Genomic DNA, 473192 nt, shown 5'->3' with positions numbered 1-473192 from the left:
AGAAAAAAAGAAAAGATGGCATGTAGCTGTGGGTTGTGTGGCGTGGGGACAGGACTGGGGGGTGAGAAAGCCTGGGGAAGTGCTGGCCATGCTTTCTGGTAGCTTGGCTGTGGAGGGAAGAGGGGGTGGTGACATGGTCATGGCTTCAGGAGAGGCCCGTGCGGTGGACACCTGTTGGAGGGAAGGGTAGTTGTCTTTTGAGGAGGGGAGAGGGCATGAGATCCAGAGGATAAACCAAAGGAAGACCTTGAGGCAGGTGGAAACGGTTGGGGGTGGGGAGGAAGCTGAGGACCATCCACCTGTTCTCCAGGGAAGCAGAAAACATTGGCATCTGCAGAGAGTGACCGAGGACAGGGAAGAGCCAGGCTTGAGGGTAGAAGAGCAGATAGGATGGTAGCTGGCGGGGATGGGGTGGGGGGGTGGGATGGGGGTGGGGTCTCTGGTGGGCTCCTGGGGGCCCAGTGCAGGGTGAGGTGGAAATGAATTTTATTCCAGCATTTCCTAAGAATCCAAATGTAAATTTTCTCGCTGCATTTCTGTGTGTCCCCCCTCCACCCCACCCCCCCGAACGCCTTGGCTATTTATGCCCTTTTATCTCTTCAAATGCCACTCTGCAAAATGCAATGATGAAAATGATCCGTTGCCTTCCTTTGTAAACCTTGGACAGGGAAGGAGGCATTCTTTAGCTCAGTTTTCACCTTTGCTATGAACTCCTGACATTATTTTGGACAAGAAGGGGAGAGACGTGAAAGCTCTCCTCAAATATTTGAAGGGCTGTCACACACAAGGAATGGTAGTTTGAATAATCTCTGCTGGAGGGCCTGGCGGGGGCCTGACGGACACACACAGGGGCAGATGGTTTGGAAGCAGGGGCAGCAGAGCCCTGGCCCTCCTGGGCCGGCTTCCAGGGAGTGCTTTGGCTTGGGAATGGGAGAGTGAGCAGAGGAATCCAGTCCTCACGCTGGTTGGGAAATGAAAAGGCAATTCCTTCAGACTCTGAGATTCTCTGGTTTTTGTTTTTTTTTTTTTTGCTTTTGTTTCTTTTGTCTTTTTTTGAGGAGTTGGGGGGCGCCTGCGGCACATGGAAGTTCCCAGGCTGAGGAGGGGCAATTGGAGGTGCAGCTGCTGGCCTACACGACAGCCACAGCAACGCCAGATCCGAGCCATGTCTGTGACCTACAGCACAGCTCAGCGAAATGCCGGATCCTTCACCCACTGAGCGGGGCCAGGGATCGAACCCGATTCTTTATGGATACTAGTCAGGTTCATTACCGCTGAGCCACGATGGGAACTCCGTTCATCTATATGTTAATCCGGGTGGTGTTACCCGGGTGTGTAGCTGTGCAAAGATACATGGAGTCATATGTTTTGTCTTTGTACACCTTCCTCAATGTAACTACTTTAATTATACTTTTTAAATTTTTATTATTTTTTTCTTTTTAGGGTCTCACCCGTGGCATATGGAATTTCTCAGGCTAAGAGTTGAATGCAATTTACACCTACACTTTGTAGCAACGCTTGATCCTTAACCCACTGAGTGGGACCAGGGATCAAACTCACATCATCATGGATACTAGTCGGGTTTGTAACCCGCTGAACTCCCTGAGATTCTCTGGTTTTCGCATTCCACTCACTACATTCACGCCTGGTGGTTTGAGCCTTTCCTGTCGCTCACCTGCAGGGGGCGACACTAGTGGGTGGTTGGGCCCCACACAGCCTCTGCCCCCAGAGGGCTCGGCTGCTGCTAGATGCTTCTTGGTTCTGGTGTTCCTAAAGGGGGTTCAGTGCGCAAGCACCCCCAAACCCACCCTGCACCTAGGTTGTTAACACTAGCATCGCAGTAAAAGCCCAGACTCTAAAGAGTGAACTTTTGTTCAAACCCTAGGTCCCAGGACTTACCAGCCATTGGCCTTGAACAAGTGATTTATTCTCTGTGCCTCAGTTTCCTCACTTGTAAGATGAGGGGTGGTAGTGATAATGACACCTACCTCATGGAGTTGTTATCAGGGTCAAATACGCTCAGAAGAACGCCTGGTGCACTCGGTATATTTTAGCTATTTATATTATTTGGTGCAGGAGGCAGCTTTTATCTTGGGAAGCCTCATTAATTATTAATAATGTTTCTTTTAAGAACACACATCGGTTGAATTGCATAAACTCATAATAACAGAATGGGGTTGGGGGAGCTGGTTGGAAATCTTAGGGAAGAAAGCGAAAAGCTAAAAATGGATTCCCTTCCCTGCACTTAACAGCAAAATAAAAAGGCTCCACGGAAACACAGGATTTACTTGAGTGATAATTGTCTCTGGGGAGAGAAGAAAAAAGGAGCTTTTTGCAGCTGAACCTTGAGCTGGGGTTTCAACCTGCTTCAACGGGCCATTTTCCTATACCTCTGGGCAAACCTGTGCTGACTGTGGGTGCTCACAGGACCCCAGAGAGCAAGAAGAAAATGCAGGAAGAGGAGTTTCTGCTGTGGCTCAGCAGGTTATGAAACCAACTAGTCTCCATGAGGTTGCGGGTTCCATCCTTGGCCTCGCTCGGGCCAGTGGGTTAAGGATCCCCTGTTGCCACAGGTTTTGGCAACAGAACAAGCAACTTGTAGGTCGCAGCTGTGGCTCCAATTCGACCCCTAGCCTGGGAACTTCCACATGCCTTGGCTGTGCCCCCACCAAAAAAAAAAAAAAAAAAAAAAAAAAAAAAAAAAAAAGAAAAGGAAAGAAAAGACAGAAAGAGGAGGGGGATCACAGCTTGACACTACACCTGGTCAGGAGAGGCAGGATGTGGGCCCTGGCGAGGCTGTGCAGATCTGGGGGGGTTTGTTTCTACAGCTTCAGAGGGATAGCTTGGCCCTTTGTGGGCTGCCTGGAGATTTCACTGTGAGTGCCCAACTTGAGTCATTACTATTACTTCCACACGTCGTCGGCAGGGCCTGCTGAATCCCCGGCCAGCCCAGCCCCCTGCTGGTTTCCTTCAGGTCCTACTTGGGGCTGATTCTGACTCTGCCTCTTAGATGCATGACCTCGGGGAACTTAGGTAAACACAGCCTCCGCTTCCTCAGGTGGGAAACAGGGAGAACAAGCCTCGTGTGATGAGAAATAAATGTTGCACAAGTGATCATCAGGGCCTCAGGTGTAGCAAACTATTAATAAATGGTGACTATCATCTGTTGATGTGGGGAGTGTCTAGAAGGGTTATCATCTTTTTTCTTCTTTTTTTCCTTTCTAGGGCTGCACCCACAGCCTATGGAAGTTCCCAGGCTAGGGGCTGAATTGGAGCTACAGCAGCCGGCCTATGCCAGAGCCACAGCAATGCCAGATCTGAGCCTTGTCTGCGACCTACCCCAGAGCTCACGGCAACGCTGGATCCTTCACCTGCTGAGCGAGGCCAGGGATCAAACCCGCATCCTCGTGGACAACATGTTGGGTTCTTAACCCACGGAGCCACAGTAGGAACTCCTAAAAGGGTTATCATTGGAACCCCATAGATGGCCCATATTGTCTGTTCTCTGACCCGGAGGGGGAAACGCCCTCCCGTGGCCCGGAGGGCTAATGTCACCATTTCCTCTGGTCTCTTTGTCAGCTGGAGGAACTCAGCCAGTGCTGCAGCCCTCACCACCCCGTCCGCCCTCGACCCGATCGGCCTGTTGGAGCAAATGTCTTCAGACGGCACCATCCCATTTTCTTTTTCTCAGTTTGCAATCTCCTCAATATATAAGAAGATCCAATTGACCCCTGCAAATGGACTAGACTTTCATTTTGCCCCCACTAGGTTTTGAAAATCCAGGACTATTATTCGTGGTGATTTTGGGGAACCGAGGCAAGACCTTTGTACCCACCTCCCATTGTTGGTCAGTGATGCAAATATTTCCCCTTTGCATCTCAGAGATTTCTTTTTTCTTAGGGACACACGCATCTGGAAGTTCCCAGAGTAGGGGTTGAATTGGAGCTGTGGCTGCCAGCCACAGCCACAGCAACTCTGGATCCGAGGCCCATCTGCGACCTACCCCATAGCTCACGGCAACACAGGATCCTTAACCCACTGATTGAGGCCAGGGATCGAACCCACATCCTCATGGATGCTAGTCAGGTTTGTTTCAGCTGAGCCACAACAGGAACTCCCTCAAAAGAGACTTCTTTGTTTGTTGCCCTTCAAAAGCTCTCATAAGGAAATTTTTTTTTGGTCTTTTTGTCTTTTCTGGGGCCGGTCCTTCAGCATATGGAGGTTCCCAGGCTAAGGGTCTAATCAGAGCTGTAGCTGCCGGCCTACGCCAGAGCCACAGCAACGTGGGATCTGAGCCTCATCTGTGACCTACACCACAGCTCATAGCAACACCGGATCCTTAACCCACTGAGCGAGGCCAGGCATCGAACCCACAACCTCATGGTTCCTAGTCGGATTCGTTAACAATTGTGCCACGACGGGAACTCCAAGGATTTAGAGATATAAGAGAAATCAGGGTTCTGGAGCTGAAAGTGGCCTTAGACACCGTGTCCGACTCATTGCCTTAAGAAACAAGCTCAGTCTAAGCACTTTCTGTTTTACTGAATGGCCCTCCTCTAGTCCTCCTGACCATCCTTTAAGGGAAGCATTAGCAGTACCTTAGTTTATAGATAAGCAAATCGAGGATTTAGTGAGGTGTGATGGTAGACAGTATGCACTCTGAAGCCAGACAGCTAGGGTTCAAATTCTAGCTCCACCTTGACTTGCCGGGTGACCTTGAACGAGTTACTTAACCTCCTGGTGTGATGTTGTTCCCCCATCTGTGAAATGACGGTAACACCTGGGGCAGTGGAGATGCTGCAGGAAGGTCTGCTGGTTTTACAGTTGCAGGCAGACTTCAGAGATACTGTGGGTTCAGGTCCAGACAATATAGCAATAAAGTGAGTCATCTGAATTTTTTGGTTTCCCATATGTTTCAAAATGTACACCTGAATTAAAAATACTTTTTTTTTGCTTTTCAGGGCTGCACCCAGGGCATATGGAGGTTCCCAGGCTAGGGGTGGAATCAGAGCTGTATAGCTGCTGGCCTACACCACAGCCTCAGCAACTCAGGATCCGAGCCGCGTCTGCAACCTACACCAGAGCTTGCAGCAATGCCGGATCCTTAACCCACTGAGCGAGGCCAAGGATCAAACCTGCATCGTCATGGATGCTAGTCAGATTCGCTAACCACTGAGCCACAACGGGAACTCCATGAATTAAAAATACTTTATTGTTAGCCATCATCCGACCATGTAGGATTGTCACAACCCTTCAATGTGCATAAAACATAGTATCTGGAAAGTGCAATAAAGCAAAATGCAATAAAAGGAGATAGTCTGTATTCCTTGAGCCAGTACACAGGAGACTTGTTAGTTTCTTCAACACATGTTTATTGAGCCCCTACTATGTGCCAGATACCATGCAAGGTACTGATGACACAGGGGGAGCAAAACCAGACACCCGTTCCTTCCCTTGTCAAGCTTAACGTCTAGTTAAGCATCAATCAAAAGAGTCACACTGAGGAGTTCCCATCGTGGCTCAGTGGTTAACGAATCTGAGTAGGAACCATGAGGTTACGGGTTCAATCCTTGGCCTCGCTCAGTGGGTTAAGGATCTGGCGTTGCCGTGAGCTGTGGTGTAGGTTGCAGACGCAGTGGCTCGGATCCTGCGTTGCTGTGGCTCTGGCGTAGGCTGGCGGCTACAGCACCGATTCGACCCCTAGTCTGGGAACCTCCATATGCCGAGGGAGCTGCCCCAGAAAAGGCAAAAAAGAGTCCCACTGATGTACTAGGGCAGGTGCAGTGGCAGAGGCACAGTGGGGTTCAAGTGGGAAAGTAGAGTTGGTCTGGGGTTCCAGAAGGGGCTCTCTGAGGAAGTGAAGACCACTTTGATGTCTGATGAGGGATCTGGAATTAGCCAGCCTGGGGATGGTGGGGTAGAGTGGGGGCGGGGGGGGAGATTGGACGGAGCAGTCTGAGCCAAGGGCAGCAGGGACAAAGGTCCTGTGGAGGGACAGCCACTCAAAGGCCGCTGAGGCTAGAGCCCTGGCACCAGGGCGGACCTGGGGTGAGACCAGCCAGGGGAGGACCAGTCTGATCAGCTAGGGCCTTGGGGGCCATACACAAGATTTGCATCTTCAGCCTAGGAGCAAAAGAAGGATGGTGATCTAAGACATGACAACATCTGATTTGTGTTTCGAAAAGATCCTTGTGACTGCGGTGGGGGCTGGGAGATGGATGGTGGGTGACCAGAGGGGATGCAGGGACAGGTAGGAGGTTGGGGGCACAGGCGCATGGGCCTGGCACTCAGAGGAGAGGTCTGTGCCTTGTTAGCAGGCCGATTACAGCCAGGGGCACAGGATGGCTGCCATGGAGGGACCAGAGCCATGCTGTCCAATACAATAGACTTGTCACCTGCAGTTCTTCAGCGACTAATATGTGCCTCCTCTGAATTTTGATGTGCTCTAAGAGTAAAATACACACTGAATACTGAAGTCTTAGTATAAAAGAATGTGAAACTGGAGTTCCCTGGTGGCTCAGTGGGTTAAGGATATGGCCTTGTCATTGCTGTGATTCTGGTTACTGCTTTGGCATGGATTCGCTCCCTGGCCCTGGAGGGACTTCTGCATGTCACAGCCATGGCCAAAAATAAAATGAAATAAAAGAATGTGAAATATCTCACTGATATTTTTATATTGGTTGCATGTTGAAATGACAGTATTTTAGATACGCTGAATTGAATAAAATATATTATTAAAATTAATTTTACCAGAGTTCCTGCTGTGGCTCAGTGACTTCAGGACCTGACCTTGTCTCTGTGAGAAGGCCTGTTGGATCTCTGGCCTCACTCAGTGGGTTAAGGAACCAGCATTGCCATGAGCTGTGGTGCAGGTCAAGGACGTGGCTCGGATCCCGAGTTGCTGTGGCTGTGGCATATGCCTCAGCTGCAGCTCTGAGTCCACCCCTGGTCCTGGGAACTTCCATAGGCTGCAGGTGTGGCTGTAAGAAGGAAAAAAAAATTAATTTTACCAGTTTCTTTAAAAATGTGGATACTTGAACATAAAATTATATGTGAGATTGGGATTACCTTCCAGTTGGATAAAGCTGACCCAGAGGGAGAAGAGCAGAGGGTCCAGGACCCAGGCTTGGGAAAGAACCATGTTCAGTGCAAGATTTCAGCCAGTACCTTAATCACTGGCAAGCATCTAGGTGGAGAGGGTTGTGTGGGACAGGGAGAAGAGAGGGGAGTGGGGTGGGAAGGTTTCAGTAAGGGAAAGCCTGAGGGCTGGAGGGGAGGTGGCCATTCAGCCACTGCCCAAGATTGTGCTGCTGGGAGGGAGGTGCCCAGCTTGGAACCCTTTGAGCGTCGCCACCATGACTCCTCTTCCCAGGCCCTCGCGTGGCTGCTTGGTCTTCATCACGTCCTCAGCTTAGGAGGGCCAAAAGAAGCAGACGATTTCATAAGAACTTTTCACCGATTCCTAAATATTGTCTGCCACAGATCCCTCTTTAGACCTCCGTGGACGAAGAGTTCTGTCCCACGGGAAGGGCCGAGAGTGGGTTGTGAATGGCACCAGACTTTGGGACAGTGGTTCCCAAGCCAGGGGCCTGGGTCACGCGAGGCGGGGCGTAGATGAGCATATAGCACCCTTCCCCCTGGATGTGTGGCCAGTGACCCAAAGAGCCAGATGTGTGGCTCTTTACAGCGGCACTGGGGCGCAGGCGGCGTTGTGGAGCACGAGGTGGGAGCGCGGGGAAGGTGCGGGGTGGGGGGGGCGGTCCCCGGTGCAGAGACCTAGTTCCGCTTCTGTCAAAAGACAACTGAAACAAAACTCATGTTGGACACGTTTTCTATCTGTAATTGGTAAATATGCAAATGAAAGGCCCACATGGTCTGACCGGGCAAATCAAACACTAGGCAAACGACTAGGGGAACAGGCGCTTCCCGGGGAGCTTGGGCACCGCGCCCCTCGGCCGGCAGACTGCGGGGCGGGCTGGGGTCTGCGTCCTGGGCCCCAGAGGCCACCGCCCTGCAGCGCCCCAGGCCCGTCCCCCGCCCGCCCCGCCCCCGCCCCGGCTGGGCTGGCCCGGCCTCTGCTCCCCGCGATGCGGTCTCGCTTCCGCCGCCGCCTCCAGGCGCGCTGGTCCGCGGGGCGGCTTCGGCGCGGGGCCCGTCGCCCGCCGCAGCACCCCCGCCCCGGCCCCCGGTGCGGCGCTGTCGGCCGCAGCCGGGCTCTCCTCGGCGCCCCGGCAGCTTCGGGTAGAGCGGCGGCTTTGTTCCCGCGACCCGACGGCGCGGGGGCCCGTGCGTCTGGCGGCGGCGGCGGCACTGCAGTGGCGGAGCCCGGCCGGCCCGCGCGCCTGCAGCCGGGCGCTCGCAATGCGCCAGCGCGGGCGCCGAGCGCACCGAGCCTCGTCGGGCCGGCCGGGCCCCCTGGTCGCCAGCTGCCCCCGCGCCCTCCTGCGTTAACTGCTGGAGTCCGCCTCCTCCCCGCCGCTCGCCGCAGTACGAGCCGCCTCCCCGCCCCCGCCCCCCGCGCCGCCGCCGCCGCCGCCGCCGCCGCTGCAGGAGAGGGAGGGGGACCGAGGGAGGGAGGCGGCGGGGCCGAGCCCAGAGCCCGTCCCGGGCGCCGGCGAGGAGCTCCGGCCGCGGCGGGAGGCGCCATCCGGGGGCCGCTGGGCAGCCGCCGCGCGCCTCGCCCTCCGCGCGTCTCGCGGCTGCGTCCCCCGCCGACCCGGCCGCAGCCTTCCCGCGGCAGGGAGAGCAGCTCCCCCCTCCGCGGAGCGCAGACTCCTATTTTCCTCCTCGGGAGGGTGTCGCCACCTGGATCGCCAAGTGTGAAGGGTCCGGGAGGCGGGGACCGGAGCACCGTGACCGACCATGGCTCAAGCGGCCAAACAGCTAAAGAAAATCAAAGACATCGAGGCGCAGGCCCTCCAGGAGCAGAAGGAGAAGGAGGAATCCAACAGGAAGCGGAGGAACCGCTCCCGTGACCGAAAGAAGAAGGTAAGGGGGGCGGCGGCGACAGCCCAGCGGCAGAGGCGCCTGGAGGTGGCCGCTGGGGGAAGGGGCTCCGCAGACCCGGAAACGAGGAGGGGGAGCGGGGCCCCGGGGGTCGGCCGAGTTGATGCCGCCGAGCGAAGGGCGCGGAGCGGGAGGGGAGGAGGGAAGAGGCTTCAGTGCAGCCAGAGGAGGACAGAGCAAAAGGCTGGAAGGGCAGACCGGGCGGCCAGGAGGCTGAGGGCGCGCAGAAGCCCGCCGGTGGCCCGCGGAGACCTTTCAGCACCTTGGACAGGCACCGGCGGGCCGGGGCCGCGCGGGGAGGAACTTTTCCGGCCTCCCCGGCGACCTGCGGGGCGGTGGGCTGCTCCGCTCCGGCTCGCCGCCTCTTGGGCATTCCAAGGAAGCCGGGGTGGGTAAACGCGGCTCTGAGCTCCGGAGGCAGCTCTTCCCGGCGCCTCCCTGGTGACCCACTCTCAGGGGCGCACAGAGCCTCCTTCCCAGATCTCTGAACGAGCGGGGTTCCTGCCCTTCCCCGACCCTCCCAGGATGCCCAGGAAAGCGCCTTTCCTAACGCTGTGGGCCCGGCGGCAGAACGGCTTGCCCCCGGGGCATTTGGCAGCGTCTTCCGCTCAGGTCACTCAAGATGAACCGCCCAGGGCCAGAAGGGGAAGTTCCTTGGGAAGCCAGACGCGGTGCTGTCCAGCCTGGCCCAGGGCCTGATCAGAGAACAGGTCCCTTTGCGGAGGAGCAGGGGGGACAAGACACCCCCTCAAAGACCCAGACTCCTCAGGGCCACTGATGTTGGGTTTAGCCCCCTCCCTTCTGAGCCTGGGGCCTTACTCCACTCCTGACTCAAAGCACCTTTGGTGAGAAGCACTTGGGACTGTGAAGAGAGGGGGTCAGTTGAGGGGAGAGGGCTCCAGCAGAGGTGTTTTAGAGCCCCCACCCCATGGAGGAAGCGGCGGAGTCCATGGGTGCAGTTCTTTGAATTGGAGCTGGGGCTGAACTTGAGCTCCAGGAGAGCCATTTTAACCTGAAGACATTGCGGTGGGGCAAGGCCTCGGGGCTCCAGAACTGAGACACTGGCCTTGGTTGAGAAAGGAAAAAAAATTTTTTTTTTTTTCCTCTTGAAATCGTCTCTCTCTGAGAAAGAAATCTGGAGCCTGAGGTTGAGAGCAGAGTGGGGCCAGGCTGCCTGCGGGTCATGCTCCTGGCACCAGCTGGTCAGCAGGACCCAGATCCAGCCCTTTCCTAGAGATGAGACACAGGGCCTGAGACGCTCTGATTTGTCCCCAGTAGTAACCAGCATGGGCTGGGCTTTCCTGTACCCCTTCCAAAGGCAGCCCTCCTTCCTCCAGGGATTGCCGGCTCCAGTGTAAATAGTAGTTTCACAAAGGAACCACCCCTTTAGCAGGACCTAAAAAGAAACCTTCCTCCAGACTGATGGGGAATCGAGAGTTTGGGCTGGTGCCACTTGGAGAGAGAGTTCCCCATCAGGTCCTTCTGCTGGGTCTGAAACACCAGAGCCCATCCTGTGAGTCGGGGGAGGGGGAGGTGAACACATTTGGTTCTATCTGACGGCGCTCACCCACTTTCTTGGCATGAATGTAAACTTCTTTCTTAGGAAGGCGTGTTCTCTATTTCCATCCCCGCCTAGTGCTTTAGGAGCCAAGCCCATCCTCTCCCGAACTGCTCACTCAATGTTTTTATCCTACTTCTTTCTCCCCAGCTTCTTCCTTGAGGCTCCCGAGACTGTCAATGATTTTTTTTTTTTTTTTTTTTTTGAGCCACAGCAAAAACCAAACTCACCCTTTCTTCTGTGAATTCTTTCCATTCTCTTCAGTAGAACTCCCAATCCTGATCGTACGTAATACACACACAGAAAAGGGGCAAGTTCAATATTGTTTTTGTTTCTTGGTCTTAGTCTCTGCATTCTCGGTAAACTTTATCTCCATGTGGAGTGTGCCAGGGGAGAACGCATTCTCCTCCCATCCCCCGAGTTGTGTAATTTTCTTTTACTAGCTGGTCACCGCATACTGCGTCAGTAAGCATCTGAAAATCTTCCGTACAGATTGTCATTATTGTATGCAGTATCCTGGGTGCTAGGATGGATACAAGAGTAATGAGGAGGTCTTAATCCAAAGCGATGGCGAATTCGTATACTCTCACCTGGGTTCTTTGGGTGAGGGGCGGTATGGTGGGGGTGAAGTGTGGGGGTGTTTCGCTTGTGTTTTTGAAGGATGGTGAGTTCTTTTTGCCACTGGCGGGGGTCTTGAGAGCCAGCTCAGAGAGGAGAGTTAACATTTAGAGCAAAATACAGACTCCCAAGAAGGTGGCAGGCCCTTGAGGGACAGGGACAGGAGGCAGAGTGATGCAGAAAGCATCTTTAGAGAGGGCAGCAGGGGCTCGTGTAGGAGCTGGTTGAGCAGATGGCCGAGGTGGGGGTGGGGCAAACTGAAGGTTCATATAAGGTGAGGTCTCACAAAAACCCATTTTTTTTTTTTCACAAATGAAGTCATTTTTTGCAGGCCGAGTATATTAAGATCAGGCAGCTGAGGACTCCCCCTCTGGTCACCACAGGCTTGGGGTTACTGTGGAACCACCATCAGTCACTTCAGCGAGAAGAAGAAAGAACTTCACACATGCAAATAACCATTTTATGCCAGTGAAGCGTTAATTCGGGGCGTGGGGGGAGATGTGTAGCGGAACAAGGGCATTCTGAATTTACTGACAGGAAAGGTGTTGGTCCCATGGGTAACCTACTTAACGGGGACTATCTGAGCCGAACCGCATCCCTCCCCGTTTGTAGAAATCACGGTTGTAACTTCCACGGTGGCTGCAGTTTTACAGTTGATGGTATTGTGTGGGAAGGCGCTGGCGGAGGGGTGCCGTGCGGCGGGGCTGGAGGCTGATGTTGTGACGCACTGACACAGATAGAAACCACCTCGACCCAGGGAGCGAACACTCTGGAGATCTAAAAAGGCCTGCATTCTGCTGGGGCTTCATTCAGTTTCTGTGTGTGTGGCTCACGCTCTCATCAGATGCTCGCTGCGGGAGCTGCAGGTTTTTTTGGGGAAAAAAAAAAAAAAAAAAAGATCCAGGATTTCTGACGTTTACTGATAAGTCCCCTGCTTCTGAAGACTGGGATGGAAAAAAATAAACAGCACAGCATGTGTCAAGCAGGCGTTTGCATTAAGGACCATGGCTTTCTAGGGCTGAGGAAGCCCTGGGCGTGAGGACGTGTGTGCTTTTCCTGTTTATCCAGAGCTTGAGGTCGGGAGAGCAGGACAGGGAGATTGGAGAGAAAGTGAGGCTGGGGGCGGGGGGACTAAAGAAAGGAGGAGGGGGGAGGGGTGAAGGAGGTCAGCGGGGAGAGAAGGGGCTGGCATCTTAGCCCAACTTTAAGCGGTTACACCCAGCCTGCTACCTGCAACCCCATACACACGCCCTGGGGTAGCGTTGACCAAGCCCCCTCTTTGTCCCTCGTCCTGTCCACCCACTTCACTCTCTGATGCTGGTGAAGAAGGGGACCAGGACCTGGTCATAGCTGTCTGCCCCAAACCTAGCTCAGCATCTGACACATAGCAGGTATGCAATGAATGTGGGGGTGGGGCGGTGAGGGATTGAATGAGTGGGCTCCTGTGTCTGTTTCTGCTGGCCTAGATGTTTCTTGGTCACAGGCTTGTATTCAGGTGACCACTGCACTCTTTGACAGACTGTCTTTTGGGGGCATCTGAAGAGAGCCCGACATTTCTTTCTTTTCTAATCATTTGCAAACCAACAGAGATTTGAAGCAGGCAGTGGAACCATCTAATTTTTTTTGGTGCAGTGAACGCTCCCACCGAGCGTATAGTTCGTTTCTGGCAGGGTCCCTGCTGCACTCAATGTCAAGTGGTTTTTAGCCATTTGAAGCAGCAGTGTTTGCACAGGGCCCCCGAGGAGCCAAGCAGAGGAGGGTGCAGGAAGACAAAAAGCAAACCTGGGAGCGGAAAGTCACCACCAAGCTGTGTCGGCAGCGGCGTCAGCCCTTCCAATCTCTGCAGCATCCCCAGGGGCCCCAAGCCTTCCTCACACAGCTGGACTCGGCCCTGCTCCTGGACTGCGGGGTGGCTTTGGCTGATCAGGTGCCTGGAATCACAGGAGATATTCAGAGGGACCAGCCTGAGACTGTAGGAGCCGTGGCTGTGGCCGGTGCTTCTCCCCAGGAGGGGTTGGGATGGGAGGGGAGGCAGTGAGGAGGAGTGGGAGGAAGGCCAGGAAGTTAGGCAGGAGGGTCACATGGGCCCATGTCTCCCCTTTGTAAAGGGTCTCACATGTGAACATCTGCTATTTTTTTTTCCCCAAATGAATCTATGTGTTTGATCCGTGAGAGAACTTACAGGATTAAAAAGAATCACATCACACACATCTCTAAACCCGGGTCCTGCCCCAAAAGCCACATCACTAGTGTATGTTGCAGTAGGAATTGACATTTGTCTTTGAAGTCCCCATTTGGCTTTTGAAGAGCATGATGATGCTGCCCAGCCTGTTAATGATTACACGTGTTAATTTCTTTAGCCTTTGAAATGGACCACAACTCCCTTTGGCATCTTTTCTTACTTTAGTATCTGGGGAGCTTCCGTAATGGAAGTGCTGCTGCTCTTCTCTGGAGCTGCTGAGAGGCGCAGGCAATGGCTGAAAATGTGGGAACCATCCCAGCCCCACCCATCTGTCCATCTTCCAACCCAGCACCTCCCTCCCTGCTGCAGAGGCCATGGTGGGGGGGGATGATCTGCTGGGAGCTCCCATTGCCGCTAGCCATCCCTAGACCAGGAGAGCAGGAGGGGCAGAGAAGCTGTCACGCCCTCAGTTGTGTCCAGCCCCGTGTGGTAGGCATATCACTTGCTCCTCAAAGTAGGTGGGGTGGCAGCTGAACTTCAGAACCTGAGTTCTGAATGCCCATCCTGTGAAGGGGACCACGGGCCAGCCCAGGGACCCTTCTCTTGCTCACCTGTCCTGCTCAGCTCTTCTCAACATGGCAGAGCTTTTCTTTCAGCCTCAGTCTAAGACCCCTTCTCCCTTCTGATAAGAACAAGCAAGCTGGAGCGAGTGGGTACATGCGCCAGGCACTTTTCACGTATGTAGGCTCATTCCCAGGCTTTGCATCTATAAGTGGATCCATCGGCCATTTCTTCCTCTGTCATTGTTAAAGCCCATCACTCTCTTCTTCAAGAAAACGTTCCTGAATGTCCTCATCACTCTTTCTCTGCACTCTGGGTTGTTCCAGCTTTTGTTCTGGTGTGTGCCTTTGTGTCTGTGTGTGTGTGTGTGTGTGTGAGAGAGAGAGAGAGATGTGTTCTTGTTTTATCCCTTTTATTAAACTGTAAGCTTCTTGAAGCCAAAGCCGTTGTCTTTACATATAATCACTCCATACATATTTATGGCTTCAAAGGATTCAGAGACTTCATTTAACTGGTTCCGATTTTTTTTTTCTTGGTCTTTCTATAGGATGTTGAAAGAGTTGGCCTTATAGAAGGGGAACCCAGGAAATCTGTGTTGTTTTTTTTCCCCTGAATTATTCCGGCCAATGCAAAGTCTGCTGTCATCAGTGTTTGGTTTTTGGAAAAGGCAGATAAGCGTTGCTTGGCTCCATCTCTCTGTCCCTGGTTCTTGAAAAGGCGCTTAGACCTCTACCTCGTACTGAGCACCGGGCTGGGAATCAGACACCTGGATTCCAGTTTCTGCTCTTGTACTTAGTAGCAGAACAAGCCACTCAATTTCTCTGAATCTCAGTTTGCTCATCTGTAAAGTTGGGGTGCGGGTCAAAAGTGAGGGTGCTTTGTAAAATTTAAAACGCCCATCTATCTCAGAGGTTATAGTTCATAGCATAATAATGATTGTTAATGAAATTATTTCTGATTGATGTATTAGAAATCTCTCTGATAAATCTTTCCGATAAATCCAGTGCCAGAGTTTCCACTTAGCCTCTGGGGGGGTGGGGGGCAGCGTGAAATCCTGACGTTGCCTGGGAAGACCAGCCCATGGTTATTTCCGTGCTGGTAAATGAGAAAAGGATCTTTGAAATCATCTTCTTCATTTCATTTCAGGAAAGAGATGAATTTCCCATTTTGACAAGATTGATTATTGCAGAGTTAGGTCTCAACATGGGTCACTTTGGGTTGTCACGTGGCATCCCAGAGCATGGCAATCATAGCTGTGTATTCCAAGGGGGATGTACAAGTGGTTCCTGAACTTCCTGAGCACACTATCCCTGCCCAGGCCCTGGCTGCTCAGTCTGGGGTGTGGCATAGCCCAGATACTGGAACATTCGGTGTTGTGCGCAGACCAGACTCCTCTGGGGAAACTCTGTGCATTCTAGGAGAGCAAACACAACACACACATACGCACACACACACACACACACACACACACACACACACACACATACACACCCCGCTCCCAAGCCCTCCCAACGCACCCAAGAAAGGAGAACTTGCATTAGGGACCCTCAAAGCTAAAGCCGAGAAGATTGAATGGCCAGCCAATTTTGGAAGGAAAAAAACCTCCAGCCTTTCTTTTCTCCTTTGCTTCCATTGTGACTGGATGGTTCCCCTGGAGGAAATCTTTCGGGGTATTGGCTAAGGTGTTAATGCTTTCTCAGTTCTGACCATTTCAGAGAATCATTGACCAGTGATGGCTACAAACAACCACCTCGGCTTCTCAAAGGAGGGCCTGTTTTTACTGAGGGGCTGGATGTCCTACGGACATTGTCTCACTGGATCCTCCAACAGGAGTTGATCCCTGGAGCCAGGGCCTGGCCAAAGCTTGTCCACAGGCCTCTGTACTGGGCCGCCTTCCTCCGCGTTTGCTACATCCTCTCGATGTTCAAGGCTACGCCGGGCACTGGGAACTGACGGTCTTTGTCCTGCCTTCACGTGAAGGTCTTGCAAATGAATGGGAAAGCTGCCAGAGCAGGCAGACAGTGGAGGCAGGTGATCTGGGCTCAGGACAGAAGGGCTGGTGTCTGGATTCCAGGTGGCAGGTGATGTCCGAAGGCGCCTCTGAGCATCTCTGGAGGACCCTCTTCAGGCCCTGGGTTCAGACAAGAGGCCAGATGAAAGGCCAGATGAAAACGAGGGTTCTCTGCTCTGTTTCTGTCTCGTCTGCTTCAGAAAATGGTTATGTCCCCCCTTGGCTTTCTGTTCTGGAGATTTCTCTTCCCACCACAGCGCTGGCATCTTCTCCATATAGTCATTTAGTAATGTGCTTATAGACGGAGTTCCCGAGTGACGGCATCTGCCGTTATCATCTTTCTTTCAACTCTCTGGGACTTTTGCTTTTGGTGTGGATGGTCGGGGACCTCACTGGTTCCAGGCTTGGACAGGAAACAATTGCCAGGAGCTGGACCTGGACAGGTGGGAACAGAAATGAGCCCTGCTCGGCTCTTGCCTGGAGCTCTCACTTCTCTCTCTTGAATTTCTGTGGTTTCATTTCCTGCCCTAAGAAGTCAGGTGGGCTAAGTAATGCCCACCAAGAGGAGAGTTCTCAGGAAGAAAACAGGCTAGGGAGATTAGAAGGCACTGAATAGCATTAAAGAATAATTGGAGAGTTTCCGTTGCGGCTCAGTGGGTTAAGGATCCAGCTAGTATCCAGAGGATGCAGGTTCTATCCCTGCCCTCTCTCAGTGGGTTAAGGATCTGGTGTTGCCCTGAGCTGTGCTGTAGGCCGGCAGCTATAGCTCTGATTCCACCCCTAGCCTGGGAGCTTCCATATGCCACGTGTGCAGCCCTAAAAAGCCAAAACAAACAAACAAACAAAAAAAAGTAGAGTTGAGAGAGGTCAGGATGGAGGGAGAGGAAGTGTTTAGGAAAATGCAAGGAGGTACTTTGTCATGGACCGGCCAGATTCCCAGCTTGAAGGGACAGCCCCAGACTCTTATGGAAAGACCCACAGGGAAGGAGGGAGGGGAGACACAGTCCCGGTGGCCTTTCCACTTTGCTAATATCTGAACCACCTTGGGGAGAGGGCTTGTTACAGGCAGATCTGCCCCACCTCCCACCTGCAGAATCAGACGCTGGGCGAGGCAGGGCCAGGCACCTGCTCATCCAGCAAGGTCCCCGTAGGTGAAGCTTGCACAGAGCAAAGCGGGGAGCGTCTGTTATAGCAGATGGACGGGAACAGGTTGATGGACAGTGGCAAAACCAAGGGAGAAGCAAACTGGGAGATGAAGGAAAGATGGGGGAGGGGATTTGTCTTTACTTCTTATTTATTCTGTATCCACTTTCCCAAAGGAAGTGGGCAGGAGTTCCCTGGCAGCTCAGTAGGTTAGGGATCTGGCGTTATCACTGCTGTGGCTTTGTTGCTGTTATGGTTCGGGTTTGCTCCCTGGCCTAGGAACCTGCACATGCCATGGGGCAAGGCGAAAAAAACCAAAAAACAAAAAAAAAAGGGAAGTGGGCAAGGAGAGTTGACTTGAGCACTGCAGCCAGTCCTATGGGACAAGTAAACCTGGCCAGCGCCCTGGACCGGGCCCTGGGGAGGCTCCCTGGGGGAGATGCTCAGTCTTCGTGAACTGTTAGGGGCTCGCTTTGTGAACAGGAGGCAGGACGTTCAGCTGGGCAATGGTCCGCGTGGAGGGGGAGGGAGTAGGGTCTGGAGGAGGAGGTGGTCCAGGAACTCGGGTCCAGTAGCAGGAGTCAAAATAGCCGGGTGGGGGAGTTCCCGTCGTGGCTCAGTGGTTAAAGAATCTGACTAGTATCCATGAAGATGTGGATTCTGTCCCTGGCCTTGCTCAGTGGGTTAAGGATCCGGCATTGCCGTGAGCGGTGGTGTAGGTCGCAGACGCGGCTCCGATCCTGCGTTGCTGTGGCTCTGGCTTAGGCTGGCAGCTACAGCTCCGATTAGACCCCTAGCCTGGGAACCTCCATATGCCGCGGGAGCAGCCCCAGAAAAGGCAAAAAGACAAAAAAAAAAAAAAAAAAAAAAAAAAAAAGTTCTGGTGGGGAGGGCAGAGGGGCTTTGGAGAGGAAGCTGAGCCCAGGCCAGGCCAAGTCCAAAGCACAGAGGAGACCCCAGACACTCCAGCCAGAAGTCTGAGAGGCTGCTGTGCCTGGTGGGATGGGCGGCTTCGAGGTAAGCAGAGCATCCGGAAATTGAGCATTGAGAAATTGAGCGATGATCCAGCAGAGGGAGGGATGGGGTGGCTTGTGGGGATGGAGCATGTGACAGACTGGAGACATTCGGGTGGTAGAGAAAGTTGGTCTTTGTGAGTAATAAAGTGGGTGTGAATAAGTAATCCGGGTTGCTGCCGTGGGTTTCTGGCTGACATATGCCAACATATTTGCGCGTGTGTCTGTGATATTAAATGTCGCAGGGCCTCGGATCTGACTTGGGGTGGGGCTCGTGAGCTGATGGTGCCTTTCATTGAGCCGGGAACAGGTTAGGAAGAAAACGACGAGTGCTTTTAATGGACTGTACTGGGAGGCAGCATCCTGGGAATCCCGTTTGATGAGAAGTCTGTTCTTAAAAGTCAGGGAAGCTGTCAGGCTCCCTGGACAGGCGAGGCCGGCCGCTCAAGGCCGAGCTCGCCAGCAAAGCCCGGGTGTGCAGTGCTTTGGAGCAGTCGCCTTAAATAGGGCACATGCATGTGACAAAGCTGACAAGGCCTGCAGGAACGAAGGGATCTGACTGGTGGACGCTCACACCTGCAGGGAAAGCAAGGCCCCGCAGCCAGGGGAGGGCTGTAGCGGAAGCAGGACGCGCTACCTTAAAGACGTGACTTTGGTCCAAAGAACTGTACTCAGTATTTTGTAATAACCTATAAGGGAAAAGAATCTGAAAAAGAAAAAGAAATGTGTATGTATAACTGACTCACTGTGCTGTACATCTGGAACTAACACGATATTGGAAATTAACTATATTTCAGTTTCTAAAAAAATGTGACTTTGTGGTGTCATCACCCAAATGGTGACATGCTATGCTTGCATTCAAAATGATGCTTCAAAGAATATATTTTTAAGGAGTTCCCATGTTGGCTCAGCGGGTTAAGAACTGCCATTAGTATCCATGAGAATGCAGGCTATCCCTGGCCTTGCTAGCTGGGTTAAGGATCTGGTATTGCCACAGGCTGTGGAGTAGGTTACAGATGTGGCTTGGATCCCACATTGCTCTGGCGGTGGTGTAGCCTGGCAACTGTAGCTCCAGGTTGACCTCTGACCCGGGAACTTCCATATGCCATAGATGTGGCTTTAAAAAGAAAAAAATAGAATATATTTTTAAGAATATGCTTCTAATAAAAAAGTAAGAATATGCTTTAGATGTAATGTCATTAAATAAATGTAATGTGGGAGTTCCCACTGTGGCACAACGGAATCTGCAGTGTCTCTGGAGCACTGGGACGCAGGTTTGAACCCTGGCTGACACCATGGATTAAAGGATCTGGTGTGGTGGCAACTGCATCTCGGATCTGATCCCTGGCCTGGGAACTCCACATGCCACGGAGTGGCCAAAAAAAGAAAAAAAAAAGTAATGTAATTAAAAGAAAAGGCAGACGATGCCCTGATTGTCGCAGAGGGTAGCCAGGCCTTCTCTGTGACCTCCTGTGTCTTCTGGAGGTGGAAGCTGGACTGGATGGGTGACCTCACACCCCAGTAAGGAATTCCCAGGTGACATGGACTAGAGCCCAGTAGGTAACAGAATGTTCTGGCTCCAAGTAAAGCTGGAGTGTGGTCCCAAGAGGCTGGGCAGCTGGGTCTTGGCATGGGAAGCCGTCCTTGTAAACCAGCTTGAAAATGTGTGTGTGTTGGGTCGAAGGCGCCACTCAGCAGCCAGAGCGCTCTTCCAAAAATGCAAATCAGATCCCAATACTCCTGCCTTGAAATCCTTCAGTGGCTTCCTAATCGTCCTTAGAATAAAATCCTGGAGGGTTACTCCAGCTCCCGAGTCCCCCAGTCTAGCCTATGGCTGCCTTTCCCTTCTCACCTTTCCCTCCCGCAGGCTGCCCTCCACAGTCCTCCAAACTCCCTTCTAGGACTCAGAGTATGTGTGTGTTCCCTGCCTTTGGAACTTCCGTCGGCTGAATCGTCGGCCTCAAACACTACCGCCAGTTCCTCTGTCAGAATTCAGTTTAACCATGGCCTCTGGGGCGCTCGATGAGGTTAGGCTACGCTGCCCAGACTGTTCTTGGAATTGCAGGCACTTTCCTGTGTGCCGGGAGGGCATCTTTGTGATGCTGGAGCAGCGGAGGAGAGATGAGGGCTGTGGATCTGGATGGAGTCCGATGGTCCAGGGCTGGCGTCCTGGGTGTTTTCTAACAGGGAAACTCTGGGCCAGTTGCTCGGGTTTCCCTTTTGCATCTCAGTTTTGCCAGTTGTGGGGGGGGGGGACGGAGTAATATCTATCAGACCACTATGCAGGGTTGTTGGAAGAAGTGAATGAGTTAATATATGTAAAGCACTGGGTATACAGTATGCACTCAGTACATGCTGCGTCTAATGCCTCTGTTTGCCCTCACATCTGTCTTCCACCTGAGAGCCTGAAGCCCAAGTTCTGACTGTGAACAGGCTGTGTGGTCCTTTCCGGAGACAGCCATTAAGGGTTCATCTCACAGTTAGTAATCATCTAGCATCACTGGCAGTTTCTTTTCTTTCTTTCTTTTTTTTCTTTGCCTTTTTAGGGCCATACCTGAGGCATATGAAAGTTTCCAGGCTAGGGGTCGAGTTGAAGCTATAGCTGCTGGCCTACAGCACAGCCACAGCAAAGCCAGATCTGAGCCAAGTCTGAAACCTACACCACAGCTCACAGCAATGCCGGATCCTTCACCCACTGAGCAAGGCTGGGGATCGAACCTGCATCCTCATGGATGCTAGTGAGATTCGTTAACCCCTCAGCCACAACAGGAACTTCGCTGCCAGTTTCTTAAAGGAATTAGGAAGGCTGTGGAGGAATGTGAGCCTGATCAAAAAGGCCAATGAAAGGGGAGAATCGGAAACAGCCCAAGTCGGAAAAATTTCAAAGTCTGAAACGTCGGTTATTGAACCTATGGAGACGTGACATCCTCCTCTGGCACGGAGATTTGGCAAATTCATTGTAAGAGAGAGCTGCTTTGGTCTCTGCCCCCCCAGGACACAAGAAGGCTGCCATGCTGAGCCCCAGTTAGGTGGTACACACGATGCAACATCTAATAGGTGTTGGTCAGTGTCTTGGGAGCCACAGGGGTGTTGCAGCTGGGCCTTATTCTCTGCTGGGGGTAGAACAAACCAGAGTCAGGCAGCTTATCTTTCTGCTAACATTGTCTTCTGGCGTGTCACTTGGGTCATAGCCTTTGGACCTCATTCTTGAGCATGTCGGCATTGAAGGACATCTGGTCTACCAGCCGCATGGTTGAAGCTTAGCACATTTACCCACATGTCAGTGTTGCCACACACACACAGACACAGACACAGAAACATACACACACAAGCGTGTGTGCGCGCTCAATAGGACTTAAAAGAGGCAGATGGAAAGAACATCCTTCATGATTCCGTACCAAGACAAATGCTACAGCATCACGAGATTCTTCAGGAAGAATGTATGAGGACTTCTCTCTTGAGCTTGGCTTCCTCCACCCTGCCTCCACCTCCATGGCTCCTGCCATGACCTCCTCTGGTTGCCCTTCCAATCCAGCCTTCATCCCGTGGTAACCATCACAGTGTCACCTCCCCTCATAAGATGCTCCGGTTCCCTCCCGTTGCTTTTAGGTTAAAGTCAGACTCTTTCCCACAGCTTCCAAGGCCCCTGGGGTCTTACCCCAGCCTCCCATCGTGGTCCTCAGGTTGATGGAGCTGCCTTATCTCCCCACTTCCAACACTGTCCCCTCTTCTGAGCAGCTCCTCTGAGTCTGGATCAGAGATGCCCTAGAAGAGGTGCCTGCCCTGAAGGGTGGGCGGTGACGAGATATCCAGGATCCTTCCCACTGTATGTGGCCCAGGGAGCTTCTCAGGTCTTTCACAGCTAATGGCGCTTTCAACCCAGTCCTAGGACAGCACAGGAGTAGGGACCGGTCAGGAAAGGACACTAAAGCCTTACTTTGCACGTCTCAACTAATGAAGCCTGTGCATGATCGGATCACAGGGGGCTCCTTTCCTCTCCTGCCACCCCCAGATGTGCAAGCATTAGCTACAGGTGGCTGTGGATGAAAAGAGCCTACTTGTGGGGTCAGGAGAGCTGGGCCTGTGTTCTAGTTCTTCCCACTCTCTCTCTCAGCTTTGGGTACTTCTCCATTTCCCTCCCTCTAAAATAAAGGGATTGGTTTAGAGGGCTTCTAGGACCCTTCCGGGGGGTAATTCCCTGATTCTGTGAACTCACAAGGGCAGAATGCTTCCCGGAGGCCAGCTAGCTCTCCTGGCCTGAGGTATGCTGGGCGGGAAGTTTGGATGGAGGAGGCGGTCCTGGGTCGCGGTCCAGCTCGGTCGGATACCAGACCACAGGGCATAGGGATGTTGGCAAAAGTGTGAGAGACCGTGTAGCCTGGGGTGCTGGCTCAGTGACTTGACACTCATCCCTTCTGATGTGTCGTTTCCACGAGGCTGGTGCTGTCAAGGGCAGACCAACGAGAGGAGGGCGTGCTGACAAGGGATGGGGCCACACGGGCTGCTGGAAGGCTGCCATGCTCAAGGTTAATAGATCCTGTCCCCTAGGTACATAATATGCACCAGGCAACCCCATGGCTCTTCAGATGTCTTCACTGGGCCTCCTTCTGCATTTGTCACAAAGAGCAGCCACTGGGAGGGCAGAGAACACCTGCACAGGTGAAGAATGCAAGAGGCAGGTGGCTTCAATTTTTAGTGCATGGCCACTGGGTCTGTCACCTGCTTTCAAGGTCATGAGCGAAGCCAGCCGCCTTCGTGAGCTTGGAGGAGGGCAGGGGGCCCTGACCCTGGCGGGGGAGGGGGCTCAAGCTGCCCTCACTGCCGCCCGAGTTTTCCTGGAAAGCCCACAGCCTGAACAACAGGGGGTATGCTGTGGATCTGCCATGTGGTTTGTCTGGTGATCCCGGCTTTTTAGAGTCGGCTTTGGGGGATGAATTGCATATTTGGGGAAAATCTCTGCTTTGTCACTCACTGAGTTTCCAAAGAGCCAGTACTTTCAGGAAAGGTCAGTCCCCTGATTCCATCCCAGTGGAAACTCTTTTTCTATTTCAGTCTCTGTTCCCCATCCCCCCACCACCCTGGCCCTTTCCTTCTCCTTCTCCTGGAATGTAGTGTCCCAAGTGCCCCAAACCTGTCCCATTTTCTCCAGGGGCTGCTGGGCTGGGAGAGGAAAGGGAGACACCCCAGCAAGGGGGCGGCCAAGTCCGGACTCTTGTTGGTCTACAACCTTCTCCAGGGGTTGCATCTCCTAGGAGGTGAGCACTGGGGTCTCGGCCTCAAAGAGCCCCGTGGACAGAGACCACTGTCACATATAGCTAGATGGATGGCCAGCGCGGCCCATGCATTACTTTGCTGTGCTCTCACCATCTCGGTGGAGAAGCGGGTACCAGATCCACCTCACGTGAGGGGACAGTAAGGCTGGGAAGACCTAGTGGGGCTCACATCATCAGGACCCACGGCTGAAACCTTGGACTCTCCTTCTCTGAAGTTCTGTTTTTCGGTAACAAGGAGGCGGTAGCAGCAGTAGGGTGTAGTGGATTGAAATCTGAGTCATTTTTTTTTGTTTTTCACATCTATTAGCATCTGCCCAGCCACCCTTAGGAAGACAGCAAAGTCACTGGCCATCGGTGCCGAAGTTCTCTCTGCTGGAGGACAGAAAGGATGACAAGGGACCCCCTGAGCCCAAGGGGCCAGCTGAATGACCCATTTTATAGGCGAGGACCTTGGAGAGCTTGGGAAGGTTAAGTAACCTGCCCAAGGTCACACACCTGGTCAGACCAGGGCTGGGGTTCACACCAGCTGCCTGATGGGAAAATCTTCACCTTACTGCCTCTTGGGTTGTGATAAGGATTAAAGAGAATGAACTAAAGTCCTAAGGGCAGAAAGACGAGGGGCCAAAACTGGAGAACATTTTATTTTTATTTACATATTATTTTTTTAGGGCCACACTCGAGGCATATGGAAGTTCTCAGACTAGGGGTCAAATCAGAGCCTCAGCTGCTGGCCTACACCACAGCCACAGCCACGAGAGATTCGAGCCGTGTCTGTGACCTACATCCCAGCTCATGGCAATGCTGGGTCCTTAATCCACTGAGCAAGAGCAGGGATCAAACCTGCATCCTCATGGTTACTAGTCTGGCTCGTTACCGCTGAGCCACAGCGGGAACTCCCCACACATGGCTATAAGTTGGGTTCATTACTGCCGAGCCATCACAGGAATTCTGGAGAACATTTTAAAAGCACTTAGCACAGACCCTGGAGATTGGTGAGAACTCCCTAATCAGGTCAGCTCCCTGATTCTGCAAAATGAAATACATCCCACCCTGTGTGGGCCTCCTAACTACCTGGGGAGAGAATGTGTGTGTTCCCCACAAAGAGCCAAGCTAGATGGGTGCAGACGGGTGCAGAGAGACATCTGCAGCTAAGCCTTGCAACGGGAGCATTAGGAACTAAAGATGCTGGTCCTGACTCTGCCCCTCAGGAAGTGGCTGGATGACCCTGGGAACATCATCTCTCTAGGCCTGTGTTTTCTCACCTGTAGCCTGGAGGGCCTGGAGGAGGCTGAGCATCTTGGAAGGGACCTTGGACAGCTCACACCCCCGCCCCTTGCTGGGAAAACTGTGGCCCAGAGAAAGGAAATGACTTGTCCAGATCACACAGCTATTCTTATTTTCTGAAATTTTTAAATCATTTTAGGGCCACACCCATGGCATATGGAAGTTCCCAGGCTAGGGGTCAAATCAGAGCTGCAGCTGCCAGCCACAGTCATAGCAGCTCGGGATCCAAGCCACGTCTGTGACCTGTGCCACAGCTCATGGCAATGCTGGATCTTCAACCCACTGAACAAGGCCAGGGATCAAACATGCATCTCGTGGTTACTAGTCTGATTCGTTGCTGCTAAGCCACAATGGGAACTCCCCACACAGCTATTCTTAGAGGCCGAGCAAATACTAGGACCAGGTGCCTGGGCTCAGCTCTTGCTCTGGTGAGAAATCCCAGCCCTTACAAGCTGTGATTCACTGTAGGATGAGGGACTCTGGTCCTTTGGTTCTACGGGGAAGCAGCCCCTCCAGGTACAGGTGGCAGAGGGAGGAACCTGTGGAAATGGGGTGTTTCCCTCTGCACTGCAGGGGGTGGGATTGGGGTGAGGGCTCAATTCCTGGGGCCTACCGGGCACCCCTGGCAGGGAGGAGGCTGCCAGGGAGCTGGGTTTGAGTGCAGAAGCCCGAGCCCTCTCTGGGCCTGGTGGAAGGAGATTGCCCTGGATAGACTGTTCCAATGGGCCCTCGTCCCACTGCCCTAATTAGTGCTCTTCCACGCCGCGTTCGGGGCCTGAGGCGCTGCCAGCCGCAGCCTGCTCTGGACACTGAGTTCGTTCTGTGCGTCTGTGGCCTCAGGGGCCTCTTCATCTAGTACAACTTCCTCATTCTAGACGTGGGAACTGAGGCCCGGGCAGGGGTCGGGGGTCACCTCCCGTAGGAGCGCGGCCAAACGGGGCTTGAACCTGGGCCTTCTGAGTGCTGTTTCTGAGTGCTGGGCCTTCTGGTTGCTCCTGGAGTTACCAAGTCTGTCTGTATATATTTGTCTACCTATCTGTATATCTATGTTTATCTATCTATCATCTGTCGGGATACCTATGTTTATTTGTCTGTCTGTATATCTATCTGTTTATCTATATTTATCTATCATCTACCTATATGTCTATCTGTATGTTTATTTGCCTGCCTGTCTATCATCCATCTCTCTGTATATCTATATGTTTATCTATCTATTTATCTATCTGTATATTTATGTTCACCTGTCTATTTATCATCTACCTATCTGAATATCTACACGTTTGTCTACCTATCTATATATATATCTATATATGTTTATATCATCTATCTGTATATCTGTATGTTTTTCTGTCTATTTATTTGTTTGTCTGTCTATATTTGCCTGTCTGTCTATATGTTTATCTATCTGTCATCTATCTATATATCTATATGTTTATCTATTATCTATCTGTACATCTGTATTTATCTATCATCTACCTATATGTATGTCTGTATGTTTATTTGCCTGCCTATCTATCTATCTCTATCATCCATCTGTATATCTATATGTTTATCTATTTATCTATCTGTATATCTCTGTTTACCTACCTATCTGAATATCTGTATGTTTACTTGCCTATCTGTATGTTTATCTGTCTATTTATTTATCTGTTTGTCTATCTGTCTATATATATTTACCTCTCTATCTGTCTATCTAATCTATCTGTTACCTGATATTTTATTGCGCTCTTTCTTGGGGAAAGAGGGAATAAGCACAGCTCCTTTGCAGACACATGTTCTTCATATGTAGCCTAAGCCCATCTCTCCAGCCTGATCTTCCCGTGTTTCCCTCTCCTCATCTCTAAGTGTGTGCTGGGTCATTGTCTATGCACGGCCTACCCCCCCCACCCCTGCCCCCAGCCCTTATTCACGCAGGCGAAGCTGCACACAGCAGCTGAAGCCCCTCTCCCCTTGGCTGCCCATCGAACTCCTATGCATCTTTCAACACCCAAATAACTATTACCTCTTCCAGAGGGCCCTCCCTGACTATTTAGCTGAAATAATTGCCCCCTTGTTTGTGTTCCATTAGCTCTGCTCATCTCACTATCACAGCAGTCATCGTTTTGTTTGTTTAAACCAGAGGGGGGCAAACTTTGAAAAGGCCAGATAGTAAATATTTTTTAGTTTCTGTTGGAAGCATTCAACTCTGCCATCCTGGCACAAAAGCAGCCGTAGACAGTGCCCAAATGAATGAGTGTGGGCTGGGTTCCAATAAAACTTTATTTATGGACATTGAAATTTGGATTTCAGCTCATTTTCACGTGTTACAAAATGTTATTCTTTTTTTTTCCCCTACCATTTAAAAATATGAAAGCTGTTCTTAGCTCGTGGGCTGTACAAACAACTGACGACAGGCTGGATCTAGCTCTTAAGTACAGCTTGCCAAGGCCCAGGTTAAGTGCTATTTCCTTGTGAGACTTTGCACAGAGGCTGCGCCTTGGTCATCTCAGTGTCCCTAGAACCTACTAATGGAACGAATGAATCTGGTGATTTACATTCAGCACACGCACAGAGAATAATCATCATTAACCTCCTAAAAGATCATTTGAGGTGGAGTCCCTGTGAGGCTCAGCTGGTTACATACTCGACTGGTATCCACCAGGTCGCAGGTTCGATCCCTGGCCTTGCTCAGTGGGTTAAGGATCTGGCGTTGCCTTGAGCTGTGGTGTACGTTGCAGAGGTGGCTCGAATCTGGTGTTGCTGTGGCTGTGGTGTAGGCCGGCAGCTGCAGCTCTGATTCCACCCCTAGCCCAGGAACTTCCATATGCTGCATATATGGCCCTAAAAAAGAAAAAAAAATATATATACACACACATACACATATACATATATATGTCCTTTGAGGGATGGAGGCTGGATTAACATGATTGCTCCTATTCTTCTTTTTTTTTTTTTTTTTCCTTTTTAAGGGCTGCATCTGCAACATATAGAAGTTCCCAGGCTAGGAGTCAAATCAGAGCTACAGCTGCCAGCCTACATCACAGCCACAGTGAAGCAGGATCCCAGCCACATCTGCAACCTACACCACAGCTCACGGCAATGCCGGATCCTTAACCCACTGAGCAAGGCCAGGGATCGAACCTGCATCCTCATGGCTACTAGTCTGGTTCTTAACCCGCTGAGCCACAACGGGAATTCTGACTGTTCCTTTTTACAGACAGGAAAACTGAGGCTGTGGGATGGGTCCCTGGAAGAGCCTCAGGGCCTCACCTCCAGCAGGGGTGCTGCTGTGTCTTTTCCCCAGGGGGGCTGCTCTGGACGCTGAACACTCCTTGGTCCCTGGGGAAGCTCTGAGGCACTGGGCCAGCAGGACGCCTGGGTGTCAGGATGTGAGAGCAGCCGGCCAGGCGCACGCATGTCTTTCGACTGTGAAAATAGAAACAGTCTGGTGGCTGCCTGGTTGGGGGGTGGGGACGGCCTGTGTCCCAACGCCTCGGTTTCCTTCCTGCGTCTCTGGCACAGCACCGCTCGGATGAGAGGCAGCAGTGTCTGTTCTGCTGAGGGGGAATTGTTACACATGGCTAAAATTAGATGTTTTGTTGGAATTATGTTAATTTGACTTAATTGCTGGGGGTTGTCAAAGTTCTTTAGCAATCCAAGCGTTCTGCCGGTCTGGATGAATAATAGTAATCCCTTCTGTTGGTGGGGCCTCGCCACCCCAGCCCTCCCACCTTCATTATCTCATCTGCTCTCTCACAACAAACTCAGGAGGCCAGCGGCCCAAAGAATGCAATTCCCAGTGAGGTGGGGCAGGGGGCAGGCGGCGGGGCAGTTCTGTTACCAGGTCACGTGGTCTGAGTCCTCGGTGGCTTGTGTCGCACTACTGCTGGAGTTTGAAAACTCTGTGCCTCTTTTGTGGGTTGTGGGCAAGACTGGGAACCCCTGACGCCGCATATGTGTGTTCTGCTAAGGTCATTTTGAATTATTCCTCTTTTTTTTTTGTTTTTTTCCTTCCATTTTTACAGCTGCAACTGCAGCACTTGGAAGTTCCCAGGCTAGGGGTTGAATTGGAGCTGCAGCTGCTGGCCTACCCCACAGCTACAGCAACGCCAGATCTGAGCCACATCTGCGACCTATGCTGCAGCTTGATGTAGCACTGGATCCTTAACCCACTGAGCGAGGCCGGGAATGGAACCTGCTGAGTCCCAGCGGAAACTTCCTATTCCTCATCTTTTAACACCGATTTTTCATTTTGCACTGGGCCGCCTAAAGTATGCAGCTGGCTCTGGCCATGAGCTTGCCTTCCTGGGCCGGTCCTTGTATATTTCTATCCATTTAACCTTGGGTGTGATTTGGTCTTGGCTGTGGCAGCTGGGATGCCCAGAGGAGCATCTTTGCATCAACAAATCCCCTGAATCTGGCTAAAGGTGAGAGTCCCTCGTGGCTTCTGGTGAGAAGACCGGCTGGTCAGCCCCTGGCTCCTCCTCTTCCTCCTCCCTTTGCCTCTGGACTGCAGGGCAGGTGTGTGTGCAGGTGCGTGCAAGGACGATTCTCCTGTCAGACTCCTGTGAGTCTAAAGTTGGAGGTTGAAGTCTGAGGTTGAAGATGCAAAGTGGCCTCTGCCGTCTGCGGCTGCAGCTGCGGCTGCGGCCCTGGGCTGGAGGCACAGTAAATCTTCCGGTGGTGCCGTCTTCCCAGCAGGGTTGAATATTCAGAGCCACCCCTGCTCTCCAGGTCTGGTGTGGACTAAGCTCTCTGTTAGTTTTTGTCATTGTTGCAGATGGCGTTTGGGATGATTTCGTAAGTCTTGGGATGGGTGAGGGGAGTGGGTGTCTGGTCCTTCTGTTGTACCTGCCACCTTCCAGGATATTGATGTATATGCTTCTAGTGGACTGTGCCCCTCCCGGAGTGACAATAGCCACAGGGCACTGACCACTGGCCAGGTGCCAGGTGTGACAGCCAAGCCCCAGCCTCTCCCCCCTACGGCTGGCCTGTGTTCTGCTCCTCAGTGCACCCTGCTCCAGGCCTTGGCACTTGATGTTGTCTTTCTTCCTGTCTTCCCGGAGTTCCCTGGCTCCTTTCTGTCCCTCTCTACTCAAATGTCACTTTTGCAGAAAAGGCCGCTCTGAAGTCCCCACTCAACCCCTACCTGCTACCACATCACTCTGTGTAATTTTCTTCATTATCTAGGATTACATCTAGAATTATCCTATCTCTCATTTTTTAGATGTCTCCACCTTCTTGCTTTAAAAAATAAATTCTCGGAGTTCCTGTGGTGGCTCGGCAGGTTAAGAACCCAACATAGTGTCCATGAGGATTCGGGTTGGACCCCTGGCCTCCACTCAGTGGGTTAAGGATCTGGTGTTGCCACAAGCTGCAGCATAGGTCCCAGATGTGGCTCAGATCCTGCGTCGCTGTGGCTGTAGTGTAGGCTGGTAGCTGCAGCTCTGATTCCACCCCTAACTGGGGAACTTCCATATGCTGCAGGTGCAGTCCTAAAAAGAAAAAAAATTTTGTTTTAAATTCTCTAAGACCAGGGACCTTTGTCTTTTTTGTTCATTACTCTATTTTCAGAGTCTTAAAGAGCGTGGCACAGTAGGCACTTAATAAGTATTTAGTGAACAAGTACTAAACCTCCCTACCCTCTTGTAAATTAGGTGCCCTTAGCCTCAACTTATAGATGGCGAGATGGAGACCCTGGAGCAATTCAGAAACAAGCCCAAGGTCCCACACCTTGGAAAGGAGGGCTTTGCTGGCTTGGTGGCCCAGGTGTGCCACTGGGGGTGCCGGTGTGCCGCCAGGACCAAGATCTCCCTCCTCCCCAATGCCCCTACCTCCAGCCTAGCCTGGAGTTCATGTCAGGAGGGTGCGTATGCCTCTGTAACTGGGGTCTTGCTTTCCTGTGTTTGTTTCTTTTTTTTCTTTCTTTTTTTTTTTTTTTTGGTTTTTAGCACCACACCCATGGCATATGAAAGTTCCCAGGCTAGGGGTTGAATGGGAGCTGCAGGCCACAGCCGCAGCCACAGCCCCGCCAGATCTGAGCCACATCTGCAACCTGTGCAGCAGCTCACGGCGATGCCAGATCCTTAACCCAATGAGCAAGGACAGAGATCGAACCCAAATCCTCATGGATACTAGTCAGGTTTGTAACCCACTGAGCCACAATGGGAACTCCAGGGTCTTGCTTTTCTGACCTGTGCCTTGCCTGGTTATTCCCTTTGTGGGGTCCTTCCTGTGAAAGTTCTAGAAAATCTGTTTTTTTCTAAGATATTAGATAATGATTTTGGAGTTACAAATTTTTAAATATGAGTCTTTCCACTAAGTCACCTTTGGTTTTCCATCTGACATTTGTTTCATATTGATCGAGTGGCCTTTATCAAAATGCAACAATTCTGGAGTTCCCGTTGTGGCTCAGTGGGTTAAGAATCCGACTAGTATCCATGAGGACTCGGGTTCGATCTCTGGCCTCCCTCAGTGGGTCAAGGATCCCGAGTTGCTGTGGCTGTGGTATACACTGCCATCTGTAGTTCCAATTCGACCCCTAGACTGGGAACTTCCATTTGCCTTGACCGCAGCCCTAAAAAAAAAAAAAAGAAATAATTCTGTGAAACCTGCCTGAACCCGGTAATCGTGAGCTAATGTATGCAAAACTGCCAGACAAGTTAGAAATGGTACAGAAATGTGAGGGATGCCCAACCAATCTTGATTTCTTAGTAAAAATCGCTCAGTCCAGTGAGAATCAGGTAAAGGGATCCTGAAGTTTTCCTTTTGCTTCTTCAGCATTCAAGTTGGAAGTCAAACCTTTCAGTGTGTGTGTGTGTGTGTGTGTGTGTGTGTGTGTGTGTGTTCATTTTTTCCTTTTTCAGCCGACCTTGTGGCATATGGAAGTTCCCAGGCCAGGGATGGCATCCGAGCCAGAGCTACGACCTACACCACAGCTCAGCCACGCCTGATCCTTAACCCACTGGTAGAGCTCAGGAATCTCCTTTGATAAACAATTCTTTTTTTTTTTTTTTTTTTTTTTTTTTTTTTGGTCTTGGGCCACTTTCTTGGGCCGCTGCCGCGGCATATGGAGGTTCCCAGGCTAGGGGTCAAATCGGAGCTGTAGCCACCAGCCTACGCCAGAGCCACAGCAACGCGGGATCCAAGCCGCATCTGCAACCTACACCACAGCTCACGGCAATGCCGGATCCTTAACCCACTGAGCAAGTGCAGGGATCAAACCCACAACCTCATGGTTCGTTAACCACTGCGCCACAACGGGAACTCCTGATAAACAATTCTTACCCTAACTCCTGGTTCTTTTCCTGGGCCCAGGGCAACCTTTCACATTAAATTTGATTCAGTAGAGGGAGTTCCCATCGTGGCACAGCGGAAACGAATCCAACTAGGAACCATGAGGATACGGGTTTGATCCCTGGCCTCGCCCAGTGGGTTAAGGATCCGGCATTGCCGTGAGCTGTGGTGTAGGTCACAGACGCAGCACAGATCCCTTGTGGCTGTGGCGGTGGCTGTGGTGCAGGCTGGCAGCTGTAGTTCCGACTGGACTCCTAGCCTGGGAACCTCCATGTGCCGCACATGCGGCCCTAAAAATCAAAAAGAAAAAAAAAATTGTGATTCAGTAGAAAGAAATTCTGAGGGATATGAGGAAAAAACAAGGTCTGAAAGACAGAGGCATTTCAAAGTTTCTATGAATCCTCGGCCATTGGCGGTGGGTCATCCTCTGAAGGCAGCCCCAGCAGTGGAGTCCAACGAGGGCGCCCCCTAGAGGGCATAGGTTATGGTTTGTGCTCTGTCTACTCCAGGGTGCCCCACATCTGGACCCCACCCCTCTGCTGTGTGTTCAAGGGTCTCTTAGTACCTATAAGCCTGTGACTATGTGGTGAGCGAGGTGAGTGTGTGTGTATGGTGTGTGTGTGGTGTGTGAGTGTGTGGTATGTGTGTGGTGAATGTGGTGTGTGTAGTATACGTGTGGTGTGTGGTATGCGTCTGAGTGTATGTGGTGTGTATGTGTGTGGTAAGTGTGTGGGTGTGTGGGGTGTGTTGCATGTGTGGTGTGTGGATGGTGTATGTGTGTGTGGTGTGTGTGGTGTGAATGTGGTGTGTATGGTGAGTGTTACGTGTATGGTGAGTGGTGTGCGGATTATAGGTGTGGTGTGTGGGTGGTGAGTGTTGTGGTGTGTGTGGAGTATGTGCATGTGATGTATGTGTGTGTGGGGTGTGTGATGTGTGTTGTGTGTATGGTGAGTGTGTGTGTGTGTATGTGTGTGCCTGCAAGTGTGAAGGGGCAGGTGTCAGTGTTGACTCATCGGGATCTGTTGGCTCCGAGAGTCCCTTATCCAACCGAGGCCCCCGGGCCATGCTCGGTCCCCAAGAGAGCCTTGAGCTGCTCAGGGGTGGGCGTCCACAGTGTCCCTGAGGCCCCACTCCAGAGCCACCCCATCTGGCAGGAGCCCTCCCCACCCTGGGACTGTCAGGGACCCAGACACGTCTACAGTCTCTGACTTAAGGTTGCCCTTGGGGGGGGAGCAGGGGCCTGGGTTCTGGAGTGGGGCTCAGATCCAAATCCAGGCTCCACCACTTGGCACCACGGGCCAGTTGGACTCTTTAAGCCTCAGTTTCTAATCTGCAGAGTGGGGATGAGACTAACCAGCTATATCGGTCTCGGAAGATTATCCAGAGGACTCATGCGGTCACAACTGTGCTGGGCCTGAGTCACGGTCAGTGCTCAGTTTGCTTCACCACTGATCACATTGCTGTGCCCTCTCGACTTTACCAAGGAGGAGAAAGAGCCTGGAGAGGAGGCGTCCCAAAGAGACAGTGGTTCTGTCAGGATGAGACAGATCTAATATGATTTAAAAAAAAAAAAAAAAAAAGAGGAGTTCCCATTGTGGCTCAGCAGGTTAAGGACCCAACATAGTCTCTTCAAGGATGCAGGTTCAATCCCTGGCCTTGTTCAGTCGGTTAAGCATCCAGCGCTGCTGCAAGCTGCAGTGTAGGCTGCAGATGTGGCTCGGATCCTGCGTTGCTGTGGCTGTGGTGTAGACCAGCAGCTGCAGCTCTGATTCGACCCCTAGCCGGACAACTTTCATATGCCACAGGTGCAGCCCTAAAAAGAAAAAAAGAACAAAAACAAATATGACTTACATATGACTTAAAACAAATACGATTTGTTCTCTTGAGGAGGTGCTCAAAACACCACGAGGGATAATTTTACATGAAACTTTGAAGCAATGGAGAAAACAACTTAGCCACTTGTTTCTTTACAGACTAAAGCAATCCACTCCTGTAAATAGCAGAGTGATTTTTTTTTTCAAAGAAAATGACAGGGAGTTCCCTGGTGGCTCAATGAGTTAAGGATCTGGCATTGTCCTGCTTTGGCTCAGGTTGCTATGGTGGCTCAGGTTGGATCCCCAGCCTTGGAACTTTTGCATGTCATGGGAATGGCCAAAAAGGAAGGATGGGAGAAAAAAAAGAAGAAAATAAACTGTAACTGAGGGGACAGCGTTCAGGAGGAGCGGCACTCAGGTAGACAGTCTCAGAAAACAAAACCCTATTTCCCATCCATGGCCTCAGCCTTCCTCTGTGGGGCCAGCTCTGGAGCTGTTTCTCCAGTGGAAAAGGATTGAGCCTTTAATTCTGTGTTTCCACGAACCACTTTTTGGGGGTGGTTCTGCCCCAAATCCCCTGCCTTTGTCTCCAGGGATGTGTGCTGCTGGGGTGGATGGTGGGGTAGGTGGGCTCTGAGACCTGGGGTTGGTGTTTTCCAGGGCAGGGCAGTGGCAGCCCTGTGGAGGGGACGGGGCCCAATAAAATCTCTTAAAGATCATTCCAGGGATGGACCTGGGCAAACTTCCCCTCTTTCCGAGGCTTTAGGAGGGCTTTCTGTAGGTATTTCCCCTTTTCAAAAAAAAAAAAAAAAAATCTTAAATCCATTTACACTTCAGGTTGAGGACCAGGAAGCGAATGAGTGCCCAACCCTGCTTGGCGTGTGCCCCAGCTGCGCTCATCTGGCACCCACAGCTGGATGTGTCCCCACGGCCCTCAGGATCTGACCCTGGTCTATACCCTTGCTCTCACCTTCACCCAGAATGACCTTCTAGAAGTATGGCTCCCTTAGAAGAATCTGCAGGCTTAGAGCTATATTAGGATCTTAGCTTCAGACCATCACCAGGGGGCTTTCGGCACGTTATTAAACTTCTTTGGACCCAAGTTTCTTTTTCTCTGAAATGGGGAGGGGGAGCAGCATTGGAGGGGTCAGTGCCTGGCACAGGGAGGCAGATGGGTTGGAGCAGTGGCAGGCAGGGCAGTGGGGGACGGACAGAGGGGTGATCTGACATCCGTGTGGCCAGGCTCTCCTGATGGCTGTGTTCCAACTCTGTCGGGGGACTTTAAAGCCCCTGGGGGCAGGGGGTAGCTTCTTCCCTCTGCACAACCTTGGAAATGTTTAACTTGAAGTCATTTTTGCTGCATCCCTTTGCAGGAAGTGAGCTGTGTGACTAAGAGTACGAATCAGCCTGGGCAAAGCCAGGCGCATCTGTTTCTGAAATATTAAAAACTCTCTGAAGTGAGTTAGCTCAGAGCGATGACAGAGGCTTATAAATAATAAACCAGCCAGGGCTGCTGAGGCCCTGGCCTCTGCAGTGTGTGTGCCCCTCCCGGGCCCTCCCCTCCACCAGGGGGGCTCCCCTCCCAAGCCAGGGTCCTTGGGAAGGACTTTCCAAGGTGCATGGATCCATGGCAAGCACAGCCCCCAAATTCTGCTCCAAGGCAGCTCCTGTGCAGCTTCACAGGCTCTAAATGCACTCTATCAGGGCTCTTAGATGCAGGGTGTATTCTTTTGCTGGGGCAGCAGCAGTAACAAAGTATCACAAACTGGCAGCTTATCCACAAGAAATGTACAGTCCCAAGGTTCTGGAGGCTGAAAATCCAAGATCAAGGTGTCAGCAGGGTTGGTTCCTTCTGAGGCTATGATGGGAAAATTGTCCCAGGCCTCTTTCCTGGCTGCTGGTGATTTGCTGCCAACTTTTCATTCCTTGGCTTGTAGGCATAGACACAGCACTCATCTCCGTCTTCATGTTCATGTGTCATTCTCCCTGTGTGTGTGTCTCTGTGCTCACATTTCCCTTTTCACAGGACACCAGTCATATCGACCTCATTTTAACTTGATTAGTTCTGTAAAGACCCCGTTTCCAAATAAGGACACATTCCAAGATACTGGAGGTTAGGGCTGCAATGTAACCTTGTTTTTTTAATGTGTGTCAGCCCATAACACATGGGTGGGCATATGCTGAACTTGTGTGCCCAGAGTCACAAGCTGTGGGCAGTGTTACTCAGAAACCCTTGACTGTCCTTAGGGAGGGGCTGTAGGCCCTGGAATCTCTGGGCTCTCAGAGCTTGTAGACACCCCCCATTTACTAACAAGGATTAAGCTCTGAAAGGAGGAGCCCTTGAGGCAGAACCCTGGCTGCCTGGACCCCACACCAGTGGGCTTGCTGCCACACTCCACACATCCACACCCCTCCCCACCTCTCCCCCTCCCCCTCACCCCCTAGTTGAACTGTTGGGTGAAGGGCATATATTTCCATGACCAAAGGGGAGGGGGAGGGGAGGAAACATGTAGTGTGTGCCAGATACTTCCATATCTCATTTAACTTTTCAGAGAACATCTATGCTGGATATGACCATCCCCATTTTTTCCCTTTCTTTTGTTATGGTCAAATACCTAATAACATGAAACTTGCCATCTTAACCATTTTTAAGTCTGCTGGCCTTAAGTCCATCACATTGTTGTACCACTGTCACCACCATCCATCCACAGAAGTCTTCATCTTACAAATCTGAAGTCCTGGCCCCATTAAACAGTAACTCACCATTCTCCCTTGCCCCAGCCCCTGGCAACCACCATTCAACTGTCAGTTTCCATGACTCTGACCCCTCTAAGTACCTCATGTAAACAGCCTTGTACAGTGTTTGCCTTTTGTGACTGGATTATGTCATTTAGCATCATGTCCTCAAGGTTAGTCCATGCTGTCACATATTGCAGAACAGTCCCACCTATTTAAGGCTGACTAATACTCCATTATTTATATATAATATACACCACATCTTGCTCATGCATTTATTGGTTGATGGACATTTGAGTTGCTTCCATGTTTTGGTTATTGTGAGTGGGGCTGTTAGGAACATGGTATAGAAACATCTGTTTGGGAGTGCCAGTCTCCACATCCTTACCAACACTTGCTATTTTCTGCCTTTTTTTTTTTTTTGGTCTTTTTGCCTTTTCTAGAGCCGCTCCCACAGCACATGGAGGTTCCCGGCTAGGGGTCCAATTGGAGCCGTAGCCACCAGCTTACACCAGAGCCACAGCAATGTGGGATCTGAGCCAAGTCTGCAACCTACACCACAGCTCATGGCAACACCGGATCCTCAATGCACTGAGCAAGGCCAGGGATCGAACCCACAACCTCATGGTTCCTAGTCGGATTCGTTAACCACTGAGCCACGACAGCAACTCCATTTTCTGCTTTTTTTGATGGTAGGCATCCTAATGGGTATAGGTGGTATCTCATTGTGGGTCACATTTGCATTTCCCTAATGATCAGTGAGGTTGAACATCTTCTCATGTGTTTATTGGCCATATTTGTGTGTCTTCTTTGGAGAAATGTCTGTTCTAGTCCTTTGCCCATTTTTGAATCAGGTTGTTTGTTTTGGTGTTGATGAGCTTCCCCATTTTATGGATGAGAAAATCAAGGCTCTGAGACGTTAGATAACTGACCAAAGACAGCACTGCGTGGGTAGGGGTAGAGCTGGAATTAGGACCCATTTGGCAAATTTCCTCCCATTTCTACTTCCCACTCTGTTCTGCGTTCGAAGTGATGCTTGAATCTAATGATTGGCAGGAAAGAGGGGAAGGGGAGCAAGGCAAGTACAGACAGACTTGGAGTTCCCTGGTTGCCTAGTGGTTAGGGATCTGGTGTTGTCACTGCTGTGGCTCGGGTCACTGCTGTGCCACAGGTTTGGTTCCCAGCCTGGGACAATTTGCACGCTGTGGGTGCAGCCAAAAAAATTCAATACAGATTTGTTGAACCATCTACTGTGGGTCCAGGCCCTGCCTGGAGCTGTGGGGAAGTTAGGAGGACACATCCACAGCCCTGTCTTCCAGTGGCTCCCAGTCCAGTTGCGGAGAGAGGATCCAGACTCAGAAATGAATCAGAGACAATACAAGAGCTGTGTTACGGTCCACACCGGTCTGAGCAGACAAGTCATGGTCATGACTGAAGAGCCTGGGGTCACAGGCCTGCCCAGTGGGAGGGTTGGCCTGGGTGGGGCTGTGGTCTGGGAGGAGACAGGTGGATTTGCTCCAGATGTGGAGGCTCCAGAGGGGACATTTCTTTTTTTTTTTTGGTCTTTTTGCCTTTTCTGGGACTGCTCCCTCGGCATATGGAGGTTCCCAGGATAGGGGTCTAATTGGAGCTGTTGCTGCCGGCCTGCACCAGAGCCACAGCAACGCGGGATCTGAGCCTCGTCTGTGACCTACCCCACAGCTTATGGCAACGCCAGATCCTTAACCCACTGAGCAGGGCCAGGGATCGAACCCGCAACCTCATGTTTCCTAGTTGGATTCATTAACATCTGAGCCATGATGGGAACTCCATTTCTTGAGGACACCGGCTGCCGGAGGTGAGTTTTGGAGGACGACCAGAGAAAAGGCTGGGAAGGGACAGACAGGCCACGTGATTGTGGCAGAGCCAGGAGGTGGAGGGCAGGTTTTCCTGGATTCTGGATGGAGTTTTCCCAAGTGGAGGCAGCCAACCACTGCCCCCAGCTGTGCCCCTTACCCTGTGCACTGGGACGGGTCACAGAATCCAGGTGCCCAGCTGGTGTGTGCTGGGCCTGCCCCTCCCCTGCCTCTCCCAGCTCAGTTCGTAATGGGTTCAGCATTAACTTCATTTACTTTCTCTAGAACCCATGTCTGCTCAGCATCCCAAGAACTGGGCATCTTAGCGACGGTCTCGTCCAAGACTGTTTATTTCCTGGGCCTCTGGTGCTGATCTGTGATCTCGCTGATCTGTGGCCTTTGGTGCCAGGGGTTAACAAGAGGGCCCTGACAGCTGTATTTGGGTTCCTTGTGGTGTGGTCTTGTCACCACCTGAATCCCATGTGTCCACTGCACTTGCTAAAATCGCAGGGCCCTGCCCTTCTCAATCTCCTGAATTGAATTCTACAGGGGAAGAGCTCCAGAATCTGTATTTTGGGTTGTTTCTTCTTAGCTAAGTCTCTGTACATTAAAGTTGGAGAGATCGGAGTTCCTGTTGTGGCTTAGCGGTAATGAATCCACTTGGTATCCATGAGGATGCTGGTTCAATCGCTGGCCCCACTCAGTGGGTTAAGGATCCGGTGTTGCCATGAGCTGTGGTGTAGGTCGCAGATGCGACTCAGATTTGGCGTTGCTGTGGCTGCAGTGTAAGCCAGTAACTCCAACTCCGATTAAACCCCTAGCCTGGGAACATCCATATGCCACAGGTGTGGCCCTAAAAAGACAAAAATAGTAATAATAAAGTTGGCGAGAATAACATTATTACCAAACAATCGAACATTTGGATCTGGGGACATTACTGAAAATACACATCACTCCTAGTTACCGTTTGACTAACATCCGCTTTCACTGTTTATAGTGTCACCGGATTATAATCTTACATCAGTGGACCATACTCCAGAGTGTCCAGGTGTTGGAAGGATGTCCCCAGGTCCCCCAGGGTGCAGTGTCTGCAAGTTTTCAGGCTGCTCTCTTCCTCAGGGTGGCATTTCTCAGCACAAGTCCTTGTCTCACTCACAACAGGGTGCAGAGCTCTGTCGTAAAAAACTGTCACATCTGGGTCCTGCATCAGAATGACTGAATAAGGACCTCCAAGGGTGTGGACCCCGTGCCTGCATTTTCAGCCAGGTCCCTGATGGCTCTTCTGCTGGGGGACATTCAAGAACCACAGCCTTCCTCTCCCTGCCTGATACCTTAAAGTTGGCATGGGGGTGAGGTTGGGGGGTCCTGCTAGTCCTAAGAGATGAAAGGGACAGGGGACCAGTCCAGCCACATGGACTTTGAGATGCACAGTTATTCATTTTCTTTCTTCCTCTTTTTTTTGGGGGGGGGGGGGCGGGGGCATGCGCAGGTGCAGCATATGGAAGTTCCCAGGCTAGGGGTTGAATTGAAGCTGCAGCTCCAGCCTGCACCACAGCCATAGCAACTCAGGATCTGAGCCACGTCTGCAACCTATACCACAGCTCACGGCAATGCGGATCCTTAACCCACTGAGTGAGGCCAGGGATTGAACCCAGGTCCTCATGGATACTAGTCAGGTTCATTTCTGTTGAGCCACAACAGGAACTCCAGTTATTCATTTTCTGACCTCTCCTTGCTCTGGGGTTGTAACTTTTTTCCCTCTTGGCACGGACAGTTTCCCAAAGGATGGAGTTCCCGTCATGGCTCAGTGGTTAACGAATCCGACTAGGAACCATGAGGTTGAGGGTTTGATCCCTGGCCTTGCTCAGTGGGTTGAGGATCCAGCATTGCCATGAGCTGTGGTGTAGTTCGCAGATGAGGCTCGGACCCTGCGTTGCTGTGGCTCTGGTGTAGGCCGGTGGCTACAGCTCCAATTAGACCCCTGGCCTAGGAACCTCCATATGCTGTGGGAGCAGCCCTAGAAAGAGCAAAAAGACCAAAAAAAGAAAAGGAAAAGAAAGTTTCCCAAAGGAAACCAGTGCATGGAGCTAAAGAATAGCAATGTTTTCGGCAAATATTCCATTTGTGCCTCTCTGATCAGGACATACTTCACCTGGTGCTAAGGCGTCCCTACTCTTCCTCCTTGTCCAAGCTTCACCTTCTCTTTCCTTTGCTTTGGGCAAAATTTCCTCACCTGAAAGTTGGGGGGATGCTCTATAAACTTTTCTTCCTCCCCCCAGTCTTCTAAGCTCTTTTTAAAAGTATTTGGAAGGGAAGCGCTTTGACGCAGCATTCTCTCAGCCTGGGCTTTAGTGAGGTTTGTAAATTATGAATCAGACCAGGGTCAATATCTTATGGCAAATGATTTAAGATGCCTACCAGACGATCTGTTGGATGAGGTTCCCGGGGCCCATTTCTTCATTATTCACAAGATGTACAAAGTTATAAATCATTTACAGGGTCATAATAAATGGGGTGAATATTTCTGATGAGGTTTCATGCGTTGTCTGGAATCTGCATTCAGGCCATGCGCTTCCACACGGTCTCTGAGGGGGACTCTGCCTGACTCATCATTTGGAGGGGGTGGTTCTGAACTGGGAGTCCTTTTGCCTAGCCACCCCCTGTCTCCTCTGGGACATTGGGCAAAATCTAGAAACATTCAAGTGTTGCAAGTGGGCAGACGGGTACTGTTAGGTCGAGGCCAGGGATGCTGCTAAATATCCCACAATGCATAGAGCAGCCCACCCCACTCCCACCCCCATCAATTCTCCAGCCCCCATGTCAATAGTTCCAAAGTCAAGAGGCCCTGTCTCAGTACCTTACCAATGCTCTTGGCCTTAAAACCTGCTTGAGAGGAGTTCCCCGGTGGCCTAGCAGTTAAGGACCCAGCGTTGTCCCTGCGGTGGCTTGGGTTTGGTCCCTGGCCCAGGAACTTCTGTATGCCATAGGCACAGCCAAAAAAACAAAAACAAAAACAAAAACAAAAACAAAACCTGCTTGAAAAAGATCATTTACTGTCCAAATATATGTGCAGAGCTTTAGCTGTGCTAAGGCTGGGGGATTCAGAGATGTCACTTCCACAAGGAATGGTTTTGTGGGAGTAATGAATAGAAACCCAGCAGCCTGGAGACTGAGACAGCACTATGGCTTGGAGCCCAGAGGAGGGCCTTCCTGGGGGATGGGGGTGGCGTGGGTCCCTTGAGCAGGCGATGCTTGAATGGAATCTTGGAGCATAAATAAGAGAGGCAGATCCTGCTGTGGCCCAGAGGGTTAAGGACCCAACATAGTCTTCAGGAGGATGCGAGTTTGATCCCTGGCCTCACTCAGTGGTTTGAGAGTCCAGCATTGCCTCAGGCTGCAGGGTAGTTCACAGATGTGGCTTGGAACCGGTGTTGGGAAGTGAGGAAAGCGGTGGAGAGGGACTGTTTCTGAGGCCCTCCACGGGGAGGGGGTGGATGGGGGGAAAGTTGATGAGTTCCCTTTCGGACGCGTCCATCCAGAGGTGTCCCCGAGTCATCTGCTCAGGTAGCCACGGGGTGCGGGGTGTAGATTCAGCATTGAAGAGGAAGGGCTGGGCTGGAGGTACAGGCCTGGGGGAAAGCGAAGCTGAGGTCCTGCTGGAGCAGGAAACTGTTCCCTCGCGCATCCAACTAGTGTCCACTGAGCCCAACTCGGAACAAACACCATGCTGGGCCCGGCAGGGGCGCCGCTGCTTCTTGGTCATGTGTCCAGTGAAATGGGCCGGGTATCCGGTATGGACCCTCGCTAGGAATCCAGAAGGGGGAGGCCCAGCTTGGCGCAGTACCTGCCCAGTTATGGGCCCTGGGTGGTCAAGGAGAATCATCCTCTTTGGCTGGGGGTTTTGTTTTTAATTTTTAAAGTTATAGTTGACTTCCATTTTTCTGTCAATTTCTGCTATACAGAAAATGACCTAGTCTTACATATACATACATTCTTTTTCTCACATTATCCTCCATCGTGTTCTGTCCCAAGAGATTGGATATAGTTCCCTGTGCTGTACAGCAGGACCTCATTGCTTTCCCATTCTGAATGCAATAGTTTGCATCTATTACTCTGCCCACTCCCAGCCTCTCCCCTCCCTCCCCCTCCCTCTTGGTGCCTCAGACTCTCTGGAACCGGGGGCCTGGGGCACTAGCCGGAGTTAGGAGCCCCGGAAAGTGTGGGGTTTATAGCAACTCACACAGCCACTCCCACCTAATAGGCGATGTTGTTTCCATAAAAATAGCAAAATCCTATGGAGCACCATGGCCAGGTTTTTAGCGCATCCCTCCGGAGGAGTGAAATTCACTAGCCCTCAGCGATGCAGTGTTCAGCTGCCTCATGAGTCTTGTTTTCTTGCCAAGTCTCAAACAGAAAGATTGATCCCAGGCCCTGCACAGTGGGTTGGGGATCCAGCATTGCCACGGCTGCAGCTTGGGTCACAACTGCAGTTAGGTTCTGATCCCCCACCCGGGAACTCCATATGCCTGGGCGGCGGGAGGGGGGAGAGAAAGTCACCCTGGATTCCTGGCTTGTCATCTTGGGGTCAGGCTGGTCAATATTCCAGCCAGAGACGCCTTTCCTGAGGAGATAATTGAGTAGCTTGGGCAGCGGAATGTTAGGGAAACGCTTTATGCCAACCCACATGTGTGGTTTCGCGTGGACACAGCTCGGATCTGGGAGCCTGGGAGATGTGGGAAGAGGGGAGATGAGGTCAGCTGGGGTCCTGGACTGCTCAGCACACACACCACCATCCGCAGGTTCAAGGACACCCTCCGCCCTGTGGTGATGGTGATGGGAAGGCCTGAGTGAGCATTTCCCCCTTCTGCTTCACCCTCTCCATCCTAACCTCCCAGAGAAGCTTCATCTTCTTTAAACTCCTCCGCTCGTTTTATGGATGCTCCCCTGGTGGTTGTGGTTTGCTGTTGTTTACGACGCAGACAGCCAGTTCTGCACTTTGATGCGAGTCCGGTTCACAGTAAGGAGGCGCCTGGGAGGGGAGGGCCCTGGGGGCTTAAGGGGTTCCTTCGCAGACTGGCTCCAACTGCCTTAAGGCGCAGATGCCAGCACCTCGCCTCTGCAGGGAGAGTTTCCACAGCCCTTGTGGCCACTGGCAATTATTCTGGGGGTTCCAATAAGGAAACCTTTACGTTGGCTTTTTCATATATAATCTAGTGGGAGAAATAATATTCCATTTTGGCCTTTAGAGGAAATGGTATCTTACATTTCAAGAACGCACTTAACATGAGACCGACTCATTCTTTTTGCCTAATGTTATGTAATAAAAACCAATATGAACTGAACCCTGGTGCTTTTTTCAGTCCCAAGACTCTTAGGATCAGCCTGAAAGAAAGATGATTTTCTGTTCCAGGAGGCAGGAGGCCTCAGCTCTGAGCTTACAACTTGACCTTCCCAAAGCACCATTTTGGGTTTCCGTTGCTTCAGCCACGAAATGGGGTTAATAACACCTCGCTGACAAGGATGCTGTTCAGAAGATTTTTCAACTCCTCCAGCCAGGGCTCTCTGGCCAGCTGTTAAGATTGTGTGAACCTCATCAACAGCAACCAATGCTAATGATGGTTATGTGTCCAGATGCGTAATACAATGCATGTATTAATGCATGTTAATGAAACAAAAGCAAAGTACCCAGCAGTCCATGTTGTGTGATGTCATTCTGGTCAGAAAATCAGTATTTGCATACCCACAGTGTCTTGGTAAGACAGTCACCAAGTGGTACATAGTTTTTTGTTTTGTTTTGTTTTTTGTCTTTTTGCTATTTCTTTGGGCCGCTCCACGGCATATGGAGGTTCCCAGGCTAGGGGTCGAATCGGAGCTGTAGCCACCAGCCTACGCCAGAGCCACAGCAACGCAGGATCCGAGCCTCGTCTGCAACCTATACCACAGCTCACGGCAACGCCGGATCATTAACCCACTGAGCAAGGGCAGGGACCGAACCCGCAACCTCATGGTACCTAGTCGGATTCGTTAACCACTGAGCCACGACGGGAACTCCTGTGGTACACAGTTTTGAAATGACCTTTTAGCCTGTGAGGTTATAATGATTTTTCCAAGAAGGCATGCTAATAAAGTAAAACGCCAGTCTCCCTTAGCAAGGGATGAGTTCCCTGGTGGCTCAGTGGGTTAAGGATCTGGTGTTGTCACTGCAGTGGCTTGGGTTGCTGTCGTGGCACAGGTTTGATCCCTTGACCAGGAGTTTCTACATGCTGCAGATGTGGCCAAAAAAAAGCAGGGACGCAGGAACCCAGAGCGTGGCTGCGAAGCTCTCTGCTCCCTCCCTCCCCCTCCCGCACAACCCCACCCCCGTCTCTGAGAAGCAGCTGTGTGACCTCCTGTGTTCAGGGCTTAGGCACCCCTTGTGACCATTTCTGCCACATGCCACAGTGTCACTAGGCCTGGCTGTCCCCCGTGGGCTCACCGGCGGCTGGTGGATCCTTCAGTGTGGGTCTCTGGAGACGGGACGTGACAGCTCCGAGTGGGAGCTGTCTGCTGACTTAGCAGCAGCGTGGGGACCCCCAGCTGGGCTTTTCTTCATGGTAGAACTCCACTGTGCCCCCACCCCCCCAAAGCATGTTCCATTCGGTTCTTCATCAAAAGCAAACACGCCTCCACCCTCGGACGAAGCACCGGGCTCTCAGTGCCTTTGCCCTGCATTTCAAGTGTACCTCTGAGGGTACAGTGTCCCCAAACCCTTCTGACCACAGACCCCTTTAAACCTGGAGCGCTTCTAGGATGTTTTCCACAGAATACTCTGGGGAGTGAGGTAAAAGACCCTCAAAAGTCTGCACCCCGAGACACCCATCAGCTCGCACCTCACCGGAAGGGGCACTCTCCTTTATCCAGTGTAGGTCATTTTTGTGCTTCTCGAGGGTCACTTCCACCCAGAGTTGGTGTCTGTCAGTCTGTCTCTTCCGAGAACATCTCGCCCAGAATCCCTGTTCCTCGGCTGCCCTTGGAAACCTGGGCTCCTGTTAATTTTCCAGTAAAGCTGTGGTTCTGGGGACCTGGCTAGTATTTCAACCCCTCACCCCAGTGGTTCTTGGCTGGAGCATTTCTGAGGTTGTTAAAACGACAGAGGAGGAGTTCCCATCCTGGCTCAGTGGTTAATGAATCCAACTAAGAACCATGAGGTTGCGGGTTCAATCCCTGGCCTTGCTCAGGGGGTTAAGGATTCAGTGTTGCCATGAGCTGTGGTGTAGGTTGCAGACAAGGCTCAGATCTGGTGTTGCTGTGGCTGTGGCATAGGCCAGCAGCTACACCTCCGATTAGACCAACATATACCGCGAGTGCGGCCCTAGAAAAGGCAAAAAGACACACACACAAAAAAAAGACAGAGGAGTTTTCTGTCCGTGAACTTCTTGAGGCTACATGACCTGTCTCCTTCACTTCTGCTGGCAGCTCTGCATCCGGTGGTGGAAATCTGTTTATTGGACCTTGGGTGTTGTTTTGGGGATGCTCCAAGGACCTGCCTCACTCCATTCAGTTTCCCACTTGGCCCCCACAGCACCTGAGGAGGGCCGCCTCCTGGAGAATATTCTTATTTACCTGGACACTCCTTCACTTATTTATTTTCCCCAAATTTGGGAAAGAGACCTAATTTAAAAACCACAATTCCAGGAGTTCCCATCGTGGCTCAGCTGTAACAAACCCAACTAGTTTCCATGAGGACTCCTGGCTCTGCTCAGTGTGTTGGGGAGCTGGTGTAGGTTGCAGATGTGGCTTGGATCTGGCACTGCTGTGGCTGTGGTATAGGCTGGCAGGTGCAGCTCCGATTCAACCCTTATATTGAGAACTTCCATATGCCGCAGGTACAGCCCTATAAAGCAAAAAAAAAAAAAAAAAAAAAAAAAAAGCAACAATTCTGAGTTCCCATTGTGATGCAATGGGATCAATGACGTCTAGGGAGCCCTGGGACACAGGTTTGATCCCCGGCCCAGCACAGTGGGTTAAGGATCCAGAGTTGCCATGGCTGCAGCTTGGGTTTTGACTATGGCTCCGATCTGATGCCTGGGCTGGGAACTCCTTATGCCAAGTGGGAGATCAAAAAACAAAACCAAAAAAAAAAAAACCCCAAAAACCACAATTCCCGTTGAGTGCTTCCTTGGTTCCAGGTGCTGTCCCAGAAGCATTCCCTGGACTGAACCTTATAACAGTGCCATGAAGTGGGGCCTTTATCTCTCCCATCTTGCCGATGAAGAACCTGGGGTTCAGAGAGGTTAAGTGTCTGGTTCACATCACACAGCAAGCATTTCCACCATGGCTCACAGCCCTGAGTGCCTCCTCTGGGGTGTCTGTCTTGTCCAGGCCATATTTTCACAAAGGGTGTTACGTTTGGCCTTGACCGTGCGGACTACCCCCATTCCTTGGCCAGGGAGGCCCTGGCCCCTTTATAGCTTGGGGCGCCTGGCCTGGACATCTCAACCTTGGAGCTGGTCAGAGCCTCAGCGAGATTCTTCCTCTTACTCAGGGGCCACATCCAGGCTCAGAGGACACTCCAGCATGGGACATAAATCTCGAGATATTCTTGGCCTGGAGAGACAAGTTTTGAATCATCTGGCTCCTCCGGGGCTTTGGAGACTACGCAGAATTAAAAAAAAAAAAATCCGTCTAGAACAAAGGGCCCCTGCTCCCACTTGGCTCCACCCTCTCTTGTGTCATAAATGTTTCAGCAGGTTCTGCCTTCGTCTGTCTGATTTGCTGGTTTAGGCATCAAGAGGTGTCCTTGCCCCAGACCCTCTCTCTGACCATGTCTGCTTCCTTATTGAGGTCAGTTGGAACGACGGCAGTTTTTTTTTAAGGGACTCTGGGCCCTGGGTGCCTCGATTCTGCCAGTTGATGGGGGCCACCCTGGCCCATCGAGCTTCCCTTTGCCGCTGCAGCCCCACGGACGCCTTCTTGGACTTGTTACCCTCCAGTTCCTCGGAGCTCATGAGACAGCAGTTCCTAACCCTGTGCTTGAAACACTGCACGAAGAGTTTCATTCCTGGGACTTCCTGTTGTGGCGCAGTGGAAACAAATCTGACTAGAAGCCATGAGGTTGCGGGTTTGATCCCTGGCCTTGCTCGGTGGGTTAAGGATCCGGTGTTGCCGTGAGCTGTGGTGTAGGTCGCAGATGTGGCTCAGATCTGGCATTGCTGTGGCTGTGGCGTAGGCCAGCAGCAACAACTCTGATTAGACCCCTAGCCTGGGAACCTCCATATGCTGCGGGTGCAGCCCTAAAAGGACAAAAGACAGAAAAAAAAAAAAAAAAAAAAAAAAAAAAAGAGCTTCATTCCTGGCAACATTTGCCATGGAGGAAATCAATAAATCCATAAGTGGTTATTGAGCCCATCGTCTGTAACTGTCAAAAAAAAGCAGCCACTGAAGCAATCTGGATTTAGGAAACTCAGCTCTTGTCAGAGGGCCGAGCCCTGGGAATGTTCTAGTAGCTGTTTTCCTGCCTCCCAGACAGGAGCTGCCTGCCTCTCGCCTCACCCCACACCTGTGCCCTGGCCCTCTCGGCCCTTGTGGAATACCTCAGGGCCTCAGAGGTGGGACCCCCTAAGGCCTGCCCTCTTTGGGTCAGGTCACACCCAGGATCTGACTCCACTGGTACCCTGTTCCCCCAAGGATGCCGCCTCTGACAAGGGCGGTGAGGTTTCTGGCTGACCCTCTGCGCCAATCTCTGTTCTCCCTGCCCAGCTCCCTTCCCCCACCGGCATTCTCCCCACTCTTCAATGCCCCCTTGTCCACCCCCGGAAGCCTCTTCCATCATCCACACCCCACACCAGCATGAGAGCGACCTTGACCTGTTAAGTGTCCTCCGTGGCCTCCCAGGCTCAACCTTGACATAAGCAAGTCATTTCATCCATGCCTAGCCCTGTAAAATAGGTCTTCTGGTTGCCCTTCTTTGTTTTTTTTCCAAAAAGGAGACTAAGATGGGGAGTTCCCGTTGTGCCTCAGTGGTTTAAGAACCTGACTAGTATCCGTGAGGATTTGGGTTCAATCCCTGTTCTCACTCAGTGAGTTAAGGATCTAGTGTTGCCGTGAGCTGCAGTGTAGGTTGCAGACATGGCTTGGATCCTGCTTTGCTGTGGCTGTGGTGTAGGCTGGCAGCTGCGGCTCTGATTTGACTCATGGCCTGGGAATTTGCTTATGCCGCAAGTGAGGCCCTTTAAGGAAAAAAAAAAAAAAAAAAAAAAAAGGGAAGCTAAGATGTCCTGGCCCGGTATGTTACAGGTGGTACGTAGAAGGACCGGCCTTTACATAGAGATCTGCCTGCCATCTGAGCCCAGGCTCTGATGGCCAGGCCCTCAGGTACCCTGACTCAGCATCCTCAATCACTGAATGGCTCACCTGGCACTTGGTAGCCATGACCTGTGTCCTGTTGTCTTTTCTGTGGGATTGTGCTCATTGCAACGGGACATAAAACCACCTGAGGACCATCCCACAGTACTGCCCCACCAGTGACTCACACATGGAGAGACGTGTTAAACATTTCTGGACAGACTTGGCCTATGTGGATTGTTTAACAGAGCCCATCATTGTCTTGGCACAAAGGGATGAGTCAAAGAGGGAATTCAATATATTTGAGGGTAAGGAGTTTCCGCTGAGGCTGAGCAGTAATGAACCTGACTAGTATCCCTGAGGACTCAGGTTCAATCCCTGTCCAGTGGGTTAAAGATCTGGTGTTGCCGTGAGCCGCGGTGAAGTTTGCAGACTTGGTTCAGATCTGGCATTGCAGTGACTGTGGTGTAGGCCGGCATCTGTAGCTCCGATTTGACCTTTAGCCTGGAAACTTCCATATGCTGCGAAGTTTTCCTAAAAACCAAATAAATAAACAAATAAATAAATAAAAATCCCTTAAAATTAAAGGCAAGGAGTTCCCACTTGGCACAGTGGATTAAGAATCAGACTGCAGTGGCTTAGGTTGCTGCAGAGGTGAGGTTCAATCCCCAGCCTGGTGCAGTGGGTTAAAGGATCTGGTGTTGTCACAGCTGTAGTTCGGATTCAGTTCCTGGCCTGGGAGCTGCCATGTGCTATGTGTGAGGGCATAGATTGAATAATAAAATTAAAAGCAAAACGTGTATTTATGTGCATTTTCCCTGGGAGAGGAAGAGGGGACCATGCTTTTATCAGGTTCTCACAGGTATCCATGACTCACAATAAGGTTAAGGATTTCCAATTTAGAGGGGCAGAAAACAGATTCCCAAGGGCATGTCACCCATGGACTCCTGATGAGGGTGATGTGGGTGGGTCATTGGCAGAATTTCACATGCATTCAGGGGGGTGTCAGAATCGGAAGATCTCACAAATCCCCCTTGAAGCTCTGGATTCAGAATCTTCTGGCTCTAAATCCGTGGAGACTGCAGCCTCCAGGCCCATCCCGGGGGGAGGGGGTGGTGATGAATCGGGTGTGACACAAGGTGGATGGCAGGGCGCCAGGAGCTGTAGATATTCCACTGGGCGAGGGCAGGTTCTGACGGAGGCTCTGCCCTCTGGGGTTAATGGTTCCAGTGATCTTGCTCATGCCAGGGGAATGGAGGGAAGAAAGTGTCGGGGTTTCAAGATGTGCTCAGGACAACATCCAGATCCAGATAATCCAGCGAGGTTCTGTTCAAAGAGTCGGTGATCTCTGCAGAGCCCTTACTCAGAACGATTTGATTTCCAAAGTGGCTGAGAAACAAACACTTTCCAGTGAATCTGTCACTTCTTTCAGTGAATTGGAGTGTGGGAAATACTCTCTCACCTTGACTCAGTGATCTGCAGTGTAGACCGAAGGAGGGTGGATGGCCTCAGTGCAGTATGCTTTGTCATCTGTCTCCCTCCACCCAAGTATGTGAAAAAGGGGTGGGGGGCTCCTGTCAGGCCTTGGAGTCCACTTTCTTCACCTTGAAATAAACAATAGAAAGAGATACATTTAGAATGGGAGTTCCGTGGAAACAACCTAAATGTCCATCAACAGATGAATGGATTAAGAAGATGTGGTCCATATACACAATGGAATACTACTCAGCCATAAAAAAGAACAAAATGATGCCATTTGCAGCAACATGGATGGAACTAGTGATTCTCATACTAAGTGAAATAAGTCAGAAAGAGAAAGACAAATACCACACAATTTCACTTATATCTGGAATCTAATATAAGGCACAAATGAACCTTTCCACAGAAAACAAAATCATAGACTTGGAGAACAGATTTGTGGTTGCCCAGGGAGAGGGGGAGGGTGTGGGATTCACTGGGAATTTGGGGTTAATAGATGCAAACTGTTGACTTTGAAGTGGATAAGGAATGAGATCCTGCTGTATAGCACTGGGAACTATATCTAGTCACTTATGATGGAGCATGATGGAGGATAATGTGAGAAAAAGAATGTATATGTGTGTGTGTGACTGGGTCACCTGGCCATACAGTAGAAAATTGACAGAACACTGTAAACCAGCTGTAATGGAGAAAAATAAAAATTATTCAAACCAAAAAATAGAATGGGAGTGCTCATCGCGGCTCAGTGTTAACGAATCTGACTAATATCCATGAGGGTGCAGGTTCAATCCCTGGCCTTGCTCAGTGGGCTTAGAATTCGGGTTGTTATGAGCTGCGGTGTAGGTCACAGATTTGGCTTGGATCTGGCATGGCTGTGGCTGTGGTGTATGCTGGCAGCTGCAGCTACGATTTGACCCCTAGCCTGGGAGCCTCCATATGCCAAAGGCACGGCCCTAAAAAGAAAAAAAAAAGTAGGATGGTTAAGCAATGAGGTCCTACTGTACAGCACAGGGAACTATATCCAATCTGTTGGGATATACCATGATGGGAGACAATATGAGAAAAATAATGTGTGAAAAATAATATATATGTATGACTGGGTCACTATGCTGTACAGCTCAAATTGGCACAACATCGTAAATCAACTATATTGTCTTTTTTTTTTTTTTTGGCTTTTTAGGGCCACACTTGTAGCATATGGAGGTTCCCAGACTAAGGGCCTAATCAGAGCTACAGCTGCCAGCCTACACCCACAGCCACAGCAATGCCAGATCTGAGCCATATCTGAGACCTACATCATAGCTCACAGCAACACCGGGTCCTTAACCCACTGAGTGAGGCTAGGGATCAAGCCCGTAAACTCATGGTTCCTAGTTGGATTCATTTCTGCTGTGCCACAATAGGAACTCCTAATTTTTTTTAAAAGGAGAAAAAGTGGAAAGAGAATGAGTCAGGCGATGACCCGGATTCCAGTTGGTTCACAACTTTGTAACTTTGATCATGTCACATTTTTGTGTCTCATTACAGTGTATCTTGTTTATTGATGCAGTTGCTAGGCACTTGTTTATCTGTCTGGCTGTCTGTCAGTCAATCTATCATTTGTCATCTGTTTGGTCAGCATTTCTTAGGTCTCAGCTATTAGCAGACACTGCAGTGGAGAACAGGAGATGAATAAAACATAGTCTCTAAGCTCTTATATGAGAGCAGCACTTCTCAACGTTAAGTGCAGACAGATACCCAGGAATCCTGCTAAAAGGCAGATTCTGATGCAGTTCCCTGGTGGCGCAGTGGGTTAAGAGTCCGGTATTGTCACTGCTGTGGCTTGGATCACTGCGGTGGCATGGGTTCAATCCCTGGCCTGGGAACTTGCACATACCAAAAGCTCGGCCAAATAAATAAATGAAAATTTTACAATAGCTTAAAAAAAAACCCAACACCCAAAAAACAACAAACAAAAATTTTGTAAAAAGGCAGATTCTGAATAGTAGGTTGGACCCAGAATTCTGTGTTTTTAAAACACTCATAGGCGGTGATGACGCCGTTGGACTGGGAGCAAGTAGCCCCAAAGTCCTTATTCTGTGCCCCCCATCTTCCAGCCTTGTGGTGAGGACCCAGGGGGGTTCAAGTACATATAGGTACTTTTGAAAAAGAGAAGGTACTTGTCCAATAGAATCTCTGTTCCTGCCAGTGTCCTTTCTGGCACTAGGTACTGTGCTCCAGAACATAGTTAGGTGCCATGTACTGTTCTGTTGGAGGTGTCATCAGCCTCCTGGTTGACTCGCTGGAATCGGGGGTCAAGCTGAGTTACATGAATGCCACTTTCTTGACTGAAAGTTGGACTGGGAGTTCCCATCGTGGTGCAATGGTTAACAAATCCGACTAGGAACCATGAGGTTGCGGGTTCAATCCCTGGCCTTGCTCAGTGGGTTAAAGATCCGGTGTTGCTATGAGCTGTGGTGCAGGTCTCAGACGCGGCTTGGATCCCACATTGCTGTGGCCCTGGCGTAGGCTGGCGGCTACAGCTCCGATTCAACCTCTAGCCTGGGAACTCCCATATGCCATGGGAAGCAGCCCTAGAAAAGGCAAAAAGACAAAAAAAAAAAAAAAAAAAAAAAAAAAGTTGGATTGGGTTCGTTTTCAGATTCTTTTCCCTTCTAGGTTATTACAAAATATTGAGTAGCGTTCCCTGTGCTATACCATAGGTCCTTGTTGGTTATCTCTTTTGTACATAGTAGTATTAATATGTATCTGTTAATCACAAAGAATCTGAAAAAGAATAGACTTACATTGCTATAAAACCAAAGCAGGAGCTCCCGTGGTGGCTCAGCCATAACGAAACTGACCAGTATCCATGAGGATGAAGGTTTGGTCCCCGGCCTTGCTCAGTGGGTTAAGGATCTGGCATTGCTGTGCTGCGGTGCAGGCCAGCAGCTACAGCTCCAATTTGACCCCTAGTCTGGGAACTTCCATATGCCACTGGTGCAGCTCTAAAAAGACCAAACCAAACCAAACAAAACAGAATCACTTTGCTCTACACCAGAAACTATCACAACATGGTAAATCAACTGTACTTCAGTAAGAAGCGAGATGAGGCAGTCACACACGCTAAGTCCGTTTTCCTGCTTCCCCTCCCTCCATTCCACGTGAGCTTTTCTATGAAGGATGTTCTCTTTCTCCTGCGTTGACCCAGGACCTGGTACCACCCAGTGGGGAGCAGGGACCCTCTGCAGGAGATGTGGTTTTGCCATTACTCATCGGTAAGATTAGAAGCCACGATAAATAGCCAAATATTTAACCCGGGGTTGGTAGATGCAAACTATTGCGTTTGAACTTGCTAAGCAATGAGATCTTGCCATGCAGAACTACATCTAGTCACTGTGATAGAACATGATGGAGGATAATGTGGGAAAAAGAATATGTGTGTGTGTGTGTGTGTGTGTGTGTGTGTGTGTGTGTGTGTGTGTGTGTGTGTGTGTTTGAGACCGGGTCACTTTGCTGTACAGCAGAAATCATCAGAACATTGTAAATCAACTATAATAGAAAAAATAAAAATCTTAAAAAAAAAGAATATTGGAGTTCCCATCGTGGTGCAGCGCAAACAAATCCAAATAGGAACCATGAGGTTGTGGGTTCGATCCCTGACCTTGCTCAGTGGGTTAAGGATCCGGCATTGCCGTGAGCTGTGGTGTAGGTCACAGACACAGCTTGGATCCTGCAATGCTGTACTGTGGTGTAGGCTGTCAGTTATAGCTCCGATTGGACCCCTAGCCTGGGAAACTCCATATGTTGCAGGTGTGGCCCTAAAAAAGAAAAAAAAAACCCAAATATTTAACCCAAGATGAATTAGTAAATAAATACTGTGCTAGACTAAGCATAAGGGGAAATTAAGTCTGGCCCTTACGGGAAAATGGGCATGTTATACATTACACCTGGGATGAACCTATAAGCCCTTCTTTAACCAACACAATATTAACCCAAGGGAAGGTGATCTTGTGTTTTTTGTGTTTTTTGTTGTTTGCTTTTTGCTTTTCAGGGCCACACCTGCAGCATATCGAAGTTCCCAGGCTAGGGGTCGAATCGGAGCTGTCGCTGCTGGTCTGTACCACAGCCACAGCAACTCAGGGTCCTTAACCCACTGAAGCGAGGCCAGGGATCACACCCGCATCTGCATGGATACTAGTCAGGTTCTTAACCCACTGAGCCACACTGGGAACTCCTGACCTTGTGTTTTGAGAATATCCATCCTCTGCGTGTATTACAAGGCAGTCGAGGTGGAAGGAAACTGAACTCGGAGAAGACAAAAAGCAGTTTATTCTAGTCTCATCCATTTAACGTGTTAGAGATACAAAAATTAAAATAAATCTGATTTCTAACAGGAGCGGTACACCAATAGAGCCTAGAGCAAAATCAATGATAAAATTTCAAGTTGAGAAATGATCCAGAGGAGGAAACACATGAAGAGTTCAAGACCCCAGAAGAAGGAAATATCTAAAATATATTTCATTGATCTCATCAGACTATTTCTGAGTTGGCTGTTTTCTGCCCACTGTTTTGCCTTTGCCAGGCAGATATTCCCAAAGTTTATTTGAACGGTGCACTAAAGAGACATCGCAAGCAAAGTTGCCAGAACATTTCTATAGCGTAAATCATTTTTCAGCAAACCCTGACTCTCTTTGGCATGTCAGGAGCAGGAGGAAGGCCAGGAAAGAGAACGGCTTTGTTCTCTTGTAAATTGATGATCGTTCTTTTCCTGAAAAGTTCAGTGTCAAATGAATTTTTTTTCACTTTTGTCTTTTTAGGGCCACACTCTTGGCATATGGAAGTTCCCAGGCTAGGAGGTGAATCAGAGCTGCAGCTGCCAGCCTACACCACAGTCACAGCAATGCCAGATCCAAGCCATGTCTTTGACCTACACCACAGCTCACGGCAACACTGGATCCTTAACCCACTGAGTGAGGCCAGGGATCGAACCCACGTCCTCATGGATGCTAGTCAGGTTCACTATCACTGAGCCGAGACCGGAACTCCTCAAATGCATTTATAAATTGAGTCTAACTGTTGAACACACTGGAGGAAATCCCACAAAAACAAGCCTTTTTGTTAAATGAATACATTCCCTTTCTCTTGTTTTGCAACTCAATTCTTTTTTTCCTAAATGTGGATTTGTGTACATGTCATCTGCTCAAAGCAGGGGCCCTGTGTGGATTCAGAGAAGCACAGGAAAGATAATTTGTTCCCATCACAGTCCCCAGGGGTTCAGGCTGGAAGAACCTTGTGCATCGTCAGGCCAGATGCAGTGATGCCTTAGCATGGACGTGCTTTGTGGACTCAGCGGTGGGGGTTGGCAGAGGGGGCCAGGGCCACCCCCATCCTGGTTCCATCACCCACTAGCAGTGTGCTAAAAAACTCACCCAACCCTGATGCCTGCAGGTCCTCCACTCTCTGGCAAGGCTGTTTCTCTTCAAAAGTTCTGGAGAATGAACCAGGATGGTGCCAGGAAAATAACAGAATCTCCATAAGCCACGGTCTCATGGAGTGAGGGCACCCGGGGTATTTTGGCGCAGAGCCTCTCGAGTGAATTGGGGATTGCCTGTGTTTTCCCTTCTTCTCCCTTTCATGATCCTGCTTTGGCTCTTCTTACAGTCTCCCAAAGGTGCTACTTCTCCCGGGATCAATCAACAGGGTTTCTCACAAGGGCAGAGAGGCAAGTGGGGACACCAGAATGTCACAGTCACCATGTAGCTTTAATGTATTCATGCATGTATGTATTTTTAATTTTGTCTTTTTAGGGCCACACCTGCAGCATATGGAAGTCCCAGGCTAAGGGTCAAATCGGAGCTGCAGCTGCTGGCCTACCGCACAGCCACATTCATGTCACGCCTGCGACCTACACCACAGCTCATGGCAACGCCAGTTGAGCAAGGCCAGGGATCGAACCTGCATCCTCATGGATATTGATCAGGTTTCTTACTGCCGAGCTACAATGGGAACTCCCGCCATGTAGTTTTTATACCAAGCTGCTGCCCCACGTCCCCTGCCCCCCTCCCTGGCCCCAAGGACTCAGGGCAGAATCTGAGGTCTTACTGACCCACTGGCAGCTTCCTGGCTATGACTTAGAACAGGTCCGACTCTGTATGCTGGCTTCCCCCCTCCCACCCTAGACACCCTCGTGCCCTCCAGCCTCCCCTTCAAGGCTCAGCGCCCCACCTCTGCTCTTTCCCCCACTCGAATTTCCCATCCCAGGTAGGTGTCCGGGGTTCAACCATCTATCCGGTTGTGCACGCTTGGTCCTCTGCTCTGCAGCCTGAAACGCCCGTTCCCTTAGCCTTTAATGGGGGTGATGGTATCTGACCAATCAGGTCTGAAGATGAGGAATCAGGTGCCAAGAGTCCCCATCCATCCTGGTCATTGTTCTGAGCTACTGGAGCTGAGGTCTGGGGCCAGCTGAGGGGGAGGTAATGGCCGAGCCAGTAAACACATTTGCACCTGGCAGCTTTCAGTCCTGGGAGGCAGAAGAGCCATTCCCAGCAGCAGAGCATCCAGAGGAAAGAGAACCCCAGGCAGGAGGGAGGGAGCGGATGGATGTGATGAGGGGTCTGCTCTGTGCCAGGCCCTCCGTGTGGCTTTAGCCTTGCGGGAACCTTCTCAGTCCCCCAGCTGTAGTTCGAAGAGACTCTTTTCTTATTTGGCTGCACCTGCGGTATATGGAAGTTCCTAGGCCAGGGATCAAATCTGAGCCACAGCTGTGGCAATGCCAGCTCCTTAACCCGCTGTGCCCCAGTGGGAACTCCTAGTCCTCGGAGACTTAGGTGCAATCGGTGGCAGGCTGGGCCCTAGCCGTCCAGCGGACCCTGTGACAGCCTTTGCTCCATCGCCCCCAAGTTGTCTGCCGTTCTTGGACCTGGTGAAATTTTTGAGAGAGAAAGAAGAGAGGGGGAGAAGGAGCCAGAGAGAGGAGCAGCTGAATAAGCTGGTGATCATGCCGTGCTGTTAATATTGATCCAGACCCAGTCGATATCCTTCTGTGAACTCTGTGGCCCCTCTATTGATCCCCAAGCACTACAATCGAATGGGAAGGCCTCCTACTGAAGAAGGCAGGGGTGCCGGCGCCAATGCCAGAGCACGTTCTGGGTGAGAGCACACAGGCGCGATTGCTGTGGAGAGGCCTTCCTTTCCCCAGGACCCTGGCATCTCTTTGAAGGACTTCCTCGTGGTGACCATTCATGACGGGATGCACAAGTGGGCTTGGGGGTGAAGCGCTGGGGCTTGGCTCCGGCTCAGCCCCTTATTTCACTCGCACATTGCACACGTTTCCCATTCATTTGTTTTCCATTCAACAACTACGTATTGAACACCTACTGTATACTGGGTATTTGGGATACACCGGTGAAGGCATTAGGCTCAATAACTTTTTTTCCTTCTTGCTTAGAGAAGTGACTTTTTTTTTTTTTTTTTTTTTTTTTTTGGTCTTTTGTCATTTTAGAGCCGAGCTCGCAGCACATGGAGGTTCCCAGGCTAGGGGTCCAATCAGAGGTACAACTGCCAGCCACAGCCACAGCCACAGCCAATGCCAGATCCGAGCTGCGTCTGTGACCTACACCACAACTCACAGGAACACCGGATCCTTAACCCACTGAGCGAGGCCAGGGATCAAACCTGAAACCTCATGGTTCCTAGTCGGATTAGTTTCTGATGCACCATGATGGGAACTCCATTGACAATTTAAAAACAATTTAGGGAGTTCTCATCATGGCGCAGTGGTTAACGAATCCGACTAGGAACCATGAGGTTGCGGGTTCGGTCCCTGCCCTTGCTCAGTGGGTTAACGATCCGGCGTTGCCGTGAACTGTGGTGTAGGTTGCAGCCGCGGCTCGGATCCCGCGTTGCTGTGGCTCTGGTGTAGGCCAGTGGCTGCAGCTCCGATTCGACCCCTAGCCTGGGAACCTCCATATGCCGCAGGAGTGGCCCAAGAAATAGCAAAAAAGACAATAAATAAATAAATAAATAATAAAAACAATTTAGGATTTCCCATTGTGGCTCAGTGGTGAGTGAGCCCAGCTAGCATCCATGGGGATGTGGGTTCAATCCCTGGCCTCGCTCAGTGGGTTAAGGATCTGGCATTGCAGTGAACTGTGGTTTAGGTCGCAGTCGAGGCTTGGATCCTGAGTTTCTGTGGTGTAGACTGGCGGCTACAGCTCCAATTGGACCCCTGGCCTGGGAAGCTCCATATGCCTGGGGTGTGGCCCTAAAAAGACAAAAATAAGTAAATAAAAATAAAAACAACTTTATTTAGATACAACTTGCACACTTTTAGGTATACAATTTAATGACAGCTAGTAAATTTACCAAGTTGTACAACCATGACCACAATCCAGGTTCCAAACATTTCACTGTCATTTCCATAAGGCCCCAGGCCCATTAACCATTGATTCCCAGTCCCAGGCCAGCCAGGCGACTATTAATCTACTGTCTCTGCAATGATTTTTATTACACAGGTCTCTTTGTGCGCCTGTGCAAGAGAGCTTCTAGAGAGGTAATTTTTCTTTATTCAAAAAATTTTTTATTATGAAGAATACCAAATTCAAGTATCAAATATCAAGAAGAAGAGTTTCCCGGAGTTCCCATCGTGGCTCAGTGGTTAACGAATCCGACCAGGAGCCATGACGTTGCCGGTTCGATCCCTGGCCTTGCTCAGTGGGTTAAGGATCTGGCATTGCCATGATCTGTGGTGTAGGTCAAGACGCGGCTCAGATCCTGTGTTGCTGTGGCTCTGGCGTAGGCCAGCATCTACAGCTCTGATTAGACCCCTAGCCTAGGAACCTCCATGTGCTGCGGGAAGTGGCCCTAGAAAAGGCAAAAAAAAAAAAAAAAAAAAAAAGAAGAAGAGTTTCCCTTAAATCTGCAATCATTACAGGGCACCGTAACATGCACTAAAGAAGTTGCTGTGAGACCTGAAGTGAATTACTGAACCTCTCTAAGCCTCAGTTTCTTCATCTGCCAAATGGGAAAAATGTACTTACCTTCAAGGGCAGTACAGAGGAGTAAATGCAGTGCTTCATGTACTGTGCCCAGGGCCCTGCGTGCAAGATGGAGAGGCCCCTATACACAAGCAAGTGTAGGGCTGCTGGCAGGATTCCGTGAAAGGACGTCTGAATGATGGTGGTGGGATAATAGTAGCAGGACAAGGGAACATGGGTCTGGGTTGTGATGCTGGCTGCTTAAAGTAAGTGCCTGACCAAGAGCAAGCTCTCAATAGATGAGGATAATGATGAAGAGGATGATGGTGGTGATAATGATGGTAGAGATATTGATGGTGGTGGTGGAGTTGATGATGACAGTGGAATGATGGTGGTGATGACAGTGGTGATGATGGTGGTGAGATGGTGATGGTGGTGGTAGTTATGATGATAGTGATGGTGGTGGTGGTGGTGGTGATGATGATGGTGGTGATGATAGCGATGACCGAGGTGATGTTGGTAGTGATGATAGTGATGGGCGTGATGATGTTGATGGTGATGATGATGGTGGTAGAGATGTTGATGTTGGTGGTGGTGTTGATGATGATAGTGGAATGATGGTGGTGGTGGCGGTGGTGATGATGGTGGTGAGATGATGATGATGGTGAGATGATGATGGTGGTGGTGAGATGGTGATGACGGTGGTAGTTATGATGATAGTGATGGTGGTGGTGGTGGTGGAGATGGTGGTGGTGGTAGTGAGATACATTTTTTCAAATTTACACATAGTTGGTAAAAAAAGAGCTAAGAGAGGGAGTTCCCTTCATGGCTCAGTGGTTAACACACCTGACTAGGATCCATGAGGATTCGGGTTCCATCCCTAGTCTTGCTAGGTGGGTTAAGGATCCAGTGTTGCCGTGAGGTGTGGTGTAGGTTGCAGACACAGCTCGGATCCTGTGTTGCTGTGGCTGTGGTGTAGGCCAACAGCTGTAGCTCCCACTTGACCCCTAGCCTGGGAACCTCCATATGCTGAAGGTGGGGCCCTAAAAATCCAAAAAAAAAAAAAAAGGAACAGAAGAGAGAAAATATTGATTGACATGTGCTAATGAAAGGAGCTGAAGAGATCGTTTAGAAAAGCCATTATCCTTGAGTTCCTGTTGTGGCTCAGTGGTTAGTGAATCCGACTAGGAACCATGAGGCTACCGGTTCGATCCCTGGCCTTGCTTAGTGGGTTAAGGATCCGGTGTTGCTGTGGCTGTGGTGTAGGCCAGTGGCTACAGCTCTGATTAGACTCCTAGCCTGGGAACCTCCATATGCCGCGGGAGCGGCCCTACAAAAGGCAAAAAGACAAAAAAAAAAAAAAAAAAAGAAAGAAAAAAAAAGAAAAGAAAAGGTATTATCCTATTTGGTGAAAATAACATGATGTATTAAGTATGAAAGTATTAATATGCTGAAATGTTGTGAAACCTCTAGCATCAGGCTAGGTTTTGGGGACTCATGGCTCACGGTCAAGGTCAGGAGTCTGTCTTTGCCTTCAAGGAGATTATCCTCTATTTGGGGAGACACAGCAGAAGCTCCTGATAAATTATGACAACAAACTATTTAAATAGCAGCCCAACACCAAAGAAGAGCTGACCCAAGGTGAAGCTGATTAATTGGCCCATGACTTGTGCAGACATTAAGTGCCCCTGAGTTCAGAGGAGAACATCTCCCTCCATGCGGAGCCATCAGGACAACCTGATCTGGAAGACGGGGCTTCCGTTAGGTCTTCAAGGATGGGTGGGAGATAAAAAAGCAAATCCCTCCAAGAATGGTTCAGGGGGTCAATGAAATCAAGTGGAAGCTTGGTTCAGAGTCCACAGTTTAGTGATTTTAAAATCATTTTTAGGTTTGGTTCAAACCCCTGGGGCCCTGTGTGGAGAGGAAAAGAAGCCCATTAAATGAAGCTTCAGCAGGGACCTCACTCAGGCTGCAGACCCCAGCCTGGGGAGGCAGGTGGCGTATAGATGGGGACGCTCTGCAGCCAGCCTTGGGCAGCCCACCTCCCACCTTGGACTGGAGGGTTCCAGTCGTAAAATGGGGGTCACCAAACCCTCTGCACAGCAGGGATTTTTGTGAGGATTGTGAGCTAATTTGAGGGTAGAGAACATTCAGCTAATAGACTATCCTCTATTTAATAGATTGGCCTCTACTCAGGCTGTTTTCAAGTTGGTTTTGTCTAATCCCACTTTCAGGAAGGGTGAGTTTTTCCTTCAGCCTCAGGGACCCATTTCTCCCCAACCCCCAATATCCTGGGTGGTTTGATGAGAGATAGTCCACACAGGACAGAGTCTCAAGGTATAGACGTGAGTGTCCCCAAACCAGGCAATGGGCCAAAGACTGGTTGCTGGAGAGAGAAGATGCTGGCCCTGTCCTTCTGAGTCAGGATCTACAGGGAATTTTTAGCCAAGACCTTATGGAGATTATAGTTTATACTTAGAGAATTATGCCTTGATGGAAATCTGGGAAGTTGGGCGATCTGGTGGTAAAGCATTGTATATTTATTTATTTATTTATTTATTTTTTACAGCCACACCTGTAGCATATGGAAGTTCCCAGGCTAGGGGTTGAATCAGAGCTGCAGCTGCCAGCCTACACCACAGCCTACACTGGATCCAAGTCACATATGTGACTTAAGCCATGGCTTGTGGCAATGTCGGATCATTAACCCACTGAACGAGGCCAGGGATTGAACCTGCAACCTCATGGAGACTATGCTGGGTTCTTAACCTGCTGAGCCACAGTGGGAACTACAACATTGGATATTTATAAGGAGGTGCATGTTAGATTTTGTTGTAGAATAATTTGTATAGTGCAGTTCTATTTTTAAGAAAATGACAAATCAATTGGATAACTACTGTGAGTACATTCATGCATATAAATGCGTGCATGCAGAGATCCATAGAGATATACAATCAAACTGGTAACAATGGTGAATTTATTTATTTATTTATTTATTTATTTTATTTTATTTTATTTTATTTTATTTTTTTGTCTTTTTGCTATTTCTTGGGCCGCTCCTGCAGCATATGGAGGTTCCCAGGCTAGGGGTCGAATCGAAGCTGTAGCCACCGGCCTATGCCAGAGCCACAGTAACTCAAGATCCGAGCCGCGTCTGCAACCTACACCACAGCTCACGGCAATGCCAGATCCTTAACCCACTGAGCAAGGCCAGGGATCGAACCCGCGACCTCATGGTTCCTAGTTGGATTTGTTAACCACTGAGCCACGACGGGAACTCCCAACAATGGTGAATTTAGAAGGAACCTGGGACAGAAGGTAGGATAGCCAAAAGCAATTCTCATCTCTACAGTGTTTCAGTTTTGTCTCTGGAGAATGTATTCATGTGTCAGGGCAGGGGATTTGGAGTCAGAGCACTGGATTCTCTCAGACTCCTCATGTGTAAAGGAAAATAAATCTTCATTGAGCTGTCACGGGGATTCAACGAGATAATGTTTATGTAGCCACCAGCGCAATGTGTGGCCCATAGAAAAAAGTCAGTGACATCATCCCTTCTGTAGCAGACAGTGATGGGATGCTTACTTGTCCATTTCCTCTTCCTAGTCCCACAGAAAGACTACACTTCCCAGCTTCCCTTGCAGTCAGCAGTCACATGATGAGCTCTGGCCAATGAAATGTGTGCAGAAATGCTGTCTACCTGTTGTCACCAAGCCATCCTTCTCACGTTTACCTTCCTAGGTGAATGTTAGGGATAGAGGTGTCCAAGAGGACAGCCACTCAGAAAGCCACCCAGCTCACATTGGACGGTGACAGGGGCAAGGAGTGAACATGTTTTAGGGAGCCACTGACATTTGGGGGTTGTTTGTGGTCAATGCTGGCTGTGTCAATTGCCCTAATATAGCTTTTCCTAAATCCTCAGAGGGTTGGGTGCAAAAACCCAGTAAGAGAAGATTGTGAAACAGCTCTGTGGTTGTGAGGGGGCCAGGTGGTACCCACCAGGCTAAGTGATGAGGATCCTGAGAGGGAAGGCCTGGCCTCAGAGCATCTAAAATGCCAGGCGGTGGAGGGGGGGGAGTGAGAGGAACGAGAGGAACTAGGAAAGAAGCCTTCAGGCGGGCATCCTCCAGCTGCAGAGAGGAGCCCGTGGCTGGAAATAGTTGCTGCAGCTTCTCCGGGGACACTAGAATCCAGGGACCAGGCAGGGATCAATTCCCAGGATCAATTCACCACAGGCTGATGAGAGATTCAGTACGTTGTGGGGGATTGGCCATGGCCCAGGCCAAAGCGAAAACTTGCAGTGTAAGCAGTAATTAAGAAGCGATTTGCCCTTGGCCCCTGTTCCTGGGACGAATGCCAGCTGCCGCAAGCCCTCAGAGCTGGCGGCCTCCGCAGCCGGCTCAGATGGGGACAGGTGACCCGTGCCTGCATGTGCTGTGGCCCATGTGGGCCTCGGCGGGACCCTATCCTAGTTGCAGACCTGGCTCATATGGCGCTCTCTTGGGGGGGGGGGTGGCAGGGGAGGGAGGAGGACACTGCTGGAAAGAAAGGGGATTTTAGGGCACAAAGGCAAGTCAGCCCCATCTGGCAACTAGCCAGGAGGATGGAGGTGTCAATGGCAGGGTGCGTGAGCCCCGCCACACCACAGCTGTGCTCTGGGCTCGTTTTCCCCTCTCTACAATGGTCAAGGGGGTCTTGCTTGTTCAGTTGTAGACCCAGGGAGAGAGACAGCACCCCTACCCTCCTGGGGCATCCATTCAGCTTCATCCCCCATGTGCCCCATCACTCGAGAATTGACCATGAACATGAAATCAGAAATATCCCGTTTTGCAGAGAAGATCGTGGACAGGAGTCTGGGGATGAGGTTGCGGTGGGGGACGATGAAAGAACGCAGGGCTTGCTGGCGACTCCGGTACCTAAACATTCCGCGTATCTCCGTGCAACATATGCAGTGCTATGTACTTTCTGCATGTGCCAGCTGAAAATCGCTTTGGTATGTTTAAGTTGTGGGAGGGGAAGCAGAAAGACAGATTGTGGGGGTGGGGGAGGTACGAAAAGGCTTGTTCCCTTCTGCCTTTACTTCATAGGCAGGCACTGTTTATGTTTGACTGGCCAATGAGCCACTTTCCTAGAGTTAATCGTTCCCACCTCGGGGCCCGGGCATCCTGGCCCATGAGAGTGACGCACCTTGTTTCGCAATGGCTCCCCTCCCCCACCTCCTACTCGGAGTCTCAAACCCCTCTCCCCAAGGTCCACACCTTCCCACTGGGGGCCCCTTAAGCCACCTGGGAGCAGCTCTAGTGGCAGCAAATCCCCAGCCAGGAGGCTGCTGTGGGATGAGAACTGAAGGAGGAAATCGCCAATCCATGGGCTCAGAAGTTCCCATCTTTGGGTAATGAGATGGGTTGCCCTGCTGTTTGGGGGGTGGAGTGTCTCTTTCAGAATCAAGATGGACTGGTGGATTTGCTCAGAAAGGACACCTTTTTCCTTCTCTGCGACTCTGGCCCGTGGAGGTGCAGGCGGGTCCAGGAAACTGGCCCCCCGAGGGCACCTTCCAGCCTTCTTTTTTTTCTTTTCTTTTCTTTTTTTTTTTTTCTGTCTTTTGTCTTTTTTTTTTAGGGCCAAACTTGCACCTTGTCTTGGGTTAACAAGCTCCTTACATTTACAGGCTGCTGTAGATTTGTTCCAAAATCACTGCCTTCAAACTTCAAGAGATCAGCTTGCTGTGTGTTCTGGGATTTGGTAAACAAGCCACAGGCCCCTTCCCCGGAGATTTCCTAGCTGTCCACCAAAGTCAGCCTTCGGCCTCCCCAGGAAGCCCCCAGGATTGCCTCATGTGTGACAGAACAAATCTTTGGACCCTAGTTACCCGGTCTGCACCATTGCCAAGCCCTGGCCTCATGTGCTGACACAGGGATAGCTTTACGGGCACAGCCTCACTTTCCAAATAATGTTATCCAATGGATGCGCGTGGTTAGACGAAAGCAGCAGTCCTGCCCCCATCCATGCCCACCCGCCCCAGGAACCACCAAGCAGCTTTAATTGCTTCTCCACTTAGGTCTTTGGGCGGCTGCCCCTTATCTAAATATTAACAAGGTCTCTCCCGTTAATCTCCACCGCAGCCACGAGAGGTAGCTGCTCTTAGCATCTCAGCTTTACAAACGAGACTGAGTCCTAAAGGAGACCCATGGGGAGTTCCAATGGGATCAGGTAGTCTCTGCAGCGCCAGGATGCTGGTTTGATCCCCGGCCCGGTGCGGTGCGTTAAAGGATCCAGTATTGCCACAGCTGCAGTGTAGGTCACAGCTGAGGCTCAGATCTGATCCCTGGCCAGGGAACTCTGTATGTCCCGTGGGGTGGCCAAAAAAGAACAAAATAAAGGGGGCATGTTTTCCCCTTTACTGAGCTGGGACATGGCCAAGCCAAGGTCCGCCTCCACACCTTTATCTGAAAGTCACAATGCCTACCAAGAGGCGACACTGTGCTTCCCCTCTTTCTGTCCCCACCCCACCCCAGCCCTGGCTCCCTCACTACCCCCAGTGTCCTTCTCAGGTTCCAGGGCGGCCAGGCTGGTGGTGGGTACAGCGCCCTCTAGCTTCCACCCAGGTCAAAGCATGTCTGTCACCCCAGCTCTAGGACCCTCAGGCTGTTCCTGGAAGTTATGCTTCCAGTAGACAGAGCTGGACTGGCTGAGAGATGTGTGCTGCTCCCATCCCCCAGGATGCCCACTGGAAGGAGGGTGCCCTAACCTGTGTCGGGAAGCATCACTTTCCTCCCTCCTTCCCTTCTTCCTCCTCCCCTCTCCTCCCCCTCTTTCCTTCCTTCCTTTGTTCTTTCTTTCTTTCTTTCTTTCTTTCTTTCTTTCTTTCTTTCTTTCTTTCTTTCCTTCTTTCCTTCTTTCCTTCTTTCTTTCTTTCTTTCTCTTCTTTCTTCTCTCCCTGTTTCTTTCCTTCCTCCCTCCATGCCTCCCTCCCCCATCTCTTTCTTTCTTCTCTCTCTCTTCCTTCCTTCCTTCTTCCTCCCTCCTCCTCCCCCTTCTTCCTTCCCTCCCTTCCTTCTTTCAGCCTTCTCGAGGTATAATTCCTATGTTAAAACCCACACAGTTTTAATGTATGCACTCTGATGAATTTGGGCATATCCTACACCCTTGATGCCATCAATACAATCGTGGTAATAAACATGTCCCATCCCTCGGAACCATTTCCTTGTGTCCCCTAGGGGTTTTTGTTGTTGTTTTTATTATTTCTGTTTGTGGCAAGAGCACTTAGCATGAGATCTACCCTCTTAATACAGTTTTAAGTGCACACAGATCTGTATTGTTAACTATAGGCACAAAGAGGTACAGCAGATTTCTAGAACTTACTCATCTTGTGTAATCGTAACATTGTACCCACTGAACAACACCGGCATCCCACCCCCCACCCCGAAACCACCATCCTATTGTCTAGGTCTGTAAGTTTCACCATTTCAGATGCCTTATGTTGGTGGAGTTGGACTTATTTGTCCTGTGGCTGATTTATTTCATTCAACCTAATGTCCTCCAGGTCCATCCTTGTTGTCTCAAATGGCAGGATATCCTTCTTTTTTAAAGGCTGAATAATATTCATTTTGTGCGTATGCACCACATTTTCTTTATCCATTTATCTGTCGGTGGATGTGAGTTGTTTCCATGCTATTTTGAATAACATGGCAATGAACATGCTAATATCTGTTTGAAATCCTGACTTCACTTCTTTCAGATATTCACCCAGAAGTGGGCTTGCTGGATTATAAGGTAGCCCTATTTTTTTTTTAGGGCCACACCCATGGCACATGGAAGTTCCCAGGCCAGGAGTTAAATTGGAGCTGCAGCCTCCAGCCTACACCACAGCCACAGCAACTTGGGGTCGAAGCTTTGTATGTGACCTACACCACAGCTCCCAGCAATGCTGGATTCTTAACCCACTGAGCAGGATCAGGGATTGAACCTGTATCCTCTTGGATACAAGTTGGGTTCTTAACCCACTAAGCCATGACAGAACTCCAAGGTAATTCTACTTTTAATTTTTTTGGGAAACCACCATACTGCTTTAAAAAAAATTTATTGGACAACTGTAGTTGATTTACAATGTTGTATTAATTTCTGCCATACAGCAAAGTGATTCAGTTGTATATATGTGTGTGTGTGTGTGTATTCTTTTTCATATTATTTTCCATTATCAATGCTATTTTTGAAAGCAGCTGCACCATTTTACATGTCCACCCACAAGGCCCAAGGGTTCCAGTTTTTCCACATCCTCACGCACCATTATCTTCTTTGATACCAGCCATCCTGACCGATGTGAAGCGATAGGAAGGATCACTTTCATTTTGAATGGACCACGTTCTTTGTCCTGAATGGACCACATTCCCATCCTGTGATGGAGGTCAGCTGTGCTATGGACGGAAGGCTTGCATCCTCCCAGAGTGACCACAATGAAGCCCTAGCCCCCAGCACGATGCTGTTGGGAAGTGAGGCCTTTGAGAGGTGGCTAGGGTTGCACGAGGCCATGAGGGTGGAGCCCTCATGATGGGATTGGTGCCCTTGTAAGAAGAGACACCGGAGCGTCAGCCATGCGAGGAGACGGCTAGAAGGGAGCAGTCAGCCAGCCAGGATGAGGGGCCTCACCAAGAACCGAGGCTGCCAGCACCTTGATCTCGGATTTCCAGTCTCCAGAACTGTGAGAAATTACTGTCTGTTTTTAAGGCACCCAGGCTATTGTATTTTTTTAGAGCCGGAGCCACCCAACTTGACTAAGACAAACTGAAATGGGAAGAAGTGGACATACCTGTAAATTTAAGTAGTGTCATTAATGAGTGCATTTTTTTAATAATACTCTTACTTTTAGAAAAATTTTAGATTTATAGAAAATTGAAAATACAGCACAGAGACTTCCCATATGTACCATGCCTAGTTTCCCCTATTTTTTTTTTTTCCATTGTCTTTTGCCTTTCCCACGGCGTACGGAGGTTCCCAGGCTAGGGGTCGAATTGGAGCTCTAGCCACTGACCTACGCTAGAGCCACAGCAATGTGGGGTCTGAGCCGCGTCTGTGACCTACACCACAGCTCACAGCAACGCCAGATCCTTAACCCACTGAGCAAAGCCAGGGATCGAACCAGCAATGTCATGGCTCCTGGTCGGATTCGTTAACCACTGAGCCATGATGGGAACTCCCCTATTCTTTTTTAGTTTGTTTGTTTGGTTTTGTTTTGGGGGCCACACCCATGGCATATGGAAGTTCCTGAGCTAGGAATTGAATCTGAGCTGCAGCTGCAACCTACGCCACAGCTACAGCAACACCAGATCCTTAACCCACTATGCCGGGTCAGAAATAGAACCCATGTTGCCACAGAGACCACACAGGGTTACCTGCTGTGCCACAGCAGGAACTCCCAGTTTCCCCTGTTCTTAGCATCATATGTCATGTGGCACATTTGTTACAATGAGTAACCCTAAGTTGGTCCAGTTTTATTCACTCAAAGTCTACTTTATTCAGATTTCCTTAGTCCTTTTCTGTTTTGGGATGCCCCCTCCCCACCCCATCCCGATGTCATGGTTTGGGCATGCGGGTTGGAAAAAGAATTTTCCAGGGCATTCCCATCATGGCTCAGCGGAAACAAAGCTGACTAGTATTTATGAGAGTGCATGTCTGATCCCTGGCCTCACTCAGTGGGTTAAGGATCCAGCATTGCTGTGAGCTGTGGTGTAGGTCGCAGACACGACTCAGATCCCATGTTGCTGTGGCTGTGGTGTAGGCTGGCAGCTGCAGCTCCAATTCAAGCCCTAGCCTGGGAACTTCTACATGCTGTGGGTGTGGCCCTAAAAAGACAAAAAAAAAAAAAAAAAAAAAAAAAAAAGATTTTCCAGACTCATAGTTCAGCGAAAAGAAAGATAAGTTTATTGAGATAAGAGGTGCTGCTGGAGCAGCAGGGCTTCCTGATGATCAGGGAGAGCAGATCCCAGTGGGTGGTCCTGTCTGTTTCCGTAGCCCAGGGAGAGGAGAGATCTTGCAATACACCTGCTGACCTGCTGATTGGTTGGTAAAAGAGGGGTCTTACAATGTACTTGCTGGTTGGTTGCGGGTGTACAAGGCCTCTGTAGGGGTGGGATAAGGAGTGGGCCACATACCTTTCCTAGTAGGGGCAGGAAGGAGCAGGCCAGGTTGCTCAAGGTCGGGGAGGGGGCATTTCATGGAGATGGGCGGGGCGATGATACGGGTCTGGTCATTCTCGTCTTGGCCAAAGGCTTTGAGTTCTATCTCCTTGAAGGGGGCTTGAAGTCCCACACCCGACACCGCTACACTTGCCATCATGTGTCCTGGGGCTGCTTTTGGTTGTGATGGTGTCTCAGTCTGTCCTTGTTTTTGATGTCATTGACCATTTGGGGAGCACTGGTGGCCACTGGTTTTCTAGGATGAAGTTTGGCTGATTGGTTGTTTTCCGTTGTTGGTGAAGGTGAGACCCTGAGTGAGGTTTTCCAGGCCTTAAGTTGGGGGGTTCCTACAGCGGGTGAGGATTTGGAGCCAAACACACCCATTTCCCGGGCAAAATTTCAATCAAAGGAATTTTCATCCCACTCATCTTGTGCCAGCTGGAGATGGAAGCCACATTCAGGGCCAGGGGCGGCCAAGCCTGTCATGTGCCCTGCGCACAGCTCGGGAAGAGATGCTGGGTGGCTGGGAGCCCCACAGCCAGGGTCTGAAGCCCATACTTCTGCCATGTGACTCAGTGTCCTCATCTCGTCAACAGGAGGGGGATAGCGGTACCCACCTTGGTTTGTGCAGGGTGCTTGGACCGTGCCTGGCCCTGCGGCAACACTGTTGTTCTGGTATAAAAGCATCAGTTATAATGGAAACCATGGCCACCTGGAGAAGCCAGGTGAATTTCCCGTCCTCAGCACCGTTCCTAACTGATGCAGGTGGCTTGGCTCTTTTTACACTTTTAGGATCTCTTTCCGACACAGCTCAGGAATGTGTGGCATATAGTAAATTTCTCACAAATGTCCTCTGTCATTAGGATATTACCTTTCACGAGCACCTGGGCTCAGCACCTCCCCCTGATCCTCCCAGGTGATTCTCATCCTATACCCCCTGGTTGACCCGTGGGCTCTGTGGTCAGATGGACGAGGGTTCACATCCTGGCTGCTCTAACCTCCAGCTATGTGATCTCAAGTAATTGACCAAAGCTTTCTGTGCCTCACTTTCCCGATCTGTAAAATGGGGATACCAGTAGCACCTCCGTCTAGGATTGTTGTGAGGGTTAGATGAGACAACAGGTGTGGCACAGAGTAGGTGCTCAATAAATGGGAGCGACGACTGTCATTAACATGTCTGTGGGCACCGCCTTTGTGGAGGGCATAGTTCGGGGTCTCAGGGAGCCATCACCAATGGCAAGGTCGTGGACGTGTGCAGGAGGTAACATCTGAGGTCCAGTTCCCCCACTGCTGGGGGCTTGGGTTACCCAAATTTTCTCTACTGCCTCAGTCTTTAAGGTGATGTTGCTTTATATTGACACCCTTATGTGGCTTATTGGGGTGTGATCTGATTAAGGTAACAGACCATGCTCCATGCTTTCATGCTTGGTATTGTACTTGACTATCCCATTTTACAGGTGTGTTTAAGGCTCACATATTGACAATGGACTTGGGAGCCCATGCGTCTGGGTGTTTATCCCCAACACTTGACCACAAAGCTCATGTGCTCAAGTAATTAAAAACACATCACTTTGATTATGAAACATAGACTTAATCTCTGCCAGGGCAAGAGCTATTTCTGTCTTATTCACCTTCATCCCAGGCCTTTGTCCAGGAAGTGGCACACCTAGTAAGTGTTCAGTAAGTGTTTGCTGAGTGAATACACAACTGTAGAGATTTATCACTCATGGCTCTATTATGTCCTTTATCTCATCTGAGCCCCTAAACCACCTGTGGGAAAGGGGTTGGTGAGGTGATCTCCAACTTGGGAGGCGGGGTCAAAGAAATGTACAGGAAATTAACACTCACTGAGGGGCCTCTGCAGGGGGCATTTCTTGGGTGTAATCTTGTTTAATCCATGCATGTGGTCCCTGAGGAGGTGTCTAGCAGCTGCAGATGGCAGAGCCAGGACAACAGTCTCCATGTCCAGACCCCCAGGCCCACGTGCCACCCCTGCTACTCCAGGCCTTCCTCTCCAGGGGTCCCTGCCCTCACAGCCCTTCACCCAGGCTGAGCTGTTGCCTTTAGGAGCCTAGGTGCTGAGATAATTGAACTTGGCCTAGGACCCCATGATACTCAGGCCCCCAAGACCACCCCAGCCATAGGAAAGACAGGAGCCCTGCCAGCCCTGCTGGGACAGCACGTGGGCTCTGCTCACAGCATCAGGACAGGTCATCAGATGTTCATGTGCTTTAATCACCTGGAACCTGGCATTTGCAGATGGGGTTCGGAGCAAGAGATTACTTCGAGGTGAAAACCTTGCCTCATTTATTTATGTTACGAGTGACTTCTTCTCCCCTCCAAAAGAGCAAGAATAGGGCTTTTTTCCCCCCTTCTTTTTTTGTAAAAAACCTGGTGTGGTTAACAAAAGAACTGAACCGTCAGCAGGTTTTCCTCGTTGAGAAGGGATTTGCAGCCTGAAAAGAGGTCATTTTGACAAGTCCTGTGAGCTGTGCTGGGCACGGGGGAACTTTCTGGCAAATCTGGGCCTTCTAGAACTGCTGAAGTGTTTCTTCTGAGGCCTTGGAGAGCTGTGTCATCGCTGACAGAGTCTAAGGGGGGAGCATCACCCTCCCCCCTCCCCCACTGGAAGAGCTGTGCTGGGCACAGGCCCAGAGGGCCCTGGGAGGCAGCCCATGGACTCAAACTGGCCCCCTCCAGCTCCTTCCTGCTCCCCGACCCTCGGTAGACAGGGAATCCTCTCCCTTTTCCCTGGTGGGGGCTCTCAGGAGACTGGCCAGGCTGGACACTGCGTGCTCTGGGGTGGGGGTCAGGGGGAAGGGTTGGGGTGTGCGGGGCGCCATCTGCTGGAGGAGCTGGGACCTCTGGGTAACCGGGTCCCAGGGCAGTCTGGTTCCCCCCACCCCCACCCTGTCAGCATCACAGATGGGAGAGACCTCAGCTGCCTCTTAGTCCAGGAGTCGGCAAACTTCTGTGAAAGGCCAGAGGGCAAATATCTCAGATTTTGCAGACTGTACAGTTTCCATCACAGCTGTTATTCCTGATTGATATTTTCCCCCCCGAATCATTTAAAAATGTAAAAGCCGGAGTTCCTGCTGTGGCACAACAGGATTGGCCCATCTTGGGGATGCAGGTTCCATCCCCGGCCCAGCACAGTGTGCTAAGGATCGGACGTTGCCGCAGCTGCTGCAGAGGTCACAACTGCTGCTTGGATCTGATCCCTGGCTGGGAAACTCCATATGCCCAGGGGCAGCCAAAAAATAAAAATAAAATAAATAAAATACAATTTCATTTTTAAAAATGTAAAAGCCATTCTTAGCTTGTGAGCTGTACCACAATAGCCAGGGGCTGGATTTGGCCTGTGGGCCACAGGTTGCCCACCCTGATCTAGTCCAAGCACCTCCTCCTGCCTCCTGAAGTCCCCCATGGCCAGGTGTTTGTCCAGTCCCTGCCCGGCATCTCTCTAGCAGTTATCACCATCACTCCTGCAAATGGATGTGAAAAGGGACACTAGCGGTGGCCCTCCGTCTCTAGGACACTTCCCCCCTTCTAGCCACGCCCTCCTTCTTGCTGCCTCCAGTTCAGCAGTTCCTTGGAACATTCCAGGAATGAGCCCGGACCTGGGCTCGGTGACCATCCCAATCCGAAGCCCTGCCCTGGGGAGCGCATCTGGGGACCAGATGTTCTGTGAGGTGGAGGGCGTGCAGTGGCAGGAGGAGAGCAGTAGGCGGCAGCACTGAGCCACATTTATTCATCTTCACCCTCAACAGGATCCTTAGACCCATCAGGACTGTCGCCTTTGAATACTTGTCACTGGAGAGAGGGCCAGAGATGGGGTGGGGGGAAGACAAGGATGCTGAGCTCCTGAGTGGGGGCAGGTGCTCCGGAATCCCTACCTGGGGCTCCATCCGCCACATTGCTTCCACCCGGATGGGGCCACATACTTGTACTTTGTGTGACCTCTTCGATGCCTTTAAGACATTCCCGTGGTGACCACTAAAAGTATGCACAGACGCACGTGCAGACAACAGGGCTGCAAGGGTGGGGGCGGGGCTGGGCCGGGCTGGAGACCGCCGAGCAGACTGTTGCTGGCCTAGGGATGGGTTTGCTTGGCCAGGCAGGTGCTTGGGTGTATATTTGGACTTGGTGAGAATGAAACCCCAGTACTGCCCCCTGACGTCCTAGCCACTTCAGTTACATCATCCTCGTTAGCTGACTGGTGTTCAACACCAGAGGAGCCACAGCTTCTAGAAAGCTGGGGTTCCCCTCCTTCCACCTCTGCCCTCACCCCCCACATCCAGTGCATCTGCCAGTCAGACCTCTTAAGTGCTTTTCTTTTCTTTTCTTTTTTTTTCCTTTGGCTGCCCTGCAGCATATGGAATTCCAGCCCATCTGAGCCATAGCTGCAACCCACACCACAGCTGCAGTAACAACAGATCCTAAACCCACTGAGGGAGGCTGGGAATCGAACCTGCATCCCAGCTCTGAAGAGACTTGGGTGACCCCATTGCAGGAAATCCCCAAGTGTTTTTCTAACCTGTCTGGCACTCTACCCTGCTATGTGGCTTGCTCAAGACCTCAGCCCTCCAACCCTGGACCAGCACCAAGTGCCCTTCCTGATTTGCACCTAGACTTGGCACTCTGACCTGTTAAAAACCCTTTTGCTCCCAGGATTGAGCAAGACCTTCCACTTGTCACACCAGGCCCACCAGGCCCTCCACTGCCATGTCCTGCCACGCTCCAGCTTTATGCTCCAGCTGCACTGTTCCTTGCACACTCTCAGCTTTTCTTGCCTCCAAGCCTTTGGCCATGCAGAGTCCGCTCCTGGAGCACCATCCCTCTCCTGCCTCCCCCCCACCCAGGCTCACCTCTGCCTGGCCTTTAAGACTCAGCTCAGACATGGCCTCCAGAAACCCAGCCAACACCAGCTCCAGCCTCCCTGTGATCCCTTCATCCAGGACCCAGCTGTTCTTCGCATGACCCCTAGTGGGCTTGTTGTCCCCCACAGGTGACCTCCTTGAGGTCCAGCACTGTTTGGATGTGGCTTTGTTTTTTTGTTTTTGTTTTTTTATTATTTTTAAGCCACATCAGACATGGCTTTATAACCATAGCACTGATACAGCATCAAGAACACAGAGGGGCCCAGGAGATGTTTGGCCACAGTAGCACAGTCAATGGTAGGACAGGATGAGATGGAGACACCATCCGGGTTTGGAAACCCAGGAACAGGAGAGGACCCAATTGTGGAGTTCCCCCTATGGCCCAACGGGATCAGCAGTGTCTCTGCAGCACCAGGATGCAGGTTCGATCCCTGGTTGGCACAGTGGGTTAAAGGATCCAGCTGGCATAGGTTGCAGATGCGCCTGGGATTCAATCCCTGGACTGGGAACTTCCATATGACACGGGGTAGCCAAAAAAGAAAAGGAAAAGAAAAGAAAAATTTGACCCAATCATAAGCAGTGACCATCCCCACTTTTGACCACTATTCTTTTTTTCTTTTTTTTTTTTTTTTTGCCATTTCTTGGGCCACTCTCAAGGCATATGGAGGTTCCAAGGCTAGGGGTCTAATTGGAGCTGTAGCCGCCGGCCCACGCCAGAGCCACAGCAACTCAGGATCCAAGCCATGTCTGCAACCTACACCACAGCTCATGGCAACGCCGGATCCTTAACCCACTGAGCAAGGCCAGGGATTGAACCCGAAACCTCGTGGTTCCTAGTCGGATTCGTTAACCACTGCACCATGATGGGAACTCCTTGACCACCATTCTTTTCATACCCCTTTCCCAATGTCTCATTGACCCCCAGTCCCAGGCACTTTAATTTAACCCATTCCATCAGTCTCACAGATGGAGAGCAACTGCTTCGAGTCTGCTGGAGCTTTTAGTATAAATTCTGGACAGATTTTTCCCTTCATTAATGGCAAAACAAAAAGTCCCAGAAAGGAAGCGGCACACCCTTAATGGTTGGGGTCTGTGGGTGGCACCTGCCCCAGACACCTGTTACTATCACAGGGCCTCGGAAAGCCTAGGGACCACAGTGAGTCCCCGGAGGGCCTGGGGCAGGCCTACGAGGAGGTGGGCTGGTGGCCGCGCCCAGCAAAGTGGGGGTCTCTAGACTGAGCCTTGATACCCTCTGAGAGGGTCCGATGCATCCTGGAAGGAGGCCTGGGGGTGGGGTGGGGTGCCCTCACCCTAGCACACAGCTGAACAGAGTCTCAGGCTAGATTTTCCTCGTCCACTCACCTGCTCACACTTGGCCTTGGAGTCCAGCTTCTGGTGGGGAGTAGAAGTTGGGGAGGGTATGCCCTTTGCCTGGCCTTTTCTCCTCCTTCCCTAGCTCCGCAGTCTGCTCTGGGGCCAGGATTGCACAGATCTTTGCCTGACAGACCCAGAAGTCTAATTCCCAGGGGCTGCGCCAGGAGGAAGGGAGTTTGTGTGTGTGGGTCTAGACTGATAGAGCGGTCACAGATTACCTCTGGTGTGTGGTCACAGGGGCTGCACTGAGGGGGGCGGTGGGAAGATCGAGTTGACAAATCGAGCAAATAAAAATACATGCAGGAGTTCCCGTGGTGGCTCAGCAGTAATGAACCCAACTAACATGAGGACGCAGGTTCGATCCCTGGTCTCATTCAGTGGGTTAAGGATCCAGCCTTGCGGTGAGCTGTGGTGTAGGTTGCAGACACGGCTCAAATCTGGCATGGCTGTGGCTGTGGCACAGGTCAGCAGCTACAGCTCCCATTCCACTCCTAGCCTGGGAACTTCCACATGGCACAGTGCAGCCCTAAAAAGGCCAAAAAAAAAAGGGGAAACATGCAAATATTTCAAAGGATGTACTTACCCAACACGTCCTTGTTATTTACCTGAAATTCAAATGAATGGGGGGCTTCCTGCATTTGCTCCAGCAACGCTAGTGGAAGAGGCTCCAGGGAAGGGGGTGGGCCTTCTGATATCAACCAATCAGAAGAGGGGGGCTGGGAAGCGGGGCCCAGGTACCAAGGTGGCCCCTCTTGGCTTTGTGCTCTCCAGATCTTTGGCCAGCCTGGTGGGAGAAGCCACCGCTGCCCGGTTCTACTGAGCAGGACTAGGCAGGGAGCCCTTGAGGCTGGGCGTTCATCTCTGGGTTTACTTCCCCGGGTTGACCCTGAGCCTTTAGTCAAGTCCCGTGACATGTTCCAGCCTGTGTCTGACGGCTGAGAGCACTGGGCGTGGGGGGGGGGGGCGCCTACACAGTTCAGCAGGCAGGTGTGGCCTTGGGTCCCAGCGACCAGAGTCCACTCAGCGACCACTTCTCTGTCCTTCCACTGAGGAATCTTCCTCTCTCTTCCGTCCTGGAGGATCTGAACTGGAGTTTTAAAATAACTTTTAAGGCTTCTTCTTCTTCTTTTTTTTTTTTTTTTTTTTTTTTTTTTGTCTTTTTGCCATTTCTTGGGCCGCTCCTGCGGCATATGGAGGTTCCCAGGCTACGGGTCTAATCGGAGCTGTAGGCATCGGCCTACGCCGCAGCCACAGCAACGGCAGGATCCGAGCCGCGTCTGCAACCTACACCACAGCTCACAGCAACAGGGGATCCTTAACCCACTGAGCAAGGGCCAAGGATCGAACCCACAACCTCATGGTTCCTAGTCGGATTCGTTAACCACTGAGCCACGATGGGAACTCCACTTTTAAGGCTTCTTGTTTAAAATCCAGTAACAGTAGACTTTTCCTCTCCTTTTGTTTGGTTCTCAGAGTTGTGACAAATGCACTGGCTCTTGTGGCATCACGGAGAAGATCAGGACAGTTCCATCACTCCCAGAAATTCTTTCTAGTCAAATCCTCCCCCCCCTGGGGGGGGGGAGTGGGTTGGATGGGGAGTTTGGGGTTGGTAGATGCAAACTATTCCATATAGAATGGATGAGCAACGAGGTCCTGCTATACAGCACAGGGAGCTATATTCAGTCTCTTGGGATAGATCACGATGGAAGATAACATAAGAAGAGGGTCGCTTTGCTGTACAGTGGAAATTGGCACACACAATATCATAGATCAACTATACTATAAAAACTGTAAAAAAAAAATTCCTCCATGCCCCATCCCCGGTAACCACAGTCTGTTCTCCACGCCTAAGGTTTTGCCTCTTCTGGAAGGTCCTACAAGCGGGATGATGCCTGATACATCTGAGAGCCATCCGCGTGGTAAGAGCAGTTGGTGTCTGACTAATGACCCGCTGTACGGATGTACCAGTGTTCATTGCACTTACCTGCCAAGGACGTGGGGGTTGAGTTCAGTTTGGGGGGATCATCAATCAAGCCTTCCGTTGTGGTGCAGCAGGTTCAGGCTCAGCAGTGTCTCTGTGAGGATGCGCGCTCCATCTCTGGCCTCGCTCGGTGGATTCTGGATCTGGTGTTGCCGCAAGCTGCAGCACAGGTGGGAGACGCGGCTTGGATCTGGTGTGGCTGTGCCTCAGCCGAAGTGCTGATTCGACCCCTGGCCCGGGAACTTCCATATGCTACAAGTGTAGCTATAAAAAGAAAAAAAATTAAAGCCTCCATAAACGATCCTGTACAGGTTTTTGTGTGAACATAGGTTTTTTCCACTTATCTCAGATATACACCCCCCAGCGGGGCTGCCAGCTCATGCTGAAGGTGTGTGTGGTGTTGTAAGATGCTCTCGGGGCTTGATTGTTATGGGGAAACTGGTGGGTCCCTAGAGCCTTGCACACTTTTCAGACGACAGCGCCTTATTGCTGCTTGGCTTTTTCACAGATGGGGAGATGGAGACCCAGGAGGTTAATCGACTAGTGCAGAGTTTTAGAGGAAGCCGGCGTCAGGGGCCAGGCTGGAATCTGGGGGTCCCACCTCCCGGTTACCTTTCTGCTCTGTCTCACTCCTGCCTCGGTCAGCTTCTACTGCAACTTCACTCTCACGGGAGCACTTTTGGGCACACGCTGGGCCACCAGAATGGAGCTTCTCCACCCACTGATGAGGAATGTCACCAAAAGGATTAATCCATTTGGTGAAGAAAGCCAAGTGGCTGGGTAAATGCAGCCATGTGGAGGCCCTGAATTGCTCTTCGAGTGTTATGGAAGCACCACAGACATAGCCCTCGCCCTGGTTGTCTGGTAGGATGGAGTCACCTAGAGAAATATAGGCACAGTGGGTTGAGGATCCCGTGTTGTCACTGCCGTGGCTCAGGTTCGAGTCCTGGCCCCGGAACTTCCTGTAAGTACAGCCAAAAACAACTAAACCAAACCAAAACAAAACCAAAAAACCCACTCTTCTATGATTCATCTATAAAATGATTCTTCTCAAGCAGAACCAAGACAGAACCGGTTTTCCATGGTTTTCCTTGGGCACTGGCTGCTGTTTGCTTTGTCCGGACTACATGGCCAGCGAAGCCCTTGGCTCTCATTTTTGGGTCCTGTCCTTGAAAGTGCCAATCCCAGACAGCCCTTCCTTTCTCTGCTCCAAGTTTAGAATGAAGACAGCAAGTCCTGATACTCCTGGGAATCTTGCCTGGACCACAATTCCAGCTTTTGAGCCTTTCCATAGAGGATTAATTGCTATGCACGCTGTCATTGTTATGTGGGTCACTTTTTTCTTTGAAGCACAATGATGGGATTTTATTATCTGTGGAAAGCAGCCATGCCAGAATGGAGACTACGTTTGATTGATGATTTCGCTTAAAAATAGTCTGCTATTTTAATAACCCTCATCAGGTCCAGATGACCCCAGAGAACAACCGCTTGCCGATCTGGTTTGTGGAAATGTGTGTATTTTTAAGAAAAGGGGAGATGCAAAAAAAAAAAAAAAAGAAAGAAAAGAAAAGGGGAGATGCTCTGGCTGTTTGGATCTTGGAGACTGGGCCTGGAAGCCTTGCATGGGGACAGATGCTGGCTGTCCCAGCTTGACACACCTCCTTATGCCCAAGGACCCGAGGTGACCCTCAAGCCGAAAAGTCAGGTGATGGCTGAGTGGATGTTTCTAGTTGCAGTCATGCAGGCAACAAATTACAGTCAGCAGATATTTCGTACTCACTGTGGGCCAGGCAAAAGATGCTAGGTACTTTTATTTGTATTATCTGGGGAATAACTAGGAAGAGGTAGGGGAAACCTCCCTTATGAAAACGACATAACTTAGGGAGTTCCCTGGTGGCTCAGCAGGTTAAGGATCTGGGCGTTGTCACTGCTATGGGAATGTTGATCCCTGGCCCAGGAACTTCCACAGGCCACAGGCAAAGCCAAAAATAACCCCTCTCCCCAAACAAACAAATAAAATAAACCGAAATAATTGGCCAAGTCAGGTTTCGTTGTAAAAGACCAGTCAGGGGATGGCAGTCCTTTAAACAGTGAGGTCCCTTAGCAGACTTCAAAGAGAAAATCAAAAAGAGAATCTGAATTTTGGGAGACAATTTACTCTATCCTAGGGAACTATAACTGCCGAATCTTAGAGGGTTAGCCGAGGAGAAAGCAGGGCTTAGAGTGAGGATTGGGACTCTGGAGTCAGATCACCTGGATTCAGATCTGTTTCCCTTCACTGCCTGTGTAGCCTTGAGCACTTAGCCTTTTCAGAGCTTCCACTTCCGCATCCTCAGACTGGGGATAGTGAGGGCCCCACCTCATAAACGTCAAAATGAGGATTAAGTGACAGACCTGCAACCCTTCAGAAGCAGCTCAGGCCATGAAGCCACAAGGAGAAACCTCAGATGTTTTTTCTAGGAAATGCCACATTTGAGGTTTTCCCTTGAAGTCTTGTGGAGGCAACGTCTGAAAACCAGCTCTCAGGTGTTTCCCCAAAGGCCCCCAGAGGAGGACGGGAGGGGACATCAGCGAGGTGGAGGCAGGCTGTGCGGTGAGCAGGGGACTCGCCCCTTAGAACCGCTTCCTAACGGGTCCGAATAAGATTTATTTTATTTGATCTTAAGCAGTGAGTCTGTCCTGAGGCTGGTGGGGCCAGACTCCAAGCGGCCACCAGGGGGCGCTGCGGGGAGGCCGGGCGCTGGGTCTGAGCAGGAACGCGGGGCCTGGGTCTCCCCTGGCGGCGAAGTGAAGGGGCATCCGTGGAACCGCTCCTCGCCCTCCCCCTCCCTTTTTCAGGGTTCTCCAAAGGGAGGGACAGCCCGCCAGCACCGTCCCCCTCCCTACTTGTTTTGCAAAACGCCCGTCCCCAAAGTGTCCAGCCTTGCATGGAACATTTAAAAGGAAATGAAAAGTTCACTCCACCAAAATGTCGAGGACTGCGGAGCATGCGTGAGAAACAACGCCTATTTTTGTTACAAGCACCCTCCTCCCAGCCCTGTCACTGTGGTGTGAGCAGGAATAATCCAACTAACAGTTGCACCCAAGGGCATTCAGTGCCCTCGTTTCAAGGACAAAGAGCGTGGGTATAGGACTGGCCACAGAGGAGCAAACAGAATGCACTTAGAGCACAGAGAACATTCGTTCCAGCCGGCGCTGGGGGCGGTGGCGGGGGGGGGGGGGGCACGGGGAGGATGATAATTATAAGAAAGGTTTCATGGAGGCGGGAACATCTGGGTGTCCCTGGGCCGCCGTTTCTGGGAAGGGGAGTCCAGCAGGACATGGAGGCTGGTGGCCTCAGATGGAACCTTCACCTCTCTCCCCACCCTCCACGCTCTGATGGTGCTTTGAAATTTGGATTATAAGATGGGGAAGGGGGAGAAGGTAATTCGTAGAATGTTGGGCCAGAGGCAGAAAGGAGACCACGATGCATGGACGAAAAAGAAAAAGGAGCTCAGAGAAGTCAAGTGATTTGTCCAAGTCACACAGCTAAGCAAGTGCAGGGTCAGGGTGGGAGAAATGGAGGGGGAGGGAGTCTGGCAGGAAGCCTGGAGCTCCCGGACTTCCTGTTTCTGTCTCACCGGCACACAGCCTGTAATGTGAAATTGAACATTAAGCATCAGGTGATGATGGATTGATAGCTCCGAGTGGGTGCTGAGGGCCGGCAATTTAAATGCCAACTCCCCCCCCCCCCACACGGTAAGCTGCGGGGGTTGGGGGGAATTGTCCTTTTTAGTTTCTGTAGTCCTGGGAGCGCACAGGACTCCGTTTGTTATTACTGATAGTGAGTTGCAGAAAGTGGGGCACTGGCTCTGTGTGGCTCCAGCTGGGGGCGGGGTGTGTCTGTGTGTCTGTGTGTGGATCCTTCTGTGGTACTGCAGGGCATAGCCTTTGCAAAATAGGGTCAGAAACCGTTGCAAATAACTCTTGCTAATTTGCAATGCCAACAAACCTAAATTTTCTTTCAAAGGCCTTTTAATTTTATTCATTTTTAAGTGTTGAAGAGAGTATGAGAAGGGTCCTTTGCATCTCATTATTTCTTTGCTCAAGGCTTGAATCTTTCTGGCTCTAGGAGGGTCCGCCCTTGGCAAACTCCAGCACAGAAAGTCCAGGATGGTTCTAGCCCTGGATCAGTTATTCTTAGAGAACCACACTATGCCTCCTCTACCAGCAAAGGGAAGGGCTGAATTACGAAAATACAAGATGTGAGCCCAATACTTTTCTAGGATAAACTTGATAAAAAGTGTTTTGCCCATGAGATTGGTATTGTATTTACTTATTTACTTGTTTGTTGTTGTTGTTTTTTTTAATCTTTGCTTTTTTTTTCTCTTTTTCTTAATGGCCACACCCGAGGCATATTCAAGTGCCTGGGCCAGGGATCGAATCCTGACCTCTGTTCCAGCTGCAGCAATCCTGCCTTTAACTTACTGCACCAGGCTGGGGATCAGCCCTGCACCTCTGCTACAACCCCAGCTGCTGCAGCTGGATTCTCCACTGTGACACAGAGGGAACTCATGTTTTTTTGTTTTGTTTTATTCTTGTCTTTTTGTGTGTTTTGGTTGTGGGTGTGCAGTGGCTTGATGTGGGATCTCAGTTCCCAGAGCAGGGATTGAACTCTGGCCGAGATGGTGAAAACACCATGTCCTAACTACTAGACCACCAGGGAACTCCCGAGATTGGTGTTTATTCCCGGCTTCTGGTGGCTTTCCCTGAGAATGTCCACTTTTGCGCTGAAACAACTGCAGGCTGGGGAAGGAACAGAATTCACAAAATACGAAGCCACCTGAAAATCAGCAAGCATTTCTTGAGCACCTGCTACACATGAGACATGGTTGCTGACCTTTAGGGGATTATATTCATTCCAAAAACATAAGGCCAATTCAACCAGAAAAGACAATTCATTAGACGAAGCCCTAAATTAAGCAATCTGTATAACAAAGGCGAAACACCGACAGGAATGAAATTAATACAGACTGGGGTTATCAGGCAGGGCTTTGCAGAACCGGGAGCTAAAGGTGGGGGGACATTCAGATGGATGGAGGGGAGGGGAGGGGAGGGGAACTTGAGAACAGCCACGGCTGAGATGCAGAGGCAGGAGGAAAAGTGATGTGTCTACTGTTGGAGGGAGGCTTGCAAAAAATCTCAGGACCTGAAGGATTATGCATGGTATAAACCCAATTCTGAGAAAATATGTTTTATTCATATGCAAGAGAAAACTGGGAGTGAATGTATCAAAATATAAACAATGCTTGTTGTATAATGATGGGAGATTTTCAGTTTCCGCCTTTTTGCTTCTTGGTGTTTGGAGTTTATAATGAAATGATTTATTCTATTTTTTTTGTCTTTTTTTTTAGGGGTGCACCTGGGGCATCTAGAAGTTCCTGGATTAGGGGTCAAATTGGAGCGGCAGCTGCTGGCCTATACCACAGCCATGGCAATGCAGGATCCAAGCCATGTCTGCAACCTACACCTCAGCTCATGGCCAGATCCTTAACCCAGTGAGCGAGGCCAGGGACTGAACCCATGTCTTCATGGATACTAGTCAGATTTGTTACTGCTGAGCCACAATGGGAACACCTGAAATGATTTATTCTTATATATTAAAAAAACATTGTTTGTTATAGAGAAATGTACTCATGTACCCGTGGCCAACCACCCAGATGCCTCGGGAGGAGGTGCCTGGGTTCACGTGGCATTGAGTGCCCGGTCCCAGTGGAGGGAGCTGAGGGCCAGTGAATGGTGTGGGGCGGGCAGTGCCCTTCAGGCTGCCTTTACACATCCAGCCGTGGTGGTGGCGGGGATGGGGAAGAAGGGACGGGTTCAAACGCTCTTAGAGTGAATGATTCAGACCCAAGCAAACAAGAGCCTCGGTCCCCATGGACAGTGAGATAACGGGCTGGGCCAGAGAAACCTTTTCTTGAAAAATAGGGCAATTGCACAAGCAAGAAAGGAAGGATAAAGCATTTCACAGTGGGGCTGTCAGGAGCACCGAGATGCCCAGAAATGACCTTTTCCATCCCTAGGATTGGATGCCCCGTGTCGGGGAGGGAAAACCCTAGCACTCCCCATCTTGAGTTCTTGTGGCTGGACTAATAATAAAATTGAGGCAATATAGATTCACAGGAGAAAAAGAAACAGATCAAAACTCGTGCCGATGGCGGTCTCGTAGAAATGGGGCTTACGATGTGGCCAAAGCAGGCAGCTTCTATGGCTTTTAGACAAAGAAACAATAAAATTGTGAGGAATGGCCAGAACAGAGGAACTTAGCCTGGATGCTCAATTAGTGAAGAATCAAAAGCGGGTTTGAGCTTGGGGGAGTCACATAAAGTAGTCACAAGGTGGAGTTCCCATTGTGGCTCAGCAAGTTAAGAACCAGACATAGTGTCCATGAGGATTCTGGTTTGATCCCTGGCCTCGCTCAGTGGGTTAAGGATCTGGAAGTGAGGGGAACACAGGTCCCAGGTCAGACAGCTGGTCTGCAGGCAGCCCTCTGCACTCACACCCCCGCATGGATGGAATGGAAGGGTCAGGGTTTCCTTAGCATCAACTCCACGCAGATGCCTCTGTAACTAAACTCCCTGGGATGGGCTCCAGGAGAGCCTTGCTCTGTTCTGAACTCTGTGTTAGAACAAAAGCCTCTTGGAGGCGGGTTTCAAGGTGGAACGCCAGCCCTTCCTGGACACCCAGCCTGCTGCTATCTGGGGGGGAACCTGTTTAGGCTTCTGTGACTTGTTTTTATACCCCGATTCTCAAATCACAGCATCCAGCATTATTCTGCCTAATAACAGAGCCGTGGGCTTTCTCTAGAGATCATGAAATAGAGGGAACCAGAATTTGCAAAGTCTGCAGAGTTCCTCTTGTGGCTCAGCGGTAACGAGCCCGACTAGCATCTGTAAGGACTTGGGTTCGATCCCTCGCCTCCCTCAGTGGGTTAAGGATCCAGTGTTGCCAGGAGCTGTGGTGTGGGTTGCAGATGCAGCTCAGATCCCATGTTGCTGTGACTGGCTGTGGCGTAGGCCAGCAGTTGTAGCTCTGATTTGACCCCCAACCTGGGAACTTCTGTAGGCTGCACGTGTGGCCCTAAAAAAAAAGCAAAAAAAAAAAAAAATCGCGAAGTCTGAAAATGATTTTGCAAAGGAATCATTTTTCTTGTAGTTTTGTCTAGGGAAGGGAAGTGATTTCCCATTATGTTATGATTCATCATGGCACAAAGCACACAGTAGGTGTGTTATAAGTATCTGTTGCATAAATAAGTTAATGAACCAACTTGATCATAATGTAAAAATAAGACATTTTGGGGAGTTCCCTGGTGGCTCGGAGTTAAGGATCTGGCATTGTCTCTGCAGCAGCTTGGGTAGCTGCTATGGCACATGTTTGATCCTGGGCCTGGGAAGTCCCACATACTGTGGGTGCAGCCAAAAAAAAAGCATTTTTTCTTTTAAATTTTCTTTTTTGGCTGCCCAAGGCATATGGAGGTCCTGGACCAGGGATCAAATCCGAACCACAGTTGCAACCTACGCTGCAGCTGTGGCAACACTGGATCATTTAACCCACTGCTACCTGTGGGCCAGGGATCGAACCTGCATCCTAGCAGTCCAGAGACAACATCCCCCCCATCCCGTTGCACCACAGTGGGAACTCCAATAACATATACTTTAAGTTTAAAAATACTTCAAATGATACTAGACACAGCTCATGGATACGTACGTATGTTCTGAGGTGGATAGGCGTGTGTGGCATGATAAATACCAAATTAATATTATCTCGTTGGGAGGAAGATGCAGAAGGTGGGTTTAACTGTTTCCAGGGTTTTATTTCTTGAGCTGAGCATTGTATACATAAGTCTATATTTTTCTTTATCCTTTGTATCTGTGTGTCTGAACTGTTGTAGGGTAGATTTTAAATATAAATATAACTACATTTACAAGATAGCTCTCATATAAAGCCTGCTTCCCTGGAGGAGAAGTGGAGGGCGGGAAAGTTGAGTAAATATGTCTGTTTCTCCCTGAAACCGGGTGCTCTTTTTCTCGAGTTGCTCCTTCCCTCCCACTCCCTTCCTTATCTCCGCCAACCACTCTCCCTCCCTAGATCATCTCTTGCAGCGTTTCTAAGTAATTATATCGTCAACCTACCAGCTAGAAGAGAAATACTTCTATGCATCAAGAAGGTGGGGGGGGGGGCGCCTGTGGCATTCTCGTCGTGGCTCGGCAGTAACAAACCCAACTAGTGTCCATGAAGACTCAGAGTCGATCCTTGGCCCTGGTCAGCAGGTTAAAGATCTGGCGTTGCCGTGAGCTGCAATGTAGGTTGAAGACATGGCTGATACCTGTTGCTGTGGCTGTGGTGTAAGCTGGCAGCTGCAGCTCCGATGTGACCCCTAGCCTGGGAACTTCCATGTGCCTCAGGTGTGACTGTAAAAAGAAAAAAAGGGGATCCAGCATTGCCACATCTGTGGTGTAGGCTCAGATTCAGTCCCTGGCCGGGGAACTTCTTTACACAGCAGGTTTGGACATAAAATTAAAAAATATAAATGAAGGAGTTCCCATCGTGGCGCAGCAGAAACGAATCCGACTAGGAACCACGAGGTTGCGGACTCGATCCCTGGCCTCACTCAGTGGGTTAAGGGTCTGGCGTTGCCATGAGCTGTGGTGTAGGTCGCAGATGCGGCTCAGATCTGGTGTTGCTGTGGCTCTGGCATAGGCGGACAACTACAGCTCCAAGTAGACCCCTAGCCTGGGAACCTCCATATGCTGCAGGTGTGGCCCTAAAAGGACAAAAAAGACTATATAATGTATATAAATTAAAAAACCCCTTCCATCTCATCATTTTACACTGTGCATAATGTATTGACACCATAGTACATGTGTATGATTTATATCAGATCCTGGAGGTATGTGCTCAAACATATTTGTATTGATAGGTGTGTGCAATTGACAATGTTTGGAGGCTTCGCAAAGTCGGCTCCACTGGCTGTTCTGATCCATCTCGTTTCCGATCAGCTGCCATGTTAGCACACGAGAGTTAAAAGAGCCCAGGTCTAGTCCAGACACACCCTCGCCAATGCCGAGTACCCTGCACAAGGGGTCTCAGAGACACTCTTGGGAATCTTGGTGAAAACCCTGAAGAGTTGGAGAGAAAATCTGAAGACAGGTAGATGTCTTACTTTTCAAGAAGGCAGATTTCACAATGCCAGATTCCTAGGGGAAAAAAATGTAGCGTGGCTTATTAAGCAGATGGTTTATGAGAGTGAGAGGAGAATCATGGTCTCTGGGAGCCTGCGTGGGTTCGGGAAACAGGCTGCCCGAATGAACTCCCTTCCTTCATGATACTGGACCATGGTTGGGAGAAATCATTCATTCTTTCATTTTTTCACGCATACATACAATTTGTGGTCCACTTGACAGGCACTTACTGAGCATCGGTTTTGCTTAAAACCCCATGCTTGGATGGCATTTAAGGAGGAATGTTGTGGAACCTCTTCCCCCAAAGAGCTTTCCTTTTAATAAAGGAGACCCACACAGAGACGCAAATGTCTACAACAAAATAGAGTATTTCTAAAGCACCGTATAGTGGTTCCATCATAAGGAAAGTGGTTCTATTATAAACAAATGAGACCAGGACTCAGCGATAGGAGAACATTATAGGGGCAGTAAATTTGATCATAGGGACCACTCTTCTGCCAGGAAGGAAAACACTAGAGCCTCCTTCTCCTCCTCCTCCTCCTCTTCTTCGTCTTCTTTTTCTTCTTCCTCTTCTTCTTCTTCCTCTTCTCCTCCTCCTCCCCCTTCATCTCCTTCTCCTTCTCTTTCTTCTTCTTCCAGAACTTCTAAAAATATTTATCTATAAGGATCATATTCTAATGTTCTATTTTGTATATGTTTTATCTTGGCAGAGTCACTCTTGATGTCTTTGCGGACAAAATCAAGAGACACTTGGGTTGGATGATAATAGTTTGGTAACTTGTAACTAGTGGGACAACCAGATCCAAAATGGGTGACTTAGTGGACCTTTCCCAGTCCCGAGAGGGAACTTTGTGATAGGCACTGGGCTCTGTCCTCGGTGGGTGCTAGTGAACCTCCCAGTTTGCAATTTGCCTACAGACATAGCAAACCTATTCACCTAACTCTGCGGGAGGGGAGCATTCACCCATTCAGATGAGCGGAGCCCTGGATGGCCCTCCGCCCTGTCATAGAACATGTCTGGAATATTTCAGGGCAGAGGAAATGAACATAATAATAATATTAGGGTTCCCATTGTGGGTCAGCAGTAATGAACCCAACTAGTATCCATGAGGATTCACCTGCAGCATATGGAAGTTCCAAGCTTAGGGGTCGAATCTGAGCTGTAGCCACTGGCCTACACCACAGCCACAGCAATGCCAGATCCGAGCCACGTCCGCGACCTATACCACAGGCTGGGGGTCAAATCGGAGCCATAGCTGCTGGCCTACACCACAGCTCAGAGCAATGCCGGATCCTTAACCCACTGAGCGAGGCCAGGGATCGAACCCAAGACCTCATGGATACTAGTCAGGTTTGTGACTGTTGAGCCATGATGGGAACTTCAAGGACATGCTGGGGTTGAGGGACAGTACCCCAGCATTCCCGACTGCCCAGGACTGGGGGAAGGACCTGGATTTGTGACCTGGCGGGGAGGTAGCCTGGAGGGGAGGAGGTGGAACGGCTGCCCTGTGTGGGGTTAACTGGGGCCAGAGGGAGGGAGGAAGAGGGTGACAGTGCCTGTGTGTGAGGAAGGACCTCCTGAACCCCTGGAAGGGTCATCCTGGAAGGTCAAAGGAAGCCAGACTCATTTCCTGTCGGAAGAGGGATGCTGGCACTAGCCGACCTTTAAGTTCTATGATGTATGGGAAGCAATGGAACTGCAGTGCCTGTGCAGACATGTTTAAGACTTGCCGGCCTTAAAAGGCATGTTGATCTGGCTCCGGGCAGCCTCCGTGCAGGGGCCGCAGATGGCTTCACGGTGGAAATCCAGCTCCTTTCCAAAAAGGCCAGATCCAGGGCACGAGGGGTGGAGGAAACCAGTGGGAGCTGCTAATACCTGAGATTTGCCTTTGGGGGGAGGAATAAAAACCAAGCTTTAACCTTCAGACCTTCCAACAGGAGACTTCAGACCCACCACTTCTTCAGCTGAATTCTCAACAGTCAGCATTTGTCAGTGGGACTGATTCCCCCTGCCCCACCCGCAAACACTGCCTTGGCTTAGGAAACTCCAGACTATAAATAATCACGCCATAGTGGAAAGTGTGAGCTCAAAATTGAGGCGTCTAAATGTCCTCCAGGTTTGGAAAATGACCCGGAGACAGAATAGTCCACTTTAAACGTTATGTTCCTTAGATCAAGGGTGGAGCTAGAATTGGAGGGAACTCCAAATGAAATTCTCTCCATCTCCATCTTTCTTCTCTCCCCCGCCTCACCCCTAATATCCAGCCGCTCCCCTCTCCCCCGCCTCCCCCCCGCCCCGGGCCCATCAGATACCCATGGTCCACCGTAAAATGATGCAAAGAGAACATCTGTGATCAATTAACCCCCAAGAACATGATGGATTGACTCTCACAAAGTAGGAGACGCAGCGCGATGTGAGAGAGTCTGGGGCTGAGTCAGGAGAATGGATTCCAGCCTCAGTCGCTAATTAGCGGTAGGAGCGAGGTGTCTCAGTTTGATTTTCTGCGTTTCTGTTCCCTTCTGGGTCAGAAGGAAATAATACTCATAATTTTTAATGATAATAAAAACTCTAGGTGGGAGTTCCCGTCATGGCTCAGTGCTTAACAAATCTGACTAGGAACCGTGAGGTTGCGGGTTCGATCCCTGGCCTTGCTCAGTGGGTTGGGGATCCGGCGTTGCCGTGAGCTGTGGTGAAGGTTGCAGACACGGCTCGGATCCTGAGTTGCTGTGGCTCTGGTGTAGGCCGGCGGCTACAGTTCCAAGTAGACCCCTAGCCTGGGAACCTCCATGTGCCATGGGAAGCATCCCTAGAAATGGCAAAAAGACAAAAAAACCAAAAACAAACAAACAAAAAAAACCCTCTAGGGTTGTCCTATTGCAGATGGCATCGCGTGCTGACATGTTTTCGAACTGCGGACCCTCCTACAAAGGTACCTTGTGACCATGACTGTTATAAGATGGAAACTTCACGCTGGTCTGGAGGTTTTCTACAGAGATGCCTATTTGCTGTAAATGCAGGGTTTCTTTTATGTCTCCTCCAAGGATTAGGATAATTAGGTAAATAAATCTCTGCTAAGACAGCGTGTGTAACTACTCAATCAGGTGGGCATGCCCTTAACTTGCAAGGTGTATGCAGAAAAGCTGTAAGGAATAGGAGCACAGTGAGGATTCAGCCCCAGCCCCCTGATAAGGACAGTTCTTGAAACCTGTCACCAAAGGCACGCAGGCCCTGGGCGGAGCCCCGCCGGGATAGCGGGTCTGGCTGTCCCCATTGGGTCCCCAGGTAAGACCACTCCACGCAGCTAGGTGAGTGCTGTAGGGTGATAACCCCACCGTGAGAACTTTACTTTTCGGCGAGTTCTAAAAGGATAATAGCCAATCCCTCTTGCCAGCTGGGTGCAGGATAACAGTCACACCCATTTGCTGGAGGAAAATGTAAATATCCAGAGAAGTCCAGAAATGTGTATCACCTTTGCCTCCAGCAGCCTAAAAAAACATTTGGAAAAGATCTTAAGGAAATAGTCACATGCAAGAACAAAGATAGGAGTTCCCGTTATGGCACAGCGGAAACGAATCCAACTAGGAACCATGAGGTTGCGGGTTCGATCCCTGGCCTTGCTCAGTGGGTTAAGGATCCGGCATTGCTGTGACCTGTGGTGTAGGTCACAGACTCCATTCAGATCCTGCATTGCTGTGGTTCTGGCGTAGGCCGGCAGCTGTAGCTCTGATTCGACCCCTAGCCTGGGAACCTCCATATGCTGCAGGTGCGCCACTAAAAAGCAAAGCAAAACAAAGCAAAACAAAGAAAGCAGATGTCCCTGGTGGCCTAATGGTTGAGGATTTGGTGTTGTCACTGCTACGGCATGGGTTCGATCCCTGGTCTGGGTAACTTCCACATGCTGCAGGTACAGCACAACCCGCCCCCCCCCATACACACACACAAAAAGAACACACAGATTTTTTTTTTTTTTGGTCTTTTTGCCATTTCTTGGGCTGCTCCTGCGGCATATGGAGGTTCCCAGGCTAGGGGTCTAATCAGAGCTGTAGCCACTGGCCTACGCCAGAGCCACAGCAACACGGGATCCGAGCCGCATCTGCAACCTACACCATAGCTCACGGCAATGCCAGATCCTTAACCCACTGACCAAGGCCAGGGACCGAACCCGCAACCTCATGGTTCCTAGTCGGATTCATTAACCACTGCGCCACGACGGGGAACTCCAAAACACACAGATATTAATGGTAACACTCTTTAAATTAGCAAAATATTTTAGGAAAAACCTAAGTATTCAGCAATAGGGGATAAGTTCAATGAAATGGCAAACCATCTCAGGAACGCTTACTCTGCAGCCAATAAAAGATGAGCAGATGTGTATTTTTCTCACATCTGAATATTTCCATCTGAAGTGGTATTTCATGTTGAAAAGTATATTTTAATATGTTGTTAACAAAACCAGATTATAAAGCACCATGAATCCTATTTGGGGACCACATATGTATGTTCATAGTGTTATGCGTGCATTTTTAGAGGAGTGCAGGCACGGTCACTCGAATAATAGGAGCATTGGCTGTGGGGCAGGCTCCACACATTGTTATCCTCTCTATACCCCTCATCAGCCTCTAAATCAAGCATCTGCATCCTTAACTCACAGCGCAGGTAATTTAGAGACTGAGAGAAATTAGTAAGGAGCCCAAGATTCTGCTAGGGGACAGAATTCAGCTCCATCTGACTCCAAATCTGGGGTTGAGAGCCTTGTTTATTTGTCTTTTTAGGGCCGTACCTGTGGCATATGGAAGTTCCCAGGCTAGGGGTTGAATCGGAGCTGCAGCTGCCAGCCTTCACCACAGCCACAGCAACACCAGATCTGAGTCACATCTGCGAACTACACCATAGCTCACAGCAACACCAGATCCTTAACCCACTGAGTGAGGCCAGGGATTGAACCTGCATCCTCATGGATACTAATCAGATTCATTTCCACTGTGCCACAACGGGAAGTCCCCAAAAAAATTTTTCTGATGGTAAATTCTCATCGTATGTGTATTTAAAGAAATAAGTGTGTTCCTCCCAATTGGTTTGGATGGGGAGTCAATGTGGGAAATCTACAGATGCCCAAAGGAGGTGAGTGGGCACCAGAGGCCACTGGCATTTTGATATGATCCCAAATCCCCAGCTCATTGAATTGTAGGGACAGAGGAATCTATAACCCCGGCCATTACTAGAAGCATGATATCAGTCAGTAAATAATAATAAAGTGCTTTTAGATCAAGCACTTGTACTCATAACAATCCCATGAAGCAGGCAGAGATGGTATTTACACCCATTTTATAGATGAGGAAAACTGAGTCATGGAAATGGGCAGTGACCTATCCCTGGTTCCACAGCCCGAAGTTACAAAGGAGCCATTAAAACTGAGAGCATCTGACTCCTAGTCCAGGGCTTTGTTTTGTTTTTTTATAACTAGGGGTTTTCAGGAAAAGTTGTTCTGGCATTGCGACAGTCCCATAGGAATGTGGGTGGGACTGACGTTGGGTGGTAGCAAGGATGTCTGAGTCGGCACGCCAGCAAGCAAGATTTTTACGTATGGCCCTACCCCGTCACTGTCATTGCCATCATCACCAACATCCCCATCACCGTGCATCGCGCGACCGTCTCTTCAACTCCGCGTCCCGTCAAGTTGCTGCAGCAATGTCGTCCTCTTGAATAGAAGGTCACAGTGTTGGTTACACACTCAGCGAAAGAAGGTGAGAGGGTCAAAGGGGGTGGGGCCATAGTGACTTGATTGTCCCTACTGGACTTCAAGGGAGCATCAATCCAGATAAAGAAACCACAAGGGACATCACAGCTCACAGCAACGCCGGATCCTTAACCCGCTGCCCAAGGCCAGGGGTTTTGCATGTTTTCTAACTTTGAATAAGTTGAATTCTGCTGTAAGGATTCTTCTACCATTTGCATTTTTGTTGTTGTTGTTGTTGTTGTCTTTTTGCCATTTCTTGGGCCACTCTCTCAGCATATGGAGGTTCCCAGGCTAGGGGTTGAATCAGAGCTGTAGCCACTGGCCTACAACAGAGCCACAACAACAATGTGTCTGCAACCTGCACCACAGCTCACGGCAATGCCGGATCCTTAACCCACTGAGCAAGGCCAGGGATCGAACCTGTAACCTCATGGTTCCTAGTCGGATTCGTTAACCACTGCGCCACAACGGGAACTCCCCATTTGCATTTTTTGTGCAACAAGGCATTCCTGAGATGTTGTTGGGAGTAGTTCATTTTCACAGCTATAAGTTGCACCTACAGCATGCGAAAGTTCCCAGGCCAGGGATCAAACCCACACCACAGCAGTGACCCTGGAGCTACAGCAGTGACCACAGCAGATACTTTAACTGCTAGGCCACCAGGGAACTTCTTAACTAAATGATATATTGTTAAGGGATACAGCCAGGGATGGTAAAACGACAGGAGGCAAAGGAATGATAAACACAAAATTCAGGACAGTATTTGCATCTGGGGGTGGGGTGAGGGCATGAGGTAGAATGAACCAGATGGAAGATGGGGGCGGGAGCACCCATAACCCTCATTTCATTCATTGGGTCACCGGTACTTGGTGTGCCTTCCATTATCTTTCTTTTTTTTTCTTTCTTTTTTTTTCCTTTTTACAGCCACACCTATGACATATGGAAGTTCCTGGGCTAGGGGTCAAATCAGAGCTTCAGCTGCTGGCCTATGCCACAGCCACAGCAATGCTGCTTCCGAAATGAGTCTTCGACCTACACCACAGCTCACGGCAATGCCAGATCCTTAACCCATTGAGCGAGGCCAGGGATCGAACCCCATCTTCACCAGACACTATGTTGGATTCTTAACCCACTGAGCCACAATGGGAACTCCTCACTATGTTTCTTTATACTTTACAGATGAATCTAAATTTTTTTGTGTGTTGAAGGTTCATGGGACTGATAAACACCACATTCTGGTTAGCTGTTACCTCTAGGCTAGGAGGGGATGGGATTGAGGCTCATGGCACTGGGCCTTCAACAGTACTGATCAAGTTTTATTTCTTTAAAACTGGGAGATGAGCACAGGAGTATGCGTAAGATAGTCTCTGTAATTTTCATTTCATTCGAAATATTTCACAATAAAATTTGGGAGTTCCTGTTGTGGCTCACTGGTAACGAACCCGACTAGTATCCATGAGGACACAGGTTTGATCCCTGGTGTCACTCAGTGGGTCAGGGATCTGGCGCTGCCATGAGCTGTGATGTCGGTCGCAGATGTGGCTCGGATTCTGCATTGCTGTGGCTGTGGTATAGGCCGGCAGCTGCAGCTCCGATTCGACCCCTGGCTTGGGAACTTCCACATGCCACAGGTGTGGCCCTTAAAAGACAAACAAATGAAGAAACACAAAAGTTTGAAGGGAAAAGAAAACACCCATAGAAAGAGGGCAATACATCACAATGCTGTGTGTGGTCAGGCGGGGGACTGAGCCAGGGGCTGAGATTATTGAAGATACCCTCTATTTTTCAAAAACTGTTCGATGAGGTTGTCCTTACTTTTATAATTAAAAATCTATTAAAAATCTCTTCTAGGAGTTCCCATCATGGCACAGTGATTAATGAATCTGACTAGGAACCATGAGGTTGTAGGTTCAATCCCTGGCCTTGCTCAGTGGGTTAAGGATGTGGCATTGCCATGAGCTGTGGTGTAGGTCGCAGGCATGGCTCAGATCCTGCATTGTTGTTGCTCTGGCTGTGGTGTAGGCCAGCGGCTACAGCTCCGATTCGACCCCTAGCCTGGGAACCTCCATATGCTGCGGGAGAGGCCCAAGAAATGGCTTCAGCCTCCAGGCCTTTGGTGCAGGCTCCTGGGGCTGGAAACTGTTTCTTGGAAGTAGGTCTCTTAGTCTTTCTGTGCCTCAGTGTCCTCATCTGTAAACTGGGCATAATGCTATGAATACCCTACGGGTAATCACAAGGAGTGCATGGGGGAATGTCACGGGCTTAGAACAGCCTGGCACATGGAAAGCCCTGGATATAAGCTTGTACATTAATAAGTAAATGGAACAAAGAGAGGAGGGGTTGGGGGAAGGGGCAGTGCTGAATTTTGAAGGGCTCCTTGCCATCCTGAAATGGTGGGTTGCATTTCAGGGGTTGTATTTCACAGGTTGGGACAACTTCGTGGCTCCCTTTCAGAGATTAAGGGAAAAAAGAAGTTATAGGCTTTCTCTGGTGGGTCAGTGGGTTCAGAGCTGGCACTGTCACTGCTGTCGCATGGGTTTGATCCCTAGCCCGAGAACTTCCACATGCCCCAGCCCCCACCCTGCATGACCTATATATATATATGGCAGAAAACTTGTGAAAGTTCTTGGGGGCAGTCTGCAGATAAGGGGGTGACAATGTCACTTCATCGTGTCACACAGGGAAGAATCAGGTGCATCATGAGGCCAGCTCTTTGGAACCTGATTATTGGGTTTGCCCTGCATGCACCTGGATTTTCCTCCTTGATGGACCCATGGGAGACGAGCCTTGTGTTGCCTGCAAGGCTGGTTCTCGGGAAACGTCCAAGGCACCCAGGAGCCCAGCTGCTGGGTTTTCAAGGCTCAGGGGCCTGTGAGGGGCTGTCTTGTTCCCAGAGCCCCACCCGAGGACCTCAAAGAATCCAGCCTGCCTGACAGTCCCCTTGCTGAGGATTTGAAGTCACAGCTTCTGCTATAGGCGTTTTCTCAGTCCTTGTTAAGCTCTGTTTAGGTGCTGACAAGTTCTCCTCAGAGCCTGGGGAATCCTGAGAGGAAGCGTTTCTCCTCTTCCCTGGATGGTGAAAGGTTTTTCACTGCCATCACCCTGCTGGGGACAACCATGGGTCCATCCGGAACGGCCACTGAGCACTTCTGTGCCAGTTCCTACCATTGCAAACTCCTTCCCATGCCCTGCCATCCTGAACTGGCCTGGCCTAACCATCATCACCCAGTTAGACAGTCTGTCCTGTGGTTGAGCTGCTTAAAGTCAAGTCTCAGGTGACCTGCTTCTTTTACACTTTTTTACTTCTCTGGCCCCTCCACACACACACACACACACACACACACACACACACAAAGCCATTGTTGGAGTTCCCACTGTGGCTCATCCGGTTAAGAACGTGACTAGTATCCATGAGGTTGCGGGTTCGATCCCTGGCCTCATTCAGTGGGTTAAGGATCCGGCATTGCTGTGAGCTGTGGTGTAGGTCGGAGATGCGGCTCTGATCCCATGTTGTTGTGGCTCTGGTGGAGGCTGGCAGCTGCAGCTCAATTTGACTCCTAGCCTGGGAACTCCCATATGCCGTGAGTGCAGCCCTAAAGAAAAAAAAAAAAAAAAAAAAAAAAAAAAAAAAAGCTGTTGTGTTGAATTCTGTGCCAAGGACTTGTGCTATATTGATTGTGGTGGGTATTTTTAGTCTACGTGTGGCCTAGAACCCGCTTTGCCCTCACCAACCACGTCAGCTGCTGGTCTGTTGGGGGATGGCCAGGCCTCCACTGGGGGCTTTCTAGCTTCTGTGGAAACAGAGGGTCATGGGGCGGCCCTGGGTGGCGTTTTTTTCATGGCAGCTTTGGTCTGACAGCAGGGCCTGCTTGGATCTGCAGAACAGCTCTGAAGCCAGATGGCTGCCCATCGGGGACCTGAACTGGCCTCCATCCAGCGGGAGGTCGAGAGGCACAGGAGGGAGGTCAGAGCCCAGTCTCAGGCAGGACTGAGCCCAGCGGTGTTGACACACCTGGAGAAATGAAAGAGGGATGAGTTAGACCTAAGGGCAGCTCCCCCTCTGGGGAGGCCACCACCAGACCTCAAGTTTCACCTGCTCCCTTTGCCACTGACTGGGATTCCAGGTCACAGAGTTGTCACCCCATAAAGTCACTCTGGGCAGGTGTGCCCCACCCCATGTATGATGGATGGATGTTGCAAAGGAAGCTTTGCAAGCCAAGCCCTCCTGGGCGGCCCCGACTCCTGGCCCCCTTCCCCGCCAGCCACTGCTTGTGGTGACTCACCTCAAAGTCCCAGGAACGTGGTCATTTGGGGCCCCACTGTGACTAGGATTGTGTCAGACCCCCTGCAATCAACAGTGGAGGGAGACAGCCCCCAGCCCACAGTGAGCGCATGTAAAAACGTCGACTCTGGAGCCCTCATCGTGGCTCAGCGGTAACGATCCCGACTAGTATACATGAAGATGCGTGTTCAGTCCCTGACCTTGCTCAGTGGGTTAAGGAATCCACGTTGCCTTGAGCTGCAGTGTAGGGCACAGATGCCACTCAGATCCAGTGTTGCCATGGCTGTGGCCTTGGCGGGCAGCTCCGATTGAAACCCTAGCCTGGGAATTTCCATGTGCCCCAGGTGCCACCATAAAAAACAAAAACAAAGACAAAAACAGCGACCCTGTGTTCTTGCTCCCCAGGGCTAGTGAAGCGGAGAAGGCCAGAGGCTTCCAGGAGAGGCCTCTGTCCCTGGAAAGGGTGCTACCCTCCCCTGAGGGCCTTGTCCCCACCAGGTGCCTCCTCCAGGCAGCCCTGCCTCTGCAGGATTCTGACACCCAAGCTTAGCAGCCAGTGAAGGGGAGGAGGGCCCCGGCTCCCCTTTGCTCCCTGCTCTCAGAGGGGCTGCCGGCCCTGTTCCCAGCCCCAGGGACCCCGGCAGGGAGTGGGGCCAGGCCTCCGAGTGAGCGCATGCCCGGGGCTGAGGGCACCTCTGCAATCTACATGCCGCAGATGGGAGCCTCCCCTCTGCTCAGCTTCTGGGCCCAGATAACACCTCTGCAGCTGATGTACCGCCCAGGGGCCCCAGCTTCCCGGGCCCTACAGAGGTGAAGTGCCTCTGGCAGCCCCAGCTGTCCCCACAGCCAACAGCGACTGACCGGCCTTGGGAATCCTGGTCAGGGACGGCATGCCCTCCCCCAGGAGCTTATTCAAAGTGAGTTTTGGAGCGCTGCTCCCAGGGGCGGGGGTGCTGGTGGGGCCGGGTGGATGAGGAGGCAGGGGTTGGAGGGAGCCAGGCAGTGTGTTCTCCCAGGGTCCGCACCCCCGGCCTCTGAGCTTGGTAATCACATCTGCATTCGTTCTCTTTGTCGCCCAAGGTAGCAGGTGGCCTCTGCTTGACTCAATCCAGTTCATATTTTTTACAGCCTGAGATTTGCTGTCAAATGGAGTTCCACCTACCTGGGTCTCTGAATGATGTTCTTTCGCTTTCGGGGTTGGGAAGAAGAATTTTTAGATTCTATCTCTTCCATCTGTCTATGGAGATTCTAGAAGCTTTCCTTTGACGCTACCGAGCAATGTATTTTCCAGCTGTGTTGTCGCAGGCCCATGGCCCTGGGGGAGCAGAAGATCACCTGAGGGGGCTGCTCTGCCAGGGGCCCAGGTCACCCCTATCTGGGAGGGGCTTGTTTTCTCAGAGATCCATAAGTGTCCATTACCTCCTTGTCAGGCCTGCTCTGTTCTTAAAAATTGAATTTTGGATTCATGTTACTGACATGATTAGTGAAAAGTCTAGGAGTTCCCAGTGGGTTAAGAACCTGACATAGTGTTGGTGAGGATGCAGGTTCGATCTCTGGTCTCGTTCAGTGGGTTAAGGATCTGGCATTGCCGTGAGCTGTGGTGTAGGTCGCAGATGCGGCTTGGATCTGGTGTTGCTGTGCCTGTGATGTTGGCCTCAGCTACAGCTCCAATTTGACCCTTAGCCTGGGAACTTCTATATTCTGCAGATTCGGCTCTAAAAAGAAAAAGGAAAAAAGTCTAGAGAGAAAGGCAGAGGGTGGCTCTGGAAGATGGGGTCTGAGGGTTTTCTTAAGGTGACTGTGGAGCACGACCCTACCCCTGGGCAAGAAAAGAGGGATCACCCATCTAGCAGCACCTCCGGCTGTGCTGTTTTTAAGGTGTCCTATGTAGCAGTGAGGTTTTAGTGGTGGATTAGCTAGGTTTTAGTGGTGGATTCAAGCCAGAGATGTACCCCAGGCCACAGGTTCAGGGGGACCCTAGCACAGCCTCCTGGAAGGACATCTGTCTGCCCTTTAGCGGTTGGAAAGCCTTTGGGTGCGGGGGAAATGATATTAGTGGGAATTTCCTTTTGGTGGCTTGGCTTCTTCCCGGTTTACTTTTCCGATGATTGATTTTTTTTTTTTCAACCCCCAGGAAGGGGGAGGGTCTGTGGAAGAGGCTGGGGATCTAGTGTCCCCAGGGGCATGAGCAAGTTAAGTTCATCTGAATTCTTTCCTCTCGGTCACCCGGGCCTGAGGTTCACAGGGAGTCTCGGAGGCCTGCTCACAACCTCAGGACACAGGGAAGTGGCTATAGGTGACACTTGGGGCACAGGCATGGTCCCCTGCCCCAAATATAAGCCTGACAGTGTGTTAGAGTAAAGAACAACTGAGGAACCAAATGTTTAAAATTAGCATCATTGCTTTCACCAACCACATAGCCTTGGGAGAGCCACTTTTGTGTGTGTGTGTGTGTTTCTTTATCTCTCTGGAAACTGGGTCTGCTCTGAGGCTGAATGCGAAAACCTTAGGGGAATTCCCTTTATGGCTCAACTGGTTAAGAACCCGACCAGTATCCATAAGGATGCAGGTTCTATCCCAGGCCTCATTCAGTAGGTTAAGAATCCAGCGTTACCACAAGCTGCAGCATCGGTCACAGATTCGGCTTGGATCTGGTGTGGCTGTGGCTGTGGCTGTGGCATAGGCTGGCATCTGCAGCTCCTATTCAGCCCCTAGCCTGGGAATCTCCACATGCCGTGGGTGCGGCCCTAAGAAAGAAAAAAGTGAAAGAAAGAGAGGAAGGAAGGAAGAAAGAGGGAAAGAAATTTTTCAGAAACAAAAGCCTTTAGGGTTGTTTTTAGAAGCTGAGTCATCTAAACTCAGCTGACCCTTGACTTCAGGGATTATAAGGAAGGTGGGTTTTTTAATATATATATATTAATTGAAGTATGGTTGATTTACAAGGTTGTACTAATTTCTGCTGTACAATAATGAGTTTCTAAACTCAGGTTGCCACCCTTACCCCCCCTGATGATTTGGTTGTGTCTTTGCAAAATCAGCTTATTTTGAGGTTCAGCTAAGCGAATCGCATTGAGACAGGCAGTTTTTTCATTGCTGCCGTTGCCAAAAAAAAAAAAAAAAAAAAAAAAATTAAAGAAAGAAGGAATGATAGCGGTTGCTTAGTAAAGACAAAGTAACTGAAAGCCTGTCTTCAGGGTCTGTTCCACATTTAACCAGAGTTCCTCACGTACCGCTGTCAGTTCCTGGTATGACATCGGGGACATAGCCGTGAGCAACACACACACATCCCTGCCCTGAGGAGCTGACGTCCCAGCAGGGCAAGGAGACAGACTAAAAACAAAATCGATGAGTATTTATTAAAAGATGAGCGGTGCTATGAGGCGGGAAGTAGGCAGGGGTTAAGATGCATGGAGTTTCCGAGCTCAGCAAGCCTCAGGGAGGTTTACTTGCGCTGTTGTATTTCAACGTGAGATTCCACAGGACCATTAATAAAGGACTACAATTTGCTGTTCAAAACCATAAATGTTAGATTTGGTGGTGGTCAGAAGCTACAGATTTCTCAGGGATGTCACGGCCATGGAGATGGGTTACCTTTGCCTTTAGAATCCGGCAGAATTCATGATGCTTGCCTATGGCGCCCTGTCGGAATCCTGTAGTCCTGGGCTGGATGCTTGGCTTTTGGGTTGGCCCCGTGGATGATGACATTTTAGGCCTCTCCTCTCTGGGTCACTGGGATTGCTTCTATCAGAAAGCTGACTATTGTATTTCCCACTAGGATCTGAGGGGAGATTTGCATAAGATGGCTTGTTAAGTGTGTTGTAGCCACTGACACATGTGATGGTCCCAGTTAGGAATAGAATATTTTGAAGAATAAAGAATATTGGAACAAGAACAAATTTCTTGGAGTTCCCGTCGTGGCACAGTGGTTAACGAATCTGACTAGGAACCATGAGGTTGCGGGTTTGATCCCTGGCCTTGCTCAGTGGGTTAAGGATCTGGCGTTGCAGACGCACCTCAGATCCTGCATTGCTGTGGCTCTGGTGCAGGCCGGCAGCTACAGCTCCAATTAGACCCCTAGCCTGGGAACCTCCATATGCTGCGGGAGCAGCCCTAGAAAAGGCAAAAAGACCGAAGGAAAAAAAAAAAAAAAGAATATTGGTGTTCCCAGTGTGTCTCAGTGGTTAAAAGCCTAACTAGTATCCATGAGGATGCCAGCTCGACCCCTGGCCTCACTCAGTGGGCTAAGGATCCAGTATTGCTGCAGGCTGCAGCATGGGTCACAGATACGGCTTGGATCTGGCATGGCTGTGGCTGTAGCGTAGGCTGGCAGCTGCAGCTCGATTCATTATCTCCTAAAACAATAGCAACAACAACACTGAGCCCAGACATGAAGGGGGTGAGAGAGAGCCTGCAGAGCTCTGGAGGAAACGGCAGATGCTGAAGTCCTGAAGCTATTGAGGTCCTGAAGTTCCTGTCCCGGGGCTCTTGGCCTTCTTAATCAATGGAAATTGATAAGAGGCCAGAAGGGAGAATTCAGGCAAGTCTTTATTGAGGTCTCTGCTGCAGCCTGGGGCTTGCACAGTACCCTGCTTTGGCTCTCTACTCTTCAAAAGTTGCAGTTGGGTTTTTAGATTTGCTGTCTCTTCTTGCCCATAATTTGCCCCATCTGCATGAACGCAGGTATCTTTAGTCCATTACAGTTTCTTTGTATTTTATTGTTCCAGATGATGGTCCAGGTGCAAGCATTGCGGCCACTGCGGCAAAGGGCCCCAGGTCCCAGGACCTGGCCTGTCAGGCTGGAGCAGCAGGAAGAGGGCCAAGTGGGGTCAGAGCAGTGGCCCAGGGAGAGATTGGGGAGGGGCGGGGGGGGGGGGGGGCAGAACATTCCGGGCCTTGGGCACCACCCTAAGGACGTTACTTCTATTGAGAAGGAGACAAGAAGCATTGGACAGTGTTGGTACTGGACAGATAACCTATTTGGTTTGATTTATGCCTATACGCTCCGCACGCCTCTGAAAGCCAACTCCCAGGAATGAGTTACCGCTGACCCGTCCTGTGGTTGTTCTCAGCCTTCTCCCCCATCCCTCTGGCTGTCTGGGGTGCACAAGGCTGGCTGCTGACATAGTCACAAATGATAGATTTCACCGCTGCATCCGGGTACGGATAACCCCCCCTCCCTTACATTCGCCAATTTAATGAGAAAAGAAATAGTGCCACAGATGCTCTTTACAAAAACTTAACCATGGGTAAAGTTAAAAAGGAAACGGAAGCCACTGCAGAAATCACGATTTATATGCAGTACAGCAATTTGCAATCACAGCTGCGGCTGTTGCTGCTGCTGGTCCTTCATTGCTGCCTTTGGATCCCAGTGTGGAGGTACACACCGAAGTTCTGGAAGCGCAGAAAGCTTCCCATGGAAGCCGGAGGAAGCCAAGCTGCCAGAGGGGAAAGCTTGAATTTGGTCTAAGTTTTGAAAGTTAGTGGTGGTCTTCCTCTGGGAGACTTTGCTCCCTGGGATCTATTCTTTCCGCACAACCAAGGTGATTTTGTAGGAAGCATATCCCGCTAGGTCGCTCCATTCTTCTAAATCTTCAGGGGCTTCACATTGTTCTCAGGAAGGAGTCCAGACTCCTTTCTGGGGCCCCTCCCGCACCCCCTCTTTCCCCTCCCCGCTTCCTAAGCCTCTTGCTCTCGCGAGAACTGCCAGCTCCTTCAATAGGCGGAGCTTGGGTAGGTTGATATTGCATTTGTAAGATTCCCACGCGCGCTTGGTTGCATCCTCTGGGCACAGCAGTGTCCGGCGCATAGCAAGTGCTCATGAAATATCGGTTTCATTCATGAATGAACAACAAATTACTTGCAAGAAACACCCGGCGATTGATTGCTGCTCACTAGTTTGGTCACAAACCTGCAGAGTTCTGGCGGTTTGTGTGGATGGCTTTTCAGATGCTCTGCTCCGGGGATTTTTTTTTTTTTTAATCCACGAGATGGTTTCTCCTTCCTCTGAACTCTTCTTGCATTTTATTGGAACCTCCCTTAAAGCCCTTCTTTTCTACATCTTTCCACTTATTTACGTGTGTGTCATCTCTCCCAGGCTGGGGCCAGGGCTGGGGGTGTGTGTGGGAGGGGGTAGCAGGGCGCAGCCGGGCTGACTCATCTTTGAGTCATTTCATTCTTGCCCAGGCACCGACCCAGGTCTTGAACGTGGGCTGGGGAAAGAAAAAAAAAAAAAAAAAACTTTTTGTTAAATGAAGTCGTTTAAAACCAATGAATGGATCTGAGCTCTGGCTTCTCCTGCACTTACGCACACTGTGAGCATTGATTGAGTGTTAGGAATATAGTGAGGCGTCGATTTGGAAAATCAGTCTCCCACAGGCCTGGTACAGAGGTCTGCAGCCACAATCCCATGGCCCTCCAGCCCCTCGGCCTGGTTTTTCTGAGATGCCAGGTGTGGACAGAGGCCCGTCTGCCCAGGGCAGGCTCTGAGTTTGTCATCATTTTCCAACAGGAGGTAACAACCAATTAGAGATCTACTGAAAAATAGAATTGTTTTCTCCCTGCCTTCTGCTCACCCCTGACTGCCACGGCCCTCTGCAGCTTGCTCTTGGCATTCAGGCTGATTTATCTCCTGAATTGCCTGTCGCAGCCCAAGAAGGAAGGTGCACTAAGGGAAGAAGCTTTCCCGCTATTGATGGGCCTGAATAGCCAGCTGCTGAAATCTATGAGCCTGCAGTGGAGGGTGGATGGAACAGAGGCCTGAAGGGAAATTTGATTTTGGGCAGAATAGTAAAAACCGAAATGAGCTAGCATTCCCTGGTGGCTCCGTGGGTTAAGGATCCAGCGTTGTCATTGCAGTGGCATAGGTTGGATCCTTGGCCTGATTCTTCCGATGGCCAAAAAAAAAAAAAAATTAAAACCCCAAGCAAATGACCCCTCTCTCCTGCCTGGGGGCTGGAACGTGGATCATCTCCTGAGGAAGCTACGGGCCCCAGAGTCTCCAGGAGAGGGAGGAGGTTGTGAAAAGCCTGTCTTGCCCTCTCCAAGGCCATCTTGGGCAGACTATGCTCTGCCTTTCCAGGATGCAAGGTGAAGTTGTAGTTTGTAAAGAAGATTGCCTGATTTCCAGTTCCTTTGGAAAACAAGTGCCTATAAAGCTGTGAAGGAGCTGGCTTTGGTCCAGCCATTGATGGAGGGTGATGATGGTTTGCAAGCATTGGAACAGATCCCAGGGGCTCTGAAAACCCATTCTGGGCCCTGCTCCCTTTCCCACCCTGGCAACCTGTCCTCCCAGTGTGTGTGTGGGGGGGGGGGAGGGGGGTCACATTGTGTACCTGAGGTTTTCTTTTTCTCCAAAGGAAGGGAATGGCTAGGGGTGTGTCACCTGTAAGTTGTCACTGGGGCTGGCTAACATTTCTGTCTGTGTGGCATGATGCAAATGTACCCACCACTATGAAGCTCATGTTCCACCATTAGAAAGTGTTCCTTAGGTTCTCAAAGGAGTTTTGCTCTCTCAAAGTCTGCTATTAATTACCAGCACTTAAGCCTTTCTGATAGGATCCTTTTTTTTCTTTTCTTTTTAGGGCCACACCCATGGCATATGCAAGTTCCAGGCTAGGGGTCGAACTGGAGCTGTAGCTGCTGGCCTACGCCACACCAACAGCAGCACCAGATCCGAGCTGCATCTGTGACCTGCATCTCAGCTCACAGCAATGCCAGGTCCTTAACCCACTGAGCAAGGCCAGGGATCGAACTTGCATCCTCGTGGATATTAGGCAAGTTAGTTATCACTGAGCCACAATAAGAACTCCCTAATAGGGTCTTGAGGCATACAATGCAAGGATCTTATTCTTATCTTGTGGGATTCCCCGAGGTGAAAGCAAAGTGTGGAATTTGGGGCAGGTTCAGGAAACAGGACAGAGCAGAGATGTGGGGGTAGTGGGGGGAAGGGCCGGAAGAGGAAGCACGGTCACACCCATGGTGAGTGCAGAGGTGTGCCTGGGAAAGGGGGAGGAGCCAGGTGGTCAGGGTCCGACAGGAGTGGGGCGCGGGGAAAAAGGGGGTGGCGGGGTCTGGAGTGTGAGGGTTCTGAACTTCAACCTCAGACTCTTCTCCTCCTCCAGCTGCTGGGGAGTCAGCAGAGGGCTTTGGGTAAGAAAGTGGCTTGATCCTGACACTCGCTCTGGCAGGGTGAGGAAGAGGCATCATTAAAGTGGCAGGGATTGAAAACGGATTTGGAGAATGTTGCCCTTTCCCAGAGAGAAGGGGTAAAGTCCTAACTAAGGGGACACTCAGTATTATTGAGGAGCAACTGGGTACCTGCCACCACGCTGGGCGATTCACATACCTCGGCTCATTCAGTGATCGAAGCAGCCCCGGGAGGAATCATCACCCACATTCCCAAAGAGGAAACTGGGTCCTGTGGCGGCCAGGAAGGGCGAAGCAAGAAGGCTGCTGTCTGGGACATGGTCGTGATCTCGGAGAGTGAGGGCTTGAAGCGAGATCTTAAGTCTCTGCTCAGGACTTGAACCTGGGAAGCCCGGGTGAAAACCAGGGCTCCGAACCACTAGACCAGCTAGAGGCTGAAAGCAGAATTGCCCTGATTTGGAGTTCCCGTCATGGCTCAGTGGTTAACGAATCTGACTAGGAACCATGAAGTTTCGGATTCGATCCCCGGCCTCGCTCAGTGGGTTAAGGATCCGGCATTGCCGTGAGCTGTGGTGTAGGTCGCAGATGCAGTTTGGACCCCGTGTTGCTGTGGCTGCAGCTCCAATTCAACCCCTAGCCTGGGAACTTCCATGTGCCTCAGGTGCAGCCCTCAAAAGGCAAAAAAGAAAAAACTTACTGTGGCCTGGCGCCCCCTCTAGGAGTCTTTCTGCGCATGTGTGGTTGGGGAGGTCTCCTTGACCCCAGGAGTGATTGATGTGGTCATCTTATCTTTTCCTTCAGCAGAGCTCAGCTCCTGCCATGAACTTTCTCCTTGACATCTCAGAGGCCCGGTGTCCTCAGCCTGACAAGTCCTAGCTATTCCCAGTCCAGGGGCCCATCTACCTCCTACCTCAGGTCTGAGATCTAGTCCTTAGTTTATAGACCCAGCAACTTGACGTTGAGGCACAACCAGAGGACAGCAGGTTTGGGAAGTGACTTAATGCTAATCCATGTCCATGATGTGGACATCGGCCTGCCAATTTCACAATGAGAAGTATGGTTCTCAGAGTTCCCTGGTGGCTCAACATGTTAAGGATCTGGCATTGTCACTGCCATGGCTCTGGTTACTGCTGTGGGTCGGGTTCGATCCCTGGTTTGGGAACTTCTGCATGCCTTGGGCAGGGCTAAAAAAAAAAAAATATATATATATATATGGCTTCTCTGGGCCCCTGGAGTCCTGTGTTCTTGTTCACTTGTGTTCTCTATAGTCAGTGAACTTGTCGCTTTAAGAGAATTTAAACGGCCAATCAGTTATAGCAGCGCCTGGTGAGTGTGCAATCAGAGAAATAGGGCGAAATCCTCTTGAAGCCTAGGTCATCAAGACCGTGGGGAGGCCCAGTGAACTCTTCATGCTCCACAGCCGAGAGCATCCAGTTCGTTACAAATTGCTGGTTAAACAACCCCGGAACAGGAAATGAAGCTCGTGGCTGCTGTCGACACCCGTCCCATTGAGAAGCAGCTCTGAGAAAGATTCCGGGGCCACTTTCGGGGTCGTGGGAAAGTGTGTGGTCAGTTGGCAAGCACTTCCAAGGTGCCAGGTGGGGGAAGGTTGGAGTGTTAGCAAGAGCCTCTATAGCAGCTATTTCTGGGTCGTCGTTGTTTTTCTTCTTTCTGCCTCTTTCTCCTTTGGCCGAGTGATCAGATGAGCCACTTTCTGATGACTGTTCATTTGAGAGACAGCCGTCTGTCAAGGAGACTTCTCAAGCAGACTCGTGTTGTGCCTGGTATTGTTGGCTTTGCAGGTTACCTCTCAGAAGGTAACGTCATATCACACGTCCATGGTCCTAATTTCTCCTGGCTGCCACTCTCAGGTGTGGGGTTCCATTCAGGTGAGAGAGCCAGGAAGTGGCAGGGTCCACACTCAGACCTAGGCCTGGGGGGATGGGGCACGGAGCCCACTGCTCCCCAGCACTGAAGCGATGGGGTGGAGGCCACCTCCTTGTCACACGTGCATGGGTTGCCTGTTAAAATGGAGCTTTCCAACCCAACTTTGCCAACCAAGCTTTTGAGAGAATCACCAAAAGACCTGGACCATTGGCCCCCAGGCTGGGCTTGACTCCCACCCCCACCTCTCCAAGTCCATCCACACAACACCCTCCTCTGGGCTGGAGAGGATCCCACTGCCCCCTCCAGCTTCCCTGGCCTCCCATCCTTCCGTGCCTCCAGGCCCTGGCCAGCTCTGGTCTGGGGTGGCTTTGACACCAAATAAATACCTATGGAGTCAAAAGGATGCATGACCATGGAACACCAATTCTGGATGTGTGTGTGTGTGTGTATGTGTGTGTGTTTCGAGAAACATGATAGTGTGTCGTTTGTTGTATTGAGTGGTGACTTTATTCTTCTCCTTTTGAACCCCTCCCCTGTAGAAGCAGCCTCTTAAGAGAATTGCAGTCTTTCTCAGACTTGGTTGAAAATCGTTTGTGGACAGAGTGATGAAATGACAAGTGGGGAGGTTTGGATTTTTCAGCCTCCGTCTAAAGTGGTCTTCCTGAGGGCTTTTGAAAAATGACTTCATTTGGGAAGTTCAGGTTTCTCCAGCTGAAAAACGCACTTGGCACCCAGGACCATGGAGGCTTTGGGTGTCAAGCGCTGAGTTAGTGCTCGAGGGTTGGTCTGCGTGTCTCAGGCACAGAGTGATGCTTAAATAGATGCTCCAGGACTAGGACCGCTGTCTGAGCCCTTTCTCTGCACCCCATTCACTCCCAACGTGGTCATGGCCATTAGGAACTTCGTTTCTAGTCTTTGAGTAAATGGGATACCCTTGGAGGAAGTAATGGATGGGGCAGCCTTAAGTGGTTGCCTGAGGACCCTTGCTCTTTGCTTGGTGGGATCTATAGTTTTGTTTGTATAACAATGCAGGTGTGCCCTGCTTAGAGCAATTGCTGATGGCTAAACTAGGGAGTCTGTCTCTGGGGTCCCGCCTCCCTCCCCGATCCAGTGGGTCCCTCCTTTTATTTTTGGCCATGCCCATGGCATGAAGAAGTTCCCAGGCCACACCTGCACCAGAGCAGTGACCAGAGCCACAGCAGTGACCAACTTAACAGCAGTGATCCTTAACCACTGAGCCATCAGGGAACTCCCCAGTGGGTCCCTTCTTGAAGCAGCTCTTCCAGGACCCAGGGTGACAGGCAGGGCAGCCTGGAAATTCCCTTCCATCATCCTTTTCACACATGGAGATATTCCTCTGAAATGTCCTACCTCCCACATCCCTAGCACGCCTTGCCCTTGCTCCTGTTCTTTTAGAGTCTTACCCTGGAGCATTTCCCAAGCAGGCGAGTGACTCTCAAGCTCCTGAGCCCAGCAAGGTCCTGCGGGGCTGCAGACCTGAAGCCTGGGGTGGCCGCTTATAAACCACTTGCAGCCTGGAAGGGAGAGATCCCAAAGGGAGAGCTCTGCCGCAAGGGATGAAGGGAAACTCTGAAGGGAGAGCGAGCGAATAGTGCAAGCAGAGGAAATCAAGGCAGCTCTATGGAGAGACTGCCGTTGGCTTTAAGGGGTGGATTTGGTGCACACAGTGGAGGATGGAGGGGAAGGAGAGCAGGGAAGGGCACCCCAGAGAGAGGGAACAGCGTGAGGACACCCCTGAGCACTCAGTGCATCTTCAGATTGGCTCAGGGTAGGAGAATAAAAGAGGTGTGAGGTCAGGTTGGAAACTTAGCTGGAAAGGGGACCAGGAAGAGCCTGGGAGTGACCTGCCAAGGTGTTCAAAGGACCTGGACAGCAGTGAGGAGCGATGGAGGGGTTCTGAACCAGGAATGAGCAGGATCCTGGCTGAGGTTCACTGGCATGGAAGGTTCAAGAGAGGAAGCCGGGAGGTGGTGGAGCCTGGAAGGTGGCTGCCGAGTGGTCCAGGAGGGGAGTGATGGAGCCTCAAACGGGGGTGTGAAATGGAAAGCAGTGGATGCATGTGACGATGGAGCTGAGAAAGGGGACTGTCACGGACAGTCCCTGAGCTCTGTGCTGGCCCTGTTCTTGGGATTAGACTGGATCTAGGCTGTGGGCCATGAGGTCATGATATGTTATGCTGAGGCCACTGAGCAGAGGCCAAGATGACTGTGCTCGAGGCTCCATAGAAAGTATGCGATGGAACCAGGCTGGGATGCCAAGAGAGGTGCCCAGAGACTGGCTTCTGGACCAGTTGTTTTTGTTTGTTTGTTTGTTTGTTTTTTTGCCACACCTGTGGAATGTGGACGTTCCGGGGCCAGGGACTGAAAGTGCACTGCAGTTGTGGCCTGCGCCACATAGCTCCTTAGGAAATTCCTGGGTCCGATTTCTTCTGCTTTCACAGAAGCAGCAAAGGCAGGAGGCCCAGGAGGAGAGGCAGGGGCTGGTGAGGGCTGGCATCCTTCTGCTAGGTCCTGCGGTGGCATTTCTCCTTGAACTTCCAGAGCCTACTGGCTGAATGCCTGACCCCAGGGTACCAGTATCTGGCTCTGTGGCGGAAGCATGCAGGTCCGTTTTTGGACCCTCTGGATCACCCCCTCTGCCCATTCCTTCAATGGAGCCTTATAGGGCCCCCTGTGCTCTCTGTAAACCAAAGCAAAACCACCTCAGCAAGCGCCATCGTCGTCGTCGTGTCCCCATCTGAACTCAAAAAAACAGATGCAAGGCAGGATGTTTACTTAATTTGCAAAAGCTTCACCATGGGGTTTCTTTAAGGAGCTAGCTCCCAAGTGCAGAGGAAAATTATCTACAAAAATTTTCGCGGAAGGCAAAAAAACTGCTTTAGCTGAATAGATTCAGATATACTGTACATGCTCAAAATATCTAAAAATGGTTCCAATTTTTTCCTGGCCTTCCATATTTGTCAGTGAACTTAATGGCAAGCATCAATCACCCAAAAAAGTAGCCGTGTGGTAGATGGTGGCATTGAATGGTTTTGCGGGTCTTGCTGAAGAAATGAAAATGTAATCAAGTTCACACATCCCAAGGACGAAAATTGGGGCATTGATTAATTATATCCCCAAAAGATGTTTTGCTTTAGGAAGGAATCCACTAAATAGAGTTTGTTACTGCCTGAAAGTTCTGGGTTTTATGTTATTCATTCTTGAGAGCCAAGGAGAATGGGGGAGGAGAGTTGGGAGGAGCAGAGAAATGAGCTTAGCTAGCTGGCGGAGTTCTCCTTTTGGCTCTGAGGCTTTAGAACCTTACACCGTGTCCGTGAGGATGCGGGTTCCATCCCTGGCCCCGCTCAGTGGGTTAAGGATCCGGCCTTGCTGCAAGCTGAGTTGAAGGTCGCAAATGTGGCTCTGATCCGGTGTTGCTGTGGCTGTGGGTCAGGCCAGCTGCAGTTCGGATTTGACCCCAAGCCTGGGAACTTCCATATGCCACTGATGCGGCCCTAAAAAAGAGAAAAGAAGAAAAAAGAAAAAGCTTAGCTACCTGGAGATGAGTCAGAATGAAGTGCCTAAACTTTCCTGACGTAGGGAAATGAAGACTTTAATTTTTTTTAATTTTTATTTTTTCCCACTGTGCAGCATGGGGACCAAGTTACACATACATGTATATACATTCTTTTTCCTCCCATTGTTCTGTTGCAATGTAAGTATCTAGACATAGTTCTCAATGCTCCACAGCAGGATCTCATTGTAAATCCATTCCAAGAGCAATAGTTTGCATCCATTAACCCCAAACTCCCAATCCCTCCCACTCCCTCCCTCTCCCCCCCGGGCAGCCGCAAGTCTATTCTCCAAGTCCATGATGTTCTTTCTGTGGAAAGGTTCATTTGTGCTGACTTTTAGATTCAAATGCTATTGGGGGTGCACTGGCTTTTTAAACACCCTTGATCAGGTTTCCCCCAAGACTGCTCAGAGCCTGAACATGCTTCCTTGCTTTGTGAATCTCTAAGGAGAAAGTTTGCATTTGCAAAGTTTATTTGCCCAGTGCATGGGACTGGTGTTCCTGGGAACACACTTTGGGAAAAAGAGTATCAGTTCCATGGGGAACAGTGTTTGGATGTTCATTTCAGCAACGACACTGGACACCGATCAGTGGAGCACGTCGGCAGGCAGGCAAACCCAAGGAGAGGCAAGTGGAAGCGTAGCTGGGGGAACCTTGATGAAACAGAGGAGAGAATAGACTCAAGAGTCTTGAAGGAGCGTTCCCAGTTGTCACCAGGTTATCACTGGCAAGAGCGGAGCCTGACCCAGGATGTTCCCAGGGTCAGGACCAGGTAAAGGGTGGGACAAAAGTCCCAGGAAAGCAGGTGCCAGTTGTGTATGAGAAGGAATATTTCACCAGTTAGAACTCTCCAAAGAGGGGAAGGCTTTGATCAGAGGTCTGTCAAGATTGTCAGGAAGAGGAACCGAATGGACCAGGAGGAAGACTTAGATGTTAGATGACCTTGGAGAAGATGACCTTGAACGAAACGTGCAGATAACTTTTACAGCTCAGACCGAAGGCAGGGTTCAGTTCCGTTCACAAAACTCAGCATGTGTTCCATTCATTTCTGTGCAATTACTTTGTTAAGGGTTGACTTACCTAAATATCCCCTAATTTCTTTCTCCTCCTAGGTCTTGCGGGGGCCTAGATAGCTTGCTTGCATGGCTGGTTTCACAGCTCTTGGTGGAAATGAGAAAATCATTCAATCAGGGGAAATAGATTTGGGATGAGCAAAGGAGCTTTTTCCGCCGCGGCTATTTTAGGACTGCCTCTACCATTTCTTATATACGGCAGTTAGAAACCTTGGGACTTTCTGATCAGCTGGAGTCTAATGATCAAGTTAGTGAAATACTTGAAATTTGATCAGCTGAATAGGATAGAATTCTTTCATCTAATTTGGGACCCGGATTTACATCTTATTTACTTAGATTTGCATAGGTGATTAGAGACAGAGAGGTCCTAACTCCAAACATGGAAGATAAAATAAAAATTAATGTATGCAATGCGCTATCTTTTGATTAAAATAAAATGCTTAGAGTTTAATTCACTAAGGATTCAAGATCACCTTCCTCCTCACAGATGTTAAAAATACCTGGGGGGTGGGGAGGGCCCTACAGATGTTTAGAGACAGGCCTACAGGATGCAGAACTGACTCACTCAGTACCATGCCCTGGCTGGGAACTAAGATCTTACCTTGTGGAACTGAAGCCTGAGGAGCAGAATGGTTGGGTGACTGGCTTACGGGCAAACAGATCAAGGGAGACATGTGGGGGCCGGGGTAGGGGAGGGGGCGTGGGCGGGGTGGGGGGTGGGGGGGACATTAGGAAGCCCCAAGGATGGCAGCTTTTCTCTCCCAGTTTGAAATACCCACCAAAAAAAAAAAAAGCGGAGTTCCCATTGTGGCTCGGTGGTTAATGAATCTGACTAGGAACCATGAGGTTGTGGGTTTGATCCCTCCCATGCTCAGTGGGTTAAGGATCCGGCGTTGCCGTGAGCTATGGTGTAGGTTGGAGACGCAACTCAGATCCCACATTGCTGTGGCTCTGGTGTAGGCCAGCGGTTACAGCTCTGATTAGACCCCTAGCCTGGGGACCTCCGTGTGCTGCAGGTGCAGCCCCAGAAAAGACAAAAAAAAAAAAAAAAAGGAATACCCACCCAGGGAATACTAGGCACATCCTCATCAGGCACAGACTCACCAACACAGATGGGCATTTCTGCAACATACTCTTTTTTTTTTTTTTTTTTTTTTGGCTCTGTGTTTTGGCCTTGAGAGTATGCGTGTTTAGTTTAACAGCCTTCAAGGAAATGTTCCTTCTTCCATCAGGCAGCCCCTAGCAGGGGTAGAGGTTTTCAGAACTGGGGTGGGCTGGGGTCTTACTTCCTGTCTGGGCTGAGGGCATGGCAGGCACATCCCTGAGCTCAAGGGTTCCTGGCGCCCAGGCTAGGGCCAGGGTGCAAGAAGCTTGGTGTCAGGCATCTCAACGGTCTTCTCTCTCTAGACCAAGGACTCAGCAAGGAGTGGCTGAGCTTCTGTTTTGAACCTTGCCATTTAAAACCCCAGGGAATTACACTGTGGGGTTTACTTAGCTCCATCTCCCGTCTGGCGAGAGTTGTGTCTGACTGCTCTGTCCTTGGCCTTCATTTAGCGGGAGCCAGCCCCAGCTGCCTCATGCCAGGATGATGGGGACAGCCATGGGTCCCTCAGCTCCTGCCCGACTTGCTCCTTATCCCCAGCTGGGGCTCTCACTTCCCAAGCACTGGACCCTGGGATTGGACCTGAACTTGACCCCCTGGGCCTTGGAGACTTTGTGCCTCCCCTCCCCCGCTCCTCTCTCCTTGTCCCATTGTTTCTAGCTCTGTGTCCTCAGCATGCTCTCCACCCAGAAGGGGCAGGGAGAAGGGGCCATCTGAGCCGACCCCAGCTGTGTGGACACCTTGGTTTCCGGTCCTACATCCGCCATGACCTGTAACTTTGAACTGGTCACGTTGCCTTTCCCGACCTTTGGAGATGAAGGGTGGTTCCCGGGTCCTGAGATCTCTGCCTTTCCAGCCGCATCCAGAGCGTGCAGCTCTGAGCTCAATTTTTGAGCCGCACTCTTGTTGGGTTTGGGAATGGTGACTTGCTGGTTCCTCCGCTGAAGGCCACTTGGCGTGTGAGGTGGCCATAAAGAGAGTGGGAAAGTCACATGGTAAGAGCCGAGTCTGAGCGCCCAGGGCCAGGGGGCCTGGGAAGACAGTCCTGTAGAGTCTCCAAGCAGAGATCCTAGGGGTGCGGTCCCCGAAGAGAAGGCAGGTGGCACTCCTGGGGTACGTCCAGTGGTTTCCTGTCAGGACGGTGTCTCTCTGATGGCACAACAATTAGGGAAGGGCCCCAAACAGGGGGTCCTGGCTTCAGGTTCGGGATGGTCCCAAGCTTGCCGACTCTTCACTGCAGGGAAGAAGGAGGCGGCTGAGGAGACTCAGGGACGAGGGGCAAAGCAGCAGATGAGCCCCCCTCTCCGTCAGAGCCTCCAACTGGCTTCTACTCGAATGAGCTTTTCAGATTCCCCAGTTAAGACAGAACAGGATGACATTTTTTTTTCCCTCCCAGAGAGGGAGACTTCCCATAAATGCTGAAGCACAGGGCAGAGAGGTTTCTGTTTAGCATTTCTGCTGTGGGATGTCACTCGTTTTCTAAGTGAGAGACGGTTTGATGCTAAAGGCCAAAACGTCTCCTGATTTTTTTGTGCGTAGGCGATGTAGCCTCTCCCCACCCCTCCTGCCTATTATTATTATTATTACTTGGCTTCTTAGGGCTGCACTCGCGGCATATGGAAGTTCCCAGGCTAGGGGTTGAATCCGAGCTGTAGCTGCCAGCCTACACCACAGCCACAGCAACGCAGGATCTGAGCTGCACCTGCGACCTATACCACAGCTCATGGCAACACAGGATCCTTAACCCACGGAGCAAGGCCAGGGATCGAACCCGCATTCTCATGGATACTAGCTGGATTCGTTACCACCGAGTGGCAATGGGGAACTCCCCCACCTGCCTTTTAAAGTACCCTCTCTAGGAAACCCATATGACATCTTCGCACAGCAAAGACGCGAACTCGGTGGTCTTTTGCCCTCTTCAGCCTCCTCCCCCGCTCAGCCTCCAGTCTCAGAGTCTAAGGCCCTCTGACCCACTGTGTGTCTACATGTCTGAGGTGGCTCTGAGAGTGACAGTCCCCCCCATACACTCTCTCTTTTGCACGCACACGCATGCACACATTCCCTGGGCAAGCACGAGAGCCACCTGGACCTGGGACTCCAGGAAAACCATCTCCATTTGATCCAAGAAACATCAGCCACTTACGGGGGAAGAATCTAGTCAAAGAGAGAAAGAGGAGGCTGCTTCCCCCCCCCAGCTCCGCCCCCTGCCGCGCCCTGCACCCCGTGGTTGGGGGACGTAGGAGGATGTGTCATCCAGTCCCCGGAGAAGAAAACGCTGGATGCTAGCCTAATGAGTCACCCAGGTTCACTCAACAAACTCCTACAGGTCCTGGAAAAACGGTGATGCTATTTATGAATTCAGAGTCCAAGAGGAAAGCAGGGGACGATAGTGTTGCAGAACTGAGAGGAGGTGAACTCAGGTCTTCCCCCACCCCGCCCCAACTCCCCACCCTGGTCTGAAGAACCAGCTCTGTTCCAGGTGAGGCCCTGGGAAGGTCTGTGACTTCAGCCTCCTGGATTGGACCTGTGACAGGGTAGGCACTTAGCAAATGCCAGATAATAATTAAGAGTAAGTGCCCAGAACCAGCACAGCCTTAGAACACACCAAGCTGCTATTAGAAAATGGAGAGCTTCCCAGGCTTTCTCTCCTCTCTTTTCCCAGCCAGACCTGTCCTCTCTTTTATTTATCACTTCCTCCAAGTTCCTGAGCTTTCTGTTTTTCTAGGCTCATTGTCCCCCAGAGTGCAATGCCCACAATCATAGGCTTGGCTCCAGACTGTGGAGTTCAAATCCTGACTCTACCATTTATGTGCTGTGTGACCTTGGGCAAGGTTCTTGACCTCTCTGTGCCTCTGTTTTCCACTCATAAAATAAGGACAGAGCATCTACTTTTTTTTTTTTTTTTTTTGTCTTTTGTCTTTTGTCTTTTTAGGGCCTCGCCTGCAACATATGGAAGTTCCTAGCTAGGGGTCAAATTGGAGCTATAGCTGCTGGCGTACACCATAGCCACAGCAACGCCAGATCCCAGCCGTGTCTTTGACCTACACCACAGCTCACGGCAACACTGGATCCTTAACCAAACTGAGCAAGGCTAGGATTGAACCCTCATCCTCATGGATACTAGTCGGGTTCGTTAACCACTGAGCCACGATGGGAACTCCGAGAGCATCTACCTTCTGGTGTTGCTGGAAGGATTGAATGAGTTCACACTTGTAAATGCTTAGAACAGTGCCTAGCACGTGATAAGCATCCCCCAAATATTACCTATTTTGTCTTTCTTTTGGTCCCTCCACCAGTGCCTCTTCTTGTCCAATGGGCATCGAAAGATGCATAGAGGAGTTCTCAGTGTGGTGCAATTGGTCAAGAATTGGACTGCAGTTCCTGGGGTGAACTGCAGAGAGGCAGGTTCAGTCCCCCGCCCAACATATGCATAGTGGGTTAAACGATTAAAAGGCATGAGAGTTCCTATTGTGGCTCAGCAGCTTAAGGACCTGATGTTGTCTCTTTGAGGATACAGGTTTGATCCTGGCCTCGATCAGTGGCTTAAGGATCCAGTATTGCTATGGCTGTGGTGTAGGCTGGCAGCTGCAGCTCTGATTTGAGCCCTGGCCCGGAAACTTCCATATGCCACAGCTGCGGCCCTGAAAAGACAAAAAAAAAAAAAAAAGAAAAAAAAAGACATGAAGCCAAGGTTTCAGAAAAGGATCATCTAGACCTGCTCCATCATTGTGCAGGTCAGAAATGTCCAAATGAGGAGTTCCTGTGTGGCTCAGTGGTTAACAAATCCGACTAAGAACCATGAGGTTGCGGGTTCAATCCCTGCTCTTGCTCAGTGGGTTAAGGATCCGGCGTTGCCGTGAGCTGTGGTGTAGGTCGCAGACGCGGCTCGGATCCCAAATTGCTGTGGCTCTGGCGTAGGCCAGCAGCTACAGCTCCAATTAGACCCCCAGCCTGGGAACCTCCATATGCCGTGGGAGTGGCTCTAGAAAAAGGCAAGAAGACAACGAAAAAAAAAAGAAAGAAAGAAATGTCCAAATGAGTAACACACCCGGGCTTCCCCCAGGTAGGGTTCTCTAAGATAAAGCAGGATGGAGAGATATAGAGAGGGTTGAAGATGTATAGCTTATTTCCTCACCTTTTGGATTTAAAGAATTCTAAAAGTGGTGCCATAAATACTGTATGAAAAGATATTCCAAAGAGAAGCCAGCGGAATTCACAAGAGGATTAAATAGAGAGATAATGGTCTCTATTCCGTTATTAAGAATCCTGTGATGAGCCTGTGTGAAATATCACGCATGGTATCTGCCCTTTTTACCTTGGGATAAAGAGAAAAGAAGACCAGAAAGTAGAAGACAGATGCCAAGGTTTCTTTTTTTCTTTCCTTCTTTTTTCCTTCCCTTCTTTCTCTTTCTCTCCTTCCTTCCTTCATTTCTTTTTTTTCAGAGCCACATCTGTGGCATATAGAAGTTCCCAGGCTAGGAGTCGAGTCACAGCAACACCACAGCAACGCCAGATCCTTAACCCGATGAGCGAGGCCAGGGATCAAACCCGCATCGTCATGGATACTAGATGGCTTCTTAACCTGCTGAGCCACAACGGGAACTCCACCAAGGTGTTTTTCAGTGGTAGCTGCTAAGTACCCCGCTGGAAGGAGCTTAAGTGGATCTTAAAGGGAAGAACCCTTGCCTTCCTGTTGCCAAGTGGTACAAAATAGCAAACTTCAGGGGACAACAGGTAGGCTGGGTAGTAGTTTGATTGAACTGCCTTGAAATGTCTTGGCCCCAGAGAGGGGAAACCTCATCAGTTAGCATTTGGTCAACTGGGTCTGCCCCTGATCTTCTGGCCGAATCATGGGAAGAGAAGTTGGTTCCACTACCTCAGGGCTGGGCACCTGGGCAGCAGGGGAGGCTTAGCATCAGCTTCCCAGAACTTCATTAACCTGGCTGGGATGGGGGTGTTACTGTTCAAAGGGTGTAGCCAGGGGATTCAAATCAACCTTATTGTTTCAAGAGTCTCCATCTCCCTGGAGTTCCTCTCGTGGCTCAGTGGTTAACGAATCTGACTAGGAACCATGAGGTTGCGGGTTCGATTCCTGGCCTTGCTCGGTGGGTTAAGGATCTTGTGTTGCCGTGAGCTGTGGTGTAGGTCACAAATGCGGCTTGGATCCCGAGTTGCTGTGGCTCTGGTGTAGGCCGGCAGCTACAGCTCAGATTAGACCCGTAGCCTGGGAACCTCCATATGCCGTGGGAAGCGGCCCTAGAAAAGGCAAAAAGACAAAAAAAAAAAAAAAAAAGTCTCCTTCTCCCCAACCCTCCCGGAAAGACAGTTTCAGTCACCTCTCATTAAACCTTTAATATAACAAAAGAGAAATTGACTCACAGATAACAGAAAATAAACTAGTGGTTACTCGTGGGAAGAGGAAAGAGGGGAGGGGCAAGATAGGGGTAGGGGATTAAGAGGTACAGACACTATGTATAAAATGAATGAGGAGTTCCCAGTTGTGGCTCAGGGGTAACAAACCGAACTAGTATCCATGAGAACGTGGGTTCGATCCCTGGCCTCGCTCAGTGGCTTAAAGATCTGGTGTTGCCGAGAGCTGTGGTGTAGGTTGCAGACACAGCTCTGATTCAAGCAACCCCTAGCCTGGGAACCTCCAGAGGCTGAGAGTGCAGCCCTAAAAAGACAATCAGTCCATCCATCCATCCATCCATCAATCAAATAAGCTACAAGGATATATTGTACTGCACAGAGACTATGGCCAATGTTTCATCATAACTCTAAATGGAGTCTAGTCTGTACAAATACTGAAACACATTGTACACCCGAAACTAATATAATATCGTAAATCAACTATACTTTAATTAAAAGAAAAAACAAATAAAAAAACCTGTGAGGCCTGGCTTCATGTAAATAATGGCCTAGTAATTCTGCTCTGAACCTGCCTTGGGTCGGAGGCTGGGGTCTTTTCTGACTAGAGAGAAAGGCCAACTTAATAGAGAGGCCCTAGGTGCACTCAAATTGCTCAAGACTGAGCAATTCTTTCTGGAGAATATTGAATTTCACCTTTCTCACCTACCCTAAGAAACCTTAAGCCCAGGAGTTCCCTGGTGGCTCAGTAGGTTAGGGACCTGGCATTGTCACTTCTGTGGCAGTTTCGATACCTTGCCAAGGAACTTCTGCATGCCTTGGGCAAGGCCAAAAACAAGCCCCCCTACCCCCCTCCAAAAAAAACCTCTTAGGCTCATATTATCAAGCAAAACCCAGAACAGCTGCCTTCACTCTGTTCTACACACTAACTCAAAGCATCATATTACTCTTCAGTAACTTTGGGTGAATTACTTAATGTTTTCATGCCTCAGCTTTGTCTTCTGTAAAACGAGACTAATAATGGTAGTTACCTCACAGAGTGGTTGTTGGGAATTAAAAGTGTTAAGATATCTGCAATGCTTAGAATGTGCCTGGCTTGCACATTTCAGCTTTTATTATTTGCAAATCCTTCTCCTGCCCTTTCCTCTGTGTCTTGCTGTCACTACGCTGACAAATCGTGGACGAGAGGTCACAGAAAGGTCGCACAGCACTATCTTCCCAGGCCCCGTTCCTAGTGGATGTCCTGGGGCCACCTCTGCCGAGCTGGGAAGACTCGGGGGCATAGACCCTTCCGGTATTCTTCAGGCAGGTCTGCACGTGGCTGCTCATGTGCCACCACCCAGCCTGGCTCTGCACCCTTCGAATAAAGCATCCGCTGGGCAGCCACCCTGGGCTGCCTGAACTGACACCTGAGCATCTTTCTGGAACCTTGGGTTTCACTGCTGAGAGCAAGCTCATGTGGCAGTGTGAAAGAAAAAAAAAAAAAAAAAAAAAAAAGGTTTTCCATGCCAGCATGTGTAAGGGAGAAGTGAGTTGTGCAGTCTCTCCAGGGTCTCCTTCTCTTCTTCCCATCTCAGCAGCCTGCAGGGGAAGGCTCCCCAGACATGTGGAAGCCCTGGACATAGTTCAGTAGACGGGGCCATTCTGACAGTGTATCGCGCGCATACACGTTTTACCCAAATGTGGGTGGTTTCCAGCCTGAGTCTGGGCTCCACCACCAGCAGGCAGGCAGCACGGTCTGAAGGGTTTGTTGCAAATGCAGCCAGCGCCTCCCAGCGTGGGGAAAGCCAAGTGTGATGGTAGAACATGAGCCATGCACTTGACCATGGGGGATGCTTTCATTTTTTAAATTTTATTTTTTTCTTTCTAGGGCCGCACCTGCAGCATATGGAAGTTCCCAGGCTAAGGGTTGAATCAGAGCTGCAGCTGCTGCCCAACACCACAGCCACAGCCACGCCAGATCCGAATGACATCTGCGACCTACACCACAAATCCTTAACCCACTGAGCGAGGCCAGGGATCGAACCTACATCCTCATGGATGCTAGTCAGGTTCTTAGTTGCCGAGCCACAACAGGAGCTCCCATGGGGGATGCTTTTAGAACAGTGCTGGAGTTCCTGTTGTGGCTCAGTGGTTACCGAATCCAACTAGGAACCATGAGGTTGGGGTTCGATCCCTGGCCTTGCTCAGTGGGTTAAGGATCTGGCATTGTCGTGAGCTGTGGTGTAGGTCACAGACGCGGCTCAGATCCCACATTGCTGTGGCTGTGGTGTAGGCCGGTGGCTACAGCTCCGATTCGACCCCTAGCCTGGGAACCTCCATTTGCCGCGGGAGCGGCCCTAGAAATGGCCAAAAGACCAAAAAAAAAAAAAAAAAGAACAATGCTGTCACCCCTCATGACATCTCCCTCTTCTTTCTGGCCTCAGCAGAGGGTTGTGAATCTTTGAAGAACTGTCTGCCTGGGGGACCTGGAGGGAGGAGGCAGCATGGCTCTGCTGGGCCTGGCTGGGCAATTGTCATTTCATTTAGATGGTGATTATGGGGAGGGGCTGGGAGGTGAGGACGGAGGGGTGAGATCCTTTCCTGAAGCAGAGCCCAGGCCTCCGGGGGAGAGGCCGCGCCTGTGACACTCCCCCCCCACCGGCCCCCGCTGCCCCCCCGCCCCGCCACCCCAGAATCGACTGTGGTTCCAAGGCTGTTCCCGCAGGGACCACATAATGGTTGGTGGGGAAATGAATGGTTTGGCCAACCAGCCCTGGACCCATGATTTGTTTTCTTCGACCGATGTGCCGTTTTACAATCTGAATGGATCAATTCAGATTCCAACTGGGCTACTGTTGATGGAGCCTCTGGTGTGTAGCCAGGGTCATGTCAACACGCGTGTCTTATTTTGACCTGGCCTGGCAGAATCCCATTCCATGAGTTGGGAACTTAATCCTGTTCATCAGGTATGGAGAGTAGCTTCCGTGCTGGGCACAGGAGTTTGGAGATGAATAGAAGATGCTTGTCCCATCCTTACCTCCCTGCCCGGTTACCCCCCCCCCGGGGGGGTGGTCCTGGAACTGCTCAGCGGAAACCCTTGCTTGTTCTCAAGGCAGTTTTTTCTTTCGGGATTCTGGGTCTGTTTCTTATTCAAAAAGAGAAGCGGATACCAAAGCTGAAACTTGTTAGCGTACATGAAACACTCTGTTCTCGTCATCTGGTTGTTTGACGGAAAACAGTGGCGTCTGGTGCCTGTTGGCTTCTCACTACTGGGAAGATAATCCTGTCCCCTGCGGACTAGCCCCTCGAGCCCACTCCCCACGCTTCTCTCCAGCACAGGGCAGGATTTCCCAGGTGGTGGGCACAGAGACCCCTGTGGGAGTCAGGCTTTGCTTGCCCCCTTCTCCACAGCAAATTCTTGGCTATGGGCTCTCCAGGGCTGGGGCCAGGGGGCTGGGGTTTCTAGGTCTGCTTTGAAAATCAGAGGAGAGGCGTTCCCATGGTGACCCAGAAGGCTAAGAATCCAACTGGTATCCATGAGGATGCAGGTTCCATCCCTGGCCTCGCTTAGTGGGTTAAGGATCCTGTGTCGCTGAAAACTACTGCATAGGTCTCCCGTGGTGGCTTGGATCCCATGTTGCTGTGGCTACGGCTGTGGCTGTGGCCTCAGCTCCAGCTCTGATTTGACCCCTGGCCTGGAAAATTCCATATGCTGCAGGTCCGGCTGTCAAAAGAAAAAAAAAAAAAATCAGAGGAAAGGGAGAGGCTAGATATACAAAAAGGCACATGATTTTTCACCCTGAGTGTGGGGGTCTAGTTTCAAAATCTCAATACTGAAACACAGACCCAGCATGTCACTCAAGGGTTCAGTGTGAGAAGTCAAATTCCACTGAGGTCATGTCCCAGAGGGACCTCCAATTAGAGAGACCCCTTTGATGGACGGTCAGTGTCTGGTCTCAGGACTAAGGGGAACCCCTGTGTGTAAGCGAAGAGAAGATCCTAGATCCAGCCTCGCTCTCCCTGCCTCCCCCGTGCGATCTTGGCTTTGACGTTGGCCTGCCCTGGAATGCACGGAGTACCTTCTCATAGGTTTAAAAATAGACCCCAGGCCTGCCAACCCTCTTAAAAGGAACATGATAGACACCAGTGCCAGCACCGTGGGACTTGATACCCAGCTCCAATCACCTCCCTAAATAGACCCTGCACTCACTCGGGATCCTTGCTCCAGGGAGGCGGGGCCCAGGGCCACTGAACTGGCCACCGGGGAGCTCACCTCACAGTGAAATAGAAAAATAACCAAGGCTCTCAGCTCTCATCACTCAAGGTCTGAAGGAGTCACCCTGGATTTCCGGGGCCATCTGACTCAAGAGCTGAAGCATCTATTCTGCCAAGTTCCTCCCTAATTAACTGGGGAAGGGGCTAGGGCAGGAAGGGCCCAGCAGTGTCCCCAAGGGGAAAAATACCCCCCACACACACACACCAAGTAGGATGTTTTAGAGGGTTCACAGACTCCCCCAGGGTGGGGTGGGAGTGTAGCGCAGCTCCGGGGGGCGGGGGGGGGGGGTGATAAGCCCGCCTGCCTTTCTCAGTAAAAGGTGGAGCTCCTGCAACCCACCCGTATCAGCCTCCCACAGAGACTCCAGCTGGGGCAACTCCCTGGGTGGGTGCGGGGCTGGGCAGATAGAAGAATGGTTCAGGGCAAAGCTATCCTGTAGGCAGGGATGCAGCAGGGAGGAGTGGTGGGCCCGGGCGGGGCTCAGGAGCAGGGCTTCAGCTGGACTTGTGCCCTGAGAATTCTTTCTCCACAGCAGAGAAAATGGAAATTAAAAATGATGCAGGGGAAAAAAAAATAAACGTACATCAAGAATTTGAAGCTTGGGGAGTTCCCAGTGTGGTGCAACGGGATCAGTGGCATCTTGGGAGCACTGGGCTGCAGGTTCAATCCCCGGCCTGGCACAGTGGGTTAAAGGTTGGGCATCGCCACAGCCGTGGCTTAGGTCAAAACTGTGGCTCCCATCTGATCTGTGGCCTGGGAATTCCATATGCCTCAGGGCGTCCAAAAAAGAAAAGAAAAAGGAAATGACGCAGTGAAAGTCTGAGAGGTCTAGTGGCTACAGCAGCTGGGCTGGCTGGGGTCTTATTCTTGGCCAAGGGTGCTCCGACCTTGCACAGGCAATAACCAGCCTCTAAGTTCCAGGGTCAAAGCGAAAGCAGTCACACCCCCTACCTCGAGGTGTGTGTGTGTTGGGGGGGGTGGCACGTCCACCTTTGACAAAAGCTTTCGTGATGCGAGGAAAGAAGGGGGAAAGAACATTGTTGTCATTCACTGAAGACCTACTATGTGCCTGCAGTGGTGCTGGGCATTTTTACGTTATTCTCACAATACCCAGGAAGGGGCCAGGAAGAGGAGAGCTTATTTTCATTTCACTGATGAGGAAAACGATGCTCAGAAAAGTTATTTCCCTTTTTTTAGGTTTGCCAAGGGAGGAACGGGCAAGGCCAAGTTGTAAAGCAAGAGAGAGGTATTAAGGCATCAGAGGGGCACGGGCTGAGCTCCAGATGGCACCAGCCCTGACTGTGAGGAGGGCGAGGCTTATAAAGTCTCTGTGGCGGGAACTTGTGGCAGGAACGACGAAGGAGGAGGAGGGGAAGGTCAAGGGATGGGTAGGGGGTCAAGTCCCATGACAGAGGGCAGTCAGTCCTTGTAGGAGGTTAATCTATGCAGGCAGTCTTTTTCCACAGGCCATTGTTTCTTGCTGCCCAACTTGAGCATCCATATTCTGGGAGGGGGTGTCCATAGCAGGTCTCCAGGTGAACAGCCACATTTGGGGGGGTGTGGGGGGTCTATCTCTGTCCTCCAGGGAACATATCACTTTCATCAAAAGTTACAGTTTGGGTGTTCCCATTGTGGCGCAGCGGAAACGAACCCGACTAGTATCCATGAGGACTTGGGTTCAATCCCTGGCGTCACTCAGTGGGTTAAGGATCCGGCGTTGCCGTGAGTTGTGCAGGTTGAAGGTGAGGCTTGGATCTGGCATCGCTGTGGCTGTGGTGTAGGCAGCTGCAGCTCCCATTTGCCCCCTAGCCTGGGAACTTCTTTATGCTGCAAGTGCAGCCCTAAAAAGCAAAAAAAAAAAAAAAAAAAAAAAAAAAAAAGGTTACACAGTTTGACTGTCAGCCTGTTAACTTCAAATTTTTTGTATTGTTTTGTTTTTATGGCCACACCTTCAGCACATGGAAGTTTCCAGGCTAGGGGTTGAATCTGAGCTGCACCTTAAGCCTACAGCACAGCCTCAATAATGCAGGATCCAAGCCACGTCTGTGACCTACACCATAGCTCACGGCAACACGGGATCCTTAACACACTGAGGAGGCCAGGGATCGAACCCACATCCTCACAGAGACAATGTTGGTTCTTAACTCACTGAGCCACAATGGGAACTCTGACTTTGCATATTCTAAGGCTGCCGGGAAAAGCAAATGGTGATGCTGGTGCCTTTCAGTGCTGCGTCAAATTTTATTTCAGAGTAGGATTAAAACAGCCCTCTGTCCTCTGGGGACATGGGGGCGGGTGGGGGAGAGTGGTCGTTGACCAGGGCGTGAGGTGCCAGGAAGCCCAACTCTGGACTCCCCGGTCTGCTCTGAATCTCAGCTCCATCCCTTTACAGAGGAGCCAGCTTGGGTCCAGTCTGAAGCTGCCTGTTCCCATCTCCCAAAGCTTCCTGTGAAGGCAGTCGCCTGAGAATCCCATGCACTTGGGATGCTTTGCTTTATGCTTTTGAGCAAAAAGGAGCAGGCTCCCCGTTTCTGGAAGATTCAGGGAGAGTTGGTGGCAGAGGGGCCTGGAGCTGTGCCAGGCTCCCCCTCCATCCAGGTCCACTGTGTGCTGGGTCCCGTTCTTCCCCCCTGCACCATCTCCTCCTGGCACGGCTGAATGTGTTCTGGGGGACAGAACTCCTCCAGCCCTTCCTTACGCTTGTCTGCGAGGAACTGTAGAGAGAGCTGGTAAAATATTTGGCACAACTGGGAAAAAACAGCAGATGCCATGAACCTGTAGGCTAGAACAAGTGGTCTTGCATCCTTACCAAGAACCCTTCGGCTTTTTCTTTTTAGCCCAACAGTTCCTCTCCGGTCCTTTGCTTTGGTCGCTTTGCTTTGGTTTCAGTATCTCTCACTGGCTGGTTTCCTGGGCATTCTCAATCCTAGAAGTAAAAGTGCAGCCTTGAGGTATGAAAAGAGCCAGGAAACAGGCAGGGAGGCAGGATGATTATTTGCTGTCTAAGGGCGTGGATGGAAGGTTAAGGAGGGACAGTCAATGGGGAGAGAAACGAAGGGCTTATCTTTCTGAATCCCTGGAGCCCAAAGCACCCCTTACAAGTGGGCTCCTTATCCTGGGCTTCTACACAACCCATGGGATGGTGACATATGTTTCTTTACCATCCCAGAGGATCTCCAGCAAAGATTCAGCCCTTTCTGAGCAATGAGTTCTATTCAGCCACATCCCTTACAGCTGAAAGAATTCTTTCTGTCTGATCAAAGACTTCTTCACGTCAATTTAACCCCGTGACTTACGGTTTCCTCATGACTGTGGAAACAGATGCGCACGTCATGTTCATACATCAGTCAGCAAGTGTTTCTGTGTCACCTCTGCCCACCTTTGTGCTGGTCATACAGGGAAGCAGGAGGGAAGGTGAGGGAGAGGGACGGGGGAATACAGAACAGGTGAACCAAGCTGTCTCGCCTTTGAGGAGCTTATAATTGAATCATGGTACCCAGGCTGCTGCACCTGGGAAAGGGCGCCATGTTGGTCCCACTTGGAGACCCAGGCTCTGGAGTGGAGGAGTTTCTCCCTGAGCCCTCACTTCTTTCGTGTTGATTGTCCCAGGTCTTTTAACCTCTGTTCTTATTAAATAATGTCCCTGGAATTGTTCCCTTCTTCTCCGCTTGGGCTTTGGCCAACTCTGCACATCTAGGTTGCAAAGCCTCAACCCTACCGAGGTCACAACCAATGGCAAGAATCCTTGGCAGTCCTGAGTCCTCGAGTCCTCTGATGATACCTCAGCACCTTGCCCCTCCTCTCAACAGTACCGTGCGTTGTGTTCAGCTTTCAGACCACTATGACTAGTTCATCTTTTTTCTTTAGGATGTATATAACCCATAGCATTCATGGTATAAAGGACCCAGGGCTTAGGAGTTACACTATCTGGGTATTAGAATTGGATTGGGAATTTTTTGCTATTTAACTTTGAACTTTTCACTTGACTTGTAAGATCATAGTTTATCTCACCTTGAGAACAGATATGCTGGGAGTTCCCATTGTGGCTCAGCAGTAAAGAACCTGACTAGTATCCATAAGGGTGCAGGTTCAATCCCTGGCTTTGCTCAGTGGGTTAAGGATCTGGCATTGCTGTGAGCTATTGAATAGGTTGCAGACGCGGCTTGGATCCCTACTTGCTGTGGCTGTGGTGTAGGCTGGCAGCTATAGCTTTGATTAGACCGCTAGCCTGGGAACTTCCATTTGCTGTGGGTGTGGCGCCCTAAAAAGACAAAAAGAAAAAAAGAAAAAAAAGAAAGGAAATAGATATGCTGTGTATAAAGAAGTCTCAAAACTCAATAATAAGTAAATAAGCAACCCAGTTTAAAAAATGGGCAAAAGGGAGTTTCCTGATGGCCCAGCAGTTTAAGGATCTGGCATTGTCGCTGCTGTGGCTTGGGTTGCTGCTATGGCGCAGGTTCTTTCTCTGGCCTGGGACCTTACACATGCTGCGGGCATGTCCAAAACAAAACAAAACAAACAACGACATAATAATAAAACCTTTAAAGCAGTAAAAAATAAAAAACGGGCACAAGATTTGAACAGACACGTCACCAAAGAAGATATATGGATTGCAAGGAAGCCCCTGAAAAGGTGTTTAGCATCATTAGTTATTAGGGGAATAGAAACTAAAACCACAATACTACCACACGCCTATCAGAATATCTAAATTGGCTGGTCATACCAAGTGCTGGCAAGAAAATGGACCAATGGGAGGGACTATAGAGGGGCAGGAGGAAACTTTTGGAGGTTCATTGTCTTGATAGTAGTGGTGGTTTTATAGGGTTATGTCATATATAAAAGGTTACGTATATTTTATACTTATATATATAGGTTATAGAGTTATGTATATATAAAAACTTACCAAATTGTGCGTTTTAAATGTGCAGTTTATAGTACATTGTTCATACTCTTCAGTACAGCTGTTGAAAACAGTCTCTTTTCAGTTCATGGTTTGAGTGCATTGCATCAGTGTTTTTGAAACTATGATACGTATTATTCATCTTCCATTTGGGCAGGGCATTTCTCTCTCTCAATATTAATGTTGGAACAGTGCTTTAGAATCCCTTGAGATATTCCACTGGGCTATGGATCGGGGCTGTTCCAGTAACCATAATTTATTAATTGACGCTCTCTATGTAGAGGCTCTTAGCAAATCTGAGAGGCGGTTTTTAAGAGGCTCAGAGCTAGAGACATGCAGGGTAACCCGTGCTTTTAAAATGTGTGCCCTTTTGCGCGTAGAGAAGGGGGTGTGGTGACTTCCTGTCCTTTGGTCCAGAGGTGTGGCGTTTTCTGCCTTTCAGGGGTTGCCCGTCCTCTGTGTGCATTGAGGGTCTTGGGCCTAGAGAATTCTGCTGTTGCTATCTTTTTTTTTTTTTTTTTTGCTTTTTAGGGCCGAACATGAGGCATATGGAAGTTCCCCCAGGCTAAAGGTCACCACCGCCATAGCAACACAGGATCCAAGCCGTGTCTGCGACATACACCACAGCTCACAGCAACACCAGATGCTTAACCCACTGAGCAAGGCCAGGGATCGAACCCACATCCTCATGGATACCAGTGGGGTTCGTTACAGCTGAGCCACAATGGTAACTCCCCTGCTATCTTTAAATACCAGCAGTTTCACCCCAATGGGGAGGGGCATGCTGCCTTATACACTTCACTCTTTTTTTTGGCAATAACCTGTTCCTCTCTCCTGATCTTGTTTATCCCATTTATTTGGGACTTTCCCCTAATTGTCAAATGGCTTTGAAAAGCACTTTCCTTTATTTTTTAGGGCCACATCCAAGGCATATGGTGGTTCCTGGGCTAGGGGTCTAATTGGAGCTGTAGCCGCTGGCCTACACCACAGCCACAGCAACTCCAGATCCGAGCTGCGTCTGCGACCTACACCAACGCCAAATCCTTAACCCACCGAACAAGGCAGGGATTGAATCTGAGTCCTCATGGATGCTAGTCAGATTCGTTTCCGCAAGCCACGACGGGAACTCCCATTTTGCTTTTAATTGACGTATAGTTAATTCACAATATTGTATTAATTTTTAGTTTTAGGTGTACAACATAGTGATTCAAATATCTTTATTGATTATACTCCATTTGAAGTTATTACAAAATATTGGCTATATTCCCTGTGCCAAATGTCACATCCTTGTATCTTGTTTATTTTATACCAAGTAGCTTGTACTTCTTAATCCCCTTCCCCTTTGTTGCCCTCCTCGCTGCTCTTCTCTCTACTAGTAAATAGTTTGTTTTCTATCTGTGAATCTGTTTCTGTTTTGTTATATTCATTTGTTTGTTTCATTATTTATACTAGACATGTAAGACATATACATGAAAACAGTATTAGTCTCTCTCTGTCTGCTTAATTAATCAGTCTCTTTCTCTGTCTGGCTAAATTTCAGCAAGTATAGTACCCTCCAGGTCCATCCCTGTTGCTGCAAATGGCACTATTTTGTTTTTTGTATGGCTGAGTAGTATCCTACATATACAGGTTGGTTGTCTCTCTCTCTCTCCTCTCTCTCTCTCTCTCTATATATATACACACACATACCATATCTTTATCCATTCCTCTGCTAATGGATGCTTAGGTTGCTTCCACATCTTAGCCATTGTAAATAATGCTGCTGTGAACACTGGGATGCAGATATCTTTTCGAATTAGTGTTTTCACTTTCTTCAGATAATATCCAGGAGTGGGACTGCTGGATCATAATGGTAGTTCTATTTTTAGTTTTTGGAGGAACCTCCATACTGTTTTCCACAGCGGCTGCACCAATTTACAAGAGCGCCTTACTTTGGCAAACACTCGGGTTTTTTTTCTAACCTCAGAGCAGCCTGCTGGTTGTCCCCCCTGGCACCGGGTGCACTTGGGCTGGGGATCTTGCCACTGCTGCTAATGGAAGGGCTTTGGGTCAGTGGGACCCTGTGTTACCTAATAGCAACCTTGGGTCCTGACCTTCATCTCTCTGGGCTCAGCTTCCGTGTCTGTACAGCTCCAACAGCATCTTCTACCTTTAGAGGCGGCTGTGAGTGTTAATGAGATAAAGCAATATGTCCATCACCTAATAGGTACTCAGTTACCTCCCAACACACAGCTCTCCCGTGCCCATGTGTCAGGGCAGAAGAATTGGGAAAACAGCATTTGGTATTGTGTCTAGACTGCTAACTGAAGAGAGCATGAGTTGGGCTCATGATCCAAAACATCCAAGTGGGAACAAACAGCATCGCCAGCAGCCCTGCCAGTTTCCATCACCCTTTCTGCTGGCCATTTCTCAAGGCTCAGCGTAATCCCGTGTTGTATCCAACCCCCGACACGCTTTCGACATCTGCCCCCGAAACGACCTCACCAAAAGGTGAGGATGGTCCCGGGCAGAAAGCTGGGAGCTTCCTCCCGCCTTGGGTGACAATCCCTGAACATCGTCAGACTGGAGGCAGGAGAGAGAGAGAACGTAGTAACAGATCTGAGTCCTGCCTCTCAGCTTCACTCCGCGGCTCGGCTCTCCAGCAGGAGCTGGAAGAGGCTGATTAGCTGGTGTCTCAGGACACGATGTAAACGCTGTAAACACGCAGATTGGCGATGGGGCATAAATAGACTCTGCTGAGCTCACCCTGGCCGTCTCCGCCGGCTCCGGGGCCCATTCACCCGGGCGCTCGGGGAGGCAGGAGGCAGGGCGGGGAGCGCCATGCAGCTTGGAGCTCCTCACCTCCATTGGACGCGTGTGCCTCCTCTCTGCAGCCGCAGGACGCTGCCCTCCGCCGGCCGGCCGCCCCTGCAGCTCGGCCCGCACCCCCGCCGCACCCTCCACGCGCCCGCACCGCGGGGTTCGGCCGCAGGTGCTTCGTCTCCGGAGATCGCTTCACATTAACTTTCCCATCAGACACGAGGATGGGGAGAAAATGAAGAGACCCCACTAGCGGCTGGCTGACGGGCCGGAGCCAGGGTCCGCGCGCCGGAGCCGAGCCCAGGCGAGCGGCGGGCGCCTGTATTTTTAGCCAGATGCCGCGTAACTTGCTGGCGCTCCCCGCGCCTCCGAGCAGATAACGGGGGAGGGGAGCCGGGCGCGGGCTCAGATTTCCGCGCGGGCGCCGGACGATGGCAGCGCGACAGGGCAGGTCGGGTCCAGACGCCGCGGTGAGTGCACGGCCAGCCCGCGCCACGCGGGGTCCCCGCCGCCGCGCCCCTCGCCGCGGGCTCGCCGGGCGCCGGGCGCCAACTTTCCGGGCGAGGGCGCGGGCGGGGGCGGGGACGTGCGCCGGCCGCCCTTCTGCTGCCTCATGCCCGCGGGCGGCGAGGCTTCTAGCAGGATCCAGAGGAAAATTCCTTTGGCCTGGAGGCCGCCGCCGCGGAGGGGCTGGTGCCGGGAGGCGGCGGGACCTGTGGCCGGGGCGGGCGCGTGGAGGTGCCCGGAGGAGAGTCCGGCCGGGACGATTCGGTTGGGGCGGCGGGGGAGGCGGGGGAGCAGGACGCCCGGCCGTTCCTCGCTGGGACCCACTCGGACCCGCGGGGATGCCACGGCTTTCGCCAGAGGAGGGCTGCCTCGCGCGCCCGCGGGATTCTGCCCCTGGACCTTAGAAACACTAGCGCCTGGAGGTCCAGAGGCAGCGGGAAAAGCCTGCGGGGCGGGGCTCCTTTTCCCCGTCATCCTCAAAGCCTCCTGGCGAACTGTGTATTGTCCCCATTTTAGCAATGGGGACGTCGAGGTTTGGGAACTTGTACGAGGCACAGACAGCATCAAGTGGCAGAACAGGGCTTCACGCCAGGTCTTCCCAAAGTCAGGGTCCACTGTGGCTTTTCTCACATCCCTGCATCACCCAGTCTCTAAGCAGGATGCCCGGAGAGCGCAGGAATGGAGCGGGTTTATAGCAAAGCTTCTCGGTTGTGCGGAGAGGTTATCGGAGAAGCTGGGGCTCCTGCTTACACACCTTGTTTCCTCAGTGACACCTTTAAGTGGTTCATGACATCTTTGTCAGTGGGAGTCGGGGCGGGGGTGGGGGGCCCGCACCTGGAGACAGTTTGTGAAGCTTCAATAGTACAACTTGACAGGAAAAAAAAAAAAAAAAAAAAAGGTGAAAGTAAGCTAATGAAAATGCACACTGGGGCCCAGGGCTCACGTCTCTATGGTGGGTGGGCTAAGGCTGGGCCCACACAGGTGCATACTGCCTGGCACTGGCTGTTCTTTCCCCCAGGCCCCCTCCAAGAACACCCCCCACCCCGCGGCTCTGAGTTTGAAGGAAATCTCAGAGGTCGAGGGCCTCTCTCCTATGTAGCTGCCTGCTGTACTTGGTCTCCTGGATGTACTGAGGCGCCTCAGGAAAAGATCTAGAACCTCTCCTGGGAGTTCTGACCGTGACCCTGTCAAAGAAACTTTCCAGTGCCCAAATAAGACTCTTTGGGAGAGAGAGACTGCCTTATCGCTGTTTACAAAAATTGATGAGAGCTCAGTTTCCATTGATCTTTTTAAAGAAGTTCCGCACTAAAAGGCCTTGAAAAAGTCCGTTGGGATTGTCCAGGGAAAGCTCAGGGCATCTCAAGCCCCAGAGGAGGTGTGAAGAGGCCCTGGGTTCTCCCACCAGGTCTAAACCTAGCCTTTGCCCGCGGGCTGCCTCCCAGCTCCCGCGCACAGGCTTGCTGACCTTGAGGCACCTGCTCCACTCCACCCCACCCCAGCCCGACACTGGAGCCCCCTGGGCTACTTACCTCTTACTATATTCGTATGGCCCCGCTCAGGAAGTGCAAGTTTAATAATAGTCTGGGTGTCTCAGGTAACCAAGGGTTCACCTCCCTTTTCCGATGAGCAGCCCTGATGAGAATTTGAGTCCCTGGAGGAATTCCATTCGCTTCCTTTCTCCTCCACTTACTTCCTCCCAAAGTGAGGGCTGGAGTGGGTACAGCCTCTGAGCGCAGGCAGTAGGCTCCCTCCAGCCAGAGCGGACCTGGAGAGACATCTCTGGGCCCTTGAATGAGACTCGTGAGGCAGCACAGCTGAAGGGCTGAAGGGCAAGACCCTGGAGACAGGCTGCTTAGAGCCAAATCCTGACTAAGCTGTGTGACCTTGGACAAGAAGCTTAACCTCTCTGTGCCGCATTTACTTCATCTGTGAAGAGAGGATAAGGTACTTGCCCCAGGAGATTATTGGGAGGAGCAAATGAAATCTTGGATGTTGAGTGCTTAAGAAGTTCCCTGGTGGCCTAGTGGTTAAGAATCCCGGCGTGGTCACTGCTGTATCTCTGTTTACTGCTGTGGCTTGGGTTCAGTCTCTGGTCTGGGAACATTCCACATGCTATGGTCACGGGGGGAAAAAAAGGAAAGGCTTTATAAAGGTAACTTATTTTGTTAGGAAAGGCCGTTCAGGGACTCCTGGAAATGTGTGCACCCCTCCCCCGCTCAGGGGTGGCACTAGCAATTTTCTCACGGGTCAAATTAGATTACAGTGAAGCTCAGGCTGAGGCAAGGGGCAAAGGCACCAGTGAGCAGCCTTGGTGGGGAGGGAGCTCAGAGGGGCGACGGCTCTCAGCAGCGATGCAGGGTTTAGAGCCACCCTAGACTGATTTTCCAGACGTGATGGCCAGCCTTCCTGAGCCTGGTCTCTCACAGAGGGGCCTCTCTGAGGCTGCCCCACAGGGACGGGGGCACTTGGGGTTGGGGGGCTGGCCCGGACCCTGCTCCCATTTATCCTAGTGCAGAGCTAGTCCCGTTTGTATTTAGTCATTAGTATTTTCTGGTGGGTATTGACTCAGGTAAATAACCTACATGGAACATATTGGCTTCTTCTGACTCTCTTTCTGCCCTGCTGGATTCCAAACTGTTCAAGATGCACCAGGAAACAGACACCTAGGACAGGTCATTGAGCGAGAGGTACTTGAACTAGAGGCTTGGCCAGAACGAGGTGGCAGGAATGGGTCTCAGATTCCAAAGAGGGCCATTTGTTTTGCCGTCTAAATATTCCCCGAGACCTAGGATGTGCTGGGTACGTGCTTGTGGCATGGCTCGCCTAGGAAGTCTGTCACTTTTTCAAATCCTGAGGGCAGGGACCTGTATTCAGAATCTTTATTCTGTCTTTGCTCTAGCATGATCCTGGGCTTGAAACAGAGCCTCAGGAAATAGGAGGTAGAATTAAACTGGAGAAAGAACAGATTTGTGGTTGCCACAGGTGGGGGGAGGGGGAGGAAGTGAGATGCACGGGGAGTTTGGGGTTAGTAGCTGCAAACTATTATATTACACTTAGAATGGATAAGCAGTGAGGTCCTGCTGTACAGCACAGGGAATATATCCAATCACTTGTGATAGAACACGATGGAAAATACTAGGAGAAAAAGAATGTACAGGGAGTTCCCGTCGTGGCGCAGTGGTTAATGAATCTGACTAGGAACCATGAGGTTGCTGGTTCAATCCCTGCCCTTGCTCAATGGGTTAAGGATCTGGCGTGGCCATGAGCTGTGGCGTAGGTTGCAGACGTGGTTCGGATCCCGTGTTGCTGTGGCTCTGGTGTAGGCCGGCAGCTACAGCTCTGATTGGACCCCTAGCCTGGGAACCCCCATATGCCGCCGGAGTGGCCCTAGAAAAGACAAAAAAAAAAAAAAAAGTGTACATATATGTATGACTGGGTCACTTTGCTGTACAGCAGAAATTGACAGAATCTTGTACATCAACTATACTTTAATAAAAAGTGATTTTAAAAAAGAATTCAATTGGGGGATGCACAGTGTCATGACACATTAATACAACCCACCTGTCAGATACCCCAATGGTCCTGCTTTGGTCCTGGCTACTCCATGCTTGGAGAGACGAAAGAGAAAATGAAAAAGCCTTCGCAATTGAACTTCACCTTTAACTAGCCACGTGACCTTCACAGGTCACTTTATTATTACTTTTATTTTTTGGCCACAGACACAGAAGCTTCCGGGCCAGGGATCAAACCTGAGCCACAGCAGTGACCATGCCGAATCCTTAATGGCTAGGCCACCAGGGAACTCCTAGTCACTTTATTTTTCCCAGTAGTTTTTGTCATCAGGGAGATAAGGACTTGGACTAGCTGATTCCTTTCTAGAGGCCTGTCTTGGCCTCAGTGCAGTGCTCGGGGTCAGAGCTGGGACCTGCCAAGGACTCTTTCTCTGCTGTGGAGTCACTGTTTCATTGGAAGAGGCCTGGGACCTCTTCCAGCCCCTACTTCTGTCAGGGCTTCCTGGGCACCCTCAAGATTGGAATTGCTGAGAATGCACCTCAGGGTCAAGGGCAGTAGAAAGGTATCAGCTTGAATCAGGAAGTCATGGGCTGACTCTCTGAGTGTTAACTAAGGAAGAACTTGGGGCAAGTTGTTAATCTCTCCAAAGCTCAGTTTTGTCATCTCTAAAATGGGCCTAATATGGAGTTCTCGTCATGGCACAGTGGTTAACAAATTCGACTAGGAGCCATGAGGTTGTGGGTTCAATCCCTGGCCTTGCTGAGTGGGTTAAGGATCCGGTGTTGCTGTGAGCTGCAGTGTAGTTCGCAGACATGGCTCAGATCTGGCATCACTGTAGCTCTGGCGTAGGCCGGTGGCTACAGCTCCTATTGGACCCTAGCCTGGGACCCTCCATATGCCACCAAAGCGGCCCAAGAAATGGCAAAAAGACAAAAAATAAATAAATAAAATAAAATAAAATAAAATGGGCCTAATAATTGTACCTACCTTGCAGGTTGTGATCAGGATTAAAAGATAGATGTTGCTGGAGGTTCCTGTGGTGGCTCAGTGGTAACAAACCCAACTAGTATCCATGAGGACTCGGATTCAGTCCCTGTCCCTGCTCAGTGGGTTAAGGATCCAGAGTTGCTGTGGATGTAGTGTAGGCCAGCAGCTGCAACTCTGATTCATCCCATAGCCTGGGAACTTCCATATGCCAAGGGTGCAGCCCTAGAAAAACAAAAATATATATATATATATATATATATATATATATGGATGTTGGTGATATACTTTCTAATGATTGGGATTAGTATTAATATTTTCATGATTCTTTTATACACACGGCGGAAACTAGTTATCATTCCTCAGCCTCATCTGGAGTTTATCAGCCTGTCTGTCTGTCATCAATATCCTCCTTTGCTTCCTAGATTCAGTGCTTTGAATGGTCTGACAGGATCACTAGTTGGCCTTGCAGCTGTCTTTTACCCACCATCCTTAGGTTTTTATCCCAAATGGGATGATCCTGCTGCAGAAATCAGTTTGAATAGATGGAAGATGTATTTTGCCCTAATGCTTTCATTTTGGAGGGTAATATCCCATTTCTCCCAACAGCTGAATCCAGACAGGCTTTCTGAATCAGCAGGGACGAACACTTATTTCTGGAGAGACTAAACCTTGAGTCTGATTCCTCTGGAAGTTCAGCTCCTGCGGAACTAACAGACTGATCCTCATTTCTGATATATTTCCTCCACTGCAGGTGCCTCACCAAGGAGCCGAGGGATATTAAGTGCTGTGTGTTTTAGACCAAGGGGGGTCATGACCTAGCAGACACTTCGTGCTTTGAAGGACTCAAAAGAGATAGAAGAGGGAGTTCCCTGGTGGCTCAGCGGGTTAGGATCTGGCATTGTCACTGCTGTGATTTGGGTCGTGGCTGTGGTGCAGCTTCTGTCCCTGGCCAGGGAACTTCCGTATGCCATAGGCCAAACAAACAAACACAAAAACCAAAAGAGAAGATTTAATCCTTACCTCACAATGCAGTCAGTTTGGCTAGGGAAGGATAAAATTGGCATCCATCAAATAGTTAGAAAAATATGTACTTAGGAGTTCCGAAGAACCTGACATAGTGTCCATGAGGATGCAGGTTGGATCCCTGGCCTGCCTCAGTGGGTAAAGTATCTGGTATTGTGGCCAGCTGTGGTGTAGGTCTCAGATGCAGCTCAGATCCAGTGTGGCTGTGGCTATGGTGTAGGTCTGCAGCTGGAGCTCTGATTTGACCCTTAGCCAGGGGACTTCCACATGCAGCAGGTGTAGCTGTAAAAAGAAAAAAGATGTATATTTAAAGTGCATTTTAAAAATCAGACTCTTGTTCCTAAATATTAAGTGTCCAGGAATTCCCGTCGTGGCTCAGCAGTAACAAATCTGACATCCACGTGTGTCGTGAACCTGCAGACTCCGAGACTCAGAGCTTGCGTGTGAGCTTATAGAGCAGGACCCACTCAGGCCTGGAGTTGAGGAGGGCTGGCAGGACGTCAGGCTTTTGGGAAGATCAGCAAGGCCAGGTCTGAGTGAGCTTGGCTGGGATCTAGAGCACCAGAGGCCTGAGGAGTGAGGGGACAGGGATGGGGCAGCCCTCCCGTATGGAGGTCCATAGAGCTGGAAAATCTTTTCCGCCCTGGATTAACTGGGTTAATGTGGAAGTTCCTAGGCCGGAGATGGAACCCATGCCACAGCAGGGACCCAGGCTGCTGCAGTAACAACACCAGATCATTAATTCTCTGAGCCACCAGGAAACTCCTGGATTAACTGTTTCATTGGCAAAGGCCTGCAGCCCCACTTTGGTTTCATTGTGGAGCATTGTTTGAGATTGTTGGCTGTAGATTTAGAGTCTTCCGCATTTCCGTCATGTTTATTTGTTCCCTGTGTGGCTGCCGTAACAAAGTACCGTGAACTTGGTGGCTTAAAACAAGAGAAATGTTCTTGGAGTTCCCATTGTGGCTCAGTGGTCAACGAATCCAATTAGGAACCATGAGGTTGCGGGTTCGATCCCTGCCCTTGCTCAGTGGGTTAAGGATCCAGCATTGCCGTGAGCTGTGGTGTAGGTTGCAGACATGGCTCTGATCCCGCGTTGCTGTGGCTCTGGCATAGGCCGGCAGCTACAGCTCCAATTTGACCCCTAGCCTGGGAACCTCCACATACCATGGGAGCAGCCCAAGAAATGGCAAAAAGACAATAAATAAATAAATAAATAAAATAAAATAAAACAAGACAAATGTTCTCTCCTGTAGTCTGGAGGCCAGAGGTCTGAAGTCAAGGTGTGAGCAGAACACTGTGGGCTGGAATCTTTGCCTCTTCCAGCTTTAGCTGGTTGCCAGCTTCCTTGGCTTGTAGCCACATCACTCTGATCTATGCTGATGTCTTGTGTGCATGTGTGTGTGTGTTGTGTATGTATGTCTTTTTTTTTTTTTTTTTTTTTTTTTTTTTAGGGCCATACCTGCAACATATGGATGTTCCCAGGCTAAGGATCGAATTAGAGCTACAGCTACCAGCCTACGCCAGAGCCACAGCAACACCAGATCTGAGCCACATCTGCGACCTACACCTCAGCTCTCGGCAACACCAGATCCTTAACCCCCTGAGCCAGGACAGGGATTGAACCCGCATCCTCATGGACACCATGTCAGGTTCTTAACCCACTGAGCCACAACAGGAACGGGAACTCCCTGTGTGTGTCTTCCCCTCTGTCTTATAAGGACTCTTGTCATTGGGTTTCGGGCCAATGTAGGTGATCTAGGACCATCTCAAACCCATGACATAATTACATCTGCAAAGTCTCTCCAAATAAGATCCCATCCACAGGCCCCAGAGATCAGGGTGCAGACCAATCTTAGAAGGGGGCCACCGTTCAGCCCCCTGCAGCATGAAGGAGGGAGACGACGCCCCCAGATGAACCTTGGGGGTCATGGCCTGCCCTCCCCTCTTAAACTCACCCTGAGGGTGTTCCTCACGCAAGTCCCATGCTCAGCACTTGTGCTGATGCAATAATTATAATAATATGTAATATTGCCTTTCAGCTTCATAGCCAGGTATGATGGGAAAGGCCTTACCCTCCCCTGCTTACACAGGAGCGAAGGTGCCTGGGGACCGTGCCACCTCCCAGCCCCAGGCGCAGAGGAGCTGCTTGGAGCCTCCCACACTTGTCCGCCTTAATAGACCTTCTTCCCCCCACCCCCAGCTCTCACTCTGTAATGCAAAGCAGGGCCTGGATGCACCTGTAGGTGACTGGGCCACAGCCTATGGACCCAAGTGCTTTACCCTCACTCATGAAAGCTGGCAGGGTCACCTGCCAGCTAAAGCAGCAGAGCAGGGAGGCCACGCTCAGGATTTTAGAGCCAGGCAGCCTGCCATGCCTGTTCCCTGTCAGGTGACCCTGTGCAAGCCCCTTGGGCTCTCTGTGCCTCGGTTCCCTCATCTGTAGAATGGGAACAGCAGCAGCACTGACTTGGGGAGTTTTGAAAGGAGGACGAAATGCCTCTGTGTGTGTTCATACGTATTGCGTGTTAAGTGCTGGTAACAGTTCTCAGCTCATAGTCAGTGCCATGTGCTGTTTACTTAGAAATAAAGTAGCATCAGGGAACACACGAGTTTGGCCCCTATGGCGCCTCCATCTGTGACTCACCGGGGCTGGCTCTGTGATGTGGGTTCCTCAGGAGGAGGCAGAGCTGCTGGAAGCATCGAGGCAACGAGAGATGCCAGGCCTGCTGAGCGCCTAGAGGTGGAATGGGGTCCCTCTGGAAGGCTGGTCCCTCCCTGTCCTAGCCGAGAGGCTTGCTCATAAAAGCCCCAAAAGGCAGGGAGGCTGGCCTCTGGAGGCAGCCCCAGCCATGGGCCAAGAGCCATCAAGAGGGGCTCTGGACCCATCTGTGCCTGGGTACCAGGGTGGGCACTTTTGCGGGATGGTGTTCTGGCTGCCACCGTGACCTTGGCCCTTTATCGCAGCCCTGGGCTTGAATGTGCCCTGAGGTCGTCGCCACGCAGACCCGCTCACAGCTGCTCTCTCTCCCCACAGGCAGATGCTGCTACCAGCTTCCTGAGGGCAGCACGATCAGGTAACTTGGACAAAGCTTTGGATCACCTGCGGAATGGGGTAGACATTAACACCTGTAACCAGGTAAGTGGAACGCGGCCGGGCCTGTGGTCTCCAAGGAGCTGCTCCTGGTACCGTTTCCTGCAGGCTTTAATCGGCCCCTCGTAACCTTTTCCCAGAGGCCTCCAAACCCCCCAGGGCTTCTGAACCCTGGTGTTTGCGGCCCTGTGGTAGCCCAAGACCCCGCCGAGAAGGGCTGGTGCCCAAACAGTGTGGGCCATGCGCCTGCCCTGTCCCCCACGGCCTCTCCACTTAGAAGTCGGCTGATCCCCACTGTGGGCTTAGGATGTGTGGCCTTTGAAATGGGCAGGAAGAAGGGCCTTTGAAGGATGCTCTGTCAGTGGTGACAGGCATCTCCTTTGTCTGACAGCGGCCTTTGTGGTGTGCTGCTGGGCTGAGAAGGAAGTGGTGCCTAGGGCTCACTCTGTTGGGGTGTTGACAAAAGCTGAGAACCTAGACGGCTGAACTGGCTTCTCTGAATGTTTCTGGTGCCAAGTGACAGGCTTGGTTAGGGGAGGGGAAGGAAACTGAAGGTGTGCAGGATGGATTGGAGGACAGAGTCAGATTCGGGGCCAGAGATCTAGGAAGTGACTGAATGGAGAGGATCTCACTCCCTAGAAAGAGGCCAGGGGTGTCGCTGGGGCTGTGGATTCGATGACTTCTGTTTTGTTTGTGTCTGCCCGTCAGTAAAGTTGTTCAGGGACATAGCAGATTCTGTTTCTAATTTAGAATAAATTTACCCATTGTGACTTTTTAAAAAATCGTTTAAGGGGAGTTCCCGTCGTGGCGCAGGGGAAATGAATCCAGCTAGGAACATGAGGTTGTGTGTTCGATCCCCGGCCTTGCTCAGTGGGTTAAGGATCTGGCATGGCCATGAGCTGTGGTGTAGGTCACAGACGTGGCTTGGATCTGGCGTTGTTGTGGCTGTGATGTAAGCCGGCAGCTGTAGCTCCGACTGGACCCCTGTTGGAACCTCCATATGCCTCGGATGTGGCCCTACAAAGCAAAAAATAAAAATAAATAAGAAATAACATTAATAAAATAAAAAGCCATTTAGGGAGTTCCTGGATCAGTGGTAACGACCTCGACTGGTATACATGAAGCCTTGGGTTCAATCCCCAGCCTTGATCAGTGGGTTAAGGAACCGGCTCTGATCCCCCATTGCTGTGGCTACGACATAGGCCAGCAGCTGCAGCTCCAATTCAACCCTGAGCATGGGAACTTCCATTTGCCTAGAGTAAGGCCCTAAAAAGAAAAAAAAACAAAAAAAAAAAAAAGGAAAAAAACATGTTGAGGAGTTCCCTGGTGGCCTAGTGGTTAAGGATCTGGCATTGTCACTGCTGTGGCCCGGGTCACTGCTATGGCTCAGCTTCCATCCCTGGCCTGGGAATGCTGTGGGCCCAGCCAAAAAAAAAAAAAAAAAAAATTAAAAAATAAGTTTCTCCTTGTAAAAAATATGTAATGTAGAATTTACCATCTTAAGCATTTTATTTTGCTTATTTAGATAATTTTTTGGCTTGTTAGGGCTGCACCTGCTGCATGTAGTTTCCCAGGCTAGGGGTCTAATCAGAGCTACCGCTGCCGGCCTACACCACAGCCACAGCCACTCGGGATCTGAGCCACATCTCCTACACCACAGCTACACCACAGCCCACAGCAACGCTGGATCCTTAACTCACTGAGCGAGACCAGGGATTGAGCCCACAACCTCATGGTTCCTAGTTGGGTTCGTTTTTGCTGCGCCATGATGGGAACTCATCTTAAGCATTTTAAAGTGTGCGGTATACACATTAGGCACATCCATGTGCATCATCACCATCCATCCACAAAGTGCTTTTCCTCTTGCAGAACTGAAACTCTGCACCCATTAAACACTGACTTCCCATCCTCTCCTCCCCAGCCCCTGGCAGCCACTATTCACCCTTCCGTCTCTAGGTATCTGACTCCTCCGGGTATCTCACTCATCAGTGGACTCATGCAGTGCTTGCCTTTTGTCACTGCCTTATTTCACGTAGCACAGTGTCCTCATGGTCCATCCGTGTGGTGCTGGACTAGATGGCTTTTATTTTATTTTTAATTTTTTTATTTTTAACATTTTATTTAAAAGTATCAGAATGATAGTAATGAATTACCTAGTATCTCTACCACTAGTCACTACACGTTCTGGACTAGGTGGCTTTTGCAAGTCAGCAGGGGAAATACCTAGAATGCAGCTTCACTTTCCCACTGACGGCGCGCTCTCCCCGCCCCCCACCCCCTGCATCCCCACCCCCCGCATCCCCTCAACCTCTCTGCCCCTGCCCTTCCACTTGGCCTAAGCCCCCAGTTCCGCTTGCCAAGACTTCTTTCAGATCCAGTGGGTCTAAATCCACAGCTGAAAGATCAGAGGATGGGGTGGGTGGTCCCATAGGAAACAGAGACTCTGACAGTGAACTTCAGAAGGGAGTTCAGAAGGGAGAAAGCATGAGGCTGGACTTGGGAGTGCAGACTAGATGGGAAATGGCAAGCTCTGCCCCCTTCTTTGTGTGTGTGTGTGTCCGAAGACCGCAGGACGTTCTGGATGATTTTAAGCACACCTGCAAAGCTAAAGGTTGCCTTTGGAGGGATGGAAACTCTGAAGCCCTTTCTTTGCTGGGAAGGGACTGTAGGAGCAGAGCCGGGGGGCCGAGCGGGAGTCCTGGGGTCAGAGGGCTCAGTAAGGAGGCTTGGTTTTAATACCACCCCAGCCCAGTGGTTCACACTGAGGGCACCTTCCGCGGCTTCCCTGAACGGGAGGGAGGAGAGGTCTGGTTTCTTCTGCGGCCGAAACACAGCCAAGGGATGCACCAGCCCCTTAGAGACCTTCCAAGAGTTAAGCTCTCAAAGGAATCCATTTAGCAGAAATGGGGGCCGCTGCCTGTTCATAAGCCCTAAGCCAGAGGCTGTTTTCCGTGCACGGTTGGGAGATTCTGATGACACAGGGAAGGCTCCATCCTGATGGGGCTGTGGCTGGCGTGTCCTTGTGCTATCTCTCCTCAGGGCAGCTCCTTGGGTCAGCTCAGGGCCCTCTAAGCACCGAGGTAATGTTTGCACTTTATAGACACCATTTCTGCTGGGCTTCTAGCCAGAGGAAGCTGCTAACTGCTGTAGGTGAGGAAATGATGTGCGCGGGGGTGGCGTCAAAGGAAGAGGGTCCCCACGGAGCAAAGCTCCTCCTGCTGATTTAGTCCCATGGCTCCTTCACACACACCCCTTCTGTCCCTTTCCCGCATCTGGACCCTGCTAGTCTTGTGTTCTGTGCCTGCTGCAAGGGCAGGGCTGCAGACCTGCACCACTTTGCAGGAGCCTCCTTCCAGTTCCATGGGATCTTTGGCTTTTGCTCTAAGTCGAGAACATTGGGCCGGGGAGGGGAAAGGGAAGTCTACATAGCCGGGGAGTGGCAGAACTCAAACCTTGGTTAACCTGAGCGCATCATGGGGCAGTGCCCTGGGGACAGAGTGCTCCTTCCTTCTCTTTAAAACATGCCTTTGCTGTTTTGAGATGGTAAAAACAGGCTCGTGTCCAGGGTCTGGCTTTTGCTTGAATCGTTTTGAGCCGTAATCCAGCCAGTGCTGATCCTTACGTAAGTAACACACTTTCACATAGTAAGGTTTGCAGAAAAGACGATGAGTCGCCTGCCATTAGGGGAAGTAATTACTCTAAGTAGAGTGGAAAGAGGCTTACGTAAGAGACACCTGCATATTCAGGGCAACTCCTTTGGTGCACAGATGAGGTCTCCCGATTTTTATCATCATCATTCTTATATTTATAGCGGAGAACAAATCCACATCAGGACATGCATATGCATGTGCCAATGCCACGATCTTTAACGGGAGTGCCCGCTTTCATTTAGCCAAGCATTGTTCAAGCTGCAGACCTGTATAGCCTGTGTCTTCCTGTTCCACCTCCGCAAGGTGTAGAGCTGGGCTTTAGGGATTTAATGGTTCCAAAAAAATAAAGAGTCACCATCCTTATTCTCCCTGAACTGTAGTCTCCTGGTTGTGAGAGCGGTTGGTGAAATAGGCAAACAGTCACACACATGGGTGTGCAGATGAAAGTATGTTAGGACCCCTGGAGGAAATGCAGAATGTTTTAGGAGAATATGTGAAAGAGGCTTGGAATTCCCATAGTGGCTCAGCAGAATCTGATTAGTGTCCATGAGGATGCAGGTTTGATCCCTGGCCCTGCTCAGTGGATTAAGGATCCGGCATTGCCGAGCTATGGTGTAGGTCGCAGATATGGCTCAGATCCCAAGTTGCTAGGGTTGTGGGTGGTGTAGGTCAGCAGCTACAGCTCCCATTCGACCCCTGGCCTGGGAATTTCCATATGCCGCAAGCGCGGCCCTAAAAAGCCAAAAAAAAAAAAAAGACAGAAAGAAACTTGGCATAAGGTTGGAGGTCAGAGAAGGCTCCTGAAAGGAAGAGATAGTGAGTTCTTGGAAGGGGCGGGTGGGGGTTCCTGAGGGCAGGGAAGAGCATTCCAGAAGCAGAGAAAAGCCTGGAGAGTTTGGGGGGTGGAGGGCAGCGAGGCAACTGGCAGAGACAAGAGGGACAGGATGAGGCTAGGGAGGTGACCTTGGGGCTGTGCTGGACCTCAGAGGCAGAGGCAATGGTTACAACAGTCAACAGCTGGGTCAATGAGCCCCAGGGCTAAGCGCTGCATGTGCATCACGCGCGTGGGCACGTGTGTGCCAGCGTGTGTTTCCTGAAGCAAGGCACGTTAACCCCATGACTGCCGAGAAAGGAGAGGGGTCTGGGGGAGGAGCCAGAGGGTCCACATGGGCGGGGTTGGGGGATGGAGGTATTTCGGGATTGGACAACCCACCTGGCTGTATCCAAGTGTCCTGATAACGCATCGTCATGCTTGTAGAAGCTGGTCAGGGATTCTGATCTTTACCCTGAGAGCCAAGGGGAGCTGACCACAGATGCAAGCACGGGCATGATGTGACTGCAGATGTGCTTTAAAGGGTCCCGCTGCCCACCATGGGCTTGACAGGTGGACGTGGGGAGACCAGTTATGAGGCCATAGCAGTAGTTCAGGAGGGACCCAGGGGTGGCTTGGAGGAGGGTCATGGCTGTGAGATGGATGGGTACTGGGAAGGAGAATGGGGTGGGGGGGACCATCAGACGTTTGGCTCCTGTAGGGGAAAGGGCAGCACCACTCACTGACACAAGAGCTGGGAGTGGGCTCAGCATGTGGCAAGGGGGTGCAGAGGTCGAGCAGGCTCTCTCAGGGTGTCCCTGGGAGGAACCCGGTGACATATAGAGTGAGCAATTGGATATTTGAGCCTGGAAGTCAGATAAGAGGCCCAACCCAAAGATAGATATTTGGAAGCCATTCAGCATTCGAGGAAGTCAAACGCTGGCATTGGCCCATGAGAACAGGGCCCTGAGACACATTGAACCTAATCCCCCAGTGTCTTTGGGGGAGGGGGGGTGTCATTTCACACGTATGTTTTAAATGTTCGTGCCAAGTACTATTTTTTTTCTTCATTTTAGGGCTGCACCTGCGGCATATGGAAGTTCCCAGGCTAGGGGTCGAATCAGAGCTGCAGCTGAGGTCTACACCACAGTCAGGGCAACAATGGATCTCAGCTGCATCTGCAACCTACACCGTAGCTCATGGCAACGCCGGATCCTTAACCCACTGAGCAAGGCCAGGGATCCGATCCGTATCCTCATGAATAATAGTCAGGTTTTTAACCTGCTGAGCCACCATGGGAATTCCCAGACTTCGGTTTTTAAGTGAACACCCTGGCTGCTGTGCGGAGAATTGACTCGGGGCTCAGGGTGGGTAGCAGGGAGCTGGGTGGGGAGGCTGAGGACCAGGTAGAACCCCGAAGGGACTTGGATAATAGGGAGGAGGTGGGGGTGGGTGGTGAAGCCAGAGGACTTGCCTCCCCAGGGCAGTGTTGTTGCCCTGGCCATGGTGGTCTCCGCCCCCATGACACAGGGCCTGTGGGACCCAGGGTCCTCACTCAGCCTAGGACTGTGTCATTCTCACCACTGCGGCAAACACATAGCAATGGGCCGGGGGTGGGGAGGCGGGAACAGGTCCTGTCTTGGCTCAAAAGCCACTGCAAAGACACAGGAGTCCCTGGAGTTTGAAGTACCATCACCTGTAGGCACCCTTCACCTGTCTCATAGCTCAGCCGGGTCGTATGGTACAGCACGGTGGTCATGTCATCTTACCTGTCCTGGGGTCAAAGTTCATGGCTGCTTCTGCCCCACAGCACCCAGTATACGAGGTGTCATAGAATTGATGGTCAATCCTGATTTGAATCAATGGCTCCGTCATTATGCACCTATGACTATCAGCTTCATATGTCCAGTTTCCAGAATCCTTGCTAGATCACTCACATCAAATTAAAATATTTCATTCTGGAGGCTATAGCAATAAAAAATAAATTAAAAAAAGGACTTTCTGGGATGAATTAGTTGACTTTAGCTTTTTACAGTTAGCCAAATACAGAGGTCAGGAGGGGAGTTCCTGCTGTGGTGCAATGGGATCTTTGGCATCTTGAGAGCGTTGGGACAAAGGTTTGATCCCCTTTGTTCCGCACAGTGTGCTTAAAGGATCTGGTGTTGCTGCAGTTGTGGCTTAGATAGCAACTACGGCTCCAATCTGATCCCTGGCCCTGGAATGCCATATGCAGCAGGGCGGCCAAAAAAAAAAAAAAAAGAAAGAAATCAGGAGGGAGTTCCCGCTGTGGCACACTGGGAGGGTCAGCGTCTTAGGAGCGTTGGACACAGGTTCAATCCCCGGCCCCGAGCAGTGAGTTAAGGATCTGGCATTGCTGCAGCTGTGGCTATAGCCAAAAATGTGGCCTCTGTACAATGGCACCAATTAAGTCTCAGAGACAGTTTTGAGGAAGAGAAAGAACAGCTTTATTGCTCTGCCAGGAAAAGGAGAACACAAAACTATGCCCTGACTTGAGAGGAGACAGCAAGGGGTTTTCTAGCTTTGGCTCCAAAAGACAGGCTTATTGATCCAGGTGTCTATATTATTCTTCATCCATAGGTCATTTCAGAGTCATCAAGGCCGGTGGCAGTGGGTCCGGTGATGGTTTCTGGTTGTCTTCGGAATTATCATTCCTTGACTTTCTCTCTGGAATGAAGATGGCTTACAGGGTGAATTAGGAGAGGTGCAATACAGGTGCAATATAACTCTAACTGGAAAGTAACCATTAGCAAAAGAAAACAGTTACGCAAGGAAGGGATCGTTTGTGAAAAGCCAGACACTAGGTGCAATAGATCTCTAACTAGAAAGTAAACATTAGTAATAAATTAGGGGGCCAAGGCAGGGCATAACATAATGGAGACTGTTTCAGCTAGTTTTTAGCTGTAACAATATTTTTCTCATCAACTCTTTTTTTTTTTTTTAAAGTGGCCACACCTGCAGCATATGAAAGTTTCCAGGCTAGGGGTCGAGCCACAGCCACTGTAGAAGCAACACTGAGTAGTTCTGTTGTGAGCCACACGGGAAGTCCTCATCATTAACTCTTGAGTCAGCCTTTGAGACTGAGGGAGGCCTCGGAGGCCAAAGGAAAGGTCCTTGACTTCAAATCACAAAGATTTAGGTCTGGTACCTGGTTACATGGCTTAGGTCGCAACTGTGGTTCAGATCTGATCCCTGGCTGGGGTGGCCGGAAAGAAAAAAAAGAAAAAGCAGAGAGAGAGAAAGAAAAAAAGAGATCAGGAGGAGAGCAAGTCAGAGCCTCTGGTCTCCCGATTCCTAGACTTGCCAGGTTAACATGGGTCAACCATGGGGAACTGCCTCACTGAGGTTTCTGTCCTGTTCTTAGGATGCAAACAAGCCCTGGCTCCCTGGCTTTGCTGATGGCAACAAAGTTACTTGAGATCCTCCGAGGAAATTTGGTTCCCAAAAGAAAAGCCTTGTTATCTGCAGCTGGCATAAGACAGAGTTAGAAGAGGGGTCTTCTGGGGCACCCCAAGTGTTGCCGAAATTTGGCATCTGTCTGCCAGTGCCGAATTGAAACCGCACGGACAGAGGTTTTGGGTAAAGGAGGAAAAGATAGCTTTATTGCTTTGTCAGACAAAGGGAGCCACAGCAGGCTAATGCCTTAAAGATTGTGCCCTCCTTGGAAGGGGTTGGGAAGTGGTTTTATAGTTTGGGGCGGAGAATAAGGATCAGGGCTGCAGATAAGCATCAGGGTAGAGGCAAGCTTGCATTGCCTTTCAGAGCTGGTGTTTAGTGGCCCCAGGCTGGTTCTGGTGGTCCTCCTTCCCAGAATGAAGAAGGTATCATCATTTTAGAACCCCCTTCCATTTGTTGGGGGTTTTAGTTCTGCAGAAAGGCTCAAAGATATTATGTAATATTCCTTGAAGAGGAAGCAGGACCCTGCCCCAAGGCTGCACTGCTCCTCCCTGGTCTCTGCATCCCCTCCCTTCCTTGTTGAGCAACTGCCCTTTGGAATTTAGGGAAAGTCATGAAGGCTGTGGCTTCATCCCTAAAAACAAGGAATGGAGGACACAGAAAGGCTTGTGTGCCTGGGAGCCCCACAGGGCACTAGCTCAGTTACACAAGTATCCTGAATCCCCTTTGTCTTTTTTTTTTTTTTTTTTTTTTTTTTTTTTTTTTTAAGGCTGCACCTGCAGCATATGGAAGTTTCCAGGCCAGGGGATGAATCAGAAGTACAGCTGCCGGCCTACACCACAGCCACAGCAACACCAGATTTGAGCCATGTCTGCGACCTACACCACAGCTCATGGCAATGCTGGATCCACTGAGCGAGGCCAGGGAAAGGGACCTGCATCCTCATGAATACTAATCGGTTTCTTAACCCATTGAGCTACGATGGGAACTCTCCCCTTTGGTCTCTTATTTTTCTCTGTGATACTTCCAACCTGACTGTAATTATGCATTTCTGTGTCTCTTCAATATCTCTGTCTTCTCTGCTGAAATCGACACATCTCAAAGGGAGAGGACTTGGCTTCCTTCAGGGCTCTTCCCTGGGATTTTTCCCAGCACATAGTAGGTCCTCATAAATTCAGTCAGTAGCTTTTCAGTCTGCTGTAACCACTGATGATGAAAGCTTAGGTATTTGATGCTTGGCCCAGGTAGAGAGTACATCTTAGCACTGCCACTTTTTTTTTTTTTTTAAATGGCTATACCCTTGGCATGTGGAAGTTCCTGGGCCAGGGATTGACCTGAACTGCAGCTGTGACCTATGCTGGATCCTTTAACCCACTGTGCCGGGCCAGGGGTTGAGCCCGAGTCTCCACAGCAACCTGATCGGCTACAGTTGGATTTTTAACTCACTGCACTGAGTGGGAACTCCAGCACTGCCACTTTTTTTTTTTTTTTTTTTTTGATCTTTTTGCCATTTCTTGGGCCGCTCCTGTGGCATATGGAAGTTCCCAGCCTAGGGGTCGAATCGGAGCTGTAGCTGCTGGCCTACACCAGAGCCACAGCAACGCGGGATCGGAGCCACATCTGCGACCTACACCAAAGCTCACAGCAATGCCAGATCCTTAACCCACTGAGCAAGGCCAGGGATCGAGCCTGCATCCTCATGGTTCCTAGTCAGATTCATTAACCACTGAGCCACGACAGGAACTCCCCAGCACTGCCACTTTTAAGAGCATGGTGAACTGGTTCCTCTTAGGATAAATGATTCTTGTGCGGGATGATGGTTCAGAGTCTGACATCAGCCGCACTTGTCAAATACGTGGCGATATTTGCTGCCGTCTCCAGAAGCTCGGCCGTCTGAAGGGTCACAAAAGCATAAACAAAGGCCAGCACTGAAACACAGCCCAAGGGAGCAGGTGAAATCATACATGTTAGGATCATCGATGTCCCCTAAATTTCCACACATGCCTTGTACGTGTACCCCACCACTGCTACGTACTCATCTTGAAGGTGTAGGGTTTTCAGCCTTTCCAAGAGATGGAGCCCCTGAAATGAGAGCTACAGAATCAACTTTTCTACAGCAGCCAAAGGCCAAGTCTTTTGATCAGGATTTGTTGGGCTACCTTTCCAAATTATAGCCATAGAGCTTAGAAGAGATTGTGGTATTCAACTCTCTCACTCGAGAGCTCAGAAAGCTGAGGTCTGGAGGTTCCTTCTGAGCTTTACGACTTTGGATTTGGAGAGGTGGGCTTCCAAAACCCACCTGAAGCTTCTCTGCTCATTCATGTATTCCACAAATGTGTATTTTAAAATTTTTCTTGGAGTTCCAGTCATGGCACAGTGGTTAACGTCGACTAGGAACCATGAGGTTGAGGGTTCAATCCCTGGCCATGCTCACTGGGTTAAGGATCTGGTGTTGCCATGAGCTGTGGTGTAGGTTGCAGATGTGGCTTGGATCCTGAGTTGCTATGGCTCTGGTGTAGCCCAGTGACTGCAGCTCCAATTCAACCTGGGAACCTCCATATGCTGCGAGAGCGGCCTTAGAAAAGGCAAAAAGACAAAAAAAAATTTTTTTTTCTTTATTTTATTGACGTATAGTTGCTGTACAATATGTTGATTTCTGCCGTACAGTGAAGCGACTCAATTATACATATATACACATGCTTTTTCATATTTTCCATTATGGTTTATCACAGGATATTGAATAGAGTTCCCTGTGCTATCTAGTAGGTCCTTGTTGTTTATCCTGTCTATATATAATAATTCTATAACCATGTATTGAATGCACCATGGTAGACATGAAATTCATGCAACCCCTGCTCTCGAAGAACTTGGAGGGCAGTAAAAAAGGCCAGCTTGTGAAGAGAGGGTCACAAATCCAGCACCTTCCAGAATGAGCACAGAGGCTGTTTTCATTTTTTTATTCATTCACTCAATGAGCATTATCTGAGCCACTCTCCTGTGCCTCGTGCTGGCTGCTCAGAATGAGCCCAGTCCCGGCTCCCATGTGGCCCCTGGTCTAGGGGGTGCTGCTGGAAGGCCTGTGAGTCAGAGAAAGGCTCTGAAGGATGTGTGGGAGTTTGCCAAGTAGAGAATTGCAGCAGGAAGGAGCAGGCTGCGCCGAGGCAGGGGTGGCAACGGACACCGGCAGCGGGAGGCCAGTGAGGATGGGGTAAATGAAATATCAGAGGGGAGGACGGTGGCACTTAGGCGAAGGAGGCGACATTGGGACCCCAGGGTAGAGATGGAGCCTGGTACTCGTCCGTGGCTGGACAGGGAGAGAGAGGGTGTCCAACCGCATCGTCGTTCTACCTAATTCCACCTGCACCCCTCCCGCACAGAAAGCCTCTCTGTCGGATAAGACGGTAATAGTAAGCCTTCTTGAATCAAGGTGCTGCCTCGTCGCAGCCCTGGGATAGCGACGATGGAGAGGAAAGACTGTTTGGCTGCAGCCCCACCCGGGAGGGCGGTGCTCTGCAACCGACGTGCAGGTGAACCAGGGGAGCACCAGACACCCCTCCCCCTCCGCCCGCACCGGGGACTCTGCTGGAGCCCCAGTTCCCGCTGGAAAAAGGATTCGAGTAAAAGACAGAACCTGAAAACCTCCTTCCCCTGAATTAGTTTAAAATAGGCAAATTGCTTCTGCATCGAGGCAGAAATGAGCTGTTTGATGTTCATCTGGCTAATTAGGGTGACCAATTTATAGGCAGAAAGGAAGTCAATTGCTTGACAGGAGTCAGAGTGACCCACGGTGTTTCGAAAGCACGGATTTCAGTTCTGCAGTGTCCCTGCTTTTCCAAGCCTTTCCAGGCACAGCCGCTACGAAGGCTCACCTGACCCTTGTGGGGTGGATAGAGCAGGCGCTTGACTGGTGAGGTGGACAGAGAAGCAGATTCTTCCAGAACTGGAGCCTGGGACTCTAGACCACCCCACCCCTGGCCTCCGTGCGCTAAACTCCACAGACCCCTGCAGGGCAGTGGGGGCCCCCTCCTCTGGGCGGCCTCCCCTATAGTGGTTTTATTTTATTTTTTAAGCTTTATTAAAGTTGAGTTGGTTTACAAGGTTGGGATCATTTCTGCTGTGCAACAAAGTGATTCAGTTATACGTGTACACACATCCATTCTCTTTCAGATTCTTTTCCCACATAGATGATCACAGAATATTGGGTAGAGTTTTCTGCGCTGTACAGCAGGTCCCCATTGGCCAGTCATTCCATGTTCCTTTATTTTTATTTCCTTTGCCTCTTGGTGAACAAGAGTTAACTGACCACTTCAGGTCTATGAAGATGTGTACTTGTAGCAACAGCAGGGACACCTCTGGGCTCCTGGGGAACGAGGAAAGGGTGACAGCATCGTCAGGAATGATCTGGAACATATTGCAAAGAATGCACACCCTCCAAAGTCCACTCTATGTTTTGTTTTTGTTTTTTTTTTTTTTTTTTTTTTTTGGCAGGGGGGAGGTTGTTGGCTGTGCACATGGCATGGAAAAGTTTCCAAGCCAGGGATCAAGCCTACAGCAGTGATCCCAGCAGCTACAGTGACAATGTCGAAACCTTAACCCACTGCACCACCAGGGAACTCCTTTGTGGTTTTATTGCCGTGAATTTTCAGTATCTTGATGTGACATTCTTGGTCTGGAGAGACACTGTGTGGGGGCGGGGGGGGGGGGCAGGCATGTGGATTCAATCCCAACAGCTCTTAGGGGATACAGAGTGTGTGCCAGGCCCTGTGCCCGGGACCAGAAGTATGGGGAGGCGGGTGCCAGGCCACAAAGAGTCCTCCTTGGAGAGACACAGACTCAATACGGGATAGATGCAGTGACAAGGCCTTGGTAGTGTCATTGAATGCCGTGGGGGTACAGTGGGGGAGTGATTCCCTTGGGGGTGCTGGGAATAGGCCACGGAGTGGTGACGAGAGAGGGACAGGGAAAGTCATCGAGAAAAATGACTTTTGAGCTGGGCCTGGGGAGATTTGCCTCTCTGGTTAAGAGAGGACATGTAAATGCAATCCCTTTCCTTTCTGATTAGAATAGACTCTGCATGTGAAGTTGCCTGGGATTATTGAGGTTTCAGTTGTGAATTTTTTGATAGGAATATTTTTGTCATTTTTATCAACCATGTCCCTGAGTTTAATTGTTTTGAGATTTTTAATTTGACAACAAAATTAATACAGAGTAGTTGTTCAAAAATTCACACTTTAGGAGTTCCCCTTGTGGCTCAGCAGGTTAAGGACTCGACATTGTCTTCATTAGAATGCAGGTTAAATCCCTGGCCTTACACAGTGGGTTAAGGATCTGGTGTTGGCATGTGCTGTGGTGTAGGTCACAGACGTGGCTTGGATCTGGCATTGCTGTGACTGTGGTGTAGCCTGGCAGCTGAAGCTCCGACTCGACCCCTTGCCTGGGAACTCCATTATGCCTGGGGTGCAGCCATTTAAAAAAAATTTTTTTTAAAGGAGTTCCCTTTGTGGCTCAGTGGTTAACGAGCCCAACTAGCATCCATGAGGATGTGGGCTCGATCCCTGGCCTTGCTCAGTGGGTTGAGGATCCGGTGTTGCCTTGAGCTGTGGTGTAGGTCTCAGACTTGGCTCAGATCCTGCATTGCTGTGGCTGTGATGTAAGCTGGTGGCTACAGCTCCAATTGGACCCGTAGCCTGGGAACCTCCATGTGCTGCAGTGTGGCCCTAAAAAGACAAAAAATAAAAACAAAAATAAATCACACGACAGAAATATAGAAAGTCAGTCTTCTGTAAGTTTCCCCCGGGCTCCCCAGTCCCCAGAAAGTCACTGTGAACAATTTGGCATGTGTCATGCAAAAACGCAGATCTTAATTGTTTTCTGAGCATGCTTATGCTGTCTGATGCTGCAGTTAAGGGGAAGCAGAGAGATGGGCACAGTCCTGTCATTGTGAAAATTCACAAATTGAAGCCTGGGCGGTGAAGTGACATATCGGGGGGACAGTCTAGGAGCTTCTGTCCTGTATCTGGTGTTCTTCTTTCTAACCCCCACGGCCCTGCTTCTGAAGGGCTGGCTCTTTTTCTCCTTTTAAAGGAATGCCAAGATCTGGAGTTCCCGTCGTGGCTCAGTGGTTAATGAATCTGACTAGGAACCATGAGGTTGTGGGTTTGATCCCTGGCCTTGCTCGGTGGGTTAAGGATCTGGCGTTGCTGCGGTGTAGGTCGCAGATGCGGCTCAGATCCTGCATTGCTGTGGCTGTGGTGTAGGCCAGCAGCTAGAGCTCGGATTAGACCTCTCGCCTGGGAACCTCCATATGCCATAGGAGCAGCCCAAGAAATGGCAAAAAGACAAAAGTAAATAAATAAATAAAAGAATGCCAAGATCTTGGGCGTGGAAACCCTTTCTAGTGCATAGGAGATATTCTTGGCTGCTGAGCTGAATGTCAGTGTTCCCGGCTCTCGTAGACTTGAGCTCACAGTTTCTCCTCTAAGGGCCTGCAGCCCCTGCTGCTGAGCTGCTGGGCCTGGGAGGCTGCACAGGTGCATACGGAGAGTAGAGAGAAGGCGACCGTGATATGTGATCTGGTTGACTCATCCCTACCCAGAGCTCCCAAAGGGGCGTAGGTTGGGGTTTTTTTTCTTTCTCCGGCTAACGAACAGCATTCGGGTGTTTCCCTCCCCATGAATATCTATCTTAAGAATCACCCAGGCAAGGCGCTAAGTTGAGGTTGTGACAGAGCAGAGGAGGGACCTGCTCAGAGCTGGTCCTGTCCCTTTCTCTCTGCCTGCGCACCTCCCCCTTGGTTTCTGGCTTCTTCCACCTTCCCTGGTCCTGGGGAGACAGGCTGATGTACAGCCATCACTCCAGCTTTCAGTGGCTTCTGATGCATTCAATTCCAAGATCATATATATGTATCTATTTGTCTTTTTTTTTTTAGGGCCGCACTCATGGCATATGGACGTTCCCAGGCTAGGGGTTGAATCGGAGCTGCAGCTGCCGGCCTACACCACAGCCACAGCAATGCCAGATCCTTAACCCACTGAGCAGGGCCAGGGATCCAACCTGAATCCTCATGGATACTAGTCGGGTTCGTTATCACTGAGCCACAACAGGAACTCCCAGGATCATACATTTCTAGCAGACTTTTCCCACCAAGAGGTCTCTTGGGAACCACATGCTTTCTGGGTCAGGGGAGGCGGCTCGTGGGTGGTCCCGCCCTCCCATCAGCGGGTTCCCACGCAGGGCTTTGGCTGCAATCCTTTCGTGGTTTGATGGGCACTCCGGGACGGCCGGCCTGGGGTAACCTCTCACCTCTGCTAAGGGCCGCGCCTCTCGGGGCCTGTCAAGATGGAAGGTGGGTGTGTGCTCTGATCCTCACCTGCCTCTGATCCTTAGATGTGCAGGGACCCCCAGCAGGCCACCCGTCCTCCCCCAACCAGAGCCCAGAGCAGCCCATGTTGGTGCCACTGCCTCTCCAACGGCCCTGCTGCCCCTCTCCCGCTGCTCTTTCTTACCCCCACTTTCTTTTAGAAAGTTTTAAGCAGGAGTTCCCATTGTGGCTCAGCAGGTTAAGAACCTGACTAGTATCCAAGAGGACGAGGGTTCAATCCCTGGCCCTTCTCAGTGCGTTAAGGATCTGGCGTTGCCCTGAGCTGTGATGCAGGTCACAGACACGGCTCAGATCCAGACGCTGCTGCAGTTCCCACTCAACCCCTAGCCCGGGAACTTCCGTATGTAGCAGGTGCAGCCGTAAAGAGAAGGAAAAAAAAGGGAGCAGGATTTTTATGGGATTCTGCCAAGAGCTTTTCACTCCCATCATGTTAACCTTGATCACCTGCTGAAGTTGGTATCGGCCCAGTTTTTCTACTGTAAAATCATCCATTTCTCCCTTTAGTTGATCAGTAATTCCTTGGGGAGGAATATTCCGATATAATCCCAATATCCTGTTCCTCATCAAACTTCCAGCCACTGTTCCTGATACACACTGATGGTTTCTACCTGCATCGACCACCACTGCGAAGGTTCCAAGGAGGGATTCTCTCCATTGCCATCACTTCTTCTATATTTATTAGGTGACAGTCCACAGAAGGATAAGCTTTTCCTCTCCCCTCACTGATTTTTTTTCCATTATTTATTTATACCTGTTCAGATTCATGGTTCCTGTTCGATTTGATGGGCTGTAATCTGACACTCTCATGACTTATTTTGATGTTCAAATCTAAATCAGGCCACTAGGAGCACTTTCAATGAACTGGCTTATGTGTTCTTTGATGTGCCTACTTTAGTCTTTGATTTTCTTTTTCTTATTCTTTTTTTTTTTTCGGGCCACACCTGAGGCATGTGGAAGTTCCCAGGCTAGCCGTCAAATTGGGGCTGCAGCTGCCAGCCTACACCACAGCCACAGCAACACAGGATCTGAACCACACCTGCTCATGGCAACTCCAGATCCTTAACCCACTGAGCAAGGCCAGGGATCAAGTCTGCATCCTCACAGAGACTGTCAGGTTCCCACTGAGCCGCAACAAGAACTCCACTCTTTGATTTCCTTGTTTTCCTGCACAAGCTGTCCCAGGCTCATTGTGTGCTTTCTCTGCCCCAGCCCAGATCACCACTTTTCACAGTTCCCGTCAGTGGAGGATGGTATGTAGACACCAAAATCTGGTCACTCGATGTGCTCATGGCTGCTGCTCATCCTGTGTGTATATACACATCTGTAACTATTTCTGTGTCTACCCACATGTGTATCTTACAAATCCATGAGATCAGGCCAGTGCTTCCAATCATAGTCCAACACCTCCCGGTTCTTCTAGTCTTACCTCTTTCCAGGCTTTAAATCCCTTCAGACAGAGAGAAGCCCGTCTCCCACTGATGGAATCGTCCTCAAGGTATTTGTTTATTGGCTTGATGCATCTCTGGAGCACTCCAGAGTGGCCCCGTCCTCTCTTTCAGATGCCTCTGCAGGGCACCCCTCTCTAATTCACTATCCTGCTTCCTCATTTGTCAGCCTCTTCCAGCTGGGAGGGAAGGGAAGGGAAGAGGAAGAGAAGGGAGAGTTGGAAGACCCTAATTCCCCCCACTTTTTTTTGTGTCTTTTTAGGGCAGCACCTGTGGCATATGGAGGTTCCCTGGCTAGGGGTTGAATTGGAGCTGTAGCCGCTGGCCTATACCACAGCATCACTGGATCCTTAACCCACTGAGCAAGGCCAGGGATCGAACCCATGTCCTCACGGATCCTAGTCAGGTTCGTTATCATTGAGTCACGATGGGAACTCCTTTGACCCCCATTCTCTTTTGATTTTGTTTCTGTTGGGGCTGAAAATTTAACAGAGGCCATTTGAGAAGAGGACTCAAGATATATATTGTTGTAGGGATTTCTTTGCTAGTCCCTTAATTCATGCACATCTCATGAGCCCATGGTGACAATCACGTTGTCTTTCCTTTCCCATGGACTCTTGCTGCTCATTGCCCCCTTTGCTTTGGTTTCCGTGATCTCTGCCTTTCCTCTTTCCCTGATGCTTTCTATCTTTCCTGTCAATTTCAGGGTTCTGAGTAGGGTTGGCGACCATTTTAGTCTTTTTTTTTTTTTTTTTTTTTTTGGCCATGCCCGCTTCATGTGAAAGTTCCCTAGCTAGGGCTCGAACTCACACCACAGCAGCAACTCAAGCCGCTGTGTAACCATAACAGATCCATAACCTGCTGCACCACAAGGGAACTCCTATTTCAGTCCTTTTTTCCCCTCCATAGCCCTGTTTCAGTTTTTGTTTCCTCCTCTGTTTCATGGCTGCAGACCCACAAATATATAATGTCCCTGCGGACTTCACCCCACAAGTAGGCACCAATAATAGAGCAAAACTGGAGGTCACAAATTACCAGAGGGTTGTAATTCGGGAAATTAAGCTTCTGTAACATAGAGTATAATTATTTATCTTCTCTGGACAGATATAACAAGCAAGTAGAGTTTCGGGCTGAATGGGAAAGCAGGATGTAAAATCTTAAGAGCAAGGTGCGTGTGTGAACATCCTTGTCTTTTATGGCCAAGATCTTAACTCTGTGCGAACATCCTTGTCCTTTATGGGCGAGACCTTCACTCCTTGCCGAATGCCTGGGTGAAGTGGCAGGAAGGCAAATTCCCTGGAAGCCCCGCCCCCGCCTCTTCTTGTTTCCTCTGGGGTCCTCGACTCCTAGGCCTTCTCTGCCACTGCTTTGGTCTGCTCTTCCCAGAACTCCACTCTTAGCTTACTGGGTCAAATCTTCCCCTGGCCAGGACTCCCTTGCCTCTGGCAATACCTCCACCACTTCATCTGCAGAGCAGAGCCAAGAATATGGGGGTAGGTGCTCATGAGTAAAAAGGCCATGCTTCTTGGCTACTGCAGAAGCACATGCTGCTTAGCTCAGACGAAGGGGGCGGGGCTGAAATCGTGAGACTGGGGGGCTGGGGGGGATGGGAGGGGCAGGTGGGCACCAGGTCCTCAGGACACAGCTTGAGGCCGCCAGCTCCATGGGGGCAGGGCCTGCAGTCTGTATAGGAAATCACCCCCTTGTGGATCAGGGGGTTAAGAACCCGACTAGGATCCATGAAGATGCGGGTTCGATCCCTGGCCTCGCTCAATGGGTTAAGGATCCGGTGTTGCTGTGAGCTGTGGTGTAGGTCACAGATGTGGCTCGGATCCTGCATTGCTGTGAGCTGTGGTGTAGGTCACAGATGTGGCTCGGATCCTGCATTGCTGTAGCTGTGGTGTAGGCTGGCAGCTGTAGCTCCTATTTGACCCCTAGCCTGGGAACCTCCATATGCTGTCGGTGAAGCCCTAAAAAAGGAAAGGAAGGAAGGAAGAAGAAGAAAGGAAGGAAGGAAGGGGAGAGAAAAAACAGGAAGGAAGAAAGAGAAAGAGAGAGAGGAAGAAAAGAAAGAGAGAGAGAAGGAAGGAAGGAAGAAAGGAAGGAAGGAAGGAAGGAGAGAGAGAAAGAAAGGGAAGAACGGAGTATTCCGGCATCAACCTTGGAGCTTTTCTAGCAGTTTTCATGGAGGCAGAGGATCTCCAGAACCAAGGCCTCTCTTTGAAATCACCCTCTGCTCTGAATAGGAAGAGAGTTAAGTTTCTTGTGACACATCTACTGTATTTGTACATCTAGAAACCAATTAGTGTAATTGGGGCGATCGGAGATGCTAAACAGAGGAGCAGCTTACTGAGAACAAATGTCTGGGATTGTCTGTTTTGCCAATGGAATTTCTCACAGTTGGTACCAGAAAATACTCCAAATGAAATCATTCCGGCTGAATGTGACTTTTCTTCTTCAAAATGTCAAAAGAAACACAGCCTGGCTGAGATCTCTTCCCCTCCTGTTGGACAGATTGCATCTGCGAAGAGTCCTCTAAGTTGACATTTTACCTGACAAAAAAGAGCAAAGACAGGGAGTTCCCACTGTGGCTAAGCAGTAAAAAAAAAACCTGACTAGTATCCATGAGGACACAGGTTCGATCCCTGGCCTCGCGCAATGGGTTACGGATCCAGCATTGCTGTGAGCTGCAGTGTAGGTCGCAAACATAGCACGGATCTGACATTACTGTGGCTGTGGTATAGGCCAGTAGCTGCAGCTCCCATTCAACCCCTAGCCTGGGAACCTCCATATGCCACAGTGTGGCCCTAAAAAGAAAAAAGACAAAAAAAAAAAAAAAAAAAAGGAGCAAAGAGTGATGAAAAGCTCCAAGTGTGTGCTCCTGACATGAATATTTTTTCCTCAAAGATCCTAAAATGGTTGTCTGCTGTGTTAAGACTACCTGGGACTGGATGATAATGGGGCCAGGTGGCCTCAGAGTCTAAGGAGATGGAGTTTCTAGATGTAAAAAGCTTAGAAGAACGTGGTTCCCACTCTCACAGTGAGAAAAGCCTGGATAATTTACAGGATTACAGTTTTCCCTGAGCCCATCAGAAACCTGCAAGGCAGCAGAACTAAGTGAATTCTAAAAAAGGAGGAGCCCGGGAAGTTCTGGCTGTGGCTCAGCGGAAACAAATCTGACTAGCATCCACGAAGACGCAGGTTCCATCCCTGGCCTTGCTCCGTGGGTTAAGGATCCAGCATTACCATGAGCCATGGTGTAGGTTGCAGACGCGGCTTGAATCCCACTTTGCTGTGGCTGTGGTGTAGGCCGGCAGCTACAGGTCCAATTGGACCCCTAGCCTGGGACCCTCCATATGCCAAGGGTGTGGCCCTAAAAAGACAAAAAAATAAATAAGTAAATAAAATAAAGTAAAATAAAATGAAATAAAAGAGAAGGAGTCCTCCACAGAGAGGGCCACAGTTTGCACTTTAGCAGATGCAGCAGAGAGGAGCAGTTGCCACACAAGCCAAAAAAAATCTCAGCTGAGTCTTCCTGACCAGCATGGCTGCAGTGTGTCTACAACCCCAGGCCTCCACCAGGTGCTCATGAGAAATATTGGGGTAAATTAGGAGACCAGAGAACATCCCCAGGCAGCCCAGGAGAGAAGGAGTCACTGTAGCTGTGGAGGCAGGGGCAGAGGCGTGGAGAACAAAGCCTTGCCTGCCTCTGCCTAACTCTCCCCTCGCCTGAAGCAAAAATACACCCTCTGGAAGTTCCTGTTGTGGCTCAGTGGTAATGAGCCTGACTAGTACCCATGAGGATGAGGGTTCCATCCCCGGCCCCACTCAGTGGGTTAAGGATCCAGCATTGCTGTGAGCTGTGGTGTAGATCCATATGCCACAGGTGCAGTCCTATAAAGCAAAAATAAAACAAAACAACAACAACAACAAAATACCGTTTCCCCTTCAGATGATAGGCAGAATCCATTCTCCACAGTAGGAATAGAGGCAGATTTCCTCTGCCCCCGGGAAAGTGTAGGAAACCTTGCAGCCCCAGGATGCAGGCAGAGACCAGCACTGCTGCAGGAAAAGGGGGAGGCACAACCCCTGTATTCTTGGCCAGGACGGGAAACTGTCTTAGGCCAGTAACTGACTTATTCCAACAAAAAGCAGAGATCTGCAACTCCTGGAGGAGGGGCAAGGAAATCTCACCCAAGAGCAACTCTAGAGGTAAGGTTTTGTTGCTGCAGAGAAGAAAGGGAAGAAAATATCCCATCGTGGCTCAGAGGTTAACAAACCTGACTAGCATCCAGGCGGGTTCCATCTCTGGCCTCGCTCAGTGGGTTAGAGATCTGGTGTTGCTGTGAGCTGTGGTGTAGGTCACAGACACAACTTGGCCCACGTTGCAGTGGCTGTGGTGTAGGCTCGTAGCTACAGCTCCAATTCGACCCCTAGCCTGGAAACTTTCATATTGCCACAGATGCGGCCCTAAAAAATAAAATAAAATAAAAAACCTGGAGTTCCTGTTATGGCCAAGCAGGTTAAGAACCTGACTAATATCCATAAGGATATGGATTTAATCCCTGGCCTTACTCAGTGGATTAAAGATCCAGCATTGCTGCGAGCTATGGCAAAGGTTGCAGATGCAGCTCAGATCTGGCATTGTCGTGGCTGTGGTATAGGCCAGCAGCTGCAGCTCCAACTCAATCCCTAGCCTGGTAACTCCCCATGCCACGGTGTGGCCCGAAAAAGATAAAAAACAAGCAAAAAACCCCTACCTTTGAGGTCCAGGAGCACAGTCTGCTTAAGACTAAAGCGGGACCAGGAGAAAAAAGAACCTATGTGCTCCTATTTTGTAACAAGGAAGAGCATGTGACAACTGAGAGAGGGGCAAGATCATGGAGATAGATGCCAGTTGAGGCACAGGCATTCAGGGATGACTAGAAGGTGAGGAGGATCAGGAGCACAGAATGACCTTCCAGCTCCCACTCTGACTTCAAGGGCATAGCAGCCTACCTCTAGGATAACTTGAAGGCTGTCATGCACTGGTGGTAACAACAAAACCCAGACCCAGGTCAACTCCTGCCAAGATGACTCACCTTCCTCCACCCTCATGCTAACAGCTTCGCAGAAGAAGAGGAATGTCCATTTCCAGGCACCCGTGCTGTTCATTTCAGTCCCTTCTACACATAAAGTGTGGCGCTCAGTTAAAAATTACAAGACACACACACAAAAGTAAGAAAAAAACAAAACGCTGTCAATAGACAAAGTAATCAACAGAACCAGACACAGAGATGACCTGGATGTTGAAACTATCAGATGGACTTTAAAGCAACTACGCTTCAATAGGTTAAAGGATCTAGTAGGAAAAGTGGACAACATTCATGAATGGATAGAGTCCAATGAATGCCACACATTTTTAACAGCTTTCTTGGCAATAAGGAATTTTTGCAATAGGCTCACCTTTAGACTGGGCACAGCTGGGGAAAGAATCAAAGAACTTGAAGATAAGTCCATAGAGATAATAAAAATTGAAACAAAAGAGAAAAGAGGGTGGTGAAAGAAAAACAACAGTGCAGTCAAGAGCTGTGGAACAATATCAGCTAGTCTAATGTGCATGTAACTGGAGACCCAGAAGGAGGTGTCTGTTTTATTTTATTTTATTTTTTATGTTTATTTATTTATTTATTTTATTTTTGGTCTTTTCCATCTTTTTAGGGCCATACCCACAGCACATGGAGGTTCCCAGGCTAGGGGTCTAATCAGAGCTGTAGCCACCGGCCTATGCCAGAGCCACACCAATGCCAAAATCTGAGCCAAATCTGCGACCTACACCACAGCTCATGGCAATGCCGGATCCTTAACCCATTGAGCAAGGCCAGGGATTGAACCCTCAACCTTATGGTTCCTATTCGGATTAATTTCTGTTGAACCACAACGGGAACTCCTATTTTATTTTATTTTATTTATCTTGCTGTCTTTTAGGGCTGCACTGAAGGCATATAGAAGTTCCCAGGCTAGGGATCAACTCAGAGCTGCAGCTGCTGCCCTGCACCTGAGCCACAGCAATGCCAAATTTGAGCCGCATCTGTAACCTACACCACAGCTCACAGCAATGTCAGATCCTTAATCCACTGATCGGGGCCAGGAATCAAACCCTTGTCCTTATGGGTACTAGTTGGGTTCATTACCACTGAGCCACAGTGGGAACTCTGGATCCTTGTTTTAAAGAGGTGGGAGATAAAAGTTTGTCTCTGTCCATAATTATAGCTAAGAACACGTAGCTCCCAGAATTTGCCCCCCTCCTCCCTTCAGGTTTGAGCAGTAACAAATCAGCTTCTGGAAAAGGAAAGTATTAAATGTAATATTTATCTGTGAGACAGACACTCTTTTGAAATATCAGAAGTAGTCTGCATAGACAGTTATGCCTCTAATAAAACAATGGTACAAGCTCTGTTTATATTTGCAGTAAACTCGTTTTTTCAGGCTTTCAACGACTTTCAGCTGCTAGATGTGACCAGCCATCCTGCTGAGGCCAATTGCCAGAGAAAATTTGCTCCATGGGTCTGGATGTTTGTACATTCCTTGAATTCAGATGCTTCATGAAAGGAAGAGGAGGGCACTTGATGAGAATGGCTGGGAGCTGGAGTTTATAAAATTTTAGCTCATGGATTTAGAATGCAAACTCAGGCACGTTTAAACTCACATTGCCGGGAGTTCCCTTCCTGGCTCAGTGGTTAACTATCCAACTAGGATCCATGATGACGTGGGTTGGATCCCTGGCCTTGCTCAGTGGGTTAAGGATCCTATATTTCCATGAGCTGTGGTGTAGGTCGCAGACGTGGCTAGGATCCAGCGTTACTGTGGCTGTGGCTGTGGCTGGCAGCTGCAGCTCCGATTTGACCCCTAGCCTGGGGACTTCCATATGCTGCAGGTTCGGCCCTAAAAAAAAAAAAAAATCCTCACATTGCCACTGTCGATGAATTTACATCCCAGCTCTGTTCAGGCTGCCTTGAAAGGCTTCCCTGAAGCTTTCCTGACCCCCTGGACCAAGCAGCTCCTTCTTCCTCTGCACTACTTCTAGTCTTGTATATGCCATTTGAGGCATTTTTCTCTTAATGGTGCATGTACTTTTATGCATCTGTTGTCTCTGCTGAGTTCTTCAGGGGTCAGTGTTTGTGTTTTATTCATCCCTTGCCTGATGCCAGGCACAGGATGGATTCTCCATAAATGTTGGCTGAATCAGATTAGGTGCACGCTCTGCGTGAGTTAACTGTAGTCGGCATGAGAATTTGTCATAGCTGTGCCCCTGTGTGTTTTGCTCTGCACTAAATTCCTGGGACTTCTGGCACACCTATCATCACTGTGCCACGCGGGGCTTGTTCTGTGGCTCTGCTGAGGGTATTGGATTCAGATCATCACAATCATGGATTTGGAAGTAACTTATGGGGACTATGCTAGAAACAAACACATTAAAAATAAAGTGAGACTCCTGCGCATATATTTGGAAAAACTTTAATTCAAAAAGATACATGCACCCCAATGTTCATAGCAGTGCTATTCGCAATAGCCAAGACATGGATGCATCCTAAATGTCCATTGACAGAGGAATGGATAAAGAGAATGTGACATATATATACAAGGGAATATTACTCAGCCATAAAAAGGAATGAAATAATGCCATTTGCAGCAACATGGATGGACCTAGAGGTGACTATACTAAGTGAAGTAGTCTGACAGAGAAAGACAAATATCATATGATATCACTTGTACAGATGAACTTATTTGCAAAACAGAAACAGACCGACAGCAAGCTCATGGTTATCAAAGGGGAAAGGTGGGGCGGATAAACTAGGAGTTGGGATTAACATACACACTTCTGTATATAAAATAACCAACAAGGACCTACTATATAACTCAGGGAACTATACTCAATATTTTATGATAACCTATAAGGGAAAATAATCTGAGATAGACTATATATTCTAATATATATATATATTAGAAAATATATATGTAATACATATACTATGTAATATATTTAGTGTAACTGAATCACACATACATACATACAGTAGAACTGAATCACTTTGCTATACACCTGAAACTAACACAGCATGGTAAATCAACTATACTTTAATTAAAAAAATAAAGTGAGGAAAGTTAAAAGTCATAAAGAAGAAAGAGATTACTGAACCAGGATCCAGGATGGGAGCCGAGTAAAACTGTTGGAGATGCAGATCTATTCAGACGGTCCCTTTTCTGTTGAAGAGCATCATCTTCTGCCAGGGTGCAGCTTTGGGAGGGAAGCAGAGGAACTTGCTAAGGACCAGGGTGGTGAATAAAATCCAGGAGACCTCCCACAGTGGACCAGACCCACATGGATGGCTGTTGTGACAGAGCGTTTGCTCTAAGCTGCTTCATAATCACAAAGGGAAACTGCTTTCATCATCTGATGAAAAGAATCATACTAGTTCTTGGAGTTCCCGTCACAGCACAACGGTTAACGAATCCGACTAGGAACCATGAGGTTGCAGGTTCGATCCCTGGCCTCGCTCAGTGGGTTAAGGATCTGGCATTGCCGTGAGCTGTGGTGTGGGTTGCAGCAGCGGCTAGGATCTGGCGTTGCTGCGGCTGTGGTGTAGGCTGGCGGCTACAGCTCTGATTAGACCCCTAGCCTGGGAACCTCCATATGCTGCAGGAGCTGCCCCAGTGGGGAAAAAAAAGAATCATACTAGTTCTTAGGGTTACCACGGAGGAGGGACTGGGATGGACGGGGAGTTTACGGTTGGTAGATGCAAACTATTACATTTAGAACTGATAAGCCGGTGTTCCTGTGGTGGGCTCAGCAGTAACGAACCCGACGAGTATCCGTGAGGACTTGAGTTCAATCCCTGGCCTTGCTCAAGGGGTTAAGGATCCAGCATTGCCGTGTGGTATGGTGTGGGTTGCAGACGCAGCTTGGATCTGGCATTGCTGCGGCTATGGTATAGGTCCGCAGCTCCAGCTCCAGTTTGCCCCCTAGCTTGAGAACTTCCATATGTCGCACTGTGGCCCTAAAAAGACAGGAAACAAAAACAAAAACAAAAAAAACAAGAAAAGAATGGATAAGCAGTGAGGTCCTGCTGGATGGCACAGGGAACTACATCCAATCTCTTGGGATAGAACATGATGGAAAGTAATATTAAAAAAAGAATGTATATGTGTGTATGACTGGGACGCTTTGCTGTGCAGCGGAAATTGACACAACATTGTAAATCAACTATACAGTAATAAAAATTAAAAAAAAAAATACCCCTTTCCTCCTGGGGAATCCGGGTTGGTTCTATATGTTCCTGTGCCCTAGGAAGGCTTGGGACCTGAGCCAATGTGATTGCTTTGTTTTGTTTGGTTTTGTTTTGCTTTTTAGGACCACCCCTGCAGCATATATGGAAGTTCCCAGGCTAGGGATCTAACTGGAGCTGCAGCCGCTGGCCACAGCCACAGCCACAGCAACAACCTGAGCTGGTCATGTGACTTCTCTGGGCCTCTGTTTCCTCAGTGTATGGGGATCTCTAATATCCTATTGGACTCCAGCATTCTCTGGGCAGACAGTGTGTCTAGAATCCTTCCAGAGATCAGGGATAGCCACCCTGGGGCATTAGCAGCAAATGTTAGATGCTTTGCTAGCGGACTTGACAATTCCCCAGCTTAGAGGCCTTCAGGGACAGCAAAGGCTCATGGGAAGTGACTGCCTCTCAAGTCAGCACTCACCCCCCAGCAGTCAGCGCACCTCCAAGTCTCCCGGGGTGAGCAGACTGTGACTCCCTCAGCTGCATGCACCACCCCAAGTTCCCATGTAACTACAGGGGGCCTGCGATCAGCACCCAGAACCTTCCAAGCAAGGCTGCAGTGGATGTGAAGATGAAATTGGAGATGGCAGGACTGGGGCCAAGGGGTGGCAAGGCACACATCCGGTGCTGGCCAGTCCCATGTAGAGTCAGGACCCAAAGCTGGAGGGAGAGGGCCCAGGCACCCAGAGCACTTTGTTGTCACTGTTGCTGAGACTGTGCTTGGCAAATTGATTTGAGGGAAACCGGTTTACTTTAGCCCCTTGCTCTAGCAATTAAGACTGCTATCTTGGAGTTCCCGTTGTGGCTCAGCAGTAATGAACCCAACTAGTATCTGTGAAGATGAGGATTCGATCCCTGGCCTCACTCAGTGGGTTAAGGATCTAGAATTGCCATGAGCTGTGGTGTAGGTCGCAGACGTAGCCCAGATCCCAAGTTGCTGTGGCTGTGGCTGTGGCTATGATGTAAGCTGGCAGCTGCAGCTCCCATTCGACCCCTAACCTGGGAGCCTCTATATGCCACAGGTGCGGCCCTAAAGAGACAAAAAAAAAAAAAAAAAAAAAAAAGACTGCTGTCTTGCTTTCAGTAACTTTCCCCCTTTCTCTTCTCAAAACTGGCTCTGATGTAGCCTTTATCTGATAAACTCATTACACTGCAGTGCAGATAATTCACACTGCTTTGGACCATGGGGTCCAGAATCTGCAAGAGGAAGAAATCTAATGGAGATTTTCAGGCATTTGCAAGGGACAATAGTGCACCAGACTCTCCCATCCCCCACCTCCCAGCCCCTCCACACATAAGCACCCTAACAGGCTGCCTGGTGTTGATGCGCCAAGATTTGGCCAAGTACATTCTGCGTGTTTGGGGGTGCAGGGTGAGTTTGATATAGACAGGAACTAGGTAAAGTTCCCTTCAAGTCTACTCTTGGCTATTCTCTGACCCCCAAGGCACTTGTTGTATTTGCCCCATTCAAGGCACTGACCTAAAGAGGGCCTTATAAACCTTCCATTCTCCTGTCATGAGGCTCCTGTCCTGAGTCCCATTACTGCAATAGTCACTCATTGCTTTCCTCTGCTGATTGTAGCAAAGCAATAGGACTAGTCTGTTGATGGGTTAATGCACAACCACTCCCAGGTTGAATGTTTGTGTTTTTATTAGAATCTCCAGAAATTGATGCCCTGACACAAAGGGAAAGTGGAAATTTCAGGACCCCCATGGTGGGGCTGCAGAAATTTTTTTTAAATTTGTTTAATTTATTTTTTATTGAAGTGTAGTTGATTTACAGTGTTGTGTTCATTTCTGGTGTACAGCAACGTGATTCATTTATACATATATTCTTGTTCATATTCGTTTCCATTATGGTTTATTACAGGATATCATAATTATATTTATTACATTTATATTTATTATAGGATATTGTAATATTTGTTGTTTATCCATTCTATATATAATAGTTTATATCTGCTAATCCCAAACTCCCAATCCACCCCTCCGCACACACCCTCCCCCCCACCCCACCCCCCTGCAACCACAAGTCTTTTCTCTATGTCTGTAAGTCTCTTTCTGTTCCTTGGATAAGTTCATTTGTTTCGTATTTTAGATTCCAGATCTAAGTGCTGTCCTATGGTGTTTGGCTTTCTCTGTCTTCACTCAGTATGACCATCTCTAGGTCCATCCGTGTTGCAAATACGCGGAGATGTTTGCAGATGGGTGAGCCAGGGACCCCTCTGTTCATCCCATCAGGAGCCAAGCCCCACCCCCCATCTTGGTGGTGAGGCTATTTCTTATCAGTCAGAGTTTGCAGTGGCCCTGGTGCACCCCCGAAAGGGGACAGGCTGGAACAGAGTTGACCAGTAGAGGAGACTAGAAGGAGGAGGTGGGAAGAGGGGAGAGTTGCTGGTGGGAAAGAGGAGGTGCCGACCGAAGAAAATTATTCTCTATATGGAGCTGAGACTGACTCTTCTGCTAGAACCAAAAGTTAGTTCCATTGTATTGTCAGTTCTCTTAGCCCTCTTAGGAGGTGCTTTTTCCAGAAAGTTTGAAGACATCTAGTACAAGGGTCAGAAGGCCAGGAAGCAAGAGGGGACAAGAGAAGCTTGTGCTGTCTACTTTCTCTAGAGCATGGTCAGAGCTCCACCAGGTGTGGCTGGAACCTGACTGCTCATTGAGAGTTCTGCTTTTGTGGAGTGATGGTTGGGCTTGTCACTTTATTGCTCTGTTTCTTTCCCCCTGGCATTTAACTCTCAGACAAGCTTTGCTCGCATTTCCCATTGTGGCTCAGCAGTAACGAACCGACTAATATCTATGACGATGTGGGTTTGATCCCCGGCCTCGGTCAGTGGGTCAAGGCATTGCTGTGAGCTGCGGCATAGATGCAGCTCAGATCCATTGTTGCTGTGGCTGTGGTGTAAGCAGGCAGCTGCAGCTCTGATTGGACCATTAGGGCTGGGAACTTCCATAGGCCATGGGTGTGGCCCTAAAAAAAAGACAAAAAAAAAAAAAAAAAAAAGTGAAATGCCAAGGTGGCCAAGAAGCTGTTTTATTTTTAATTTAATTCTATTCTATTCTATTCTGTTTTATGCCACACCTGTGGCATGTGGAAATTCCCTGGCCAAGGATGGAACCCTCTCCATAGCAGTGACTGAGCAGCTGCAGTGACAACTCCGAATCCTTAAATCATTGTTCCACGAGACAACTTGTTTTTTTTCATTGAAGTACAGTTGATTTATGATATTGTGTTAGTTTCGGTTGTACAGCAAAGTGATTCAATTATATATACTTAGATTTTTTTCAGATTCTTTTCCATCATAAGTTATGACAAAATATTGACTATTCCCTGTGTTATATAATACATTCTTTTTTTTTTTTTTTTTGCTTTTTAGGGCCACACTTGCAGCGCATGGAGGTTCCCAAGCTAGGGATTGAATTGACACTGTAGCTGCCAGCCTACACCACAGCCACAGCGACACAGGATCCAAGCTGCGTCTTTGACCTACACCACAGCTCACGGCAGTGCCGGATCCTAAACCCACTGAGTGAGGCCAGGGATCGAACCTGTGTCCTCATGGATCCTAGTCAGGATCATTAACCACTGAGCCAGGAAGGGAATTCCCCCACATTCTTTTTTTTTTTTTTTTTTTTTTTGTCTTTTTGCCATTTCTTGGGCCGCTCCTGCGGCATATGGAGGTTCCCAGGCTAGGGGCCCAATTGGAGCTGTAGCTGCCAGCCTACACCAGAACCACAGCAACGTGGGATCCGAGCTGCGTCTGCAACCTACACCACAGCTCATGGCAACGCCGGATCGTTAACCCACTGAGCAAGGGCAGGGACCGAACCCGCAACCTCATGGTTCCTAGTCGGATTCGTTAACCACTGTGCCACAACAGGAACTCCTCCCCCGCATTCTTGTTGTTTATCTCTTTTATATATAGTGGTGTGTATCTGTTAACCCCACACTCCTAGTTCATCCCTCTCCCCCCCTTACCCCTTTGGTAACCATAAGTTTGTTTTCTATGTCTGTGAGTCTGTTTCTGTTTTGTAAATAAATTCATTTGTATTAGTTTTTGGATTCCACACATAAATTATATAATATTTGTTTTTCTCTGACTTACTTCACCTAGTGTGATATCCTCTAGGTCCAACAGGCCGTTGTAATACTGACTCTTCTGATGAGAAAATCTTACAGCTGGGTGGTTGGTGGCATTGAATTCGCCGATGGCTTTCTTTCAGAATTTATTTGTACATATACGTCTGTGTCTACAAATGTTTAGGATACGCTGGTGCTGCCCCTTTGCTTTTGATGGTTGCTGCTGTGAAAATTCACCAGGGGGTTGGAACCAGAGCATTTCAATTAAGTGGTGCCTGAAGCCAGGGCTGAGATCTGAATTTCAAGGTCACCCGTTGGTTTTGTGGGAGCTTCCCACACTCCATTCACATCTAGTGGGGGCTTGTCACCTTGTCACACCCTCCTTCTTCCCCTGCTCTCCTGGGATCTGATGCTCCTACAGAAACACCGATCCACAGCCCGGCTGGCCCTGCCCTGTGCCTGCACGGACACCATACAGGACCCCCCACACACAATCGCCCCACCCCCAGGGGTCTCCCCTTCAGGCCCTTTGCTCATCCCCTCCCAGGCAGGGGCCTCAGTCCAGCCGCTGGAGCAGCAGGACCCATAGTCCCTCTAACCCACTCTCCCTGCCTCTCTGCTCTTCACAGAATGGGTTGAACGGCTTGCATCTGGCCTCCAAGGAAGGCCACGTGAAGATGGTGGTTGAACTTCTGCACAAAGAGATCATCTTGGAAACAACAACCAAGGTACGTGACTCAGGGAGCAGGCGCTTTCCATCAAAAGTTCTCAAAAGGTCCCAAACCCTAAAGGGGCACAGGGACCAGCCTTTCGTGACAGTAACCCTCAGCGTGTTTTGGAATTTCTCTCGTCCTTCCAATCACTTCCTACTTCGGTGAGTCTACTGAAGTCACTTGCAAAATTCAACCCTCTTTCCACAAGGATTCAGGGGGACTTTATCCTCATCACCAGACCATAAGTCTGAAAATAAAACCCTTTGCCTGGAGGCGTCAGGCTTTCCCCAACCAAGAGTACCAGCAGGTCCACAGACAGGTCCCTTGGGTCCAAATTCTTGCTGAGATGCCTCCTACTCCATGACCTTGAACAAGTTACTCAGCCAGTGAGAAGCCTCAGTTTACTCATCTTTACAATGGAGATTATAATAGTTGCAGGGTTGGTATGGAAATTAAACATGGTAGTATATTTAAAATGTCTATGTAGAAGGAGTTCCCATCATGGCTCCGCGGATGGGAATCCAACCAGGAACCATGAGGTTGTGGGTTTGATCCCTGGCCTTGCTCAGTGGGTTAAGGATCCAGCATTGCCGTGAGCTGTGGTGTAGGTCCCAGATGCAGCTCGGATCTGGCATTGCTGTGGCTGTGGCGTAGGCCAGCAGCAACAGCTCCCATTAGACCCCCAGCCTGGGAACCTCCATATGCCGTGGGTTCGGCCCTAAAAAGACAAAAGTCAAATAAATAAATAAATAAATACAATGTCTATATAGGAAGAAACCAATAAATATGGGTGACCGCGTCGTTCCTGAGGGATTCAGAAGAGTCCAGATCCTTCTCATTGATTCTCCTCCAGCGTGTCTTCTTTGGTCAGCCCCGAACCCATTTCCTCTCCTTGCTGGCTCCCTTGAACAGCTTCCTCTCTTCCTCCAGGCATTTGGCATAGGCTGACATCCTGTTTCTCAAACAGCAGGGCGCTTCTCCCTAAAGCAAAAGATGATAAACACCAACGACTTAAGTCCATAACCTGCAGTTGTGAAATTGGGGCATCTACACGTCGCACAAATCAGTGTTCTTTCTTATGCGTCTTCTTGGTTTCTTAAGCAATGCACAGCCAGCATTTAACCACAAGCAAAACTAAACCCCCACAGAAGTCCCCATTGTGGCTCAGCAAAAATGAATCTGACTGGTATCCCTGAGGATGCAGGTTCGATCTCCCTGGCCTCGCTCAGTACGTCGGGGATCCGGCCTTGCCCTGAGCTATGGTGTAGGTCACAGACACGGCTGGCATCCCGCGTTGCGTTGCTGGGGCTGTGGTGTAAGCTGGCAGCTGTAGTTCTGATTTGACCCCGAGCCTGGGAACTTCCACATGCCTCTGGTGCAGCCTTAAAAAGATTAAAAAAAAGAAAAAAAAAAAAAACTAAACCTCCATATCCCTGGTTTCCTCTTTGAGTCCATCCTTCCAGCCTCTTATTACCCATTTGCAATTTATTCAATGTGGTCTCACACACAGCCTCAACTTCAGTCCCACGCAGGAATCTTCAGCTCCGCCCCGAGAGCAGTGAACCAGAGGAACAGTGTGTAGCGAACAGGTAGAATCTATGGTTACGGAGGGAACTACCAAAATATTGTGAAGGTAGAATCATCTCTTGACGTAAAAATTCTGTAATTTTCCTGTCATTTCCCGAAGGTGAAAAGATCTCATGACTGAAACAGCCTGATCTGCTCTTGCTGAATGTGTGCGGGGCATTTGTTTTTTCTAACCTCAGGACAAATACCAATTGCCTCCCCCCTCCCCGGGCTCCCGCTGTGGACCAGAGGCAGGCTGTTATTTCTCTTCTGATGATCTCGCCTACCTGGCCGTGATCAGGATGCCATCTGATGGGCCGTGGGGCCAGAGCGGCTGTCCTCCTCCTGGCACCTCTCCAAGAGCTGCAGAACCATTACTCTTCAGCACGTTTACTGCCTCCGAATTTCCCCCTTTGATTGTTATTTTGCAAGCGAACACTCAGTGTGTCTCTGTTATTTATAGAAATTTTATAAGCCAGCGTGGTTGCCGAGTGCCATACAGAGGGAGGAGGAAAAAAAAAAAAAGGGTGAAGCTGAAACCGTGGGCCAAGCAAGAGTCAACAGATTGGAGAATTGTAATGAGTCTCGCAAGCAGGAGGGAGATTAAAAAAAGAAAAGGAGAAAAAAAGCCCAAACCGATATAGATCCCTAAACTGTGCTGAGAAATTTGAAAAAGCGTGAAGCCAATGAATTCCTTGCCCAGCCTCCCACCTCCACCCCCAGAGGCCAGCTCAGCATCCAAGCTGGCTGGGATCAGAACTGCATTACCCACCCCCCTCCCACCCCACCCAGCCCCGCCTTGGGTGCTTACTCAGCACCCGCTGTAGCCACCCTCGCTTCCCTGAGCTCTGAGACTCCCTGGAAATGGAGAAATTGGGTCTTCGTGGATCCAAATATAGCGAAGTAAATGTTCTTGCTTCTTTGAGGGCATGTGCCTTGTGCTGGGGGAGGGGCGGAGAAAACAGGCTTATGACAGGTCTCCAGTGACTTCCAACCCCAGGCCCAGCAATGCGGGTGGGGAGGGGGGTCTTCTTGAGCCTCGCAGTATGTGCGCGTGTGCGTGTGCGTGCACGCGTGTGTGTGTGTGCGTGTGTGTGTGTATGTGTGTGTGTGTATAGGGGGGTCCATTCCTCACCACTGCTGTCCCGGGCCCAGGTCCCAAAGATGTCATGGGCTGAGACCCACAGCTGGGCCCCACATCCCTCCCTGACCCGCTTCCCTCCACACGGGTTTCTATGGGGCGTGCACTGTAGTGGGTTTCAGACAGGAGGAGAAGGATGGAAAGAAACATTCGATGTAGCCAAAGTCGTCTCTTTTTTTTTGGTTTTAAGTATAGTTGATTTACAGCGTGCCAATTTCTGCTGAACCACAAAGTAACTCCGTGATACATATATAGCCGTTCTTTTTTTATATTCTTTTCCGACTCCTGAGCTGGCCCAGTGCCTGACACACACATGCTCAGCGTGTGGCGAATGGATGGACGGACACAGCACACGCCTCCTTCTGGGTGGGGAGGTGTGGAGGTCCGAGTCCTGATTCGTATAGAAGATCCTGGTGCCAACAGCCCTATTCTTCTCAGTACAGCAAGTGAGTCGGACTCAGGTACCGGGGCCTCTACTTGTAAGCTCTTTGGACTTCTAGGCGAAATGATCAATTCACATTTATAGGCTCATTTCTGGCACTACTCTCTGATGGATATTTGAGGATGAGCCCTCTTGTTTATTATGTAGGATTTACAGAGAAATCAGACAAGTTCAGGAGATAACCAGAGGACACTTCTACCTGAATCAGGTCACACTTCAGAGACAAAAACCTGAGCCCCAGAGCCCATCCTTGCTCAGCCGTAATGAACCCAACTAGTATCCATCCCTGGCCTCACTCAGTGGGCTAAGGATCCAGCGTTGCCATGAGCTGTGGTGTAGGTCACAGATGCAGCTGGGATCCTGCATTGCCATGGCTGTGGTGCAGGCCAGCAGCTGCAGCTCCGATTTGACCCCTAACCTGGGAACTTCCATGTGCCACGGGTGTGGCCCTGAGAAGCAAGACAAAACAAAACAAAAAACAAAAGCCTGAGCTCCAGGGCACTGGGACAGTGGTGGCCAGGTGGCCCTGGAACTCAGACCCCCTACTGCTCAGACCACCCCTACGCTACGGGAGGTGCTTTGCTCCCAGTGACGAGGATCCCAGCTTGTGGACTGGATTTGAAGTCCCTGCTGTTTGGGTCTTGGGTTTCCAGATGGATTAGCGAGAGTGCACTTGGTTTTAGTTATAAACTAGGTGCTGTCTGAACTAGATAAAGGGAGATGGTGCAAGATCTCTGCTCCTCCCATTGCTGATGGGTCCAGCTGCTGTCCCTGCTTGATGGGTGCCATCAAGTGGGCTGGTCCTGCCTGCCCCTCCTGGAGCAGGGGTCACGTGGGGTCACATGGGTGCATGGGAGGACATCCGGGAGGCAGAAAGGAGCCAGGCAGGCATCCCGGAAACAGAAGCAGCCCACTGGACTCCAGCCGTCCAGGAAGTGCTATTGGATTCCCAGGATGAACCCAGACAAGAAACCTTGTGGTTCCCCTCACCCTCTCAGAACCTGCCTGGCTTAGTCTCTGTGACCGGCTCTCAGCTTTTCAAAAGCTTCCCTCTGGGAGTTCCCGTCGTGGCTCAGTGGTTAACGAATCCGACTAGGAACCATGAGGTTGCAGATTCGATCCCTGCCCTTGCTCAGTGGGTTAACAATCCGGCGTTGCCATGAGCTGTGGTGTAGGTCGCAGACGCGGCTCGGATCCCGCGTTGCTGTGGCTCTGGCGTAGGCTGGCAGCTACAGCTCCGATTGGACCCCTAGCCTGGGAACCTCCATATGCCGTGGGAGCAGCCCAAGAAATGGCAAAAACACAGAAAAAAAAAAAAAAAAAAAGCTTCCTTCCAGAGTTCCTGTTGTGGCTCACTGGTAACGAACCTGACTGGTATCCATGAGGACTGGGGTTCGATCCCTGTCCTCACTCAGTGGGTTAAGGATCTGGCATTGCCGTGAACTGTGGTGCAGGTCATAGACACAGCTAGGATCTGTCATTGCTGTGGCTGTGGCGTAGGCTGGCAGCTGCAGCCCCAATTCGACCCCTAGCCTGGGAACTTCCATATACCACCATTGAAGCTCTAAAAAGAAAAAAAAAAAAAAAAAAAAAAAGTTTCCTTCCGAACAGGGGTGAATCTCCTTTTTTTCCTGATGTTTATTCTCTCTAGCTCTTCTCTCCTCTCTTCCTTGCCTCAACTCTGACTGACCCTATTTGACTTTTAATTAATATCCTTTCTTTGTATTTCCCCTTGCCAGATTTTAGGCTCTTTATTTTCCCCCACTTACTTTCAGATTTTTCTTCTCTTCCCTGCATGCATCGTATAGTTCATTTTATTACCCCCTCAACACCTCTGCCTATTTCTGCCCTCCCTCTTCTCTCTGATAAGTAACTTGCCCCTCATCCCGCCTCCCTTGGTCCAGCCTTTGGTCAGTGAATGTTACAGTCGCAGAACAAGGATGCTGGGTCCCTGGAATCCGATGCAGCCTCCTTTCCTCCGGAGCTCGGGCTTGCAGAACCACAGCCTGGGAAGAGCTGAACGTCTGTGCGAGGGCCAGCTTGCTTGGCAGCCCTTTGGCATGTGTCCTGAGGGATTCCGACTGTCTGTTGGCCAATGACGGGTCGCTGAGACAGAGACTAGTGTTGAAAAGTTGGCTTTCTTATTCCAGAGCATTATTGTTTCAGGAGAACAGGAAGGCTTTCCCTCCCTGGGCTTCCAGAGCTGTTCATGATACCTGCTGGCTCAGGCAGAAGACATGTGTGTGGTCCGTCCCTAGGGGCCATAAAGGAGGTGTGCTGCCTCCCCGTGGCCAGCACCCCTGTCCCCACACCTAGGATGGCCCCTGGGAACCTCCCCTCTTCCCTTCCCCTGTGTTTCAGAAGGGGAACACAGCGCTGCACATCGCCGCCCTCGCAGGGCAGGACGAGGTGGTGCGGGAGCTCGTCAACTATGGCGCCAATGTCAACGCCCAGTCGCAGGTGATGCTCTTGGCCAGGCAGGTGGGGTGGCCGTCCCCATCACCGGGTGCACACACTGTGTAGCTGACAATTTGCAGTGTCATCAAGCATATTTCTACTTTCTCACGCTTCAGCGGCCATCCTAAGCATGAGGGGGCAGGTCTCCATGGACCCCGCCCTATTCAGCAAACTAGCTGAATAATACATTTAGTTGTGGCTCATCTGTGTAGGGAGGATGTGGGTGGAGGGGTTTATGAAGAAGGGAGCGAGATAGGGTGTGTGTGTCTGCGTGTCAGAGAGGCTGACCATGTGGGGAGAGGGGGAGGGGCGCCCCACCTGGTGGCCTTTGCAGTAACCCCAGGGCACCACTGCCAAAGGTGGTGAGTTTTTTTTATAAGCTGCAGATACAAGTGGGGGTGTTGCACCGAGGGCTGGGTGGAAGCAGGATGAAGGGAGAGCAGTCCTGGAGTTTAAAGGATTTTGCACCCGTTTGAGCATCTCTCGCTAATGCGGGTGGATTTTAGTGGTTTTCTCCTCTTGGGTTACAGAAAGGCTTCACACCTCTGTACATGGCAGCACAAGAGAATCACTTGGAGGTGGTTAAGTTCTTACTGGAAAATGGAGCTAATCAGAATGTGGCCACAGAAGTAAGTGCCTGGGGATCACGGCTGAAGGTCTTGTGGGAGAGGACATGGTGGGGGTGGGCATGCATCCTCTGTCATGACCGGTGTCCTGGGTACTCTTGAACCCTGCATGGGTTCGAGAGACAGTTGTGGCTGTTGAGGACAGACAAACAACAGAGAAGTGACAGTAGGGGCTATCATGTCATTCCCACTGGAGGCCAGGCAGGGATGGGAGTGTGCATGCTTTGCTTGGATGACAGGTCTGCCTTGGACCTTAAAGAAAAATGCTTTTGCTATGAACCCACTGTACACCCTTGGACAAAGCACATTACCCTGAGTTTTGTCACTGGTGAAATGATGAAATCAGATTTCTTTTGAAAAGCTTCTTAACATTGGAAGACTCAGTGATTAGATGATTCTGTTTTGATTCTGCTTTGCTAGTTCAGAGGGCCCCGGTGTCACTCAGTACATACTCAAGAGATCAGTAACAGTCGCTCACATTTGAAACCTGGTGTGGTTTCTGGCATTTGGTGGGTGTTCAGTAATGTTTGTGAAATGAATAAAGGAGGGACTCCCACCATTAGTTCACGGCACTGTTCTGGCACCAGGTGATGGGGTGAGAGGGTGAAGGGCCAAAGAGACAGGGCAGTAAAAAGCCCCTGTAGCATGCAGACTGGGAACAAGTCATATAGGGAAATTAAATATGTGCTAAAGGAAAATTAAATAGGTGCTAAAGGAAAATTCAGTTATTTAGTGAATTTAGGCATTGTGAGATGGCAGAGAAAGAAGATGAGACCAAATAAGGCCTGGGGGAGGAGGTGGCATCTAAGCTGAGCTTGGGGGATGAAGAGGTCCTTGAATTGGACGGTCATCCCAACCAAAGGGCCCGCAACCAGGAAGAGCCTTGAGCTTGAAGGCACATGTCCTGCTCTGAGGACTAGAGCTGTCAGAACATTCAGAGCAAATGGATCTCTCTCTCTCCCTGGCCAGGACGGCTTCACCCCTCTGGCCGTGGCCTTGCAGCAGGGCCACGAGAACGTGGTGGCCCACCTCATCAATTACGGGACGAAGGGGAAGGTACGCCTCCCGGCCCTGCACATCGCAGCCCGCAATGACGACACGAGGACGGCCGCGGTGCTGCTGCAGAATGACCCCAACCCTGATGTGCTTTCCAAGGTTAGGCAGCTAGAGGCTGGGAGCATCCTGGGGCCGCAACCAGGGAACCTCAGGGTCTCCACCGATTCCCAGCAGTTCCCCAGTACTAGCCCAGACCAGAGATGCACCAGCCCCACCAGCAACACAGGGACACCCTGCTCTAAATCCCCGGGGAACACAGAGAAGCATGTGCCTAGCATGGAGCACAGAAAGTTCCCCTTGCTCCTAGTCATCCAGAAAAGTGTCCAGGCAGAGCAGGAGAGTGGTCTCTAGCCAGAGGAGTGTCCTAGAATGTTATTCCAAATCTCCGGTCGGCTGCCCCCTGGTGGTGGGAGGGAAGGCAGTCTCCCCAAGTGGAGATGGGACCTCGGAAGGGCTGGGGTTGGGGGTGCCTGCACAGTCTGCTGACTGAGCATGCTGTTCCGCATTTTGAGGCACTGCTGGTCCACTGTCTGTAAATTCAGACTGTCTTCCCTCACACGGGGCACGGATCTGCCCTGTCTGTTCCCCCACCCACCCTAAAGCCAAGGGGGTTTTGTCTGGAAAACTGCTGTTAGGCGTGGTGGGAGGTTAGGACCAGAATGATGACAAGGGACCCACCTTGGGCCAAAGGACTGCCTCCGCCACCCAGCGGAGTCATGGCACCTCTTTACGGGCTGAACCATCCGGAAGATTAAGGTCATGGACACCCCCCCCAACACTTTTAACTCATTGATTAAAATCTTATATAAGCGACCATTCAGAGGAATGACCCTAGTCCAGAGTTTGTCCATGTGAACCACAGACAGACTGGGCGACCCCAGAGGTCACACCTCGCTTTTGGATCTAACTCGCCACAGGGTGTCTCTTGCCCCCTTCAGTCCAAATCCATCTTCTGTGTGGGGTCCTCTGGCCTGCCAGCCTTTTCAGAGACCCCGAGCTGATTCTGAGGTAGAAGGGACAGTCCCCCCAGTGACACGTTGTCCCCCTCTGCTGTGCCTCAGACGGGATTCACCCCCCTCCACATCGCAGCTCATTACGAGAACCTCAATGTGGCCCAGCTTCTCCTCAACCGGGGAGCCAGCGTCAACTTCACGCCCCAGGTGAGGCTCTGGCACAGCGCCCCGGCCCCGCACACCCCGCCGGTCTAGAACCGGCGCCCCCGCTTCCCAGTGGCACTGAGAACATCCTCGTAGAGCAGGCATGCCTACGGGGGAGACAGCCCTGGCGTCGGCTCAGGCTCCAGGACGGTGGGTTTCTAATCACCCGGCACCTTCCGCCTGCCCTTTCTGGAGGTGGAAAGCCTGGAGGGCTGGACTCGGGGACCAGGGTTTGGCCAGATTGCCGCGATGAAGCACGATGCTGGCCCGCCGTTAGGAGCTTTCAAACCTTTCTTAGGCGAGAAACATCCCAGTCCCAACGATGGCCTTCAACAGGCTGCCTGTACTGCGGCAGGCCAGGGCGGGGGCACAGGGCAGCGGGCAGAGGCGGAGGGGGCGGGGCATGGGCACAGGGGGCGGGGCGGGTGCTTCCTGGAGGAGGAGGCTGCGCCCTGACCCTAACCATCCGGTTCCTCCCCACCAGAACGGCATCACGCCGCTGCACATCGCCTCCCGCAGGGGGAACGTGATTATGGTGCGGCTCCTGCTGGACCGCGGGGCCCAGATAGAAACAAGGACCAAGGTGGGTGCCGGCAAGCTCCACGGCAAGGCCGAGGGTGGGGAGAGCGCCACCTTCCAGAGCCCCACCTGGGGTGGGGGGTAGGAGGTGGGCTCTCCTTGACCAGCTAGGGATGGGCATCCAGCCCCAGAACAGCCCGCTGGAGCGGCTGCTGGCAAGGACTACTTGGGTTGAGCTGGTCCTTAAGAAAGCCTTGTGCATGGAATGATGCCCTGGGGCTGTCTCCTCTCCAGCAGCCTCTGATGTGCAGGGCTTTCTCTTTTTGACTGTCTTTTAAAGGATGAATTGACACCTCTCCACTGTGCAGCTCGGAATGGGCACCTGCGAATCTCAGAGATCCTACTGGACCACGGGGCACCCATCCAAGCCAAAACCAAGGTTTGGGCATCTTTTCCTAGGGGAGCATTTGGTAGACAGGCCTCCAGGTCCAGCCAACCCAGGGTGGAGTCCTGTTTCTGAGAAACAGAGATGCTGCTACTACTAACTCAGCTAGTGTATGATGTTGACCCTAACGCCTGTCACACAGAAGACACTCAGCTCTAATTATTATCTAGCTCAAGGTCGGCAAACTTTCTCTCTAACAAGCCAGATATTAAATATTTTTAGGCTTTGCAGGCCATGGTCAGTGTCACAGTGATTCAGATCTGCCACTGTAGTGAGAAAGCAGGCTTGGATAATGTGCAGACTACTAGCCCTGTCCTAATAAAACTTTATTGACAAGCACAGGCAGAGGGCCGGATTTGACCTTTGGGCTGTGATCCGTCTATACGGCTCTAGATAAGGCCTTGTCTCTTTTACCCTGGCTCCAGAAAGGACAGGAACGAAGCACTCAGGGAGTCTTCGGAGCTGGGGCCGGACTGGATGCAGTTAAAAAGAAAACAAAACTGTTCTTCTCAAGGTCCTTTGGGGTCAGGGCAAAAGGTTGTCCCTCAGTTCTAATGGAAGGACCTGAATCTTCCTGGAGGTGAAGCCGTCAGACCACCCGGTGCTGCCTACACAGACTCCAAACCCTCTGGCTCCTTCTTCAGGGTGACTTTAGAAGGTGGTCAAAACCTCGAGGCAGAAACCAGACCCCTCACAGCCACTCCTGGGGTTTTCTGTGAGCAGCTCCCTGTCATAAGATTCCACAGCATGGCAGCCAGTTTATTCCCTGACCCATGATCATGTGATTGTTCTACAGAGCTCTCTGAAACCTGGGTCATGTTCATGGCCCAGGGGTGTGTGTGTGTGTGTGTGTGTGTGTGTGTGTGTGTGTGTGTGTGTGTGTGTGTGATGGGTAGAGGTATCCTCTGCTAAGCCAGTTTATTTCTTGTTCAATCCTTCATCCAGGGCTGAGATGATCCCATGAGAGAGTGTCTTTGAAAGTATATATAAAAGTGAAAATCCTCAGATAAGAGTAGGTGGGAAGTTCCTGTCGTGGCGCAGTGGTTAACAGATCTGACTAGGAACCATGAGGTTGCGGGTTCGATCCCTGGACTGGCTCAGTGGGTTAAGGATCCGGCACTGCCGTGAGCTGTGGTGTAGGTTGCAGACGCGGCTTGGATCCCGCGTTGCTGTGGCTCTGGCCTAGGCCGGTGGCTACAGCTCTGATTGGACCCCTAGCCTGGGAACCTCCATATGCCGCGGGAGCGGCCCAAGAAAATGGCAAAAAGACAAAAAAAAAAGAGTAGGTGGAATTCTGCTCCCAATTATACCATTAGGTCAGGAAATCCTCAACATTTTCCCACAGAGGCCTTGGGTTTAAACTTATATACATGTTCCTAAGTTATTAAAAATTTCATATTATCCTGATTATCAGGAAGAGCTAAGAAGAATGGTTATGAAAATTCTCTATGGAGAACTTCCAAGTTTTCAATTGAGAAATATGGTCTGACCTTTCTAAAATGCAGTAAGCAATGACTGTGTTAGACAAAGTGCCACACTCCAGGTGGCTTGAACAACAGAAACTTCTCATCTAGCAGCTCTGGAGGCTGGAGCCCTAGATCCATGTGGGCAGAGCTGGTTCCTGCTGAGACCAGGAGAGAGAACTGTCGCACGCCTTTCCCCTGGCTTCTGATGGTTTGTTGGCAATCTTTGGAGTTCTCTGGCTTATAGAACCATCACTCTAATCTCTGCCTTCATCATCACATGGCATTTGTGTGTGTCCACAATCCCCCCCCTTTTTATATTTTTAGGGCCACACCAGTGGCATGTGGAAGTTCTCAGGCTAGGGGTCCAATTGGAGCTGCAGCTACTGGCCTAGGCCACAGCCGCAGCAACACTGGATCTGACCTCATCAACCTACTCTATAGATCATGACAATGCCGGATCCTTAACTCACTGAGCAAGACCAGGGATTGAACCCACGTCCTCATGGATACTAGTTGGGTTCGTTACTGCTGAGCCATGATAGGGAACTCCCCACATTTCCCCTTATTATAAGGACAGCAGTCATGTTGGATTAAAGTCTACACTAGCGACCTCAACTTAACTAACCTACATCCAATTTCCAAATAAGGCCATCTCCCAAGGTCCAGGGCATTGGGACTTCATCTTGTGAATTTCCGGGGGACACAATTTAATCCAAACACTCATGGTAGCCATCGTGCAGCCTGATCATGTTTCTCCTTGCTAAAAATACTTCTTTCAATTGTTATTTCCTAAAAGCTGCCATCCCAGTTTCCTCTTGCATGGGTTTTCCTGATGCAGCTCCCACCTGCCTCCCAAGCCCAGCTCCATGCCCCATCAGCCATGGCCTCCCATGTTTGCCTTCATGGAGCCCCGTTGGGTCCCGGGTAGCTGCCTCTGCAGCACTGCACATGCTGTTCCCTTCAAGGAGATACTCTTCCTCTTTTCTTCCTGGTGAGGTCCTAGCTCAGGAATCACCTCCCAGAAAACCTTCTCTCCACATATTCCCCTTCCCCATTTTGACTCCACTCTCTCTTGCTCTTCTGTGCTTTGATCATGCTTTCCAGGCATCACTACACAGTGAGAACAATGTAGCTCTTTTCAGGACTTTAAGCTACTGGTCTACCAGCTTCCTTGGCCCCAGATTCTGTCTGTTCTGTTTCCCCAGAGCTGATCGCATAGCTGGTGCACTTTGATCACTTCATATTTGCTGAATTAATGTGTGAATGAATGGGTGAATAAGTCTCCTCTTGTCTTTAATTTTTTTTTTAATAAATTACTGTCTAAGGAACAGAGAGGATCCTTAACAGAGGTTTTTGTTTTTGTTTGTTTAAGTGCACTTGTTAGAGGCAAACAGGGATTTAGGTATAAACTCCATTTTATCATTATCCATTCACATTGATTAAAGGCCACTGTGTGTGTTACATGTGGGGGGGGGGCACTGCAGGGTGTGTAGGAGATACTGGGACAGTCACTGATCTTAAGCTTGTAAGGAAGGAGAAGAAGATACACATCTAAGAGGTCAAATACTAAAACAATTCAGCAAATATATGAATAAGGTCTGTATGAGGGCTGCAGATGAGGAAAGCCCACGGAGGTCGGGGTGGTGGGCTTCCTGGAAGAGGTGGGCCTGGCTGGAGCTGGCCTGAAGGTGAAAAGGAGATCTGCAGTCAGAGACCAGCAGAAGCGCCAGGCTGAACCCAGCTTACTCGGGAGACATGCAGAGGCCCAGTGTAATAAAGAGGCCGGAAGTGAGTTTGGAATCATTGCCCTGAATTTCCGAGCTCATTTCCTTTGCCATCGCTCGTTTTCCTTCTTCACCAGAACGGCTTGTCCCCAATCCACATGGCGGCTCAGGGAGACCACCTCGACTGTGTCCGACTCCTATTGCAATACAACGCAGAGATAGATGATATCACGCTGGACCACCTGACCCCACTCCACGTGGCAGCCCACTGCGGCCACCACAGGGTGGCCAAGGTCCTCTTGGATAAAGGGGCCAAACCAAACTCCAGAGCCCTGGTGAGTGAGGGGCTGGAGGGGCCAGGGCCAGAGCTGCAGGGCTGAGCACCCCGCCGCTGGGCGCCAGGAGTTGCTCAGGAGATTGGGGCGGAGTGGGTGGGGCTGCTGAGGTGGGGGCGTGGCAGCGCGCAGGCAGGCGTGACGTCACTCTCCTTGCCGCATCCTACTGGCGCAAGTTGACCACGCCCCTGGCAATGAGCTGGGGCCCGGAGACATGACTCACAGGCAGTGCCCATGGCGTGTGTCTGGGTTGGTGGTGCCACTCCAGTCCCAGCCCAGGGCAGAGCTAAGGAACCTGATTTCTAGAGACTGCCTGGCTTTTTGATCTGCTGTGGGGATGCGTGAAAGGGGCTCAGCTCAGCATACCTCCTCTGCAGAGGGTTCACAGGGGTCGTGGTGCTCCAGCAGAGCTGAGTTCAGGCCTAAAGCAAATTCCTCTCCCGAGCCCCAGGCCGGGCCCTCTGAGGAAAGTTTCTGAACCTGCCACGACCCCCACCCTTCTGTCCATTCCCGGAAGAGATGAATTTAGAGGGTAGGAGGCCTCCAAGGTGTAAGGATGGCTGTTTCATTCATTCGTTCAGAAAGCTCTCATGGAGCACTGGCCTCACACTGTCTGGGGTGGTTGGGGTTCCTCAGCCTCAACACTGCTGACATGTGGGCCCTGATATTCTTGGTCACGAGGGGCCAGCTTGTGCATAGTAGGACATTTAGCAGCATCCCTGGCCTCCACCTGCTAGGCGCTAATAACTTCTCCCTTAGTTGTGACAATCAACAATGTCAACAATCAACAAGAGCTCCCTGGTGGCTCAGCAGATTAAAGATCCAGCATTGTCACTGCTGTGGTTCAGGTTGCTGCTGTGGCTCAGTTTCAATCCCTGGCCTAGGAACTTCTGCATGCCTCAGGCATGGCCTAAAAAATAAAAATGTCTTTAGACTTTGCCAAATATCCCTAGAGTGGGGGGAGGGTGGGACAAAGTCCCCTCCCCCCTCCTTTGAGGACCACTGCCCTAGAGGATAAAGCACTGAAAAAACAAGCAGACAGACAAAACACAGGAAGAAAAAAAAAATCCCTGCCCTCATGGAGCTTATCACTTTAGAGCAGGGCTGAGGTACAGAAAACCGTCTGATTAAAAACGATCTGTGGTTTCAGGGCAGAGAAAACGTGATTTCCTTCACACAAGGACTCTCTACTGTAAATTTCCCCTTAAGGAAATTTTCAACAGCAGGCTCTTTCGGTGCATCCCAAAATATGACTAAATTCTATTCTTTTACTTTTTTCTTTCTAGGACAGCTCAGGCGGCATATGGAAGTTCTCAGGCTAGGGGTCCAATTGGAGCTGTAGCCTCCAGCCTATGCCACAGCCACTGCAACAACAGATTTGAGCCATATCCACGACCCATGCCACAATTTGTGGCAACTCGGGGTTCTTAATCCACTGAGCGGCAACAGGAATGCCTAAATTCTTTTTAAAAAAGGTTTACAGGAGTTCCCGTCATGGCTCAGTGGTTAACGAATCCAACTAGGAACCATGAGGTTACAGCTTCGATCCCTGGCCTTGCTCAGGATCCAGCATTGCTGTAAGCTGTGGTGTAGGTCGAAGTCGCGGCTCGGATCCCGCGTTGCTGTGGCTCTGGCGTAGGCCAGTGGCTACAGCTCCGATTCAACCCCTAGCCTGGGAACCTCCATATACTGCGAGAGAGGCCCAAGAAATGGCAAAAAGACAAAAAAAAAAAAAAAAAAGAAAGAAAGAAAGAAAAAGGTTTACAGACAACAGGTTCAGGACCATGCCTAGTACATAGTGAGAGGCAACTCCCTCTTCCGTGAATTGCAGTAATTGACGTTTTGATCTGCCGAACCACTGATAGACTGGGACAGAGACTGCCTTTTAATCAGCAAGGTGGTCTGGGCGTTGCTTGGGGTGGCGTGTAAGCTCCCGCTTGCCTTTCTCCCTTTGTGTGGGGCTGCAGAATGGCTTTACCCCCCTACACATCGCCTGCAAGAAGAACCACATTCGAGTCATGGAGCTGCTGCTGAAGACGGGCGCCTCCATCGACGCTGTCACTGAGGTAGGAAAAACTCTGAGGGTGAGCCGTCTTCACAGCCATCTCGAGTGGCTGTGTGCGTGCGTGTGTGTGTGTGTGTGTGTGTGTGTGTGTGTTAGTCGCAAACACTCAAAGGAATAAATCAGGGGTGAATAAGGCCGGGAGGATCATTGTACAACTATAAATATAATAAAATTCATAGAGTTAAAAGCCAATAAATTAAATAAACAAACAGATAAATAAGACCAGGGGCTTATGTTGGCTCTCAGGGAGCTGTCCAAGGTCCGATGCAATTTTTCGAGTTGTCAGTGTGGGCAGAATCACCCTGCAGTGGTGTGTGTTTTTGTTTTTGTTTTCCTCTCCTGCTATTTTCCTGGAAACAGACCCATTTTGTTGAACTCCCTTTTCTTGCAAAACCATTCTGGAGCACCCTAGAGGCAAGAGAGCCTGAGATCCATCTGGCTGTGTGTTTGAAGGAGCAGGACAGGCACCCTTCTCTCACTCCTCTCTGGTCTGTTCCAGTCTGGCCTGACGCCTCTCCATGTGGCCTCCTTCATGGGGCACCTGCCCATCGTGAAGAACCTGCTGCAGCGGGATGCTTCGCCCAATGTCTCCAACGTGGTAAGTCAATGGGGAAGGCAGGGCTCTTCCTGTGCACCAAGAGCTCAGAGGCAAACTTCGCAGAATAGCAGAGGCTTCAGACCTGGGTTGGGGGGGGATGGGGAGAATGTCTGTAGGTACTGATACTTCCCCAGTTGAACTTGTCACACTCCTGTAAGTCTTGAGGGCTTTATTTTGGACAATCGTGTGGGAACTTCTCTAGGTGCTATTAGGGAATATATTTACATTTTTAAACATTCCTTATCTCTGAGGTTTACTTTTTTTTCTTTTTCTTTTTAGGGCCACACCCGACGCATACGGAAGTTCCCAGGCTAGGGGTTGAATCGGAGCTGCAGCTACAGGCCTACACCACAGCCACAGCAATGCCAGATCTGAGCCGCAATCTGCAACCTACACTGCAGTTTGTGGCAACGCCAGATCCTTTAACCTATGAGCGAGGCCAGGGATTGAACTCACATCCTCATGAACGCTGGAGGGTTCTTAACCCACTGATCCACAACAGGAAGTCCCGGGGTTTACTTATTTATTTATTTATTTTGTCTTTTTGCCTTTTCTAGGGCTGCTCCCAGGGCATGTGGAGGTTCCCAGGCTAGCCACCAGCCTACACCAGAGCCACAGCAACGCGGGATCCGAGCTGTGTCTGTGACCTACACCACAGCTCACAACAATGCTGGATCCAAAACCCACTGAGCAAGGCCAGGGACTGAACCCACAACCTCATGGTTCCTAGTCGGATTGTTAACCACTGCGCCATGATGGGAACTCCGTCCTGGGGTTTATTTTTAAGTGGATCTCTTCCCCCTATCTCCCTCTCTCTCTCTCTGTCTTTCTCTCTGTCTCTCTCTCTGTCTCTCTCTCTCTCTCTCTCTCACACACACACACACACACACACACACACACCAGGCATCAGCAGACTAAAGGCTGAAGTTGCTCCCTGGGGCAACTTCACCTCTTGGACAAAAACCCCACTCTGGGCCGGCACTGTGGAGCTCTGCATGTGCTCTTTTGGAAACCCAACATGTGTTAATGCTTCTGTGATTGTGTTATTTTTACAGAAAGTGGAGACCCCGCTACACATGGCAGCCCGAGCAGGGCACACAGAAGTGGCCAAATATTTGCTCCAGAACAAAGCCAAAGTCAATGCCAAGGCCAAGGTGAGTTCTGGAGGCGAAAGGGATCCCAGAATAGAAGGAATGCAAATGCAGGGGGAGCAGTCTGTCTCGAGCAGAGGCACCGAGACTGCCTGTCATGGCATTTGAGCCAAGGGCCCCAGGGTGGGCTCAGTGACCCAGAGACACCACACACACACACACACACACACACACACACACACACACACTGACCGCCTCCAGCTTCAGGAGGAAACAGGAAGGGGGAGGGGTGGGATGAAAAGTCATCTTTCTGCTTCTGCGCTCTGACCCTCTCACCACCTCCGGCGTAAAGAAAAGCAGAGTAGCCTGCAGACAGAAAGACCAGCGGACACTCAGGACTTGGGGGACAGTGCAGGTCACCTTGCTTTATTGCACACGGCCAGCAATGTGTTTGAAGATTCGTGGCAACCCTGTGTTACCAGATGGTTAGCGTTCTCTAACAATTAAGTGGTGTTTCAAATAAGGTATGTATGTTTTTTAGACATAATGCAGCACATGATAAGAATGGCATTTTTTTTTTTTTTGGCCGCCCTCGGGGCATGTGAGGTTCCCCACTGGGCATCAGATACGAGCTGCAGTTGTCACCTACACCATAGCTAGGGCAACGCCAGATCCTTTAACCCGATTGCCAGGCCAGGAATCGAACCTGCGTCCTGGCCCTTCAGAGACACTGCTGATCCCATTGTGCGCACTGCACCATAGTGGGAACTCCACGTGATATGGTGTGAACAGGACTTTTTTCTTTTCTTTTTTTTGTCTTTTCTAGGGCCGCACCTGCAGCACATGGAAGTTCCCAGGCTAAGGGTCTAATTGGAGCAGTAGCCGCCGGCCTTTGCCAAAGCCACAGCAACTTGGGATCCGAGCCGCTTCTGCAACCTACATCACAGCTCACGGCAACGCCCGATCCTTAACCCACTGAGCGAGGCCAGGGATGGAACCGGCAAACTCATGGTTCCTAGTCGGATTCCCTAACCACTGAGCCACGATGGAAACTCCTGAACAGGACTTTTATACACACTGGGAAGCCAAAAAATTCCTGTGACTCACTTTTTTTGTGATACCCAGTTTATCACAATGATTTGGAACTGAATCTGCAGTGTCCCCAAGGTCTGCCCATAGTAGTAGCCATAACACATAGTTTGTGCCAGACTCGGTGTGGAACATACACACTATCTGCTTGATCCTACCCGTAGCCCTATGAGTCAGTGTCATTATTCCCATTTTATTGATGGGAAGGCTGAGCCTTCAGGCAGTTAAGTAGGAATAACAACTAGCCTGAAGGGTCGTTTTCAGGATTAGAGTAGAACGCATTGGTTTCCGTAACTCAGAGACCTGACTGGCATCGCAGCTCTTTCTCATACTAGCTCTGTGGCCTGGAGAAAGTCACTTAACCTCTCTGGGCCCCACCTTCCTTCTTTGTGAAATGAAGAGCCCAGTAACCTTGGTGTGTCCTGTTCTTTGTTATCGCTTCGGCTTCCAGGATGACCAGACCCCACTTCACTGTGCAGCTCGCATTGGCCACACGAACATGGTGAAGCTCCTGCTGGAAAATAACGCCAACCCCAACCTGGCCACCACTGCTGGGCACACCCCCCTGCACATCGCGGCCCGAGAGGGCCATGTGGAAACAGCGCTGGCCCTTCTGGAAAAGGGGGCATCCCAGGCGTGCATGACCAAGGTACAGCCTCCCACCTCCGGTTCTCTAGAAGCAGCAGGCTGGTCCCCGCCGGGCCTGGGGCAGGGCAAGGAGGTTCCCGCCTGGTCCTGTGTAGCCTAGATGGTGCTGCAGGCAGCTGGGAGGGAGGGACCCAAGGGAATGGCCAACACCTGTGAGCCAGGTGTGTCCTGTCCTTCCCAGAAAGGTGAGGTATAGCTGGTCATCCACCCATCCAGCCTCCATCCGTTTATCATGGAGCAGCTGTTTGCGCAGCACCTGCTCAAGATGAACCTGAACCAGCTGGCTGTCACAGAGCCACACAGGGTGGTTTTGCCTGCATTCCCGCAAGGGGTGGGTGGCAAATGGTAGAAGCTGGCTGATCCCGGAAGTCTGCGCCTCTGGGGGCATCAGCCATCCTGCCCCAGCGTCTTCATGCCCATTGGGGTGGGGACCTCCTTTGTCACAGCCCTTTGTCTGGGGAGGACGGCTGGGGCCCCCCCATGGTTCTGACAGCCTGTGTTTCTCCTCAGAAAGGATTTACCCCTCTCCATGTGGCGGCCAAGTATGGGAAGGTGCGGGTGGCCGAGCTGCTGCTGGAGCACGACGCACACCCGAATGCTGCAGGGAAGGTGAGCCTGACTCCCTCTCAGGTCAGAGGCCAGGAGAGAGGATCCGCTTCATGCAGGTGGTGGCATCTCTGCCTGAGCCTGCCTGCCATGTCCATCTTTTGAATGGGCAGCCGTCCAATGAGAGTGGCCTTGGGGAAGACTGATCTTTCTGGCAGAGACGTTCCCCTTTGAGAAAGACCCGGTGACCCCCAGGAGTGAGGAGGTGACCCCCCCAGGACTGAGGGGGTGATCCCCCAGGGATGAGGAGGTGACCCCGGTCCCAGCTGGCCGTGGTCTTTAATGACTTCAGATCAAGTCTGACTGTACAGCAGATCTGAGCTGTACAGGAAGTGACAGCACCCCCCCGCCCCGGCTTGGTGCTGCTTGGAGCCAGGGCTGGCCTGTTGGACCGGCCCTGAGTGTGGCTCTGTCCCTCCCCCTGCAGAATGGCTTGACGCCCCTGCATGTGGCCGTTCATCACAACCACCTGGACATCGTCAAGCTGCTGCTGCCCCGGGGCGGCTCTCCGCACAGCCCAGCCTGGGTAAGTCCCTTTTGAGTCCGCATCCCAGGATGACACCCCTCGAGGAGGGTTTGTGTTTTCGTTTTATTTTCGCTTGGGAAGCCTCCCCTCCCATCCTGCAATGCGATGGCTGCTCTCTGGGGGCTGGGGGAGGGGCGGGAAGTGGGAGACACTTCTTAGCCCAGGGTCACCTGGTGGAAGGGAAACTCATTCTACATAACTCATGGTCCCCCAGACTGATGTCAGAGGTCACGTACGGCACGTTCTCCAATTCCGGGACCAGGGCCAGGCTTGGCGCATCTTCAGGGCTGAGGGTGAGCTTGCCAGAACCTGAAAGCAAGGAACCGAGCTCGAATGTGAATAGTCTCCCCCAGATCTGTCTCCCTGTGGAGTTCAGGCTCTGAGATGACGCTATTTCTGACGTAAAATGTGACACAGTGATGCTGGCCGCTGAGATGCTCAGAGCTGTGGGTGCATCGCCCCTGAGGAACCCAGGGGTGTAGGGAGCAGATGGGCTTATGCAGGAGCGGACTGGGGAGGCAGGGGATACAAGGCACAGGGATAAAGCTGGACTCGAGGGTCACTTTGGGGGACAGGCTGCCCCTCTCTGGGGGGACAGGGTGTACAGGGTCTGTGAGGGGTAGGGGCTGCACAGAGAAGGGTGGAGGAGAGGGAGCAGGGCTCAGATGCCAAGGACACACGTGGCCCCTGAGCTCACCATTACATGGGTAGCCAAGACGCAGAAGAAATGGAGATAATTTCTGGATTTGTGAGAGAACAAACCCCAGTGCCCAACCCTGCAGCAGGAGGGAGCCACCTGGTGGTTCCCTGTGTGGTTCCAGCCACACCTGCCGACTTAAGTGGGGACTCTGGGAAAATCAGTGCCAGCCTTTAGTTTACCCTCCCTCCTTGGGATGGGCGCTCATCTGAATTTCTGAATTTTTGTTTTCTTTCTTTTTAGGGCTACACTCGCGGCATATGGACATTGCCAGGTTAGGGGTCGAATTGGAGCTGCAGCTGCCAGCCTGCACCACAGCCACAGCCACGTGGGATCCGAGCTGCATCTTCAACCTACACAGCAGCTCACGGCAACGCCAGATCCTTAACCCACAGAGCAAGGCCGGGGATTGAACAAGCTTCTTCATGGATACCAGTTGGGTTTTTAACCCACTGAGCCGCAGGGGGAATTCAGGATGCTCATCTGAATGGTAGAGCATCACTCTGCAGCAGACACAGCGTCTCCCAGACACCCACTCTCCTTGGACTTCGCTCCCCGTGCGCCCACATCACTGTGTAGACAGCCCACAGCCCTGCTAGGACGTGACTTACTCCTGCCTCTAAAAATAAAAGGCTGGACTCCCCTCCTGTTCACCCGCCTCCTTATAGAAAAGAGATCGGAGCCAGGCTCATGATATTTAAAGAGAGCTTTATCCAAGCACAAACCCTGTACAGATGGGTTTTGTTTCCATGGCAAAAAATAGTTTCCAAAGTAGTCTGGCAATTTTGTGGAATTTCACATGCAAATCTCTCTGCACCCAAACCAAACCCGCCCCCTTTTAATTTCGATGCTAATGTTGTTTGAACATTTAGGCAGATCTCCCTCCAGAGTGCGCATTCCTGTGGATGAGCTCATTTCCTTAGGAAAGAGGAGCCTTTTGCTGGCTCACGTCCCTCCCAGACCGAGTCTCCCTGACTCGCCTGCCTGGCTGCCCCCTGTCCTTGTCACCTATGGAAGGTCATTCGTTCCTTGTAGTCCTTCCTCTTGTGGCAGAAGCTCAGAGGGGCTGGCCATTGATCTGAGGTGGGCAGTAGCTCTCATGTCTCAGTTTTAACTGGGGCCACGTGGTAGCCTAAGCCTAAGATTCTGTTCTTGCCAGCAGCGTGGACCTTCTCAGCTACCCAGTGGCCTGGACTCCCGGTTGTACTAACATGAATAACTGCTCTAGTTGAAGTCCTTTGTACCATGAAAGAAATCCTGATAGGAGTCCTTGGTGGCTCATCGGGTTAAGAATCTGGCAAAATCACTGCTGTGGCCCGGGTTCAATCCCTGGCCTGGGAACTTCACAGGCTACAGGAGCAGAAAAAAAAAAAAAAAGAGAGAGAGAGAGAGAGAGAGAGAAAGAAACAAATCCTGGAGTTCCCGTTGTGGTGCAGTAGTTAACGAATCCGACTAGGAACCATGAGGTTGCGGGTTCGGTCCCTGCCCTTGCTCAGTGGGTTAAGGATCCGGCATTGCCATGAGCTGTGGTGTAGGTTGCAGACACGGCTCGGATCCCGCGTTGCTGTGGTTCTGGCGTAGGCCGGTGGCTGCAGCTCCGATTCGACCCCTAGCCTGAGAACCTCCATATGCTACGGGAGCGGCCCAAGAAGTAGCAAAAAAAAACCCTAATAATCCTTGTTTCCATGAAGGGAATGGAAGGCAGTCTAGGGCCAGGTACCAGGCATCTTAGATGTTTAGCTGCCTCAGCCCATGTCATCCTGACTTGGGAGCTTGTTAGAAATGAGGAATCTGGGAGTTTCCACTGTGGCTTAGCAGGTTAAGAACCCGACATAGTGTCCATAAGGATGCAGGTTCAGTCCCTGGCCTTGCTCAGTGAGTTAAGGATCCAGCATTGCCACAAGCTGTGGTGTAGGTCGCAGAGGTGGCTCGGATCCCGTGTTGCTGTGGCTGTGGCCTAGGCTGGCAGCTGCAGCTCTGATTCGACCCTAGCCTGGGAACCTCCATATGCCTCAGGAGCAGCCCTAAAAAACAACAACAACAACAAAAAAAAAACAAAACAAAACAAAAAAAGGGGGGGACACTAGAATTATCTTACATAATTACTCAACGAGTTTGATATTTATTATTCCATTTCATTCTTCGGATAAATGACAGCTTTTCATTTCCTCACGAAAACCACTTTGCAGGAGAATCTTACCCTGTCCCCCAGTGCTGTAAAACTGGGATTTTACTATATTGGCGGCCCCCCTTTTTTCCTGCTTCCTTTTGCTGATCAGTGGACCTGGCAGAATCAGAAATGTCGGTTTCCACAGTGAGACCGTGGCTGGCAGCGGGGATTCAGGTCTCCGGCAAGGCCAGGAGAAAGCTGGCCGTGGTGGGGAGACCATATGCCTTATCCATCTGCTCTGGGGCTGGGTGGGCATAGGCTTCGAAAGTCCTGGGTCCTGCTCAAAGTGTGGCCGCTGGTAGAACCATTACCTGGACACATGTTAGAAATGATGCAGCATCCCAGAGTCCTCTGGTAGCCTAGTGGTTAAGGATCCAGCATTGTCACTGCTGTGGCATAGGTTCGATTCCTGGCCTGGGAACTTCCACATGCCGTAGGCGCAGCCAAAAAAAGAGAGAGAAAGAAAAATGCAGAGTCCTGGGCCTCCCTAGAGCTTCTGAGTCAGAATCTGCATTTTAACAAGATTCCAAGAGGAATCACACTCCAGCCAAAAGAACCTGGAATCTGGAGTCACAAGGCCAAATTTGGCTTCTCTGTTGTTTTACTTCCCATGGGACATTAGATAAGGCACTTAGCCTCTCAGTGAATTGGCTTCCTTATCCACAAAGTGGGGATAGTAATAAAAACGCCTGCCTTGGAGTTCCTGCTGTGGCTCAGTGGATGAATTCGACTAGTATCCATCAGGATGCGGGTTCGATCCCTGGCCTTATTCAGTGGGTTAAGGATCTGGCGTTGCTGTGAGCTATGGCTCTGGCCAGCAGCTGCAGCTCCGATTGCACCCCTAGCCTGGAACTTCCACATGCAGAGGGAATGGCCCTAAAAAGGGGGGGGGGCAAAAAACCTCCACAAAACACATGCCTTACTTGCTATAGGTGGTTGCGGTAAAGCTCAGAAAGAGTAATGCGGGGAAAAGTGGTTTCCAGCAGTGCTGACCACAGTGGGCTGTCACCTGTCCGGAGTGGGACACAGAGTTTGCTCCTGAGGAGAAACCACATGCTGCTTCCTTCACTGAGAAAGTCTTCCTCTCCCTACAAAGCGGGGAAGGAAAGCAACCAAACAGACAGTACACGTGACATTGCTGATTTACTGTGGGCTGGTTTCCTTCATCTCGTCGTGGACTTAACACGTTTATTACTTTTATATCTTAATTTTCTAAAGCACCTTGATGATTATTATCATGTTTGATCCATTCAGCAACTTTAGGAACAAGTAAGATGTCACTATCCACTTTTTTGTTCTTTTTAGAGCCGCACCTGCAGCCTATGGAAGTTCCCAGGCTAGGAGTTGAATCAGAGCTGCAGCTACCAGCCTACACCGTAGCCACAGCAACTCGGGATCCGAGCCGCATCTGTGACCAACACCGCAGCTCATGACAACGCCGGATCCTTAAGCCACTGAGCAAGGCCAGGGATCGAACCAGCAACCTCATGGCTCCTGGTCAGATTCGTTGACCACTGAGCCACAATGGGAACTCCGGGGTTCTTATTTCAAAACAGAAGATATGGGAGCTTTTTGTTTACTTAGGTACCCAGCCACTAGTTGTTCCCTAGGCTGCCTGGCTGAATCCTAGCATCTGCTGTGGACGGGGTGCCTAGCGGTCAGCAGTTTGTCAGAGCGAGATAACAGAACAGAGATGGACAAGACGGGGACAGGGCCCTTGCTGGCTCTAGGGGGTTCTCCCCATCAAATGGATTCAGTTGGTTTGTTTGTTTACTGAAGGAGCGCTCCCGGGTGACACCAGCCCTGCTCAGTGTCCAGTAAGCCAAGAACCCGTCCTCCTTCCCCCACCCCCTTCCTCTGAAGGGAGGCTCTGAAACGTTCAGCGTGTGCTCAGCTGGTCAGCTCAGCACTCCTGTGACCCAGGCTCTGGTGGCTCTTCTCTTTCAGAATGGCTACACTCCCCTGCACATCGCCGCCAAGCAGAACCAGATGGAGGTGGCCCGCAGCCTGCTGCAGTACGGGGGCTCGGCCAATGCTGAGTCGGTGCAGGGCGTGACACCTCTCCACCTGGCAGCCCAGGAGGGTCACGCCGAGATGGTGGCCCTGCTGCTGTCTAAACAGGCCAACGGCAACCTGGGCAACAAGGTAAACATGCATCTGCACATGTGCCGTGGACTCCGTCATGGTGCGGGTCAGTGGACTACACACTGCATCTCAGTACTATGCACCTGCTGTGAGGCCGGGTTGTGAATCAGGTGATGTGCACACACGTGTGTGCGTGCATGTGTGCGTGCGTGTGAGAGAGAGAGAGGGAGAGAAAGAGATAGGGAAAGAGAGAGACAGAGAGATCCTTACAACAGCCCTGAGGAGGTTTTATCTCAGTTTTATAAATAAACAGGTTCAGAAAGGTTGCTTATACCAAGACTGCAGGACTCGGAGCCTACCTGATGCCAAAGCATTGGCTGGGCCTTTTCTAATTAGCATCTCAATCTACAAAAAAGATTGATATTGTGCTAGTGTGCATATACCCACAAGATCCCTGGAGCATGGCCATCCTCATGAGAAAGCTGTGACAAGGACTCCAAGAATCTGGTGCTTTCCTGCCCAGCTGGATCCTCTATCCTTTTTACAGCACCCAGCACTGGCTGGGACGCGCCGAAGGCAGGCAGCGTTTAAATGGCACACTCTGCCTCACAATGTGTTTTCATCTGTTTTCTCAAATGAGCATTCCTCTGGCCTTGAGATAAGTCCGTGATGGCCCCTATTTTCTTGAGAAGCAAACGGAGGCTTTGAAGCTCATCTCGCGCCTTGGAAATAGGGAATATTACCATTGGAAAGGACCACCAAGCTCATCTAGTTCAGAGATCAGCCAACTACCGCCTGGGAGCCAGATCTGGCCCACTGCTTGTTTGTGTCAATAAAGTTTTATTGGCACACAGTCACACCCATTCATTTACATGTGGGCATGGCTGCTCTCTCCCCATACCTGGCAGAGCTGGATAGTTACAACAGAAACAGAAGCCTAAAATATTGATGATCTGGGCCTTAACAGAAACTGTTACTGACTTCTGGTTTAGTCTGACCACCTCATATTTTGGTTAAGGATGTGGAGGCCCAGAGCAAGGAGAGTTTGGCCAAGGTCAAACAAGGAGGGTCAAACAAGATCACACAGCTGGTGGTGGGGGCTGCAGAGCCAAGTTCAGTTCCCACACCTCGGTGCCCTTTCAGGCTGGCCTGGAATTGTTTCCTGACTCTAAGCTGATACAGTTCCTTTCCTTTCCAGAGTGGACTCACTCCCCTCCATCTGGTCGCACAGGAAGGCCACGTTCCAGTGGCCGACGTGCTGATCAAACATGGTGTCACGGTGGATGCCACCACCCGGGTAAGGCTGGCAGCCCGCACTCTGTCTGCGTGGCTCCCCCTGTGCCCCCGGCCCCACGCCCACAGCTCTGCCCACTCTGGTCTCCCCTAATCGTCAAGAAGCTTTGAAGCCCAAGCACCCAGAGGCCCTTCTCTGCCACTTCCTAGGGCAGCAGTGGCATTAGAGGGCACTAGTCCAGTGCTTTCCAGTGGGGAGCTTAAAAAGGGGGCTAAACTTTGAGCCTGTGTAGTGAGGTGAGAGAGTCCTCTCCATGTTTCACCATGATTCCCAGACCTTTCTTCTACAAGCAAAGTGTCAAAATGCCAGGCTTCCCCAAATGCACTCGAAAAGTCAACCCCCGTGTATTCAGGCACTTGGCTAAATGCAGGTCAGCATTCTTTGAGCCTGGGCGGGCGGGCGGGGAGGGGCGGGGGTGGTTTGAGGACACCCCAGTGCCCAGCACACAGTGGAATCTGCCTCGGGCATCTGCAGATGCTGTAAGAGGCAGGAAGGGAGAGCGGGGGTGAGCTGCAGTGTGAGGGGACATATGTGAACCACACAGAGCACAGACTAGGGAGGGGGTGTTCCCATCAGGTGGAAAAGCGGAGGCTTCCTGGAGGAAGTGGCATTCTCTTCCTTTTCACCCCACGGTAACTGTATTTTTTTTTTTTGGTCTTTTTGCCATTTCTTGGGCCGCTCCCACGGCATATGGAGATTCCCAGGCTAGGGGTCGAATCAGAGCTATAGCTGCCGGCCTGCACCAGAGCCACAGCAACTCGGGATCTGAGCTGTGTCTGCAACCTACACCACAGCTCACGGCAATGCCAGATCCTTAACCCACTGAGCAAGGGCAGGGACCGAACCCGCAACCTCATCATTCCTAGTCGGATTCGTTAACCACTGTGCCACGACGGGAACTCCTCCCACGGAAACTATATTTAAAGGAAGGGACGAAGCGACAACCCCTCCAGCCCTCCAGAGTTCCACGGGAACAGCTGTCCAAGAGTGACCTTGAAGTCTCGCTGTGAAAAACGTAGAGACCTATTTTATCCTCAACTGCCTGCCGCTTCAATGGAAATCTGCTTAAAACCCAAGAATGTTCTAGATCTTTGAGGCTTCTCTGGCAGGGTCTGGTTTAGTCTTTCAGGGCACAGCCCTGAGAAATCCTCTCCTGTGGGTTAGAACTGGGGGGTCCAGAAGACACCCCATCACTTCAGCCTGCAGGGTCTGGGCCACGAGGGTGTCTGCGAAATTCCCGTTGTGGCTCAGCGAGTTAAGAACCCAGCTAGTATCCATAAGGATGTGGGTTCCATCCCGGCCTCATTCAGTGGGTTACGGATCTGGCATTGCCACAAGCTGCGTGTAGGTCACAGTTGCGGCTTAGATCTGGCATTGCTGTGGCTGTGGTGTAGGCCGGCAGCTGCAGCTCCAATTCAATCCCTAGCCTGGGAATTTCCATATGCCCCAGGTGTGGCCCTGAAAAGAAAAAAAAAAAAAAAAACATGGTGTCTGTTGGGGAGCACTAGCTCCCTGGGAGCGCTCAGGAGCCCCAAGAGCCTTGGTTTTGTCGCCCTTTGGAGGGAGCATGAAAACATTTTGCAGAATAGCTGCCTTGACAATTCGCTCCCACGCAGCCAAATCTCAAATGAATGAATGGCCAAAGCCCACTCATGGCAGGCAACGGCCACTTCCTATAAATTTTATTACATTGCAGCCCAGGGACCCAGGCCACCACTTGGGGACTTTCTCAGTGGGACTTCACCTCTCTAGAGGAAATACGCCTGCAAATCCGCTCTTGTCCGTGTGGGCAGTGAGCTCCACACCACTGTCCCTCCTCACCTGAGTCCCCTGCCCTCGCAGGGCCTGCTGGCGGGTCCCTCCTTCTGGGACTCACCCCTCCTGGCTTCCGTCACAGGGATCTCTCCTGATTCCCCCCACTTCTTTGCTGTTCCCTCTTTTCGGATGTCCCTCTCACAACGGCCTCTGTCCCTGAGCCCCACTTTTTTCTCTCCACACTTATCCTGGGTGACCTCGCTCCCCTCCCAGACTTTAAACGCCCCCCAGTCATACATATATATATATTTTTTTATATATATAAAATTTGAAAAGTAAAGAATAGGTATATATATATATATACTTTTTTAATTTTTAAAATTTTACTTTATTAAAGTCTAGTGATTTACAGTGTTATGTCCATTTCTGCTGTACAGCAAAGTGACCTAGTCATACGTGTATACATTCTTTACTTTTTTATTTGTTTTATTGAAGTCTGGTTGACTTTCAGTGTCCATTTCTGCTGTACAGCATATTGACCAGTCGTATATATATATATATATATATATATATATATACACACACACACACATTCTTTTTCTCCCCTCTCTTCCATTGGGTCTACCCCAAGATACATTCTTTTTCTCATGTTGTCCTCCATCATGTTCAAGGTGCCTCGTTAGCGCGGTAGGGAAGGGGGTGCATCCATCTTCTCTTAACTTCTCTTATTGTGAGGATTTCATGACCACTCACCCACCCTGCTGGTCACCCTCTCCCATCTCTCACTTTTCAGATGGGTTACACTCCACTCCACGTGGCCAGTCACTATGGGAATATCAAGCTGGTGAAGTTCCTGCTACAGCACCAGGCAGACGTCAATGCCAAGACTAAGGTACAGGGTCACCCGAGACCAGTGCCAGATTCCGAGGCAGCCAGGGTCACTCTGGGTGCACTTGGGGCTCTGCCACCAATCTTGGCTTTGACGCCTGAGGAAGGATGGTGGGGGTGGGTAGGGCTGCATTTTTTATGTTGCTCATAAAAGATATACGGGCCCTGTGGCGGGCGGACAGTGCTTTCCCTGGCAGCTGCCTAATCCTGCCACATGCTTCTCTGTTTCCAGCTTGGATATAGCCCTTTGCATCAGGCAGCTCAACAAGGCCATACGGACATTGTGACACTGCTTCTCAAAAACGGTGCTTCCCCAAACGAGGTCAGCTCGGTGAGTACCCGATTTCAGAGAACTGCTCTCACAGGGCAGCCCCTTGAGCAGAAGCACTTGGCGTGTCCTGCTGCACGCCTGGAGCCTAGACGGGCTGCAGCCCCAGCTACCCCCCCTCCCCGCCCCCGACATGGCATGTTAGGATTCATTCCTCCTTCTGGAAGACTGAAGGTTGTCCTTGTAACCCTGTTTACCCTCCCTCTGTTATTTTTGTTTCAAGATTGTCGAAACCAGAGTTCCCTCTGTGGCTCAGGGGTTAAGAACCCAACCAGTATCCATGAGGAGGCAGGTTCGATCCCTGGCCTCACTCAGTGGGTTAAGGATCCAGCACTGCTGTGAGCTATGGTGTAGGTCACAGGTGCAGCTCAGATCCAGTGTTGCTGTGGCTGCAGCGTAGGCCTCAGCTGAAGCTCTGATTTGACCCCTAGCCTGGGGACTTCCATATGCTGCAGGTGCAGCAGTAAAAAGAAAGAGGAGAAAAAAAGATTGTCAAAACCCTTTCTAAAATCTGTGAAGCTGCTTTCAGTGTGGTGCGAGTGAAGAAAACCAATGTCTTGAGGTGGGGTGGGTCCGTGATGTTTGGGGGCCCAGGGTCTTCAGCCGGTGTCCCTGTTGAGTGTGAACCAGACCAAGTGATTTTCAGGTGCATAGATGACCTTCATGCTGCTTCTGGCTTGGAGAGGGTATGGACCTTGGAGTGTAGGTGCAGTTGCTGCAGCTGTAGGTGAGGATGAGTCTGCCCAGGGCACATCCTGGGACTAGAGAACTTCAAGGAAAATTTATGCCTCATTATCCATTTAGTTTCCCTCCTTTCTTCCTTTTAAAATCACAGTAGAGAGAGGAGTTCTCTTGTGCTCAAGGATTTGGCGTTGTCACTGCTGTGGCTCTGGTCACTGCTGTGGCTCAGGTTCCATCCTTGGCCCTGGAACTTCCACGTGCCCTGGACACAGCTAAAAAAAAAAAAAAGTGGAATTGTATGCTGTGAAGAGCCACTTCCCACAGCCACATCTGGTGCCTCCCTGACCCTGACCTTCCCGCTGGCTCCCGTTGGCTACTCTTGACTTTGGCGTCCAGATCTCCCCTGGTTTCATTAAAGCTCCTGCACCCACAGTTGAAGATTTTTTTTTTTTTTTTAAAGTTCCCAGGCCAGGGATTGAACCTGCGCCACAGCAGCGACCCGAGCCATGGCAATGACAATGCCGAATCCCTAACCTATTGCACCACCAGGAAACCCCCAGAGCTGCAAATTTAAGCAGCCTCCTCTCAGACCCACCCCTCTGTGGGCAGCCTTGGCGACACACGTCAGGGCTCACACGTTACCGGGGTCTTGGTCTCTGTCCAGGGGGCGGGTCTGATCTCACCCTCGCTCTGCTGTCCTTCCCAGAATGGAACCACGCCTCTGGCCATAGCCAAGCGCCTGGGCTACATTTCTGTAACAGACGTGCTCAAGGTTGTGACCGACGAAACCAGTGTTGTGGTACGTCTGCTCCTGCCCTGCACCCCCACCCCCAGACACACACAGCCTGACGGCAGGGCCCTCGTGGGGCACCCCGGGAAGTGAGCGTGTTCTGGGGTCCCAGGATTCGCAGGAAACTCAAAACCTAAGGAGCTGGAGGGGAGTGGGGGGGGATGTTCTCCATCAGGCGGAGCTGTGCTGCCACCTAGTGGCCAGAGGAGGTGCGGCCGAGACCAGACCTAGGGGATGGGGGGCAGGGGTAGATGGGGTTGGGGCAGGGACCGGGCATGGGGAGAGGCTGGTGATTCTAGACCCCAGAACGCCTCTTAGCTCATTTTCTTCCTTTGGAACCATCCTTCCTTTGGGCGGATGGCTGTGTTTGGGTTGAATTCTTTGCTTTTTCTCATCTTAGTTGATCAGTGACAAGCACCGGATGAGCTTCCCTGAGACGGTGGATGAGATCCTGGATGTCTCTGAAGATGAAGGTACTGTCTGGGATTAACACCAAGTGAGGTCAGAGGGGCTGCGTGGGGCTCTGAACACCCCTGGGTCCTCCCAGGACACTCACATTCTACTTTCTGACTGAAGCCAGACAGAGCTGCTTTCTAGAGATGTTGTCCATTATTGAAAATACTCCTTTAAGGTAATTTTAGAAGGAACTCTACATCTCAGAAACTAAAATTAGAAAAAAAAAAGAAAGTTCCCAATGTGGTTCAGTGGGTTAAGAACCCGACTAATATCCATGAGGATTCGGGTTCGATCCCTGGGCTTACTCAGTGGGTTAAGGATCAAGCTGTGGTATAGGTTGTGGATTCAGCTCGGATCTGGCCTTGCTGTGGCTGTGGTGTAGGCTGGCAGCTGCAGCTTCAATTCGACCCCTAGCCTGGGCACTTCCATGTGGGGCAGACATGGTCCTAAAAAGAAAAAAAATTAAAATATAAAAAATCCCAGGCAGTTTCATAAATATATGTTGCTGCATATACCATACACAGAGTATGATCTACTCAGATCAACTCTCAGAGCCATAAGAACTGTAATAAAATTCTACCTGGTGTGTTTCCTGTACTTTGGTTTGATAACAAGTTGTTTTATTTAAAATCTCAGAATTCCTTTTCATAAGCTGTTCTTCTGACCACTTCATGGGTCAGTCAGCTTGGGGCTGTATTCACTATGAAATTACTATAGTCTGGAGTTCCCTGGTGGCTCAATGAGTTAAGGACCTGGCGAAGTCCCTGCAGCAGCTCCCGTCACTGCTGTGACACAGGTTCTATCCCTGGCCCAGGAAATTCCACCTGTGGCAGGCACGGTCAAATAAATAAATAAATGACTGTAGTTTCAACTCCTGTGAGTGGCGGGGTCCTTGTAGCATTTTCTGCCCCGAGTAAGCCTGTGTCCTCACTTAACTTGGAAGAGAACCCTCTGGATATAAGAAGGTGGGGCTGGACTGCATTACCTCTCTGGCCCCTTTCCTCTCGGTAATCCATTGATGGTGTAGCTTCTTCAATGAGATGGTGAGAGTATCGCCTTTGATAATGTGCCTCTCGCTTGAACTGACTTCAATCCTGTCCTTCCTTAAACTTGGCTCTTCTTTGCTTTCCAGGAACTGCTCATATATCTATAATGGGTATGAACCACTTTCTGTTCCCCGTGGTCTTTTCTCACCAGTGCATTCCACCCTAAGCAGTCCAAGCTCTCACTAATCCATCCCTGCTTTCCACCCTCCTCTGGCGGCTAGCAATCAGAGCTTGACTAAAGCAGGACATTTCCACCCGTAAGATCACGCCCCGGGCGGGTGGCTCCCTCCCGCCATGTCTGTGTTTGTGCCCACGCCACTGTGTCTGTGATCATAACTGCATGAGCTGTTGTGACTCCATCCCCGTCGGCTCCAGATCACAACGCCAGGACACTCACAGCTGGGGGACAGCCGATGACCCTGCAAGGTCAAGGGCTCCAACTCCAGTTCGAGGAGGAGACGAGAAACAAAGAGGCGGTCTGGGTTACAGGCAGAGTTTGAACTGCCCAGTGATAGTCTTAGGAAATGATGAGGTTTCAGCCACTGTGGTTACAAAAATCCCCTTGAACCTTTCAAGATGGATGGTTTTGGTTCCATGGTGGTTATTCGCCTCCTGTGTGTGGTGTGGAAAAGGACAGAAATGCCTCTTTCTTTGGTGTCACTGCACACCCACAGGGCTATTTTGAGGTAGAACTTGGCCAGGCAAAAAAAAAGTTCTTTCCATAGTTCCCATCGCGGCTTAGCGGTAACAAACCATGGGGATGTGGGTTTGATCCCTGGCCTCGCTCAGTGGGTTAAGGATCCGACCTTGCTCTGAGCTGTGGTGTAACAGGTCTCAGACGCGGCTCGGATCTCTCGTTGTTGTGGCTATGGTGTAGACCGGCAGCTGCAGCTCCGATTTGACCCCAAGCCTGGGAACTTGCATATGCCACAGGCATAGTCCTAAAAAGAAAAAAGAAAGAGTTCTTTCCCATTGTATTGTTCTCCTCCTCCAAAGCCTGGTGCAGACTGATGTCAGGGGTGGCTGCTGTGCACCAGGGCTGGAGGATATTGCTCATGGTCCCCTTCCAACATCACAGACCTTGGGAGCAAGCATTGAAAGGAGGAGCAGGAAAAGCACTTTTAAAAAACAAAGCGGGACTCTCCATCCTGTCACTCACTTAAACTTGTGTGGTTTCAGGGGAAGAACTTGTGGGCCTCAAGGCCGAGAAGGACTCCAGAGATGTAGACGAAGAGAAGGAGCTGCTGGACTTTGTGCCGAAGCTGGACCAAGTGTAAGAAACCCTCGGGGGCGAGGGTTCGATCCCTGGCCGGCACAGTGGATTAAGGATCCGGCGTTGGTGCCGTTGTGGCATAGGTCGAAGCTGAAGCTTGGATGCAACCCCTGGCCTAAGAACTTCCATATGCCATGATAGGGCCATAAAAAAAGAAAACTGCTCACACCCGGGGAGGCCAAGGCCCACTTCTGGAACCCAGATAGGATTCTGGAGCAAGGAAGGTCCCAGGAGGGCCGGGCCTGGGTGTTCCAGGACAAGCACAGAACGGTGGTCCAGCATCGTAAGATAAGCCAGCCCCGTGCTGGGAGCACCGGCGGGGGGCGGGGGAGGGGAGGGGCAGAGACCTCCCCTAAAGCCTGAATCCTCCCCAGTGTTCCTGCCTCCTCCTCTCACTCAGCCTCCTAGCCACATCACCCCCCACCCCCATGCTCTCAGCTTCTCACCAAAAATTCCACTGACAGAGATTCCCCTTAAAAATGGCTGCCATGGAGTTCAGCAGGCTGCCATTGTGGCTCAGCAGGTTAAGACCCCGACATAGTGTCTGTGAGGATGCGAGTTCGATTCCTGGCCTCGCCCAGTGGGCTAAGGATCTGGTGTGGCCATGAGCTGCAGTGTAGGTTGCAGACGTGGTTCGGATCCCATGTTGCTGTGGCTGTGGTGTAGGCTGGCAGCTGCAGCTCCGATTCCACCCCTAGCGTGGGAACTTCCATATGCCACAGGTGCGGCTCTAAAAAGAAAAGGAAGGGAGTTCCCATCGTGGCACAGTGGTTAATGAATCTGACTAGGAACTATGAGGTTTCGGGTTCGATCCCTGGTCTTGCTCAGTGGGTTAAGGATCTTGTGTTGCCATGAGCTGTGATGTAGGTCGCAGAGGCGGCTCGGATCCCGAGTTGCTGTGGCTCTGGAGTAGGCTGGCAGCTACAGCTCTGATTAGACCCCTAGCCTGGGAACCTCCATATGCTGCAGGAGCACCCCAAGAAATGGCAAAAAGACCAAAAATAAAAAATTAAAAAAATTGCCAAAAAAAAGAGGGGGTTATTATGGAATTATATGAAATCATGTGTGTGAAACTTTTGAAAATCATAAAGCATTTAAAGAAACTTTCATCCAATTTTTAAAAATTTTTAATAATAATAATAATAAAAACTGTTACCAAGTTTGCCCACCAAGTTCTCAGATGCCCACCGCTTTCCTCCATGAGCTGATCAATTAGGAAAAATCCACAGAGGGTGTGTGTCTGCCTGAGGTGTGTTTCTCATCCCTCCCTGTGATGCTGTGAGACATTCCGATGTACATCTTTTGTCAATGAACCTAAAAGTGACAACTTTGGGAGTTTCCCGCTGTAGCACAGCGGGTCAGTGATCCGCCTTGTCTTTGTGGAGGCACCCCTAGGCCAGCTCAGTGGGTTAAGGATCTGGCATTGCTTTGACTATGGCATAAGTCACAGCTCTGGCTCGGATTCAATCCCTGGTCTAGGAACATCTATATATACTGCAGGTTTGGCCGTAAAAGAATTTTAAAAATCTTTTTAAAAAGTGACAACTTTGTAGAAACACTGAGCCCTCAGTGTTTGTCTGAAAAGACAGACACGAGCCAGCTTGGTCCCAGGGCTTGTACAAAACAGGGCAGTGGAACAAGGAGAAGGGAAACACAATTGGTATTTACTGAACATCAGTCAGAAACACAGGACTCAGCCCCTGACTGTGGAGAACCTACAGATATATTTAGTAGGACCAAAACTCACACCCAGTAGTCATACCATGATGCAGAATAAGATGACACAGCCAGAGTGAGGGCTCCCTTGATAAGGGCTCTAAGGGGTGGTGAGTGCTGGAAGACTTCCTGGAGGAGGCAAATCCTCTGGCTCAGCCAAGTCAGGAAGGACAAGTCAGGCTCTGGGGAAACGAGACAGGGGATGGATCCTGGTCAGTGTCTGGAGCCTGGGATGAACAGCAGTGGCCAGTGGGGGTTCGGGCAGAGGTGGGGAGGTTGGATTGGATAGGTGATGTCTGGGGGTGCGGAAGTGTTTCCCTTAGGCCTCCTGTGGAAGATGGGGCAGAGGGCACTGCTCAAAAGGCTCATCCCTTTGACGCCCCAATGTTCTCTCATACAGGGTGGAATCCCCGGCCATCCCACGGATTCCTTGTGTCACACCTGAGACAGTGGTGATCAGATCTGAAGAGCCAGAACAGGTAAGAGGCAGCCTTTCTCTTCCCCTTTGCAGCAAGCAGGTCCCCCGGGAACAGGTCACTGTTTTGAGATGATCTGTGGAACAACAGGGACTCATAGAGGAAAGCGCCTGGCATTTCCCAAACCCTGCAGATCCCAGATTCCGAGTGTTCTTTGTAGCATCTATACTGCGGACACGCTCACGATCCCAGCTATGAATGACCTGAGCCTCAGAGAGCCTAAGGGCCAGTGAAACATCCTCCTGCCGGTCTCACTGAGGCTGAGAACTGACCCAGAACTTCTGGCTCCAGAGCCTGTGTTCTCACCACTACGCCCCCTGAGGACACACTGTCTGTACCCATCCCGGTGCTGTAGTTCAGCCACAACGGCATGAAGCCATAGAGGAGTCGGAACGCTGCACTTTTTCTTTCACATCTATAAAAAAGGGGACAGTTTCTGCCTCACCTTCCTCAAGGGATTATGGGAGCTTAAAACACCGATACAGATGGAAAGGGCATGTCAGGGGGGAGCTGTTCCCAGCATGGGTTGTTACTCTTTAAAATACCCTATTTTGGGGAGTTCCCATCGTGGCTCAGTGGCTAACAAATCTGACTAGGAACCATGAGGTTGCAGGTTCAATCCTTGGCCTTGCTCAGTGGGTTAAGGATCTAGCGTTGCAGATGCGGCTCAGATCCTGAGTTGCTGTGGCTCTGGCGTAGGCCGGTGGCTAGAGTTCTGATGAGACCCCTAGCCTGGGAACCTCCATATGCCTCGGTTGTGGCCCTGGAAAAAGACCAAAAAATAATAATAAAATAAAATACCTGTATTGTGGCTTCCTTGAAAGCCACCTGAATTTGTCCCCAAAATGAGTGGGATGGTTTATTTTAAAAAGTTAATTCTTCTTGGTTTAATTTTATACCATTTGGCCCTTTTTTTTTTTTTTTTTTGCCCAGGGCAAAGAGGTTTTCTAGGATAAAAAAGATAGCAGTGTGGTGTTTGGAGGTTGAGACTGGCCACCCTGAGGCCTGATCACTGAGCCAGGCTTATCAGTTTTCCAGCCAAGGCTGGTCCTTTCTCTGCCACTGAAGGGATGCGTGGCAACAGCAGCAATCCTGGTCCTGGACCTAAAGTCCATTGGGTGCCGTCCAATTAGCCATTCCACCCTAAGGCACATCACAGTGTCATCATGTTGGTGCTGCACCCAGGTTATATTTGGGAGGTGTGGTCATTCCCCAGCGCTGCAGTGACGGCCATGGGACTGGTCCATGTGGACCCATGTCCAGCGGTCCCCTGGCCAGCGGTGCTCTCTGACTCCTTGCTTGAGTCATGAACCAAAGTCAGTGGGTGTCTCCTGGAGTTCCGCTGTGTGCCCTGTAGGGGCCCATTTGGGGAGGATGTGGGAGCAGGTGGTCCAGCTGGAGAGGAACTCAGAACGCAAGGAGGGCTCAGCTGAGTGGCAGAAGCTCTTCCAGATCAGGATCAACCGGAAGGGTTCACAGAGGAGGTGAGATGTGAAACATGAACCAGGTGGTCCAGCAGAGGAGAGGGACGCGGGCATCTGGACGAGTTGGGAGGCAGAGTGGAGAACCTGGAGAGGGTGGGACGGATGCAGACCTGCTGGCTCCGTGAGTCCCAGCGATATATCAGGCAGGGGGTGAGGCAGCCCTGTGGCTCCTAAGTTACAGCATCACTGAGGAGAAGGAGGATGCTGTCCCATTTGCAGACGAGTGATGGGAAGCCCTCAGGACGAGGGTCCATTCTGCCTCCCCATGCCCCTCGATGCCCCAGAACACGTGGCTTGCCCAGAGCTGAAGAGCTGGTAGATGATGGTGTGGAGTCTGTTGCCAACTCTGTGAAACCAAGCTGCGTAGGGCAGGGGTCTCACGTGGGGGGAGGGGAGGATGGGGACCAGCCTGGGCAGGAGCTACGGCTGAAGCCGGACCGGAGCGAGGACCTGCTCCATTGTCCGAAGCCCTGGCGCCAGGTCTTGATTCAAGGAGAGGCCATTGGAAGAAGGAAGCGGGGCTTCTTTCTGTACTCCAGGCGGGCCTGGTCCCAAAGGGTCAGTGGGTGGTGGGGTATGGGGAGCGCCTCCTACACTGCGCCCCTTGGTTCCCGGCCGAGAGCCTCCCCAGCCTCCCGGACCTTGGCTGAGATCGGCCGCTGTGACGAGAGTGATGGCACCGCTGGCCTTTCTCCCCCACCCCAGGCATTAAAAGAGTACGATGAAGACTCTCTCATCCCCAGCAGCCCGGCCACAGAGACCTCAGACAATATCAGCCCGGTGGCCAGCCCCGTGCACACAGGGTGAGTGGCCTGGGATGGGCTGGGGGCTCGGGTCCCGTGCATGTCCGTCTGGGAGAGGCCCACACGGACCCTCTGTGCCCTAGGTTCCTGGTGAGCTTCATGGTGGATGCTCGCGGGGGCTCCATGCGCGGCAGCCGGCACAACGGCCTGAGGGTGGTGGTCCCACCCCGGACGTGCGCAGCGCCCACCCGCATCACCTGCCGCCTGGTGAAGCCTCAGAAGCTGACCACGCCGCCCCCACTGGCCGAGGAGGAGGGCCTGGCCAGCAGGGTCATCGCCCTGGGACCCACGGGAGTCCAGTTCTTGAGGTGAGAAGTCGCCCCATGCCCCTGACTGTCCCTGCCCAGCTACGACCACCCAGCCCCTCCCAGCTCAGGCGTGGGGGTGGGATGAGCTGCAGTCCCACCAGTGCTCTGACGGCAATGGAATTGGAGCCTCTGTGATCCTTCCGCGGTCTTTTCTAGATACGCAAAGGAGTCCATTGCCCAGGTGGAGCTTAAGTCTCAGCTCCTGTGTGACCTTAGAGGTGGAGACAGAGAAGACGGCTGCTTTGGGGGCTCCGGGTTTAATCATTTCACCTCTGAAACGGTCTTAATATTAGGCAGCCCTGCAGCATTGCCACCAAGGTCAAGATCGATGGTTTCAGGGACCGCGTCTTACCTTTCCTGCAGCAAACTGGGCTTCTTGGGGGCTCTGAAGCCTTCAGGCACCACGGAATCTAAGCTGGAACCGGTCCTGCCCGCCCATTTCTGTCCCTGGTCTGTTCCCAGCCGGTCCCCCATCTCCAAGCTTTCATCCACCGATTGTAAAGCTGCTCTAAAATGATTTCACATGGATTCCCCACCCCCGCCCCCCTTTTTTTCTTTTTTGGCTGCCCTGCGGCATATGGAGTTTCCAGGCCACGGATCAGATCCAAGCCACAGTTGCGGCTATGCTATAACAGCAGCAATGCCAGATCCTTAACCCGCTGTGCCTGGCCAAGAGTCAAACCCAGGTCCCTGCACTCCAGAAACGCAGCTGATCTTGTTGTACCACAGCAGGAATTCCTGGATTCCCCCTTTAAAAGTGGTGTTCAAAGCCTTTGACCCGGAGTTCCCCCTGTGGCTCAGTGGGTTAAGGACCCAACATGGACTCTGTGAGGATGCACTTTCAATCCTGGCCTTGCTTGGTGGGTTAAGGATCTAGCACTGCTGCAAGCTATGGTGTGTAGGTGGTGGATGCATCTCAGATCCGATGTTGCTGTGACTGTGGCGCAGGCCTCAGCTGCAACTCTGATTCGACCCCTAGCCAGGGAACTTCCATATGCCGCAGGTGCAGCCCTAAAAAGAAGGGGGGGGAGCCTTCCCCCCTAGAAACTGCCACTGTGCAATTGACAGAGGAGGAAGCTGAGGCCAAGAGGGGCTTGGTCCCCTGTCTAGGACATCAAGTCCAAGGGCAGGGTTATTCCCTGTGGCTGCGACAGGAGAGGCCCCTGTGAAGTGGAGTGGGGGCCTGGTGGAGAGTGAGAGGGGTCTGAGGCATCTCAGGAAGCCGAGACAAGTCTGTCCAGTCATCAGGGCCAACCTCCAGACAGGGACCTGCTGCCCCCTCCCACCTGCTCTTCCTGAGCCCCACATCTGCGTCCCCACACCTGCGTCCCCACACCTGCCTACCATCCCCTCTATCCCCTCAGCCCTGTGATTGTGGAGATCCCCCACTTTGCCTCCTATGGCCGCGGGGACCGAGAGCTTGTGGTGCTTCGGAGTGAAAACGGCTCTGTGTGGAAGGAACATAAGAGCCGCTATGGAGAAAGCTACCTGGATCAGATCCTCAATGGGCTGGATGAAGGTGAGGGAGCCCCAGGGATCTCGGAGCAGGGGTCTCCTCCTGGAGGGTGAGGTTTGAGGGTGCACTTGGGGCTGGGCTGTCCAGACCTCCTGGGGGGTGGGGAGCCCTGAGAGGCTAGAGATGGTCCGGCTTCTGCACTTGGGTCCCCTGCAGCCTGATTTCCTTGTGCTGGACTCTCCGGGCTTGGAACTTTGTCCTTCCAGGTGGCTTGGCCATGGCCTGGGGAGGGGAGGTGCTGGCACTCGTGGTGGTGATGGGCACACATGCATGTGGTTGCAGAGCTGGGGAGCCTGGAGGAACTGGAGAAGAAGCGGGTCTGTCGCATCATCACCACCGACTTCCCCTTGTACTTCGTGATCATGTCGCGGCTCTGCCAGGACTATGACACCATCGGCCCGGAGGGGGGCTTTCTGAAGAGCAAGCTGGTCCCCTTGGTGCAAGCCACCTTCCCAGAAAATGCTGTCACCAAGAGAGTGAAGCTGGCGCTGCAGGTGATGCATCCTCCCCCCCCCCACCGCTGGACCCCATCCCTCCTTGGACCAGGTCAGGGGTGTGAGGTGTAAAGGCCTTCGAAGATGGTCCTCCTCCCCAGGGCCTCCCCACACACTGGTCTGGTGCCCAGAAAGTCCAGTTAGAGCTCTGATCTTAAAGCTCCGGAGAAAGCTGTGTGGGTGGGATAAGGCTGGCGCTCTGTTAAGTTGCAAATAACCGTAGATAAACCACAAGCCGCTGCTCTGCATGAGCCAGAGCCACGTGGCTTCTTGGAGACACCCTAGCCTGCTGGAGTGGGGAGCAGCAGGGCAAGGGGGCGGGGCTCAGAGGGGCGAGTTGGGCAGGACCCCGCCCCCAGGGCCTTTGCACCTGCGTCTCCTTCTCCATCTACGACCCCCTCTGCGCTCCGGGGCTGAGTGTCCCCCTTGGCACTTCACAGGCCCAGCCTGTACCAGATGATCTGGTCACCAAACTCCTGGGCAATCAGGCCACGTTCAGCCCCATTGTCACCGTGGAGCCTCGGCGCCGCAAGTTCCACCGTCCCATTGGGCTCCGGATCCCACTCCCTCCCTCCTGGACAGACAACCCGAGGGACAGTGGGGAGGGAGACACCACCAGCCTGAGGTTGCTGTGCAGTGTCATTGGTGAGGGGGTCCCCCTGCCCTGAACTGTGTCCTGGAAGGAGCTAGCAAGTGATGTGCTCTTCAGAGAGATGAGGGGGTTGGAGAGATGAGGGGGGAATGGAGAGATTGGGGGATGGAGAGATTGGGGGATGGACAGATGAGGGGGATGGAGAGATATGGGGGGATGGAGAGATGGGGGGGAATGGAGAGATTGGGGGATGGAGAGATTGGGGGATGGAGAAATGGGGGATGGACAGATGGGGGGATGGAGAGATTGGGGGATGGAGAGATATGGGGGGATGGACAGATGAGGGGGATGGAGAGATATGGGGGGATGGAGAGATGAGGGGGTTGGAGAGATGAGGGGGATGGAGAGATGGGGGGATGGAGAGATTGGGGGATGGACAGATGAGGGGGATGGAGAGATATGGGGGGATGGAGAGATGAGGGGGTTGGAGAGATGGGGGGATGGAGAGATGGGGGATGGACAGATGAGGGGGATGGAGAGATGGGGGATGGAGAGATATGGGGGGATGGAGAGATGAGGGGGGATGGAGAGATAAGGTGAGCCTCCTGCCCCTGGAGGAGGGGGTGCTAGGTGCGTAGCTGTGTTCGCACAGCCAGGTGTGCACAGCCCCTGCTGGCCTCTGGAGACTGTTCCCCAGCCCGTTTCTGCTCCTGTCACAGGAGGGACAGACCAGGCCCAGTGGGAGGACATCACAGGAACCACCAAGCTTGTGTACGCCAACGAGTGTGCCACCTTCACCACCAATGTCTCTGCCAGGTGAGGCTTGGCCCAGCAGAGGACAGTGCTGTCCCTACGGGTGCCACCCTACGGCCACCACCTGCTTGCACCCCTGCCTCCTCTCTGCACCTAGAAGCTCTACTCATCCCCCACTCAGCTGGGGGAGCCAGGGCAGCTGTTTCCTGCCTCACAGGTTGTCCTGCTGAATGGAGAGGACTTCTAGGGTCAGGTTCACACCTGCCGTCTCTTCAGGTTCTGGCTGTCGGACTGCCCTCGGACGGCCGAAGCCGTGAACTTCGCCACCCTGCTGTACAAGGAGCTCACCGCTGTGCCCTACATGGCCAAGTTTGTCATTTTTGCCAAGATGAACGACCCCCGCGAAGGGCGTCTGCGCTGCTACTGCATGACGGATGACAAGGTGGACAAGACTCTGGAGCAGCATGAGAACTTCGTGGAGGTGGCCCGGAGCCGGGACATAGAGGTAGGACCCGGCCCTGCCCCCAGACTCCCGGTGGGACAGCGCCTCTGGGGCTGCTGCGACGCAGGACCCAGAGCCTTCAGAAGGGCTGCCCCTGCAGCAGGGCTCCTGGGCTGTGTCCCTTTGACACCGCACTTGAGAAGCATCTTCTGAAAGCGCCCCCACAGCCAAGGAACACCATCCCGTGTCTTAGGGTGGCATCAGGCTGTCAGCCCAGTGGTTCGGGGTAACAAGAGAAAGTTCTTAGGTCCCAGGTGCTATGAAAAGGCCTTGACTGGCATCACCTCCCCTGAGCCTCATCACTGTGTGCACTTTTCTTATTCCCAGTTTACAGATGAGGAAACTGAGGCTGAGAGAGGTTAGGGAATCTGCCCAAGATTGCACAGCCACATAAACAGTAGAGAAAGGAGTTGTCCCAGGAGTCGGACCCCAGAGCCCACTTTGCCTGGCACTCCAGGGTTTTGGCAGTGCCTGGATGAGGGAGCAGGGGGGAGGGCGAGGCAGTGCGGGGAGGGGTAAAGAATGGGGATTAGATTTGAACCTGTTACCCATCCCAAGGTCCTCACTCAGGGTCAGACGTGTAACAAGCCAGGACCTTTTCAAGGCTCTGGCCTCAGAGTCTGTGCTGAGGGCCCAGAAGAAAGAACAGAGGGCTGGGACCGGGCATCTGGGCGCTGCTCCTGACCAGGTGTGTTTGCTTGTCCTTCCCTGCAGGTTCTGGAAGGGATGCCCCTCTTTGCAGAGCTCTCGGGAAACCTGGTGCCCGTCAAAAAGGCTGCACAGCAGCGGAGCTTCCTCTTCCAGTCGTTCCGGGAGAACCGGCTGGCCATCCCTGTCAAGGTGCGGGGGCTTCTCTGGCCCACCCCTCGCCTGGGTCTAGACGTTCAGGAGGCAAAGCACTCTGAGCCCGCTGGGCTGGCGGCCAGGGAGGTGGCCCCTGACTCTCCCTTTTGTGTGACCGAATCCAGGTCAGGGACAGCAGTCGAGAACCGGGAGGGTCCTTGTTGTTCCTGCGCAAGGCGATGAAGTACGAGGACACGCAGCATATCCTCTGTCACCTGAACATCACCATGCCACCCTGCACCAAGGTGAGCACCTTGCCCAGACTCTCAGCCACCCCAGACCCCTTCATCCCATTGGAAAACTGCCTGTGGCTCTCCCGAGGTGGAGAAGGGCCCTTCCTGCAAAGCTTGGGAACAAACGTCAGGGTGCGAGGGCCACACACGTGTTCACCCTGAGGCCCTGAGGTTGAAGGGAGCCTAGAGGTTTCCACCCAGCACCCCTCACCAAGCCCTCCAAGGCTGAGGACGGGGCAGCCGGTGGCTCAAGGTGTCCTAGCCACCTCATGACTTTTTTTGTTTTTCTTTCTTGGCCGCCCCATGGCACATGGAGTTCCTGGGCCAGGGATCAGATCCCAGCCACCATCACAACCTGAGCCGAAGCTGCAGCAGCTTCAGATCCTTAACCCGCTGTGCCAGGCCAGGGATTGAACCCGTGTCCCAGCACTCCCAAGATTCCGTTGCACCACAGCGGGATCACCTCATGACGTTTTGTTTTGTTTTGTTTTGTTTTGTTTTTGGCCACAGCATGTGGCATGTGGAAGTTCCCTGACCAGGGGTCAAGCCTGCACCACAGCAGTGACAATGCCAGAACTTTAACCCACTGTGGAACTCCCCTCATGGCTTTTTTTTTTTTTCTTTTTTGGCCACCCCTAGGCATATGGAGTGGGGTGTCAGGAGTGGGATTGCTGCATCCTATGGTAGTTCTATATTTAGTTTTTTGTTTTTGTTTTTCCCCACATCCCGATTCACTTTATTTTATAGATGAAAAAGCCAAGGTACATAGAGTTTAAATACCTTTTTCAAATATCACACAGCTTATATTTAGTTTTTTAAGGAACCTCCCTACTGCTCTGCATAGTATCTGTACCAGTGTACATTTCCACCCACAGTGGAGGAGAGTTCTCTTCTCTCCACACCATCTCCATCATGAGCTTGTTGTTGTTGTTGTTGTTGTTGTTATTACCAAAGTGTGTGCGCCTGGTCAGCACCCTCTGGCCCTCCTCCTCCCTCACCCCACCCTGTGCTGAGGTTCCAAGCAGCTGCATCTCTCCCCCCGCCCACTACCACCTGCCCCTACAGCACCGCTCTGGTCTTCTTCCTACAGGGCAGTGGAGCCGAGGACCGGAGGAGGACCCTGACGCCACTGGCCCTGAGATACAGCATCCTCAGCGAGTCCACGCTGGGTACGGACCTCCCTGGGGTGCTCTGGGCCCACACCCTTCCCAGGGGCAGCAGTGGGCTGTCTCCTGTCCCCTCCACCTACCCAGATAGGAACTCCATGGGGACACAATGGATTCAGGCCAGTGTGAATGCGCCTCAGTGATTGGTCTGGTGGACACGGAGCATGGGGAGAGGGCTCTGATGTCACCTGCCCATGTCTGGGGGGCCTGTGTCCATTAGGGCCACTGAGTGAAATGCACTGCTTCCCCCCACAGGCTCCCTGAGCGGCACAGAGGGGCCAGACAAGATGGCTGTTATAGCAGAGCACCTGGGCCTCAGCTGGGCCGGTGAGTTGGGAATTGGGGCAGAAAAGCCCTTTACCTGTCTACACCCGCCCTGTACCATCTCCCTTCCAAAGAGGTGAAAGCATTTCTAGCCCGCTTCCCATCATCCATTGTGCCCCTGCTGCAGGGTTGTCGCCTATGGGGCGTTGCCCCAGCCATACCTTTGGGCACCAGTAGGGGGCGTCTAGGGGGCTCCCTCACTCCTCCACTTTCGTCGTGTTTGCCTTTTCGGACCCTCAACTTCTGACGTTACAAGAGACCTTAGAATGGACCCAGTCACCCCTTTTACAGATGGGGAAGCTGAGATCCAGCTAAACAGGGTGACTTGAGTTATGTAGTGAGTTAGTGACAGAGCTCTGAGAACCCAGCAAACCACGAACAAACACACAAGCAAACAAAAAATGTATGTCCTGGCTGTTCACCCATGGCTCCCTGTACACACCGTGCCTTTGCTCCAGCTGAGGGAAAGAGGGAAGAAAAGGGCAAGGCTCGGCATTCTTCATTGATTATCTGGGCTGTGGTGGAGTCTTCCAGAAGTCCCGTCAGTGGTCAGGGGAGCTCTTACTGAAGTGAGGCAGTGAAGGCTCCAGCTGCGTTTTACTCAGTTGCAGGCCCTATAAGACCATCCGCCCTTTTCTGTGGGCTTCGCTCAGCCACCTGCAGAGCGGGCCTCAGACAAGCTCAGAAACCTTCGCAGGACGTGCTGAAAGCTCACAACAGCAGTTCAGAGACTGTTCATTCTTTAAGCCAATAAAGCATGTCGGCTCGGCTGCTGCTACTTGGAGGGTGTGTGTGTGGCGTGTGCATGGTATGAGTGTGTGGTTATGTGGTGTGTGTGTGGCGTGTTCAAGGTATGAATGTGTGGTTATGTGGTGTGTGTGTGGCATGTGCATGGTATGAGTGTGTGGTTGTGTGGTGTGTGTGTGTATGGTATGTGTGTGGGTGGTGTGTGTGTGGTAAGAGTGTGGTGGGTGTGGTATGTTTATGTGGGGGAGTGGTGTGAGTGTGTGGTTTGTATGCATGTGGGGAGGTGTGGTGTGAATGTGTGTGTATTGTGTGCCGCGTGTATGTGTGATGTGTTTATTGTGTGGTGTGACTATTGTGTGGTGGGAGTTGTGTGGTGTATGTGTAGTGTGTGCGTGGAGGGGGGAGTGTGTGGTGTGAGTACGTGCAATGTGTGTATGTGAGCGCTGTGTGTGTGTGTGTGTGTGGTATGTGTGTGTGGCGTGTGTGTGATATGTGCACATTCTGCTTCTCGCCATCACTGTCCCCTCTTCTCTCCCGCATCCTCGAAGTTAGACTCGGATGCTGTTTTCCCATCTAAAGCACCAGTGAGAAATAATAGCAGGAACCAGAGGGAAGCGCTAACATCCTGTGTCATTACCTTGCATTTAGATGGGAACTTGTGTTTTTAGCTTAAATGTAAATAACCGTTCCCTGAAGACACACAAATGCAGAGGTGGCATTTCCATTATAACTGCTGAAAGGACGTGGTGTCTGACGTGGTATCAACAGCACCGCAGGCATCAGCGGGCTCAGCTCCTGTCCTGGCTGTGGTGCCCCCTTGTTCTGTGGTCTTGGCTGAGGGGCTCAGTCCCATCACCTTATGAAAGAAAGAAAGGGCGTCTGATCATTCATTCATTGATTCACTCAATACCTATTAACCTATTTACTCCTCTGTTCACACTCCTACTCCTGGCCTGTTTTCTGGGGATACACAGGTGTCGATGTCAGCATTTTACTAGGTATGTCTCAGGAAGGAGGAATACCATATTCAAAGGCAGACTGTTCTCTATTTCCTGGTACCCGGCCCAATGCTCCCTCCATGCCCGGGCTTAGAGGCGCTGCCAGGGCTCCGGCTAGGCTCACACCATGTCCTGGTTCTTTGCGTGCAGAGCTGGCCCGGGAGCTGCAGTTCAGTGTGGAAGACATCAACAGGATCCGCGTGGAGAACCCCAACTCCTTGCTGGAGCAGAGTGCAGCCTTGTTGAATTTGTGGCTCACCCGTGAAGGCAAAGATGCAAAAAGTCAGTACCGATAAGCTGGGGCCCTTCCCCCTCCAAAGCCCGTACAGGACCTGCTCTCACCCAGGAGTTCTTCCTCCAGATTCTGGGGGGGGGGGGGTGCAGGGGGAGGGTGTTGACCTTTGAAGCCAATCTCTTCTGCATGCTCTGTCTCACACACATGCACACGCATGCGCCCACCTCTGGGCGTCCCTGGTCTTCTGGGCAGTCCTGCCAGAAGGGACTCTCAGAGAATGTGTGCCTTCCAGTTGAATTTTTCAAAAAAATGAGGACTCAGGACAGAGCCAGGAGAAGAGCGCCTCTGATGGAGTATTTGTGCTTTCAGGATTTTCTGGAGGATTTTCCAGAGGACAGATTTGTCTGGAGGACAGATTTGTCTCACTCTTTTCAACCACGTTCCTGAACACAAAACACAAAGAGGAAATTAGCACCAAGATGCATCTGTGTCTCAGATCCACTGGCAGGGACCAAGGATTTCCAAAAGACAGAATCCGATCATTACTCGCATTTTCTTGCAGTATTCCTCTTAGATTACAAAACTCAGTCCTTCAGTGTCTTGAAATTAGCCACTGGGTAGGGCATGGAATAGAACTGGTAAGGCCAACAAAGAGGCATGTCTCGATTTATTGTGATTTTTGCAGATTTTGTTTTCATACCAATCAAATCCAGCAATCTGTTGGCACCAGTTTGCAACAGCATTTGCTCACTTCATGTCTGTCACATTTTGGTAATTCTTTCAGTATTTCAAATTTTCTCTTTATGATTGTAGTTGTTGTGGTGACGTGATCGGTGATCCTTTTGTTACAATTAAGACTCACTGAAGCCTCAGAGGAGAGCGGTTTTTTGTAATAAAATACTTTAATATTAAGGTATAGGCATCGTTTCTCCAGACAAAATACTATTGCACACTTAACAGATGAGTAGCGTAATCGTAACTTTATATGCGCTGGGAAACCAAAAAAATTCGTGGTCTCGCTTTATTGCGATTTTCTCTCTTTATGGGGTGGTGTGGAACCCGCAGCATTTCCATGTCTGTGGGTATTTTCAAAGAGGTAGAAGGTTTGGGGTCTGAGGAAAGAGGGGGCCTGCCCGTGGAGACATCAGCCGAACCCCTCCTCCCAGGCTCCGCCCCCTCCCCGAGTCCAGAGCCCGGTAGCATCCTGCGCTGGTGCCCCCCGACGCCCTCCCCACCCCCCATAGCGCGCTCTCCACTTTCCCCGCAGTGGACAACCTGTACGCAGCCCTGCGCAACATCGAACGCGGTGAGATCGTGAACATGCTGGAGAACTCCGGCAGACAGAGCCGCAGCCTGAAACCCTACTCATCGTCCCCCTCCCAGATGAATGGTGAGTGTCTCCGCGACCGCGGGGGGCCCAGCCGCCGGCCTGACTCTCCCTGGGGGTGGCCGGAGGTCAGTCTCTACGGCTCCCTCCTGGAGGGGCGGCGTTGAGATCAGAGGTGATGGGGGGGCGGTGTCCTGGCGCCCCCACTGTGGCCCCACCGCATGTCGGACGCCCCCCAGCTCTGCGCCTGCGCGCGCCCGTCTGTGACACAGCCCCTGGAGGAGAAGCACGGAGGTTCTGGCACAGGGTCTGGCTGGGGACCAGTGGATGGTGTCAGGTCCTATTGCCACCCCTTCTCTGAGGCTCAGCGGCTTCTTGGAGCCAGTCTCTCTTTTACTCTCTTCTCTCCCTTTTTTCTTTCTCCATCTCTTTCCCCCTCACTCTTTGGTGTGGTTCTGAACGGCCAGGAGTCCCTGGGATGAGACCAGGATCTGGGGGGGGGGGGAGGATGATCTTTGCCCCCATGACCCCCTCTCTGGCCTTTGAGCACACCTTCCTGGCAGCAGAGGAAACAGCCATGGGAAGAGCAGACCTGGGACCCCCACCCCACCCCCTCCATCTCTGTCTCTAACCAGAGGGACACAGGCAGCCAGGGGCACTACCCTATGGTGGGAGTTGGGACGAGGGAGGCAGGGTTCTAGTCCCTTCTCTTCTCCAGACTCCAGGTTGGGCTGAGCCATTGCCTCTTCTTTACAATCAGGTTAAGTTAGAGACCTAAGGTTCCTTACAGACCTTGAAAGCCAATTTGGTTCTGTGAATCCGGGACCCTGGGGTTCGGTTCTCCCCTCCCACCCCCATCCCCAACAGCTATATCTGCCATCCTCCCCCAGCTCCTAGGTCACCAGCATCCTGGCCACTCGCACCTATGCTGGCCATGCGGACCCCTGTGGCTGGGGCCATGACTGGGGTGGTGAGTGGAGGCTGGGGGCACGTCCCCCCTTTGCCCACCCCCACCCCAATGGATGTTGCTGCCCTCACACGGTTCCCTCTCCTTTGTCCTGTCCTGTGTCTGAAACCCGCTGTCCAGTGCCCCTGGGCCCAGGGCTCATGTGTTGACTGCGTTCTGTGGCTTTTCTCTTCTCCCTCTGACCTCACCTGGAGCGCAAGTCCGCTCTCTCCCTCCCACAACCTGTCTCCACTGTCTCACCTCGGCTGGGCGCTCAGGAGCCGGCTGGTCAGCCCCTGCAGATGCATGGCACCAAGAACCCCCACCTTCCCCTGGAGCGTCCACGTTGCGGCGGGGGCATGTGTGCTTGCTCAGCGCTGTGCCTATGGAGGAGGCTGGCGCCTCAGACCTGACTCGGGGGCTCCCAGACTGACCCTCTCCCACCCCTGGGGGGACTGGCTGGACATGGCAGGGACTGCTAAGTGACAGATTCCCAGTCACAGGACAGAGGGAGGGTGCAAACTGCAGGAAATCAAGTGACACACTCCTCCCTTTTCTGTGTGATTATTGGTCACTTAGTTGGGTTTCTCCCCAGAGCTGGTTCATTAAAGTCAAATCAGAGGTTTTTTGGGGGGCAGAGGCTTGTGTGCAAATTCTGTGGACACCAGGCCCATAGAATTACATGAGTAGAAACAAGGCAGTTACGACAATTAAAGTCTGTCAAGAGAAGAGTTCCCACTGTGGCTCAGCAGGTTAAGGACCCAGTGTTGTCTCTGTGAGGATTCGGATTTGATCCCTGGCCTCGCTCAGTGGATTAAACACCTGGTGTTGCCTTGACTGTGGCATCCTCAGCTGCAGCTCTGATTGGAACTTCCATTCGCCACAGGTATGGCCCTAAAAAGAAAAAAATCTGTCAAGAGGATAGCTCCCATGTCGGGTGTTCTTATCGGGTGTTTTGTTTGTTTGTTTGTTTGTTGCTTTTTTAGGGCCATAGCCACAGCATATGTAAGTTCCAAGGCTACGGGTCAAATCGAAGTTGCAGCTGCCAGCTTACACCACAGCCACAGCAATGCCACATCCAAGCCACTTCTGTGACCTATAGCTCACGGCAACACTGAATTCTTAACCCGCTGAGTAAGACCCGGGATCGAACACGCATCCTTGTGGATACCTGTCAGGTTCTTAACCTGCTGAGCTGTAACGGGAACTCCACACTAATTTTTTTTAATGGCAGTTATAGACCCAGGTATTTATGGATGTCTCCACTGGCCGCAGGACTCCAGTTAAGCCTAGAGACTCTACTCTAAGGCCTGAGCAGAGTTCTAACCCATGTGGGCCTGAGTCCTGTGCTCTGTGACTGCAAAAAGCCTGTCCAGTTGGTCAGCTCATTTGGCAGTTATTTTTTGACCACCTGCCATGTGCCAGGGACTATTCTAAGCAGGACAGATAAGTCAGTTCTGAAACAGATCAAACAAAAGAGAGCCACAAACACTGCCTTCATGGAGTTTACCTTCTGTTTGGAGAGGCAAAAAAATATAACATGTAAATGGATTATATAATGTGCTAGCAGGTGTATGGTGGGAATAAATAGACTCCAGCAAGGAGAAATTGTAGTTCTGGGTTGGGAAAATTAAATAGTGTTGTGGGGAGTTCCCGCTGTGGCACGACAGGATTGGCAGCATCTCTGGAACGATGTGCAGGTTTGATCCCCCAGCCTGGCACAGTGGGTTAGGGAATCCAGCATTGCCACAGCTGCAGCGTGGGTTGCAGCTGCAGCATAGATCTGATCCCTGACCCAGGAACTCCATATGCCACGGAGAGCCAAAAAGAAAAAATAAATAGTGGGGTGGGAGTAAGCAGCGTTTGAACAAAGGCTGGAAGGAGATGAGGGGTGGGCATGTAAGCTGGGGAGCACGCCCAGTCAAGCATTCCAGGCCGGATCCTTGAGCAGGTGTGCATGTGCAGAACAACGAGGGGCCAGAGGTCCAGAGGGGAGAAAGTAAGGGCAGGGGCAATGGGAGGCCAGCTCTCCCAGGCCATCCTGAGGACACTGGTTTTACTGGGAGGAGGATGGAGAGCTGCTGTAGGCTTGAAACAAAGAATAACAACATCTAACGAGAGCAGCTCCCGTCAAAGCTCAGCGTAACAAACCCAATGAGTATCCATGAGGATGAGGGTTCAATCCCTGGCCTCCCTCAGTGGGTTAAGGATCCAGCATTGCTGTAAATAAAGGTAGAGGTTGCAGACACGGCTCAGATCTGGCATTGCTGTGGCTGTGGCTGTGGCTGTGGTTGTGGCATAGGCTGGCAGCTCCAGCTCCGATTGGACCCCTAGCCTGGGAACTTCCATATGCCACCAGGGCAACCCTAAAAAAAAAAAGAAAGAAAGAAAAAGTTGGATATATTTTATTCAAAAGAAAGCTCAATTCAAAATGGAAATAATATAATACTTTCAAAAAGAAAAGTAATTATGTGGCTCTTACATGTTCTGCTCTCGTAGGTCTGGAGAGATTTCCATGGTGATTGCCCTGGGTTCCCAGTTAGGTCACAGTTTCACATACGGCGACCTGGTGTTGCTGTCATGGGAAGCTCTGATGCATCATTTCCCCCAGCCTCTCTGTCCCTCCTAGTCTGGCCAGAGCTGCAGGGCTCCCTTGGTCCCTACCCCGGAACAGCCCTATCCCCAGCCACCCCTTCCCATGGTCTCTTCCTCCTTCTCTTAACTCCTGGGACCTGGAACCACATGGCCTTGTAGAGACCAGTCTGCAGAAAAGCTCTCCTGGAAGATTACAGGGGAGGATGAGCGGGGAGCCTGGTTCCCGGCACCCTGAACACCTGTAATCCTTAGTGGTGGCGGTTTTACCAAGTTTGGGTATGGTCACCTGTTCATCCTGTGCCCCCCCTTGCATCTGAAAGCTCCGCACTGGGGGCCAGGGGGTTCCCTGTCTTGTTCTAGGCAGGTAGGAAGAAAAAGTAGACAGGTCCCCTGTCCTTGGAGTTGTAGCACATGACCTGGCCAGGACAGAATGTGAGGCAGGCTCGAAGAGAAGGGTCCAGGTGAGCTGGAGTTGTTGGGAAATTGTCATGAGAGAGGATAAAGAGAACCTGTCATGCGTGTGTGTCTATGTGTGTTTACGTGTCTGTATTTGTGTGTGTTTGTATGTGTGTCTGAGTGTGTGTTTATCTGAGTTTGTGTATTTATGTGGATGTATGTGTATCTGTGTGTTTGTGTGTCTGTGTGTGTCTGTGTATGTATGTATGTTTGTGTGTGTGTCTAAGTGTCTGTTTATCTGAGTTTGTGTGTTTATGTGTATGTATGTGTATCTGTGTGTGTAGTTGTGTGTGTGTGTAGGTATATGTGTATTTGTGTGTCTGCGTATGTATGTATGTGTGTGTATGTGTGTGTCTAAGTGTCTGTGTGTGTGTCTGTGGATTTGTCTATGTTTGTATGTCTGTGTATTTGTGTGTGTCTGTGTTTTCGAGTCTATGTGAGTGTGTGTCTAAGTGTCTGTATGTTTGTGTGCATGTGTGTTTGTGTCTTTGTTTAGAATCCCCAGATCTTTAGCACATAGGTACTTGGCCTGGACCCAGACCTCAGTTAATATTTCTGGTTGAAGGTGAGAGAATGAGGCTAGCCAAGCTCCGTAGGAAGTAGAAGAAATGGGGGGCAGCTGGGAGAGCAGGGCACCCCACCCTGGCCTCGCTGGATCTCTAGAGGTTGTGAGCACACTCCCGTGCCCGGTCCCCCGCAACTGGCCTGAGGGCAGGAACTTGCCTCCCAGCCCTTCCTCTGCCCGCAGGTTGGCACCTGTTCAGAGGGGGAGGCAGAAGCCCTCTTCCCTGATGCAGGGGAGCCTCCTCCACAGCTGGTGGAGAGCTGAGGCATCACCTGCGGGAGCCCCGCCCACGACACAAAAAGGGACCTCGCGCTTACACCTGCTCCCTCAGCGTCCTCCTCACCTCTGCACATCACAGCCATCAGGAAACTATCAGGGACTCGTGTCGGAGCTTGGCCACAAGGAACAGATGTGGGACAGGCTGTGCAGACCACAGGGCTATGCCTTAGGGTCCTATGCCCATGGGTTCACAGCTGCCCTGACAAGGAGCTGGGGGCAGAGTGTGAGGCAGCAGCAAGTGTGCCTGGGACCCCGAGCGCCCTGAGAACACACCCTTGTGCCACCTTAGATCATTCACAGTTCCTGGAACCCCTTATACCCCTGTGGACATGTGACTTCATCCCAAACCTAGGGGTCTCCTGTTGGACCACAGTGCCAAGGTCTGCAGATGCTCAGTGTGCTGGCCACACTGAGCTGGGGGCACCAACCTTGGTCCTTGGAGGTGCATACCTAACGTAGCCCCCGGGGTTGTGCCCAAGGGACGCTGGGGTAAAGACCTAGCACTAACTCCTGCCGGCCTGGGAGCCATGGGTCTTTCACCTGATCCGGGCGGGTTGAGCTCAAGGCCTTGGATCAAGGCGTCTTGATCCCCGCTCTGGACTGGAAGAGAAAGCATTCCAGCGTCTTCTCTTGGCGTCCAGCAGAGGAGCCCCCTCCCGGCCCCCACCCCTGGCTGCCCCCCCCATCCCCACCCCCACTCCCAACCCCCACCCCAGAGCCTTGTTCTCTTGCCCAGCGGCCTGGGCAGCAGCCACAAGGCTTGGGGAGCCCCTCCCCGCAATGCGCATGCCCGTCCGTGGCCTTAGCTGTGTGCGCGCGTGCACGCGCGTGGCCCCGCTCGTGAACGCGGGATGGAAATCGCTGCTGGAGCATGTCGCCCTCTGTCTGCCCATCCAGGTTACTCCTCGCTGCAGGACGAGCTGCTGTCCCCCGCCTCCCTGCACTACGCGCTTCCCTCTCCGCTGCGCGCAGACCAGTACTGGAACGAGGTGGCCGTCATAGACGCCATCCCCTTGGCGGGCACGGAGCATGACGCCATGCTGGAGATGTCTGACATGCAGGTGTGGTCCGCGGGCCTCACGCCCTCCCTGGTCACTGCTGAGGACTCCTCTCTGGAGTGCAGCAAGGCCGAGGACTCGGACGCCACCGGCCACGAGTGGAAGCTGGAGGGGGCGCTCTCCGAGGGACCCCAGGGCCCCACGCTGGGCTCTCTGGACCTCGTGGAGGACGACACAGTGGATTCAGATGCCACAAATGGCCTTATCGATTTGCTTGACCAGGAGGAAGGTCAGAGGTCAGAAGAGAAGCTGCCAGGTCATGAGAGGCAGGAGGACTCGCCAGGTGCAGGGCAGGACTCAGAGAATGAAGTGTCTCTTGTTTCAGGCCAGCAGAGGGTACAAGCCCGCATCACAGAATCCTCCAGCGTGAGTCGGGTGACGGAGTCCAGCCGGGACAGGTAAGGACTGGGCTGCTGTGCAGGATGCCTTCCACTGTCCTGGGCTTTCGGTTGTTGCCGTACCTGGCGGTGAGTACGGAGGTGACTCTTAGGTGCTGCCACACCCTGTGTTCTGCACCCTGGAGCAAACAAACTCAGTAAGACGCCCAGCCCACACTGCACTCAGACCTCTGTTGTGTGATGGTGGAGCTGAGTCTGCAAAGGCCAGTCCCTTCTCCAAGAAGAGGGATAGGGCACAGGGCCGGGGGGGAGGGGGTTGTTGGCCAGCAGAAGAGAGGCCGAGGGTGTGGACCTGGGGATTGTGTCCTCAGGAGAGAGATTTTAAGGCCTGGAGAACCCACGTCTCGGCCCCCATCGCTCTTGTGTGTGTTGAAGACCATACTTGGAAACCTAGCAGCACCGGAGCCCTGGGAAGCTCTTTGTGCGGTCACAGGGCCTGCGTGTGACAGAGCTGATAAGGGTGCCCTTTGTGACAGAGTGAGGCCAGTGGGCTTATCTGGGGCAGGGCAGAGCTGCAGTTGTTAGAGAGAGTTCTTTTCCCCAGCAGCTCCTCACTCCCCTCCCGCCATGGGAGGGCCCAGGCCTGGTCCAGTAGCAGGGGCGCACGTTGGCAGTGAGGCAGAAGGGCCTTTTGCCCCTTGTCCCCAGGCCGTGGGCCCAACACACATCCATGCAGTGGACACCTGCCACACCCCAGTGCTCTGCTGAGTGCAGAGGGGGCTTGGTGCGAGAAAGACAGACAGACGGTGACAGGTCTGGCTTTGGTTTCCAGGACTGGCACAGGAAGAGGGTGTCAGAGGCCCTGTCCTCTAAAGTTTCCCTGAAGCAAGGAGATAGCTCCTGGGCTCCCGGAGGGCTGTAGCCATCCATGGAGCTCAGGGCTGGCCATTTCCTCTTCCCACCTGCATCCTCCTCCCAGAAGCCCAGGCAGATGGGCCCCTCCCCTGGCTCCAGCCAACACAGCCTGAATCCCATCATAGGCAGAAAGAGGAAAGCTGTTTAGGGAATGAGACGACAGCAAGAGTTCATGTAGTGTCTCAAAGGCATTGTTTGATTCAGGGGAAGAATTAGGCAGAGTGAGGTGTGAGGATTCAGAGCGAAGTCCCTGCCCTGCTACCACCTGTGATGGCTGTTCACTTAGCAGGCACTGACTGGGCCATTCCTGTTGTGGCTCAGCGGGTCAAGAACCTGACTGCTATCCATGAGGATGCGGGTGCGAGCCCCGGCCTCAGCCAGTGGGTTAAGGATCCGGTGTTGCCACAAGCTTCTGCACCAACTGTCTGGGTAGAATCATTAGATGGTGGGGTCACTAGACGGGGTGCTGGGCCCCAGAATGTCACAGGCTGGCCCTGGGACCTGGGTCAGCCCTCCAGGGGGGGACAGACACATTTCACGCACTCACTCAGCAGTATGTGCGGGGTGCTGACTGTGTGCCAGGCCCCAATACAGATGTCTCGGAGCTGGGGATGTGGATAGAGCAAACACGCGAAAGTCTCTGCCTGCAAGACACTGATGTGCCAGAGGGGAAGCTGACAATAGACATGTAAAGTAAAGGGACTTAAAAGTAACTAAGAGAGGAGTTCCCGTTGGGGCTCAGCATGTCAAGAATCGGACATAGTGTCGGTGAGGAAGCAGGTTCAATCTCCGGCCTCACTCAGTGGGTTAAGGATCCAGCGTTACCTCAAGCTGCTGCGTAGGTGGCAGATGTGGCTTGGATCTAATGTTGCCTTGGCTGTGGCTATGGTGTAGGCCTGCAGCTGCAGCTCCAATTCAACCCCTAGCCTGGGAACTTCCATATGCCATGGTGCGACCATAGAAAGAGAAAATGATAATTGAGACTGCTAATTAATTATAATGTGAATTAATGTTAATGCTAAAAAGAAAAATAAAGCCCAGAAGGAGGTGGTTGAAACTGTAAAGAGGGTAGCCAGTGACACCTGAGAGTGACATTGGGAGAAAGACTTAAAGGAATTAAGGCCAGCAGCAGGCCCAGCTGGTGCAGTGGCCCTGGGGTGGAGCTCGCCTGGCATATGCAAGAAACAACAAGATGGTCGACGTGCCAAGAGCAGGGTAGTCACAGGAAACGAGGTCAGAGAGGAGATGGGGCCAGATACGTGAGGCCTTGGGATCCTGGAAAGACTTTGGCTTTTTTTTTTTTTTTTTTGTCTTTTTGCCATTTATTGGGCCACTCTCGAGCATATGGAGGTTCCCAGGCTAGGGGTCGAATCGGAGCTGTAGCCTCCGGCCTACGCCAGAGCCACAGCCACGCGGGATCCGAGCCACATCTGCAACCTACACCACAGCTCACAGCAACACCGGATCCTTAACCTACTGAGTGAGGCCAGGGATCGAACCCGCAACCTCATGGTTCCTAGTCGGATTCGTTAACCACTGCGCCACGACGGGAACTCCAAGAGTTTGGCTTTGACTGGTTTGGAGAACCACGGGGGTTTCAAGCAGAGGAGCGAGATGGTCTGACCACTGCCAGACACAGCTGGGGGGGGCGGGGTGGAGGCAAGAGTTAATGGTGACGTGGACCAAGATGGTGGCAATTTGGTGGCCAGGGGTGGTCGTGTTCAGGGTGTCTTTGAAAGTTGAACCAAAAGAGTTTGCTAACAAGTGAGATGTAGAGTGTGAGAGAAAGGGGTGCGGGTGGGGGGTCCAAGAGGACACAGGTGTCCTTGACCTGCTACCTGAAGGGATGAGGATGTAGCGGGAGGACGGATGGGACGGGTCTGGGGAGAAGACCTCGAGTGCGGGCTTGTGTGCTGCCCCTGAGATGCCTGTCAGGAATCGCAGGTACAGATGTCCAAGAGGCAGCTAGACACACACACCTGCAATTCAGGGAGGAGGTGGTGCAGATTAAAGCCATGGATTGAATGGGCTCACAGAGAAAGTGGGGACAGACAGAGCATGGTCTGAGCCCTGAGCCTGGAGCCTTCCAGGGGCAGGAGTCAGGGGAATTAGGAGGAGCCCACAAAGGCCACTGAGAAGGGGTGGCCAGAGAAGGAGGGGAAACCAGGCATATGTGTCCCAGAGGCTGCAAAACAGCCTGCTTCAAGGGGCGGGGGGACCGTCTTGCCAGCTGAGCCCTGGGATGAGGACTGAGGGGTCGGGGTGCCAGGGTGGGGGCGCAGGAGGGAAGCAGGTGGGATACCCGCTGATTGGACCGGCAGTGTGAGAGCTACGTGCCTGGGGAGCCATGAGTGCCCACCTGGCCACACAGAGGGTGGGGCCCAGCAGCACTGGCATCCATGCCCTCTCCACTGGTACAGCAGGATGGCCCACACCTACCTGTCTGGACAGGGTGCTCCACCGTGTCATTGCTCACACTGTCCCGTCCCTCAGGTGGGCGGTGCAGGCTGCACCTTGGGCGGGCCAGGGCTCTGGAGGGGTAGGGTCTCTGAGAGCAGAGGCTGGGGGCAACTGGTGACCTGTGTCTCTCCCTGGGCCCCAGGCTGCAGGCGTGGGATGCAGAAGGCTCCATCGTCTCCTACCTGCAAGAGGTGACTCAGGGTTCCTGGCCAGAGGAGAGAACGGTCCACACCATCAGAGACCTGGAGCCCAGCGGGTCCCGGGAATCCGAGGAGGTCCTGGGGTCTGCGGCCGAGCACTTGGAGGCCGGCAGGGAACAGAGACTTCGAGGCTCACAAGAATGGATGCCAGAGGCTGACAGCACCTTCTCCTTCCAGGTAAAGGTGAGCTCCCCCGGGGGAGGCATCTCAGACGCCGCCCCCAGTGGGAGGGGCCAGGCCTGGGGCCAACGCTCATTGGCTCGAGCTCCCAGCCGGTGTGTCCTCCTTGAAAACTGTGGCCGTGGCTTCTCTTTCTGTCTACCTGTCTGCCTCCTGGATCCCTGTGAGGGCGGGGAGGGGCTTACCTTGGTGGAGTTCCAGAACCTTCTAGACACTTGTGCTCCCAACCCCCACTGCCGCACTCAGCTGTTGCTCCCACTCGCCCAGGGTCACAGGGCCAGAGGTGGGCTTTGCAGGAGCCGTGGTTTTGTTTTTATTCTTCTGTCCTGTTTTAGGAAGACAGGCTTAGAACCCAGAGACCTGGGTGCTAGGCTAAAAGGGTCCTGTGTGTCCTAGTGTCCTACTGGCCCCTGAGTTTCCTCGTATAAATGAGGTAGAAGATGGATGATCGCCAGGGTTCACTCAGGAATTCCACACCTGTGTGGGTGGGCTCTCCTCCTGGGACAGGCTGGGGCAGAGAGCATGGCCCTACCACAGGCTCCCAGAACCTCCCAACCTCCCCATTTCATTTTATTTATTCTCTTTTATCTTCACTCCCTGTTCCCACAGTTACCCATTTTAATGTGGGTTTTGAAACATTTTTATTATGAAAAATTACAAATAGATACAAAAACAGACAAAACAGGGAATCCCTTTGTGGCCTACCTGATAAGGATCTGGCATTCTCACTGCTGTGGCTCGGGTCAGGTCCCCGCCCCAGGCACGTCCATGTGCCTTGGGTTGGCCAAAAACAAAAAACACCATCAAAAGAAACAGAACAGCCTATTGCCTCTGCTGGCACGCAGCCCCCAGGCTCCACCACTGTTCACTCATGGCCAGTCTGGTTTCATCAACTACCCGCCTCTTCCCTCCATATCATCTTGAAGCTAATCCCAGACATTTTATGAACGTGTGTGTGTGTGTGTGTGTGTGTGTGTGTGTGTGCGTGTGTTTTATGGCTGCATCCACAGCCTATGGAAGTTCCTGGGCCAGGGATTGAATCCAAGCTGCAGCTGCGGTAGCACCATATCCTTTAATCCACTGCATGGGGCCGGGGATCAAACCTGCACCTCTTCAGCGGCCGGAGCTGCTGCAATCAGATCCTTAACCCACTGCCCCACTGCGGGAACTCCCATAAATGTCTTTTTAATTTGTGCATCTTTATGAAGTTCGCATCGCTGTTCCGTGCATGGGTGATTTTAACCTGTCTATAAGGATGGGCTCCGTGTCTCCCCAGTTCCTCCTCCTCCATCAGTGCTGTCTCTTCCTCCTCCTCCCCTCTCCTCTGCATCCTTCTTCTCCGCAGCACCCCCACTCCTGTCCGAGTCTGAGCCTCACAGGCACCTCTGAGGACCCCAGCACCAGGCCGGCTCCACAACAGCCTGGGCTGCTGGCTCCCAAGAGTTGCCAGGAATTAAACAGCGTTTTATTTAGAATGCTTCCCTGCCAAGGATGTTCCACGGATGAGACAGGCGGCTACACCCATTTTTAACCCCAGGCCACCCAGTGCATTCTTGGCCTTGGCCATGGGGCTGTTCCGCGGCACCACTTCTGCTCCTCCCAGGAGTGAATATTTATCCCAAAGCACACATGCCCTCCCCTGGGTCTGCATCCGGGTTTGGAGACGGAGGAGGATGCCAGGAGGGTGGGGGCGGACTGGAGAGGGAGCAGGACCGCCCCCAGGGGACCGAGAGAGAAACCCTCTAGGTCGTCTGGTCCACCCGCCTCGTTTACAGCTGAGGAAACTGAGGCCCAGGGAGGCCAGCCTCAGGGCCAGGAGAGTCTGGGACCTCCTGGTTCCCAGTCTGCATGCGGGTGCAGAGCCCAGCACCTCCCTGGTCTAGGAGTGGATGGGAGGGTAGGTGAGCTGTTTTCTTCGAGGCACCAGGGGATGATAATGCGGTGACCGTGCCAAAAGCATCTGTTCACTAGTGTTTCCCGTGAGTCTCAGAAAACAACAGAGAGGGGGCGGGGCCTGTGACTGGGGATCTGGGACGCCCACCTGAACCTGCAAGGCAGCCGGTGCCTCTCTGCGGCCCCGGGGGCAGTGTCTGCGCCTGGACTCCTCCAGGACTGGCTCAGACCCAGGTCTCGAGTTACCCCTCGCGTGTTCCAGGTGCTTCCTCGTTGAGATGAGGCAGGTTGTACAGTGATTGGAGTTGGAGATCTGTCTCTCCTTTCCTTCCTCTTTGACCTAGGCAGGTTACTTAACCTCTCTGCGCTTCGTTTCCTTTGTGTGAAAGGGGAAAACCTTAGCCACGATGGGGGGTGGGGGGCGGCCCCAAGTGTCACGGAGTTAGTACATGCACAGAGCCCCACCCAGGGAGCAGCCAGCATGGGAGCTTTGCTGCCACCATCCCTATCGACGGGGTCCCAAACCCTGCGACCTCACGGCACTCTGGGGACAGGAGGAGAGCCCCTGGCTCCCGTTTGACAGCTAGGGAAATGGAGGCCCTGAGAAGGCGCCCCACCTCCTCAGCCCTGCAGCGAGCGCGCGAGCGAGCGAGCGGGCCCAGATCCTTGTTCTTTCCACCACGCCGGGCTGCTGCCCAAAGAGGAACAGGCTGATCTGAAAGCGGCATCCCTTTCAGCCACAGCTGCTGCGCCTGCATTATCCAGTTCGCTGTTTAAGGGCGAGTTTAATGCGAGTGGTTCCTGCCCCTGGTGTTGACAGCTCAGCACGGGAAGAGCCTTTAAGGACAGGCCTTAAATAGACATCCCAGTGACACGCTTACGTGTCGGGCGGCTGTGCCGGGTAAGGGGTGGGGGATGCAGAGCTGAGGGGCTAATGCAACTGCATGGGCTTCCAAGGGCCCCAGTGCCCATGCGTGCGGCACGCGCTACACCCATTTGGCTGGGCCTGAGCAGATCCCTCGCCCAGAGCTGTTTTTGAAGCAGACCCTGAACCTTTCAGGGTGTTGGCCCCCACGAGTGGGGTGACATCATTCTGACTGTGGCAGCAGCAGCCTGGGAACACACACAAGTAGCCACATTCCCCAGATGTCTTATTTTCCCAAGTCCTGAACGAGACCATTTTCCTGGGCAGAACCGCCTCTCGTTGGCACAGGGGCACGTGGGCCCCCCTGCTAGCTCCCGGGGTGGGTGTCACACACGTGGTGACTTGTACACGGCTTCCAGTCCCCAGGACAGGCACACCTGCCGACTTCCTTCTAGCCCCGACCGACAGCCTGGCAGCTGGTTTGGGAGCTAAAATTACCGGAGCCTGACGTCATCCGGGTGCAAGGGCAGATGCCAGGCTCCCGGCAGGAGGGCAGCAGATCCAGAGGGGGACCTGCAGCTTCCCGCCCCGGGGAGAGGATGGAAGGGGTGCTGGGGGGCCTGTGGAGTCCCAGAGCAGAATGAGCGGCCGGACCCCCGCCTCTCGGCCCCCTGGCTCCGCTGGCCCTGGAGGGCGGGGCTGGTGAGGAGGCGAGAATGTGGACGTTCGTCACCCAGCTCCTGGTCACCCTGGTGCTGCTGGGCTTCTTCCTGGTCAGCTGCCAGAACGTGATGCACATTGTCCGGGGCTCTCTGTGCTTCGTGCTGAAGCACATCCACCAGGAGCTGGACAAGGAGCTGGGGGAGAACGAGGGCCTGAGCGACGACGAGGAGGCCATCTCCACCAGGGTGGTGCGGCGCCGGGTCCTTCGGAAGGTAACCCGGGCGCAGGGGCGGGCGGGCGGGCGAGGGCCCAGCGGCGCAGGGATATGCGTGCAGGGACATGGGGCAGGACCTCTGCTGGTAGGAAGGCTGGGACGTGCAGGGGGCCAGAGCTGTGTGGCGCTCCCCCGGACCCCCTTTGGTGATGACAGAGAAGTCTCAGCTATGGGACCAGCCGGCCCTCCTCCTGCTCTGTCCCCAACCTGCTGGGTGAAACATAAAGTCACCCTCGAGGCGAAAGCACCTGTGGCCAGGTGTTCTCCCCTGTAAAGTGCCCTAGAAATGATTGATCGGGTGCCTCACCCGCTCTCCCAGGACCTCCTCCGTAAAACCTGTGTAATCGCCCCAATTTTGCCCACTGCAGAGCCATGGCAGGGATCAAGCACACAGCGCTCCTGTGAGCCCTGCCCCCCCCCCTCAGGCACAGGGCCCCACGGGTTCCAACCTGGGACCGATGGTTCCAAGCTGCTTGCTGAGTTGCAGTTTCTGGCCATGGAGGGAATTTGTCTGGACTGTGGCTGTTGCTGCCGTAACGTTATTTCCTCATCCTCCGCCCTGATTCCCACATGCACGTAGCAATCTTGAGTTTTCTCCCTTTCTCTAATTCCAGGGGAATGAGTTTCTTCAGAATATTCCAGGGGAGCAGGTGTCAGAGGAGCATTACACGGATGAGCAGGGCAATGTCGTCACCAGGAAGGTGGGTGCAGAGTCCCCAGAGGTGGCTGGGCTAGAAGCTAAAAGAGGTGGAAGGCGCACCCGCAGCTCCTCGATGCTGCCCTCTCAGAGGCATAATGGGCTCCGACGGGGCAGTTCGGGTATCTGCCTCAGTCCCCGCAGGCCATTTCTCACGGCCACTGTGCCCGATTCCGCCTGAATTCAGCTCCTGCTACTGTGTTCCAGAAGGAATGGGTCCCAGGGCACAGCCCAAACCTAGTCCTGTGATGCCTGGCCCTGAAAACAGCTGTATGACAGCAGTACAGGGTGTAGGGTGGGGGGGTCCTTGCAGGCCTCCTAAGATGAAAAGGAGGTGGGCAGGCATGGGGTGGACGGCAGGTTTACATCAGAGGGCGTGATTCTGCCTGACAAGCGGTGGGCACTGTGCTGGGTGTGGGCAGAAGGGAGGTGGAAGAGTTCTCGTTGTGGCTCAGCAGGTTAAGAACCCGACATACCTGCTGTACAGCACAGGGGTTCTATCCAATCACTTGTGATAGAACATGATGGAAGATAATATGAGAAAAAGAGCTGTGTATATATGTATAACTGGGTCCTTTTGCTGTATAGCAGAAATTGATAGAGCATTGTGAATCATCTATAATTTTAAAAAAATTTTTAAAGAAATTAATAAACTTCTACAAATGCCTACCAAAAAAAAAAAAAAAAAGAACCTGACACGGTCTCTGAGAGGATGTGGGTTCCATCCCTGGCTTTGCTCAGTGGGTTAAGGATCCAGCATTCCTGCAAGCTGCGGCATAGGTCACAGATGCAGCTCTGATTAGATCCCTAGCTTGGGAACTTCCATGTACCTGAGGTGTGGCCCTAAAAAGACAAAAAAGGGGGCGAGGAGGAAGAGAAGGAAAACCTCATGTTGCCCCCATGTTCCCAGAGGTCAGGGCAGGCGCTGGCTTCCCTCTGCCCCAGCAGCGAGCGTCCTCGTTCCTGTTCTCACCTCCTACTCCTTGGGTGGCAGGTGCAGAGCAAAAAATCCTTGGAATGTTTGGGTTCATGAATCCGGGAGCGGGTGGTCCAGTGGAAGAGAAACACCCTGGCCGTCAGGGAAGACCAACGGCGCAACCTCCCCTCACACCAGGAGGCAGGGTGGAGCACTGTGAGCTCTGTCTTGACAGCTCTGTCTTGACAGCGTCTCCAGCCCCTTCTCCCTCTCTTTTCCAGGTCATCCGCAAAGTTGTTCGCCAGATAGACCCGTCCGGAGCCGATGACACCCAGGAGCACGAGGAGGTGATTTCTGAGGGGCCCCTGGAGGACCCTCATGAGCTGGAGGCTGATATTGATTACTTTGTCACACCTGCCAAGGTACCACCCGGACCGGGACCTTCCCCAGGCCCTTGCTCTGCCGAGGGGCTGGTCTATAACTCTGCTGCCCTCTGTGCAGCCCGCCCGGGGTTCAGGCTGCACCTGCTGGCCTCCTGGCTCCCCCTTGAGCCTCCTCTGCAGGCTGTCTGGTTTTCTCTTGCAATTTCCGCCCGTCTCTCTGTGTGATCTGTCCTGCCTTCTGTCTGTCCTGCTGTCCCTAGGTGGAGCTGAGAGGGAACAGCCTTCACCCAGACCTGATAGAGGGCAGGAAGGGGGCACAGATAGTGAAGCGGGCCAGCCTCAAAAGGGGGAAGCAGTGATCTCAAGCCCCTCCCTGTCGAATGGCCTCTCTGGAGGTAACACCATGGTTCTCCAGCCTCCCTGCATGGCCTGGTCCCCCCAGTGGCTGCCACCTCCCAGAACGTGCGCCTCTCCTGGCCCCTCCCCACCCCCGCGTGATGGGCAGGCACTGCCGGGGTCTCCAAGCATAGACTGCCAACCTGCCTCTGAGCTCTATCTCCTCCTCAAGAACAGGGTCAGCAGGAGTTCCCGCTGTGGCTCAGTGGTCATGAATTCGATTAGTATCCATGAGGATGCAGGTTCAATCCCTGGCCTCCCTGTGGATTAAGGATCCAGCTGCGGCACAGGTCACCAATGCAGCTCCGATCTGGCAATGCCGTGGCTGTGGTGTAGGCCACCGTGGCTGTGGTGTAGGCCTCAGCTGCAGCTCCTATTCCACCCCACGCCTGGGAACGTCCACATGCCACCAGTGTGGCCACTTAAAAACAAACAAACAAACAAAAGACAGAAAACAAAACCAGATTTTAAAAAGCGAGTGAGAAGCCCTTGGCACACCTCAGTAGTGCCGTTGTCCTAGAAGCCCAGCATGGGGGTCTGGAGGGTGAGGAGCAGGGCCTTGGGTGTGCCGTCCAGTCTGCCAGGCTGTGCTCTTTCAATGCACGTGTCCAGGAAGACCGTGAGAGGCCTGGCACCCGGCTGTGCCTCGAATCTGGAACCCGAGGCCCCCCTCCACCTTGGTATTTCCTGAAGCATGTCACTCCCTTGCTTTCTAGGAAGAGGTGATGCTCACCGGAGGCTGTGGGGGCAGCATGGCTGAGGGGCGGGGGCTGCAATGTGTGGGGAGCGGGCGGGGGAGGCCATCAAGGCTCTTGGGTGCGGGGAGCAGCGCTGGGGCTTCAGGGCCAGCTCGGACCTCTGACCTCCCTGACGGGTCCTGTACTGAGCTGCCCCGAGGCCCTCACTGTGCCCAGCTCGGGCCAGCTCAGTACCCGGTGCGTCGGGGTGGGAGTCGGCCGGAAGCAGAATGCATGTGGCCCCTGCACCCTGCACACACTGGGTTGTTGTCACTTAGACCCCCAGGGCCTGGCCCCGGACCCGGAGGCCAGCAGGCTTGCTTTCTGCAGTCGGCCAAAAGCAGGGCTGCTGCCTCCCAAACCCCCATAAGTGCTGACTCTGGGCTTCCCAACAGCCCTCAGCGCTTGGGCAGAAAAGAGGTCCAGGCGATCCAGTTGTACGACAAAATTAGACCTGACTCCTCAGCAGCTTAAGGAGGTCACAGTGTTAACCCTGACGCTGCTGGAGGCCACCAGGCTGCTGCTGTTAGGGCATCACCTATGATCGGTTCTGGAGATACACCAAAGGTGCAAGTAAATTGAAAAAGCGGAGAGGAAGAAAAAAGACCCTCTTGGGCAGCAGCAGAAGCTTTAAATTCCAGATTCTTTTTGGCTTCCATTCTGCTGTTGTTTCTGAACAGAAGAGGGGCAGCCAGACGAGGGGAAGGGAGGAATCCAGATATTTTTTTAAAACATTTCTGTTTGGCGTTCCCATTGTGGCTCAGTGCTAACGAACCCAACTAGCATCTGTGAGGACGCAGGTTCAATCCCTGGCCCCGTCTGTGGGTTAAGGATCCAGTGTTAGGTATAGGTCGCAGATGTGGCTCAAGTCCTGCGTTGAGCTGTGGTGCAGGCCGGCAGCTGTAGCTCCAACTGGACCCCTAGCCTGGGAACTTCCATATGCCATGGGTTCAGCCCTAAAAAAGCAAAAAAAAAAAAGTTTCTATAGATGATCTGCAAGGTGGCTGAACCCCCACAAGGGGCGTGTGGTGCAGACCACCTGGCGTGGGTGTCAGGAACATGGGCCAGAGCAACCTGGCTGCAGCACAAGGATGGGACCTCTGCCAGGAAGTGACCAGAAATGTACACGGTGGCAAGGGAACCAGCGTAGAGGAGGCTCTTGCCTGGTCCCAAGAGCCCAGGGAAGGGGGGAGCGGGGGGACATAGCCTACGATGCTGTAGCCTCCAAGCAAGACAGAGGCCGCAACAACACGGGCAAAGGGCCGAGGGCTCTCTGATCCTTCACACTTGGTACCTGCCGCTCGCAAACGTGGACCGTCCCCAGTGTTGGTGGATTCCAGATAATTGCACACTTGCAGATTCACCTACTAGCTAAAAGGTATTGTAACCCCAAAGCGACAGTGACAGCGCTGCCTTTTCCTGGCCTTTCAGGGATGGTGGTGAAGCATTGGAGTGGCCCTTTTTGCCTGTTCCCAGCTGAGGTCAAACAAGGCCCCCTGTTTCAGCTCACGCTCTCAACAAGTGTCCTTTTGTGCTTTTTGTTGGCAATTCGGCTGTTTGAAATGGCCCCTCCACCCATGGTCCCTAAGAGCAGCAACGCCGTGATGGGCTGCGTGGAGAATACGTGCACTGGATGAGCTTTGTCCAGGCATGCGTGACAGGAGAAACGAGTTCAGGGTTAATAAAGCAACCGTATGCAGTGGACCCTTGAACTCCTTGGGGGTTGGGGTGCTGAACTCCCCTCCCCCACAGGCAGTTGAAAATCCCAGTGCTTCTTTCTTGGAAAAAAAAAGGTCTTCATGAATGACTCAGCCCAGGGCAGGAAGCTGAAACTGTGTAGAGAGAATCAGGGCTCAAACCCTTGTGCTTTTGATTCTACATGTTGCGATCTGTAATCGGGTATAAACTTTTCCCACCCTTAGTTAATGTAAAGATCTGTAAAATGAGGAGCTCCCATTGTGGCTCAGTGGGTCAAGGACCCGACGCTGTCTCTCTGAGGATTCGGGTTCGATCTCTAGCCTCACTCAGTGAGTTAAGGATCCAGCATTGGCACAAGCTGCAGTGTAGGTCACAGCGAGGCCTGGCTCCCCCTGTTTCCAGGTTGCGTTACCTGCACATCGTTTAACTCCCCAAGCTCGGGTCAGAGGGATGAAATTGGTCACACTGGCGCAAAAGGCTTAAAAATAACCATGGTAAGAGTTCCCGTTGTGGCTGGGCAGGTTAAGAACCAGACTAGTATCCATGAGGATGTAGGTTCGATTCCTGGACTCGCTCAGTGTGTTAAGGATCTGGCATTGCCTTGAGCTGTGGTGTAGGTCACAGATGCAGCTTGGATCCGGTGTTGCTGTGGCTGTGGCGCAGGCCTCAGCTGTAGCTCCTATTTGACTCCTAGCCAGGGAACTTCCATGTGCTGCAGGTGTGGCCCTAAAAAGAAAAAATAATAATAACCATGGCAACTATGAGGATGGTTGTAAAGACGAAGAAGAAGAGGTGTATTCTGGCGCCCCATCAATTGCAGGTCTGGAAGCATGACGGGGGGCGGGTCTGCTGACTCTCTAAGCCTCAGGTGCCCTGGCTGTGAAATGGCAGCAATGCCGATATTCCCTCTATAGGGCAGTTATGTTTGTGAAAGGGGTGTCTTTTCTTTTTTATCCTGTCAAGTCCTAATCCACTGTTTCTCGTCATGTCTCACAGCCATCCGAGGGTCTGCTTAAAACAAAGATTCTTGGTCCTTGCCCCAGACCTTCTACACTAAAATTCTGGAACTCAGCAGAAAAAAAAAAAAAATAAAAAATAAGGAGTTCCCATCATGGCCCAGTGGTTAATGAATCCAACTAGGAACCATGAGGTTGCAGGTTTGATCCCTGGCCTCGCTCAGTGGGTTAAGGATCCGGTGTTGCCGTGAGCCGTGGTGTTGGTCCCAGACTCGGCTCGGATCCTGCGTTGCTGTGGCTGTGGTGTAGGCTGGCAGCTACAGCTCTGATTAGACCCCTAGCCTGGGAATCTCCATATGCCGCGGGTGCAGCCCTAGGAAAAAAAAGACAAAAAAAATTCTGTTACTCAGGATTCTGCAGCAAGCTTGAGGGATCTTGATACATTTTGAGGACTAGGTTATCAGGACCAACTCTGGTGTTCCTTCCCAAACCTCCCTGAGGTGCTGTGGCTTAGACGTTACACCTAAAAGATGAGATAAGTGATGGCCGCAGTTTGTTCAGAACCGTGGAACCCCCACCCCCAAAAGAGCAGAATACCCCTATCCTCGTCTCCTGTCCCAATTCCCCCTGCCCCAACAATCATTGCTGACCTTGGGGAGGATTTTGCATGAGGCCTGGCAGGTGGGGGAGGGGTGCTTTCTGGTCGTATCTAAGAAGCTGGAAAATTGCTGGTTAGTCAGGCCTAATCCTGTGCAGCCGACAGTAGCAGCTGGTGGGTTTTGCTCTGTGCCCAGGTACGTAGGTCCAAGAATCAGGGTGTCAGCGCTGCTACAGGATAGGGCAGCTGGGCACTGGATGGCAGCCCTGCCTCCTGGGACTCGGGAAGCTGTGGCCTGAGATGGCTGTTGCTTTTTTTAATTTTCCTTTTTAAGAGATACTTTCCATTCATACACTGTGGTTGTCAGACCTGTGTTAACTCTGACTAAATAGAGAAGTTTAGTGAATTTGAAAATGTATCTCTGGGAGTTCCCATGTGGCTCACTGGGTTAAGGACCCAGTGTTATCTCTGTGGGGATTTAGGTTCCATCCCTGGCCTCACTCAGGGGGTTAAGGATCCAGCGTTGCCACAAGCTGTGATGTGACGTAGGTCACAGATGTGGCTCGGATCCCGCATTGCCGGGGCTGTGGCGTAGACTGGCAGCTGCAGCTCCAATTCAACCCCTAGCCCAGGAATTTCCAAATGCTGCAGGAACAACCTAAAAAAAAAGAAAAGAAAAGAAAAAGAAAATAAATCTCTTAGTAACATTAGTAGGAGGAGGTGGGAAGGCCAGGGGTCATGTTTTACTTTGCTCTTTTGTTTTGGCTTTGCAGCACGTGGAAGTTCCTGGGTCAGGGATGGAATCCAAGTCGTAGCTGCCTCTGTGGCAGTGCCAGATCCTTTAACCCCCTGCACCCAGCCGGGGATCAAACCTGTACCTCCGCAGTGACTGAAGCCACTGCAGTCAGACACTTAATCCACTGCACCACAGCGGGAACTCCTTATTCTGCTCTTTTGTTTTCCATTACAGTCCACCCTCACTCCCCAGCCCCTGCAGAGTCTGGGCTTCAGGAAAGAGGAGAGAGAATCAGGCCCTGGGCAGGGGTGAGGACTGAGGGCCCAGCTCCAAGAGGTACCACAAGGAAAAAAGAACCCGGCCAAACAGCCCCTGGGAGCTGCTGGAGGCTATCTTCTAAGCATTTTTAAGGGGGGATCCTTTCTTGGGGGGCACCCAGGATGGCGGCAGAGGACTGGATGCAGCCAGAGACCCGCACTCTATTCCCACAACCCTGCCTTCAGTCTGTCCGTCCTCCTCCCGGAGTCTCGGCTCACCCAGAGACTGAAAGAGCAATTACCCAGAATGATGAACTTGAACTTTCTCCTCCGCTGTGTGTCCAGGCAGAAGAGTGGGAGGGAGATCGTAGCCGGTCTTCCCCAGGCTCAAGGTTTTATAAGGGTGCTTGTGTGAGGCGTGCTTAGTACTGGGGTCAGCACGGGGGGAACCCATCAGAAAGGTAAGGGTGTTTGTGCTCCAGGCGGGAAAATAAGCAGACAAGAAAAAGGACCCCCTGACAGAGCCTTTCCAGAGCTGATCTGGCAGTGTTTGATACCCCTCACTGTCCTGAGCGCGTGAGAGACCCCCTAGCTCTCACCCATCACAACAGTCTAACAGGTGCGTCCCACTAGGGCCCTCGTTTCCCAGCGGAGGAAACCGAGTCACAGAGAGGGTCAGAAACGGGACCCAGGCCTGCCCAGCAGGAAACGGGCAGACAGGAAACGAACTTGGGCAATCCGGCAGCTTCAGAGTTCATGCTGCCAACCACACTGTGATGGCAAGAAACGCAAGGCAGTGACAGGAGGGAGAGACAGAGGGAGCCGAGTTTTCAGGAAGGCCTCGTGCAGGAGAGGTCTGGAGGGTGGTGGGTCGAACTTCAGCCGAGAGGAGACTGGATGGCGTCCTTGGTGGGGCAGTGGGGGGTCGGAGGGGGGACACAGGCAAGCAGCAGCGGGCAGGGCATGTGGCTTCAGGGGACCCAGAGGAGGCTGCTTGGCTGACAGGGATCAGGCAGGGATGGAAGAGTCCTCTACAGGGTGGCAGCTCCTTCCAGACACAGCAGTCAAGGACCTGGCTTTGTACTCTGATGAGGAACTTGGCGCCACCCTCCATCCCTGGAGACCCACTCAGGGTCGCATTCACTGGGTCACTTCCAGTTTCCTCCCCAAGCCTGGCACCTGTAGGGGTGCAGGACAAGCTCCCTGTCTGGGGACAGCTATGCTTCCATGAGCTACTTCCTGCCCCACCCAGGAGACTGTCAGCCCCTCTGAGTGCAAGTCCTGGCAGACAGTCCCGGGCGGCTGGTCTTGAAAGTGGTGTTTTCACCCCAGGTTGGACCACGAGGCCCCACTGGGGAGGCGGGAGCACTGTCTTGCTGGAATCCCAGGCTGCAGAATTGAACTTCACTTTGCAGGCAGAGCTGCTGCCTTCCAGGCTAAGAGACACACTCTCTTGAGAAGAGGCAGCTGGTTTTCAAAGAGCCCTTTGCCCCAACAGAGGTGGTCCATCTCTGGGGCACAGGGCAAGGAGTCAGAGGCCTCTGACAGTAGGAGCCTGTGGACCAGATCCGAAGAGGCACCGAGGTCCCCTGAGTCTGTGAGCTCCACATCTGCTCTGTCCTCGTCCCCCCCCCCACCCCCCCGCCAGGCTGGCTCACAGCTGACAGCCACACATGTTGGCTGAACTGAACAAGCCAGGGCACTGCCGCCTAGCCTGGTGCCTCTCCTGGCACGCACCTAGGTACTAGCATCTGCTGATGGGAGCCCCCTCCCCACCAGGTGGTTGTGCAAATACCCACCGTCTTCCAGGGAACTTATCCACTGGGTGAGAAGCTAGCAGCAGCCTCTGGGTCAGGGAGCCAGACAGCTGGTATTTCTGGAAGGTCAGGGGCCTGAGCTCAGCGCCTTTCAGCTCCCGCCTTGCCTGGGGAAGCTGCTTCTCCTGACGCACCCCCCCCCCACCCCACCCCCCGCCCCCGGCCAACCGAGAAGCCAGCACAAAACCCAGGATCCTGGGCTTTTGCTGGGAGTTGCACCTTCCCGCGCTAAGTGATGCCTTCTCTCTCTGTGTGTCCCTCAGGATCACACGTCGACACCCAACCCTTGAACTCCACACACTCTGCCACGCACCCAGGAGGAGAGCTGGCCCGGAGGCCCCGGAAGCAGCACACACGTCCCCCCGGAGGCTGACGGCATGACCTCTGTAAGGGACTTCCTTTAGTCACCTACTCGCATGAAGGACTGACTGTAGACGCATGACCTGCAGTCCTCAATCCTGCCTCTAGGACTGTGGAGCTCTGTTGGGAATCAGGACAGGATGAAGCCGCCCGAGCAGAGAGAGAGAGAGAGGGACGCGAGGGCGCAGGAGAGCGCTGAGCGCAACAGCAAACAAGGGCTCTTTTGTGGCTGGGATGAGATATTTTTTTAAATCATTTCAATTTCGACGTGTTACAGGGTACTTTTTTTTCAACCTCATCTGTAGGAAATCCATGTGAGCTTCCTGGAAAGGAAAAACAAAAAAAAAACAAACAAAAAAAAGAACAAGAACCAATTCAGCCCCTTAATCCCTTGTCCTCGTCTGCCAGCCTTCCCCACCCGTACGCCCCACCCACCATTTATGACCGTCCCTTCCGATCCCCAGTGGACTGAACCTTCCAGGACGCTCTACATGGCATCAGGACACACACACACGCGCACAGGCACATACACCCTCTCCCCTCTACTTAGTATACACACACAGATTTTACTGTGACGTCTGAAGCTGTGTAGACTCTCCTGTGGATAAACTGGAATTTTTTTTATGTTGTCTCTCTCTCTCTCCGCCAGTTTCAGTATCAATCATCTTCCAATGGAAAATCATCACCTTTAGAGTGCATTCGGGGTTCCTTGTGTTAGGGACATAAGAATTGAGGCGAGGACCCCCCCAGGCTTAGCTGTAGGGCTCCAAGGGAGCCGGCGCCCCCATCTGAAAGGGTCTTGCAGCTGGGGGAGGGCCGGTGGCTGTCCCAGGATTGCACCAGCATGTTCAATAGAGAAGAGGTTTTCTATATCTTCAAGCACTTATATCATAGTCCGTGTTCAAAGTGTAAACTCTGCAGTAATCAGCCTTGTGTATATGACAAACAATAAATACTATGCAAACCAATAGAAACACTTTAGCAGTATGTACAAAGCACTAACAGCTCAGCTCTGGAGGACTTCTCCAGGCTGCGGGAGAAGGACCTACTTAGCCCGTCTGTCGGTGAAAAGAGGAAGGGAGAACTAGTGAGGTTCCTGCCCCATCGGATCGCAGGTCAGTGGCCACCCCGAGGTCTCTCAGAGCGAACTTGGTGCTCTAAGCCCAGGCAGCCTCCAGCATGGGGGAGGGGGGGCTGGGCTGCACAGCCTCAGTGCCCCCAGCAGGCCAAGCCCCTCTGACCCCCCCCCCACGCACACCCCGCGGAGAGGCGGCGGAGGGGCCCCCTCCTGACCACGCGCCCAGGAGCGGAGAGCGCAGGAGGAGAGACAGCGGCGGACCACCGGGAGGCCTCCCCTGGCCAGGACTGAGATCCTCCCGGGCCAGGGGCCCCGTCAGGGCAGGAAGGAGACAGAACGGCCGGCTGTTCCTCGCCTCGGTGCCATCAGGGAAGAGCCTTAAAGTTCCACCAGAGGCCCCCCCCCCTCCCCGCCCCAGCAGAGGGAGGCCCGAATCAGCACAACGCGCCCCGCGCGGCGCCGCCCAGGCCAGGAGAGGACTGGCAGGCTCTTCTCGCCCTCCCGAGGGCCACTGTTTTGTGGATGTGCAGTCACCTTCCTCCCTGCCGCTCTTCCGAGGTGTCCTCAGAACACATCCGAACCTTCCGAGTAGCACAGAAGCTCCCTCGATGTCACAGCCCCCGAGGCCGGCACCAGCGCACAGGGGATCCCCCCCACCCCGTCCCGCCCCGCCACCTGTTCCGGCTGGGGTGGGCGGGGCGGGCCCAGCTCCCCGAGGGGCGCGCGGGGGAGAGGGTGCCCCGCCCCGAGGGGGCTGCGCGCAGAGCATCTCCGCCGGCCGGTCCCTCCGCCCAGCCCCGGCTGCCAGACTCGGTCAAGGCCAAGGAAGACAGGCGCAGGGCCGCCTCCCGCCGCGATCTGTCCCTGCCTCGCCCGGCGCCGCCGCTGCCGCCGCCGCCGCCACCGCCGCCGACCCAGTAGCCCCTGTAGAGCCGCGGCCCCGGCCCCGCTGCGCTTTGGCCCCCGCTCTGCCTGGCATGGCTGCTTGGCCCGCCGGCCCCCTCGGCCCCGGGCGGCATGCTGCGTCCGCTGCTAGTAGGGGCTGTTACGGGAGGGGTTTGGGGTCTCCACACGTTGCCTAGAGAATGCTGCAGTCTGCACCTTAGACGCTTTTTAGAAGTTTTGGAATTACCCTGATTTTTTAAATTGTTATGGAAAATGATTCTTTTTTTGACTGACTCCCACCTGCTCTGTTCTCGGGAGGGAACCCCCCACCCCACTCTGATGTATAGACCATTCTCCCTACACCAGCTGAACAAATGTCAAAATTAATAAAGAAACCGACTTATGGCACAGGCCTCCATCTCGCCTTCCAGGCTCATCTTTAGGAAGTGGGTTGGGGGGAAGGGCGGGCTGGAGGAGTCGGGGGGTGGGGGGCGGTGATCCGTCTACAGGGAGGTCTGCACCCCGGGAAGGCCTGCACCGTCTCCCAACCTGGACGGCGGCCTTAGTCAGGACCGTCCACTCCTCAGACAGTAGAGCGGATTTCCGTCCCATCTAATGACTACCACGCAATGGAGGCAAGTCCAAGGTGGGCTGAGGAGGCACCACAAACACCAGGATAGTGGCTGAGCACACAGCGGGCATACTTAGGGGGACCTGCCCCCGGCCCCACCCAGCACTTCCTGTAAAGGCATCTGGCCCCTGAACTCAGTGCCACTCAGAGTTCAAGAACCTCCAAGAAAATCACTTTGTTCCCAAAGAGCTCCTAACACCATGCAACACTGGTCACCAAGTGGGCCTCAGTTTCTCCATCTGTCAAACAGGAGAAGGGATTAAGTGATGGCTAATGTCTCTCCAGATTGTCATCTCGGGGTTCCTGAACATAAATGCCTTTGTTGTGCTTGGTATGAAATAAGAACCAAATCATTTACTGAAGTTTTTGCTCCTCTTATGTCCACATGGTTGGTGGGGGCTGGGGGGAGGGGCAAATCTTAGTCACAGAGTCCTAGCAGCTCTTCCAGTCCTCACTCTGATTCTGAAGTTTCTCAGTATCAGAAAAGACACACAGGAGTTCCCTGGTGGCCTAGCAGTTAAGGATCTGGTGTTGTCACTGCTGTGGCTCAGGTTCAATCACTGGCCCGGGAACTTCCACATGCTGCATGGTGCAAAAAAAAAAAAAAAAGACACCCAGGCCAAGGGACCAGCCATGGCTGTGCACCAGTATCACCCAGAAAGTCACACCTGCCTGGATGGACTCCACTGACAACACTGGGAACTGGAATTCAGTTTCCCGAATGGTTGCGATGGACAGCTTTGCAGCACAGCCAGTTGAGACAGATGAAAACTTTTTTTTTTTTTTTTTTTTGGTCTTTTTGCCATTTCTTGGGCTGCTCTTGTGGCATATGGAGGTTCCCAGGCTAGGGGTTGAATCGGAGCTATAGCCACCGGCCTACACCAGAGCCACAGCAACGCGGGATCCAAGCTGCGTCTGCGACCTACACCACAGCTCATGGCAACGCCGGACCCTTAACCCACTGAGAAAGGCCAGGGATTGAACCTGCAACCTCATGGTTCCTAGTCAGATTCGTTAACCACTGAGCAATGACAGGAACTCTGAGACCGATGAAAACGTTTAATCCAAACTTATCCAGTTTTTAATCCAAATTTCCAGAAAAAGCATCAGCACAACCTTTTGTGAGGCCCTTCTTGAATTAACCTATATCATCTGTGCCATGGGAGCATGGCCAATTCCACCCCAAGCTGATAACAGTTGTGTGGCTCTCTGTGAAAGGGAAGCCCTTCCTTAGGCCCAGGCCCTTGGCCTCCTGCTGGAAACCCAGGAGCAGGCTTGTCTCCATCTGCCTAAGTGTGACCACAGGCTGGTCAGAAAGGGCTTTGGGATTGCCAGGCGGAGGAGGGACAAAAGTCCATCAGTCTGGCAGCCACGGTTTTTCCTGCCATTTGGCATAACGAGAGCAGTATCAAGCTGATTGCCATTAAAAAAAAAAGAAGAAGAAGAAGAAGCAAAAGAAAAAAGAAACTGTGGGAAGGAGGCTGCTCCATGTAGAAACAACCCAAATTATTTACGTTTTTTTTCCTGTTTATAAAATGGGAGAGAGCTCCCCCCACCCTGTAGAGCCTTTATGTTGTAAAAATTCATTAGGAAAAAAAAAAAAAGGCACATGGGTGTTCTAAAATTCAACTAGTCTCATCCATGCAATATTTACCGAGCGCCAACCACCGGACTGTCACAGGCACCCGCTGCTGAATCAACGGCCAGCTCAGCCATCAGAGATTTCCAACCCAGGTGCCAAGCAAGGCAGAACTTGGCAGAGGCACAGATGAGTCCTCAGAGGAGGAGGAGGAGGAAGGGAGGACAGAGGGGACCGGGAAAGGCTGCCCAGAGGCAGAGGCAGAGCTAGGAAGCACCCACAGCCAGCACACCTAGAGACGCCCCACTCCCACCACCTGCCCCAATCTGCCTGGCAGGCTCCCACCCCAGGCCTCGGGCCCCAAAGCCCAGCCTCCCCACTTACCCGGCCAAGCACGGAAATTGGGAAGGAAGCATCCGTGTTCAGATTGCACATTCCCCCAGAGGCTGGGGCATCTGCTCAGAAAGGGGTGCCTCAGCACAGCACCCACCCCCAAGCCCGGCCCCTTGCCTGAGGGGCAGCAGCTGCAGGAACTGTGACCTCCAGCTGCCCCAGTGTCTCCCACTTTTTCCTAGATGCTCACTGAGGGGTACCAAGAGCAGGTGGACCCTCTGAGAATGAACAGAGCCTCCAGAGCTTGCTCCTCCTCTCTCTCTCTCTCTCTCTCTCTCTCTCTCTCTCTCTTTCTCTCTCTCTCTCTCTCTCTCTCTCTCTCACACACACACACACACACACACACACACTGGCCGACTTTACAGTCAATCTTTTCAAAGTGCAATTTGTCTAGCAAAAGCCAATGTGAAGCCCGCGAGGCTTTCCACCAATGGCAACACGCCTCGGGCCGCTCAGCCAGTGTGGGGTCTGTATTCTAATGGGCCCCATCTTTATCAGGGAATGTTGCTTCTCTGAACTTGAAACTTCTCATGGAGGGTCCCCAGATTCCGTGGCAGAGCAGGGGCCTGAGCTGAGACCTGTGGGGAGAGCCCTGTGTCCCCGGGGCTGGGGACAGGGACAGAGGGCAGGGGCACTGGGAGTGCTCTCACCTGCCCCTGGAGCACCTGACTTCCCCAGGGCTGGGCTGACGTGTGTGCCGGCCCGGTGAGGGCTGGGCCGGATGCCGGGAAGGGAGGGCGGCCCGAAGCTGGGGCCGCTCTGACCCTCTGAAGCTGCCATGGGATTCTGGGCCAGGGCTTGGGGTCTCAGGCTCTAGGGGCCTGAAGTTGGGCTTCCGGCCTCCCCCCGCCCGGGCCCCATCAGAGGGGGGGCCATGGAGTCGAACCTGCAGGGCCCGTTCCTGCTGAACAACGCGCCGCTGGCTCAGTTCTCGGAGATGAAGGCCCCCGTGTGCCAGTACTCGGTGCAGAACTCTTTCTACAAGCTCAGCCCCCCGGGGCTGGGCCCCCAGCTGCCGGCGGGGACCCCTCACGGGATCACAGACATCCTGAGCAGACCCGTGGCCACGCCGAACAGCAGCCTCCTCTCCGGCTACCCCCACGTGGCCGGCTTTGGTGGTCTCGGCTCCCAGGGGGTCTACTACAGCCCCCAGGTGGGGAATTTCTCCAAGGCGGCCACGGAGTACCCCACCCGGACCCGGAACTGCTGGGCGGATGCGGGCCCCGACTGGCGAGGCGGGCGGCAGTGCGGCAACGGTGAGTATGCAGAGGAGGGGGCAGGAGTGGTGGGGTCCTTGGCCACCATCGGACAGCCCCCCGGGGGGCTGTCCCTTCACCTGGGGCAGCACTGGGTTCTCCCCTCCCTGTCCCACCCCGGCTTCGCTTGGATGGGTGTCTCGATCCCCACTCCCCGGCCCTTACCAGCTGCCCTTCTGGAGAGCCTGGGTAAGACCCCACGGCCCACCCTCACCCTATGTAAGGTCCCATCACCCTACTTGTCCCACCCAGAGCCCGTGTCACCACTTCATCCAAGAGGGCAAATGCTGTCCCCAGTGAGGAGAACTTACCACTGCATCACCTTCCCTAAAGAGCCTCCTCGTGCGCTGGCAGCACTCGGGGACACCAGAAAGTACCCTGGCCCCATTGCAACCCCACACAATCAAGGGGGTCTCTTTCCTCTCTTGGTGGTTTACATCAACAGCAGTGGCCACACCGCCCAATCCCCAGGAGCACCCCACCCATCCCTGAGCTGTGATTGTCAGAGAGTTGGTCCGACTCTCCCCAGGATGCCAGTCAGGGGCTGGAGGAGGTGGCAGGACATCCATGGGCAGGTGACGCTTACCTGGGAGGCAGGGAGCATGTCAGTGGCTGCAGGAGCCATACCTGTACCCAGATCAGGGGACGGGGCAGAGGGAGCCTTGATTTCTCTCCCACCTCAGGGCTCCCCGCCCCATAATGGGGGCTTGGGGCAGCCAAGGAAAGCCTGCAGGCACCCCTGCCTCCCACCCACTGCTCTGAAGCCTCACACCCCTCATCAACCCCAAACACGGCCAGTCCCATGGGGGCCAAAGCCTCATCTCCCAGCACCTATTTTATAACCTGGTTTGGGGGTGCTTTAGGCTCTAAGCTGTCCCTCTCGCTCATCCCCATGTCCCCTACCCCCTACACACACACACAACACCCTCTTCACACCCCTGCACCTCCACACGCAGGAAAATGTCTTGAGTCAGTGGCTAAATTAATGCAAGGGGACGGGGCTGAAGGTGACAGACACTCGGGAGGTCTCCTCCCCTTTCTGTGCTCGGGTTTCCTCACCTGCAATGTGAGGACACAGGACAGGGACTGTCAGGCTGCCCTGAACAAGGCCCGGCACGTGGGCCTTCTGCTTCCCCCGCCCCGCCCCCCAGCCCCAGCTCCTTTCTGAGAGGCTGCCCTGGCCTGGGGGTGGGGAGTGGTCAGTTCTTGAGCTTCCGTGTCCAGACTCTCCAGTGGGGTTGAAGCCACATGACTCCCAGGCCTGGGGACAGGGAGAAGCAGCAACTTGAAGCCTGGGGTTCTGGTTTGCCTGGAACACCTGGAACATGGGATCCCAGAGCAAGAAGTGGGAGGGGAGGAATCCCCAGCCCCTAGGGCCTCGATTGTTGGTAGAAGGTGCCAAATCTGTGTCTTGGTGACTCTGAGACCCAGAGGAAAGTCCCCTTGCCCCTCAGGGCACAGTGACATCATTAAGTCATGGGGACAACCAGTTCTAAGCACCTCCGGCCCTAATTAGCTAAAAATCTGGGGCAGGCACCCTTGGGGGGGCCCGGGCCCCCCAGACAAGGCAGAGGTATGCTGCTTAAGTGAGAGGTCCCACGATACCCCAGCAACTCCAGTGGCTCCTCTGTACGTGAGCCTTCCCCGGGGTGGGGGGGAGGCAGGGCAGGGCTGGCACCCCTCCGCCATCACCCCCCCATTACCGCACACTTTCTTCCTCCCACCAGCCCCAGACCCCCTGAGCGACAGCATCCACAAGAAAAAGCACACCCGGCCCACCTTCACAGGACACCAGATCTTTGCCCTGGAGAAGACATTCGAGCAGACCAAGTACTTGGCTGGCCCTGAGCGGGCACGGCTGGCATACTCACTGGGGATGACTGAGTCCCAGGTCAAGGTGAGTCTGTGCGGGAGGAGAAGGGGGTCTACCTGGCAGGATGAGAAGCTGCTTCCTGGGACAGAGGCAGCCTGGTTCTCCTGGCAGCTGCCAGCTCAGTGGGAGGCCGTCCTGGTGCTTGGGTACCACTTGCCCACCTAACCCAGCAGATGGTAGTAATTACCATGCTGAGAGCCCACTGAAACCCTCACAGCCACCTTGAGGTGGGTCTTATTACCCATCGCACAGGTGAAGAAACAGTCTCAGCTGAGCCTCTTGCTTGAGGTCACCGGCTGGTAAAGGCACATTGGGAGACTGACCTGGATTATAAGTTTCTGACCTCATATCTTTCCTGCCTCTTCATGTTGAGGCTAGGAATTTCAAGAGCTGACACTTTAATTTCAAGAGCCTCTGGGCCGGATCAGAACTGGCTTCAGGCTGGTTCCGTTAACCAGCAAAACAAGTCTCGGTTCACCAGACTTTCAAGTGAATATCACCCTTCCTCTGGTGCCTGCCAGTGATGTCACGATGTAGGAGCCTCTGTCTGTGCCCAGCTCTGGGCCAAGCTTAGGAGAGGGCGGCCCCTCTCAAACTGCAGAACTCCGGCCTGAGCTGGATGGATACACCGGCTTCTGCCCCCAGGGTCCTGGGTGCCGCCTTGGCAACTTTGAGGCTCACTGTTCCCCTGTGGGGGCCTTTGGGTGGGAGGCGCAAAAGCAAGTTCTGAGCTATGCTGGAACTGCCCATCTCTGCCACAAGGTGGCAGGCTTGAGGGAAGAGGGCAGCAAAGGGGCGGCTAGGACCGGGGGTCTGGACTCTCAGGGAGCCGTGCACCTGCAGCCAACCAACCACCTCTGCAGCCCCCTTTGCCCTAAACTGGAGAGGAAAGGCTTTCCCACATTGCTTTGCTTCCTGGGGTACTTTCTGTCCTCAGCAATGAGCATATGTGATTTTTTGAAGTTGGGGGGAAATTATTCGTGAAGTTCAGTCAAGGTCTATGAGGTTAAAAGCATTTCAGCCCCTTTCACCCAAGTACCCAGATGGCAAAGGGGAGGAAGATACAGGCAGAGAGGGTCACAGCTAAGCGAAAGGGCTCTGCTGCCCTCACATTTAGTTGTTTTTTGTTGCCTCCTTAAAAAAAAAAAAAAAAAAAAAAAAAAAAAAAAAAAAAAAAAAGTAGTGTGAATAAGACAACTCCATTGCTGAGCCACTTATTCTATTATAAAAGTGAGGATGACGGGTCCTTGCCACCGAGAAGAGCCACCCTCCCCAAAGGGGCCCGGTGTGCGCCGCGTGCGCGATGCTCAGAATCCTTCTCTTCCCAGGTGTGGTTCCAGAACCGGAGGACCAAGTGGCGGAAGAAGAGCGCCCTGGAGCCCTCGTCCTCCACGCCCCGGGCCCCGGGCGGCGCAGGCGGGGACCGCCCCGCCTCGGAGAATGAGGACGACGAGTACAACAAGCCGCTGGACCCTGACTCCGACGACGAGAAGATCCGGCTGCTGCTCCGCAAGCACCGCGCCGCCTTCTCGGTGCTCAGCCTGGGCGCGCACGGTGTCTGACCCCGCCGGGCGGCCTCGGCGTCCCCGCAAGGCGCTAACTGGGGGCAGTGGCGGCGGAGGAGGGAGGGGGGCGGGGGAGGGGCGGGGCAGGAGGACTGAAGGGGAGGCTGGAGGACCGAGCGGGAGGACGGAGGACGGAGCGGGAGGATGGATGGAGGACAGAGGGAGGATGGATGAAGGATGGAGGGGACGAAGAGGAGGGAGACCTGGAGGAGGATGCAGGGAGGAGGAGGAGAGGGCGGGGCAGAGGGGGAGAAGGAGGCCGGACTCCTAAGGGAGGAGGCGCAAAGACGCAGATGTGCACCTGTCCTGAGATCAGGCGCCCCCTCTGCCCTCCTGCATCCCGGTGGACCCAGGCCCGGCCCTGCCAGCTCAACAGATTCTAGGTGCACATGTAGATGGAAACGACCAGGGGTCTGCAGCCAGCATACGGGCCGTGGGGTCCCAGAAACACCACAGTGATAGCTAAGGGGGTGCGGGGCTTCCCCCAGGGAAGCTGTTAGCTCAGCAGGGGTCTCCTGCCTCTCTGCTGCTCCGGGAGACAGGAACCAGGGTGCTGGGGCCAGATCAGTTGCGAGCTGACTGCAGAAGCAGGGCTGGCCTGACCAGGGGCCCCCCTCGGCCTTTGGCACAGGAAGGATCCCACTTGAGGGGTGGGAGCCAAAAACCTAACCCAGGAGTTCCCGTTGTGGCTCAGTGGGTTAGGAATCTGACTAGTATCCATGAGGTTTCGGGTTCCATCCCTGACCCCGCTCAGCGGGTTAAGGATCCCGCATTGCCCTGAGCTGTGGTGTAGGTCGCAGACTTGCTGGCAGCTCCAATTCAGCCCCTAGCCTGGGAACTTCCATGTGTGCAGATGCGGCCCTAAAAGGAAAAAAAAAAAATCCATTCAAAAACTTAACCCAGGCTGGAGGAAACCCTTCCCAGGGAGGGGACGTGGGTCCCAGCAAAGAAGGAACACCCCTGACAACCCCAACTCAAGGACTAAGTTCCTGGAGGGAGCTGCCGGCCTGTGATCCTTTCTCCTTTGCCCTCAGAGGGATTCCCTCCTTCCCCCCCACCCCAACCTCCCCCCACTCCTCCCTGACTCCACCGGACAGGAAGAGATTAGAAGTCCCCAAAGAGCAGAGTTGTAGCCAGAAGGCTGGGTGCAAGGACAGGACACGGGGGCAGAAGAGAGTATCCACGGGGGAGGGACTCGGGGCAGGAAGGGCCCTCAGAAACCCCTGCCCCTCCCATGTGGTCACCACACAGAGAAGGAGAGGACCTGCCGGTAGGGGCTGCACCCCAGGCTTGCATGGAACCCACGGCCCTCCTGGGTTTCCTGGGCTTCCTGGAGGCCTGGCTGCAGAGCCGGTTTTGCCCAGGATGCTGCCCAGCAGGGGGGAGGGGCTGGGGGAAGCGGGAGGGGGGCAAGGCCCTAGAGGAATGCGGCACCAAAGGGCCCAGGCGTTTGCGTATCTTCACTGGTTTTTAAAAAAATCAAGAGTGAAAATAAAAGCCCTAGAAGCCTCCCCTGGCTCATGTGCTTCCATGAAATTGGCCTTGGGATGTGCCAGCTGCGGTGGTGGTGGGGCTCCTGGAGGGCAGCACTTCTGCCCGGGGTGGAGGGGAGGTCAGGGCTCTGGGAGTCAGGAAACCTCAGGCATAGGCCAAGCTGAAGTCTCGCTGGGACATGCCAGGCAACATCGTAGTAGAGAAACTAGAGTTTAGCCGGGTCCCTGACCTCCAGGAGTTTGTAGCCTTGCATGGGAAATTATCTGCTGGGAATTAGACACCAGAAGGAAAAACTCCCGGGACAGAGAATAGCCACACCCACACTGACCAGACACCTACTAGCCCCACCCACGTGGAAGGCTGGAGGTACGGATTGACTCCCTTGCATGGATGAGAAAACAGAGACCCAGAAAGGACCTAAATCAAGTCTCAGAAGTAGGACGAGGCCTCCTGAGCTGATGCCCAGGCCCTCATGTCTACAGGGAGGGGAGACCCTCAGTGCCTTTGCAGTAAAACCAGAGGCTAGAAGGTCAGGTGCTTTCAGGAACCATCTCTTCGAACACCTACAAGGCCTCCGAGCTGGAAGCAGCAGCCCCAAGTCCTTGTCTGAGCCCTTGGGCCCTCAAGATGTGAGAATCTGGCTGGTGGAGTCAGCCTGAGGTGGGAAGGAGGGTGTGAGGGCCTCTCAGAAATGGAGGCATCCACTCTTCATCACAACCCTGCTGGACCCAGAGAAAGGGCGGGGGCGGGGGGGGGAGGCATAACACGATGAAGGATGCTTTTGAACTCTAACCCTCCCTCTGCCATGAGCCGCGCCCTGGAGGTCTCTCCGTCTAAGGTGGGGAGGAAATAAACAAGACCTCCTCTGTGTGCTCCTGGCCACAAGCTGACTCGGGTGTCCTGGGCCAGGCCCCACAGCTGTGCTGCAGCAGGTGGAACAACTACCTGGGGGGACCCAGGACCTGCTGATCACAGCCACAGAGACAAAACACAAGGTCAAGGATTTGCTGAGCGATTTGAGGAGAGTCTTGAGGCCTGCCGGCTGGAGGAGCTGTCAACATAATCCAGGTGCCAAGTCACAAGGCAGATGTGGAAGAGGAAGCCAGGGACCAGAAAACCCATGCTCCTTTGCTTTCTTTTTAAGCCTATTACAGTCCTAACGGCGCTATCATCCCTATAATTCTTGCCTATTGATTCACATTGTTTGGGGTTTGTATTAAATCAAGCCTAGGGCAAGTTATTCCCCCCCCCCCGCCCCAGGAAACATCTGCTGAGCTAAACAAAACTTCCTCCAATCTCCAAGTTCTGGGACACCTGCCACCGGAAACTCTGGGTCAAGAATTCCAACCTTCCCTGTGTCCCCCTACCTCACCCCTACCCTCAAGCACACGTGTGTTAGCGTGTGAGCACAGATGGGTAAGTGCTTGTGTGTAGCTGGGGAGAACTCAGGGTTATTTCATTTCATCCATTGTAAAGAAACCACACACACACACACACACACACACACACACACACACACCACGCCTTTTGTTTTTTGCTTTTTTAAAAAAATTTTGGCCATGCCCGGAGCATGCAGAAGTTTCCAGGTCAGGGATCAAACCCAAGCTACAGCAGTGACAACGCTGGATCCTTAACTAATAGGCCACCAGGGAACCACTCCCCCCCACCAACCTTCCCTTTTTTATTTCTGGTCACAAGGGGCCTTCTGGTATATGCTGAGTTAAAAAAGAAATGAGTTCCCTTCGTGATGTAGCGGAAATGAATCCAGCTAGGAACCATGAGATTGTGGGTTTGATTACTGGCCTCACTCAGTGGGTTAAGGATCCAGCTTTGCCGTGAGCTGTGGTGTAGGTCGCAGACACGGCTCAGATCCAGCATTTCTGTGGCTGTAGTGTAAGCCGGCAGCTGTAGCTCCGATTCGATCCTCAGCCTGGGAACTTCCATGTGCCGCAGGTGCGGCCCTAAAAAGACAAAAGACAAAAAAAAAAAAAAGAAAAGAAAAGAAAAGAAATAAGCTACATTACTTTTAGGCTATTCATGCTTCTTGCAACTTCCCTCCTACCCCATCACAAACTTTTCAAGGATGAGCAAGGGGCAAGAAATTCAGTCCTGGGCACGGAGCTTTGCCCTGACGGCAGCCCAGGAGTCTCCAAGAGGCAGGCACAGGTTCTGCCTCATCAGACTTCATGTTTGTGGCTCTCAGTGTAGGAAGGACCAAGGACATGTCCCCAGCAGAGGTGGGCAGGGGGTGAAGGTAGGGATGGCAGTGTGTTAGCAGGTTCTGAATGACCATGCCCTAATGGCAACAAAGAGGAGGTTGGGGAGTTCCCACTGTGCCTCAGTGGGGCTAAGAATCTGACACGGTGTCCGTGAAGATGTGGGTTTGACCCCTGGCCTGGCTCAGTGGGTTAAGGATCCAGTTTTGTTGTTATTATTGCTATTGTTTTCTTTGTCTTTTTCTTTTCTTTTTCTTTTTAGGGCCACACAACATATGGAAGTTCCCAGGCTAGGGACTGTTCCAGAGCTGCAGCTGCTGGCCTACACACCACAGCCACAGCAATGCGGGATCTGAGCCACGTCTGTGACCTACACCACAGCTCATGGCAACGCCAGATCCTTAGAGCTGGGCTCAAATGCTGGCCCCACCACCCTGGGTGCTTGTGCATGTGATTTAACCTCCAGGCCTTGGTTTATCCATCTGTAAGATGGGAATAATAGACATACCTTGCGGGGTCTCTGTAAGATCAGAACTCACAAGCATGTCTGGCGTATACAGACACTCAACAGTATCTGCTGTGTTATTCCGAGAGGGCTACGGAGGCAAAGAGTCCCGAATTCAAGTCTCCATGTCACCAAGTAGCTGCTGGGTCATTGTGACAAAGTTGTCTGAAATGCAGTTCCATCATCTGTAGAGTGAGGCTGATAACCAGCTCTGTAAGGCCCAGCAGAAGATGAAACGGAATCACACACAAAGTGTAAAAACGGTGTGAGTAGTCACACATCAGTGTGTTCACACTCCCTCCTTCCTCCTCAAATTCACTAGGAAGCAGCAGAGCCAGAGTGGACAGTGGGACCAGCAAGTCCAAAAGTCACAATCACCCATTCCTGTGAAAACCTGAGCCTTGGCAATTCAGCCCCTACCTGCAGATTACGGGAGGACTTGCTGGTGAGCAGGTGCATTTACCTGCTAAACACCTGAGGTTCTGGACTCTTGAGCGGGGAGGCAACCCAGATGCTGAGGGCTGAAGTCAGATTGCAGATGTGGTTCTTTTTCTCTTCTTTCCTTCTTTTTTTTTTTTTTTTTTTTTTCCTTTTAGAGCTGCGTCTGTGGCAGAGGGGTGGAATCGGTGTTGCAACTGAGGGCTAAGCCACAGCCACAGCAACACCAGATCTAAGCCACATCTGTGACCTACCCTCAGCTTGGCTCAAAACTGCACCCTTGGAGTTCCCATTGTGGCTCAGCAGGTTATAGAACCCAAAGAGCCTCTGTGAGGATATGGGTTCGATCCCTGGCCTTGCTCAGCGGGTTAAGGATCCTGCGTTGCTGGGAGCTGTGATGTAGGTTATAGATATTATGTGGCTTGGATCCTGTGTGGCTGTGGCTGTGGTGTAGGCCAGCAGCTGCAGCTCTGATTCGACCCCTAGCCTGGGAACTTCCATGTACCGCAGGTTCGGCCCTAAAAAGCAAAAAACAAAAGCTGGACGCTTTAGCCCACTGAGTGAGGCGAGGGACCGAACCCACATCCTCACAGAGACAACATCGGGTCCTTAACCCACTGAGCCACGACCCTGCAGATGTGTTCCTTTGGAACAGAACAGTGCTTTCCTGGAAACTTTAGCTGGTCTGTAGGCTGGGCAAGCATGGTCTCGTGGGGGAGCCCCACTACCTACAGCACTTCTGCCATCCTGTGCTCTGTGCTATGCACCCCCTTCCTGTCCCCTGAGGGTATTTGGGTCTCTACATCCTGCTCTGGACACTTGATACCCTTATACATGGTCCATGTTCCAGCCTCACCTGGGAACTTGCTGGAAATGCAGATTCTCAGGCCCCACCTCGGCCCTCCTAACTCCAACTCTGCATTTTAACAAGATCCCCAGTTTTAGTTTATTACACACTCCGCAGTGTGAACAGATGGAGGGTGGGTATGACGATGTGACCGTGTGGAAAACCCTCCTTTTCTCAGAGCTCAGAGCCTGGCCCAAATTAAGTGCTCAATACAAAAATTAAAAAAAAAAAAAAATCTTTGGGAATTCCTGTTTTGGCTCAGCAGGTTACGAACCTGACTAGTATTCAATTCAAGAGGATGTGGGTTCGATCCTTGGCCCGGTGGGAATGCCCCAATCTCCTCTGGGTTGCCATTAGGGTGTAGGCATACACTAATGCTTTCGGCAACTGCTAGCAGAGGAGAAAGAGGAATTGCAGAAGCATCGCCCTGCCAGGGGCAGTTGGTGATGGGACAGAAAAGCCAGCTTAGGTCTTGGAGGCCGTCACTGTGGTTCGTGCTCGTGACTATATCCCCAAGCTGTCAGGAGGTTACTCCATGTCCGTGGTCTTCAGCTAAATGATGTGCACTGGGAAATTGGGTCACTTAGAACAGTTCATTCCCTGACTGTCGAGGTCTGTGCACTGGGGTCGGAAAAAAGCATTTTCCAGCCTAGTGAGGTGAAAAGTAAGATAACTCTATTGAGAAAGGAATCTGACTAGGAACCATGAGGTTGCAGGTTCGATCCCTGGCCTCGCTCAGTGGGTTAAGGATCCGATGTTGCCATGAGCTGTGGTATAGTTTGCAGATGTGGCTCAAATCCGGCATTGCTGTCACTCTGGTGTAGGCTGGCAACAACGGCTCTGATTAGACCCCTAGCCTGGGAACTTCCATATGCCATGGGTGCGGCCCTAAAAGGACAAAAGACAAAAACAAAAAAAAAAAAAAGAGAGAGAGAGAGAGAGAAAATTAGGATCCTATGTGCTATAGATGAAACTCCATGCACTCAATAGCTGGTGCCGTGCTGGTTGCTGGGAGCACAAGCACAAGACGAGCCCTCTAGCCTCCTGATGCTCGGTGTCTAGAAGAAGAAGATGGGCTGCCTGGGAGGAAAGGGAAGGCTGTGCTCTCTGTGCTCTGAGGAATGGCTTCACCAAGAACAGAGGGACGCACAAGAGCAGTGGTTCAGAATAAGAGAGAACTGAATAAAGGCAACAGACATGAATGCAAGTGCAATTCACAATTGACCCACACACAGCAACATAGCTCATCAAAAGCATCACATCCTTTAACATAGAAGAAGGAACAGGCTCCACTTCCATCCGTCAGAACCACTGTGTCTCCCACCTAAAAATTCAGAGTTGATAGTTTGAATGAAAAGCAGTTCCTGCCGGGGCGTGACAGGATTGGCGGCATCTTGGGAGCTCTGGAACACAGGTTCGATCCCCAGCCTGGCACAGTGTGTTAAGGATCCAGCGTTACCGCAGTTGTGGCTTAGGTCATAAGTTCGGCTCAGATCTGACGCCTGGCCCTGGAAATCCACTGCCGCGGGGCAGTCAAAAAAGAAAAGCAGTGACCAGATCCCCATTTTCAACACTAATATTGTGGCCTTCTAGACACTTCCTTTTATATTTTTTCATTTGACTCATTATTTCAATTTGATAGACTGGCCATCGGGTTTTATCCCCAATTTGCATATAGGGAAAATGAGACCTACTCAAGGTCAAAACTTCTTATCTTCCCACTCTAAGTCCAGGGCTATGTCAACTCCCAAGTATATGAGGACTTGAAAGCCACCTGAAAGAGGACACAGAAGGACTGGGTGAGGTCCCCTCATGGAGGGGGACTGATTGGGTGCATTCCAAGGCAGAACACAGCAAACGTCATTTTTCTTGGTGTGGGTTCTGCTGCTTCACAATCCACGGCCACTGTTCCTGGACGGAGCAGTTATCCCACAGCCAGAGAAGAAGTTCATTTCGTCAGTTTCCCAAGATCTCCCAACAATAAGGCTTGTCAGACATGCAGATTCCCAGGGCCCTTCTGGGATACTCCAACTCACTTGGGCAGGTGTGTTCCTGCAATGTGTCTGATTAACAAGTGCCCAGGGCACTGGGAGTGGATGAATTTGGCAAATCTCAGAAGCCCAACTTAAAACCACTTGGGTTGGCTCTCCTGCTTGCTTTGGGTCCCTGTTCAGGGAGCCACCTTGAGTCCCACAGCTTGTCCTTCCTGCCCTGGTGAGAAAGAGTCCCACAATCAGGGAAGGTAGCAAGGGTGCAAGCCGAGGTGCAAAGGGTCTGGGTTTTCTTCCCCAAGAGTTCCGGCAGAGGAAGCAGTGGCGGCCTTGAAGTTCCGGTGTGGCTTTCCTGGGTCAGTCAGATGCACGGTGGAAACAGCCAAGGCGGAGGACTCGTTAGTCTGACTGCAGGAAAACTGTGGACTATAGTGCGCTGCCTAGTGAATGGCAGCTTCCGCCCCGTGAAGGAGGAGGAAAGGGGTGCAGTGCGCTTGTGTGGTTTGGGCTCCCGGGGTGCTGATCCTTGCTGTCTCGGATAAAACATCCCTGACTTTCCAGGCAGAAAAACCCTCCGGTCACCTTTGATTAACTAGTGTGGGTGGGCCGACTCCACCCCCATCTCTGGGTGTGGATGAGTGACACCATCCTAAGCCAATCAGCGAATGCCACCTTCTTCGTCATCTGACGGATTGGTCCAGGGCTGGGCCCTTTTCTCAATCCCAGCCAATGAGCGAAGGGCCACGTTGCTGGGTGAGTGCCTGTTTCCCTCTCTACCTGGAGTGCCTTGTGGCCTCAGTGCTGGTCCATCCCGCCCGGGGAAGGGAGCCAGCCCACGAGATCTGGGGGAGGGTGAGAGCGGGACAAAACTGGTGATGTTGTTTCAGCCAGGCCTCAACTGCCTCTAGAATTTTCAGAAGACAAGACCCCCCCTTTTGTCTTGAGTCTGGTTGAGTTGGGTTTGTATAATGTATAGCTGAAAGAACATTAATAAAACATTTTTTTCTTTCTTTTAATCCTGTTGTTTGCTTATAGGTTGGCTCGGCCGGGGAGCCTGTGGGGCTATGAGGACAGATGGACAGGTGGAGCTGCCCTGGGTTTGAATGTCCCAGGCTTCCTTCTCTGAGAGCTGGCCCCCTACACTTCCTCTCTCTCTCTGTCTTTTTTCTTTTTAGAGCCACACCCACGGCATATGGAAGTTTCCAGACTAGGGGTCAAATCAGAGTTACAGCTGCCGGCCTACACCACAGTCACAGGAGTGAGGGATCCAAGCCACGTCTGATTCCCAACCCACTGAGTGAGGCCTGAACCCGCCTCCTCGTGGACACTAGTTGGATTCCTTTCCACGGTATCACAGTGGGAACTCCCACACTTCTGCTCTTTACTCCCCAGCTCTCCTCTCTCAGCTCAACGGCTCCATGGGAATGGACCATCCTTAGTGACCTAGAGTGACGGGATCAGACCATTCCTCTCATCCCCAGTGTTTATTAGTTTCGAGCCGTGGTCACATTCCTGATGAGAACGGCGCCTGGTTTTTTTTTGGGGGGGTGACACTTGAGTTCCCTGGTGGGGTTCTGCCGACTCCGGCCGGCCTGGAGGAGATAGCCTCGTCTCTGTGCCCCACCCCAGCCACCTCCACTGTCATCTGCCGTGGGCTGTTCTGCTGAGAAGTGTCTAGCTATAGGCTGCCTGAGCTGTGCTGACCCCACAAAGTGAAAAAACAGAAGCTGTTACAATCCAATCTTGCTACTAGTTCATTCACAGGCCTGGGAACATCCTGCCCTAAGGCCTTGGGGCATCCTGGGCAGTTGTGTGTGTGTGCGTGTGTCCTTTTTATATGCATAACAAATGCCATGACTTATTTTCTTTTGAGTTGACCTATATGAAATTGGTGGTATTCCTTTTTTTTTTTTTTTTTTTTTTTCTTTTCTTTTTGGCTACCCTGTGGCACATGGAGTTCCCAGGCCAGGGATCAGATTCGAGCCGCAGCTGTGACCTAAGCCGTAACCGCTGCAATGTTAAGATCCTTAACCCACTGTGCCAGAGCCAGGGATCAAATCTGCATCCTAGCGCTCCCAAGACGCCATGGATCCCATTTCGCCACAACGGGAACTCCCATCCTAGGGGGTCTTGATGCTTCTCTTCCTGTCCCACCTCAGACCCTGGCCTCTCCCCTCCAATACTCTGTCACTCTCGGGAGCACGGAACCAGAGACTGACCCCACTTTTGAGCAGCCTTGGGGGCAGATAGGGAGTAACCTAGTTCGCACAGGTGGGCAGAGAGCTTACAGGGACGGGCTCTTCCAGAGGGGTGGGGGCTGACTTCCAGACCCCAGGGTGCAGGTCTGGTGAGAACATCTCCTTGTCAGTCATAAAGCCCCTTCAGCAAGACACATTCTTTAACCAATAATTCCCTCGTCCGGCTTCTTCCCGGGGGAGGGGAGGAAGCCCCTGGTGTGGAAAGCGGTGAAGGGGGAGCTGATTTTTCCCCCACGTTGCTGCGCAGCTCCCCAGCCTCTCTTCCCACAGCCAACCCAGAAGGCTAGGCTTCAGAGCACCTCGTTAGGCCACCTTTTGTGGGCAAACACACATCATTAATCTTGCTAAAGTGAGTGAAAGCACACTCACCTGTCTAAACAGGAGAATTAATGCTGTGTCAATAGGAAATTTGTGTTTGCCTCTGGCCTTTCTGTCTTCTCTTTCTATGAAAAGCCCGGGGCAGACTAGTCCAGAGGCAGGACCGTGGTCAAAAGTCCGAGGTGCAGCCTCAGACAAGGGGTTAGTGATCTCTATACCCTGTGGCAGAGACCCTCCCTGAGCTGTCAGCCTTGGGGGATGCACCTCCCACCCTGAGTGGGCATGGTAGCTGCAGGAGACTCCCTTTTGCTTCCTTGCACACAGGACTGCAATCTCTCACACCAGGCAGCAGACGGGGGTTGGGGGGGGGACTGTTTCCTGAGCACCTGCTAAGTGCCAGCAGGCACTGTGTGTGATAGCTGATGCGTATTTCCTAAGAATGCTGCGTTTTTCTGTTACAGACAGTACTGCAGGAGTTCCCGGCTGGCTCAGTGGGTTAAGGACCTGGTGTTGTCACTGCTGTGGCTCGGCTTTGATCCCTGGCCTAGGAATCTGACGAACAACCATGAGGTCGCAGGTTCGATCCCTGGCCTCGCTCAGTTGGTTGAGGATCCAGTGTTGCGGTGAGCTGCAGACACAGCTCAGATCCTGCGTTGCTGCAGTGCAGAAAAATGCAATATGTTAGCCTCAAGGCCACACACGAGGAGCAGGTGGATTGGAACCCAGGTCTGACTCCAGTGGGAGTATTTCCCCAGTAAGCCTTACACACACACACACACACACACACACACACACACACACAGGCTCAACCACAGCACAGGAGGTCAAGTGTAAAGACAGGAAGTCTGGGAGAAGGCCCTTCTGGGTCATTCTCCACAGCCCTTCCCCGCCCCAAGTAACACCTCGAGGGAGGGTCAGGGAGAGGCCGGGCTGGGTTAGCTAACTTGAGCATGTGAGGGTGTGTGCATGCCTGTGTGCCCCAGGAAAAGAAACCAAACAGGCCGATAAGATCACTGGTTTCCAGAGCAAAGCACCAATTAAACACAAGGCAGATGTGAGCAAATAAAGCTGTGGCGTCCGGAGAGAAAATCAATATGAGATTGTATGCTGCAGCCCAATCATATATCAATTAATAAGGGCGGGTGGGGCAGATAAGTCCATGGCCAACAGGCTCAGGTGGGGGCTGCCGGCCCTGGTTCCAGAGGGCTGTGCCTGAGGTCTGGGGGTGGAGGGTCCTATGCGAACGGAGAAGCCTGGGGATGGGAGGAGAACTGAAAAGGGAGTCAGCCGGGAGCAGAGGGAAGAGGCCGTGGTGAGCGAGGGATGCTTGAGAGGGTGGTACCCACTGGAAGGCAATGGACAGTTCAGACCAGGCAGACAGACTGTCTGATACTTAATTTGCCACCAAAAAGATAAGACGCTCACTTTTGGAAAGTGAGGAGAAAAAATGCCCAGAATGGCAGAAATCCGAAAACAAATGTCTACCCCCAAGAACTAATACTGAAGCCTCTGGTTATTGTGTCCAGGTTTTATTTAATTCAGAAAGTACAGCCAAGCAGTTAATAATTTTCAAGAGAGGTGATAAAAGACAAGTGGCAAGGGTTGGCCGTTCAGGACAGGGTGACTGGGGGTGGGGGGGGCTGTCCAGAACATTCCATGGACGGACTTCAGGCTCATCACCTGGGTGCCAGGGACCAGGCAGTGTGACACACAGCCACCTGCCAACAGTTTACCAAGTTTAGCAGTCCCCCTACCCCCAGACAGGCGGCTTTGGCATCATCAGGACAAGTTAAAAAGTGCCGACGTCCCGGGGAAAGGAAATCTGGCTGAGGGCCTGGTGCCTGGCTGGTCACAAGGGCAGTTACAGAGGGTGAAGTCCTGCCCTTGTGGGGGTTGGGACACGTGGTCCAGAGCAAGCGTCCCTTTCTGGAAAATTCACACTTTTGGGGAAAGGAGACCTGATGAGCGGGAAGCTATGAACAAAAGTGGAAGGAAAGATGCAAATTGGTGACGAAAAGGGTACCGGCTTCCATTTTTCCTATGGGCAGCTCCCCTGCACCCCCAAACTCCCGGACGCAAGCCCCAGAGTCAGGGGACCCTTGCAAGTGGGAGTTCTTCGGGGCAAAGGACTGTTGCATGCCAAAGAAAAACGAAATTTGCTAGCCGAATATTTTTTAGACATTTTGCAAGATGCACGGCCTCCTTGACAATTTTTAATGTACTAACTGCCTGGTCCAGTGAGCTGATTAATTGGTGCTGGAGAGATCAATAAAAAACAGAAAATTAAAACAATTTTAAAGTGATTAAGTAGTTTAACACCTGTCTCCCGTCACGTCAGCGCAGGAAGAAAAATAAAGCAGGTGTCGAAGGGGCTCCCGAAGCAAGAGAAAACAGCGCCTGCCGAGGAGAAATGACAGATCACGGCTGGGGGATCAATCCCAGGACTGGCAGCCGTGCCTGAGCGCTGGCTGCAGCCGCTGCAACCAGGCGCCCCAAGAGCTGCGCAGCCTCGGCCCCTCTGCAGAGCCCTGCTCCTCTGCTAGGGGGGCAGTGTCTGTCTGGACCCAGAAAATAGGGAGGGGGGCGGCCAAGGGAGCAGAAGAACATCCTGGCCGAGGGCTCTGAATGGCATCAGATGGGAGGCTTACCTTCCGGCTACCACTCCCCACCCCCACTCAGCGCTAAGTCAGCACCAGGTGGAGGGCCACCTGCAATCAAGTGCGGTTTGGGAGCCCTGGGGTCACACCTCTGCTGGGATCACTGGGTCCTCCATTCTAGAAACTTCAGATCGCCACCCTTAATTCCCAAGGGAAACAAAGTCTCCCATGGTCCATCAACCACCACCCCCTGCCTCCCCCTGCTTAGCTGTGTCTACTGGTGCCTGCTGGGTGCTGGCTCAGATGGCTCGGATGCCCCTCTGGGTCCTGGCGCTGACCTCACCCTCCCCACCCCCACCCCCACCCCCACCCACTGCAGCCATAACAGAAGCCACACAGCAGGAGTCACTCTTTCCCCAGTTAATGAACTTGACTCAGAATCCGGAAGTAAACTCACCAGGGTGCAAGAAATCCCAAAATGATCCCTCTCCAGTTTCTCCACCAAGGTCCGCAGAGTAGGATGAACAAGAACAGGGGAAAGGAAGTGAGGGACCATTAAAAAAGGCTAGAGGTGAACCCCATGTCCATGTCTGCTGTTTCACCTTGAAAGTGGACCTGACTTGAGCACGTGTAAAATGCAGAATATACTTGCTGCTACTCGTGTTCTAGGAAGAAATGCTGTCCTGTGGTTTCCCTGCCTGGGTTCACCTCTGTGCCCCCCTGGGGGTGCCTCAGGCACAGGCCCCAGACATCTCGGGAGAGAAGCTAGGTGCCTTGGCAGCTCCCTGCCCCCGTGCATGGGGCAGAACGGGCCATGCTCCTGGACAGCTGTGTTACTATTCACCTGCCCGGCAGGGCGGCCACGTTGCTTCTTCCCTGCGTGCTCACGTCCTGTCCACTTCCAGGGTTCCAGCTTGCACCCCTAAGACCAGGACAGAAAAGTAACTCAAGCACTGCAGAGAACTCCAGCAGCAGGTTTAAAATTTTAAGATAGTTTGGAGTTGGAGTTCCTGCTGTGGCTCAATGGGATTGGCAGCGTCTTGGGTGCCCTGGGATGTAGGAGGTTCGATCCCCAGCCGGGCACGGTGGGTTAAGGATCCAGCATTGCTACAGCTGCAGCTTAGGTCACAACTGTGGCTTAGATCTGATCCCTGGACTAGGAACTCCATATCCTGCAGGGTGGCCAAAACAACCAAACAAGACACCCCAAAACATATTGGAGTTTCGGTTGTGGCCCCGTGGATTAAGCACCCAACTAGCATCCAGGAGGACATGGGTTCCATCCCTGGCCTCGGTCAGTGGTGCTGCAGCAAATGGATGAGGCTTGGATCCCGAGTTGCTGTGGCTGTGGTGTAGGCTAGCTGCCACAGCTCTGATTCGACCCCTAGCCTGGAAACCTCTATATGCTTCGGGTGTGGCCCTAAAAAGACAAAAAATTTTAAAAGCATTTAAAATGTGATTTAAACATCTGATAACATCAAATATTTAAAAACATTAAAGCCCTCTGCTGAACTTACTAGCTATCTGAGCTTCAGAAGTCAGCACCTGTCACACTGGATGTAGGTAGAACAGAAGGTGCGGCAGCAGCCTGGATGGGGATGGGGTGGGGCGGGGTTGAGGCGGCGGAGAGCCAGGCATCAGTTTTCTTTTTCTCCTCCCTATTTTTTTGCTTTTTAGGGCCACACCTGCAGCATATGGAAGCTCCCAGGCTAAGGGTCGAATCGAAGCTACAGCCAGTGGCCTATACCACAGCCACAGCAACTTGGGACCCGAGCCACATCTGCAACCTACACCACAGCTCACGGCAGCGCTGGATCCTTAACCCACTGAGTGAGGCCAGGGATCAAACCCGCATCCTCATGGATCCTAGTTGGTTGGGTTTGTTAACTGCTGGGCCATGAAGGGAACTCCTAGGCATCAGTTTTCATAAGAACATTTCCTGGTTCTCGGACTTCTCTGTGGGCTAGGACTTCTGGTTCTGTACTGTGGTTGGTGGTTGGGCCTCTCTAGAAACAGGGCTGTTTGGGGCCTTGATGAGAACTTGCCAAACCCTTTACAGCCAATTTCAGGCCAATGGCAAATCTCACACATACACAAGGAAAGGAGACCCTAATCTTCAGCTATTGGCTCACTTTCGAAAATAATCCTGTACAGCGCAAATGCCACAAGAAAATATGAACCATCTCTTGGCATTTCCTGCCTCAAGATGTGACTTTGGTGATTTGAGCAGAAAGGAAGCTAAGAGGCCCAGCTGTGCAAATTTTCTCATGGATCCCAAACATCTGCTTGTCGAAGGGGCCCAGACAGGGCGCACCTCTCATCCAGAGAGGTTGTCTGGGGTGCGAGGGTCTGTGCTACCGAGAAGGCAACCTCCGGCGCCCGGCCTCCAGCCCCTCTCCAACTCGGAAAGCAAACACAAAGTTCTTGACTCTGAGCCCCCAGGCCTGCGGCTGCTCCCTGCAGGAATAAGCCTCAGGCTGACGGAGATAAAGTTTCCCTGGGCCCAAGTTCCAAACTCGGCTGTTTTGTTTCTGTTAAAATGCAATTGTTTTTCTCTGGAGTGTGCCGTGACTGCTCGGCGTCAGGAAGATGTATGAAAACCTCCACTTCAATTCAGCATCCCTTTTCTCCCAGACAAACACGGTCGGATTTTAATAAATCAAAGAGCCACACTGTTTAATAAAAATTTATTGACTTACAAGTGATTATTTATCAAAAGACCATTAATAGCAGGTACTGAAATGATGTGTTACTGGGTGGTGCTGGGAGACTAATAGGAAATCAATGCAGCTGGCCGGCTGGAATGCATATAAGAGGCCCGCCCCCCACCCCGACGGCCGGCGCAATTTCACCCGCAAAACACACCAGACGCTACCCCGGGTGCGATGAAAAGTTCCCCCTTTTTATTTATCGTTTACAAATGAAATGATCAATACTTTTAATCTAGAGCAAAATTTATTAACTTTCCCATCGGAGAGAGACATATTGACTGGGGGGAGAGGGGGTTCGCACAGCAGAAGATGGATGGCTGGCCGGTTGTCTCCGAACCCACCCGGAGGTGGCGTGTGTACAGCTGCCCTCCCAGCCCGAGCGGCAGGCCCCACAGGGCAGGTGCGACTGGAGAGGCCAAGTCCGGTTGCCTGGGATGCATAGCAGGTGGACAGGACCTGCCACGCCATGGACCCTCCTCATCCAGGACCAAGGGACGTGCCGTCCCACAGACCACCGAGGTTTGGTCAATTCTAGGAAGGAGACGGTGGGGTTTATAGACCCAGAAGACTTCTACAGGGCAGGAGGGACCAAGCCCACCACTGGTAAGGTGCTACCATGAAGGGCTGGGCTCTGTCACTGCCTGGTCCTGGCACTCAGGCCCCACCTCCCATCAAGTGGAAGGGCAGCGGCTGGGAGTGGGTTCTGACCTGGGGAAAATCAAGTTCCATACGTGGATGTCATTTCCAACTGCTCAGACAAGCTGAGCTCGCTGAGCCCCAGCCTGGAGACAGCTTTCTACGGAGCTGCCCCATCAGGGGGATTTTACCGGCTTATTCAGAAAATACCCTCTCCGGCTGGCTGGAGAGAAAACATCTCATGTTTCAGTGAAAAAAAGTCTTTCCAAGATCCTCAGTCAAATCCACTTAACCCCACAATCTCCTGGAACCCTGGGGGGTGGGCTGAGGTGGCTTTCCTCTGCACGTGCGACACCCTCCAAGGAGCTGCTTTACCAGCCCAGTGTTCTGCAGGAAGCAAGTGATTCAAACTCATTTACTTCTGAGCCCAGATGACTTCAGAGCTCAAAGCCTAAGTATGAACTGTGGGTTTAAACACGACAGAAATGTTGGCGCTCCTGCCGTGGCACAACAGGGTCAGTGACGTCTTGGGAGCGCTGGGACAAGGGTTTGATCCCTGAACCTGGCACAGTGGGTAAAGTATCTGGTGTTACTGCAGCTGAGCTGTGGTTTAGGTAGCAACTATGGCTCAGATCCGATCCCTGTCCCAGGAACTCCACACACCAAGGGGTAGCCCAAAAAAAAAAAAAAAAAAAAAAAAAAAAAGCCAAATTTTGAAGAAAGAGAGCTCCCTGGTGGCTCAGAGAGTTAAGGACTTGGCATTGTCACTGCTATGGCTCAGGTCACTGTTGGGGCTTGGGTTTGATCCCTGGCAAGGGAACTTCCACATGCTGTGGGTAAGCACCCCCCCCAAAAAAAAAATTTACAGAAATTCCAGACAAGGTAAGGGCCTTAGAGGTCACCCAGCCCAAGTCCTTAGTTATGGATCAGGAAATAGACACAGAGAAATAAATCCCAAATAGCAAACAAGTAGCAGGATTGGAAGTGGGAGTAGAAGGTGGCCAGTGCTCACCCCACTAATGCCACCTGGTTTAATCCACAGCTGTCCTTGTGGCAGCTGGGGTCCCAAGAGCAAGCGTAGTACATACATTACATTGCTTTACAGGCTTCTCTGCTGTTAGTCATTCCTAAGGGCCGAAAGGTTTTATGAGACCAGGTCAGTTATACCAAACCAATCATCAATGGCTTAATAACTCCAGGCCTGCAGAGTTTCTCACTCAAAAGGCTGAGCAATCTGAGGCTGAACAATTTTACCACATAAAAATTTTAGAGGAGTTCCCCTCGTGGCACAGTGGTTAACGAATCTGACTAGGAACCATGAGGTTGCGGGTTCAATCCCTGGCCTTGCTCAGTGGGTTAAGGATCCGGCGTTGCCATGAGCTGTGGTGTAGGTTGCAGACATGGCTCAGAACCCGCGATGCTGTGACTGTGGTGTAGGCCGGCGACTACAGCTCCGATTAGACCCCCAGCCTGGGAAGCTTCATATGCTGCTGGAGTGGCCCTAGAAAAGGCAAAAAAAAGACCAAAAAAAAGAAGCTTTTTAAAAAGGGAATTTTTAAAAGGGAGCCTGATCTTCAAGACCAATTTTTAAAGACCATTCCAGAGAGCTTTCACACGCTGTAAATGGCACTGCCTACCAAAGGTTAAAATAAAAAGTCACCGCCACTCAGGGCAGGAGGGGGCTATTGGTTCAGGGGCCTCCGAGCTGGGGACCTCCCCCAGGCCCCAGGTAGAGGCCAGAGGGTAGCGTGGAGAGGTGACACTTACCCATTCCATGCATAACCCTGAAGGGTGCGGTGGCTGCTCTGCCTGAGCAGGGAGGGGATGGGAGGGACCGACAGATTAAGCCATTGATGACTGGTTTGGTATAACTGACCTGGAAAAGTGGTAGGAGACTTGGCTCTCTTTCCCGAGGGATTGGAAATCAGCCAGGCCTGGAAGCAGGCACCAGTGAAGGGGGCCTGGCTTTGAACCTGCCTTCAGGCAACAGCAAGCAGGTACAGGAGGCTGGCAGCTGCCTTCCCAGCTGCATGGGGCCTGCAATGCACCAAATGCCCGCCTGCCACCCTCCCCTCCTCTCCACCCTCCAGAGCCCTGCTCCCGCCTGGTGGCTTCATCCTGACCCCCACCCCTGCCCCTCCTCCCACTCCCCCCACCCAACAAACAAGGCCGTGCGCCTCCTGCTGGCAATTCCAAATCAACCAGAGCCACACAGACGTGCACCTCCCGCTGGCAATTCCAAATCAACCAGAGCCACACAGACGTCAGTGGGAGGGGAGCCGTACCTTCTTCCAACAAGGCTGGTCCTTGTTCCAGGGGCCAGGTGGGTTTCCGGCGGACGGTTCAAGTCAGAGAATCTTATCTCTGCTAAGAACACTGCCCTGGGCCACATCCAGGGGGAGGGAGTGATGGGAAAAATCCCTTGATTCAGTCACCATCAAAGACAATTTTATTTACCCACAAAAACAAATCTGAAGCCCCGTGAGTGGCTTCGAGCTCAGCCCTCCTCCCGCCGCACTCACGGATCCATACGGTGACACTGAGCTGAACCGTCCTTGCCCCGCGGTAGCACTTGAACCCCCACAACAACCCTGTGAGGTAGGTTTCACCACCCTCCCCTCCCGACCCAGGTGACAGACAGGAAGCCGAGGCACGAGCGACAGAGAGCGGGTCCAGGTGCTCTGGGCGAGGGAGTCCACGGGTTCCCATAGTCCACATGGCCCGCCTGCCCCTGTCCCCTTATCCCCTTGAGTGGCTGCCGGGCAGGGGCTCAGGATCACAGAGCTTCGTTCTGCCGAGAGCTCCTGCATACGACAGTTTTGTTTTTTTTTTATGGAGTCTGCAGGGCCCCTCAGGGCCGCCCTTCCCCAGCCAGGTCCCCACACACGCAGGCCTCGGGGACAGACACAGCGAGTCCTGAGCGCAGCATGCAGGTGCACTGCGCGGTGCAGAGGGCTTTAATGGCATTCCTCCAACGGGCTTAGCAGAAAAGAAACAAGGAGGTGTCTCGTCCCCCTCAGAAGGCAGCCCCGGGAGCCCAGGAAGCTCTGAAGACGCTGGAGCCCCCAATGCAGAGCAGCCCGAGGAGCCCGCAACTGGGGAGGCGGCGGCAGCGAGGCAGCTGCCGCCGGCGGGGCGCAGGCTCAGGACCGGCTCCTGTCCTCGTGGTTGCCGACGATCATCTTGCTGTACAGCTTCTGCTGCTCCTCCTTGAATGTGTCCTTCACCTTTTCCCGCTTCAGACCACCATCCCTGAAGAGAGAAAGAGAAGGGCTGGGCGCCAGAGCAGAGGCCTTGCTGCTGCCCCGCCTGGGGGCCAGGTGCACAGGACACTCCCGCCAGAGACCGAGCACCACGCGGGTCCCTCATCAGATGACCTTGGAACCGGCCCTGGGCCCTGGGACCCACACTCTTCATTTACACATCTCATTCCTGCACCCTGTGCAGGGTGCTTTTTTTTTGGTCTTTTTAGCCTTTTAGGGCCGCACCCAAGGCACATGGAGGTTCCCAGGCTAGGGGTCCAATCGGAGCTGTAGCCGCCGGCCTACGCCAGAGCCACAGCAACGTGGGATCCGAGCCACATCTGCAACCTACACCACAGCTCACGGCAACGCCGGATCCTTAACCCACTGAGTGAAGCCAGGGATTGAACCCGAGTCCTGGTGGATGCCAGTTGGGTTCGCTAACCACTGAGCCACGACGGAAACTCCCAGGGTGCTTTCTAACCGCTTACGCTTTCCAAGGAGTTTGTAGAGTTCTTTCTGCTTGAACATTCATCCTCAATTTCCAGAAGGTATCTATCTGGCTTAATGGAAAGTGAGCCAAGCTTTAAGAAAAAGTGAGACTTATAAAGAATCTGAAAAACTGATCTGTACGATAAGATCTGTAAAACTCAGACCCACAGAATGCTCCAGATTCATGCCAAAGAGCCAAAGGGAAAAATACAAGTTCTTACCCTTTGAGCTCAAGGGACAGTCCCGTAAGGGGACTGAAGTAACGCAGAGTTTGGGCTTCAACCCCGGCACCGCCACAAACAGCGCCAAAGAAATGCTCTGCAAAGCCCCAACCCCTACACCTGTCACCCTAACGCCTGGCCCACACCCTGGAACATCATCCCCTCGGTGCCAGACGCAAACTCAAGCCTGCCCAGGCAGTCTGTCCCTTACACCTGGAGGTGGAGGCGGCGGGAAAAGGCTCTGGCGAGGCCCTCCCCTCTGGACACACCTCACGCTGGGAGCTCTCACACCTGCCGCATCCTCTAAAATCCCCAGCAGAGGCTGCCTTCGAAAGCAGCCCCCTTGTCGTCCCTGGGTCTCAGCGACGGGAACGTGGGGCAGTGGCTAAACATGCAGCTCTAGAAGCCCGTCAGCCCTGAGCTCAAGGTGCAGCTCCAGGGCTTATTCTATGACTTCGCAAAATAGTTACTTAACCTCTCCGAGTTTCTGTTTTTCATCTGAAAAATGGGAATAATGGTTACTTTCCTACTCATGGAGTCACTCTGAGGAGATAAGATTAGCAGAGCAGTGCAGCTCCATGCCTGGCACATGTGCACATGTCTAGAAACGGCACCATCTGCGGGCCAAGGCACTGCCCAAGAGTTCACGGGCCAGTTTACGTGCCCACTCAGTTCAAGTGTGCTCCAGGGCAACCCCTGCACTTAAACCTAAGGGGCCCGGGGGTGGGGTGTGTGTGTGTCAGGTCCTCTGATCCAGTGTTCATCTCTGCTGGCCTCCTATTACCTGGACTAGAACGAGCTCAAACCCCAGTAGAAGAATCTGCAAACTGCGGCCCATGGACCAGATATACCAACACGAGGGCGTGTTCTCCGCGCCCGTGCTCGTGGACCGTCTCAGGCTGCTCTTGAGCCACAAGGGCAGAGTCCACAAGGCCCACAGAGCCGGAAATACGTACTCTTTTTCAGAAAAAGTCTGCCAGCTCCTGCTCTAGCAGGTAACACGCTAATGCCAAAACCAAACAGGTCTTTTTAAAGTCGGCCCAGGAGTTCCCGTCGTGGCTCAGCGGTAAACGAATCCAACTAGGAACCATAAGGTTGCAGGTTCGATCCCTGGCCTTGCTCAGTGGGTTAAGGATCCAGCGTTGCCGTGAGCTGTGGTGTAGGTTGCAGACGTGGCTCTGATCCCGCGTTGCTGTGGCTCTGGTGTAGGCCGGCGGCTACAGCTCCGATTAGACCCCTAGCCTGGGAACCTCCATATGCCGCGGGAGCGGCCCCAGAAATGGCAAAAAAAAGACAAAAAAAAAAAAAAAAAAAATTAAAGTCGGCCCAAGGCTGCCAGACACACACACCGTCAGACAGCCCAGTGCTCCCGTGAGGCTCCCTGGCCACCAGGGTCCCCTGCCTAGAGACGGGCTGTCTGGGTGCTCTGGAAAGGACAGCCAAGCTTGATGCTTCGCCCAAGCATCCTGGGCCCCACCAGCACGTCAGATGCCGCCTCTGCAGGGGGTGAGCGTGACCCTCCACCCCAGGGAGAGGAGGACCCTTGGTAGGGGGCGGTGCATGCAGCACCCACTTCAGAGATCTGAAGTCCTCCCAGATGCTCCCGACTCACCACAGCAGGTCCACGAGCCCTCCCTGTCTGGCAATGGCAGACTTCACTCTGTTGGCGAACTGGACAGCATCTTCCTCTGCCTGTGAGAAAGAGGGCAGGGCGGTGCTCAGCGCAGGCTCTGGGCACAGAGGGAGGGCAGGCCTCGCGCGGGGGGGCACCCACCTCTCTGGTCATGGGGGGCAGGTACCAGACGCTGCAGACGATGGCCCAGCTGGTCATCATCCTCAGCAGGTACGTCACCATCCCATACTTGCTGCTGTTCCAGAAGGCGTCCCCGAACTGAGGGTCGTACTGCAAGACAGTGGGAAGCTGGGCCCTGAGCGCTCGGTTGCTGCCACGGCGGGCGGGCGGCCGCAGCAGGGGCTCTGAGCACGCCGCCCAGGGCCGCGTCGTGTCCGGACACTGCTCCTGGACCCCGGCAAGAACACTCCCCAAGTACCCCCCTCCTGGGTGCTTCGGACCAGGCTCCGCTGTAGACCCTCAGGGAGCACGCGTGGTCTTCCTCCCACCCCCTGCTCTGATCGGACTCATGCTTTACTCACAGGCGCCTACGATCGAGAGCTGAGGTTTTCAGGCATCGCCCCACACAAAACGGGCGAATGCCCTCCCCGCATCCACTCCCCAGAGCCAACGACCACTAGCCTCCCAGCCCACCTGCCCCTCCCATCGAGGCCGGGGCTAATCAGCACATCCACACCGCGGGGCCTCCGCGAAGAGAGGTTTTCTCACACGACTGCCGACTTTCAGGTATCGTGTCAGACAGAGGAGCAAACGATGAAAAAGCTCTGCTTCTGTAATGACACTTTTTTGAGGCCACGCCTGCAGCATTCTGAAGCTCCCGGGCCAAGAATCAAACCCGTACCACAGCAGCAACCACACTACATCTTTAATCCACTTGGCCACCAGGAGACTCCTGTGATTACCCTCCTAACGGAGTTGAATCTGTGTGAGGGGAGGCTAAGCTCTGGTGAGCAAAGTCATCAGTGTCCCTTAGCGGCAGGCACACGTCCACGGCCCACGGGGCTGCCACACTTCCCACCGAGAAGGGGCTCATCAGATACGTTCATCTGCGAGCAGCTCTGACAGAGGCAAGGGCTGAGCTTCACTGGCATTTTGTGGGCCATGAGGCTGCAGCTGTGACCCTCATTCTCACTGAACAGCAAAGTGGCGCCGGAGAGCGGGGCGGGAGGGGCTGGAGGAAGTCATGAGAGGCAGCACGAGCAGCTGGAGGAGAGGGGGCCTGCGCAAACGGCCACCGAGCGTCTGAGGGGTCTCGCAGACAGGACGTCAGACTGTGTGACCGCAAAGCAAAGGCCCAGGACCAGAGCAGAGAAACAAAAGGAAACCGAATCTCAGGAGCTATCACGCAGGACCAAGCTGCCACTAGTGTCGGATGTCCTGTCCCCAGAGGCCTCAGGGAGGACACCGGCCAAGATGCCCGAGCAGAGGGGATGGTGGGACTGGGTTTGAACCACAGGATTTATTTACTCTCGGGCCTTTCAAACCTGAATTTTATGACTCTCAGAATAAAAATGAGATAATCATGCCTAACTGTACACCTGACTACAGAAATGAAGACATTCAGACTTAATCATAGAAACTAAACATCTCAGAGGTAACTACAGAAGTCTAATGGGTTCCTGTTCCAACACCAAGAGGAAACAAGGGAGAAGACGGAGTTTTAAACAGGAGCCCGTGTGTGACGAGAAGAGAGTGCCGCGACCTTTTGGCCAGCGTGGCTGCGGGCAACCCTGAGCCTATGTGTGAGAGCCCCCTGTGGGGGTCAGATCCTCTAGTCCATGCTGGGCAGACGCCGTAGAGAAAAAACCAGGCGGAAGTTCAAAACAGCAATAAAGCCCTCAAAATAAGTCAACAACTTAATTTCAGTGGAAAGGTAATAAGAGCTTTGAAGCCGCTGAGGTTATGCAAGTTTGGTTACCCATGCCGGCTTCCCAAAACCAGGAAAGCATCTGGGAAGCAGAAATTCTCACTCATAGGTGAGCTTTAATAAAGCTGCCGGTGGAAGGGAACTTTCTGGGAGGGGGCAGGACCCAGGGTCCCTGTTCCCAAACTGGCTAACAAGGGCAGGGCTCTCAGTGCAGTTCCAGGGAAGGTTAGAAATTCAGGCTCAGAAATCCTGGGCCTAGGGCTCAGCAAGCTGCATTTTCACAAGGCACCAGGTGGTGCCGATGCAGCTCAAAGAACCGGTGCTCTGGAGCGAGCAGCCAGGGCTTTGGTGCGGCGGGCTCGTTCATAAACGCGCAGGGGCGGCGGCGGCGAGCTCCCAGGACGTTAACGTGGGACGGCAGGCATGTGATGCCAACACCATTCCCTGTTCCCACAGCTGTGGCAGACCCTAACAGAACATTCTCTGTTGTTCCAGACAGTTGTCCTCGACAAATTACAGGGGCAGCCCTGCTCCAGGGACCAATTACCCTGCAGCCACCAGTTACCCACCGTCCCAGCACTGGCACCCACTTGTCTGGTAAAAATGGGGCAGCTGGGAAGCAGTGGCTTAACCAAGAGGAGCATCCCCAATGCACTGGCAAGGTGAGAGTCAGACTTTCTGCGGGAGACTCTGCAGGCAACAGACGCTCCAAAAGAATGGAGACCAATTCCAAGCACAGCTCTGACTCGAATCTCTGCGCTGAGACTTCAACCCAAACACTTCAACACAGTTGACAACTGCCTGTGTTTTTCCTCACATTATCATGGGAGTAACAGCATTCTTTTGGAAACTGTAATGCATATTCCTTATGAAGTCAGGAGGATATGAGAGAGGAGAGAGAGGAAGGAGGAAAAAAGAAACTAGCTAAATGCTTCCCAGCCTCCTGGGTGAGTGTGAGCGGTCAGAGGCTCAAGTTCCTGAAAGGGGGGCGGGGGGCAGATGAGACAGGCTCTTAAGGCCCCTTTGTTTTCACAGGCACCTCAGGTACGTCAGGTGCCGCAGAAGCCAAGGCAGTGGAGCAGCAAGGCCACAACTGCGCCCGCCCACCCTCACCTCCACCAAACACACAGCCCAGCACGCCCTCCCTGAAGGGCCCCCTCTTCCTGCGGCAGGCCTGCTCCCCGGGCGGGGTTTATGAAAGAGGAGGAGTGAGTGGGGGAGACAGGCCAAGCTGAGGCAGGAGGTGAGGCGAGGCTGGAGGCGGCCGTCCCAGCCCCAGATGCTCCACCCAGAGGGCCACTCGGGGGCCCAGGCCCCAGCACCTCCCTCCCGTCTCTGGCCGAGGCCCCTTCACAGCAGCAATGACCACGGGACCCTAAGAAGGCTCCTACCTTGATCGCAACAGGGTAAACGGTGGCTCCAATCTCAAAACTTCCCTTTTTGAACATCATCACTGATGTATTATTGATGCAGGTTCCTAAAATGCAGGAGAGTACAATGCTTTTTCTTTTCTCCGTCTTCTTTTGGGCCACACTCACAGCATGTGGAAGTTCCCTGGGCCAGGGATCAAACCCGCACCACAGCAGTGACCTGAGCCACCGCAGTGACAATACTGGACCCTTAACCTCTAGGCCACCGGGGAACTCCTCTTTTGATCCTATACCCCAAGGACTTTAAGGGTTAAATATAATAATAAAAAATTCTTCTAATGGCTATTCCATTAGGGGATAGATCAGTCACCTCCCTAAACTCTCGAATGAGCACTTAAAAGAGATGAGCGTAATGCTGTCCTTTCTTATCACGGGGCCACTTCCCCGGGTCAACAGAGCAGCCTGGATGAGAGGCCAGATACCCGGCAGATATGGGAGGGCTGGGAGAGGACCCCACAGGAAGCTGGACAAGTCTGTCGGCAACACTCTGAAAGGAACCCCCACACTGGGGACTCCTGGCCCAAATTCTGAATCTGAGTTTTCGGTACCACTGGGGACCTCACATTATTCAGCGACTCCTCCCCCCATCCCATGCCCCACAACAAGGGTGAGGCGGGGGCTCCAACGCCACCGTGTAGTCAGCCCCCGTGCGTGGCCTCCCCACGGAGCAGCTCACCCTCTGGGAAGATCAGGATGGGCAGCTTGCTTTTATCCTGCACGTGCTCCGTCAGCCTTGAGAAAAGTAAAAGGAAGGGTCAGCCGGCCTCATGTCTCGTCATCATCCGAGCGCGTCTATCCATAACCTGGCTGGACGTGACGCCAGCTGCTGCACAAGAGCAGGGTAACAAACGCCAGCCTCTGGTATAAACCCGTGGCCTGAATCTCATAAAGACAAAACCTACAACTGGACGACTTCCATTCAATGCACACAGCTGGTCAACAAAGCGCAGACCTGGGACTGTCTAAAGGAGGCGACCGCCGTGGGGTCTGGCAAGAAGCTGCCTGGATAAACACTTGCCCCGACTCCCCACAGCCGTGCCGGTGGGACCTCAGCCCTGAGACACGGTGCAGGAATCCAGTGGCAGCTCACTGCCCCCGGGAGGCACGGCCTCTGCCGAACCTTCATTCTTCTCGATTTACCGCAGAGCGCTCGCCATCACCTATGTGGGGATTTACCTATTTTTTTTCAAGCTTGAACACCAAGCAGCACTTTGTTCTATTGCTTTAAGTGTGTTTTCTTTTTTGATAGTAAATTGATTTTGAGATTTTCAAATCACATTAAAAGTGCCTATGTTGCTCATTACAAAGGTTAAACACATGACTAACTTGGGAAATAATGCTAGGGCTTCAATACTTTTATACTCCATGTTCCAGAAAAACACTGTACACGGAAGCAGTCTGGGCTCAGCGGATGGAGACTGGGCCGAGACTGGGGCCATAACTTCCCGTCCACAGGTTGTGCCACTTGGTTACCTTTTGGCCACCAGGTGGCGATCCTTCACCTCCGAGCGTTCGAACCAGACGTGGGGACAGGCCTTGACCATGGCCCTCTGAATCACGCCCATGAGCCCGCCGTGCACCTGCCCCACCTGCTCTCAGACAAAAGGACAAAGGGACAGTGGGAGCGAGGCCATCCTTGCCCAAAGGCCCCAGACCCCATGAGACACAGACTCCAACCTTTCATCCCTAATGGTTTGTCAGGAACCACAGGTTTCTCACTATTAAGAGACCATTATGAGACCCTCTGCTTCTCATCAGTGATAGCAGAGATGCATCATTTAAAACAACAATGAAAAACCGGAGTTCCCGTTGTGGCACAGTGGAAAAGAATCCGACTAGGAACCATGAGGTTTCTGGTTCGATCCCTGGTCTCGCTCACTGGGTTAAGGATTCAGCATTGCCGTGAGCTGTGGTGCAGGTTGCAGACGTGACTGAGATCTGGCGTTGCTGTGGCTCTGGCGTAGGCCGGCAGCTATAGCTCCAATTAGACCCCTGGCCTGGGAACCTCCATATGCCTTGGGTCAGGCCCTAAAAACCAAAAACAAACAAAAACAACGCTGAAAACCTTAACATGAGACAATGAAGCAGAGCATACCTGTCCCCAGATGGGCTCCCCAATGCCCAAACCCAGTCCTTCCAGCCCCTTTCCCATGGCCCCTACACTTCCCCCAACTCTCAGCCACTCTGTGCAGAACACCCGCGTCCCAAGGCATCCCCTACCTGTGCGCACCCCTAAGAAAGAGCCCCCACCCCAGACCAGTCTAAAGGAAGAGTCCCGCCCCGAGCAGACCACAGAGACAGGCCTTACCATGGCGTAATAGCCATCGCTGGCCAAGATGATGACGTCGATGGGAGAAGTGTGGTTGGCCACGCAGATGCCGCCGTTTCTCGGCCTGTTCTTCCTGCGTTTAAGATGTACCCAGAGCAACAGAAATGAGTGTGAAACCATCCACCTGGACTCAGGCCTGGCCGCAGCCCCATCCCCCCACCCCAGCCTGAGCCCCCTCACCTGTCGTGGTAGGTGATGATGGCCGTCAGGGCTCGCACGCAGATCCGATAGCACATCAGGTGAACATGTTTACTCAGGAACTCCTTGAACCTGCAACAAGAGGACCCAGGCTTTTGTTTTTATTACACACCGGAAAACGGGAACCATCTCAGCACCACTGCCTACCTCCTTGATGACTGCAGTGTTTCTATACATGTCAGCATGTACGGTAAACCCCTGCATGAGCATGTGCACGTACAGAGAGAAATGACGAGGACGGCTTAAATTCACCGAAGCTGATGCACTTAGAACTCACAGTCTGGAGCCTTCAGCCCAGGTGGGTCTCCTGACTCCCCTCTGCTGGTCAACACTGAGGCCAGAGAGTCACCCCTCCCCACCAGCCTGGGCGGAAGAGAGATTTGCCAGCCCCAGAACTTCCCAGAAGGAGCCAGTTTCTCTTCAAAAAACAGCAAACAAGGGAGTTTCCGTTGTGGCTCAGTGGTTAATGAACCTGACTAGGAACCATGATGTTGTGGATTCGATCCCTGGCCTTGCTCAGTGGGTTAAGGATCCAGCGTTGCCATGAGCTGTGATGTAGGTTGCAGATGTGGCTCGGATCCCGTGTTGCTGTGGCGTAGGCTGGCAACTACAGCTCCGATTGGACCCCTAGCCTGGGAACCTCCATATGCCACAGGTGCGGCCTTAGAAAAGACAAAAAAAAAAAGCAAGCAAACAAGGAGTTCTCTTGTGGCGCAGCAGGTTAAAGTTCCGGTTTTGTCCTTGCTTGGCTGGGGCTGCTGCTGTGACATGGATTCAATCCCTGGCCCGGGAACGTCTACATGCTGCCAGTGTGGCCAAAAGAGAAAAAGAAGAAGAAAAAAACGACCTAACTACACTTCCTGTTCTCTCACCAGTCCATCAACACAGTGGAAGGCCCAAAACTAAGCAACGCTCTGTAAAACCCCGCTAGCCCTTGGACACTATGGTTTGTGGTTTCTCCCTTTTGTTTATCAAGTGGGAAGAGTGTGAGGGCTGGAGAGCAAAGAGAACAAGGTCACAGATCAGGCTAGGTCAAAAAACAAACAAAAAAGGAAGATAGTAAGACTTTAGTGCCGGTGCACGTTATCCGTGGGTTATTCTTCTAAAGATTCAGTGGTTTGGGCTGAACCCAAAGGGGTGGCCTGGCCTTCAAGATTGGAGCCCCGCCCCCAGGACCCCCAGCCTCAGACCTCCACGCTCCACTTACCTCCCATTCGGCAGGTACCCCACCACGGTTGTGCCCACCACCAGGAGGCTAATCCCCGTGAAAGCAAGCGCTATCCTGAAAGGAGAAGACAGGTTAAACCCCGCGGGTAAATCCCTGTACCAAGTGTAGAGCTCAATGTGTGCAAACCAAAGTGGGCATCGCGGAAACCACCCCCAGATCCCACCACCTGGGCCCAGACAAGAGCTCCAGCCAGAAATGTGAGCAGGCCTGGCCAAGCCGGGGCCATTCTGCTTCCAAACTGACAGGCCACCACGGACATAGCCCTGGGCAAACACTCTCCTCAGGCACCAGGTGGCCAGGACGATGGGAGGGAGACCCGAAGGCTGGCTGAGCCACCCTCAGGCACCCGCTGTCCTTTGCTTCCCTTTGGCTTTAAACCCTGGCAGCAGCACAGCTTCTCTGTGAAGCAAGAGGAAGTAAAGCCTGAAGGACCAGCAGCCAGCAAGACATACTCAGAATAGCACGCGGTACAGAAAGGCCGGGAGGTCAATGCTGCCTCTGTCCCAGAGGGGAGCTGCAGGAAGAGGGGTGGCCAGGAGGAACACCGTGTCCCCTGTTCCTGCGTGGAGTCTGTCCGGACCAGCAACCTGTCTTTGAGAAACCCAGCTACGTCTGCCTGCCACGCAATCGCCAGTGTACCCTTCCGAGAGCCAGGTGGCCCGGCCAGAGCAGATTGCAGCGTCCTTCTCGCCCAGGAGGGGACAGAGCAGAGCAGCGGGCAGATCACACCAGGCCCCGGGCCGGCTCACCTGAGGGGCAGAAGAAAGCAGTAGCGGATCAGCACGCCCAGCCCCCACAGCACGGTGAGCCGGAGGCTAATGTACTGGAAGTTATAGTTGGTCCTGCTCAGCAGGTTCCAGGACTCCAGCTCCTCTGCCGAGAATCTCTTTGTCACCTCATCGTCCATAATGGTCTCCATTCCTTTGCGGCAAAAGTAGAAGATGTCCGAGAGCTCAAACTCGGGAGTGCTGTCCAGGGCCTTGCTGCTCCCGCTCCGGCGGACTTCTTTGATCTCTTCTTCCAGCGACGTGGGATCTTTTGCGATGATTCCTGCAAGAGAAGAGCCTGTCAGGCGGCAGGTGGCACAGCAGCCTGTTACAAACATTCAGGGCACACACCCTATGGTCCACGCGGCAGCGGTGGGCAGGTGTGGAAGCCCAGCTCGCAGGGACACAGGGCGAGGGCACGTCTCGGGATGGGGTGGAGGCCCGGCTCACCATTGGTGTAGGGCTTGTACAGCTGGTGGTTCTTCTCCTTGGCTCCTCTCTCCATCCTCAGGGTAGCCCACTGCGGGGGGACAACAACACACCGGAATGAGGTCTTGTCCCTCTGGGGGCACCCCCATTTCCGCTCTGTGAGAGCCTCGAGCCCGCTCACCCAGGCTCAGGCAGCAGCTGAGGGCGCCTCTTCTCCCAGCGCAGAGCAGACCCACCCCAACCACAGCTCTGTCACCTGTGGTGGAGCTGGGCCGGGGGAGCTGCTCCTGGCTCCTCGGGAACCACCGGCTCGCCGTCCATGGACCTCAGGTGGCCCTTTCTTTCTGCCCAACAGCAAAATCAAGGATCCTCTAAGCTCTGTCTGTCACCAAATTACTCCATCAAAGCAACAACTCTCATTCTCAAGTCGATAAAGGATTTAAACAGTATACGTATGTCTGAGCTGTCCATTCAGTCTCCAAGTAACCTTTGAACAGGAGGACTCCAGAACCGTGCAAAGAAAGCTTGAGAGCAGCTTAATGTTTAAAAAACAAAACAAAGCAAGACAACCCACAAAAAACTGTTAATGATAACTGTTTGGAGATAAAAAATGAAACAGGCATTCCCGTTGCACCACAGAGTTTGGGTAGTGCCAAGATGCAGGCTTGATCCCCAGCCCAGAACAGTAGGCTAAAGGATCTGGCACGGCCCCAGGTGTGCTTAGGTCGCAATTGCGGCGCAGATCTGATCCTTGGCCCAGAAACTCCATTTGGTGTGGGTAGAGACAAAAAAGAAAAAATAAACAAGAGTATGTACCTTGTTTAAAAAAAAAAAAAGGAGAGAAAGAAACAAAACTAGGCTCAAACCCCAAGTCTGACACTTTTGCTGTGTCCCTTAAGCAGCTCATTTCAACTCTCTAAATATTGGTCTTTTCTGTCTACAAAACCCAACGATGACAGGGCTTCAACCTCCTACCTCACCAGGATCAAGCAGGAACCTCAGCACCCACAAAACACCCTAACTGTCCCCATAATACTGAAATACTATGGTCTCCAGAAAAGAGGCTCTTCCTAGGGCCTCTCTTCCTTCATTAAAATCCTTTTAACAGGAGTTCCCATTGTGGCTCAGCGGGTTAAGAACCCGAATAGTATCCTTGAGGATGCAGGTTCGATCCCTGGCCTCACTCAGCTGGTTAAGGATCCAGTGTTGCCATGAACTGTGGTGTAGGTCGCAGATGTGGCTCGGATCCTTTTAACAATACTGAGAGCCAGAGGCTAGGTCTCTTTTACCATCCAAGGATGAGGGGTGAAGGCGTGAGCCTCTCCCACCCCCCTGCTACAGGGAACCCTGAACAGGAAGTCACGACCACCTGACTCAAAGACATAGAATAGATATCTGAAAAGGTGTTTTCCCAAGCTTGTCTCCATAGTTATACAAGGTAGAAACAAGCCCCATCACCCTATGACACAGCAGGAGCTGCATAGCCCCGGACACTTGGTGGACGCTGCTGGCAGAGCGGTACCAGCAAGGCTGCCCCGATGCTGAGGCACAGCCAAAAGCAGGACACACGTTTAATCAGTGGTCTGACCTCATGTGGACATTTCTTCCAATGCCATGATCTAAAGAAAACAGGCAGCTTATGGCGTCACCCACTCAGAGAAAGATCTAAGGCAGGAAAATTCCCATAGCCCATCATCATATTTCAGATATATATTTACTTTTTCTTTTTAGCACCACACCTGCGGCATATGGAGGTTCCCAGGCTAGGGGATGAATCAGAGCTACAGCTGCTGGCCTACACCACAGCCACAGCAACGCCACATCCGAGCCGCGTCTGAGACCTATCTCACAGCTCATGGCAATGCCAGATCCTTAACCCACTGAGCGAGGCGCCAGGGACCAAACCTGCATCCTCATGGATACGATTTGGGTTCTTAACCCTCTGAGCCACAGGGAACTCCGGTATTTCAGATATTTCGCCCTTGATGTCTTCTGGAATGATTTTTTTTCTAGAAAGAAAAGTAAAAATAACTCCCATAATGGAGGAAGATGACTTCCATCTGGGGATTTCATCAAGGAAGGAGGTGAATAAAGGGCAAGAGCGTTTAGGACAAGCCTGGCACACAGACACAGTTCACTCAACCAGAATCCAGGGTTTTCATTTTGGCCAGGACTCCGGTGGTGCTGTAAGCGCAGAGTCAGAGCACCATGGTTCTGTGCTGACAGTTCTGACCCTTGGGTTGGACTGGAACAGGCAGGTAACATGCACTCAGGCCACATGGGCGCCAGGACTTCTGTCTATGAGGACTGCCTCACGATGGACAATCCAGGAAGGCTGGCGTTGCCATCTGCACTGGAAAGGTGCTGGCTCTGTGAGGTTCCAGTCTCCGAGCTCCGCAACGAAGCTCTGTCTAAACATCCTCGTGCCCCCGGCTTCGTACTTTTGGCTTTTCCTTTGCAGACTTCAGGTGCATTACCAAATGCCTCTGTGCTTATGAGCAAAGAACTGTGCTAAGTCACAGGAGCAGGGGAAGAGGAAGGGGCGCTGCTTAGCACAACTGGCTCTTCTCTTAGAGCTTCGCTTTAAGACGCACGTGGTCAGACGTCCAAAATCAACGTGAGAATCCCAGGTTCGGAGTTTATCTCCCCATAACCCTCCTTTCCCTCCTTTTGATCTGAGACGCCATGTACTGTGCTGTTCAGGATCAGGTGACTTAATTCCCTTTGCAGCTTCTCCCGAACCAAGGCCATCAGGGGCCCCGACAGTGCTGCACCTTAGGGAACAGTAAGCCCAACACAGTCCTTGGCATGTGAAAGGCAGGCCCAGCCCTTAGCAATGTGGCTGCGGGACAGTGCATTTCTGCCAGGTACCCACTGTGGCAAAGCCTGCAGGTGAGAAACTACCGCCAGACGGATAGTTTCTGAGAGGCTCAGCAGCAGCGCTTTGGGCAGACACCCTCCCTACTTCACCAGCCTCGGCTGCACTGCCTGTAACCTTCCCCAGCCAGCACCCTCCCCTCCCGGGCAAAGACCACATCTTCTAACACTCTAGTCTTCCTGCTTCCCATGCAAGCTCTCAGTAGCCACCGTCACAACTACATTCCTCACTTCCCCACACTTGCCAGTCACCTGCTGCTCCTGTGCACCTCGCCTCCCATCTGGCTGGCATGACAACCGACAGGCAGCAGCACACACCCCTACCCGGTGTGCCCCGCTCCCAGGGCCTCCTCCCCTGTCCTGGGACCACCCTCCCCTGGTCTCCTGGGCTTCCATCTGCCCCCCAAGTCCCTCTATCTACTCCGAAGGAGGTCCTCTTCCTGTCACTACCTTCCTTCCCTTGCTCTTACCTCACCTACAGGCGACGGGCCGCGACAGCCATTGCATCTCTCACCCTCTCTCCCAACACACCTCTGATCATCTGATATCGTCATTCCCTGGCTTGAGGGCCTTCAGCGGCTTCTCAATGTCTACAGAAATAGCCAGTTTTACAAGCTAACTCATTGGCTCCACGAACCCAGTGGCCTTTCCTTCCGACCTGGGTGCCATCTCTCAGCCAGACTGCCTTTTCTCAGTTCTACCCAGCCTACTCCTAGAACCTGTGCCTTTTTAAGACCCGGTTCAAATGCCAAATCTTATGAAACGTTAGCTACCCGATGCCCACGGTCACGGTGCACCTCTGCCTGTGTATTTTAACTGGCACTGACCCGCCCACCCTATATCCACCTGGCAGGTACCCAGACAACCCCCCCACCACACACAGGTGTACCTGGGCTGATCAAGGGTGAGCTGATCATGGAAAACTAGCTGTTTTAGGTCCTCCAAAAGGTATACGTACTGCCTGGACCACCAGACATCTAGCTTTAATCATCTTTACCGGGATTATCCAGTTAGAAGTTAAAATGGCTAGCAAGATTCCGGAAGAAAACACCAACACAAGGTTATATATAAGAAAACACCAACACAAGGTTGTGCTATCTATCAACACAACCATAACATAGGAGCGCATGCTGCCAAGACCAAAATGTAACACATACAAAAATATTTTTAAGGTGTTGTAAGCCTTTAGATATAATATGAATTTTTTTTTTTTTGCTTTTTATGGCCACACATGGGGAAGTCGAACTGGAGCTACAGCTGATGGCCTACATCACAGCCAAAGCAACGCCAGATCTGAGCCACATCTGCAACCTATACCACAGCTCATGGCAATGCCAGATCCTTAACCCACTGAGCGAGGCCAGGGATCGAACCCGCAGCCTCATGGTTCCTAGTCACATTCATTTCCGCTGCACCACGACAGAAACTCTGAGTGTTTAAAATTCTTTAATATTTCATTATTTGCTTATTTGCTGTGTAACAAACCAGCCCATAACCTAGTGGCTCAAAATACCACTGCCACTGATTTTCCTCATGACTCTGCAAAGGGCACAGGGTCTGATCTCAGCTGGGTGGCTGAAGGTGGGCTGGAGCCCCCTGATGCTGGCTGTCACAGCCTTGCTGGACTGTGAGCTCAACACCTGCTTGTGGCATGGGCTTCCTCCCAACATGGCAGCCAGGCTTTGGGGCAAGTGTCCAAAGTCTGATGAAATTACACTGCTGCTTCTAACCTAACCTCCCACATCACATGGCATCTTGGCCATCACCTTCCAATGGCTAGAAAACAGTCACTAAGGCAGGTCCCCATCCAAGAGAAAGCCAAGCAGACTCCACCTTTCTGGTAGATGATGGAACCACTTACAGAGCTTTTTAAAAATGCCCTCTTGGAGTTCCCTGGTGGCCCAGCGGGTTAAGGATCCAGTGTTGTCACTGCTGTGTCGAGGGTTCGGTTCCCTGGCCTGGGAACTTCTGCATGCCAGGACAACAGTTGGAAAAAAAAAAAAAAAAAAAAAAAAGCCCACTCAAACTAGTTCAATCAGAATTTGTGGAAGAGTCTGGTGCTCCCCAATAAGTACCTGTTAAACACTCCCCAGGTAATTCAGATGTGTAGTTAGGAAGAGATCTGCAGATTTAAAATGATCTCTGAGCTTCCTTCCAACCGCAAAATTACAGGCAGCATCCCATTTCGGCAGGGATGAAGAGGATCAAAAAGGCAAACTAAAGGTCCTAGAAGTTGATAGCTGCTCTACTGACTCTGTACTGACAGACAAAAGGGCCTATGTGGGTCTAAGGTTCACAGCAACTCCAGTCTGCACTGAAGATTTTCCTGGACTGAAAGTTCAGAAAATTACATTTCTTAATTAATTAAAATAAATACCATGCCTTAGTAGAAGGAGCTGGACCAAAGACTGACTAGATCACCACTTGTCAAACTCAAATGTGCGCCTGGAGCTTGCTGGCATGCAAGCCCTAAATCAGGAGGTCTGGGGGGCCCATGTCTCCGTTTCTAACCAGCCTTAGGTGACACTTAGCTGCTGGTCTCTGAGCAGCACAACAACCCAGAGACCCCATGATGCTCAGACACCTTCCTACGGACAGAGGTACTCAAGTAAGCACAGGCGCACCTAAGCAGAGCTACAGCAGCAGCCAAAGGTGAAAAGGGCCTGTGGATGCCCATAATGGCTAGTATATTATGTACAGACACACAGTAAACATTCGTCAGCCACAAAAAAGGAAGTAATGAAACATGTTTCAAAATCATGCTGCATGAAAAGAGCCTGCCAGGAAAGAAAACATTGTACACAATTCCATTAATGAAATATGCACAAGAGGAAATCCAGAGACAGAACACAGACTCATGGGGGCAAAGGGGCAGGGGACAACTGCGTAATGACTATGTGGTTTCATGCTGTGGGGCTACAGAGAGGTGGTGGCTGGACAACACTGTCAATATAGCAAATGCCGCTGAGTTGTTCTCTGTAAAACGGCTACTTTTATGTTATGTCAATTTCACCTCGATTTAAATAAATGTGAAAAAGTCACATTTTTTTTTTTTTTGTCTTTTTAGGGCCGCACCCGTGGCACATGGAGGTTCCCAGGCTAGGGATCGAATTGCTGCCGGCCTACACCACAGCCACAGCAACACCAGATCCAAGCTGCATCTGCGACCTACACCACAGGCCACAGCAACACTGGATCCTTAACCCACTGAGCGAGGTCAGGGATCGAACCTGCATCCTCATGGATGCTAGTCAGATTCATTTCCAGTGAGCCATGATGGGAACTCTGAAAAAGTCATGTTCTTATGTGAATATTAGATGTCAAAAGTTAAGGTGCAATAATATACATAAAAATACTTTCTGCGGTAATGTAGCATGTCTTATAGCTCACTTCATCTTTCTGAGTCACTATTTCTTCACCGGTAAAATGCAGACAGCCTGTCCACTGCAGAACCACAAGGAACTGAAGGAAAGTAAAATTATTCTCAACCACAAGATACCATATGAACAAATAAAACCATAGTTTTTCTATTTTGAGTGCATTTCTCAAATGATGCCGGGTCTCAGAGGTGCAAAAGAATACCTGATGGTCTGGGGACTACTGAAAACAGATACTGCTAATCAATCACCAAATCTCTGAACAGATATTAAAAGGCTTGTTGGCACAACTCAACTTCCAGGAAACAGCAGTTCTCGCCCATTTCCTTAACATTGTGACCCCTTCTGTTCAGAGGTATAATTACACAATTATGTAGACATATGTTAAGAGGATCAAAAAGGCAAACATATGTTAAGAAATAGACATATGTTAAGAAATAGATTTATCGTCTCCTCTCTCTTTAAAAAAATAGAAAAAAAGGAGTGCCCGTCGTGGCACGGTGGTTAGCAAATCCAACTGGGAACCATGAGGTTGTGGGTTCAATCCCTGGCCTTGCTCAGTGGGTTAAGGATCCGGCGTTGCCATGAGCTGGGGTGTAGGCTGCAGACGTGGCTCGGATCCCTCATTGCTATGGCTCTGGAGCAGGCCAGTGGCTACAGCTCTGACTGGACCCCTAGCCTGGGAACCTCCATATGCTGCGAGAGCGGGCCTAGAAAAAGGCAAAAAGACAAAAAGACAAAAAAAAAAAAAAAAAAAAAAAAAAAATCCCTTTCCTGTTAATTCTTTTTGTCTGACCAGTGACATGCAAGAAGCTGCTGAGGATAAAGGTTTGAAAGAAAGGACTCTCCCACACTTACCCCAGGAGTAGCTTTGAGTTTCAGTATCTGTTACAAAAGAAGAAACAGCATCTGGCAGTGATTTTTCCTTTAATCCTAAGCCCCTCCCTTGGACATAAACAGGCAAGGTTGGAGGGGTGGAGGTGGAAGAGATTCCTTTGTTCACATGGAACAAACACAGGAGTGTCTTAGCTCAAAAGAGAGACTGCCGAGGGCTGGGGGCTGGCACAGCATATGCTTAGTTAGTATTTCTACGCCAAGTGCCACCTCCCTCCCAGTCTCCCACCTTTCTCCCCATCCCGTAAGAGGTCACCATCCGCCAGACACGAGCCATTCTTTCTGCCTACAGCGCCTCTGCCCACCTCTGCCCTCCTCGCGAGGCAGCTGTCTGGCGACGGCACACTCACCGCAAAGATCTTCAGCAAGGTTTTCATGTAGAGCTTCCGGATGCCGAAGGAGACGCCGAAGATGGCGGGGACGATGATGAAGATGAGGAGGAGGGTGAAGAGCACAGTCAGGGAGATGCCCAGGAGGTTGACAATCAGGCTGTCAAAAGGCAGCAGCAGGAACATGGTGGAGGATGCAGGCCAGGCCGGCGCCCACCTCCCGGCGAGCAGGGCACGGCCTCAGACGGGGATGGTCCTCCCTGACAGCAGCAGCCTGGGGAGGGGCTCCACCTCCATTCCCAAATTCACATCACTCGACGGCCAGAGCCCAGGGCTCGGGGGCGCGGGGTGACCACAAAAGAGGCCACCGAGGCAGCCCGGGCAGGCGGGCTCTCCCCACGGAGATGGGCTTGGAGGTGGACAGGGTGGGATCAGTCTCCACCGCCAGCATCCAAGTCCAGGCAGAGCGTCCGAGCGCGGGAGCTGACAGGGTTCGATCTGGGCTCAGCTCCCCTTGTGCTGCTTCCAGAAGTTTTCCTGTTTCTCCTGCCCAAGAGCATTTAGCAGATAAATCTGTCCTGACGAAGACCGGTCATTGCCAGAAGTACCGAGAAGAGTTCAACGTGGTGCCAGAAAAGTCCTGATAATGCCTGTGGAGGGGGTGACGGCTGGCACTTCCCACAGAAGGCTAGTGAACTTGCATATGTGGAAATTAAATAACTGCTTTACTTAAAACTCCTTCCCAAGCTGAAGATCGCGTTCACTGCAGAGAGTTCACATCTGGCCCCATCTCCCTCTCGAGGCTCCTGGCACTGCTCCCAGGACCCTCTCCTGGAGAGTTACAGGCTCTGCCAGGACATGGACACGGGCACCAAATGTCTCATGCCGCCTGCGGTGAGTGTAACTCCAGATGCCGCGGGCATGGGCGTCCTCTGGAGACTCTTCTCCCTAAGGCCCCCTTTGCCGTGGTGACCTGGGTTCTTGGCAGGAAGCTGCTTACATGCTGCCAAAGCTGGAGGGAGAAGCACACACACCATCAGCCACACAAACTTTGTGGAGACACGTCATTACGCTCGGGGTGGGAGTGGGGGTAGGGAGGCGTCTCAGGGTCAGCCGAGAGCCAGTGCCAACTTCCTGTGTCATCAAGGTCAAGGGGACAGGGCAGAGCAACCAGCAGTGGATGCGGATGTGGAAGAAAATGCACAGACGTCTCGTACAATTTTCACCTCCAACGGTATGTGTGACCTGTGGCCACTCAAACTTCACCATTTGGTGAACTGATTTCCTGAGGTTAGACCCCAATGTTTCCACCTTTTTGTTGTTATAAGTATGGTCATGAATGCGCCTACAGGACTGAGCAGACAAAATGCACATGCAGGAGTTCCCTGGTGGTTCTGCAGGTTAAGGATCTGGTGTTGTCACTGCTTTGGCTCAGGTTTAATCCCTGACCCGGGAACTTCCACATGCTTCAGGGGTGGCAAAAAAAAAAAAAATTGCACATGCAAACAAACTTTCAGGATAAATTTCCAGAAATGGAATTGTACGGGAAAAGGAAATATAAGCTTTTAAAAATAACTCTCTTGTTTTTATTTGTTCCCCCCCACCGAGATTTACTGAGATATAAATAAATGGCCTATAACAATGGGCAAGTTTGAAGGGTGCAAAGCACAATTTGATACACCTACATATTGCAATATGATATCCACAGCAACCTCCAATACTTCTGTGGAGGTCAAATACTTTTTTTGTGTGTGGTAAGAACATTTAAGGTCCACCCTCTTAACAACTTGCAAATATATAATACAGCATTTTTAACTATAACCACTACTCTGTATCTTAAATCCCCAGAACTTATTTCTCCTACTCCTAAACCCTTGGTAACCACCATTCTTCTGTTTCTACAAGTTCTTATTTTCTGGACTCCACATTTATGTGAGAACAGACTGCACTGATGTTTTGATTCCGACTTAGGAAATGTAGTTTCTTTGTTTCGTTCTTTTTTTTTAAACTGCCACACCTGCGGCACATGGAAGTTCCCAGGCTAGGGGTTGAATCGGAGCTACAGCTGGCGGCCTACACCACAGCCACAGCAATGCCGGATCCTTAACCCGCTGAGCGAGGCCAGGGATGGAACTCGAAACCTTATGGTTCCTAGTCAGATTCGTTTCTGATTCGCCATGACGGGAACTCCCACTCTTTTTTTTTTTTTTTTTTTGAAGGAGTTCACCCTTGGTGTTGCACCATCCATGGGTCTGGACAAGTATACGGCGACATGTATCCATCACTGTAGTGCCATTCGGAATATTTTCATTGCCCTAAAAGTCCCCTGGGCTCAGGTTACCTTCCCTCCCTCAACCCTGGCAACCACAGATCTTTTCCACAGTTTGGCTTTTCCCACAATGCCACGGAGTTGGAATAATACAGTATGGAGCCCTCTTGGCTGCCTTCACTTAGAAGAACCACTTCTTTTTTTAAATGTCACTGCTTCAGATAGCTTGCTTATTCTGATTCTATATTACTCACCGCTAACCACAAGTTACCAACGTGAGTTCTGAACTTGGGAGCACCGTGTCACGACTCTGACCAATGTGCTGCCTTCACACCCATCAGCTCCTGGCTCTGTTCCACCGTGCTGAGACATTCAAGGGCAAAGGAGCAGGTGACTCACTTTATGCTTAAATTCCGCCCGGTGCTGTAGAGAACGCAGAGCCCTTCCACCTGTTACCTCTCAACATGTCAATGTGCACTACTTCCACTTCCCCAGGGAGGGAACCAAGGGAGGAGACAGGGATCCAGCTCTCTGACTGCTAAGCCATGATGTTCCCACAAGGCTGGGGATCACAGACACGCTGCTTCAGCGGCAGCCGTCCCCCGCTTCTTCTACTTGCATGTTATCATGACTCTTGCTAACACTTACCAAATGCCAACACGACAGCCTGAGCTAACACAGGGAGCACTTTACACATACCAGGCTCACTGAATTCTCACAATGGGATGGTGGTGTCGTTATCATCATCACTGCTATTTCCAGGTGAGGGAAGTGAGGCTTAGAGGACCCAGTTACCCAGGACCACACGGCCACTGAAAGGGACAGGAGGAGCCTGGCCAAGCCCATAAGCATCTCCCAGGCCACACTGTCAAACTACCCTGACCTAAAATGACACATCCTTCGTGCCAGGTCTGCTCTCCACAGCTTCTGGTGGTCAGAGAAAAACCACACGACAAATCTGGATTCAGGAATCAGAACCTGCTGTTCTCGGAATCCAGGGTACAAACCTGCTCTTTCATTTTTATTAACTGGAGAAACCGAGAGCACACGCCAGATTTCTAACTACATCCCAACAGAGGTTCCGGAAATGAGACGTGTTTCTGGGACTTAATCACCGAGTCACTCTCTTCCTTAAACCTAACTCCAGCCTAATTTGAGGGCCACAGCTCCACTGCATTGTCCCCCGGGCCTGTCCCCTTTGACCAGCACTCCCATGTGAAAGAGGCAGCAGGATGCCGCTGTCCCACTGGACAGCTGCTGCCACCCTGGCCAAGGTCACCTTGAGTTCCATGGTCCAAGGTGACCGATGTCAGGTCCCTGTGACTTGCCATGCTTGAGTTTACCTCACTTCCCTTTGGAGCACAGTCAACTAAGTCCCCAGGGACTTGCTCCAAAGGGAAGTGAGGTAAACTCAAGCACCATCATGTCACTGGGTCCATGTACCCAAAACATGGAAGTAAACACATTTAGCAATACACTGATTTCTTCACCTAGTTCAGAAGCTGGCACACCAGGCTCACAGGGCAACTCTGGGCCAGATTTTATTTTATTTATTTTTTCCTTTTCTAAGGCCACTTCCCGTGGCATATGGAGGTTCCCAGGCTAGGGGTCTAATCGGAGCTATAGCCACCGACCTACACCAGAGCCACAGCAACGCTGGATCCGAGCTGCGTCTGCGACCTACACCACAGCTCACAGCAACGACGGATCATTAACCCACTGAGCAAGGCCAGGGATTGAACCCGCAACCTCATGGTTCCCAGTCGTATTCGTTAACCACTGCACCACGAAAGGAACTCCATGGGCCAGATTTTATAAGACTCACGACTTAGGAAGGGTTTTTACACCTTTAAAAAGTTGAGAAAAAAAGAGTAACAGGTGACAGAGACCCCGGCCTGCAAAACCCACACTATTTCGGACATTTGCAGACCCCTGACCCAGCCACTCTTCCCAACCCCTCCAAGGCAGGGGTCAGGCCCCACCCTGGGGTTCTCGTTCTCGAAGCCCAGACTCCAAGGCACAGAGAGGTAACAAGCTACGTGGCCAACATTAAACAATCCTCCCTGACACCTTAGAAGCAGAGGGAAAGCGAGCCTCCGTGGTGATGAAACAGGTTCCAAACATCTTCCCGGATCAGCAGGGCAGCCAGCAAAGCCGGAAAGGCTGGGGTCTTAAGGCCCCTGAACGCAGATTCCGATCCGGGTGAGTTCAGACGGCTCACCTTGGAACTCTGTCACAGCCTAATTTCTACATAAACATTCCTGCAGGAGAGGCTGGCCCTCTGCCTCAAGTAATAACCACGACGCCTCAGGCAGGAGGCAGGGGAAGCCACTGCTCAGAACTAGTTACTCCTGGAGTTCCCCTCGTGGCGCAGTGGTTAACGAGTCTGACTAGGAACCATGAGGTTGCGGGTTCGGTCCCTGCCCTTGCTCAGTGGGTTAAGGATCCGGCGTTGCCGTGAGCTGTGGTGTAGGTTGCCAACGCAGCTTGGATCCCGCGTTGCTGTGGCTCTGGCGTAGGCCGGTGGCTACAGCTCCGATCAGACCCCTAGCCTGGGAACCTCCACATGCCGAGGGAGAGGCCCAAGAAATAGTAAAAAGACAAAAAAAAATAATAATAATAAAAAAAATAGAACTAGTTACTCCTTCCCTCTCCCTTCCACAGCTTCCTCCAAACTCCCAGAGGGGCACATGGCCCTGAGAGTCCAAATGGTCCGGGAGAAACAGAAAACCCTCACCAACCCAGCTCTGAACCTTTTCAGAGGGAAGAAGACTTCAAACCAGGAATGTGACAGCCCACCGCCAAGCTCATGGGACTCTTCTACCCACTGAATGGCAAACCTGGTCCCCAAATGACCCACCTTCCAGGGCTGCTCGGCTCTCAGGGTGAAGAGAGAGCCAGCAAACATTCACTGGGCACACAGGATGTGCCACACGCCATGCTGGGCGTTCACGGTGAACAAATGTGCCCAGGCACTGAACAAATACACACGCGCAAAGTCATATTTTCACTCTTCAGTGAATGCCAACAGGAAGAGAGTCCTTAAAGCGAAAATACAGAGGGAACTTACAAAGTTAAATCAGGACAGCTAAACCAATTCTGACCCAAACACGAGGTGGAGGCTATTACAATTTTCAGCTGCAGAATCAAACCCTTTTTCCTGTTGGCTCTCTGTGACTCTGTGACATGTCCTACACCTCAGGAGACCAGACACCAGTCAGAACATGTCCAGAGAGATGCCACGTACCAACCCAAAAAAAGAAACTATGTCATTTTACTAAAAATAAGTGCTTAGGCTACACAGGGATAGTGCCTTTTTGAAGCATGCTGTCACTTATTAGATCTCAATAAATGGTACATGTTGTCACCTCCTCATGATCAGAAGTAACCCAGAGCACTGTCATCAGTGCTAAACACCAAACTTTAAGAGGGCTAGAGAGAGAGAGGAGGCATTTCAAAGTATGTCACAAAACCCATAAACTAAAAAATACTACAGTGGTGCCTGTAAAGCAAACAAATGTTAATTAACACTACAGTGAGGGGAGTTCCTGCCAAGGCTCAGTGGTAACAAACCCGACTCGTATCCATGAGGATGCAGGCTTGATCCCTGGCCCTGTTCAGTGGGTAAAGGACCCGGCGTTGCCATGAGCTGTGGTGTAGGCGGGCAGCTACAGTTCCGATTCAACCCCTCGCCCGGGAGCTTCCACATGCTGCAGGTACGGCACTAAAAAGACAAAAAACAAAAATGAAAAACAAAAAACACCACTACAGTGAAATGGCAAAAAAGAGAAATTTTTATAAACCACCTGTTGGTGAAAATGAGAAAACATCCAAACACAGCTGACTGGCATGTATAATGGTACAACCTCTCTGCAGAACAACTCAGCAACGGCCATCAGAATTTTAAATACATATAACCTGACATGGAAGCAACCTAAACGTTCAGCAACAAATGAATGGATTAAGAAGATGTGGTACACCTCACACTGGTCAGAATGGCCATCATTAATAAGTCTACGAAAAAACAAATGCTGGGGAGGGTGTGGAGAAAAGGAAACCCTCCTACACTGTTGGTGGGGACGTAAGTTGGTACAACCACTACGGAAAACAGTATGGAGGTACCTCAGAAAACTAAACACAGAACTAAAAACAGCATTCACTGGGCACATAGGATGTGCCACACGCCATGCTGGGCGTTCACAGCAAACAAATGTGCCATGCGACCTAGCAATCCCACTCCTGAGCATCTAACTGGACAAAACCACAATTCAAAAAGAATTGTAGCTCACACTTTGTTCACTGCAGCACTATCCATAACAGCCAAGACATAGAAACAACCTAAATGTCCATTGACAGAGGAATGGATTAAGAAGAATGGAATACTACTCAGCCATAAAAAAGAATGCCATTTGCAGCAACATGGATGCAACTACAGATTCTCATACTAAGTGAAGGAAGTCAGAAAGAGAAAGGCAAATACCACATGGTATCACTTACATGTGGAATCTAAAATATGGCACAAATGAACCTATCTACAGAACTGAAACAGACTCACAGACATGGAAAACAAACATGTGGTTGCCAAGGGCGAGGGAGAGGGGGAGGGAGTGGGATGGACTGGTAGTTTGGGGTTAGCAGAAGCCAACTATTACATTTAGAATAGATAAGCAATGAGATCCTGCTGTACAGCACAGGGAACCATATCCAACCACCTGTGATAGAACGCAGTGGAATATGAGAAAAAGAATGTGTGTGTATACATGCATGACTGGACCACTTTGCTGTACCGAAGAAATTGGCACTACAATGTCAATCAACCATACTTTAATTTTAAAAAAAGAAAAAATACATATAACCTTAATCTAGCAAGTCTACTTCCAAAAATGTATACTAAAGATAAATTGGAACAGTAGTTCTCAACCAGAGCTGATTTTTTTTTTTTAACCCCCTTGGGGAATATTTGGTAATTTCTGCTTACTTTTTTTTTCTTTTTGGCCACATCCATGGCATATGGAAGTTTCTGGACCAGGTATTGAATCCAAGCTGCAGCTTTGACCTATGCCACAGCTGTGGCAATGCTGGATCCTTAACCATGCCACTGAAGAGACTGTGTCAGATCCTTAACCTGCTGAGCCACAGCAAGAATTCCTCTGCAGACAATCACTAAGATGGCTGGAATAAATTGCAACTTTATTAGCCGGTCACTGAGAATCCTAATGCAAGCTCTTTTAATGGCTCAAATTATTGAGACTTGGAAGAGCTAAATGAATGAGACAAGTCACAAAACTGGTCAGCAACAGAGGCAGAAGAACTCGGATCTGACCTCCAGTCTAATAGCCTTTCTGCCCTCCAGGCTGGCCCCTCCTTTGCTCTGGGGTGGGTTATGCTTCAGAGGAAAGCCATTCACGTTTCCTAGTTTATGCTGTCAGGGCACAGACCCATCTAATGCCCCCACTCTGGCGTGACGGTAAACAAATGCACGCACAGAAAGGAAACGTGTGCTGGGGTGACATAAATGCCAAGCATATCAGAGTGGTGGAGTAGGAGCAACCTGCTCGGAGAGGATGTTGCTGCCTGGGAGGAAAAGTCTTGTGTTTCCAAGGAGACAGGAGCTGCCAGGGGAAGCGACCCAGAACAGCTGAAAAGCCAAGGGCCCACTTAGAGCCGACAGCAATCCTGGATAAAAGAAACGGTCCAGGACAAAGCCAGGTGATGATGACGGGCTCCCATGTGACTCAACTCGCGAGGAAGAAGCCGGGAATATGGTCAGTTTCAGGGTCTTGGTCTTAATCAAGGTCACTCTGACCTTAGGTACTTTCTCCTTGCCTAGAAAGGCCTAACGGGAATTGGACCTGGGTAATAAGGAACGTGGTCCCAAGTTCAACCTCAAGTATCGAAATCTGCAAGGCCGGAAAAGAGAAAAGCATGAAGAAGACATAGGATACATTGATATTCTGGGGCCGTCAGTTGACGAGAGGACAATCTGACTGGCTGGGGCTCTGAGACCCAAGACAGTCCATGACCCAACCTGAACAGCGCTCTCAGAGCTCCATTTCAAAACCGGTGCTTTGACATCTGAGTACCGAATGTGCAATGGCAGACAATTGCCTGGTCTCTCCTTTTTCCAAAAAGCTGTGTCTGGTCTATTTTACTTGGCACAACTCCCCTGAGAATCGTTCATGCTACTGCACATGTTGACAGCTCATTTCTGCCACTGCTGAGCGGTGCCCCAGGGGTGGACACGCCTCGGCAGCTTTATCCACTCACGCGGGGATGACATCTGGGTCCTTCCAGTCTGGGGCTGTGACAAATAAAACTGCTAACTAGAAGCCTTATGTGGACACCCACTTTCACTCCTGCTGGGCAAATGGCCATGAGTGGAATGAGGGAGGTGTACACTTGGCTTTTTAGGGAACTGTCAAACCGGCTTCTCGACTGGCTGTACCATCTTGTGCCGACTCTCACCAGCAGTGGCTGTGAGTTCCAGCTGCTCCACATCCTCACCAACACTTGATGGGATCAGTCTTTTAAATTTTTGACACGCTAATGGACGTGAGGTGGTACCTCACCGTTTCGTGTTTCCCTCACCACCAAGGACATTAAGCATCTTTCACGGGCTTATCTGCCATTGGTCTATCCTCTCCAGCGAAGTGCTCAAATCCTCCACCTGTTTTTTACTAGGGTCTCTTATTACTGAATTTTGTTACTAGCCACTTTGTAAAAGTCCACAGCCTTCTCCCCCAATGACCGAGGCAGTCTTGCTTAAAATGAGAAAGCATTTCCTCACAAAGGCACATAAGTTTTGAAACAGCAGACTTTTCTTCAACCTGCCACAAAGTTGAAACCACCCAAATTGTGCAAAGAAAATCGTCAGAACAAAAAACATACAAAAAAATGACCAAAAGCACAAACTTGGGAGTAACCACCATGGCAAAGTGGGTTAAGAATCCAACCACAGCAGCTTCAGTCACCGAGGAAGTGTGGGTTAAAGGATCTGGTGTTGCTGCAGCTGTAACTCAGATTCAATCTCTGGTCCCAGGAACTTCCATATGCCACGGGTGCAGCCCTAAAATTAAAAAGAAAAACATCAAACCCACAAACTCTATCTTAACCTCAGAACTGAGTCTTACCAAGAACAGAAAATGCTCCCTCACCCCATGTTCAACTGACAGTGAACACAGGGTCCGACCCTGCAGCTACTCACCGCACGCCACTCCTGAGCACCCGAGACGTGGCAGTCCAAACTGAAACGGGCTGTAAACGTCAAAGAGACACTGGCTGGGCCAGGAGTTCATGTGGGGAGAACAAAAAGGGGGAGGGCTCCTCAATAATTTGTATGTTGATCACAGGCTGAAGTGACATTCTGGATAATTTGAGTTAAGTATTATTCCCACTTGTTTCCTTTTATTTTTTTAAAGTGGCTACTACAAAATTTATTTAGTTAGTTAGTTAGTTAGTTAGTTCTTTTGTGCCTTTTCTAGGGCCACCCCTGCGGCATATGGAGGTTCCCAGGTTAGGGGTCTAATCGGAGCTGTAGCCACCGGCCTACGCCAGAGCCACAGCAACGCGGGATCCGAGCCACGTCTGCCACCTACACCACAGCTCAGGGCAATGCCGGATCATCAACCCACTGAGCAAGGCCAGGGATCAAACCCGCAACCTCATGGTTCCTAGTCGGATTCGTTAACCACTGCGCCACGACGGGAACGCCTACAAAATTTTAAAAAGTGTATGTGTGGCTTGTATTATGTTTCTACTGGATAGCACTGGCACAAGCTTTTGGAGCAGACCCTGAAGATGATGTTAACTCCAATTGGTAAAGAAAAAAGACACTTATAGGATATTTTCCCCTCCCTACTCCTCTAAGTTGTGAAGAGATGCCATGGAAGGGCCTGAGGACTGGACTCAGGCAGCAGACACAGCTCTGCTACTCTCTGTCCTGTGTGACCTTCAATAAGTCATTCGCCTTCCCTGTATTTAAGGTTCCTCACCAGTGTTTTGGGTTTAGATTTGTAATTCAAAAAGTCAACAAAAGCATAGTGTGTGCCTACTTTTTACAAAGCATTATTCTAGAATTGTAGATCTTGAGCTGACAGTTTAACAGGAGACACAATCTAAACACACTAACAACAGTTAGGCAAGACAAAATTTAAAAAGCACCCAAAGATGAAGTTCCCGTCATGGCGCAGTGGTTAACGAATCCGACTAGGAACCATGAGGTTGCGGGTTCGATCCCTGCCCTTGCTCAGTGGGTTAACGATCCGGCGTTGCCGTGAGCTGTGGTGTAGGTTGAAGACGCAGCTCGGATCCTGCGTTGCTGTGGCTCTGGCGTAAGCCGGTGGCTACAGCTCCAATTAGACCCCTAGCCTGGGAACCTCCATATGCTGTGGGAGCGGCCCTAGAAATGGCAAAAAGACAAAAAAAACTAAATAAAAATAAAAATAAATAAATAAATAAAATAAAAAGCACCCAAAGAGAGGAGAGGAGCCGCTGTTGCTGGTGGTGTGTTCCTGTTTTAAAGGAGAAGATGCCGGAATTTCCACTAAGGGTTAAGAAGCCAAATGCAGCAGGTGGCGGCGGCAGCATGGGTTCTATCCCTGACCCATCACAGTGGGTTAAAGGATTGCTGTAGCTGTGGCTCAGATTCACCCCCTGGGCCACAAGGCGAGCGTATTATCATTAAAAAAAATTAAATTAAAAAATAAAGGAGAGGTTACCTGACAGGAGTTAGGAAAAAGTCCATGCACTTCAAACAACATTACTCCTATCACCAAAATCCCATACTTTTAAAGGGTACTCATGGTGTTACAGCAGGCATTCTTATGTGGTGACACAGGAACCAGGGACCTTTGGTCAGTTCTTCTCAGGAGTTTAATGATACAGTAAGAAGTATAAAAGCAAAAAAGGGGGGGGGGAGTTCCCACTCAGCGGTAATGAATCTGACCCATGAGGATACAGGTTTGATCCCTGGCCTCGCTCAGTGGGTTTGGGATCCGGCATTGCCGTGAGCTGTGGTGCAGGTCGCAGACGTGGCTGGCATCCCTCGTTGCTGTGGCTGAAGCTCTGATTCGACCCATGGCCTGAGAACTTTCACATGCCACAGGTGTGGCCCTAAAAAGCAAAAAATAAAAATATAAAATATAAAAAACCAAATGCACAGAAAAATTAGTGGCTTCTAGAGGCAGGGATGGAGTGGGTTGGGTGAAATGTGTGAAGGGAGTCAAAAGGCACAAAATTCCAATCCTGGGGATTTAATATACAGCATAGGGAGCACAGTTAATGACACTATAGCATATATTTCAAAGTTGCTGAGAAAGTAGATCTTAAAAGTTCTCATTTAAAGAAAAAAAATTTGTGTTAATCATGTGTGGGGATGGAGTGTGGCGATCAATTTGCAATATATAAAAATATTGAATTATTATGTTGTACGCCTAAAACTAGTGTTACATGTTAAAACAGACAACGACAAAAAACAAGGACAAGTACTGAATTTACCTGTCTTTCTTAAGATAAGAAAACGTGCTAGGAAACGCACACCATGGTTTTGTTTTAAAAATAAAAAAAGCTTGGAGTTCCCGTTGTGGCGCAGTGGTTGGCGAATCCAACTAGGAACCATGAGGTTGCGGGTTCAGTCCCTGCCCTTGCTCAGTGGGTTAAAGGATCCGGCATTGCCGTGAGCTGTGTTGGTTGCAGACGCAGCTCGGATCCCGCGTTGCTGTGGCTGTGGTGTAGGCCGGCAGTTGCAGCTCCAATTAGACCCCTAGCCTGCGAATTTCCATATGCCGCGGGAGCAGCCCTAGAAAAGGCAAAAAGACAATAAAAAAAAAATAATAATAATAATAATAATAATAAAAATAAAAATTTAAAAAAATAAAAAAAGCTTAACCCATGTCGCATCCAGCTCAGGAAGGATGTTTTATGGGAGGGTTCTGTTGTTCTCTCTGCTACAAAATGCTTCACATCGGGGTATACCTCCTGAAATGACTCCAGTTTCCCTTAGTCACTCTTCAAGAAATAGCTATACATGTTATCTAAATCTTTTAAAGCCTGTGTTTTTTGTTTTTTTGTTTTCTAGGGCCACACCTGCGGCACATGGAAGTTCCCAGGCTAGGGGTTGAATCAGAGCTGCAGCTACCACCCACAGCCACACCAGATCCTTAACCCACCAAGCGAGGCCAGAGATAGAACCTGCATCCTCGTGGATACAAGTCAGGTTCTTAACCCACTTAGCCACAAGAGGAACTCCTTAAAGCCTGTTCTGATTCTGTTTGGTATCCCACTTCTACGGTCAGCATCTTCCCATGTTTCCTATAAAGCTACAATGAGAAGGCCTCCTTTTGTTTTTGTTTTTGTCTTTTTGCCTTTTCTAGGCCCGCTCCCTCGGCATACGGAGATTCCCAGGCTAGGGGTCTAACTGGAGCTGTAGCTGCCGGCCTACGCCAGAGCCACAGCAACTCAGGATCCAAGGCGTGTCTGCGACCTACACCACAGCTCAGGGAAACCCCGGATCCTTGACCCACTGAGCAAGGCCAGGGATAGAACCTGCCACCTCATGGTTTCTAGTGGGATTCGTTAACCACTGAACCATGATGGGAACTCTAAGAAGGCCTCCTTTTGTCCCAAATTTAGCTTAAGAAATAAACTTAAGGTCTACCCCCTAAGTTTTCCTATCCCAGAATCTGGTGGAAGGTTTGTATATACCCACCCCCTCTCCATGATAAGACTTTTCAGTCACAGGCCTTCCACACATTATTCCTCTTGTCCGAAAGAAACACAAGACAGACCAGAAGGGGCCCTGGAAAATGTCCTTTCCAGTCTCAGATCAACCCCACACTTCCTGTAGCTCTGGACAAGTCACTGAACCTCTTAGAGAAAATCATCTGGAAGTTCTCATCCACACTTTTTGTTTCAACTTGCAGCTTTATCATTTTGGATATACATTTTGGGGGCTTTTCCAAAGCCGTGTTTCTGAGCTGAAGGGTTTAGGATAGTAAACTACATCCCAATGAAAGCACGTTATGAATTTTACTCCATAGTGAAAATTTTTGTTTCGAATCTCAAGCTTATCCCAGAGTTTAGGAGACGGGGGGATGGATGAGGATGTGAGGGGACAGCCTCCGTCATGGGGGAGTTCTTGAGGCTGGATGAGACCTCACTGGCTCACTAGTCTATCTACTCTTCTATGTCTGAAAGTCTCCACAATAACAAGGTGGAAAAAAAAAAAAATCACTGTCTCAGTAAGACAAGAATACCAAAGTGGCATTATTACAAAGCTCTTTTTCTACAAGGATGATAATGGCTTTTCAACAGCACATCCCCTGGCCTGAGATAGAATCTACAAGACATGAAACTAAGCTGAGGTACTCAAAGTGCAGCCCAAATTAAGGAAAAGGAACCAGAAAGTAAATTCTTTAACTGGTCTCAGGAAGTTATCAATGAGAAGACCCAGGGCAGTGAGGCGTGTTATTTAGTGCAGTATGGAACTTACCGCCAGAGAACTATAGCAAATGTTTCATAAGGTGTATTTTTCCTAAGTTTTCAAAGGCCAGAGTTAAAGCCCTCAGCGACACGGAAAGCGAGGGACTAAACAAGACCCTCCCGTGAAAGGATGCTTCGCAGGGCGAGAAATCTAAACGTAAACAGGAGAGATTTGGAGAATTAAAAAACCCCAAAGAAGGCAAAATGGGGCTCCTTCGGAGAACAAGGAAGGAAAACCTACATCCCGGGAAACCTAAGCAGCCAAAGAATTCCCAGTGAAGGCGCTGGCTCGCCGTCTCCAACACTCCAGGCCGCTCGGAGGGCGGGTCGCGGGGCCGGGACTCTGGAGGCCACGAGGAGAGCGGGAACGGCCCTCTGAGCGCCGGGCGGAGGGCGAGCGTGGACGGGCGGGCCGCTCCACCGCGGGCAGGGGGCGGCACGTTCTGGCACCGGAACCCCCTGCAGCCGCAATGGTGCCTCCCGACGCCCGAGCGGCGGCAGGAGGAGGGGGGGGTCTCCCGATCGTAGCCCCCAAGAAGCACCGGGCCCGAACCTCAACCCCGCTTTCCGCTCCCCCGGAGCCAGAGACCTTCAGGAAGGGGCCGGCCGGACCGTACTCACCGACCGCGAGGCTCCCAAGCGCCAAATCCTTCCGCGGACCGTCCCTCCCGCCCTCGTTGCCGCCGCTGGCCGAGGCGTGCGTAAGGACGTGCGCGCGCCCTGCCTTTGTCTACGCCGCTTTGACGTGACCCCCGCATCCCATCCCCACCCTCCCGCTGTCCAATCTCACGCTCAGCACCCACGCGCCGGCGCGCGCAGGCCCGGCTGGGCGGGGCCCCGAGGGGCGGGGCGCCGGGGCGGGGCCCCGAGGGGCGGGACGCCGGGGCGGGACCTCAGGGGCGGGGCGGTAGGAGACGAGCAGACGGGGCGCCAAGTGGTGGGCTGGATAGGCGAGTAGGCGGGGACACGGGGCGCCGGGTAGGCGGGGCGGGGCGCCGAGGGGCGGGGCGGGGCGCCGAGGGGCGGGGCGGGGCGGGGCTCTGGGGAGGCGGGGCGCCGAAGGGCGGTGTTGGAGAAAGGGCGCTGATGGGCGGGGCGCCGGGGAAGCTGGGCGCCGCTTCAGTAACACAAGGAGGGTCCGCCCGGGACCTGCCGAGCCGCCACCTGGCGGACGAGGCCCGCTGTCCCAGCAGGACCAGCTGCTGCAGAGACCGGTGCTGTGGGCCCTGCCTCCTAGTCGCTTGCTCCACGCCGGGCGTGTGCCTCAGAGACTAAAGAGGGGTCACCACGCTTCTGAGGTGCGCCAGGGTCCGAATACTGGCTGCTTCCCCAAAGGAAAACGTATAGGTTCTGGAGAAGGTGAAATCGGCCCATATTAGAGAGGCGGCTTGAGTCACTAAATGGCCTTGTCATCTTGGGGCTGCTGTATGTAGTGAGGTACAAGATACAGATAGGTATGTAAAGAACTTGGCTTGCGCCCGGCACGCTCAAAAGATATTAGATGCCATCAACACCACCATCTTCCTCCGAGTCTCATTTGCCAACTAGTGAAGCCAAGGAGGTCAAGGGTTGGCGTAGGCGATCTCCGTGTCCCCTCGCAGCTGCAACTTGGAACCGACCTCTCTACTTATAAAGTTGAGCCTACTGGAGTTTGCATGTGTGTTTCTCACCATCTTTTAAGACTTCAAACGCCTAACCCAAGCTATATCATCTGTCCTAAAACTGGTCCTCCTTTTAAAGAAAAAATTAACCTTTTGCTTCCTGTTTAATTGTTTTAATAATAATTCAAGAGGGCTAGTGGAAATCAAGTATAAATAAGGCCACTTGAGCTAACTAAAATGCAGTTTCTGGCCAACAACTGCTCACCTTTTCAGGACTCACACTAAGGGTCAGCTGCAACAGGAAGTGTTCTCTGATTTCTCCCTAGGGCTCCTTCTCCATGTGTCCCTAACACTCTCTGGGGACCTCTAATATTTTTATTATCTATATGTTTGGCTTCCCTCATTGGACTGAATTTTTAAAATTCATCTTTTTGTCCATAATACTTAACATAATGTCTGGTACATAGCAGTTGCTCAATCAGTGTTTGTTGAATGAATAAAAACTACACGATGTAACTACCAGAAACTTGACAAATAGTATATGTAGTTACTAAAACCATGAAATGAATAAGTACTTAATGCATGAAACATGGTAGACAATACATAGGGTGTGTGGAAAAAAATAGTCAAAGGGATTCTTAACGGCAAAAGTATCAGAGCTATGAATGGAAATACTGCCCAGATAGGAATTGTTATATGTTAGCTGGACTCTTCAGAGGTCAAGAGAGTCCTGGGCCGCTTTCTTTTTTTTTTTTTTTTTCTTTGACATTATCACCATAAATTATAAAACGAACAGGGAGTTCCCATTGTGGCTCAGTGGGTTAAGAACCTGCTGTAGTGTCCGTGAGGATGAGGGTTCGATTCCTGGCCTCACTCAGTGGGTTAAGGATCTAGCATTGCTGCAAGCTGCAGCATAGGTCCAAGATGCGACATGGATCTGGCATTGTTGTGGCTATGGTGCAGGCCAGCAGCTGCAGCTTCAATTTGACCCCTAGCCTGGGAACTTCCATATGCCAGAGGTGCAGCCCTTAAAAGAAAGAAAGAAAAAAAAAAAAAACAGAATTATAAGATTACAGTTGTGACATATACTACATGTGGGTATTTCCAAAATTAACAATTTTGGAGTTCCAGTCATGCCTCAGTGACTGGAATCCAACTAGGAACCATGAGGTTGCGGGTTCGATACCTGGCCTTGCTCAGTGGGTTAAGGATCCGGTGTTGCCATGAGCTGTGGTATAGGTTGCAGACGCAGCTCGGATCCCTCATTGCTGTGGCTGTGGTGTAGGCTGGCAGCTACAGCTCCGAGTCCACCCCTAGCCTGGGAACCTCCATGTGCCTCGGGTGCGGCCCTAGAAAATGTGAAAAGACAAAAACAAAAACAAACAAACAAAACCAAAATTAACAATTTTAATGGAAAAGGCAATAAATACCGTTGTGCTATTTCTAAGAGAAAGCTTTATTAAAATATCTGATATTATTTCAAAGTGTACAGGCTTGTGAAATTCAAAGATGAGCACAAGCAGCATCTTTTATCAACCGTGTTAGCTATGGCTGTGGTTGCACCTGTAAAGTCACTGGAGGTAACATCAAAAATCTAGTTTCCAGACCCCCATAATTGTGAGACCTGACCTACGTGGTCCTCCAGACTTCCTCTCCCCAGGGGTGGGCCCTGACCTGTGTTGTATTTTTTCAGAGACTCATCTATGAGATTTCAGAAACCCCTAGTTTCATTAGAAATATATTGCAACACGTTCTCGGGTCAGTTGCCTTTACAGATGGCTACTCATTTTTTCTGTTGACAGAGAAGAAATAAAAATTTGGCATTTTGAGGCAAAGACAAGAAAATTTTAAACAAAATTGAAATAAATTAAAGCCAAAAAGTAAAACATAATGTAAAATTTAACATTGGAGTTTCCTTGTAGGCTAAGGATCAGGCATCATCACTGCAGTGGCTCAGGTCATTGCTGTGGCTTGGGTTCCATCCCTGGCCTGAGAACTTCCACATGCCGCAGGCATGACCAAAAAGTTAAACAAAATATTTATGTATAAACATAAAACATAGCATAAATATAAAATGAAATTAACATATGGAGTTCCCATCATGGTTCAGTGGTTAACAAAGCCGACTAGGAACCATGAGGTTGCAGGTCAGATCCCCGGCCTCGCTCAATGGGTTAAGGATCCGGCGTTGCTGTGAGCTGCGGTGTAGGCCAGCAACTGCAGCTCCAATTAGACCCCTAGCCTGGGCACCTCCATATGCCACAGGCGCGGCCCTGAAAAAGACCAAAAAATAATAAAAATTAAAATTAAAAATAAGAAAATAAAATTAACATAAAATTTTTAAAAATAAAAAACCATAAAATTTGTTCTTTGGGCCTCCTCCCTCCCCTCCAGTGTACAGTATGTACTTGGATTATTTGGTAAGCAGATCTCTCTCCACTGGCAGAAATGCATGCTTAAACTATAAAGATCAGTTTTTCTTCTTCTGCCATCAGGCTTTTAACTCCTTACAAAATAACATTCCTTACTCAGTCTTGTAAGGGGTCACAAAGAGCCATTCACCTTGTACATGCAGACATCTTTTGTGAACTTCATGGACAATGCCAACATATCATTTCCCTTAAAGATGAAGACTGGTGTAGAACAGACTGAGTCGAACAGACTGGGTCCAACAACCTGGGGAGATACTGGCCATACTTAATGGAAGTTCTTAGCTTAAATACTTATGTGTGACCTTATTAGTGCTGCAGTATATTACCTATATTCTACCTATTTTATAAGATTATAGTTTCTTGCATTACCAAAGGTGTGACTGCGTCTCATATGAAATTAACGATGATTAGGTGACTTGAAACATTTTTTTTTTTTCTTTTTAGGGCTGCACCTGCAGCATATGGAAGTTCCCAGGCTAGGGGTTGAATCAAAGCTGCAGCTGCTGGCTTGCACCACAGCTCACAGCAATGCCGGATGCTTAAGCCACTGAGTGAGGCCACGGGTCAAACCCGCATCCTCATGGATACTGGTGGGATTCGTTTCCGCTGCACCACAACAGGAACTCCAGGTGACTTGAAACAATTAATCAAACGGGTGTGTGTGTGTGTGTGTGTGTGTGTGTGTGTGTTCTGTAAGAGTAATATATTGTAACTCTAGGTAAGAGAAGAAGCACTAAGAGGGAAGCATTTTCTGGACCATAACGGAGTAGATAAGTCAGGTGGTCCAAGGGTTTTGGTGACTATTAACAGGACCTAGTCCATTAATAGCACATTGAGAGGCCTATCAAGTGAAATCCTTGCCTACCCAGGAATAAGCATTCCTAGCACCACAGGACAAATTGGTGGTGAAATGCCTCCCAAATTTTGGTCAAAATCAAGACCGAAAGGGAGGGGATTATAAGTAAAGAATGTTGGAGTTCCCATTGTGGTGCAATGGGATTGGTGGCATCTCTGCAGTGCCAGAACGCAGGTTTGATCCCTGGCCTGGCACAGTGGATTAAAGGATCTGGTGTTTCCCCAGCTGCCTCAAAGTTCAAAACTGCAGCTTGTAGCTATCCCTGGCCCTGGAACTCCAAATGCTGCAGAGCATCCAAAAAGGAAATTTTTGTTGTTGTTGTCTTTTTGCCTTTTCTAGGGCCGCTCCTGCGGCATATGGAGGTTCCCAGGCTAGGGGTCTAATCAGAGCTGTAGCTGCTGGCCTACACCACAGCCACAGCAACACCAGATCCTTAACCCACTCAGCAAGGCCAGGGATCGAACCCGCAACCTCATGTTCCTAGTCGGATTCATTAACCACTGCGCCGCGATGGGAACTCCGAAATTTTTTTTTTTTTTGTCTTTTTGTCTTTTTGCCATTTTTTGGGCTGCTCCAGCGGCATATGGAGGTTCCCAGGCTAGGGGTCCAATCAGAGCTGTAGCCGCCGGCTTACACCAGAGCCACAACTCCAGATCCAAGTGGTGTCTGTGACCAACACCACAGCTCTCAGCAGCGCCGGATCGTTAACCCACTGAGCAAGGGCAGGGATCGAATCCGCAACCTCATGGTTCCTAGTCGGATTCGTTAACCACTGCGCCACGACAGGAACTCCCGAAAAATGTTTTAAAAGAATGTTGCCCACCATCCAGTTCTACAAGAATCAGGTCATCAGCCCCCCACAGTCGCTGACCTACAGCACACCCTGAAAGGAATTCTGGATAAAGATTCGGATGAGGCTTTTTGTGCTCTAGGAAAACTGGCAGAACCGGCCCTCAGACAGTGAGATATTTTCAGGAGAAAATGTTATGAATCCAGTTTCTTGCATCTTCTCATACTTAGAAAAGCACTAAAACCATTAACTACAGTATCTGTTTCTCGAGAAGAGCAGTGAGCTCCTCCCAAGATGAGTGCTCCGTTGCACAAACCATCCGCCCAAATCACACATATACTGGCCTCCCCTTTATCTGTCCAGAATGGCTCTCAGAACCTGCGAAAAGACTATCTCCCGAGCTATAATCCTCACATTGGTGCGAATAAAATTGTCCATTTCTGGAGTTCCCATGGTGGCTCAGCAGTAACAAACCCAACTAATATCCATGAGGATTCAGGTTCGATCCCTGGCCTTGATCAGTGGGTTAAGGATCTGGCATTGTCATGAGCTATGATGTAGGTCACCGATGCGGCTCAGATCCTGAGTTGTGGTGGCTGTGGCCTAGGCTGGCAGCTGCAGATCTGATTAGACCCCCTAGCCTGGGGACTTCCGTATGCCGCAGTTGTGGCCCTAAAAAGACAAAAAAGCCCATTTCCTTCTTAGATTGGCTAATGATTAGTTTTTTCACGGACAACTCTTATCAGCTTTAATTTCAGAGAGAACCCCCGGTCCTGACCATATTCTCTGTGAGGGTAGCATCTGTTGCCAGATGAGGAAGCTGCAGCTGTGTTCACACCCTTCCCTGGAAGTCACCTGTGAACCACCTGGTTGTTTTACAGAGTTGGCTGGGGCAGGTCCTTTACACAGAAAAATAATAGAATATTGCATGTTCAACCACCATGAATGCATTAACATAGCCTGCCACTGGCACAAACAATTGTAGCCCAAGAAGTCAAGATCAGAGAGAGAAACTTTTTTTTTTTTTTTTGCTTTTTAGGGCCACACCTGCAGTATATATGGAGGTTCCCAGGCTAGGGGTCCAATCAGAGCTGCAGCTGCCAGCCTATACCACAGCCACATCAGCACAAGATCCAAGCCAAGTCTGCGACCTACACCACAGCTCACGGCCATGCTGGATCCTTAACCGCAAGGCCAGAGATCAAACCCACAACCTCATGGTTCCTAGTCGGATTTGTTTCCACTGAGCCATGACGGGAACTCCAGAGAGATAAACATTTTTATTTTATTTTTTATTTTTCTTTTTAGGGCTGTACCTGTGGCATATGGAAGTTCCCAGAACTAGGAGTCGAATTGGAGTTGTGGCTGCCAGCTTATGCCACAGCCACGGCAACACCAGGTCTGAGCCACATCTGCGACCTACACCACAGCTCTTGGCAATGCCAGATCCTTAACCCACTGAGTGAGGCCAGGCATCAAACCTGCATCCTCATGGATACTAGTTGGGTTCTTAACCTGCTGAGCCACAATGGGAACTTCCAGATAATTTTTAAAATATTTATTTAAAAATTGTCATTCATGAGAGTTCCCACTGTGGCACAGTGGGTAAAGGATCTGGCATAAGTTGAAGCTGCGGCTCAGATTTGCTCCCTAGCCGTGGAACTTCCATATGCCACAGTTGTGGCCAAAAAAATAAAATAAAAATAAATGAAAATTGTCATCCCGAGCTCCCACTGTGGCTCAGCGGGTTGACAACCTGACTAATATCCATGAGGATCTGGGTTCAATCCCTGGCCTCACTCAGTGGGTTAAGGGTCTGGCTTTGCCACAAGCTGCAGCATAGGTCTCAGATGTTGCTCGGATCCTGCATTGCTGTTGCTGTGGCATAGGCCAGCAGCTGCAGCTCTGATTCGACCCCTAGCCTGGGGACTTCTGTATGCTATGGGTTCGGCCCTAAAAAAAAGAAAGAAAGAAATTGTCATCTATGAAAAACAATCCGAGAGAATGAACAATCTCGAAAAAGAGGTTAGAATCTTCCAAAGACTAAAAATCTCCAAACACTGTAAATTGAAGCCAGAAACATACTAGGCACAAACACTCATGTACTATTGCAACCCATACATTCTCAGCATCTTGGGGGTGGCCACTCTGGGGGCCAACAGTGTATGTGGCAGTCTGTCTCAGCCTTCCCAGACCTCAGGGAGGTGTTGACTAAAATAAAATCCCCCAATATGAGAGCTGTGAATTTCAGTTTTATTGGGGGAACTCACTGAGGACTATAGCCGGGGAGACAACCTCTCAGATCACTCTGAGGAACTGATCTAAAGAGATAAGTTCAGTTTTTGTACAACTACAAATATAATAAATTCATTGAGTTAAAAAAAAAAAAAAAGAGATAAGGTCAGTTTACATGCGATTTTGGCCAAGAGGGTACAGGCACCCAAACATTAGAAGGTCGCTGCTGGTCACAAGGAACAGTTATCTCAGTTAATGATTTTAGTGCTTTTCTAAGTAGAGGGAGATGCAAGGATCCAGGTTCATTAAAAATGTCTCCTGAAATAGTTCTCACTTAGATCAGGTCTCATTTTGCCTCTTTTCCCAGAGCACAAAGTGCCTCATCCTGGATCTTTGCCCTGAATCCCTTTCAGGATGAGCTGTAGGTTTCAGCAACTGATGACTTGATTCTTATAGAAATGGGTAGTAGGCAACATTATCTTACAGTTCAATAGGCAGTTTCTTTCTTTCTTTTTTTTTTTTTTTTTTTTTGCTTTTTTAGGGCTGCACACTTGGCATATGGAGATGCCCAGGCTAAGGGTTAAATTGGAGCTGTAGCTGCTGGCCACAGCCACAGCAACACAGGATCTGAGCTGCATCTGTGACTTACACCACAGCTCACGGCAACACTGGATCCTTAATCCACTGAGCGAGGCCAGGGATGGAACCTGCATCCTCATGGATGCTATTCAGATTTGTTAATCCCTGGGCCACAACGGGAACTCCCCAATAAGCAGTTTCGACAGGGGGTGATAAATACAACAGGGAAGTGTGGATGGTGGTGGGAGCAAAGGTCAGCCTTCTGGACCTTAGTAAATTATAGTAAATATATATATATACTCAACCATTAGTTTATATATATTTTTTTCTTTTTTTTAAGGGATGCAGCTGCAGTATATGGAAATTCCCAGGCTAGGGGTCGAATCAAATTGGAGCTACAGCTTCTGGCCTATGCCACAGCCACAGCAAGGCGGTATCAGAGTCACCTCTGAGACCTACACCACAGCTCACAGCAAAGCCAGATCCTTAAGCAAGACCAGGGATCGAACCCACGTCTTCATGGATACTAGTCAGGTTCAATTTCCTCTGCGCCACAATGGGAACTCCCTGAACCATTAATTTTCAAAAATACACCTATTCTGGAGTTTCCACTGTGGTGCAGTGGGTTAATGATCAGGCTTGCCTCCGTGGAGGTGCTGGTTCGAGCCTGGCCAAGCCTTAAGGATCAGGAGTAGCCGCAGCTGCTGCTCGAATTCCATCTCTGGCCCGGGAACTTCCATATACCAGCGGGTGCAGCCAAAAAAGAAAAATACCCCTATATTAAGGTAGATCATTTCCCCAGAGTCTGCCTGCTGAAGGGGGTAAAGTTCAGGTGTTTACAACTTGAAAAGGCTTTGACAAATATTTCCCTGGGCAAAAGTTGGGAAAGCAAGACCATTTGAAGTTAAGCGTAAACAAGCCCTGTCCAAATGGAGCGGGAAGTAAAAGGGCACGTTTCCGCCGCTGCACCTCTCCCACTTTCAAGGTAAAGATCCCCTTCCCCACCTCTCCTACCCAACCACGCCGTCCTTACAGACACTAGCTTCCAGGCCTTTAAAATAATTATCTATAAAAACTTTATTTACATTTCAAAGCTTCGTTTACAGTTCTTGTTTCTACACTCCAAAGACTTCCCCGCAGAGGGTGGAAGGCTCTTCCCGCGGCGGGTGGAGATGCGAAGCATCTTCTTAAAAGAAAACTCATTCCTTTGGTCCGGAAGTGAGTTGCCTTTGTGAAATGAGAATACAAGGCTTTCTGGAGGGCAAAGGGGTTGCGTCAATCCCGTTTTCCCACCGAGATGCAGGAGCTGGAAGAGAAGGAGATGGGCTCCAGGGCAGAGAGGAAAGGTGCACATCCTGGGAGAGTGAGTCAAGCTTTGTGTAGAAAAAGTGCCCCACCGAGGGCTCCCCTTTATGTGGGAGAGCAGAGTTCTGTTTAATTTTGATAAGCAGGATCGTGAACTGGGCTCTAAGCAATCGTTTCCACCTTGATTATTGTTCCTCGAAAGCCGCCCAATACATTCTAAGGATAAGCAGAACTGGGTGGCGCCTGCTGGGCCGGGGTACCTCGAGGCAACACTGGCGGGCGAAGCTGTGCGTTCCGCCAGGACCGGGCTGGTGACACGCGGCGCTTCAAAGACGGAGCCCCAGGCATCCAAGGAGACGCGCACACTCAGCGCCTCCTGGAAACTCAGCCCCTGCGCCCGCGTCACGCTTCGCAGGAGGCCTCTGGCCCTGCGCACTGCTCAGAGCACACGCAGGGTCTGCAGGCGCCTCGGGCTACCCCGGAGTCCTACCCGGGGCGGGGGAAGCTGGGAGTCGAGGTGCTTGGCACTGGCCAGCCAGGCCGTGCAGCGCAAGCGCAGGCGCAGGCGCAAGCGGATCCGCAGTACGTGTCCTCCTCTGAGTCTGCGCCCACGGCATCTTCAAACCTGTGTACAGACGTCAGTGCCCCTTGGTAGACTTCTGTTACTGCCTTCTTTCTCCGTTTTGCTTTTCTGTGTTAATTTACTACTCTGTTTCTCTCTCTCTCTCTGCCTCCCTCCCTCCCTCTCCCTCCTTGCCTGCCTCCCTCCCGCTCCCTCTCCCCCTCCCCCTCCCCCTCCCTCTCCCTCTGTCTCTCAGAGGAGGGTCTTTGGCTGTAGTATTCATTGACCAATACTGAGAGCTCACTTAGAGCCCTGCGCACCGATCTCTTCTTCAGTCAATCGGGGCCAGAGCCACAAGGTCATGGGATACAAGGTACATAGATAAGCGATCCTACCTGTGTCCTGAGACGGACCGCCTTACTGGGCTCTGAGCTCGTGCTGGACAGGATCAGATTGGCTCAGGTATGAAAGACGTTCCTGGGGTTCTTACCTTGGGCATCCTTCTCAGTATCCTTTGCAGACCCAGTATACTGTCCCTACCACGTAAACTTTTTTTTTTTTTCCTTTTTTTTTCCGGCATGGCACGCAACAGCTTGATATGGGATTTCAGTTCCCAGACCAGGGATTGAACACGCGATCCCAACACTAGACCACCAGGAAACTGTCCCATAAGCTTTAATGTACCCCAAGTCCTCAGCCCTCACATTTTTCACTTTATACTTTTACTTTGGATGTCCTTATCCGATTTGGACTCAATTCCATGATTTTCCTATGCTAACTCCCAAGTCTCCATCTTTAGTCTGGACCTTACTCTTGTGCTCCAGATTCCTAGATTTGTTTTTCGATCAGGTCTGTTCTTTGTGTCACTTTCTGTATGTATGTTTTACTCCAGCCAACCAACTTTTATTGGGAAAAAAACAGTAAGTCTTTCATTATGAAGTGATTTGGAGATTTTATTCTTATAAAAATGGCCTCGGAGCAGATACAGGCAAATATGCACTATTTACTTACTATATAGTGGACATCTTTTCATATCAATATATTATAAAAGTAGCCCAGTTTTCATCATGGCCTGTGGATTCCATCATATGGGTCCTCCATACTCTACTACAGACATTTAAGGGGTTCTCAAATTTTTTGACTAATAAAATAGTCCAACCATCATTCCTTTTTTTTGTGGGGGAGAGGGAGTGAATCTGCTGCATATGGAAATTCCCGGACTAGGAGTCGAATCCAAGCCACATCTGTGATCTACACCACAGCTCACGGCAACACAGAATCCTTAACCCACCGAGAGGGAACAGGGATCAAACTCGCAACCTCATGGTTACTAGTAGGGTTCTTAACCCGCTGAGCTACCACAGGAACTCCCCAACCAGCATTATTATATACATACCTCCTGTAGAATTTCTCCTCTACAGATATTTAGAATGAGGTTTGTTAGTTCAAAGTTACACATTTAAAATCCTAAGTATAACCAAACTGCCTCTAGAAAGCCTGTGTAAATTTTTAACTTCACCAACAACCCTTAAGAATTGCCCTTTCCTCACACCTTCACCAGCATTAAAAATGACCAAACTTTATTAACTTTTTTTTTTTTTTGGCCAGACATGGGACATGCAGATTGAACTCGTGTCACAACAGTAACTTTGCTGGATCCTTGACCCACTGAGACACCAGGGAACTCCCCCAAATGATCAAACTTTAAATATTTGCCAGTATGATAGCCGACAAACAATAGCTCCTGATTATTTTAATTTTACTTATTTTATTTTGTTTTGGCCACACCTACAGCATGCAGAAATTCCTGGACCAGGTATTGAACCCACATCACAGAAGTGGCAATGTGAAGCACTTAACTTGCTCACTGAGGCATCAGGGAATTCCTTGTTCATGAAAATATTAGGTAGGGAGTTCCTGCCATGGTGCAACGGGATCGGGATCGGCGGTATCTCAAGAGTCCTGGGACACAGGTTCAATCCCTGGCCCAGCACAGTGGGTTACGGGTCTGGCGTTGCCATGTCTGTGGCTTAGTTGCAACTGCAACTTGGATCTGATCCTTGGCCTGGGAACTTTGTATGCCTTGGCTGGGGGCGGGGCCAAAGCAAAAAATGGTAGGTAATATTTTGTCCTACATATATTGGCCATTTCCATTTCCTTCTCAGTGAAACACATATACCAAACTTTTGCCAACTTCTATACTAAGCCTTTTGTATATTTTTAAATTATGTAGTAGGAGCTCTTAGATTAATAAATGACTGTGGGCTCCCTAGCTGGAAGAAAATAAAGGTAGACCCCTACCTCACACCAAAGATAACTGAAGAGTTTAATTAAAAAAAAAAACTATAAAGTATATGAAAGATTTATAGGAGAATATTTGTATAATTTGGGGGTGGGAGAAATACTGTATGGCTAAGGACACTGTAAACAAATCATCAATGAAAAGACTAGGAAAATGTATTTGGGAATATCTGACTGACCAAGGTGACGTTACTTCTTCTTGAGTCAGTTTTCACCTTTGTATTTTCCAAGAAAATCAGCCATTTCCTCTAAACTTTTTTTTTTTTTTTTGTCTTTTGTCTTTTGTTGTTGTTGTTGTTGCTATTTCTTGGGCCGCATATGGAGATTCCCAGGCTAGGGGTCCAATTGGAGCTGTAGCCACCGGCCTACGCCAGAGCCACAGCAACGCGGGATCCGAGCCGCGTCTGCAACCTACACCACAACTCACGGCAACGCCGGATCCTTAACCCACTGAGCAAGGGCAGGGACCGAACCCGCAACCTCATGGTTCCTAGTCGGATTCGTTAACCACTGCGCCACGACGGGAACTCCTAAACTTTAAATTTAATGATATGAAGTTAGGCATAGTGTTTTCTGAATTTTTAGTAAATTCCATGTTCTCTGCAATCCTTTTGTTCTTCCTAATATACTCTACTTGTGTTTTCTATTTTTTTCATGGTCAGACCTGAGGTTTTCCTCTTTAGCTTTTTTTGGCAATGATTTTCTTTTTGTCTAGTTCATTGCTTTTTTTCTTTCCATTTTATTCCCCCCCCCCCTTTTCTTTTTTTGCTTTTTAGGGCCACACCCACGGCATATGGCGGTTCCCAGGCTAGGGGTCTAATCAGAGCTGTAGCCGCCGGCCTACACCACAGCCACAGCAGCAGCAGATCTGAGCCTCGTCTGCGACCTACACCACAGCTCACAGCAACGCCAGATCCTTAGCCCACTGAGCAAGGCCAGGAATCGAACCTGCAACCTCATTGTTACTAGCTGGATTTGTTTCCGTTGAGCCACAATGGGAACTCCAAGATTTCCTCTTTTATTTTTCTATTTTTTTCTGTTTCTGCTTTCTTCAGTGGAATACTTTATTTCATTATTTTCAGTCTTTTGTGTTTTCCAAGAAATGCCTTACACTCTTAAGAGTGTAAATTTTCCACAAAGAAAACCTGTACATTTTTCTTTTCTTTTGTGGCTGCCCTGTGGCATATGGAAGTTCCCAGGCCAGGGATCAAATCCAAGCTGCAGCTGCAACCTGAGCCACAGCTGTGGCAACACCATATCCTTAACCCACTGCACCGGGCTGGGAAGCAAACCAATGCCTCCACAGAGACAGTCTGGATCACTAACCCACGGTGCCACAGCAGGAATTCCAGAAACCCTGCACATTTTGATACACAGTACTCTTACTGCCATTTATCTCTAAATAGGTTCTAATTTCCATTTCAGTTTTCTCTAAAGAAATTCTCAAAAGAATTCTTTTGTGGCGTTCCTGTCGTGGCTCAGTGGTAATGAACCTGACTAATATCCATGAGGATGAGGGTCCAATCCCTGGCCTTGCTTCGTGGGTTAAGGATCTGGCATTGCTGTGAGCTGTGCTGTAGCTCAGCTCTGATACAACTACTGGCCTGGGAATTTCCACGTGCTGCATGTGTAGCCCTGAAAAGCAAGAAGGAAGGAAGGAAGGAAGGAGGGAAGGAAAGAGAGTTATATTGAAAAGTGATTGAAATAGCTAAGGGATTATATTGGGGCATAAATATTTTCATGTTGTTTTTGTGTCATATTGTGGATCATCCTTCCTTGTGAAACAAACGCTTTCAGATCCCTACTATGTGCACAATGTACGCCTCCCTACACAATGCACATAGTATTCAGGTACAGAAGTGAATAAAACTGGTGAGCTTGCTGACCACATGGGGTTGAATTTCTGGCATTCAGAAAATGTGGCATTTATCGAGATTTTCTTTGTTGGCTAGCATTTGAACATTTTCTTTAAAAAAGCAAGCGTTTTCTCAGTTTGTTCAAATGAAGTTCTCCCTTGATCTTCAGATTCTGAGAAAGGAGAGGTCACATCTCCTATGATGATTGTTTTTCCCCCAAATTCATGTATTCTCCAGCAGCTTATGCTTTACATTATTGTAACACTACCTCGTTTGGTATGTGAAATCTCACTCAGCCCTATTACATCTTCTTGATGTTTTCACCCATTTATCCATAGATGATAAAGCTTTTTATCTCTTTGATTTTTTTGCCTTTGTGTCAATGTTAATAATTTTATAGATGCCCCCTTTCTTTCTTTCTGTCTGTCTGTCTGTCTTTCCTTCCTTCCTTCCTTTTTTTTCTTTCTTTTCTTTTTAGATTATTGTACATAGGTGACAAGTTCTTTCTCCTTTTCTTTTTTTTAGGGTCGCCCCCGCTGCATATGAAGGTTCCCAGGCTAGGGGTCGAATCAGAGCTGCAGCTGCCAGCCTACACCACAGACAGAGCAACGCAAGATCCGAGTGTTTTATGGTTAATGTCAGTCTGTTACAGCTGTGCTTATTTTTCTATTACCTAAGTTTCCATTTTTTTTTCTTTTTTTTTCTTCTTTTTTTTTCAGCACCTGTGGCATAAGGAAGTTCCCAGCCTACACCACAGCCACAGAGACACAGGATCTGAGCTGCATCCGTGACCTACACTGCAGCTTGCGGCAACGCCGGATCCTTTAGCCTACTGAGTGAGGCCAAGGACTGAACCCTCATCCTCACAGATACTAGTCGGGGTCTTAACCCACGGAGCCACAAGAGAACTCCCATTTTTCCATGATTTTAAGTGTCACGTTATTTGGGGGGTGGGGACAGAAAGTAGTCAGATGGTGCTTTTCTAGATTTCTTTTCCTATTGTTCTTGGTATTCTCAGCAAGCTCTGCTGTGTTCAGTTGATCTATGTTGGGTAAGTTTGTTTTTCTCCATTTGTGTTGGCTAACACAAGCATCTAGCTCAGCATGATCCTGGCACTGCTCTCCGGGCTAACGGAGACTTGAAAGGCAGTTTCTCAGCTGATTATTTAGACCTCTTTTGATCAGGATCGTGTGCATTTATCTGCACACCTAAAGCTCCCAAATCTGTTCAACACAGAAACACACATGTGCAAGCACAAAGATGCCAAAGTGTGAAAGATTCTAAAAACTTTTACCCCCTCAAGAGATCTGAGTTGGAAGGACACATTCAACCAAAGTTGGGGCAGAAAACTAAGCCATCCCACAAACTAAGCAATCTCACTGCTCAGCACAGGTGGAAACTGGATGGTTCGCAGTGTGGCCTGCAGTGCAAGCTGTCTGAAGAGCATAAGGCCAGTACATAATTCTGCTGGACAAGCAGCATGGGGTTGGGGAAAGACAGTCGATTTTCTGAGGCAAAAGGGCTTGTTTCCAGTCTTGGCCAAACCACCTACTGGTGATTAAGAAAAGCCAGGCAGGGAGTTCCCATTGTGGGGCAGCAGGTTAAGAACCAACTAGTATCCATGAGGATGAGGGTTCAATCCCTGGCTTCACTCAGTGGATTGAGGATCTGGCATTGCCACAGGCTGCAATGTAGGTCCCAGATGCAACTCTGTCTGTGGTGTAGGCTGGCAGCTACAGCTCTGATTCAACCCCTAGTCTGGGAACCTCCATATGCTGCGGGGGTGGCCCTAAAAAAAAAGAACAAACTTGTCACCTATGAACAATAATCTAAAAAGAAAAGGAAAGAAAGAAATGAAGGAAGAAGGAAAGAAAAAGAAAGAAAGAAAGAAAGAAAGAAAGAAAGAAAGAAAGAAAGAAAGAAAGAAAAAGAAAGAGAGAGAAAAAGAAAGAAAGAAAAAGAAAAGAAAAGAAAAGAAAGAAGAAAGACGAGAAGAGAAGAGAAAAGAAAAGAAAAGCAAGAGTCTCCTTGTGGTGCAGGGGATTAAGGATCCACCAATGTCACTGCAGCTGCTGTGGCTCAGATTCAGTCCCTGGCCAGGGAATCTCCACGTACTGTGGGCAAGGCCAAGGGGGAAAAAGAAAGCAAAGGCACAGAATTGCTGTGTTGAAAGAAAGAAAGAGGAAAGGAGGGAGGGAAGGAAGAAAAAGAAAGACCAGGCTCCATCTTCCAGTGGGATTTGATATCCATGTACATGACTGTAGAAGGCAATAATGGATTAATCATTTCCATATGCATGCTATTTTCATTTGAAAAATATTTTTGGCTGTGTCCACAGCAGGCAAAAGATCAAACCCACGGTACAACAGTGACCCAAGCCACAAGTGACAAAGCCAGATTCTTAACCCCTCTGCCACCAGGGAGTGCCAGTACATACTATTTTAGAATTCTCCAAAATCTTTCCATACCTTAGCTCACTTTTCTCTTACAACAACCTGGTGCATTATTATTATTATCCTTCTTTTACAGATCAGGAAACAATCTCTCCCAGGCTCCCGAGTTAATGAAAAGACTTATGGGTCCATACTCTGTTTCCTGCTTGGGCCTGTGTTTGGTTCAGGGGGGTGGGCACTGGGGCTTTAAAACACGAAGCTGGGGAGTTCCCGTCATGGCTCAGTGGTTAACGAATCCAACTAGGAACCATGGGGTTTTGGGTTCGATCCCTGGCCTTGCTCAGTGGGTTAAGGATCCGGCGATGCCGTGAGCTGTGGTGTAGGTTGCAGACGCAGCTCGGATCCCACGTTGCTGTGGCTCTGGCGTAGGCCTGTGGCTACAGCTCCGATTAGACCCCCCCAGCCTGGGAACCTCCATATGCTGCAGGAGCAGCCCAAGAAATGGCAAAAAAAGAAGAAGAAAAAAAAAAGACAAAAAAAACCAAAAAACAAAAAACCATGAAGCTGGGAGTTCCTGCTATGGCTCAGGGGAAATGAATCTGACTAGCATCCATGAGGATTTGGGTTTGATCCCTGGCCTTGCTTAGTGGGTTAAAGATCTGGTGAGCTGTGGTGTGGGTCACAGACAAGTCTTGGATCCCATATTGCTGCGGCTGTGGTGTAGGCCTGCAGCTACAGCTCTGATTGGACACCTAGTCTGGTAACCTCCATATGCCACAGGTGTGGCCCTAAAAAGAAAAAATAATAATAATAATAATTAATTTTAAAAACCCACGAAGCTGGAAGCAAGATTTCTAACCTGGAATGGGGTAGCTGCCTGCAGCTTTGTTTCCATGTGGGAGAAACCCCATCTGCATGGGAGAATAAAGCTGAAGGGCGTAGAGAAGCAGGAGAAAAGAGAGAACACACACACACACACACACAAACACACGCCCCTCATAGTAGTGTTTGAATCTGTGGTTTTGGGGGGGGGGTCCTTGGAGGCCAGCTGCCACCTTCAGTTTTAGGAGCCAGTAAATCTCCTTTTTCCTGAAGCTAATTTGGCATGAGTTTCATCACTTAAAATCAGAATCCAGGAGTTCCCGTCATGGCAGTGGTTAACGAATCCGACTAGGAACCATGAGGTTGCGGGTTCGGTCCCTGCCCTTGCTCAGTGGGTTAACGATCCGGCGTTGCCTTGAGCTGTGGTGTAGATTGCAGACGCGGCTCGGATCCGGCGTTGCTGTGGCTCTGGCGTAGGCCGGTGGCTACAGCTCTGATTCGACCCCTGGCCTGGGAACCTCCATATGCCGTGGGAGCGGCCCAAGAAATAGCAACAACAACAAAAAGACAAAAGACAAAAAGACAAAAAAAAAAAAAAAAAAAAATCAGAACCCCTTGGAGTTCCTGTCGTGGCACAGCGGAAACAAATCTGACTAGTATCCAGGGGGATGCAGGCTCGATCCCTGGCCTTGATCAATGGGTTAAGGACCCGGCATTACCTCAAGCTGCAGTGTAGGTCGCAGACGCGGCTTAGATCTGGCGCTGCTATGGCTGCCAGCAGCCACAGCTTGGATTTGACCTCTAGCCTGGGAACTTCCATATGCTGCGGGTGTGGCCCTAAAAAGACAAAAATGAAATTTTTTTAAATAAATAAAAAATAAAATGTAAATCTGATCATATCAGAACTTAATGTCCTTCAGTGGCTCCCAAATGTCTTGGTGCAACATTCAATTTTTTTTTAGCAGAGTAAACCAGACTCCAGTAAGACTTATATGTCACATAAGTCTTTTTTTCTCTTTTTTTTAATTACTCAAATGAATTTATCACATCTGTAGTTATATAATGTTCATAACAATCCAATTTCATAGGATTTCCATCCCACAGCCCAAGCACTTCCCCCCACCCCCCCAAACTCTCTCCTCCAGAGACCGTAAGTTTTTCAATGTCTGTGAGTCAGCATCTGCTCTGCAAAGAAGTTCAGTCTGTCCTTTGTTCAGATTCCACATGTCAGTGAAAGCATTTGATGTTGGTGTCTCATTGTATGGCTGACTTCACTTAGCATGATAATTTCTAGTCCATCCATGTTGCTAAAAATGTTGGGATTTCATTCATTTTAATGGCTGAGTAATACTCCATTGTGTATATGTACCAGATCTTGATCCACTCCTCTGTCGATGGACATTTAGGTTTTTTCTGTGTCTTGGCTATTGCAAATAGTGCTGCAATGAACATCAGAGTACATATGTCTTTGTGAGTCGTGGTTTTCTTTGGATAGATGCCCAGGAGTGGGATTGCCGGATCAAATGGTAGTTCTATGTTTAGTTTTCTGATGAATCTCCATACTGTTTTCCATAGTGGTTGCACCAATTGACAATCCCACCAACAGTGTACTAGGGTTCCTTTTTCTCCACACCCTCTCCAGCACTTATTGTTTGTAGACTTTTTGATGATGGCCATTCTGGCTGGTGTATGGTGGTACCTCAGAGTGGTTTTGATTTGCATTTCTCTAAGAATGAGTGATGTTGAACATCTTTTCATGTGTTTGTTGGCCATCTGTATGTCTTTTGGAGAATTGTCTGTTTAGATCTTCTGCCCATTTTTTGATGAGGTCATTTGGGGTTTTTTTGGTATTGAGCTGCAGGAGGTGTGTATAAATTTTGGAGATTAATCCCTTGTCAGTTGATTCACTTGCAAAGATTCTCTCCCACTCTGTGGGTTGTCTTTTCGTTTTGTTTAGGGTTTCCCTTGCTTGCAGAAACTTTTAAGTTTGATTAGGTTATGTCACATAAGTCTTATCACTCTCCTATGAGACCCCGTAAGACTGGAAGTGGCCCTCCTGCTCCCCCAACTCCCATCCTAGGCTCTTGCCTCACCCAACTGGCTGGAGACCTAGAATGCTCGTGTGCCTCTGCCTGGGGCATTTCCATTCCAAACAGCCATTGCCTCTTCCCTCCCTGGCCCGGCTGACTCCCCTTGTGTTTCAGGTCCTGGCTCAGGCATTCCCGCTCTGGGAAGCTTTGGTAGTTTCTTTGGAGGCCTTCCTAGGCCCTTTCATCACGCTCCGTGCCCATCCCTACTTTGATAAAAGCGTGTCATTCTGTGACTTGTGTTCTGGCTGGTCTCCTCTAGACTACAGACTTCAAGGCTGAAGCATTCTTCCTCTGAAGGCACAGGCTACAAGCAGCTTACACAGCACTGTGCCTGACCCTATATGTTCATGTACCAATAGCATGGAGTTATCCTGGGCAACTACTATTTTGATTGGATCTTACCTGACCTATTCCCTGCTTATAAAGTTCTAGAGTCGCAGCACACCACAACTCTTGCCTTTATTACCACTTTGGCTTAGGCGCCTCACTTAGGAATTTGTGTTCCGATACGTGTTTTGTATTTGTATTCTCATCTGTGTTTAAAAAATGGGGGGAATTCCTGTTGTGGCACAGGGGAAACAAATCCGACTAGTAACCATGAGGTTTTGGGTTTGATCCCTGGCCTTGCTTAGTGGGTTAAGTATCCCTCTAAACACAGGGCCTGTGGGGCTTGTACACAATTTCATGATGCCACCACTCCAGAGGTCGGGATCACTCCAATCCAGGGCACCCTCCCACGGGAGGTGGGGAAGCTCCTGTTCCGAAGGTGGGGCTGTGGGGTGGAAAGTGGGATATGCACACGGAGGTGGCTGGCCTTGGGGAGGGAATTCCAACCCAGGCTGCAGCTGACTTCTTATGTGAGATCAAAAATAAAAATGAGGAATTCCCATTGTGGTTCAGTGGGTTATGAACCTGACCGGTATCCATGAGGACACAGGTTTGATCCCTGGCCTTGCTCAGTGGGTTGAGGATCTGGCGTTACCACGAGCTGTGGTGTAGATGGCAGGTGGGGCTCAGATCCTGCAGTGCTGTGGCTGTGGCCCGCAGCTGCAGCTCTGATTGGACCCCTAGTCTGGGAACCTCCATATGCCGAGGGTGTGGCCCTAAAAAGCAAAAAAAATAAAAAATAAAAAATAAATTAAAAAATGGGGAATTCCAGGCTAGTCCTACATGCCTGAGTTACTATTATCTGCTTATTTCTTCTTCTTCCTTTTTTTTTTTTTTTTGGCAGCACCTATGGCATGCAGAAGTTCCTGAGCCAGGGATCAAACCTGTGCCATAGCATCAACCTAAGCCACAGCAGCGACTATGCTGGATCCTTAACCCACTGCACCACAAGGGAACTCCTGTGCTTATTCTTTACTTAATTCTTCCCCACATTGGGGTAGCTTTTTTTTTCTTTTTATGGCCACACCTGCAAGCATATGGAAGTTTCCAGGCTGGGGGTTAAATGGGAGCTGCAGCTGGGGCTTATGCCACAGCCAAGGCAACACTAGATCCGAGCCACAGCTGCAACCTACACCAGAGCTTGCAGCAACACCAAGTCCTTAACGCACTGAGGGAGGCCAGGGATTGAACCCACACCCTCAGAGAGACAATGTTGGTTCCTTAACCTGCTGAGCGACAGTGGGAACTCCTAGGGTAGCTTTTTAAATTAAGATAAAGTGAAATAGAAACATTTGAGGTATAAAAAGGAGATCAGAGACTGTTTAGGGAAAGACCCGGGGCCATATTACAGGAATCTGGGGTGAGACAGGAAGACAGTAATTGACTCTTGAGACCCATGGCCTCAAGAGGCGAAAAAGGGGAAGCGAATGGTCTCGTCTGTTTGATAAAAATGAATCATAGATGTTTAAAGAGGCCAACTTTTACTGGCACTAGATTCTGAGAAAAACTGTTACAGGGATCCTCATCAAGAAAATAATAGGTCACGTAATTGACAGCGTCTTCAATTGTAATTTCTGGAAGATAGGAAGACGTTATTCACATGGCTATTTCTTTGCTAAAAGCAAGGAACTTCACATTAGCCCAGGAATTTTGCTCTCTGGGAGCAAGTCTGATACTGAAATAAGACTTAGGGAACCAGGAGAACAGACTAATGACACCGCTCTTGGTATTGCTCCTGTTTCCTCTATTTCAGTTTTTCTTTGTGGCACATGGAGGTTCCCAGGCTAAGGGTCTAATCGGAGCTGTAGCCACTGGCCTACGCCACAGCCACAGCAACGTGGGGTCCGAGCCGCGTCTGCAACCTACACCACAGCTCACGGCAACGCCTGATCGCTAACCCACTGAGCAAGGGCAGGGATCGAACCCGCAACCTCATGGTTCCTAGTCGGATTTGTTAACCGCGGAGCCACGACGGGAACTCCTCACCAGGCTTTTTGAATCCACCTCCTTTACCTAGTAGCGAGGAGGTGGCCGATCTGTCCTGGTTGAGATGGCAGTTATGAGTATGTTACATATGTTACCACAATACAAAAAAAAAGAAAATCGATTTTGAAGCATTCTCAATGTTTGGAATGTTTAAGCCTCCCAAGAGAAATCACTTAATGTTCTATGAAGTTCTGACGTATGATGTACGAGCTTAACAGTTGCCTACGAGAGCCTCATGGTTAACTCACGTCTGTCACAGAGGGGAGCTGGATGTGCGCGGGTGTGGCACCGAGTCAGCACAGCTGGGGTCTTGGTGCAGAGTCATGGCTGATACATGTTTGCTGGGCTGGGAAACCCAGACATGGACCTGCAAGCACTTCTCAGGAAGCTCGCTGGCGATGAGCTTGTGACAAAGAATGATGACAGGATTTAAGGCAAATATTCCTTCACGCTTCCAGTGAGGGGTTTTGTTTTTGTTTTTGTTTTTTGTTTTAGCCCACGGTATGCAGGGTCAGTTCCCAGGCCAGGGACTGACCCTGCGCCACGGCAGTGACCTGAGCTGCTACAGTGACAGTGGGTCCTTAACCCACTGAGCCACCAGAGAACTCCAGTGCAGAATTTTTAAACAATAAAGCCAAACATCCACCACAAGCTGAAAGAGCTAAAAAAAGGACATCACACTTCGTCAGTTCCCTTTACTTGGTTTTGAAATCAACTTCCCCCTGATCTTGAAATGAGTTATCTACACGAGCCTTCCTTTGAAGAGGTGACCCAGGAAATGGAGCCAGGCCGTCTGTGGCTTTGATGGTGACCTCACTAGACGCATGGGGTGGGAAAGGGTGACAGATGCCATCAAAGCGGGATCCCTCAGTCAGCAGCGTCTGCACAGCCTGGGGGTTCCCCAGACACGCAGCAGAGTCCGGGGCCCCACCCCAGACCTCCAGAGTCCGAATCTGTATCTTGGCAAGATCTCCAGTCAATTGGAGTGCAGTTGAAGGCCTAGGAAGCGCTCTTCTAAATGAAGAAATGACAGCTTGGCCCTGTCCTGGCCACTCAGCACAGCAGAAGCCACAGTCAGACAGGCACACAGGTAACAAGGAAGAAGGAGACTCGGGTTCACTTACTGCTAAATGCCCACTTCGTTTCCCACCTATGACTACTGCCAGCCCTGCCTGCATCTCAGGATGTCCTGAGGGCCAGTGGGGTCCTTGCGACAAAGCTGAAGTGATCAGGGCCCAGCCTGCCTCTCAGACCTTATTGGGTACCACTTTTCATGGTGTCTACTGTGTTCCTGCTACACTGACTGCAGGCAAAACTCACTTCTGCCTCAGGGCCTTTGTACAAACTTTTTTTTTTTTTTTTTTTTTGGTCTAGAAAGCTTTTCCTTTTGAGCTCTGTGTCTGGCCCCTTCTTGTTTTTCAGATCCTCTGCCTAATTCAGAGGTTCACTAAAATCGGCGAGAACCCCTCAGAGCACCCAATCTGGTCACTCTGTTCTAATCGGCTGCAAGGTGCTTATCCTGCCTGGGCAGATTCGGTGACGGCCTTATTGTGGGTTTGAGCCCCGGAGCCCTGAACTGTGCCCAGCACACTATGCTCAGTGCACATTTGTTAACAAGAGGCTGAAGATGCTGGATGAAACGAAGCCATGCGTGAGAACGAAAATGCTTTTATTAACGAATACAACCTGCCTTGCTTTCACTGGAGATCTCTCTTGGCAATGACAGCAACATCACGCTGATGCTGCTACACACCTGCATCAGAAATAAAAACCTGCTGCCTTCCCATGGAGCGAGAAAAGACTGGCATGTAATCAACACATTTCAGAGGAAGATGACTCACGCACTGTCTGTACGCTCCTCCCTCAGGGGTCACCCACTCACTTAGTTTAACCTCGTCTGTTTGCCTTGAGAAAGTGAAAAGCCTCAAAAGAGCCGATGCCACCTGGCTCTCGGGGCCTCGGCAAGGCCGGCAGATGGCCTGCGGGCGGGCCTGGGGGTGGTGGACGAGCTTCATTCAACTGCACGCTGGGCACCGCCCGCAGGCTCCTTCTGCCACGGAGCTGGGACCTAATAATAGCTTATTGGGATGTTCAGGGAAGCGTGACAGAAGCTGGCTTTAAGCCCAATGTTAGAGGTTCCAAAAGGTGAGTTTCCATGATCCAGGGACACGCCACAGAAGGCGGCACGAGGGCTTAATCTATTTACAGTCCTTCTACCAGGAGGGTTAAGTGAGCTCTCCCACCTCTGTGGGCTCAGGGCCAATTGCTCCCCTCAGCACAGGCAGGGGGGCCCCACCTTCCTCAGTTCAAATATCACAGGGGGTCTCCCTGGACCCCACCCCCCAGAGGGACAGCCCACCTGCTGCTTCCGCCAAAAGGGCAGAGTTAGGATATGCGATAAGTGAGGGATCTGCCTTGAGGTCCTCTCCTCACTGTCCCAGTGACCCACTGTGCTTGGGGTCAGGCGGGCAGGTGACTGGGGTGGGGGGGGGGATGTCCCAAATATATTCCGTAATGTTCTGTGCCCTTGTTCTTGGTCAGTTACTTCTGTTTTGACCTTTGTTTACTTTTTGGTACTTGTGGGGTTTCTTAGGGCCGCACCTGCAGAATGTGAAAGTTCCCAGGCTAGGCGTCAAATCTTGAGCTGTAGCTGCTGGCCTACGCCACAGCAACGCAGGATCTGAGCTGCAGCTGCAACCTACAGCACAGCTCATGGCAATGCCAGATCTTTAACCCACTGATCAAGGCCAGGGATTGAACTGGCATCCTCACGGACACTATGTTGGGTTCTTAACCCGCTGAGCCACAACGGGAACTCCAGTAACTTCTGGTTTTAAATTAGCTGTACGGCTCCAGAGGCAACCAGGGGAGCGATGGTTTTGTATCGGATCAAGTGCTGGGAGCCTTCCTCCAGGTCGATGACGTAGTCCCTGGAAAAGGAGGAGGACATGTGCCCAGAGAGCTCGGCTGTGGCCTGATGGGGACAGCCTCTCCACCGTCCACTCACCTCTGCTCGTCTGTCTCTGGTTCCACCAGGATGTTTTCCTGTCGCTCCTTCACTCTCAGAAACACGTATGAATCCAGGTCTGGTTTGGGAACTGCCAGAAAAAACGACCATGCCATCAGAAAGGAAAGGCTCTGCCAACGAGATCGAGGTTGGAAAAGCTGCCGGGACAAGCTGCCTCAAGCACTAAGGGACCCCACCCCCCCCACCCCCGTGTCAAAGCATCTTGGGGCACAGGAGATCTAAGTGGGAGATCTGGCTCCTTCGGGAAAGAGAGCACTTCCCACCAAGGCTGCACAGCACCCATGCGGTCGGCAACTGAGGAGGCCTTAGGATGCACAGGGAGCCGGGGAGGAAAGAGCATGGGACGTGGGGGAACCACGCACATCCTAGGAGGAGAGTGTGCAAAGCGAGTCGGAAAACATTTCTGGATGGAGGGTGGGAGGAGAGGGGATTAGAGAGATGGGGTCACATGGCGATGGCTACCCTTGTTCCTGCTACCAAAGACTTTTTTTTAGGGCCACACCAGTGGCATATGGAGGTTCCCAGGCTAGGGGTTGAATTGGAGCTGAAGCTGCCAGCCTCCACAGCACCCCATGGCAACGCCAGATCCTTAACCCACTGAGCGAGACCGGGGTTCAGACCCTCGTCCCTACTAGTTGAGCTCCTTACTGTTGAGCCATGACGGGAACTCCTCAAAGACTTTTTGTTTTTGCTCCAGAACCCTCTCTTTCTCTTGTCTGCCCCTCTACACACTTATTTTCTCATGTTTGAGGGAAGAGAGGGAAGACACGGATCCTTCTCAAAGGCACCTGGAGACCCGTGGGATGTAACCATGGCCCCTGGAGTCTGTAAAGGGACATCCGCTCACCTGCCCTCAGGAGGTCCACCTTCTGTAAATTAGGAGGCATGTGCTTTAAGGCGACATTCTTCAGGTAGTTCTCTGTGTTCACCATGTACCTGAAACACACGGATTCAAGATCGCAGTGATGGAGTTCCCATGGTGGCTCAGCGGTAACAAACCCAGCTAGTATCCATGAGGATGCAGGTTCGATCCCTGGCCTTGCTCAGTGGGTCAGGGATCCGGAGTTGCTGTGGGCTGTGGTGTAGGTTGCAGACACAGCTTGGATCTGGCGTTGCTGTGGCTGTGGCGTAGGCTGGCGGCTACAGCTCTGATTCGACCCCTAGCCTGGGAACCTCCATATGCAGTGGATGTGGCCCTAAAGAGACAAAAATAATTAAAAAAAAATCACTGTGGCAACGGACCTGACGGAGCCACCAGGGCTGTCAGACAGGCAACAGAGGCTATGCGATCAGCCTCGAGGACACAACCACGAAGCTGTGCTTGTGAGCAGGGCAGCGCAGGCGGCCCACACGTACTGCTTACTCACTCTTGGGCAAAGGCAAACTCTTCTGGAGAAAGGCTGGAAGGCTCCCCCTCAGGGCGTGTTTTCTCCTTTTCAAGGACATGAGGAAAGAACTTCTCTATCTGTGGGGACAGAAAACATGTCAGCACTTCACGCCATCAGCAGGTTTGAGAAGTGGGTCACCAGAGGTCCCGTCTGATTCGAGGGTCACACATACTAGTTTTCTGCAACAGGTCCGGGTTCCTCTTGAAAGTGACTTAAAAAATGGCCAGTCTCCGTGGTCGAGACGCTTTCTAATCATAAGACCTGCCCTCTGGATTTTAAAAAGCCAGGTTTCTAAAGAATTTGTAGGAAAAGACTGTGGCACAGCGGAAAGGAATCCAACTAGGAACCATGAGGTTGCGGGTTCCATCCCTGGCCTCGCTCGGTGGGTTAAGGTCCGGCATTGCCGTGAGCTGTGGTGTAGGTCGCAGACTCGGCTCGGACCCCAAATTGCTGTGCTCTGGCGTAGGCCGGCAGCTGTAGCTCTGATTTGACCCCGCGCATGGGAACCTCCATACGCCACGAGTGTGGCCCTAAAAATTTAAAAAAAAGACCAGGGCTCTGAAAAGGAAGGTGGTTTAAAGAGGATGAGAGGCTTTCATAAAAGAAACGCTGCAGCTACCACTGGAAATGGAATTTCAAAGAAAGGGAAGGGGAGGCCATTCAATATCTTTATGTAAACGTACAGGGTGTTCTTCTGTAGGATGAAGCGAAGGCTGGAAAGACACACACAGAATATATGAGCAGGCAGAGAGTAACATCAATCATAATAACATTATCAGCAAGGATAAAGCCTATGATGAAGTGAGGCTTGAGAAAAATGCTGAGAACTGAGAAAAAAATTAAACCAAAAAACTAAGAGCTCCCATTGTGGCTCAGCGGGTCAAGAACCTGACATAGCATCTGTGAGGATGGGGGTTTGATCCCTGGCCTCGCTCAGTGGGTTAAGGATCCGGCATTGCTGTGAGCTGTGGTGTAGGTTGCGGGCCCAGCTTGAATCTGGTGTTGCAGTGGGTGTGGTGCAGGCCGGCAGCCTGCAAACTTCCACATGGCGAGGGTGTGGCCGTAAAAAGAGAAGAAAAAGCTAAAAGCCACAGAAAGGTGTGTGTGTGTGATGAGGGACCAGGCAGGGCACTCTGGTCTGGAGTCCATGCTGTCATGGTCACTTCCGTTGGGGAACTACTCCTCGCAAGCAGGGTCAGGACGACAGTGAGGAGGAGCCGAGGGCGGAGATCAAGGAGGTCTGATCCTTCCCTAGTGGTGCAAGGGGTTAAGGATCTGGCACTGTCACTGCAGTGGCTCAGGTTTGACTCCTGGCCTGAGAACTTCCACGTTACGGGTACAGCCAAAAAATAAATCAAGCCATGCAAACACTTGGGGATGACAGCATGGGGTAATAACAATAATTTTAAAACTTCAGAAGAGATTTATGTTCACGGAGAGGCAGAATGAGCCCGCAAGTGCTACATGATGCTGGGCAGCATCACCACCAATCCAACAGTCTAACATCCAGGATAAAGGAAGTGGTCAGCCCGTCTTTCACCAAAGTGACCAAATGACAGCGGGAATTCTGTGCTCCATTGAGGGTGGGATAATTTAGGAAGATTGTGGACAAACCTTTTCAGGGAAGAGAAGAGGAGAAAATAAAGGCCGAAATGTTCAGCTAGAGGACTCTGATGAGCCCGGGGAGCTGCTGTCAGATCTCTGCCGCGCTCTCACGTGGAAGAGGGTACGGGTGATCCCTGAATGCCTCTGGGGTTGCGGGGTGGGGGGGGCACCTTCAACCCTGTACAGTCAAAGCCTGTGAATAACTTTACTGTTGGCCCCTGCATCCAAAGTCCTGTGACCGCAGATTCAAGTGAAAAAATTCTGCCTACAGGTGGACCATGCAGTTCAGACCCATATTGTTAAAGAAGCAAATGTGTTTGCTTTGTAATAACTCAGAGGACAAGTGGAACCAAAGGAGAAGCAGCTTCAAAGAAGTAAGAACGTTCCAGGATTAAAAGAGACACGATACAAAATCAGGATGTCTTGCAGTTTCATTTTTATAAGTTAGGTGGCCGCAGAGACTGCGTTAAATGTCATTATTGTGGTGCACTTGACACTGACTGAATGACAGATGCAAAAGAGTTCTTAAAACTAGTTCTCCTTGGGAGTTTCCTGGTGGCCACGGGATTAAAGGTCTGGCATGGGCACTGCTGTGGTGCTGTGGTTTGATCCCTGGCCTGGAAATTTCTGCATGCCACTGGCATGCCCTCCCCCCCCAAAAAAAACCCAAACAAAAAACCCCCAAACCATCAAGTTCCCTTCTTCAGTATTCTTTGTTCTACCAATGCAAATTCCACCCATAATGCTGCCACAGGGCCACTCCATGGGGCGCCATCGAGCAGCAGTCAGACTAAAACTGTCCCTGGATCTGCGATGTGGGTGACACCCAGGAACGATGTCTGGCCCTCCTCACTTTGGCCCCCCGCTGTGGGGCCCCAGGGCATCTCCAGGCTGCACCCTCCCAGCTCCTCCCTAGGATGGGCTGCAGGGAGCCCTTGGCAAACCTTCATGAGCCGACACCGCAGGTAGCTGCTCAGGACAAAGCGGATCCTCTCCATCTCCATCTGATGGATGCTGACCTTCAGGTCCCCCTTCTTGGCTCTCCTGAGATTTTCCTCCTATTAACAGAGAACATGAGGGGCGCTCCCTTCGTGGCTCATCAGTTAACGATTCTGATGAGGATCCATGAGGATGTGGGTTCAATCCCTGGCCTTGCTCAGTAGGTTAAGGATCCAGTGTTGTGAGCTGGGGTGTAGGTCGCAGTCTCGGCTCCGATCCTGTGCTGCTGTGGCTGTGGAAGGGTGGTGGCTGCTGCTCCATTGTGACCCCTAGCCTAGGAACCTCTATATGCTGCAGGTGTGGCCCTAAAAAGCAAAACAAACAAACAGAACAAAAACAGAGAACATGAAGTCTGTAAAAAAGCATGAGCATAGGAGCGTCAAAGGCTAAGCACTTTTTTTGTTCACTGCATGAGGCCCACGAGGACCATCACTGTTGGCAGTGGTGAAGCCACATGCGTCACAGGACAAAGCAACTTGTAAGGGCTCTCATTTTAGTTTCTTAATCACACAGTTATACACGACTACAGTCTTGTTGCAAAAAGTGCAAACAGTACTCTTTTGCTTGTAGAAAACGACCATTTGAGTAGAATCTGAATCTGGGAAGTCAGAAGGGCCCAGAAGAACAACTCAACTGTAAAGGAGATAACACAGCAGAACAGAAGAAAGATCTGAAGGGTCTTTTTCATTTGTTTTATGGCAGCACCCAAGGAATACGGAGGTTCCCAGGCTAGGGACTGAATTGGAGCTACAGTTGCCAGCCTACACCACAGCCACAGCCACACAGGATCCAAATGGCATCTGTGACCTACACCACAGCTCATAGCAACACCGGATTCTTTTTTTTTTTTTTTTTTTGTCTTTTTGCCTTTCCTAGGACGACTTCCCGTGGCATGTGGAGGTTCCCAGGCTAGGGGTCTAATTGGAGCTGTAGCCACCACCTATGCCACAGCCATAGCAATGCCAGATCCGAGCCGCATCTGCGACCTACACCACAGCTCACGGCAACCCCAGATCCTTAACCCACTGAGCGAGGCCAGGGATCGAACCCGCAGCCTCATGGTTCCTAGTCAGATTCGTTAACCACTGTGCCACGACAGGAACTCCAACACTGAATTCTTAACTCACTGAGCGAGGCCAGGGGTTGAGCCCACATCCTCATGGATACTAGTTGGGTTCTTAACCCATTGAGCAACAATGGGAACTCCTTTAAGGATGTTAAAAGCAGTGTGAAAACATTAGCCAAGAAACTGTAAAACAGCTACCCTGAGGCTGACAGTGACCAAAGCCAGGCTCATCTAAGCCAAAGGCAACAAACTCAGAGGCCACGGGGCCAGGAGGGTGAGGTACAGCGGAGGAAGGTGGGCGCCCAGGGCCTGGGGCATTGGGGGGCACCTGAAAGGGTGGCCCTTACCCTGCTCTGCTCAGCTGTTCTCATGTACAGACACGGGAGTGGTGTGAACAGGTTTTGAGAAGCCTATATCCATGGGGATTTCATGGGAAGCCAACACTCAGATGTTACCAGGGGCTCTCACACTTTGTAAACGTAGATAACTCATTCAGTGTTTAAAACAAAACTAGGCTGGGCCAAACAGGTTTGCTCTCAGAGCACGACCTCTCACTCTGCCGACATCCCTCTTAGAGTTGTCCTTTGACCCAAGACAGGCACCTCTTACCATGTGATCCAGCTGTTCCATGACACACTCTACGATTTCAGACTTGTTTTCCAGCAGCTCAGGTGCAAACTTTTCATTCATCCAGGCCTGAAAAAACAATGCCACCCCCCCACCCCCAACGAAACAGCATTACTCACAACGGAGCGAAATAACCCTGTGAGTTAGTGCACTCATCCCAAATCACAGCTCCTTCAGCAAAGATGACTGCTGACCAGATGGAAATACTGGAAATGCTTTGAAAACAAGTTATGCTTTTGTTTTTGTTTTTCTGTGGCCGAACCTGTGGCATATGGAAGTTCCCAGGCTAGGGGTCGAATTGGGACTGCAGCTGCCGGCCTACACCACAGCCACAGCAACAAGGGATCCAAGATACGTCTGTGACCCACAACCCCAGCTCATGGCAATGCTGGATTCTTTTTTTTTTTTTTTTTTAATCTTTGCCTTTGCCAGGGCCGCTCCCTTGGCATATGGAGGTTCCCAGGCTAGGGGTCAAATCGGAGTTGTAGCCACCAGCCTACGCCAGAGCCACAGCAACACAGGATCCGAGCGGTGTCTGCAACCTACACCACAGCTCACGGCAACGCCGGATCCTTAACCCTCTGAGCAAGGCCAGGGATTGAACCCGCATCCTCATGGATATTAGTTGGGTTTTTTACCTACCCAGCCACAACGGGAAATGTTTTAACTATATTTAGCTATGTTTAATGATGGCTTTTTAATTTCTTTTAGTGGGCGGGCTGTGTTCACGACCTTTTATTCAACCAGCATTATCAGGGAAAAAAAAAAAAAAAATCACCATTCACTTTGAAATGTTGGCAGCATACCTCCTGCTAAGAATAACCCTACCTGGTAGCCAGAGGGTGCGCTTTACCAAGAAGCAGCACCTTTCTACTCTTCCTGCTACTGTCCACCAGGGGGCACCAGCACCCCTCTATTCTGGGAGGAGACGTGATAAATCTACAGTCTCTCACCGAAGCTCAGAGCACTTCACGCTTTCCTACTCATCATTATACTCATCTGAGAAGTGGATACGGTTATCTGTACCTTACTCATGAGAAACAGAGATGAAGTTGTTAGTCCAAGAGTATAAAAGGTCACAATAGATATGGAAATTCTGCCACTACACAGTTTGGGAATGAGACGGTCAATTCCTCATTTATGATTCAGGCCCAGACACTTGGTACCTTTCAGAAATTATCAAGGCTTAGGGAACTAAAACAGGGGACTGAGGAAATCTTGCAATCACAGGGGATTTCGCTTTAGCATAGCTCAGAATTACAGGCCAAGCAGCCTCCATTTATTCCTTCTGACATCCTTGCATCTCTGCTTCACCATCTGGACATGTTATTAAGTATCAGGTATTGCTACTATCATTTTTTCCAGGTGCTCAAAATTTTATAATAGTATTGCAGATATATAGAATTAACCAGAAAGACCATCTTGTATTTTCTTTCTTTTTTATGGCTGTATGTTAGTTAGTTCCCAGGCCAGGGACTGAACCTGCACCTCCACAGTGACCTGGCCTGCTGCAGTCAGATTCTTAACCCACTGTACCACAGTGGGAACTCTGAGACGTCCTGTATTTTCAAGGAGCAGAATTTGTGAAAAAAAAGATCAAATTATCAGAGGACTTATAAAGCAGGAATTTTTATTTCCTTTTTATACAATAGATACAAAAATACACACAAGGAGTTCCCACTGTGGCTCAGCGGGTTGCGAATTTGACTAGTATCCACGAGGATGTAGGTTCAATCCCTGGCCTCATTCGGCGGGTTAAGGATCCGGTGTTGCCATGAGCTGTGGTGAAGGTCACAGACGTGGCTTGGATCCCAAGTTGCTGTGGCTGTGGTGTAGGTGGGCAGCTGTAGCTCCCATTTGACCCACAGCCTGGGAACTTCCATATGCCACGGGCGTGTCTCTCAAAAGATTAAAAAAAAAAAAAAAAAGCTGATATAAAAACAAATTAAGAATTCACTGCAATATAGTCAGAATTCTCATAGAAAATATAATTTCAAAATTACCTTCTTGGGTTTTGTCACTCATGATGGCATTTAGGGTAGGAGAGCACAAAGAATGCTAAAGCTTGGGAGTTCCCGTTGTGGCACAGCAGAAATGAATCCAACTAGGAACCATGAGGTTGCGGTTTCGATCCCTGGCCTTGCTCATTGGGTTAAGGATCTGGCATTGCCGTGAGCTGTGGTGTAGGTCGCAGACGGGGCTCGGATGTGGCGTTGCTGTGGCTCTGGCATAGGCCAGCGGCTACAGCTCTGATTAGACCCCTAGCCTGGGAACCTCCATATGCCACAAGTGTGGCCCTAAAAAGACAAAAAAAGAAAAAAATAAATAATGCTAAAGCAACAAACATGAGAGAGTTCTGCAAAGGGGCAGTTAAAGTGGGAAAGAAAAAGCAGTGACTGCAGTGGATCAGAGACCGGGTTCACATTCTGGCTCTGCTGCCATTGCATGACCTTGGCCAGTTATGTGTGTTAATCTCGAAGCCTCAGTGTCCTCATTTGTAAAATGGAGGTAATACCTGCCCCGATGGGCTGCTGTAAGGACTATTACCACTCGCAGCTAACACCCAGCGAGTGCTCAGCATGCATCAGACAGCACTCTGAGCACTTCCCACATATTATCTCGTTTAATCCTCACAACAACTCTGCGAGGCTACCATTATTAACTCCACTTGACAGCTGAGGAAGTGCTGCAGACAACCTGTCCAACTTGCCTAAGTTGTAAGACAGACGAGTGGCAGGCAGAGATTTAAACACAGGTAGTCTGGGGGGAAAAAAATATACAAATAGCTGGGGAGTTCCCTGGTGGCCCAGTGGTTAGGATTCAGTGTTGTCACCGCTGTGGCTCAGGTTTGATCCCTGTCCCGGAACTTCCACATGCTGATGCGTGAGGCCCCGAGCAAAAAATAGAGGCAGTCTGAACTCTGAAACCATCAAGACTTCATGAGAAAACAACTATAAACAACTCTGGCACACAGGAAATGCCCAATAAACCATGGCTGCTCTGACTAAAAGAAGTATCCCAGAAGTGATTTTAGGGAAGCAGTAAACATACAGAACAGCTGATAAAAGAAAAGTATTTGGAGGAAAAAGAAGAATAAGGCCAGTTTTTGGCTAAAGAAGGTGTTTCAGCACTTTCTTGTTAATCCAAGCATTCTACAGGGAAATGGCAGACATTCCAAGGGACTAAAGTCTACACCCTGCAGGTCTCTACGGCAACACTTCCGCAGTGCATGCAAACAATGCGTATATCTTTGTTGTGCAAACTGTTCTAGTAAATGTCCCCAAAGCTGTCTCTTATTGGCCCCACTTGAGGACTCTGTTTTTGACATTATGAGGTTTCTACCAGGGCCCTTATTTCCTATTTCTGTGTGGGTGGTAAGATCCAGTCCATCTTCTCTTGAAATCAGCCTTGAATTCCATCTTCTCATTTTGATTCCTGACATCTGCACAGCTGCACTAAATACAGTGGCTCCACTTGGAGCAGGGGGATTCTGTGGGGGCTGTTTACCTGCTCCAGCCTGTCAATGAGCTCTGCAGGAGTCAGAACCACCTCCTCACTGTCCCCATCAGAGTCCTGTCCCAAGAGGTCCAGCTCCTCTGTCATCTTCTCTGAAATCGGGAACCTAATAAATAAAAGAATCCATACTGTGCCATGTTTTCCATTTGCAAGAATAGGCAATAACATATCTGGAAAAGGGAAATGTTTACTGGAGTTGTCATTGGCAGTGGCTAGAGAATTCATAGACTGTGGTTTTGTAATTCTTTACTTACCCGCAACCTCATGGTTCCTAGTCAGATTCGTTAACCACTGCACCATGACGGGAACTCCTGTAATTCTTTACCTCTTCCCTAAAGTCTTAGGTCAGGGATCAATTTCCCAAAGCAGTAGCTTTTTTTTTTTTTTTGCCATGCCCATGACATGTATAATTTCTGGGGCCGGGGATCGAACTCGTGTCATAGCGGCAACCTGAGCCGCTGCAGTGACAACGCCGGATCCTTAACCCGTGTTTCCACGTGCACCCTGAACAAAACAACTATCACACTTGTCTGCCTTCCAAGAAGAGGTCTTTCCTAAGGGACTGCGTTCACTCGGCTCAAATGGGAATCCTGGCACCTCTAAGTACTGAGGACACAACGACCAGGGCAGCCTCTGCGCTTGGCGCCGCGCCTCACAGCAGACACTTAAAACTGCCAGGAGAACCAACCTACGCCCACTTCCTAGAAACACATGGTCCAGTAGCATCGGGAAGGTGGGTAGTGGGGACGGAGGGCACGTCTCCGAAGCCTCAGGGAAACCCAGGGCACATTCCTACAGCTCAGCTCTGCTCCCCTCCTGGGGCCGCAGGCACAGGGTCACCACCTCCCCCAACGCGCGCGCGCGCGCCCAAGCACACACGCACGCTCACCTGGGCTGTGGCAGGTGCGAGGCTCTCCGGGGGACGGGCAGGAAGGGCCGGACGCTTGCCGACTAAGCACAGGCCCCCTGGCAGTCCACGCGAAGACTTCCGGACAAGCAGTCGATCCACTTCTCAGCTCCCGCTCTTCTCTCCAAACATCCCCTCTGCGTCCAACGTCAGCGCGCACTGACGGCGCTGACCAATCACGCCCTGCTGCCGTGCCCACCCAGGGGCGGGGATTGCGTCCGTGGGGCTCTCCCAGCAACTTCCTGAAAGGAGGAGGTGGGAGGCGGGGCCGGGTGAACCCCGCCCCCCTCGGCCGGCGCCCGTGATGGTCGGCAGGGGGCGCCTGGCCACCGCGACTGAGGACATCGGCGACGTGGGCCTCCTCTCCACCTGGTGCTGTCGCCCGCGTGTGCTCTGGCTTGTAGCCCGGCGGACAGAAAGGTGGGCTGTGTTAAAATCAGGCCTTTTCCACCTCCTGCGTATTTTCACGCCCGCTCTTGTGTCCTTTCTGGTTCCTTCATCTCTGCCGGAACCTTTGCTTTGGCCACTACTCCCAGCCTATAGGTAATGGTTCGAAAGGCGCTGTAAGGGGTGCCAGACCACCACCAACCACATCCGTTGGGACTTGAGAGAAATGCAGGTTCTCAGACCCGACCAGACCTGTGGAATCAGAAACTGGGGGATGAGGTTCAACAGACTTGGCTCATCACGTGATTCCCATGCAAGTGAGCTTGGAGAACCACTGCTTTGGCATTAAATGTTTATGCCTTCTACCTTTCGCTGGAGGGCAAAAACGTATATATATATTTTTTTTCTTTTTCTTTGTGTGATTATAGTTTTTCATCTCTAAATTGCTGACGCTTTTCTTTCTGCTCTCCTTCATTTTCTGTGCAAAGTTTCACTTCTGGCTCCCCTGGAAGTGTCTCTTCCCCATCAATCGGAAGACTCTTTGTGGTGTTTCTTTTTTTCTTTTTATTATTATTATTATTTTGTCTTTTTAGGGCCACACCTGCGACATATGGATGTTGCCAGGCTAGGCGTCAAATCTGAGCTGTAGCCGCTGGCCGCGCAAGAGCCACAGCAACACAGGATCCAAGTAGTGGCTGCGACCTCCACCACAGCTCATGGCAACACCAGATCCTTAACCCACTGAGTGAGGCCAGGGATCAAACCTATGTCCTCATGGATGCTAGTCAGATTTGTTTCCACTGAACCATGATAGGAACTCCCCTGTGGTGTTTCTTTTCTACGCCATATTGATTGATTAGGAAAAAGAAATATCCAGAGTTCCTGTCGTGGCGCAGTGGTTAACGAATCCGACTGGGAACCATGAGGTTGTGGGTTTGATCCCTGGCCTCGCTCAGTGGGTTAAGGATCTGGCATTGCCGTGAGCTGTGGTGTAGGTTGCAGACATGGCTTGGATCCCGTGTTGCTGTGGCTCTGGCATAGGCCGGTGGCTACAGCTCCAATTCGACCCCTAGCTTGGGATCCTCCATATGCCGCGGAGCGGCCCAAGAAATGGCAAAAAGACAAAAAAAAAAAAAAAAAAAGAAATATCCTATATCCAGTCTCTTGGGATAGACTATGATAGAACACAAGAAAGGGAATACACACACACACACACATACACACATACACACACACGTTGAGACTGGGTCACTTTTCTGTACAGTAGAAATTGGCACAACATTGTAAATCAACTATCATTTAAAAAAAAAAGTTCGGCTACTTGACAGGTTGGTAATACCTGTTGGGTTGTTACCATGTTATGAAAATGATTACAATAGAGTATACTGAGTGAGAGCGTGGGCGTATTTACACAGGGCTGTGGAACATCAAAGGGAATCCCAAAAGGGAGGGACATTTGGGCTGTGACAGACGATGGCCTTTTCAAGGTCCGTTCCAATGATTGGTGATCCAGCGGTTTTGAGTTGTGGCAGGTTGTGTTTTCCCAAGAGTGCTGCTCTGATACCGATCTCATGATCAACTCCTCTTACTGCACTGTGATGCTGATCGCCTCCATTGGAGGTGGGGGCTGTGATCTTGCCCCTTAAACCTGGGAAGATCTCTGTAACTCCTGGACCGAGAGAATGTGGCAGACGTGAGGCCACAGGGCTTCCGGACCTGAGTCAGGAAGGGCCAGGTGGCATCCGCCCGCCCTCTTTCTTTCTCGTTTTTCTTTTTTTTTTTCTTTTTAGGGATAGCATATGGAAGTTCCCAGGTTAGGGATCCAATAGGAGCTACAGCCACCAGCCTACACCACAGCCACAGCAATACCAGATCCAAGCCACCTCTGTGATCTGCACCACAGGTCATAGCAATGCCAGATCCTTAACCCACTGAGCAAGGCCAGGGATACAACTTTCGTCCTCATGGATACTAGTCGGGTTCATTACTGCTGAGCCACAGGGGGAACTCCATTGGACCTATTTTTTCAATCACTAAGGGTAATAGGCCATATACATACATACATACATATATGTATATACACAGTATCTTGGCCCTTTTTGGAGAAAGGTGCTTTCTAAATAGAATGTAATGCTGTCATTAGGGTTCACGTCATCACTGCCTTGCTCATTTGGTCAGCAGGTGTTTCTCAATGTTTCCTTCCTCTGAATTCCATCACATTCTGTCTCACTACCCTTGGTAGTCTTGGGGCGTGTATTCATTAAGCAAAGTTTAACCCCCAGTTGTTCTGAATTAATGACGATCTGGACTAAGGATTGGAATGAAAGAGGGCAACTTGCATTTTTTTTTTCTTCTTTTTTGGCCGCCCCATGACCTATGGAGTTCCTGGGCCAGTGATCAGATCCAAGCCGCAGCTGCAACCTCAACCTATGCCACAGCTGTAGCAATGCCAGATCCTTAACCCAGGGATTGAACCTGTGCCCTAGTGTTCCAGAGATGCTGCCAATCCTGTTGTGCCACAGTGGGAACTTGGCAACTTGCATTTTTACAGAAGGCAGAAAGGTCCTCTAAGAATATTTCCTTTTAGCCTTACAGGAAAAGCAGTTGACTGGTGAATGTGTAAGTATTTTTCTGGCTGATGGTAAAACCCCATACCTGGTGTGGCTGAGAGGCTGGAACACTCAGGAGACCAGAGCCCTGAACAATATAAAATCTGGGCAATACATGATGTTTCTTTTCTTTTCTTTTTTTTTTTTTTTTGTCTTTTCTAGGGCTGCTCCCTCGGCATATGGAAGTTCCCAGGCTAGGGGTCTAATCGGAGCTTTAGCCACTGGCCTACACCAGAGCTACAGCAATGCGGGGTCTGAGCTGCGTCTGCAACCTATACCCCAGCTCACGGCGACCCCAGATCCTCAACTCACTGACAAGGCCAGGGATCGAACCCGCAACCTCATAGTTCCTAGTTGGAGTCGTTAACCATTGCACCATGACGGGAACTCCTGTAATTCTTTACCTTTTCCCTCAAATCTTAGGTCAGGGATCAATTTCCCAAAGCAGTCGCTTTTTTTTTTTTTTTTTTTTTTTTTTGCCATGCCCACGGCATGTATCATTTCTGGGACCAGGGATCAAACCCGTGTCATAGCGGCAACCTGAGCCACTGCAGTGACAACGCCGGATCCTTAACCCTCTTCTGTCCATGTTGAACTACTCAGGGATGTGATGGATTTTTGTCTCCTTTCTTTGCACCTGATGTTCCCTCTTTCTTGACTTTTCTCATTCCATTTAACCAACTGATGAACTCCTGTTCATCCTTTAGGACTCAGCCAAACTGGAGGACTTCTTCCTCCGTGAAACTATCCCCAACATTTAGGTCACCTGTATACCTTACACTCTTCTTCCTTTTTTTTCTTTTTTGGTTGCCCCTTGGCATATGGAGTTCCCTGGCCAGGGGTCAGATCTGGGCTGAAGTTGCAACCTACCCCACAGCTCTGGCAATACTAGATCCTTTAACCCACTGTGCTGGGCCAGAGACTGAACCTGTGTCCTGGTGCTGCAGAGATGCCACTGATTCCATTGTTCCACAGTGGGAACTCTTACTATAAACCTTTTTTTTTTTTTTTTTTTTTTTTTTTGGGTCTTTCTGGGGCTGTCCCTGAGGCATATGGAAGTTCCCAGGCTGGGGATCGAATTGGAACTACAGCTACTGGCCAACACCACAGCCACAGCAACGCCAGGTCCGAGGTGTGTCTGTGACCTACACCGCAGCTCATGGCAACGGCCATCCTTAACCCACTGAGGGAGGCCAGGGATCAAAACCGAGTCCTCATGGATACTGGACGGGCTTGTTACCACTGAGCCCCGCCAGAACTCCCTGGACTGCTTTTATAAGGGTACCAATCTCATCCACGAGGGCTCCACTCTCATGACTTAATCACCTCCCCAAGGCCCCCACCTCCTAACGCCGTCACCTTGGGGGTTAGGGTCTCCACAAGTGAATTCTGGGGGGACACAAACATTCACCCTAGCGCAGACTCCCTGAGGAGGTGGCTGGCGAGCACAGTTTGCAGGAGAAATGAGTTGGTTCCAAGGAGGAGGATGTGAACAGCTGCGAGGAGATGTGAAGTCTCTGCAGTTATTTGCTCATTGCAGAATATACAGGGACTGTGATGCTTTTTTTTTCCTCCCCCAGTTAAATCTGTCTTCTGAAAAACTATGGCCAAATAACATTTATCAGACCAAGGAAAAGGATTTTCGTAACGACTTTCTGGATAAGAGTCAAGCAAAGAGAAATGTGACTTTTCCAGCCAGAAATCCATGTGCCTTTGTGTCATGAATCTCCCATGGAAAAATGTCTACGAGCTAGTTAGGTCCTCGTGTTTATTAGGGTCCACATCATTTACTCTAGGGAATTGTCTCTAGCTCTAATCGAAAACCAGGTCCAACTCAGTATTTCTAAATGCTTACAACGTAGGGCAGTGCACTGTTTTGTTTTTAAATATATACCCGTGGGCAAGGGTTTTGACCACAGTCATAAGAAGAGGCTAAGGGTAGCCTTCCTTCAGAACATACTCTGGACCCAAATTCCATTCATTGCTCTTCATTTTAATGCTTTACTTTTCTTTGTGTTAATGGATTATCGGCCTGGCGCCATTTTAAGAACTCCACCCAACTAATGAAATGGTCCTTCTACTCCCAACTAAAGTTACTAAAATAATTTTTTCTGGGGAGTTCCCATTGTGGCTCAGTGGGTTAAGAACCTGACTAGTATCCATGAGGTCACAGGTTTGATCCCTGGCCCCGCTCAGTGGGTTAAGGATCCAGCGTTTCCGTGAGCTGTGGTATAGGTTGCAGATGTGGCTCGGATCCCCCACTGCTGTGGCTGTGGTGTAGGCTGGCAGCAACAGCTCTGATTGGACCCTTAGCCTGGGAACCTCCATATGCCATGGATGTGGCCCTAAAAAAAAAAAAAAAAAAAAAAAAAAAGACAAAAAAAAATCAGTCAATAAATAAAAATAAAAATTTCTTAAGTTCCAGACTTTCTGATTAGTTCCAGAGATGGAATTTTGTTATAAGTATTACCATTTTGTTTTCATTTCTACCTGGAACATCTCTAAATTATTTATCTCTTGAGGTGTCAGTACTTGAAATAATAAGAGACAAGTTAATACGGACGGGAGAAATTGAAAATTTTGTGACATCTTAAAAACTTCTGGCATTATGTGGAAATTTCTTCATTGAAACACTTCTTCAAAATAAGGGTCTCACTGGTGAAATTAAACGTGTTAATTGAGTTCAGTATCCACCCTCTGTCTATCAGAATGTTAAAGATGATGGGATGATTAATTATGTTCCATGTCACTGGATATTTTACTCTTAAGTTAGCTAGAACAGATAATGTAATAATTCCACCTTTAGAGTAGCCCAAAGGAGTAAAAAATTAGATTTTTTTCAGTTTATGCTATGTTCAGTTCATCATAAAAACACTTTCAGCTGAAAACACTGAAATCTGGTCATGAAATTGGGTTAATTGTTGGCATTTTTTTGAAACCAGAACCAGAAGCCTTGAGTCCACTGGTTTCAGAGCTGCTCTTGCTGTGAGCAGCTGTGGTCCTGTGAGCTGCTCACTTGTTGGAATCAATAAGATTTGGATGTGACCCACAGAGCTCTGGCAGGGCTGCAATTACTCTGGACTTTTCCCTGCTTGTGGGGAAGTGAGCTCATAAGCTGCCAGTCACCCTCTTTGTCTCGCCTTGACAAGTTTACTTTATGAGAGAAATTCAGCTTGACCCTGAACTTTACTCTTGGCTATAGGCTGCTTCTAGGCTGGAAGTTTAATTCGTTTCTTTTAGAGGCCTACTCACATACTTATAAACAGGAAAAAGCTCTTTGTCCATATTTTTCATTTTGGGGGGGGGTATAATTAGACCTCGCGGGACTCTGAGGCGAGTGTAGTGTTCCTTTTCTTTCTATTTTTGTTTGTTTGTTTGTTTGTTTTTGGCCATGCCTGTGGTGCAGTACTTGGACCAGGGATCCAATAGGAGTCATATCAGTAACACCCTGTTTCCTTAACTACAAGACCACCAGGGAATTCCAAGGCTAGTGTTTTGTTTTGTTGGTTTGTTTGTTTAGACCATAATGGACTTTTTAATAAAATTATTTATTTATTAAAACAATTTTTTTTCATTAAAGTTGATTTACAATGCTATGCCAGTTTCTGGGAGTTTGGGGTTAGTAGATGCAAACTATTCCATTTAGAATGGATAAGCAATGAGGACCTGCTGGACAGTGCAGCGAACTCTATCAGATCTCTTGGGCTAGATTTGATGGAATATGAGAAAAAGAAAGTATATATGTGTATGACTGGGTCATTTTGCTGTACAGCAGAAATTGGCACAACGAGACTAATGTTTCTTGATAACTAATGAGCCAACAAAACGAGCAGGCCTGAAGGCTTGGAAGAGGTTGCAAATAGAGACCTGAGTAAAAATGCCAGCTGGGGTGGGGGTGGTGGGGGGTATTGTGTAAAATTATCAAAGCCCACCTTGCTACTAAGCCCACAGCTTAATTGGTGTGCATAGCATTTAGGATATGGTCATTTATGTGGACAAATACATGCAGTGGTTTCCGTGAGAAACACTTTTTTGTTTTGTTTTTCTTTATCTAGGGCCGCTCCCACGGCATGTGGAGGTTCCCAGGCTAGGGTTTGAATCGGAGCTGCAGCCACTGGCTTACTCCAGAGCCACAGCAACGTAGGATCCGAGCCGAGTCTGCAACCTACACCACAGCTCACGGCAACGCTGGATCGTTAACCCACTGAGCAAGGGCAGGGATCGAACCCGCAACCTCACGGTTCCTAGTCAGATTCGTTAACCACTGCACCACGACGGGAACTCCAGAAACACTTTTTAGGCACTTGATGAAGTATGGAAATCAAGAAACCACCTCACCTACCACGTTCAATCTGGACCTTGCCCTCCTCTTTCTGACCCCATGCTCTTCCTACCCCTAGAGAAGTGACCACAATTTGGCATTTACCACTCCTGGGTGTGTTTACATATTTTACCACATATGTATCCAAAAGTAATATGATGATAACATAAACACTGTGTGTGTGGATAGCAGGATAACTCATGGAATGTATTCATAAGGCAATTTTTTTTTTTTTTTTTTTTTTTTTTTTTTTTTTTTTTTTTTTTTGGGCTGCACCAGTGGCAGATGGAAGTTTCCAGGCTAGGGGTCGAATGGGAGGTGCAGCTGCCTGGCCTACGCCCCAGCAACACGGTGGGAGCAGCATCTGCAACCTACACCACAACTCAGGGCAAGGCAACGCTGGATCCTTAACCCACTGAGTGAGGCCAGGGATGGAACCCACATCTTCATGGATACTATTGGATTTGTATCCCACTGAGCCACAACGGGAATTCCAAGCAACTTTATTTTTGTCCCTTTACATTTACTTGTTGGGAATAGTTCTTCCCTCCCTCTGGATGAAGACCTAGGAAGGTCCGTGACTGCTCTTCTCACTCTCTGTTATGAAAAAAAAAAAGTTCCACTGATCACAGCCTCTATTCAGTCATTAAAATGTCTTGTTATAATCACCAACCCCCTTGCCCCTCAGAACGGGGACTTCCTTGGGCCTCGGATGGGCAACTGGGCACCCAGCCGTCGCCAGATCGGCCTTGAAGTCTATGTTGTAGAGCCACGTGCCCGCCCCCTCGCTGCCACGACCATTTCACGTGGTCCCACGGAGGGAGCACGAGGGTGGGACGAGGCTGGCACACAGCAGAGGCCTTGGCGTTTCCGCAGCAGGAAGCTCTACTTGGGATGCCCTCCGATAGGCGCTTCCACGGCCTGTGGATTTCCTCCCACTCCAACCAGCTCTTAGAGGTGCTCGCCATGGTCCTCAGCTCCTGCTCACCAGCCTCCAGGCGGTACCGGGCAGTGGTCTGACTCGTTGGCCACGCCCTGAATCAGTGCACATGCTCAGAACCCTTCCTGCTCATCCCTCCCACTGGCAGAACCTCCCGGAAGTCTGGGGACCAGGGAGCCAGGTGGATTCTCAGCACAGATCCCGTTTTCCAGGACAGAACGTGGAGGAAATACGGAGAAAAGATGGGAAGGGCAGCTGTCCAGCTCACCATGAGCCTGAGTGCTGCTCTCTATTGCATCCCGTTGATCCCCTGAGTCCATCCTTGCTCCAAAGCCACATCTCAGCTTTACATGCCTTGCTAGTTGTAGGCCCTGTCTCTTCACTTCTAGAATCAGGGTGTCAAATTCCATAACAGACCTTATTGGGACTTTGATTTTCAGGCATTGTCTGTAAAGTGAACTGACTAGATTAAATTTTACCTTCTAAGCCTAAATGCCTCCAGTTTCAAAGGCTTTTTTAAAAAATTTATTTATTTTGTTTCATTTTTAGGGCCACCTGTGGCATATGGAAACTCCCAAGATGGGGGCTGAATCAGAGTTACAGATGTGGGCCTAAGCCATAGTCAAAGCAACTCAGGATCTGAGCCACGTCTGCCACCGACACCACAGCTCACGGAACACTGGATCCCAACCCACCAAGCAAGTCTAGGAATCAAACCCGCATCCTCATGGATATTAGTTGAATTTGTTTTCGCTGAGCCATAATGGGAACTCCCTCAGAGGCCTTTTTTAATTTCTGCCTCTGTTTCACATGGTTAATAATGTAGCTGCGGTAATTCTGACACCATGTATTTCCTTGATAAATAGAAATAATTGTGTTCACTTCAAAATCTGCAGAGAACTTGGGCATAGAAAATAATGTACACAAGCATCTTTTTCTTTTCCTCAGAATTTTCTTACAGTCTCTATCAGGATCTGATTTTTTTTTTGCTATTTCTTGGGCCGCTCCCACGGCATATGGAGGTTCCCAGGCTAGGGGTCGAATCGGAGCTGTAGCCGCCGGCCTACGCCAGAGCCACAGCAACGCAGGATCCGAGCCGCGTCTGCAACCTACACCACAGCTCACGGCAACGCCTGATCGCTAACCCACTGAGCAAGGGCAGGGATCGAACCCGAAACCTCATGGTTCCTAGTCGGATTCGTTAACCACTGCGCCACGACGGGAACTCCTGATTTTTTTTTTTTTTTTTTTTTTTTTAAGGGCCACACCCGTGGCATATGGAGTTTACCAGGCTAGGGGAGGAATCTGAGCTGTAGCTGCTGGCCTACACCACCGCTCACAGCAGGATCCTTAACCCACCAAGTGAAGCCATGGATCAAACCTGCCACTTCATGGTTACTAGTCAAGTTCATTAACCACTGAGCCATGATGGGAACGCTAGGATCTGATTATTTTTAATTTATAGCTCCTGCTGGCAGAGGTTGGTAAAATTTCTGTTGTAAACATGATTGCTGCTGGGAATTCTGATCACTTAAAAGATGATTTTTCCTATCCTCAATTAGTCCTATATTATTAGATATTAAGTGGGGGTTTTTCTCTGCAGGCTTAAAATGCCCCAGACACGCTGTCAGCCCTTTCCTTTTCTAATCGCTTAACGGAAGAACTCTTTGTGTTAAAATTAACAGATTTTATTAAGATCTACAATAATATTGTTTTGTCAAGCACACAATCCTTCAAATAGCTAAGAAATTAGGAGTTGAACTAAATAAAACATTTGTTCTGTGTATGAGATGCACCGATGTGCAGACTCTGTGCACACACCAACCCTTTAATTGGGAAGGAGAGGTCACAGTACATCTACGTTTCTCAGTCCTCATGTGTCACAGAATCTGAGCTTCTACAGTTATGCTGTTTGGCATTTATTTGGTGGTTCCCCAAAGACTAATTGCCAAAACATTTTGAATACAAATTATGATGCTCATTTCCTGGCCATCAATTGATCTATGGAAATATGAAGTAACAGAATATTAACATGAACAGAAACATGAATAGCAACAGACTGGAGTGATTTTTAGCCACGCCCCCACCTTAAAAAAAATAAAGAACCCTTTGTAAGAGAAACAGCAACAACAAAATTCTTCAAAGACAAGTGATTAATCTGAAGATTGAAGATTTCCCTATCTAGGTAAAAAGTGACAACACAAAGTTAAATAAGTTCTTAACAAGGTCCGTTTGGGTTATGGGATGGAAATCCTGTGAAATCAGATTGTTATGATCATTGTACAACTACAGATGTGATAAATTCATTTGAGTAATAAAATAAATTAAAAAACCCCAAGGTCTGTAAATGCTTGTGTTACTCAGATCTTGTTAAAAAAATCTGAAAATTCTGGTGGCATAAACTTGCAAACTTGTATATTGGCATAACTTGACAATGAACCTTAATATAAGATCTTCGGGGAGTTCCTTTTGTGGTTCAGTGGGTGAAGAACAACCCGACATTGTGCACGCGAGGATGGGGCTCAATCCCTGGCTTCACTCAGTGGGTTAAGAACCCAGCATTGCCGTAGCTGCGGTGTATGCTGCAGATGCAATTCCGATCCAGCGTTGCTGTGGTTGTGGTATAGCCTCAGCTGCAGCTCCCATTTGACCCCTAGCCAGGAACTTTCACATGCCAGTGCAGCGGTAAAAAGAAAAAAAAGATTGGAATGTTTCATTAGGAAAACATATCACAGTGTTGTTACAAACGTGGATAATCTGATGACTCCATTTTTAAAAATGAAATGCCTTTGCAGAGAATAACAGCTTACAAAATACAGTCTCGGAGTTCCCGCCGTGGCGCAGTGGTTAACGAATCCAGACCAGGAACCACGAGGTTGCGGGTTCGATCCCTGGCCTCAATCAGTGGGTTAAGGATCCGGCGTTGCCGTGAGCTGTGGTGTAGGTTGCAGACGAGGCTCGGATCCCACGTTGCTGTGGCTCTGGCGTAGGCCAGTGGCTGCAGCTCCAATTAGATCCCTAACCTGGGAGCCTCCATATGCCCCCCCCCCCCCAAAAAAAATACTGTCTCTATGTAGACTTAAATTCCTTCCCTAGTCCACGTGGCCCTGGTTCCTGGGTAAGTCACATTTCTCAAGAGTGACAGGCTTTTTCCTTGTTTTGTTGTTTGTTTTAATCAAGGGGTTAAAGTTATTGGTGCTCTCTTTAATGGACATCCTTACCTCCCCTGCCCCTTCGCTTATTTCCTTCCCCACTCAGTCCCTCAAGTCCCCTGAGAGCAGAGGTGGTTTCTGTTTATCCCTGCATCTAACTCTGAATCCAAGCACCATCATATACAGAGCTCTATATCCTTACTTGTCTAGTTGTAAAATTGATAAATGATAGAAAGTTGACAGGTCATTATCAGAGTTCCTTTACTACATCTTGACTAGTAAGGTGTTTGTCCAGCTTGATAAGATAGTGGCTTGTAAACCCCCCATATAAGGTCTCATTCTAAGAGACCATATCTGTGGCCCAAACTCCGTTAGAGTTGACATTGACCCTTCTCCTAGGTGGGAATTCGCAGGGAAAGGAACAGGATTGCATTTAAAACTGAAGTAGACAGCATGGCTGTAACGACTAAGCCCCCTACCCAGGCTTTTTCCTTTTGTTATTCTGTATGTCACTGGCATTGCCAGTGTGTTATGTTAAATCTAGCTACCACTACTTAGAATAGAAAACATTTTAAAGTATTCTCCTGAATTCTTTTTTTTCCCCTTTTTTCTTTCTTTTTTTTTTTAAGGGCTGTACCTGCAGCATATGGAAGTTTCCAGCTACACCACAGCCACAGCAAGGCCAGATCTGAGCCGCATCTGTGACTTATGCCACAACTTGAGGCACTGCCAGATTCTTAACCCACTGAGAAAGGCCAAGAATCAAACCCGCACTGTCACGGATACTATGTCAGGTTCTTAACTCAGTGAGCCACAACAGGAACTCCTGAATTCTTTAAACTTCTTAAATCTTCTGACAAACATTCACTTTTCATTTCCACTTTTCCAAATTTTCTAGGACCTTGTAGTGTGAACGACACTTTGTATTCATCATATACATTCACTGAACTGGTGCAAACATTAATTGAAGTAGGTCCGAGTGATCCTCACCCTGCTTTGTTCTGGGCTGGAGGATAAACATCAGTAAATATAACCATTACACAGTGACCAACTTTAATCTGCAGATGTGGAAGGTGTGAAGCATTTTATTCTTCCTCCCACAAGAGCTGTAGTAAGCGGTCTTACAACAGTACTCAGCAGTGCTCCACACTTGCAAATGTGTAGAGGATTATTATTAATGGCTGATTAACATCTTTTTTTGCCATGAATCATGAAAGCCAAAATGTAGGCTCTAGACCACCCATGTTCTGGGAGAGTTGAGGAGTACAGTGGTACATATATTTTGTTCCAAAAGAAGCAAACAGAATTATGTGATCAAAAAAAAAAAAAAAAAAAAAAAAAGGGTGGGGCTCTCCTGTATTATATCCTAAATTCTTTCCCTAAACCTCCAATGGTGCAGATGTGAAATCCTGCCTAAAACTGGGAAGCTCTATAGGAACTTAATGCCCACTTTAAAAGATTTTAAGGAGTTCCCTGGTGGCTCAATGGGTTAAGGACCTGGTATTGTCACTGCTGTGGCAGAGGTTAAGTCCCTGGCCCTGGAACTTCCTCATGCTGCGGGCATGGCCAAATATATATATTTTATATACATTTATATAATATACATTTATATCTTAAATCTCCATTTTGCAAAAAGTAGTTGTATAAATCAGACACAACCAAAGATCTTTTTTTTTTTCCTCCTTTTAAGGCTGCACCTGTGGCATATGGAAGTTCCCGGGCTAGGGAACCAAATCAGAGCTGCAGCTGCCTGCCGGCCTACACCACAACCATGGCAACACTGGATCTCGGCCACATCTGCGACCTATGCCACAGCTTGCAGCAACGCCTAATCCTTAACCCATCATGTCGGGTTCTTAACCTGCTGAGCCACAGTGGGAACTCCTCTTATTTCTTGAATCAAATACATTTTTACTATGAAAGACTACTTCTTGTTTTTTCTTTTTCCTACTTAGCTAACATATCTGCACTTGAGCTAAAGCGTGTAAAAAACTGAAAAGTGTGACAAACGGTATAAATGTCAGACGTTTGTTTAAAAATACTAAACTGCACTGAACCAGTGATTCTAGCAGTAATGTCTATCTGCCAAATTGATCACTTTACCCAATCACACCAAACATGACACGGAGACGATTTGTTTACGAAAAGTTTTACTAACGTGTTAGTATTTCAGCAAAGTTATTGCAACGGGTTTCAAAGGCAGACAGACACACTATTATAGGCTATAAAGTAACAAGTTTTATACAATTAAAATATTACACAGACCTATGGGATTTACTGAATAACTAACAGACCCATAAAAGAAATTAAATCTGAAAGAGTGAGTCCAGTATTAGCACCTACAATATCTCTGAGAGTAAAACTTGTAACTGTTTCATCCTCATCTAATATATTTATCTTTCTCCCAAATCCAGTGCTCTCAAACCTCAAAGATGAAGGGCATAAAAGTCCCAATACTGAGAACACACAGCCAAGAGAAGAGCTAGAGATATTGATGCAGACTTGAGAGTTTCAGTTGGAAATCACTTAACTTACTGAACTTGAATCGATCATAACATTTCTGTGCACTGAATACTGTATATGGAGGAAAGTCTATGAATCAGAAGGTTTGCCAGTAGGGATAGTTAAAAATTAGCAATATACAGTATCATTCCTATCAAATTTTTTTCTCTTAAGTTATATTTATAACAAAACTAGAAGTAAAATATTTATTACACTTGCTCATTACACAGTCAGGGACACAGCAGGGGCATTTATGTTTGATGGTTTGGCATCCACTTTATTGTGCTTACTTATTTTTATAAGGAACAAGCAACACATCCCACAGCTCAACATTCAAGGTAGTGCAGTAATAACAAAATTCTCAAAAACCAAACCTGGAAATTGCATTAAATACTGCTTTAATTAGGAACTGCTGTAATAAAACAAATAACATTACACATTATCTTCCCAATGAGCTTCAGTTTGAGAAAGTTAAACAGCAGAACTAGATCTTTTAAGATTTGAGTCATGGCAAAACTGGTAGTTCTTGGAAATCTGGGAGATGCCTTAGCAAAACCACAGACACAGCCCACCCTTCACCAAAATCCTGGAGAAAAGCGTTGTATGAATTTGGGGGAGTAAGACTGAACACTGGCTAGGATACGGCTTGTGGAAGCTGGCCCGAGGAATGGTGGCAGATAAGAAATAAACTGTGTTGGGCTGACCAACTGCATATTTTATTAATGGCTTCGAATTTAAAAAAAAAAAAAAGTGAAATGTTTCATTGTGTTTCTCAGGAACTAGTCAGATGATTACAGAGTTCTACACAATTTGGAGACACAAAGTGGATGCTGAGCGACTAGAGGTCACCCCAGGTGTGGAATTTCAGAAAGTGAGTCCTTGGAGTGAATGGCACCGTGGCTCTGGCAGCAGATACGAAGGAATGATGCTCTGAGAGGAGGTAGGGGACACGCTGCGGTCGGCCAGGGGACAGATGAGGGTCCCAGCTGGAGGTGGGATCTATGATCAGAGGGGAGAAGGGAAGGTTTTAGAGAGGGATGCAAAAATAACTTCTAAGACATCACCTGATGCGAGCTCCCGACATGTGGACTAAGTTCTCTTGACTCTGTCTCTAGCTATGAAATACCTGGATCTGCACTACCTGCCTGATGGCCTGGCGAGCCCAGCCCTGGACGTTCCCATCTCTGACCAATCATGTCACAGGAGGTAGGACAGCAAAGGTGTGATCGGCTGACCCGGGGCCTGTCTGCTGTGATTTTTAGCCTTGGACCAATAACTCTCTGTGCCTCTGTTTCCTTATCTGAAGAACAGAGATAACACCACCTACCTCATCAGCGTGTTGTGAGAATTCAAATCCAGCATTTGGAACAGAACAGGCACATAGTAAGTGCCAACAGATGTTGGTTATTTTTAATCACTAACTTATTGTGATAAAATACTGATATATTCTATTTAAAAAAATAATTTTTTTTTTTTTTTTTTTTGGGGGGCTGTCTCCAGGCCATGCAGAAGTTCCCAGGTCAGGGACTGAACCCACGCCACAGCGGTAACAATGCCAGATCCTTAACTGACTGCACCATCAGGAAACCTCCCTATTCTGTCTTTGAGTAAAGAAGACAGTCTTAATCCAAAGAGGGAAAGCACCATCAGGCTGTCCAATGAGAAAGGTATTGAAAAAAAATAACTTTTTAAAAGGAGCAAAGTATTTCGTTTAAAGCTCTTTTTAAAAATGAAGGCCATCTCCATGATTTGAGTGCTCTTTTGTTAATCAGTAATTTAATTCCCATACAATGCTTCAACCTACAGATACCAGGTGGACGTAAGAAAAATGATAGAACTGAATTAATTATTCTTACAGTTTCCCCCCACCTCCTCCAAGACCTCAGCCCACACAGGACCCTGAGCCCGAAGAACACAAAGCTCTGAAAACTAAACTGCGCTGAACAAAAATATTTGCATTTGTGAAACTACCACCAGTTCCTAATGTAAATCTTATTTTAAACTTTCACTGTTGTTGAATATTGATAGATTAGTCTCTGGTGTGTAATTGCTCAAAACCCTGCACTACCTCGGAAAAACATGACATTTAGCAGCAAGAGCTGCAAAATGAGTCATGACAAATGGGCTGTGCCAAGTCAGTGCAGCTGCAACAGATCAAACAAACGTACCCCAACATGTAACACAAACCACAGAGGGTCCCTGGTTAATCATCCAGAGAAGTATCAGTTTGGAAACTGCGCATGAGAAAGCGCGCACGGACAGGTAACACTAAGTGTTCTAAAACAAAGCCTTTGTGAAGAAGGAGGCACACTGTAGAGGGTGTCATTGTTTAGGTGTGGGGCTTTTAAGGACTTGGGTGACACATTCTCTCATGCAAGAGGGCAGCTTTGGGACGATGGCTGCTTTGTAGGGCTCAACAAATAGTACGGGAGCAGACATAATGTGTTTTTAAAACAGTACTGAAAAAGAAAAGAGGGGGATATATACACTTAGAATAATCTGATGAACTCTTTCTCCACGTTTCTGCTGCTGCAGGTACTTCCAGAAAGTGTGATGTTAAAAACTGGGGTTTTCAGGTCAGACTTGGGTTCGTATCCCGGTACCCATCACTGTGTGACTTGGAGAACATCATTTAATCTCTTTGTACCTTGTTTGGCTTATCTGGAAAGTAGGGGAAATACTCTGCAGAATTCTTGTGAGATTTAAAATACCATCTACATGTTAACCTGGCACACAGCAGGTGCCCTGCCCTCAAAACTGCAGCTGTTATTGTTAGTGTTGCCCTGGGAAGGACTCTGCCTGCTTAGGTGGAACCTGTTTCCGTGCTGCCTGTGAATTACTGTAGAGGCCTGCAGACAAAGTCAATCGGGCAGGTTCACCCACAGAACCTTCTCTGGAGAAAGAGCACATGACTAAAACAGGCAGAAACAGTGAAGGAGGATTTTTTGGTCACTTAGAAGGCTGAGCTGAAGTACTGTGGCTGCAGATTCTGATCAGTCGTCACTGATTTATTTCTCATTTACTCACATCATTACATGGATACATAAGACCATAAACATTCTAAAAAGAATGAAAATTTACGCTTCTACCCTCGAGAGGTAAGGTTTCTTCTACAGGGCGATGACACCACTTAAATAAATGAAATATTCTGAATCTCCCTACTCCACTCTGAAATGTTTCCTTGGTTATTAAAGCCATTTGTCATGTAGGCAGGGAAATCGCTGAACTGATCCTCCTGGCATGTGCAGAAGTTTCTGGGCTTGGGATGGAACCTGAGCCACAGCACTGACGACGCTGGATCCTCAGCCCACTATGCCACCAGGGAACACGTCAGGACTGATTCTTATATCCAAGACACAACTATTAAAATGTCTAGGATAGTTGTGAAATATTAAAATAAGATCCCTCCCAATCCAAAAAACAAAGTAACAACACAACAAAATAAATCTGAAAACAATACGGGGCGGGGGGGGGGGGGGATCAGGATTAAATTCTGTAATCGCTTGGGTTATATACATATGTTTTAAAGCCAATACAGAGAATATGCCACTATTTATTTACGATGCCAGGAAGAAAATCCATGCATCCTACAAAAATGTCAAAAATTGTAGGTAATTCACATAATGTTCATATTTACCTTTAATTCCATGGTTTATCTCCCACTGCTCACGCCTCTGTCTTCATAAATGGTAATTTCAATCTAAACAGCATGGCTGTTAAGAAAACACACTACAGGACACAACATAGAAAAAGGGGCCATGGCAAGATGATGGGTGTGGTCTGCGCAGACTTGTCTTTCAATTGCTTTACTTATTTCATTTTGTTGGCCGTGCCCGAGGGATGTGGAAATTCCCAGGACAGGGACTGAACCCGTGCCACAGCAGTGCCCTGAGCCACAGCAGTGACAACTCCAGATCCTTAACCCACTGCACCACCAGAGAACTGCTTTACTTAATTTATTAAAAAGGTCTCCTACCTCAGTTAAACGCAATGCTTTCTACAGCTTGCTGAGACATTTAAGAAAGGTAATCGCCTGTAGCACTCCACATGCAGTTCTTCCTCAAACATCAATTACTTATTTTTTGGGGAAAAAAAAATTCTGAAAAAGGATGCTTTTATTGCAGAACTAAGAGGAGGGTCTTAACTGAGCACCCACGGAGGTGATGAACTCAGGGGTTCAAAATGCCCTGAAATTATAAGCAGACTTTTTCTTGGGAGAGGGTTCATGAGTTCTGAACGTTTGAGAACCACTGCTGCAGAGTATAATGAAACTGCTGAAATGACCATCAGCCGGAAGGCCTGGGATTATATGACCTAGGTTTTTTTAAAAAAAAAAAAAAAAGAAAAAAAGTTATTTTACCCATTACTCCAGCTATCAAACTAAATTAGTTTTGTTTGGGGGCTTTTTCTGGCAATTTTATTTACCAAATTCACTTAGTGATTTTCAAAGCTTACCGCCTCTAAAAATAGGCACAGTATGTCAAAGGTAATGAAATGGTACATCTGGCAGCTGTAACTGATTTCAGGGAATCAGAAGAGCCCACGGAGCTGCGATGCATTTGGCCGGCAGTCCCACCACACCACACATTAGGGTTCATGCATTTCAAAGGGGCTGTCGCTGGGTCTCTGCAGCTGAAATGCATTACTCGCACCACCGCCATTATTACTACAAGATGCCTCAGAACCACCAAGACAATGGCAACCAATGCTAAACAAGCCACAGGGACCAGAATGACGAAGGGGAAGGAGGTGGGCTTTAGAGGAAGATGCTGGAGCTGGGAGGCTTACGACAGGAACCACCCCCACAGAGGGGTCCCAGGGCAAGCTTGAGACAAGGGAGCTCAGGTCCTTCTAGCCAGGGCAAGACAGTACCATCACCGTGTTCTTTTTAGAGCCTTTTGTACCCTGTGGTCTAGACTGAAAAGATACAACTCGGAGTCCTCTCTCGATGGGATCTGTCAGGAGGAGGCCTTGGGGAGCATAGATCTTCTCGTTCTGCTCTTGAATGTATTTGGAGACCTTCTTCAGAACCTGACGAAAAGAAACATCACAGCTTTTTACAAAGTTCATCAGATTTGCCTTTCGGTATCAGCTGGATCTCAAAATGCTCAGGCGGAATTCGTTTTCAAAGCGGGAAATGGATATTCCTCGTGGTGGGACACAGCTCTGGGTGTCTGGCTCAGGCCAGTTACACCAAGACACAGGGCAGTGGACGGACCCCTTGGTCCCGAGCCTGGTCCATGCGGTGCAAGTAGAGATGCACAGGGAAGCCTGAGAGGCAGCCCCTACCCCCTTCCAGCCACCTGCACGCAGGAAATACGAAGAGGACCCTGCACACAGCGCGTGGTTATGCTTTCAACGCCCTACTCAGAACGTGTGGTTCATGTGACACTTTCCAACATCAAGGGCAGTTTCTGACCTTCTCCTGTAACAGACACTGCTTCTTCCCTCCTTTGTACATTTTCATTAATTGTAAGTAAGGATACAGAGTAGGCTGATAACAAAGAGAGCCCAGTTAGTTTAAATCTGGAAGGTTTCTGCTCCTTTGTAAATCGCGTGCTCGCTGGCTGCCATGGAGGTTCCGGTGACAAGTGTCTTATATCACTTCCAGGACTGGATGCAGAGGTACTCTGTAGCTTGCTCCTGTGTCCTAGATGGGAACCTCGGTTTATAAGTTTAGTAGTAAGGTTGTAAAAGTCAAAGCAAATGTAGACAGAAACCAGATAGGATACAAAGGAACTTCTGGAAACTGCCAAATCTCCAGCTTTAATAAGGGCAATTCTGGGACAGATAAGCGAGAAGAAAATAAATCTTAATAGTTGTATACAAAATCAAAGAGCTACATGTTTTATTTCAGATTCAAAGTCATAATCTTTTTCTGGCTCTAATGTTCAAAGAGGCTTTGATCCAGTTCTTTAATTACTATATATTTTCTTAAATTCACACTACCAGAATATGATAAAGTCACAGATAACTGTGATCACAGCAGAGAGGGGAAAAGACTTGTATGAAAATATAGTTGGAAATTAAGAAATGATTTAAGTGTGTGTCTACAATGGACTAGACCAAACTAACAAATTCGGATGTTAAAATTTAGGTGCTTTGGTATAAATTGATACAGAATTTTTTTTTTTTTTTTTTTTTTTTTTGTCTTTTTGCCTTTTTCTTGAGCTGCTCCTGCGGCATATGGAGGTTCCCAGGCTAGGAGTCTAATCGGAGCTGTAGCCGCCGGCCTACACTACAGCCACAGCAATGGGGGATCCAAGCCGTGTCTGCGACCCACACCACAGCTCACGGCAACACTGGATCCTTAACCTACTGAACAAGGGCAGGGATCGAACCCGCAACCTCATGGTTCCTAGTCGGATTCGTTAACCACTGCACCACAACGGGAACTCCAGAATACTATTTCTAAAAAAAAGATTTTTTTTTCACCTAATTACCTGAAGTATACATATCCTTCTCCTGTTTTTTCAGCTCTCAAAGAGTTTGAGTGGTGCTTGGTCTTTATGGGTATCTTGTCAATCATGCTGAAATGACAAGGAAGCAGCCCATCAAGGCGCCCAACTCAGGACCCTCCACCTTCTTCCCGCCAGCCTTCTCAGCTCACCTGCCAGAGCTGGAAACTGGAGAGCCCTCTCCCTCACCTCAGTCCATTCATACTCGGGAGACACGCAGAAAAATGCCCGCATGGCTAGTTTCAAAGAAAGGATTCCTTCAGAACAGCTAGCTTTCCTCCCTCCCTCCCTGGGTGCAGGTTGCTAGCTAGAGAAACAGCACTCCTTTTTTTGGGCCGCTCCCGCGGCATATGGAGGTTCCCAGGCTAGGGGTCTAATCGGAGCTGTAGCCACCGGCCTACGCCAGAGCCACAGCAACGCAGGATCCGAGCTGCGTCTGCAACCTACACCACAGCTCACGGCAATGCCGGATTGTTAACCCACTGAGCAAGGGCAGGGACCGAACCCGTAACCTCATGGTTCCTAGTCGAATTCGTTAACCACTGCGCCACGACGGGAACTCCTGAAACAGCACTCCTTTATTCAATTCAAGCATAACTTTGTTGCGCAGGATTTTTATGTAAACTTTAATAACACCCATGGGCATCTGGGTATCGGTTCAGGGAGAAAACAACTCGTTTTCTTTTTGTATAAGCTCCAAATCCTCTTAGCGTCCTTTGGTGAAAGCAGCACTGTCCTGAACAAGATGCTTTTAAACTCTTCGTCTCGTTAGCAATAGGAAAGCATTCACAGGCGTGAGTGAACTCATTCCGCATCACACACACAGGGCAAAGCCCCACTCTCACTCCAAGAAACCTCTGGGTGACATTCTACTCTACTAGTCTTGGTAAATCAATGTTTAGACAAACTACAATACTGAACAAAATGACCTCTGTTATCCTCGAACCCTCGATAAAACCTCAATTTGTATACTTACAAAGCTAAACACTACCGTTGTCGCTGAGATTATTAAACTGGAGAAAGCCTACCAGACCCTAAAGAAAAGATATCCGAAGGGAGGCTGAGTGAGAGCCTCGGGATCCCGGTAAGATCCAAGCTCCTCTAGACTGTGCTCCTTTCAGATCACAGCTCACAGCAGGGGGATCTTCCAGCTGAGGAACACAGCAGAGAGCTGCTGAGGGGAGGACCTTCTACAAGCCCATTTGTTCCCTGATTATAATGGGCAGCAACAGAGAGAAATGACACTGAGGCCTTTATCTTCATTTTAGATCAATAAATAGCACACTATAAGGGAAAAAAATGCATGATTGTTCTAGTGGGTTTTAAATGGCCTATTTACAATTTCGAAAAACGTAACCCGCATGATAAAATGTAAGCACTATTATATCTGGCTTACTGTTTGCAGGCTACAAGTTGTAGTGTTTAAAACAATGAAGACTAAATGCCTGTCCTTTCATAAAGTAGAAAATAACAACACAGACATTCCTAAGGGACAAACTGGAGAGAGGGAGGGGCTGACTGTGCTAAAATTTCTATCATCTTATCAAAAACACAAAGACACACTTAAAATGTTTTCTTTTAAAAGGACAGGTACAGGAGTTCCCGTCGTGACTCAGTGGTTAACGAACCCGACTAGCATCCATGAGGATGTGGGTTCAATCCCTGGCCTTGCTCAATGGGTTAAGGATCTGGTGTTGCCATGAGCTGTGGTGTAGGTCGCAGGTGGTGGGGCTTGGATCCTGAGTTGCTGAGGCTCTGGCTCCAATTGGACCCCTAGCCTGGGAACCTCCATATGTAGCAGGTGCAGCCCTAAAAAAAAAAAAAAAAAAAAGGACAGATACATTATATCTTAATTATGACCATTCCAGCCATTTACTTTGCATGATCTAGTTAGTCATGTCCAGCTTCTAAAATAAAAAAAAACAAAACAAAAAAACAAGTATTTATAAAAAGTGGCCATGCCTTAAATTCTGGTTTCCTGAGTAATTTTATTTTGTCTTTACTTGCTTTAATTAATACTTTTGGCCGAGCCTGTGGAATGTCAGGGATTGAACCCACACCACAGCAGTGACGATGCCATATCCTTTAACTCCTAGGCCACCAGGGAACTCCCTGTGGTTGCTTTATAATACTTAATCTGTAAAGAGAAAGAGACCTTAGGCTTATAAAGTAGTGCCTTATAGATCACCTATGAACTCAAAACATAAATTTGTACCCAATCAATTTCCATCATATTTCTGATACTGAGAACTGCCTTCCACGATTAAGAGTCAAAAAAGATTTTAATTAAGAGCTGCTAAATGTTTAGTAGCTAAATAAACTAGTGGCTGCTAAAAAAGATTTTACACTTGAAATAAAAATTTGTATATAAATTCATAAATATCTCATTAAAACATACATAAATACATATATACACTAACATAATTTTTTTTGTCTTTTTAGGGCCACACCCACAGCATATGGAAGTCCCCAGGCTAGGGGTCAATTCAGAGCTGTAGCTGCTGGCCTACACTACAGCCACAGCAATGCCAGATCCTTAACCCACTCAGTGAGGCCTGGGATCGAGCCCACGTCCTCATGGATCCTAGTCGGGTTCATTACCACTGAGCCACAATGGGAACTTCATATACTAACCCAATTTTTAAATCTATTTTGAGAAACACTATCATACATCTACCATATGTAAGTCAACTTATTAATTCTAAGACCCATTTTATAGTTGAGAGAACTCAAACTTGGAGATTTTTTTTTTTCTTTTTTAACAACTGACCTCAGAAGGAGGTATCTATTTATTTTAGCAAATGCACATACATAAATAAAAATTAAAATCTCATCAACAAGCTTACAAACTGTAGTGAAATGGCAATTCAAGCATCTAATACTTCAAGTGTGAATAAAATACTCTGGAGGATGTCTGTCTCTGCCTTCAACTGACAACATTCTACACATCTTTCAGTGGCCACCCCACGGCTGTTGCTACCCACAGGGTTCTGCCTTCCCTCCCCTCTGCAGTCAGCAGCTCCACATTAGGCCCTGGCTCCACCACCACCACGTCCCTTGAATCTGTTCACCTCCTTCCTCTCCACTGCTCTGCTCCTCGGCCAAGCTATCGTCACCTCTTGCCAGTACTTCTTGTGAAGCATCTTACTTCCACTTTTACACCTTTTCTTCAAAGAGTCAAGAAATCTCTTTGAAGTGAAAATCTGACCATGTCACTCTCCAGTTTAAAAACCTCTCAGTGGCTTCTCCCTGCACCGAGCACACACTCCCGCAGGATGCCTGCCCCCCCCCCCAATCACCTCCAGCCCTTCTCACCCCACTCCCCTCCTTCTGCGAGGTCCCAGGATGCTCCTGGCCTTCGGCATAGGTTCCTCTCTCCATGTGGACGGTGCCGGGCTTCCCATCCTGCACATGCCAGCGGCCCTTTCTGACAACACAGTCTAAATTAGGTCTCTCCCACTCTGTTTTTTTCAGAGCAAAGTTTGTTTTTTTCAAGGTACTTATCACACCTTACAATTCTGTTGGTTTTGTTTCCTTATTATCAGTGTTTGTTTACCCTGAAATTATAAACTCCACAGTGTCGGCAAGCATGTCTGCCCTCTTTAGTTATATCCTCTGCACGCTGCTTAGCACATAGCAGGCCTTCAGTAAACAGCTATCCAATGAATGAATCCTCTGTTCCTTCACTCACCAACTGCATCATTAAAGAGCAGCTGCTAAGACAGCACGGACTGAAAGCTGACCCTGGTTCTCTGGGGCGTCTGATGCTGAAGGCCCAGCAGAGGTGACAGGGAGCCGCTTGTCTGTGTGACATGAGGAGGACACAGACTGCTCAACTAGTTATCTGCATGTTTCCCTGCGGTAACAGCAGGGGAGTCGTGTCAGGAGGCCAGTGAAGAAACAGCAACAATTCCAGCCAACGGCTGAAAATACTTTAGCTGTGACTATACCTGCTCTCCCACTGCATGGGACAGGGACAGGGATACCTGGGGTGGGGGGGAGCACAGAGATCCTCACAGCCCTTCATTTTCTTTTTTTTTTTTTTTGGTCTTTTTGCCATTTCTAGGGCCACTTCTGCAGCATATGGAGGTTCCCAGGCTAGGGGTCTAATCGAATCGGAGCTGTAGCCACCAGCCTACACCAGAGCCACAGCCACGCGGGATCCAAGCCGCGTCTGCGACCTACACCACAGCTCACGGCAACGCCGGATCCTTAACCCACTGAGCAAGGCCAGGGATCGAACCCACAACCTCATGGTTCCTAGTCGGATTCGTTAACCACTGAGCCACGACGGGAATTCCTCAGCCCTTCATTTTCTAAACATGGTCAGAATTTCACCCTGTACTAGGGGTTTACTGAGGTTAATGTCAATTTATGCACTTAACACATTCAGGGAGTGCCTCATACACCCAAGGCATGATGTTAAGCCTGAAGAAGGCCCTTGACCTCAAGAAAGATACATATTTGAAAGGCAAACAAGACAACACAAAAGGCTACATTCCCAGGTAGAGAGCACTAAGTGCCCCCAAAGACCACAAGGCAAGAAGCATTGGGGTGAGACAGAGAAGGGATTCTAGCGGAAGAGGAGATGGACAGTTAGCTGAGAGGTCTGGACCCAGAAGGCAGGCCAGCTGGAGGACAGCCTGGAGAGTGTGCTTGGCTGGCAGAGAAAGTGAGGAAGGGGCGACACCGCTGGGAAGGCGAGCTGGAGGTGGGCTGGAGAAGGGCCTGCCCATCACCCAGCGGCCAGAAATGAGAACCCTCGAAGGCCTCGACCTCACCCAAGTGGCAGGGGTGGCAGGGCTGTGCCTTAGGAAGACGGCGGCCATTTGGAAAAGGCAAAGAAGGGGAGGGAGACCCTGCTTCCTTAGAGGCAGGACGGGCGCGAGCCAGGGTGTGGCAAAGGACATCAGGAACTGTTCATAAACGGAGAGTCTGACGGCTGAGGAATTGCCCCCTTCCCGCCCCCATCGAAAGACGGTCCTGAAAAAGGCAGGCTGCTCCTGAACCAGATGGCGAGGTGTGATGTGCGGCTTTTGGATGTCTAGGTTGAAAAGCCAGCCAGACTGGGTCCAGTACAGTTCAAAGAGAGGACAAGAACTCAGGTGGGGGGATGAGATGGAAGACTGAAGTTTGGGGGAAATAAAGGAAAAGGCTTCTCGGAAGACTGGGCAGATTGAGCACGTAGATTTTTCAACATTCTTCCTAAGTGTAAGCCAATTTCCACACTGATGTGTCAACCTGTTTCTGAAAGACACAGGACTCTTCTGTGTGCTTTGGTCATAGAAACAACAAAATCTGAGCGATTATTATTATAAATGCCTCTTTAGTTTTTTTTTAAAACTGGCTGCACCAGCAGCATATGGAAGTTCCCAGGCTAGGGGTCGAACTGGAGCTGTAGCTGCCGGCCTACACCACAGCCACAGCAATGCCAGATTTGAGCTACATCTGTGAACTACACTGCAACTTTTGGCAATGCCGGATCCTTAACCCACTGAGTGAGGCCAGCGATTGACCCCTCATGGACACTATGTTGGGTCCTTATCCCACTGAGCCACAGTGGGAACTCTGCCCCTTTAACTTTTATGGCAGTTGTCACCACATGAATATAAACATAAAAAGCTCTCCTTTTTCATGGTTTTAAGAGAATGTGTGAAAACAAAGGCAGCCCTACCTTCTCATAATGAGTCTCCATGCACAAGAAGATGGTGTATGCTGTTAAACATGCCAGGCAGCCTTCTAGGTAGGACTGGCCCCCGAGCTTCTCTGCTTCGGCATAAAGGTTATTTAGCGTTCGAACTGTCTCTTCAAATTGCTGCCTATCAATCTGTGCGGAAAAAAAGAATTTAAAAATGAGTTTTTTGGGGAAAAAAAGAGCAACTCCCTCAATGCATGCTATCACTACTTTAGGTTGCTGTTCTGTCAACGTTCTTATCTAACACATCATTTTAGGTGACTTTGGTTAAATCTGGACCCAAGTTACTGAACCTGATGAGTGGTTACTTAATTTTAGTCTTCTTGTGGACACTTGGTATCTTCAAGGCTCCAAATGGTATCTCTTTATACCAAATTTCAAGTAACTTCATTAAATTATATACCCCCGGCCCAATCCTTCCTACACTCACATTTGCTGAGCACCTGGCAACAGGCTGTAGAGGAAGGTGAGAAAGACACTGTCTAGTCCTCATGGGCTTTCCAGTCGCAAGCAGAGCAGATACGTAACAATCGAAGCACAATAAACTGAGAGTTCTGTGATCTGTAATCGAGGCAAGTGCCAAGAATGGCTGGGACACAAAAGGAGGGCTGAGTTCCCTTTATCAGCCCATAACCATAGATAGAGTTCCTGTAGTGGCTCAGTGGTTAACGAACCTGACTAGTATCTATGAGGACGAAGGTTCGATCCCTGGCCTTGTTCAGTGTGTTAAGGATCACAGCGTTGCCATGAGCTGTGGTGTGGGCCGCAGCTACAGCTCCGATTTGACCCCTAGCCTGGGGTCCATATGGTGCAGGTTTGGCCCTAAATAGACGGAGAAAAAAAAAAAAATGCAGGTAACTTTTTTTTTTTTAAGGGCCACACTCATGGCATATGGAGGCTCCCGGTCTTGGGGTCGAATTGGAGCTACAGCTGCCAGCCTATGCCACAGCCGAAGCAACTTGGGATCTGAGCCATGTCTGTGACCTACACCACAGTTCTTGGCAACACTGACCCACTAAGCGAGGCCACGGACTGAACCCGAGTCCTCATGGATTCGTTTCCTCTGCACCACAACGGGAACTCCCAAGACCAGGTGATCTTTAAGTCCCTCCATGCTTCAGTCTACCAGGCAAAAAAGGGAAGTAAGGACATTTTAAGCAGATCAAAAGGTACAAATAGTTTCCTCACCGCCCATCTCTTTTCAAGGAACTGTCTGCTTAATAAAAGCTCACAATGGACAAGGTGAGATCTTAAGCTACCACACCCGTTCCCAGGAGGCATTCCTGTCACCTGTTCTACTCAGGACACCGCCACCTTATTCGCACAGTAATACCACTCCCATCAGCCCCTGTTCTTCTGCTTCTCTTTCCAATAGCACTTTCCTTTCTTCTCGCAGCACTTGGCCGATTTCAAATCTCAATCTTTACCCTAAGAATTCCAAAGCCCACGAGTAGTTCATCCGATTCTACCCTTCTTGGTAGGTAACAAAGCACAGCTGATCTGTCCTTATTCTCTGCCTTCTCTCACACATCTCTCTTATTCCTAAAACTAATAACTATTTACATATGAATTCTCTCTTTCATGAAAACTTTACTTAGAAACAGATTCAGAAAGGAATTCAAAAAAACCTCGATATATAGTTTAAGACAAAACATTCCGAGAACATAATTCTTTGATGACAGACAGAACATGTCTGATGATTTATTTTTCTTTTTCTTAATTTTAAATTGAAATTTTTTTTCTTTTTTGGCCACCCTGAGGCCTATGAAGTTCCTGGGCCAGGGATCAGATCCAAGCCACAGTTGTGACCTACACTGAAGCTGCAGCAATGCCAGATTCTTAAGCCACTGTGTCAGGCTGGGTATTGAACCCGTGTCCCAGAGCTCCAGATACACCTCTGAGCCTGTTGTGCCACAGCAGGAACTCCTCTTGATGACTTACGATCATCACTCTTAGGCTAGTAAGCCCTTTAGGTTAGAGGCAATCGTTTTGTCCTTCATGTGGAAAACTGGGAGGACTCAATAAACCAAAGGCACTTTAAAGTGGTGGTGGCTCGATCTGTTTTTTATTTTTTTTTGTCTTTTTGCTATTTCTTTGGGCCGCTCTCGCGGCACATGGAGGTTCCCAGGCTAGGGGTCGAATCAGAGCTGTAGCCACTGGTCTACGCCAGAGCCACGGCAACTCGGGATCCGAGCCGCGTCTGCAACCTAAACCACAGCTCACGGCAACGCCGGATCGTTAACCCACTGAGCAAGAGCAGGGAAAGAACCCGCAACCTCATGATTCCTAGTCGGATTCGTTAACCACTGCGCCACGACGGGAACTCCTCGATCTGTTTTTTATTTTTTTGCTGCCCTGTGCATCAGCTTGATGTGGAATCTCAGTTCCCAAACCAGGGACTGAACCTGGGCTGCATGTGTGAAAATGCTGAATCCTAACCACTAGGGAATTGTTTTTAAAAGAAGCCCCTTTTAATTTCTCAGAATATTGGCGTTTCTGACATGGGGCTGGGTGGGTGGAGCTGGCGCTGAGCCAGGGCAGGGTTCCGTCACTGAGCCCCCACCTGAACATGTGCTGTGTCACCAACGGTCACCTGGGTTCTCATTCCCAGAATACAGACCTAGGAGAAGAATTCAATGAGCAAATACTAATTGTACACTGTTCTCCCCACCTAGTTACACCTAAGTTAATGCCCTCAGTGTGTCCATCAGTAAATCCACAAAAGTCTAAATAATTTCAAATACTTGCATTTGATTTACCTATGATATTATGATCTGACAAAGAAATTCTTTGAATTCTTTACGTTTCTTTTTCTTTTTTTGTCTTTTTGCCATTTCTAGGGCCACTCCCGTGGCATATGGAGGTTCCCAGGCTAGGGGTCCAATCGGAGCTGCAGCCACCTCCCTACACCAGAGCCACAGCAATGCGGGATCTGAGCCGCGTCTGCAACCTACACCACAGCTCACGGCAACGCTGGATCCTTAACCCATTGAGCAAGGCTAGGGATCGAACCTGCAACCTCATGGTTCCTAGTTGGATTTGCTAACCACTGAGCCACAACGGGAACTCCCTATTTAAGTTTCTTTGGCCAGAATATGATTTAGAACTAGGGGGTCCAACCTGGAAACATCTTCTTTCAGATCAGAAATACCAGAAACACTAATTCTTAAGAGTTATTCCAAGGTTGTAATGCTTTACAGGATGAACGCAAATCAGAGATCATTAAAAAAAAAAAATCCAAAATGAGACATTTTTTGAGGTATTCCCATTGTAGCTCAGTGGTAACGAATCCAACTAATATCCATGACAATTCGGGTTTGATCCCTGGCTTCGCTCAGTGTGTTAAGGATCTGGCGTTGCCGTGAGCTGTGGCGTAGGTTGCAGATGCAGTTTGGATCTGTGGCTGTGGCTGGCAGCTGCAAATCTGGTTCGACCCCAAACTCGGGAACATCTATATGCCACATATGTGACCCTAAAAAGCAAAATAAATAAATAAGTAAATAAATAAATAATTTTGGGGGGAAAAGTTTAATAAAAAAGAATAAAAGTTTTTTTTTTTTTTTTTTAAAAGGTCAAGAGCTTCTTCAAAAGGTTGAAAAAGAGGGAAAAAGCATGGTAGGCAACAGTAATGGCAAAGGACATACTTAACAGGAAGGGCTCCACAGAGGAATTGTGGGCATTTTTCTCACGCCTTCCAGGCCTGATGAAGCACAGCTGTCAGCGTTCGCCCCTGGGTACCTGGACATTGATCTAGCAGCTATATCAACATTTGGAGAGATATGAAGTTGGAGCAAAATATAAATTTGGGCCAATAAACACCGGCAGTCAGAATGGAAATAAGAATCAGGCTCATTTTCTCCGAATTTTTTTTTCTTTTTTTTGTCTTTTTTTTGCCATTTCTTGGGCCGCTCCCTCAGCATATGGAGGTTCTCAGGCTAGGGGTCCAATCGCAGCTGTAGCTGCCAGCCTACACCACAGCCACAGCAACGCGAGATCTGAGCCGCGTCTGTGACCCATATCACAGCTCACGGCAACGCTGGATCCCTTGCCAGGGATCGAACCCGCAACCTCATGGTTCCTAGTCGGATTCGTTAACCACTGAGCCATGACGGGAACTCCTCCCCCGAATTTTTTGTTCCTTATTGAACTTCCTGTGGAAAAGATGGGGTTGATTGCAAGTCAAAGATAATCTCCACTGACCAGATATACAAACATTTTGAAAGATATATAGGGGAACAAAATACTTCAATTATAGTCCATTCACTTCTCTTCTGCCCAGACTAAGAGTGCATACAATGTCTGTATTTTGGCTAAAGCGAGAATCAAGCTTTCTTTAAAGAACTGTCCTGGCAACAATGCACTTACACATCGAAGTATTACATTCTCACAGGCAGTGGAGAAAGTAAACTTGTTAACAGACACATCTTGTCCTCACTCCTAAATTAAAGGGAACAAGTGTGTGTATGTGTCTGTGTTTAATGCTTTAAAATCATACAAAACATTTGAATGTTTATTTCTTCCTCTATTAAGTTGCCAAGTGTGATGTCTCACAAAAGGAAAATCAGGCCCAGTGGTAGAGCAATCAGTAAGTAGTAGAGAAAAAGAAACCTTTCAATTTCCCATCAAACAAAGCAAGGAAAATTTAAACCTGAAATTTAAATTTAATCTCAACACACTGGGAAAAACAACAACAACAAAGCTTTTCCAAGCAGTTTAAAATATAAGCTAGTATTTTAACCAAACATTTAAAGAGAAAAAAATATTTTTTTCAAAAGCACAATTGAACAGCCCCAAATACCACTCCATAAAGTACTCAGAATCACAGGCAGTTCTGGGCAACATGAAGTCAAAGAAGTAAAAGGACTCCAGAATTTAGAAATACCAATTTTCTGTAACAATCAGTGGAGTTCTGTGACTACACTATGATTCTGCATTCGCACTGTAAAGACTCTACCACACACAGAGTAGAAGACTAATGTCTGATTCTGAATACATGTATTTGGCTAAATTATGAGCTGGAAGTCTGACCTTACAACCTTTAAATAAAGGTATCTTGTGACATCCAAATAAGTATGGTGAAAAGGAGTAATTTACATTCTGATTTGAAAGTACATAAACGGTACTAGATCAAAGTTTCTGTAAGAGGCTTAAAACTAAAACACTCGATCCATTTCACATAAGTCCTAACAAGTAAAACAGGTCAACTGTGATGTTAAATTATTTTAAAAACAACATTCAGGGAGTTCCCAAGGTGGAAACGAATCCGACTAGGAAACCATGAGGTTGCAGCTTCCATCCCTGGCCTCGCCCAGTGGGTTAAGGATCTGGGTTGCCGTGAGCTGTGGTGTAGGTCACAGATGAGGCTTGGATCTGGCATTGCTGTGGCTCTGGCATAGGCCAGCAGCAACAGCTCCGATTGGACCCCCAGCCTGGGAACTTCCATATGCCGTGGGTGTGGCCCTAAGAAGACAAAAAACAAAAACACAACATTCAGTAGCTCTGGCCAACAGATAACTTGCTCCATGTCTATCTCTTCAAAGACTGCGGAAACGTCCGCTTAGTATCAGGCTGAGTTATCTGATGACATGGCGACAACAAACTGTAGCATTTATATGACATGTCAGAAACTAATCTACAAATCATCTTTATGAGGCATGTTTGATCTTTAATTTGCATTTAAAGACACATATTTGGGACACCAACCTGCCCAGGGTTATGCATCAAACAAGAGGACACTGAAATTGATCACTGCTGATTTTCCAACCTTGGCAATCAAGTAGAACCACCTACTTCCCTATGAGCTAATTTTAAATGACTTCTATACATGTCTCCAGTATGTAGTCACCTACACCTACTTACCCCATGGCCAGCATTTCTTTGTCCCACGCCCAGGCCTAATCACCCCTCTTGTCAAAGAGGAAAGAGCCACAAAACCTGCTCTCATCTAACCAGAAATTGACCTCTGGACAGGAAACACACAGTAAGTTTTATCAGACAAAAGCTCAAGACCAAACACCCTTTCTCTGGGTGTGTGAACACCTGTAGGCACAAGAGAAAACACACTCTCACATACGCTCACTTCCCTGTACCTTTAAAGTAAGACAATGACCATCACCGTTATCTTCCCTAAGTCTGAAGAAAGGGAAAACACATCCCCTTCTGTAGGTAAGGTTGCCCAAAGGCCCCATCTTCTGATGACAATTTTGACGTGCAAGCCAACCCAACACAGGTGGCTCGCTGTGATCGGAACTGGGAGGGCCGAGTTGAGGGCCTCACTCTGAGATATTTCCCTGTCCAGGCTCATCCAATGCGCTGCGTTTTTCAGGTTCCAAGAAGGCCGGCCTGCACTGCATGGCACGGCACTTAATAAATCCTTTCTGCCCAGCAGCGCAGCTAGCACAGTGGCCACAAACGCCAGTCAGGAGAATGATGATGACTTCGCTTGCGTGGTGAGGTTGGAGGATACAGTTTACAACACGCAGAGATAGGTGGCCTGGAGCGTCAGGAATTAGTTCCTCATCACTGTGGTCAATAACCCGAGGAGGGGTGGGGACGACTGGGGAAGACGGCGGCGCAGATTCCGGGCACTGGGCACCGTGTAATCCCATTCACTCATCAGACCCCAGGCTTGGCCTTATTCTTCCTCCTCCAAACATCAGGGCTCGCTTAGTGGCCCTCTTCGAATGCCCCTGTCCCAGGCTCCCTCAGTGCCTGACCCTCCCAGAGCCACCAGGGGCACGGCGGCCGGGGGTCGGCCCGCACTCCCTGCCGCCCCACCCCAGAGCAGGTGCGGGGAGCCCGGATGCGTACCCGGTTCTCCAGCTCCGCGGGGAACTTGGTCTGGAACTGGCAGCGAGTGCCACTGCTGTAGTCTCGCTGAATGAAGACCTTCCCGGACACCGGCGCCTGCTGCGGCCTCATGGCGAGGACTAGACAGGCCGCGCTGCGGATTCGGGGGACACCAACCACGGTCAGATCCCCGGCCTGGAGCCAGGACTTCAACCCGCCAGCCGCGCAGACCCACCCACCTCCCAAAGCAGCCCAAGGGCTCCCCGCCCCACTCCCCTTCATCCATGCTGTCACCGCAGGCTTTCAACTACCTCCCGGACCCAGGCCCCGCGCCCCCCCCACAGCCCGGTTCGGCCCGGGAAACACGAACCCGCCTCCTCCACCCTCCAGCTGCTGTCGCGCCGCCTGCGCCGTCACTTACGTCCTGCCGCAAAATGCCTCTTTCCCCGCCCCGTAGCCGGGCCTCCTTCCTCAAGTCTAGGGCCCACCTTCTTCTACTGCCGTAAAGTGGCTCTGCCGAGGCTGCGTGCTGCGGGGCGGGACGCGAGCAGTGGGCGGGGCCAGAGTTGACCACGCCCACCCCGGCTCTTGGGAGTCCATCCGGAAGGAAAAGGCCGGGCTGGGCGGGGCTGTGGAGGGGTGCTGGAGGGCTTGGCGGCAGGGAGAGCGGTGGAGCGCGACCCCACCCAAGCCTACACGGGTTTGAGACTTGGGATTTCCCCGATGTATCACTTCCCTGGTGTGTCATTTACCTGTTGATCGCGGCGATATAGTTTCTGATCACTACTTTTAAGGGCTTATTTTCACTCTTGGTTGGAAGTCTCAGTTTGCACGTTGGACCCAACGCTACAAAAGAAATTGCTGGCGCACAGTTAGAAGTAGAAAGCAGGCTTGAGACCTGATCAGTTTGGCAGCAGGGCGGGAGGTAGAGAGGAGCGAGAACCTGCACGGGCTTCACTATCAAGCATCCCCTTCCAACTTTCCCTAAGGTAACTGTTGTCTTCTCTCCTACCCCAAAGATTTTCATCCAGCACCGCAGCCTCCACTCCTTGCAGGCTTGTCACTGGCGGTTGGCGCCCTCCCTGAGCTCAGCATACTCTGACAAGGCTGCCAGAGAACCCCTTCTCTGTAGTCCCCCTTATCTTCTGTCGTGCTTTCTTTTTTGTTTTTTTCTTTTTGGCTGCATTCACGGCCTTTGGAAGTTACTGGCCCAGGGACTGAATTTGAGCCGCAGCTTCAATCTATGCCACAGTAGTATGCTGCTCCTGGCTGGGGATTGAACCCGTGCCTTAGCAGCAACCGAAGCTGCTGAAAATACCACGGTGTATCCTTAACCTGTTGCACCACAGTGAGAATTCCGGGTTTCAGTTACCCCGGTCAACTGCAGGCTCAAAATGTTAAATAGAAAATTCCAGAAGTAAACAATTCATGTTTCAAATTGTATACCTATTCTGTGTAGTGTGATGAAATCCTACTGTCAGCTCCATTCCATTGGGATCCCCGGTCTTCCAATCTTCCATGGCTGCAACTGACATCTAAGTATTGACATCAAGATCCAGGATCACCCAAATCAGATGATTCTCTTCTGATCCATTGTCAGAAGGTCAATATAGTAGCTAATGGATTACAAAGCCTACATCATTCACCTCATTATGGAACCATATGAGGAAACCAACTGCCCTGTCCAGTACAATAATAGCTGCATGCATGAGTTGTCTCACAGCAGGAGGTTCCAATAAGGAATACAGTGTTCACAAGCTGCTGCCCAAAAAGAATCTGGGAGGGGCCAAAAGGAAGGAGGAGATGCCAGCCCCATATATGTCCTGCCCACCTCCCAGAAACCCTGGCACTGGATATCACCTTGGTTGAGCAATCCATGCACCACCAGGAAGGGCCCTGAATAAAGATGATGTGGTACATATGTATAATGGAATATGATTTAGCCATTAAAAATAAAATAATGAAGCTGAGACTGGAAGCCACGAGGCAGAGCAACTCATGGGTTCCCTTGGGTTCCCTTACCCTGCTGCTCTCTACCTGGGCAACCCTTTACAATAACGTCTTTTGCTTCGTCAGTACCTGTGTCTCCTTGGACAATTCATTTCCAAGTGTTAGACAAAAGCCTACTCAGGCCCTCCAAGCAGTCCCATCTCCCCTTCCCCCAAAACCTCACTTCATCTCATCACGTAAGCTTTTTATCATCATCTCACATTATCACAAGAGAGATAAGTGAGTCCAGTTCAGTAAGATGACTGGACAGACCACAGTCACAAAACTTTTATTGCAATATATTGTTATAATTATTCTATGTCATTATTAATTATTGTTATTAATCTCTTAGCCTAATTTATAAGTTGAAATTTATCATAGGTATGTATATATAGGAAAAAACAATGTATATAGGGTTTGCTATGATCTTCAGTTTCAAGCATCCACTGGTGGTAGTGAGGGGTCTTGGAATGTATCCCCCTTGAATAAGAGGGACCACTGTATAACTTGTTAGCACTGCTTTCTGATACTGTTATCAAAAGTGGGGTCTGGCTGCTCACTGCTCTAAAGCCAATAAAGAGGCCAGGTTGGTGGAAAGGAAAGTTTGCTTTATTTCAGAGACCAGCAACTGAAGTAGGAGGGGGAGGGTGGACTCATGTCCAAAGGCCAACTCCCCCTTCCCCCACCCCCACCCCCTGCTGACAAAGAGTGGGCAAGACTCTTTAAAGGGGAAGGTCAAGGGGTGTATAGGCTTAGGGAGGGGGCTACATACAGAAACAACACAGTCAGTTCTGATAGTCTTCTTGAAATTGATCATGTGGTGGTCTGATCAGCTATGTCTTGATTTAGCTACTATTAATCTTTAGTCCCAGGTTGGTTGGTTCCCATCTTCTTGAGGCCAGTTCTCGAAAGTGTGGCAGCTTATGTCCTGGCTACTGTCTGGTCATCGTGTAGCTAACGTCTTCCACCTGGTGGAGGTTTTAGTAGCTGTAAAAAACAGCTCACAGATCATGGCAAGCAGCTCAGAATATGATCTACAACCATTGAGAAGGAACTAAAGGTCCTTGACTTTGCTTAGTGACTCAGCTATTATTATCTGGTTTTGTCTGACTGCTTTCCTTTGCTTCTGCATTTTCTCACTTCTCTGATTAAACTTATTCTTTGGCTTAAGCTTTCCCACAGACAAAAGGAAAGTGGAGGACAGGGGAGAAGGACCATAAGGTCCAGCTCTTTCCCTATTGCCTACTATACATTTTAAAAATTTTCTCTTATTGTACTTAAAAAACAGCTTTATGGAAGATAAATAGCATACAATAAACTGAACAACTTGATAAGTTCTGACATGTACACTACTGTGAAACCATCGCCACAATCAAGATAGCAAACATTCATTATCCTAAAAGGGTTCCCTGTATTCCTCTGTAATCCCCCCTTCCTGTCCCTCCCCAGCCCCTTTCCCCAGGTTCTCGTCTGCTTTCTGTCTCCATGCATTAGTCGCATTTCCCTGAATTTTGTTTGAAATGAATCATGCAGTATATACTCTTTTTCCTGGCTTCTTTCACATAGACTAATTATTTTGAGATTCATCTGTTGTTATGTTGTCAAGAATTCATTCCTTTTTGTTGCTGGATAGTATTCCATTGTGTGGGTATTCTATAGTTTGTTTATTCATTTCTCTTTTTTTTTTCCTCCTTTTTTGGCCAACCAGCAGCACGTGGAGTTCCCCAGGTCAGGGATGGAATCCCACCAGGAGCTGCAAGCTACATTGCAGCTGTGGCCATGCCAGATCCTTAAGCCATTGCTCTGGGCTGGGGATTGAACCTGTGCCTCCACAGACACAAGCTGGATCATTAACCCACTTTGCCATAGCTGGTTTGCTTTTTTTTTTTTTTTTTTTTTTTGGCTGCCATGCAGCTTCTGGAGTTCCTGGGCCAGGGGTAAGATCCAACCTGTACTTTCAACCTATGTCACAGCTGCAGCAACCTCCACTGCGCTGGGTCCGGGGTTGAACCTGCATCCCAGTGCTCCAGAGTCACCTTGGATCCTGTTGCGCCACAGCAGGAACTCCTATTTATTCCTCTATTGATGGGCATTTGAGTTGCTTCCAGTTTTTGTCTACTATAAGAAAAGCTGGGAGTTCCCGTCGTGGCGCAGTGGTTAACGAATCCGACTAGGAACCATGAGGTTGCGGGTTCGGTCCCTGCCCTTGCTCAGTGGGTTGACGATCCGGCGTTGCCGTGAGCTGTGGTGTAGGTTGCAGACGCGGCTCGGATCCCGCGTTGCTGTGGCTCTGGCGTAGGCTGGTGGCTACAGCTCGGACTAGACCCCTAGCCTGGGAACCTCCATATGCCGCGGGAGCGGCCCAAGAGATAGCAACAACAACAACAACAACAACAACAAAGGACAAAAGACAAAAAAAAGAAAAAAAAAAAAGAAAAGCTGCTATTGGACACTCATCTACCAGTCTTTGTAGAGACATATATTTTCATTTCTCCTGGGCAAGTACTAGGGGTTGACTGTCTGGGTCACAGGGTATGTACATATTCAACTTTTTCAGGAAACTGCCATACTGTTTTCCAAAGTGGTTGTGCCATTTTACTTGCCCACCATTCTGTGACTAATGATTCTCAGCATCTTTTTGTGTACTTATTTGCCATCCATAGATTTTTCTCTGATGAAGTAGCTGTTCAAATCTTTTGCCATTTTTTTTTTGTTTGTGGTTGTTTTCCTATTTTTGAGTTTTGAGGACTCAAACTCAAGGTCCTAAAACCTAAAGGACTGGTATATTAGTCCTTTGCTATAGGACTGATATAGCAAAGTCCAATGTCAGATATAGGATTTGAAATCCTTTTTTTTTCCCTGGGCTGTGGCTTGCCTTTTTTGTTGTTGTTAATTAACAGCCTTGCATGGCTCTTTAATACTATTTTACATTTATTAGATTCATATTATTTGACATATGTTTATAGAGAATAGAACAACTATTTGGTCTTTCATTTAGCATGGTTGAGTGACTTAAAATTTTTTTTATCATAGTTGATTTACAATGTTCTGTCAATTTCTGCTGTACAGCATAGTGACCCAGCATACACATATACATATATATACATTCTTTTTCTCATAGTATTTTCCATCACGTTCTATCCCAAGACACTGGATATAGTTCCCCGTGCTGTACAGCAGGACCTCATTGCCTATCCATTCTAAATGTAAGTTTTCATCCACTAACCCCAGTCTCCCAGTCCATCCCACTCCCTCCTCCCCTTGCCAACCACAAGTCTGTCTCCATGTCTGTGGGTTTCTTTCTGTTCTGTAGAGCGATTCATTTGTGCCATATTTTAGATTTCACATATAAGCCATATCATATGGTATTTGTCTTTCTTTTTCTAACTTAGTATGAGAATCTCCAGTTCCATCCATGTTGCTACAAATGGCATTATTTTGTTCCTCTTTATAGACAAGTAATATTTGATTGCCCGTGGCTTATCTTAACATATTGATTCTCTTAACATATTTATGGCTTTGGGGGGATTAGGGTGTGGACCTCTTGGGGAAGGTGCTGTTCTGCCTACCACTGGTATGGATTGAATGAAGTTCATCACGCCCCATATGATTATCCATTTTTTCTGGCACAATTTGATGGAAAGAGTCATATTTCTTCACTGTGTTGCCTTTGTACCTGTGTTGAAAATAAATTGTATGTGTTACTGGATTTTCTATTCTGTTCCAACATCTGATCCCATTTTGCATTGAATTTCTACAAGTGTTTCTCTTATTGACTCAGTGAGATCTCCTGGGATTGTTTTCCTACATACTCAATATTTGCAACTGGGAAAGTCTGAGACAGATAAAACAGTCTCCACTCCTAAACCATTAGTTTCCTGGAGCAAACAAAGAAGAGAGACACTTTTCATACATTGTGTAAAAGTGTAATGTTTTTGGAAATATTTTCTCAGTGTACTTGCTTGAGGAGAAGCACAACCCAACTCTTCTTGTTCTTTTTTGGGTTGCACTTGCAGTATGTGGATGTTCCCAGGCTAGGTGTCCAATCAGAGCTACAGCTGCAGGCCAACACCACAGCCACAGCAACACAAGATCCTAGCTGCATCTGTGCCCTACGCCAGCAGTTTGTGGCAACACCAGATGCTTAATCCACTGAGCGAAGCCGGGGATCAAACGTGCATCCTCATGGATACTAGTCAGGATCTCATGGACAAGAACCACACCCCCCCCAGTCACATTCACTATCCTCACTTTCTCATGTGATAGCATTTTTGTTTGACATTGTTAGACTTTAGTTCATCAACTAATCATACCGTGGACTGCAGCGTTATTGCTTCCTGGGGCCTGAACACCAGACCCTCATTAACATCAGGCACCACACATTTGGTTCTTACTCAATTTCATTTCTTGAAAATCCCATAATTTTTCACACAAGCTGCTTTTAAGTTAAGCCACCACTATTTCTCATTTGCACATTTTAAAAAAATTCAGGAGTTCCCCCATAGCACAGTGGGTGAAGAATCCAACTGCAGTGGCGTGGGTCCCTGCAGAGGCGCAGGTTCCATCCTGGCCCAGAGCTGTGGGTTAAAGTATCCAGTGTTGATGCAGCTATGGTGCGGATTCAATCCCTGGCCCGGGAACTTCCATGTGTCATGGGTGCAGCCTTAAAAAAAAACACACACACAAAAGAAAAAAAAAAAAACACTCAGACGCAGGACTTTATATTTTTTTCCTACAAAGTTTTACTTTATAGATCAGTGGATTTGGAGTCAAAGCTGTTGAGAGTATTCTGAATTTTGTGTGTGTGTGTGTGCTCTTTAGGGTTACACCTGATGCTCATGGAAGTTCCCAGGCTAAGGGTCCAATCAGAGCTGTAGCTGCCAGTCCAGCCAGAGCCACAGCAACTTGGGATCAGAGCTGCGTCTGCAGCCTACACCACAGCTCATGGAGATGCTGGATCCGTAAATCACTGAACGAGGCCACAGATCGAACTGCGTCCTCATGGATACTAGTTGGGTTTGTTGCTGCTGAGCCACGACAGAAACTCCACACTCTGAATCTTGATTCTGTCACTTACATCAACATTCATTCTTCTCGGCTTGGTGTCATTGACCAGCCTGATAAGCAAGACTTCCATGGTTTCATGAAAATGACTGAAGGCAGGATGCTCTGGATGACATGAGTGATTCCTTAAGTTGAAGTCCAGGCCTGACACTTTCGAGCTCGCTATAGTTGATATGTTGCTACCCTCTGTACCTCTACTTCATCCCATGTAAAATGTGAAACTTACACAAATGCGCTATTATTATTGTACTAGCTGTGTCCTTTAGCTACCAAACTACCTTGAAACTTCACGGCTTAAGATAATTCTCATTTAATCAGTTATATGCACAAAAAACAAAAAAACAAACAAAAACAAAAAAACACCAGTTATATGTGGAATCTTAAATGTGGCACAAATGAATCTATCTGTAGTACAGAAACATACTCAACAGATATGAAAAACAGATTTGTGGTTGCCAAGGGAGAAGGGGGAGGGAGTGGGATGGATGGGGAGTCTGGGGTTAGTGGATGCAAACTATTACACTTAGAATGGAAAAGCGATGAGGTCCTGCTGCATGGCACAGGGAACTGTATCCAGTCTCTTGTAATAGAACATGATGGAAAATAATATGAGAAAAAGAATACACACATATATATATATATGACTGGGTCATTTGCTGTACAGCAGAAATTGAGAAAACATTGTAAATCAACTATAATTTTAAAAAGACACCTATTATTTATTTACTTTATAGGTTTATTTGATTTTTTTCTATTCCTGGCTGTACCCATGGCATGGAGAATTACCAGGGCCAGGGATGGAACTTGTGCCACAACAGTGACAATGCTGAGTCCTTAACCCACTGAACCACCAGGGAACTCCAATATCATTTTAAATTTATCATTTATTTAGTTTACAACTCTGAGGTGGCAATTCAAGTTGGGCTCTCCTGGTCAGTTTTCTGGTCTGAGGTAGATGCTGTCATCTGTCTGTGGTCAGCTGCAAGTAACTAGCAGCTCTGCTTCTGGAGGTAGACTGACCATGGGCTGAAATGCCTCAGCTCATTCTCCAGCTAGATACCCAGGGCTTGTTTTCCTGGTATGGAGAGAAAAAACAGGTAGGACCTCTCGAGGCCGAGGCTCCCAGCTGCTATACAGTCACTTCCGCTGCTCTCTTGGCCAAAGCAAGTCACAAAGCCAGCTCCATTGCATCTTCTTGGGAGGAACTGCAAGGTTACACTGCAGGGACTGGTAGAGAATTGGGCCATTTTTGAAATCACATTGCCTCACATTGAAATCACTTTGCCTCACCTGGCGTTATTTGAGAAGTAAATGCGTTAATATATGTAAGGTACTTAAATGATGCCCAGCACACAGTTAAGTGCTACAGAAAGATTAGCTGTTATTGATAATATTCACTCACAGGTGAACAGGATCTGGGATAGGCCCCGTCCTCATTTCTACAAAAATGAAGGAATGAATGAATGAATGAATGAGTGAATATCATTAGAAAACTCTTGAGGCTGACATCAATCTATTGGTTAGGATCCTTGGATGGCAGAAGCTAAGCCAGCTGTAAATCTAGGGCCAGTTTCCAGGTTAAGAGCATGGGCGGGAGTCAGATGGACATGAGCTTGAAACTGGATTCTTCAATTTCCTAGCTTTATGTCCTTGGACAAGATGGGTAACCTCTCTGTGTCTCGGTTTCCTCATTGTCGATGAATATAAAACACTTACTGTTTTAGTTTCGAGGATCAGCATAACAAATGACCATGAAGGACAAAAGTTTGTTCTCTCATAGTTCTGGAGGCTGGAAATCCCAGGCCATGCTCCCTCTGAAGGCTCAAGGGAGAAGACTCCTCCCTAAAAACAAAACAAAGCAGAACAAAAGGAGTTCCTGCTGTGGCTCAGCAGGTTAAGAATCTGACTAGTATCCATGAGGATGCGAGTTCTATCCCTGGCCTTTCTCAGTGGGTTAAAGATCCGGTGTTGCCCCAAGCTGCTGGTGTATGTTGCAGATTCGGCTTGAATCTGGCGTGGCTGTGGTTGTATAGCCTGGCAGCTGCAGCTCCGATTTGACCCCTAGTCTGGGAATTTCCATATGCTGCGGGTGCAGTCCTAAAAAGACCAAAAAAAAAAAAAAAAAAAAGGAGGGAAAGACTCCTTCCTTGCCTTTCTTCTTTCCTGGCCTCTGGGGATCACTGGCAATGCTTGGGATTCCTTATGTGCAGCATAACTCCAGTCTCCCTCTTCACAGAACCTTCTTCCCTGTATCTCCTCCCTGTCTTCCAATTTCTCTCTCCTTATAGGACACCTGTCATTGAATTTAGGACCGACCTGAATCTGATATGACCTTCCACTTACCTTGATGACATCGGCCAAGATGGCCACTGTCGGTAGAGTTCCTGATGGACATGGATGTTTGGGAACACTTGTTAACCCAGTACCCCTGCCTTGTGGGGCTTCAGTGTGATATTGTATGTAAAGCACTGAGGATGGCGTCTGAGGCATGAGAGCGTATCTGCTATGATGGTTCACTTTATGTGTCAACACGACTGGGTCAAGGGGTACCCAGATACCTGGTTAAACTATATTTCTGGGTATGTCTGGGAGGGTGTTTCCAGAAAATATTAGCATTTGAATTGGTAGAATGAGCACAGCCAAGGTGGGTGGGCATCACCCGATCTGAATAGAATGAAATACCGTGGAATACTCTTCAGCCATAAAAAGGAATGAAATAATGCCATTTGCAGCAACATGGATGCGACTAGAGCGTCTCATGCTAAGTGAAGTTAAGTCAGGAAGAGAAGGACAAATGCCATATGTTATCACTTATATGTGGAATCTAAAGTATGGCACAAATGAACCTATCTACAGAAGAGAAATGGACTCACAGACATAGAGAACTGGGACTTGTGGTTGCCGGAGGGGGGTCAGGATGGACTGGGAGTTTTGGTTTAGTAGAAGCAAACTGTTACATTTAGGATGGAGAGGCAATGAGATCCCGCTGTACAGCACAGGGAACTATATCCAATCTCTTGGGATAGAACATGATAGAAGATAGTATATACATGACTGGGTCACTATGTTATATAGCATAAACTGACACTATACTTTAATCAACTATACTTTAATTTTTAAAAAAAGCCAAGGTAAGTTGAATTTGCTCCCTGCTAGACTCCTTGGTCTGGGGGGCTGATCTTGTCTTGCTCCCAGCACTGCTTGGTCTGAGGACTTCAGACTGGAATCCACACTATCGGCCTCTTAGGTCTTGGGTCTTCAAACGACATCATCAGCTTTCCTAAGTCTCTAGCCTCCAGAGAGCACATTGTGGAATTTCCCAGGCTCTGTTTTTTTTTATTCTTGGGCCATGCTCATGGCACAAGAGAGTTCCTGGGCAGGGGATCGAACTCCCGCAGCAGCAGTGACAACACCGGATCCTTAACCCACTGAGCCATGAGGCAACTTCTCAGCCTCCAAAACTGCATGAGTCTCTTTGTATATAAATTGGTCTCTCTCTGTTTCTCTGTCCTGTCTCCATCTCTCTCTCTCCATCTCTCTGTCTCTCTCTCTCTGTTTTTCTCCCTCTCTTCCTCTGTCTCTCTATGTATATGCTTTGTTTCCCTTGTGCACCCTGACCCATATTCTTGAAGTGACCAGAGTTGGGTGTCTGCCTGGGTGAGGGCAAGGTGGGATTTGGGGCGTAAAAGATCTTTATCAAAGAAGAGAGAGTTGTAAACGTCTTACAGCCTTTTACACAGATTTCACTGTCTTTTCTTCTTCAAGGTAAATGACCCAGCTCCCTTTGTCTTGTATGGTAGGATCTCTTCCAAAGCGTCAATCTCTTGGTTTGACTCTCAGAACCTTCTGGTGTTTAGAATTAGATACCAAACTCCAATAAGAGCATAGATACAGAACTCCAATAAGAGCATTGGAGATCAGAGAATGGCCTTTGCTCCTTTCCTTGTAAACTCTGTTTGTTTTTTTTGTTTTTTTTTCCTAATCAGAACAAAGCAAGCTTTTCAGTATGGCATCCTATTCTGTGTCACTAACTCATGTTCAACTTTTGACCCAGAGATCATTTTCAGCCCAGCTTACAAATAGCTTTCTATGCTGTGGTTAATTTCCGCTTCAGGTACCATTCCTCCTGAGCTTTGTTCTGCTTGTGTCCAATCACTATCTCAGAGGTCCTTCATAAAGATTTGAAATCAAAGATGTATTTATACTAAAGAAATTTGAAACTGTGCTCCCTGGCCATGCTCACATTGCTAACCACCCCCCACCCCCGCCCATTTCATCTAACATCAATTTTTTTTTTTTTTTTTTGGCCGCCTCCCAACCTATGGAGTTCCTGGGCCAGGGATCAAATTCAAGTGACAGTAGCTGTGGTAACATCGGATCCTTAGCCGTGTATTGAACCTGCATCCAGAGCTCCAGAGATGCCACTGATCCCGTTGCACCCCAGAGGGTACTCCCCAACGTTGCTTTTGTTGGTTATTTCCTTCTACGACATCATGGCAGACCTGGATGGAAAGATCAGACCTGTTTTCCTAGTTTTCATTTCTCGTTTCCAGGGTGTACTCCTACAAGGGACAGAACTCCAAGGATCATTGTCTCTATTTATGTGTGTCTCACATAATTTAAAAACTTTTTATTGAAATACAGCAGATTTACAATGTTGTGTTTGTTCGAAGCATACAGCAAAGTGATTCAGTTATACACACACACACATATATATGTATACATGCATATATATTTTTGGGGGGCAGCGCCCATGGCACTTGAAAGTTCCTGGTCCAGGGATAGAACCCACACCACAGAAGTGACCCAAGCCGTAACAGTGACAACACTGGATCCTTAATCCCTCTGTGCTACAAGGGAATTCCTATATATTCTTTTTTTTAAATATCCTCTTCCATTATAGGTTATTACAAGATATTGAATATTGTTCCCTCTGGTATACAGTAAGCCTTTGTTGTTCATTTATTTTATATACAGAAGTGTGAATCTGTTAATCCCAGTCTCCTAATTTATCTCTCCCCCTCTCTTTGGTAACCATAGGTTTGCTTTCTATGTTGGTGAGTCTATTTCCATTTTGTAAATAAGTTCATTTGCATCATTTTCTTTAGACTCCACATGTAAGTGATAGCATATAGTATTTGTCTTTCTAACTTAATTTAATATGATCATTTCTACGTTCATCCATGTTCCTGCAAATGGCATTATTCCATTCTTTTTGATGGCTGGATCATTGTCTCGGTGTTCATGCATTTGTGGATGATTTCAAGTTAGCTTCTGTTTCGGAAGCTTGCGTGTCTTTATTGCATTTTGAGAGAGCATTGTCAGCATACCTGAGTTGACAGCATCTGTTCCTTCCCATCCAAAGCAGCATGTGCCCCAGTTTCAGAAAGTAGGCTGAACAGATGCTTTACAGTCATTCTGAACACTTTGCTCAGTGCAAAGTGTTTCCTCGCCTGCACTTTCTTTTCTTTCCCTGGGAAAGGAGAAGCGTGGATTTGACAATGTCCTGAACGGGGTTCCTCTGTCTTTATTGTCTGGGTTCACCACACAGGCCTCTCATCTCTGAAGCGGCTGGTGGTAGCAAGTTTGGAGATTTCAGACTCCTCACCAGCACTGTACAGAATCCTGGAGCTGGATGGATGCGAGGCTGGCTTCATGGGTGCGCAGCCTGTGTGGTTGCACAGGGCTCTATGCTTTCAAAGACCCCATGCTTGCCTAAATGTTCAACTCTTGTCGTCTTGAAATGATGGGCTTTTGAACATGGTGGAGGGCTACACTTTCATCTAGTCATGGCTGGGAAGAATACAAGGGTTTTGGGTGGGAACACAGCATCACTATCTCAGGGAGATGAGTCCACTGAAGAGAAACACACAATCTACAAGTTGTGAGTTGTGTTCTATTTGGGGTCCCTACTGAAGACTATAGCCAGGGAGACAGCCTTTCAGATGGAGCTGAGGAACTGCTCCAAAGACATGAGGGAGGAGCCAGGATATACAGGAATTATTGTACTAAAAAAAAAAAAAAAAAAAAACCCACGTAAGTGAACATCAAAAGATGATTGCTAATCACTGGAGTTCCTGTTGTGCCCAGTGGTATCCATGAGGATGTGGGTTTGATCCCTGGCCTCGTTCGGTGGGTTAAGGATCTGGTCTTGCCATGAGCTGTGGTGTAGGTCACAGACGTGGCTCAGATCCCGCATTGCTGTGGCTGTGGTGTAGGCCAGCAGCTGTAGCTCCAGTTTGACCCCTAGCCTGAGAACGTCCATATGCCGCGGGTGTGGTCCTAAAAAGACAAACAAAACAAAGCAAAACAAAACCGGGTAGAGAGAATGAGAAGACAAGCTACAGATTGGGAGAACATATCTGCCAAAGACACATCTGATAAAGGAGACTTACCCAAAATATAAGAAGAACCTTTAAAAGTCAATAAGGAAATGCACAACCTGATTTAGAAATAAGCCATGGAGTTCCTGCGGTGGCGCAGTGGTTAACGAATCTGACTGGGAACCATGAGGTTGCAGGTTCGATCCCTGGCCTTGCTCAGTGGCTTAAGGATCCGGCATTGCCGTGAGCTGTGGTGTAGGTTGCAGATGCGGCTCGGATCCCGCGTTGCTGTGGCTCTGGTGTAGGCCAGTGGCTATAGCTGCGATTCGACCCCTAGCCTGGGAACCTCCATATGCCGCGGGAGCGGCCCAAGAAAAGGCAAAAGACCGAAAAAAAAAAAAAAAAAAAGAAATAAGCCAAAGACCTGAATAGACATTTCATCAAAGATGATACACAGATGGCAAAGAAGCATATTAAAGGTAAGCACATCATATGTTATCAGGGGAATGCAAATTAAAACAATGAGCTACCACTATACACCTATTAGAATAGCCAAAATCCAAAAAACACTGACAACACCAAATTCTGATGAGGAGTAATAGGAACTCTCATTCATTGCTGATGGGAATGAAAAATGGTACAGCCACTTTGGACGCGCTTAGCAGATTCTTATGAAACTAAACTGTTCTTATCAAAAGATCCAGCAACCACACTTCCTAGTATTTACCTGAATGAATTCAGAACTTATATCCATACAAAAACCTGCTTAGAGGTATTTATAGTAGTTTTATTCATAAGTGTCAAAACTTGGAAGCAACCAAGACGTCCTTCAGTAGGTGAGTGGATAATAAACTGTTACCTCCAAACAATGGAGTATTAGCACTAAGAAGAAATGAGCTGGAGTTCCTGCCATGGCACAGTGGGTTACAATTCTGACTGCAGTGGCTTTGGTTGCTGCAGAGCTGTCAGTCTCCAGCCCAGTGCAGGTTTAACGGTCTGGTGTTGCCGCAGATGCAGTGTAGGTTGCAGCTGGAACTTCCACGTGCCTGAGGTGCAATCATACATTTTTTTTAAAAGAAGAATTTAGCTAGAAAGCCATGAAAAGACATGGAGGAATCTCAAATGAATATTACAAAGTAAAGAAGCCAATTTGGAAATTCTATCCCTTGTATGATTCCAACTCTATGACATTCTGGAAAAGGCAAAATTATGATGACAATGCAGAGGTCAGTGGATTCCAGGAGTGAGGGCCAGAGATGGATGAACGGAGGGAGCACAGAGGATTTTTAAGGCAGTGAAACTATTCTCTATGATGCTACAATGTTGATGCATGTCATTTACATTTGTTAAAATCCATCAAATGCACAGCACCAAGAGTGAGCCTGGGTGATGGTCACATGTCAATGTAGGTTCATCCACTGTAAGAAATGTTGGGAATTCCCGTCGTGGCACAGTGGTTAACGAATCCGACTAGGAACCATGAGGTTGCGGGTTCAATCCCTGGCCTTGCTCAGTAGGTTAAGGATCCGGCGTTGCCCTGAGCTATGGTGTAGGTTGCAGACGAGGCTCGGATCCTGCACTGCTGTGGCTCTGGTGTAGGCTGGAGGCTACAGCTCCGATTTGACCCCTAGCCTGGGAACCTCCATATGCCGTGGGAAGCGGCCCTAGCAAAGGCAAAAAGACAAAAAACAAAAAAACAAAATGCACTGTTGTGTTTCCAGATCTTGAGAGTGGGGAGGTTGTATGTGTGTGGGGACAGAGGGCATTTTGAAAGTCTGTGTTTTCCACTCAAATTTGCTGTGAACCTGAAACTGCTCTAAAAAATAAAATTCATTGCATTGAAAAAAAAAAAAAAAACCTGGGAATTCCTGTCGTGGCTCATCGGAAAGGAATCTGAGTAGCATCCATGAGGATACAGGTTAGATCCCTGGCCTCGCTCAGTGGGTTAAGGATCCGGCGTTGCTGTAAGTTGTAGTGTAGGTTGCAGATGTGCTCAGATCTGGTGTTGCTGTGGCTGTGGCATAGGCCAGTGGCTACAGCTCTGATTCGACCCCTAGCCAGAACCCAAAACTCATGGGTAAGTTTGAGTTGAGGGTAGGAACTGCTGTCTCTCCGGGTTTTGAGTCTCTTTCTCCCACTCCGCATCTCCATGAGTGACCTTCCCAACCCTTTCTCCTGTTTCATCTCTGCCTCCCGTTTTCTTATTTTCCTTCCTTTCTTTCACTCGGTCAGAGTCCGTGGAATGTCAATTTCTTATAATGATGCTCCTGCTAACACCCAATTTCCATCGAAAATACTCTCAGACTTTTCGGATGCCCAATAAACATTAACTCCCTCCCCAAATCTCTCAAAGCACAGGCTTCCTAGTTCTCACCAGTCACTGGTTTAATTCTATTTAATTGGGTCTGTGCTTTATACAATTGCCATATGGCTTCAATATGGATGCTTTCAGTATCTCCTAATATGTTATCTTTTAGACCTAGAGCATTTATAAAGATGTCGCAAATGGAATTTAATTAAAAACAGATGGATCCTCTTTGAACTGCTTCCTTATCAATGAACAACACCAGCTGTCTCACTAATGCAATCCCAGAGAAGAGAGAAACCATCTAATCTAACTCCTTCCTTTTGTAGATGAAGAAACCGGGGGCCAGAGATGTTTATGTGGCTTTCCAAAGGTCACACAGCCAGAGAGTGACAACACTGTGCTTTGAATCGAAAGACATAAGTTCTAGCCCAGTTCAGTTTCTATCTGCTGAGGCTGCTCCCTGCTGGTGACGTGTGTTTGCAGGGAGCCCCAAGGTCAAATGCTCCCCTTGAAAGGTGCTGCAGCCACTACATGGAGGAAACTTCACTCATTTCTGCTGGCCTTTCTCCTCTCTCTTCTTCTTCCTTCATCTCTTCCTTCTTTTTTCCATCAGATAGATAAAACAAAATACGGTTTTTATGCTATCACATCTTTTCCTTAAAAAAAGAATAAAATGTTCATTCATGAGAGGAATTCCTATTGTGCCTCAACAGGTTAAGAACCCGACTAGCATCCATGATGATGTGGGTTTGATCCCTGGTCTTGCTCAGTGGGTTAAGGATCCAGCATTGCCGCAGGCTGCAGTGTAGGTCACCGATGTGCCTCAGATCCTGCATAGCTGTCACTGTGGTGTAGGCTGGCAGCTGCCGCTCTGATTCAACTCCTAGCCTGGGAACTTCCATATGTGGCAGGTGCGGCCCTTGGGGGAAAAAATCATTCATGATACAAATGAACTTATTTACAAAACAGAAATAAGTTCACAGCCACAGGAAAAAAAACTCATGGTTACCAAAGGGGAAAGGAGGATAAATTAGGAGTTTAGGGAATTTCTGCTGTGGCTTAATAGGTTAAAGATCTGGCACTGGTATAGTTCACAGCTGAAGACTGGATTTGATCCCTGGCCCAGGAATTTTTTTTTCTTTTTGGGGCCAAACTCATGGCCTATGGAAGTTCCCAGGCAAGGGTCGAATCAGAGCTACAGCTGCCAGCTTTGCCACAGCCACAGCAGCGCGGGATCTGAGCCTCATCTGAGATCTACACCACATCTCATGGCACTACCAGATCCCGACCCCCTGATTGAGGCCAGGGGTCAAATCACATCCTAATGGATACTAGTCAGATTTGTTTTTGCTGCACCACGACGCGAACTCCGCCCCCCCCCTTTTATTTTTGGAACTTCTGTATGCCATGGGTGTGGCCAAGAAAAATTAGGAGTTTGGGATTAACAGATGCATGTTACTGTGTATAAATATATACTATATATAAAATAAACAACAGAGAGCTATATTCAGTATCTTGCAATAACCTCTAATGGAAAAGAATTTGAGAAAGAACACACATGTATACATAAAACGGAATCACTTTTCTATACACCTGAAACTAACACATTATAAATCAACGATACTTCAGTAAAAAAAAAAGATCATGGCAAAGATTTCAGAGGTCACTGAGTCTCACCCTGTTGCTTTACAGATGAGAAAACTGACAGTCAAATTAACGTGAATTAACTCGCTCCAACCCAGAGAAAGCGGTCGGTCTGAGAAGTCCTGCAGACTTCCTGTGATGTGCCCTCCAGGATGCAGATCTGCAGAACTGCAGGAGGGGGCGTAGGTCTGGGAGCAACATGGAGGGGCCATTAAGAAAGATATGAAGATGCACCATTAATTAATTTCATGTGAAGAGGAGCCAATACTTTTAAAAACATGTCCCTGGGTCAGAGATACCACTGTTGCCCTGAACTGCTCAGAAGATGAAAAGTGAGAAGTTTATACTGGCACAAATCTACAAAAAAGGGAAAAGGCCCCCTTTTTTTTTTGGTGCGAAAAAACCACAGGGATTGTTCATTTCATTATGGTTTCCTAGGAATTTGCAAGAATGAGAGCAGATTGGCCTGTACCCATAAGTTATTTCTCAGTTTATTTTGCCGATAAACATATTATCGTTTCCAGACCAATTAACCTTTGACCTCCAAAATCCTGCCTTCCCAAGACAGAAGCAAGGTCAAAGGTTATTTTGTTCAATGAAACATTAGGGTGATTGTTATACTCCCAGCTCAGCTGTTCCCAAATGTGATGTTTTGTTCCCCTTCTTGTATCTGTTGTTAGCGTTTTCCTTTTTAAAATCAAAACCCATCAGATTTTTATAGAGGCAATATTAATTATTTGTGAATTCTAGCCTTCTTTGATAATAAATTGGAACACAGACTTTAACTCCTTAGGCTTAAAAATAGCATTTCTTAGAAACCTCTCTGCATTTAACCCAAAAGATATTTTGGAGTTTAAAAAGCATTAAAAATGCCTAATTAGTATTAAACTTGAAAGCTTAGGGATTTTTTCCCCCCCTTAATTATCTTGATTTTAGTCTAAATCAAGTAGCAGTTTCAGCACTTGAGAGTAGGGACACTGTTATTGTTACTGAGTCCAAGCTTGTACTGCTCCTTGCATGACAGGCCAATAAATCGGAAAACAAGGTCTGTTGGGATAAAAAATAGTGACTTTTTTTGGAAAAGCCAACAGACTGAGAAGATGGTAGACTAGTGTCCCAAAGAACCATCTTACCCGAAGAGTTAGCTTTCAGGCTTCTTGTATGCCAAAGGGGGGAGGGGTGTGGTTGGTTGTTGCAAACTTCTTGGCGCTGGAATCCTTTGTTCTTGCAGTTCATATGGTCAGGTTACCACATTTCCTAAACCTCCAACAAGACAATGTTGCTCTCCGGAGTTCCCATTGTGGCACAGTGGAAAAGAATCCAACTAGCAACCATGAGGTTGTGGGTTCAACCCTTGGCCTTGCTCAGTGGGTTAAGGATCTGGCATTGGTGTGGTGTAAGTTACAGGCATGGCTTGGCTTGGATCCTTCCTTGCTGTGGCTGTGGTAGAGGCTGGCAGCTGTAGCTCCAATTTGACACCCAGCCTGGGAACCTCCATATGCTGCGGGTTGGGTCCTAAGCAAAAAAAAAAAAAAAAAAAAAAAAAAAGCAAAAAACAAAAAAGACAATGTTATTCTCTGTTCTGAAACTTTTTATCTCCATTGAATGGAAAAGTGTTATACTGTGTTATACCTCTAAAGGTCAGTACCTTGAGAATGGGCTCTCTTGTATCTTTCAGGCTCTAGGCAACATGCTTCACTGGAAGCAAAAGCAAGAGATAGCAAATGTTCAAGTAAAAGAAACAGATCCAGTGGGGGGGGGGTCAAATTTGTTTGTCCCTACTACATTATGGGTGGAATTGTGTTTCCATCCCAAATTCGTATGCTATAGTCCTATTCCCTGGTACCTTAAATATGACTGTATTTGGAGAGTCTTTAAAGGTAATTAAGTTAAAATGGTCACATGGGCGGGCCCTCGTCCAATGTGACTGGTGTCCATATAGGAAGAGACTAGGACACGATCACACAGAGGGGGGGCCGTGTGAGGACACGGAGAGAAGACGACCACCTGCACCCCAATGAGAAAGGCCTCTGGAGGAACCAGCCCTACCAATACCTTGATCTCAGACTTCTAGTCTCCAGGACGGTGAGAAAATACATTTCTTTGTTTGAACTGGCCAGTCTGTGGGACTTTGTTGTGGCAGCCCAAGCAGAGGGTTCCTGGAGAGCACAAAAAGCCTTTCTTTTTTCCCCCAGAAAGAGCAGGACAGCAGTTCCCCACCTACCTTCCAGGGCTGGGAAGAGGATGCAGTGTGACAGTGGCTGTGAATTTGATTAGAAACGGTGAATCCCTGTCTGGCTTTGTGACCTTGGACAACTCTTTAGTTCTTCTCATCAACTTCCTCTTCGGGGGGGGCCGGTGGGGGGGGCTCAACATTCTGATAGTGGCTCCATGTTGCTGCCCTGTGCATGCCCTCTGGTGGGGCCCCCAGGGAGCTTGGTAAAAATACAGATTCCCAGGCACACCCGCATATCTGCTGATCCCAAATCCCTGCAAGTGGCACACCAGACTCCTTATTGTTTTAAAATTTTTGGCCACGTCCACGGCATGCAGAATTTCCTGGACCAGGGGTCAAACCCACAACGCAGTGGCAGCAACAATGCCAAATCCTTTAACCCACTGTGCGGGGCCAGAACTGGAACCCGCACCTTTCAGCCACCCGAGCTGCTGCACTCAGATTTTTTTTTTTTTTTTTTTTTTTGGTCTTTTTGCCTTTTCCAGGGTTGAACCTGTGACATATGGAGGTTCCCAGGCTAGGGGTCTAATTGGAGCTGTAGACGCCAGCCTACACCAGAGCCACAGCAATGCGGGATCCAAGCCATGTCTGCAACTCACACCACAGCTCACGGCAACGCCGGATCTTCAACCCACTGAGCGAGGCCAGGGATCGAACCCGCAACCTCATGGTTCCTAGTCGTATTCGTTAACCACTGAGCCACGCCAGGAACTCCTGCACTCAGATTTTTAACCCACTGTGCCACAGCGGGAACTCCTAACTTGCCTTCTTGTTTCCCTCGGCAGCCACCCCTCCAACCCCTTCCCTCTCATAGGAGGATCACTGTGGACTCCTGCATTTATTCAACATGCTACAAAAAATTACAGCCACCTGTGATGCTTAAATTTCCCCAAATTGGACAGGAGGCATGCCTTCGAGTTGGCTCCTGTCTCCTGGTCCAACCCCACGCTCCTTGCATGCTTTCCTTGCTTTCTGGCCCATGATGTCCTGTGTTCCTCCTTCTCTCTCCCCAGACCTGAAATCCACCATCACCCAGAAAGTCCTGATTTCTTTTAACGAGAAAGGGTATTAAAACCCAAGATCTGGGAGTTCCCATGTGACTCAGCAGTTAACAAACCTGGCTGGCATCCATGAGGTTGAAGGTTCGATCCCTGGCTTCGATGAGTGGGTTAAGGATCTGGCTTTGTGGTGAGCTGTGGTGTAGGTTGCAGACGTAGCTCAGATCCTGTGTTGCTGTGGTGCAAGCTGGCAGCTGCAGCTCTTATTGGACCCCTAGCCTAGGAACCTCCATATGCCAAGGGTGCGGCCCTAGGAAAAAAAAAGAAAAAAAAGAAAGATGGTTAAGATGGCAAATATTATGTGTATTTCACCACAAATAAAACAACAACAACAATCAAGATCCAGGTGCTGGGTCAGTATGCTTATTGTTCCTGTCAGTTTCCAGGTCCTTTCAGTGGACAAAGCTAGAAAAGAATACTTTAAGAAATGAGTTTATGTTGGCATTTGCAACTCTAATCTAATATTGTAGGAGGTTTTTTCCTTTCACTTTTAATTTTTTTGTTTGTTTGTTTTTGGCTGCCCTGCATCATAAGGACTTCCCGGGCTAGTGATCAGATCAGAGTCAAGCCATAGTTTCAACCTATACTGCAGCTGTGGCAATGCTGGCTTTAATCCACCGTGCGGGGCCAGGGATCAAACATGCATCCTGGTACTGCAGAGACAACACCGATCCAGTTGCACCACCACAAGAACTCCTTAATACGCTTTTTGGCCCCACCTGGGGCATTCAGAAGTTTCAGAGCCAGCACTCTGAAACCCTCACTGCAGTGTCCCAAACCATAGCAGTGACAATGATGGATCCTTAATCCATTGAGCCACCAGGGAACTCCTCCTCATTTTTATTTTATATGGGTATCTCTGCTCTCTTATTCTGAAAATCTTGCTTTACAGAATTACTTATTTTAAGTTATTTTCTTTATCTTATAATATACATAAAATAGTTTCATGATTAACTATTAACATTAATATTTTCATAATTAACATGATAATTACAGTATCACTATTAACCATAAATGCACCAAAGGACATCTAATATTTCCTTGCAGGACTTTTTGTCCTTGGAATATAATTTTAGAGAGAGAACAGAGCCACAGGGGATGTAGAGAGTATGTCTTCAAAAGTTACTCCAGGAGTTCCCAAGTAGGGAACCATGAAGTTTCGGGTTCCATCCCTGGCCTTGCTCAGTGGGTGTTGCCATGAGCTGTGGTGTAGGTTACAGACGTGGTTCAGATCCTATGTGGCTGTGGCTGTGGTGTAGGCTGGCAGCTGTAGCTCCAGTTCGACCCCTAGCCTGGGACCTTCCATATGCTGCAGGTGTGGCCCTAAAAAAAAAGTGACTCCTAATAATACTGTCATATTCTTACTTTGATACCCAGTTAGGCTGATTTGCTTCTGTTTCTGTTCCACTTAAGGATTTTACTCTTTTTGATTTCATTTGCTTTTTTTTTTTTTTTTTTTGTCTTTTGCCTTTTCTAGGGCTGCTCCTGCGGCATATGGAGGTTCCCAGGCTAGGGGTCCAATCGGAGCTGTAGCCGCCGGCCTACACCAGAGCCACAGCAATGCCAGATCCGAGCCGCATCTGCGACCTACACCACAGCTCATGGCAACGCCAGATCCTTAACCCACTGAGCAAGGCCAGGGATTGAACCCGCAACCTCATGGTTCCTAGTCAGATTTGTTAACCATTGAGCCACAATGGGAACTCCATTTGGGGTTTTGAATATATTAAATGTTTGTAAAGTTTGAAGGTCAAAATCACATAAAAATTATATTACTTGGAAATTCCTTAGTCCCATCTATCTCCCTGTTCTGCACCCCACCTCCAACCCAGGGGCTGCCATTTTCACTTGTTTATGGGTTATGTTTCCTGAGTTTTTTTTGAAGCAACAATTATAACAAAAATGCATATTTTCTCTTTCTTTCTTCTTTCCCCTCCTTCCTTCCTTCTCTTTCTTTCTCCTATTTTTTCCTTCCTTCCTTCTTCCTTCCCTCCTTTCCTTCCTTTCTTCCTTCCCTTCTTTCTTCCTTTCCTCTTTTTTTTTTTCTTTCTTTCTTGGAAATCGTTCCATATCCATTCACTAGAAATCGTCATTTCTTTAGGGTTGCATAAAACCACAAGGGGTAGATGTACCCTAGTTTATTTAACCAGTCTCCTGATGGATATTTATGTTTTTCCAATCACTGGCCATTACAAATAATTTCATAATGAGAGAGTCAGTGCATATGTTATATATGCCATGTTGAGCTATAGCTTCAGGTTAGATTCTTACGAACCACAACTTTCCTCCTTCAAGCGTTTTGCCACTCTTTTGCTAGTATTTGTTTCCTCTTAAAGTGCTTTGTGTGTCAAAAATTAAAGCAAAATCTAATACGGAATATAAGGAAGAGGGTTTCAGATAATTATCAGTCCACATGGTAACTGAGCAAAGAATATTTAATGTTAAACTCTGCATAAAAACTCACACTAGCCAGCACCATCATTTGCAGACCTTTTATTTTGTGCTTATAATTAAAATTGTCTTTGGGGTTGAACTGTACACAGAAATTACAGGCCAGCACTGTTTTAATTCATATTCTGTTTTTTGGTCTGTGTTTGCTCCCAATACTTGGGACTTTCCTATTTTGAATTCTGACCACATCTTAGACACTAAGTTTTATTTTATTTTATTTTATTTTATTCTCTTTTATTTTGGGGGCCATGCCCAGGTCATAGAAGTTCCTGGGCCATGGATCAAACCCGAGCCATAGCAGTGACTTGAGCCACAGCAGTGACAATACCAAGTCCTTAACAACGAGGCCACCAGGGAACTCACTGTTTTATTTTTTTACAATTTGAATCATACTGGTTATACTTCATGCAAGCATAGTTCTGCAGACCGGAGTATGAATTTTTACGAATCTAGGCAACTCCCTTACTGCCCAAGGTCCCTACTCAGGTGTTCATTCACTTACTGTGCTAACTCCCTGACTTCTTGGTAATTAAAATCCCTCTGCATAGGAGTTCCCATCGTGGCTCAGTGGTTAATGAATCCGACTAGGAACCATGAGGTTGCAGGTTCGATCCCAGGCCTTGCTCAGTGGGTTGAAGATCCGGCGTTGCCGTGAGCTGTGGTGTAGGTTGCAGACGTGGCTCGGATCCCGCGATGCTGTGGCTCTGGCGTAGGCCGGTGGCTATGGCTCCGATTCGACCCCTAGCCTGGGAACCTCCATATGCCGCGGGTGCGGCCCAAGAAATGGCAAAAAGACAAAAGACCAAAAATCCCTCTGCATAGATATGGGTTGATACTCTATAATCCTTCACTCATGGACATCAAGAATATTCATTATCCTGAGACCAAGATTAGGCCCATTGAAGTTCTACCAGCAATTCTCATTCTGAAATAAACTGTAATTCCATCTCTGAAGTTATTGCTCCAATCTCTAAACCATGTAATTCTTCTATATTTGCTACTTCCCTATGAACATTTGGTTTAGGGAAGAGTGTGACTGATTTGTGCACGGAGCTGGATTGCTATCTTCTTTGTGCTTCCATAGTGATTTTTTTTAAAAGTATAGTTGATTTACAATATTGTGCTAATTTCTGTTGTAGAACAAAGTGGCTTAGTTATACACATATATACATTCTTTATATTCCTTTCCATTATGGTCTATCCCAGGAGATTGGATATAGTTTCCTGTTCTGTACAGCAGGACCTCATTGCTTCTCCATTCTAAATATAATAGTTTGCATCTATCAACCCCAAACCCCCAGTCCATTCCCCCCCCCCCAACCCCCGGAACAACTCCATGTCTTGCACAGTGAGTTTGCTATCAGTGCTTCTCAGCTTTTTTTTTCTTTTTTTCTTTTGCTTTTTAGAGGCATATGGAAGCTCCCAGGCTAGGGGTCAAATTGGAGCTACAGCTGCTGGCCTATGCCACAGCTACAGCAACCTGGGATCTGAGCCACCTCTGAGACTACACACGGCTCATGGCAATGCCAGATCCTTAACCCATTGAGCAAGGCCAGGGATCAAACCCGCATCTTCATGGATACTAGTCGGATTCTTAATTCTCAGAGCCACTATGGGAACTCTAGTGTGTCTCAGCTTTAACTACGCATGTGGATCTAGGGAGTTGCGGGTGAGGTGGAATTTGTGAAAATGCAGATTCCATCCAGCAGGTCTGGGGGCCTGAGACCCTGCATTTCTAAGGAGTTCCCAAAAGATGCTGATCTTACCTGTCTAAGGACCTCACAACACCCTCCCATGCTCTTACACCATCAGATTAACTTTGCTGTGGAGGGTTTCTGTTTTTTTTTGTTTGTTTGTTTTTGTTTTTGTTTTTTTTTGGTCTTTTCATCCTTTTTTTTTAGGGCTGCACCCTTGGCATATGGAGGTTCCCAGGCTAGGGGTCTAATTGGAGCTGTAGCCGCCGGCCTACCCCAGAGCCACAGCAACGCCAGATCCGAGCCGCGTCTGCGACCTACACACCATCTCATGGTAACATCGGATCCTTAACCCACTGAGTGAGGCCAGGGATCGAACCCACAACCTCATGGTTCCTAGTTGGATTCATTTCCCCTGCGTCATGATGGGAACTCCCTCTGGTCTCTTATTGAGTAAGATGGAGGCAACCTCCAGAATAGGAAATAGCTTGTGCTGAGCGATGGTTTAGTGTGGAGGAGGTTCATATAGTAGGAATATCCAGCAGCTGCAGATAAATGGACTCTGACTGGAATGATATTATGTGGAAAGAGTTTAGCTAAATAAACGTGAACAGCCTGTGTGCTCTGTCCTGGGGCCCGGGATTCTTCTGTTTCATATTACAAGCCTCCTTGAGACCTCTGAAAGGGACAGTGCCTATCGGCAAACTCATGGGCCAGAAGGACAGCAGGATGTGACAGACTCTAACTTCAGGCTTTAATCTGTCAAGTGTTGGGACTGTAAAAATAGCCCTTGGGGGCCTGGGCTGTGTTGGATTCACCATTAAGTGTTTACACAGGGTCAGGTCACACAGGGCAGGTGGAGACGAAAGGAGAGGTACCCGAAAGGTCCGAGGCTTTCTGTTCTGCCCTGACTCCATGGGACCACACCTGTGAGATGCTCACCTGCTCTGGGGCGGGTCCTGGATTCTTACCGACGCGTTAGAATCACCTGGGCGTGTCGGATGGAGCCCATCCCTACACACTCACAAAGCCCATTCAGAACAGGTTTTCTGTTCCATCCCTGGTCCCAGAACTTCCACATGCCATGGGTGTGGCCCTCCCCCCTCAAAGAACAGTTTTTCTGGGGGTGAGACTTGGGCAACGGTATGTTTTGAATCTGTTGAAATGACTTCAGTGTGTCCTAGGAATGCTTCTTTTTCAAACAACTGTTTGTTTATTTATTTGTTTGTTTTGTGTCTTTTTGGAGCCGCACCCTCAGCATCTGGAGGTTCCCAGGCTAGGGGTCGAATCCGAGCCATAGCTGCCAGTCTACACCACAGTCGCAGCAATACCAGATCCCAGCCGCATCCTTGACCCATACTGCAGCTTGTGGCAATGCCAGATCCTTAACCCACTGAGAGGCCAAGGACTGAACCCTCATCCTCATGGATACTAGTTGGATTCTTTTTTTTTTTTTTTTTTTGTCTTTTTGCTATTTCCTTGGGCCACTCCTGCGGCATATGGAGGTTCCCAGGCTAGGGGTCTAATCGGAGCTGCAGCCACCAGCCTATGCCAGAGCCACAGCAACACGGGATCCGAGCCACGTCTGCAACCTACACCACAGCTCACGGCAACGCCAGATCGTTAACGCACTGAGCAAGGCCAGGGACCAAACCCACAACCTCATGGTTCCTAGTCGTATTTGTTAACCACTGCGCCACGATGGGAACTCCTAGTTGGATTCTTAACCCGCTGAGCCATGATGGGAGCTCCAAGAATTCGTCTTAGGTTCTCTACGTACCCAGGCTGTAGAAGGCTGTCTAATTTACTGGGCACATGTTTATAGTCCTCACCATACGCGAGGCGCTGTGCTTAGCCCGGGGGATTTGATAAGTACACTGGTGAACACTCACCCCTTCCCTGTATCTGCTTTGGGTCCTCAGGGTCCAGGGTGGCTGTGCTCAGGTTTTTCTGGGTCTGTTCCTCCCCTTCCTCAATCCTTTTTATCCTTCCAGATCCAGCGTGGGTATCACTTGAAATATTTGTAAGATAGACGCACGCATGCGCACCATTGTCCATGGTTACACTGCCCTGAGCAAGCCTGATGTTGTCTGATCTCAGAGCTAAGCAGAGTCAGGCCTCATACAGACTTGGATGAGAGTTTTTCCATTTTTAGAATTCCAGTCTTGGAGTTGTGGCTCAGTGGGTTAAGAACCTGACTAGTATCCGTGAAGATTCGGGTTCGATCCCTGGCCTCGCTCAGTGGGTTAAGGATCTGGCGTTGCTGTGACCTGTGGTGTAGGTCACAGACTCCATTCAGATCCTGCATTGCTGTGGTTCTGGCGTAGGCCGGCAGCTGTAGCTCTGATTCAACCCCTAGCCTGGGACCCTCCATGTGCCGCAGGTGCAGCCCTAAAAAAAAAAAAAAAAAAAAAGAAATCCTGTCTTATAGTCACAGAAATGAGAATGATTGGTGCTGAAAGGGACCTCAGTGGCTATCAAGTCCATCATTCCATCTGCAACAACCAGCTGGTGCTGTTCAAATGGCCAGATGCTCATCATCTGATAAGGCCGCTGGTGTCGTTTTTGGTCCTTCAAATGGTGATGCTGAGAGTGAGTCCACTTTCCTCAGAGATTCCACAAATTGTGAAGTCTGTCAAAGATACAAAAATGCAGAAAATAATGTGACACCCATGTCTTATCATGTGTATTTACTGAATGTTAATATTCTGTTCTCTTTGTTCTAGAAATCTCTTTAAAAAGAGAGGAGTTCCCGTCGTGGCGCAGTGGTTAACGAATCCGACTAGGAACTATGAGGTTGCGGGTTCGGTCCCTGCCCTTGCTCAGTGGGTTAACGATCCGGCGTTGCCGTGAGCTGTGGTGTAGGTTGCAGACGAGGCTCGGATCCCGAGTTGCTGTGGCTCTGGCGTAGGCCGGTGGCTACAGCTCCGATTGGACCCCTAGCCTGGGAACCTCCATATGCCGCGGGAGCGGCCCAAGAAATAGCACAAAAAAGACCAAAAAAAAAAAAAAAAAAAGAGAGAGAGAAATAATGAGTTCTAAATACAGTTACTGCAAGAAGCTTATCTTGAGGATTCTAGCCCCTTTCATTTTCATGCAAATTACAGAATGAATCTGTAAGGCTAATCTCCATTGCTGGGCATTTTCCTCAATATTTCCCTATTGCGAATCATTATGCTTTGATAAATATTTTGTATATCAATATTTACTCACATTTGTGTTTTTCATCCACACCCATGGCATGTGGAAGTTCCTGGGCCAGGGATCAAACCTACACCACAGCAGCGACCCGAGCTGCAGCAGGAACAATGCCAGATCCTTAACCCACTGAGCCACCAGGGAACTCCTATGAACATTCTTAATTTCTTTCTTAGTATACATTTCTAGGAATTGGCCTGTTGAATCAACAATTAAGCATATTTTTAAGGGATTTTCATACAGATTTTCACAGTGGCCACCTGAATGAATGAGAGTGCCCCTTCCTTGTATTCTTGCCAACACTAAGTGTTTGTTATCTTTAAATTCTTTTCTACACTAGGATACTGATAAAATACTACTTATTGTAGTTCTTATTTGCATTTTATTTATTACTAAGGAAGCTGAAAATTTTAATCATATGTTTGTGGATCCTGGAAAGTGTTTTGTGAATTGACAGCTTATCTTTGTTCCATTTTTGTGCTGGAATGCTAATATTTTGATGTTGACATCTTAGTGCTCTTTATTGTTAACACATGTTGCAAACGTTATTTCCATGTTTCTTTATTTTTAATTTTTAATTTTTTTTACAGACACACCTGTGGCATGTGGAAGTTCCCAGGCTAGGGGTTGAATCAGAGCTGCGGCTGAGGGCTACACCACAGCCATGGCAACACCAGATCCGAGTGGCATCTGTGACCTACACCACAACTTGCGACAGTGCTGAGTCCTTAACCCACTGAGTGAGGCCAGAGATCAAACCCGCATCGTCATGGAGGCTATGTTGGGTTCTTAACCCACTGAGCCACAACAGGAGCTCCCATCCATGCCAATATTATTGATCACCTATTACTTTCCCAGATGCTACTTTTATTTTATACCAAATACTTACATATATTTAGATTTGCTTTGTGTCTCTCTAATTTGTAACATTGCTCTGTCCTTTTACAGCTTTATCACATTAATGTACTAGTTATTATAACTTTTTGATGATTTTAATTTCATTATGTATTTTAATAATCGACATGCCAATATTGTTTTAATTTTTCTTAATTATTATTGTGTATCTTAAGTAGTTTTTATTCTAACAACGAATAACATAAATATTTCATAATAAAAAATAAAAGCCACGCATGCCTGTGGCCAATAGTTTCAGTAACAAAGGGTATATATAAAATGAACACGACAAGCACCCCCCCCCCCCTTTTCAGCTTTCCACTTTTACAGGCAAAAACAGCTAATAGTTTCTTCTGTGTCTTTGGAAAGAATGTATTAAAATGTACATGTGTGTATGGATATTAAATACATGGGACCAAGTTAGGCATAGTTCTTTTTTTTTTTTTTTTTTTGTCTTTTTGTCTTTTAGGTCGCATCTGCAGCATATGGAGGTTCCCAGACTAGGGGACCAATCCAAGCTGTAGCCGCTGGTCTACATCACAGCCACAGCAACATGGAATCCAAGCCGTGTCTTCGACCTACACCAAAGGATCCTTAACCCACTGAGCGAGGCCAGGGATTGAACCTGTGTCCTTATGGTTGCTAGTAAGGTTCGTTAACCACTGAGCCACGATGGGAACTCCCCAGAGTTCTTTATAACTAGCCTTTTCATTTAAAAATACATCTGAACATCTTTCCATACTATATGCCAAGTTCTAAATCATTCATTTTAACCACTTTATAATAATCCATAGAGTGGATATAATTAGTTTGGCTAGTCCTTGATTGAAGACTATTAGATCACTTAAAGGTTTTTGTTGGCGCAAAGAATTGTTCATTTATTTCCTGCTGAACTTTAGATCATTTTTTTCCTCTTTTAAAATTTGGAGTTCCGTTAAAGTTATGAAATAATTTATAGAAGGATTTCCATCTGTATTATTTTTGAATCTGTCCACCCAAGAATAAACCACATCCTTCCATTTATGTGAGTATTTTTTAGGTACCTCAGTTGAATTTTATGTCTTTTCAAATAGAGCTTTCATGATTTTGTTAAATTTATTCCTTGGGGTTTTATTTTGTCTTTTATTAGATTTTAGAATGGGTCTTATTTCCTGTTATATTTTCTAACTAGTTATCTCTGGCAAAGAGGTAAGCCACTACTTTTTTGTATATTTATTTTATGATTAGCCACATTATTACTCAATTTGATTATGAGAATTTTAGTCATTTCTCTTGTGTTTTATATAATCATATGATCTCTATAAATTATTTTTTGTTTTTTTTTCTGATAGCTATTTTGATTTTATTTTTTTGCAAAAGTACAAGTTATAATAAATACTCATGTACCTTCTACACAGAAATAACAATGGTTTTATTACTTATTTCTTTTCTTTTTCTTATTACAAAGGTTAAAGCTCTGGAACAATATGAAATAGTAGTGGCTAAATGGGCACATTTGAAAAAATTAATTTCAATATAATTGATTTACCATGTGTTAATTTATGCTGTACAGCGAAGTGATTCAGTTATACATTATATATATATATATATATATAATTCTTTTTAAAATATTATTTTGCACAATGGTTTATCACAGAATTTCAATATAGTTCCCTATGCTATATAGTAGGACCTTGTCGTCTGCTCATCCTAGTTCGCATCTACTGACCCCAAACTCCCAGTCCATCCCACTCCCTCTCCCCTCCTCCCTGGTAACCACAAGTCTATTTTCTATGTCTGTGAGTCGGCTTCTGTTTCAGAAAAGTTTATTTTTGTCATTTTAGATTCCACTTATAAGTGATATCATATGGTATTTGTCTTTCACTGCCTGACTTACTTCACCTAGTATGGTAATTTCTAGGTCCATCCATGTTGTTGCAAATGGCATCATTTCATTCTTTTTAATGACTGAGTAGTATTCCATTATATATGTACCACATCTTAATCCATTCATCTGTCGATGGACCTTTAGGTTGTTGGCTATTGTGAATAGTGCTTCAATGAACATAGGGGTGCATATATATTTTTGAATTATAGTTTTGTCTGGATGGGGCATGTTTGTATTGATTCTATTTTTTTCCTAGTTGGGGACATGAAAACACTGGATTTTTCCATAAAGCTTCATTTTCTTCTTCTTCTTCTTCTTCTTTTTTTTTTTTTTTGTCTTTTTAGGGCCATACCTATGGCATATGGAGGTTCCCAGGCTAGGGGTTGAATTGGAGCTGTAACTGCTGGCCTACACCACAGCCACAGCAGTGCTGGATCCAAGCAGCATCTTCGACCTACACCACAGCTCACGACAACCCTGGGTCCTTAACCCACTGAGCGAGGCCAGGGATCGTACCTGTATCCTAATGGATGCTAGTCAGATTCATTTCCACTGAGCCACGACAGGAACTCCAAAGCTTCATTTTCTTAAAAAGTAATACTTTTTAGTTTGGAATAATTTTAGATTTATGGAAAAGCTGCAAAGATAGTACAGAGAGTTCCTGTCTGTCTCACCCCCAGTTTCCTCTGCTGTTCACATCTCACGTAACCACCCAAACTAAGAACCAGTGTTGGTACATGGATACTAACCAAACTCAAGACTTTATCTGAATTTCACTATTTTTCCCCAGTAACATCCCTTTTATCTTTCAGCATCCAGTCCAGGATAGCGTGTTGCACGGAGCTGTCATATCTTGCTGGTCTCGATCTTATCTGTGACAATTTCTCAGTCTTTCCTTGTTTTCGAAGGTGTATAGTCCAATGTTGTGTCGAAAGCGCCTCCCTTTGGATTTGTCTGAGGTTTTCCCATATTAGACTGTGACTATGGGTTTAGGGAAAGAAAACTATGAGCAGGCATTTCCTTCTCATCACATCATGTCAAGGGTGGGTCCGTGGAACCAAAGTGACCTCAATGGCAATGAGAAACGTGACCCCTGGCCAAGGTCATGTTTGCTGGGTTTCTACCTTGTAAAGTTTCTTTTACTTCCTTTCAGAGTTTTTTCTTGGGAAGCAAGTTACTCAGTCCAGCCCCTACTTAAAGGGGTGGAGTTTGATTCTTTTTTTTTTTTCTTTTTACCGCTGCACCTGAGGCATATGGAAGTCCCTGGGCCAGGGGTCAAATTGGAGCTGCAGCTGCAGGTCTACACCACAGCCATGACCACACTGGATCTGAGCTGCATCTGTGACACGTGCAGCTTGTGACAACATGGGATCCTTTTAACCCACTGCATCCTGGCCCTGAAGAGATGCCTCCGATCCTGTTGCACCGCAGTGGGAACGCCCTTGTTTATTTTTAATGAAGTTGGTTACTCATTTAGCTTTTCATCTGGGCATTTTCTCCTTAGTGCTATGTCTTTCCACGCCTGTGTATACATGTCCACGTCACTCTTTTTTCACTTTTCCTTACAGGGGAAGTGGCATAATTTACATGTCGATGCTCTTTTCTTTTTCTTTTTTCTTTTCTTTTTTTGCAGAAGAGAGTCCAACAAGTGGGACTAGGATACTCAGTCTTAGGGCTATATAATATACATATTTTCTTTTTAAGGCGGCACCTGCGGCCTATGGAAATTCCTGGGCCAGGAGTCGAATTGGAGCTGTAGCTGAAGCCTACAGCACAGCCATGGCAACACCGGATCTGAACTGCATCTGTGACCTACGCAGCTTGCGGCAGCGTGGGATCCTTAACCCACAGAGGGAGTCAGGGATCGAACCCTCATCCTCATGGTGACATCAGGTCCTTAACCAGTCACTGAGCCACAATGGGAACTGCTGATTCTAGTGAAATTGGAATGTTTCTGGTGTTTTGCTGTCATGTTATGTCTTGTCTTGATGTTCTTTACCATGTTGGAGAAGTATCTACAAGAAATGTATTTTTACGTGCGTCATCAGTTACCTAAATTATATTTTAAGAAAGAAAATGAATTATTGAGTGTAGAAAAACAAGGAGGGCTTTGAAAAAAATTAAAACGCTATTCAGTAGAAAGAAACCCTACTACCTGCATGAAGTCACAGGTCACTCATGAACTAGTGAAAAGTCTGATGTCTGGATACTCAAAGTTGTTCAACTTTAATTCAAACCAGGAAGACAAATGATTGTCTCATGACAGCCCAGCCTTCTTCACTGCACAATCTATGACTCTTTTTTTTTTTCCCCCCTTATTTTCTCTACGGGGTTGAAAAGACCATGCATTCTGGGAGTTCACCAGGGGTTTGTGGAACGGCATTGAATAAGCTAGTAAGTTTATTATCTGTCTCCAGAGGAATCTCTTGATTTTCATGCTATGTGAAATGTAGTCAAGCCAGAAACATTTTTCTTGCTCCTTCTAAATATTCCCTGGAAAGAAAGCCAGACCCAAAGGATCTGAAAAGACTTTTTTTTTTTTTTTTTTTCCAAAGGAGAGACACAAATGGCCAAGAAGCACATGGAAAATGCTCAACATTACTTGCCATCAGGGACATGCCCAGCAAACCCATCATGAGACACTGATTCACATCCATTAGAACAGGTAGGAGTCAAAAAGACAAATTTTGGGAAGGACATAGTGAACGTGGAATTCTTTTTTTTTTTTTTTCCCGTCTTTTTGCCTTTTCTTGAGCTGCTGCCGCGGCACATGGAGCTTCCCAGGCTAGGGGTCAAATCAGAGCTGTAGCCACTGGCCTACACCAGAGCCACAGCAACTCGGGATCCGAGCCGCATCTGCAACCCACACCACAGGTCACGGCAACGCCGGATCCTTAACCCACTGAGCAAGGCCAGGGATCAAACCTGCAACCTCATGGTTCCTAGTCAGATCCCTTAATCAGTGCGCCACGACGGGAACCCCTCTGAACTTGGAATTCTTACGTGCTGCTGGCAGGACTGTAAAATGGTGCACTACTTTGGAAAACAATCTGGCAGTTCCTTTAAAAGTTAAACAGAGTGTTACCACATGACCCAGCAATTCCGTTCCTAGGTGTAAACCCACGAGAAATGAAAATACATGTGAACACAAAACCTTGTACAAGAATATTCACAGCAGCATTATTTCTAATAGCCAAGAAGTGGAAGCATCTGAATGCCCTTTAACTGATGAATGAGCAAATAAAATGTGCCATAGCGGTACCAGAGAATGTCATTGGACAGTTTAAAAAAATGTATTGATACGCATGTTACAACATGCGTGAACCTTGCAAACGTGCTCAGTGAAAGAAGCTAGTCATAAAGGATAATATAGCATACAATTTCTGTATGTGAAAGGTACAGAAGAGGCAAATTCATGGAGACAGAAAATAGATTGCTGGTTGTCTTGGACTGAGGCGGTTAGCAATGGGGCAATGTCTGCTAATGTTTAGAGAATTTCTTTTCAGGCTAATGAAGATGTTCTAATTTTTTTTTTTTTCGTCTTTTTGCCTTTTCTAGGGCCACTCCCGAGGCATATGGAGGTTCCCAGGCTAGGGGTCTAATGGGAGCTGTAGCCACCAGCCTACGACAGAGCCACAGCAACGCCAGATCCAAGCCGTGTCTGTAACCTACACCACAGCTCTTGGCAACGCCGGATCCTTAACCCACTGAGCAAGGCCAGGGATCAAACCCGCAATCTCATGGTTCCTAGTCGGATTCGTTAACCACTGCGTGACCTCGGGAACTCCAATATTCTAAAATTGCGTTGGAGTTCCCGTCGTGTTGGGAGCTGCCTCAGTTGGATTCTTAACCTACTGTGCCACAGTGGGAAATCCCGAAATGAATATTTAAATGAATGAACTTTATAGTATGTGAATTATATCTCAGTATGCTGTTATTTTAATATTTTAAAGTTGAAGTATAGTTGATTTACAATATTTTGTTAGTTTCCGGTATACAACACAGTGATTGAGTTAACACACACATGTATACACACACACACACAAATATTTTTTCAGATTATTTTCCATTATAGGTTATTATAAGACATTGAAAATTATTGTGTGTTCTACAGTAGGTCCTTGTTGCTCATCTATTTTATGTATAATAATTTGTATCTGTTAATCCCATCCTCCTAATTTCTCCCTCCCCAAGCTGTTACTTTTTTAAAAAGGAGGAAAGAAAGCCAGGTTTTGGAATGTGGTTCCAATTGAGACAGACACTAGGAGTTCCCTCTGTGGCTCAGTGGTAATGAACCTGACTAGTATCCATGAGGACATGAGTTCAATCCCTGACCTCAATCAGTGGATTAAAAGATCCCGCATTGTGGTGAGCTGTGGCATAGGTCGCAGATGCAGCTCGTAACCTGAGTTGGCTATGGAGATGGCCAGCAGCTGCAATGCCAAATCCTTAACCCACTGAGTGAGGCCAGGGGTCGAATCCACATCCTTATGAATACTAGTCTGGTTCGTAACCCGCTGAGCCACGGCAGGAATTCCTAAACTCTAGAACATTTGCAGCCCTCTTAGAGGGATGAAATTCCATGCACTCTTACTGCCGGATCCTCTTGGACAGCCTCTGGTACCATGTTGCTCTAAGTGCTTCCAAAACTTTTATTGAGAACTTTTCGCTTATGACCTTTATCTTTTTTCTTCCAGTTTGCTTCAGAGATCCCTCCAAAATATCCCCATTTCTCATTCTCCTCTCTTTGTCTTGGGACAGCCTGAGGTGCTGGCCCAGGCAGACGAAAAGCTGGGATCCAATTAGGGCCCATCAGTGCCCTGGCAGAAGAGAGTGGTCCAGCACGCTGGCCACAACGTCATCCATTTAATTGCACAGGGATCAGTGGGGTTTGCCCCCCCGCCCCCCGCGCCCCCCGTGATTGCTGGGGCCAGGTGAGCAGAGGTTTCCTTGGGCTCCATCCCCCACAAATCCCCTCTCGGTGAAGGCAGGTCCGCCAGTCCTGAGACACCCCATCTGTCTGACTCATCCTTCCCTCCCTGCTCCCACGCCTGCCCCATCCTCAGGGCACGGGCTCAATTAATCTCTCTCGACAGCAGGGTCAGGCAGAGTGTCGGAAATCAGACAGTGGGGCTAATGGCTTAGCTCCCAAGCACCTGGACTGCGTCCAGGGCCCTGGACGCATTCCAGGGTGGGGTTGCCCATCTCCTTCAGGGGTGCTTTTGCCGACCCGACATCTGAGTGAGGACATTCATTTCACCTCATACCCAAAGACCTAGACTAAGGGGAGCACTCTTTCCCCAGTGCCACCTGCTAAGAGTCCGCTGGATGCTTGTCATTAAGGGAAGACCTGGACGGGTGGGCAGCAGTGGAGAGGGGTGGTTAAAAAGATCAAGAGATTGGCTCGGCGGGTTAAGAACCCAGTGTCATCACCGTGAAGATGTGGGTTTGATCCCAGGCCTCGCACAGTGGGTTAAGGATCTGGTATTGCTGAAAGCTGAGGAGTAGGACAGAGATGTGGCTCCGATCTGGTGTTACTGTGGCTGTGGCATAGGCTGGCAGCTGCAGCTCCAACTCGACCCCTAGCCTGGGAACTTCCATATGCTGAGGGTGCAGCTATAAAGAAAGAAAGAGAGAGGGAGGAGGAAGGAAGGAAGGTAGGCTAGAAGGAAGGAAGGAAACAAGAAAGAAAGGAAGAAAGAAAGAAAGAAAGAAAGAGGAGTTCCCCTTGTGGAGCAGTGGTTAACGAATCCGACTAGGAACCATGACATTGTGGGTTCGATCCCTGGCCTCGCTCAGTGGGTTAAGGATCCGGCGTTGCCATGATCTGTGGTGGGGGTTGCAGACGCGGCTTGGATCCCGAATTGCTGTGGCTCTGGTGTAGGCCGGTGGCTACAGCTCCCATTAGACCCCTAGCCTGGGAACCTCCATATGCCGCAGGAGCGGCCCTAGAAAAGGCAAAAAGACAAAAAAAAAAAGAGAGAGAGAAAAAAGAAAGAAAGAGAAAAGATCAACAGATTGTGCAGAGTGCTAGGGTTCTGCTGTTGTCAGTACTTATTTTTGCAGCTTGGTGCAAACTGTCATCTCTGTCGGTCCAGTGCTTCCTTTCTAGGATCAGGCATGAGCATGAGAATCACGGCTGATCACTGCATTCCCTCTGTCCCTCCAAAGAAATTGATTCAGTGACAGACGCATGACCAAAGTCCAACCTGTAAGACTCATATTATTTTGTGGAAACTATTGGTCCCAACCAGACAGATTCTGTTAGTTTTCCTCCAGTATCCATTGCCTCCATCTTCTTTAGGATCAGAATTCTCATTTTTAGCTGGGCTCATAAGAGCAAGGAATAAAGATGACATTTCCAGCCTTCTTTAGAGTGAGTTGTGGCATATGATAAAATTTGGCCAACGGGGATTTCCTATTGTAGCTCAGGGAAAACAAATCTGACTAGCGTTCATAAGGACGTGGGGTTTGATCCCTGGCCTTGTTCAGAGGGTTGAGGATCCAGTGTTGCCATGAGCTGTGGTGTAGGTTGCAGGCACAGCTCAGATCCCGAGTTGCTGTGGCTGTGGTGTAGGCAGGGCAGCTGCAGCTCCAATTCAGCCCCTAGCCTGGGAACCTCCATATGCTGCAGGTTGGCCCTAAAAAGAAAAAAAGATAAAAGAAAAAATGATACATATGAAGTTATGTACAGGACAGAGACAGACTCACAGACATAGAAAACAAACTTACGGTTACCAAAGGGGAAGGGGGGAGGGATAAATTGGGAGTGTGGAATTAACAGATACACACTGCTATATATAAAATAGGTATAAACAAGGATTTACCGTAGAGCGCAGAGGAAGGACTGTATTCAATATCTTGTAATAAACTATCATGGAAAAGAATTGAAGAAAGAATACACACGTATAACAGAATCACTTTGCTGTACACCTGAAACTAACACAATATTGTAAATCAACTATACGTCAATCAAAATAAATAAATAAATAAATACAAATTTTTAAAAAGCTGCCCTTCATTGCCTTGAGCTGTGGTGTAGGTCGCAGATGTGGCTTGGATCCCGAGTTGCTGTGGCTGAAGTGTAGGCCAGCGGCTATAGCTCTGATTAGACCCCTAGCCTGGGAACCTCCCCATGCTGCCGGTGTGGCCCTGAAAAGACAAAAAAAAAAAAAAAAGCTGCCTTAGAATCTGATCTAGCCTGGTCACCCTGCTGTGGCTTTTCATGAATCATGATTCAGGAAGACAGGAATGCCTCTGCACAAATGGAAACAGAGTTAGACCAGCACAAATGGTCTTCTCCCTGGAGTTCCTGTTGTGTAGCTCAGTAGTTAATGAACCCAACTAGCGTCCATGAAGACACAGGTTCAATCCCTGGCCTTGCTCAGTGGGTTAAGGATCCGGCATTCCTGCCGGCGTAGACCAGCAGCCACAGCTCTGATTCCACCCCTAGCCTGGGAACCTCCATGTGCCATGTGTGCAGCCCTAAAAAGACCAAAAAAAAAAAAAAAAAAAATGCTTCTCTCCCAAAGGAGAGGAATACAGCCTGCATTTACAACAGTCCTTGAGCTGAAAGGGGGCTTAGCCTTTCCATTGTGTGTTAAGTTTCTTTGCTTAGTAACTATACTGTTGTAGAAACTGTGGCAGCGGAAAGGGACAAATGGCACTCGGACATGCGGAACAGCCAGGTTTGTGGAACAGCCAGGTTTGTGCAACACCGCTGGCGGGCTCAGAGGAGTCGCCTCCAGAGCCTGAGCACCAGGTCTTTGTTCTGGGTAACTTTTATAGAATACAGACTTCCAGGTCTTAAAGTCTAAAGGTTTTCCCAAGCAAGCAGTCCCAGCCCTCCCCCTTCCCGAGCAGACAGAGTTCCTGTCTAAGAAGCTGAGCAATCAAGATTACAAGAGAGAAACTGATCAGCAATACTTGGAGCAGGAGCCGGGTGAGCAGGGCTGCTAGCAAGGCCATAAGGCCATAAGGCCATAAGCTGCTACAAGATTACAAGAAGGGTGAGCAAAGCTGCTGATAGGCAGGTAGCTGCTTCCTCAGCCCAGCGGGGGCGGGAGGGGGTTGTTTCTCTAGTTAAAACTCTTACTGCAGTACAAGCAATTGTTGGGCACTTGTTTTATGCCTGGGTTCAGGTTTGGAACTAAGGAAGACTGGAGAAGGATGGGGGGAAGTGGACTTTGCCATCAGAGGTCCCATGGCTTAATGGAATGGGACATCTCTGCTGAGGGAAGAGTGTGGAGGGAACTGATGGATCTTGAACCCCAGACCACAGTTGTCGTGGGAAAGGGGATGAGATTTGGTTGTTTGGGGGTACGAGTGTAATAGGCAAGAACAAATCTGATTTTATATTAGATCTGTTTTGTTTTACTTTAATCTTTGTATAATATTGCTTTAGCTTCCATTTAAGCATGTTGCCTATAACCGGAAATATACAGGACAGCCCATTCTCAAGGCTCTGACCTTTAAATGTGTAACATTTTTCCATTCATCTGGGGAGAAAAAGTTGCAGAACAGAGAATAATACTGTCTTGTGGGAGATTAACATCCAACAAGGAACATAGTAGAACATTGTGACCTGGCTTATGTGGACAGCTGCAAGAACAAAGGATTCCTGCAAGAACAAAGGATTCCTACAAGAAGTTTGCAACAACCAACCATGCTTCCCCCCCCCGCCCCGCCCCCATTGCCACACCTTGCCTTTAAAAAGGCTTTGCTGGGCGTTCTCTTGCGGTGCAGTGGTTTAAGGATCTCGCATTGTCACAGCAGGGGCTCTGGTCACTGCTGTCCCTCAGGTTCAGTCCATGACCTGGGAACTCCCACATGCTGTGGGTGCAGCCAAAAACAAACAAACAAACAAAAAAGCTTTGCTGAAACTCTTTGGGGAGTTTGGGAATTTGGGGGCCGTGAGCCACCCATCTCCTTGCATAGCCTTGCAATAAATTTTTCTCTGCTCCAAACTCTGACATTTGGGTTCGCTTGGCTCCACTGTGCGTCTGGCACACAAACGCAAGTTCAGTAACACAAGCAGTAAAGCGAAATCTATAGCATCTCAAAGTTGTGTTCTAAGTTGGCACACCCTGGGCATAGTCCCGTCTCTGAATGAAAGTTTGCCAGATTTTCTAGCAGGAATTCTAATTTCAGGAGAAGATTTTTTTTTTTTTTTTTTTTTTTTTTGGTCTTTTTAGGGCCACACCCAAGGCACATAGAAAGTTCCTAGGCTAGGGGTTGAATCAGACCTGCAGCTGCTGCAGCCGTATCAACATGGGATCTGAGCTGCATCTGCAACCTACACCACAGCTCGCAGCAATGCCAGATCCTTAACCCACTGAGCAAAGCCAGGGATCAAACTGTCATCCTCCTGGATATTAGTCGAGTTTGCTACTGCTGAGCTACGACAGGAACTCCTGGAGAAGGTTTTTGTTGCGCTTCATCAGAGATATGTCTTTTCAGTCCAATAAAATTCAGGACGAGTGGTGGATGCTTGATAGATATTTGCTATGTGAAGGAACCAGGGAGAGGCTGAGAAGGACTCTGACAGTCACTCCCCTGCCTTTGCTGTCATTTCCCAACAAGTTTTGGCGAGAGGACTGAGACTGACAGCACTAACGGCCTGACCCTAGACAGAATACCAACTGGGACTCGAACCCAAGTGCTGGGACTCAAACCCAACCTAAACGCAGATTGGGACTTAAACCCACGGTTTTATTTTATTTTATTTTATTTTTATCTTTTTGCCTTTTCTTGAGCTGCTCCCGAGGCATATGGAGGTTCCCAGGCTAGGGGTCGAATCGGAGCTGTAGCCACTGGCCTACACCAGAGCCACGCAACGCCAGATCCAAGCCGTGTCTGCAACCTACACCACAGCTCACGGCAACGCTGGCTCCTTAAGTCAGAGCAAGGCCAGGGATCGAACCCACAATGTCATGGTTCCTAGTCGGATTCGTTAACCACTGAGCCACGGCGGGAATGCCAAACCCACAGTTTGGCGCCAAACCCTTTGGACTTACTGATGTTCAGGTTCTTCATGTCTCTGTGCAGAAGGAATTCAGCGAGAGACAAAGTGATAGGCAAGACACAGATTTATTAGGACAGGATGCTTGTAAGAGATGCAAGTGGTGGGCGGGCAAGGCAGCTCTGCCCAAGGATCCGGTGGGCCACAGTTTTATCATCCAAGGAGCGTGGGGATCGGAAAAGATCACCTCTTCCTTTCTGGGAGTAGCAGCTCCTCCTTGGTATCCAGTAAGGTGTTATTCAAATCAGCAGAGGGGCAGTCCTCAGACTCCTGTCATTGGTCTGAATCTGAATGCAGCCTCACCCTATCCCCCACCCAACGACCTGAGGCAATTCTCGCACCTCCGGAAGTCAAGCCACCCTGCCTTGTTCTGATGGCTTTTTGGAGCAATTTATTAACTTACAGTGATCTCCCAAAGTCCCCTAGATTTCCCTCTCTATCTATGATCTTTTATTGGGACTTCTACAACGACCTATGCCTACGCCTTCCCTATCAGGATGCGACCTCCTTCTCCAGGGATTGTTACCGAGTCCAAGCTTGTACTGCTCACCGCACCACAGGCAATCAATTGAAAGATGAGGTGTTGGGGCAAAAAATAGTGACTTTATTTGGAAAGCCCACAGATGGAGAAGATGGTGGGCTAATGTCCCAAGGAACCATCATGACTGGCTTGTTTCCTTTTAATTTTTAATTAAAGTATAGTTGATTTACAATGCTGTGCCAATTTCTTCTGTACAATAAAGTGATACTTGACTGGGTTTGATGCTAGTTTTTTTAATAGAGCAAAGTGGGCGAGGTAGGTGCTATACATTTATACGTACTTTAAGCTCTAGGCTACATGCCTTTAGGGATTAATTTATGGCCACAGCAATAGAATACAGGAGTTACCCCTGCGGTGCAATGGGATGGGCAGTGTCTTGGGAGCACTGGGATGTGGGTTCCATCCCTGGCCCAGCACAGTGAGTTGAGGATCCAGTGTTGCTGCCACTGTGGCTTGGGTTGCAGCTGCAGCTCAGATCTTACCCCTGGCATGGGAACTCCATATGCTGCCAGAAAGCCAAAAAAAGAAAAAAAAAAAAGAGAGAAAAAAAAAGGCAATAGAATACAAAGGTTAAAGTAAAAGAAACAGATCCAATATGGAGTCAGCTTTGTTTTTCCCTGTTACGGGATAAGTAAAATGCAGCTTAGCATCTGGGAATATATTCCCAGACATCCTCCTTCCCTCACTTACTTGCTCATCCGAGGGGCTTTCTGAGAGCTTTCCAGAAAACTTATGAGAGAAGCTCAGCTCCCTTATCACACACACTCCCTTCTGCTGTCTCTAATGGTTGTTATCTTAAAACTGTCTAGACTGCAGATTCCAACTGGGCTGAGGCAAATGAGAATGAAATATTTCTTCACTCGGGGGTGGGGTGGACATGATGAAATATTCCCGTCCCTGACCTCGGGGGCTGACTCCCTCTCAGTCAGCTAGAGGCCCCACAACTCGGGGGATGGGATTTGTCAGTGTCTCCGTGATGGCCCATCATGAGGAGACTAGAGACAGCTTGGCTTGCACAAAGGGTTTTTGCAATAAACTGTTCCATTTGGGTGAAAAGGGAGCAGGAAAAGCCTTTAATCTTGCCTTTTACATGGTATCTGTGATGGGCTCGGGGTCACTGCTCCCAACTGCTGAGAGAGCATTTTGGTGGGATAGTGGGAGGTGGATTCCAGCCCTCTTTTGGATCCATGTCTAAATTTTTTTTTAAGAAAAAAGAAAAATAATCTCCTTTTATCCCAAAGCGCATCATGCTAGCATCCAGCCAAGAGTACATTTTTTTTGCCGTTTATTAAACATGGTGCCTCTCAGATCTTATATTAGAATCTGTTTCCTTTCTGTAGGGGACGAGATGAAACCAGGAAGGTTGCCTCGTAATTATTTTCCACTTCGATTCTGCTCTTTGCAAAGGGAATTGCCAGCTCTCCAGTTGTCATAGGGAGTTGGTCCACTGGGGAGGAAGGGAGTTAACTTTAATTTATTTAATTAAGAAAATTAAATTTTTTTTTTTTTTTTTTTTTTTTGGCTTTTGCTGTCTTTTTAGGGCTGCACCCGCTGCATATGGAGGTTTCCAGGCTAGGGGTCGAATCAGAGCTGTTGCTGCCGGCCTACACCACAGCCACAGCAACGCCAGATCCGAGCCGCATCTGCTACCTACACCACAGCTCACGGCAACGCCGGATCCTGAACCCACTGAGTGACGTCAGGGATCGAACCTGCAACCTTATGGTTCCTAGTCAGATTCGTTTCCGCTGCACCATGACGGGAACTCCAAGAAAATTAATTTTTTAATTTGCTGCCCCGTGGAGGACAGAGGGGGGGGTGGAGGATGGGGGGGGAAGTGGGGGGGAATCCTGAATGAGCCAGGCCCCTCCTCCCTGTGCAGCTCTGACTTGACCTCAGCAGAGTGGGTTGGGGGCCACGCTGGCTGTACAAATTCAGTTAAATCAAACTCTTCCTTAATTGATTCTGGAATCAAATAGAAACTATTGTCTATTACTGGAGAGCCGGAAGGGCTTCTCCCTGCTCTGCGAGGTCTTCCAGCCTTCAGTTATATCTCCATCTCCTGGAGCATTTGTCGATGGCAGTGGACACTTCAAGGGCAGAAGGGAGTACTCACCCCCGCTCCCCGGAGCCTGGAACTCTCCCCTGAGGAAAAAGCTCACTTTCCTGCAGGCCCCTGTAATTCTCACTTAAGATGCTCTTCTGAGGGGTGGGCTGAGGTCGGTCCTGCTCCCAGGCACCTGGCAGAACTGGAGAACCTCGTTTCATCTAGGTCACTCTCCCATGAGGAAGCACGGAGATGTTACAACCAGGGGTCTTGGCTCCAATCAATAGCAATTGATAAGAAGCCAGACAAGAAATTCAGGCCAGACTTTACTGGGGCCCCTGCTGCAGCAGGGGGCTGCGAAAACAAGCAACACATTCCCTTGCTTCTTGCCTGAGGGAGGGTGAGCTGGTTCCTTCTCTGGGATGAGGGTAGAGGCGGGTTCAGGGGTCAGGCTGGAGGGGTAGCTGAGGTGGTTTGCCCACCTCTTTGGTGGTGGTGTGTGCAGGGTTCCGGCGCAGCACCCTGCTCTTGCTCCTGGCTCTTCAGAAGTGGCAGTTGGGTGTTTTGGTCTTTTTGTGTCTTCTTGTTCACATCTTGCCCCAACTACATGCACGCGGTTATTTTTAGTCTCTTATAGTTTCTTTGTATTTTGTTGCTGCAGAAAACCTTTGTCCAGGTGTAAGCCCTGCAGCCACTGAAACCAAGGGTCCCAGGTCCTAGATCCTAGCCTGTCTCAGGGATACTGGCCTGTGCTTCCAGGTAGGAGCTGTGAGCCTGCAAAGGCCTGGGAGGAGGCCTTGGTGGGTGAGCCAGGAGGGTGATCAGTGGCCAGTGACAGACTTAGCGCTGCGAGACCCAAGAGGCATATTTCTGTTTCCAAAGGGGACAGGGCTTCTCCTGCCAATCACTTCTGTGTGGAAATGTGGGCCCACTTTTTTAAGAGAAGCTGGAAATTCAGGGTTTTGTTTTGTTTTTGTCTTTTTAGGGCCACATCCGTGGCATATGGAAGTTCCCAGGTTAGGGGTCAAATCTGAGCTGCAGCTGCCGGCGTACACCACAGCCACAGCAATGCAGGATCTGAGCCACGTCTGCGACCTACACCACAGCTCACGGCCACGCCGGATCCTTAACCCACTGAGCAAGGCTAGGGATTGAACCCATGTCCTCATGGATACTAGTTGGGTTTGTTAACCACTGAACCATGATGGGAACTCCTGGAAATTCAGATTTTTTGATGTGAAATCTCTCGCTTTCTAGATCCTGGCAACTACTCGAAATGATCATAGAGGAGCAAAACCGAACAAATCAAGCTGCAGGCCAGGAACAGCTCGTGGATCATCACTTTCACTTCATGACAGTCCGGTGCCAGCCCAGGCGGGATTGAGGGCCAGGGGGCTCACCAATGTGGGGTGTGGCCTCTGCCCTCAGGGCCCCTCACTTTGCAGGGGTGGCTACTTGGCCTGTAAGTTGCAGAGTTACCTGCAACAGGTTCCGGGGGTAAAGCCCGCTGCTTGCAAGTGGATATTGGTTCACTCATGATCCTCGTGGGCAAATGAAGATGAGGGGTTGCAGGTGTGAAAACAGGGTGCAGCTCTGCATGTTAGAACATCTTTCCCCACCTCCACCTGCCCCGTTGTTACTCTGCTATTTTCTGTCTCAGGAATGAGTGACATCCGGTCCTTATGTGTTCACCTTCAGGGATGGGGAAGAAGGGGAGAGGCTGCACCGGGCACTTGAGTGTGAGAGAGACCCAAAGCCTAGGGGCCCTGTCCCCTCTGTCCCCAGCCAGCACGGTGGACGCACAAGTAAAGATGGACGCATGATAATTCTGAGATAGAGAATGCTTCCTTCTTGTGCCTTAGCAAGAAGGCCACCATGTTTTCAGAGCAGGTTGCTTTCCTTTCCCATCTAGATGGGTGGCTGTGATCCAGCAAGAGACCCAGATGCTTTCAGGAAGATGCAATGCGGCACCAGCAGGCACCAAGCTCCGAAGGTAAAGGTGAGTGGGTTGTGATGTGAATAACAGTCCTGTTACCACCTATGTAATCACATCACTAACACACACACACACACACAGGAATATGTGGACTATTCCATAAAAATTAGTTTCGTTTTTGCCTTTGCTTTTTTACTGTTGAGTTTAAAGACCCTCTAGGGAAAAGAGAAATTTATCCTGGAATCAGGATACTGGGGTTTCCTTCTCCAACCCCACCACCTTCTTACTAAAATTGCTAAGGAGGCACAATTTCAGAAAAAATGGAAGCTATGGAAGCAAATTAGAAACTCTGAGGTTAAAATATAAGTAATTCTTTTTTTTTTTTTTTTTTGGTCTTTTTGCCTTTTCTAGGGCCGCTCCCGCGGCATATGGAGGTTCCCAGGCTAGGGGCCTAATCGGAGCTGTAGCCACCGGCCGATGCCAGAGCCACAGCAACGCAGGATCTGAGCCGCATCTGTGACCGACACCACAGCTCATGGCAACGCCAGATCCTTAACCCACTGAGCAAGGCCAGGGATCGAACCCGCAACCTCATGGTTCCTAGGTGGATTCATTAACCACTGCGCCATGATAGGAGCTCCAAGATATAAGTAGTTCTTTTAAAAATGCCCTCTATGGAGTTCCTGTCGTGGCTCAGTTTTTGGAACAAAGTGTTGTTACACTTTGGAAAACAGTGTTTCTCATGGTGTCAGATAGATTCTTCTTGTCAAGGCTTTGGTGTTCAAAAAAGGAACTGGGGGAAAAAAGAGAAGCCATATGGTAATTCTTTCATCCATAGCACTGAGTTTACCTTTGATAAGTTTTGTCCAGTGTATCTCATTTCTCAGGTGTCATCACAAGTCATTTCTCTACTCTGCAGCTTATTTTTTTATTCTGTCAATAAGCTTCTGCAAACTTTAACAAAAATACTAGATTATTTGTCTTTATTTCCAGGTTATCTATGAGGATGAGAAACATAGAGAAGCTTTTTTTCACACGGCGCAGATGATGGAGAAATGCACATCTGGGGAGAAGTAAGTGCAGAGCATGTGACACACAAAAGCTACAAGGCAGAAAGAACAAGTTCATCAGAGTCTCAGGCATCCCTCTAGAGCACTCTCGTGAAAATGTTGTAGATAAGAAGATGCAGAGGGAGTTCCCATTGTGGCTCAGTGGCTTAAGAATCCACTATGGTGTCCATGAGAATGTGGGTTCCATCCCTGGCCTCGCTCCACTGTCGATGCAAGCTGCAGTGTAGATGACAGATGCAACTCGGATCCCGCATTGCTGTGGCTGTGGTGTAGGCTGGCAGCTGTAGCTCCGATTTGACCCCTAGCCTGGGAACTTCATATGCCACAGGTGCAGCTGAAAAAAGAAAAAAAAAAAAGATGCACAGGTGTCTTCTCCAGCATCAAAGTCTTTTAATGGCCACACTCATGGCATATGAAGGTTCCCAGGCTAGGGATCCAATCCAGGCCACAGCGATGCTGGATTCTTTAATCCACAGTGCCTGACAAGGATGGAACCTGCACCTCCGCAGTGACTGGAGCCGCTGCAGATGGATTCTTTTTTGTCTTTTTAATGCCACACTGGTGGCATATGGAGGTTAGGCTAGAGGTCGAATCCAAGCTACTGCTGCTGGCTTACACCAAAGCCACATGGACACAGGATCTGAGCCGCATCCGCAACCTACACCACCGCTCACTGCAATGCCAGATCCTTAACCCGCTGAGTGAGGCCAAGGATTGAACCAGCATCCTCATGGATACTAGTTGGGTTCTTAACCCACTGAGCTGCAATGGGAACTCCTGCAGATGGATTCTTAACTCACTGCACTTAGCAGGGAAAGTCTGCTAAGTTGTTTTTTTTTTTTCTTTTGCCAGTGAAGCACCCTCCTTATGCTCAGAAGTGTCCTCACCAACTCCCATCTAAGGAGGCTGAACCTGTATCACCTGTGGGAACGGTAGTGTCCCCCTCCCCCGCCCCCGAGGCAGTTGCCAAGCCAGATATTACTGCTTCTCTTCAGGATCACCAGCCATCATCTTTATTTATTTATTTATTTTTTCTAGACTAGACTCGGACCCAGCAGGCCCTACAAGGTGAGGAAGGAAGTGTGACCCATGAGTCTGTGTATAATATCTCACTAAAAGACATTTTATCTGAATAAATGGAGAAATCCAAGCACATTATGTTCTTGGATGTTAGGCTACGAGGATAAAAATGGCAGTCCTCCCCCACTGATTTATCAATTATTGCCACTTAAATATTCAATGGTTTTTTCCTTAGAACTGGAGGAAAAGATCTTAAATTTCCCATGGTAGAATGTTCTAGAATAGCAAAGACTATTACGAGAAAGCATCTTAATGGATAGCTTGTCTCATGCCATACACACAAAAAACCCTCTGTAACAATCCAATATGGTGTCCATGTAGGGATAGACAAGTGAGCCATTGAAAGCGAACTCGCCATCCAGGATTAGAGATCAGAAGAAACGACACTGTAACATAAGACAAGCGTGGTGTTGGTTCAATTCAGAGAGAGAATAATGGACTCTTTAATAAATGGCGCTGGCATAGCTGGATATTCTTTTGGAAGAAAAAAGTGGACCCCATTCTTCTGTCAAACACACTAATAATTCTATATGGATTAAAAACAAATGTAAGACAAATGTAAAAGAAAAAAATTTAAATATTGCATAAAAAATGTAGATGATGACAGCAGTTAGGGAGATCCTAACAACAAAGATTGGAAACCCAGAAGTAATAAAAGAAAAGTATGACTCACTGGCTACTTATTTATTTACAGTTTTCATATAGAAAGTCTACAGGAAGTTCCCCTTGTGGCGCAGTGGAAATGAATCCTCCTAGTATCCATGAGGATGCGGGTTCGATCCCTGGCCTCGCCCAGCGGGTTGGGGATTCAGCATTACCATGACTTCCTGTCATGGCTCAGTGGTAACAAAACCAATTAGCATCCATGGGGATGTGGGTTCAATCCCTGGCTTCACTCAGTGGGTTAAGGATCCAGCATTGTCATGAGCTGTGGTGTAGGTCGAAGATTTGACTCAGATCTGGCGTTGCTGTGGCTGTGGTGTAGGCCGGCAGCTGTAGCTCCGATTTGACCTCTAGCCTGGAAACTTCCATATGCTACGGGTGCGGCCCTAAAATCACTATACAGTACACCTGTAAATTACATAATATTGTACCTCAACTATACGTCAGTAAAATTTTTTAAAATTTGAAAAAGACTCAAGCTGTTGTCAGGGATGTGTGTGAAAGACACTCACGCTTATAAAATGTGAAATGTTGGCATCCTTTTTCAAAAGCAACTAGGAACATCTAACATATAAAATTCCATACACCCTTTGAGAGCCAGCATTAAGCTTCCAGGAATTTACTGGAACATTAAAACATACATAAAAACAAACACACACAATCCACAAGGGCATATATGTTTATTGCAGCATGGTTTGTAGTGGCCAAGACCCGGAAAAAAATGAATTCTTTGTCAAGAGGAAAATGGACGAACAAATAATGATATATCACACCATGAAACATTGTCTCGCCATTCAAAAAAAGTTAGAGACTTACAGATTACTTGGGGTGATTTTCCTGAGGAGGAAATTTCTGAGTGACTAAGGCAAGATGGAGAAAAATGTGTGTAAATATATGATATCAGATAAAAGTCCCACATGGACGTGCTTGTGGATGTGTATATGTGTGTGAGTGTGTGTGTGTGTGTGTGTGTGTGTAGGATTATCTGATTATAGAGAAAAATATGGAAAGATACCCATACTTCTTTTTAATGTCTTTTAAGAAAATTTTATTGAAGTATAGTTGATCTAATTTCTGCAGTACAACATAGTGACTCAATTATATATATATGTACATTCTTAACAAAAATTTTTTTTTCTTTTCTTTTTAGGGCCATACCCCAAGCATGTCGAAGTTCCAAGGTTAGGGGTCAAATTGGAGCTGCAGTTGCCAGCCTACACCACAGCCACAGTAACACCAGATCCGAGCCACCACTGCTCGGGGCAATGCCAGATCTTTAACCCACTGAGTGAGGCCAGGGATTGAACCTGCATCTTCATGGATACTAGTTGGGTTGGTTTCTGCTGAGCCACAATGGGAACTCCACTTCTCTGTTTTTTAAGTGAGGAAACTGAGGTTTGCAAAGGACAGATGGAACTTTCACGCTCAGTTCCCCCCTTATTTCATTTCCCTAACAGGCCAGTGTGCCTTGCTTGAGGTCACAGAGCTGCAGGTGGAAAGGGGGCCTTGGACCCAGGTTTCCCTGACTCCAGAGCCCAAGTCTTCATCTTCCGCCATCTGCCTGTTGTTTGCTGAAGCCTTGGGTGGTGTGGCTGGTGGGGCAGAGGAGGTGAGTTCTGACTCCTGTCCCCTTGAATCCCAGGCAGATCAGAAAGTGCATGTGTGGCAGGGGCTGTGAGGAGCTGGGGCAGACAGGGAACTGCCAGGGGGTGGTGTACGGAGGGGTAGCAAGCCCAGCCTGGCTGTGCCAGCCTCCCAGCAGGAAACACCTTTGCCTGTTCAGCCAGGCTGTGGGCAAGGGGCAGCGGTGTCCACTGCCATAAGCCAGAGGCGGTTTCTAAGGGCAGGGGGTAAACAGCCAACTTGGCTACGGGGCCTTCCTGGGACAAAGCTCCCCCTCTGTGTCCTCCACTTCCCTCCTGTGTATAGAAAAACTCCAGCCTCCTAGGCCTTCCTCAGTTTCCAAAAAACAAATTTAATCAGAGAAGCGAGAAAATGCAGAAGCAAAGGAAAAGAGTCAAGCAAGATAAAATAATAATTTAGCTATTAAACAAAGTCAAGGATCTTTCATTTCTCTTTCAGAACTATAGACAGTATACTGAGCCAAATCCTTGAGCTCTTTTGCAGAGACTGAAACCCCCACCAGACAGAAGAAGTTTACTGTGTGTTGACTCCAAGCACATAGACCCCAGACTGGTTAGAACTGGAAGGTTGGCGATATTGACTCAGATTACCTCACCACCCATCAGTCACAAGAACGTCCATGAGCTGATCACACACCCTGAAAGCCTCTCCCTCAACTTGACTTTAAAAATTCTTCCCTGGGAGTTCCCATCATGGCTCAGTGGTTAATGAATCCGACTAGGAACCATGAGGTTGCGGGTTCAATCCCTGGCCTTGCTCAGTGGGTTAAGGATCTAGCGTTGCCGTGAGCTGTGGTGTAGGTTTGCAGACGCAGCTCGGATCCCGTGTTGCTGTGGTTGTGGTGTAGGCTGGTGGCTACAGCTCCGATTAGATCTTTAGCCTGGGAATCTCCATCTGCCACGGGAGCGGCCCAAGAAATGGCAAAAAGACCAAAAAAAAAAAAAAAACCCAAACTTTTCCCTGAAAGCTACTGGGGAGTTGAGGTCCTTTGAGCACTAGCTTTTTAGATTCTTTGTTTGACCTCGCAAAAAATGCTACACTTGGGAGTTCCTGTTGTGATGCATTAGAAACAAATCTGACTAGTATCCATGAGGATTCAGGTTCCATCCCTGGCCTCACTCGGTGGGTTGGGGATCCGGCATTGGGAGCTGTGATGTAGGTTGCAAATGTGGCTCTGATCCCACGTTGCTGTGGCTGTGGTGCAGGCCGGCAGCTGCAGCTCTGATTCGATCCCTAGCCTGGGAACTTCCATATGCAAAGGGTACAGCCCCAGAAAAAGAAAAAGAAAGAAGACTGGCCTTCATTGAAACCCCATATCAGAAGACTGGCTTTACTGTCCACAGGTATGTAGACCCAAGTTTGTTTCCATAACAGGTGCATACCTGGGGTGATGAGCCAGTTCTGGAATATTCCTCAATGCTCTTTTCTATTTTTATTTTTATTTTTTGGCCACACACATGACGTGGAAGTTCTAGGGCCAGGGATGGAACACGAGCCACAGCAGTGATGACACCAGATCTTAACCTGTTGTGCCACAAGGAGAACTCCTGTTTTCTATTTTGGATGTTAATTATGGTGGGGATGGCCACAGTTCTAGAGTTGGGGAGCTTGGGGGGAAAACTAGCAAGTTAAATGAAAAAGTGATGGAGTTCCTGTCATGGCACAGTGGGTAATGAATCTGACTAGGAACCATGGGGTTGCAGGTTCGATCCCTGGCCTTGTTCAGTGGGTTAAGGATCCGGTGTTGCCGTGAGCTACAGTGTAGTTCACAGACATGGCTCGGATCTGGTGTCACTGTGGCTCTGGCATAGGCTGGTGGCTACAGCTCTGATTAGACCCCTAGCCTGGGAACCTCCACATGCCGTGGGAGTGGCCCTAGAAAAGGCAAAAAGACAAAAAAGAAAAGAAAAAGAAAAGAAATGATTCCTCCTGAGTCTGAGCAGTCATTGGATTGAGTGGGGACAGGGACCTGGGATCCAGGTCAGCCTGTGATCCACAGATAATCACGGAAACCCAACAAGTAGCATGTCTGAGGATTGACCTGTGGAATAGTCATCTCTGGAAACCACTCAGAGGCAACTTGCAACAGGGAAACGGTGGATTTATTCTCAGTCTGCGCAGGATTATCATTATGCTTCATCCAGGATCCCTCCACCACGGCAGAATGTCATTAGTGCACACACTGTGGAATACAGTCTGGAGGCTCCTCCAAAAAACAGTAGTTGCCCTATGATCCTGCAATCCCATTCTTGGGCATATCCGGAAAAAACTCTAATTTGAAAAGATACATGCACCCCTATGGTCACCGCCGCACTATTTGCCATAGCCAAGACATGGAAGCAACTTAAGTGTCCATCAGCAGAGGAATGGCTAAAGATGGTGGAATAGCATATGGAAGTTCCCGGTCCAATTGGCGAGGATCTGAGCCTCATTTGAGCACAGTTCATGGCCTGATCCCCAACCAAATGGGTGGGGCCAGGGATCAAACCCGCATCCTCATGGATACTAGTCGGATTCTTTTCAGCTGCACCACATCAGGAACTCTATTTTTATAGTTGAGTATCTTCTCTTCCAGATGGCTTTCCAGTTGCGCGGTGTGAAGTTCCTGACCAGTAGGGGGCGCTCGTGTGGGTTGGCAGCCCCTGCAGTGGGCCATATGCCTGGTGAACCCACAGAGGTCTCTCATGGACCCCGACCCGTTTTCTGAAGATCAGTAAGGTGGCCTGGCCTTGGGCACAGATCTCACTGGGGCTTGAGGAGAGCAGTTACTACAAAAGCCCCCTGGGCTGTCTCCAGGGTTAATTTTCTCCATCTCCCTCTGCAAACCAAAGCTAGAAAGATCTGTCTTTTCAGGGACTTTCCACGTTTCCTTCCGTAAAATCCAAGCCTGATTAGCTCTTGGCAAACAGGGTCGGCCCCACTCTCACAACCCCCATCTTCACACGTTGGACAATTCTGAGCCAAGTTCGGGACCCACGTCACCTGCCAGCCCCTGCATCCCCGTCTTCTCTTCCAGATGCTCTTGCCCAGGGATGTCTCTTCAGCGTCTGCTTAGATGTCACATGTTCTGGGACGCCTTTCCTATCCCCTCAGAGGGGACCATGGGCCCTTCCCGCGTGTTCCCACTCGCCAAGCCGTGCGCGGGAGTGAGGGTGGCATCTGGGCGGGTGTTGCCATCGTGTTTCCCTCACTGACACAGCCACTGACCACAAGCTCGTTGGTCCTGCAACCCACTGGCCTTCGAGTTCCTTGATCTCCTCTCTCCAGCACTGCCCAGATTTCAGCCACTAGCTTCCACGGATGCCCCCTCTGGCACCTTGCCCTGCACCTTCTGCATCATGGGAACTCAGCAGACACAATTTGGTGAATGAAATACTTATTCAACCTTGCTCCGCAGAGGTCTCTGAAGATGACACTCATGAAACACCCATGGGCTTTGTCATGCTGCAGAACCCTGCGCTTTACTGCCAGAGATCCTGCTAGATCTGGGGTGGGGGCCCGGGAGTCTGCACTTTAACAGACTTCCAGGTGATTCTCAGGTTAAGGGCCTGTCTTTGCCGGGGCTCGGATTTGATCCCCAAGCTCAGAACGTCCATATGCCCTCGGGTGTAGTTAAAAAAAAAGGGGGGGGGGAGTTCCCTGTGGCTCAGCAGTAACGAACCTGACTAGTATCCTTGAAGATTCAGATTTGATCCCTGGCCTCACTCAGTGGGTTAAGGATCCAGCATTGCTGTGAACTGTGGTGTATACCACAGTCTCTGCTGGGATCCCGTGTTGCTGCGGCTGTGCAGCTCCAATTTGACCCCTTGCCTGGGAACCTCCATATGCCGAGGATACAGCCTAAGAATACAAAAATTTTTTAAAAAGAGAAAGAATGAAAACTATTGTCCTGGTGTTTGGTGTTGTTTGTTTTTTTGCTGTGCCCGTAGCACAAGAAGTTCTAAGCGCCAGGGATCCAGCCCTTACCACAGCAGCAACTTGAGCCACGACAGTGAGAACATGGGATCTTTAACCGCTAGGCCATCAGGGAACTCCTGCCCTGGCAACAACCTCTCAGACTGCAGATCCCTTTAAGCTGAGGGCAAGGGGATCTGGTGGCCTTCCAGGACCACTGTCTCCATGCTGCCTGATCCTCCCCACCAAGACCCCCATCCTCCAGAGGGAATTCTTCTTGCCTTCAACTGATGTTGCCCTGGTGGGGCAGTTCCCATCACGCACGGGAGTGACCGGAGACAGGTGGCTTCGGTTCCTCCAGGCAGAGGGCCTCCTTCGGTAGGAGCCAGCCTCTCTCCCAACATGGACTGTCCTCCCCAGGTTATTTCTCCCTGTGTGTGCTCTGTAAATGTGATAACGAGGGGTCCAATTTGTTGTGCTAACAGATAAGGCGGGGGGGGGGGGGGAAGGAGGCAGGCCCGAACTTCCCCCTTCCAAAGCAGACGTCAGCTGTGGCTCCCTCTGCATTCTCATCTTCCCCTGCCTCCGCTACCCCGTCCACTCAGCTTGAACGAATTAGACCATAATGAAGGCTAATAAACACCTAATGGAGTGTCTGGAAGGAATTGGCCTTGAGGGCTAGAGCAGAACCTGGGTATCCCCCAGATCTCTGTGCCCCTGGGGAATTAGCCAGGACAGGTGAAATGATTCTCAGATACATCTTTGGCACCCAAGGCCAGGGGCTAGCCCTGGGGACCACAGGAACGTCCCTTTCTTTGCCCAGTTTATTGAAGGAGATGCCATTTAGAGCCAAGACTCTCGGATCAGCCAGATCCTATTTTGGAGTAAAGGTCAAAGGAGCAGTGTTCCCCCGCCCCCATGAGACCACCTCCCCCGCCCACCCCTGTGTCACCTGATAACAGGAGAGGGCAGTGTCAAACTCCCTGGAGGACCCTCTTTTGTGCTCTCAGAGTAATCAGGTTTCAAAGGAGAGAACAGATGGATTGCATTTTCCTAACTTTTAGCCGGTTCCAATGTGCAAATAGTTAAGATCATAATGTTAACATTTTCTCGATGTTTTATGTGCATATAAAATATGCCTGAAGAATGTGCTTTTGAATGCAAAGTTTGATCCAATTACAATTTTATAGAGTTTATAAAAACATAAAAAAGTATGTTTTCTGGGTGTCTGAGACCCTTTTGGCCTTTACAGTAAACTTGGAAGCTTGCAGGGAAATATAATTGCCACCATGTCAGAGAGCCGCCCCGCGGAGCTTAAAATGATGAGCCCATTATGTAAATATGGAAACATCCCATAGTCTCTTGGGGTGAATGAGATACTGATGAATGGAATTAAAAACAATCCTGTGGTCTTGGATCTGATTGGAAATTGTTGTTGTTTTCCGGCTTTGAAGAGCCGTGTTAAAAAAAAAAAAAAAAGAAAAGAAAAAAGAAAAGAATCTTGCAAACTTAACTTCTGCGGTTTAAAAGAAATAAGGGGGCTCCGTGCAGAATAAAAGCAGGCAGCTTCCCCATTAGTGGGGAGAAGAAACTGCTCTAGAGCAAAAAAAAAAAAAAAAAAAAGGCAAAAAGCACATAGACCAGCAGACCCCTGCCAGGGTAAATGCTAAAGTAGGCGGGGCGTGGGATGGGGTGTCTGGGGGTGCTTCTAGGAAGGAGACCAGCGCCTCCATCCCATCTTCACTTATTTGGGCAAATAACCTCAGCAGTCTGAGTCTGACCACCTTGCTGGTGAAAAGAGAGGAGCGAATTTCAGGATCTCTCGCCTACCTCTAAAATGCTGTGATTACCTAGTTCCCCTTCCCGCCCTAAACGAATTACCAGCTGTTGGACTACGTGAGATGGCCATCAGCAGATGTCTGGAGGAGGTGTGCGGAGAATTAAAGGATGACCTAAACCGAGCCCCCATCAGATGGCTTCCATCTTGGAAAATAAAGTTGACAGCAAGCCTGTGTCTGAGTCCATTTGCTTGCTGCTGAATTTTCCAGTTCCACGTGTAAGCGTTCGTACACAATCAGCCGTTCGCATTTAGAGAGGTTGAGTAGGAACAGCTCTCCATACCCCCGTCAGAGCGTGCACAGAATTAATTGTACAGTATAGTTTTGTTAAGCAAATGCTGGCTGGATTTCCTTCCGGGGGTTGGTCCAGCTCCAGCAGCCTTTCCATTGCATCCGTGTGGGGTAGGTCCCCCAGCTCTGGACAAGCCCAAGGTCATCTAAGGAGAATTGCTCTCACTGCAGAGATGAGGGTCTGTAGCATTGATTGGGAGAGTTCCCAGCTCTCAGAACTGGAGGAAACAGAGATTGTCTCGTCTGATACACAAGAAGAGGGAAACTGAGAGCTTAAAACAAGTTCAATCTATCAACCAAAAATAAATCAATAAAGTTCCCAAGACTTTTAAAAAAAGAAAAAAAAATGTGTGAGGCTTGGAGAGGTCAAGAGACTTGGGCAAAGCCATAGTCTCCTAGGTCAGGACTCCAGAAATTTTTTTTTTTTTTTTTTTTTTTGAGCCACGTTCCTGGGCTAGGGATCAAACCCTCACCCACAGCAGTGACCTGAGAACCAGTGACAAGGCCGGGTCTCTGACCATTAGGCCGCCAGAGGACGACATCCTGCCATTTTGATATAATCCTGCTGGCATCTTCCATGTCCAGATGCAGAGCTGGAGGAAACCCACGTGGCTGGAAACAAATGAGGGAAGAAGTGTTGTTTGAGTTTCTGTGGGCTGCCATGACAAATTCCCTCAAATGCTGGTGGCTTGAAAAAAAGAAATAGGGTCTCTATGGTTCTGGAGGCTATAGGTGCGAAATCAAGATGCTCGCAGGGCCATACTTCCCCTAAATCTTCTAAGAATCCTCTCTGGTTTCTTCCTCCAGCAAATGTTGTCCTGGGCATTTCTTGGCTTATGGCCACGTAACCCAAACTCTGCCTCGATCTGTTTTTTGCATGGCTCTCTCTGTGTCCCTGTGGGTCTTTTTCTCCTCTTAGAAGGACACCAGTCTTTGAATTTAGGGACCCCTCAAACCTGGTATGATCCCATGTTGATCCTTGGCTAATTACATCTGTCTAATTCCAAAGAAGGCCTGTTCTGAGGTTCCTGGTGGATGTGCATTTGGCGGAACACTGTTCAACCCACTGCAGCTGAGCGGTAGGACGGGAAGTCAGGGAGAAGGGCAGAGTCCTGTCTGTTCATGCACCATGCCAAGCTCATCCTTTTCTTGTGGCTTTTTTACCCTAGATGTCTCCCTCCACCTTGATGTCTGAGCCTTCCTTCCTTCCCTCCCTCCCTCCCTCTGCTCCTCCTTCCCTCCCTCCTCCCTCCCCCCCCTCCCCTCTCCCCTCCCTTCCTCTCTTTCTTCCTCCCCCTTCCAACCTTCTTGTTTATGTGGGGTCTTAGAAGCCACTGGTAACAATTCTTGCTTGCATACTATGTGAGATGAGAAGCCCTTGGAGGATTTTGAGGAAGAGAGTCATAGGGTCTGACTTCTCGCCCTGGTTGCGGTAGGAAAATTGGCTGTAGGAAGGGAGGGTGAAGGGAGAGAGCGTGATGTGACTTTGGTAGGAGATGAAGAGAAAGATGCTAGGAGTCAAAAGCGGTAGACATGTAGGGTGTGATCAGAGTCTGAACAGGTTTTGAAGGTAGAGTGGAATTTGGGCCATTAAGGTTTGAGATCCCCTCCCGTGGGGATGCTGATCGAGTCACTGGAGGAGGTCCCAGCAGCTGGATGGTATTTAAAGCCATGTTACCAGACTGAGCTCACCCGGGGAGCAGCATGGAGATAAAGGAAAAAGACATCTGAGGACCACGTCCTGGACTCTGCATCCTTTAGGGGCTGGGACGATGAGGAGGGTCCAGCAAAGGAAACTGAGATGAAGTGGCCAGTGAGATGGGAAGAGAGAAAGGAAAGGTGGGGCAGGTTTCAAATAAAAGGAGGAATCAACTGTGTGGGGATTGGCTAATAGGTCAAAAAGGAATGTGGCCTTACGATCACTGGGCATCCCTGGTGGCCTTGACCAGAGAGGGTGCGAGGATAAAAGCATGATTGAATGAGTTAAAAAAAAAAGGGGGGGTGGGTGGGTGGCTTAGTGGTTAAGGATTCTGCCTGTTCATTACTACGGCCCTGGTCGGATCCCTGGTCCAGGAACTTCCGCATGCTGTGGGCGTGGCCAAAAAAGGAAAAAGGCGTGGTTGAACGGCTGGCCTGTAGGAACTCTGGGTGGGTGGGAAAGAGCCCGGATGGGCCCGCCCACTCCAGGGGTGGGTCCTGCGTGGTCTCACGTCTCACGCCACCTGCCAGGGGCAGCTTCCGGGCTCTGTGGATCTAAAGCTGGGCAGTGAGACCGGAGGAGAAGTTGGCTGAGGGGTTGCAAAGAAAATGTGCTCACGGGCTCAGAAGGAAAGCTGGAAGAGATATGCTCGTCTTCTTCCTTTGGTCTCTGAACTTGACCCAAGGGGGCACCCTAGTCAGCCCTGCAGAGGGTTCCGTTGCTTCTGAGCACGGGAGGTGGACTGCCCTGCCTTCCCTGCCCCTCCAACCTGCTCTGAGGGAGGAAGCAAGGGAGGCGGATGCCAAGCCTCTTGGCCTCCAGGGTTTGGGCATCACTGAGTTGGTAACACTCCCACCCCACACGGCACAGTGACATCTTTCCTCTGGTCTCTGTCCCTGTCTCCTCCTGGCTCTGGCGTGGCACCCGCCCTGCTCACATGCTAGTTCAACTCTAGGGGTTGCCCTCACAATTTTTTGCGGTTTAAAAAGTGAGCTCCTACGAATTCCTGTAGTGACTCCACCAATTAAGAACCCAACTAGTATCCATGAGGATGTGGGCTCCATCCCTGGTCTCACTGAGTCGGCTAGTTGCTGAAAACTGTGGTGTAGGCCAGCAGCTGCAGCTCTGCTTCAACCCCTGGCCCTGGAACTTCCATATGCCGCGGTCCGGGCTTAAAAAGAAAAAAAAAAAAAAAAGGGAGGGGGGTTCCTAGCGTTCCCTGGCAGCTCAGTAGGTTAAGGATCTGTTGCCACTGCTGTGGCTCGCAGGTTGCACTTGTGGCACAGGTTCGATCCCTGGCCTGGGACTTTTTGTATGTTGCAGGTACAGCCAAAAAAAAAAAAAAAAAAAAAAAAAAGGTGGGGCGAGGTGGGGTGGGGTGGAGGCACTCCTGAAGATGGAAAAATCCGCCTGGCTACAACACTGAGAATGGAAGGGAGGATTCTTGAGCCTCAGAGGCCCCAGGAGACCCATTTTGGAGGGAGAAGTCTGCCCTGGGGACATCCTATTCCGGGAGTTAGCCTCTTCATTTTCTCCAGGCACTTCCCTCTCCCATGTAGATTCCCCAGGGGTGGGGAAGGCGAGGGAACTCTTTAGACCAAAGAATTTCACAGGAAGCTAGAAAGGGAGTTCTTAGAAACCCACAGAGGCCAACTACGTGGGGGTGAGCAAGAGGTAAAAGATTTCTCTTCCAAAGGGTTGGCAGACTAGCGGAGGATGATTTTATTTAGTCTGTGATGACAAGATAAGGGATTAATAGATTTAAGCTGCATTGAGGAACGCTGAGATAACAGCGCACGATAAACCTCCCAACCAGATGGAGCCCCAGACAACTTGGGAGGATCCCCGGGCTCCAGCCTGACCGCCCTCGGAGGCCCAGGCTGTCAGGGCACCCTCAGGTCCAGCCTGTGGTCTTGGAGTGGGTGCAAGTGGACAGAGCAACCTGTAGAGGCCCGGAGGAGAAACACACACAGGGAGGAGGCTCTGTTCTAGCCCCAGGGAGCTCGAGCGTCCGCCAAGACCGGCCCTCAAAGGAGATCTGGGGATCTGTCCCTCCAGGACACTGAAAAATTCCCTGGCTCCACAACAGGAATCCAGGAGTTTCCAAAGCTAATTTCTTTCCTTTTCTCTCTCTCTCCTGGTGGTTTTTTTTTTTTTTTTTTTTTTTTTCAGGGCTGCGCCTGCAGCATCTGGAAGTTCCTGGGCTAGAGGTGGAATCAGAGCTGCAGCTGTCGGCCTACACCACAGCTCATGGCAAGGCCGGATCCTTAACCCACTAAGGGAGGCCAGGGATCAAAACCGCATCCTCACAGAGAGTATGTCGGGTCCTTAACCCACTGAACCACAGTGGGAACTCCCCAAGGCAAATTTCTAATGACGTGACGCCATTACCAAAAACTCCATGGTCTTGAGAATCATGGGGCCAGTGGGAAAGGGGAAAGTGGAGAGAGTTCCTTTCTGCAGTTGGGCTGTGCAACCCCCAAATCAGCTCTCTTAGGAGAAGGACTTGATGAGAATGTGGATATGCTCTTGAGAAGCAAGCACAGGGGGGCCATGCTTGTTCACTTAGTAATTTTCAGGAAACACGTTTGGGCCACTTGTGACACTCTGCTGATTCGTGTCTATCTGGAATGGGTCATTTTGGAAAAAGGCTGGTCCCGTCCATCTCTCCTGAACCTCACCAAAGAGAGAGAGAGAGAGAAAGAGAGAGAGAAAGAAATGAAAAAGGAAAAAAAGAGAGAGGGAGTTCCCTTTATGGTGCAGCGGAAATGAATCTAAGAACCCTGAGGTTGCAGGTTCGATCCCTGATCTTGCTCAGTGGGTTAAGGATCTGGCATTGCTGTGGGGTGTGGTGTAGGTCACAGATGTGGCTTGGATCCTGAGTTGCTGTGACTGTGGTGTAGGCCGACAGCTATAGCTCCCATTAGACCCCTAGCCTGGGAACCTCCGTATGCTGTGGGTACAGCCCTAAAAATAAAAGCAAAAAAAAAAAAAAAAAAAAGAGAGAGAGAGAGAGAGAGAAAAGAAAAAGCCAAACAAAGACAGAAAGTGGATTCACAGGATGCATTCGGCAGTGGCCAGAATCTAAGGAGCTGTCAAAGAAAGCAGCTTTATGCAGCCGCTGGGGCCAGAGCAATTCACCAGAATTCTCCCCCCTTCCCCACCAAGGTCCTGGGAGAAAGGAAACTCTCTAACTCTTGATGTCCTCTCAACTCACTTGATCAGATTCAGGCCCCCATTTCCCCAACCATATCCCCCACCTGGGTCTCCCTTCTTCATGGCTCTGTTCCCTCCCCCAGGGCATCACCCCCAGCTGGTCCCGTCACTTCTCTGTAGCCCACCCCGCGAGGCCCCCACGCTGAGCTCTGGAACACCAGGGTAATTTGAACCTGCATCTGTGGATAGCTTCGTCTGTGTTTACAGATAGAAGACAAGCTGTAAGAAACAGGATTGGATTTGTTATTTGTAAGTCAAACCAGCTGTGATCTCCCATCTATGGCTGCTTCCTTTGCAAATGCCAAATGTCATTTGTGGTTGAGGTCACTTTTCTTCCCAGAGAGTTGTTTTCTCTCCATGCAGCCGGCTTTCCTCCTGAGCTTCTTCCTCCACCAGCTGCTCCCCAGCAAGGTGTCAGCATGTGGGACCAGCCTGCGTGCACCCCAGGCAGCCTGGCCCCTGAGAAGGGGGATCCAGCCCCTGGAATCACAGTGCCTCTCGAAGCTGCTTGGCTAGAGTAGGGGTGGGTGCTAGGCTGGTCTAGACTGGCCCCTCCCTGGAGACTTTCTTTCTCCTCTATCCTTTAGAAATCATGGAGTTCCCATCGTGGCTCAGTGGTTAACAAATCCACTAGGAACCATGAGGTTTCGGGTTTGATCCCTGGCCTTGCTCAGTGGGTTAAGGATCCAGCATTGCCGTGAGCTGTGGTGTAGGTCGCAGATGAGGCTCGGATCCCTCATTGCTGTGGCTCTGGCGTAGGCCAGTGGCTACAGCTCCGATTACCCCTAGCCTGGGAATCTCCATATGTCTCGGGGAAAAAAAAAAAAAAAAGAAAGAAAAGACATCAACTTGAAGTTCATCTCCATGACGTTCTGAACTGACAGTCACCTTGAAAAAGAAAAAACAAAAAACAAAACAAAACAAAAAAAAACCCCAAAACCACGAAAACTCTTGGCTCAATTTTCTCTTCATCTGAGGCAGCATCAGAGTGACTTCAAGCATTTAAGCATACCTGGATTTCAAACTGGTCATGTTTATTTATTTTTCATTTTTTAAAGTTTTACTGAAGTTTGGTTGATTTACAATGCTGCAATCATTTCTACTGTACAACAAAGTGACTGAGTGTACACACATCCGTTCTCTTTCAGATTCTTTGCCCACATAGATTGTCGCAGAGTACTGAATAGAGTTCCCTGTGCTCTACGGCAGGTCCCCATTGCTAGTCATTCCATGTACCTCAGTGTGCATATGCCAATCCCAAGTCCCCAGTCCCCCACCTGTCCCCTTTGGTGACCAGAAATTTTTCAAAGTTTGTCTTTAGTTCTGCAGCTACAGTCATTTGTATCTATTTTTTTTTTTTTTTTTTTTTGCCTTTTCTAGGGCTGCACCCAGGCTAGGGGTCGAATCAGAGTTACAGCTGCTGACCTACCCCAGGACCACAGCAACGCAGGATCCGAGCCGCGTCTGCAACCTACACCACAGCTCACGGCAACGCCGGATCCTCAACCCACTGAGCAAGGGCAGGGACCGAACCCACAACCTCATGGTTCTTAGTTGGATTCGTTAACCACTGAGCCACGATGGGGACTCGTGTACCCTTTTTAAGATTCCACAAATGGGAGTTCCCATCGTGGCACAATGATCCCTGGCCTTGCTCAGTGGGTTGAGGATCCGGCATTGCCGTGAGCTATGGTGTAGGTTGCAGACGCGGCTCGGATCCCGCGTTGCTGTGGCTCTGGCGTAGGCCGGTGGCTACAGCTCCGACTCAACCCCTAGCCTGGGAACCTCCATATGCCATAGAAGCGGCCCAAGAAATAGCAAAAAGACAAAAAAAAAAAAAAAAAAAAAGATTCCACATATGACTGCATTTGCAACAACATGGATGGACCTAGAAATTATCACACTAAGTGAAGTTAGACAGTGAAAGACAAACATCATACGATATCACTTATATGTGGAATCGAATTGGTGATATTTAAATAGTCATATGAAAAAAAAACTTTGGGTGTTTAAGTCAGTCAGTATCTGTCTTTTCCCCCATTTGAATGGATGTCCTTGGGAACTGGGATCAGGTCATGTTATCTAGGAAGTTCCACATGGAAATTTCCATTCAGCAAGTAGTAGTGGGACACCTACCATGTACTCAGTTTCTGTCCTAAAAGAGCACATGACCTACTTAGATGAGGGTAGAAGCAAAGTATGTAGTCCATGTAATAGTTATATTTTCTTGAACTATTAGCCAAGGGCTGGTTGAAGCTTACAGGCAGGCAAGGCAATGGGAGTTTGGTGCAGGGAGTCACAGTAGGCTGGGGTGGATTGGGAAGGCTTCGTGGAAGAAGCAGCACTTGAACTAAGGTCCAAAGGAGTGGCCCGATGGTGATAATGAAAGGATGTGGAGTGTGTGTGTGTGTGTGTGTGTGTGTGTAGGGGGATGTTGGTAAAAGTACAACAATTAGCCCCCCCCCAACAAAGATCTAATTTATAGTGTTGGCCAATTTCCCTGGTGTAAATATATCCCACCATGGCGAATTCCATGGTCAGTTTCAAGGCAGTCATGTGAATTCACTAAGTCACTGAACAAGGAGTCAGGAAGGGGTATGTAGCAGCACACTATTCAGTGGCATTTTTGCCACTGAGGAAAAAATAGCAAGAAGTCACAATATGAAAAAAATGCAATAAAAAATTAAGAAGGGATGAATTTTGAGCATTTATTACCTCTGCTTTTTTTTCTTTTTCGACCACACCCTTGGCTTATGGAAGTTCCCAGGCCAGGGGTCAAACCCCTGCCTCTACAGCGACCCAAGCCACTGCAGTTGGATCCTTAACCCACTGCACCATAGTGGGAACTCCTATTACCTCTCCTTTTGATATCACTTACATAACTGTAACTTAATTTTTAAAGATGGTTGACCTTAACAGTGAGATCACAAAATCCCCGTACATTTAGTGGTCAGCTCTTGTGAGCTAGTCTGGGCCAGCTCAGCATGCTGCTGGTACAGAACAGCTAGAAGGGTGGGGATAGAGATTTCTGCAGGATGTTTAATATCGTACCTAGTGGAAAGCTTTTTTTTTTTTTTTTGTCTTTTTGCCGTTTCTTGAGCTGCTCCCGCAGCATATGGGGGTTCCCAGGCTAGGGGTCTAATCGGAGATGTAGGCCTATGCCAGAGCCACAGCAACTCGGGATCCCAGCCGCGTCTGCGACCTACACCACAGCTCATGGCAACGCCGGACCCTTAACCCACTGAGTAAGGCCAGGGATCGAACCCATAACCTCATGGTTCCTAGTCAGATTCGTTAACCACTGAGCCATGACGGGAACTCCTAGTGGGAAGCTTTTTATAGCACTAATGATGACTCATCTAGCCTTGATGTTCCTCTGCACATTCTGTTTTCTTCTCAACTGGATCTAATCCTAGAAACTCAGGCTGCTAGGAATCCCAGCTGCCTGGCTCCAGAACACCATCGAAAAATCCTACAAACAGAATTCTTGTTTGCCGTTTGAGACTCCACGAAAGACTGCTACTGAAACATTTTTGGTCAAAAGTCACTTCTTTGAACAAGGGGTGCCTCCCCAGGGAACGAGCCAGAAAATCCTGCTCTGGAGTTCCTGTCGTAGTTCATTGGTAACAAACCCACCTAGTATCCATGAGGATGTGGGTTCGATCCCTGGCCTTGCTCAGTGGGTTAAGGATCTGGCGTTGCCGTGAGCTGTGGTATAGGTCACAGACACGGCTTGGATCCCGCATTGCTGTGGCTGTGGTGTAGGCTGGCAGCTGCAGCTCCGATTCGACCCCTAGCCTGGGAACCTCCATATGCCGCAGGCATGGCCCTTTAAAGAAACAAAATCAGGGCCAGTGGTCTCCCAGAAACTGACTTTTCTGCCCTGCCTGCTGCCACCCAGAAATGCCGCTCCCTCCCACCTGCCTGTGGGCATCGGGCTGTGTTTGTGTTTACAAGGACAAGCTGGAGGCCTGATGCTTGTTTATGTATTAGTTTGGGATTTTTAACAAAATATTTTTATACCAAGAGATTATAAATGAATGGTAATAACCATTTATAACAAGAAGTGGAAGCTACTGGATATTCTTTTAACTTGGCACAAGATTGAATACAGATTTTTTTTTTCTGTTTCTGAAGTGCAGTTAGAGATATTCTGGCTGAAGAAAATGTTTTATATAAATACATGCTTTCATTCAGAAAAAATGAAAGAAACAAAAAAACCAAAACAAAACACAAACTCTTTTTTTAGGAGGAAAACACATAATTTAATGGCAGATATAAATGTAAAAAATATTAGTCATCATAGTGGATGTAAATGAGCCAAATATCCAAAAAAACTTTAATGGATTTTTAAATATTGACCAAAAATTGTCTAAAGAGTTACCAGCACACCACTGGGGCCATGGCCCAGGCCTGCTACAGCTTCCCAGGGGTTCAGAAATCTCTAAGGAGGGAAAAGAATGGATAGCAGGGGTCTGGGATGTTGGACAAAGAAAAAGATTCAAGAAAGGTAAAGCAGCCAAGGTTTTGGATTTGGATGCCAGACCTTCCTTTATCTTTCACCATTTTTGGGATTCAGAAAACACAGAAACTCTTGCCCCTTTTTCCTTCTGTTCTGGGGCCTGTTCAAGGAACAGCTGGAGGGAAGGACCACCACCTTCCACTAAAGATCATCTCTGGAAGCGGGGAAGGGTCCTGGGAGAGGCTGCCTTCACTTCTGTCCAGGAAGGATGCTCTTTAATACAACCTGTGCGCATACCGGATTTTCTCGCCCAGGGAAGATGACTTCTGGACACCTTTATATGACTGTTAACCTCAGGAATGATGATACCTTAAACAAAAAGAAAAGAAAAAAAAAAAAAGAGCATGAATTGGTTTAGACATTAATCCATGAGTTGTTTACTTGTCCCAATTTTCATGTCCCAGATCTTTTCCTGGGACAGTATGGGGCACGAATTGAAATGACTTGGAGGGGGTGACCATGGTGTACTTTTAATCCCATTGCTAGAAACTTCCTTTGGAATTCCGAAGGCCTCTCATCTCAAGCTCCTTCGAAGCCCCTTAGAATTGAGGTTCTAGGCACTGGAGGACATTTGCCGTTCAAAACGTTTTTGTTTTCATTTTGTCTTTTTAGGGCCGCATCCATGGAATATGGAGCTGCCCAGGCTAGGAGTGGAAAGGGAGCTATAGCCACTGGCCTACACCACAACCACAGCAACTCCGGATCCGAGCCACATCTGCGACCTACACCACAGCTCATGGCAACGCCAGATCCTTAACTCGCTGAGCGAGGCCAGGATTGAACATGGATTCTAGTAGATTTGTTTCTGCTGAGCCACGACGGGAACTCCAAAAATGTTTTGAGCATTTTATTTCCCCTATCGACATCTTTCATCCAATTGCAATGATGGGAGAAGAATCAACACTGGGTTCTGGAGATACAGAAAGAAATGGAGTGTAGACAAAGCAGAGTCTGGGAAGTGAGTTCTGGGGCAGGTGACAGGACCCCACAAAGAGACTTAGGAGTGGCTGGTGACGCAGAGGAAAACCAGAAGAGACAGATACCTGGAAACAAGCACAGAACATTCACTGTTCTCTTCCAGTTTTATTGAGATAGAATGGACATCAGCTCTCTGTAAGTTTAAGGTGTGCAGTGTAGGAGTTCCCATGTGGCACAGTGGTTAACAAATCTGACTAGGAACCATGAGGTTGCAAGTTCGATCCCTGGCCTTGCTTAGTGGGTTAAGGATCCGGCATTGCCGTGAGCTGTGGTATAGGTCACAGACTCGGCTCGGATCCCACATTGCTGTGGCTGTGGTGTAGGCTGGCGGCTGCAGCTCCAATTAGACCCCTAGCCTGGGAACCTCCATATGCCGTGGGAAGCAGCCCTAGAAAAGGCAAAAAAAAAAAAAAAAGTGTGCTGTGTAATGGTTGGACATACATATCTTGAGAAATCATTCTCACCATAAGTTTAGCTAACATCTATTACTTCATATAGACGTCAAGAAAAAAAAAAGGCTTTTTCTTGTGACGAGAACTATGTATTTATTTATTTAACGGCCACATTGGTGGCATATGGAAATTCCCAGGCCAGGGATTTGAATCCGAGCTGCAGCTGTGACCTACACCATAGCTGGAGCAGTGCCAGTTCCTTTAACCCACTGCGCTAGTCTGGAGATTGAATCCCTCTCATCCCAGAGACAACACTAAATCCTTAACCCCCCGTGCCACAGCGGGAACTCTAATGGGAACTTGTAAGATCTACTCTCTTAGCAATTTTTAACTCTGCCAGACAGCAGAAGCACAGGACAGGTTTAAAGAAAGTGGATATAAATTAATTGTGTCAAATGCTGATGAAAGTTGAAGTATGAGAATTGACCTCTGGGTTGGTAAAGGGGCCTGGTGACCTTGCTTCTCAGTCAGGGCTCTTTGGAGAAGCGGTACCCATAGGATGTATATGTATATATCAAAAGAGATTTATTTTAAGCAACTGCTTCACCTGATTGCCGAGACTGGCAAGTAGCAGTCTGCAGGGTGGGCCAGGGGGCTGGAGACTGAGGGAGGAGCTCATGCTGCGGTTCACGTCTGAAGTTCACGTCTGAAGCTTGTCTGCTGGAGAACTGCTTCCTGCTCAGGAAGGCGGATGCGGCCCACCCACGTTAAAGGGGACCGTCGGCTTTGAGTACTCAAAGTCCACAGTTTTGGGGAGTTCTCATTGCGGATCAGTGGGTTATAAACCTGACTAGTGTCCATGAGGATGTGGGTTTGATCCCTGGCCTCACTCAGTGGGTTAAGGATCTGGTGTTGCCATGACCTGTGGTGCAGGCCAGCAGCTGTAGCACCGATTCGGCCCCTGACCTGGGAACTTCCATATGCCACGGGTGTGGCCCTAAAAAACAAACAAACAGACAAAACGTCCACCATATTAAATGTTAATTTCATCCTGGAGTTCCCGTCATGGCTCAGTGGTTAACGAATCCGACTAGAAACCATGAGGTTGCGGGTTCGATCCCTGACCTTACTCAGTGGGTTAAGGATCCAGCATTGCAGTGAGCTGTGGTGTGGGTTGCAGATACAGCATGGATCTGGCATTGCTGTGGCTGTGGTGTAGGCTGGTGGCAACAGCTCCAGTTCAACCCCCTAGTCTGGGAAGTTCCATGTCCTACAGGTGGGGACCTTAAAAGAAAAAAAAAAAAAGTGGGTCAATTAGAGAAAGTCTTGGATTGTTGAGAACCATTTCCTATTCACTTTTGTAGTCAGTGGAGGGCTTGCCTAGTGCCCTAATTATTATAGACTCTTAAACACTTAAGCAAATATCTAGATTGGTTTTCTTCATTTAATACCTGATTTTAAATGAATCCATGTTATTTATCACCCATGGACTCAGGGGAGTGCTAGAACTGAATTAAATGTATGCAGTTTTCCACATAGCTAATTTTTTTTCATTCTAGTTTATCCTTCCCTCACTTAACACAATTCTTCTTCTTTTTTTTTTTTTTTTTTTGTCTTTTTGCTATTTCTTTGGGCCGCTCCCATGGCATATGGAGGTTCCCAGGCTAGGGGTCCAATCGGAGCCGTAGCCACCAGCCTACGCCAGAGCCATAGCAACGCGGGATCCGAGCCGAATTTGCAACCTACACCACAGCTCGCGGCAACGCCGGATCGTTAACCCACTGAGCAAGGGCAGGGATTGAACCTGCAACCTCATGGTTCCTAGTCAGATTCGTTAACCACTGCGCCACGACGGGAACTCCCAATACAATACTTTAATCTTGTAGGAATTGCTTTTTTTTTCAGGGACATTCAGGAGATTCTTCTATACTTGTTAAGCTTTCAGTAGAGGTTCAAAATGTGCTAAAGTCATAAGAGAAGATGGGAGAAGGGTTGGGAAGAAAGGGTCGGCTGTAGTGTCCAGAATGCTGTCCACTTGCCAAATGCACCCAGTGCTCTCAAAGGCGCATTTGAACTGACTTCTTAGCGGCAATGGGAGTTAATGATCCCTAATTTCCTGCAGGCTTGCGGTCCTCCGTCTTTAGAGGTCAGATCCTCAGAGCTCTTCCCTTCGGCTTGTTCCCCTCTTCAAATGCCCTCCTTCACCGGGCTAGTCTCCTCCACACAGATGCTGTCTGTGTGCAGATTCCTGTATCCAAGCTGGACATCTCTTTGGACCTTCAGATCCATACGTGGTTCAGATGCCTCCTTGGTTTTCCTCTAGAGGTCTCCAGAGTACCTCAAATACAAGCCTCAGAACTGGCCTGTAGACCAAGCCACAGTGATCAATCCCTTCATCTTGCAATGATGATGCACTCCTGTTACAGTGACGTTAGCTGCTGTTAGCCCGGGGGGCACCTCCGGGAAGAGGCTTTATGTATCTGTGAATCGCTAGCTCTGACCTAGTGTTTGGCAAGGGGAGATGATAGATAGATAAATAATAAGCAATGAGTTCTCTTCCATCAGTGAAAGACCTTGTGATTTTTCAAAGTTTCGACTTCAATAAAGAGGGTATAGGAGGGCCCATTGTGGCTCAGCGGTAATGAGCCTATCTGGTATCCATGAGGATGCAGGTTCAATCCCTGGCCTCGCTCAGGAGGTTAAGGATCCAGTGTTGCCATGAGCTCTGGTGTAGGTTGCAGATGCAGCTCAGATCTGGCATGACTGTGGCTGTGATGTAGGCTGGAAGCTGCAGTTCTGATCTGTCCCCTAGCCCAGGAAGTCCCCCAGGCGTGGCCCTAAAAAGGCCAAAAAAAAAAAAAAAAAGAGTGTATGTACTACTTGGTTTCTGGCCTCACTCCTGCACCAAAACTGTGGCTATCAAAGTCACCACCCTGGCTCTGTGATACATGGACATATCTCCAGTCTCACCTTGTGTGTCCTCTTGTCATGTAACATGATTTATCCTGCCTCTTGGGTTTCATGTGCTGTGTGCTGCTGCTCTGTCTGTCATTGGAGACTCCTTTTAAAAAATGTAATTTTTTTTTTTTTTTTTTAGGGCCACACCTGCGGCATATGGAAGTTCCTGGGCTAGGGGTGGAATCTGAGCTGCAGCTGCCAGCCTATGCCACAGTCACATAGGATCTAAGCCGCATCTGTGACCTATGCCTCAGCTTATGGCAATGCTGGATCCTTAACCCACTGAACGAGGCCGGGTATCAAATCTTCATCCTCATAGAGATAATGTCAGGTCCTTAACTCACAGTCACAACAGGAACTCCTGACCTCAGAGGATTTTTGCTGAGGGTACAAAGACGGAAAGAGGACTCAGGGGAGGCTGACTCAAGTTTGGTCAAGGAGAGACTCTCCATCCCTTAAATATACATGTTTATTTATATATATAGGATATATTATATACAAATATATAATATTTATTTATAAATATACGATCTGTATATTTCTATGTAAATATGTAATATATAAAAATATATATGTGCTAATTGACTGATCACACACATATTTAAAATTCAGTTAAGGTTAAGGATGGAGGTGACCCCAGGGTATGAGGAAACTCTGCAGCAGCAGCGTGAGGTCTGCACGAGGGAGTTAGAAAGGACTTCAGAGAGGAGGTGATGGAAGCTTGAGCTGATGTTGCAGGAGAGAGTTGGTCCTGTGCAGCAAGGAAGGGTGCCTTTCTGGAGGGAGGAGAGAGGGTTTGCTGGAATGGAGAAGGGTTAGGGGGTGTGGTGGAGGGAGAAGAGGCTGGGAAGTGAGTTAGGATATATCAAGAGAGGGCACATATGCCCCAAAGAGATGGGAGTGCTGGGCAGGAGTCTTGGAACAAATGGCATCTCTAATCTCCATCACCTGGGGCTCCATCGTTGGACATGCAAACTCTGGGCCCCACTTCAGACCTGTTCTTCCAGAATCTACACCTTGACAGGATCCCAGGGGCAGCTTCTTCCTCTCTCTTTTTTCTCTGTAGGGCTGCAGTGGGGGATATGGAAGTTCCCAAGCTAGGGATCGATTTGGAGCTGTAGTTGCTGGCCTGCACCACCACCACAGCAATGCGGGATCCAAGCCAAGTCTACGACCTATGCAGCAGCTTGCAGCAATGGCAGATCCTTAACCCACTGAGACAGGCTAGGCATCGAACCTGCAGCCTCATGGTTACTACTGGGATTCATTAACCTGCTGAGCCACAACAGGAACTCCCTCAGGGGCTTCTTAAACACTTCAAAGTTGGAGAAGTCCTTCTGTAGAGTTCCGTGCTGTGGATTCCAGTGGTCAGCTTTGCATTTTAAAAGTCTTTTTTGATGCTGATTCAGTTTTCCCAGTGAAAAAATTTCCAGTCTTTTGTCTGCGAGTACAGGCCTGGCAGTCATGGTCCAGAAGTAGGTGGGGGTGGCTACGGTGAGTCTGAAGGTCAGTATTTGGATTTTTAATTTAGTCTGTTTTTATCAACATGCCTCATCCCTCTCATTTGAGGGTTATTTTGCTCAATCTGGACCCTCTCTTCAGAATGAAGTTTTTTGGGGAGGTGTCATTTTTTACTGCTGAGTAATATTCCATTGTATAGATATACTAAAATTTGTTTCCCAATTCGCCTGGTGATGGCCATGTGTGTTGTTTCAGATTTTGATTATTATGAATAAAGCTGTTATGAACATCTATGTATAATATGTACATGAAATATGCTTTATTTTTCTCGGGTAAATATCTAGGAATAGAATTGCTGCATTATATGGTAAGTGTAGACTTGTATGTTCATCCTTTTTTTTTTTTTTTTTTTTTTTTGTTGTTGTTGTTGTTGTTATTGTTGCTATTTCTTGGGCCGCTCCCACGGCATATGGAGGTTCCCAGGCTAGGGGTTGAATCGGAGCTGTAGCCACCGGCCTACGCCAGAGCCACAGCAACGCGGGATCCGAGCCGCGTCTGCAACCTACACCACAGCTCACGGCAACGCCGGATCGTTAACCCACTGAGCAAGGGCAGGGATCGAACCCGCAACCTCATGGTTCCTAGTCGGATTCGTCAACCACTGCGCCACGACGGGAACTCCCTGTATGTTCATCTTTTAAAGAACTATCAAACGGTTTCCTAAAGTGTCTTTACTGTTACCACGTTTTCTTTCCTTTGGCTTTCAGCAGTTGACAGTGATGTGCTTTGGTGTGGCTTCATTTGTATATATCCTGCTTAATGTTATCAAGATTCTTGCATTTATAAGTTAATGATTTTTTTCCTAATCTGGAGAACTTGGTCATTGCTTCTTTAATTTTTTTGGATGTTTTCTCTTTCAGGGACTCCCATTACACATATGCTGAACTGTTATTTTCCCCATCTATTTTGTAAATTTTTTTCTTTTGCATTTTATGTCTATTATTTGGACTGGAGAATTTCTAGTGATGTGCAAGTTCACTGATGACTCCTCCATCTTCATTTTACTGTTGAACTTATCCAGTAAATTTTTTGTTGCATTTATTGTACTTTTTCTCTCTAGAATTTCTAATTGTTCCCATTCTGTTTAAATTCTCTATTTGTTCACTCATTAGAACTATATTTTCCTTAAGTTGTTAGTACTCATTTTCCTTTATTATTTTAAACACATTTATAAAAGTGATTTGAAATCTTTGTCTGTAAAATTCAACATCTTGGGCTACTCATAGTCAGTTTCTTTCTTTCTTTTTTTTTTCTTCTTAGGGCCGCACATTTGGTATGTGGAAGTTCCCAGGCTAGGGGCTTGAATCTGAGCTGCAGTTGCCAGCCTACACCACAGCCACAACACTGGATCTGAGCTGAAACTGTGAATTAGTTGCAGCTTACAGCCACGTTGGGTTCTTAACCCATTGAGCAAGGCCAGGGATTGAACCTGCATCTTCCTGGACACTGCGTTGGGTTCCCAACCTACTGAGCCGAAAAGGGAACTCCCCCATAGTTGATTTTGATTGCCTGCCTTTCTTTCCCATTTCTTTGCATATCTAGTCATTCTTGGGTTGAAAACTGAGTAGGGTGGATAAAATGTCATCATTCTAGATTCAGCCATCTTCTGAGAGTTTCCTTGTTGGTGTGTTCCAGAAGGCAGTTGATTGTCTTCAAATTGCAAACTCTGCATCCTCTGTATTGGCAGTATCTGATATGTCTGCTTGTTACTTCCAGTTTCTAGTTGCTCTGTATTTTTAACCGGTGGAGGGGGGTGGTTTCCCAGGCTCCTTGCCTTCCTTCTCCACACATGCGCCGTTTTGTGGTCATCCAGGGGGGTGTGGCATAGTTTGTGTCGTATGGTCTCACACTTTCTGCAGTTCTCTTGCTCCCAGGATTTTAACTCTAAATTTCCACTGCTCTGCCATCCCTAAACTAATTCCCATGACACTTTGAGTTGGTAAGATTCTTTTTTTTTTTTTTTTAAATTTCCATAGCCATGAGGGTTGGAGAGTACTATGCGGCAAAAACAAAACACAAAACCAAAAAACTCCAAAATCAAAACCCCAAACCATAAACTTGTAGTTCTTATTTGGGGCAAGTAGTCTTTCAAGAGTAAGCTCTTCTTGGAGTTGCCGCTCTGGCACAACAGGATAGGACAGTGTCTCTGCAGCTCCAGGGCGCAGGTTTGATTGATCCCTGGCTCGGCGCAGTGGGTTAAAGGACCCGGTGTTGCCGCAGCTGTGGCTCAGATCTGATCCCTGGCTCAGGAACTTCATATGTCACAAAGTGGCCACAAAGAAAAAAGGAAAGAAAGAAAGAGTAAGCACTTCTTTGACTCGTGTTTACTAGTTACATCAAATAGTCACTTATTTCAAAAAATAATTTGTTCACATTTTATTATTATTATCTAGGAAAAGATTTACCAGCTACCTTATTCCATCATTAGTGGAGCTTTCGAGTGTTCCTGGGGATAGCTTTTGTGCATAGAAAGATTATTGGCAAGATGTTAACATTAATATTTGGTTTATTAAAATTGCAAATTGAAAACCTAGATTTTCCTTAATCTTTTAAGTTCCAGCTACAAATCTTATTATTCTATTTATAAAATTAGTGACGTGCAAAAATTTAAAATTTTCCTTTGATTAAAGTTTAATGAATGCACAGTGAATAGAACATATCCTCTTAAACAATTGGTCCCGTTTACAGCTCAGTTAATTAAATTCCTTCGGTCATTAAAGCTGTATTTATACGTTTAACATAGTTGATTTTCTTTTCAACACTTCAAATGCCTCTAACAAGCACTGCATTCCCCCGTACTGAACAAGTATATTAAGTCTGATAGAACAAACTGATAAATAGAGCAAATCTTTAAAAACATTCCCATGCTGTTTAAAAACTCGGTTGAAGTCGCCATACCTTTCAACTTACAACTGTAAATCAATTACGCACTTGCATGTTGTAAAACAGAATCACAACTCTCATCTGTTAGATTCTCTCTATGCCAAAACACTTAAGTTCTACAAATAAATACCAAACATACACAGATTTTTCCAATGATTACTAAAATTTTTTTTTTTTTTTTTTTTTTTTTTTTTTTTTTTTTTGCTTTTTAGGGCTGCACCTGCAGCATATGGAGGTTCCCGGGCTAGGGGTCGAATTGGAGCTGCAGCCGCCGGCCTACACCACAACCACAGCAACTCAGGATCCAAGACGCATCTGTGACCTCCACTGCAGCTTGTAACAATGGCGGATCCCTTAACCCACTGAGCCAGGCCAGGGATGGAACCCACAACTTCACACAGACAATGTTGGGTCCTTAAACTGCTGAGCCACAGCAGGAATGCCTAGAACCTGTTTTTGAATATAACACATTATTGTGAATGTAAGTATTTGATTTCTTTATTCATCTTTGTGTTTGGTTCTAACCTTCTTAGGGTTAAAAAGATATCTATGAGCTAAAAACTTTTACCGATAAGCATTATTATCCCAATCACATTGGGAGAGAGAGATTCCAGCAGAATAAAGTTGTTTATGGATCAGAGATCTTTTGCCAGACACTAGATCTGATTCTCCTGGAGCGGCTCAGCCGCACATTCTCAGTTTTTAATGGTCTCCAAAGAGCAAGGACTCTGAATGCACATCCTGGGGAAGGGATTGATCTTTTGGGAGTTTAGGAGATACCATTACTTAACCCTACTGCCTGATATGAAGGCTGCAGCTTCCACCCAGTTTACCTCGTAATATGGTTCCACCCAGTCATTCTATTTCCTGCCCCCATTCTATCTGGATTCCGTTTTATCTTTTTTTTTTTTCTTTTTTTCTTTTCTTTTTTTTTTTTTTTTTTTTGGCTTTTTAGGGCTGTACCCACGGCATATGGAAGTTGCCAGGCCAGGGATTGAATCAGAGCTGCGGTTGCCTGCCTACATCACAGCCACAGCAATGTGGGATCCGAGCCAAGTTTGCGACCTACACCACAGCTCGTGGCAACACCTGATTCTCACTTAACCCACTGAGCGGGGCCAGGATCCTCATGGATACTAGTCAGGTTAGTTACTCCTGAGCCACAGCAGGAACTCCAACTCTGGATTCTTTATAGATCCTTTCTGTCGGTCCTGGCCACCTTTTGACAGCTTTTTACTGACACCCTGTTGAGTTCATACACTTCCTGTTGGCTGGAAACTCCCAGGACTGAAGTCATTCTCAGTAGAGAATATTACAGAAACATCCATAACCCAGCTGCATCGAATCTGAACATGTTGTGGTGTTTAGCTCAGGTTTTAAAAAGCATTATAAGAGTTCCCATTGTGGCTCAGCATGTTAAGGACCGAACGTTGTCTCTGTGAGGATGCGGGTTCCATCCTTGGCCTCGCTCAGAGGGTTAAGGATCTGTCATTGCTGCAAGCTGCAGTATCCGTCATAAATGCAGCTTGAATCTTGAATCCTGCGTTACTGTGGCTGTGGTGTAAGCTGCAGCTGAAGCTCTGATTTGACCCCCTAGCCTGGGAACTTCCATATGCTGGTGTGGCCCTAAAAATAAAGTAAAATAAAATAAAATGGTAAAGTAAAATACATTTCTGATGCAGCTGAAGCCCCCTGACTTCACTTTCTCCTTCCCCAAAGGAACACTCTCCTGAATTTTGTGTTGATGATTTTTTCCAAGCAACTTTTGATTCTATCAATAGCATGAATGTGCCAATAAAATGTATTGTTTTGCATGTTCTCAAATTTTATGTAAATATTATTTTGTGGTATCGTTCTGCAACTTTCTTTTTAGTTAGTTACCACTATGTTTTCGAGAATTGCTAATGCTGATGTGCGTAGCTTCAGTTAATCTAATTGCTGTATAGCAGGAATTAATTCAACATGTGTATTATAATTTGTTTTTCTATTTGTTTAGTTGATGGAAATTTATTTTGTTCCCAATATTTTGCTCTTATAAACATTGTTGCAATTAGTACTTTTGTATTCTCTGTGTGTACACACCTGTGTGAGTTTCCTTAGAATATATATTTATAGTGGAATTTCTGGGTTGAAGCCTTACATTCTTTTTTTTTTTTTTTTTTTTTTTTTTTTTTGTCTTTTTGCTATTTCTTGGGCCACTCCCATGGCATATGGAGTTCCCAGGCTAGGGGTCGAATCGGAGCTGTAGCTGCCAGCCTACGCCAGAGCCACAGCAACACGGGATCCAAGCCGTGTCTGCAACCTACACCACAGCTCACGACAATGCTGGATCGTTAATCCACTGAGCAAGGGCAGGGACCGAACCCACAACCTCATGGTTCCTAGTCGGATTCGTTAACCACTGCGCCACGATGGGAACTCCACATTCTTAATTATTTTGTTCTCTAACCACATATGGGAATTCCCCTTGCTCCCTTATGCGTTTTTTTTTTTTTTTTTTTTTTTTTTTTTGTCTTTTTGAGGCCATACCCCAGCATATAGAAGTTCCCAAGCTAGGGGTCTAATGGATCTGCATCTGCCAGCCTACACCACAGTCACAGCAACTCGAGATCTGAGCCGCATTTGAGACCTCCACCACAGCTCACAGCAATGCTGGATCCTTAACCCACTGAGCAAGGCCAGGGATTGAACCCCAGTCCTTATGGTTGCTAGTCTGGTTCATTACCACTGAGCCACAATGGGAACTCTGGCACTAGTGATTCTTTTTTTTTTTTTTTTTTTTGTCTTTTTGCCATTTCTTGGGCCACTCCTGCGGCATATGGAGGTTTCCAGGCTGGGGTCTAATTGGAGCTGTAGCCACCAGCTTATGCCAGAGCCACAGCAATGCGGGATCCGAGCCTCGTCTGCAACCTACACCATAGCTCACGGCAACGCGGGATCGTTAACCCACTGAGCAAGGCCAGGGATCGAACCCGCAACCTCATGGTTCCTAGTGGGATTTGTTAACCACTGAGCCGTGACGGGAACTCCGGGCACTAGTGATACTTAAATCTCCCGTCTTCCCTCTGGATTTGCTTTTCTTTTTGTTGAATCACATCATTTGTAGTTCTTTCAGTGAAGGGCTGTTAAATATCTTAAACACTTTTCGCAGGTCTGAAATGTTCTATGGACCATCCCGCTTGAATTATGGCCTAGCTGGCTATAATCCTCTGCTGACAATCATCTTCCCTTAGGGTTTTAAAGACATCACTGCATTGTCCCCTGCCTTCCAGCAGTGAGCTTGGCTCCTGTCCCTTGTCCTGGATAGAGCACTTACAGTGCCCCTTATCTATAAAGGAGCTGAATTCTGGAATCATCTGCTTGGTTCTGGATGTAAGCCCTGTAGGCTCGAAGCTTCAACTTTACCTCTTCCGTTGTAGTTCTCTTTGGCCTCTGATCTGTGGTGGTGCTTATCGTATTTTTGAATCAGTTATAGTTTTCTAGTATTTTATTTTATGTTTTATCTGTCATTGACAAAGGGGTGTGTCAAAACAGGACCTGTGATAGAACCATCTTGTCCAGAAATCAACAAGTTTGTTCAGATGGAATGTTAGGCATTTATTTATAGTTTTGTGGCAGTTGTAATTTTGATCCTTTCCTTCGTGGGATATAGGAAAGAGAGTGATTTTTGTCCCACATGTTTGTAATTACACATCTTCCTTTCTACTTAGTTCTGCTTGGTTTTCCTGTGGATTTTGTAGGTAAAAGGTAAAATAATTTGCAAACCATTTATCTTTGTTTACACATGATTTATATAATTTCCTTTTCTTATTTTATGACATGGGTTAGAACTTTCATGTTAATTAACAGTAGTGAGAGCTAAAATTCGTGCCTTGTCTCTGAATTTAAAGAAGGTTTCTCTAATGTCTCATCATCAAACATGTTAGGGGAACTTGATCCAAAATAAACACTCTTGATTAGGTTAAGGGAGTGGCCTTTTATTTCAAGTTTACTGTCTTTAAAACAAATCAGAAACAACTGTAAAACTCTTTTAAATACCTCCTAGTTTCCCTCAAGATATTCATATGTTTTGACTTATTATTGTGCTAATATATATTGATTTCATAAGATTGAATCATCCTGCACTCCTGGAATAAGCCTTATTTGGTCATGGAGTATTATTCTTTTAATATAGTGCTGGATTCCATTACTAATATTTTAGTTAGAGTTTTCGATTAAAATAACAACTGAGATTAGCTTGTAGTTTTCTTTTTTGTGCATTCCTGGGTTTTGATCTGAGAGCTGTGCAGACTTTGTAAAGTCAACTGGGAATCTTTCCATCTTTTCATATGCTCTGAGAAAGTTTAAATAGCATGGGAGTTATCTGTTCCTTGAAAGTTTGAGAGAATTCATCTGTGCAGCCATCAGATTGCTGTTGCTAACTTATTATTTTTACATTAGGTATCCTCTTTTTCACAAGAGATTTTTAATATTTGCAATCAGTTATTTAACCAGACTTGCACCAGTAACGCTGCAGGCTCAGCAGTGCATGCTTCTCCCTTTGCCTAACGGAGCCGCTCCTCTCATCATTATACTACAACGCTTCCCTTCTTTTTGGCTTTTCTTTTTAGGGCTATACTTGCAGCATATGGAAGATCCTGGGCTAGGGATCAAATTGGAGCTGCAGCTGCCAGCCTATATGACAGGCCATAGCAACGCCAGATCCGAGCTGAGTTTGTGACGTACACCAGAGCTCACGGCAGTGCCGGATCCTTAACCCACTGAGCGAGGCCAGGGATCAAACCTGCATCCTCACAGATACTAGTCAGGTTCATTACCACTGAGCCACAATGGGAACTCCATAACTCTTCCATTCTTAAGTTCACACCTAACCTAATTATATTTTAAGACTCTTCAAAGAAGTGTGTGTGTGTGTGTGTGTGTGTGTGTGTGTGTTGATCATGTGATCGTATCTCTCCTTCATACATGAAATACCATTTTCCTGAAAGTCCTTCTTGGGCTACCACCTCTTCTTCTCAAGACAATGTAAAACTTTTCATCTGACACTTGCATCAGTATAGAGCTCTAAAAACAGCTTCATCTTGTTCCCTTTGAAGATAACCTGTCTTTAAAAAATATGTATTATTTCTGCCATTTGCAGCAACGTGGATGGACCTAGAGATAATCATACGAAGTGAAGTAAGTCAAACAGAGAAAGACAAATATCATATGAGATCACTCATATGTGGACTCTAACAAAAAAATGATACGAAAGAACTTACAAAACAGAAACAGATGCAAAGATTTTGAAACCAAATGCATGGTTACCAAAGGGGAAATGTGGAGTGGGAAGGATGAATTATGGGGTTGGGACTGACACATACACACCACCGTATATAAAATATATAGGTAACAAGGGGCTACTGCACAGCACAGGGTAATCTACTCAACACTGTGTAATAACCTAGATGGGAAAAGAATCTGAAGAGGAACGGGTATATGTGTACGTATAACTGATCTACTTTGCTGTACACCCGAAACTGACACATCTCTTGAAGGCAATTACATGTATTATACATATATAATTTCTGAATATTTAGAGAATTTTTATCTGTATCTGATAATTTAAAATTTTTAAGAAATGCTTATATTTGGGTCATTGCTTATTGTTTTTTTGCCTGCAACATAGCTTACTTCTTCAGTTTGCATTCCCATATCTTTTGTTTAAATGGATTTTTTTTTTGTTTTTGGTCTTTTCTAGGGCCGCACCTGCAGCATATGGAAGTTCCCAGGCTAGGGGTCTAATTGGAGCTGTTGCCGCTGGCCTACACCACAGCCACAGCCATGCCAGATCCTTAACCCACTGAGTAAGGCCAGGGATCATACCCACAACCTCAGGGTTCCTAGCCAGAATCATTAACCACTGCGCCATGACGGGAACTCCCTGTTTAAATGGATTTTTAATGTATTTTAACTACAAGTATTTTACATACATAGAGAGCTGTTGCTTTAGTTCCAGTTCTCATTTTTCATGAGGGATAATCCTTAGGCTTGATTATTGATTTGAATTACTGACAGTTGAGGGGGGCTTATTCTGCAATAGACTTAGGTAATGCACATAATTTTTCTCGTAACTGTCTTCTATTAAGTTTTTTCCTCTGTACCCTGGTTTGATTTACTAACTACTTTCAGTTTCTTTACAGTTCTTTCTTAGCTCAACCACATTTCTCTTCACCTCATCGTGCTACCCTTTCATCTTTTCATATTTTATTCTTTAGAATCCTTGCCTTGGAGTTCCCGTTGTGGCTTAGAATGTTAAGAACCCGATACAGTGTCCATGAGGATGTCGGTTGGATCCCTGGCCTCACTCAGTGGGTTAAGGGTCCGATGTTGCCGTGAGCTGTGGTTGAGGTCAAAGGAGGGACTTGCTTCTGGTGATGCTGAAGCTGCAGCTCTGATTCAACCTCTGGCCCAGGAACTTCATATGCTGCAGGTGTGGCTGTAAAAAGAAAAAAAAAAAAAAAAAAACAACAACAGCAAAAAAACAAGAAGAAGAAAAAAATCCTTGTCTCTGCTTTTGCATTCTTTTGAGAATAACAAAATATCTTATAAATTAGCCTCCCAAATCTTGCATTAAATTATCTTCAGAAGTATGTTCCATCCCCGAATCTTGGGATTGAGTTGCCTTTCCGCTCATTCTGCTGGGTCTTTCCAAGGCTTCAGTTGGTTTATTTCCTTTACTCTGGAATCTCTAGGAACAATAGCCATGTTGATGCAGAGCTTGCCAAAAGATTCCGAGACACAGCCTCCCACACTCACTGCATTCCCTCTTCAGGTCCGGTGATGGGTTCTGTTCTCAGCAAGGGTGGGGCATGGGTGCAGTTTAAACGGCCACTGTTTCCCCCTCTTGCTGCCCCACTTCTTTTTGGAACTGCCCATCCCTCTTCTTGGGGCTTCTTCCCTCTACTTCATCCCTCCTCCATCCACGGCGCCGGGTGTATACCACAGTACCCCACCTCCAGACCGCTCTGAGGGCACCTGGTAGGGACCCGGCCATTCATTCTTTCCTCAGAGGCTTGAAATTATTCAAAGGATGAGGGGAGATCTGTTTCTCTCCGGTTCACTGAAGCTGTAAAAGGCAACATTTAGGAATCTGTTCTCTGTCATGTTTCCTATCATGAGGACTGGAGACGTGGGGAAAGCTGCCCCTGAGAGAAGGAGAGATGAAGAAAGCAGATAAACAGGGGGCAAGAGAAATGAGAAGGGACTTGTATGGGGACGGAGGGACTCAAGGAACTCTGCTGTGTTGTTACTGGAATTTGGAAGGATCAGCATAAACTTACAGAGAATATATACAACATCCCGCTAGATAGACATTTTGTGTGTGTGTGTGTGTGTGTGTGTGTGTGTGCTTTTTTAGGGCTGCACCTGTGGCATATGAAGCTTCCCAGGCTAGGGGTCCAATTGGAGCTGCAGCTGACAGTCTACACCACAGCCACAGCAACACAGGATCCTAGCCACATCTGCAAACTACACCACAGCTCACGGCAATGCCAGATCCTTAGCCCACTGAGGGAGGCCAGGGATCAAACCCACATTCCTCATGGATACTAGTTGGATTCGTAACCTGCTGAGCCACAGTGGGAACTCCTAGATATACAGGTAATTATCTGTATGTATATAAATGCATCTCCTTGGAAAAATGAATAAATTTAAGCGAGGCAAGGAAAGTGCAAAATTAGCCTCAAAGTAAGGTAGTGCTCAGAGGGTTAAGGGGACCTGTGACAAAAATACAGGAGCCAGCTTGACGGTTTCCAACAAACCAGATTTAGGGCAACCTGAGCTACAATAAATAATGAAAATATTGGATTAAAATCTATTGAATAGAAAAGAACGTCCAGGGAGTTCCCTGGTGACACAGTGGGTTAAGGATCTGGCACGGTCACTGATTTAGTGCACTGATTTCGATCCCTGGTCTGGGAACTTTTGCACACCATGGCATGGCCAAAAAAAAGAAAATCCAAGTCCATACTAGTATAGGAAAACAAACAAAAATCAAAAACAAAAAAGAGAGGATGGAGTCCCCGTTATGGCTCAGTGATTGACAAATCTGACTGGCATCCATGAGGATGCAGGTTCAATCCCTAGCCTTGCTCAGTGGGTTAAGGATCCAGCGTTGCCAAGAGCTATGGTGTAGGTTGCAGATGTGACTCAGATCCTGCATTGCTGTGGCTGTGGTCAGCAAGTACAGCTCTGATTCGACCTCTAGCCTGGGAACCTCCATATGCTGCAAGTGCAGCCCTAAAAAGCAAAAGCAAAAGCAAAAGCAAAAAACCCACCCCGAAATAGAGGAGAAAGGACAGCTCCTCTGACAGCTCCTATTATCAGCAGAATGTCAACTGATAATAGCATTTAGTAAACATCCTAAAGGTGGCTGACATGGTGAGGAAATGGTCAATGAATCCTAAGGCTGGTGGGAGGAAGACTGATGTGAGAGTTGGAACGTGAATGCAGGGTCTTCCAACAAAATGCTCATCATGGACAAAGGGGGAATATGGCGATTTTTTTTTTTTTTTTTTTTTGTCTTTTTGCCTTTTCTAGGGCCGCTCCTGCGGCATATGGAGGTCCCAGGCTAGGGGTCGAATCGGAGCTGTAGCCACCGGCCTACCCAGAGCCACAGCAACGCGGGATCCGAGCCGCGTCTGCGACCTACACCACAGCTCACGGCAACGCCGGATCCTTAACCCACTGAGCAAGGGCAGGGACCGAACCCGCAACCTCGTGGTTCCTAGTCGGATTCGTTAACCCCTGCGCCACGACGGGAACTCCAAGATCTGTGTCTTAAGATCAAGTCTGTGGCTCCTTCCCGAGAGAAAGCTTGTGCGTGTGCCCAGGTTTAAACACGCATGCGGAGGCGTTGGTCTGGGCAAGGCTGGCCAAGGCCACCATTGTTGTCATTTCTTCCGAGAAAGACCAGGCGCTAGGGAGGGAGCCGAGGGGTGAGCTCTGTGTCATCCCTGAAGCACTCAGGTGACTTTATTGTTGTCAAATAGTTCAATCATTGCAAAAGTGTATAGATTTCTCTAAGGCCCTAATGTATTTGTTTCTTTTCTTTTCTTTTCTTTTCTTTTTGGCCACCATGCATAAATTTCCAGGCCATGGATGGAACCTGCGCCACAGCAGTGGCAATGCCATATCCTTCACTGCTAGGCTACCAGAGAGCTCCCCTAAGGCCCTGTTTTACAAGAAAGTAAATGCAAATTTTTGTTAAAGTAGGAGTGGCATTTTTCTGAGCCCGGATTGTATTATAAGTGCCACCCTGCTACCTGTATCAGCTTCCTTTCTTCTCCAGGAGGCATAGTGCTACCTACGAACAGCATCTTTGAAGTGCTCTAGCAGATTAAGGAGAGGGATTTCTGGTCAACCCAAGCATGGCACTATCCGAAAATGCTAAATAATACAACCCCCTGATTCAGCGTGTTTTCCAAGGGTATGATTTTGCTCTCCTGAAGTGCGATGGTCTTTTTCATCATCTGGTGTCTGGGTGGACTAGACTAACTTAGAGTTGGTCATAAACAATCTCCTGCAAGTCCTTCTGGCTGAGCATCTCCTGTTTTGCCCCAGGTAAGCGACAAATGACTTAACAGGGACTCTGCCTCCCAAGATGCAAAATGGCACCTCCCAGGTTCCCAGGCTGTTGACCCCGGGGCCTCAAGGTCCCTCTGAAAGGACATGCAAAGTTTGGAAAGGAGGGCTGGGGCAGGCGGGAGCAATGTCCATCCCAAAACCAACCCAATCAAATAGACCACAGTTGGAAGTTAGAGAAATGACCATTTCATTTCCTGTTATGTTAGTGAATTAGGAGGAAGAAAATGCTGGTTGATAAGAGGCCTTCCAGGAGTTCCCACTGTGACACAGAGGAAAGGAATCAGACTAAGAACCAGGAGGTTGCGGGTTTGATCTCTGGCCTTGCTCAGTGGGTTAAGGATCCAGCATTGCCGTGAGCTGTGGTGTAGGTTGCAGACACAGCTTGGATCTGGCATTGCTGTGGCTGTGGTGTAGGCCAGCAGCTACAGCTCCGATTGGACCCCTAGCCTGGGAACCTCCATATGCCATGGGTGTGGGCCTACACACACACACACACACACACAAAAGAGGTCTTCCAAACTTTTTTCAGGAGGTCTTTTTTTTCTTTTTTCTTTTTAGGGTCTTGCCTACTACATACGGAGGTTCCCAGGCTAGGGGTCCAATCGGAGCTGCAGCTGCCAGCCTACACCACAGCCAGAGCAATGCCGGTTCTGAGCCACGTCTGCGACCTACACTGTGGCTTGTGGCAATGCTGAGCCCTTAACCCACCGAGCAAAGTCAGGGATCGAATCTGCATCCTCATGGACACTAGTTGGGTTCTTAACCTGCTGAGCCAAAAACGGGAACTCCCAGGAGGTCCTTATTTTATAAAGCAAAATCTAGGATAGGGTTGTTGGAAGTTCTTTGCCAAAATAGGGATTGTTATCTGTGTGTGTGGGAAGTAAATGTTTCGTCAAAATATTTACTTAAACATTTCAACTGATAATTTGTTCCTTTTAGGAAGGATTATTTCACTGCACGTGAAGCTCATGGAAAAAAAGGTTGAAAAATTGCGTAGTTCATTTTACACAGCTCCAGCTCACATGCTGCTTCCCTCATCCACACGTTATTATGTCTATTGAAGATTCTTTTCACACCTTCCTTTGAGACAGGAACCAATACACAGCCTTGAAACAATTTCCACAAATGTCAACACAAAACTCAAGAAGAAATACACCAGGTGCATTTTCGGAATCAATAAACACGTTATTAATAATAAAAGACATTTGCAGTTTGTAAATTTTCATTTTGCTGGGCAGGAAGCCAAAATTCTGGATAATCAATGTATTACCATGGAGTTCCCTTCATGGCTCAGCGGGTAAAGAACCTGACTAATATCCATGAGGATGCGGGTTCCATCTCTGGCCTTGCTCAGTGGGTTAAGGATCTGGTGTTGCCGTGAGCTGTGGTGTAGGTCACAGGTGCAGCTCAGCGTTGCTGTGGCTGTGGGGTAGGCCGGCAGCTGTAGCTCCAATTAGACCCTTAGCCTGGGAACTTCCATATGCTATGGGTTTGGCCCTTAAAACAAAACAAAACAAAACAAAATCTTAAAAAAAATCTTATTCCTAGACACTGAGAAGCTGGCTTAAGAGGAAAGGTTTTCGGAGTTCCCGTTGTGGTGCGGTGGTTAATGAATCCGACTAGGAACCATGAGGTTGGGGGTTCAGTCCCTGCCCTTGCTCAGTGGGTTAAAGATCTGGTGTTGCCATGAGCTGTGGTGTGGGTTGCAGACGTGGCTCAGATCCCGTGTTGCCGTGGCTCTGGCGTAAGCCAGTGGCTGCAGCTCTGATTGGACTTCTAGCCTGGGAACCTCCATATGCCACGGGATCAGCTTAAGAAAAGGCAAAAAGACAAAAAAAAAAAAAAAAAGAGGGGTGGTTTTCCCCATTCGGTTCCCTTGGACTCAAGATCGGTGGTTAGACCTCCAGACAGTGACCCCTTTCCTGGGGATGTTTCTCAGGGCTGAACCTGTGAAGGGCCTGGGGGCACCAGCCCTGCTCTTGATGGTCACCTGGGCAGCCCCCTCTGTGATCAGGCTAAACAAGGCCAGCCCGGGCACCAGAGGGCTCTCTAACCAGGTACTAACCCTTAACCTACTGTAAACTGCTGATCTCAGCCGTTTATCTCAGCTCAGGTGAATTAGAAAGCTGATGGAGAGAGTTCCCTTGTGGCCTAGTGGTTAAGGATCCAGCACTGTTACTGCTGTGACTCAGGTTCAGTTCCTGGCCTGGGAGCTTTCATATGCTGTGGGCATGACCTCTGCCCCCCCCCAAAAAAAAGGTTACAGAAAGGCCTTCTAACTTGTTTTCTGGTTGTCAGATTTCGATATTTGAGTACAGCATTAAAAAATTTGGAGTTCCTGTCATGGCTCAGCGGAAACGAATCTGACAGCATCCATGAGGTTTGTTTTGGGGTTAAGGATCCAGCATTACCATGAGCTGTGGTGTAGGTTGCAGACATGGCTCTGGTTCTGCGTTGCTGTGGCTGTGGTGTAGGCCAGACAGCTCTGATTCAACTCTTAGCCTGGGAACCTCCTTATGCTGAGGGTGCAGCCCTAAAAAGACAAAAAAAATTTAATGAGTGAGACTCTTTTTTTAAAAAAGCAGTAACGAGAGAGTTCCCATTGCAGCACAGTGGGTTAATGATTTGGTTTGTCTCTATGGTGTGGCTGGTTCCATCTCCAGCCTGCACAGTGGGTTAAGGATCTGGTGTGGCCGAACATAGGTCACAGTTCCAGCATGGATTTGATCCCTGGCCCGGGAACTTCCATGTGCCCCGGGGGTGGCTGAAAATAGAAAAAGTAGTAACCAAATCATTGTTTTCTGCCTTTCTCTAATTCACAAGTGCGTTCTCTATCCAACCCAATTAACCAAGGCAAACTTCAAATTAGCATGGCACACACTGCCCTTTCAGAATCCAATGGCACATTAAAAAAAAAGGGTGGTGGTGGGGTGAGTTCTGGCCATGGCTCAGCAGTAACGAACTTGACTAGTATCATTGAGGACATGGGTTTGATCCCTGGCCTCGGTCAGTGGGCAAAGGATCCAGCGTTGCCTGAGCTGTGGTGTAGATTGGAGATGCAGCACGGATCCCGCATTGCTGTGGCTGTGACACAGGCCCAGCCGCTGTAGTTCCACTTAGACCTCTAGCTTGGGAACCTCCATATGCCCCGGGTGCAGCCCTAAAAAAAAAAAAATTCAATGGCTCATTTCAGCTCTGCCAAAAAGTTCTTAGAGTGCAAACAGCAAATGTCACTTTTGGCTCAGGGCTTTCAGCCTTCTCCCAGGAGCTTTCCCCACCCAGGCAGTGGAGACCCAGCTTGGCCTAGTCTATTCAGGCCCCTTCATATTTGCATGTGTATCAGGGGTCTTTCACAGCCCAGTGGTCCCAACAAGTACTTGCCAATGGCCGCATTGTTCTTCAGAACCACCCTAATCAGGACGTGCGGCTTTCTTCTCGCCCAGCCTTTGAAACACCTGTTCCTTTTCCGGGACCCCTGAAGACCTTGCTGGGGGCTCCTAAGAGTGGGGTCTTCCTCCTCTGCTTGCGGAAATGGCTATTTGTGGGGAACGGCTTGAACGCTTGGGAAAATCTCTACCTCGAGTTTTATAGGACACGCTTGGCTTCCCCTTCGTGCTCATTTCTGCTTCTTTCAAAAAAGGGCGGATGGCCACGTGGATGGGAGAATGCAAAACACTGTTCTCTCTCTCTCTCTTTCTCTCTCTCTCTCTCTCATTTGGTTGATAAATTGAAAATGTCCCCAAAGTGAAAGTCTACATGAATGTGTAAAGTGATCCTAGTATGAAACCAACACTTCAGATTAGACTATAAAACACTGCCTTGTTCAGAGAGATGAATTAACATCTATTGCACATATTGAGTCCACATTTGGACGGGTCCAATGAGCCCACGTACAAAAAAGAGTGGGGTAAGGTTCTGTCTGTGTAGATATGTTTGTTCTGACTTCTGTGGTTATATAGATGTGATGTATGATATGCGTAGAGACGCATACATTACACAGAGATGTTTATTATATTTATTACGTTTGTTATATAACAATATATATGTTTATTACATGTTTATATTATATATATATATATATTTGAACCTATATATACTTCATGGTTACTTAGCAGCATTGAAGACTAAATAATATCTTTCATTTTTAGTCTTTAAAATCTTTGGAAAGGAGTTCCCATCGTGGCTCAGTGGTTAATGAACCCGACTAGGAATCATGAGGTTGCAGGTTCGATCCCTGGCCTTGCTCAGTGGGTTAAGGATCCAGCGTTACCTTGAGCTGTGGTGTAGGTTGCAGACGTGGCTTGGATCCCATGTTGCTGTGGCTCTGGTGCAGGCAGGTGGCTACAGCTCCGATTCGACCCCTGGCCTGGGAACCTCCATATGCCACCGGTGTGGCCCTAGAAAAGGCAAAAAGACTAGGAAAAAAAAAATCTTTGGACATATATACTTTTATGGTTCCTGAGAGTCACTGGAGACTAAAATAATAATAATATCCTTCATTTTTATTCTTTACAATCTGTACTTAGGATCTGCACAGGGGTTATCTGTAAATCTATGAAATGCTTTTGTACACTCAGATCTAAGAGTAAAGAGTAAAGCAACTCACTATTTCTATTTCTATGTTATGAATGAATTATTATCTTTATCATTAATAATTACTTTATCATTTGACTATTTGGAAGCAGACCCGGGCTTTGAGTTTTTTTTTTTTTTTAACCTTTTCAGGACCACACCTGCAGCATGTGGAGGTTCCCAGGCTAGGGGTCGAATCCGAGCTGTAGCCACCAGTCTATGCCACAGCCACAGCAACGCCAGATCTGAGCTGCGTCTGTGACCTATACCACAGCTCATGGCAATACCGGATCCTTAACCCTCTGAGCAGTGCCAGGGATTGAACCCACATCCTCATGGATACCAGTCCAGTTCATTACCGCTGAGCCACGAGGGGAACTCCCAGGCTTTGTGACTTCTCTTATTTTACTGCCCTTTTCTCCTTGTTCCCAATTCTGTAGCAATTTTCCTCCAAACTGCAATTATCAAGTTAGAATATTAATCATAACAAGCAGATTATTAATTATCAAGAAGTCAGAGAATTTAGTTAGTGTAGGTAATACTAATTTAGATGTAAAAATAGTTTAAAATTACTTATTTAGTTTAAAAGTACTCATTGAGTTTGGGGAAGTTGTATGCTTTAAAATTTTGCATGGTAGTTTTAAAATTTTTTTTTAATTTTAATTTTTTATTTTATGGCTGCACCTGAGGAATATGGAAGTTCCCCAGGCCAGGGATCAAACCTGAGCCTTAGCTGCTGCAGCAACACTGGATCCTTTAACCCACTGCACTTGGCCAAGGACTGAACCTGAGCTTCCCCAGCAACCTGAGCTGATGCATTCTGATTCTTAACCCACTGTGCCACAGTGGGAACTCCTGTAGCTGTTTAAGTGCCTTGGCTTCACAGCCCAAAGAAGCTTTATGCTCTGTTTCTCAGAAGGGTGGGAAATTTGCATCTGGGCTGTTTTCTGCAAATCATTTTTGGGGTTTCTGGGTAAACTGTATGTAAAATATTTACTCTGTGGCATCACCCAAGAGAAATGGTACACATGGCCATTTTTGGGCATTTGTGATTATAGCCAGAGAAAGCTAAACGGAGTAGAGTCTGAGTGAAAAACTGAAGAGCCTCGACCACCCAAACAAATGTGGCATTCAGGCATTCAGGCCTGAGTTGCCCTGCCTCCCCACCCCCCGCTGCCCAGCATCTCTGTGACACTGGGATGACCAGCGACAGTGGGACACCTACTCAAAGCCTGACCCATGTCTGAATGTCCCTTTCCTTTGCCTTCTGGATGGGAGCAGTTTCTCCACGGGCTGGCTCTGGTCCCTGAATTCGCCACAGTGCGTAGTTATCACTCCCTCTAAATACATACATATTTTCTTCTTTGCTAGGCTTCGAGGGGGGTTGGCTGTGGGAAGGAAAATTTGGGGCTGTCCAAAGACAAGGATGAAAGAATCACAAAGATCCTGTTTCAGAGACGCAGGATTGGCTGTGCCTCCTGGAGAAAGGCTTCCCAACTGCACAGGGCCTGAGAGGAGATCAGGTACAGCCTGACCCAGGGCTGCAGAGATGCTCCTTCAGCTCAGGGCTCTTCCTGTCCCTTTCCCCCTGGGGAGGGACTGGGAGAGAGGGCAACCGTGTCACCGTGCTTCTCAAGGAGCTGACACTGGAGGTTGCCGGAGGTGAGAGGTTAAACGCGGGTGTCAGGGACATGAAGGGGAGTTGGGGGAGGGGGAGAGTAGGTCAGCAGAGGGGCTGGGGAAAGGTGGGGGAGGGAAGAGTCCTGGCAAGCCCATCCCAGGGTTGAGAGCAAACAGGCTGCTCCCTCCCCGCTCCCAGACTCCAGACCCTTCATCTGTGCCTCCCTCCTTCAGCTCTGCGGTTTGGCAGCTGCCTCGATGCTACAGCCTTATACACAGGATGTTCACAGAAGATGCCTGTTAAATTATCCAGATCCTGCCTAGACTTTGGCTCCCCTAGAAATACTCTGCTTTTCGGGAATTACTTTCAGGGGCAGGGAGCAGTTTCTCGCGTGGCCTAAAGGGTCGCTAATTTTCCTATCCTAAAGCTCGGATTGTTTTTTGGAAGGAGTCTTGCCTCAGAATAAAAATGTGCCAAAAATACAGAGTGGCCCACGGACTTACTGAGAACGAACCCCGTTGAAAACATGGGATTACCAGAAAGTAATGCATGTCACGTTTTTGTGACATATATAATTTTTTCTGAAAACATCCCCCCAGATTCTGCACATAGAACATTTTGGAAAAGTGCACAGATTCTCAGAGGGAGTGGTTGTTTCCTTTACAGGGCATTGGTTCAGAAAGAAAGGCTCTTTTCTTCCCTTGTTGTCATATGTATGCCTTGTGATGGTCTCTTCCTTGAGTTCGAAGAGAGGCTCTACTCACAGCCCGGGAGAAAAAACACCTGGGAGTTCCCACTGTGGTACCGTGGGAGCAATGAGAGTGGCAGTGTCTTGGGAGCTCTGGGACACAGGTTCAATCCCTGGCCTGGCACGGTGGCTTAAGGATCTGGCATTGCCTCAGCTGTGGCTTAAGTCACAACTGAGGCTTGGACCTGATCCCCGCCTGGGAACTCCTGGCCACGGGGTGGGGGCAAAAAAGAAAAAAACAAACAAAACCCAGTTAACTCTTTTTTTGCGTGTGTTGTCTTTTTAGGGACTCACCCGTGGCATATGGAAGTTCCCAGACTAGGGGTCGAGTTGGAGCTGCAGCTGCCAGCCTACACCACAGCCACAGCAACTCTGGATTCTTAACCCACTGAGCAAGGCCAGGGATCAAACTGGAGTCCTCATGGATCTTAGTCAAGTTCATTACCACTGAGCCAATGGGAACACCTTTCGTTTGTTTGTTTTGAAGACCCAATTAACTCTTTTTTTTTTTTGCTTTTTATTATGCCTGCACCCATGGCTCATGCTAGGGGTCGAATCAGAGCTGCAGCTGTCGGCCTACACCACAGCCACAGCAGCAATGGATTCTTAACCCACTGAGTGAGGCCAAGGATGGAACACACATCCTCATAGATACTAGTCGGACTCGTTTCCACTGCGCCACAACAGGAACTCCAGACCCAATTAACTCTTGAAAGCACCTGCAGGTGGGTTGCCAGGATCCCCCCTTATAAGAAGCTGCCACCTAAGTCAGTGGGGAAGAGCACACTCTGTTCTGGGGTGACATGTAGGTGGGAACAGCCATCAGGGAACCTGGCTGGGACTGGGTCTGCCTTGCGGTTACTTAGTGATTGATTGATTGATTTTGTCTTTTTAGGGCCGCACCCGTGGCATATGGAGGTTCCCAGGTTAGGGGTCGAAACGGAGCTGTAGCCACCGGCCTACGCCAGAGCCACAGCATCGCGGGACCTGAGCTGTGTCTGTGACCTACACCACAGCTCACAACAATGCCAGATCCTTAACCCACTGAGAGAGGTCAGGGATCGAACCTGCAACCTCATGGTTCCTAGTCGGGGTCATTAACCACTGAGCCACGACGGTGAGCCACTTAGTGATTATTTATTTGGCACTTTCACTCCTGACTTCCTGATTGAATTCAAAACCTCTCCCCTAGAGCTTATATTTTCTTAGCTCTAAAGAAGAAATAAGAAAATAATTATTTCTCTCTTTGCACAACCCAGGGCTATAGGGATGGCTGTGAAGTTCCTTGGGCTCGGAAAAAGGAAAAAGAAGGAAAGAAGCAGAAAACCAGAAATAAAGCCACATACCTATGTCCTATATGGTTAATATAGCACAAAGGAGATAAGAATATACAAATGGAGAAAAGACAGTCTTTTCAATAAGTGGTGTTAGAAAAGCTGGACAGCTACTGGTAAATCAATGAAATTAGGACACTCCCTCACACCATATACAAAAATAACTTCAAAATGGCTTAAAGACCTTAATATAAGACAAGACACCATAAAACTCCTAGAAGAGAACATAGGCAAAACATTATTTGACATAAATTGTATTATTTCCCTTTTTTTTTTTTTTGTCATTTCTTGGGCCACTCCCACGGCATATGGAGGTTCCCAGGCTAGGGGTCTAATCGGAGATGTAGCCACCAGCCAATACCAGAGCCACAGCAATGCAGGATGCAAGCAGTGTCTGCAGCCTACACCTACACGGCAACACCAGATCCTTAACCCACTGAGCAAGGCCAGGGATCGAACCCTCAACCTCCTGGTTCCTAGTCAGATTCGTTAACCACTGAGCCACGACAGGAACTCCAAATTGTATTATTTCTTAGATCAGTTTCCCAAAGCAAAAGAAAGCAAAAATAAACAAATGGGATCTAATCAAACTGACAAGCTTTTGCACAGCAAAGGAAACCATCCAGAAAATGAAAAGGCAACCTTTGGAACGGGAGAAAATATTTGCAAATGATGCAACTGACAAGGGCTTAATAAACAAAATACACAAAAAACTCATACAACTCAATATTAAAAAAAAACAATAAAAAAGTGGACAAAAGGTCTAAATAGACATTTCACATATAGATGGCCAATAGGCACATGAAAAGATGTTCCACACCGCTAATTACTAGAGAAAGGCAAATCAAAACTACATTGAGGTATCATCTCACACTGATCAGAATAGCTATCATGAAAAAGTCTACAAATAATAAATACTGAACAGGGTGTGGGGAATGAATCCTCCCACATTATTGGTGGGAATGTAAATTGGTGCAGCCGTTATGGAAAACTGCATGGAGGTTCTGCAAACAGCTAAAAATAGAGTTACCAATATGATCCAGCCATCCTACTCTTAGGCATATATCCAGAAAAGACAAAAGCTGTAATTTGAAAAGATACATACATCCGGATGTTCATTAAAGTACTGTTTACAATAGCCATGACATGGAAGCAACCTAAATGTCCATCAACAGATGAATGGATAAAGAAGAGGTGGTACATATATACAATGGAATATTACTCAGCCATAAAAAAGAAGGGATTAATGTCATTTGCAGCAACATGGATGGACCTAGAGATTATCCTACTAAGTGAAGTTAGTCATCAAGAGAAAGACAAATACCATATGATATTGCTCATATGTGGAATCCAAAAAAATAATACAACAAATCTACATATAAAACAAAAACGGACTCAGAGAAAACAAACTTTTGGTTACCAAAAGGGGAAGAGAAGGAAGGGAGGGATAAGTTAGGAGTATGGGATTAACAAATAAAATGACTACTCATGAAATAGATAAGTAACAAGGATTTACTATATATATAGCATAGGGAATTATATTCAATATCTTACAATAACCTATAATGGAAAGTAATCTAAAGAAACCCCAAACAAACCCTGAATCACTCTGCTGTACCCCTGAATCTAAGACAATATTGCAAATAAACTACATTTCATTAAAAAAGAAACCAGGATAGAATAGCTAGACAACACAGCCATGGATGGACAAGTGTGCGCCAGCACCCAGCTGCCATCTTGAAAACATGCCAAGCCACTCTTGTGACCTGGGAAGGATCTTCAGTGTCCTTACTGGCACACTACCTCACATCAACCGTATATTCCCAACCTGGGATGGAAATATACTGCTTCACACATGGTCTGACCCTGGGATGCAGGATTTAATGTCAGACTATTGAGGGAAATCATGGAATGCACAGACTTCCCCATTTAGGCCTCAGTAATTCGGCCACAGGTCCAGTCTCCTCGTGTAGAAATGGAATCTGGGGTTTGCTGCAAGCGTTGACTGGTCCACAGATGAGATTTCCTTTCCCTGTATTCCTCCAAGGGCCGAGGGTCAAGGGAACTCCCCAGGAAGAGGCAGGGAGGGAAAGGCGGTGCCGGAAGTGGCCGGCCGGGGCTGAACTGGGGACATGCTAACAAAATGCAAATACCTCCCAGCTCCCATTTCCCATCCTCCCCTCGCCACCCCCATCCCGCTGTAAAGCACGGTGTAATCTCGCTTCGCAACACAGAATTACAGCGAACCCGGGGTGGGGTGGGGGCTGGGGGGGGGGGAGCCACGAAAGGAAGAATTAATTTCTGCTTCCTCATGCAAATCCTTTGGCCAGTCATTGAAGGTTCAGAGCAGGACCAATTCAGCTCCTTGTGCAAATTCCAAGCTGAAGGCGTTTAGAAAAGAAGAGGGAGCGGAGAGGAGAGAAATTGAATGGATTTCCTTTTCTAAGAACCAGAATTAACAAAGGTTCCATTTTCCATGGTTATGGGTCTGGCTAGACGGCTCCCTCTGACAAGCTCTCAAAACACATGTGCTGGCCTGTTGAAAAGGCCTCACTGTTGACTGACAGATAATTGAAGTGACAAATTGTTTCATTGTATTTGGCAGGCAGAGTGCTGTATTAGATAATTATGGGGAACAGAGGCGCTCTGGGGGCTCAGGTCACAAGACAGGCCTGACCCTATTTTCTGAACACTCTGAATGGGGACCTGGGTGTGGGGCTCTTTTTTTTGTTGCTGGTGGTGTTGAGTCCCCCGCCCCCTTCCCCTTTACCTCCCCCTCCCCCTCCGCAGCCCGCCCCTACCCCCTTTTCCGATCTAGTGATTAAGAGCTAAAGCCGGGAGGGACCTCCGGAGCGAAGGGCCCCCGTCTCGCTCGCCCCTTCCCCGCCCCCACCCCGCGGATTTTTCTCCTGCAGCAGCAAAGTTTGCAAACTCTGCCTGGGATCGGCTGCCCACAGTTGGCCCGGAAGGTGTGCTGGCTGGTCCTGGAGGGAGAGAAGTGGCTCCACGTGGCCGTGGGGCTGGGGGTTGGGGGCTCATCCCGAAGGGATGCCCAGCCGCCCCCATGGGGGATTTGCGGTGGCCTCAGTTTTTCCCGACCTTGGTTTTTGCCGAAGGAAAATTAGGGGGCGGAAGAGGCCCAAGGATTCTTATTAGGGGAACCGGCTCCTTTTCCTGCTGAGCCCTTGGAAGGCCACCATTTGTCAGCGGGAGAAAGAGGGGAGATCTCAGGGCAGGGAACACCCCCCTCTGACCCGCTTTTCCCCGAACCCCAGGGCCTCCTGGGAGATAATGAAAACGTTTCTGTGAGGGGCAAATAGAAATAACCCTGTCGGCTTGTGCCTTCCCAGCACCCCCCACGGCTTTTACCCCTGCAAGAAGCTGGAAGCAGGTCACACAAACACTACGTGGCCTCACCTATGGATGGGGGCGGGGGTTCCCTGTGTCACCGCTGCAGCCCTCCCCCATCCCCCCAGGGTGGTCATTCTCAGGAGTGGGAGGAGAGACCCTCTGAATGAGATGTTCCAGAAGGTTCAGTGGGGAATCCCCCGGTGGGCCAGGGGGGCCTGCGGAGAGAGCCTCCTACTTACTCCTAGGGAAAGTGGGTGGCTAGTCTTAACGCCCTCCGTCTGCAGAGCCTCAGGGAGAGGGGGACGGTAGGAAGATGGGGGCCTGAGGAGTTTCTCTCCGAACCTCACTTCTTTTCTACAGAGCTTTGATGCTTCTGGAGATTAACTTTTTTTTTTTTTTTTAAATTTAAAAAAGTTTTTTTGGGGTGTTTTTTTTTGTTCGTTTTTTTTTATTTTTGGTTTTTTTTGTGTGTGTGTCTTGTCTTTTTAGGGCCGCACCTGCGGCATATGGAGGTTCCCAGGCTACAGCTGCCGGCCTGTACCACAGCCACTGCAACGCAGTATCCAAGCCATGACTGCAACCTACGCCTTAACTCACAGCAACATGGGATCCTTAACCCACTGAGAGAGGCCATGGATCTATCCCACAACCTCATGGTTCCTAGTGGGATTCCTTTCCACTGTGCCACGAAAAAATAAAAAATTTTTATTATAGTTAATTTGCAATGTCATGACAATTTTTTTTTTTTTCCTTTTTACTGCCACATTTGAGGTATGTGGAAGTTCACAGGCCAGGGGTGGAATCAGTGCTGCAGCCGTGGCCTATGCCACAGCCACGGCAATGCTGGATCCTTTACCCACTGAGTGAGGCCAGCGATTGGCCGATAGTTTTCTTTCTTGGTGGTATCTCTGTCTGGTTTTGGAATGAGGGTGATGTTGGCATCATAGAATGTCTTTGGGAGTATTCCTTCTTCTTCAACCCGAGGCCAGCGATTGAACCTGAATCCTCACCAACGTTATGTTAGGTTCTTCACCTGCTGAGCCACACGGGGAACTCCTCTTGTGCCAATTTCTGCTATGCAGCAAAGTGACCCAGTAATGTGTGTGTGTGTGTGTGTGTGTGTGTACACACACACACACACACACACATTCCCTTTCTTAAATTGTCTTTCATCGTGATCTAGCCCAGTCACTTTTCTTTCCAACAAAAAGGTTGTAGAATTATGCAGACTCTCAAGATTCATTCTTTTCAACTGAATTTTCACTTTGCCCTCCTTGGTCTTTTTTTTTTTTTCCCCATTTCTTTAGACTTGTCACTCTTAAAAAGATGTCCGGAGGAGAACCTCAGAAGGTGATCAGTCATTTGTTTTCTCAAATAAGAAAAAAATGGTGGAATCATCTAAAATTTCTGCAATATGTGTGAACAGTTGAGACCCATGGACTTTCTCTGCCTGATTAAAAAACCCAATAACTTAAAAAAAAAAAAATGCTCTCCAGTGTTTTTGTTTTAGCCGAGCTTGAAGCATGAAGAAGTTCCTGGACCAGGGATCGAACCTTGGCCACAGACCTGAGCACAACAGTGACAATGCTGGATCTTTAACTGCTTGGCAACCAGGGAACTCCTCTCCAATGTTTTAAGGCAGCCATTCTCTGAGTCAAAATCTGCTGCCCTCAATTCGGAACTGGCTTTACAAAGAAACTTGTCAACCTCCACTGGCTGACTTAAAGATGATCTGTTCCTAGTAGAAGGCATTCATTAGAAAAATCCTGAGTTGGAGGGAAAGGGAATAGAGGCAGCAGAGGATCAGAAATGAAAAAAATGGTTTTGGAGTTCCCCTTATGGGTCAGTGGTAACAAACCCAACTAGGATCCATGAGGACACAGGTTCAATCCCTAGTCCTGCTCAGTGGGTTAAGGATCCAGTATTGCTATGAGCTGTGATACAGGTCACAGACACGGCTTGGATCCCATGTTGCTGGTGGCTGTGGCATAGGCCAGCAGCTCTAGCTCCAGTTCGACCCTAGCCTGGAAACCTCCATATGCCATGGGTATGGCCCTAAAAAAAGGCCAAAAAAAAAAAAAAAAAAAAAAGAATAAAATGGTGTTGGAATCTTGTGGTAAGGGATGGTCATGGTACTACCCTGTGGTAGCCATGGCTACCATCAATTCCAGACCCCTGGTACTTGCATATTTGCATACTTGCATGCTTCCCATCAGGACAAACTCCCCTCCTCTTGAATCTAGCCTGACCTTCATGGCTTAGCTGAACAGGAGGCTGGGGTGGAAGTGCCTTTCAGGGACTTCTAAGACTAGGTCATCAGGCCTTTGCAGACTCCATCTGGGGCCCTTAGAACACTGGCTTCTTGGGACACTCCTTCTTGGGACGCGCCACCGAGCTATGAGAAGCCATATGGAAACGCCACAGGAAGTTGTTCTGGTTGTCAACCAGCTTACCTCCAGCTGACAGTCGGTATCAACTGTCAGCCATGGAGGTGGCGTGGAGCAGGACCTTATGGGCCCTTCCCAGGACAGAAACCCTCTGTGTCCTCTGTTTTCCTCTTGTCTGTAGAGAAACTTCAGCCAAAAGATCAGTTTAATCAGAGAAGTGAGAAAATGCAGAAGCAAAGGGAAGCAGTCAAACAAGGCCAAATAATAGTTGAGTCATTAAGCAAAGTCAAGGACCTTTAGTTCCTCCTCAAGGTTTATAGATCATATTCAGAGACATGTTCTTAGAGCTGTTTTTGTAGATACTGAAACCCCCACCAAATGGAAGAAATTAACTACATGATGCCCAGATTGTTGCCATGTTAAGCTACCTCAGTTCTGAGAACTGGCTTCAAGGAAATGGGAACAAACCCACCCTGGAATTGAAGATTAACTGTACTTAAAATGAGACGAGGCTGGAGTTCCCCTTGTGGCTCAGTGGGTTAAGAACCCAACCGTTGTCTGCGTGAAGATGCAGGTTCTATTCCTGGCCCTCACTCGGTGGGTTAAGGATCTGGTGTTGCTACCTGGTGTAATGTAGACCCCAGATGCGACTGGGATCCAGTGTTGCCTTGGCTGTGGCATAGGCCTCAGCTACAGCTCTAATTTGACTCCTAGCCTGGGAACTGCCATATGCCACAGATGCAGCCATAAAAAGAAAAAAATAAAACAAACTGAAACCCAAACCAACCTCCCAACCCCCACAAAAACAAGATGATGCTGATCAGACCACTGCATGAACAATTTCAAGATGATTGTTGGAGCTGACTGCTGTCTCTATAGGTAGCCCCCTCCCTCTGACTATACACCCCTGAAGCTCCCCTTTAAAAGCTCTTGCCCTCTGTCAGGCAGGGGCGAGTTGGCCTTTGGACATGAGTCCACCTTCTCTCCAGGTTGCTTATCTCTTGAAGAAATTAAGATTTCCTTTCTGTTAACATTTTGAGTGGCCAGCAACCTGATCTGAGTTCAATAACAGACTGAAACATCTTCACTAGATGTCCAGTCCCCTCGTGTTTTTAAGTGATTCCAGCCCTGGCTCCTGTCTAGCCAAATACTACCCCATAAGTGATCTTAAATGAGAGCTGCCCAGCTGACCCATCGACAGACACAGGAGAGACAATATTAAATTGTCTTAAATCAGCATGTTTTGGAGTTTGTTCATCAGCAAGTTATCCAGAACAAACAGTGAGGGTTTTATCCCTCAAGCCTTGTCTTGAGGAAGGGGTTAAAGAAAGAAGCAGAGTTCATGTTGTGGCTCAGCAGTAATGAATCTGATTAGTATCCATGAAGGTGTGGGTTTGATCCCTGGCCTTGATCAGTGGGTTAAAGAGCAGGTGTTGCCACGGGCTGTGGCATAGGCCAGCAGCTATAGCTCTGATTTGACCTCTAGCCCAGAAACTTCCGTATGACATGGGTGTGGCCCTAAAAAAAAAAAAAAAAAAAAAAGAGAGAAAGAAAAGGAAAGAAGGGGCTTTCCAGAAGAGGTAGGGAAAATAGAACAGCATCTACAAGCAGTAGACAAAGCAAAGACTTAGAAGGAGACACAGAAATTCTATGGGCCAAAGGATTTTGTGTAGCCACTGATGTCGAACATGCAGCTGGCTCCAAATGCCATGGAGTACTACGGAAAATCTTCATTTTTCTTTCCATCTTATGAAAAAGGATGCTTTCCCATGAAATCGATCAGAAAGATTCATCATGGGAGGAAGTCTTCGCTCCTCGCCCTGCATTACCTGTGTAATTGAGTGTCAATGTGGACTCAATTCCTTTGAAGGGAGGGGGGTATATTTTCTCGGGTGCTCAGTGTGGGGTAAGTAGAAACTGAGGATGTTTTCATGGACAGTGGGTCATGAGTAACAGTTTGCATCTAGAAGCTGGAGAGGTTTGCAGAAATCCTTGCTCATCAGGAAAGCAGACTAGGGACCCTGTGGGCTCTGTTTCTAGGCCTTTTAAGGTACTTGGCCCAGCCCAGGGCTGGATGCAAGAGTGAGCACAAGCCAGTGACATCAAAGGCCCTTGTGGTCGGAGTTCCCGTGTGGCGCAGTGGTTAACGAATCTGACTAGGAACCATGAGTTTGCGGGTTCGATCCCTGGCCTTGCTCAGTGGGTTAAGGATCCGGCATTGCCATGAGCTGTGGCGTAGGTTGCAGACGTGGCTCGGATCCTGTGTTGCTGTGGCTCTGGCGTAGGCCGGCGGCTACAGCTCCAATCAGACCCCTAGCCTGGGAACCTCCATATGCCGCGGGAGCAGCCCAAGAAATAGCAAAAAGACAAAAAAAAAAAAAAAGCCCTCGTGGTGGGATTTCTATCTCCCTTGCCCAGTGGACTTATTTCCTGTTTTCTTTTTCCTGCTACTCCATTCCATGGCAGCCTCTTGGCATAGGCCCTCCCTCATGATTTAAAGATCTCTTTGGAGACTGATAATCTCAGGCTTTTCTCTTTCTTTTTCTTTTTTGGGCCACACCTGCAGCATATGGAAGTTGCCAGGCTAGGGGTCAAATCAGAGCTGCAGCTGCAGGCCTACACCACAGCCACAGCAACACCAGATCTGAGCTGCATCTGAGACCTATGCTGAAGCTTGCAGCAATGCTGGATCCTTAACCCACCAAGCCATGCGGGGCCAGGGATTGAACTTGGATCCTCACGGACACTATGTCGGGTTCATTATGTACCTGCTGAGCCACAATGGGAACTCCTCAGCCCTTTCTCTCTCTAAACCTCCCGTTTGGAGCTGGGCGCCCGTTTGTACTGGTGTGGAGCTCTGGGGAATAGGCACACTCTTCCCCCTCCCTCCCCCAACCCCCCGGGGCCTGAGCCTGGAAGGAGACCACAGAAACGCACGCTCTGCTAATTGTCTTTTTTGAAAGAAGAACAAGAAGAGATGGATATTCCTTGAGAAAACCCAATATGAAAAATCTGGAGTTTGATGGGAGGTAAATTAGAGAGTTGTTCACAGTGCAGGAGAAGTCCCATTAAATAGGCCCCAGTGCATTTAAATATAATTTGATTTAGAAAATGAACCAAGGTAGCGTTTCTTCAGGCCATATTTACCATGTAAAGTGAGAGGGACAGATGTTTCTAAGAAGGGACTCTAGCAGAATATGCCTCAGTCTAGAGACAAAGGGAGCCCTTGATTGATTTCTCACAGGGGGAGACATTTTTCTACCTTCTGAAGTTAAAAACAAACGGCCACAGAGGTGAACAAATCAGGCTTTCTGCAGCCAATTCACTTCACCAAGTACTTTTTTAAAGAACCTATGTACACCCAGTGCAATATGCCAAAAAAAAAAAAAAAAGAGAGAGTTGCAAATTAGTAGAGCAGACTAGGAAAAAAGTCATCCTTAAAACTATAACAAGGTGATACAAATTTCACTATTTTCAAAAGGCGTAAGATGAGACAACATTATTTAATTCTTTATTCCACATTATTTCTAGAATAATAGGCTCATGCAGTTAGGTCTTGGGAACAGAAAAGGAATTTTGCCAAATTATCTAGGGGAGAAATGTGTAGATCTGTCTGTAAAGACCTTTATATTCTAAGTTAAACTTATGCCTTGGGCAAATTCATTCTCAGGTTAAATCAAAATCAAATCCAAACAACCATGCTAGACAAATTTACCAGATGAAAATTTTTAAAAAGCCACCACCACCACCAACAAAAAAAAGAGAAAATTTAGAAAATAAAAGGCTTTGTGGAAAGAAGTCATAATTAGAGTGGAGGAGAAATGGGAGCCCAATTTGATTTGATTTCATCCAATTGAACACAACACAACCCGATCCAACCCAGTTCAACACAACCCAGCCCAACCCAACTCACCTCAACCCAACCCAACTCAACCTACTCCATTCCAATCTAATCCAGTCCAATCCAACTCAATCCAATAAATATTTATTGAGAGCCTACTACGTGCTGGCATAATGTTAGATTCTGTCCATTCGGAATTGAGTGAGACACAGTCTCTGCTCCCAAGAAGCTCTGTTTGCTGCATCTGCAGAGGATCAGACGTGCATTCACACATTAGAAAATGTCCTAGGCTAGCCCATTGCTTCCTGGCTCTCTGGGAAAGCCCTGCCCTTATGACCCCACCTCTGTGCTGCCAGGTTCAGCCTGGCGCCTTCTCACCTCTGCACAGAGGGTGATACCACTGCTCTGTGTGCATGGCTGTGGGGCACATGGGCAGTGTGGCTAGTCAGGTATAACTCATCCTTTCCAGCACATTTGCTAGAGTTGGAATTTCATTATGACCCCCTTTTTTCTCTCTCCACTGTCAGTCTAGCACAAATAATAATTATTAAAGCCCCTTTCCAACTATCGAAAATAAAATACAGCCAGAGAGCTAAATCACAGGCAGTCCATTGAGAGCCGACTGAAGCTGGGTAAGACCAATAATTCAAAACAGATGAACGAACAGCAAATACTACGGGCTCAGTATCCCAGGCTGACCCGACCTTTGAAACTTGCTGAAAGTTATCCTTGAAATTCCCCAGAACTCCTTGAATAACTTCTGTAAAAGGCTTATTTATCACAAAGTCATAAATAATATTTGCTAGGTATTTGCTCCATCTATCTAGAAAATGAATTGGGTTAGAAGACATGAGCTCAGTGGCTGAGCTGGGGGGGTGTGGAGCAGCCTGGATTGTGGGGTTACCTTTCACAGTTCTGGGAGGGAACTACTGAGAAGCTGAAGCTTTCCATCTTCCATATGTGGGGGTGGGGGTATAAAAGAAGGGTTGCTCGAGGAATTTGGTTCAATGCAGCAGATTTTAATTTCATTGCTTCTACACAGAGGTGGCTGCAGATGGCTGTCAACAGACATAGTTCGGGTAAAGAATTCAAGTAATATTTTTACAATCGCCAAATTGTTTCTGGGCAAGATCCCAAAGTTCCTTCCCTAAGAGCTAGATGCTCTGAAACTGCCTTCTGTGAAGGCTGGAGGCATCATTCATTCATGCATGCATTCAACAAATCTATTCAAAGGCATTGTCTTAGTTCTTTGGGGGATATAAAGGATTTAGTTACATCTTTCCTAGAATCTTTGTCATCAGGGAGACAGGAAAATAGACAAACACCTAGGACACAATGTAGAAAGTGATAAGAATCTTAGGACTGGAACAATGGGGCAGTAGGAATTCAGAGGATGACTTCCAGCTCATGGCAGGGAGGGGGTGGGGGTAACGCCCAGCAAGGGAGGAGATGAGGGGATTTCTAGAGGAGGCCCCACAGAGCAGAATCTTGAAGGCTGGGTAGGATTAGCCAGGGCAGGGGTGAATCCTTCTAGGATGAAGGCAGTGTGGGAGGACCAAATATAGACATATGTAAGGTTTGGCTCCAAAGAGGCTATGAGTTTAAAAAGGAGGTGGTGGTGGGAAGGGAGGTGGAGAAGCTAGGGCTGGATGACCTTGACAATTATCTTTATAAGATCTAAGGGATGGAGTTCCCTGGAGGCTTAGCAATTAAAGATCTGGCATGTTCATTACTGTGGTGCAGGTTCACTTCCTGGCCTGGGAATTTCCACATGCTGTGGGCATGGTCAAAAATTTTAAAAATTGGAGTTCCCATCATGGCTCCATGGATAACAAATCTGACTAGGAACCATGAGGTTGTGGTTTTGATCCTCAGTGGGTTAAGGATCCGGCATTGCCATGAGCTGTGGCGTAGGTTGCAGATGTGGCTTAGATCCCGCATTGCTGTGGCTCTGGCGTAGGCCAGTGGCTACAACTCCAATTAGACCCCTAGCCTGGGAACCTCCATATGCCGTGGGAGTGGACCTAGAAAAGGCAAAAAGACAAAAAATAAAAAATAAAAATAAAAATAAAAATAGGAAGTTGGTGTTGAAGAGAAAGGGATGCTCCACAGCCAGTGTGGATCCTGGTGTTGGTCTGGCGGGTGGGAAGGAAGGGGAAGGAATCCTTAAGTAGTAATGTCAAGGTCATTTCCTATCTTGAGCATGTGAGGCTATTAATGATGAACCCCATGGTCTGAACCTGGGAATCTGGGAAGAGTAGGTGGCTCAGGAACCACACCTGCTGTGGGGAGAGTATCATGAACGGCAGTCAAGAGTATCTTATGCTGCTGACAACTGGGGACAAGAAAAGTTGTGGAGATGTTTGTAGGTGAAGGGCATGGAGCCCATGGGGAGAAGGGCTGAGATAAGGGAGGGAGATGACCTGCATCCTCGAGGGGTAAGAGAGGGGATGAAGAGGCTGTGGGAGGAAGCAACGAGCTGTGGTGAGTGGATGCCCAGGAAGGTTGGGGGCAGGGAGGGAGTGGCTGTCCTCACCCTGATGAAGTCAGAGGCGGAAGGAGGTACGTTGAGGTGTTGGGAGGTAGTGGGGCTACACCAGCTTGGCCAGGAGGAAGGATCAACTCCTCCCACTTGATGTTTCACTTCTGGCTTTGTTTTTGTTCTTTTTTGAGCGGGGCTCTGCCCTGCAGGGCAGGTGCTGATGCTGGGCTTCAGGGAAGGAGCAGAGAACTAAGCCACTAAAAGTT

General features: G+C 49.5%; 5 protein-coding genes, 2 long non-coding RNA genes and 1 other non-coding gene across 71 annotated transcripts; 4 read left to right on the top strand and 4 right to left on the bottom strand.

The window, feature by feature from the left end:
- Positions 1-8510: 8510 nt before the first annotated feature.
- ANK1 (ankyrin 1) lies at positions 8511-241496 on the top strand. 50 transcript variants are annotated; one of them, XM_085004298.1, is made up of 44 exons: positions 8511-8988; positions 138885-138986; positions 169670-169768; positions 175264-175362; positions 175890-175988; positions 176955-177140; positions 178103-178201; positions 178683-178781; positions 179058-179156; positions 182490-182687; positions 184655-184753; positions 185252-185350; positions 186406-186504; positions 187982-188179; positions 188689-188787; positions 189212-189310; positions 194125-194322; positions 195461-195559; positions 198105-198203; positions 198432-198530; positions 199915-200007; positions 200399-200471; positions 201587-201610; positions 202680-202773; positions 204890-204968; positions 207155-207252; positions 207336-207560; positions 208925-209079; positions 209359-209570; positions 210011-210215; positions 210882-210978; positions 211192-211420; positions 212132-212257; positions 212386-212505; positions 213584-213662; positions 213915-213986; positions 215879-216010; positions 217231-217353; positions 223029-223587; positions 227045-227279; positions 231592-231678; positions 232872-232937; positions 233234-233368; positions 240432-241496. In XM_085004298.1, exons 1-43 carry the CDS (start codon positions 8863-8865, stop codon positions 233330-233332), a joined length of 5676 nt encoding a protein of 1891 aa, XP_084860424.1. In that variant the 5' UTR covers positions 8511-8862; the 3' UTR covers positions 233333-233368; positions 240432-241496. The 50 variants fall into 50 exon arrangements, with proteins under 50 accessions (XP_084860424.1, XP_084860449.1, XP_084860421.1 ...); XM_085004323.1 differs by having other exon boundaries at positions 8553-8988; positions 223515-223587; positions 232872-233012; XM_085004295.1 differs by having other exon boundaries at positions 8553-8988; positions 232872-233012.
- MIR486-1 (microRNA mir-486-1) lies at positions 234200-234279 on the top strand. The gene has a single exon (NR_035384.1). It is a non-coding gene; the product is annotated as a microRNA mir-486-1 (primary transcript).
- A 4118-nt stretch (positions 241497-245614) lies between the features above and the next one.
- On the top strand, positions 245615-249866 carry NKX6-3 (NK6 homeobox 3). The gene is made up of 3 exons (XM_003483884.4): positions 245615-246350; positions 248078-248247; positions 249552-249866. Exons 1-3 carry the CDS (start codon positions 245969-245971, stop codon positions 249783-249785), a joined length of 786 nt encoding a protein of 261 aa, XP_003483932.1. The 5' UTR covers positions 245615-245968; the 3' UTR covers positions 249786-249866.
- Positions 249867-268225: 18359 nt separating this feature from the next.
- Positions 268226-301560, bottom strand: GPAT4 (glycerol-3-phosphate acyltransferase 4). 8 transcript variants are annotated; one of them, XM_085002652.1, is made up of 14 exons: positions 301481-301560; positions 296586-296659; positions 287134-288124; positions 279657-279726; positions 279189-279489; positions 278419-278493; positions 277194-277283; positions 276993-277086; positions 276158-276273; positions 275361-275416; positions 274646-274731; positions 271529-271657; positions 271367-271446; positions 268226-269051 (listed from the first exon to the last, which is right to left on the bottom strand). In XM_085002652.1, exons 3-14 carry the CDS (start codon positions 287296-287298, stop codon positions 268943-268945), a joined length of 1371 nt encoding a protein of 456 aa, XP_084858778.1. In that variant the 5' UTR covers positions 287299-288124; positions 296586-296659; positions 301481-301560; the 3' UTR covers positions 268226-268942.
- On the top strand, positions 283714-286575 carry LOC146395146 (uncharacterized). The gene is made up of 2 exons (XR_014832727.1): positions 283714-286262; positions 286313-286575. It is a non-coding gene; the product is annotated as an uncharacterized LOC146395146 (long non-coding RNA).
- Positions 301561-310404: 8844 nt separating the features above from the next.
- Positions 310405-311189, bottom strand: LOC146395145 (uncharacterized). Its single transcript, XR_014831985.1, has 2 exons — positions 310918-311189; positions 310405-310658 (listed from the first exon to the last, which is right to left on the bottom strand). It is a non-coding gene; the product is annotated as an uncharacterized LOC146395145 (long non-coding RNA).
- Positions 311190-324706: 13517 nt separating this feature from the next.
- On the bottom strand, positions 324707-336320 carry GINS4 (GINS complex subunit 4). The gene is made up of 8 exons (XM_003483876.5): positions 336173-336320; positions 335275-335389; positions 331750-331836; positions 330020-330133; positions 327450-327547; positions 326930-327018; positions 326062-326152; positions 324707-325984 (listed from the first exon to the last, which is right to left on the bottom strand). Exons 2-8 carry the CDS (start codon positions 335368-335370, stop codon positions 325888-325890), a joined length of 672 nt encoding a protein of 223 aa, XP_003483924.1. The 5' UTR covers positions 335371-335389; positions 336173-336320; the 3' UTR covers positions 324707-325887.
- A 13412-nt stretch (positions 336321-349732) lies between these two features.
- GOLGA7 (golgin A7) lies at positions 349733-369552 on the bottom strand. 8 transcript variants are annotated; one of them, XM_005672664.4, is made up of 6 exons: positions 369465-369552; positions 369065-369197; positions 362234-362386; positions 355031-355132; positions 353739-353801; positions 349733-351100 (listed from the first exon to the last, which is right to left on the bottom strand). In XM_005672664.4, exons 2-5 carry the CDS (start codon positions 369173-369175, stop codon positions 353754-353756), a joined length of 414 nt encoding a protein of 137 aa, XP_005672721.1. In that variant the 5' UTR covers positions 369176-369197; positions 369465-369552; the 3' UTR covers positions 349733-351100; positions 353739-353753. The 8 variants fall into 8 exon arrangements, with proteins under 8 accessions (XP_005672721.1, XP_084859310.1, XP_005672722.1 ...); XM_085003184.1 differs by lacking the exon at positions 369465-369552 and adding an exon at positions 369355-369450; XM_005672665.4 differs by lacking the exon at positions 369465-369552 and adding an exon at positions 369414-369450 and having other exon boundaries at positions 353739-353806.
- Positions 369553-473192: the final 103640 nt, after the last annotated feature.

This window comes from Sus scrofa, chromosome 17 (genome assembly GCF_054392235.1).
Source record: "Sus scrofa isolate SSC_HxYL_T2T_F1_AM1 chromosome 17, Sscrofa_HxYL_maternal_Yorkshire_Landrace_v2.0, whole genome shotgun sequence".
Lineage (NCBI taxonomy): Eukaryota > Metazoa > Chordata > Mammalia > Artiodactyla > Suidae > Sus > Sus scrofa.
The sequence above is the reverse complement of the archived record's forward strand: the minus strand, read 5'-3'. Positions and strand labels throughout refer to the sequence as shown.

What these genes read in the sequence shown, in the direction of transcription:
- ANK1 (XM_085004295.1), top strand. Translation starts at nt 8,863, where the DNA reads ATGGCTCAAGCGGCCAAACAGCTAAAGAAAATCAAAGACATCGAGGCG. An exon ending in CCGACGAAACCAGTGTTGTG is followed by an intron (nt 200,008 to 200,398) that starts GTACGTCTGCTC and finishes TTCTCATCTTAG; the next exon opens with TTGATCAGTGACAAGCACCG. An exon ending in CCTCAGCGAGTCCACGCTGG is followed by an intron (nt 213,663 to 213,914) that starts GTACGGACCTCC and finishes TTCCCCCCACAG; the next exon opens with GCTCCCTGAGCGGCACAGAG.
- NKX6-3 (XM_003483884.4), top strand. Translation starts at nt 245,969, where the DNA reads ATGGAGTCGAACCTGCAGGGCCCGTTCCTGCTGAACAACGCGCCGCTG. An exon ending in CGGGCGGCAGTGCGGCAACG is followed by an intron (nt 246,351 to 248,077) that starts GTGAGTATGCAG and finishes TCCTCCCACCAG; the next exon opens with CCCCAGACCCCCTGAGCGAC. An exon ending in TGACTGAGTCCCAGGTCAAG is followed by an intron (nt 248,248 to 249,551) that starts GTGAGTCTGTGC and finishes TTCTCTTCCCAG; the next exon opens with GTGTGGTTCCAGAACCGGAG.
- GPAT4 (XM_085002654.1), bottom strand. Translation starts at nt 287,298, where the DNA reads ATGTTCCTGCTGCTGCCTTTTGACAGCCTGATTGTCAACCTCCTGGGC. An exon ending in GGGTACCTGCCGAATGGGAG is followed by an intron (nt 277,284 to 278,418) that starts GTAAGTGGAGCG and finishes CTCTTGTTGCAG; the next exon opens with GTTCAAGGAGTTCCTGAGTA. An exon ending in CATCCTGATCTTCCCAGAGG is followed by an intron (nt 274,732 to 275,360) that starts GTGAGCTGCTCC and finishes CCTGCATTTTAG; the next exon opens with GAACCTGCATCAATAATACA.
- GINS4 (XM_003483876.5), bottom strand. Translation starts at nt 335,370, where the DNA reads ATGACAGAGGAGCTGGACCTCTTGGGACAGGACTCTGATGGGGACAGT. An exon ending in GGTGGACCTCCTGAGGGCAG is followed by an intron (nt 326,153 to 326,929) that starts GTGAGCGGATGT and finishes TTTTTCTGGCAG; the next exon opens with TTCCCAAACCAGACCTGGAT. An exon ending in CCAGAGACAGACGAGCAGAG is followed by an intron (nt 325,985 to 326,061) that starts GTGAGTGGACGG and finishes CTCCTTTTCCAG; the next exon opens with GGACTACGTCATCGACCTGG.
- GOLGA7 (XM_021077541.2), bottom strand. Translation starts at nt 369,175, where the DNA reads ATGAGGCCGCAGCAGGCGCCGGTGTCCGGGAAGGTCTTCATTCAGCGA. An exon ending in CCGCGGAGCTGGAGAACCGG is followed by an intron (nt 362,387 to 369,064) that starts GTACGCATCCGG and finishes TTTTCCGCACAG; the next exon opens with ATTGATAGGCAGCAATTTGA. An exon ending in TTTTCAGTCTAGACCACAGG is followed by an intron (nt 354,416 to 355,005) that starts GTACAAAAGGCT and finishes AAAAAAACCTAG; the next exon opens with GTCATATAATCCCAGGCCTT.